Raw genomic sequence first — 492697 nt, 5'->3', positions numbered from 1 at the left:
CACCCCTAATTATAAGATTGTAAGGACACTTTTGCCCATTTTGCAAACTTACCCCTATTTACCATATTTCAAGGACAGGGCATTTATGCCCTTTCCTCACTAGAGGAAATTGGAGCACAGGCGTCAGAGTGCTCAGTCCTTACAGATGACCAAGAGCCATGTCATACTGATACAATAATCCAATAGAACTTTGTTTTTCTTGAAAAATAAGACAAGTAGAATTCTTTGTAAAATAAATAGAGTTGTCCACAAAACGATACAGAGCATGATGAGCGAGCCCTCTGCTGCTGGTGACTCGGCGACGGATTTTACTTCCCGTGATCGTTCTCCCCCCTTTTTCCTGACCCCTATTTCCATCAGATCGAGGACGGTGAGCACCCCTATTTTCACTACTTCGAGGAGTGTTCTGTCCGCGGACGTTACGTGAAATTGACCCCTTTTCCCGCGATTTTGGTAACGGTCATGCGGTCCCCAAGTCATATTGAGTGACCCCACCGCATGTGTGAAAGGGACAAACAACGTGCGATCTAAACCAAATTACACATTGCTTTTCTCCTCTCTTTTATTTTGCTGTGACGTGTGCTATTTTTTCATCAACATATTTCAATGTTTATTTTGTTTTACCCCAAAGTTCATTTTTCATCCTATATAAATCATTCCTTTAAAGATCATAATTGTTTGATTTGTTCATAATCACCATCTTCATCACTTTCTTTCTTACAGTTCGAGATATGCCATTAATATGAATTCCTTGTATTTTCCTCAGTTGAAACAATTAAACAAGACATTGTCCTCTTTTCTGGAATATTCTCAGCGTACATGTCCATCTCCATTTCCATTTTGTCTCGTAGATATATTTGTCTTTCATGTCTCCCCTCACTCGTTTCACCCTCCCTTATCGAATCAAGGATTTTTAAAGGGCGCCGGGGGGTACATATTTCCGAGGAAAACTTGACAAGCAAAAACGAAAAAAAAGGTTTTCACCAAATATTGAATATTTCTGTTTCTGTTTCTGTTTGTGGTAACTCCCGTAGGAACTCGGCAGGACAGCATTTTGCTGGTAAACGCCAAGCTGGTATGTAACCAATTACCTTGGAAACATTTTACGTCTAGGTTAATCAGTCATAGTGGCTGACGTTATAGACGTATTATTTTGTTCACGAAGAGTTTGGCAGCACCCCCCCCCCCAAAAAAAAAGGGGGTCCTCACTTTTGTTTCAACGACATATTCGCATTAAAAATATATGCCCTAACTTTCAGGGGAGCACACTTGGGTAAAAACTCATTTTTACATTAAAAATATTACCCTTGCCCCTTTTACCTTTCTTTCTACCCCTACTTCACCCATTAGTCCTGACATGATACATGTTCCACCCCCTTCATTTGCAGAATTATTTGCTGAATGTACCTGCATATCCCATATGTACAGATTTCGATGTGCCTTCAAAATTTAACCGATAGAATCAATATCGTAATCATATATAAATTTAAAAAAAACATGGTACAGATAAGTTATTTCAGAGATTACATTTTTTCAGTATTACTACCATAGGAGAAGTAGTATGGAATGAAAATAGTGCGGTAGTATAGTTAGGAGTAGCAGCAGCAGCAGCAGCAGCAGTAGTAGTAGTAGTAGTAGTAGTAGTAGTAGTAGTAGTAGTAGTAGCAGCAGCAGTAGTAGAAGTAGTAGCAGTTGTGGTGGTACTCATGGTATGATGGTAGTAGCAGGGGCCGCGGAAGCGGGGGACTCTGGGGGCTTCAGCCCCCCCCCCCTACTTTCTTACAAAATCGTGTACAAAAACGTAAAAATCGTGATAGGATCGCGATTTTGTTGCATGGCCAGCCCCGCTCCCAGTAGTAGAGTAGTAGTAGTAGTGGTTACTGTATAGAGTGTAGTAGTAGGAGGATGAGGAGTAGTAGTAGTAGTATAATAATGATAAATAATAATGTTGATTTTTTTTTCCTTCTTCTTTGTTTTTCATTCATTTACTGTATCTTGTATACAAACTACATATACTTCCCGAGTAGGCACGACGCAAGACTTTATCAATAGGCCGCATATAGATATCCCACTGCCAAACCTGCTGTGAATAAATATTTACCAGCTCAACTCGAAACCGAAATGAAAATATGAAATTTGGCCGATAAGTGGAAAAATCTGCAAAGGATTTTGGCATTGAATACCTGTCATAAAAATCATAACGCCTATAGATGGAAAAAAGGCGTAAATACCGGTAATCTTGGTTGATATAAAGAAATGGGATTGATGCTGTAGAGCATGTAGAACGTAGTTATCTCTCTCCCTCTATCTCCATTACCCCCCTCCACCCTGTCTATATCTCCCTCTCGATCTTTCTTTCTCAATTTCCTTCTTATATAGTCTTCATCGTTCTCTTCTTTCAATTTCTCTATTTGCCCTAATTCTCCTTCTTTTTCTTCTTCTTCCTCCCCTCCTTTTTGAAGATCAGCAAAAAAACAAAACAAATAAAAACATGGCAAGTATTAAAAAAATCTACAAACTACATGTACAATAATCGTTTTAGTTTTAGATGCTGATAAACATGATAAAAGAAAATTGCACTCATTATGCTTGCACAGTTATCTTTTGCAGAATATATCCATGAACATCGCCTGACTTAAAAAATGATAATTATGGGAGAAATATTTATGACATTTCATTTCACAAATTCTGAATCATCATGGCACTTTGAGATTTGGTAAGGGTTAGCCAACGCTATGGAATTTCAAATATGCAAATCCTTTTTATATAGATTTTTATTATTCTTTTATCATTTTCCGTCAAGAAATCTATGATGATTATATAATTAAACAACTTCCCTGTTATTCCGATTAGGGGTTTCTTTGATAGAATTTTAATATACAATGTACATTTATAGAGACTCTTACACCCTGCACACATCTCAACCATGTGCAGCATTCAATCTTGTAACATTTACACTCTTCGATGGTTTATGCTCTTCAACAGGGGTAATACCGTTCCCTTTTCCTTCTTCTTATATTCTATACCTATTTCTTACTTTCCCATTAATTTCTTTCTCTGTTTGTTCTTCCTGATTATTCCGCAGGTTTGTTATGAATTAATAATGATAATTAAAAAAACCCTTTCACTAAAATTTACACACTATAAGAAAATGAAAGGATGAAAAGAGGTTTTATCATCATCCTTACAAAGTCCGATTAGTGACATTTCTTTTTTAAGTAAGGATGGAAAACGCTGTTTCTCCTCGGCATATTTTCCACCCTTTTCGCTTTTTGTGTTTTTTACAGTGTACATGCATGGACTGTAAATATCTACATTGCAAACATGATAATACAAGATATGCCATTCATCATTTTCCTATCATTTTCTGCGGATTATCCTCACATGATCTCTTCCTCATTCCCGATTATTTTTTTAAAACATAGTGGTTGAATGTTTGGAATCTATATCCCCTTGTGATCACAACCTAGAAAGACCCCTAATATTCACAGATAAAAAGTGTTTTAGGGAAACAACGGATTCGCGGATTGATTTCCACTTAGAAAAGCTTAGGAAGTAACCCATCATAACTCATATTTTCGACCCCTTCTTTCCTAAAGATGAATGTTTTTAATACCAAAAGCAGACAAGCAATTTTGACAGCACAATGCAGCTCAATTGGACAATAATAAGTCACGCCTCATTACCCGTCTCTCCATTGTGGCAGGGTTTTAGCCTCAGGCAACAAACACGCATAATTCAATTGTTATTTATGAAAACAAAATTGTGTCGCAAAAATGGATGAAAAAGAAGAACGAAAGGAAAATGCAATAGAGATTTATACTTACCATTGTAGGAAACCATGTTTTTAAGTCGGAGTATTTTTAAAAGTGCATGTGACTTTTTGACTGCAAAACGTGCAAAGAGTATATGGGGTCTTTTTCACAGCGGTAACTTTTCAAGTGGTTTTTTACTCATTTAGATAGGAGATCATCATTATGAAGCAATGACGATCCCGACGGACAACGAAGCTTTAATCTAGATCTTATCAAATATACTATGGTCAAGTAAAATTGCGAATAGATAATCTTCTTCATATCATCTTCCACAAAGCTCGTTAAAAGATTTTGACATCTACTACACGAAGAAAACCCAAGAAAAATTATATGGGTGGTATACGCAATGAGACGATTCATGAAAAAAATCACTTAAAATGGTTTTAAATCTTCCTCACAATATTATCTTTGGTTCTGCAAGTGAAAATTCAAATTTCTTCGATCCATGGTCTTTATGATCTTCCATTATTTCCATATTAGTTTGTTTACGTCGTCATAACAAAAATCAAGATCATAAAAATCTAAATTCATATTAGCCATGCCATTAACCATGTTAACACATTCAGTCGCGGTCAACTCTCATCAATTCCAAAGAATAAGTACTGAGAATGACCTTATGATAGATATTGGTACGAATTCTGAAATGATATTGAGACAAAATATTAGACAAGGATAAATGTCAACATAAATGAGTCAAAGATAAAAATCATAAATTATAGATTGCGGAAATCGTTGGAAAGAACGAATTGAATTTAAAAATATAGAATTCATAAGCAATACCGATATCCCTTGAATAGTTGGATGGTAAATATTTGTTTATAGAATAAATCGAATGGCTAAAAATAAAGTACCAAAATATGATTGTGAAAAGCAGCCATCTTAAAATCAGGCAATAAATATTTCCTTCACAGCATGAATCGGAAATATAAAGTGTTATAATTCGGGATCAAATTTTCACACTTGTCCTGGATCTTTCACACTCATTTACTATCGAAAAAGTTTTAATTTGAATAGAAGTCATTCAAAATCAACACGGTCTTTGACGGTATTCGCGTCTCATATCCCCACTTTGAAATAGGTTGATTATTTGACTTTGAATACCACCGCTGAGTTGAAATTAGCAGGTCGGAAAAGGTGACACCTTCCGCATGAAAGATTAATTATCATATATCAAACAAGATTTATAACATGCATCCAAGAACACTTACTTAACTTATTTATTATAAGTGTATGTATAAGTGTGGCTCTTCAGCAAACAGCGAAGCGAATACACCGCCCCAGTTTTGTTTTGGGGAATTTTCAGGTGAACAAAAAAGGAGAAAATGTTGGAGAGAGAGGAAGCAAGAAGAAAGAAAAAAGAAAGAAAAAAAGAAAAAAGGGAAAAAACGAAAGGAAGGAAGAAAAGAAAAGAATTAAAGAAAGAAAGAAAGAAAGAAAAGAGAGAGATAGGCCTACATAGAAATGGATATATATGACTTGGTAAAACTTGGTCCAGTAAATATTTTTATATCATTGATTTGTAGCTGTGGCATACATGTTCGTCCTATATTCATTTAATTTTTTAAAAATGAAGCATATAAACCACCATCCATACAACTACTCTATCCCTGATTGAAAAGAATATATATATATGCCTTATATAATTATGTTGATTGAAAATAAGAAATATGAAGAGATCCATCTGTTTTACATCGGTTTAACTATCATGAAATCGTTAATCTTTTATAATATTTCCATAATTATAACACTGATTGTATCAGGCGGGGCGAAAGAAAATATGAAAAGACACGCTGCAAAATACTTTTTGTAACCTAGATATTTCAGGATTCCAGCATCGTTGGCCAATATATTTTCCTAACAAACATGCATTTTAGATTAGTGGAAAGCTTGATGTATGGGGCGATGATTAATAAAAAAATAGTTTTTGTGAGGATGCGTTCACATAATTCATTCGTTTACCTATACATATCTGCGGATCAATAGGCTTTAATCTTTCTAAATATGATTGACATCATTATATATGTATCATAATATTGATCTAATTTGCATGATTGTCATCTTATGTATTGTGTCAAGATACATTTTACTTTTGTTTTATTTTATTTCATTTTCAACAGAACAAAGTACCGTGGTCGTATATAATCACAATTAAATTTGCAAATAAAACAATTGGGGTAGGTACAAAGAGTGGTTGTTGAGTTGAAATGAATTACTCTTTAAATTTGAACTGTGTCTGCCCTATGTTTTATTTTGTTAATTCGATTATCTAGGGTCCCCATTTTCCATAGTTTCAAAGAACTATGTAACTAATCCTGTTGTTGTTGATTGAATAACCTAAAATGTATAAATTCATCGGACATATTCTCTGCCTTTTTGTATTTTCATGATATTACGCTCTTTCAAACAAGATAATCTTACATTCATGCTTTCAACATAATAATTAATTTAAAAAAATGTATTTTAAGGAATAATACATACCATAAATCAATTAAAAACAATGAAAACTAATGAGTAAAAATGTGTGGACACAGCTCTTGGCACTTGGTCTTGACCCTCAACTCCTGACCACTGTCATTTCTTGAGTTTTCAACCCCCAACAAGAAAGGTCATTCGAGGTCATGTCCACATCCGGCGGGATCAATTATTTTATTTAGCCACCCCTCTGATGTAATCCTGGGTGGGGGTCTGGTCCGTTACAATCGCCTCGGGTTCAGGTCTAGACTAATAGTTTTTGATGGTAAAGGGGCAAGGGCTGCGCCACATGGAAAGACGGGTAGGGGACACTCCCCCCCCCCCCCCCCGGTTTGTTTAGTAGTGAAAGGAAAGAATAATGTGAAGAGGAAAGATGAAGAGAGAAGAAGAAATTTTTTAAAGAAAGGTCGGTAGTGAAATCTACACTGCCCTAAAAATGGCGCCAAAGTTATATCGACCCCCCCCCCCTCCACAAAATAATCTGGCGCCGAACACGTGAAGGGGTCAAGCTGCTGTAGCATTGGTTTTATGAAATATAGTGGAATGATGGAAGGGTGGAGGAGACTGTCGGAGGAGGTTTTGTTAGATGGATAAGGATTAATTTCCAGAATTAAGATGACGAGATGAAAATTAAAGGGGTGAGACTGTGTCTGAGAGGGAAAAGGAGAAAGGAAAATAGAGAGGGAAAGGGATCGGGAAGAGAGGAGTTTAAATCATTTAGTTCTACAATATGAAATCCATAAATTATGCATGAATATTTTAGAAAGAGTATATAATTATGAAACAGCTGCATACTCGAATCGAATGTATTAACGATATACATGTACAGCACTAACATGAATAGAGATATTTTTTAGTGCATTTTATATATTTTGTCCTGAATATTTTTAAGCAATCTATTTTTTTTTACGTCAGCGCTGCATCCCTCGATTCGTGATAACTTGAGAAAAATGATTCGTATAAGAGGAATTGAGAAGAGGAAACGTTTATCGACACATTGCAATTAAGAAAATCAATGTATTTTTAAACTCAGAACGATTCCGGAAATGGGCCATCTTCCATCGTGTCCATGCTTTAAAAGAGTGGTAATGATGATTGGTATTGCTCTATGTTTTTTTCTAGACTGCCACTGGAGCTGATAGACCTACATATGTTTTAAAATGCAATTTGTTTTGATATATAAATTGGATCAATGAAATCTCTGAAATTACTGAATTTAAGAATATTTGTAATCTGGTAATGCATGTAACGTTTATCAAGGTTTTTATATTAAACGCAATCATAAGACTTAATAACCATAATGTTTGTGTTTCCAATTAACCTATAATAATTATAATTTGAACAATTAACATATTGGCTCCAATTTATTAAATTTCCCTTCTTCTACTTCGACGCGATATATGGTGCTTTCTTTCCCCTCGTTTTATACATGTATGATATTTTATCAATCTAATGTTTCATACGCGACGGGGTCTAGGAATGTAGAGATACTCCAATATTTTCAGAATCTCGGCTTTTTCAAACTTCATTTTCACGAATATTCCTTCCTAATGTGTGCATCGCTTATCCATCTATTTCAATATAACAAACAGAAAACACTCCCATCCACTCGATCGCTGCACCCCATCGGTTGTACCTATGTATATTTTCGTTTTATTTTCCCCGTATTGATAACTTCCCTCTAACAGTCCACCACTTTTTTAAAGAAAAACCCCTAAAACTACTTTTTTTTTCATTTTTCAGTATCCCCCTCCATTTTCAACATGAATAAAATTACTTTGATATACACTTATTGCTTTGTATCAAAATTTCGTATATTTTGCTATCAATGACATTATTTATGACATTTTGCAAAATTAGTTACATGTTACGTCTTACGTGTTACATTATGTTGAAAATGGAAATATATAACTGGACAAATCCCCCAAATCATATATCATCGATTCGTACGTCACATAAACCAATGCTTTTTCGTGAAACATTTATTTGTTATGTCATATCTCGCTATCTCATTCAATACTCGCTAATAACACATAACCTCGTCACATCAAACAGCGACATAAACTTGCGAAAGAGCAAGAAGAGAGAGGTATCCGGCAGAGAGGTATCGAGCAATTCAATAACTGTCATTCGGTTTTTATTTAGCGGTAAGAAAGGAGTATTCCCATTGTTTTGCATTGAGAGGTGTTGAATTAATAATAGCTTCAATTCCTAACATAAATACATATATCAAATAAAATATAATCTCTTTACAAATAAATACATAGACAACTCATATACTTAACACTACATTAATGTTCTTTGTTTAAAGCACTATCATAATGATATTGTTTTAACTTGGTACTTATTTCTTGTGAAATATGTATGTTTGTATTAACCTCCATCGTATGGTATCATTGAGTGTTATAATATTGACACTTCATATTACACTTTCTTCCAATATATAATATTGATGGTAATAATGCATGCTGCGCATTTAGTGTAAACTCTGCTTATAAAGTCAACATACTCCATTAATATGTTAACCGGAATCGATTCTCAGCCTGAAGAACAGTAAGATCGATAAATGCATGATGAGATGCTTTCTGATTAGTCACGGCAATTTAGCATTCATTAAGCACCAACAGACACACGAATATTAGATGAGATTAATAGGTAAACGAAAACTTGCAATCCCATTCATGGAAATCCGGAATTATAATGCACAGTAATTTTGTAAAAGTGCTGTATGTTAAGCCGACTCTGTTGATCATATTAGTTGTAAACCATCGAGTCCTGCAAAGGCAGTGATCTCAGAGGGGGAGGTAACACAATTGGAGATGGAGAGTTATTCCCACTTCTGAAACTTTTGAAGACTGAGAAGGATTATAATAAACAACAAAGAATAATGAATACCTACATCTGTAGTGAAAAATGTTATTTCCTATATATCGGAAGCTTTGAAATTAATGTCGCCCTTCAAAAAAAAATGTGAAAATTAATCATTCGGTCGCTGTTTTTGTAGGTATTTGACCCCCCCCCGCATAATATTACAATGTAGATGCGGTTCTGACTCTCGCCTTATAATCAGAGGGTCATGTGTTCGAATCTTTCCGTGGGGGACTGCCGCGGCCTAGTGTCTTTTGGCAAGGCGTCACTCCACACTTTGCCACTCCCCACCCATGTGTTGGTATCCGGTATGGTGAGAAAGCCATTGCAGGTCTGTAATTCCCCTAGCTAGCAATTGATTCTTGGAAATCCCGTTGGCATGCTCCAAGAGAGTGGAAAAAGTGACAACATTGTGTATAAGGGCAAGTCAAGATCCGATAACAGGGATAAACATGAAATTGTATCTGTGTGGCTTTTTTAGAGACGTCATAAAAGAGGAATATCATTAATACCGCTTTGAAATCTAAAATATGTATTTGATACAATATTACATATTTATGCGATAATGTCGACAAGTATAACCTGACTAGAATTTAGAGCAAGTTAACTTGGACGCCCTTTTAAACGATTTCTATATTTTACACAATCAAGGACCGCAGTGTCCACTTGAGTCCCCATTTTTCACAAGAATTCCACTAAAGCATTCTCCCTTCTAGCAAAGCATTGTGTTTGAGAGCGCACTTTACCAATATTTATACTTAGGAGGTGAGAAGCCGAGAGGAAAAGTGAGACATTCGCATTGTGTGATTGATGGATAGCAAAAACACATCAACAACAATGCGGAGAGTCTAGGAAATGGTTAAAGTAATGTAGATGGTGCGTGATCTTGTGCCGAAAATACTCGAGCGTCTAATCGGAGATCATGCCCACCGCCAAAGGGCGTGGGGTGCCCATGGAGGCTCTTTCGTCAACAAATTTGTCCCCATAAGATGGGATTCGGTGACAAAAGCATGGGTGGAAGCCGGTATTGGTGGCGGATTCTCGGTGCTTTGACTGGCCGATGGGTGTTTATATAGAGAGCAAGGTTCGATATAGGGAGGATAGGGAGATCGAGAGTGCGGGTTGTTCCGTATGGGAGCGTGATTGGAGTGAAGTGAAGGTGTGAGAAGAGTTTCGAATTTGAAAGGGGGGGGGGGGGGTCCGTACAATGAGGGCGGTTGCATCATGGAGAGGGAAGGGGGCCCGGGGAGGGGAGGGTGCGAATGTTAAAAAAAAGACTGTGATCGACCATTGTTTTCATATAAAGAGAACTGTGGACACTGCTGTCGAAAAGATGATCATTTTATATTCCCGTCGCATGCCCAATCAAACAATTCTTGTCCACCTTTCCTGAAATTTGTTTAGAACGACGCTTGCAGGCCCACCTATGCCTGCGCATCCATCTAAACGGTTACGATTGGACGTTTTGCGTGTGTTCAATCGGATGATCCGTCACAATTTGGTAGTATACATGTTTAGGCCCTACGAGACTCAAATATTCGAGATGGATCTCTTATAGCGAGAGGGATTAGTCAACGTAAGAAATCCAAGAAGAGGAAAACTAATTTTTCTGACAAAAAAACCCAGATGGATTTGGAAGAAACGGTTTGAGCGCAGAGGCGTCGATTATGGGGGGGCGATCGCCTCAGCAATGAAAATATTGGGGGCAAACATATCGTTTTGCCCCCCCCCCAATAATTCCGCATGTGCTAAAAATAAAATAAGATTGTAATGTTACACAGAAATCAGCAAGCGAGATTGAGATACACAACTAGTTTTTCGTCTAAAATCGCCTCAAAATGTCCACTTTTCAGATTGGAATATCAAAAAATTTCAGCTCGCGCTTCGCGCTCGCATCATTTCTGCAACAAAAACCCATACTTTTCATGATTAAATAGGCGAATATGGTCCCGTTTTCAGTTCTAAACCTCAAAGAAAACCCACTTCGATTTGCAATAATCTTTTGTTGGATATATATATCTTGATCCATTAAACTCATTTTTTTCAGATCGAAATATCAAAATTTTCAGCTCGCGCTTCGCGCTCGCATTAATCTGCTGGTGAGATATATATATATATGTGTGTGTGTGTGTGTGTGTGTGTGTGGGTGTGTGTGTGTGTATATATATATGTGTGTGTGTGTATATATATATACATATATATGTACACATATATATATATTGGCATATGTGTGTGTGAGTTTGTTTGTTTTGTGTGATCGAGCGCCTTTGAAAAATTGATTCATGGTTTTGCCCCCCCCCCAATCTGAAAAATGGATCGACGCCCCTGTTTGAGCGTTATGAAAGTTCAGGAAATATCTGTGCATTTGCGTTTTCCGTGACTTGGCCAGTCAATCCCTTTCCGTTTAAACTAGAAAGAGATATACCCCCTTCATTTTCCGAAGCCCTGATTTTGACAATACGGAAATTTAAGTTGTCTAAACAAAGATATATGTCAAGTACCCCGCCCCTGCAATCAAGATCTTTAAAAACGACATGAATACCTTAAAGCACGTGTTGAATGCCTTCCCAAGAGAACCAATCCAGAATCTGACATTCCCTAATTGTTTGCTCGAAAAACCTTCCTCATTATTTTCTCTCGGCTCTTTCTCTTGAATAAAACGAACCCCATGAAAATTGGGTTACAAAATGGGTTAAATCTAATATACACACCACACATTGAATGCTTGTAAACCAATACAGGGGGTCAATTCTAATACAACCTATATGTCTTTAAAGGGATACTCCGGGCTGAAAATATTTATATTTAAATAAATGAATAAACTTTACAGAGCAAAATGCTGAAAATTCCATCAAAATCGGATAACAAATTACGAAGTAATTGAAATAAGTTTAGCAATATTTTGTGAAAACATTTATATGCACGTCATCATGAATATTCATTAGTTGGGCTGATGATGTCACATCCCACTTTCCTTTTTATTACATGAAATCATAATTGTTTCATTTTTTCATACATATGTAAATGACGTGTCTCCATTATAATGAAATAAATTGCAGCAATAAGCAACTAATGCACTTAATAAGTTGTCAATCCAATTGTTTTAGTTCTTGGTAGAAAATGTTTAAATAAACCTTATTTCATAGTAAAGAACAAGTGGTGATATGACATCATCAGTTTGCTCATTGAATGTTCATGAAGACATGCCAAGAGCTGTTTCACCGGAATAATGCAAGAGGTTAGTCTTTAAAATTCAATAACTTTATTTGTTATCCGATTTTGATGAAATCTTGAGCATTTTGCTTTGTGAATTTTACTCCATTTATTGAGATATGAATATCTTCAGCCTGGAGTATCCCTTTAAGAGAGTATTGACATCAAATCGGATTGTGTGTAGTATTGAAATATGCATGCCAAGAAAACAACTCTCGTTTATTAATTTTGATGTAGGTTTTTGCAATGAAGAAAACTCGTCCATGAACATAATGAATTAAATAGGATAAAGATTAAATCAAAAGAAACAAAATATCCCTAAAATCACAACCATCAAAAGAGCGCCAATTAATTTTTGCTCGGAAGTATTTAGCTTTACCAACATAATTCATTAAAAAAAAACAAGTTGCATTTTAATAAAACAAATATATACTGTTACTGTTTATCAATACACCACAATAATATTGTGGGTTGCATCCAACGAAGAGAAGGCAAGAGGGAGAGAGAGGGAGGAACAGAGAGGTGGTAGGTAAAGAATGGAAAAATTGGAGGGTAAGTATACTTCCTTTGACAGAAGCAGAGACAAGGAGACAGAGACCGACAGACAAACAGACATAGACAGACATGCGGACGGATGGAAAGGGGACAGAATCAAGAAAGGGAGCGGGAGAAACGGTAAGAGAAAGAGGGAGGCGGGCAGACAGGCAGACGTATAGAGGGGGGGGGGGGGGGGGTAACACAACGCCGCGGCGCGCCATAAGCTGAATGCCTTAAACTAGAACATCAATTAATTTCTGTTATGCAATTAACTTTCTCTCAAACGGTTTGGAATGCGGGCATTTATTGCATCCAACGTCTAGTCCATTACACTCGCATTAAAAATGACGCACTATGTTTGGTGATATGATTAAAGGGGGATCACCAGTAAATAGATTAGTGACGATGAAACTAAAACAATTTGCAGATGTCTATTATAGCGTGTCAATATTAGGCAGTGGTAAATGCTTGCAGAGCTCAATTATTTAACTTCATTCCTAGCGAAGGCATTGCATGTGTAGGAAATTGATTATTTTTGAGAGAAAAGAATTGATTATTTTTGAGAGAAAAGAAAGAGAAAGAGGCGGATGTCAGAAATAAAATATAACTACATTGAATATCAAATTATATTTCAGCTGTAGATTTCCAATAGCAAGGAATATAAAGGCTCCATCGCTGAATTGAAAGCCTTTTCTGAAAAAAGGCCTAATTTAATACAAAGTACTCGTTTTGTCCGACTACATAAATAGCGTTGTGCAGTTTACTTTTCTTTTGACTTGTGATGGGTTTTGTGACAGACATGAGATATTCAAAACACAATGTGAATCGTACTTAATAAGAAAATATTGTATAAACCAAGTAGGTCAAAATAGTTCTTGTTGGTTTGTTTTGGTTTAATTATAGTTCACACCTGAAACGTTTCGTACGAGGATGACATTACCAAGTGAATTCGTCTTTGATCAGACCGGATCTTCTAGAGATCTACAGCTTTATTATATCGACCTAACGTTATATAAGATCTCCAATTCCCATCCCTTCTTCACTATATCCACCCCCGGAGTGAGAAGAAGAGGGGAGGTATCACCAGGTCAGTGAGCAATAAGAAGTCCTTAAACATGCAAAATACAACCTGCTCGATACACTTCAAGTGGTTATTTTGCATGAAGAGCGATGATGATGATCCCAAGATGGGACAAAGAGGGTGTCCATCGTAATACCTCTCATTTCCTGTTACCTATGTCCGTCCAACACACACTCTGATACCTTTAAAAAATCTCTGCAGCTAAATCACTGGTAACTTAGCTGCCTGTCGGAAATGCTAAACATTAAAACTCCTAAATTTGAAAGAGAAAACGTTGGTTTGGGATGTAATTATATAGAGCAGAATCTAGCCCGGTTTGATAATATTATACTCATTAATTTTTGTCCGGGATTACAGCATAGGCGGCGGAAGCGGGGGGGGGGGGACGTGTCCCCCCTAAATTTGTAAATTTGAGGAGGGGGGACAGTCCCCCTAAATTTGTTGTTGATGACCTTTTTTTTTTGCTTGTCAAATTTTTTTTGGTTGTCCCCTCCTAAATTTTTGATAGATACGAATTGTAAGATAAAATATACAACGTGACAAGTCGATATCCAGGCTATGATAGAAGTTCCACGTTAAAAGGTGCAAGATAAAAAAAATGAAATATGCAACATTCGAGAAAAAAATCAACAAGAAACAACTTATAAGGTAATCATTAACAATTGATTTTTCTCTTATCTGATGAAGGAAAGCGGCTTTTATTTTAGAAGACTCTCTTGAGTCAATGACAAAAAATTAAGCATCAATGCGAATCGTTTTTCTTAGAAAGTAAAGGTCATCATATTTATATCAATTACGACAAAGGGGTAGGGGGCACAAAAATAATACTAGGGAATCATTTAAGTGAAATCCCGGTACATCAGAACCAGTTTATAACATATCGGTGTAGACCTTTTCTTTAAAGGAGAATGAAATCTTTTGAACAAGATAGCTTGTGTAGAAACAGAAATATCAAAGAAACAGACCAACGAAAGTTTGAGAAAAAATCGGACAAATAATGAGAAAGTTATGAGCATTTGAATATTGCGATCACTAATGCAATGGAGATCCTCACATTGGCAATGCGACAAAGATGTGTGATGTCACTTGTGAACAACTCTCCCCATTACTTTAGTAATGTATACATATTTTACTTAAACTGCCTCTTTATTACATCTATCAGTAGTAGAAGATCATGTGTTCTTCTATAGGAGGGCATGTAATACAGATTTTTAAAGAATACATCATGGATAAAGAGTTTGTATCACCGTAAGAAAAAGCAAAAAGATACATTTTAGGGGCTATTTTATAGTCCATCAAAGGGAAAGTTGTTCACACGTGACATCACACATCCTTGTCGCATTGCCAATGGGAGGATCTCCATAGCATTGGTGATTGCAATATTCAAATGCTCATAACTTTCTCATTATGTGTGTGATTTTTCTCAAAATTTCTTTGTTCTTATTCTTTGATTTTTCTGTTTTGACACAAGCCTACTTGTTCCAAAGGTTTCATTCCCCTTTAAATAAATGAACGTTCGACCCCGTTAACAGTATTTCAGAAGTACTACGCTACTTCAATTTGAAGTTAATCATTTGCAATACTGAAGTGTGATGTTTCGTCTATTAACGGTGTTAAATCATTGAGCTGGCAACCCAAATTAGTCCAGATTCCCCACTTGATCAATTTGAGGGGGGGATGTCATGAGGACATAGGAAAGAGTTCTCGTAACCATCTTCTCTTTCTTCTTTGTTTCTCTATCTCATCTATCATGTCATCAACGTCACACGTATATTCAGGGGCGGCAACTCACGGGCAGGGGGGGGGCGACCACCTCTATGATTTTTCAAGTAGTAATAGGGTATAAAGATAAGAAAAAGGAGGGAAGAAAGATAGGGAAGAATTTAGGAAGAAAGAATAGTATATGAAAACGAGAGGTCTGAGATTAAGTGTTATCTATTACACCTATAATTCAACAGTGAACAAAATACGACATCACATTCGGGTCATCGAGCCCCCACCCCCTCTTATCTAAACATCCTTGTGTCGTTCCTGCCCGTATTTCACTTCCAATCGTCTTCATTATTCGTTTAATCTGTATGGATCACAATTTCCAAGCACATCACTCCACCAATAACAAGGTTCACACTTAAGTCTACTCTAAGCACGCCATAAACCTTGCTTATACCCCTCCAAAGAAATTGTTATCTAGAACACCTTTATTGAATAGAGGAGCAACTTTAGCACCCTCTTGCCACATTTCATTAATGTTTAACCACTATACATACAAAGAGAAAATATCCATTTTAATTACCTCTCTGGTAACCATGAGCAACGCATCATCCACATTTTCCTCCTGGTGTTGCTAAATCTCTGTCCATCCCATGGAAGACTCTCTTTGAAGGTCAAAGCCTGGTTAAGGATGCTAATTAGCTTGATTGGACGTGGTGTCTGGTTCTGGTGCCCATCTAAAGCCCCCGACTGGCATTAAGTGTCTGCATGAGGAGCATGACTCAGAGAGGGGTGGGGTGGCGGGTTAGGCCCTATAGGATTGACTGCCTGCCTCCAAGATGCCGTCCCCTCATCACTGGTCTTGTGGGAGCAGCCAGGAAAGATGGCTTACCCTTACCCCCTCCGGCTAAACCCTGCTTTTTCCCTATACTCCTCACTCATCCCTCCTATCTTTCTGGGGCGGCGCCACAAGGTGGGGAAGGGGGCAGGGGTGACCATATGATTTTTTTTAAATTGAAGGGGAAAAATAAAAAGAAAAGGGAATCTTGAAAGAAGAGTGTGAGAAAGAAGGGTCTGAATTGTGTCACTCCTACCCCTTTTATTCAATTGTAAAGGTGGCGTTATCTTTAGGTCACATCAACCCTCTCCTCCTATCACAATAACATATCGCCCCCTGCTCTCTTCACACATACATTATAATCATCATTGAAGTCCAAGTCCAAAGCCACCTCACGTGGATTTGAATAAGATAGAAAAACCCAATTAAACAAGAATGACGCTAAAGTCATGTCATAAAAATATTTATGATATAAAATGTTTAAAATGTTTTCATCTATCGATATTTCGAATTTCAAATATTAATAACAATTACTTTAGCTTGGATTCCTCTGTCCATTTTCATCAAGATATGCTTTTGAGTGAATCTCTTATTTTTACATATACTTTTTTTTTCTATTTAAATTAGGTATTATAATTTGTTTATAAAATGTACCATATTTTGTTAATTATCATTGATGTTATTGAATATACTTATGATGACAATGATTCGTATTGTAAATGTTTGTTATAAATGTATAAAAATAATTTGAATTATACTTCTCTGTTGGAAATAAATCTGAATCTAACTGTCAATAAAAATTATTGATTATAAGCGTAGGCCTATTCTTTTTTATTATAATTATACAGAATCGTAAGATTACATTGAGGTTGTAGTATATCTCCTTCAGGAAATCTGAAAACACTTAATTTGTACTTTCAAGTTTCAAGCAATGTCAAGACCCTGTCAGATGTAAAAAGCTATGAGAGAAAGATGTCAACTGCTTCTCTGAATAATAAAATCCGTTTACTTGCTCATCACTGCGCAGGAAATGTTCACAAAAATATCGAGTTGGATTCGGGTCGATCTATATTTGCACTTAAATGATTCCATTTTAGAATAGGGGAACATAATTCTCGCATCTCGACAGAGTCTGCGGGTGTCTGAAGTTTGAACATTAGAATGTGTTAGACGATCTGGAATAAAACATGTCGTCAGGTCCTGTTTAATCAAGTGAAATGTGCTCTTAGCTCTGATTATGACTCACCCCAATGGTGGGGTCTATTGGGGGGCGCACAGGGAAATGAGGGTGGGGGATGCCCCCACTTTTAAAGGGACTGTCCGCCAAAGATTTATAGACTAATGTAGTGTAATGTAGTCTTGATATTTACGGTCTGTACCGGTTGACCATAGGTCCATGGCTTGACCAAACATTTGAAAATAGAGTGTGACTAATCACACGATATTTAAAAATAATTTTTGAATGAGGCAAAGCGCTACTGATTATTACACCGGCTTTAGCTAGGCTGCCCATAGGCGCTCAAGCATTCGAGGAATTTCTTCCTATCGGGTACCCATTCACCTTACCTGGGTTGAGTGCAGCACAGTGTGGGTGAATTTCTTGCTGAAGGAAAAAACATGCCAAGGTTGGGAATCCAAACCATTCCCCCTCCCTTTACCCCCCCCCCATCCCCTAGCTATCAGCCATCACTCACTATACCTCTGACTCTTGGAGACTTCTTTTCTAAGCGTGATTGGTGAAATCCTATCCCCTTTCGCATCACATGCATGCATAATTCATCGTAACTCCGTATACGGTCTGCCCACGATTAGGAAAAAAAAATCATGAATGGGATATCGTGAGGGGGCATAAATCATATACCCCTTGAAGTAATGAGGTCCGATATTCTTTAGAGCGGTCACAAATCATCCGATGGTTATAATAATTATCATTATTATGATTATTAGCTATGGTTCCATTTATATTCATCCATTTTCCTCGGAAATAGTGGGGGAATTATGCTATCGTGTATTTTTATCAACTTCCTCAGTTTACCTGTATTATTCATTTTTTTTTATTTTGTTTGTGTGTGGGAGGGGTGGGCGGTATCCATCAAGGAATAATTCGAAATTAAAAAATTAATCATAGTTAAAACCCTTTCCTCCTTGGACTAAATTAAGTTATATCCTAAAAGTCAACTACTACTACTACTACTACTACTACTACTACTACTACTACTACTACTACTACTACTACTACTACTACTACTACTACTACTACTACTACTACTACTACTACTACTACTGCTACTACTGCTACTACTGCTACTACTGCTACTACTGCTACTACTAGTACTACTACTACTACTACTACTACTACTACTACTATTACTACTACTACTACTTCTACCATCTTCTTCTTCTAATTCTTCTTCTTCCTCCTCTTCTTCACATTCGTCTTCTTCTTTATGTGATATGAATTTGATAAATTTCATTTCTTTTATTGGTTTATGTTGACTAATTATCTTTTCTTTCAGGAGCGGGTGTTGAAGAACATGTCTGTTGCCCGCCGGGGGGCAGTTTTTCTACTTGCTAACAATAAGCAGGGGCGGATCCAGCCTTCGCCAATAGGGGGGGGGGGCCCGGAAATTTTTTCAGCCATATTTTCCCCGATCGACCGCTCGAATATGATTTTTTGCCGGGATTTTTTGTTTCTTTTAAGGGGTAGTCCTAATAGTCACTTTTTAGCTTTATTCTTATGAAACATAAATGTATAATACCATAACCCTTATTTATATAATCCGAGCGCGAAGCGCGAGCTAATTTTTTTGCAAACTTATGTACTTTTTCCTAAAATTTTGAACATTCTGGGAAATGTTTGTTTTCCTGAAAAAATGTGTATGCAAGTTAATAATTACTACGAACGTAAAGAGTGAGCAGAAATGAAGTGATGGAAAAGGTACTGTTAAATACTTGCTTGCAATTAGCCATGAAGACGTTACACATTTAAAAAATCAAATAATGCGAGCGCGAAGCGCGAGCTGAAAAATTTTGACCTGTTTTACCTGAATAATGGAAATGCTAAGCACTTTTTGTAATCTTGGAAGGACTCTAAGTATATAAACTAAACTTTATTGATGCGAGCGCGAAGCGCGAGCGGAAAAATTCTGGACACTCTATTCATGTTTTATCATGAAAAGGATAAGTTATTTATCCGCGAGCAGATATTGATATCTGATATTGTGATCTGAAACTGGATAATGATTTAAATAGAGAACAATCTGCGTATCTGAATTAACGTGTGTTTCAGATTTCGACCTAGAATTTGGGTATTCTAAGTACCTTTCTTATCATGAAAATCAATAAAGCGAGCGCAAAGCGCGAGCTAAAAATATATGATATTCCGATCTAACAAAGGGTCAATTTAAGCTCTGTATTTCAAACACTTTGTGGGAAAATTGTGAACTGTGATGGATCACAGTTAAAAAAGAGCTGATGTATTTTATTATTATTACTTTGAGTTTTTACATAGGACCGGGACATACTATAAGGGCATTACATGTATGTCATCGTATGAAAATGATGACATATATTTATATATGTTATATTTTCCTTTACTTTGTAACTTTGTTACAATTTTGGAATGAATAAATTCGTTATCAATCAATATCAATATGATGACTATCTTCCTATTTCTCTTCCTAAGCATGAGAGCGCGAAATCTATTAATATTATGGCCTGAAAACTGGACATTTAAAGCACTTTTGTAATTATGAATAAGATGCATGATATCTATCAATTCGAGCAGAAATCGCGAGCCGAAATTTTTGATAAACTGTCATCAAAGTAATTTGATTTAGAATTAATATTGGGATATACATAACTCACTAATCAAAATGCTAGCGTGCAGCGCTAGCTGATATGTTTTTACAATCTGACCTGAATAGGGAACTTTTTGAGAACTTTATGGAATACAGGAAAATAATAGGTACCTGACAAATCAAATTTTGCGAGCGCGCAGCGCAAGCAGAAAATGATAATATTCAGACCATATTACAGATATTTTTACAGAGCACTTTTTTAAAATCAATTTGTAAATCAAACAAAATAATGAAAGTTCAAAATTTTATATCCTAACAAATAGATTTTTCAAAAAATTATTTTCAAAGTCTTCCCCTCATGTTATTTAATTCAATCACGTTCATCCTTTTACGTTTTCCTTTTTTCTTTTCTCCTCTCTTTTCCCTTCCTTTTCTTTTTTTCCTTTCTTTTTCCCTTTTTTTTCTTTTTTTGCTCCGCCAATAGGGGGGGGGGGCCGGGCCCCTCGGCCCCCCCTTGGATCCGCCTATGATAATTTTATTCATGGGTGTATGCCCCCAGTGGCGTACCGTGGGTCACGGCATTGGGGGGGGCACCAGCAAAAATTTCGGGCACTTAGGGAGCGCGCGAAGCGCGCTCAGTTGTCAGGTATACTGACCTAATAGAGATATACTAAGGACATGCAGTGCCATCAAACGGATATGTATCTCACTGATTAAATAATGCGAGCGCGAAGCGCGAGCTAAAATTTTTATATATTGAGGGCTAAAAATTGACATTATAAGCAAATTGTTTTGTAATCATGATACTTAACTGTCTCGCTAAACAAATAATGCGAGCGCGAAGCGCGAGCTAAAATTTTTGTATATACTGACCCTAAACAAGGAAATTTTAAGGATTATATTTTAGAATCCATTAAGAGCATAAATATCTCACCATAGTCATCTAATGCTATTGCCATCCTTTGCTGATTTTGTTTGAATTACATCTAAACACAGTCATGAAGCACCTTTTTGTAGTCATGTAATCATGATTATCATACGCATCTTACTAATCAAATACTGCAAGCGCAAAAGCGCGAGCTGAAAATTTAGGAAATATAGACCTGAAGAGGGCATTCTAAGGGTTGTTTGTAGGAATTCTCTAAGACCCTACGTATTTGACTAACCAAATGATGCGAGCGCGAAGCGCGAGCTGAAATTTTAGTATATATTGACCCCAAACATGGATATTTTAAGGACTATAGTTACGAATCCATTAAGTCAGAGTATACATATCTCACCATAGTCATCTAATGCGAGTGCCAAGCGCTTGCTGATTTTGTTAGAATTACATCTAAACACATGGAGCACTTTTTGAAGTCATTGTAATCATGATTATCATACGCATCTCACTAATGAAATACTGCGAGCGCGAAGCGCGAGCTGAAAATCTAGGAAATTCAGACATGAAGAGGGGCATTCCAAGGCTTGTTTGTAGGTATTCACTAAGACCCCACCTATTTCACTAACCAAATGATGCGAGCGCGAAGCGCGAGCTAAAATTTTTTGATATTCAGATCAGAAAAATTGACATTTTATAAGGACTGATTTTAGGAGTTCATGAAGAGCAGAAATCTCACCAATCCACTAATGCGAACGTTAGCACGGACAGGAAATGTTTTATATTAAAACCTTAAAATAGGGCAATAACTTTCAGTAGTCATGAAAAAGAAGAATATATCACTACTTAAAACAGGAACAATGAAGACACAATTCAGCAAATAATGTTTCATAAAGTTGTGAAAAAATGCTTCTTATGTTATATAACATAATATAATATAACACTATGATAAACAACAATTTCTTCTTTCCCCCACTACGTTTTTCTTCCTTTTTTCCCTCTTTCTCCTTTTCCCCGTTTTTTTTTCTTTTTTATGGCCTGCCGATTGGGGGGGGGGCACGTGCCCCCCCATGCCCCCCCGTAGTTACGCCACTGTATGCCCCCCAGTGCAGTTAGGGTTAAAACACCACATTTTTTTTAGAAATGAGGAGGAAAAAAAACGCAGGGGGAAAGCCTAGGGAAACAATGTACCCAACTACACGCTTGGCTGGTCTTACAAAAAAAAAGGTTTGGAAAAATACCCTAAATATTTGACATGATATGACCAGTCTTTCAAAACCACACTTATTTTCTGAAAATCTGTGTTTTTGATATCCTTAACGAGTGCGAGCGGCCCGCGCCCGAAACAGAAAGAATCCCCCTTTCAAGGCGTTTTTTTTTCGTCACGCGTGTGTATACAGCAATATATTTGACTGCTCCCCCCCCCCCCCCGCGCCGGTCGGTCTGATGATTTATTCGGGGAATTATTGGTAGAATAAAATCCATTTCCATTTCTTTTAAAGACTGATTTTTTTTTACTCCTACGATATATTGAAAGCTGTTTGCATATGACGTCGCAAATCAAAAGATTGAAATTACAATATATTTTTTTTTCGTTGATGAATTTTCCTTAAACCTTCTATTGTTTATTAGCTCTTTTCCCATTTTCACAACGATCTGACATGGACTTCCCTTATTTTCTTCTTTTCCGTCGCGCGCGCCCTCTTGTGTTAGAATCCGCTGTTGCTATCATCAACAAATTTTTCTTTCCGATTCCTGTCTGTTTTTATGTCTACGTTTGTTTTGCTGTTTATGTAGCATATGTCACAATGGATGAAGTTCCAGAGTACGGAGGTAAATTGTCATACATTGTCTTATCACAAGAATGTTGAGGTGATAAATAGTTAAACCTTTGAACGCTGGTTTCTTATTCATTTTCTTCGCATATATTTGAAATGAGTTTATTACGGTCCCACTTGCAGGGATTCGTGTCATGCTCAGTCGAGACGCTCCGCCGCTTTTCGAACTCGAAACTAGATCTATTCTACTTCTAGATCTAGGGTCCTATATCTAACTAGCTAGGAGGCTCCTAGAGAGTAAAAATAATTTACTAACGTATGCTTACCCTCCACGGAGCCAGGAAGTCCATCCCATTCATGTCCGTGTACCGCAAAAAACCCTGAAACTTTCACCTCCAAGTCCGACTCTGTGATCGATTTCTTTCTTAATTTCTACTTCTAAAAATAAGAAAAAAGATCTAGATCTAACGGTGGCCCTAAATTATGTAAACAAGGTTATGATATAATGATGGTAAATGGGATACAACTTCATTTCTGACATTTCTATGTTATCGCTTTCATTTTCAAACAAGAATTCATTTTAAAAAATGAGAAAAATATTATGAAAAGATGGGGGAAAACTTGCTCGATGTTTCTTCTTTAAGCTACACTGACTGCCCCCCTCAATCCTGAAGATTCTTGCATTGTATTACCTTACCTTACCGCAAATACTGGAAGAATGCTGAATTAGCAGTCGAGCTTCCAGATCTATCTTCTAATTTAGTCATCTTCCATCATGCTTCATGTTGTAGTTCCTGCAATCTTGACTCTTGTTTCTCATTATTCTTCACCAATGTTATGGAAGCCTGGCTGGGAACTGCACTCATTTGGACACTTTTGAGTCTGTGTCCTTTTGCAGGTATAGATCCCATAATACTGCACCATACTCGAGAAGGGATCTTACGAGTGCAATACAGGCTGTGCATTTGACGTCAGCAGGGAAGAAGTGGAGATTCCTACGAAGGAGGAATAAGTCCCAATTTGCCTTCTGGGTAGTCTTTGCAACATGCTTCTCCCACTTGAGGTCCTTTCAGATGGTAACTCCGAGGTAGCGTGTATCTTGGACATGCTATGGTCACGTAGTTGGTAGAAGAAGGATGACCTGCTGTTGATATCTATGATGTTACACTTCTTTGCATCGAAGCACATACCCCATTTCTGTGCCCAAGAATCCAGCGCTGTGAGGCCGTTATGAAGGATGTGGTGGTCTTGCTGCTTGCTGATCTGACGGTAGAGGAGGCAGTCATCTGCAAACAGTCTTACTTGTGACTTCACAGCGTCTGGCAGATCATTCACATAGCACAAGAACATCAGGGGCCCGAGCACTGTCCCCTGTGGTACGCCTGATTCAACATGCACACTGTAAGAGCTCTCTCCATCGACAACAACCCTATGTGATGTTTGGTCAAAAAGTTCCTGAGCCATGTTTGGGTAGAGCCAGCAATTCCAAAGGAAGCAAGTTTGTGTAGAAGTTTCTCATGGGGCTCCTTATCGAAAGCCTCTGAGAAGTCCAGTACTATGATATCAGATTGCTTCCTTCCGTCATTCGCTCTCAGTAGGTCATGGAGGGCAGTGATGAGCTGGGTTTCAGTCAAGAATTCTGACCTAAAACCATGGATTAGAGAAGTTAGGATGTTGGTGTCTTCCATGTAATTGAGGAGGCGTTTGCAGATGATGTGTTCCGAGAGCTCTGGAACATTCCGCTTCCAAATCAAACGGTGTTCCTTCTATCTAACATCAGGGTCTATTTACCTCAGCCCCAGATGATGGTTCGTGTACTAGTGGCTGCAGCGATGCTTGTGAAGCAATGCGATGTCACCATTTCAATTCATTACAAGGTCTAGATTGTAGGCCTACATGTATTTACAGTTAATGTAGGATGTGGAAGATAATTAAATGCGTTTTACTAGGTAAATTGTGCAATTTTTACATGAAAATTTGAATGCAATGACTCCAATCAAAATAAACTAAAACAAATATAAAAAATATCTCAATTTTTCCCCTCTTTTATATGAAAACCCTTTTCAAAAATGGGATGGGCTGAAAATCTCAGGATCTTGGTTTGGAGATCTCTGATATCCAATTACCATTTAATTTGTAAGATACTTTAAAAGGCCTTTTTTAGAGAAAAAATTAAAACATTACTTAGAGAGGTTGATAGCTGTTTAAAAGATAAAATTACAATTTTTACTAAGAATCAATTTAAAAAAGTGTACAACGCTTCACTTTTCTAAGATTGAAATGTTAATAATAATTTGCATTCTTCTCACTTTGCCAAAGCTTTACAGAGGTTTGAAGTTTTCTATTTTGTAGTCTAATTATTTTATTGAAATTCTTGGTTTGTTTAAATTGCAGAAAATGATGACAGTGACTTATTACCCTGTGGAACATGTGGAAGGACGTTCCTTCCTGATACATTGGTGAGTGATTACATGGTATTATTTATCAAATGACTAATGAATCAAGCTGTTTCAGATTTGCGGGGAAAATAATCTTGGTTTTTATTTGTTGAATATTCAGGATAGGATTATTAGGACGAGCTACAAATTTCTGAATTGATGGAATGTCTCAATTGAAATTACCATCTTCAAAGACAATGAAGAGTAACACTTTTACCCAGTGATTCTCAATGAACTTCAATCTGATTAGCTCAAAGCAAATTTGTTGATGAAATTCACTAACACTATTTGTTTCAAGAAGCAATCCTCAAAAGGCCTAGATGAAAGAACTTTTTGGTAAATCAATAAATGTGTTTAAATCTTTAAATTACCTTTTATCAGGCACGCCATTCCAAGATCTGCCGCAAAGCTACAGTAAAAAAGAGGAAAGTCTTTGACTCGTCAAAGCAAAGGGCCGAAGGAACAGACATTGGATCAGTCCCCAAGACAAAGTCGCCCACTCTTCCTCCGTCGGTAAGTATTTCACAATTAATTTCTTCAATTTTTTTTAAAAGTGAAAATAATTTCAGACCACCTCACCCCCCCCCATTAACCCCAAACCAATCAATTTTTTTATTGATTGTCATCTTCTTTTCACAATGTTGTTCACAAATTGTATGAGTTATTTGGCAATGACATTGTCTCACAGAAAGTCGCAAAGCATAAGCTATGAAAGCCGATATGTTTCAAAATCTGTTCTCAAAATTGGCACAAAAAGACAATACTTCCCCCAAAAAACAATCAGACAGTGTTGTGTCATAATCACAATGGCCCGTATCCTGAAGTCGGGTTTAACTTAAACTCAGGTTTAAAGTTGTGGTTTAAGTATGGAAAGCCAAAAGTATCAAAATTTTTATTAAGTTGTATGTTTCTTATGTTTACTGTGCTCTTTCCTGATTCATCGATGGTGAAGACAGTCATCTATTTATACTTCCTACACAATTCTGAATGATTTGTGAGCCGAATGAGCTGAAAGTATGATGTCTCTACTGTTATTGATTATGTAACAATTGGCTGTCCATACTTAAACCACAACTTTAAACCTGAGTTTAAATTAAACCCCACTCCAGAATACGGGCCTGTGTGTTTTTGTAAATAATGGTGCACCATATTCTCGAGGAAGGGAAGGAGGAGGGGAGTCCTTTAATATGGGGGGGGGGGGTGTTGTGTAGTGGTTCGGTCATTTGACAGAACCAAGGTTTAAGAGGGTTCAAATCCCACCCGGTGCTAATGTCCTTTGGCAAGGCACTCATCCTTTTTTGTCACTCACCACCAAAGTGTTAAATGGCCATGGGTACCTGGTAGAATGCGAGAGACCATGTGATTAGATTGGCATGTGTGCCTGGTCAGGATACTCCCCAGGGAGTGGAGATGGTGCACTCTATGTGTGGAGCAGTGATGGATCATATGACCGGGGGTAATAGTAATTACAATGTGCTTATATATGAAGCACTATACAAATGTAGCTAATATTATCTTGCATTATATTTCAATATGATGTGCTTTTGAAATGATGGATATTCTACTCATTTTGCACTGGTCTAATTCTATGAAATATTTCCATTCAAACATTGAATATTTTGACTACTATAACCTTTTAAACTAAATGTTTGTTTTTTTCAGAAAAAGAACAACTGGAGACAGAAACATGAAGACTTCATCGATGCCATGCAGTCAGCTAAGGGCGTGTCCAAGGCTATCAAGACAGGGGCACCTTTACCACCCCCTCCCTCTCAGAAGAGGGTCAACCCAGGTAAGAATTATTTTATTTTCAAACATTGTTTCATAGAAATATATAAATGTCAAATCTATTACATTTTCTATTATTATATGTCATCACTGAAAAAAAGTGTAATCTGAAATGTTTGTGTTGAGATGTAACTAGCACAAATATAAAATGTTTTTGTCAATTTTTTATTTCCAATTTGTCTAAAATATGAAGATATTGAGGGGAAAAAATGGCACCCAAATATTTTTCAGCTCCTGATGACAATGCAATGTGATGAAGGGGCATGGCATACTCATTTGTTTTATATCAAATTCGTCATGATAGCACATATATTTTATAAGATAACAGTAAATTTTATGATATTTGGCATGTGTCAAATTTTCTCTAATTTCCTGGGTGTATGTTAACTTCTGGCCTCAACTGTATATATATTGTTCGAGGGCTTCTTCTCACAACTTACTGCCTAAGTCTGCATTATTGGATAAGTTTTATCATTGATTTGAACAGGGATTTTTCGGGGCTCATTCTTGAGTTTCCAATGCTCTTTTGAGAATATCAGGGGCAAAATCACCCACAGTCCCAGTGTGTTTTTTTTTCCTTGAACTTTAAATGCACATAACTCTCACAGTGTAAATGTGATGTATGTACAACTACTCTTCAGAAAAAATAGGGAAACCCAAATTCTCATGAATGGTTCAAGCATAGGCAAAGGGTAACGGTATTCACATCAACATGAAGTTAGGTTTTTCTGTTTGAAGTTGATAACTGATGTCATGGATGGTCAAAGTGTATGTGTATATGAGCAAGAAGAGTTGGAAATTTCACTGTCAAAATCAATTTTCCCAGAAAATTTGCCAATATAAGTTTATGAATCAAAACTGTGTATATGAAAGGAATGGCTTGTTATTGTTAATTGAATGATAATGAATTACTGTTTCAGTTTCTTGCTGTGAATTTACCCAGAAAGTTTACTCTTATAATTAAACAAACATGGTTTAAGAGGTAATAAAAAAATAATGAAATCAAGTGCATTATTCAACATAAAGGCTTGTATTCTGAAGTTGGGTTTAATTTAAACTCAGGGCCCCGTCTTACAAAGAGTTGTGTCATAATTTTTTCTACAGGAAATTAGAAAAATGTCCTTTGTAAACAAAAAAGAACACACCAAGTTGTCAAGAAATCAATGAATTTATGGATATACATTCATATCTAGAATTATTTTTTAACAAACATGCATTTCGTATGTTGACTTTGCTGGCTTTCCATAGTTTGATTGATTAGATCAATCGCAACTCTTTGTAAGACGGGCCCCTGGCCTAAAGTTGTGTTTAAACTACGGGTAGCCAGTTGTGACAGAAGTATCTTACAACAGAGGTTAAATTTATCATCTCATTTGACTTGAAAATCAATCTTAACTGTTGTGGAAGAATAAATGATATAATTGTCTTTACCATCAATGAATTAGGAAATATCTCCATACACAATGAGAAGCATAAAATACCAACAAAAATTTTGACATATTTGGCTTCCCATAACTTTAGCACAGCGTTACTTCGGAATACGGGTCTAATAGCTTGATCGCTTGATTTTCTTCCATTATGTGTCACGTCAGATTATGTGCAATGTCCAACGTGTGAACGTCACTTCAGTGAGAATGCTGCAGAGAGACACATACCCTTTTGCAAGGAGAGAAACAAGAGAATTGATAAAAAGACACCCAACTCAGCAGATAAGAGCAAAGTTCAAGCACGAACTAAGGTAGGAAATGTAAATGTGTTGTGTGTAAGCCATGGATGAAGAATATCTGGGGGGGTGTTTCACAAAGATTTTAGTATGACTTAGAGTCACACTTAAATACCGAGTTGCATACGGTATAAAATGCTTGACTGCATTAGTCAGATCGTGTCATGAAGGTGCGCACTACTGCATATCTATCAATAAGATCGCGTGTTGCATATCATGTACGCGTCGGCATTTAAGTGCGACTTAAGTCGTACTTAAATCTTTGGGAAACACCCCCCAGGACTGGTATTCAATTGTAAATATTTATTGCGCAAGTATTTTAGTTAGCATTTTACTTGGCTAAGGAAAATACCTAAAATCGTATTCAGGTCACATCCAAGTTATTTACTTTATCAAGCCAATTTTTTCCAAAATATGTACTAATAAACATTGTGACGTCTTGCAATGTATGTACTCAGCTGTGCGCAGAATGTAGGACTGCATGTATTACATTTGTAAAGTGCACGCAAGCAAGACTTAAGTCTGGTAGGCAACTGACTTACATGTAGATATATGCAAAATGCTTAGCCAAAAAGTCCAATTAAATATTGATGATAATTAAGTATTTTAGTAAAGCAAAATACTGAATAAAATACTTAAATTCTGGCTCAAGTATTGAATTGAAAACCAGCCCAAAAGCCTGCAATGTACTTTTGGCAGAAATGATGTAAGCATGCCTGGGAAGTAAGACTACCGATGGAGAGAAATATCTTAAGATTACTCTCAGCAGCTTTGATTTCACTAGATATTTCTGTATCATTTTCAATAATTCAAATTGATGTTTGAATAAAGTAATTCTTTGACTATTAAAGTATATTAATTACTGTCCCTAAAAGCCTCTGAAAATTATTCATTTCATTTCCGTCATATCCAGTATGTGTACTAAGTTAATATTAATCCATGTCAGACCGCAATTTTCATTATTTTGGGGCAAAGTTACTCCATAATGGGACACAGGTTGAGTGTTGCGCTATGTAGATGAATTCATAAACAGATATTAAAATTTCATTGTCATGCTCAAAGTAAACATAAATTAACATTGGCATAAAAATCATAGTGAATTAAAGTGATATCAATTTGTTAAGGTGGACTCCTGTCCTATTTTCTCCATTTTTGTTTGAATTTGGACAGTACAAACCTCCGCTACCTGGTAGTAAGAAGAAGACTCCTTCTCCTGCGGTGGCTAGACAACCTCAGAGTAGAGTATCTACTAGAGCAGGCTCGGACAGGGATGTGAGTGATCTAGAGAATAGAATGAACGGCAGCATGAAGATTGGCAATAGGACATCAGTTAGAAACAAACCGAGTATGGGCAGTTATTAGATTTGCGTATTTTCCTAGTGTCAAATGATGGTGATGATTATCATGATGGTGGTGATGAATATATATAATGATACTGATGATGATGATGATGAAAATGGAGATGATGATTATGATGATGTTGATGATGATGATGATGGTGATGATAATGGTGAATGATAATGATGATGATGATGCATAGTTATGTTAAAATGATGGTTGTGATGAATATATATGATGATGATTGATGGTGATGGTGATAGTGGTAACGATGAAGATGATGATGACATATGTTAAATGATGATGATGTTGGTGGTGGTGATGATGATGGTGATGGTGGTGATGATATATAATAATGGTGATAATTGTAATGATGATATACTTAATGATAATTATGTTGATAGGGTAATGGTGATGATTATGGTGATAGTGGTGGTGATGATGATATTGATGATGTGATGGTGGTGGTGATGATGATGGAGATGATGTGTGTAATGATAATGATGGTGGTAATGATGATGATGATGAGGGGGGTGATGATGATGGATGATGATGTGCATAATGATAGTGATGGTGGTATTGACGATGCTGGTAATAGTGGTGAATATGATGATGATGGTAATGGTTATGATTGTGGCGATAGTGATGATGATGATGATGTGATGATGGTGATAGTAGTTGTGGTGGTGATGAAAAGGATAGTGATGGTATCTTGAAGTACCTTAAGTAATTGGAAAATTAAACATGAGATTCAGAATTGTCATTCTTTATCATTCTTAACGTGTTCTTTTTCTTTTAAGTTGTGGGATCAAAAGCAAGAAGTTCAAGTCTTGAGCGTCCATCAACAAAATCCACTTCTTCATCTTACAGGAGTTCCAGTGGAGATTCAATTAGGGGAAGAAGGTAAGAAAACAGGTCTTTGAACTTATTCCAGAAAACAAAACTCACTGTAACTTCATACCAGCCAATCCTGACAGCCAGTGATAGGATACAGATTACCATACTGAGAAATTTCTAGAAAAAGGAACATTCCTATATTTCCAATTCGATACAAATAAATATTTTTCACAGAAAGGAAACACACAGGTTAAAACTGCAGTTTCTTTCCCCCTAATAAGAATATTCCTGTAAAGAACAGTTGGCAGACATAATTTTAACCAACATGGTCACTATTTTTAAGATATTTTTTGTAAATAAGTGCACCCATAGTTACCAAGAATTTTTATTTTTTTGAATGTAGGATAAAAGAGCACTATTGACTAAATGCCTTGGTCATGGGCATAAGTGCTATGGTCGAGGATTGAACCCTATACTTTCATTTGTCTAGTGCCTAGAGACCACTGCAAACCTTGCGACTGGTCCACAATTTGATTTTGGAACAAATTGCATTCTGCTTCACTTCTGAAAATGTGAATGAAAAGTAATCTTTTGTTGAGGTTCAAATTAATTACATGACAATTTTTGATTATTGCATGTCTCTATTTTGGAGTAAAAGCCGAATGAGTTTGAAATCTTAGGCAATTGTGCAGTTTGTATGACGTCGTGACGAGTAGATATTCAATTCGCTTTTACTCTAATACGCATGACAGCATAGTCATATATTTGAACATAAATGTAGATATTCATAATATGATTTAGAACTTTAAAAAGTAAGATATTCCATGTCTCAATATTATCAAATTCTACTACATTTTATCCCAAAGTCGGGTCGCAGACCAATCGTAAGGTGTGCGGTGGCCTTTAGACCACTCGGCCACAGCATGTGCATGATGAGTATTTCAAATTTTTTGTTCTAATATTACTGATGTTATTTGAATTTGTATATACATTGGTCATACAGACTAGTCAAATCTTTTCCACTGTTATCATCCAGAATTGAAAAAAAAATTCTAATTCTTCTCTTAACCATAAAGGATCGCATAGTTTTCAAAATTCTACTTTTGGTCCATCATATCATCAATGGATCCGCACCCGATTACAACAAATCTCTTATACACCACTATCAACCTGCACGCACACTGCGATCATCCCAATCTAGTCTCTTGCATATCCCACTATCTAAAAAATCCTGGGGCGATCGAGCCTTTGCTCATGCCGGACCAGCCCTGTGGAATTCACTACCACAGGAGCTGAAGAACTCAAACTCTGCAACATCCTTTAAGGGCAACCTAAAATCGCTTTTGTTCACCAGCAGGTACTAGGTTTGAAGACAGTAATTTTTCCTCATTTTTAAATTTGCCCTCTTTTTGTACTTCTCTTAGTTCTCTTTACTTTTATCTCTTACTCTCTTAAGCGCCTTGAGCATTTAATCAAAATGGAAAAGACGCTATATAAATTATATGTATTATTATTATTATTATTGACCTATCAACTTTTCACCTTTGACCCCTTGAAGCAACAGGCAGGATGCAGCGTACAGTCCAGCTGGCTACCAATCGGGCGATGGAAGATACAATTATGATGATGACATGGACTACGATCTTCCCGACACACGACGAGGGTCTGCGGGCAGAAGACTAGAGCCTCTCTATAAGAACAACAGTAATCACAAATCGTCCAATCATGTTCTCCCTCATGATAGGTTACGAGCGGTGTCCGATGACGAGTAAGTTGGGTCTATCTAATGGGGTATTGCCGGAAACTTGCAATTGATCGCAAGACACATTTTTTTTCCAAACATCTATCATATGTCTTACAATTGATCACAAATTTGTAGATGATTGCTAGTCTGCTTCTTGCAGAGGAGTTTTAACTGATTTTGTTTAGTTACAATTGATCTATCACTTCTAAAATTTCAGCAGAAACTTTCTTGCAACCTCCCCTTATGCACTTCGAAAAAGTTCTGCAACTAAAATTTAAGTGGTAACCTATTTATTGTTGCTCCATCATCATACATACCCAAATGCTTAGTTGGTTTTGATATCAATAGAAAAAAACAAACACATCAATGAATGTTTAATGAAAATCTATCAAGAATAACTAAGTTGTGAAATTGAAGTTTTGTATAGTAGATATCCTGCTGTCAGGTAATGTAATATAAATAAATAATAATAATAATATAGGATTTGTATAGTGCATGTGTCCACCTTGCTAGGTGCTCAAGGCGCTCCTATATTACCCCGACAAAGCTAGTCTACCGATTCTGGTGCACACAGCTTTTGGAGGAATTACTTGATTTTGAGGAATTTCCTCATTACTACTTTTTTTAGGAATAAACTACATGAGAATGCAATTTTCTTTTTACAGAAATGGAAATGGATTAACTTATGCCTTCAATATGATATATCATTTGACACTTCATTTCATACACTATTATATGAGAGAAATATATTAAATCATAATGAAAAATAAAAAAAAATGGATTTCATAAAATTTTTGCATGACATGGAACAGCTGCTTACAGATGAGGTCACTTCTAAAATTCAAAAATTCATAACTCTCTTTAGATATTTTGGGGAATTTTTTCCAAAACTTCACCAATACTTTAATTTTATCTATTTTGGGGGGCCTTTGTTAAAACCATCTTATCATCAATGTAAAGTTGAACTTGAAAACAGTATATTATTATTATTTTTTTCATGAATGGTCTTTTAATGTAATTGGTTGGGAAAAGGTTATTAAAATGTACTTGAAATTGGTTATTTGCTGTATATTGTTGAAATAACCAATATGATAATTAGTTTAAAGGATTCTTCTGAGGCTTGCAGGCATTATACAAAAATCAATACACGCGACTCCAATATATATATATATATTTGTCAGCCCAACTGTTTTTTATATCTATTATCTGTCATAATTTAAATGTGAGATTTCTCGAAGAGTAGTCTTTTTGCATGCAATTTTCGATGTTTTTCTCGCTGAATATTTGAAATAAGAATGTAAAATCTCACATAATGTTTTCATCTTTTCCATAACTAGGAACATCAATTTTAATTCACTTCTCACTTTCATAATCTTGTGCAGTGGCTTTACCATGTCTACCAGTCGGACACCAACACCTCCTTCATCAAGACCGACCTCAAATACCCGCAAGAAGAGCGCCGACCTTGTGAATGGACGGAGGTTACCCAAGTTCTGCCACGAATGTGGCACCAAGTACCCTGTGCAAAATGCCAAGTACTGCTGTGAATGTGGAACAAGGAGAGAATACTTAGACTGAGTATGATATAAGAATGTGATAGAATAATGATAAAAGATATAATGATACAGCACCATACGTACTCCCACTCGGACAATGTAGATGTAGTTCCAGTATACTGTTGATATACTCCCAGTAGAACAACCCTAGAGTTGATGACACCTTCAAGAAGACAGCAAATGACCTTTAGATGTTCAGTGTTTCTTTTGGAACACCAAGATAAAACACCACGGGCCTCCTAGAACATTTTTCTACCATCAATTCCATTGATTCCATTGACTACAATGTACAATCAATCGTTCAACTCAAGTGTACGATTAATCGCTAACCTTTGTGTTATGGACCCAGATCTGCTATGGTGTTTTAAAAAGCAGCAGGCACTTTGTTGACCCTACTTGAGATCTTACATGTTTCTCATTTTCATGGAGCGCTTACATAAAAAAACAGATGATGATGCTGTTCGATGATCCACAGTGTTTATCTTGCACCATATTTCTGTTCAATGTTGTCAATATCACGGAGTGAAGAAGGGTGGGAGTTCCAGAGACGTGGAGCAATAGATGAAAAGGCACGGTCTCCATATCCTTTTAGGTGTGTGATGGGTATATGATGAGTGACAAATAGCACTTTTTACGTTACCATAGATGCCCATGTATCTTATTCTCATGGAGCACAGAGGTGAAAAACACACAATCTGCTTTGGTTTTGCTTACATGTAGATGTCACACTGTAGACCATGTCCACATTCGTGTCAAACTGTTATTTGGAAGAATATTTTTAAAAAATATTTGATTCTTGTTAGTGGATGAAAATTTTTTTTCTATTCATGTCCAAACCCAACTTCCATTACATCTGGCACTTGGAACTGGCTAATGCCTAGATATATTTTTTTAATTGAAGCCATTTTTCATTTTAACATGGTTTCCATCATGTACAGTAATAAGTTTCAAAACAAGCTTGGATCTATTTCCTACCCTTTAACCGAAATTTTCAGCAATCTCCAATAAAATGTTAAAGATTTTCATTCATAAAGATATTAACTGAATATTTTCGTAGGTCATGGAGAATTTTAATTACATTGAGTCATATATATGTATTTGGTAAGAATTTATTGCAATTTGAAAACAGTCGTATTTTGTATGATTTCATTAATTTTGTTCTTACAATAACTCATAACTCATGTATCACATCATGTTCATACAACTTATGATACTACGTGTATGTAAATCATGTACATGTAAATTATCTGTTTGTTATGCTTTATCTTAGTTATTGCTTAGAGGAAGCGAATATATTTGCAATAGATGATCAATTTAGTTGTTTACAGTACTTCAGATACATTTTATGCATTGTTACAATGTGTGTATGTATGGTGATTATGATTACTGCTAGTCATTCAGAAATAATTTTGAGCAGTCTGGGGAGTATTTCATCAATATTTTCATCCGACAAGTTGTCAGATCTGACATCTTTCCATGATTTTGATTGACTGGGAGGCACTGTTCCTATGGTAACTGTCGGATAAAACGTCCGACAAGTCCTTTCATGAAACGCCCCCCAGGTATTCATGTATGTACATGCAGTTTACATGTAAGGGTGCAATTTTGAAGTAACTGCATTAGATTGGTTTGGGTCATTGAGGTGTACATAGTTGTGAAATAAAAATATATTGATTTTATGTACTGCTTTATATCACATTGAAACAACATAAATTATTGATCTGAATCTTTGGAAGCAAAGTACTTCCTCTATTTCCGTCCAATGCACACATTGGTCTTTTGAATGATGATGTGAAAGACACATGTTTAATGTTTCAGGTACTGTGTTGCTATGGTCAAATTGGTTCCATGACATTTGCTTCAGTGACAATTGCTCCGATGGAAAATCTGCACGTTAAGCCAAACATAAAATCTAACCTCCTTAACTAAATGAACCCTAATCAATATCTTACATTATTCAGAACCAAAAACTCTTTTACAATCTTAAAGGACAAGTCCACCCCAACAAAAACTTGGTTTGAATACATGTACGTACCTGGGGGCCGTTTCATAAAGCTGTTCGTAAGTTAAGAGCAACTTTAATAGCGACTGGTAAACCTTTCTTACGCGCTAAACCATCGCTAATGAATATACCATGTACCACAAGAAAGGATCACCAGTCGTTCTTAAATTCGCTCTTAACTTACGAACAGCTTTATGAAACACCCACCAGGCCACACATGTGATTATAATACAAGCTACATTGGGGAGTTGTGAATTGATATTTGATACAGAGTTTTGTGTTTCAGTCCAGACACCTAATTTTGGATGGTGAAATTCTCATCTGATTGATACATGTACACGTCTGTAAAAATTATTAAACACAAGACACACTAATAATCCAGTAGAGCTATGTGTATTAAAGTAGGTATTCATTCATGTTATACAGAGGTTTTTTACCGACTGCTAAGAAAGTACGAATGCCTGTGAGCAAGCAACCAGGGGACCAACGGCTTTAGGTCCTCTCTGAGGGACCTGGTAATGAGGATAAATGCCTTACCAAAAGGCACTAGCGCACCACTTGTGAATCGAACCCGGGTCACTGGAATCTGAAACCCCTGCTTTACCGACTGAGCTATCGCGCTGATATGACAACTGATCACGAATGCCTGCTTATGGCACGATCAGTGCCTTCAGTGGGGATATTGAACTGATATAAAACGTTCAGTTCTAGACTACCATAGTATTCATGTGGCCCCATCTTTGGTTCCCATGTGCCTTCTTTAACATTTTAGCTTTGAATGTCACACTCTTTATCATTATAAAGTGTCCAAAATGCTGAGATGCCAAGATTGTACTTTTGTGATGAAATGGTCGATTCAGTACTCCACATGACAGGGGGAGCATTCCATGAAAACTGTTGTGATTCTCATTGACTATTAAAGCTGCCTTCAGCCAATCAGATGCAAGGATTTTCAGTAGCTTATAACAGTTTTCAGTGAAAATAACTAATTGTTTCATGATTGCTCCCGGGAAATGCTGGTTCTGAATATCACATCTCATATAATTTCATCTGCTATTTCATTGAAATAGAGAAAAAGTTTGTATAGCCATTGGAGTACTGGGGGCCCCATCTTACAAAGAGTCACGATTGATCCAATTAATCGTATCTTTATGGAAATCCAACAATGTCACAACTTTCTACAGGAAATTTGCAAAATGTCATTTGTAAACAAAGGAGAACACACCAAATTGTCAAGAAATCAAATTTATAAATGAATATGCATCATATGATCTATATTTTTTTTTAACAAACATGCATTTTATATGTTGACGTTGCTGGCCATCCATAGTTGCGATTGATCAGATCAATTGCAACTCTGTGTAAGACGGGACCCAGATTGGCCAAAATAACATTTTGAATTCAGGTTATACTAGTATTTTCTGTTCAAAGCAAGACAAGCTCTAGTATGTCTGTTTTGATAAACTTTTACTACTTGGCTTTCATGAGAATATTCTTGTAAATGTTAGATAGTATATTCTTGTAATATACAGGAGTGAATATTGTCAAGAATTTTTAAATTTTTACCTGCCTTCGTGAATCTGTTACATACATAATTATGGTTATTCTGTATTCATTTATAATTTATGACATTGATTAAATTAAATTTTATGTAGGTAAATGCAGATTGAAAAAAAATGTGTTGCTTTTTTATTTGCTTGGATGTCATATTGATTTTAATAGCTGTAGATTAAATTCAGTTTCAAATAAAATACATACTTTATAAAAAGGTGGTAACAGCACATTATATCTGCACGAAACAGTATGGTTCAGAATACTTGATCAGGTAATAATATTACAAATCAATGTTTTTATGTCATTTCGTTGGTTGGGAATATTTTTTCTTCGAATGACATCATGTAATTGGAGGCTCTTCACAATTGATGGTAATTCTGCCATTGATAGAAACTACCAAAATATACTAATAACCAATCAAAAATCAGTTTATATGGCAGTTATTCTTGATGGCAAAGTTACTATCAAATTTAGGTGGCACTCAGGGCCTTCCCTTCAGTGGAATATATTCAATATAACTCCTCTTAAACAAGAAGTCAAGAATTTCGGGGGGGGGGGGGGGGGGGGGTTGTAGCCAAGGCTGGTACTTCCAAGTAAGTAACAGGCCATTACAGAACACCTTCCACATACACAAAGTGTATGGGGAAACTGAACACTTTATTGTTGGTATAGCACCACTTTTTACTATTTCTACAGGAATAAAAGAAACGTTGGAACTTTGATATAAATTTCAATATAAATCATATTTAATCACAAATAAAAATACTCAATATCTTCTTAATGATATAAATATCTTATAGAGATTCTATGATTATATACATGAAATGACAATACGAATGAATGATGCAATATTGAATACAACATAAACTAATGAGGTATCTTCCGATTCTTAGTTTTAATTTTACATTGGTATATGATTAAAGGCAAGAATTATCAGTCGCATCGTTCAGGGTATTCAGTCTAACTCACACATCCTTCTGTCAAATTCACTGTCCCATTTCCATCAAGTTAACCAGTTACTTCTTAATTCTAAATTCTGTTATTCCCATCCATTTCTAGTGAGAAACTAATTAATTATACACAACTAAGCATTTGGGAGTGGTACAATGTGTCTATAAAACTGAGAAATTAGGTTCAAATGATGGTATCAATTAAGAAATTTAAAGTTTTACAAATCAATATTAATTGCATTTTGTAAAATGTCGTAGGAAAAAAAATGTAGTGCCTGTTTTGACCACATCCCAAGGTTAGCTTCTTGGCAAAAAATATCAGTCACATTTTCATTGCTACATGCATATTTTTGTCTAAAAACTGATTTACATGTACATCCCAAGCAACAAAATTCAAACCCCTTAATTAATGTAATGCAACAAAGATTTACACAAACAAACAATTTAATACCCAGAAAAACTCACCCTGTACTCCAACATTACTAGATTTGAGAATGCATTATAAATAAACATAATAGATATATTTTATCTATGAACATAGTTTGGAGTATTGCATTTAAACCAACTACAGTGAGTGTTGTACCCTTAGAATTAGAGGTACACTTTACCTGTTCCTTTTGAGTGAGCACCATGGGAGCCTAATGTGGTGACAGACAACAACATGAAGGCTGTATTTCTTATTCCCAGACTATATCACCCTCTTATTATTCAAGCATTATTGAATGATTATTATTGGACATACTTATGATATACTGAATATAGAAAACAATATAAAAAGAGATAATAGAGAATGAACAGCAAAAAATATATGGTGAGAAATTTACAAGACGGCCAAAACAAAAATTAGACTCCTCCAAGGGTGTTTCTTGTAGCATTTTAATCGCATGATATATTCATCTTACGTTCATATTACATTACGTGTATACATTGGCATGCGAATATATTTCAAAACGACTGAAAGGGAAACTGGCCCATCTCTATTGCATTCGATTTTCGAATTCGATTTTGCGAGGTCTGGAGTAAGCCAAACAAACTTGATACTAGTAGTTTACAGCATGCATTTGACACTTTGGAGCCCTTACTATTGCATTTTAGAAGATATTATTTAGTATATTTATCTTGTATACGCAACTTATGGGGTTTATATTTGCTTTGCCTTGATCATCGTGTGGTATGCTGTGTCAGTGGTGGTGCATGTACTGGTATAGAGCAAGCCGGCGCTCTCGTCCTCAACGGGCATAGCCGGCCGGGCAGGCGAGCACCTGCTTGCACCCTCTTGCTTTATTTGACTACATCACTTATCAAAAATGGAGATTTGAAGAGACACTGTTGTTATGTTTATTGATCCTGGTGTGAAAAATAAATTTGATGGCTTGAATTAGAATCTACATCAACGTGACTAGATTTATAATTTATGAGCCTCGTTTTCTTTTTACTTGAAAATACATCAGATTTATCCATAAAATATGATTAAATTTGAGGAGGAAAGACTTCTTAGATATGCCAAGAGAGCATCTATAGAGCTTACACTTTTCAAGGACCTCTGCCGATGGAACTTTGTGCTTGCGTTTCGGGCTCAAGTGAGCAATGCATGTATAATCTTCCTTCGAAAAAATTTGTCAGGCCCAAGAGCCATACGCCACTGTCAACCCTGATATCAAACAATTAAGCAGTGAAAGCTCACTTCTGGCTGCATCATTCTTGGGAATTATGGATAAACTAGAGATATATCATCATTGACAGACATGAACAATATTCAATTCAAAAATATGTCAAGTTCATTCAAATGTTGTCTATTTTTCTATTACTTTTTCATATTTTTCTTATACAATTTTCTTCATTGAATATGGCACTCACAACACTTGAGAAACCAAATCTCACTTTCTGTGGTAGATATAAACTACAAACAAATCAAAACATTAGATATTAGATTGAAAGACATGGATGATTTGCATCTATAAAGTTACCAAAACATTGAGAAGCTTGGTGAAATAAATAAGATCAAGCGCCTTAGAAGGGATTATTTTAATGTACCGGTATCTCGAAAACATCAGTGATCTCAACATTCAAATACTTTTTATGACTTTCTTACTGATTGCCAATTTTTCTCACAGCTTCAGCGATCTTATTCTCCGATTTTTTCTTCTGATTTTTGACAAGATAACCTATTCCAAAGGTTAAATTTTCTTTCAATACCAAGTACTATTATACCATTATTATAATTATTGCCATATAATGTCAGAATGGTGTCGGTCAATCCCGTGAAAGATAATCTTTTCCTTCATTGAAGATGGCGCTTACAAACTCTGAGAAGATTTCGCTCATATACGTCTTACCACCGCTTGGAAAAATACCCTTCATGAATCCACAGTGGCCACCCCGAGAGGTCATCGCTATGGCAACATTGGGTGACCTTTTAGCTTCATTAAGAGGAATAGCTGCAAAGAGAAAGAGAAATTGCAGTCCATGAGATTAATTTTGCAATTTCCTAGTCATAGAATTATCAGAATCATAGAATTATATGGTATTAGAATTATTTATCAGTAAGTCAATTAATTGAGATGGTGTTATGCGTGAAGTCTGTGGAATGCCCCTTGTTGCCGCATGTGCGTATCTGCACAATTTTGAATAAAAGAAGACACACAATGACCACTTGACATCAGCAATACAGAGACAGATATTCCATAAAAAGTTGGAGTAAAAATGGTGAAAAATGTCAAACATTGGGCATATCACGAAGTCATGCAGTCTTCCTCCACCCCATCCGCCAATGTGTATTATGAATGGGTGTACAGACATGGGGGCATCATTGTTTCATTTAATTTCAAAACATCATGTTGACATGGCATCGAGGTAACCTATCTAGTCAAGTGTGTGGACCAGTCCTCTTAGCACTGCATGGCAAATTGCCAATTGATCTACAACCGCTAAGTCTTCTACCCATTTGGTCTAATCCATAGGGTGTAATCCTATCTACAACCATTATGTCTGTCATTTTGCCCATTTACCATTTTGATGAAATTCCAGTTAGTTAACGCTATAACCATTTTGTTTAGTATCCTCCTAAAAACACCACTGCTTATGAATCAAATTCTCATTTGACAGAATGGAAGACAAAGTGGAAATTAGACCAACTTGCCATTAGACTAAATGAGAATTAGACTAAATGCATATTAGACCTTGTTCAGTGTCAATCAAACAACAATTATATAGACCAAATTTGATAGTTGATCCAATGGGTTCAGCCCATGTGTTATTACACTACATGTATTTGAGAAGCAGACAATCTGCTTGTAGACCAGTGAAAGAATTTGTGACCAACCATCCCAAAACCAACAATAAGTTACCAGGGCAGGTTCTCTGTAAATAACTGAAGCAGTAATTTAGCATTAAAAAAGCAAACACTTACAAAATGAGCTTATCTGAAAGAGTAATTCTTCTTCTTCACACTGTCAAAATTTGAAGTTGTAAACTGAATAAAAGACAAGATAAAAGAATTTCTTTATCTAAACCATTTTCTGGGGACCGCTTGAAAGTTTCACCGAGATTGCACAGTATGCACATCTTATGCTTGATAGCACCCTAAACTTCCAAACCTTGCTTTTTCCATATCTTTTGCAGCTCTTACTAAATTTCTTCTGCATTCAATCAAGTTCTTGTAAAGATTGTTGTTAAATCAGTTTTGACAAGTTTTATATCATTTTAAAGCTTACGATGTGCCTTAGGTTGCAAGCTAAATGAAAATCTCTGAATTCATTTTGGGTGAGGTGATCTTGGTTTTGGGGTGGCTGGTCACATTTGGTATTAAAGGACGAGTCCACCCCAACAAAAATTTGATTTGAATAAAAAGAGAAAAATTCAACAAGCATAACACTGAAAATTTCATCAAAATCGGATGTAAAATAAGAAAGTTATGACATTTTAAAGTTTCGCTACATTTCACAAAACAGTGATATGCACATCTCTGTCGGTATGCAAATGAGGGAACTAATGACATCACTCACTATTTTTGTATTTTATTATATGAAATATGAAATATTTTGATTTTCTCGTCATTGTCATGTGAAAATGAAGTTTCATTCCTCCCTGAACTCGTGGAATTCCATTATTTTAACATTTTGTACTTCAGGCAAGGAGTTCCTAATCATCAAATTCGTAAAAATTGAAATATTGTATAATTCAAACAATAAAAAACAAAAGAAATAGTGAGTGAGTGACGTCATCAACTCTCTCATTCGGATGTAACAGGCTCATTCATATAACCATTTTGTTAAAAATAAGTGAAATTTTGAAATGTCATAACTTTCTTATTTTACATCCGATTTTGATGAAATTTTCAGCATTGTGTTTGTCTGATTTTTCTCTATTGATTCAAATCAACATTTTTCTGAGGTGGACTTGACCTTTAACCACTAGCAGGTCAAAAAAGAAGACTTACTGTGGATGGGTGAGAAGGCATCATCAGCAGCATTGAGACATAGTGTTGGTACCGTGATCTTAGACAGTTTACCCTTGGGGCTGGAGCTGCTGTAGTAATGGTGGACATCGCGGTAGCCAAAGACCTTGACCGTCAGGTGAGTATCAAACTCTCTCAGAGACCGAGACTAATGGTAAGATAGAAAATTAAAAAAGTCAGTAATTTGAAGATGCACACTCCGATTGAGAAAAGCATTTCAATCTGTTAACAATCATATGAAGTCGATTGAAATCAGGAACATTGTTTGTTCTACCGTATGCAAAAAATAGAATAGAAATAGTGAGTGACATCATCAACTTGATCAATTGCATATCACTGTGTTGTGCATATAACTGTTTTGTAAAAAAATAAGCAAAATTTCAACATGTTATAAATTTCTTATTTTATGTCAAATTTCAATGAAATTTTCAGCATCATTCTTGTTTGATTTTTGTCTTTTTACCAAAAGCAGCTTATTGTTGGAATGCAGTTTCCCTTTCATCAAGACAATATCTGTGTTCAAGTTTTAAGATACAAATAGAAAAAAAAAATCATGCAAACCTACCTTAAAGACTGAAGGCAAATCATAATGGTCCTTAAATAGAAGTCCCTTTCTATAAAAAAAAAATGTATGTGTATCTTTAATGAATCCACTCTGTTAAGAGTGAAGGAAGAAGAGGTCCACCATTTCTCTTACAAGGCTATAATCAACAATACATGAACCTATCCTTTTAAGACAAAATGAAAGTCAATATTTACACACTATTTGGCTTAGGATATAAGATGCCACAATGGTTTCGTAAGTAAGTATTTTGCTTTAATTTGGCTTGGCAAAGTGAAATGCTTAACGATGATCGGAATATGATTATATTTATAAGCATTTTGCTTAAGCGTTTAAAATGCGATCTACATGTAATTTAAGTAGTAAATCAGTGCTCTGAATTGATCTAGACTACAGGCCCTGGTGGGTGTTTCATAAAGCTGTTAATAAGTTATCAGCGACTTTACGAATGACTGGTGATCCGTTCAATTATCATTGATGTTGATTTAGTGCCTAAGACGGCTTTACGAAACACCTACCAGCTGCTTAAGACTATTAAAGAACTATCCCACATAATCCTCACACTTACAGTTTGACAAGCCTGATGAGGTTCAATGTCAAAGTGTAGTTATAAAGGATGCTATTGACTGGTTTCTCCAACGACTTGGCCGATTCCACGAGATCCCAGGCAACGGACACTGTCATAGCACCGGCAAGGGGTACACATCGACTGCCGTACTCCGCTAAGTAGTTTAATAGCATTATCCTGCAAAGTCACATAATATAAAGAATGAAACAAAAACTATTCAACCATAACTAGATGAGCTAAACTGCCTCTGAAAGGGAAAGTCCACCTCAGAAAAAAGTTGATTTGAATCAATAGAGATAAATCAGACAAGTATAATGCTGAAAATGTCATCAAAGTTGGATGTAAAATAAGAAAGTTACGACACTTTAAAGTTTTGCCTTTCTTTCACAAAATAGTTACATGCACAATTTAGTCACATGCAACTGAAAGAATTGATGATGTCCCTCACTCACTATTTCCTTTGTTGTTTATTGTTTGAATTATACAAAATTTCATTTTTTTTACTGATTTGACAATAAGGACCTACTTGACTGATCCATAAAATCGATCCCAAACTCTATAAACGTGTGTAAAATAATTGCACGTACCTGCATTATTGCACGATGTACAACACATGCAGGTAATATAACATTTGGGAAAATAGAAAAAAGGCTTAAGTTAGACCAGAGTAACATACTATAATTAGATATGTAGTCCTAGTGTTATTACTCCATAGGCCTAACGATGGATCTATTTTGATTATTTGGTCTTGTTAGACTATGTCTACAAATCATGTGTGGTACAAAACAAATATTCAAGGTTTGTCATTCATGCCATCGTTTGAATATTACATTCGGTGCAAATTGAAGGATTTTATTCAACTCCGCTTCGAGTTCTTGAATACACTCTTCCAACTTGAATGCTCATTCAATTTTCGTAACGATCGGACTCATTAACATTGAATATTTGAATACTATCATTGTAATAAAAAATTGTATATTTCATATTGTTTTATCTTGTATATGCATGCGTTTAAAGCTAAGTGCTTATGGAGTTGTTGCAGGGTACTGGTTCAGTAAATGGACTCTTAAACCAAGGGTCAAGGGATTGAATGCCACCTGGCGCTAATGTCCTTTAGCAAGTCACTTATCCACTTTTGACACTCTCCACGCAGGTGTTAAAGGGGTAAGCTGGTAGGAAGTGAACGTTAATATGATTAAATTGGCATGTATGCACCAGTAAAAACGGTTGCCTGGCCAGAATGATTCCCAGGCATTTGAATATATGGAACAGTGGTGGATCCAATGACTGGGGCAATAATAATTACATGTAAAACACTTAAAACACAAAGTATGAAGTGCTAAATAAATATAACTACATGTATCATTATCATTATTGTGGAGCATTGTGGCCCAGAGGATTACTATTACAGCGGGTCCTGGGTTCGAATCCAAACCATGCCACAATTTCCTTCAGCAAGAAATTTATCCGCATTGTGCTGCACTCAACCCAGGTGAGGTAAATGGGTACCTGTGAGGAATTGATTTGTTAAAATGCTTCCACGCTGTACAAAGCTGCAGGGCTAGGGGCTAAAGCCAGGGTAATAAATATGCAAGTCCTTCGGAAGTGCATAGGGATGTTATATCAGAACTGCATTATCATTATTATTTAAAGAAATGAAATGAAACAACTCTCACCCTCCTATTGATGCTCCATTGGCTAGAAGAGGTGCGTCAGGGTACGTTTGGTGAATGTGACTCAACACAAAGTGAATGTCATCGGTGCTACCAGCACAGAATGTACGCGGAGTCTGGAGAATACACAGATAAATGAAAAAATGCAATGCAAAATCATGTCATCTCCAATTTGTTTGTTACTTGCAATTTTTTTTAGATCCTGAACAAGATTCAGTATTTGCCTAAAATAATATAAGCACTTGTTCCGACAAGTGCCCTTCTTTGTAAACAATCTCTCCAGCTTCTATTTTGGTACAACATGTATATTTTGTAAGTATGGGGCAACTAATTTTACAAAGTCATTTTATTATTTGTGTATTGCATTATTCACTATAAAGATTACTATTACCATGCTGTTATACCACTTCTTGCGATAATTGCTTTAGGCTGCACATATTGGCAACAAGCCAGGCCTAGAGTTTTCAGTCCTTTATCAGCTTCCATCTTAGGTTTGGAATTGCATACATTACTTCACAACCCAGGAAGTAAAAATCTGTCATTTTGGGATGATATTTGCAGATGCCTTAGCTTTCAATTATATGCAGGCCTGACAATTTAAGCAAACTATTCCCCCTCCCACACATATACATCGTTCTCCAGATCATGACCTTTGACCCAAGTTCCCACACCGACCTTGATCTCTGCTCCTCCAAATCCTCTCTGGTTGAATACTACAGCTCTACATCCTACGCTAAGGACATCATCCACCATGTGCTTCACATAGATGCTCTGACTATCACCTAAAATCAATGAAAAAAAGTGAATGTTTTCAAAATATTTTATACCCTGAGTCCTGACAGAATGAATTATGTTGATGGCAATATATTTGGAATTATTTTCCTTATCTATTTTTATTTTTTAAATTAAATTCATTTCCAACAGGAAAAATACAAAATCGTTACACACATTTATAATTACATTCAATAATATAACTGAAAATTAGCATATAAAGAAATGTACAAAAATAGTATGTTTTTGTAGACAATTTATAAAACATCCATGTATTTTAAATGAAGATATTCATGTACAGGTATATATGGAAATTTTAATGCATACTAATTTTTGTTTTCATCAGGCTTTACGGACACCTATGAAAGGTTCTTATTTTTCAAAAGAAATCTATAGGTTATCGCAGATTATCCAGTCATAAATCGATCCTACTGTTCTTTTTAGACAGAAATAGCGTGTGTACGACATCATACTTGGTATACAAGAGATTTTGCATGAAATAATACAGATAAAAGATGCCTTGATGTTATGTAAAAACTGGGATGAATAGTTCAATAGTCGTGCTTGATCATGACAAATATGATGAAAGTGGTCCAATGAGATGAAGAAAGCCACACTCTATGAAGTATTTACCACTCCTTTAATATTTAAGCATCCCAAACGTGCATGGAGTATATTTTACACATATTCAAACAACGGCGTATGATCCCTAGCTACCGTCCCCTATTAAGAAGAAATCACCTCTTTCCTTCAGGTGTTTCATCATAAGTGTTTAGAATATGTACATGCTAAATAACATGCTTAAAATTTTTCACACCCCCCTCCCTCAAAAAAATTGCAGCTAGGGAATAAAGGACTGCATTCTCAGATTGAAAAGGACTTCAATTAAGACTGAGTGGTCGGGATGAGATATAATAGACCAGTTCGTAATTACTTCATGGACAATTTTGGTCAAATGACTTTTCATTTTTTTCATTGAGATAGACAGATTTCAAAGCAAGATAATATGTAAGGATGCCTTACATAGCAGGATGAAGAAATTGAATAGACCAGGTGACTTGAATAGCACACCAATAAACATTCTATGAATGTATTTGTTGTATTTCTACTTTGAATGCATATTATAGCATGCTGTACAATATATTTGGCAAACTGTGAAATACCAGATGTTTGTGGACACATAATTTTTTGTGGATGTAAATAAAAAACACAATTCAAAAGAATATACGAGAAATCAAGACATGAAAGATGGTGCTTATCTCATTAAATTTTAAACACCATGTCACTTTAGTACAAATGACCTTCCTCTGATCATGCACAGAATCTTCTGATAATGCGCAGAATGCAACTACGAACTGGCTTATTGTGACTTACTCAGACAGGGGCAGTGCCAGATATTTTGATTAGGGGATGGGGAGAGAAAGGGCAAGGGGGACCAAGATGTCCAAAAGATGGCATTTTTTTTCAATTGGATACAGGCTAATATAAAGCTCTCTTTTCCTCCTTTTTTTCTCCCCCTTTTCATACTACCTGAAAGAAGAAGGGGAGTGGGGGGGGGGGGCATTGGCAACCCTGTCCCCCCCACCCTGATGTGCCACCCCTGTGCTCTGGTGTCATGTACGAATCGTGAACCCTGATATTTTCTTACCCGTTAGTCCTGGTATTAAGATAACTATAGGTTCAGCAGCATCATCTGCTAATTGTTTCTCCAACCAATGTAACACAATCTCACCTCCGTCTGGGGTACTCAGTTTCTCGCTGGGATGACCATGAAACAAAACAAAACAAGCCTGAATGAAACAAGACTTCACAAAACACAAGATGAACAATGAAAATGTAGTTTTTGGTGAATAGCTGCCAACTAGTTTTCAACCTTAACTCAAGATAGTGAATATCACCACCAGGGTGCACAGAAAAGTTTTGAAAGTGGGGAGGATGGGGGGGGGGGGCTGACCATGCAAAAAAAGACAAATCAGATGGTAATTTTTACATTTCTGTACACATATGGAAAAGTATATGTGTGTGTGTGCCCCCAGTCCCGCAGCCCCTAACTTACACGACACCATCAGTGCATAGAGCTCCCTACCAAAATGAAAGTAAACAAAATGGTTGGGGTGGGGGCAATTAATGGGCAAAAAAAAACCCCACCCAAAGTGAATAAAAATTTGAAGACTTGAAAAATGGACAAAAAATGATGAAGCAAGATGAAGTATGGAGACAAGAATTAATGATCTAACCTCCAAGACCAGGAATGATAATACCAATGGGTGTGGCAGTATTTCCACTGGTCTGACCGTCATCCCAGTGCAAGATGATCTCACCACCGTCAATTGTACTCAGTTTCTCACTGTCAAGGAACCATCGGATAATTGCAATTCTGGTGGGTGTTTCATTATATAAAGCTGTTCATAAGTCAGGACTTACGAGTGAATTTACAAAGGACTGGTGACCCTATCTTGTGGTATACGGTACACCAGGGCCCAGAAACACCAAGGTTAGCGATTAATCGTTAAATGAAATGGCCTATCAAGATCATCGTTGCATGCGCATTTTGCTCTGTAGACTGACGCGGAACCAATCAGAACTGTCGTTTCAAATAAATAAACGATTTATCGCTAACCTTGGTGTTACAGGGCCCAGTTGTTTTATACGTAGTTGTTGATTTAATTCTTAAAGAGACTCCAGCTATTCACAATGTTGCTTGTAACTTACAAACAGCTTTATGGAACACCCATCTGTTCCTTTCTTACTACATATGATATGATGAAATTGATATTACAGAAAGCTTGATTCTGATTGGCTGTTGAGCCCCAATTTGGCAGATGCTCACAGTATTGGGCAGCAAACAATTACCGATTGCTATACCAGTACAATTAATGATTATTCAACATTCAACATTAAAATATTCTTTAAAGGTCGAGTCCACACCAGGAAAATGTTGATTTGAATAAAAAGAGAAAAATCAAGATAGCAAAATGCTGAAAATTTCATCAAAATTGGACGTAAAATAAGAAAGTTATGATAGTTTAAATTTTTCTTATTTTTCACAATTTTATATGCACAACTCAAATGAGATAGTCCATGATGTCCCTCACTCACTATTTCGTTTTTTTTTTATTGTTTGAATTATATAATATTTCATTTCTTATAGATTTGACAATAAGGACCAACTTGATTGAATCATTTAGTATTAAACAATGCTCATTCCACAGGTCCAGGGATCGTCATTTCACTTGAAAATGAGGAGAAAAATAGAATATTCCATGTTTCATATAATAAAATACAAAAGAAATAGGGAGTGGATGACGTCATCAGTCTCCTCATTTGCATAATAACCAGGATGTGCAAATAAGAAACCATCAGTATTCTTCTCATTTTCAGTGCTAAATACTGAAAATGAGTACAAGTTGGCAGCTCTGTTGAATGATAAAGCAGCTTGCCATTACATGCGTCAGCAAACGCTTGCTAAATCTCCCACGTATAACAGATTTTTTTACAGGTACTACATACCTCCTGTAATTATGTTTCCCGACAAAAGGCTGGAACGCCACATGACCCACGGTCTGTAAATGAGTCCCAAAGCCTAGAAATGTTGGCCAGTATGGCTTGGTTAGGGACGGGACACACCTCTGAAGAAGGCGCTGGAACTTCGAGTTTCCACAGGCTAGTACAGGATTCTGAAAGAAATTCAAAGCAAAACTTTCTTTAAAACAAGTGGAATCCCTCTGGCCGTCTCACCTGCATCACGCAGTTCAATATAGCAGCAGTGCTGACTTTGAAAACTACATGTACTCTAACTCGCACAAGATGTTCAGTGATACATGGTTACTCTTATGTCCACTTTTTATGAACTAGACCAATAAACTTACAGAGATATGATGGTTATTCAACAAAAAACCCCAACATGGCCAAAGTTCATTGATTAAATGACCTTTGACCTTGATCATGTGACCTGAAACTCGCACAGGATGTTCAGTGATACTTGATGTCCAAGTTTCATGAATCAGATCCATAAACTTTCAAAGTTATGATGGTAATTCAACAGATACACCCAATTCGGTCAAAGTTCATTGACCTTTGACCTTGGTCATGTGACCTGAAATGCGTACAGGATGTTCAGTGAAACTTGATTACTCTAATGTCCAAGTTTAATGAACGAGACCAATAAACTTTCAAAGTTATGATGGTAATTCAACAGATAACCCCAATTCGGCCAAAGTTCATTGACCCTAAATGACCTTTGACCTTAATCATGAGACCTGAAACTTGCACAAAATGTTCAGTGATGCTTGATTGCTATTATGTCCAAGTTTCATGAATCAGATCCATAAACTTTCAAAGTTATGATGGGAATTCAACAGATACCCCCATTCGGCCAAAGTTCATTGACCCTAAATGACCTTTGACCTTGGTCATGTGACATGAAACTCATGCAGGATGTTCAGTATGCTTGATTAACCTTATGGCCAAGTTTCATGAACTAGGTCCATATACTTTCTAAGTTATGATGTCATTTCAAAAACTTAACCTCAGGTTAAGATTTGATGTTGACGCCGCCGCCGCCGTCGGAAAAGCGGCGCCTATAGTCTCACTTTGCTTTGCAGGTGAGACAAAAAACCCAAACAAAGAGAACTCTGTAACTATCCATTCAATTCATTTTTTTCTGTCATACATAAAAAAAATGCATTGAAAATACAGTACAAGTATACAGCCATACTAAAGTATCATTTGTTGTAAATGAGCAATGTGTGTTTGTCATTTACATAGGCGTCATTGCAATTTAACAGCATATTTTGTTGAATATCTTTCCATAGAACGATAACTTCTTCCCCAAATTTTGAATGAACATGTTACATAGAAAGTGTGTTTCAGAAACAAGAATATCAAACTCAAATTTAACTGATGTGTCACTTGCTTCCTTTTGCCAGTTGGGCAGTATACAGCAATCACATTAATCTACTTCACAAAATCTACAGTTCTTGATTGAAAATGGTCTCTTGGTAACTTATCGTATGCAAATCTGATCAAGTTTTGGAGCAAAAGAATAACCCTAAAACTATTCCATTAAATTCATAACCATTCATTATTGTCATCAGGTCTCCCACCCCATCAAAAAATGAAAGAATTTTTTTTTTCCAACCACCTGAAGAATAGCATTTACATTGAAACCCATTTAACAAAATTTGTAAATCTTTCTTAATCAAAACTAAAAATATAGGCCTAAGGGTAACCTTGTAAATGTGAAGAAGGATTGCAGAAGTCAAACTCCCTACCTTGACAACATATCTGAGATAGTATACCGTATATAGAGCTCCAATTCCTAGGTACAGCGCAGCAGTCCGCCAATGTTGATAGGCTAAGATCATGATCAGGTCAAAAGTATACATCTCAAATTGATGGACATCTGAATTTGTTAAAAAAACAATGAAATATCTGAATAGTAGTAATGTCATTGACAATGATGTGGACTATAGAGCTCATCCAGCATCTCGCAAACAATTTCTAATTTCAGCCCAGTTGACACTGTAGTACCAGTGACATAAATTGAGGAAACAGAATCAAAATTTCATCATAAATGACAGAGAAGCATTTTTTGTGATTTATGAATAAATTTTGTATAAATAAGCATGAACTGCTAGTTTTCTAGTCAAAATTTCTAAATTAAAAAAAAAAAGGAACCTTGGTGCAACTCATGTAGCTCTCAGATGGAACAAAAATTCAGAATCAGTCAATAAACAAGTGGAATGCCTCTGGCCGTCTCACCTGCATCACGCGGTTCAATATAGCAGCAGTGCTGACTTTGAATACTACTCTAACTCGCACAAGATGTTCAGTGATACATGGTTACTCTTATGTCCACTTTTTATGAACTAGACCAATAAACTTACAGAGATTATGAAAATACTTACCTGATTTTCTTATTTACGAGATAACTCATACATCTACTTGATTTGCTAGTTCAGCCCTCTGGACTGCCATACCCGAATAGAACTCCCAAGGATTTAAAAAGCGCGAGCGCGCCCTCTCCCGTTCAGGCTTACTACCCATGATCACCGCGCAACTAGCGTCCATCTTCCTCACCTTTCGCAAGCCCATACGTTGAAACATGTTGCTACGCAAGGCGGAGGGTCGGTGGGAGGGTATCAAGTAGATGTATGAGTTATCTCGTAAATAAGAAAATCAGGTAAGTATTTTCATAATTTACTTCAATAACTCCATACATCTACTTGATTTGCTAGACCAGCACGGACTCAAACCGTAGGGAGGCATGTTTTCAATTGTAAGCCTAAGAAAATTTAAAAGAAAAAACAAAAACAACGAAATTTAGGGAGAGGGGAAAAAGCCGCAGCTGCTTTAAGCGCCGAAGCAGCAAATCTCGCCTCGCTGGACGGAATGTCCTTCAAGTAGAAAGAAGTGAAGGAGTTAGTTGAGCGCCAAAAGGCGGCCCTCAAAAATGTCCTCGAGAGGAATGCCCTGTATACTCAGGAATACTAAGTATCATGGGCCCTCGGCCTAGTGTCAGGAGAACAACATCACCTGCTGACTAGAGCGTAAGAATCGAAATTTGTTGAAAATTTCAACAAGAATCGTGATCGGAAAACTGAAGCTTTTAAGGCTCAGTAAGTGATCAATCGACCAATCTGAGAAGGCGAGATATCTCAGAGCCCCTACCGAAATTTAAGCGTGCCGCTTGCTAGTAACTAGCATGCGACTAGCAGGGCACTCGCTTAATAAGCGAGTGCATGCTAGCGAACAGTCCCTGCTCGCTAAAAGATCGCTAAACTATTACTCTGCACGCATATCACACGCTTATTAAGCTAACCGCATGCTAGTTACTAGCATGCCGCAAGCTTGCGCAAGCTAGTCGCACGCTTCCCGCAAGCTTGGAAATTTCTGTAGGGGAAGCCTCCGCGTGGGAGAAAACGCCCAGAATTCGATATCTGTCTCAAATGCGTGAGGGCAGAAATCTGCAGAATTCTGATAGAGAGCTGTGGTAAAAAGTTACTAGCGGTCCGAAGGGGACCAGGAACGACGGAGAGTAGGGATTTAGGAAGAAAACCACTCGTAAGGCAGACAAGGGTCGAGAAAGCGACTGAGTGCCATCCTGTTAATAAGGAATGCCGCGGACATGTTGCCTATGTAGAATAGAGCAGTCTGGTCAAAACAGCTCAACCGGGCGTGTCAGGGATACAGCGCGGTACACATCACGACAAAAGTGTGTTAGACCGAGTGATCGAGAGAGAACTCAGGATCCCCTTTCTCCCATACTGATTGAAGCACCCATCTGAGGGTGCAGTGCCCGCGGTGGAAGAGGTGGCTTGGCTCAAGCCACCATCGCCGAGAGAGCCCGTGAGGCTAGGCTGCGATGGCTGTCCGCTGGGCGGGGGAATCCCTAGCAGCAGCAAGTGTACGCCAGAGGGAGCTGGCGAAAAAAAATCTGTCACGATATTACGTGTAAACGACCATCAAGAGATGCTCTAAACGAACAGACATCGCCAGATATGATACCTCAACCGTTACATTCCCAACGGAATCGAATGAGGTAGCAACGGCCCTGTCCTATCAAGTTAGGGACGGAAACTGGCTAAGAGTGTCGAAGTCCTCGCTTGAAGAAACAAGCGAAGGAGACTTGAGGAAGTAATCACAAAATTTCCATCAGTCTGCGGTGAGAACCAGTTGTTTATGAAAACAGTCACAAGGCCTGTTTCTCAGGTGATCGTAAGAGCGAGCACCGCCGGCGCCGGTTGCGGCAGCGTGGAACAGTCCGATATCGGTAAGATAAGGAGCTCCAAAAAGCTGCGGGGGGGGGGCGGCAAAAATGACGCCCTAAGCAGCGGGGGATGAGAATCTAAATTTCTAAAAGAAGAACTCCAGTGAAGTAAATCACTTACATGGAGAGGCTCATCCACAGTCGGCCCGAGAGAAGGCGGGTCGTAGTGATCGTGGTTAGGAAGGCATAAGCATACATCCATCCACTGTTACATCATCCTCGGTCGTGCGGTGACCCTGGCCACATGCCTTGCATGGAAGGAGGATGAAAGCAGCATGCGGGGCGACTCGAGTGTGCCGTGAAAAAATTTCTAAGAAAGAAGCCGATTCGACTAACGGGCACGGTAAAGACATCCACCGTAGACCACTCCGCACAAGGAGGGAGCGGCGGAGACGCCCGCAAGATTGACCCACATAGAGGGCAGTCTATAAGATAGACAGTTAGAGCTCGACCGATGGTCTGGCGGTGTACAGTTTGGTGTGAACTCGCCGACCCGGTACGGTGGGTGTGCCCAGAAAGTAGGCATAGAATGCCGACAGAGAATCCTGGGGCTTTAAACAAGTTTGAACGCACGTACATAGCCAACAATCTCATGAGATGTACGGCGGTTACTTTCCTCCGAGATGATGTTTACCCAACCGGGAAAGACTCGGGGAACAGCTGTGAATGTCAACAGGAGGGATATCTAGCATATGAAAAGCTGATTCCTTCCACGTATTCGGTGCGGGTGCTGCCGGCGGTGTCCGGGGGGACGACCGGTGATGGCAGCTCGGGCAGGGTTCGTACGAGCCGCCCGAATACGAGACAAATAGGTTAACATAACCATAACGCACCGGGTGGTGAAGGCATAGCGATTATTAAGCACAGGAGAACTTTTAATCGCCGTGACATTCAGATCCGATATACATACTCATAAGCTCGGAGAGCTATGAGATAGTGAGACATACCGCTGAGCGGTGATGGTGCTCATATCAGAGTCGCCCTCTCTTCAGCGGCGATCGCTGGAGAACGGGTGTCTGTACTATAGCCCTGACTCTGGCGTTGCAAGGGTAGGAGCTAAGTAAGACAGGGCACCCTTACTTTCGAATAGAAAGTGAGGTTCAGGCCAGAAAAGCGACGGTCCCGTCGCCTGGGCGGAAGGTCCGCGGACGTGATAGGTTGTCCTCTCAAAGCAGCCAAACATTCTCACGAGAGAAGTGCGGCATGCGGTATGTAAGAGATTCATACCTCCAATCTACGGGCCCGCTTAGGGGGAAGAATGGAGAGAGTTACCGCTGAAGGAGTCGTCGCCGTATGTGAGCTTGACGTAGAGGGCGAATTCGGGAGTACCTGCATAATAATCGCCCCCCCCCCCTGCCTCTGCCTTCTCGCTAGCCTCGAGAGGCTTGAAAATTTCGAGACGGCGGCGCCGGAGCCTGGCGCTTCCGGGCAGCAGCAGAGCGGGGGTGGGTTTACACCCACGGAGCTGGCGGCTTCCTCGTCGTAGGAGCCGCCTCGTCTAGAGCGACCCCGTCACTCTCCGAGACCCCCAATTCGGCCGATTGAGCTCGGAGCGCCTGAAGAGGCGGGGCGAGAAAATATGGACTCCCTTGCTTCATCAATACCCCCGCTCGGAGGGTAGATGTGAGGTAGATACTTGTCAAGCAGCGCCTGAGCGCTTACTGAAAAGTCGCCCGCGGGATAGGGGTTGTCCTCGTAAAGGGAGTCTCGCTCTATGGACTGAACCGGGAGGTTGTCCAGTAAGCGCCGGGGTGGCCCCGCGTGTCGGCTGGGACACGTGCTCTGAGATCGACGAAAATGCTGGAAAGCACACGCGATCTTGGGGCACCCGGTTAGTCGGTGCACTGGCTGGCGATTTAACAGAATCGCTCGAGGATTTCCCGGGTGTCTGGTGGTTATTGCCCACTTGTCTCGCTTGATGCTCAGGGGCATCAGCGGGGTGAGTAGACGTCGAGGGTGGGGTGAACCCGCACTACTCGAAAGCAGAATGTAGCAGCATGAATAGCTGTGACATCTGACCACCGACACAAGGGTCTGAAGGAGGGACGCCCATGGCAACAGGGCTGGCCGACCTCACCTTCGACCTCTTCTTCTTCGCGGCCTCCGCCGGTGTGGCCGGGGCAGAAGAAGGCACAAGAGGCACGGGTGATTTCTTACGATTTGCCGCCCCTGGCAGGGCGGCCGTCAACAACGAAACTTCACCCGAATCTGACGGGGTCAGATTGTGGTCAGTCTGATGTGTGACGCCTCTCGCGGTAGCAGAATGTAGCAGCATGAATAGCTGTAACATCTGACCACCGACACAAGGGTCTGAAGGAGGAACGCCCATGGCAGCAGGGCTGGCCAACCTCTCCTTCGACCTCTTCTTCTTCTTCTCTTTCTGCGGGCTCCGCCGGCGTGGCCGGGGCAGAAGAAGGCATGCGAGGCACGGGTGATTTCTTACGATTTGCCGCCCCTGGCAGGGCGGCCGCCGACAATGAAACTTCACCCGAATCTGACGGGGTCAGATTGTGGTCACAGCCCGATGTGTGACGCCTCTCGCGGTAGCAGAATATAGCAGCATAACATGTATGACTGTAACATCTGGCCACCGATAAGAGGGTCTGAAGGAGGAATGCCCATGGCAACAGGGCTGGCCGACCTCTCCTTCGACCTCTTCTTCTTCTTCTTATTTTGCGGGCTCCGCCGGCGTGGCCGGAGCAGAAGAAGGCACAAGAGGCACGGGTGATCTCTTACGATTTGCCGCCCCTGGCAGGGCGGCCGCCAACAACGAAACTTCACCCGAATCTGACGGGGTCAGATTGTGGTCACGATCAGATTGTGGTTACAGTCTGTGTGACGCCTCTCGCGGTCAGGGGCTGGGCGATCTCTCCCGATGCTGTCAACGGAGGACGACTTATACGGCAGAGATCCTGACCTGTGCCGGGGGGAGAGAACCGCACTCTCCCTCCGGACTTCTGGTGACCCGGTAGCCGGTGGGTCGCATAGCCCTATGGGTGCTGCGGCGGCAGGACCTAGTTTAGGCTTGGAAGCCTTGGCTACCACTTTTTCCTATGTCCGAGACCGTGGCACCACAGTCTCGGCCTTCCTTCTCTTAGCATCCGACCGCAAATTCGGAATGCTGATCGACGCACCCTCATACTCACCGCCGCTGGGCGCTCACCGCGGCGTCCCTCCTGCTCGCCTGGAGGCGGCCGACTTCTGTAACTTGCAATCGGGACGGTCCCCGTGGAGGGCACCAGGTCCTCTGGGGCTGTGTTAGTCCCATTCAAAGATACCTCTCTCTACCCTGAAAAAGGAAAAACAAGAATTTTTTTTTTTTTTTTTTTACAAAGATCTCGCTTAGATTAAAAGTGGAGACCGGAGTGGTCTTTCCCTCCTCCTAAAAGGAGTTTGTTTGAGCAAACAGAACAAAACAAGAGGGGAGGGGTAGGGAGGAAGAAGAACCTAAGAATAGTTTAGGTATCTGCCTGTAAGAAAATAAAAAGGAGGTCGGAGACTTTGAAAAAAGAAACTCCTACAAGGTTCCCCTACTATATTCTCTTTTTTTGTGCCCGAAGGAAAAATTCGAAACAAAAATTCAAAAATGAATGCAAGTTCAGAAGAGAAAGAAGTTTCCACCTGCGAAGAAACACAAAAACAAGCATTTCAGAGCAGGAAGAAAAGGGATTGAGAGAAATAATTCCTAGATAAGAGAAATTTTACGATAATTTCCAAGAGGAAAAAAAAAGTAACCTCCTGTGGAAAGGTAAAGAAATTCAGAACAGGAGGAAGGAGGAACGTCTCTAGTAACGATTCCAAGAGGAAGAACGACACAGTAAATCCTCAAAGGGAATCGTATAACCCGCCTGTCGAAAATAAAAAAAATATATAAGACTAGGAGGGAAGAGGGAATTGAACGAAGAAAACAATTCCGGGACAGGTCAAAAAAATTTCTAACAGGAAGGAGACCCCACCTGTAAAGAACAAAAATTTTTTTTTTTTTTTTTAGGGGGGATTGAATAACCAAACAATCATCAGGTATAATTGCGTAAGCCGAATTAAACAATCCCCGAAGCGTCTGTGAATAAAATATTAATCAAGAATTTTATTCAGAACAGAAAGGAAGAGGAATTGAGCTTTAGGATCCGCCTGTGAATAAAATATCAATCAAGAAATTTATTCAGAACAGAAGGAAAAGGAATTGAGCTTTAAGATCCGCCTGTGAATAAAATATCAATCAAGAAATTTATTCAGAACAGAAGGAAAAAGGAATTGAGCTTTAAGATCCGCCTGTGAATAAAATATCAATTAAGAAATTTATTCAGAACAGAAAGGAAAGAGAATTGAAGAATTAATCAATCAATAATCAATCGAAAATCTTAATAAATCAATTCCAGAAAGCAAGGAAGGAACAGAGTTGAAGATCCCAACCTGCAAAAAGAAATAACAATAACACCCTCGACAACAAAGTGTAGAGGCTGTCTAGAATTTAATTCAAAAACGGCACCAAAAGCCACCACGCTTTGAACGTGAAGAACAATAACCATGACAGGTGGTGAAGGCTTGCTGCCACGTAGGCAGGCCAAGCCCGGTGCCTCGCGAACGCGCTAGCGATGCGGCGCGACGAGAACTCAAACGTTAGAAAAACAATTTAAGTGTCACCAAAAACACGTCTAAAAAGTCACGCCAAGTGTAAATTCTGAACACAATCTTACACACAAATGGAAAGATTGAAATTAAAAGGGAGAATGCACCACAGATAAGCGAAAATAATATACCAAAGCTCAAAAAGATTTGAGCTCTTAGGAGACTTATCTGAGCACGTCTTGACAGGTGGCTTGCCGAAAGCAAAAGAGGTAGATGGACGCTAGTTGCGCGGTGATCATGGGTAGTAAGCCTGAACGGGAGAGGGCGCGCTCGCGCTTTTTAAATCCTTGGGAGTTCTATTCGGGTATGGCAGTCCAGAGGGCTGAACTAGCAAATCAAGTAGATGTATGGAGTTATTGAAGTAAATATGATGGTTATTCAACAAAAAACCCCAACATGGCCAAAGTTCATTGACCTTACATGACCTTTGACCTTAATCATGTGACCTGAAACTTGAACAGGATGTTCAGTGATACTTGATTACTCTTATGTACAAGTTTCATGAATCAGATCCATAAACTTTCAAAGTTATGATGGTAATTCAACAGATACACCCAATTCGGCCAAAGTTCATTGACCTTTGACCTTGGTCATGTGACCTGAAACGCGCACAGGATGTTCAGTGATACTTGATTACTCTAATGTCCAAGTTTAATTAACTAGACCAATAAACTTTCAAAGTTATGATGGTAATTCAACAAATACCCCCAATTCGGCCAAAGTTCATTGACCCTAAATGACCTTGATCATGTGACCTGAAACTTGCACAGGATGTTCAGTGATACTTGATTACTCTTATGTCCAAGTTTTATGAACTAGACCAACACACTTTCAAAGTTATGATGGTAATTCAACAGATACCCCTGATTCGGCCAAAGTTCATTGACCCTAAATGACCTTTGACCTTAATCATGAGACCTGAAACTTGCACAAAATTTTCAGTGATGCTTGATTACTATTATGTCCAAGTTTCATGAATCAGATCCATAAACTATCAAAGTTATGATGGGAATTCAACAGATATCCCCAATTCGGCCAAAGTTCATTGACCCTAAATGACCTTTGACCTTGGTCATGTGACATGAAACTCATGAAGGATGTTCAGTGATACTTGATTAACCTTATGTACAAGTTTCATGAACTAGGTCCATATATTTTCTAAGTTATGATGACATTTCAAAAACTTAACCTCAGGTTAAGATTTCGATGTTGAATCCTCCAACATGGTCTAAGTTCATTGACCCTAAATGACCTTTGACCTTGGTCATGTGACATGAAACTCTAATAGGATGTTCAGCAATACTTGATTAACCTTATGGCCAAGTTTTATTAACTAGGTCCATATACTTTCTAAGTTATGACGTCATTTCAAAAACTTAACCTCAGGTTAAAATTTGATGTTGACGCCGCCGCCGCCGCCGCCGTCGGAAAAGCGGCGCCTATAGTCTCACTTTGCTTCGCAGGTGAGACAAAAACTGATAAAAAAAGATTAAGAAGCATTTTTTGTGACTGTGACTGAGTTTTTATGCATTTATTATTTATATTTAAACATTTAGAAATGGTCAAACTTAATTCTTAAAGTTTGATGAATTTTAGGAAAATCATTGTGTTTGATATCATGGATATGATATCAAACACAATATGAATTATATTGGTGACATAAATTGAGTAAACAGAATTAAAATCGATGTCAGAGAAGCATTTTTTGTTATTTATGAATACATTTTGTATAAATAAGCATAATTTTTTTTGTTTTCTAGTCAAAATTTCTAAATAAAAAAAAGGAACCTTGGTGCAACTCATGTAGCTCTCAGATGGAACAAAAATTCAGAATCAGTCAATATAAAACTGATAAAAAAAGATTAAGAAGCATTTTTTGTGACTGTGACTGAGTTTTTATGCATTTATTATTTATATTTAAATTAGAAATATTTAGAAATGGTCAAACTTAATTCTTAAAGTTTGATGAATTTTAGGAAAATCATTGTGTTTGATATCATGGATATGATATCAAACACAATATGAATTATATTGGTGACATAAATTGAGTAAACAGAATTAAAATCGATGTCAGAGAAGCATTTTTTGTTATTTATGAATACATTTTGTATAAATAAGCATAATTTTTTTTTTTTTCTAGTCAAAATTTCTAAATAAAAAAAGGAACCTTGGTGCAACTCATGTAGCTCTCATATGGAACAAAAAAAAATCAAAATCGGTCAATAATAAACTGATAAATAAGATTAAGAAGCATTTTTTGTGACTGTGACTGAATTTTTATGCATTTATCATTTATATTTAAACATTTAGAAATGGTCAAACTTAATTCTTAAAGTTTGATGAATTTTAGGAAAATTATTGTGTTTTATATCATGGATACTAAATTCTTGAAGTGTTCGGTAATACGATCCACTCTCTCTAGACTAGACTCTAATCTAGATTCGACGAAGTCGTAGACGAGATATCTCTCTCTTTCTCTCTCTTGTGGTATTCACGGAAACGATGAGGCAGACCTTTTAGCAAAAAAGGAGCATCAACAGAACAAGTTGAATTACACATTCCATATATCAAAGAGGAATGGAAAAACCACATGTCTTTGATTTATAAAGAATCTGGCAGGCTCAATGGGTATCCTATCTAAAGGAAGACATTTATTTAGCATCCAACCCAACGTGGCAGAAACAATTAGTTATCAAGGTCTCATTTAGTTTGAAGAGACTTGGAAAATGTAAAATGAATTATTATCAGAATAAATGTAATCAACATAAAAATGTTCTATGTTCCCATTGTAAGGTTCCTGAGACAATTAATAGAACATTTTTTTACTACAATGTAGTAAATATGAAAGAGAGACAAGAACTATGCAAAGAAGCCTGAAATTAAACAAGGCAATATCCGACCTAGCAACATTATTGGGAAGAAATGCAGACTATATAAAGTCATCCTGAATTATGTGAAAGAAACAAAGAGATTCGAATAAGAATATGATCACTCTCCATCTCTCTCCCTTTTGTTCTGAAAACTTAATGATGTTAATTCTTATAGACTACTAAAATTGAGCTTTGACCTAGCTTCTTATAAAAGTTTGCATACTCTATGAAGTACAAAAAGGCACAATTTAATGGTGGAGGTAACTAATCTTAATTATAATTTATATTGCACCTCGATATGACAGGTCAGACTAGTCTAACGCCGAGGACATTGAAGCGGGAGTTAAGCAACTAACTTGGAAACGACCTGGCGCAGATAATCTACCAGATTGAAGAGCGCCAACTTAACTCCAACACCAACCACCTTACCATACAACACTGTATGGCAAGTTCCCTTAAGTCTGCGCAGTCCCTCTTGTCTGCGCATACGCCACTTGTTCACTGCTTCCATCTGGCCTGTGGAGAATCTACAGGTAGGACTATGCCAATGCTGTATAGAGCACACACTTTAAAAAAAATCATTAAAATATCACTTTTGTGACCAAAATTACTAATTTCCATACAGTTTTAATTTATTTATCATTGGTAATGTGGGAATAATTTTTGTATTCACCAGAGCGCTCGAAAAATTGAATTTTGGGCATATTTTTGTGTATGCCCTCTATTGGTGGAAAGTAATATGGCAAGAAAATTTTCATTTTTTTATCTTTATTTTTAATTAAGAAAAAATGATATAAAGAATCAAATTTAAATAAGAGCCAAGCAGTATGAACTAACAGGTCTAATAGAAACTGTCTGTAAAAAAATCAAGCATTTGCCCCAAAGAAAAAGAGAAAATAAGCCAAACATTGCCACCCTTATTTTGTCACACATGGAGATATAACTGAGAACAAGGTTATATTATAACCTTGTTCATTGAATGAGTGGCATACGCGTATCTGCATGATTCTAGTAAAAGAAGATATGCAACAAACAAAAACTTTACACATCTAATGCATAGAAAAGATATTAATAGCAAAAATCTGACTCACAATGGTGGAAAAATAATGAAATTTGGGCATTTCTTGTGACGACCTCAAAAAGCTGCCTTCTTAATCAAAATCCCTGAATCGCATGCAAAGTGAATGGTAGACAGCCGTCTGTTTCGAGTTTTTTAAAAAATTAAAAAAATAAAATTTCTCCTCGTACACAGTCACCATGGTCACAGACGGCTCGCTACCGCGCAGCCTCATTATTAGCAGATTAGGGGGTTAACAATGCACAATCCACCCAACGAGGCTCATCGATTTTTGTCCTTATGTTTATCTCATAAAAATGCATAGGGCTAAATGGAACTGTACCAAAATAAAGATTATTATTCCGTTTTGGCCTGAAATGCACCAAATCCGGGAAAAATAAACTTAAAAGGGGAAAAAAGGTGACTTACTTTGGCTGTTGCGCAACTTCACTTCCCTGTTTTATCCAAACTTAAGGCCATTGTCATTGAGTCCCTGTACAGATCGAGCTACAACATCGGTCACTCACACATTGTACGAGGTTCGGTCTCTGTATTTGGTGAGTGGAGCCAACAGAGTTCAGCGGAACAACCAACATAACACTAACACTCAGCATGAACAGAGCTAGACCAAAGCTTTTGGTCTGTTGGTCCAAGTGAATGGGTGTGCAGACATGGGGCACCATTTTTTTTTTTCAATCTGAAAATGACTGCCGGCTGCCCAAGGTTTTTTTCCAAGAAAATCATATATTTATTTCAAATTTTGATGAGATTTTTTGATGATTTTTTTCCAAGAAAATCATATGATATAGGCCCCTATTTCTTTCAAATTTTTATGAGGTATTTCGCACACTAACTCATAATGATGTAAGGAACATTATCAACTGAAAGATTTCGTGTAATAAAAAGAAATTCATGTTAAATCTTATCTCAAATCGTTAGGTGCGCAGACTTGGGGACCATCATCTTTATACCGGTACCAGCTCGGGCCGCGCCGAAGACGGAAGAGCCAACAAGGCAACATGCACATTCAACAATAAAATTAATAAAATTGCGTCAAGTGTGTTTCTCGACAGAGCGTCTACGTTAGTCATATTATAGTTTTACTATTTCAACAATAAAATATTACTGCTATAGTAGGCTATACTCAACTATTTCCCCAAAAATTTTCAGAGGATTAAAACTCTTTTACAGTCTCACCCAACTTCTGCGCGTACATAAGCTGAAGAATCTTACTACAGCAAGCCACAGATATTACCAGCGTGTGTAATCTCATATATACACCGATTTCAACAGGGACATCACGGCTCTATGATATTCTAATTTAATTTGTACAGGAGCCAATTACACATTTGTTGTGGGAGGTTTGGTATGCGTGCTATTAGATCCATAAATTAGTATGGAGCGCTGATCGAGTAAAGTGAGCAATAAAAATTGGTCACTTTTCATTATATAAAAATTATGGATATTCTTGGAATTTCCACATAAGTATCCTAAAAGTATCGAAATAAGCCAATAAGGCAACATTGATTGCTCTTTACGGATAATAAATTCGTTTTCATTTATTTATGTTTGTATTATTCATATATCTATTTTATTTATATTCCGTTTTTATATATCATTTATTTTTCTCTTTATTATATTCAGTTATTACTGTATTTATTTATGATTTCTTTTATCATTCATCATTCATTTTCATCATCATCATCATCGTTATTAAGATGATGTTCTTGTTGGTAGTTATTATGATCAAGTTCTTTAGATTTTCTCTCTGACTAGAGGAGGGAGGGACTGAGCTAAATTACAATAGGCCTATACTGTACATTTGTTTTTGATGTGTGGGTCATTGGATTGCGAACTATTAATAGAATATCCTTGAAATATTATTGAAAATTGTAAATATCATTAAAATTGTAAATTCCTAGAATTATACTAAAAACAAAACTGCTCACAAACCATCGATCCCATTGAGATCCCCGCAAATGTAGACTCACAAAAATATGCGTCCACATGGGCGATTCCGGTGTCTTTTTAAATACTTGGTGCAGTCAGATTTACAGGGGTCAGTCTTTCTGTCAACTTTAGAAACCATTCCGCGGCCCCTGCAAGTTACCATTAACTGCCAAATTCTAGGGTCGCAGAACGGTTTTGAAAATATAGGAGGGGGGGGGGTGGGCGGGGGCTGACCATGCAAAAAAAAATCACAATGTGGTCATTTTTACGATTTTGATACAACGTACAGGTAGACCTATTCAGCAATGATACAGATTCGTTTTCTTTTAGGGGCGCCTTACAAAACTCAAACGGGCAATTTGGAGATGAAATTTTGGGTTTCCTCCCTTTTAGATTCCAGTAACTTATCAGAGCACCGTTTTAAAAACAATCATGGCCTACAATTATTGTAAAGTTTGCGATTCAGTATAACCAGGCGCGCCGCGGAAAACTTTCATTTTTTTTTTTTTTTTTTTGGGGGGGGCAAAATTCCGAAGGGGCACAATATTTTTGACAGCGTGAGATACCGAAGCGATCGAGCGGGAGAGGGTGTGGGACCCCAAGGTAAGGACTTTGTGTAAAAATGGAGTATAAAAGTTGCATTTCTAAGAGCATTCAAAAATAAATTTCTTGAGAATTAAACAGTCTCGGAGTTCTTTTTGCTCCTTCTATTTCCTCCCTTCTGACCCAGACTGGTGTTTCTTCATGATCATGGTCGCAAATGACGAGCGTTATTGCAAACGAAATTGTTTCAAACCAATGTAATATACTCCTTTTAACGACTTTAAGATGACAAACATGACCGTACGCAGGCGGGGGCCGCCGATCGAGAGGGAAAATTTAAAAAAATCACCAAAAGTGTGCACGAAATCCTTCAATTTTATTCCAGAAAATGCAAAACCTCCCCCATCACAAACCCCCTCGCTCCTAAGTTTCTTCGAAAATTTAGGTCTTGCAGCCCCACCCACCCCGGATTTTTATTTTATTTTCGTAAACCACAGAACATAGCTGCCATCTCGATCTGATTATAGTAACAGGTTATGGGAAGAAGTTTTGGAATCTAAAATACATAAGTGCTATATCATATATGAGCTGAAATAGTATCTGACAAAACGCCTGCCAATCATGCCAATGAAAAGGAATATAGGAAAATACGGGGCTCATATCTTAAGAATTTTTAAATAGTAGCGCAGTACTGTAACGCTTATTTTTCTTTTAATTCTTTATTTACATTTTCATTCATATCTCGGATAATATGAATCGGGTCAAGTAGACACTTTCACAGATGATTTTATTTTGTTCATGTCTAAACATTATCTCTAAGTTGCTTTCGAGTGGGAATCACCATTTTCACAAATTATAAATTATAATCCTCTACACATGATTATCCTGTGTGAATTTTCTGATAACATGTCTGTGTTGAGTTGAAATGACCTTGGTATTTTCTTTAGGGCACTGGCTTGTTATCACAGTATTAACTCAATTTATATTTAGTTGAAAATGAAATAATTGAAACAAGTTTTCATAATTTAAATCTGTATGTTTATTAAACTAAACTTACTATTTCAGGGATTACTTACTCAGGCAACAAGTATATGAGATAATGACGATCTCGAGATGTTATGGTTTCTGGGCTCAGGCGCGTAGCCAGGGGGGGGGGCGGTGGGGGCGGTCGCCCCCCAAACGTCCCCAAAAAGAAAAAAAGAAGGGAAAAAGAGAGGAGAAAAGGAAAAGGGAAGGGAGGAAAGGTAGCTTTGTGTTTTTTTTATTCTTTATTTTTTTTCTCAAAAGAGAAACTCCTTCACTCTTCTTGCTCTAAATTTATATATGAATTTTGCTTCCGCGCTGCGCGCGGTTAAATGACAATATTGAAGTTCTCCATTGTTTCCCCCACCATTTCTCTAACCCTGTTTTTCCACCTCAGCTATGTGCTTTTTGTCAGTTAAAGTTAAAATTGTATACATTAGGGCATGAATTTGAGTAAGGTTAGGTCGAAGTAAATATATGACGTTATCTTTTTTTTCAATTAATCGCGCAACTTCTGGTCTGGTCGGCTCCGAGCGGGTAAAATCTTTATATCAGTTTCTGCCGTCACCTCCATTAAGTCAACTTCTCCCGCTTTTCAGCTCATTACTAAATAACCATAATTTTGGGGCAAACAGGTTCCTAATTTAAAAAGAGGAAGGTATGAAATTCGTGTCGTATTAAATAAAAAAGTACAATATTTTTTTATCAAATTGTATTAAACTTCATGTCATTTCCCTGTATACACTCATCTCCTGTCCTTTTTTGCGCCCTCAGTTTGAAACACTTAAGTTTCTGATTCAAAATGAAGCGCTTCAGGATAAGTAAAAAAAGAATTAGGCATCCTTTTTTTATATAGATAGATAATTTCAATAAATCACAGAAGTTTTAACTTTTTGCGCACTATTTTCCTTGTAATGATGTTCAGTAATCTTAGAAAATCAATTGAATTAGAGCCGATTGTTTATTAGAGATATCTACATTTGATAAAACGTCCGCCCTTTGAAATTTCAGAGTTTCATTGCTCTTCGCGGGGAGGAATATCTTCCTCTACCAATCTTCTCCTCTGTTTTGCGAGTTAAAAATATGCACTAATGCTAAATTGCTTGTAATCAAATCTGATCTTTCCAAAGAGAGTATTCAATATATCTTTGAGAATACCCTTTTCTCGGGACCCTTTTTATGGCAAGAAAAATTGATAAAACGCTTTAGCTTCCGCGCTTCATTGTATACCTCTTTTATATATACCTCCATTGTATACCTCTTTTGTGCGTTCACAATCACTTTTGAAAACAAGGTTCAAAATCGCAATATAGTCAACCGAATTGGAGGTACTAGAGACAAGAGAAACGGCTCCTTTTCATTTTAATTTATGAAACACTAAAAGCTTCGCGCTTCGCGCGGGAGGGGGAAACTCCCCCTCCCTGCACCAACCCCCTAGGGAGCGCGCTTCGCGCGCTCTGTAAGTATTGGCACGCTTCGCGTGCATTTACCGCCCCCTCCAAAATGAAATCCTGGCTACGCGGTTGTCTGGGCTTGAAAGCTATGACATAAATTCCATACACTCTAAAAACACTGAGTAAAATTTTACCCATATTGGGTAGAAAGGGAATATGCATGTTTGCTGGGTATTTTTCTTTTTACCCCAAATTGGTCTATTTCAACGCAACATTGCGTAAAATTTACAACATATTGGGTATCTTTTTACCCAACCAACATGCATGTTCCCATTTTACCCAATACTGGGTAACCTTTTTTAGAGTGTATGTTGCACGAGTTAGTGATATCGGGTCCGGTCTGAGCGTTTCTGGGCGACCGCGCGTTTGTTAGCCGACTCAGCCAGCCAGCATCCTTGGTGGACCACTATCAATTTTCCTTTCGGTTTTAGTCTGAAATGTATTCCTTAAAAGGTTACACGTTATCACACTGTAATAAGATGGAAAAGGGGCTCATCAAATGTAAGTTTCACAGAGGAACATGTTCGTCAAAAGACGCGAGGCTTACTATGATAATGTAATTGCCCCGTCAGGGGCGAAATTTTTTCATTTTTGACAATAGAAATAACAATTTTTAGGCAGAAAAGTGCCTTCATCGTTTACTTTTGTCCTTAAATAATTTATCATTTTTCTATTTCCAGGGGGCACATGGGGGGGGGGGCAAAATCTCGTTTTGCCCCCCAAAAATTCATTTTGGGGGGCAAGTGCCCCCGCCCCGCTTCCGGCGCCCTTGAGTATAGCAGCCGACTACCATGGTAACATGCAGACCTCAGCAGCCAATTAACCACAATGAAGGTTTCCATGGTAATTCCAATAAATGGCAATTTTACCATTGGTGTATTTTTATTTAAAGGGGAAGTTCACCCTGACAAAAAGTTTATTGTAAAAATAGCAGAAAAAATAATAAAAAATATTGCCGAAGGTTTGAGAAAAATTTATCAAATAATTAAAAAGTTATTAGAATTTCAATTATTTGATTTGTGACGTCATATGCGAGCAGCATTCCTACATAGCGAATGGTAAAAAATCAATGAAATGTCATTTTCTCAGAAAATTGAAAATGGTTTTCACTGTAACTTTTGTATATCAATAGACAAATCCTTTCACACCCGATCATGAAAAGAAAACAAAATTAAGTCATCAGGAACCATACAAAATTTGAAATTCATACATTTTATATTACACAACACATGGGGCAGCTGCTCGTTTATGACGTCACAAATCCAAAATTTTGAACTCTAATAACTTTCTTACTCTTTAACGGATTTTCCTCAAACCTTCACCAATATTTTTTACTATTTTTTTCTGCTATTTTTACAACAAAGTTTTCTTCAGGGTGAACTTCCCCTTCAAACGGACCTCTATTTGTCCCTCTTGGCCTGGGAAGAGGCAATGATGGGGGTGCAGAAGCACACCCCCAATATTTTTCTAAGGGCATGAAGGGTGCTTCGTATGTTTTACATCGTTAGCAGCACCCCTAGAAATCAGGTTATTCTGAATAGTAGGCATTCAACCTAAATGACCTTCATAATATTGGAGCAACCCCCCCCTTTTTTTTTTGGGGGGGGGGTACGCGGGCTTGTCATTTTTTCTGACCAATATGACTTTCATTTGGGAGTGGAAATCTTATTTTGGGGGCTTGTCATTATTTCTCTCCAAAGCAGCAATAATTATACATCAACTGAAAACTATTTAAAAAATTAGATGTTATATTGTTTTTCTCACAATTCAAATTCATACAATAAGATGTTTTATTGTTTTTCTCTCAGTTCAAATTCTTACAATAAGATGTTTTATTGTTTTTCTCTCAATTCAAATTCATACAATCCCGTTTACAAGGTAACAATAAATTGTAAAAATAATTCTAACCAATTACTTGAACTCATTTATATATGGTGGTGCAAAAAAATATGACCACCTAAGAATCCCACTAACATGTTTAAGACAAATTGGCAGCCTCCATGTAAAAAAGTTAAATGAACGACGAATTTGGTCAAAAATGTAGGAGTTTACAGTGTTTTTTGTGATTTGGGGGATTTTGGTGTACAAGAGTACGTTCTGCATGGTATTTAAATGCCCATGCAGGATTTGAAGTTCCTGGAGTGGACTTTTTGGACACTCGGAACTTCTGGTCAGGAAATAGTTTTAATTAAATCCAATTGAAAATCTGAGGACAATCTTGGACTCAAAGGTCTATTGCCAGTCTTTGGCAACAAATAGGAAAATGTTTGTTAAAAAAATAAAGATTCCAGGGATTATGATAAAGCCTGGTACAAAAAATAATATAAAATCTTCCTACTTTTCTGGAAAGATAGAAGGTTCGTTGTTTGAAGATCATTGAAAAATGTGGTAGTAACAGCTAGATCTAGGTAAGTTCATTCTAGTATATAAATGTTTGTTATTTTTAAACTAAAATGAAAGTTTTTTGTAGTTGTTATTAACATTTCGCTCGTAAAGTGTAAAATACATCCACCTGGTCATCTTTCGTTGTACCACCCTATACATAATATTTAATGAAACGTACCAAATGAAGTAGCACAATTTAACGATTCACAAAAGAGAAAAAAGACCCTTAGATGGAGGATAATGTGGAGGCAATGGGCCACTGGCGGATTCAGGGGGGGCGGGGGGCGGCCCGTGCCCCTTTTGAGAAGTAAAATTAAAATTTGTAATGTAAAAACCCCCGTTAAAACATAAGTGTGCCACCCTCCCCCTTTGAAAGTGAAGACATTTTTTTGGCTTGTTAATTTTTTTCGGGGACGCAATATCCTTATATTTTGGTTAAAACCCTTTTTCTTTTTTTACTTGTCAAATGTTCCTTGGAAGAAATGTGCCCCCCCCCCTTTGGAAAATCATGGATTCTGTCCTGTGATAAACCCCATTTTTTCATGACCAAGAAAAAACAAAACAATAAAAAAATTCGATTTCAATTTTCAAGAAGGTTGAAATTTTTGCTCATTTGTTTTGTGCTAACTCAATTTTTATTTGTCATTAGGCCTATTCAAAATATTTCCAACAAAAATAACAAATTTAGAGGGACGTCGCTCTCGTCATCAACTCCCTGTATTTCGATTGATTTCAAGAAATACAATCAATTTTCTCTTATGGGCAACCGGAAAGAGACTCTTAAAGAATGTTGAATAAAAAAGGAAACGAAAGCGAAACTACATTATTTAGTCCAAAGCCAGGGAGCAAATTTCCATAGAAACTCGATGAATTCGCGTGGCCAGCAAGGTTCTTATAGCCTGGCTTGTACTACTGTAGTTGTACAGTTAATTGGGAATAAGTCTGATGTAGGAACTGTATACTTGGCTATCCCACAGGTGACTTGCCTCTAATAAGATCATACTAATTTCCTGCCCTCTTTTAATTTCGTACATTTTACTGCCGAATTTAAGGTGAGTCTTATTTCGAATTCGTATATAGTATCTTTTCTAAGTCTGTTTGTCGTACAATTCTTTCTTTCTGCAAAGACTTGCAGTTACGCTAACTAAGCATAGGCACCGCGTTTTTTTTTATTATTCTAAAGCGTCATTGTTTGTACATAATAATTATAGAGCTAATGACAATCATGATAACATGATCATGATAATGATGATGATTAACTTATTTATTTGACCAATATAAAAAGAGCATATACAATACATCAGAAAACAATTTTACAAACATGCAAAAAAATGTTGGAGCGGCAAGTGGGCCAGGGGGCGCAAAGCGAAGTGTTGCTCGGAGGAATGTGCCCCCGCACATGTCGCTATACCATGACATAAATCAAGTAAAATAATCTGTTACAAAAAAATATTGCACATTAAAAAGTGATGATGATGATAATAATGATAATAATAATAATAATACTAATAACAATAATGAGAATAATGATAATGATAATAATGATAATAATAATATAGTGATAAAAAACCCAACAAGTTAAATTTCTAACTAATTGGGGCGGAACAGAATAAGGTCCTCGGAGAGGGAAAATCTAAAAGAGCAATTTCGTCCTTGATTAAAGAACAATGCAATGCGCTTTGGATCTTGAATGAAATAGAAAATGATAGCATTATGATGCTGCTATTCTGGTTCTTCGATTTTCGACAAAGGGGTATTCCTAATATCGCTGAGCGATAACAACCCCGCCTGTCAAAAGACCCCAGTGTAGCTGACATAACTGATTTCATTCATTCTATTAAGATTGATCAGCCGTTTGTTATTCATGTGTGTATCATTATATCTTATTCTATAAAGTGTAGTGTCTCGGTGCCTGTTATCCACGTACATATATGTTACAAATATATTCTTCTGTTGTGTGGTGTATGTAAGAGGATAATGAAAGGTTAAAAACCGAAGGTAAAAGTCGCCGCCATCTTGATTAGAGTGGATATCACACGATCAGAGGAGGATATTATTTCTCTTTTTCTTGTGTTGAGCAGAGTTCCCGAGACTTGCAGATTCCAGCATAACCTAGGTGAGCATTGCAATATATTGTGAGTAAAAGAAAATATACTAGAAAAGAATGTATAGCCTATTATGGTTATGCGGACAGTATAACAGTCGGATAACAGTATATTTACAGGTCGTACAGTTGATGATAAAGGTAGGCCAATAGATAGATTAATTAAATAAATTTTAATATTATCTCTGTCTCTCCCTCTCTCTATAGACATATAACTCGTAGGTTTTGTCACACTAACACACACATCCCACCCACCCACCCTCTTACACACACAACCACCCACCCTCCCCCCACACACACCTATATATATATATATATATATATATTAATTAATTTATTATTCTCCTGCTGATAACCCTGGAAGAGACCCTTGCAAGATCTTCAATTTTTTTTATTTGCTGAGATGAATATATATTTCTAAGCTGAACCTAATCTTGGCCAAAGCCAGAGAGCTTCGAGAAACAGTCTGTGGGCAATGAAGTCGGTCCAATATCCAAATCACATGGTAGTCGTCTCATTGTACTGTTGATATCATCCATGCAGCTCAACCAACATAGGTGACCAAACATGGCTGAGGATCCGACCAGGACGACTGTGAATCAAACGAAGGTATATATGAATTACAAATGGGGCGGTGAGTTGCTGGGGGCCCGGGCTGGGGGCAGGGCATGAGGATCTTATGATTTTGTAAAGTAAAAAAAAAGGAAGGAGGACGAAAGAAGATTTCGCAAAGAGAGATCCGGGACTGTGTAACTCCATATTTCACACAAAACTGTTCTAGGAATTGAACTTGCCCATGAACCCATGAACTTGCCCCCAAATGACCCACTGTAATAGAGCGTCAAATGATCCACAAAATTAAGTCACATTACACAAGTGAATCAGCCATTATATGTGTCCTATGAAACACGTATGTGCATCACAAATGATTTGTATCATGTCATTTAAGAATGTGTCGTGAGACAGTAAAGACAAATTACATATGTAGTTTGACTCACCTTTTTTAGTATCATAAAGGGGGGGGGGGGGGGTAACCCGGAGGAAAATGATAACTCACGTGTCACTTAACCTTAAAAAGTTTTCTTTATACCCCTGTATTGCGATTGAGAAAAAAGGTCACCTATCGTCACTGTCCTTGATTATAACTACACTGGAGTTCATGCAGAATCGAGAACTTAATTTTCCTTTTTTGTTTTTTTAGATTTAAGCAATGCATTTATCCACTCATGTCGTTGAACATGATTAATGTTTAAACACAGCTCAAATATGATCACAAGTGAAACCTGAATTCAAAGTAAGGTTTTGATGGAATGACAAAAACAAAAAATTAACGTAATGAAATATTTGTGATTATGTTATTCTACCAATTCTTGATGTAATATATTGTAGATCATTTCTGAGTAGTAATCAATCTGTAATGATTCCTATTTCACTCCTTCCAGGATTTAGAGGAGACATTACTTCGCACAAAAAGACTGCTTGTTTACAATCACCGCTTTTATCAGAGATACGACTGGCATGGACAAGGAGGTATGTAACTATTGCTTACATTATTTTTACTTCAGACAAATATTCCAAGATGAAATAATGCGACTCATAAAACGTAATGTAACATTTTTGAAAGGCGTTCTAAGATCGCATGAAATAATTCTAAATAAATGCCTATCAGATAAAGATGCATGAAAGTCCATGTATATATTTCCTTTCATTCTGATAAGGCGACTAGCTTCAATGACTTTATATTTTTAGCTCGAGTAACTATATACTCATTATTCATGAACGAATGCTTCTTCTATAATGGTTGAAAACGTGATGTGTATTGTATCTTATTTGTGTTTAAAAGTAAATTCACTGTTGGTAATTCATGTTCTAAAAATATCTAAATGATTTAAATGCAACAATATATCAATTTGTGATCTCTGACTTCATGTTTGCTTTGGAATTTTCATGCAACCCGGCCGGTAAAACATACTTATAATGGCGTTCTGCCCCAAATATCATTCCCTATCAGTGTAGTCTTCTCTTAGACAAACACGAGCTAAGTAGGAAGGGGTGCATGTTGGTACAGCTTTGCTGTGGATGATCACATGTTGTTATAGATGTTGTTATATTTAATGCTAGGAAAAGAATATGATGGGCAGAATTTGTTTGAAAGCCCCACACTTCCATTGTCGGCATGTGGTATATATAGGCAGACGAATTTATAAATTCGATCCTGTCCGTGTAGCGTTTTAGGGTAGATAATCGATGATTTACAGATGATGGCATTTAATGGGAACTAGGTTCTAAGCCCGGGTTCTAAGATCCGAGAAGATTTGCACAAAATAGTCAAAAAACGAAAGATCACAGCATCTTTATAGCATTTTGAAGTTCGCAGCTAAAGCAAACCATGCAAAATTGACCCTGTGCAATTAATGAGATATGGTAATGATATCGCAAGCCTTTTTTACTATCATTTCCTCCTTTTACATTTTAATTTGTACAAAGGTTCATACAGCTCTAACACACATCACACACACACTGACACGCGCCTATCACAACAAACCATCCGTCATACGCACACATTTTAAAATCTCTCACACACGCCTTTCCTCCGACATCCCAAAATATTTTACACACCCTCACACACGTACACCCCAAATCACTTAAAGGTCAAGTCCACCTCAGAAAAATGTTGATCTGAATCAATAGAGAATAATCAGACAAGCACAATGCTGAAAATTTCATCAAAATCGGATGTAAAATAAGAAAGTTATGACATTTCAAAGTTTCGCTTTTTTTCAACAAAATAGTTATATGAACGAGCCAGTTACATCCAAATGAGAGAGTCGATGATGTCACTCACTCACTATTTCTTTTGTTTTTTATTGTTTGAATTATACAATATTTCAATTTTTACGAATTTGACAATAAGGATCTCCTTGCCTGAAGCACAAAATGTTAAAATAATTGGATTCCACGTGTTTAGGGAGGAATGAAACTTCATTTTACATGACAATCACGAAAAAATCGAAATATTTCATATTTCATATAATAAAATACAAAAGAAAATGAGTGATGTCATCAACTCTCTCATTTTGGTGTAACTGGCTCGTTCATATGACTATTTTGTTGAAAATATGCAAAACTTTAAAATGCCATAACTTTCTTACTTTACATCCGATGTTGATGAAATTTTCAGTGTTGTGCTTATTGTTGAATTTTTCTCTTTTTATTCAAATCAAGTTTTTGTTGGGGTGGACTTGTCCTTTAACAACAGAAACAGGCACGCCATACACCCTTAAACATGCGCTCACACCATAGAGTTATATCCTACTGTATTTTACATACAAACAACCTCACACACATCCACACCCGCACAAAAATGCATGCCAACTTTAAAGGGATGGTCCGGGCTGAAAATATTCATATCTTAATACATGGAGTAGAATTCACTGAGCAAAATGCCGGAAATTTCATCAAAATCGGATAACAAATAATAAAGTTATTAAAGTTTAAAATTTAGCAATATTTTGTGAAAACAGTCGTCATGAATTTTTATTAGGTGGGCTGATGATGTCACATCTCAAACTTTCAGTTTTCTTATGTTATTACATAAACTCATAATTTTTTCGTACTTTCGTACCTTATAATGAAATAAGTATCAGCAATAAATATCTAATGCACTAAATCAGTTGTCAATCCAATTTTTCTAGTTCTTGGAGGAAAAAATTGAATAAACCTAATTCCATATAATAAAATACAAAAGAACAAGTGGGAATGTGACATCATCAGCCCACCTTATGAATATTAATGACGACCGTTTTCACAAAATATTGCTAAACTCTAAAATTCAATAACTTTGTTATTTGTTATCTGATTTTGATGAAATTTTGGCATTTTGCTCGGTGAATTCTACTCTATTTATTAAGTTATTAATACTTTCAACCTGGGCCATCCCTATAAGTAAGAACGACATACGTACGTTACAATCCTAATTTTTTCATTATTTCATATTTGTGTGAATAATATGTCTCCCTTATAATGAAATAAGTTGCAGCAATAGATATCTAATGCATTAAATCAGTTGTCAATTTGATTTTTATAGTTCTTGGAGAGAAAAAAAATGAATAAACCTAATTCCATATAATAAAATACAAAAGAACATGTGGAGATGTGACATCATCAGCCCACCTAATGAATATTCATGACGACCGTTTTCACAAAATATTGCTAAACTCTAAAATTCAATAACTTTGTTAATTGTTATCTGATTTTGCTGAAATTTTCGGCATTTTGCTCGGTGAATTCTACTCTATTTATTAAGCTATTAATACTTTCAACCTGGGCCATCCCTCTAAGTAAGAACGACATACGTACATTATAATTGACATGTTTCTATAGAGGGCTAAACTTTATGTTCAACCTCTTTCATGTGTTTTATTTCAAGTCATGAGATCTGGACAGGAGACCTGTTTGAGGGGTGATGCTGGACTAGAGGTTCAAGTACAGGAATGGATGAGCGTCGATGAGGAGACTCGTATTGCATTAATGGATGATCTGGAGATGCCCTTGGAAAACATCATCACCATTCTGGCTCAACTTTGCCCAGAAGTGAAGCATATCGGCATTGACAGCGACGACTTAATCGTACATCAAGATAGATCCAATTTCAAGCCGATGAGGTCGGCCCTCACCGTTTGCTTGGAGTACCATGATGGTGATTCGCTTGAAGATGCACTGCTAGCTATTGGTGATTGTTTCCCAAATGCAGAGAGGCTAGATCTGCGATGTGAAGATGTAGATTTCCCACCCACCGGTGAGCAAGACAATGACATCACTCCGTTGTCTTCTTTGAGAGAGTGTAGAATAAGAGTCTGGAAGACATATCATCTCGACAGGTTCCTCTTTTTCCTTAGTTCTTTCTGTCCGGATATTGTATCACTCGTTTTATCTACGCCTAGACGTTTGATATCTCGCAAGTCAACTAAAGACATTTCATCGTGCAAATTTCCTCATCTGACCAACATTCGCCTTGAACCCTTTGCAGATTATGATTTCTACACACTTGAATCATTAACGAATGTACTGCACGCAGGTGATGTGATGAGTCCACTCTTTAACTCTGTTGAAGCCAAAAAGGTGCAGCTTGGAGATGTAGAACTGACCACCGTTAAATGGTACCGTACATCTTCAGCTTGTGAGCTGCAACTTGAAGGGGCGAGTGGAGTCGTACCTATGGCCGATATGATGCATCTATTGTTCAATGAATTCAAAGGAATTACCGTCCTGACATTTGACAGGTGTGATCTTGATTTGTCTTCATCTGAAGCACGTTCGCTTCGCGCTGGATGCACGTCTCTTCGGGAAATCAAGTTTGTAAATATGGAACACCGGCTGTCGCAATCGGACACAGACACGCTTTCGGAGACGTTTCCCAGTGTCAAGATCACAACAAAGCATGAAAGTCAGGACTTATTAGCAGGATCTAAGCAGGGTACAAGGGTGTCTTCCGAGTTGAAGGAAATGACCTTTGCTCCATCAACATCTGCGCAGGCTGAAGGTGAGTTAGTTATACGTAATTTATATTTACATTTTATTCATCATCCACAATGTATTTCAGAAATTGTTATGAGGTTTATTAATAATAAGCTCTCTATTCGTATTTTGTTTATTTCCATGTAATATATTCCGTGTCCCATACACTACTTGTCACTGCATATATAACTTTAAAAATCACTTGTGATCTAGTATGTTGGCTTTGATGATGCCCATTTGAATAAATGACATTATTATCATCTTTATCATTCATACAATTTTATATGATTTTGAATTATCTTAATCATTTTATCTCTTTATACCATTTTCATTATTATCCTTACGATTATTTGGTACGATACTGCAACAAATAGCAGTGAAATAGTTTTAAATTTGATTTCCTTTTTTTATTACAGGAAATACATATGGATCAATACTAACGTAACATAAATAATATGTATCTTACATCTCTTGAAGTGACAGTTCTGAACTTATTCTAAATGATAATTTCCAGGGTGGCTGGCAAAGGTTCCTTAAATTAATGTCCATAATGCTGGCGATGATTAAATTGATCGAAGCAAGATAAATAACAAGAGTCACTGTAACGAGTTGAAATGTCCGTGAAAACTATGTTGATGATGATTAAAAAGTCAATTTCAGCAATCCATGAGTTGAAAAGCGTTCATCAAAACAGCTTGATGATCTCGATGAGAACTGAGAATTCCTCTGTCGAAGTAACTACAAACAGTTCATTGACGGCGTGAAAATAATTCCACAGAAGGTAAATGTGGTATTCCTGTTTGGAAATAATCTGTGCTCTGACATAGAGTCTGGCGTGAAACTCTGAGTTCTGATCATGATATATATGAAGTGCTCTGATATGATATATCTCCCTGAAGAGACTGCCAGCTTTTATACAAATTATTCACTACTCTTTCTAGTATTCACTATTCTGGAAGCTTCTGGTATTGTCTTTAAAAAGAACATTCTCCTTCTATCAGGAGCAGTCAAATCTAGAAGACTCTTGAATGACCTCAGTGAAATTAACAGTTGCAAACAAAATAGCTAATCCTATTGTCCTTTTCACTGCAGGCAGTCTATTGTGTAGCAATCTATTGTTTAGCAGTCTGTATTGTTTCTCTTGGGACATTCCAGAGATAACAAAGATTACTCGATCTCATGTCCAACAAAGCTGTACTGGAAAATTCTTAATCATTCTATGCTATGAATATCCTTAAAGAGAAAATAACTAAATAAAATGAATGTAATTGCTCTTACAATTCTTCTTTTATATAACATTATCATGATCATGCACCACCACTACCACCACCACCATCATCATCATCATATCATCACCATCATCATATCATCACCATCATCATCACCTTCTTCATCATCATCATCACCATCATCATCTTCTTCTTCATCATCATCATCATCATCTTCTTCATCATCATCATCATCAGTTTGTATCATATAAAGTTTTGTTTGTTGATAAAAAAATTACATCAAATTTTAACGAGATATTATTTGTCCTTTATAACAATCATAGAAGACCTTGTAGGTGCAGCTGAAGTGGTCAAAGTTCAAGAACAGACCGACGTCCAGATCCCTGAAGTGGGAGGAAAAAAGGGTTGTGGAAGGAGAGGAATGTGACATAGCACAGGAAAGCCTGTCCCATGCAACAGGTTAATATCCCTTTCGGTCATATAATTAAAAGTTAATGTGAGCGAATATACACAAACCTGTAGCCAATCGAACCTCCTAAATTCCCCAAATCAAGAATATGGGAGGGAAACAGATTTTCTTGGATGAAATACCAAACAGTTATGACTAATGACCATTTTTTTTTCAATTTTGTTTCTAGTCAAGGATGAGTAGGAATTGAACCCCCTGAAAGAAAGCCCTGGCTAAAGGGCTGATAAATATTGAGAAAGGAATATCTCGATCTGGTGTTAGTTTTTTAAAAAATGTGATTTTTCTTGCACTGACGTGTGGAAAACAACTATCATGGGGTTGAATTTACTGAAGGGAAAGTATAAAAATATCAAATGTCAAAATGGTGGGTTGTGAGAATTTTCTATAATTCTGCCATTCTCCACGCATACAGGAATGCTACTTGAGGTATAGGCCTATACCGTATTCATAATTTTCATAACATTATGCAGAAAAAATAACATCGGTCCCATGTTTCTGTTTCAGGGAATGTTTTCACAATATCGGAAGTACCTCTTTGGATGTGGAACGAATTCACATCCATTGATAAAAACAAGTAAGTCCTGGGACACAAAATTTAGCAGTAATCTTTTCTACGATTGATTCCATTGACTCATAGGCGGCGGAAGCGGGGGGGACGTGTCCCCCCCCCTAAATTTTAGGTGGGGGGGACGGTCCCCCCCCTAAATTTTGTTTTGATAACCTTTTTTTTTTTTTTTTTTTTTTTTTTTTTTTGCTTGTCAATTTCCCCCTAAATTCACGTGGACCCCCTTGACACGTATGTTGTCCCCCCCTAAAATTTAGGTTGATGACCTTTTTTTTTTTTTGCTTCTCAAAAATTTTTGGGTCGCTTGTCCTATTTTTTACATGTGTCCATCCCAAAATTTCAGGTGGACACCCCCTAAATTTATTGGCTTCCGCCGCCAATGCATTGACTACAATCAATCGTAAAAATCAAGCGTACGATCAATCGCTAACCTTTGTGTTACGGGACCATGTTTTTAAGAACTTTTATAGCCTTACTAAAACAGGGAAACTTTAATAAAAAGTTGGACAAACTCATGCATGTCACCATTATTCTACAGGAAAAGAAGATTTACCACGAGGAAGTACCAAAGCAATCAAACTGGAATGTATTCAGAGAGTAGGAAGTGAAGGTGGCAAACTTCAGCTAGAGTCATTTGGAATTGAGCTTGAGATACCTCCTGGTGCAATCGACAGCCAAGAGAAAAGAGAACTTCTTCTTCGTGTGCTGCCAGACACTCCTAATCTTGGTGTAAGTGAAGAAGAGGTGTCAGTCTGCTTCGGTGTACAGTGTTTAGCACCTGACGACCTAGTCCTGAGGTTACCCGTGATTTACACCATACCTCATTGTGCGATGGCTACACAAACCTCGAGTCTTGAGGCAGTATTGTACACAGGAGACGGAAAATACACATCCAGTAAGAACTTGTAGTCCTTTATTTCAGGTTATTATTACAATGATTATTATTATCATCATTGATAATAATTATCATGATTATTAATACCTACTATTAACTATATTATTATTATTATTCATTATCATCATCATCATCATCATCAATATTTATCATTTGTATCACTGTTCTCATTGTTATCAGTAGGAGTAGTAGTAGTAGTATTAGTAGTAGCAGCAGCACCAAATAGAGGTAATATGTAAGACTTGCGTACAGATTTACATACAATTAATTGTATATGTCTACGATAAAACGTCGGGATTTTTTTTTTTTGGGGGGGATCCCGCAAGCAACTTTCAATCGCTCATTGCATCTCCTACCAAAATAAAGAAATTAATGACTTCAATCATCCAGACGCCTTTGCCGTTTCCTGTAACAGGAATTACTTCAACAAGTATCAGAAGGCTTATTTCGAAAGGGTGGGTGCTGTCGCGTTAGGGTGCGTCAACGCGAACGCGAAGATTCGTCCAAAGCCCCCCCGGCTTGGCCGAAAGGGTGCGCTTGGAGCGTTACGTCACGTCGCGTTCACTGGAACGCATCCATTCGTCCAAAGCCCCCCCGGAAGTGCCGAAAGGGTGCGTTTTATTTTGTTTTTAATAATAATAATAATAATAATAATAGTAATAATAATACTAACAATAATAATAATTACAATAATAATGATAATAATAATGGTAATATTAATAATCATAATAATAATTACAATAACAATAAGAAGAAAAAGAAGCGGAAGGAGGAGAAGGAGAATAAGATAATGATGATGAAAAACAACAACAATTACAAGAAAAATAATATCACCAACAACAATGATTAATAATGATAGTAAAAAAATAATTACAATATGAAGGAGACGAAGAAGAAGAAGAAGAAAAAGGAGAGGTAGTAGTAGTAGAAGAAAATGATGTAGAAGAAAAAGGAGTATACGATAATGATGAAGAACAACAATAACAAAAAAATATCACAGACAACAATTATGAAAATACAAATTTAGTAATAATTATAATGATAGTAATTATAATAATATGAAGGAGAGGAAGAGGGATGCAGAGGAAGAAGAAAAAGAAGAAGACAAGGCAAACGCCAAGCGTTGTCTCGCCTGCATATTGCAGTCATGAAGAGAATGTATGTCAAAACTATGCTGTATGACTTCCGAGGCTGTCAGCAGTTTAGGGGGTGAATTGTGGTTCTGACAGTTTACATATGCAATAATGCTATAGGCCTACTTTATCCCTAGGAAATGAGATAACACTAAGAATGCTGTTAATACTATGAAGCTACATGTATAATGACTTCCATGGAAGTAAGGAAATTAATTTTAGTGAAAAAGAATGTAATTCATAACAATGTGAGTGAAAACTTTGACAGCTTTTCTATTGTACCTTTGGCAAATTTGTGTGAATATTATAAATGGTGTCAAGAACTATAGCTCATTAAATAAATAACAACAACAGCTTTTAAAGAATAAACAAGTAAAATACAAAATCTGGTTCAATTATAGAGAGTACTGAGTTCTGAAGTAAAATGTTCATTGACCTTTGACCTTAATCAAATTCAACTCACATTCGAACTTGACCTGCACCTTCAAAAGATGGACCTCTTGTATGAATTTGGCAATCCCACCTCGAAGCTGTAGAAAGTTATTGGGTGTACAACATAGCACAGTGCCAGTCATGGAAAGTTCATTGACCTTTGACCTTATTCAAATTCAACTCATATTCGAACTTGACCTGTGCTTTCACGAGATGGACCTCTGGTATGAATTTGGTGATCCCACCTCGAAGCTGTAGAAAGTTATTGGGTGTACAACACAATTGTTGACGACGACGCCGCCGACACCGGAAATAGTGATACCTATGTCTCGCTCCGCTACGCAGGCGAGACAAAAACCCGAAGGAATTATTTTAATTACAATAATAATAATAATAAGAGGAAGAAGAAGAAGAAGCAGAAGAAGGAGAGGAATAAGTAGAAGCGGAAGAATAAGAATAATAATAAGAGGAAGAAGAAGAGGAGAAGAAGAAGAAAAAGAAGAAGAAAAAGATGAAGAAGTTCGAGGAAGAACAAAAGGAGGAGAAAGAAGAAAATAAAAAACGAAGGAATTATTTTAATTACAATAATAATAATCTAAATAATAGCATGCTCCTTCTCCTATGGATCATAAAAATAATAATTATAATAATTATAATAATGATAAAATATGCTTAATGATAATAATAATGATAAAAATAATAATAATGATAAGAGGAGGAATAAGAAGAGGAAGAAAATGAAGAATAAAAGAAAACAAGTGGAATGCCTCTGGCAGTCTCACCGGCATCACGAGGTTCAATATAGCAGCAGTTCTGACTTTGAATACTACTCTAACTCGCACAAGGTGTTCAGTGATACATGGTTACTCTTATGTCCACTTTTTATGAACTAGACCAATAAACTTACAGAGATATGATGGTTATTCAACAAAAAAAACCCAACATGGCCAAATTTCATAGGCCTTACATGACCTTTGACCTTGATCATGTGACCTGAAACTCGAACAGGATGTTCAGTGATACTTAATTACTCTTATGTACAAGTTTCATGAATCAGATCCATAAACTTTCAAAGTTATGATGGTAATTCAACAGATACACCCGATTCGGCCAAAGTTCATTGACCCTAAATGACTTTTGACCTTGGTCATGTGACGTGAAACTCATGCAGGATGTTCAGTGATACTTGATTAACCTTATGTCCAAGATTCATGAACTAGGTCCATATATTTTCTTAGTTATGATGACATTTCAAAAACTTAACCTCAGGTTAAGATTTCGATGTTGATTCCTCCAACATGGTCTAAGTTCATTGACCCTAAATGACCTTTGACCTTGGTCATGTGACATGAAACTGTAATAGGATGTTCAGTAATACTTGATTAACCTTATGTCTAAGTTTCATGAACTAGGTCCATATATTTTCTAAGTTATGACATCATTTCAAAAACTTAACCTCAGGTTAAGATTTGATGTTGACGCCGCCGTCGCCGTCGGAAAAGCGGCGCCTATAGTCTCACTTTGCTTCGCAGGTGAGACAAAAATGAAGGAATGATTTTAATTACAATAATTATAATAATTAATCTAAATACTAACATGTTACTAGTCCTACTGATCATAATAATAATAAAAAAATAATGATAATGATAATTATAATAATAATGAGAAAAATAATACTTAATGACGATAATAATAATAACAATAATGATAAGAATAATAATGATAATAATAATAATATCAATAACAATAATAATAATAGTAATAATGATAGTGATAATAATAATAATAAAGATAAGAACGATGATAATAATGATAACATTTGAATAAATTCCCTTTTTTTCATTTCATTAAGAAAATTCAAAGAAAATGTATTTATCTTTAGTCAATGACAAATAAAAAGTAGACATTTCAAGAATCATATTTTCATCTATAAAACTATATTTTCATAAAAATTATTCAATACACAGGAAACATCTTCAAATGTACACAATTTTTTCACACATAATTTTCTTCAACCTGAATAAATCATTGTGCATTTTTTTAATCAATAATGTCCAATAAATTCTAAAAAAAAACTGTGGTGTCATTGACTTTTGTACAAGTTTTTCAACATTCATTAGTGTTGTTGGTGTTGCCGCTGCTGTTGTCATCATGGTTGCTGTAATTTATTTTCTTTTTGCTGCTGCTCTTGGTGTTGTTGGTGTGATTGTTTCATTGCTGGTGCATTGCTACTGATGTTGCTCAAGGTGTTGCCTGTGTGGTTGCTCTTGTCATCGCTGCTACTGCTGCTGTTTACAAGTATGGCTGTTGCATCCCCTGATGCATTTATTGATGTTGCCGCTTGTGTTGTTTCCTGTATGATTGCTTAATCCTTGACATTGGCTTTGTTTCTACTGTCGTTGTTGCTACTGCTGTTGATGTTTACCACTGTGGTTGTTGCATCTCTTCATGAAGTTATTCATGTTGCGCGCGATGTTCCCTGCATGGTTGTTGGAGCTCCTGCTACTGTTGATGTTGCCAATGTGATTGTTGCATTTCTGCTGTAATACATGTAGGTATTTTTGCTGTTGCTCTTGATGTTGTCGGTGCGGTTGCTGCATCTCTTCTTGCAGTTGAGGTTTCGGCTGCTGATGCTGTTGTTGCTCCTGCTGCTGTTCATGTTTATTGAAGTATTACACTGAAATGGAATTAATTTATAGAGCATGTGATATTTTATTAATAAAGATATTAATTTCCATGATTATTGATACCAAAGTCATTTATTCCTAATTTAATTATCGCTGTTAAAATTCTGCGAAAAATCTCACTGCTCATTGATTATGAAAATTATGAAAATTTATGCGTAAAATCATAAGTTTGCTCTAATAGACCAGTTCGTAGTTACTTCGTGGACAATTTTGGTCAAATGACCTTTCATTTCTTTCATCATGATAGGCAGATTTCAAAGCAAGATATTACGTAAGCTTGCCTTACATAGCAGGATGAAGAAATTGAATAGACCAGGTGACTAGAATAGCACACAAATGAACACGTAATGAAGGCATTTGTTGCATTCCTACTTTGAATGCATATCTTAGCATGTTGCACAATGTACTTTGCAAACTGTGAAATACCAGTCGTTCGTGGAAGCATTGTTGTTTTTTGTGGATGAAAATGAAAATGACAATTCAAAAGAATATATGAATAATCAAGACATCAAAGTTGGTGCTTATCTCATTAGATTTTAAAGCACCATGTCACTTTAGTACAAATGACCTTCTTCTGATCATGCATAGAATCTTTTGATCATGCGCAGAAAGGAACTACGAACTGGCTTATTAATAAAATAAAGCCCCTAAAATGCTCATTTTTGTTTCACATACTCTAGATAGGCATCTGATCAAATTTGTTTTTCAAAAATGTACACATCACATTTATTTTCTTATGTATTCTATTGTTTTCTAAATTTCTTATGTATTTCTTTGTTTTATGACTTTTTGCTTTTCATTGTGTTTTCAATGGAAATTTTCAGGGACTTTATTTTTACCATAGACAAGATAAAATTAAATGATTTTAAGCAGTAAAAGGAAAAATAATGATACATTTTATGAATTTTGGCTAAAAACACTATTTGCATTGGATTTGTACACAAATTCATGTTTTTGAGCAATTTTGGGTCTGCATGCACTTACGAAATGTTGCGTAATTTCGGAAACGCGTACCTGGGGGTCACAATTTTGGTCTCAAAAGTTGCGCGAGAGTCTTGAAAGTAAAAAGTCAGCGAGCGACACATTAAAAAAACTTTGAGCAGCTGATTTATCGCGAAAAATGTCGAGCCCCCCCCCCCCCCGTCTTCTTAGGGTTAAACAACCCAAAAAAAATGCATAAGAAAAAAATTAAAATGTACATGTATACATAATTGATTTTAATGACTTTAATGACAAAATAAAGGGAGTCAAAATCCAAAATTATCACATTTGTTTTTTATTTCGTGATTCAGAACCAACCTGCTGATTTCTGAAGTGAGTGCACAATCTACAGGCAAGATCCTGAGCCACCCCCCCCCCCCTACCAAGATCATTTGAATAAGTGAGGTTTAATGACTGCTTTTGTAGTCATTAAATTTATCTGATTTATACATGCCTACAAGAGATATAAAAAAAATTGTGTTCTTTTTTGGGTAATTTTGCAGTGTTCCTAGCTGACAAAGCAGAGGGTGATGGTGTGTGGGGGGTCTAATAGGAATGCAGAACAATGGAACATTCATTTACTACTTTGGCAATAGAAAGCAAGACACAGCATCTAGCATTGATTGATAATGGATGTTTTACAACTGTCCAAGAAATATCATCAATAATCATTTAAGCATCTAAGTACTTATTATCTTATAGACTTATAGATGTCACTGTTTTCAAATATTGACTGCTAGAAGACCAAATAAAGAAGAGAACAGTACTGGCAATTTAATTTTTTTTAATGTGACTACTTTCTTCGCCAAAGTGAGGCAGTCATACTTAAGAGTGTTTTAACTTACAAGTGACATCACATTTCCTGCCTTCTTGTCTGGCTCTCCAAAACCTTCAACCATTTATACTTGGGTAACTTTGTATCTCGCATCCGTCTGAAAAGTTTGGGTGAAGCCTCCACCTGAAGGAAAAAAGAGTATTGAACTAATTAAAATATTTGCCACAATCTTGTATTTCTTCTCACATGTATATGTACATGTCTAAAAACAGGAAATAAAACATCTTTTGATTACCAGAATTCATATAGAAGGGGGTAAACAAAGGGTTCAAGCTTTTATTATGTTAATCAAAAATAAAAATAGTAAATGACATATGCTCTGGCCGAGAAACTTAGAGAAATTATTCCTCGTAATGTAGCTTGTATGTACATACACATGAGCAAGTAGTGAAAAATGGATTGAGGGGTGTGAGTAGGGGCTACGCAAACAGAAGGGGGGGGGGCTGGGGTCGCATGTTAACTGTAGAGTTTTTAAAGTGAGCGACCATGCAAAAAATCATGACCAAATGGTAATTTTTATGTTTTTCAGCTCCCGCACTGTTTTCCAAAACCATGTACAAAAATGACCATCTGGATGATTTTTTGCATGGTCATGGTCTTTCATGTCTATGTAATGTCTACATTACAAACTGACTTTAAAATCTGGTACAGTGCGATTTCATTATCATTGATGTGGGTTTTAATGATTTAACATTCTGCAACCTAAACAATATCCTTCATTTTTTGTCATCATTATAGCATTTTACTAGTCTACATGTTACCTGTGGTTGCATTTCAATCTCAGTGTTTCTTCACCCATTGCCAAATCTTCTGCCACATGTTCATCAGATTGGCCCCTGGCACATTCCTTGCTGTAGTAGACCAGTCAGAGCCAAGCTCTCTAGTTCCAGTCTGAAATTAGAACATTAATATTACATTGATATAACAAAGAAATATGTAGATTGACACAGTGATCATTGAAAAATATTGCACTTTCTATGAATATTGTTGACATTTTATAAAGGGGAATGATTCAAATATACCAATCATTTTTCTTTCTTGTTGTATTATCCTGAAATTTCTAGAATCGACCAACAATCGGTCAACAATTAATTCTTGTTAATTCATATAATTTCCACTTGATTATAAGCAAGACAGTCATTAACATATTAATCATACAAATAATAAAACATTTTTGTCATTAATATATTTTTGAATTAAAATAAAAGTTTTTTCTAACCCAATAGCACATGGATACCTTGCTGGTTTAATTTACTGGATTTTGTTCAATAGTACTTTATTATGAGATTCAAAGGCAAAAAAATACTTGGGCTTGATGAGATCCATTGCATATTCCCCTTTATTTTTGTTTTAATGAATGGACATTTAAGTACCTTTACGTGCTATTTAAGGTTAGGTTTGACTAGATCTAGACTCTAACTTTATGTGGTACGATAAAAATGAAAAATAAAATTGAAAAATTGAAGAGCCCCGACTGGGGGATTTCGCATTGTAAGTCCCATAATGGTGGCTGCACGATAGCTAGACAGCTGGCAGCTGTCTGTTTCAAGGAGTTTTTAAACATTTTTTTTTATTTCTCATACACAGACGGCTTGCTATTGTGCAGCCACCATTAGGGGACTTACAATGCAAAATCCCCCCGTCGGGGCTCTTCAATTTTGTCTTTAATGAATAACAATTTTGAAAATTAACGCGACCAAAATGCAAATTTATATTCCCTCTTGGCAATAATTCCCCAAAACGGAGAAAATTGAAGTTAAAAGGAACAAAACAGTGACTTACCTCGGCTGTCGCGCAAATTCACTTCCCCTTTTTATCCGATCTTAAGTACGTAAACATATGGCCATTGAGTCCCCTGTACAGATCGCGCTAGAACTTCGGTCTCTGTATTTGGTGAGTGAAGCCAACGGAGTTCAGCTGAACAACCAGCAAAACAGGGACCGAAGCTTTTGGTCTACTGCCACGGGTGCACCATTTAAAACTTATAATATCTAGATTTTGATTGGGTGTGAACGCACCTCTGCCACATAACTCCCCCCTGAATCCTCGCCTGCTGTCGAGTGCCTCCATTTCGTTTGACTTGTGTTCGCTAAGCCTATATGCTAAATAAGTTGAGAATATCCAATTTATCACTCACACTATCAATATGTGATTTAGCTCCTGTCCAATTCCAATGACTGTAACACAGAATTGGGATGGCCACATTGGATTTGTGTACATCTATTGCACACGCTGGTAATCGAGGATATCCCCGACCACACCGAGCAACAAAATTAATACAAAAACCAAAGGAAAAGAAAAATTATGATTTTTAATATAGAATGTCAGGCCAAATCGTGGTTTTGGGAACCACTCATAGATTTGTGTACGCGCACTTGTGTACAAAGTGAATGGAGGTGGAAATAGGGTAGTGCGTGAGCGTGTGACTGAATAAAGCGCTGCTGTATGAAGTGAACGGTGGTTCCCTATATCACGATAATGCCGAATGTCATAAAGGTAAAACAATATAAAGATTTCTCTTAGCAAAATTACAGCCCTGTGTGGATCATAAAAACGTGTATGGACAGGGTCGCGATGGGTCGTTGTGTGGACCTCAGTCAGATACTTAGTTCTGCAGACACAGAAACACGGGTATGGGACTAGACTGGATTATGTACTGTCAAGTTTGTCGATCGTATCGACAGGGTTCCTGCCAGAAGATTATCTTTTCTTGTAATTCAATTGATAATTACGCACCACAAATTATTCATCACCTTACATATAATATGAACGACATTTTGAATGGTTTTACTTACGGTAAAATCCTCATTCACCTCTCCGGTGACCTTCACTTCTGCTAATTTCTTCGTTTCATTTCGAATCGTCGCGGCGAAAACATCAAACAAACTTTACATTGCATTTTGATCAAAACTTTGGAGTGGGCGTGGCCTAATTAGTCAGCGAACCTCGTTCAAGACGATTTGTAAAATAAAAATGTACAGGGGTGGTATTCTGAGATCCATTTTATCTCAGATAAAATAAAATATTTTATCTCCGTTAAAATCAGTGAGATAAAATACCCTTAAAATCTCTCCGAATTGGTATTCTGAGAACCATTTTATCTTCATTTTATCTCTATAAGACACACCTATTTTTTAATCAATATCCAATTAGAAACGCGCTTTTATAGCTCTCTCATATCACTCAACCAATTAAAATCCATTCCGCCAGGAGGTGTGGCAAAGGGGTGAGATTGCGTCAATTTATTGACTTTAAATACGCTTGCACTATACGCTTACGCGTCTTTACCGAGATTTCTTTTTAACAAAAAGAACAATACTCTCATCTTTTTCGAAGTCTTTATCGCATCTTTTCAAGCATCATTTCAAAGACAATATTAGTCAAGAAAAGTTTTATGAAATACTCTCTGATTGTACAGGAACAACGTTAAGGTGTTATTCTCAATAAATATATAATTTTTCTTCATTTTCATGTCACCATTTGGGGTTAATTCACGTAGAAATAATGATGAAATCAACGTCGCGGAGATAAAATAGCCCCTACCCTCTTTTAAGTTTATTTTATTTTTTCTTCAAAGTAACATGGGCGCAAGCACATCATCCGCGTTGCAATGGCCAGATACGCGATGAGTATGTCTACGCAGGCATTGTTCTGTTGCGTATCATCTGTAGATACGCAAGATAAAATTTATACGCAAGATAAAATCTAAAATTTTATCTGAGAGATAAAATCTCATCTCAGAATACCAATTTCATTTTAAGAGATAAAATAAAATATTTTAAAGATAAAATGACCTCAGAATACCACCCCTGAACGCGAAGGTTCGGGAAAAGCCCCCCCGGTTGTGCCATTTGGGGGCGTTGTCGACACTGACGCGCCCTAACGCTCCCAACGCACCCTTTCGGCCAAACTGGGGGGGCTTTGGACGAATCTTCGCGTTCGCGTTGACGCACCCTAACGCGACAGCACCCACCCTTTCGACATAAGCCGTATCAGAATGTCTTTATTCCGACTTTTTTTTTTTTTTTAAATCAATGCAGATGCAGTTTTTAAAGAGCGAATTATGTTGCCGAGGTCTGGGGTACCAAGCTGTACCATAATGCAGGATGTACTCAAACTCAAGATGGACCACTTTTCTTGGGCAAAGATTATGATCAAGATGAATAATTTATCCTTCCGCGGAAAGCAGATGCGTTGTCGGCCTTTTAGAGAGAGAAATCTCACTTGGAAGGTCATCTTACACACACACCTATACAGAAAGGTGAAAGGGAACAAGGAGGTATATTCAAATTCAATTCGGTTTGTATTAAAATATTCTCATCAAAAAGTCCGAAGACTAATAATGTGAGCTCACAATCAAAAACATCAAATATGACAGATGAAATAACATGAAAATAACATGCAGTGGTCATAATACAACCAATTACAAAGAAGAAAATGTTCTAAAATGCATAAACATTCAAATAACAAGGTGAAATTAAAGTACAAGTGTATATAATGAAAAAAAAATAAGGTAAGCATAATTTTCTACAGGGATGAAGTCGAGGCCGACCTTGAGGCCGCATTTTACCAGCCTTGGTCTTGGACCGAATCACAAATACAAAGTATATGGAGAGAGTTTTCACCAGCAGTCCCGTGAATCGAGAGTACAAGTCTCAGCTACATCCCTGCTTGACTAAATGTAACTGTTAAAAAAAAAAAACATAGACCGATTAAAATCGTCCCAATTTTTAATTATGATTTCTGCGATTCCATGTTTTGAAGTACCTATGAATGCAGAAAAACCTGCTGAAAAATGACAATATATATATATATGAATCATCTTTTCATTGATTGACTGACTCTCTTCATCTTCATTTATTTACCTGTGTATTTGGCTTGTGTTCTTACATTATATTCACAATGTATCATTTTATTTGTAAAAGTTGCTAGAAATGGAAGAAGAGAAACAAGGATTCGTACCAGCTCATGTGGAACAACCTGTCTACATAATGGTCGCAGGGGTTGGTCTCAAGATGCAATGCAATGCCGAATGCAAGAAAATGGCAGAATGTGTACGTCTTTGATGATTACTTTTAAATTCTTTATTTCATAATTTTGGTAAAATTCGCCAATTTGATCTTTGTATGACAACTAAATGTCACAATTTTAATTTCATCTCACGGATTCTGTCAACCCAAATGCAAATGAGAAAGTATTGGATATTGGATTATGTGCGATTTGGCTTTTTGTTTCGAATTTATCGAATTTATTCATGAATATTCATGTTCCATTCAGACAATGCAAGCTTTAATTGTGAAGATTATGACACGATAAAAATAACTTTATGAACAAATGAATGTATAGATATAAGAAAATAAAACACCATGAAATTCAAAATGAAAAAACACTAATCAAAATGAAGAGTGAATAATGATGTGTGAAAGAAGCGTTTATTTTTTCTTCATGCATCTTCAATGACTCTCAAAGAAAATAAACTGATGATTGAAATGAGATATTGTCACATTACCAGCAAATAACAAGGCTGCAGAAAAAATTAATGTATTGTACGAAAATTAATTATTATTATTATTATTGTTACTATCGTCATTATTATGTCATTTTTACTACTATTATGATTAACATTATTATTAGTCTTTGTCGACTTCATTTGCATCTATATTTTATAGTTGTTTTATATGTATAAAATGTACAAAAATATTTATATCCAAAGGAACTGTTGCTGCGCTAGCGCCATGAACGTCTCTTGGCGGCATGTGCGCTCAAGACATCACTATCATTATTATTATCATTATTATTGTCATGATTATTATATTATGATTATCATTATTATAATTATCAACATTATTATTGTTATATATTATTGTTAACACAATAAACAGTCTTATCAATATCATCATCATCATCACTATAGAGTTCACTTACATATTGAGAGTGATCAATCATGATAATGCCATCATAAATTGTATTTCTCTATATCAGGTTGTATCTTACCAAAGACTAAGATGCGGAGGAAGACTCTGTGTGCCGTTTGAATTATACTTCCCCCATCATCCAGACAATGTTGCATTGTCACTTAAAGTAGGGCAGAGTGAAGAACTAGAGGAAACTTTTATCTTCCCCTTGGATTTCTCGACTCCACAAGATAAAGGTATGATTTACTAGAAATCACTGGCGGATCCAGGGAGGGGGGGGGTGGGGGATCCGGTCCGCCCCCTCTTGAGAAGCACATTCAATTAAAATTTGTGATGTGAAAAATACCGTTAATGCAGAAGTGTGCTCCCCCCTTTTGAATGTTAAGACCATTTTTTTTTGCTTGTCGAATTTTTCATCGGAAATAGGTGCACCCCCTCGGAAAATCCTGGATCTGCCCCTGCTAGAAACATAGCGTTTTCTTATTAATTTTATTTATTTGTTGCTTTTATTTACTTATTTGTTTATTCATTTATTTACTATTGTTTATTTATTTATACAGCTATTGAATAATAACTCTATCTGTCCATCAATATATTTATCATTAAGTGTTCCATATACAGAGATTAAATTGTTTCTTCAATACATAAAATGCTTCACAAGTCTTAGAGAGCCCTGCACAATTATTAAACTACTATCAAAATAAATTCCACAACTGATAAAACATTACAATAGATATACAAATACGTATAAAGAAAACGATTACAGAAAAATCACAGATTTATTAATCAAAATCAATGGTTCATCAAGAAAAGTAGTATAATATAGTACACCTAAAAATGCTGATAAAACGAGTTCAAAGATATTTAAAGAGAAACGTGATCCCGTCGAAGAAATGTTATTATTCTTGCTTTATGTTTAAACACGCGTTATTTTCTAGAACTTTCAGCATTCCTAATTACAAATTATGTCAATATTAAAAGTCTTTGGATTTGACTTTTGAATTATGACTAAACGAGAATAGATATGGTTTTGATTGCCTGAAAAGCACCAATATCATGGTAACCGTCATTCCATTTACACTTATCAATGTCAAATTTATTATTGATTAACCAATGCCATTGTTTAGTCACATGCAATCAAGTAGACATACTCTGTGTATCAAACAAAATGATTCTTTCCTACCACCACCACCATGGATATTAAATATTTGCTATTAGTATAACGAAACCTTTTGATGATTTAACTTTGAAGGAGGTGGAGGAGGAGAGCATAATAATATCTTCGAGATCACCGAAGTGAATCTGAGGGACCTTTCCAACAAACTGGGTTCAGAATGGAGGATGGTTGGAACTTTTCTAGGCTTCAAGAACTCAGAAATCGAAATAATACTCGAACAGCACCCCAATATCAAGGTAGGCCTACGTACCTTGGTCTTTTCATACCCTCTGAGCAAGTCCTATCGTGGAATTCCCGCATCTTTCATGTCCTTGCAATCATTCACCTTTTTTGCATGTTTTGTCTCAATCAGAGCCACTTAAGTCTGCATTCAGGCTACATCAGTTTGTAACGTGCTGTATGGATAAATTGCATGTAAACTGAAGATACTGAAAATATACTTCTTATCATTTTGTTTTAACAAGAGGTCTGAAACTTTCATCACACAAACGGCAATATAGCGGCAATGAACAAATAATTAACAGATAACAAGTATAAAATGGTATAAATCAAAATAACAATTATTAAACAAAATCATTAATCATGCTCCACAAATTTACCTTACCCCCTTAAGGCGTCCTTTCGTTTTGTTTTTGTCTTCTTTCAAGCAGGAATGTATTTTTCAGATGTTGCTTCGCTGGCGAAAAGTAAATGGCGCCGAGGCTACAAAGGAAAGATTAAAAAAGGTACTGAGGCGATCGGAACGAGAAGATTTGACATTTATTCTGGAAGACACGGATGACATGGAATTATGAATCTGATCAAAGTTATTAAACAATTCTTCCCGATGGCTTTAGGAGATCAAGAGCTATCTTTACGCCGATAGCCATGTTCTGATGTTTGATGATTCGGGGTCCAGGATTATTGTTTGAATAAAACGATGTTTAGCGCTGATAACATTTTCTATGGTCCCGCCCTTTGTGATTCGGTATAGGTGCATGAAACCACCAAATGTCGTCAGATAAATGATTTTATTTTTAATAGTTGAAGAACTAATTCTAAAATATTGTAACACGCGGAAACTGATGCAGAAAGATGACACACGACACCATTCCTTGTGTTTCGGTTCGTTTAATATCGATGAGTCATTATATACAAAATTCCACAATTTCCAAGTACAGGAACAAAAGATAAAGAAATTTAAAAAAACCCTGCAAAAACCAATGAGAATAAAACAATTGACTAGAATGATGATATATGTTTGAAAAACGCACAAAATAGAAATATACACATATTTGCTTGTGACTCTAAGATAAAACATTCATCAATATGACGTCAAGTAGACTCATAATAATAAATGATAAACATGTTGTCTATATCCATTCATTAAAACTTATTCAATATTGCCTGAATTCAACTCATCTAATCACAAATTCAGTTCCTCCATCGTTATGGATAACTCTTCCAACAAATAAATGAAATACATCCATTAAGTGAAATTTACCAACCAACAATTAAAATATGCCAACAAATTAGCATTGAAATACAGTGGTTTATAAATGATAACCACTCACCCTGGCAATCTGGCCTAGAGGACCATATTATTTCCTCTCGTGATAGCCTCACCCGCTACACGAATGTCATGTCAAATACCTTTAAAAGGAAAGTAACAATTATTACACATAGTAAGCAATCGTTGTGACCCTTTACTCTGAAAACACAAAACTGAAACATTGAATTTACAATTCAATAACCAAAATCTTCAACTCTAAAGATCATTTTACTAAACCGTTTTACTTTACGATTAGAACCGAACACATTTTATGTTTATAACTACATACTACAATCAAGTATACAATTACAAGTAATTAATATAAAATATCACAAAAATCATCTGAAGTGACAAAGACAGATGCACAACTAATTAATTATTCAATTCACAAAACCCCTTAGAATAAGACAAATATGCTATGCTAGCATAGATAGCACTTTAATATATCCTAACCTCTTATTCCGAACAATAGAAAATACATTGTTAACCAACTTTATAAACTATTGTTCAAAACTAACAGAATTGACAAAATAATATCTTACCTATAATTCTGACCCGAAAATGAAGAAGCCTCTCTGCCTGCCCCATGAATGGGGTGCAGTGCAGGAGTGAATTGGAGCAAACTCCTCTCTCCCTTTTATGCAGTCATCACTCTCCATTCACAGATGCTAAGCCTTGACCATAATGATCTACGTCATACAAGCTCATAGCTCTGGAATGTGATGTTTTGACCCAAAGACCATTCAGCATCACTCTTACCCAGAAAGAGTGTGAATCATACTTCCTAAAAAGCATGAAGATTGTTTAACATTTCTATTTTTTTACTACTTCTTGTGCACTTCCTCTAAAGGCATCTATTACTTACAGACGAATTATTAAGAGTAATGAAAATATATGAATTTTCAATAAACAGTTCATTTTGACCTGTTACAATATCATAACCTCAGCTTTCACCTGATATGCAACAAGTCATTACTGGATGTAAAACATACGAATGAGTATAATATGAACATTATGAAAAATACGAGACATTTGACTTCCTCCTGCTCGTACGCACGGGCGTCCGTCGATATAACACATAATATTTTTATGAAAATATGCACCTTTTTTCTTAAAAGTTGATGGAGAGGGGGAAAAATTAATCATATCAAGTCGGGGTATTCAGTAATGAGTACTGGAGAAACTATATTTCACTGATTTTTATGATTCATCTCATTTGATTAACTCATCTATTCGTGTTTTGGGGCTAATCTTTCCCTTACGCATTCCTTTTTTTCAGAAGTTCTATGGAAAATGCACCTTTTTTCACACAAACTTTGAGACACTCTGTATTCATTCCCCCATTGCTCGAGAATGAATGGGCAGTTAACGACGGGGTTAAAGATTTATTGAAGAATGGAATGTATATTTCATGAAAATGAAAGCCATTTCCCCATTGGATGTTATCTTCAATACGTGTTTTTTAGATGAAGTCAGTTATCGAATGGGCTCTCCTGGCATTTGAGGTCTCTATCGGTGACGTCACTCAGGATCGTCATGCCTGGACCATCAGCCAGGCAGGGGTCGCAATGGTATATGATTTATGCATAATGCACTCGATATATACAATAATCTTGTCCTCCCGTTCAAATGAACTCATATAATTTCCATCAGAGCACTCAACAGGAGTACTGTAGTACACATTTCTGTGTTATAAGTGAATTAAAGTCCCTCCAGTGAGTTTGCCTCACCCCTATTGTGAAAATGTATCACCCCTAAGTTGTAACACAGTCAGCTGTTTGCACTCAGGGTCACTCCGTGACCTGTGTGTGCGTTCAAGAGTTGTACACGATTTTCTGTCTCATTTAGGCAGAAATCTTTCATAATGATTGACTTTTCTTCTATTGTCATGCTGGAGAAAGTGTGGAGAAAGGCATATGAAATGTAAACCCCTTTGATATTTAAGGACAAAACGTGATCAACCAGCATAATGCTGGAAATGTTTGAATTAAACTTTGTTTACTTTTATTTTACTTTTATTTTATGCCCCAGCTCTGTTCTAGCTGTTACCTCCAACCTGAAGCTACGTTTGCCTACGGTTAAAATAAAAGTTTCGTTAACAGAGTTGTTAAAATAAGTTGCAATATCAGTTCTGATTTTCTTGTAATTATGAAAAAATATTGTTCAGCTCGGTCAATACTTATTTTTTGGACACAGCTTGAAAATCTGCATTTTTGCGCAACCCAGTCTTCGAGCTCTACAAGTGGGCAGTGCAACATGCTCAATCAAGCATATTATATTTTGTGTATTGTATATATCTAAAAAGGTCCATCCTCGATACAATTGGAAATTCGCTAATGGAAACGACGCATTTTACAACATTTCATTTCTAACATCATGAACATTGCTGCGTATTATCATGTCTGTGTATTTCATGATAACACTATAGCGTTACAAATGACACATGATTGTAAAGAAGAATAATCATGCTTTCTAAAGATATCATTTTTACACATTATGATGGCACATTAAGAAATTTATTAGCACTCAAACTTGCACTTTGAGTTGCAGAACTCAAACATGACATGGCAACGAATTTTGCAACATTTCATTTTTTACATATTTGTCATGTCCGTGTATTTCATGATAACACTCGCATTACAAATGACACATGATCGTAAACAGGAATAGTCATACTTTCCAATGATACCACTTTTACATATGACGATGGCACACTAAGAAATTTATTAGCACTGAAACTTGAGTTGCAGAACTTTTTTTGAGGGGTTTATATATGTCCACAGGCGTATCCCGCCACAAGCATGTGCTTCGAGGGACCTACGCCTTCCTCTGTACACATAAGTTGAATATATTTATATTCTTTATGGAAATTGATTTCATGTGATTTCTTGTTAACAAAAATGAAGAAATTTTGTAAAATGGAGGAAAATAAATATTTATTTGAAATGAAAATGAAATGAAATTCTGGAATTTCTGGCAGTCATCATACTGGCATCTGATAGAAGAGACTGAAGCCCAAAAATTTATGTGAAAAATATCTACTATTGAAATTTGAAACTTGCCAGGACTTTTTCAAGGTATGAACTTTGTATTGATACGCATGTATGTGTTTGTAACACCAAATACCTGATACTGAACTCAATGAATCGGTGTGCCTAACTTACCAGCTACACCATCAAAGTACAGCAATGCAACTTGAAAGAAATATATGAATTTATGTGATATCGTAAAATTAATGCTTTATTTCAACATTTTAAGTGCTTTCATACGTTTTTGTTCAATGTACTTTTCGGATGATTATGTATATTTTGTCATGTGTACACAGTAAAAACGCTGTTTAAGATTTTATACAACGCTGTTTGCTGTCATGTTTAATTCATTGAAGATTAGGTATTGAAAATTAAACTCTGTTGCTTAAGATTTAATATTACTGTCAGGTTCATATAGTAAACAGCGTTGCATATTATTTTGTACTGTCTACAATCATTAAGATAAACAATGAATGCCTGTATGGTGTTTGCAGTGCAAATGAGTGTCGATTGTTCACTTCTTTAACTATTGTCGTAACTTTATCTTACATAACAATAATTAATTTCGTAAACTGATTTATTCGTCTAAAGCTATTAGCAATTATTTTCGCAAACTGATTAGTTCGGTTGTATTTTTTTTATTTGCCAGCATGCATTACATCAATATTTATTACAACATGCAAAACCAAATGTGTGCATGAAAGAATGTTGTATTTAATACAAAGCATCCCCCCTTCAACTTATCTATTGTCTTACTATAATCATACCAGTGTAAGTCTCTTTCATGATTTTAATCATCATGTTTACGAAGACAAAAGTAATTATCTTGTATCTTATTATGTCATTTGAAATGTGTAATACCCATGTCTTTCAAATTACACACAACAGTGCTGACATTTTCTATCTGTTCCAGTAGACTATAGTGTGGGCCTTGTTTTAGTTATTGAAATATCAAGGTAATGGAATGAATATTGTTAAGTAAAGCACATGCTTTTCAATAATCTAAGGATTATACCTTTTCAGATTTCCAATTGTTGGTCTTAAATACCCTGGAAAATATTTTCCAGGGTTGTTACGTTTTCAAGCTTTGCTTTTGTGACGACCCTTGCAACCATCCTATCTATGGTGTAACAGAAAATACCACTTATTGATTTTCATTTATGTAAGATATGTTTGAGGATTTATATACAACACTATTGTTCATTATCTTGATGTCAATTTTCAGATATATATTTTCTTGTCCAGAATTTTGTTATGAAAAATGTTGCAAAAACCAATAAATGAATGAATGAATGAATTGTTGGTCTTAACAAGTGTCATTCTACCAATCAGATCTATCATTTTGGAATGGTTTGGACAACATGAATAAAGGTGCGTCTTGATGGCATTTAAGTATATGTATTTTTATTCATTTTAATGTTTGTAATGATATTTGTAAACTAGGCGACCGGTGATAGAAAAATTAACCTTTAATAGGAATCAGTGTCCTTTTCGCTATCCAAGATCGGTCTTTCAATTTTCTTGTATTTGTAATTTTTTGGATTTTGCCAGAAATAAATGAAAGAAAGCATCATGCTAGCGGTCTTTTACTTTGTATTATGTTTGAATAGACACCCAGGGGCGGATCCGGCTTTCGCCAATAAATAAGCCCTATTTGAATAGTGCGAGCGTGAAGCGCGAGCTAATTTTTTTAAATTTAGTTTTGTCCTGAAAATTGAATATTCTGAGCTGCTATGTTTTGTGATCCTGAACAAGATGCTTAATTATGTACCTAGATAATTAACTTTACTTCGAGCGCGAAGCGCTAGCAGAAATATTTCATATAGGCCTATGTTCTGGCCTGATCGAAAAGGGATCTAGATTGATTGTAGTTAGCCCTGAATACTATACAATAATTTAATAATGTGAGCGATAAGCGGGAGCTTAAACTTTTTGACATTCCTACCTAAAAAAATTACATTCTTTAAGCACCTTTGTAATCATGAACGGGATATATTCTAAACAATTGATGCGAGCGCAAAAGGAAAAGAAAATGTGGTATCAGACCTAACACGGAACACTCTATTTATGTTTTGTAAATCATAAAAAGGATGTGTAAGTGGATTTTTCCTACATTAAAAATGTGAGCGCGAAGCGTGATCTGAAAATTTTTGATATTCTGATCTGAAAATGCACGTTTTGAATATATTATAAGCTGCGTATCTCAAATACACATTAATTTGCATTGTGTTTGTACATGACTGAATTAACGTTTTGGAGCAATTTAATTTGGGTTTGACATGCACTTACATATAGGCCGCGTACCCGGGCATTATTGGAAAATATTTTGGTCTCAAAAGCTTGTTCGAGGTTTGAAAGTAAAAAGTCAGCAAGCGGCGCGGTTAAAAATTTTGCAGGGCGGATTTATCTTGAAAAGTTGAGAGGGGGGAGAATCCGCGCCCCGGGCCTTTTAGGGAAATACATGAAAAATTTATTAATGAATCAATCAATCGATCGATCGATTAATTTATCTATTTGTTTTCTTTATCTTATACTTTAAGGATAGGCCTGTTCAGTTATGCTACACGGTTTAACAAATAACTCAATATGATATAGTTATTAAATGTATGTAACATAATTAATAAAGTAAAAACAGAATACATTATCTATCATTATATTATAACCTAGCAATCAATCAGTCTACAATCAATCGAAAAAAAATCATGCATTTACCCACATGCAAGCTCTTGCACTTCTTTTTAATTGACTATAGATTATAATAAATTAGTTTCAATATTTTATATTTCGTGACATCATTTTGTCAGAATATATTTCATAATGGTTCTCATGAAGCCCTATTTCCTGGCTGCTATTGCTTTTCTTTAGATAGAAATGTTGATCATGATTTACAACTCCGGTTGATAAAAAAAAGATATATTTAGCTCTCACTTTAAATTATCATCATCCATATAGTGAGATGCGAATTAAGCCTCAATAACACTTGATAAAAAGTGCTCGAAAGTTTCCCACTTCAGGTCGGTACAATAAAGTTTGGGCTTGCGCTTGGGGCTTGCATCAAACATTCATTAAGATACACAAATCGTTCTTTTAATATCTATAAAATGTAAAATTTTCAGATGGAAATATGAACAATATTCCAGGTCGTATTACTTGATTCACGAGATACGCAGCTATTTTTTTTCAAAACATGTTTAAAGTTTCCAGTAGTCAGGTTAGAATATCAAAAGTTTTCAGCTCGCGCTTCTACTCTCATCGATTGTTTAGTTATATACGCACCCTGTCCTGACAGTTTGTATACAAACGAGAAGCGCGAGCTGATTTTTTTTTATATTCTAAACTGACAACTGAAATGTCTTTAAAAAATCATTAAAAAAAATTAGCTCGTGCTCGCATCATTTTATATTTTTTTCAAATTAGATATGCATCGTGTTCATTATAACATTTGCTTACGCTTACAGGGTAAAATACATGATTTTTTGTTGTACAGAATCAGATCGCGCCTTGTGAGAAACCTTATTGCGTTTTTGAGAATAAATCTCAGATTTTATTTTGCTTTGGTCTGTACGTACCCCCCCCCCAAAAAAAATCTTGGGACCCCTTACAAAAGTTCAAGCCCCCTGCACCACTGCTGAATAAATCCTAGCTACACCACTGAAGAGATTGGATCGATTTCCCTCGAAATCACATTATTTCCAAGAATTTATCAATAATATCCTAGAAGGTTATTAAAAGAAATTACAGCTCTCGCTCACATAATTCTAATAGAGCCTACTCTGATTAGAAGTTAAACGAAATTGAACTCCCCGAATACTAAAACAGACAATAGAAAATCGCTCGCGATTCGCGCCAGCTTATATATATTTAAAAAGTCATATTACAGAATATTCATAGATTGTTTTCTTCATGAACACATCTTTTTCATTTGCGGAGCAAGAATAAAAAAGGGGGGAGAAAGAAATCAAAAGAACAAGAAGGGAAAGAGAGGGGAAAATAAAGGGAAACATAAGAGGACGACGAAGACGATTGAATGAAATAAGATGAGGGGAAGATTTGGAAAATAATTTTTTGAAAAAATCTGTCATGTACCTACATAACATTTTCGCTACGCTCGCATCAATTGTAAATAGTCATATACCTATTCTGTTTAAGTTACAAAAAGTGCTTAGAATTTCCATTCTTAAGGTAGAAATGTAAAAAAAATTAGTTCGCGCTCGCCTTATTTGACTTTTAAAATATGTAGTCTTCATGCATGGCTAGCTGTAAGCAGTCTTTATCAGATACCTTTTCCATCAGTTCATTTCTTCTCGGGCTTCACGTTCGTAGTAATTATTCATTTGCATGTGCATCTTTTTCAGGATAACAAACATTCACCCCAGAATGTTCAAAATTTTTGGAAAATATACACAAGACTAAAAAAAATTTAGCTCGAGGATTATGATATCATATATGTATATTTATTCATAAGAATAAAGCTAAAAAATGACTATTAGGACTACCCCTTCAAAGAAACCAGAAATCATCTTCGAGCGGCCGATCGGAGAAAATATGGCTGATAAAAAAATCCGGGATCCGCCCCTGATTTTGCCCTTTATCACGTGTCTATATGAAATAACATAATTTAAAATGCATTTAAGGCACTTTCGTTTGCCTGGCGGGGAAGCTTAGAAGGGGCGCTATTTTTCAAAAAGTACACTGGGGCGCCAAAGTCATGTCAAATTTTGTCCCCCTCCTTACGAAATCCTGGATCCGTGCATGGGCCTACGGGATTTGCTACTTTGTGAATTATTAAGCAAACCTTTAAAATGTCATAACTTTCTTACTTTGCATCCGGTTTGATAAAATTTTCAGTGTTGTTCTTGGATTTTTATCCTTTTTAATGTATTCAAATACCTTTTTTGGGGAGGGGTTGACTTGTCCCTTAAAGGGGACTCGATCTCGGGCGGGGCGGGATGTTATCAATGCCCTTTATATTATTGGTAATAGACAGGTAACAATGCTTCTGTGTTGGCATGAGCAATAGTTAGTAAAAATGTTAATTAATTTGTAACTAATTAAGTTCATTCCAACTGTAAGTTACAATTGGATTCAACTGGTTTTGATAGGGAAATTGGAACCAATTGAGATGCAGTGTGCCTAATTGGTTTTAACTGGAACCGCTTGAAACCAATTGGCAACTGGTTTCAATTGGAACCAGTTTTCCAATTTCCCTATTGAAACCAGTTGGCCAACTGGTTTCAATTGGTTTTGCTCAAAGTGGTTTCAGCTGGATTTTGGATGACACCGGGTGGTTGACCCCTTTCCCTACAAAAGTAAGTAAGATGTTTTAAGATGGTTCCTTGCCTGAAAAGAACGCCGAACCCTGGAAAAGAGCTATACCACGCTTCAATAGTTAATTATCTAGAAATAAATGAAAACGCCGCAATTTCGTGGAATTTCCACATAAAAAAATCCACCAAACAGACGGCTGCCAGCTGTCAAGCTAACACCGTATCTATATATAGGTCGTGAGTTCAAACGCTAACATCCCCTTTCCACGTCAGCAAAAGATAAGATAAAAAAAGTTTTCCTCGAAACACTTTTCTTTTGTTTTTTGTCTTTCAAGCAACTACAGAAATCTCGGTCTCGATTATTTTCGAGAGATACACAAAGTTTTTCAATCGAACCTGGGACTTTTCCCTGCAGCGAGGATCCAGTCAGTTTATCTCAGCTCGCATCAATTATTTTTTCAGTAAGAAGCCAATTTCTTACTAGTGCTTAGAATATCAAGTTCTTAAGTCGAAATATCAAATTTTTATCTCGCGCTCGCATAATTTAGTAAGGAAGATACTCATCGTATTAATAATTAAGTGTACAAAATGTACCGATTTAGGTATACATTTTAAGAAAAAATCAGCTCGCGCTACGCGCTCGCAATTACTATTTTTAACTGATTTAAATGTCAAATACCTTATTCATAACGTCTCCAATCAGCAGAATTGGGAATATAAAGTAAACCTTAAAAGAGGAGTAAAAGAAGTATGTTAATATAAACATTGCAATCACCACTTGATTAGAGATATATCGATCACGATCCAATACATTTCTGGAATGATATACAAAAAAAATAATAATTTCCACAATAAAGAGCAATCGCCCGATAGCAAATATCAGTAGAAGCAAGATCTCAACTGTTTTATTGGGCATCCCCTGGGTAACCTTTCCCACCTCCAGTGCAATTGCCAGACATACACATCAAAACGTGAATGGGGAGGGGGGGGCTGCAAAATGCATGTCAACGGGGACTGCGAGGCGCTCAAATATCCTCGTGTATTGCCAATTGGTAATGTATTATTTTTGCACGTTTCACATCATGTAAAAAGGCTAAATAGGACTAATAATTGAAAAAATGTTCGCTCACTCGAAAATTGTGAAGTTGATATTTGCGCAATTATTATCAGCCCCCCTTGAAAAAAATGTGCCTATATACATCCATGCCTACTACTCCCCCCACCTTGCTCATTCTTGTCGCCCGCCCCCCCCCCCCCTGATGAAATATGCCAGGTTCGCCACTGGAAGGGGTTTTCTCCCATCAGGGTACAGTTTCTTTAAAAGGGGCAGCCCACTCTGACAATTTTTTTTAATAGCAGAAAAAAAGTAATTAAGAATGTTGCCGAAGGTTTGATAGAAATCCATCAAAATTGAAGAAAGTTGTTCGAAATTCAATCATTTGATTTGTGACGTTATATGCGAGCAGCTTTCCTACATATCGAATAGTAAAAAAATCAACGAAAATTGAAAATAGTTTTTACTTTACATTCAGTATTTCAATTGAATTTTTTTTAAACCCGTTCTTTAAAAAACACACCAAAATAAGTCATCGAACCATTCAAAATTTGAAACTTATAAATTTTATGTTTTAAGATATGGGGAATCTAATTTTGCTTGCACTTTTCAAGTCATTTTTGCTAATTGCCAGGTCAGTATCATATCGTTAGGTATTTCTTAATAATTCGAGCAAGTTTGAAGAAAAAAATGATGAATATTCAAAATATAGTGAACAAAAATATGACATCAACATGTCAAATTTCATGTTTTCGTACCGGTAATCGATCCGTTTGTAAAGTGTGTTCGAAATTCAAACATTTGATTTGTGACGTTATATGCGAGCAGCTTTCCTACATATCGAATAGTAAAAAAATCAACGAAAATTGAAAATAGTTTTTACTTTACATTCAGTATTTCAATAGAAAACTATTCTTAAACCCGTTCTTAAAAACACACCAGAATAAGTCATCGAACCATTCAAAATTTGAAACTTATAAATTTTATGTTTTAAGATATGGGGAATCTGCTCGTTTATTACGTCACAATTCCGAAACTTGAAATGATAATAAATTCCTTAACCTTCAATGAATTTTCCTCAGACCATTAAAAAAAAATCCTCTTCAAATGTTCATCAAAGTTTTATTGTGCCATATCATCTATATATAGCTAGACCAGCCAGACAGTCTCCCTTTCATGAAGAATGAGTTGAATCAAAGTTACATACTAATTGTCATTTATTACACCATCCTTGAAAGATGACGTAACAATATAAATCTTGGAAAGTACAAAGCCAGCAGACAGCGTAAAGAACGCTTATGAAAATGCGCCAATAGCAAGCAAGCGCTGAATAACGGCGCAGCGAAAATGTGACCACGCCCTGGTAACGGCTGCACCCCTCACGCGCCCTGCCTGGTAACAAGACGTGTTTGTAAACAAACCCCCATTCTCTTTGCAAACTTGCTCTCTCGAGAACCCACTGCCAGATTTTTGACTGTTTTCACTAATTCTGCTTGCACTTTTCAAGTCATTTTTGCTAATTGCCAGGTCAGTATCATATCGTTAGATATTTCTTAATAATTCGAGCAAGTTTGAAGAAAAAAATGATGAATATTCAAAATATAGTGAACAAAAATGTGACATCAACATGTCAAATTTCATGTTTTCGTACCGGTAATCGATCCGTTTGTAAAGTGTGTGCCGGTAGACTACAGTAGTGCCTAAGAATATAGAATAAAGAGCGATATGTATTCCAAATCAAATTCAAATTGAGATTGATCTAAACTATAGATCAATATCAATTTGAGTTTCATTTGATTCTGAATCTGACTTTATAGGCCTAGGCCTAGACTCTAGGCCGATTTATTATTTTCGCAAATCTTAAACTTTAGATCGGCATGCTAAATTCAAGAACATATAGGAAAGCGATGAACTTCATAATACGGTATTGTTAAGTAGTGTCTAACAAATTTAATTTCACACACCTTTGTAGATCTAAAGTTAGACTAGATTAATTTTGACAAATCTACAAAAAAAAATCTAAAGTTTTGGACATCTAAGTTAGATCTACGCCCGCCGTGCATTCTACCGGTCACGTGACTTCTATTTCTCTTTTTTCTTTTAAATTCTACTGTCTTTTCGATTTCTCTCATATTAGAACAAAGTTTCTTTTAGTTTGATCACGGGAAACATATTTTGGCGATGTATTGCAATCGACTTGTTCGTCCCCCTACCCCTTGGGTCCTGAGACCAGTTTCCCGTAGGCCTACTGGGTCAGCTTCTCCGGCCATCAGATCACCGATGGTTAATTCCATGGATGTAAGCAAATTACATGCAATTAAAATATGCAAATGAAATGAAATAAGATGAAACAAAAATAAAATCAAGAAATAATTTCCAGACTTATCTATATGTTGTCTTATCTGAGATGATATGACACTACATTACGATTGAACAATAATGATGTAAAATATCAACGACACCATAATTCTGAATTGAATGTAAACCAAAATTATTAATAGAACATTTGCAAACAGAAGAGTGATAGATGAATGAATGAATAAATGAATGAATAGATAAGTAAATAACAGTAAATAGATAAATTGATCAATGAAAAGTAAATGAATAAATAAGCGAAAATAAATAAGCAACAATAAAAATAAATGAATAATTTATTAACGAATGAATAGACAAAAACTTAAATAAATGAATGAATGATCCAAGGAATACATAAAGGGAAAGTAGACAAATAGATGAAAAAAATGAAAATAACAAAAAGATAAAAAAATTAAATGAAAAATAATCAAGTAAATGGACAATTAAAAAGATAAGATTATGAATGAATTAAATAGAAATAAATTGACAAATAAAATAATTTAACTACTTGTCAAGCGTGCAAAGCGGTGAAAATTCACGACACAGTTTCTTATGCATCTTATGGCATACAATCTTAAATTTGTAAAAACAAAATGGATAAGAGAAACAAATTAGAAAAAGCACCTCAGAGGCCGCTAAATTTGAAAATTTGAAAATTTTAAATATAGGCCTATAATGGTAGGGTAATATGTAAATAATTCACATATTAAATTATTAAGCCCATGGATGCTTTCAGTTATGCTTGTAAATATCATCAATGTAGTATCTTTAAAAAGTAATAATGAATTTTAAACAGGAGCTGTGTCGGTCTCACCAGGATCCAACTTTCTCCCCATCCATCTCTCCCAACACATCAGCTGGCAACATGTCGGGCAAGCTGCTTCTGCATTGCTTGCAACAATCCCTGGAGAAACGGCAACTTCAGGAAAAGATAGCTGTATGTGTATTTACAATATATACCATGTAGATTTCTTTTTACTTTCCAATTTCGGGGGGGGGGGGGTATCCTACAAAAGAAATATTAATAAAATTAATAATTAAAACTGGAATTTCGTCTACTTGAATATTTCAAAAAAATGAAAGTGGAGATTTCAGCATTGCTTGATTTTTCCGATAAAGATGAAATGAAAAAAAGTGAAAGAAATATATTGTGAGAGATAGAGTTCTTGTTTTATTCTTGCCACGTGAAAAATAGCATTTATTTATTCAAATCACAGAGCCTGGCTTCCCAGCTTGGTGTTGGGCCTGATGGAGACAGCGCAGACCTCCTCGCTAAGATCAACTCTCTGGTGACAGAATCAGAGGGAAGGAGGCAACAGGCAGAGAAGAAGGCCAAGGTTTTCCAAGATCGGTTCCTGGACTCAGAGAGCGAAGTCCAGATCTTGAAGATGGAACTGGCAGAGGCCAGAAAGCAGAGAGATGCTGCTTTAAAGAATCTTCAAGTAAATACTTTCTTATATTTTTTCCAATAATCTAACCAGAAGGGAAGTAAAGTTTTAGTGGACTCATGCATTTTTTAGAAAGAATTTCTTTCATATTTTGTTGTACACGAATTAAACATACTGTAAAATAATATAATGTTAAGGGCTGAACAATATCCAAAATTTTCTATTTCATCAAACAATGTAAAAGTTAGAATCTATCCAATACGAAATTTTGATTGATTTTTTATTTCTCTTTCTGTTTTCCAAGGATATGACTTGGGAGCCAGTTGAGAGCTCTTCTCCTGCCGATGGAGTAGCTACCAGAGGCTCTTGGTAAATGTCAAATAAATTGAAAGAAACGCAAATTATAGCCAAAAAGTGTATTCATTTATTTATTTTCTGGCGGTTGTAAGGCATTAAAATAATCTTTCACCATTTACTCAGCAAACTGATGTGGAAAAGGCAAATGAAATATGAAGGGATAAATCATATGTATTTTATTTTATTCAAAATTCAAAATCAAACATAGGAAAACATGTGTATACATCCGGGTGTATATATAAAAAAGGAAATAAGCCCGGTATATTTATTAAATTACATGCAGGGCAAAAAAGGTGCATTACAGAGAAAACATTAATGATAATTGTATTATTTTGATAGCTGGCAGACGTATGCCACTTTGTTCGATATTAATAAAGGTTACTTAAACATTTAATGAAAAAATCTGTTGTCACCTAGGTATTCTGGAGACAACCCCCAGCCACTGTCTTCAGCACCATTAGACCATGTAGCACCCACCTCTACACCAAGCACAGCACCATTCAACCCATCTACACCAGACACCGCACCATACAACCCAACACCAGACACCGCACCATACAACCCACCGACACCAGATACAGCACCTTACAACCCATATACACCAGAAACAGCACCCTACAACACATCAACACCAGACACAGCACCCTACAACCCACCTACACCAGATACAGCCCCCATTGACACCATGCCATTACCCCTTGCGTAAGCATTAAGTTAACTATGCTCTAAATCGAAATTTTTGTAAAAATCAAACCAAGTAACAACATAAATCATGTATCATGGAGTGAATAATAAAACTAAAAAAAAAACATTGCAAGAGTGAAAAACAAACAAATAGAAAAAAAAACACTCGCGAAAAAGCCATGTTTCACTTCTGACGCGGCAACTTGAAAATCTTTATCATTATCATTTTTTTTATTCATTGTGAAATAAATAACAATTAAAATGGATGGGTTCATAGTTTGTTAATTACAGACAAACAACACCTATCCCACATAAAAATCTTACGACTGACAGGTCAATATTCAGCAATCAACTATATCTATCAGATCACTTCACACGCTGCTTACTTGATTTCTAGTTAAAGACGGGTGCCCTGAAAAACTTATCAAATAACGAAAAGAAAAAAAAAACGCCCTAATAGTTTTGTGAATAATTTAGGACTTTGAGACTGCAGAAAAATATATGTAATTTATCCACATCTCCGCTTCGACAGATAAAAAAATAAAACTAAAGAAGTAAAACTATTATGATTATCATTATTATACCATTTTTTTAGACCTACACCAGTGAACTCAGCTGTTGGTGTTGCCTCATCCCCTTCCAGCGGTTCAACTCCCTCTGCCCTTGTGCCGGCATCTTCCTTCGTCCAGGCAATGGGCGATCTGAAGTCCTTCCTTCCAGGAGGAGGGGACGTCTTCCTGGGCAGCGGAGTTAACGGAACAGTCCATCTCTTCCGTCATCGTGTGACCGACCATCCCATCGCATTGAAGACCTTCGAGCTCCCCAACGATACCGAGGAGATGACTACGAAGGTTGGTTCTCTCTTATTAAAAAAAAAAGAAACATTAAAACGGTTAGAGCTTCGCATTAGACAGTATAAGGCCAGACAATGCAATCGTTAATTTAAAAAAAATGTAACCCCCAAAAATTGTTTTTATTTGCATTGATTCGCATTTCGATAGATCAAGGTCATCCAGTCTGAAGCTTTCATCCTCGACGTTCTTGGCAGAGAGGAGTGCTTTCCGACTTTTCTTGGATGCTTGGAGATCAGAACCGGAACGATTGGGCTTGCGATGGATTTCATAGGGGACACGACTACGGGAGAGACCTGGACACTCAGCCATGGCATGAGAGAGTTAGTACTGAGTCAACAAGAATGGTAAGTTGATGATTTATTCTAACTCTTCAAAATAAGGCATGTTCATGTACTTCACGTTTAATTACCTGTCTTTTCTTCTTTTTTTAGGTTCAGTCTGGCTCTCGACATTGCCAAGTCACTTGGGGTGATTCACGAGAAAGGCTACTTGATGAACGACCTCAAGGAAGACAACTGCTTGCTTCGAAAGGCTACATCTGGACGATGGCAAGCGGTTATCGTGGACTTTGGGCTGGCTTGTTCCCGAACCGAACCCTTCTCCTTCTGCTTTTCCACCGAGGATAAAGAGAAGTACCAAAGAAAGGTATGTTGGTAAAATTTAAAAACTTGTCGAAATATTTATGGTGCTTTATTGATAATATTTTCATTGATCTAATTCAATGTTTTCGCTCTAATTTGGATGCAAATAAGTCAAGCGCTAATCAAATATTTTTATTAAAAAATCTATAATAATATAATTGACACCTTTTTAAAATTTCATATTTACAGGAGATCTATACCCACATTGCCCCAGAATGCGCCCTCGATGACCATCCGATCTCTGTCTCGAGTGACGTGTTCCAGCTCGGCCGTCTGTTGACCCTGATAGGAGATCGTACGAACACCGCCGATCTCACCGCCATCGGGAACATCTGTCGGCTTAATACCCACCTCTGCCGACCCACCATCGACGAGGTCATCGACGAGATCGAGAGGGTAATGTAGGCACTCACTGCATTTCAAGAGATATCAAATCATTCCCCAGTTTACATAATTCCAAGCACATTGTTTTAAAAAAACATATTTGAAGTAATATGCCTTTTGGATTAAAAGCTATATAAAGTAACCTTATTTCAATTTCACATTTTATTCAAGAAACTGCTTCATATTCACAGAATGATGTTGTTTGATAACTTTAATAAATTTTGTATTTAGGTAAATCATGTTTTCGAAATGTCTTCAAATCCAGAAGATTATATGCTTCTTTTCATCTTGCATCAAACATGCAGAAGTAACACTGAATATGGCAAAATGAACGAACAAACAATTTGGTAAATGAGTAATCATTTAAAGTGTAAAAATAAAGGTATCACTTCTCGCTTTTATCCAACGTCTTATTCACATCAAGTTATAAAACGAATTTTGGAAAAACAATTAATCTGAAGAAATGTGATCATGATTACCAAAAAGAAACCAACGGGCTATTCTTTATTTGGTTTTTCTCGATATAAAAAAAAAACAAGAACGAAATTTGAATTTGACTGCTATGAATCATCCAAAGAAAAGTTGAATTTTTAATAGTATTAAAGTTAAATTTTGACAAATTGATTATTAACGATGATGTATGTTTCTTATATTGAAATAAAGAACCACCTGGAATACAAATTATAAATAACTATATCTGAATGGTAACTAAACTTTAGATTTTCGAGGGGAAATTGATTTAGTATCTTTTGGAATGCAGTGGTAGGGTAAGTATTGTAAATATTCTTGATAATTTTTTAATACTATTTTACTTTAGAATTTTCATTGCTGCTCGATACTACAGTTATGACTGATTTAGCAGTTTTGAAAATACAAGGGCACCTGTTGCATAAAAGTTACTATTCGGTCATCCTATGACCATGCTAGTATTGCTCAACAGTTAGTTAAAATCTAGGTTGATCATGGAACATGATGGGGATTACCATTGGATAGCAAATAAATTTTGAAGCAACCGGGTTTTACCCATAAACCATTTCAGTGAGATTTAAGTAATTGCTCGTTCAGACGGAAGGAGTTCTGCAGTACTACTAAAAAAAAACGAATCTCGATAAAATTATTTTAAAAAATACAAAATTTATTTGATTTGTGATCATTACATTTTCCAGTTCGAGTCGGTCAGGATAACTTGCACGTAGTCTGCAGTCAAATATACTGACTGAAACGTTTACTCATCAACTTGTTGAAAGCATAGCATCATAAATCAAAATCAAGAAGGGAACTTTTACAATACTATGCAAATTCAGGCCACTTTCTTCAAAAGAAATGGTTTACCCAGTAAACTAACTTAGGTATTTTATTTCATTGATGGAGATCATATCAGCTGAACGAGAACGATGAATTTCCGTTTCAAAACAAATTTAATTGCATATAAAGCAAACATAATGATAGACAAAATAGTTAGTTGCAACTTGTAATATATATATATAAATATATATATTAAAAAAATCACGAAGCGCTTGATGTCTTAGAAAAATGAAACTACAATTGATATCACAATGAAACTAATTGAATAACAATCTGGTCAATATTCAAGAAGATTTTCATTCACTGTTGATAATACGGAGATGGAGCAATCGGTATTGAAACCGAAGGTAGTCCATCACGGTACAGAGCGGGGTGGGGCTCTGTGCACTGGGGAGGCGCCCAGTTAATTTTCATAGGAGGGTTGGGGTATAAGACGGCTTAAAGATGACTCCCCCTCTCTCAATTGAATCAAAAGAAACATAGCAATTTCTTTTACACTTTTCATTCTCTTCCTTACCCTTTTTATTTCTATTTTTGCTCTCCCCAATTTTCACTACTTGAACAAAAATTAGGGACCCCCCGGGCCGCCCTGCTCGTCTGTACCAAATGTCGAAGACATGTATTCCTAACAATTATCATTTTCGCAGGGTAGGTGATGTAATGGGTCATTCATAAGAGGTGGACTATTAACAAAAAATATCTTCTTCCTTTTTTTAAAGGCAATATGAGGAAGAGGAGATGGGGTACAACGTGTGTGTGCGCGTGAAAGTGGAAGGTCATTCGGGGGGGGGGGGGGGCAACGGACTAGTCAGACGTTTTATCCGTTCAATTTTGCCAGTCACCATAGTTCGACAGTTACAATAGTTATGAGAGTTACCATAGTAACCAAGGCTTCCCAACCAATGAAAATAGAAGTGTCACATGCAATAGGATATAAAGAATTAGAAATATGCAATTCCCTTATGATACTTTGCATACGCATGTATAGGGATTGATTATTTACAAAATTGCACATGCATGGAGGAAAATAGTAAATAATTCAAAAAGAAAATAGTATGCGTCTTCTTCATAAATGGATTTTTAAGAGATTTTATGTCTCCTTCTTCCTTCTTCTTCTTTTTCTTCTTCTTCTCTTTCTTTTCTTTCTTCTTTTTCTTCTTCTTTTTCCTTTTCTTCTTCTTTTTTCCCTTTTCTTCTTCTTCTTCTTTTTCTTCTTCCTTTTCTTCTTCTTTTCTTCTTCTTCTTTTTCCTTCTTCTTTTCCTTTTTATTTCTTTTTCTTTTTCGCTTTCTTCTTCTTCTGTATATGCATATGTTTTCTTTTCATCATTAAATACGGATCTATTGAGTGCTAATGAATAGCGACAACATTTAGACATTAGTCTGCTTCGCTCAGCATCAAATTATTCCCCTCCAAAGGGAAAATTAAAACAAATAGGGAGAATATCAAAAGAAAGCAATTTGAAAAAATATATATATTATCATCAAGAATTCAAAGAATAGAAGGGAAATTTTCTGGAAAGAAAAACTTATGATGTTAAATAAATATTCGCGTGAGAACATAATTGCAATTAAGGGTGTTTATTTTTTTCTGTGAAGTGCGTATCAAAAAAAGTTTACACTTTGAAAAAGCCCTGGGAATTCAAAAATATATATATGAGGGTAATTTTTCACATATAGTCTTGGGTTTGGGTCTCATCCATTCAATGAAAGTAAAAGTTTTGACAGAATGTTACACTTGAGTGAGTGCACTGTCCATTTTTGTACAGCTCGCAGAAATCTGTTTGCGCAGAAATACTTGTTTCACGCTGTGTCAAGTGGAAAGAGCGAAATTAAACTTACCTTGCGTGACATTTCTCATACATTTCCCTTACACTTTTGGTCAATTCAGGAAATAAAACAGATACATTCAAACATTTTGTTACAGTTTTGCCACCAAAATTGAAATTTCAACACTTAGTAAGCACAACTTCATATCAATTTGTTTGCGCTCCTTGTTTGCAGTGCGTATAGCGTGTTAAATTATTTCCCTATGGAGAATATAGAAAATACGCCGTTTTTGAGGGATTTGCTAAGATATCTCCCAAACGCGTCAACAAGGTGATCTATCAAAACAGAATAGAATAGAGCAGATTCTCACCTTGAACATGATATGATTTTCATTTAATTTTAGTCAAATTAAGTTCTGTCACTTTTGAGGTTTTTGGAACCATTCTTGATGATTTTGGAAATCCATTTGTACATGAGCCAATGGGCAAGTGCAGGAAACGAAAGGTTTGGTGCGACTTCACATTGTCGGTAAAAAAGTATATACGTCACAATAGACCCTATCAAAAAAAGACATTTTGCAGAAAATGCTGTAGATTGCGAATACCTAAGAATGATTTTGATTGGATAAAAAAAACCTCTGTCACTTTTCACATTTGCAAAAGCTTTTGCAATAATTGGTCACTATAGTTTGGCGGGTTCAGCCGATGGCATTGTGTGTACACAGTACACACGCATAGCTAGGCAACGCAGCGCGTGAAGAATTTTGCACGTTTTCATTATTCGTACAGCGACGACTTGAGTGTATGTTGGATAGGACCGTACCATTTTTGACCGGGGGGTGTGCCAATGAATGCAAGTGATCAAGAAGAGTTACAAAACTGAAGGGAGTGAGAAAACAAGGAAAGTGAGAGGGAAATTTATGAAAACAAGTAATGCGAGGAAAAATGACAAGAAAAGGAGAGAAAGGGGAAGAAGTGAAAACACGCAGCTGAGTGTGCTCACGATATGTAAGCCGACACCCCTGCACCGCAATGTAGCAGCCCGCCACTATAAAAATAGTACACGTAGACTGCCTGCACGATGCGAAGACAGCGGCGCGTATTAGTGACTGTGCGTTAAACGTCCCATTTCTATGCCTTATATAAGAGGAGCGTTTTTTGTACACAATAAATTGATATGTTACCCTATTTGTGCCAGCTGGATCTAAGGACATAACTGAATCTGAACAAAAGTTTATCAGACATCTCCAGCATTTCTTTCACTAAGTTTTTATCATTTAAAGTGGGTTTACATTTCATTTTTCATTAATACTACTTGTTTCTCCACAATTTTCCAAAGCTTTACAATGATTAACAAAATGAAAGTGAAGCACCAAGCCGATTCATGTAAATCACAGCTCAGTGTATAAAGCCGGCAAATATCGTCACGATGGCCTCGGTGTGTGTGGGGAGTAGGCGCAATGCACTTTTCGAAGTGTTTTGGGCAAGCTAAGGTAACAAATTAAAAGAAAGAAAAGATGTCTTTACATCAATTTCACAAGCTAAATCCAACATGTTTCTCATGATTAACGTCTACTTTTATTTGCATAACTTTTTCAAAGTTCTGCGCAAATCATTTTTCACTAAGTTCTCAAAAGTAAGCTCACCCAAGCGGAAATATTGTTCCACAGTTATTTAGTCATTTGCTTAAATGTATCTGTACCAATGTTAAAATGTGGAAAATGTTCAGGATATTACAAATATAAAAGTTACAGGAGTTTTTTCTAAGTGTAAACTTTTTTTGATACGGTCATACCATAGAGATAATTAGTATACATCTCTATGGGTCATACACACTGTCTTCATCACACAAAACTTACTTAAATGGCGCCTCACGCTCGCCGAGCTAGATGGGATCGGATCAAAGAAAAAGGGAAGAGGGCAGCAAACAACTGTCTCGTCATAGCTAGCTGATCGATCAGTGAAAAAAAAACGCCCAAAACTCTTGTAAAAACTACCGTTCCTGCCGTTATATACATCATGGGTGTTGAAGCATGGTATATGGATGATAATACTGATGTTGATCAGCGTGAAGAACATCATCGTAGTCCACCAGAATACGTGAGCGAGGAAGAAATCGCCAAACATGGCATTCTGTTCTGGACGGTGAGGTTCATATTTAATTCACAAACTCCACCACGCTCCCGCGGCCCGGCCGTGACATGGCACGGGGTCGGGCAGGCTGCGCGGCTAGTAGCGGCCGCGATGAGTGTGATTGTAGACTTCGACTTCGCATCGCATGATAGGTGAAAGAAAGATCTATCGAACTAAGCGCAGAAAATCTAGTAGAGGGTCTCACAAAGTTGAATAGAGAGGAGCGTCTAGACTAGAGCTCTTTTTCAGTTGCATAAATTGGCCAAATCGTTATATCATAACCTTGTTCCACTTGTTCACTGCTACCACCCACTCGTTCACTGCCACCACCCTGCCTGTCAGTGTTTCCACAGCTCAAAAATAAATTTCCTGAAACTGAAACCCAAATTTCCTGAAATTCATAGATATTTCCTGGAATTTTCAAGATTGATTTTAAACAAAAATCGGGCAATAATACAGCAAGCCTAAATTTGGCCTAGGTGGCCAAAATCAAGGATTTTTGCATTTTTTTGTTCACGCCCTCTTTAAAAACAAGGAACAAAATTACAAATGTGAGCGCGGAGCGCGAGCGGAAAATTTTGAGCTACGTATGGCTGTAAAACATTATTAAAATATAACCTGAATATCATGAATATTGATAGTTTCTATGTTTAATTGTTTAATTGTAATTTTCGGATTTCCTGAAATTTCCTGTAATATTTTTGTTTCCTGAACCTTTCCTGGAAAAAGTCAGAATTTCCTGAAATTTCCTGAATTTCGGGAAGAGTGGAAACTCTGCTGCCTGTGGGGAATCTACAGGTAGGACTATGGTATGCCAATGTTGTACAGAGCACACACTTTAAAAAATCATTAAAATATCACTTTTGTGACCAAAATTACTAATTTCCATACAGTTGCAATTTATTTTTCATTAGTAACTTGGGAATAATTTTTGTATTCACCAGAGTGCTCAAAAACTTGAATTTTGGGCATTTTTTTGTACGCCCTCTATTGGTGGAAAGTAATATGGCAAGAAAATTTTCATTTTTTGATCTCTATTTTTAATTAAGAAAAAATAATTTAAAAGAATCAAATTTAAATAAGAGTCAAGTTGTATGAATAATAGGTGTAATGGAAACTGTCAGTGTAAAAAAATCAAGCATTTGCCCCAAAGAAAAAGAGAAAATAAGCCAAACATTGCCACCCTTATTTTGCCACACATGGAGATATAAGTGAGAACAAGGTTATATCATAACCTTGTTCATTGAATGAGTGACTGCTACCACCCTGCCTGTGGGGAATCTACAGGTAGGACTATGCCTATGGTATGCCAATGTTGTAAAGAGCACACACTTAGTTTAAGAATCATTAAAATACCACTTCTGAGACCAAAATTACTTATTTTAATACAGTTGCAATTTATTTTTCATTAGTAACTTGGGAATAATTTTTGTATTCACCAGAGCACTCAAAAGCTTGAATTTTGGGCATATTTTTGTGTACGCCCTCTATTGGTGGAAAGTAATATGGCAAGAAAATTTTCATTTTTTATCTCTACTTTTAATTAAGAAAAAAATGATTTAAAGAATCAAATTTAAATAAGAGCCAAGTTGTATGAATAATAGGTGTATTGGAAACTGTCAGTGTAAAAAAATCAAGCATTTGCCCCAAAGAAAAAGAGAAAATAAGCCAAACATTGCCACCCTTATTTTGCCACACATGGAGATATAACTGAGAACAAGGTTATATCATAACCTTGTTCATTGAATGAGTGCCTTGTTCATTGAATGAGTGGTTTCGGGAACCACACTCGTCGATTGTATACGCGCACTTGACTTGTGTACAAAGTGAATGGAGGTGGAAATAGGGAACCGTGCGTGTGACTGAATAAAGCGCTGCTGTATGATGTGAACGGTGGTTCCCAATATCACGATAATGCCCATAAATTCATAGAATGTGAAATGTATGTCTGAGCTGCGCATCTAGATTACCGATAATCGCAGTACCGTTTTTTTTATATCATAACCTTGTTCATTGAATGAGTGGTACCGGTAGACCTTTTTTTGTAGGATTGGGGGTCGGGTGTCCGGACACTTCATTATATTTTTGAAGCCTTCTTTTTTGTCTCTGGATTACACTAAAAATGTGAATTAAATGGAAGTAATCATCTTATATTTTGTTCTCTAATATTTCCTAACATTTTGTACTAAAAATTGATGAAACTTCGCTTGTAAATTTTTCCAAATCATCAAATGACTTTCTAAAATTGATCGTCCGGACACACAACAACTGGGTATATTGGCCGCCTAGGCCTAGCCCTAGCCCACTCATTATATGAACAATATAACCTTGTTCTATGAACATATAACCTTGTTAGCTTTTACTCCTCCCTGTGTTGTGAAATAAGGTTGGCAATGTTTGGCTTATTTTCTCCTTTTCTTCGGGATAAATGCTTGATTTTTTATACTGTCACTGTCGGGTTCCATTTAGCTATTCATCATATATGTTTAGCCCTTAACTAGTAAATTTGATTCTTTAAATTATTTTTTCTTAAATAAAAATAGAGATTGAAAATCTACAGTTGTCTTGCCATATTTCCACCAATAGAGGGCATACACAAAAATATGCCCAAAATTCAAGTTTCAAATATTACCTCCAAGTTACTAATGAAAAATGAATTGAGACACTATGGAAATTAGTATTTTTGGTCACAAAAGTGATATGCTAATGATTTTTTAAATTGTGTGCTGTGTACAGCATTGGCTTTATAGTCCTACATGTACCTGTAGATTCCCCATAGGCAGGATAGTAATGAACCCTTGGGTGCCGCCTAGCCCTAAACTTGGTTCCACCAGGGGCTGTTATTGCGGCAGCCCGAACAAAGTGTACTGTGTGTGAAGATGTGTCAAGGTCCCCTGGGCAACAGGGGCTGCAGAAGAATACAAAAACGTAAAAATGACCATATGATTGTGATTTTTTTTGCATGGTCAGCTCCCCCCACCCCCTTTTGAAACAGTTCCGCAGCCCCTGCTAACTGGGCTGAAGTCTGATTGTGTAGAGCACTTATTCCCTGCAACCATTTACCCTGCCTTTGCCTGTGGCCGTGGGGAATCTAATAGTAATAGATATTCCATCTAGATCAACCCACTCAAGGTTCCAACTCGGGTGTAGTGCACAGGAAAGAACAAGACACAAAGCCAGCACAACTTCCATGGAAATATTTTAATTTTTGTCTCACCTGCATAGCAGAGTGAGACTATAGGCGCCGCTTTTCCGACGGCGGCGGCGGCGGCGTCAACATCAAATCTTAACCTGAGGTTAAGTTTTTGAAATGACATCATAACTTAGAAAGTATATGGACCTAGTTCATGAAACTTGGCCATAAGGTTAATCAAGTATTACTGAACATCCTATTAGAGTTTCATGTCACATGACCAAGGTCAAAGGTCATTTAGGGTCAATGAACTTAGACCATGTTGGAGGAATCAACATCAAAATCTTAACCTGAGGTTAAGTTTTTGAAATGTCATCATAACTTAGAAAATATATGGATCTAGTTCATGAAACTTGGACATAAGGTTAATCAAGTATCACTGAACATCCTGCATGAGTTTCACGTCACATGACCAAGGTCAAAGGTCATTTAGGGTCAATGAACTTTGGCCGAATTGGGGGTATCTGTTGAATTCCCATCATAACTTTGAATATTTATGGATCTGATTCATGAAACTTGGACATAATAGTAATCAAACATCACTGAACATTTTGTGCAAGTTTCAGGTCTCATGATTAAGGTCAAAGGTCATTTAGGGTCAATGAACTTTGGCCGAAACGGGGGTATCTTTTGAATTACCATCATAACTTTGAAAGTTTATTGGTCTAGTTCGTTAAACTTGGACATTAGAGTAATCAAGTATCACTGAACATCCTGGGCGCATTTCAGGTCACATGACCAAGGTCAAAGGTCAATGAACATTGGCCGAATTGGGTGTATCTGTTGAATTACCATCATAACTTTAAAATTTTATGGATCTGATTCATGAAACTTGTACATAAGAGTAATCAAGTATAACTGAACATCCTGTGCGAGTTTCAGGTCACATGATCAAGGTCAAAGGTCATGTAAGGTCAATGAACTTTGGCCATGTTGGGGTTTTTTGTTGAATAACCATCATATCTCTGTAAGTTTATTGGTCTAGTTCATAAAAAGTGGACATAAGAGTAACCATGTATCACTGAACATCTTGTGCGAGTTATAGTAGTTTTCAAAGTCAGCACTGCTGCTATATTGAACTGCGTGATGCAGGTGAGACGGCCAGAGGCATTCCACTTGTTTGTTGTTCTGCTCTGAAGCGCCTTGAGCATCTAATCAAGATGGAAAGTGCACTATATAAATCTCATGTATTATTATTATTTAAATCTAGATAGTAGACACTATCCTAGAGTCTAGATCATTAATTGGCAGGGCATGGGTTGGCTGACTTAAATCATGATTGAAATCGTCATTTAAATCACTATTATATTTTTGAATCATTGATTTAAATTATTTCCATTGAAACGTGTACAAAATAATGATTTAAAATTTTTTTTATTTGTGGCAGTTTTTTTTAACTCGTCTAGAAAGATTTTTGACAACTTTATATCATCAAAACATGAATTAATCTGTCATATCTACTCAAAACAATTGAAATCATATCAATAAAAATCAGGTTGACTTTTTAATGTAGCCTTTTAGTGGTTAGACAGGAATAACCATCGTTATCTGGGGATTTATTTTATAATTTCTGACATTTTACTGTATCATCCCCATTGGTGAGTAGAGCCAACTTAGTTCAGCGGAACAACCAAATGCAGAGACTGAAGCTTTTGGTCTTCTAATATTAAGTGGTTAACTCTTCGTCCAATACTTTCACAATGATTTTTTTTGAAGTCATTGATTTGAATCACTTCGTTTGAAACGTACAAATGATTGACAATTTTTTTTTTATTTTTAATTTTGTTTTTACTCAAAATAAGAGAAGATTTTATCAACTTTATGTCATCAAAACATGAATAAATCCTTTATATCTACTCAAAACAATTGAAATCATGTCAATAAAATCAGGCTCATCTTGCAATGTAGCCTACAGGTATAACTGGTGAACACTTAGCCCCCTACTCCTTTTTATTAGTGGACTTACAAAATTTTCCCTGTAAAATTCTTCTTTGTTGATAGAAAAATAAATTTCTCTTTTCTTTATGTCACAATGTTTTTAGAGATGTTCCAGAGAGCAGTTAAAAAAAGTAAATATGGGCTGTTGGCATTTCTTCTATTTTAATCATTCACATGAACTACTTTTGCAATGTCAAATGAAAGATGAATATTTTCAATTTGCTTTCTGATAAAAAAAAACACTTTTATCACTACATTATAAGCAATTAGTATTATTAGCTATGTCATATAAAAAACATTAAGCTTTGCTGTGGTTTTTATTCTTTGATTGAAATTGAAAATTATTAAAACTCATTATCTTTCACATATATTTTTGGAAATAAACTATTGTTTAATTAAAAAGAATTAGAACTCTACACCCGCAGCAATGGTACTCCAGAACCAAAATAAAAATGTGAAAAAAGGGAATTTATGGGACAAATCCTTAATTATAGGCCTGAATTTCAACAGAGAATTTAGCCAGGAGGGGTTTGAACCAAGGCCTGTTCAGACTTACTGTACAATTGTGCTTCATTCAGTGGGTACACTGAGAATGGCTCACTAAGAAAATGCTCTTGCCAAATTCACTAAAGCATGGCAAAAACCATACATATTGTGCCCTTTGCCAAAATGAGCATTTTTTTTTATACATTTCCCATTGAATGTGTTGAATTGAGTGCAATAATAAACAAAATCTGCATTGTCACTGGTCTCATCCCATAATTTGACATTTTATTCTTTTACATGTATTTAAAGCTGTAGAACCTGTGTTCTTATTCTTAGCAAAAAGTTCTGCTAAGAACTGCCAAATTTCAGGTTGATTGTACTTAAAGAAATAATTCAAACAAACTTGCAACTTTTTTCCTAATAAGTCACAGCTTGCAAATCAATGGTTTGAACAGTCAAAAAGCTCCAACCATGGCTCAAACAACAAAGGAGGTTTAAAAAAAGAAAAAAAATGTAGTATTCTTTAACACATGATTTTCAAGAATGTTTTTCTTTTGAGAACGTGAGTCTCTGAGTCATGGAATTCTTCCAAAGAAACTAATCCTCATTTCATGTTTGAGTAGGAACACTAACTTTGCACGATTAGCTGTACCAAGGCAGTTCCTTAACTTTGACCTACATGTAACCAGCCAGAATGAGCTAAATACCCTACACGAGAGGATGCTGAAAACAGCATCTTCATTATTATGACTTACATATTCTATTTAAATTCTATTTTGACTGGATTTGATTATTAAATAGAATAGAAGTTAATCTTAATAGTTTTACATGTAGTTGTGAAATGTATGATTTTGAAAATGATTTCAAGGAAAGTGTTATATTTTTGGTGTTCCTACATTGTTTTAGAAATGTTTGTGTAAAGGAATAAAAAAATTTAAATAAAAAAATCTGATTTAAAATCAAATCAGATTTTTTTTTCACAAAAAAATGCCAACCCTGTAAATTAGTAATTACATTTCTTTTTTCTAGACTTACCAAAGCCACACTTGGCAAGAATTTCATATGTCCCCTCCACTAAAATTGAAAAAAAATATGAAGATGGTGCTTTTAAGAATTATCTAAAAGATTTAGGAAGGAAAAGTTGGATACATACCAAAATTTGGCTTTATTCCGTCATAATTTTATGACAACAATGTGTTTGATATGATTGAATTCATAAAAAGTGTTCGGTAATACGATCCACTACCATACGGTTTTTAAAAACTTTTTTGTTTCTATTGCCTTTTAATGGAAATTATTGGCAATAATTTTCCAATCATTATTAAGGACAAATAATGATACAAATTTTAGCAAGAAAAATTTTCACATTGGTTTTATACATGAAATCACGGGCAATTCGAGGTCTGACATGCACTTGTTGTGTAATATCATAACCACATACCCATGCATGTATCCCTTAAATAATCCTGAATGATATGGCCTGGCCCTGTCATGTTTATGGATTTATCATAGAAATTTTTGAGGGGGCCTTTAAGGTCCCTTGGGATTGTTAGGGTTAAGGTCTGCCAGCTGATTATCTTATACTGTTTCAAGTACTTTTCTTCATCTTTACGAAGCCCAATGTTTCACCTGCTTTCGTGTATACCTCAAGAGTATATATGTCAGTTTTATAGTCTATTTGTAAAATATTATGCTTGTGTAACACTTCCATTTTATTCAAGTACTACTGTACTATTAAATACTGTATATACGTGTACGTATTTGAGCTTATTTTAAATAGTGTTTCTTTCCCTGTCCAAAAAGTGAGCACAACACTCAGATATGTTTGTTAAAATGAGAATATTTTTAATATGGATTGAAGTGCACTTAATTTGACAAAGAGGAAAGGATCATGACAAAGCAAGAGCAGGGGAGAATTGGGGGAAAGAGAAAGTTCAAGAAAAAGAGTACCTGTTGAGAAACAGCTTTAATTAGTTAAAAGAAAGTAATACACCACCTAAGAAATAAAAGTATAAAAAAAATAAATATAAAATCACATCCATGCAAATTTACAACCGTCAACGCACCAGTCTATGCAGTGTTTTAAAACACAAATTTTTTGTAAAAAATACGGGTGTTTTAAAACAAAAGGTTTAAAACGTGCCAACCCTGGTTGTGGGCAATCACCGCAACTCACCCACAAGGCTTGCGCAGAACGATGTTACAGAGCCAAAAGAAGATAATTAGATAATTTCTGAGGGTGATTAATCCTTGGGGTTACAAGTTGCCCTTTGTGGCCTTCATTTTCAGTGTCATTTTACTCGATGATCAGTGCCCTGGTAGGTGTTTTATAAAAAGCTGTTTGTAAGTTTAGAGCAACTTTAAGAACGACTGGTTCTGATATTCACCATTAAATGTTCATCTGAGATTAATTATCGCGTAAGAAAGTATCACCAGTCTTTTAAAGTCACTTTTAACTTATGAACAGCTTTATGAAAAGACCCCCAGGATAAAGTCTTCCTACTAGAAGGCTAGAAGCTTTGATTTTCTATGTATAGAGTATCAGACCTTAGAAAATTTCTAAAATTTTCCTTTGATCTTTTTTGATAGGTAAATCCAGATGACTATCAGAATGATGCAACATACAACAAGGTCAGGAAGGATCGTGGCTATTCCTATGAAGATGAGATCACCATCACAAAAGAGGGGCTTCCCAATTACGAAGAAAAGGTATTAAACATATAATTTTCTAGTTGTCTGTAATAAAAAAGTTTGGTGAGACCTAAGTCTTTGGACATACATGTACCTCAAGAGTTTCCTTGTACGCTCTAATATGCTCTGAAAGTATGCTTGAAGGCTTTTGTTGATAAATGTAAATATGAACTAAATGTTCTTTACAGTCTCTGACCATAAGTAGAATTGAAATAGACAAATAATGTTCCAATCGAATGCTTGTCAGAAAAAATGAGCCCCAAAGCCTCTATATATAGCTTTGTTTCAAAATTTTTTCTTTAAAAAATCTGATAGAAATAAAAATTCTGAATCAAATCACATAAATCTGATTTTTTTTATCATAAAAAATGCCAACCCTGGTAAAACAATAGTTATTCTTCTCGAGACTGAAAAGGGCTATTATATGCTCTTTTCAAAGAAGATTAATACAGAATTAATTATTTAGATGAATGTTACATTTGATATAATTTGATTTGTGATTTCACTCTTGTAAACATGCAAGTTTTGCCCATTGCGGCCAAAATGTGGGGGAAAGGGAGAGAAAGCTTTTGGCATTTGACTAATAAGACTTGCATAGATTGTCTTTCATTTTCTACTCTAGATTTGGGATTCAGAACTTGTAGGAGTGTATTAATTTGGAGGTAGAACTTTCTTTCTCAATATTTCTCTTTCACTTTTGAACAGATCAAGATGTTCTTTGAAGAGCATCTTCATCTGGATGAAGAAATTCGATTTTGCCTTGATGGGAGCGGGTACTTTGACTTTCGAGACTACAAGGAGCGTTGGGTCCGCATGAAGTTCACCAAGGGAACATTCTTTGTTCTTCCAGCTGGCATCTACCATCGCTTCACCTTGGACACCAATGTAAGTTGTCAGCATCAAGAACAAGTAGTAAATGGGGAGGGGGGGGGAGTGTTGAGAAAGGCCCTACAAATGTAACAGGCCTGACACTTGATATTTCACCGTAGTCTTAATATGGTGAGGATGATGATTATACTGAAAATAACAATAATGATGATGCTGCTGGTGGTGGTGATGATAATGATGATCGTGATGATATGGTGATAATATACAAAATATTTCCAATGTATATACCAGCTTGGCATTTGCCAGCAAACAGCTGGCCTCCCGAGTTCATACAGGAGTAATACCATAATAGAAACAGAAAATTAAGATGATGGTGATGGTGATGATGGTGGTGATGGTGGTAGTGATGATGATGATGGTGATGAAGATAATGATGATGGTGGTGGTGATGATGATGATGATGATGGTGATGATGGTGAGGATGATCATGATGATTATAATGATGTTGGTAATGACAGTCATAATCATATTAAAAAATTACAATGAAGTCAAAATTACGATGAAGTCTCTTAATAGTAAAATTATCATCATCCCTTCTATGGCCCCAGATTGCCAATCCAGTAGTAAAGGAATATGATGGTAAGGATGATCATGATGATGTTGGTAATGACAGTCATAATCATCTGTCAAAATTACAATGAAGTCTCTTAATAGTTATCATCCCTTCTATGGCCCGAAATTGCCAATCCAGTTTTAAAGGAATATTTTTTTTATCTGATTCAGTTGTACAGAATGATGAGCAAATGGTCCTAAATAGTGTAGGTTTATTTCTATAATTGTAAACAGGAGTCTCCATAGCTTTTCACAGAGCATAGAGCGATATCTTGTCTATGAAGTTCAAGACAGACTCGCAAGCAAGTCTGATCCCAAAATTCAATGCACTACTTCATATATTTTACACATCTTAGTAGATTTATATGGGGTCTGTTTTACCATATTGCAATGCTGAGACTCAAAGCATATCATGAAATTGTATCAATATAAGAACAAACACAATTAAATTTGGCATCAGCATACGAGTATATCAATATCATTATTTTAATGTTGCCATTCTAATACGCAGAATTACGTGAAGGCGAAGCGTTTGTTTGTCGGTGAACCTGTTTGGACGCCTTACAACCGCCCGTCAGATGATAAACCCCAGAGAGCTGCCTACCTGGAATCCATCAAGGGCCTCGCTGAAGATTGATTCTTTGAATGCGTACTCCTCGCTTTGATCATGAAATTAACAAGGATGTAATAATCGCAGGGTAATATTTGGTAATTGTGTACTAATTTTCACTTTTGTCTGACTTATATCAAGAAATGTACTCTTCTTAAAGATATATACCAGTTGTGGTAACAATCTCAAAATGAGTTTGAACAGAATCCAATGAAATTACCACCAAAGTGTTTTATGTATAAATCAAAGATATGTGCCAAGACACTCAGAAGAAAATGCAAAATTGCTGAGAAATTAGCAAAATAAGCACAGATTTCGATCAAATGTCGGGTATTATTCGAAGCAATATTAATACTCTCTCACATTTGCTTTTCTTTGTTAGTGATCACCAGAATTATCGATTTTGAGCTAAGATTTCATGATTTTACAAAGATAAGTTTAATACATTTATGTAACAGATCTAGATGTATGATAATGACAATCTTAAATTAAAAGACTTTTCTCATAAAATAATTGTTTGCTGCAACTACTGTGTTTTACCTTTAAGCTGGTGAATTAATGTTTGAAATTATTCCTTGTCATTAAATTACATATAGTCTTTCACTTATCTATCTGTTCTAGATATTAAAGGGGTGAATTGAATATCTTGAATATTTCAGAATATTAAAAGAAGAAATTTTCTTTTGCTTTGGACTGAAGGAGGCATATACAGAATCTCTGCTGAACTTTTTAGATAAAATCAAAGTAATGAATTATATAAAAGGAAAATTAGGCGATGAATAAAAGTTTACCTTACGTGCCTTAGAACACCCAGCGGGTAGGCCCCATGGGTGACCAAACACATCAGCATACGAGTCTTATGAGATACAGAGTTCATGCCTGCTTGAAGAATCGTAATGATATAATGGTAACGTTGTTGTGACAAATCAGAATTTGTGATGAGTCTGTACTGAGCACTTGGCTTATAATTATAAAACTCTTACCATTTGTGTCTGACCTATTGCATTTATGATTGAATTACCAGCTGTGTCATTAATTTTGACTGTGAATCCTTCGTAATGTTGAATACAAACTACTCTCGAATTGAGTATTCGGTTCGATGGAAAAAGGCATTTGAATGAAATATTGTACAAATTAATAAGAGAAAAGGTCAAGTTTATACCTACCCCTGTATGTAAAATAAACAATACATCAGATCAAGAGATGTTTTGGGAAATTTAAGAGTACATATTAAAACAGCATTGAAGCTGTCGAATATGCATTCAGAATCCAGCGCACAAATGATATGAAGCAATACATTACAATTACGAAGTAAATAGTGGCTTGAAAATAGCAGGCTCTGATTTACTGGTGAAGTTATACATGTATTTGATGATCAGGACTGAAGATTTAACATTCCTGATTCCATGTGTTCATTGTGAATTATATCATTTTATTTGCTAGGAGCAAGCATTTTTCCATTTGTTATCTTTTAAATCTTTTAAGAAAGGGGTGATTTTGGAAGTCAAGAATCTCAAAATTTATTTGGTCCATAGTACTAAAACATTGAAGTATGAAGCATTTGCGTATGATCTCAAAATGACCAACTTCAGAGATTCACTTGGTTGTTTTAATAATGAGTGTAGAATGATAACATCCCTGAAATATTCTATGTATGGTGACTTTGTTTTTAGATTATTTAAACCATCATCATGGTCGATAGCCTGTGTGGTAGTATATTTAGAACAAACTGAGCAAAACAGTTTCGATTGATTGTAATGCAAGTATCAATTGTATTTCAATCTTTCACTGTATCTCAATGTTTTAAATGTGAATTTAAGTCCTAGTTGTGGATGAGAGTATAATGCATCACTGCAATGTCGGGTGGTGGGAGGGATTTCTCACTCACAACCACATGTATTTAACTATTGAACATGAATTAAAATCTGTTAGGAAGCAAATTTGTATGATAGTCATGTGGATGAAGTTATTTTTAAAGCAGATTCGTAATTCAATTCATGTAGTTGAATTCTTACATAGGGTTGAAAAGTTTAAGTCCAAAGTTCATTCTGTTATAACCACCCCTGTATTTGTATCCAGTACCATTAAGTATCATGTTTTCATCAAGAAGATTGCTTGTTCTAAATATAATAATCAAGATACATGTACTGAGTTTAGAATTAGAGATATCATTTTATGTACTGGTATTCATTATTGGGAAAAACGTAAGTTTTGCATATTTCATATTTTATTGTTATTGCCATTGAAAAAAAGTTATTGCATTTAACTACAATTTTATTACATTTTTGCAGACCTGTACCTTTATCATTTAGTTCATTATATTCCTTGTACAAGGAGGTGATGGTTTTTACATATTTTTAGCTCTTTATCTAAACAAGCATTAATTGATGTCATTATTTTATTTAGGTAAAGTTCTTGTTTGAACATGAATATTACTGTCTATTCCAAATTACTTCAGAATTGTGACTAACATCGCCCCAATTCATCTACAAACATATTTGAAATATTGCCATTGATCATATGGAAGATATGGTCAATATTTTATAGTTTTATTATAATTATTTTCATTTTATTATAATTATTTTCATTTTACAAGTGTGATGTAATCCTGACTTCTGAAATAATGAACACATGTTTGTAATGAAGGAAAAAACCTCTCAGAATTTGAATTACAGGTGAATAAGGTGTATCTGCAGGGAATTGTACAACTCAATGTGAAAAAAAATATATGAAAAAATTGTTATTTTATATCAACTATTGTTATTTTTATGTATTACATTTTTTCCCAATCATGTTGAAGTAAAGAAAAGTGAATTAAGAGTTTGATGCATTTATTTTTATTATATATTTGTACAGATATTCTTGCCTTATAGATACACCATGTTGAAAACTTGAGGTACATTCTTTTAAAGAAATTCATATACCCCTCTTATGATTATGGGATTAAATTGAAATGCCAAGATATGTAATGACTTGAGACAACTGGCTGAAAGATGAAGTTGAATGCATGGATCAAACATTTTATAGTTATTGTGGTAGAACATTCACAATATATGTTTTTTTTTAAATAAAGACTAACATGAGCTTGGTATTATATTTACTGCCATCATCAAGTGAAAGCTAGTTTTTAATGTCAGTTTTGACTATTATTGAACTTGTAATTCAGGGAAAACAAATAAAATCATTCATCTGCATTACAATTGTTTTGTATCATACTTGTGATTATACATAGTGAATACAGATAATTTTGCATGGTTGTGTTAGTATACAAATAGCGAATAGGCATGAGTGCGATGGTGCGAGATTTCGCATGAGGTGAAAGAAAGATGCTCTATTCAACGAGGCGTTAGCCGAGTTGAATAGAGCGTTTCTTTCTTTCACCGAATGCGAAATCTCGCACCATTGCACGAATAAGAATATTCGCTATTTGTGTTGTACAACGCCTCGGAATCTAGCGAAAATATGAAAAACAAGAGTTTTTCCCTCCAGTAATCTATGAAAAGGGAGCAAAAATATTGAAAGCAAAAAGCAAAATCCCACAAGCCGGGCCCACAAGCGCACATGATCTTGGACAGCATGCGCATTTAGCCAGCGGGCTGTACGCGCATTGTTACCTTATTCAATGAAATCGCATTGTGACGTCACCTCCTAAAGCCGTGCAATGGTTCATGCATTTTGGACGGTACATTTTGGATGGTACGTCTTGTGTGCAACGGTACGAATGTGTGACATTCAGCCTCCCATTTGATCGCGTACAACAAGCTAAGTAGGCGTTGTACAATGATGTTTATAACTTTTTTTTAATGCCAGATGAGCATGATACATCCACTAGATCACTGCTAAGGAGGTTGTTGTCTCAAATTGCGGCATCACCTTTTTTTACAGTCAAATTTAAAGATAAAAAAAAACAATAACCTGTTTTAATAAGGGGAAGGTGAAATGTAAGTTGCCATTTCTCCGCTTATAGATGTCATAAATACATCATTCATGTATCAAAATGTTGCTGTGTGATAGCTCTAACTTTGCAGCAACATCTAAAAGTGAAATATCCAACCCTCGAAATGGGAATTCACTATCACTAATGGCCAGTGTCCATTTTCATCTCAAGTAGATATGAAAAAAATTGTAACGATAAATTGACTTTTTGTGTTTAAATATGTGGCAATTTATAAAAATATAGTTTTTTTGAATATGTATGTGTACAATAAAAAGAATTTACAATTTTAAGAAAAAGAAATTGAGTTTGAAGAAAGAAAATGGAATATGGTTAGGATCAGATTATATCGCCAGTAAGCAAATTATAATTGATTCATGCAGCAATGGATCTCAAACTCATGGGAATGTGAATAATAACCCTATTGACAAAATCTCCATTTTGTTATGAATAACAAAAATTTAATTCTGCTGTATTTATATAGAGCACCTCATGTTTTAACAACACAACATCACTTTATCGTATCATTTTTTTTATATATCTACTTGAGATGGAAGTGGATATTGGCCATGAGTGTAATTCTGTTTTGAAGGTTTGATATCTAAATTTCACTTTTAAATGTTACTGTAACGTTAAGAGCTGTCACCCAGCAACAGTTTGATACATCATGCAATGGCATATTTTACAAGCGGAGATAATTATAGCAACTTACATTTCACCTTACCGTTAAAGGTTATTGATTTTTTCATTTTTGTTTTTGCTATTTGACATTGTTCTTTAAAAAGTGATACCACAATTTGAGAGTACTACCTACCTATATAGTAGTGATGTAAAGGGTCTATACTAACTTCCTTTGGTGTCAAACCTTTTCTGTGGTGTTGCTTGTACGAATTCCCGAAATAGAGCCCCTGTGAGATTTTGCTCCTAGCAGAGATGGATGGATGGGGAGGGTGCGAGACGAGAGGATGGGAGGGAGAGAGAGAGGAGGGAAGGGAAATTAAAGAGGGAGATATTCAAGGAGGGAGGAAGTGAGGTGCTACGATTTTTGTATGTCTTGAAAGGGAGCTGGCCTCAGGTAGAACCATGGACCCCCAAAGTATTTTCATGACCAAGAAAATCAAATTTTCGCGAATTCACTACGCTTCTCTGTAAGGATCAAGGGGGAGATAAAGAGATTGAATTAGGGGAAATGCTTGCTATTTTTATATACCGTATATCCACTTTGGTATAATTTACTCTTTGATGTATCCTTTATTTTATCCTCAGTTGTCAAGCTTTCAAGAATTGTTTAAATATGACATATTTACACCTTTTATCTCTCCAATTAATCCCCTCCCCTCGTTTTTATCAATTTCCCCCTCTTCCCTATTCTTCGTTTTCCCCTATTCTCCTTATTTATTTATTTTTATTACAGTATATGCCTCCTTTCAAATGGGGTGAATAGGGGGACCACCCCTCCTTTCCCCACGACCCACTGCAATACCAAATGGTCCAGCAGTTTACACATCATGATCTTGATCTTTTATTTAGGTTAAGTATTCCCCCCTTTCTTCCATTTATTCTGCTTGTACAGTGCGTATCAAAAAAAATTTACACTTTGAAAAAGACCTGGGAATTAAAAAATGTACAACATGTGGGTAATTTTTTCACATATAATCTCTGGTTTGGGTCTCATCTATCCAATGAAAGTTAAAGTTTGACAGAATGTTACACTTGAGCGAGCACTGTCCCTTAATTTTTGTAAAGTTCGCAGAAATCTGTTTGTGCAGAACTAGTTTTTATGCTGTGTCAAGGGGGAAGGGCAAAATCAAACTTATCGTGCAAAACATTTCCCTTGCATTTTTTGTCAATTGAAATAAAACGGATACATTCAAGCATTTTGTAACAATTTTGCCATCCAAATTGAAAATTCAACACTTAGTAAGCACAACCTTTACCCTTTTTGTGCCAGCTAGATCTGAGGACATAACTGAATCTGAACAAAAGTTAATATCGGACATAGACTCCAACATAGTTTTTATCAATTAAAGTGGGTTTACATTTCATCTTTCATTTAATACCTGTTTCTCCGCACTTTTCCAGAGCTTGACAATGTTTACCAGAATGAAAATCACAGCTCCGTGGGAAGCAAATATCGATCACGATGGCCTCAATGTGTGGGGGAGTGGGATGGAGCGAAATGCACTCTTCGAAGTGTCATTTGCAAGGAAACAAGTTAAAAAAGGTAAAAGATATCTTCAAATCAATTTTGATAGCTAAATTCTACGTGTTCTTAGGTCTACTTTTATTCGCATAGCTATTTCATATTTCTGCGCAAATAATTTTTCACTAACTTTTCAAAAGTAAGTGGTGCTCATTCAAGCGGAAATATTTTTCGACAATTAAATCGTCATTTGCTTAAATGGATCTGTACCAGTGTTAAAATGTGGAAAATCTTCAAGATATTACTGTATAATTGTACAGGATTTTTTCTAAGTTTTAATCTTTTTTTTTTATTCGCACTGTATAATTCAATAATAACTATTAAGATCGTATCTCTGTGTGATCAGCGCCAGCTAACGCCACCGTTAGCGGCTGAGACTACCGGCACGTACACACAAACCATACGTAACTAATTAACTAGCAGCGCGCGCCGGCCGGCGCCAATTTTGTCTTTAATCTTTATGAATATGATTTCAACCGGGATCAAGTGACAAACTTCTATTTCGATTTCGAAGATAAATTTAGGATGAAAATTTTCATTGCATGGGTGTACATTATTTCAAGGTACGTAGTACCGAATCTATCGAACTTTTATTTTATCACGGAATCTGGAATTTTCTGTATCGAGTAGGCCTAGATCATAACGCTAAACATTTCTTCCCCATTTCATTGTTTTGCATTGTCCCATACATTGGTCTTTATGTTTGGCAAACGGTAGGGTAGATCGTAGGCGTATAGCGTAGCTGCACTGACTCGATCATCCGATCCAAGAATTTGAAGAAATTGAGTTAAGTTGTGTGTATGTTTTTTTTTTATTAATATAACTTCCTCATTAATCAGTTTGATTGAAGAGTATGGTAAACGAGGGAGGAAAAAAGAATCTTAACTTGCATGACTTCAGTTTTAAGTTAGGCAGCCTTTAAGTTACCAGGCAAAAGGTCGGCCGATCCAATGAGCAAAAAGTCTATTAATGGGCAAATGAAAAGCCAATTGCAAGTGTGTAAACCGTGCGCATTGCCACCCATCGTCTGTTCTCGACGGCAAAAATGAGCATTGAAATGCTTTTCCTCAGCAAATTAGTTCTTGGTTACAAATTTTAGGCTCTCTTTTGTGTCTATTAAAATTGACTAGGCCTACGTGGGATGAAGTGTCTTACCTTCATGTTGTATCGAAAGCGACATTTGGAGGTTAAATCCACGAGAAATCCACGATAATCGTCGCGTATATTCGCTATGGAGAAAAATGCGTGCGATCGCATGCATTTTTGCAAGCTCGAGATGGCGCTGTTGAACATGGTCTGGAAATTCATAAAAAATAAACAAAAATCCTTTGAGTATGCTCACAATAAAATCATAAAAAATATGCTTTATGACTAAAACAGCAGTTCTCTTGCCCACACATATCATACTTGTTGCGTAAGAAATCCTTTTTTATAATAAAAATATAGCAATAAATGTTTAAAAAATTATGTTTTACACATGGAATATGTTGGAAACATCTATATTAGAAGAAAAATGTTTTTTTTCAATGAATTGAAATTAAAATGAAGTTCATACATGCCTGCACTTTTTCACACAACTCAAAAAACTAAATTGGCCATCAATCAACGTTGGTTACCTCGGCAAGTAGGCGTGGTCTATCGTGAAGTTCGTTGGTGACTTGTAGACTTGACTCAGCCGCCGAATTTAATTCATTCTCCGCGTCATCACTGCTCGTGTTTGCCGCACTGAGGACAGATGAAACAATTCAGATAGAGTTGCGCGTGTACAATGAGTGAAACAGCGCGATCGTTTCATGATCGAATGAATTAGTGTGCCTGTCGAGATAAAATTCATCTGCCATGTTATTTTTTTTCATGTTTTATACAACTGCAATTGATTTGTTATAGTATTTTCTTTGATATTTTCCTTTATATGTATGTATAAATTTTATTTGAAGTGAATGAATTATGCTGGTGTCCTTGCCATTGAGGACATGAAGATGAAACAATACTGATAGAGTTGTGCGTATACAAAGAGTGAAACAGCGCGATTGTTTTATGATCGAATGAACAGCATGCCTGTCGAGATAGAATTTATCTGTCATGTTATTTTCTCTGATGTTTTATACAAATGCAATTAACTTTTTGTATTATTTTCTGTGATATTTTCCTGTTTATGTATGAATTTTATTTAAAGTGAATTAATAATTCACTACCAAGTGTCTGGAAGGTCAGTCATGTAGTACCTGTGCACAAAAAAGGCAGCAAGGTGGATGTTCGAAATTACAGACCAATCAGTTTGACATCTGTACCTCGCAAAATCCTAGAATCACTAATTCGGGATGAAATAGTTGGCCACCTTATAGAAAATGATCTTCTGTGTGATGAACAGCATGGCTTTGTTCCTGGACGCTCATGTGTGACACAGCTCTTGACGGTTATGGAGGAATGGACAGTGATGCTGGATGTAGGAAGTCCTATCGATGTAATGCCTATGTTTCCTCCTGCTATATAACTACATCCTAGCCCTCGAGGCAAAGGAGAGAGAGAGGAAGAACATCTCTACCACAACTACAACTTAAAAGGGATTCTTCTCTTTACCACTGCAGGCATTCTATGTAGACAGCTGGCAGCCATCTGTTTCAAGGAGTTTTTTATCATTTTTTTTTATTTTTAAAATTTCTCCTCGTACACAGACGGCTCGCTATCGTGCAGCCACCATTAGGGGACTTACAATGAAAAATCCATGTCGGGGCTCTTCAATTTTTGTCTCGCCTGCATAGCAGAGTGAGACTACAGGCGCCGCTTTTCCGACGACGGCGGCGGCGGCGTCAACATCAAATCTTAACCTAAGGTTAAGTTTTTGAAATGACATCATAACTTAGAAAGTATATGGACCTAGTTCATGAAACTTGGCCATAAGGTTAATCAAGTATTACTGAACATCCTATTAGAGTTTCATGACACATGACCAAGGTCATAGGTCATTTAGGGTCAATGAACTTAGACCATGTTGGGGAATCGACATCAAAATCTTAACCTGAGGTTAAGTTTCTGAAATGTCATCATAACTTAGAAAATATATGGACCTAGTTCATTAAACTTGTACATAAGGTTAATCAAGTATCACCAAACATCCTGCATGAGTTTCATGTCACATGACCAAGGTCAAAGGTCATTTAGGGTCAATGAACTTTGGCTGATTTGGGGGTATCTGTTGAATTACAATCAAAACTTAAAAAGTTTTTGGATCTGATTCATGAAACTTAAACATAGTAGTAATCAAGTATCACTGAACATCCTGTGCGAGTTTTAGGTCACATGATCAAGGTCAAAGGTCATTTAGGGTCAATTAACTTTGGCTGAATTGGGGGTATTTGTTGAATTACCATCATAACTTTAAAAGTATGTTGGTCTAGTTCATAAAACTTGACATAAGAGTAATCAAGTATCACTGAACATCCTGTGTGCATTTTAGGTCACATGACCAAGGTCAAAGGTCAATGAACTTTGGCAATAATGGGGGTATCTGTTGAATTACCATCATAACTTTGCAAGTTTATTGATCTGACTTTTGAAACTTGAACATAAGAGTAATCAAGTATCACTGAATATCCTGTGCAAGTTTCAGGTCACATGATCAAGGTCAAAGGTTATGTGAGGTCAATGAACTTTGGCCACATTGGGGGTATTTGTTGAATTACCATCCTATCTCTGTAAAGTGTATTGGTCTAGTTCATAAAACGTGGAAATAAGATTAACCAAGTATCACTGAGCATCTTGTGCGAGTTATAGTAGTTTTCAAAGTCAGCACTGCTGCTATGTTGAAAGGCGTGATGCAGGTGAGACGGCCAGAGGCATTCCACTTGTTGTCTTTAATGAATCAAACTTTTTAAAATTAACGTGACCGAAATGCAAATTAATATGCCCTCTTGACATTCATTGCCAAAAACGGGGGAAAAATCAAGTTAAAAGGAACAAAATCAGTGACTTACACTGTACCTCGGCTGTCGCGCAACTTCACTTCCTGTTTTATCTGAACTTATAGTACATAAACAAATGGCCATCGAGTCCCCTGTACAGATCGCGCTAGAACTTTAGTCTCTGTATTTGGTGAGTGAAGCCAACAGAGTTGAGCTGAACAACCAACATAACAGAGACCGAAGCTTTTGGTCTGGTAGATGCACAGAACAAGTTCATCTGAATTGAGCTGGGAGGTAAAGGACACATGTCTGACTCTCAGATATTCACAGACTCTGAGCTCTTCGAATGCCTACATGTAGGATTTATTTTTGTTTAAATCTTCTAAACAAGACATTGTGATTTTATTGTTCCCATAGGAAGCTCTGATATAGAATTTTGAGTCAGCATGACAAGTGATGACATTCACCCATCTAAATCATTTTCGACTAAGAAGATGAAGGCACTTTTGAAGCGTATGACTGAATATCAAGTTGCACAACAAGAGTGTAAGAGTAATTTGAAATTGTTTGGACATCAGTATTAATGTTATTCTTTCTTCTTAATTCAATTCATTTCTTGGTTATGATTCACATAAAAAGGATAACTTGAATCTCTTTAGAAGGAAGTTTATTGTCATTGGTTTGTAGCCCCCCCCCTTTCTAAAAATTGTTAGAGCAGCTTTGAAAAGCTAATTTTTCCATTTTTGACGTAAATGTTCCCCTTTTTCGCCCAGAAAGAGTTCTCTATAGGAACTAGGACACTGTTTTCAGACAATACTAGTTTGCAGAATTTCCAAGGCTTCAGTTATACCTAATACTGAGTCTCGATGTCTGATGCTATGCTAACTTTTCTTTTTTTTCTATGCAGTGTTTGAAGAAGTAAAGAAAGAGGCTGTAAGTCTCATAGAATCCAATGAAAATCTGAGATCAACGGCAAATGAGTGAGTACCAGTATATACATGTACTTTCTTTGTTTTTATAGAGCATGTACTGTTGCTTTACACATTGTTGTTTTGGGCAGAAAAATGTTTTTTTTTGGAAAAATTATATCAAAACATGATATCACTTTATAAATCATATTAATTCAATAAAGAGACAATGTTGCTTACCCCCTGAATGATTTGGGCAATGTTATCTGTTTTTTCGTAATTGAAAGTGTTCAAACCTATTTCTGCTATAGATATTTCTCTTCTTGTAAAGTGACAAAATAGGGGGTGAGAATGCCAGAGGTGTGCCACATGTTGCAATTCCTTTTAAATCTGCTTACCTGGAGCTGGAGCAGTGTTAAAGAAATCAATATTCTGTGGATCACATCATCAGGCCATTTTTTTTCCTTTGGATATGATGGTAAAGGGAAATGTCATGAACCCAGTTGTTCAAGTTTAACTTTATGATCAGACCACTGAGTTTAGTTAGCTATTATGCTTTACATTATCTTGCCCATTCTTTGCTCATTCTCTCTCCAGGAATGCAAACTTTGTCACTCATTTTCAAAATCGTTGCAGAGAATTTAAGCACGAGAACCAAGCTTTAAAACACGAGTTAGCCGTCATCAAGGCCAGCAGGTAACTTATTTTACGAAAAAAGAAGTAATAATAATAATTGCTATATGAAACTAAAATGCACAAAATTGCAGTGAATCTGCCAAAGGCAATTCTCTTGGGATTACAGAAATTTATTTGACTAAGAAGAGGTGGTCTGGTATAAAAAGTTGCTTATTAAGGGCTGTATGAAACTGAAATGCATGAAACACAGTGAATCTGTCGCAGGTGATTCTCTTCTGCTTCTGCAGACTGACTCCAATGAAGAACACAGCATGCAAGTCTTGGGTGTAGATACATGTTACTTCATGGTTTTCCGGGGGGAGGGTAATAATAGACTAAACTATAAGTGCGTGTGATGCATGTGATGAGTTTATAAGTTTCCTCCATGGCATCAAATGAAAAAAATGCACTTTAAAATCTTTGCCCTGAGAATGATTATGCTCTGAATTATTTTAACAATACTTTATATATGTTCTTGGAAAAAAATATCTCTTTTACATGGTAATTGAAACCCTTTTCAAATGACCAGAATAACTCGTTAATATCCATGAATGCTCTTCCTGTAGGCAACATGAGACACAGATTGCTGAATCTGATGATACAAGCTCCAGATCTAAGAGAAAGGAAGGTATGCTGTTTTACTTTTTAGTTTGAAGTCACAAAGGTGGTTTTGGATCGGTTGTAATTAAAACCATGGTTGATGTAGATTGTATGTTGTACATTTATTAACCCTAAAAAGACTGGGGGGGCTGATTCAGCCCCCCTCGACATTCTTCACGAGAAGTCCACCGCGCGAAAGTTTTTGACCGCATCGCTCGCTGACTTTACTTTCAAGTCTCGCGCGACTTTTGAGACCAAAATTGTGACCCCCGGTACGCGGTTCTGAAATTACGCAACATTTCGTAAGTGCATGCAGACACAAAATTACTCAAAAACGTGAATTTGTGTACAAATCCAATGCAAATAGTGATTTCAGCCAAAATTCATAAATGTATCATTATTTTTCCTATTACTGCTTAAAATCAATTCTATCTTTTTATGGTCAAAGTAAAGTCCCCGACAATTTCCATTGAAAAAACAATAAAAAACTAAAAGTCGAAAAACAAAGAAATACCTAAGAAATTTAGAAAACAATAGAATACATAAGGAAATAAATGTGATGTTGAAATTTAAATAAATTTGAGCAGATGCCTATCTAGAGTATGTGAAAGAAAAATTAGCATTTCAGGGGCATTATTTTATTAATTAGAGCAAACTATGATTTTATGCGTAAATTAGCATAATTAATGAGACTTCAGATTTTTGCACAATTTGATGTTATAGTTTTGTAGATAATGCCATGGGTAACGCATGTGCCAATTTTCGTCGCGAACGCACGATCAACGGCCGAGATCATAAGGGGGGGCTGAATCAGCCCCCCCAGTCTTCTTAGGCGTCGAAATAGCCCAGTCTATTTAGGGTTAAGAGAGGGTCCACAAGCACATTCCCGCTTATGTCACTGTAACAAATTCATTCGTGTTGTTGAGCAGGGATGCCAGGGTTCTTGCTTTTGCCTGATTTCAGGCCCTGGCAGCCTCCCACTTCCGGCTTGATCAGGATTTATACTGTATGTGACCACCTGCCCCAAAAGCAACAATCCAGACTTTTTGCATTTATCTGGGGACACTCTGCAAGTCATACAATGGACCAATCCTTTTGAAAATGCAAGTCAAATTACAATGGATAGCTGAGAGGCATTTGTCGAAAGTTGGTGGAACAGGACAGCATTGGAATCTCTTAATCTTGACAGCATGTTTGCAATAGTTCGTCCGGTGCAAATGTTCGGATGATCTGCTGTCCCAGTCCACCAACTTTCTGTGAAAGCCTCTCAGCTCTCTATTGTGAGTTTAACTCTTTAATGTGCCATTCACTACAATCAGCGAGTGCCACTTTTTTTAAAAAGAGTCTATATTTAATTGCTCTATTTACAAAAAAGGGAATCACTCCTGAGACAATAATAATGTTAAACCGCTTGACCATAAGCTGAACTGAACAATGCAATGCACTCCTCAAAATGCAATAGGCATATTAAGCTGTATGACCATTGCACGAAAATGTGTTTGTGGCACTCCAGTGGATACATAGATATGTGTTCATGGCACATAACACTTAATAAGGGTTAATTGCATTTTCAATGGAATCAATGTGTTTTAGAGTGTGTCTCGGTAGTAAATGTGAAAAAAAACTCTTATTTTGACACCAGGGAAGACTCTGTAAATTTCCATAAATAGTAATTTTGTGTTCAGAAAGAAAAACTGAGAAAATAACTTTATTTCAAAGAATAATTTTTCCTACTGTCAAAATTTGGAAGTTTTAAAGTTATTAAGTAAATACAGAGTTACAAGAGTTTATCTGACACCATTTTATTACATCTGAGATCCCTTCCCAGCAGAACCTCACACTTTGTAAATTCTTTCGTACCAGTTTCAATCCATGCATTTAATAGCCATACTTGAAATTATGTCACCCTTCCCCCTTCCTGCCTTTATCTAAATTTCTCTTATCTTTGCTTGTTGATTCGTATAATGTTTTATTATGTAGGCCTATCGTGTAATCTTTTGTGTGTATCATGTAATGTTCTAAATTATTTTGTGTGAAAAAATTGAATTTCCATTTGTACTCGATTGCAATTGGACAATGAAAATATTTGAATGTGAATTACAGACTACTTGGAAATTTCATTGAGATTCACTGTAAGCACATCTCGGGCTTCAAACCTTTTTTTCTCCTTATTCTCTGGAGCTCTCACCAAATTTCTTCTACATTCAATTGAGTAGTTGTGTGGGCTATTGGTTATCAATTTTGACAAGTTTTATAGCATTATAACTCTAAAAGTGTACGATTATCAATTCATTAAATGAAAAATCTTATATATAGAAAATTAACCATACAGCCTTGTGATGCATGATTATGATGCGTCAAATCCATGTAAGATGGGACCTTTGCACACATTACATCTTGTATTCTGATCTCTTCCCCTACAGATGTTTCCATTGGTGATCAACAACCTGAAAAAGTCGAGAGAAAGGGCCTTAAACTGTCCACCAACAAACAAAAGAAGAAGGTTCGTTACCAGAAGCTTCCTGATGAGGAGAAGAAGAGTCCAGTTCTACTTGTTAGAGATGGGAGAGAGAACCAAGACCCCGAAGCAGACCATCCGATACTTGTGGAGGAGAGAGGAGGGTGTCCTCAAACTGCCAATCGTCAACCATCAAAAGGGGACTCGCCACCTGATCGATGGATTGGCAGTGTCTTTGTTGCAGAAACAGTCCCACTTGACATAGATAGTGACAGTGATGATGGTGAGGATACAGAGGAAGGGAATGGAGCCCACAAGAAGGGTCTATGCAGGGAAGTTGATGAAGGTGGCAGAGGGAACAGGATGTCCAGGAATCTCCGAAAGCACCGTAGACACAGGAATGCCATAGACCAACATGTGGTTATCCCTGAGACAGTACCAATGGACTGTGTCTCATACTCTCCTTCTGGCGATTCTTTGCCTGAAGACGTGCTGATGGGTGATGGACGGGAACATCTGTTACCGCTTGAACAATCCACACCCATGCTTCCATCTCTGCCCAGTGATTCCTCAAGGAGAAGAGCAATCAACTCAAGGAGTTCAGAATCTCCTGTTTGTTGGGATGGGAAGAGCAGTAAGAAAGGCAGGATTCCACCAACAGAGTCACAGCTTTCTGTTGACTTTTCCACCACACAGATGTCTCCAACTTTTGATGGAAGCAGGTCTACTCCTGATAAGAAGGAAATTGATCTCCACTCCAGATCAAAGCAACAGTTTTATCCAAAGAAAACGATTGTAAGCAACAAAAGTTCAATAGGTAACATTCCCATGACTCCAGAAAACTTTCATTCCGATGGCAAAGTGAAAACATACGGGCCAAAAACTCTTGGTTTGGCTACCCCAGAGGATGCCGATCATGCAAAAAGTAGCCATATAGCTACCCCAGACTATGATGAAAGTGGACAATCAGAGGCCTCGTTTCTGATTCTGCAACAGCCTCCGAGTTTGCGGGGATCATCACAAGTAAGATCATCAGGAGGGCTACCAAAAGAGGATGTTGTTCAGCCTATAATTCAGAGGCAATCTCTCACAGATAGTGACGCTGAACAGAGGAAAAAAAGAAAACTGTCTGATGATGAATGCATGGATGAAATAGCAAGCAAGAAGACAAAGACAATAAGACCAAATCTTCCTTCTGATAGCAATAAGACAGACGAATATAAGTTCAGCAATAGAGGTGGAAGAGAAGAAAAATGCAGTACCAAGGCAGAAAGTTCAGGAGAACCTTTGGAAAAGTGGTCTAGTGCAGAAGCCCCTGTGCGTAAATCAAATCACTCTGAAGAGACAAGGTCATCTCAGGTAACCAGAGATCATTCCATATTGAAACAGACAACGTTGACAAAGGACTCATTCAAAGCAGTAATCACTGAAGACGGTCAGAGACTCAAGAAACTCAACGGTGGGGCGCGTGTGTATGTCGATTCTCAGAATGATCCCTATATGCAACAAGCAATACGGGAATCTATGGAAGTCCAGAAAGAACTCAACCACATCAAGAGTACAGGGAGTTTTGATTTCAAGGTGCCAAAACCGCCAAAGGCACAGGAGTGTGATCATAATTTGAAAGGAACCTCCTCGAAGGCTTCTAGTAGAGGACACCATCACGAGGATGCTGATATTGTTGTATTAGTAGAGGAAAGAGAAGATGATGACTATGGTGAAGATCTGAATGGAAGCATTGATCCAGCTGTCCGATTTAGTTTCATTGGCAGCGAAAGAGATGTGGACCCTGTTGATGAAGAAATGGAGCCTATTGAAGCAAGAAGAGCAGATGCTTCTGGAAACGTTAGGAAACCTCTTGACAACTCAAAGGTAGCTCAACATAGAGACAGAACTAATCTGCATCGGGAGCACTATGACAATGACAATGTGGAAGGAGGCAGGTCGAATAACAAACACAAACTCCTTGTGGAAGACAGCTTTGATGATATGTTTGCAGATGATGATCATGACAGCAGCAAAGACATAGACAACCTTCATGGTAGTCACAGAGCTTACGACAGACAGGATCAAGATATTGAGGTTGTGGAAGACAATGGTCCTGCAGCAGGGGACATCAATGAGACACCTGTCCAAAGAAGGACTGGATTTGAAGATGGCTCCCTACCCGATCCTGGTCTTGATCCTGGGATCAGACAGCGAGAGGAAACTGATGAGATGGTGTCCTCTTTTGCGAGAGAGTTTGACTGGTAAGAAAAAATACTTCAGAAATCTCTTGCAGGCCTATTATAGGGAATATCATTCTGCACTCTGTCAAAGTTCTGTGCTGATACAGGAGTCCCAATATAATGGTGCTATGTATCTTTATAGCAGCTTTCTTGCATTCTTATTGTCTTGCCAGTGATGGAAAGTCATGAAAAGCTGCTTGCAGATTCCTTACAGATTTATTGGCTCTGACTTTTGACTTGTTGTCCTATACCAGCTGGGATAGTGCTCTATTCTGTTGTACATTTAACAATGCATTCATCATACCATTTATTCTTCCATTTGTAGAATTAAAAGAAAAGAAGAAAAATATACAAATTCATCCAAACCTAGGATAGAACCTTTGAAAGTATTTCATTTTTTACATCAATTTGATACAAATTGAAAAATTTCATATATTATTGTTCAAAAGCAGAATACTAAAAATTTACTGCAATTGTTCAAGACCATATCAGATCTACATTCTGAAAAAAAGTACACTAAGCTATACAAATTTTGATAGTATGAAAGTAAAGGATTATTGTGAGATGAGAAAAGTTTTTTTTTTTAAATTATTTATTTATTTTTATTTTTGCATTCAATAAATAAATAAATAAATGAATAAATCCATCCATCATTCATTTAGGTATTTATTTATTTTGGGGCAGGGGGTGGAAGCTGCAGATAGATTTCTTTGGTCCAATTCGGTCACTCTATCCATAAACCTGTCAAATAGGTAATGATAATCAATGGCTGTTATTATTTATGTTATAAGCTTTATTATTCATAAAACTTGAACTTGAGAGTAATCAAGCATCACTGATCATCCTGTGCGAGTTTCAGGTCACATGACCAAGGTCAAAGGTCATTTGAGGTTAATGAACTTTGGCCATTTGGGGGGTATCGCATTGCTGTTATATCTTTCAATTTTTGTGGATATAGTATATGAATTGTGGACATAGGGGTAATCAAGTATCACTGACAAGTCTTAGGTCATATGATCAAGGTCAAATGTCATTTAGGGTGAATGAACATAGTATTGTATCAATATATGAATAAGAATATTGTATCAATATATTTTTTGTGAATAATTATTTTATAGTAGTTTTCAAAGGGGGTCAGCACTGCTGCTATTGAATCGCGTAGGTGAGACTGCCAGAGGCACTCCACTTATTTTTTATATGCACTGTATAGTATTATTATTATTAAGTACTTATGATGTATAGGGAGGTACAGGGCAATGCTATAATATGCTTCTTTCATGTGAACATAAAACAGTATACCTGGGTTATATTTTCCATAATGGCCTATGCTATGGGAAAGTTGTCCTTGCCCCTTGTCATAATTTATTTAGCCAGTTGCCAATTTTAAATCTACTTAGTCTTAGGGATCTCAATTTTAAAGCAGCCATAACTTCCTTAATGCTTGTCCAATTTCTTTTAAACTTTCACCATACTGTTTTTGTTTTTTTCTCCTTCCAACACAACATTTTATGTCCATGGCTCCACAATGTTCTTTTGAAATCTGAAATGATGGTGATTTCGTTTCGATTTCTCCAGTCCTCCACAGAAAGATGATATTCCAGCTTACAAATTCAAGGATGTCGTAAGGAAGAGAGATGAGAGACAGAAGCTGAAAGGATATGGATGTCAGGAATGCCTTGAGGTGTGTAAAGTATCTTTAACCCTAACTTACGGGGGGGGAGGGAGGGGAGGGGGACATTTTATCCCCCCCTTCAACAGATCCGTTGAATGAATATTTTTTACCAGGCAGCTCGCTGACTTTTTACTTTCAAGTCTCGTGCAACATTATGTAAAGGGCATGTCGGACCAAAATTGCTCTAAATTGTATTTATCATGTAGGCCTACAAAGTCAATGCAAAATCTGTTTCATCTTAAATTCATAAATAAGTGATACTTTTTACTTTTATTAAGAACAGTCATGTGATTTGATGCTATTTATGACTGAAATAATGTCCCCGATGAATTTTCTAAACAAAAAATCCAATAAAGATAAAAAGATGAAAAAACAGGGAAATACATAAGAAATAAAAAAAAAAAATACATAAGAAATTGATTTTGGTAGCAGATTTTTTCCATTTGTAGTTGTTAGGAATGCCACAAAGAATATTTTCACCCAAAATTGGCTTTCTAGGATTTTTATTTAATGAATTAGAGCAAAAAGTATGATTTCATGAGTTAATTAGCATAATTAATTCATATTCAAAAAATATATTCTTTTTGTGCAATTTACATATGCAATGGTGTAGATTATATCATTCTCTACTTTCGTGCAAATTTTCATCGCAATCGCGCGATCCGTGGCCGAGATCTTCAGGGGTGCCTAAAAGGCCCTTCCCCCCTGGACTTTAAAAGCTCACAAAATAGCCCAGGTAAGTTAGGGATAAAGGGAGCCAAACCTGGAGAATGCTTAAGACTGTTCATCATCCAGGTTATAAATCTGGTTCAGTCCTGGGGGATGACAGGATTCACCAAACACCTTCCTCCATCCACCTCCCTCAACCCAACCCTCATAAAGGGGCAGTTCCACGGTTACGGAGTGACAATCAGAAGCAACTTTTTTGCATTCATACAACGATATCACCCATATTTGAATAGTTAATTGCAAATAAATGGAACCTAACAGTAGTTGGTGGAACCCACTTTTCAAAATAATAGAATTCATTATTTTGATCCACTGAATTAATGAGATATGAATATTCGTAATCATGGTTACGGAGTGACGCAAATGGACATGCATATTTTAGGAGAAAATATATTGCTCAAACTCTGTGAATTTTGAATTGCTATCATAATTTTGATTTATTGATTGGATTCTATATTGTTCTAGCCTTAATATGCTGCATTGCATTAAAAAAAAATTGATGTTATTTCATTAATCATGAGTGACGGTTACGGAGGGACATGAGAAATATCCACTCACGGGCAGCATATAATGAACTTATATTTTAAAATTTTAAAATTTTTGTTTGATTTGATGTAAAATGATGACATTCGTATTATCCAAAAGAAAATTTCACAAAACAAGCAATAGTTTTCTGTTAAATTGAAATTAAGTATAAAACAAGATATGTAGTCCCATGTATAGAATTTCTTGTATGGTTCGGATTCACTTATAAGATGCGTAAGAAAAAAAAATGTGGCTAATTATGCTCCCCTTTTGCATTTATGAAATGAGTTTTGATAGAAATATTTGATCCAAATTTGAAATAGAGCCAGTATGAATTTTTGTAAAATGTCCACTTTTGCTTGGAACTTCCGAAAGATTGAATTAAGTCTGATTGAAAAACACTCCTTAAGTCCAGTTGCCTGTTTTAATTAAAGCCCACCGCACACTATAAGATGCGATTGCACCAAGATCCAATGGCAACAAGTTGCCAATCACATCTCGTTCAATCTCATCGCAGGCCAGCACACACAATGCCACAGCTCTGCAACACATTGCATCTCCGTGACACCACCGTTGCGATACTGCAACAAATAACAATAAAAATATTAGATTTAAATCTGCAGGCAGTCTATTGTGTAGCAATTTATTGTTAAGCAGTCTGTATTTTCTCTCTTTGGACATAACAGAGATAACAAAGATTATTCTAAGATAACTCATGTCTAACAAAGCTGTACTATAGAGCCTTCTGGAACATTCTTAATCATTCTATGCTATGAATATCCTTATCCTTAAAGGGGAAATAACTAAATAAATGAATGTAATTGCTCTTACAATTCTACTTATATACAGTGCATCCCACAAAAACGAAACCGAGATTTATCATAACTTAATCACAAATACAATAGACAAATGACCTACCATTTTAAAGCTTAGAATCTCCTCTTTCATCTGGAATTACTTAAATTATTTCTCATTCACGCATGAGGGAGCAAAAACAATTTGAAAAGGGGATTCCAAAAAGTCACTTGGCGGGCCGTATCTGGGTTTTCAAAAGAAAACCACATTTTAAAAAAGTTGAATATCTGCTGTTTAATTTGATACCTCAATTAAAGAAAATGGTCAAGGAATAACAAAGTTCTGGTTATTTGAAATAAGGCTTGAATTTCAATAATTTCATAAAATGAAGAGGTTTTACAGGCTAGCGTTCAGACTCACTCGACGCTCCGTTTTGTTGACGATCAGCCATGCATTAACTCTTTTGTTACTGTGCGATAGCTTCTGTGGGGAAACTGGTGAAAACACGTTTATTTAATGGATTTATGGAAATACAAGCATTGTTTTGAGGGATCATAACTTTTTTACTCGTCGACCATTTGATTAAGGTATGAAATAAAATAGCAGATATTGAACTTTGTAGTCATGTGACTTTTATATTGTTTCTTCTCATTTCTTTTTTTGAATTGTTTTTGCTCACTTATGCGTGAATGAGGAATAATCTAAGTAGTATCAGATGAAAGAGGAGATTCTAAGCTTTACGTTGGTAGGTCATTTTTCTATTTCATTTATGATAAAGTTATGATAACACCACATCTTTACACACATGTTGTCTGTGCTGCAGGAGCATTGGTCTTGACATACTAGTCAGGACAAATCTGATTGGTTGTACTCGTAATCATCAAAATTGCAGAGAATTGTATTCAGACTTGACATGTCAAATGTCTTAGATTTGGTCTGCGATTCTTCTGCGACGAATCAGATGGTGTTTGCAGCTCTTTTCAAGTTGGCACACGCTCTACAATTTTGTTTCAATGGGATCTTAGTGTGATTGCATTGCATGATCACTCTAATCATGGGATGTGCTTTCTAACTGTGTATTAATCTATGAGTTGTGAATTAAGGCCATTGCACACCTTACGGCCACCGCACACCTTACGACCCAACCAGTCGCCGACTGGCTTGTGACTGGGTGAGGGAAGATGTGACGTCACAGCGCTTGTCAGCTTCAGAGTCGCAGACCGGTCAGAGACAAGTCGCAAGGAAAATCAGAAGGATTTGACATGTCGAATCCTTATGACTGAATCGCAAGCTCAATCCAACCTCCAGCCAATCAGACAGCAGAGTTGCATAACGCGTATTATGATAAACAACGCACATACAAAGTAGGTAAGTGCAATTTCTCAGATGCTAGTCCAAGAAGCAAAAAGTGCATGCGTGAGTCGCAGATCGGATCGCAAGGTGTGCGGTGTAGAGGCTTATGACTGCCTTGCGATTCATCTCCCCTCACTCAGTCGCCGACCAGTCGGGTCGTAAGGTGTGCGGTGGCCTTTAGACGCAGTGCCACAAAGCCCAACAAACATTTCCGTATGCTCATGTTCGACATTACGATATGGGGTGCGATGGTCCAGAAAGAGTGCCGCCTCATGATAAGGAGGCCTCGGATATGAACGTCATCAGAGCCTTGTCAATGAATGCTAAAAGTTTATGCTTTTGACTTTTTAGCATGGCACCCAGTACAATTGATTGAAGAAGGCTAATATTGTTTTGTTGTGCAGGGCTAACTTTTTGGGTAGTTCATGACAGGAGTGATTACTTTTGGTATGAGTATTATTAGAATAATGATTTTCTTGAATTATCAAGTACATCTTTCACTTTTCGATAATAGGATCATATTTCATCAAAATTATTTATGACTTAAATCAAGAACGTCCAGTTTGATCAGCACAACTTGAGATGACCTTTTATGGAATGTGATGCGAGTCATTTCCTGTTGCTTTTCTCACGTATCTTGGATAAAAAAGATAGATATCTATTTCCAGTGAGGGATTTAGTTCAAGTTTTCAGTTGCATACATGACATATTTCTGGTTTATACCTACCTGCAAGTGTCTCTTGCAAGGTATGACAGTGCAAAGCCATAGGAGATCAAGGATGTAGTGTGTAAAACAATACCTCTTTCTGTAAAGTAACTAACAGGAACATTGGTACCTCGATAGCCTTGCACCAAACTTACAAATTAACCACCAAGCAATGAAGCAAATTCTAAATAACCAGAAATTGATATCATTTAGACCATAAAATCCTATTCCAGACAGTTTACTCTCCTTTATTTTTTAACTAAAATTGAAACCCCATACATTCATGAGCGTAAAGACTGTTGAGTCTCCAGGTTTCAGTACATGCAGTATACCTGTAGATCACTCCCAAATAGAGTGTGGTATCTCGATGATAGAAGAAAGAGAATAGAATATAAGGAGAATGGAGAAAAGATGAAGGAATATACTGGTGACAATAACAAAATAAGTTGGTTGTCTGGATGCACAAATACTACTGTACATGTATATTAAGAAAAGATGTTAAAAAGAGGAAGAGAGGGGGAAGGAGGAAGAGGGGAGGGGAGGGTAGGGAGAGGATGAGGAGGATTAGGGGGATGAGGAGGAGGATGAACAGAAGGCGGAGGATGATGAATAGGAGGGGGAAGAGGAGAAGGGGGAGTGGAGGAAGAAAAAGTGGGGAAGAAGGAGGGGGAGGAGTAGGAAGAGGAAAGGGAGGATGAATAAGAAGAAGAGGAGGTGGATAAAATTCTGACAATCATTGCATCATCGCTGATATGTTTTGTTTTTAAAAACAACATTGTACAACTCAACGATGTTACTCTGTTCAGAGCAGGATACTTTATAATGCTTCCTAATGATTAAAAATCAAAGTTGAATGCATCTGGAAAAAAAGAGATAAATCCAAGTCCTTAATATGTTTTTTTATTGCCTGGCAATCAAGCACATGAATTATATTCATGTACATACACGTATTTGTATACATTTGTATGAATTCATATTAGATGGAACAGAACCAACATAGGTACACAATTTCAATTGCAGGTCACCTTTCTTCTTATAAAACCCTAAATCTAGTTCAGCTTTTGGAATTCCCCTTTAAATTTCATCCTTGGTGACCTAGATAAAAGTGCAAAGAATAGTGCATTGTTTAAGCTTTACTTTGACCAGTAATTCACACCCAAAAAACAACAACAAAGATTGGTATTTGATACTTGTTTTATTCTCTCATTGACTTTTGACTTGCAATATGGGAGGCTGAGAGTGAAAATAAATATCAGGGTCATCGTAAAGAAATATGGTCAGATCATGTTCAAATGACAATTTAGATTATCTCTTTGGAAAGGGCAAGGATGGATAGATAATTCTGTGGAAAAATATTGGGTTTTGATTTTCTTTTGCGTTTATAATAGTATTTTTTATTGTCATGTAAAATTTGAAATGACACTTAAAATAGAAGAACTACATGTATACTCTTTTCTATTAAATGAAAGTGTCTTAACCCTGGATTATATTAACCAAATACTTTACTTCCCCCCCCCTTGTTCATATGGGCCAAATTTTCTGCCAAACTTGGGCTATGGAAATACTTGCTGTTCTCACATATGATTTGTTAACCCTGGACTTGTGGTAGCTATTCAGTAATGGCCGTCTCTGATTGGACAATGCTGTGTCCGTTTTGCCTAAGGCATGCATGGACCATTACTCTTAGCTTGGCAGGGTTTCTGTTCTCACGAGAACACCATCTGGACCTTTATTCTATAAGTTTAAAGTTCTTAAAATTTGTGATATTTACAATTTACAAATAGCACCTTTTATGTATTATGTTTGAGCACCAGTTGCTTGAACTTGCTTCCTCCCATATTCACAAAATACTTAAAATTGACTGCAAATGTCCATTCATATTCAACAAGACAATCCAGTGATTTATATTTACCTTTGTTAAATTATGAATCTTCTAGAAAATCTGTAGAATATGCTGGAGTTATTTTATGGAACAAAATATCTAAATAAATAAAAAGATGCCCATCTCTTGCCTCTTTAAAAAATAGCTATAAAAAAATCCTTATTGATGCCTGTAAATAAATCTGAAAATAAGTTGTAATTGCCTTATTATCCACTCATATACTTAAATGTTTCCAGTACATTCTCTCTCTCTCTCTCTCCTATGATTATGATTGTGGTATGGTCTCGGGAGCCCAGCCTTGGAAAGGCCATTGGCCTATGCTGGCTCCCTCATATTCTCATTTATTCTCTTGTTAAATGTATTTCTATTTTTGTATCTTTATTTGTATTTAGTGTATTCTTTGATTTGTATGTTGTATGTTTTTAATGGGAATTTGGAAGAAATAAAATGAAATGACAAATGAAATGAAACAAAAGCTTTTAGCCCCCCCCCCCCCTGTGCCTTAGCACCACAATTGCATGCCTGCCGCTGCCGCAGGTCACAGAGGCCTGTACTATTGGTGGGGTTATTACTTTACAAGAAAACATGAGAACAGAAAATGGACTCACATAACCCCAAACTGTATGTAGGTGGGACTAACTTGCCATTTAGGAAGACCAAAACTGAAAATATTTCATTAGTCCAGTTGTAAACTGAACATATTCTGTTACTATACAAATGTGGTTTATATTACTTTCATGATTTGTTTTGTGGTGCATGAAAATGCTAAAATGACTTTAAGATTGATTCTTTGCCAGAGTTTTATCAAGTGAAAATTTGGCCTGTTGCCCCTCCCCCTTCCCCACCCATCCCATGTTGACATATTAAATTGAGAAGAATTATTGCATGCCCAAAGTGTTTGTTCAAGTTTGACTATATGTAATTGATAGCAGTATATTATTCTACAATTGACCATGAAACACAGTGAGACCCCATTCTCATTTAAAATTATATGTATTGGTTTATTGGAAAACAATTTTAATAGTGTAATGTAATGGGATTGGTCAAAGCTATCTTGGAAGTGATCTTAAAGGGGAAGTTCACCCTGACAAAAACTTTATTGTAAAAATAGCAGAAAAAATAATTAAAGATATTGCCGAAGGTTTGAGAAAAATTCATCAAATAATTAAAAAGTTATTAGAATTTCAATTACTTGATTTGTGACGTCATATGCGAGCAGCATTCCTACATAGCGAATGGTAAAAAATCAGTAAAATGTCATTTTCTCAGAAAATTGAAAATGGTTTTCACTGTACCTTTTGTATATCAATGGACAAATTATTTCACACCCGATCATGAATAGAAAACAAAATTAAGTCATCAGGAACCATGCAAAATTTGAAATTCATGCATTTTATATTACATAACACATGGGGCAGCTGCTCGTTTATGACGTCACAAATCCAAAACTTTGAACTCTAATAACTTTCTTACTATTTAACGGATTTTCCTCAAACCTTCACCAATATTTTTTACCATTTTTCTGCTATTTTTGCAACAAAGTTTTCTTCAGGGTGAACTTCCCCTTTAAGTGGTCTTCCATACCAGCTTTGAAAACCACCATGCAATGGGTGATTTCAAGTCTGGTGTTGGCCTTGAAATTTTGAATGCTTCCCCTTGCTCCAAAACTTACTCATAGTTTGTAAAACTGATCCAAATCATATTATTGACATCTCAACAACTAGTGAATGACTTTTCGGGACCATCTTCATTTTATGTTTGGTGTTGTAATCGTGTAAAATTGACCTAACACCAACACCAAAAGGTCAACACCGAACTTGAAATCATCCACTGAGGTTTTCAAGACTGCTTTGTCTCGTTAAACTGGTTTAAACATAGGTGAAGACACCACCGTTATCCGGGTAGCAATTTTCACACGGAAGATATAGAGTTTGTGCATGTTTGGCACACTACTCTGTACACACGGGCCCGTATTCTGAAGTCAGGTTTAACTAAGACCACGGCCTAACTCTGTGCTAAAATTATGGGAAGCCAGCAATTCAAAAATTCTGTTTATATTGTATATTTTCTTATGCTTTTAATACTATTTTGTTTCATTTTGCTTACATAATGAAGAAAAATACTTCAGTTATCATTCCCAGACAATTATGAACAGTTTGGGTGTCTTATGAGTAGAATGTGTACTGTTAGGGATTCATGCCCCAATCAGGCTTTCCATAGTTAAACCAGGGGTTAATTTAAACCGGAGTTCAGAATACGGGCCCCTGTGTGTAGACTGTATATGCTGTGGAGCATTCCCATTGCAACAAGACCACTTAATGTGAAGTGGTCCTGAAAACCAGTTCAGGAGGCGATGATGAGACCACTAGGGAAGCGATCTTCTAAACTGGTTTAAGGCAAACCAGTTTAAGAAGGTACGTGTACATGAGAACGGGGTCCTAGTGTAGAGATAGATCTATGTCATGGGATATATGTGTGGAGCCAAGACAGGGGACCTTGTACTGTCCAGTAAACAAGGTCTTTAGTCAATAGATCCTGTTCACCCTGACAATAAAGTTCAGATAATTTCTTCTTTTATGCTAGTGATGTGGAGAGAGAGAGAGAGAGAGAGAAAGAATAAGAGAAAGGAATTTGAGTGTATTGACTCTACAAATGATTAAATGAAACAAGCAATTCAAAAGTATACAAGAGAATATCCTGAGAGGGAGAGGGGGGAGGAAAATATGGGGAAAGAGAGGGAAGGGGATCGAAAGACTGAGTAATAGCAGAGGGGGGAAGAGAGAGAGAATGGGGGGGGGGGGGGCAGGGCTATACATGTAGTTACATGAATGATTGTAATAATTGTGATGACAATTAGGAATATTCATTGGTTATACATGATGATGTAGGTAGAAAAGTAAGAAGACAGAAAAGAAATAGGAGTGAAAGAGAAAGAAAAATGAGAAGTAGAATATAATGAAGAAGGAAAGAGAGTGAATATAGGAGTGGGTTTGTGGCAAAACTATTGCTGGGGTGTGGCCTTAAGAGACAAATATCTACAGACATTGACATGATATAGTATAAGTTCATGAAATATAGGAAGGTTCTGTATTTTGTAGCTGGTATACTCAAAAATCAAGGATATATTGATGTGTGTTTACTGGTCCTATCTTAATGACATATCAAGTTACCAATTAAAATATCCAGTACATGAATATGCCCACCAATAAATTGTTCCAGGATAAGAGTGCTAGATATTTGAGGTCAATGTCAAATTCTTAACATTCATGAGTCATATTTCATGGTCTCTTTGTTGAAAAAGCCTGTACCTTGAAACAAAGGGGGGTGTAGTATAGACTATCAGGGAGCGTTTCATCAACATTTTTATCTGACAAGTTGTCTGATCTGACATCTCTCCTTGTTTCTGATTAGAGGAGAAGCACTCTTACTATGGTAACTGTGGGATGAAACATCCATCATTCTTTTCATGAAACACTTGCCTGGTTCACTTTATACAGTCCTTCATTATCGTTGAATCTAATTCATGGCTGTGGTATTGTTTAATCAGGGGCGGATCCAGCCTTGGCCAATAGGGGAGGGCCCGGAATTTTTTCAGCCATATTTTCCCCGTGAGGTCGCTCGAATATGATTTTTGCCGGGATTTTTTGTTTCTTTGAAGGGGTAGTCCTAATGGTCACTTTTCAGCTTTATTCTTATGAAACATAAATGTGTAATACCATTACCCTTATTTATATAATGCGAGCGCGAAGCGTGAGCTAAATTTTTTTGAAATCTTATGTACCTTTTCATAAAATTTTGAACATTCTGGGAAATGTTTGTTTTCCTGAAAAAAAAGATGTGAATGCAAGTTTATACGAACGTAAAGAGTGAGCAGAAATGAAGTGATGGAAAGGGTACTGTTAAATACTTGCTTGCAATTAACCATGAAGACGTTACATATTTTTAAAAATAATGCGAGCGCGAAGTGCGAGCCGGATTTTTTTGACATTTTTACCTAAGGAATGGAAAGTCTTAGCACTTTTTGTAACTTAACAGAATAGGTATATGATTAAATGTGCGAGCACGAAGCGTGAGCAAAAAATGTCGATATTTAGACCTGCTGAGTAAGTGGGGATCTTCCTTACATTAATATTTATAATAATGCGAGCGCAGAGCGCGAGCAGAAAATTTTTGTATACGTTTTGAACTGCTCGAAATTGTACCTGTTATGGACTGCTTGCATTTAGCCATGAAGACGTTACATATTTTAACATTCAAATATTGCCAGCGCGAAGCGCGAGCTGAGTATTTTTGACCTTTTTTACCTGAATAATGAAAATTCTAAGCACTTTTTGTAATCTTGGAAGGACTTGAACTTTAATGATGCGAGCGCAAAGCGCTAGCGGAAAAATTCTGGACATTCTATTCATGTTTTGTAAATCATGAAAAGGATAAGTTATCAATTTTCATACATTAATAATGCGAGCGCAAAGCACGAGCAAACACTTTTTGATATTGTGATCTGAAACTGGATAATGATTTAAATAGAGAACAATCTGCGTATCTGAACAAACGTGTGTTTAAGATTTCCAGGCACCTCGAATTTGGGTATTTTAAGGACCTTTCTTATCATGAAAATCAATAAAGCGAGCGCAAAGCGCGAGCTAAAAATATATGATATTCCGATCTAACAGAGAGTCAATTTAAGCTCTGTATTGCAAACACTTTGTGGGAAAATTGTGAATTGTGATGGATCACAGTTAAAAAAGAGCTGATGTATTTTATTATTATTACTTTGAGTTTTTACATAGGACCGGGACATTCTATAAGGGCATTATGTCATCATATGAAAATGATGACTATCTTCCTATTTCTCTTCCTAAGCATGAGAGCGCAAAATCTGTTAATATTATGGCCTGAAAACTGGACATTTAAAGCACTTTTGTAATTGTGCATAAGATGCATGACAATCAATGCGAGCGGAAATCGCGAGCCGAAATTTTTGATAAACTGTCATCAAAGTAGTTTGATTTAGAATTAATATTGGGATGTACATTACTCACTAATCAAAATGCTAGCGTGCAGCGCTAGCTGATACGTTTCGACAATCTGACCTGAATTGGGATATTTTGAGAACTTTATGGAATACAGGAAAATAATAGGTACCTGACAAATCAAATTTTGCGAGCGCGCAGCGCAAGCAGAAAATTATAATATTCAGACCATAACACAGACATTTTTACAGAGCACTTTTTAAAAATCAATTTGTAAATCAAACAAAGTAATGAAAGTTCAATTTCCCAGCTAAAATATGTTGTATATTGACTCCAAAGTTTGATATTTCAATCTCCATATTGAGCAAGATATGCAAATCCCTAAAAGACAATGCGAGCGCGAAGCGCGAGCGAAAATTTTATATCCTAACAAATAGATTTTTCAAAAAATTATTTTCAAAGTCTTCCCCTCATGTTATTTTATTCAATCATGTTCCTCCTCTTATGTTTGCCTTCTTTTCTCGTCTCTTTTCCTTTCCTTTTTTTTTGCTTTCTTTTTGCTTTTTTTCTTTTTTTTGCTCCGCCAATAGGGGGGGCCCGGGCCCCTCGGGCCCCCCTGGATCCGTCATGGTTTAATGTAGTTAATTTTATCGAGCTGTATTCATATGAAAAGCACGAGGAATGGAGAAGACGTAAGGAATGTTATGCTTCATCGTCATTGGTTAGTCTAGTTGCTTTTAGGTCAAATGGTCACTTGGTGTTATATCCACTTGGGCAACAGTACATCCATGGACCTACAGGTCCATGGTACATCTGTGAACATTTCTTTCTGTACTATTATGTTGTATTCAGGAGTGTAAGAGATTGAGAGTTCAACTTAAATCCATTTGTTCACCTTTATACAATTTATATTCAGCTCATTAAAACAACCCTGCTTGTTGTAGCATATCCAACTAGGAGTTTTGGTATTAGATACATGGGTTTTGCTTGTATTGTTTGAATTTAATAGAAAATAATTATTGCAAATTACGTAAACAGGCTGCAGGACCAAACAGTTTTAAATCATTTTCAAATTGAACTTTGATGTATGAAGGCTCTCTTTCCCAAAGGTAATATAGAGGGCCTCCTGACTACCAATCCCTTACCTACCCAGTGCCAATTTACTCGTCTGGGCCCCTTCTTGCAAAGAGTTGTGATTGATCTGATCAACCAAAACTATGGATGGCCACCAACGTCAACATGTAAAATGCAAATGTTGTTCAAAGTATATTTTCTAGATATGATGTTTTATCATACATTCATTGTTCTCTTGAAGATTCAGCGTGATTCTTTTTGTTTACTAAGGAGATCGTGCACATTTCCTGTAGAAAAAAATTAGAGTATGGTTAGATTTCCATACAGTTGAGGTTGTTTGGATCAATCATAACTCCTTGTAAGACGGGTACCAGGGGCCCGTTTTACGAAGAGTTGCGATCTATGGACGGCCAACACAGTCAACATCTATTATGCATATTTGTTCAAATATTTTCTAGCTACGATGTATATTCATGCATTAATTGTTTTCTTGAAAATTCACTGTGCTTCTCTTTGTTTCCAATGGACATTGTGCAAATTTCCTGTAGAAAAGATTATGACACTGATAGCTTTCCATAGAGTTGAGATTGATTGGATTAATCGTAACTCTTTGTACGACAGGGCCCAGATCTCCCATCTCATGATCTGCATCAAATGCGGATGGGAGATGGATTTTAACATTCAACATCATATGAATATCTGATTATTATTCAAGTTTTCTGTTCTTGTTTTGTGTAGTATTATAAAAGCCTTGGTCTTAGTGATGAAGAGGTTGCTATAAGAATGAAGGATTGTTCTAGGCATAGGGGTCACCACAGCCCACCCAGCACCCCTGATCACTTCTGGTCCGTAGACTTCCCTGATACTCCAACATGTGTAGAAAGAGGTACGGTATGTAAAAAACAGTTGTATCGAAGTTGATACTGGATTGGCAATTTCCCCAGGAAATTTGGGTATTTCACGACCAGGTGGGAAATGCAGGGGGGGGGGAGCTTGTAATTACTGGGAAGTGGGGGTGTCATGGTCTAGTGGTTACAACTCTCGTCTTCCAATCAGAGGGACGTGGGTTCGAATCCCAGCCATGGCGTGTTTTCCTTCAGCTAGAATTTACCAACATTGTGCTGCACTCAACCCAGGTGAGGTGAATGGGTACCTGGCAGGATTAATTCCTTGAATGGACCAAGCACCTTTAGCAGCTGGAACTAAAGCCGGGATAATATATAGTGCGCCATTGAATAGGCAACTAGATAATTGGCGCCCCATAAATGCTATAGTATTAATAATTAGTCCTGGTTATAATTGAGCAAGGTGCCACTTGGAGAAGGAGAAATTTTCATATAGTGCCTCTAGACCAATTTTCTACCCTGAATATGAATATATGAGGTAAACAGGCTGAAAATACATCCTGAAAATTAACCTGTGAGGGTGCTTTTTTCAAAATGGCCACCAAATTTTCATAAGATTTGAATGTTCGTACATAGATTTTGACACAAGCATCCAATTGCCATGAAATTAGTGTCATATTAAAACCAATTAAATTTCCTACAATTTGATACTATTTATAGGGGATAAGTACGTCATTTGGCTGAGATTTAAGTAGAAAACTGCATTTTTTGTACCACTTCTTTTTTAGATGTAGCTGGTAGAACAAAGCCTACTCTTTCCTATCCAAGTGGTTTCAAAGAGATCAAAGTGGCTCTACTGTATAGCAGAAATGCCTGTTTTTGCCTCCATGGGTGCTCCCATAACAGTTATTTTCTAACAAATAGGCAATGTACAACATGTACAACAACATGATATAGCAAAGGGCAGGGGGGGGGGGGGGTGACTTCGACACCCCCATGAGAGGGTCAGGCCTTGAAGTGCCAACATTTTTTTTTTATGTAGCTGATAAAGAAAAGACTACTCTTAACTCTCCAAGTGGTTAAAAAGCGGAGATAATTGCATTTAATATTTGGTCGGTAAACATTATACATACATTTATTATACATGTTATACCTATTAGTCTATGGAAATGCATACAAAAAGCAACATTTCTGATATTGAAGAATTCATGTTTGACACCTTATAAATTCGCTAAACAAAATGATACAGACTTGGAATTTCATACACGTGATAATAGTATATCAGTAAAGTTTTCTGGAACATTTCATCAAGGTAAATGATTCATTTTTCTAAGAATTATGTAAAATCATGTATTTGCAAAATTTTCAATTTTGGGGAAAAAATTACAAAAAATACAGTTTTCTACTTAAAATCTCAGCCAAATGACCTACTTATCCCCTATAAATAGTATCAAATTGTAGGAAATTTAATTGGTTTTAATATGACACTAATTTCATGGCAATTGGATGCTTGTGTCAAAATCTATGTACAAATATTCAAATTATATTAAAATTTGGCGGCCATTTTGAAAAAAGCGCCCTCACAGGTTAATTTTCAGGATACAGCCTGTTTACCTCATATATTCATATTCAGCGTAGAAAACTGGTCTAGAGACACTATATGAAAATTTCTCCTTCTCCAAGTGGCACCTTGCTCAATTATAACCAGGACTAATTATTAAATACTTACGATGTATAGGAAGGTACAGGGATATGCTAGAATAGGCTTGAACACAATACCTGAAAATATTCAAGAAGTATTTTTCATATTATTTCCCTGCATTTCCAGGTATTTTGCTACATGTATATACATTTTGTTATATACATTTAGCTACTTTTCAAAATCAATGTTTATGTTTGATATATTTATCAGTTAACTTTCTATTCAATTCATTTTCAATTCAATTTCTGCTAGTTTACAATTATCCAATCGCAATTATTAATTCTGTTGCGTGCCCTCGCAAATCACGATATTTCTGGTTATTTTCATAAGTGGGCGAGATACAAAATTGCTTTTGCCTTGTTTTTTAAACCAGGTTATTACAAGGTGGCTACGGAAGAACAACCAAAGAGAACCAGAAGGAACAGGTATCTTAACAAACCTAATTTAGAAAAGGACAAGCCAGCGGAAGGAGGATCCACTTGATTCCAGGTTATATTCAGATTTACAGCATCTTGTAGTAGTAGTCGTTAATCCAAAGTTTTAAATCCTTTTTTTTCCCTCGGAACGAGGATGGCCTGATTCACCTCACACTTGCAGCAATCGCCCTCACCCCCTCCCTCCATTGGCCCGATTCAGTGCATCCCTCCACCCTCAACCCAACCCTCTTACTCCTCCACTCGCCTCTGTGTCCCAGTGGATTGGTCTTTGCACTTTTAGAAACAGAGGCTCGTTGATTCAAATCCCAGTCATGGCATCATTTCCTTTGAGCAGCAAGATAATGATCCACAAATGTTGTTCTTCACTCAATCAAGGTGAGGTGAATGGGTACCCGGCATGATTATCTCCTTGACTGCACAGTGCTGAAAACGCCAGCTCGAGCTGAACCCAGGGTAGTAATAAAAGTGCACCTCAGAATAGATCATATCTAGATAGCTGGTACGATATATACGTGTATGTCTGTTACTATTATTATATACACCAATAATGAGATGGATCTACCTGATTTTGTAGTTGATCTGATTAACTTGCAGCCCGAATAATAATGTACACAAATTCACGCGTATAGGGCCATCTCGTGACTGTCCAAACCGAAAGTGAACTGATGCCGCCATTGATCATTCTCATTTCTGAATCGCCTGCCTTGGAGGAATCATCGCACTCAGGACAGCTAAATCCACTTCCCAAATTGCGTTTAATATTGTGCTCATTGGTTACTTTTCTTTATTTCAAATTACCTTACCTCTTTTACTGTTTGTTATTAAGGTATTAGGTTTCCCTTACCTTGTACCAGGCCTGCCTTGTACGTGGCATATAAAAGCTATTGTAGTTGATCTTCTCTTTAGAAGTCGAATATGCTAGTGATATGTGTGCCATGTCGGCTTAGTGCAGTCAATTAATTTTTCCCCAGCTCTTCTCCCCGCATCTCAGGGCGCAGCTCTCGCATGTAGTGTCTATGTCTTACACCCTTGCTTTTGACTGGAAGTGTTTAATTCTTCATCTGGAAAAGGCGCTTAATATGAATTATTGTTACTATTCTCTCTTTCACCCATTTCCACTACCTTCTTTCACCAGCTGCCTTCTCTCCCCTCCCCTTCCACTCTCCCATGTCCCCACCCTGCTTCCTCTTTTCCCCTCCCCTGTCCACCCCCCTACTTCTCTTCATTCTGCCTCATGAGTGTATCAGCATAGACAATAAAAATCAATTTCATAAGACCTCTTTAATAAATGGAATATCATGAATGAAAGCATTTTCATTATAATCATGAACCATGGTAAAAACATTGATTTTTATCCACATAAACTAACCCAGTGAAGCAACCTACTGAGTTTATTGTTTATTTGAATGAAAATCAATGCTTGTCCATGATTCATTGGTATAATGAAAAAATTCTAATGCTTCCATTCATAAAATTCCAAAACAGATGCATTATATTTTTTTTCAATCAATTTTATTCCATTATTCTCTCATCACAAACTGTTCAGTATATAAAATTGAAATTTTTAATTCAAGCGAATTAAATCAGCTACTTTTGCAAATTTTTCACATATTCTTTTCTCTATTGACCGTTAAAGGAGTTGATTTTATCAGTCATTCTTTTACCATGGGTATATATGACTTGTTTTCTAAAGAAATAATACTAAGTGGTCTGAGAATGAATAGAGCAAGATCAATAAAGATATGATCAGAAATGCCATCAAATTGTGTTTGAATAGTTGACGTCTGATAGTTGTAGCTGATTCCCACCATTTAGATCTAGTCTGCAAGCTCAGACCCAAATTCACAATTTAATAGTACTTTGTAGTACTTGACAATATTTTGATATTGTCGAAATTATGCAATATTGAACAAATATAAACATTCAATAATTGTTTTATGATTATTTTGATATATTACAGTGACATGATATGCAAAAAATATTGTTGATTGTAAAAAAATAATCACTATTTATTGACCACAAATGCTGTACACACTTTTGTATTGTTTTAAACCAACTCAGAACTTATTATATTGGTACCCAAATGCTTGCTTTTCATGGACAGGCACTGATGAAAGCCAGCCTTTTTTTGTCCCTTCCCTGCGCTCACAGAATTGCAGTTATTAATGATAATAAGTTTGCTGGCGATGATTGCAAACATTGAAATCAAATATGGACCAGCACTAGTATCATGTCTAGGTACCTTATGTGTTGAATAAGAGAAGCAGCCAAAGTACATCTACCCATGTAGTCTCACTACTTCAGACTGTATTATGCACATTGAGAAAATGGGAGTTCTATACAGGCACGGAGAGAGGGGGGGGGGGGGGGCATGTGCCCGTTTTGAGAATCTCTTTAGGTTTGCCCCCTCTCGAAATTAGAGACTCTTTTTTTTTTGGGGGGGGGGGGGCTGTCAAACAGTACTGAATATCCTACATTTGTCTTCAATAGTCATTAAAAAACCTTTTTTTGGGGGGGGTTTGTCGAAATTTTCCTCCAAAAATTTGCCCCCCTTGGCCCCTTTTGGAAAATCCTGGATCTGCACCTGGTTCTATATGCATGCGAACTACTGTACCTTTGATTATCCTCCTACATACAACAATGATCAATCTTTAAATCACCTAACATGAACAGTCTTGCAGCATATTTTTTTCTGAGGGTAGATGTACCATCAGATAAAAAGTGTATACATTGCATGTAGACAAAATTATTATTTTCAAGAAGACTAACATGCTTTGACAAAATATTATGAAGCAGCATTTTATTCAAATTTTAGAAATACATGTATTATGCATAATTTTTACTTTTATATATGTTACTCAAATTACATATTTTTGTATTCACTCTAAGAGTTGATTGCAAAGTTGATGAATCAATGTATGTTTGATTTAAATAAATGAATTTTTTATTAGTGTGTCTTGTGAATATTTGAGGTATGATTTTAGGTATCGTTATTTAATGTGGAGTTATAGCACCAATTTGATCCCTGGATGGATTAAAAACTTATGTTTTAGTGATATGAAGCAGTGAATGAAATATTGTTCACCTGAAATTTGCCTCTTTGCATCTTATGATAGAGCGGTAGATAGACAGATAGAAAGATTCATACATACACTCTCCCACACACCCTCACACACACACTCATGTAGAGGTGTTGTCCAGCAGTGGACAAGTCTTCTGACATTGGGGTTCTCATTCCGCCTTAGCTTTTGCATCCTCTGACAATGCATTTATCTACATTTGCCACTCCCTACCTAGGTGTAGCAAATGGCTCTAGTTATAATGTGCAATGCTAAGGAACATATGTATTATAAATTTTGCATATCATTGTCATTATAGGTACCTGGTAATGATAATATGCAACTGATAACAGTGGAGTAGACTCTGGTCTATTTCATGCATGTACATATCAGAATAGTATACATGGACCACTGCTCGTGACTAACATTTCTTACAGTAGGTTTTGGTTATTAAAAGCTTGGCTGTGAGATTGCATGTCTAAAATTATTAAAAATTGAATGCTATAAACCCAGCCTTACTACTGAAATACTATTCTGTCAAGAGACAAGAATCTTGAAAACATTAAGAGTAAACTTCAAAGTACTTTGTTTATTACAACAGAACCCTCAAAGGGATCATATTTCTATTCGGGGGTGGTGTGGGGGGGGAGTCTGTTTTAGCAAATAAATGTTTGTCCATAATTGATTTTCTGTTGGTGAAAATCACTGACATAACTGACCTAAGCTACAATAAATCCTTGCATCTGAATGGCTGTTAACAAACTATTAAGTGAAAATCACATATGACATTGTTCATGGAATGTTTCCCCAAATGTAAAGAAATGAGGTCATGAAAATAAAAATTTCTTTGTTTTCTGTTAAGATCTTGATGTATCCTATTGATAACGCTGTTCTAAGTTATTAACAAGAGATTATATGAAATATGAGAGATATTTAAAATATAGCACCTAGTTTATGTGAAAAGGAACGAAAATAAATTTATAGATGTGCAGGTAGTGTATATAGCATGTTTGTGTGATGTTTTCGCCAAGTGTGATGCGCGAGATGTCACGCAAGTTCAGTATCGGAAAATGTGATTGTGCCATCACGTTGGGTTATAGCGTCTGGTGGTCGGACAATCGTGAAACCGGACCATTTCGAGAAAAGGTACCCATAATTCCCGAAAGGTCAGGTCCATTTTACACCGACCCTTTGTATATTTGGTTTATAATTTTCACAAAACATCGGGTAAATTGGACCAAACTTCGATATATTTGACTGACAATTTTCACAAACGGTCGGATAAACTTGCGAACACATTTCTGGAATTTAGGGGGGGGGGGGACTTTTCTTTTCTTTTTATTTAAGTGCACACTTAGTTCCCAATAATGCATATAGCATTTTCATTATATTTGTTTGTAGGGTAAAAAGTATTGTCAATTGACTACTTTGCTTTCAAGCATAGGTTCCGCGGCCGGGGATCGAACCCCGTAGCCAGGCGCCTTACACCACTAGGCCACGGCAACTCCCGAATGGTCGGGTTACGCGAAAGCTCAATCCGACGCAATAACCAGATGTGATGATGGCACAGGCCGAAAAATGGGGGTGTTAAAGAAACAGAGGGAAGGGGGGGGGGGGGGGGAGTGCTGGGTTGTGGTATGTGGAAGCCACAGGGGAAGACATGCATACGAATAGACGGTAAAGAGTGAGAGGGGGAGGCCCAAAAGAGCGATACCTTGCAGAGAAGAAAAGAGAGTGCAGAGGGATTTTTTTGTGTGGGATCCTATGGTAGATTTTAAAGTTTCAACTCTCTTATTCTTTGATGAATTTCATCAAACTTTCATCGATATATATATATATAAGAATTTCATCAAACTTTCATCAATATATATATATGGGCCAGCTTCCAGTATGGTTACTCTTATAATTCTTGCACTGACGTATAGTAGACCTCGTATGCATCCAATTATTTAATATCGTATTTTCGAATTCACTTCGCAGACACTCACTGGAACATTGAAAATCTATTGAAAATGCCTGTCAAATCATAATGGACAGTGTAGAGGTCATTGTTGGTGGACCGGGCCCGCACACCGTCTTAAGACCGGACCGGACGAAAAATTGAAAATATGTCGTTTATCTCGAGTCTAGGACGACACTGCTGTTTCGATTTGTTTCGATTTTTGACAAAGGCTTCTAAGAATTGTTTTGAAGGGCCTTTCTACCATTTTTCTACCATCGAACATTCGGTATATTTACATTCTCATTACGTAACGTTACACAGCTATACTCATGCACGTGATGCGATCTCCACGTGCGTCAACGGTTGCCGGTAGCCGACCTAAAATCAAGACCGTAACTTGTGTTTGCCAGTATTTGTGTAATCAAATCCCATCGAAAGTTAATGATGGGACAGAAAATAATGAGCGCATCAAGGTGTAATTTAACCACGAAATTTTAGCACGTGAACTGTTGATGAACTGTTGATAAGGTTCGCTTGAATCTGGGTTGGGATTGGTCAGTGGCTCACGCGAATTTAAAAAAAAATGAATCCTAAACCAAAATGAGTGGAATAGCCTGAAAGATGAATGTTAGGAGCATATTTGTGAAAAATCAAACCCCCCTAAAAAATAAAAAAATTAAGCGTATACAGTTGAACGATGAATAGGGGAAATAGACCAGTTCGTAGTTATGGACAATTTTGGTCAAATGACCTTTCATTTCTTTCAATGATGGGCAGATTTCAAAGCAAGATATTACGTAAGCTTGCCTTACATAGCAGGATGAAGAGATTGAATAAAACCAGGTGACTAGAATAGTACACCAATGAACACTTCATGAAGGTATTTGTTGCATTCCTACTTTGAATGCATATCATAGCATGTTGCACAATGTACTTGGCAAACTGTGAAATACCAGTCGTTCGTGGACGCATTGCTGTTTTTTGTGGATGTAAATGAAAACTACAATTCAAAAGAATATATGAATAATCAAGACATCAAAGTTGGTGCTTATCTCATTAGATTATAAACCACCTTGTCACTTTAGTACAAATGACCTTCCTCTGATCATGCGTAGAATATTTTGATCATGTGCAGAAAGGAACTACGAACTGGCTTATTCATTAGGGATAAACGGAATGGCTAATTTAAGCATTAATTTTTTCCTTCAAAATCATATTGGCTACATCATTATGATAAAAAAGGTGATCTTTTGTCGCGTATGGACAAGAAATAAGAAAATAACGTAAACATGTGAACTAAAGATAGACTAATCAAAGTAAAAGCTTTGAATATTTTTTTATGAGGAAGTGAAACAAAAATCAGAGTGCTAAGAATCTATATATACCTCTATCATTTGTCGTATTATACACGGCATAAACAATATGAAATGAGTTTTTTATATTATTGACTAATTATCAAGCAGTGTCGGGCATAGACATGCGTACTGCCATTTTCAGATTTAATGTGTACTTTTGAAATAAATTGTTACTTTGATTATATCTGGTCAGATGTTATTGTTGATTTCTTATTACTTGTCCGGACGCAAGGCAACCGGAAAGCTTGTCAGAGGCTTGCCGACATAGCAACAAGAGTAAGTTTGCGAAAATTTGACCGTACGCGGTATTCTTTTTTCGGAGGGGGGGGGGGCAGGAATATGTGAAAATGATCGAAACATAATCATGAGCGACAGAATCGTATGGTACGTAATTTTGAATTTGTACTTGAACGATCTACTGCAAATGGAGGTTTGTTGAAAACTTGCACCTCCGTCCCCGCTGCGTAGATCCGTAATTCAAACTATACTGTTAAATTATCTCTTTTTTTTACCCCATTCGTGACTCGCATTATCAAAGTAAAATGCCTTAATGTTGACTACTTTCCAAGGAAAGAATATTCGGTGAGATTGAATCACTTAAAACATTACGGCCTGTATTCTGAAGTCTGGTTTAACTTTGACCATGGTCTCACTTTGTGCTAAATTACCGGAAGCCAAAAATGTCAAAAATTTGTTTACATTGAAAGAATTGTCTTTTCAATGATTTGAGACTGAGAGCCAAATTAGCTGATACATTGAACTTCTACACTTACAGATCACTCCCGATTGGCTGTCCATAATTATATTTAGCCCCACCTTTTATTCAGAGTTTGAATTAAACCAATCTTTAGAATCAGTCGAAATATCATGATATTTGCATGAAACACTTAATTAACACACCCGATTTCCTATAGGAGGCGGATATCATATGGCCACTCTGCGTGAGAAAGCCTTTGGCCAACCCGCAACCCGCCAATCTCCCTTTAAACGTAAGACTGTAATATAAGACATGTAAGTTTTCATCAACATGCGAAGTATTTAACATTGAAATCTTAATTGTCTACCGTTAAATTTATTGCGAAGCGCTGGTTTCCAGTTGAGGGGTGTCAGCAACCTTGGCATGTTTGAAATTGGTCAAAGCATTGTTTCGGATTGACCATTGTCAAAGCGATACATCAATAAAAGGTCTCTTATCAAACAAGATTTCGGTTTCTGCGAATTGTATTTTTCATTCGGGACAGAGCTTGCGATTGAGGAAGCTGTTCGTATATGTACACGACATAGCTACGGATTCTGATAATAAGTGTTTCGATTGTTCAAGACCGGTTACGATTCTTGCATTAACACGGCATTAACACCAAGATTCCGATAAATTTAGGTTGCGATTAATTAGAGAACCCCATCATCATTGCGGACTAAAGTTTTGGTTTGTTCAACATCAAGTTTCCCAGTGGACTAAAGCTCGCATATTCAATGAATGATAATATTGATCACTCTAACGCGAGAAGTGCAACTCTTAATATTTAACCAGCGACATTCACGTGAGTCATCCGATGTTCAATATCAGTTCATTGCATTCTCTCGCTCATTCCATTCAGCGAAAGAGGTCAAGTGACTCAGACTACGAAATGTAACTGAGTTATTCACCTCTTCATGCTACAGTACATATTTTGAAAAGAAGCAAATATCTGCGGATCAAATGTACTTTAATTTCTCTGAATAATATCGAGTGCTTATTTTGTTGTGTTTTGCCTATGAAAATTAATCAGACCGCCGTACACGCCGGGTATACACCGAATCAGATATCCATCTGCAAGAGAGATTTGTCGGGTATGCTTTTAGGAAGATTCCTGATATTTGGACAGTGTTATAAATTTGAACGTTATGTGAAGGACAACAGTATCATTCCTCAACAGTGATAAAAAACAATAATAAATAAAACACGGAGTTTTGTGTATGTGTTTGGTGCAAAAATATAATTTGATACAAAGTTTGTGCTGTTTCGGAAAGCAAGAATGACAGGAACATCTGAAACGACGCCCAAACATATTGAGCATGTCCATACCGTTGATGTGAGGGATGAATCCACCGATGGATCTCTTCAATCCCTTCCGCGGGAAGGAGAGGAAGAAGATTCAGGTAAGAAATCGTATTTTCTGTTGTTTATTTTCTTCATCCGCCGCCCCCATCCCGGGTAGAAAGCCCCGAGTAGAAGGAAATGCTCTGCAGTAATATTGTCAATTGATATAATGCTAATGAATACGTATCAAATCAAAACAATCAGAAATATTGTCGTGTGGTCCAGTGGTTAGAGCACTGGACTTATAATCGCAAGGTTGTGAGTTCGAATCCCAACTCTGCCATTGTCTCCACGTTGATAAAAAGGCCCGAGAGTGATATCTGTCGTCTATAACGTCAGCCACTATGACTGATTAACCTAGACGTAAAATGTTTCCAAGGTAATTGGTTATATACCAGCTTGGCGTTTATCAGCAAAATGCTGTCCTGCCGAGTTCCTACGGGAGTAAACAGAAACAGAATATATTGTGGTGACCATGCAGGGTGGATTTAGTGCACGATTCAATTCGATTGAATTCATTCATTTTCTCTTTCAATCTTTTTACATTTACAATGGTTGCTCAATATACATATTTACAAAATACAACATTTAAATAAAAATGATACAATACAAATAATACAATAATACCTTGAAATCGAAAGGGAAGGAGACCAACTAAAAAGCAGAGCTTGTAGGGTGAAGGCCCCTTTTATAAGTACATTTTTATGAATAAAAATAAGATAAAATAAAAATACATACAATGAATAAAAAATAAAAGTAAAATAAATGAAATTGTGATAGGAGATTATTGTAATTTTGTGGGGGGGGGGGGTAGAGGGGCGTTGGGAGTGAAATGCCTCGGATTAAAAACGTGTTTTATTCAAAGATATATGATATAGGCCTATATACAAAATGTGTTTAGAGTGTTGAAACCGTTTGAATATGTGACTTATGGCAATGGTAGTATAATTGACGTTTCCTCAGATAAAATAATGGCGCTATACAAATGCTTTTCATTATCATCATCATCATCACGGTTATCATCATGACCACCGCCAACTGAATGTCTCCTTGCTTGTATATTTTTTCTTAGGTTTTGAACCCTGTAGCACGTTAGTAGATCAGGGCCCAAGCATAAAGCTATCAGATTATTTTGTCCTGTGTAAATTTGGACCCATATAATTATATTTACATGTGTCTTGAATTGACACACTCTCCCCTATGAAAATACATTATTTTCATCAATACCTTGAACTGAATGTGTGCTGTTTTTTTAAAGGAATATGAATATCTACCTATAGGATTTGTTTTCCCAATCCATTAATTTTAAATAAAACTCCGTTTACAGTATATGTAGATGTAGGCCACATGTGATTACAATTTGTATTTCCTTATATAGTATCATTCATGGAAATATATAATGTTGTTTATTGAACGTGTTTTTTCTTATCTGTATGTTTGCCGTGGTCATGTTCTCTTATAGGAGGAGAATGACAAATATTCTATACTCCTTGTAATGGACTTCATCACACAGGCATACATATGGGATCTTTGGGAGGAAAATGGACGCCCAAAATTTTTACGACTAGGAAAATAGAGGGGAAAAAAGAAAGGGAAATTTAAAAAGTGTGAAATATGATAGCATGTTCGGAATATTCATGTGAAAATTATCCCCCCAACTAGATCTTTGTATTAAAATGGTCAAATTTTTGCTCGAACGCTCAGCTATCTCGCAGCCCTTTATAAATTTTGCCCTATGCGCCATGTGTGCCCCCTCAAAATTGTTGGCTCCTTGCGCTTCTGCTTTATTAGGTTGCTATACATACCATACTTGGAAATCTATTGAATCCATTCATGGCCCTTATTATTATTTTTTCCTTCGAAATCGTACTATCTCGGATCAGTTTGTGACGTACAAATACGTCTGGACTTCTGGGAATAGGTTGAAACTTGACTTGATATACCATTTGAATGGTACAGATTAAGTTTCATAACAATACCAGCCTTTCATTCTTAAACCGGACACAGTATATCATGAATCGTTTAAAGATCAAAGAGCCAAAAGTTTTCCTGTTCTCACCTTTCTGCCAAAACTAAACTTACAAAATGATAATGACATAATGTACAATGCGCAAATGTATGTCTACAGACTCAATTGGCGTACAGGTGGGGTGGGGATTTGGGCCATTCACCTACCTCCCACGCCATGCCCCATCCCCCCCAAAAAAATAAAAAAGCTCCACGATCAAGGAAGAAAAATGTCAGAAAAAGAATAAAAGAGAAAGGGAAAGGGTAAGATGTAATTTTTTTTATGAATGAATATAATGTTATAATCTTTCAGAAGATTATAAGTTTTCTAAGAAAATCACAAAATAATTTTGCTAGCTCGCTGCACTCTGTTGATACTTTTTACACAAATTGTTACAGACAACATGTTATGCCCTTTTTTTCTTCTTGTTTTTTTTTTTTTTGGGGGGGGGGGGGCGGCTCATTAGGCCACTGCCGCCCTCTCAGATCTTTGTTGACCAACGTGTAAGACTAAATACAACCATACCAACTGTTGGTCCAACAAAATTACGTGCAATACAAATGTTTTTTTTATTTATTAGGTTCATACTTTAGCATTAACCATTCTGTTGAGACGGAATGTGAAAATTGTGGAATAAAGATGTTCATGAACTGGCAGTACCCTAAACATTGTATAGGTAAATTTATTTCAAATATTTGAAATAAATAAATAGGTTCAATCATGAAGTAGCTCCATGATTCATTCATTCCTGCGGAGTGAGTTTGCGTGTCAGTGAATGATAATGCTCCATGCATCACTGTTGACATGCGATGAACGGGTTATGAATATTCTCTCTAAATCATATCTCTCCCTACGAGTTTGGAAATAATATGTCGGTATTGCAAATTGATTTTTAAAATGTATAATACATAATGATTTAGTTTGCATTGTCAATTCCTGGCTCTTTTCGCAAATTGAGGAGTGTGAATATGTATTTAGCAACCCATGTGTAACTCAATGCATGTCATAAATCAATTTTGATAATTACCGTGATGAATAGCAAATGAAACTGTACTTGGTATTTTTGTTTACATTGAAATAAGTTCATTTTGATTGAAACGATCCATTGTTTACAATTAATGTATTCAAGGTCAGCTCATGAATTTAGAAAGAGTACTTCAGGAATGATATTCCCTGCCAGAGGCGATGCTATATAGGGCACCAGGCAGGATCTACGGCTTGCAGCCAAAGGGGGGGGGGGGGGGGGTGCAAGAAAAAATATATCTTATCTTTAAAGAATTGAAGATTCGGTAGTTTAAAGGAGCGTATTAATAGGAATGGATTATTTTATTTTCATCCTCACTTTGTCAGTACAAAGCAGTCAGGTAATGTATCTGTCAAGACGTGGTTTAAATTTGTAATACCCATATTTTCTTCTGTGAGAAAAAAGAGAAGGATGAACATTTTGCCTTGCCTCCTATCAAGATAAATTGTGACGGTTCCACGACATTTTCTCCGACGACAACTGCTCCATTGTTAATTCCACACACTAACGGAATGATTAACTTCTACCCATACCATAACCTACATGTCCGTCCTAAACCCGCAACACAAAACCGCGTATCTATCGTAACGAAATAAATCCTCGCCGGAACAAATGTCGTGTCACCATACGGTGACCTGGCCCTTGCCATGCCATACCCGTTGATTTTGTGAGATTTCGGTCCGTGTATGAGGGTGGGGTAGTGAGCGAGACGACCCTCTCCCCGGGGGGGGGGGCACTCAGTATATAATGCATAGTGGGTATGTGCCGCGGAGGGGACCCCCATTTTCACACTCAAATTTCCGTTCCAAGGCATAGCATTTTTGTCTTATTGAGAAAAAGAACAGAGAAAGCCGCTCCAAGGCATAGCATTTTCTTCTTATCGTGAAAAGCGAAGAAAGAAATCCGCTCCAAAGCTTCGCATATTTTCCGTTACGCCGTTCCGGTCGCATTGATCTGCTACAATGAGCCGAAATTTTGGTGAAAAGCGGCCGCTGAGCGAGGTCCGACCATTGCCTCTGTGCTAGCGCACCCGGCGCCCGTGCCGCCGGGCTAGCTGTATGCACGTATGCCCGTTCCATGGGGATGCATATGCGCACTCACATGCAGGCGACTCGTTCCAAGGACCCCCGTTTTCACAAACATTTGTAGTTCCGAAGCCCGTTCCGAGGACCCTCCTTTTTACAATTAGCCCGCTCCGAGGCCCCCGTTTTTTGTCTCGCCCGCGGCACACCCCCACCACTTTTTTGGTCGAGTGCCCCCCGGGACCCTCTCTCATAATTATATACGATGCTCTACAAAATCATAAATCCAAGGGGAGGGGCATGCACCCGCCCCCCCGTTTTCCCGACATCGTCCCCTATGGTCCTCCTATTTTTCAAACATATTCAGCGATGAACTATTAAAACCACGCATCTGCTTCAATAAACAAATAACCAGTATGCTAAGTATACCATATATACCTCTATAAGCTTGACAAGATTAATTACAAGTGCCACATTATAATGCTACACTCGCGTCTAAATGGATAATTTGGTGCATAGTAATGATTATGAAAACAAAAGCCTTCCGTGAAATATAAGATAAAATGAGTTAAGCCCATAAACTGCAATTTGTCTAAGCATGAATAGTGGAACGGTGAAATTTTCATCAAACTTGAATGGAAAATAAGAATAGTATGACACTTTAAAAGGTTGTCTTAACAAAAAAAGAAGGATTTTGCACAAGGTGGGTGATATACACTCACTATTGCTTTTGTATTTTTTTATCACATCCACTTTTTGTGTGCATTAATATTTCAATGAATGCTATTTCGGCACGAAAATTGTAGGGCTATTCCTTTCTCTTTATTTTTGCTGCAGCTCCAGTCAGGGACCTGGCCACGATGGATTACATAGTAAAATAAAAATAGCACGTTGTTTAAGCCTGGCGCTCTAACAAATTGTTTAGACCTTTTGTATACTATTGTTTAAACTTTTTTAACAACTTGTTTAAAAACTTTAAACAGTAGTTGTTCGAGTGACGGGCTTAAACAATGTGCTAAAAATGTTAAACAACGTTTTTACAGTGTATTGCATTATTACTGTGGGTGCTGAGCTTAGTCACGGCACCCACAGTAACAATATTTAATCCTCCATGGCCAGGCAACTCCTACAACAAAGTTATAGAATGAATATATTTTTGCTTGCATTAAAAAAATATACGACAGGATTTTTCAGAGACGGTTCTCTTTTATATGTGACCGTGACCCAGCTGAATTTGAATTGCATGTATGCATATATTCTTTTTATCACTCGCTTGTAACGAAGAGCAGAACGATTATGAAGTTGTTTACAAAAAAAGACAATCACAAATAGATCACAATGGAGGTTGACGATTCATGGAAATTCGACCCATTTCTAAAGCGTAACTTTGGGCCATGATGACTGCCCCCCATATCTTATATGAATTTAACATGGGCGTGTTTCGTTCGGTGTATTTTCCGCTATTTTCATTCGTTGAAATCGACCGTAGATCTTTGATTGTATGGCTGTAATTCATTTATTATAATAATAATAATAACGTTTTATTTACCCAGGGTAGCCACTTCAGTTAGGAAACTGCTCTACCAGCGGGCCCTGCATAACATGTGTTATTATTACCCTTCTCCAATCTAAATGATAGCAAGAAGGCAAAAGGTCCCATTTTTATCAGTCTTTGGTATGACTCGGCCGAGGATCGAACCCACGACCTCCCGTTCATGAGGCGGACGCTCTACCACTGAGCCACCATGTCCGGTTATAGTAGTATAAAGTTCGATCATACATAGAGTTGAGGCCAGAAATTTACATACACCCAGAAAATTCAACGAAAAGTTGACACTTGCCAAACATCATAAAATTTACTGTATCTTATAAAATATTTGTGCTATCATGACGAATTTGATATCAAACACAGGGGCGGATCCAGCTTCCGCCATTTTTTTTTTTTGGGGGGGGGCGCGGAAAATTTCACCCATATTTTCCCCGATCGCCCCTCAAAGTTGAACATTGATTGTTTCTTTGAAGGGTTGGTCCTAACAGTGACTTTTCTTTGCTTTATTCTTATAAATTACAATAATCTCATAAGCCCTATGTATAGTGCGAGCGCGAAGCGCCAGCTAAAGCTTTTAGAAATTTCATGTATTTTGTCCTGAAAATTGAACATTCTGGGGCTCTGGGCAATGTTTGTGATCTTAAACAAGATGCACATGTAACTAAATAATTACTGTGAGCGTGAAGCACGAGCAAAATTTATTTAATATATGTTCTGGCCTGATCGAAAATGGACCTGTTGAGGACAGTTTGCAGTTAGCCATGAAGACGATACATATTTCAATAATCAAATAATGTGAGCATGAAGCGGGAGCTAAATATTTTTGAAATTTCAACCTAAGAAAATGACACTAAGTACTTTTTGTCATCATTAAGAGGATAGCTAAATAACTAAACAATACTAGCTGAATAAACAAGATTTGTAGACCTAAACATGTCATAACTTTTACTTTCATTGGATAGATGAGACCCCAACCCAAGAATGTAATATGTGAAAAAAAACATGTTGCATATTTTTTAATTCCCAGGGCTTCTTCAAGGCTTTATTTTGATAGGCACTGTAGAATTATACATATACAGAAAAGGTATACATAATTATCTCACCGTTCAAAATGCGAGCGCTCAGCGCTAGATAATAGGTTTTGACAATCAGAACTGAAAAGGAAAACTAATATTTTGAGAACTTTATGGAATACACAAAGAGAATAGGTACTTGACAAATGAAATATTGCTAGCGCGCAGTGCGAGCTGAAAATGTTGATACACGACTACAAAACTGGCATTTTACAAAGCACTTTTAAAAATCAATTCATATCATAAATGAAAGCTCGATATCCGCGCAAGCGAAAATTTTACATATTTTCCCAATTTTTATTTTTATTTTCCAAGGCTTCCCCTCATCTCATTTTATTCATTCGTTTTCCTCCTCATTTTCCCTCTTCTCTTTATTTCTCCTCTCTATTTCCTTCCTTTTTTTTTGCTCCGCCAATATGAGGGGCCCGGGCTGCGCGTTTCCGTTTTACACCCTGGCAAAGGCATTTTCCGGAAAAGTAGCCAAAAAGCGACTAGTGAAGAGTCTACGTCTACGTTTGTTTACATTATCAGCTGGGCGCGCGATCCAAAGTCCGCACCGAAGTTATCCGCAGAACGTACTTGCAAATGCAGCTGAGCAATAGAGATGTATATGTATTGTCAATATACATCTCTATGAGCTGAGCTTATACTTTCCAGGTTCAGTACGAATGTTTGAGTTGATCATTTGCCTTGCCGATTTGCTGATGTCTGTCTTTCTCTCTATCTGTCTATATATCTATCTCTCAAATTCCATCTCTATCTATCTATCTAACTATCTATCTATCTATCTATCTATGTAACTGCAGTATCTATCTATCTAATAATCTTCTCTGTCTCTCTCATTCTTTATCTAACATCTATCTATCTCAAATTCTCTATCTCTCTCTCTCTATCCATCCATCTGTCTGTCTTTCTCTATTTCTCTCTCTCTACCTACCTATGTAACTACAGTATCTATCTGTTAATTTGTCGCTCTTCTCTCTCATTCTTGATCTATCTGACATCTATCTATCTCTCAAATTCTCCAGCTCTCTCTCTCTCTCTATCCATCTGTCTGTCTTTCTTCTATCTATTTATCTATCTATCTATGAAACTACAGTATCGGTTAATTTGTCTATCTTCTCTGTTTCTCTCATTCTTTATCTATCTAACATCTATTTATCTCTCAAATTCTCTATCTCTCTCTCTCCCTCTATCTATCCATCTGTCTGTCTTTTTCTCTATTTCTCTTTTTCCGTCCATATATCTATAACATATCTCCATCTCTCAAGTTCTCCCCCCATCTATCTATCTATCTATCTATCTATCTTCTATCTATTTTTGTAACTACAGTATCTATCTATCTGTTAATTTGTTGATAATCTTCACTGTCTCATTCTTTATCTATTTAACATCTATCTATCTCTCAAATTCTCTCTATCTCTCCCTATCTATCTATCTATCTATCTATCCATCTGTCTGTCTTTCTCTATTTCTCTCTATCTATTTATCTATCTATTTTTATAACTTCAGCCTTATCTATCTGTTAATATGTTAATAATATTCTCTGTCTCTCTCACTTTTAAATCTATTTAACATCTATCTCTCAAATTATCTATCTATCTCTCTATCCATCTATCTATCCATCTGTCTTTCTCTATTTCTCTCTATCTATTTATCTATTTTTTTAACTAGAGTATTTATCTATCTGTTAATTTGTTAATAATCTTCTATGTCTCTCTCATTCTTTATCTATTTAATATCTATCTCTCTATCTATCTATCTATCCATCTGTCTGTCTTTCTCTCATTCTCTCTATCTATTTATCTATCTATTTTTTTTAACTATAGAGTATCTATCTACCTGTTAATTTGTTAATATTCTTTGTCTCTCTCCCTCTTTATCTATCTCTCATCTATCTATCTCTCAAATCCTCTATCTATCCATCTGTCTGTTTTTCTCTATTTCTCTCTATCTATCTATCTGTTAATTTGTCTATCTTCTCTGTCTCTCTCATTCTTTATCTTTCTATCTATCTAACATCTATCTATCTGTCTCTCAAATTCTCTATCTCTCTCCTTCTCTAGCATCTGTCTGTCTTTTTTCTCTCTTTCTCTTTGTCCGTCCATATTTCTATCTATAACATCTCTCCCTCTCTCTCTCTATCTATCTATCCTTCACTCTCTCTAACTCTCTCTCCTCTCCCTCTATATATCGACCTCTCTGTCTCTCCCCCTCTCTCTATTTATCTATCTATCCATCCATCTCTCCCTCTTTCTCTCTCTTTCTATCTATCTATCCACCTCTCTCTCTCTCTCTCTCTCTCTCTATTTCTATCTATCTGTCTATCTTGTCTCTATCTATTTATCAGTCTTCTATATCTATCTTTCGGCAGCTTCTAAGTGTATCAATCCATCAAACTTCAATTTGTCTTTCCATTATAAGTATCTGTTTATTTTGATTTTGTCTGTCATTCTATTCATTTAGTTCATAATTTATTTTTAGAAAAAAAAAAACTATCATAAACATTGCAACGCGACTGCAAAAGCATGTTCGGATTTCATTCCTGACTGCCGCTCTCTCTGTACATGAAGTGCCGAGGAACTCTGTGCTCTGATCAGTAACTGTGGAAATTGCATGCGGTGGTGGACTCGCCTGTGTCGCACGCTGCATGCAACCAGCGACGTGTGTAGACTCTTCACTAGTCGCTTTTTGGCTACTTTTCCGGAAAATGCCTTCGCCAGGGTGTAAAACGGAAACGCGCGCCCGGGCTCCTGTCGGCCCCTGGATTCGCCTGTGAAACAAATGAGTATGTCATGCTTCTTCATCACATTGCTTTGTCATCAGCAGCTGAAAAATATTTAGGTGTCAATTTTCCCCAAAATATCTTTATCTTAGACAAATTAGAAATAAAAACTTGACAAAAACATTTCATATTTGTGCTAGTTACTTCTCAACACTTCTCAACATTTCAGATTACACTTTTTTGTTCAGTGGTGGCATATCATGAGAGAAAATATAATATAAATCAAAGATTTGACATTTATATATTCCTATAAAACGATGCTTGAAAATATGATAACAAACAATAGAATACATTTGGCGCGAATATTACTTTTTTCAAAGAAAATTCCACCTGAAATATACTTTAATCCCAATGTCATCCCAATCATGTGAAAGAGCTTAATATACGCTCTTTTAACTATTTTGATACCAAATTCGTTATGGCATATATTTCTGAAGATATAGCAAATTTTACGATGTTTTGGCAAGCGAACAAATTTCACTGAATTCCATGCACTGTTAAAAAACCTGATTTTACAGAAAAAAGAAGATTTTGCAGAAAGCAATAACAGAATCATTCTGTAAATTCATAAAACATGAATTTTTCTGCAATTTAACAGAACAGTTCTGTTTAAAAAGGGGAGAAGTGTGTTTTATTTAAGGAAATTTGTAAGGTTCTATACACCAAATACCAATTTCCTGTAATTTTAAATGATATAATGTAAGATTACGCAATCTGGTAAAATTACAGCCGTTCTCGAGACTCTGCTGCAGGAACTTCTTATATTTAAAGGGTAAACAGTGTGGGTGTATGTCAACTTTGTCCTCAACTGTATATTTATCATAATTATGTAATAATTTGAAATCGTTGTGATCTTAACAGTTTCCATTTTCTTTGAGTTCATTAAGTCTAAAGCTTATATATTTCATCAAATTAATTTCTTGAATTTAAGAATCACTGTAAACAGAATGAATAAGTATTCTTTATTGTTATCTGTCTGTCTGGATATGTGCTTTAAATGTAGTAAATAGCACCAACTAACAATTCAAACAAAAACAGAGAGAAACAAAACAATAAAACTGTTGCTTCGCTGAACAATAGGATTTACATGTATTTTGTTGTATTTGGTATATATGAATACTATTCCATCGCAAAATGTCCTGTTTTTGCGCGAAAGATATGTTGAAGATCGTTATATTAGAAACTTTCATGATCTTCGAACAAAATATATAAAAGCAGTGGCGTACCGTGGGTCACGGCATGGGGGGCACCATAAAAAAATCTGAGTCACCTAGTGAGCGCGCGAAGCGCGCATAGTTGCCAGGTATACTGACCTAAAAGAGACATTTTAAGGACAGTGTCATTAAACGGATATGTATCTCAATGATCAAATAACGCGAGGGCGAAGCGCGAGCTGAAATTTTTTGACATTCAGAACTAGAAAGGGACATTATAAACAATTAAAAAAAAATCATGTTACATATCTGTCTCGCTAAACAAACAATAAGAGCGCGAAGCACAAGCTATTTTTTTTGTAAATATTGACCCCAAACAGACATTTTAAGGACTATATTTTAGGAATCAATTGAGAGTAGACATATCTCGCCATATTCATCTAATGTGAGTGCCAAGCGCTTGCTGATTTTGTTAGAATTATATCTAAACACAGGAAGCACTTGTAGTCATTGTAATCATGATTAACATACGCATCTCACTAATAAAATATTGCGAGCGCAAAGCGCGAGCTAAAATTTAGGAAATTCAGACCTGAAGAGGGGCATTCTAAGGCTTGTTTTTAGGAATTCACTAAGACCATACGCATTTCACTAACTGAATGATGCAAGCGCGAAGCGCAAGCTGAAAATTGTTGATATTCCGATCAGAAAAGGGGACATTTAAGGACTGATTTTAGGAACTCATGAAGAGCAGACATATCTCACCAATCACTTAATGCGAACGTAAGCACGGAAGGAAATGTTTTATAATAGGACATTAAATGGCGCGATCACTTTAAGTAGTCATGAAAAAGAAGCATGTCACTACATAAAACAATAATAGCTGGAAGTGAGAGGAAACGCCCTGAGCGAATTATGTTTCATAAAATTATGACCAAAATGTTTATTTATGTAATATACATCAACATAACATAATTATGATATAATGTAAAATTAATAATTTCTTCTGTCCCACTACGTTTCTCTTCTTTCTCTCTCTTTTTTTCCTTTTCCTCGTTTTTTTTTGGCCAGCCGATGGGGGGGGGGGGGGGCACGTCCCCCCATGCCCCCCGTAGTTACGCCACTGAATAAAAGACAAAATATTTATCCAGAAAAAAAGGAAAAATACTCCAATATGAATTATTAGCTGTCTGGCCCGGAGCCCTCAACGCCCAGTTATCTTATTCCACTTCAAAGTTTTATTGAATTCGCATTGTATTTAGTTGTTCCATATAGTCTTGTTGCACATTTTTGTTCACTGCATCTAGAAAGCAAGATGAATGTCCCCTTTAAATTTTGATGTTCTTTCTCTGAACCTTCAAATCCTCGTCATCGGATAGTCCGATTCGGCTCCGACAAGAAATGTCAAACCATTCCCTCAAAAAGATAAGCATGAAATCTGTTAATGGCTGCTGGATCAGGAACCATATGATAACATTTCTTCTGTCGGTGAATCAATACTCCATTTCATCTGAAAATATGAAAGATTCACTCCCTCAGGGGAAATGGTTACAGCAAATCCGTCAATCGACTTCTGCAAATTGCGTGACGTTCGTATCGGCTATATGATTTTATTTTGTAACCATTCTAAAGAAAAATTATGATCACAAAAGGTCTACGTTTACTGGATTTGGGACAATATTTTTACATTTTCATACCGTCTTTCTTTGCTTTCCGTCCATCTCCTACAATGGATGTGTGGGATTTTTGCCAGTCATTTTGAAAGGAAGTCAGATAAATGGGTTAGGCATAATTGTAGGCATCGATACCTTGCATCCAAGAAATCATTCGAAATTTCATCAAACCTTAATGAACCAATCTATCCCATATCCGTTCGTATCATTATTCAATATTTGATTTTGTACAATGTTTTATTTAACATTTACTTTTTATTTCTAATGCTTGTCATGGCATTGAAACTAACTTTTTAACTGTACGGGGTCATTTATATTTATGGTTAAATCCTTCTCAAAATCTCAGGCGTGTCTATGAGACGAAAAGAGAGAAGCACTTAAAGGGGAAATTCACCCAGAAGAAAAGTTTGTTGTAGAATTATCAACCCCCCCAAAAAAAAAATAATGAAAAAATAATGGCGAAGGTTTGAGGAAAATCCATTCACGAATAAGAAAGTTATTAGAATTTTAAATTTTGGATTTGTGACGTCATACACGAGCAGCTGCCACATAGGTTATGTATTATGAAAAGCATAAATAATGATTAGAAAAATAATGGGTCCTGATGACTTTTTTGTTTGTCTTCTGTTTAGGAACACGTGTGAAATGATTTGTCTATTGATGTACTAAAGGTACAGTATAAAACCATTTTAAATTTTCGGAGAAAATGACATTCCATTTTTTTTTAGCATGCGATAATTATGTAGGAATGCTGCTCGCATATGACGTCATAAATCAAGTGATTAGAATTCTAATAACTTTTTTATTCTTTGGTGGATTTTTCTCAAACCTTTGACAATTTTTTTTCAAATCATTTTCGAGCTATTTTTACAATATTTTTTTTTTGTCAGGGTGAACTTCCTTTTAACATGCTTAATTGAAAAAAAATAGGGCTACCTTGAACTTTTTTGTCTTTATAAAAATTACCTGCCTTGAAGGTATCTTGGACATGTATAGGCCTAATGTTTTTTTTTTCTAATGGCTAATTATCGACTGGATTTGTCCGCTTGAGGCACTTTAGCGATAAAGCAGTGGCGTACAGATTGGAGGGGGGGGGGGCTTGGGGCGTTTTTTTGATCATGAATCAAAGTTGATATGTAATAATGATGATAGAAATAACGTCTTATTTACCCATGGTAGCCACTGCAGGTAGGAAACTGCTCTACCAGTGGGTCCTGCATACAATGTTATTATTACCCTAATCCCATATAGAAACCATGTATTAAGCGCTATATAAATACAATGTATTATTATTTTTACATGCCGAGCACCAAGCAAGAAGTCAGAAAGATCCCATTTTTATAAGTCTTTGGTATGACTCGGATGGGGATCGAACCCATGACCTCCCGTTCATGAGGCGGACGCTCTACCACTGAGCCACCATGCCCTGTATGGAGTCACGCAATCACATTTTTTGTTATCTGAAATACGAAATATTCCAATTTCTTCTCATTGTCACGTGAAACAAAAGTGGTATTCTTCTCGAAATATGTGGAATTACCACTGTTTAAGCAAGTTGGTCTTTATTGTCAAGTTGGTCTTTATCGTCAAATCTGTAAAACTTGAAATATTGCATAATTCAAACAATAAAAAAACAAAAGAAATAGTGAGAGTAAGGGACACCATCGACCCGCTCCTTTGCATGTCACTGAGTTGTGCATTATAACAGAACTCTTTTTTTTGTGAAAAATAAGCGAAACTTTATAGTCATAACTTATCTATTTTACATCCGATTTTGATGAAATTTCAGCGTTATGCTCGTTTCATCTTTCTCTAATGATTCAAATCAACATTTTTCTGGGGTGGACCTGACCTTTAACGTATTTCAGGTTGTCGGATCGCTGAGTTATATGAATCAGTGTATCATGATGAAATAATGTAATACGATGTATAACAAAAGCAATATCAATGGTAAACATAATTCTAATAAACACTGATAATTGTGATAATGGTAATAAATGACAATGATGAAGTCAACGAGAAATAATGCATGCTGTTAGTAATTGATAATGCTTATAGCCATTAGAAAGTATATTAGCAAGTTCAAAGGGGGAAAACATCAGAAGGGAAGAAAAAGAAAACTGAACACAGCAAAAAATGTGGTGTTAATCGGTGTACATAGAGGACCACAATTATTTTACACCGGTGTTAAATTGACAATGTTAGTTTAACACATATGGATTACATCACCTTTGGTTGTTACACTTACACTCTTTGGTGTTACGTTCAATCTCTATAAGGTGTAATTTTAACACCTCAGGGTGTGGTCCTCTATTAACACCAACTGGTGTCAGTTTTAACACCACAGTTTTTACAAGGAATAATCCATTCCATCGCTGGTCAGCTTCCTATGTTTTTTTTTTGTTCGAGGTGATAGATGATACCAAACTCTACGTTTTTATCAATTTTTATTTTATTTCAGTTCATTACTAAACGGGTTGAGTGCCAGTTTGTTGTTTTCCGATTGACATTACTGCCTGCAACGTCCGGTTTATTTGTGACGTCATAGCCTCGTGACGTCAAGTATGAATGTCAGCTATTTATTATGACCATTAATATTTGAACAGGAAATATCATTTGTAGGCATTTTCTTTTACCCAGCAGAATGTCATAATTTAAGCATGCCAATGTCAAACACATAATTATGGTTAATGTAAGAGAGAGAGAGAGAGAGAGAGGGGGGGACGTTGGGAGATGATGACATTAAGCAAGCTAAAACACTTTGGAAAACAACCATTGCGCGCTCACAGAAGAAAAATACTTTGCTAAGAGTTGTCAAATTCGTCAATTTTAATTCGTCCATTAACTAAATTTTGCCAGATAAAATTTGATGTGTACTTTTTTAAAATTTTTGTGAGATAAATCATAAATTTGATTTAGTTTTAATGTTTTTTTGGAATGTCTCGTCTCCATGGTTGCATGCGTAGGAAGAACGCTGATACTGAGTAATCAACGTAAATCATGCATGGGACACCGGGGGAGGAAGTTTGTGTCGCGTAACTGTCTCGACAACGGTTGCCAAGGAGCGGCATACTCTGCAGTCCTACGGAGATAGGTAAAATAGAACCAAAAAAGAATGTGAAAGAGAAAGAAAGATCAAGAGATCAAAACAATTAACATAAAATGAAACAAAATGAAATGAAATAAAATGGAACGATTTAGAGAGGAAAATAGAGACAGCTAGCCGAAAGTGATTAAAGGTCTTTGTTTAGTGCATTCATATTCATGTATTTGTTATTCATTTATTTCTATGAGCAATGATATCTTGTTTAACATGTTTAAAGCTTTGACATAATTTTCTTGATTAATTTTCTTGATTTGTATTTTGTTGGAAAGGAAATAAATGAAATGAAATAAAGGAAAGGATAAAAAGGGAATATAGAAGGAGCAGGTTACATGTAGAGTCAAACTATGATAAGATGAGATGAAACTTGAAGGAATTTAAGGAGAATGAAGGGTGCGGGTTTTTGTGGTAGAGGGGAAAGCAAAGAGGCGAAAGATAATTGATCTGTTTTTAATGATAATGTTGAACACACCTATTTCAGCTAGATTGGCATTCCTGAACGTAAAGCTGCACCCCCTCTTCTCATCAAGTTCAATCCTATCATGACTATCATGATAAGCTTGCCAGTATCTATTGCCTTAATTTAACCTTGGCATTGTCTCTTTACGATTTGTCACTTCTGTGCTTTCCCTGATATATATTATTGGGACAGTTGTTGTCTGCTATGCAGGAAATTTCGGATGGGTTAAAGACCGAATTCCAACACAGCATTTTGGGGCTCGACATAATTCAGCCTCGTATAATGCATCACAAGCCATCATAAACGTCGAAAAGAAGGTTAAAAATTTCCCAAATTTGTTTTTTATTGAACAGGAATCACATTGTTTATTTTGTGTTGATGATGTAAGATATGTGTATGATTTTGTAAGATACAAGTTTAGCATTGTATCCTGTTAACGTTTAATGGGGAAGGTTTCGAAACGAAAACCGTAAAGGAAACCCCAGACTTCTTGAAGTGTGTGTATGTCATCTTGCATCTTGTTATTTTTTAAAAAAATCTTATTTCTTGCCTCGGTTGCGTCACGGGGCGTGGCTATTGCGTCTCGACGCTAGCAACCAATTAGTCAATTTCGACTTCATGGATGATAATCATGAAAGGATCAATGGAATAACCAAGCACTTTAAAACTTGGTTGAAACCCAACAATGTAACCACATGTTGTGTCCTGATCATCAAAGTTAAGGGTTTTTTTTAGCCTTCTAACTATTCAGGCAGTTCTCAGTAATTTAACTCGTACAGTATAGCAAGAAACGTCCCCTCCCTTGAAGATTTAAATTTCACTTTCATGCATGATGGGCAGACTAAACATACATTTATGAAGAGACTCGAGATTTTCGAAGGGCAAAAGGACATTTTTTCACAAATAAAACAAATAATCAGGGATCACAATATTTAAAAATGATTTACACGTAAAGGGGCATTCTTGGTAGACCCATTACGGTGATTTCGCACGCCCCACATGTTCAAGAAAGAGCTAAATATATTTCACATTGTAGGAGGAATTTTTTTTTGTCATTTTCTATAAAATGTGGGCCGTCATCGGTTTCTTATTCTGCGTACTGCCCGTGTTGTGCGTAATATTTTCTAACCTTTAAATGAAGCCTTTAAATAATATAAATATCTTATTTACGACAATTATTTTTTCTAATTGTAAAATTTATCTTGTTTAAACTTTAATGTGCATGCGATTTTATAAAGGCCATACTACATGTCATGATCACTATACAGTTTTCCCGTTTTTGGAAGTAACCATTCGACAATCCATCATCCCGGTCATCTCTAAATAATTATTTCATCTTATGTCGATTGAGATATCCTTAAAGCACAAAAAAGATCCGAAATCAAATTTGGATGATAAAAAATTATTGTTAGGAATATCGGAAGTTTCCAAGACCGAAGCAAATAGAAATACGGTTGTTAAATCTGTAATTGGTAGGTGAACTTTTCTTTGCTTTTAACTACTTTTGTTTTAATCCATTTATCACAGAGTCCTAGTCATTATGTGTTATTAAGAAATGATAAATCGTGTATAAATCTCGGTTCCACTTTTGTGAGACAAAATGTACTCGCTGAGAGAACGAGAGTGAAACAGGATTTAACCTACATATACATCTATTGCCATTATCATGACAAGTAAACCTCGTCATAAACTTGGTGGCTACCTTAATGATGATTGTAAAAAATAAAGTGTCCTTTGTATGAGAATATGTTGACTACCGGAAATCAGAAGATTTGTTTTGAAGCATGCATGTGTCGATCAAGCGTCCTATAGCACGCCCCCATATCATATTTTTTTAAATCTATAATACTGATAGTCACAGAAATTCTGCAATTTCTTTAGAAGTTTAGGAAGATGTTTTCTTGACCTTAATGGCGGTCGAATTCTCAATATTAATGACAATAATTCCTCCAGAACCTGAATATAAATCGTGGAAGAGGTTTATGGTGCACTATACCCAGATCAGTGGTTGCCGCTCATAGAAATAATTATGTTGTAGGCTTGCCCCAGTACTCTTGTGACAATGTTGAATAACGCCATCTACAGGTCAGATTATTATACTCTATAACAACGGCCATAAAAGCACCTTCGATCTACTTCATCAATAACCAGGTATCCGAGGAGCAGTTAAAAAATACCTTTTATATCTATAACCTTACCATGTCAAGCTTATTACAGGAAGGGGGGTGATGTTCAAACACAGGGCGTGAAATGAATAAATAAAATTCTCATCACAAAGGGAAAAAAAAACAATGACATGCAGGAAAAGCCAGAAAAATTGGAGAGGGGTGGAAGATAAATTGCGACATACATAGAAGTCTGTAATTGATATTGATTAATTTCAATTTGTGTTTATCTTTTTCTTTTTTTTTTACTTGGCTTTTCTATTTTATACTCGATACAAACTGACATTGATCTATAATTGCATCTGTACATGACAAAAAATTGGATATGACGTAGTTCTTGTATTGATGTATATTTATGTATACCCTGCACGCCTGAACAAGGCAGTATACTGTATAGGCCGTAGAATTAATGATACCAATTTCTTTTCCCTTTTTACTGTTTTTGTTTTTGCAACTTGTATTCTTTCTACTTCACTTTTGGTTATGTTTGTTATGAAAGATGAAAAGTGCACAAGGAAAAAGATCAGTTTAAATCAGAAAAAAAATCAATAGTCAGAAAAGGCGTAGACATTCTTTCACAATATAAGGGCGGTTAAAATAAACACAAGCCATCCAACCAACCTTGTCCTTTCCATGAACAATCATGTATCACGCGTGTTATTTACAAAGCAAATTATGTATTTATAATTATATTGAATTGTTATTTTATGAAAATTCGATAGGACCAACTAATGGAGGTGTGACTTATCAATATTAATGTATACACATAATAACGCCAAATGGTTGGACGTCACATGCTCTTTTCCTGTACTTCTCAGAGCGACTGGCCCGCGTATAATCTGCAAAGTTTGAAGGGTGCCATTAATCAAATACTCTACTACTACTACTACTACTACTACTATACTACTACTACTACTACTTGTACTGCTACTACTGCTTCTCTACTACTACTACTACTACTTCTTCTACTACTACTACTACTAGTAGTAGTACTACTACTACCAGGGGCCGCGGAAGCGGAGGGGGGGGGGGGCTTCAGCCCCCCACTTTTTCCCCAAAACGTGTACAATAATGACCATAGGATTATCATTTTTGCATGGTCAGCCCCCCCCCCCCACTTTTGGATCAGCCCCTTACTTTGAAAACCGTTCCGCGGCCCCTGACTACTACTACTACTTCTACATCTATACAACTACTTCTAATAATGATAATACTGCTGCTGCTACTACTACTACTCGAAACACGAGACTCGAAGTTTAGCAACACACTTACTGCTGCATAAATAATGACGTTATTGTTATTATTGTGTCGTGTACATAGTAAAAACGCTGTTAAATTTATAGTAGACTGTTTAAGCCAGTCACTCGAACAAAAAGTTGTTTAAACTATCAAAAATTGTTTCAAACTTTTAAAACAACTTATTTTAAAGTTCAAGCAAGCTTGTTGAAAAATTCAAAGAATAGTTGTTATAGTGACTGGCTTAAAAAAATGCTTATAATAATAAAGTACGGTATCTTACAGCGAACCCATGCACGCATATCCCTTTTCCTCCCGGTGTCAGCGGAGTATTATTAGAATCTATACTCGGTCATATCATATCATAAAAATAAAATTATCCCCCAGATAATAATCAGGATGATATATATTTGTTCCCTCTCCAAGATCTTTCAGATTTTGAGGTTATTTCGTTTTCATATAGGGCTGCATAGGCATGATAGTTAGTTCTTGGAAAATAATGGCTAAGGATTAATCGTTGTTACGCCGATGTTGTGCAGATCAACGCTGTGTAATTTATTTACTGATTATAATAGCAAGAAATAATTGTATTTAAAGAAAACTAGTTTATCAGAAATTATGGTTCACTTGTTATGTTTTCTATATTTTTTTTTTCAATGTTTAATGTTTTTCAGCACCGGTAACTTATCTATCTATTGATATTTCAAACATTCATTGTATTGCGTAAAAGGGAACTTATTTTACAGCGCCTCTTGGCCTTATTTTAGTTTCCTTTTTTTCAATTTTCATTTGCTAAATTTTGGATGTGAAAGGCTTTGTAATGACACTGTTTTATGTGATTGTGAAATAAATGATTAAACAAAGTTTGTTCTTTGGTAAAAAGTAGATGTCAGACTGAATCAACGCTGTCAGAAATCCGAAATCATCCAAGGTTCACAAAAAAATGACTGAATTTCACCAAGAAATGGATCGAGCGTTTTCTGAATATAAATATGAATTCTTAAGATTACATGTTTTAATACAGTAATTTGATAATCCGACCGTAATTCGATCTTGTTTCCTTGTTCAAGATCATGGTAACTACATGATTATGGAAACTTATATTAGCAATCAAATCAATTTACACTGGTAATATCTTTTTGGATTTCAATACAGATTTATTGGTATTGATCGAATTACAGTTCAAAATGTAGTACGTTTTCTTTTACCAAAACATGTAAATTATTTATTATTACCAATATCATGCAGTCATAGGCGGCGGAAGCGGGGGGGGGGGCGTGTCCCCCCTAAATTTGTAGCTGATGACCTTTTTTTTTTTTTTTTTTTTTTTTGCTTGTCAATTTATTTTCCTACGTCCCCCCTAAAATGTTTGGGTTGAGACCCTCTTGTCAAAAAAAAAAATTGGTTGTCCCCTTCTAACATTTTTGGCTTCCGCCGCCAATGCATGCAGTATCCAGTACCCTTCCTTTCTCACCCCCTCTATCCTCTTTCTCCCACCTCCCTTCCTTTAGTAGGTAGTGGTGTTGATGACTGTCTTAAGAATGGGATATAAGTACTATAAAAAAATATTGGACAACATTTTTACCACCTCGAGGGTAATTATGTGTCCAACATAATTTTCTAGTGGGCAGTATTTTACCCAATGCGGGAAGCAAGCTGTCCAGTAAGGTTAAAACAATAGGTAGCAGTTACTTTAAAATGGGAAAAATATCACACTGGATAAATAAAAATGCCCCAAAGAAATGCCAAATGTTGATTGGACACCCTCAAGGAATGTGATGGGGGCTGGCTGGAGGAGGGGCACCCCTGAAACCATGCTGATTGCTTCATTATAAATACCTCATTTTAGTACCTCAATTCAACCTCGATGATCTATTTGTCTCATGATCTCTTCATCCAAACTGTGTACATTAAATCTATTAATATATACTTCCCTACCCGTATATTTTTCTACGTGAAATATATATCAGTCAACCTATAAAATCAGAAGAGAATGTTTACTATGTAAAATCTGCGATATGCTCATTTGGACAACGCACCCTTGTCAACCAGGTACCATTTCGAAGCTCTTGATGCGTCTATTAGGCCTATCATTTATTTAAAACTTGAACTCTTTTTTTGTTATAACCACAGATCAAGGAAGCATTATATACAGGAGTACAATCGAGAGTTTTGCGTTATAGATTGCATTTTAAAGCCAGGAAATGACAAGATATTTTCCATAATAAACATAGTGGTCATATTTCTTGACATCACACTTACAGCCCCTGTTGGATCTTGAGATATATTCATTATTTGTTTTGTATTTGCAGCAGATATGACTACCTTGATGAGGGTCCGCCTTGGGAGCCGGAGAAGCAACGACTCCAACCCAATTTTAGGAGACATCGAGAATAATTTGGACGAGAGCTCAGACGGTTTAGACGTGCTGCCAAGTAGCGCGGATGCAGTGCGCAAACCCCGCAGCAATACCTACGCTGGGTTTTCGAGCAAGCAGCCGCCGAACTATTACCACAACGAGGTATACGAAAGCGACAGCAGACGTGGTTCGCTGAGGAGTAGCTGTTTCAGTCAAGGCGATTTGGGCATCAACGGCGCTTTGGGCATCAACGGCGATTTAGCAGGAATTACCGATCACGACTTGGGGATGAAGGTACGGTCTTCGCTCTCGTTGCCTCGCGATAGAGGTGGGATGGTGGTCATCAACGCTGCCATTGGGGAGAAGCTGGCGATGTCGAACTTGGAGCAGTACTCGATGCTGCCGATGACGAAAGAAACTGGGAACAATAACTTTGACGATGACGAGGAGGATCCCGCATCGACGTCGAAGACGGGGTCGATGAAGCCAGTTGATGGGAGTCAGGTTGCCGAAGAGGCCGAGAGTGAAGAGGAGTTTTTAGCGTGCGGGTGGTTTTTCTTGAGACCCAAATGCTTGCAGGTGAGTCGTTTCATTCATGAATATTATTATTCTTTTGCTTGAAAGTCAATTATCATCTCTTAATTATCATCATCATCATCATCATCATCATCATTTTATTATCATTATTATCATCATCATTATTGTTTTCATCAACATCATTGCCATCATCATTATCATCATCACCACCACCATCATCATCATCATGATCACCACCATCATCATCAACATCAAAATCAACATCATCATTGATAATTATCATCATCGTCGTCGTCTCATCATCATCAACAACATCCCGACACCAACATCATCACTTTGTCATAAAAAATATACCAACAACATCAATAACAGTAATCACAACAACAAAGGCAACAGCAGTCATGACAGTATATAGTGGTAGCTTAGCCCCCACAACAGCTAATCCAGTGCAAAAACAACGTCAACATAAACAAGCATCAACATCTTTCTTAATAAAAGTCATGGAAAAGGTGATGACTAGTTATAATTTCATATTTTCAATTATTGTATACAGCTTCTAACTATTATTTGAAACCGTCATTAAGACCCGTCAATTATTTCCCCCACTTAGCAAGAAGTTGAACGTTCGAGCTGCAGGGACAACCCTAAACAACTCTGACTGCCAAATATGAAAATCATGCATGACCTTGATTGCATATGATAGCTGACTGTCAATGCAACGACGTCGCCATGTGTACAGCACAGTAGCTATTTCTGCGATGGTTTTATGTACATAAAAAGATTGCTTGACTAAACCATTTGCGTGTTAACGCAGCTAAACTCGGGATTATCTAATTAATTCAATGAGAGCTTAATTGAATGGTGTTTGCAACGCAAACACGAAATGCTTCAACGACTTATAATGAAGGTATTAAAAAATCGATTTCTTTGTTTAGCTCAATAACCGTTTGTATCCAAGAGTTTGAACCTCACAGTTTCTCCACATGACGAGTTCAAACCCGAGTTCAATGTGTTTGGTATATTAATGCTATAGTCATACCAACATAGCTGACTCCAAACCGATCAAAAATATTACGTTATTACCAATAACAAACTATCGGTCGGAAAGGAGTCGGTGTCGTGTGTGTGTCAAAGGCCGAACTCTTTTTCTGGGGAACAATTTCATCTTTTCCGAAAGAGGATAAAAAATGATTCTAAAATCACACATTTGCTTCGTGAAGTAGATGATTAGGCATCTGTTTCGCAAGATTGTTGAATATTTCATTAGCAACTTGTGATTTGATGGTTACATAACATCGTGACATAATTATGAGGAATATTTACATAATAAGTGGTACCCTAGGCATGCGAGGTGCATGATTATGAATCTTCAATGGAAATTTGCAGGTATTTCTTTAAGTTATTATCAGATTTTTTTCTGCAAGCTGGGGATGGAAGGGGGGGGGGGGTCAAATTATGAAATGTTATATAATGATCATAACCAGTACCAATACTGTAACACGTGTACAACGATCATGATTAAAAAAGAACACCTGATATGATGTAGGCTCCATGACATTTGCTCCGGCGACAACTGCTCTGATGAAAGATCCGCACGGAAAATGCCAAATATAAAACTTAACTTCCAAAAGTAAATAAACACTTATCCTACCTAATCTTTATATTATTTTGAACCAAAACATTAAACCCCATGCCTTATGAGATATAAAGACCGGAGCAAATTTCGGAGTATACAGGTTTTTTTTTATAGAATGAATTTTTTTTTATTTTTTTTTTATAGAATAAATGCAGATTCGACCTGTTTTCAGGAAAACACGTTTTATCACAACTCAACAACGCCCCGGGACTTTGGGGAAATAAAAATGTTCTGAAATAAGAAAGCGATGAATGAATTTGATCTGACAGCGGATGTATAGTTCGATGAAGTAGTTATTTGATTTTTTAAAGGAAACTTGAAGAGTGAGAAGATGGCAAGAATCGAGACATTATTGTTCCCCCTCAACTAAACCCGTTTGAGAATTAAGATTCATCATTTCTTCTCGGGGGCGAGTCTGTTTGACAGGATATATTGTTTGATCTATGGAGATTGTCTGTAAAATTAATGATCCAGACAACCTCGAGATATTTAAAGAATGAATGGGATTGTTTTAGTGTCTTCGAAAATGACATGCATATCAAAATCATTACAGATACATTTTGCTTTATTGTAGGATCGTATCATTTGGAAATAAGAATTAAGGCTTTAAAATCCTTTCTAAAGTTTCGATGAATTATATTTGATCTCCTGGATATGGTTTTATCATTAAGAAGTCACACAATATATTGTGACAATTTCGACATATTGACTTTCTGTGAAAATGTTAGGTGATGTTGTGCCCCTACCCCGTCTCTCTGCTAATACGCCATGGCCTTCAATTTATTCTATGTAAAAAGTCATGAGCAAAGATTGGTGAAATTTCGTCCCTGTGACCAGGGCTTGAAATTCTCTTTTTTTCAAATACCAAAAAAGAAAACGCTGTAAAAAGCGGAAGACTGGACTTGTTAAATCTTCTTTTTTTCCCGTTGTAAATGCTACAAGATTTTACAAATGTTTAGATTGCCTCTTGCAGAAAAAAAGTTTGCTAATTGATAAAGGTCTAGGGTTTATAATCTTTCATTTTATTCGAGAACGAATAATCTTTAGATCTGTCAAATTTTGATAAAGGTTTTAGCGACATTTGTTATAGGGTGATTATAGGGTGATTCAGAATAACGTATTTTCCCCCTATGTTAATTTCATCACTTCATCATAATGTCTTTATGCACACAATTTCGCAAGGCCATAAAGGACTGTAATCTAAATAGTTTGAAAAATATGGAAGTCAGATAGTTTAAATTTTGTTGTATATTTGTCACTAATGTGATGCTTTCGCTTACATGTATTTCTTTCTTTATTTTTGTTTCCGTCGAAACTGTATATTGGCTCACAAATTTTCATTTTTATAGTCTCTTTCCTATACGTTGCCCAGTAAAAACTCTCTATTAAATTTTATTCAACGCTTTAATAATTTGAATAGTTCAAACAAATTAATATAACAAAAATCAAATCTATGTTGTTTCATATTTTATACTTAAAGACTTGTTTAAAACGTTAAATAACAACTGATCATAGTTAAAATGGTATATGAAAATATTAAACATCGTGTTTAGTATGTACAATTCTCGTCTAAATGCACATCCAGATAATTCATATTCAGGATGAGTTTTTCCGACAATATATCTTTGTTATACCATGCAGTATTATGGTGTGTTTATGACAAGAATGTTACTTGAAAAAATCCCTTGTGTCATACGCGGTTATGACTGTCAATACTTTATGCTTCCTGCCCCCAAACATGTTAAATAAACTTTACGTTTTACGGTTTAGGCGAGTCATGCAGGGGCGCGGTGTTTCTTCATGAACCAGGAATACCTTTTCTATTTGCCGAGGCAGAGACGGGGGGGGGGGGGGGTCTATACCCTTGATTATGATGATCATCATAATTTTGTCCAACGTAACTAACTCTTTATGCAGTCGCTCATATTTTGTTGTAGATTTTTGTTATTAAATGAATTAAAGTAAAAAACATTAAAGAAAACAATGTCCGGAAGTACCCCTTTCCCAGCCTCTTTTTGAAGCCGTGCTTCCATTAAAATTCCTTCGCGTGCCCTTTCATTTTCTAGCACCTCGTGTCAAATCGGAGGACAGTGCTACTTCAAAAAAGATGATACAGGAGAAAATATTTAGCTGAAGAATAAACACGTCTCTGAAAATGATAAAGAAATTATTGACAGATACTCGAAAAAAACTACTCAACATCTTTCATTTCCTTGTTCTGATGAAAATAATGATCCCGTTCTCGCTTGAAATTTAGAAAGTTTAAACGTGTTAAAGAGTGAATCAAAATTCCTTGAATGTGATTGACCCTTTATCATTTAATTTTGACTTATATTTCTAACTAAAACCATATTTCGAAAACAAGATTCTATCCTCAGTGTCCTGCTTGTCATGAGAGTTCTTTGTCAGCGGTGGATCTAATATTGACCAGTTGGGGGGGGGGGGCTCTGTTTTTCAAAAATCTACTGACTAGCATAAAACAAGATGTCGAAGGAAACCACTATTTTCGTTTTTCCAGGGCCGAAATAATTCGTACACTCCGTTCTATCATATACTTTTCCTCAGGAAGAGAAGGGGCGGGGGCAGTATTTTGGATCTGTGAATTTAGACTGAAATATTAATGATTACTAGTAATATTGGAAATGCAGTATTTTAGTATAAAAATTCACATTGTACTTTAAACCATGGACCTGTAGGTCCACGTTCTTATTAACCAAGCTCTCATCTTCCCGTTTCTCGAGCTAATCTATATTAATGGCACCAAACTCCCTCACCCCTTTTTTTAATTGATAATGGCAATACTATGATCACTGGCGGATCAGGGGGTGGGGCAAAGCCCCCTCTTGCCCCCCTTCTCATGAGAGGCACAATTAAAATTTGTAACGTAAAAATGGCTTTAAAACAGAAGTGTTTCTCCCCCCCCCCCTTTGAAAGTGAAGTCCTTTTTTTTGTCTTGTCAAAAAAAATCGTGGACGAAATATCCTTATTTCGAGTTGAAAACCTTTTTTTTTTTGCATGTCAAATTTTTCCTCGGGAAAATGTGCCCCCTCCTTTTGAAAAATCCTGGATCCGCCCCTGACTATGATTCATGTATAGCAGGATTCATCTAATTATCACTCCTATTGTTAACATATTTACAAGTTATTGACTTTGAATTTTGCCGAAAAATCCCTGACTCAGTGAAGCTTGATTTTATAATTAGCATCATAATTATATAGAAGAGAGGTAACTCACGTCGTTTAGATTTCGTGTTTTTTATATTTTACATTTGGTTGGCAAGCTAATAAAAAGTATGTAATCACCCAAGAAGTTTTGTTTTCTCGATAATTGTACCAAGAAGACCGCTGATATTAATTTTTTTTCCAAGGGGGTTTCCCCCAAGCGCGTCCGTATGCAAAAAAAAAAAGAAAAAAAAATAGGGAGGTTTGGAAATCACCATGCAGACGATTTCTGGAACTTAGAGAATCTGTTGTCCAAAGCCCTCCATGACAATACAGTCTTTGTCGAAAATCAGAGAGTCAAAACGACATTATTTGCAATCTTTTGTCGTCTCCGAATCTTAGGAGGGTCTGCTGCCCCAGTTTACTCATTTTCGACAAAGACCTCTCAGCTCTTCATTGTGAATTGACGGCCACTTTCATTACATTTACTATGTTCCAAAATCCGCCCCCGTTGCTTTCGAAAACTCATTAATGTGTTCCGCGCTATTCGACGAAGATCAAGTTGTACTGCGTACGATATAACACACTCGTGACAGACTAAGAAATGGTTAATAATAAAAAAAAACCGCGACCCCTTTTCCAAAAGAAGGTGAAAGCATTTTTTTAATAAGATGAGAAGAATAAGCGCCTTCCACATATTATTAAAGGTCAAGTCCACCTCAGAGAAAATATGTTGATTTGAATTATTGATGGAGAAAAATCAGACAAGCATAATGCTGAAAATTTCATCAAAATTTGGATGTAAATTAAGAAAGTTATGACATTTTAAAGTTTTGCTTATTTTTCACAAAATAGTTACATGCACAGTTTAGTCACATGCAAATGAGAGAATCGATGATGTCACTCACTCACTATTTCTTTTTGTTTTTATTGTTCGAATTACACAATATTTCAATTTTTACAGATTTCTTATTTTATATCCGAATTTGATGAAATTTTCAGCGTTATGCTAGTTGGATTTTTCTCTTTTTATTCAAATCAACCTTTTGTTGGGGTATTTTTTTCCTTTAAGCTATCGTTCAGTGCTGAGTGGCGGGAACATAATGTTGATGATTATGTTAATATAGTTATATTTAGTAACCAGCTAGTGTAATTATAACATGGATAATACAATTACCGGAGTATGAGTGACGGAGAGTGAACATTAACTTGCAAAACAGCTTTTTACACTTAAAATAGATCATGCTGTTCTTCACAGGCCGCGAGGATCGGGGGGTCCCCCGTTTTGCTTTTTGTTCTGCTCATCACGAGATTCTCAGCAAATCGATACACTTTCTACGGTACTTCTGATCATTTTAGTGAAATCTTCGATCTAGTTTCTGAACAGGAAACCCATTGATCATATTTAAAGAACCCTCATGCGCTCCCTTACATTGGGTAACAAAGGGTGTGATTTGCACGACTTCTCTCACGAACAATGCACTGTTCAGAGATTACAGCTCGAGCTCGTGTTGTTGATAATGTTCTGTCGTTTGAATTTTTTTTATAAGAGTTGGGATCGCAGCTGATTAGAGCAGGCTTTCAATTCAGTGATTGCGGGATCGAACTGCAGTCAAATCCTCGGTAATCGCAATTGAGACTCGGCAGGTCGGTTACCATTATGAACAACAGTGTACATGGTGTAATGAGCAAAAATGATAATAAAATTTAAAAAATCAAAGAGAAGGAAGGGACCAGACAAGGAGTTTGGGACAAAGTTTATGAAAAGCTGCGATCGATCGAAGCGAACTAGCAAAAATTTTGATTATTTTGATACAAAAAGAATAATTTTCTGATGGACTTTTACCTGTTATTCAGAATATTTTCACATTTTCCGTTCCTTTTCTTCTTTTTTTCTTATTTGTGATTTTTTTTTTTTGGGGGGGGGGGGGTCCATGGCCCTTAATTCCACCCATCCTTACGCCAGTTATTGATTGCAAAGGGTTAAAAACCAAACCTTGACATCGTCGTGACAGTAGTAAAACGTTTCTTTCAATGGCAATCATGGTAATGGCCAATGAAGATCAGTGTTGCATGCGCATATTTTTCAAATACCAACTACCAACCAATGAGAATCGTCGTCTTATTGCAGTTCATCTCATATTCTTATTTGATCCTGTTTGATTTTTTTTCTCTCTTTTAGATTCACAGCAACCTAAAATTAGGGTAGACTTGGTAATAGTCAATTGTTGAATTAAAAAAAAAATTGAGATTGCCCATCATATTGCTGAATAATACGATTTAATATTCACATTCATTTAGGTTTGAACGGATGAAAGGAATTATGGTGTGCGGTGTGTACTTCTCATGGCTATGCACTCGGAACAATCTGATATAAATCCTATATTGATAAATAAGTAAATACACGTATTTCGACATCTGGTGTGAATTTATCTGGAGTTATAAATCTGTCCGGAGGGTCACCGGGGAAAGAAGGATTGGACGAATAATGAAAAAAATCTAGCTATTTTAAGCAACTCAACAAATCCAACAATTGACCTTTAACTTCACAGAGATGTATAGGCCTATATTACTCTCTCCCTATCGAGAAGAGTAAAATGCAGATCACTTTGCGTGCTTGTCATGTTCGTGGGTGAAGTTTAAAACGCATGAATTTAGTTTGAATTTCGTTTTAAACTTAAAATCATCTTATGTGATCATAATGATAGCAGGGCCCGCTGGGAGGATTTTTTTTCAGAACTGAAGTGGCTTCCCTGGGTAAATATACCTATATTATTATTATCTCAATTTCTTATTTGAATAATAATTTATTTCGGGCAAATGATACTTATAAATGCGAAGTAATAGAAATATAACATCTATCAGTGGCCCAGGGGAGTGAAAAGACATTAAAGAAATCTAGCTCATCTTCAGGAGGTTCACAAGTCGGTTGTTGACTCTAACTGTGGTCACCATGTTGACATACAAACATGTGCAAAAACTAAGACCCCAAATATAATGTGTACGTATGTTTTAATATATCAACAAATGAAAACAAATTGATTTATTTGTACTCGGTAGTAAGGTTTTAATAGACTTGTAATCTCATCAGATAGTGGAATTTTATATCCAGCCATCCATATCGCATTCAATTTTGATCCCAAGATAAATAGAAAAACACAACAACAACAACACCAGCGACAACGAGTTCATAGTCATACCACTTAGTAGTAAACACGATTATCAGGGACGTGAGATATATATTTTTAGTTTGATTACCGATGTTGGGTAAAATATATAGGCCCTATTATATGCGGGTATTTAGATTCTATTTCTAACCATTTCGTTTAATGTGGCGTCAGTACTCGAGTAAAGTTTAATGAATTTAAAAACAATCAGGCGTGGATGCAATGGTGAGTTTAGTACAATGAGCACCGAAGAGTGGACCTGTGCGCTGTACAAGTAGCCATCATCATTATTAATGTGATTCAGTGAGGCATGAATAATAATGATAAAAAAACAAGCACATCATGTTCACACTGAAACGCATGTTTAAACTAATCAATACAGTAATCGATTTGTTTTTAAACCTTTTCGTCAGGAGTACAGCATATATATTGCTACACTAAAGTGTAATTTCTTTCCCCCCCCCAAAAAAAAATACACTCTTAAAATAGTTGGGCAAAAAAAAAGCCCAACTTCTTACCAACCCTGGGCAGCATATACTGTCCACATAATTGTTCAAATCTGTCCAAATTGGGTAATAAAAACATGATTGGGTAATAAATTTGCTAAATTTGATAATAATTACCCAGAATATATATATATATATATATATATATATATATATATATATATATATATATATATATATATTTACAACATACATTACCCAACACTGTAGACAGTATGCTGAACAACATTTTTACTGGGGTATTGCATCTCCAAAATCATAATTTTCACCGTATTTCCTATAACATCATGTCCCACTTGACTAGTTTTGAGTTCACGTGTTTTGCAATGCATCGTTCGAGTTGGGTCGAATGTTCGACCTCGGAGGTAATGCAGATTAAAATCTGGAATGGGCGGGATTTGAAAAATAGAATAAAATGCCCTAAGTCAGGCTTTACACCACGTCACAGTCACATTTATATTATATATATCGATAGAGTCATTTATGGTGATGTTTATGATCTACTTTTGTAATCAACTGCTTATAGAATGAGATAATACAAGGGAATCTCCGTTCAATGCTGTTGATATTAAACTCTCTGACCCTGTGGGCATAAGTAGCTCCATAGAACGACATTTACATTTCATTGCGGACATGTCTATTTCTGAATACGTAGATTTGGTGGTGTCGTCTTAGTAGTATATCAAAACTGGTATGAATAAAAAAAAAGAATGTACATGTGCTTTGGGGTTAATAAATTAATATAATGAGGAAGTGAATGAATACTCATACACTTTGATATTTTCAAGTGAAATTTATTTTGATAAATAGATCAATCTATTTCGCTAGGTAAAATATCAAGTGTGTAAAAGAGTTCAATGGTTTTGTAAAATGTAAATCAGTTGGAGTGAAATTTATTTAAAATTTTCCCACATGGCGTGCCATATGTTTGTGTTTCCATCGAGCAGTCGAGGCGTTTCTTGGCAACAATCACCCCTTCCCATAAGGGGAAAGACCCCCGCTTATTAACCTTTCCATTGTTCCGTCTATCACGGTGATTGTGGTCATGTTTATGGTCATGATGACCACAAAATGAATTCTAGATACTAAATTCCATATGCGGGAAGTTATTCAGTTACTTTTAATTCTAACCCGTGATGATTCTCTATGATTAGTTGATCATTAGGGAATGGTTATAATCAAAACCATCCGTCCCAAACTCTTGTATTTTTTTTGAAATCAAACGTGAATATCACGTGACGTACACTTTTCCATTTCTTTCGTTTTCCTGTTGATCAGCGAGGTCCGTTTGTGCGTACTGGGGCTGGATTCTGGAGACTTTTAATCTTTCTTTTTTATTTTTCCCTTTCTATTTTAATTTCCCCCCATTTCTTGTTAATTTAACTAGTTTATACTCAAGTTGTTATTTTGATTTTTTATATGCTATGTAACCAAAGGAATATTTAATAGGAGTCTGCACTCTACAAGCTCCGCTTTTTAGCAGCCTCCTCCATTTCCAACCTGATATGTAATAATCTTGAATATAATTTTTGTACAGGGAAACTTGAAATATGTTTTGCTATTTGTATGTCAAAATGTACAAAACAAACTGCAATTGTTGAAAATATAAATAAACGAAATGAAATCTATTTGGGAATGGCCTATATTGCATAGGCATATTCATACAAATTACGGTAATAAAGCTGAATCGAAGGAAATTGCCATCTGCACCCTTCTATTTAAATGATATTTTCTATTTTCTTCTTAATGTCAAAGGCCTGCACCCACCAACTGCAATTTAATTCACTTAGACCACTGATCGGGATACTAAGTCAGTATCCAGATCAGTGATCACGTTGACTTCTCTTTCAACTCCCAAAGATTGTCGAGTTCCTTGCCCCCATCTCCAATTCAACCGTCACGTTTGTGCAACGGTTTGTCTGCAATTTCCGGATGCATCACGCGTAGCTCATTGCGTGCATGATGTCACGTTTGAATGTTCGGTAACACAAGATTGACATCTCCCCCCTCTTTGACGAAATGGAATAAAGTTACGTGCCAATCTGAGCTCATATACCCCCATAAACCCTCTTATGAACTCTCGAAGACCAGTTTCAAGAATATCCTTACACATACATGAAAAAAATACTTTGCGTTTTTTTTTTAAATGCAGCTGTCTCGAAAAGCGCCTTGTGGATTCGGTGCGATATAAGTCCAGTTGTTTTTATCATTATTATCATCATTAATTTAGGATAGTTTTAGTAGTCACGTAATCTTTCCTGTCCACAAAATAGTTTCATCCTTGAATTCTTGACCATCCAACATGTAGGGCCTACAAGTAGCTTTTCATTACCTCGAAGGAAAAAAAATCTACCAAAATCCTAAATATAGGAAATTTCCTGATTGTCAATTGTCAAATTTCCGGATCGTGAGTTGTCAGAGATCATGAGTTGAAGATTTTATATTTTTTCATAATCTCACTCATATCGAAGCCATTGAAGGATACACGAGTCCTAATTCCTTCTTAATGATTTCGTCCCTTAAAGATGTTGAAACCACCGAGTCTTTGCATGGCATCACTGACATCTAGACGGGGGTGGGGGGGGGGCTTGGGGTGCTTGCCCCCCCCCAGGGCCCCTGCTAAATTTACACGACCAAGAAATAAAAAAATGAACAGTAAAGGGATTAGGGTGAAAAATTATATTATTTGATTTGAAATATGTCGAAATCTATCACAAAATTGATTTTTTTTTGCTAGCTCGCTTCGCTTGCTTTAATTTAATTGAGATACTGTAAATTAATTTTGCTTATGTAATAAAGGCAAATACTAGGGTTTTCTGATATGTTACCATAAACTCGTCTTGTTATTTAATGTGACAACACCCACCATACATACCTTGGCTTTTCGCATTTGTTTTTTTAATATCCGATTTTCTTCTCAGGTCGTATTGAACATCATTTTGTTGACAAATTAATAATCTTGGTGACATTTTTATTTTGTTTTAAATGATTTCACTTTCATAGTTTATTCAGCCAGTGTCTTCCTGTTTGAAGACTTAAATTTGGGGAATGAGAAATACATGTATAGGAACAGTATGGAAATAATAGGTGATGTCTTGTCATCGAAAACCACAAGTTATTTTTGGCAAAGATACTCTTGCTTGCCTGGAAAATTATATTGCACGAAATACGTGCATATACACTCCCGATATAGGCCTTCTTACGGTATAAGTAAGGACTCTCTTTCATAATATGCTGACCTTCAATTGGGATTAATAATTCGTTTTAACAACACCTAAGTACAATATCCATGATTCAATTTAGTATAACTTGCGTGAGCTCTCAAATCTTTGTTATTGTGAAAGCATCGTTTTCCTTCGAGCACGTGTATGTACATGTTGTTTTCTCCCTTTTATCTTCTTTTTATCAAAAGATAAGCAATTCAGGCGGGGACCTTCAGGGTGCGATGGACCCCCGAATTTTCACGACTAGGAAGGAAAAAAAAATCAGCCACAAAAAGGAAAGAAAAAATGTAAAATAAAGATACTATTTTCTAAAGTTCATATTAAAATCTATTTATATAAAAAAAAGGATTTTTTATTGAAATTTATTTCTGTTTGTTGGCTTCACTCACTCGGATATTTTTTATATTAATTTTGCCCCACAGGCCATGTATGGCCCCATAAAATGTGTTTGTCTCATTACGGTACTTCCCCACTCCGGTTGCGATATGTGATAATTCTTGACCTGTAATAACCCCCCCCCCTCATTTTCATTCAATTTTAGTTTTAGAATTATTATTTGTCTCATCAAAGAGGTATAAATCGCAACAGAGCAAATCAGTGGCGTTAAGAGCAAAAAAAAAAAAAAAAATTGAGGGGGGGGGTAACATTGGCCCTGTGACAATATCTTTTTTAACATGCGAAGTGAGCGAGCAAAAATTGTGATCGTATTAAACTGAGAATCTCATTTTGGGAAAAGATTTTGGCATAAAAATTAAAAAAGTGATATCCCATCTTATTTTTTTCTTGGTTATGGAACTTTTTTTTTTTTTTGGGGGGGGGGTTACCCCCAAGGCCATTTGTAAGCCAGTGGTACCAATTGAAAATGCAACATTTACGATTACGTCGCGACCTTTGGCCGATCGCACCCCCTCCCTCCCTCCCTACACCTTTCTCTAATTGTTGGGGAGTATATGTTGGTTCAATGCCAAGATGGTATTATCAATTGATCAACGACAGCTACCTTGCCATGATAACTTCCTCTCCTTCAGTAGTTCAGGAGTTATGGGGGCCCTGGTCGGTGGCACCTATCTAGAACCAACGTCCGTTTCCGCAGCTAGGCTACCCATCTATCCTTGAGGAATCTTATTACGTAACATTTTGTTGTGGATTGACCAATCTGAACAACAAAATACATTTATAGGAATATACAGAAGTACGGTAGGAGAAGTTAAAGGGATTGCGATGCCGCCCCCGAAAACCCCCTTTTTTGTAATTTTTGTTTTGTTCTTGTCAAATCTTGATCCGCCCATGTTCCCAAAGTTGTGAAAAGTTGTAAAGAATAGTAATAATTAAGCAAGATTTTATTATTCTTCATGAATTTTGTTAACGAGACTCAACTGAAAGTTGAACGATAGCACTTATATGATATACTGTTGCAATGAACATGATGAAGGGACGATAAAAAGGTATCTTTTCAGGTATTTTTTTGTTTTTCAATGGAATGTGGAATTAACATGATTAAAGTGGTTTTGGAAAAAAAAAGACTTCACCTGTAAGTCGCCCTGCCCCTTTATCAAAATATCACTATAATGCCGCCCCTCTTTCAAGTTTTGTCCGTAATTTTGTTTAATAAATTATTTGAATTTATTTTTGCACCTAAATTTATTCCATATAGTGTTGTATTCTTCTTCCAAAGTCATTAAATGAATTTGTCAGTTTCACATACCTTTTAGATTTTTATTTCTTCCGAGTGCTTTGTTATCCATGAACATCATCATAGTTTTCATGCGTGAATGAGTAACAACGCATAGGTTACCATAACAAAAGATCTTCAGTCAGATATGGAATTATTTTAAGAAGACCTTGGTTCTGTATGCCATGTTGCTCATTCGTCACAAAATGGTTCCGCTTTAGATTACGCAGGATATGGGGGATACTCGAATCGGAAGCTGTCGGTTAACTTCGGAATCTATATGATCATATTTCATCCATTCATCTTTTGAAAGGATGGGTGAGGCCCAATATTCCTGGGCGGTCTTCTTCAAAATATGATTCTAATTCCACCATGTCCACCCTTCCTTGGTTTATTCAGTGGCGTAATGAGCCAGAAATTTTGAGGGGGGCAGACACGTGGCATATGGGGCAACATTTTATTTCTTTTAATTAAAGCTGCGAGCGAAGCAAGCAAGCAAGCAAAATTTCTGACCTATCTATGATAACATGGGACCACGGATGGAAGGTCCGTGGTTTATACAAAGCGGGAGAAACCTGTGCGAAGTTGTCTGGCAATGCCCGCTCTCATGATAGTGTACAATACAAACAACATGATACCATAACAGAAAATCAAGTAGATCATTATGAAATATAATGGGGAAAAGGCAAATAATCAAGAAGACACAAAGCGCATTCACATTTGTTTCATTTTTACGTATTTTGCAATCTTATGCATGTGTGATACATATTATGTATCACATATTAGGCCTAGGCCCTGTATTTTTATAGCACTGTATTCAATACATTTCATTTTAACAATTTCATTAAATCATTCTCGGGGAGGGGGTCTACTCTATTTTGTACAAAGATTAATGAGAAAGCCTATATAGCATGTAGGCTTAGACGGGTCAACATTCTATCTACCTTCTTACATTAACTAATGTCTACTTTATACCTTTGTTCTAATTCTTTCAAGGTTCACGGAGAAACTGCCATCTCAATACATGGTATTATGATCTAAACGTCTTGAAATGATACTTTCTATTAAAATTTGACTATCAAATTACACTCTGAAGTTTAGGATAATGGCTTTAAGTTCTTCTTTGGAAATGAGATTTTGTTTCGGTGCAATTGTTTATCCCTTTAAAAAAAACACGGTGTGAATGTAAACTTGTAAAGAGCACAAAAAGAGAAATATAAATTATGATCATGCTTTTGACATTCCTGCCAACTATGAGAGCCAAGAAAAATGAATAAATTCCTAAGAAATTTCCAGAAATAGAAACATTCTTAAGCTTCCAATTCAATACTGCATATTTTTTTCTTAACAAAAATAGGAAATCACAGGTTAAAATGTCAATTTGCCTCCCCCCAGAGGAATATTCTCCTTGGAATAGAGCTGTTGCATATTGGATTTTACAACCTATTCAATTTTACTGCTCGATTTTCCTAGTCACAATTGACACGAACTTGAAATAAAAACTAGGGAGAGTTCGGTCTCCATCGTGTAAACAGATTAGTATGGAAACAAAGAAGGAAATAGTCTAATACCACGATGAATTATGTGGGGTGTTTTTGATTTATGTCTCATTATTCCCGCCCAAACTGTCCATTAGCAAGGGCCTCCCTTTATGAAGAAAGCACGCTTCGGATAAACAGCATAGTGAAACATCTCCCCCCCCCAAAAAAAAAAGGAAAACAAAAATCGTGCAGAATTTCCTTTTTTGTGATGCAATGGGCGAAAAAGCAAAAATTTGAAGTTTTTACCAGAAATTTTGAAATTTTAGTTCGACAGATTTTTACTTAAAACTTTCACAAAAGTGCACGCGTATAGTATTTTAATAATTTTATTTTACTTCGGAAAAAGCAAACGCACCCCCGTGACAAACTCGGTCGATTCTCTCTCTCTCTCTCTATCTCCCCCCCCCTCTTTCTCTCGCTTTTGATTTTCCGTTATTTTAATACATCTTACCCCCCCCCCTTTCGGAAAAAAGGGAATCGAACCCACTTCCCTCTGACTGAAAGGCTAGAGCCAGACCGGGGCCAAAACCACGACACATCTTCCCGCTACCACGTTAAAGGGGAAGTTCACCCTGAAGAAAAGTTTGTTGTAAAAATAGCAGAAAAAATAATAAAAAATATTGGTGAAGGTTTGAGGAAAATCCGTCAATTATTAAGAAAGTTATTAGAATTCAAAGTTTTGAATTTGTGACGTCATATGCGAGCAGCATTCCTACAAGGCGAATGGTAAAAAATATATGAAATGTCATTTTCTCAGAAAATTGAAAATGTTTTTTACTGTGCCTTTTGTATATCAATAGACAAATCATTTCACACCCGATCATAAATAGAAAACAAAATAAAGTTATCAGGAACCGTACAAAATTTGAAATTCATTGATTTTTTACCATTCGCTATGTAGGAATGCTGCTCGCATATGACGTCACAAATCCAAAACTTTGAATTCTAATAACTTTCTTAATCTTTAACGGATTTTCCTCAAACCTTCACCAATATTTTTTATTATTTTTTCTGCTATTTTTACAACAAACTTTTCTTCAGGGTGAACTTCCCCTTTAATGTAGCCTGTATCCAGTATAGACCGTATGCCCTATATAGGATCCATCTCAGGACTTGAAAAAATGTCAATCGGGCTGCCTGCATCGTGGACAGGAGGGCGGATATGAAAGTGAACAAGATCATGAAGATGGGTTGACCTTGGAGGAATTGGTTGACCTTACAAACAAGCTATGTTGATGCTGGGTCCATAACCCCAAATTGCCCAATACAACAACATCTCAACTTTACCGACCCCGAGCTCTTCGGTCGGTATCCAAGCTCTGATCAGTATCTGACCAACATCAACAAAGAGAAGCGTCACAGATTGTTGTCATATAAATTCGAGTGGTTTCATACAGGGATAAAACGATGATGGAAGAAGAGGTGGGGGGGGGATGTAGGCCTATGTATAATGTCAAGGGCGATCTGGGGGCGCTGCTGCTTCTCGAGACCATAATTGAAATACTATTTTTTACGAGGATATCAGTGTATGCATGATAGATGAAATTGAATATAAATTGTAAATAAGTTGTGATGAAAATCACCCAAGAAAAAGAATTGGTACATATAATAAATATACGCATCTTTTCGTCCCATCAGCGTCCATCGTCACGAAAAGGCGTCTTGAAATGAATATGATGATGCAGTCATTGCAGGCTACAATTACTTATTTGATTTGAATATTACAGGTGGGCTAACTTTTTGTTTCACCTGCATAGCAGAGTGAGACTATAGGCGCCGCTTTTCCGACGGCGGCGGCGGCGTCAACATCTTAACCTAAGGTTAAGTTTTTGAAATGACATCATAAGTATATGGACCTAGTTCATGAAACTTTGCCATAAGATTAATCAAGTATTACTGAACATTGTATTATAGTTTCATGTCACATGACCAAGGTCAAAGTTCATTTAGGGTCAATGAACTTAGACCATGTTGGGGGAATCAACATCAAAATTTTAACCTGAGTTTAAGTTTTTGAAATGTCATCATAACTTAGAAAATATATGGGCCTAGTTCATTAAACTTGAAAAAAAGGTTAATCAAGTATCACCAAACATCCTGCATGAGTTTCACGTCACATGACTTAGGTCAAAGGTCATTTAGGGTCAATAAACTTTGGCCGATTGTGGGTATCTGTTGAATTACAATAAAAACTTAAAAGTTTTTGATCTGATTCATGATACTTGGACATGATAGTAATTAAGTATCACTGAACATCCTGTGCAAGTTTCAGGTCACATGATCAAGGTCAAAGGTCATTTAGGGTCAATGAACTTTGGCCGAATCGGGGGTATTTGTTGAATTACCATCATAACTTTGAAAGTATGTTGGTCTAGTTCATAAAACTTGGACATAAGAGTAATCAAGTATCACTGAACATCCTGTGCGCATTTAAGGTCACATGATCAAGGTCAAAGGTCAATGAACTTTGGCCATAATGGGGGTATCTGTTGAATTACAATCATAACTTTGCAAGTTTATTGATCTGACTTTGAAACTTGGACATAAGAGTAATCAAGTATCACTGAATATCCTGTGCGAGTTTCAGGTCACATGATCAAGGTCAAAAGTCATGTCAGGTCAATGAATTTTGGCCACATTGAATTACCATCCTATCTCTGTAAGTGTATTGGTCTAGTTCATAAAACATAGAAATAAGAGTAACCAAGTATCACTGAACATCTTGTGCGAGTGATAGTAGTTTTCAAAGTCAGCACTGCTGCTATGCTGAATCGCATGATGCAGGTGAGACGGCCAGAGGCATTCCACTTGTTATGATATGTCATCAATTCTTTAAAGTATTATTATGAAAAGGTACCAATACAGACAATACTATACTTCATTAGAGGGTAGTGGCTGCTCATCACACATATTGAAGCAAGCTGACTAAAATAATATACAATGTTTTATAGAAAATCCTTTCAACCTACATTTTGAAACTTATTTTTTTTTAAACCCTCTGAGTGCAAGATTGCAATGCCTGCAAACCGTTTATCACAGATTTGTTAATGGCTCTGAAATCTGAATTCAGTTTTAAAAATGGGAAATCATGATTCATTACTTCTTCTACACAAGGCATTAACACTCGGTTGATAGGCGTTTGTGAGCTCGATCCATCATTGGCTGATTGTCTTTATCCTCGAGTGACCCCTCTAATCTGTTTCCCAGTTTTTCATTTATTATAATCACATAACGTCATTATAAAACTTGAATGCTGGAGAAACAACAAGAGTATACTTTTGAATTACATCTGCGGTAGATTTCCCTGACCTTGTCAATCAACGAAAAGTTCTTAGTTGTATCATTTACACATTATTTCTGTTATAACTTTGGTATTCAACTCCCTGGTAAATGTTAGACATAGCCAAAACTACTTAAAGTTTATTTACGCTGCTTCAAAATGATTCACTTAATTTAAAAATCCATCAAAATATTCAAGGTTGTTCGTCATTTTGATTAAAAATCTTATTTCAAATCAAGGTGGTTTATTCATGTAAAAAACCTCACTCGCGGTATGAATTACAATAGTTTTGAAATGAAATACATTTGAATTTCAGTATCATAATTTATTAAAAAGTGTTCGATGTACGAATGTACTAGACTATAGGGAGATTGTTGTACCTTGGCAATAATGCTGCAATACAAGGCCACAAGCATTGTTTGTCTGTATTGCCGCCAATTTCATGTCAAATTCTAGCCCTTCGTGCGACCTTCCAACAAATGTTCGTTCCCTGAAATTTATGAACTCCATGCCTGAAATTGATATTGATATATCATTATGAGAAATGAAATATGAAAGGTTCTTATCATGTGTTATTACTCTATCATGACTAAGATATATAACAGAAGTATCAAGAAGGCGCGTGTTTAAACTCAAAGGTACGAGTAATAGCTCCATGATGGAATTTATGTGAAGTTGAAGTATTGTTGCAATAAATACCCATGATACAAATGGGCTGATGAAATCTGTGACGCTCTCGCTATCCATTTCACTACGGGTGTACATACAGAGGGGTGGGGTGGATTGTGACTCCAGGTGTACCTGATCAAGAAAAAAAAGAGAAAATGAAAGAAAACCAAAGGAAAATGGGTGTGATATGATATTGTTTTCTGAATAATATGTCATATTCACTCAATTTTGTATTGAAAATTTCAAATTTATGCTCGCTCGCTTTTTGGGAATTTTTCTAAACACGTCATGTATGGCTCCTCATTTTTTTTTTATTCATTACAGTAATGCATCACGGCATCCATATTGACTATAGCAACCCATATTTTCTTGTTTATATCTAATACGATCATCTTTGATGCATATGATATGCTGACGTTGTTCCAGGGGCGACGTCATGATATTATTCCGGGGGAGGGGGGGGGGAGACGTCCGTTCGGCCTTTTTTTTAAATATTGAATTACAGGGGTAAATAAACGTTAAACGAGCTTTGGAAATCATAGGGATGACGTCACCCTTCCCCCGTAGCACCGCCCTGTTTCGTTCCATAATAGTGAAGTACTTGATAAAATAAGACACAAAAAGACAAATTGAAATAATATGAGAAAAACGAGGCAATCCTGAATTCTAACGGAGCTTATCGGATCTGCCAGATGCCTTGTTGAAATATATCTGGACAATTCGGACTCTATGGCAACTGTTCAAAAAACAAAGTGATAAAACATGAATTCGACTGAGTTTATGCTTCAAATCGATGCACCATACCATTATTTTTACTTTTTGTGGAGAAAATCTGGCAGATTTTCATGCATCTGTAGAAATGTTTGACGCTTCGAAGCTCGAACGTCGATAATTTCTTGATAGATCAAATTAAAAGGAACTGTCGTGTTTTAGAGGAGTAGTACCCCATGGGATGGCTGATAAAGACATCGAGTTGAACAGACCTAACAGCTGTATACCTCCGATATAAACATAACACGGACAAACAAATTTAAAATGGTCGAAAACACGCCCTTTGTACATTGGTTAGATGATTTTATTTATTTATTTATTCATTTATTTATTTATTCTTTTATTCAATCATTCATTTATTGCTTATTTTCCCTTTAAGTTTTTTTGGGGGGATGAATCATTTGGATTTCAAATCTTTCCATCAGTTGGCAGTACAGCACACCAAGTGACCAAGAGCATGCATAATTTACATTTTTCGCTATTTTCGATTTTCACCAAACATTTTCTTTGTGATTAATTCAGTAATTTTACAATTATTTTCTTCTCTCATGTATAGGTATTCAACAACCCAAAGGGCTATCTGTTCGTTCTCTGTTTCCTCGGCCTCCTCCAGAACATGACGGTCCTCGGCTACCTCCCCGTCGTCATCACCACCCTCGAGCGACGGTTCCGACTGACCAGCGTCCAGACCGGCTTCATCGTCATCGCCTACGACATCAGCAACCTCATCGTCTGCGCGTTCGTCAGCTACTTCGGCGAGCGCGGCCGCAAACCAGTCTGGGTGGGGCTGGCGTCCATGTTGTACAGCGTCGGGTCCGTCATCTTCGCCCTCCCGCACTTCCTGGCGGGGGAGTACCAATACGGCATTATGCAGGTTAGTCGTGTTAGTAATCGTTCAGCAGTAAAATCATGAAATTTAAATACCGGCTTTTATGATTTCAGTACACTTTTTTAAATTAGTATTTAAATGTCATGTGAGATCAAATAATAGCGCAGATTGGAAACCAGATGGGGTCGTCTCCTTATTCCCTCACTATTTTTTTGTTATTTTAAGGAGGCAATTCACCCTGAAAAAAAAATTTATTTTAAAATATGCAAAAAACATCACTAATATTAGAGAAGCTTTGATTGAATTACGTTAACGAATAACGAGGTTATGATTTTTTTTATTTCAATTTTGCGACGTAACTGACGAGCAGTCCTTTATGTTGTGTGATAAAATTCCCCAAAATGCAATGCCCTCAAAAATTTGAAAGGGATTTTATTGCGAAGTGGATATATCTTCAGACGCATCATTCCATATCTCTTCCATATTAACTAATGTTTCTATTCATCACATTCCATTAGATATTTGAATTTATGGAATTTACATTACATGATATACAGGGAAATTGGTATGTATATGACCGGATGTCAACGTCCAAGGGACTGTAAATTATGCATTCTTGACAATCATAGGTAGGCCTATACTGAGGCATATTTAGAATACGTCCCTCTACCATGTCTCCCCTACGTATGACGGAAGGACATTTTCTCTGCGTATGACTCTTGTCCTCGAGTAACCAGTTCGTTTGGGTTATGTACTTGGCCTGAAACGAGGATACCCTCCCCAAAAAAGTAATAATGATGAATAAATAGAAAAAACAAATGAATAAATCAATAAATAGATGGATAATAAATAAATAAATAAAGAATAAATAAGTGAATGACTGAATACATAAATAAATAAATAAAAGAATAAGTAAATAGATCAGTAAATAAATAAACAAATAAATAAATACATAAATAAATAAGTAAATAACCCTTGAGCTGAAGGGTTTGAGATCGAACAGTCAAACCTTCAGATCACTAGACGGAAAATTTACAGTCTAGCCAACCATTTTTTTCTTGGGTAACACCGGGAACTCCCTCTTCTGAACTTCCTGCCAGCCTGAAAGATTTTGTATAGCCGCCGCGCCCCTCAGCAATCAGTCCTCCCCATCCAATATTTGGCAGTGAACTTCTAACATTCGTGCACTTTCTAAATACATCAAAATCACAAAATCATAAATAAAGTGCATTCTGAAAACTTGCCATCTGGCCCATCGCATTTGTGTGATGAATTCATTAAAATATTCAATCCAATAAATGATTTTCAGCTGATGCCAGCATAGATTGTCAGTTGTTGTTAAGACGAAAATCAGGAAGCAGCGATAAAAGTATGCCATATGGGATATACTAATTTTCTCTCTCATTTTCGTGATATTCAGAAATCCGAAAGGTGTCGGAAAAACCTACTGTAAAGGTAATGTCTTAAGTATTCGAAATGCATGTAATAAAGGATGATAAAGGTAATGACGTGACGCATATCCCACTCAAAATTTAATATATTATTTCTCAAAGCGCGCCAAATTAACTTTGATTACCCCGGAGATTTGCCCTATCCGCAGCATTAAGTTAAAAGGCTGGAAAGTAAAGAATGTCTTATTGGGTTGATAAAGATATTCACACAGTCTCAGTGTCATTCAATTTAATTATTGTAGGTAATATATGGGGGCGGCGTGGTCTAGTGGTTAAAGACTCCCGTCTTTCAATCCGAGGGAAATGAGTTCGATTCCCAGCCATGGCATGTTTTCCTTCAGCAAGGAATATACCCAAGTTGTGCTGCAGTCAACCCAGGGGTCCGTTGCAGAAAGAGTTGCGTTTAAACGCAAGTCAAAAAATTTAATCACAAGTCAAAAATGCGCGCTGTTGATTGGTTGAAAATCAAGTTGCGAATGATTTCTTGAGTTGCGTTTGATTGCAACTCTTTCTGCAACGGGCCCCTGGGTTTACTGCAGAACAGGGGAGCGTTTCATCAAGATTTTTGTCCGACAAGTTGTCAGGTCTGACATCTTTCCTTGATTCTGATTGGCTGAGAGGTACTGTTACTATGGTAATTGTCGGATAAAACAGAACTTGTCGGACAAAGTCCCTTCATGAAACGCTGACCAGGTGAGGTAAATAGGTTACCGGCAAGAAGTAATTCCTCAAAAAGCTGTGAGCACCGGAATCTAGACCAGTATAGCCGCGGTAATATAGGAGCTCCTTGAGCACCTAACAAAATGGATACAGTCACGTGCTATACACTTTTTTTGTAATTGTTTTGTATATTCAGTTCTATAAATTGACTTTCTGCACGACTATCATACAACATATTTTTAACGATTGACTTCATTGACAGTGAATCTTGAAATTCAAGCGTACGATTAATCGCGTACATTGTATTACATCACCCTGATCTGAAAAATATCTATGAAATCTATCGAGTGTTAATCGTGAGTTTTCTCGGCTCCTCTTTTTTCTGAACCTGGTGAAAAAAAAGAAGATAATTGAAGTTCTCCTTTTATTTTATTACTAATTAAGCCGTCGATAAAGGTGTAGCCACAATAAAGGAGTAGATTTTATCTTTCTTTAATTGAGTTACAGAAATATTGGGAAATTTCTTCAAAATTGGTGACAGATTCGCGACACAATTTAATGCTTTAGCAGTCGCACAATACCGACTTCCGATTTCAAATCAAATGGTCATTTGATCTAAATCTATATTCTTCCAATTACCAACTCGTCTATTATCATTTCGTCTACCATCAGTTCGTCCACTTCAACATGATTTTCCACTCACCACTTCGTCTAATAATCAGTTGGTCCAATATCCATTTAGTTCACCCATGCGAAATGAATTCAAGAGAATTAGACAAATTGGTTATGAGACGAAATAGACATAGACGAACTAGTGATTGTACGAAGTGAATATTCAGTGGACCAAATGGTTGTTAGACAAAATGTTGATGGACGGAATGGCATTAGACTAAATAAAAATGTAGACCATGTGAGTCTGAAGTAGTGAGACTATATTCACTATGTAATGTGGCTGGCACTATCAACAGACATAGTCTTTGGAGTGTAGTCTTTACTCTAGACCTGTTTATTGGTTGAATTGTCAAATACGAGTCTGTGCTTGGAGACTACCGTTGATGTGACTGTGACATAGCTGTCAGTATAGTGATGTCATCACTAAGTGATATTCATGTTGACTTTGAGATTGATCTTGTGTATCGCATCGTACGTGTATCGCATCGTACCTTCGGGGCTGTTGATGTTCTCTCATCCATAACCCCAGACTTTGCTGTCAGAACCAGAAAGCATCCGACATGGCACACCCGGCCCGTGTCCTCTTTTTTTAGGAGAAAAATATGTATACGCAAGTGAGGACCCTTTTTTTTCTCTTGATTTTTTTTTCCTGTACAGAATGCCCCCTCTTTTTGAAAATCCTGGATCCGCCCCTGCATCAGAGGTGTTGTTCCATTTTGTGTGGGTTCATGCAGTGGCGTAGTGGTACAGGATTTAGATTGGAAGAAGTGGGTGTGGGGGCAATATTGTATATATTAGGGGAGGGGTGGGTTCATTTTAATGGGTCGTTGGGAAGCGAGTCAAATAAGCAAAATAGAAAAAAAATGGATCAAAAGTTCGATTTCATTACTGTAACTTTTTAATTTCTGCTATTTTATGCAAAACAGTCCTATATATAGGCCTACATTTTACAGGACACTATGATTTCGGCGTTTGTTCAAGCACGGTTCAAGGAGTTCTTAGTTTGTTCGCCAAAATTCTCAATCGGGCTGAAAATTATATTGATGCATGCCTTTTTAAATCACAATGAACAAAGCATTGACGGATGATGGCTGTTTAAACTCTTGAATAGGACCCGTTGCCACGGTTTCAGAAATACAAGTTGCGTTTAATGTGGGGGTTTGCGTGTGATTGCAAGTTTTATCCTGTGTTTGTTGTGACAGGTGCTATTACCATGGATAATATATGGATAATTCTTCCAATATCCCAAGTACCTATTAAATTACATGAATTTTCTGACGGCTCTCTCCTATCCATAATTTCCCTTGGGTCATCATCAAACTGTGACATGGCAGATTGTTATCAGATCTTTTATAAGTTATAGTAAGATATATACATATTCAGAGAAATTTGTTTTAGTATCATTTATCATTGTTATTATTACTGTTGATATTATTATTATTAGTAGTATTAATTGGGGATCGACTTTTTTTTCGCAATTTAGTATTAATTTTTTTTACTGTTCAAAATTGAGGATTCGTCACTACCAATACCCTATACAATTTAATGACAATACCTAAGAGGGCAATATGACGTTCAATGCATACTAATTATACAACATTTAAAACTAATGATGATAACGTATTTCTTTAAACTATGTTTAATGTAAGCTTCAAACTTTCACATAGGCTTCTCAAGCAGATTTTCTTCCGCGTTTCTCGTTATCTGAATATAAGACCCCCTTAAAAACACGATATTCTGTCATCGCGATGGCTATGATCGATGCTGAGAGAAATTGGATCCCATGCCATGTTCTTTGCGTGGTTTTTTGCCTCACCCCAAAGAACTATACTTTCACATATCGACTTCTCAAGCAGATTTTCTTTCGCGTTTCTCGTTATCTGAATATAAGACCCCCTTAAAAACACGATATTCTGTCATCGCGATGGCTATGATCGATGCTGAGAGAAATTGGAACCCATGCCATGTTTTTTGCGTGGTTTTTTGCCTCACCCCAAAGAACTATACTTTCACATATCGACTTCTCAAGCAGATTTTCTTATGCGTTTCTCGTTATCTGAATATAAGACCTTAAAAACACACGACATTCTGTCATCGCTATGACTATGATCGATGCTGAGAGAAATTGGAACCCATGCCATGTTCTTTGCGTGGTTCTTTGCCTCGCCCCCAAAGAACTATGTCGTCGGACTGGCCAGAGGCGGATACATGCATTTCATACTGTAGGATTAGAATTACAATTCTGTCTCCACCACCCGCCAAATAGTAAAATGATTAAAGACATCAAAGGCTCTTCCGAATGTAGGCCAGCCAGTAGTTAATGTACACATACTTGTCTCATTCTTGAAATATTCTGTTTAAAGGTCAAGTCCACCTCAGAAAAATGTTGATTTGAATCAATAGAAAAAAATCAGACAAGCACAATGCTGAAGATTTCATCAAAATCGGATGTAAAATAAGAAAGTTATGACATTTCAAAGTTTTGCTTAGTTTAAAAAATAGTTAAATGAACGATCCAGTTACATCCAAATGAGAGAGTCGATGATGTCACTTACTCACTATTTTTTTGTTTTTTATTGTTTGAATTATACAATATTTCAATTTTTACGAATTTGATGATTAGGACCTCCTTGCCTGAAGCACAAAATGTTAGAATAATGGAATTCCATGTGTTCAGGGAGGAATGAAACTTCATTTCACATGACAATGAGGAGAAAATCAAAATATTTCATATTTCAAACAATAAAAAACAAAAGAAATAGTGAGTGAGTGACATCATCGACTCCCTCATTTGGATGTAACTGGCTCGTTCATAAAACTGTTTTGTTAAAACTAAGCGAGACTTTAAAATGTCATAACTTTCTTATTTTATATCAAATTTTGATGAAATTTTCAGTGTTTTGCTTGTTGAATTTTTCTCATTTTATTCAAATCAAGTTTTTGTTGGGGTGGACTTGTCCTTTAATAATAAATACACAGTGATAGATATAGGATTTAACAAAAACAACAACAACAAGCGGTAAACAAACAAATAAAAAGGGTTATTGCCTTTGCTTCGGTGCGTTTTTATTTCAGATGGTCAAGGGAACAATCTGAACATGCTAAACATTGCGTAGGAATACTGTATAGCTTTGAATTGCTTTCATGCTCGTAGTTTGCGTCATGCAAACTATGCCTTTGGAATATGAAAGGGAAGGGGGTGTATTCAAACCCAGATTACTCCTTTATCAGCGATCTCTGTAAGTTGATAATGTCGCAATGAATGTAACGTGGGATGGGATCATTTTAGCCTATTACATTTCTGTGCAGGAATCATTTCAGACCTCCGTTGGAAAGACCAGGTGATCTGCTCTTCAAAACCTCAACCACGTTGAACGAATGCTGGAAACAAGCCAAAACAATGCACACGAAAAGTTATTTTTAGATCCATAAAGAGTTACGTGAATATTATTCATTTTTATCTAGCATGTTTCGTCACTTTTATTAAAAAGAACACTATTCGTTTGAGTTTCTGAAACCCTTCTAATGCTGTTCATGATGTTTTCAAACTAGGGCCTACTGTATTTAACTTTGCACCTTAAGCAGCTTAGTTTTAAAGGGTACATGCACCACTGAGGCCGGGCTCGAAGCACCGACCGTCTCTGAATAGGCCCTTGGGAGTTTTGAGTTTAGCCCCAGCTTGCATCTTATTTAGGGGCCTACCTGCATTAGGCACGTTCAAATATTAATTTTTTGTTTGAAAAAAATATAGTCATTATTTCCGTTCTTTTATTAGGTGATGACTTAACAATAACAATCGCTCGCTTCCCTTCAACCGTAAATTGCATTTACCAAATTATACCCTTGCCATGTTTTGGAAAGATCCCGCAAAATTCACGGGAAGAAGCATAAGAAAATATTGTTCTTCATGGTTCGTATCGTCCAAAAATGAAAATGACAGAAATCATTATTGAAGGCATGAACCCAATTAATGCGGTTGCCTTATCACAACCAATTGAAATGTGGAGTATCTATCAAACAAGGGAGTTTTTATTGGACGTTTTTTTTTTCGTCAGGTCTTGACAAGTTCCCATCATTCGACGCCGTCGTACCTATTAAACGTGACAGGACCGACCACATTAAACTCGAATACCTGTTTACATTAATTCTTAAAACATGCATGCTCCCCCCCAACATCTTGAGTCGGTAAATTGCCAATTCGCCACTCACCACATGGTCTACCTTCATCTAGTGCAATGCCATTCCGCCCATCAACATTTCGTCTATCAACCATTTGGTCCAATAACCATATGGTCCAATCATCACTTCGTCTAATCACCAGTTCGTCTATAACCATTTCGTATCAGTTGGTCTAGTATTCCTTTATTTTTATTCATTTTGCCCAATTAACACTTAGTCTAGTTAGACCAAATGGTATATGGACTAAATGGCTATTGGACCAACTGGTTATTAGACGAAATGGTGAGTAACGAAATGGCATTAAGACCATGTGGATATTGGACGAACTTGGTAGACCGAAATAAATGATAGTATAGTTGGCATTTGGACGAAGTGGCATTGGACCAAATAAAAATAACCTTAAACTCGAATACCTGTTTTCTTTAATTCTTAAAAACATGTTTTGTTTTCGCTCTTCGCGCCACGAATCATCAATAAAACATGACGTCAAACCCTAACGACTGAAAGAAAACAAGAGGTTACTAATCTTCACGAATGATTGACATGAAGTATAGTGCAAGGTCATGGTTTTCAGAAATGAAAGGTTGACAAATAAGTGAGTGAGTGGGTGAAATCATGAGGTTTGTGTATGTATGTATTTGTTTGGTTCCTTGATGACATTTGCTCCTGCGACAATTGCTCCGCTGTAAATTCCACACACTAATGATCCAAAAACTCCGGTGTTGATTTAACACCAGTCTGTAATCTATTATGTCCACACCAGAGAAGTATTGAAACAACACCAGTTTGGAATCAAACCGATGCTGTTTTAATACTAATTGGTGTTGTATAAACACCTATCTGGTTTTAGACCAAAACGAAACTGGTGTTAACACTTGTCTGGTGTGGACATATATATATTCCGGGCTGGTGTTAAATCAACACCGGAGTTTTGCAGTGTACCATAAATCCCTTTTGTAACCATAACCCTAACACTATATCTTAGACGAAATAAAGTCCGGGGCAATTGTCGCCGGAGCAAACGTCGTGTCACCTTCTGGGTTCATGATCCATGGTAGAATAGAGTTGAAGAAAATGTGCCCAACAACTTATAAGAAGTGTGGGTCGGAGGGGGACATTCTGCATCTGACATTCAAACAAAATGATGTTGATTTTATCAAAATCTTCTCTTTGGTCGTCTTCGTATGCGACAAGTTTTCAAATGTTCATAGTTCAAAACCATTCAAAGATCGTGTGAATGCAAATCGAAGTCACCAACCACAACAGAATAGGATTTATGTTAAATTTCTGTAATTCAAAAGTAAAATCATGACCACTGAGTTTCTATCATCATCCTCCCAAAAGGGAATATCAGCAACTGGCTACCATACTTTGCTCACAGTACAATCTCCCATTACCATGGTAACGTTCCCCGAGTAGTTCTTTTTATACTCGCCAGTATGATATTAAAAAGAAATGAAAAATAAAAACAAACTCTCAGACTTTATAGAATCCAAGAATATGTGCCATGAGGGCTACAATATCCGACCTATGAACATATCATCGGATCATTGCACAAGTCTCTCTTCGGTTCTCCGGTAGTATCCGGACATTTTACAACAGAACCATGGGAAGAATATAACAAAACTATCCCTCGTTTAGCGGCTATGGCGTGAAGTTTTCCCGGCCTTAGAAATCATATAGAAATTTAAAACAAAGATATTGATTTCATTGAAATAGAATGAAAATAACGCGTTTATCGTATTGATAAGTTATGCATCATCTAGGTGAGATAGTATTCACACGAAATGACGAACATACAATACTTAATCCACAACTGAAAAGTGAACACAAATAAAGTAAATATAGAGGCAACACAAATGTATATATACAAACACACCAGACACTTACTTTCACACATTGTTTTATTTTTAACACATTTTCTTAAATTTTCTTACATTATACAGTGTTTTTTGTTTGTTTTTCCTCGCATAGTGACAAGATTTTAGGGTGCAGGTATACGTGAGAAATTGCAGTCCCCTTTCTCATAGTAATAGGTGGAGGTGGTACAGTGGTGTGTGTATGTGTGCTAGGAGGGGGGGGGGGGCTGGACGTAATTAGATATGATTTCTTATATTTTCATGTTTCAGTGAAATAATGCACTTTGTATAGATTGACATCACATCGAGGAGAAATTTTTAGCCTCTCGTATACTGATTGTCCTGATGGTGTCCGCTGTTGCAGACTGGTGTTAAAAGGCCTTGTCAATTCTCGCCATAATTACCCGTTCGGACACTCTGGATGGGTGAACCGTCCCCAATATGACTATTCCAAAAAATCAAATTATGACGTACATGTATAATGCACTTGACAGAAATGCGTGGTTAAAGTCAACCCTCCGTGCTGATTTTTGGAGAAGGTCACCAATTATGGCAATGTGGTTTATTAGCATGGTGCCGAGCTCAAAAGTCCTGACAAATTGGACGATTCTTTGTTTTAGAATGTCTGGTTCTCTCGATCATTTCTAAAAGAATTGCAGGTGATGCTGCTCTCATGGTGTTGTGGTCGCTCTGTTTTGGGATAAAGTTGTTTGGTCGGGTGATGTTTACGTTTTGCTACGAAAGTGACATGTAACAACAATACAACTTTGAGATTTCGTAAGACTCGATCTCAGACGGCAAATCCTGTGGGTTTGAAGTCCCAGTCTTTCCCCCTTTTTAATCTCTGAAACTCTTTTTTATTGTTGGTCTACACTTAAGAATAATATTTAGCTTGGTTAGGGGCCAAGTTTGCTTTCATCGGAGGGCAATTCATCTTGCTGCAATCAAAATGATACAGTACAGCTTTACTTGATTTGACAATAACTTTACTTGACAGCTGGCACTGTCTTACTCAGCAATACTTTCAACCCTTGTCGCGTAACACAAAGCTTAGCGGTCGATCGTTGGACTGATGTTTTACGACTGATCATACACAATAATCAATGCAATCAATCCTTAATGTATATCTTTACGATCAATCGCTCAGTTTTAAGTTAAGGGGGCTTGGTGTGTCAATGGCTTCCAGTAATTAAAAAAAAAATCGCAAAATGCCCCAGAGAGAAAAATTGTTTTTTATTCTGAGGGTCTCCGAGAAGAAATTATTCGCTTTTATACTCTGGTCAATTTCAATTTATTGAAGGTGAGGAAAATGTGAACATTGCGTGCTACACATTTTTTTTCTTTTCACGTCATGTGATTTTCATGTTCGTGCATGAGCAGTGGCGTAAGGGGCCACAAATACATGACGTAGGTGGCGAATTTCAATTTTGGGATAGATATTGATATAAAGATTCTTTGAAGGGTATTATCGGCCTTGGTGTGGCTTCGATTAGGATGGTTCTGCAATTATGTTTCCGGTCATGATTGGGGCTTTTGCGTGAGGTTTCTTGTAACAATTAGTGTCAGGAATTACCATGGATCAACGTGTGTTCCGAGTGGCATCGTGAAACTGCTATTTTTATGATATTGGTCCATCGCGGTCAATGTTATGACCCGACTTCCCTTCAAGATGATGATCTGACCAGGTGATTTGATGATGAATTATGGTCAATATCAGGGTCCGACACCTTGTAATTGACGATAATTAGGCCAAGGGTCAATGTAATAATTCTACATTCATACCGTTGAAAATAGTCTTCTTCTAGACTCAAATTGCTGAGAGTTTTTTATTTGCCGACAGTACACCAATCCGAGTGAACGCGCGATCCCGAGAACAAGAACCCCCGAAAACACTTCTAGGGGAAGTTCACCCTGACAAAAATTTTATTGTGAAAATAGCAGAGAAATTATTTTAAAAATGCCGAAGGTTTGAGAAAAATCCATCAAGGAAATAAAAAGTTATTAGAATTTCTATTATTTGATTTGTGACGTGACATGCGAGCAGCATTCCTCCATAGCGAATGGTAAAAGAAAAATCAATGAAATGTCATTTTCTCAGATAATTGAAAATGTGCTTTACTGTACATTTTGTATGTCAATATACAAATCATTTCACACCTGATCATGAAAAGAAAAAAAATAAGTCACCAGAAACCATTAAAAAATGAAATTCATGCAATTACATAACACATGGGGCAGCTGCTCGTTTATGACGTCACAAATCCCTAATTTAAACCTTTTTTATCTTTAACGGATTTTCCTCACAACTTCACCAATATTTTTAACTATTTTACTGCTATTTTTACCCAAAAAAATTATTTAGGGTAAACTTCCCCTTTAAACCAAGAATTGTTTTTCCTCGGGCCTCTGGTCGTTCACAGCGAATAAGGAATCCAGCAAATGGAGTCTACAACTATAGACTACGGTGAAACCGACTCCAGACCGATAAAGCTTATTACGTTACCACCACTGACATACAATTTCGCTGGTGTGATTGTCTGATCTGGGGAGCGTTTCATCAATATTTTCATCCGACAAGTTGTCAGATCTGACATCTTTCCATGATTTTGATTGGCTGAGAGGCGCTGTTCCTATGGTAACTGTCGGATAAAATGGGACATGTCGGATAAAACGTCCGACAAGTCCTTTCATGAAACGCCCCCAGGAATCCCCTGCACTGGTCTGACATCTTGGGTGCCATACTGATTTCCTTGAAACTCATAAAAGTCCGACATGATATAGTAGCGATATAGGGATATGGATGAAAGGCGGTCAAGATTGTAGTGATGTCCACCTTGACCATAACATTTATTACCGATGTCGTCTTGACCATCACACCTGTCATGCGTACATCAATGATGAAGGAAACAAAACTAGTCTGCAGGCTCAAACCCTTGAAACTGCAGTCAACAAGTGGGTCTTCACACAAAGACTAGCATATATTAAACATGTTTCAATTCAGGACGTTATTGGCTCAAGTGACGGGTTTGGATAGCAGACGACAAGAACATCGTGAAGACACTGAAATCGCTGATCAGAGATGTAGTCGGGGGGGGGGGGGGGCACTCGGATTTGGAAAGGGTAGGGGGACTGAATTACAGATGGGGGTTGTGCTTTTTCACGACCAAGCAAAAAAAAAGAGACAAGGAAAGGGATAAGGATGAAAATATGACATCATTTTCTGAATATTATGTCAAAATCTATCACAAACTTGTATTTTTGTAATAAAAATGTCAAAATTTTTGCTTACATCACTCGCTCGCAACATTAAAAAAAATACGCGATACGCCAGATCGAGCCCCCTCAAAATTTGTGGTTCACTACGCCACTGGGTAAGAGAGTGTGGCCCCTAAATCTGCATACCCTTACTGAATGTGCTTATGAAACGAGGGGGTCAAAGCCCTCTGCGAATGTGAGTGATCGGGGCCGATTTTTATCATGAAATGGGGGTCTTTTACACTGACGCCTGAAATGGGGGTCTTAGAACTCTCATATTAAATGAAAACAAGTCGTGCGAACTGACTTCTCACTGCTGGTCAATACAAAAGGGTGAAAATGGTATGCTATAAAAAGGAAAAGTGCCGGACGTCGAAAGCCAAAACACGGATAAACCCGTCAATCCCCAATACGCTCGAATTTATTGTACAGTAGACGCCCCCCTCCCTAATTTCGCAGTTGGCATATGGATCAGTTTGAATAAAATATTGTTTTTCTTCATCAGTCTCAATTGTAATAAAGTAATTTATGAAATTTGATACCATGGCATACAAATTCAATTACCTCCATTCATTTGATTTATATGAGCGTGCTTGAAGTCGAGCAGTGTGATATGTTCGAATATGTTATTTATGGGAAAATATTGCTCGTATGTTATTTTCATTCCATATATTACATAAATAACCCAAAGCCGGAGCTCGAAAATTCAATCTCCAATCGAATAAAGGATTGCGTTATTTCCTTTTGAATGTAAATTTATTCCAGACGAAGTATAAATGGTGCAATAGTATAGGTTCATTGAATTAAATATTATGTTATTGTATTTTTTTGTGAAACCGCTGTATACGTGAGGAGCTTAAACTTCCGTTGTCTCACTGCTTGCATAACTTTTTCCCCAATCATGAAAGATTGGAAAAATCTGATACACAGCCCCAAGGGTAATTCTTCTCCCATGCATTATTCGTTAAGATAAAATTGATTGCTTTATACTATACTAAAAAAACATGAAAACGCTTTAAATGATTAAATCCACTTGCTTTCACCGCGTGGTTTGGTTTGCGGTTTAAATCACCATTTCCTTCATATTTGCACGACTCTTTGTTCAAAATATTCACTTGCATGTATCTAACGAAAGTGATTTTTCTTATATACACAAAATTTCCTGTGCATGTGACGAAGTGTATGAATGTTCAGACATTTGAATGAAGATCTTCTAAACCGTCGCATTTCCATAGTAATCTTTCCAAATCTCCTTCGAGTTCGAAATGATTTTGCCTCTCATCCATGACTCATGCCATGTATGTGGGTGCAGTTTGTTGCCATGGAAACTGATCTTGTTGCGACGAGTGCACCTGGTCTCTTTTCTCGGCTTCCCGCCAATTCTTTTTCTTTAATTATCGAAAAATCAGATCACCTGTTTTCTTGTTTCCGACGTTGAAAGCAGGCTTGGGCATGGCATATATTGGTTGAGGCAATGGTTGATCCGTCGAATATTAGAAAATGGTGAGATATTGTGCCACACCCATGCAGCTCAGGTGAGGTAAATGGTTATGATATATGTCAAAAATTTATTTATTGTAGTGGTAGAAGCGGTTTTCGCTTGAACCGAGGTGATGATTATGGAACGCCAGCAGGGTCATATTTTTTTTAAACAAGTGCACACCTAGGTACCAATAATGCATACATCATTTCCACTTATTTGAAAGCAGGATAAAAGAGCATTGTAGATTAAACATGTTAAATGCCTTGCTCACGGGCATAGGTGCCGCGGCCGGGGATTGAACTCCGGGTTTTCCATGTATAGCCAGTCGCCGTAGACCACTCGGCCACGGCAGACATAAGCGATACGTAATCTTATTCTCGTTCTTCCTCATATTCACCTTCTCCTTCATTACCACTTATATCTTTTTTTTTTTTTTACTATTTTCATTCTTAATCATTATTTTTTAGCTGGTTTGGAGGTGTTTGGAATGTTTTGAAAAATTCATCATTTTTATAGATACGTAATGAAGTTTTATCTTTGTTTGATAAAGGCAGGAAGAACGAAACATGTCGTAGTCACATTCTTCTGGGCATTATCCAGCTTATTCAATGATCTTTCCGCTACATTCACGCCAACGAAACCGACTCCAAACCAACCGATAGTATGTCATTGGTAATAACGTAATAGCTTTGATCGGCCTGGAGTCGGTTTCCCATGTCCGAATGTACCACATTTTACTTCGCTGTGCGCTCCCCATGCAATGTCAAGAATGTTCCCCTCAGAATGCACTTTTCTCAGATCACATTTCATCTTAAAATCGGAGAGACATCTCTTTTAAAATCAGGTCGGGATTGGACAAGGCTATATAAGGCTAAGGACATGACAATTTGTTGAGTAGGGATGATTTATCTGTCATTGTTTGTATTAGAAACAGTTCCAATTTCAAACTCCCAAGTCCAAGTTATCTCACCGTCGTAAGGAATTCAATATAAGTTTGTAGGACTGCAGGAACCGTCTACTTGTACATTAACGAGTAATTCGATACTTAGGCTTGTAATGAGTTTGATGAAACTTTGCTGCTTCATCATGAATCACGGGGAAAGTGAGATTCAATTTCGAGATGCGTTCAATATCGTCAAGGATGACGATTTATCAGATAACTGAACTCGACAGATTGCTTCTTGGCGGAAAGGCTGAGGTAATTCTTCGTAAGAAGATACGCCTCTGGCATCCACATGCATGGTGTCATGTAAAATTGGGAAAGAAGGGAAAACGTCACCGGTGCTTAGCGACGTGATGTTCAGATTGAAAGGATAAATCGATGGGCTTTGACGGAGGGAGAACATTGGTAATGGTTACAAGTCAAGGTCCCGGTGTAACATGAATACATTAGTATCACATGACAAGGAACGCCTCGCCAATCTTAATTGGTGTTGTTTCTTATTTCAATCTGTCTGTATTATTGGGGCCCGATACAGTACGTGGCGCTCTCCCCGCATTCGGAAGAGAGACTTCGTATCGATACACTCTTAAAAAAAACCCCTGATTTTACAGAAAAAAGCAGAAAGCAATAACAGAATCATCCTGTAAATTCATAATACTGAATTTTTTCTGCACTTTAGCAGAACAGGTCTGTTTAAAAAGGGGAAAAGGGTGTTTTATTTCAGGAAATTTGTAAAATTCCATACACCAAATACCAATTTCCTGTATAGATTTCACAATCTGGTAAGATTACAGGTGTTCTCGAGACTCTGCTGCAGGAACTTCTTTTATTTTAAGGATAAATTTTCTATACGTGTAGACACATTTTGTTTATTTGCACTTCGTCTACAATGTCATTTGATTTGTGTATTCACAGCTGAAATTATTTTGTTATATTATTTTGTATGATATTTTCTATATTATGGATATATCTATGAATTTTATTAGAGGTGAGTGAATAATAAAGATAAACAAAAACATTGATATACGACGTACGTACATACGACGTATATATACACGACGTATGGGCATACAACGCATGGATGTAAAACGTATGGACACACACAATCTACACTCTAAATGTAAAAGATATAATCTGTACACTCCTCAGAGTGAGACGAGAGACCAGTCATATTAGAGTGGGATTGCCATCTTTTAGGTTTGCAATATAGCTCCTTCTGGAGTGAACAGTGTACAGTTTTACTCCAAAAAGATGTAAATCCCACTCCAAAAGGGCTGGTCCCTCGTCTCTCTCTGAGAGGATTGTTATAAGGGGACCATTATTAGCTCTTGCATTGTATGGATATCGGAAATGCTCTTTGATACATTGATACGCAATTTCGATATCGAATGGGCCGTTCTGGTCGCCGTCACCTCTGAGTGGTCGAACGTTAATTCATTCATCGTATCAATACATCGTATGACTATACCACTCCGTATTCTGTTTCATAAAGAATCGTGTTATTTACTTAAAGGACATGTTACAAGTTTTGCACACAATGGAAATATATTGAAAATGCATTGGAGAGTAGTAGGTTATAGGAGGACCGGTACTTTGGAAAATTGACAACAAGAGTATTACTAGGAATAGATGCAATTTTTACGGTAATGAGTCGGGGGCTGGGGAGGGGCATTGTGACCACTGGATATGCCATACGATGTTTGTAATTGAATTTCAAATGTTTCAAAGAATCTAATAATCTGCATTACAAATTTGCTGAACAAGAAAACTGGAGATATTTGTTTGGTAGACGGTGATTTTGATTTACATGGAAGAATTTCTCGGTTTTCGCTCAGGTGTTGGAACATGTGAGCGGAAGAAAGGCGTGTGATGCCAATGTGAGCATTATCTCGCAAAGCACATTGAGATAGTTTCGCCAAAACCTTAAGTAATTGATTGATATCTAAAACATTAACTTATCTAAAGAGACAACCTTCAATTAGTGCCTGGCATCCTGCCCTAGCCTTAAATGGTACTACCCAGAAGCGAAGTGAATGCATGTTATCTTCCAGTCTTACAGTTCGATAGTTCAATCCCAAAAGTTACCTGAAACAAAACAAAACGCACTTGAGGGTTCCTTTTTTATTCCTGAAGGCTAAAACGACAATGGGAATGGAGTTGTAATAGTTTGAAATCAAACTGAGAATAATCCATATTCCTATCTGAATAATAGGCCTACCTCAGTCACATTTGCTCTCGCCACACGGCGAGTCGAAAACAGCCGTTATCACATTTTTTTGTACCAGCTACATATAGGTGGTTTGAAAAAAAAAGTAAAATGGCTGTTTTCTAATCGCCGTACAGCCGCCGTTGAACAAAATGTGACCGAGGTATTACTCAATATTGATCAATTCGAGTAGAACTTATTCTCATACATTGATGTTTTGAAAAAAAGAATCAGACTTCGTTGCAGTCCAAATAATTGCGCTCATTTGGGTTAGTGTTCTCTGTGAATAAGACTACTATCTTAATTTATTCGATAAAATCAACATGTCACTAATTGCCAATTGCTAGTTAATTAGATTCCCTCAAAAATTATTCCTGTTCTTCTTTTTTCTTCTCCTTCTTCCTTTTCACTTTCTTTTCCCCATTGCTTCCCCTCCTTCTTCTCCCCCTCCTCTTCTCCAAGTCTGCTTATTTCCCTACTTTTTGTGTTCTCCTACTACCATGACTATACAAACTTTCTTTCTTCCTTTCATTTCAAGTAACCCTGATATACTTTTAATTGTCATTTTCTAATTAGATTATCTTAACCGAATACAGACCATAATAGACTGACAGATGTCGAATAAATTCACCTGTCATTTTTGGCATCACGGAAACACAGTCATCACAAATTGCCTTTTAAGATAATTCAAATTTTATTCCCTTATCTTTTAATTTCCCGCTTTCCTCTGACCCCTTTCAATTCAATTTCAGTTAAATTTCTTCCAGTCAGAGTACTTTCCATCGTGATCGTCCCTCAGAGGTGGGATTAGGCATACGTGTTAGGGGTCATATCATGCGTATTGTCAGTGCACCATTTTCTTTTAGAATTAGCGAGCGAGCGAAGCACGTAACAATTAATGCTGCGATTGATTTGACAATCAAACCATCAAATTAGCAAATTATTCAAACAATCTTATTCTTTAAAAAACATGATTAAGTTAAAAGTTCCTAAAAAGCGCCTTGAGCGCTCCACAGAGTGGATTTGGCGGGCGGGCGCGATATAAGTCTAATTATTATAATTAAAAGTACATGCAATTTGTTAACAGAGGTCTATCATTCTTGTTAATTATTTTGTTGCTTATTTCATTATTATTTCAGTTTTCCCATGGGGGGGGGGCATCTCAAAGATTCAACGAGTACATCAATACAGCCGTAAATAAGGGAAAGAGAAAACACATCCCCGCTATATTAAATGTAATCATTATGTAAGGTTTCCTGTTTAATTCTCTTTACCGCACTATTCAACTTGCAATCCTTGAATTATTTTATCTCTTTAGTTAAAGAAATAACATTTGATGCATGAAATGTCTTAAATCCGTTGCATCTGTCATTACTTGAGAATTGTTTTTCACCTATAGCTATTACATTCGTATCAATCGTCATAATCTTGATCATTAATTAAGTAGGGGCCTACATTTCCGACAAATTCATTGTGTATCCAGGAGTTTCAAAGATTTCAGATACATGTGAGGTTCAATTCACGTGTCTATATTTTCTAAAAACGAATGAATTATTCATCGTGATTAATCATAATCTATCTACATATCCTGTTTATAAACAGTATTCTTTTATTTCACCCGGGATTTCACCCCCCCCCCCGACGAACTGTGATATGATATCCTTGAGGCTTGACTTTTACGAAAAAACCGCCATGAAATATATCCATTTTTGCTCTTCCCATCTTCTTCATCGGGGTTGGGGTGATAATAAAGATACAATCACTTCCAAAGGACTCGAACCATGAACTTACCGGTCCACGATGAAGTCATGCATTAAGCATGAGATGGTGGCACCTCGATCTTAGCATCACATCGTGATCAAAACTGATAAAGGCTTAAGCAAGATTACTTGAGTTTATTTAGATACTGTCCGAGCTCCGAAGTGTCCAAACTAGAACTTCAAGTGTTACTTGTATATCATTATTGTATTAAACACAGACCGCTGTTTAAGCGCTTCATTGATTGTTATGATAGAAGTGGTATTTATTTCCTAGTTCACTCCCTTCGCTTTCTTGCATCGCATAAATTATTCAATATTGCTTGTATCGCTGTCATTGATAGCGCTGTCACACCTTCGCGTTTTAGAGAGCGTATACGCCCGACGTATGAGGAATTTGGCGAATACGCTGGCGTACGTCGAATACGTTACGGGTAAGTTTTGCATACATTAAGAGTACGCTAAAACACGCTGGTATACGGCGAGGTCGTCGACAAATTTTGTGCAAGCACAAAATTTTTCGACGTATGCCAGCGTATGGCTCATACGTCCCGCATACGCGATCGTTGATACACGTTGACACACGTTACTCGTAAGTTACTCATAAGTCGATGTACGTCGAGATAATGTCCAGCGTACCCTAAAACTTACTTCTAACCTATGAGTAACGTGCTTTGAACGTATGTGTAACTTAACTCCAACGTATATTGACGTATGAAGACGTGCTCCGGACGACCACAAAACTTACTGAACGTGTTTATAACTGACAGCTACCGTATAATGGCGTATTGACAACGTTTATAGGAATTGGTATATAAAGGTGGGGTTCAGCGGTCTTCGAAGTTTTCTTCGGCATAGCGGTGGTGTTGATACGGTGATGTATCGTGCGGTTATGATTTGAATAGTCGAGCGGCAGCCTTTTTATAGGCTACGACACGTGTTCGTCAGCGATACGCTGCCGCGCGCTATGCGTAAGTTAGGCTATCGTAGGGCATAAGTTGTGTACGCCAGCAATACGCTAAGCATTCGTTGGATTACGTTACTTATAAGTTAACGAAGCGTTCGATATAAGTTACTAATACGTTATGTATACGTCCAACTCGTTATGAATACGCTAAGTATACGCCCAGAGTTGAAAAAAAACATTTAAAGTTCAGCGTATGCCGACGTTTTAGAGAAAGTTTGATACGTCGGGCATACGCTGTCTAAAACGCCAAGGTGTGACAGCGCCATGAGATATCCCGATCTAGTTTCAAATCTTATATCACGAATTTACACTATGAAACCTTGACCCCGGAACATAAAAAAACTTAGCGATTGATTTCTAAGATTGATTGCATTGATATGTTTGATCTATCTTAAAACAAAATAGCTAATTAGGTAACAGGTTAACGACAAAACATCATCATCACCATCATTCATGTCATGTGTGAAGTATTTAAGGCGTCTTGTTGCCCATGTGTTTTTGAAAGTCTTTTCTAGCCTGTTGGGGGTCCTTAAAAAAAATCCCCGCCCCTTACGTTATAATCTGATAATAAGCAGTTATACAATTATATCCTAAGTTTTCAAAATATTAATAACAAATTTGTACCAGTGTACCGAAGATATCATTTACAAAAAACAAATGCCGTATCAAAACAGATCAAAACAAATGTTATAAAACTGGAACCATGGTATTAATACAGGTTCCTAATTCGAGATCTCCAAAGTTATATCATTTCCCTCGAGGCAGCTGGAAATAATTCATCTTTTTCATTTTTTAAGTAACGCTTGTCATGCTTGTGATTTGTTTGTGCTTTGGCCTGTTTCCGGGCAATAAATTGGCAGGAACTTTCTCCTTTTGGACACCTCCATTATACATATTTCCATTGTATTGGAAAGGAAATAAGACAGACAGTATATGCCTATAATATCGATGTTGATAAATTAAAATTGAAATAAGTCTTTGGAGCACATGCATATGCTTCGGAAGTTCACTTCGACAATAAGTTGGTTTTAATAGTAGCAGAAAAGGTCAAGTCCACCCGAGAAAAATGTTGGTATGAATAAATAAAGAAAAATAAAGCTAGAATCCCGCTAAAAATTTCATCAAAATCGGATGTAAAAAAATTTCGCTTATTTTTCACAGAACAGTGTTACCCAGAACGTGCCATAATGTATTGTTAAGCAATGCTTATTCCACATGTTCAGGGAGGAATTAATCGTTGTTTCATTGACAATGAGGAGAAAATTAGAATATTTCGTATTTAATATAATAAACTACAAAAGAAATAGTGAGTGGATGACGTCATCAATCTCTTCATTTGCATACCGACCACGATGTTCATATTTCTGTTTTGTGAAATTAAGCGAAACTTTGAAATAATTATCATCATTCACACTAAGAAAGAAAGGTTCAAAATTAAACTCTGAAAGGTTAATGCAAAATCAGCACCCTGTGTGTTCAAAAATTGAACCCCTGATTTGGGTTTCTAAAATTGAACCCTGCGGTTGGGGTTCATTTTTGCACCCTGCGGGTTCAAAACTGCCCCTTAGGGTTCAATTTAAAATTTAGGGGTGTAGTTTTGAACCAGATGACTGAGTGCTATGACAATAGATTTTCTACGTTCCAGAAATCGTCCGCGTATTGCTTGCCAAAACTCCTGATTTTCCTTGGGCCCGTTGCAAAAAGAGGTGCACTGGGTTCTTCGACATGTTCGAACGCACTATTTATGAAGCGCAAGTCTCTAACATGCGCTTTTAATTGGCTAAAAATCACTTTGTGTTTGATCATAATATACTTTATAAAAAGGGCCCATTCATTTATCAATCAACAATCAACGGCGACGCATCGTCTGGGAGGGCCGGGGGGGGGGGGCACGTTGACGCACATTAAGTACCTCTACCCAATTATTTTGTTTAGTTGTTTTTTCTTCTTCTTTTTTTTTCTCTATCTTCCACCTTTGCAATAATTGTGTGATAGCGACACCGGGGGAGGGGGCAGGGGGCTACGAAGCTGTTCGTATAAGCTCTTTAACATATTGGAGGTTGATAGTAATTTATTTGAAAAGGCATCTGAATGATTTGTGTAAACAATTATGATAGCGTTATAAGAACATCTCTGCAATTAAGAAAAGGGGCTATCTTGTGTAACACAAAAAGGTTGCCATCAATGCATAAAGCCATGTAAAACAAGCACCTTTATAAGTTCCCATCATAATAGCATGGTCCCTGCCTGTTCTCCCTTCCCAGGTAAATATTTATAACACATTTTTGCTTCTACCAATGAGATGATCTCCTTGCTTCTAACATTGCACTCTTTCCTTGTACACCCTCCTTCTCTCTTTCGTCTTTTCGTTCGTATTCCTTGAATTACTTACCTAAAGTATCATGTTGGAGAAGAAAGTAAGAGACGATTTATACCCTACGAATAATCTTTTTTATGCTCACGATAAGTTAATGCGTCCGCAATTATACAAACGGTAAAAAAGCTGTTTTTATGCAACGCTGCTTAGACCTTTGTAGTAGTCATTACACACTAATATTCAATCAAGAAATTAAGCATGGTTGTTTATAAAAAAAGAATTACTATTGTTTTAACTGTCAACCGACTACTTACAAATTTCAAACAGGGTTTTTACTTTGCATGTAAAGTCATTCACATCTGTATCATTTTTATTTTACTTCTGTCCATGTTTTTGTAATCTGTGTATTCATTGAATGTCCTTGTAAAATTCATACTACATGAAATTTACGAGGTTGTACTGTTATTAGCAAATGGATTGTGGATCACGGTCTATATTTAGGATTTGGAATCGTTTTAATGTTCATAATAAAATCAGATTCTTTGAAAAATGAAGTATATTAAGAATATCGATGCCGATAATAAAACAAAGGAGTGTATTAGGATTATGAATATCGATAACAAAAGTCTAAGAGGATGTGTATATTCTCTTACACACACACACACACCCTTGCATGCATATATACATTGCGTATGAAAAAGTTAACACTTAGAAGTAATCCTGTAAAATTGTGTATTTGTAATATCCTGAAGCCTTTTCCTCATTTAAACATTGGTACAGTTCTCTTTAAGCAAGTGACAGTATAACTCATTTACGGTTGAATTATCTTTCCGCTTGGGTGAGCACCACTTACTTTTGAAAAGTTCGTGAAAAAATGATTTGCGCAGAACTTGGACATGGACTTTAGCTGGGAAGATTTATTTGAAGATATCTTTTAACTTGTTTCCTTGCCCAAAACACTTCAAAAAGCGCAATTGCGCCCCTCCCTCAGCCCCCCTACACACACCGACGCCATCGTGATGGTATCTACTTTACACGGAGCTTTGATTCACACGATGGCTTTGGCTTGATTTTCGTTTTGTTAATCATTTTCAAGCTTGGGAAAAGTGGATAAACAAGTATTAAAATGAAATGTGAAATGCTATCCGATGTTAAAAACTGAGTGAAAAAAAGCTGGAGATGTCTGAAATAAACTTCTGTTTCCATTCAATTATGTCCTCAGATCTAGCCTTCACAAAAAAGGGTAAAGGTTGTGTATACCTAGGATGAAAATGTTACTCTGGGTAGATAAGTTATTACAAAATGTTTAAATGTATTTGTTTTATTTTAACTTGCTACGCAGGGTCAGGTCTTTTCCTTTACACATCGTGAAAATGATTTGCAAACCGATTTCTGCGAGCTTTACAAAATGAACAGTTCTTATTTCAAGAGTAGCATTCTATCAACATTTTTACTTCGTATATGCACAGTGCTAGGCTTTGGTATGCAAATGGAGGGGGGCGGTGGGTCTGTGCCCCAAGCATCTCCTAAGACCAAGATAAGAAGGTGAAAAAGAAAAGCGGTAAAATATGATTTTACTTGTTAAAAATTCTGTCGAAAACTATCGCAAAATTAAATTTTCATTTTAGAAAAGCTCTCTTCTAGAAATTTGCCCATATGACGAAGCCATGCTGTGCCCCTTAACCTTTTTTTTCCTCATTACACCACTGTTGTGATGTCATTATAGACCCCTAACATTATTTTTATGTAATGTTGTAGCACATGATATAACATGATATGCCCTGTAATAATATATATGTGCTATAAATATGAGCCAATTACCTCATTAAGTTTGTCCAGGGTCCGTATTTATCTGACCACATTTTGTACGCGCTTGAACTGTGCTGGTTTTATGTTTGTTTGTCTTTATTCTATGTCCTATGTGAGGAGTATTAGCCTAATTGCATTTCATTTCACTCGTAGTAATTTGACAAAGGAACGATGGGGGGGGGCTTATGCTGATGTTGCACACTGATGTCAGTTGTGGGTGTTTCCATGTTTGATATGAATGCTTAAACTTGCCGTACATCTTTAGGGTTTTTGATATACTACAGAATAGTTCACATAAATACTTTATTTTATCAACAAATTTTCTATAAAACATTCATAGCCTTATAATCCAACCCCCCCCCCTTTTTTTACTCACTTTCAATAATTGTTTCGAGGAAACAAACAAAATACTGGACCTGGACAAATTTTCTCATGTTTCTAGTTCATATATAGTGTCTCATTTCAGGAAATATTTTCCATTTGTATATTTCCTTTTTCTCATTTTTTCTCTACCGTGTGAAAGTATCTTGTTTCAGTATCTATATTGAATATTATCATGATTATTTAAGGTCATATTGAGCTCCGTGGTATAACCGGCCAATAAAACGAACTCAGGGGACCGTTTTAATAAAGATTTAAAACTGTTGTAAAATTTGCTATAATTTCAACTACCATTGTTTGCTCACCAGGCAATCACAATCAAGATTTTCGTATGGTAGCTATAACAAAGGCAATTTTACTGTAGTTTTAAAGGCTTTTATAAAACGGGCCTCCAAGGATGTGCACATGATAATGAGCATCCGTTATTATATTGTCATGGTGATCATAATCATATCTAGAATTACAATGTTTCTTAATCATTAGCGTGATAAAATCAGTGATATTTACCGTTTGTTGCCATGGTTACAGGATGATGTCTGTCCAGCTTTGTCTAATGTTACATCTGGGAGCTCCTGTGGTGAGATGACGTCATCATCCGACAATTCAATGCTGCTTTACTATTGGTTGTTTATCATCGGTCAGGTGTTACATGGATGGGGCGGGTCGACCCTCTACACTGTCGGTATTACGTATATGGATGAGAGTTTGCCGTCTTCGACGTTCGGCCTTTATATGGGTAAGGCAAACCCTTCCGCTATGACTACTGAACATGAAGCAAAGAAGCGTATTTTCACAAAATTTGTATTGGTAATGGTCTATTCACGGATTGGACTATAATTCATGGTTCAATAAATTTTGACTTCTCATAATTCGTTTTGTATTTATCATGGCTCATATCATTTTCGATATGTCATGATTGTTTTTATTGTAACCTCGACTTTAACATCCATTGGCCTCCACTGGGTTACTGTCCTACCCCACCGAATTATTATCGAAAGGAACAGATTATGATTACTGTCGCGTTCATCATCATCATCATCATCATCAATACCACCATCATCATCATCACCACCACCATCATTATCACAATCATCTTGATTACCATCAGCATCCTCGTCACCATTCTCATCCAAATACCACATAATCAACGAAGTCAACATCACTATTTACACGATTTTCACCATGACTGCCACCACAATAATAATAATCACACCCCCACCATCATAACCACTGCAACCACACAATATCACCAAAACTACTATCATCAACACCATTACCATCATGATCATCAGCATCGTCATCTACACCACAACCACCACCAGCACCATCACCTCCACCGCAATCCCCACCACCACCAACATCATCCCTAATTCCTGACATTATCCATTCCTGACATTATCCACCAACCACCATTTATACTACCATCACCACTACCATCACCATCACCACTACCATCACCACCACTATCCTCCATACCCCCACCACCACCGTCACCAGCAATACCACTACCAATACCACCCTACCACTCGCCGTCACGCCATTACCCTTCTCTCCATTTCGACAAGGATATTAATGTATCACCTTCGTCATTCATTCCTCAGGAATCTTCACCGCTATGAACGCCGTTGGACCAGCTCTGGGTTACCTGATAGGCGGCGCCATGCTGTCAGACCTGTACAATGATATCACAACACCTTTGTCAAGGCAAGTTTACAATCATTAGCTCCATCTTCAACCTCAACCGAAAATGAAGATGTGTGCATTTCCAAATCCTTCCCAGTAATAATATAGTACGTAAAATGTTAGAGAAAAAATTAAGTGAGAGATCCAGGCGACTCTGGCAAGAGTTAGGTATTGATGAAACGATTGAATTTATAAGTCAAAGATCAAGTTGAGGATCTTAGGAGAAAATGGAAGAAGGATCTGGTGCACATTCTGGATTTTAATTAAAAAATGCAATGTACATTTTTTATATGTCCATGCCTTTAACCAGAAGTTTATTTCCTAGAAGAATGTGCAAAGTCCATCAACATCTTGTTTTGAATCACACCTTTCCTGAAGACCGTTAGTCTATCGTACCTGCGTTCCTGTCGGGTCGTGTCTGTCACTACCTTTCATCAGCGTTACACGCGCTAATCAGGGAATTCCGTTTCAAAGGGGACATAGATACATTAAATCGAATACATCAACTATTTGGAAATTTATTTGTAACTGTGCCAGTATTCCTAAGAACCTTATAAGACTTCATTCGTTGTTTGCCGGAGGCATTCATTTTCAGCGGCTCGTTTTTAAAAAGATTTCCTATTGATCTGAGCAAACCCAACTATATGGGATCCATCAAAGTCATAATTATTCATAATTATAGGAAACATAGAAAACGTCACTTTGAAAATGAAGAAGAGCACACTGGGATATCACAGATGCATGCGGGAGATTAATTTTTAATATTTAAAAAACACCTAAAAGAGATATTATGCTTCTATTGTAGATGTCGCTTGCTTTCCATAGTTCAGACTTTATAAAAACGGTGTACAGGATGTTTTGTCTTCTTGAATAGTCTCAGTCATAATTGTTTTGAAGACCTAATTGACAGGTAGGGTATTGACGGAGGCCTGTTACATCCCCGAGTTGAATGTAAGCTAATTAGGGAGTAATTCAAGTAATAAATCATTTTAAGTCAGTATCTTTTTATCCAATGCCGGAAGGAAGTCAATGGAACACGGTAGTGCCATAGCCATCACAATCGGCCTGTGATGCAATGTCTATCAGGATCGGAACCTTCCTATTTTACGGGGACCGATGTTTAAGTTTCACGTGGATTTTCACTTAGATTTTCATCACGGGGCTGCGAACTCCAAACCTTCTGGCTCTCAGTCCGTTAACCTTTTTATTGCACCACATCAACCATCTGCCCTTACACTGATGTATGTTTGATTCATCTACACTGTTAACAAAACCGTGATTTTACAGAAAAAAGAAGATTTTGCAGAAAGCAATAACAGAATCATTCTATAAATTCATAAAACAGGAATTTTTCTGCAATTTAACAGAACGGGTCTGTTTAAGAAGGTGAAAAGGGTGTTTTATTTAGGGAAATTTATAAGATTTCATACACCAAATACCAATTTCCTGTAAGATTATGCAATCTGGTAAGATTACAGGTGTTTTCGAGACTCTGCTGCAGGAACTTCTTTTATTTTAAGGATAAATTTTCTAACAGTGCAGGAAGACAGTCAAAGGACGAAAGGAAAAAGATATTCATCTGGACTTACTTTTATGAAACGGAGAATATAGTTTCACGACTTCTTGAACTAGTCTGCTTTGGTGGGAAATTGTACGCGCGTCCAGGATCGGACGTAAAACTGATCACCGTTTCATAAAAGCAAGTCCAGATGAATAGATTTATTTTTTTCTATCGTTATTTCATCTGCCATCTCTGTATAACATCTTTAACTTTTGAATAATCTCTTTGCTTTTCGTATAGTTTGGACATCACCCCTGATAATCCTGTTTGGGTCGGAGCTTGGTGGTTGGGATTTTTAATCAATGCTGCGCTCATTTTCATCTTCGCTTTCCTCAACCTCGGCTTTCCAAAGAAACTACCAGGTAAGAGAATTCATCTGTATTGAAAAATTAAACCGGGTTAGTAAAATCATGACAATTAAATACAAAATTTGGAAACCAACTCACTCAAATCGAACTTTTAGCAAAGGCACCAATTTCATCAACGAATCTCAGAACATAACTAACTGATACGTTCACGTATGAGAAATGAATTTTCTTAAAGTCCTACAAGGTCAGTTGTAGCCTGCTAATAAGGAAAGAAAAAGTTATCAAGTTGATTTTAACACAATGAAGATATCAATCCTGAATACGGAGGATTGCCTAGGGCCGAACTTAAGACGATTGTTTTGTTCAAGTTTTCGTATCGGGCCCTTATCAAAGAAAGTTGGAACTATTCTCCGCGTGATTCACAATCAATCTCATGGGAAGCTGGACCTCTATCCTGTCGCGATTCTTCGTCTCCAGCATATATTTTTTTTTTTTTTATAGATTTTTCTGAAAGTCAATCTTTGACCATCGCGATAATCTAAATGGAAATCATCTGGGCCCCGTAACAAAGAAATTAGAGATTAATCGCTAAATGAAATAACCTATCAAGACCATCGTTGCATGTGAACTTTGCTCAGTAGACTGACCAATCACAATTGTTCTTTCAAATTAGCGATCAATCCCCAACCTATGTGTTACAGGGCCCTTCGTCTGTTTGATAAGGGTAAAATAACAATGACCATTCAAGATAATTGTTGCATACGCATATTGATCAACATGCTGACTTTGAGCCAATCAGATTCGTTGTTTAAAATTCGCAGTTTTTAGCAAATCTTTTAATCGATTAGTGTCTGGATACCCGTCTATGTTGAGTTCATGACGCTTGATTTTACAACCGCGCGAGAGCGTAAAACATTATCTCTGAAGAACATCTCAATTTGGGAATCGTTTATGTCCCAGTCCATGAATGTATACCGTAAGATAATCCCGTTATCAAGATAGATTTTCTCCAGACTGAATTGTATTAGCTTTATATTGGTTTTAAGATCGTTTTGGGTGTCATTCTGTCCTCCTATCCAGACGATGTTATTACCCCCATGGAGCATTGGCACACATACAGGGACGGCGATACGGGGGGGGGGGGAGGGAAGGGGTGAATGTCCCATGATTTTTAAAGTAGTTAAGAATATTAAGAAATAAAAGCAAAAATAAAAGAAAAACGGGATAAAATAGAAAGGGGACCATCAAAAAATGTCTTAATACACCTATTATTCAGTTAAAAATATGTCGCCACTTTTAGGTCGCCTAGTCAATCCCCTCCCATCGAATTCCTTAGCACCGCCCCCTGCTAATATTTCCTTGTTGAAAAAACAACAACCAAGTTTCAGTGGTAGGGCAGCGATGAAGAAAATAATCTCACATTGTTTTAAATTGAAAAAAATCATCACCCGTAATGTTGATGATGAAAAACAAATAAATAACACCAATATGTATATGACATAGAGCTTCCAGACTTTAAATTCACATGTCCTGTACGAGTCCTCAAGACACTTTAGGGGGAAAAAACAACGACAACAAATGAAAACAATATAAAGGCTTATCATTACTTATGAGGCTTGGGTAGGCCCTAACTAATTACATTTTGTTCATATTTTACTTTTTATTCATTCATTTATCTTCTGCGTGTTCAGCAGTAGTTCTTTGTCCTATCTTTTAAACCTGTTCACATGACATTTCAATTTGCCATGATGGAATTAAGTTTGACATTTATCGTACATATTTGTGCATGATGTATGGTGCCATTTCATGTGTGCTCTAGCCATTCAAGAATTGTGAGTGATCATTTAAATGCGAGGCAGGTGGAAGCGTAATGCCTGATAACTTCGATGATTTATTCTGGCAATTTGAAAAGTTGCGATGACAAATTACATTGTCAGTTACAAAAGGGTCAATCATCTATCTTGCTTGACAAGCTTCTTATTTTGAATTGTTAAAACAGTGATTTCTTTTCCTCTCATTGATTCGAGAGAAATTCCTAAAAGTTTTGAATTACCAGGTTAACCTTTTTTCGTGACCTTCTTTTCTAAGTAGGCCTATTCCTTTTTATCCTTTTTTTAATCAAAACTTTTACCAAATTAAAGTGGTGAGCACCGTCCCTCTCCTTTCACACACACCCACACCCTTCTTCACGCACCTGCATACACATATACACACATGCCTACACCCTCACACACGCACGCATGCCTACACACACTCCCCCACTCACACACACACACACACACACCCTTACACATACACCCTTACACACATACACACACACTTCCTCACACACACTTGCACACGTTTGACATAGGAAGGGGCGTGGGCGAGAGTGAAGGTGATATTAGAGAATGCATGCAATTCAAGGAGAAGTGCTTCTAGAACTCTTAACGTTGTAAAGCATCGATACAATAAAGATTAAATCCACTTTCCTTTAAATTAATTTCACATTTCCTTTTGTTTTTCTATCTTTCAGTAATGGATAAGATTTTACAAGAGAAGAGAAACGAATCTCAAGCAGGTTGCGAGTTCGAATCCCGGGACGGTTCGTACCTCGAAGTTCTTCAAGACTTCCCCAAGGCTCTTTTAGGCCTCTTCAAAAACCCTCCATTTATCTTCCTGTCATTGATTGCTACCTGTGAGTGGTTTGTCTACGCCGGCCTTACAACGTTCGGCCCAAAGTTTTTCGAATCTCAACTCAACATCTCGGCAGGGGACGCAAGCTATGATATAGGTAGTCCTATATTTTTGCCAGCATGACTTTGTTTTTCGATATCATAACCATATACCGTTGCTCGATAATTCAAACAATAGCTATGCCTTATTAACAATGTTTTGTTAAACTTAAAGGCTATTTCATTCTTTCAAAGAAGACTTTATTCAATGTTTATCAAAAGGCCTCATTATTGTGAGGTGCTAATAACTAAAGATGAGACCAAACAAAAAAAAAATGGAATATGTACGAAGTATTATAGTTCACGATAGTAAAAACACGCATTTGGGGAAAGGGGGAAAACACCGCCCGCACTCCCACACAATCGCTTTCAAAAGGGTCATACATTTTAGTTGTAACCAATTCTGGTGAAGGGTCTCTCAAAATTAATATTTAATCTCTTTTTCTTCTTAACTTTCTCTTTCTTAGGAATCATCAGCGTCTCGGCTGGCATCGTAGGTTCCCTGATAAGTGGAGTATTGATGAAACGACTGAATCTATCTGTCAGAGGTCTTTTGAAGCTGAGTGTCATTTGTGCCGTAGTCTCTCTCCTGTCGCAGTTCGTATTTCTCTTCCCTTGCCCTGATATTCCTTTTGCTGGAGTGACAGTTCCCTATGGTAATGGGTAAGTGGAATAGACATTTGAATACCCCCCCCCCCAGTTTTCATTATTTCAGGGGTGTACTGATTCACGCTATGATTAAAATGAGGGATGTCCTTGAAGTTCTATTAAAAACCCTTTGAAAATTTGTGCCCCCCCCTTTCGGAAAATCCTGGATCCGCCCCTGAATTGTGGTGGCGATCGTATAAATGGATCGCACAACAGTGGGAACGAAGTCTTCCCTTTTTATATGCCTTGCATTATAATGATCAGTAATTATTTATCCTTCTACATTAATATCCAAATGCTTGCCGAGAAGGCAGAAAGTCTCATTTTCAAGTCTTTAGTATGTCTGATCGGAAACTGACTCGAACCCTCTCAAACTTACGATATCCTTACGATCTCCCTACGAGCTACGATTTATGAAGAATTTGCTTTATTGTATTAGCCAATACAAAAGATTGTAGCCAATATGTCCGGGGTATTTTTTTTTTTTGGGGGGGGGTGTCTCGGTGAGACAGCAGCCTACTATATGAGCTGAAAACACAAAGACCAAGACATGCCTTTTTTTTAAATTTTCATCATAAAAGCGAAAACTTTAATGTCAATTAAACATGAATCTTAAGAATAAAAAATGGGATAATTCTAAACAAAAAGAGCCCATGAAAACAACAGAAACACCAACAAAAGAGTCATTAAAATGTATTTAATTCAAAATTGTTTAATCCTCCTCTTTCAGCCAAGGCACCCTCAATAGCACAAATATTTCAGCACCATGTCACGGTTCCTGCGCATGCTCAGATACGTTTGACCCCGTCTGTGGAGAGGATGATATCCTTTACTACTCGGCCTGTCACGCTGGATGCTCTGCGCAAGAACAAACATTGGATGGCAAGATAGTAAGTCATGACTTTTGTTAAATAAGGTTTACTTGTTTCTTTGTTTGAATTGTCATTTATGTTTCTATATTTCTAGCGAAATAAACACGTGGTATAGTTATATTGACGATTTTAATGGGAGTGATTTTATTAGCTTAATTCCTGCGTGAGAATACTTTGATGAAATCAATTTCACGTGAAAATTTTGGATCGAATTATATGATTCAAATATTACTAGATATAGAATACCTTGAAAGAAATGATCATGACTAAGTCAGTATCAGCAGAGGAGTTCAGCGTTTCCAGATTTTAATGTATGATGAACAGGAGAAATTTAATGCATGTACAGTTCAATACCTACATGCCTATAAATAATCTGATTGAAGTGTAATAATTAACATGTCTGCTTCTGTGGGAGATGATGATATGGGGTTATATATAATAATATAGTTGTGCTCAAAAGTATTGTATCTCCAGACTTCAAAATTAAATAGGGCCAATCTAAAATTTGGCAGAACTTGGACACTTTGAATATGCTCATTTTCTGGTGGGGTTAACTAACTTTGGAGCTCCACTGTAAGAGTATTCACTTGATCCAGGCAATGTCTGACTTTTTTATATTTCAATTATGTCAATCCTCCCTATTCTTCCTTCGCATACAGCAATACATGAATTGTTCGTGCGTTTCAAACCCCGCTTATCCAAATGGGGACTCATTCGTGTCTGGGACCGTCGAGAGAGGACGCTGTTCACAAAAGTGTGGCTACCGATGGTTATTTTACATATTGATGTTCGTTGCCCTTATTTCGACGTCGATGTTAATAGTTCCAACATGGGCAGCAACAGTAAGGTAAGAATAAAGGCAGATTCTGGAATAGGGGAGGGGGGGGATAGGGACGTACGCTAACTAACCAAAAAAAAACCTCTTCTGTATTATTTTACATGTTTTAAGAGGAGCGTATTAAGAGGAGAGCCGAGGTTTGTATACTGACAAATTCTCCTTTTTCCGATAACAATGAACCATTATTGATATATACAGTTGATCGATTGTACGATTGCATCAAAACTTTAAAACTTTTTTAACTTACCCTTTTTTCAAGTATTGCTCTTTCTTTCTTAAATGCATAGTATATTTTTGACAATATATATCGTTGATAACTCAAAATACTTATTATATAAAACGATTATTATCCTGTTTACCGAACAAAATATATATAAATCCATTTTAACAGGTGTGTTGAACATAGTCTTAGAGGCCTAGCTCTCGGTGTCCAAACAGTTATGTATGGAGCATTGGGTAAGTCATTTTAGCACAAACAATTTCCTCAAAATATTTGCTGCTATATGTCAGACAAGCAAGATAACAGTGTCACTTAAAACTATTATCATTTATATAAAATACTTCGATGTATTTTTTGTATGGAATTTTGATGTTTTGATCTACACAAATAACAATTCTTTTAGAAAGAAAAGTACTATATTCCTATCAGGCGATTAAAAATGGACATTGTTATTCGGTAAATATGCCGTTGATTTAAGCACCTGAAATACAAGACATGCAAATAGAGTTAGGTAATGATTGGTCGTCTAATTTACATAATGTATAATGCATATTAATGTTTTGTGAAAATGTGTTGGATTTTTGATATCATAACTTTCATATTTTACATCCGATTTTATTGACATTTTAAAGGTTATCCCTTTTAATACTAAAAAACGAAACTTTCTTTTAAAGCACTCGTTTTTAGGTCGACTTGGCCATCGAAATTGTGATATATGATTTGACTTACTGGCGAATTTCATTTTGTTTTCTTCTTTCAGGCAATGTTCCTGCTCCGGTCGTATTCGGGCTCCTTATCGACCGCTCCTGCCTCCTGTGGGAGACAGCTTGCAACGGCTCACGCTCCTGCTGGCTCTACGATAACAAGCAATTCGCCAACTCATTTTTTCTCCTCACCGTTATCTTCAAATCGTCCTCCCTTATCTTCTGTATAGCAGCGCTTCTCAGCTACAAACCGGTCTCTGCCGGTGTCCCGACGGATTCCAGTCCCAGCAATCTGCCGGAGTTCGCCCGGCGGTTTAGCAGGAAAGTGTCGATACGGTTGTCCACGAAAACGCGAGGATCGGTGTACCCCGTGGATACATGAGCAGATCATTATAGAACTCACCACAGAGCATTCGTGGAACGTAGATTTAAAGGGACCATTAAGTCGCAATTCATACGTTCGCGAGCAGTTCGCTTTATCTCGACCTGTAGGCATTGAAACCCTTTCATTCAGGACCAGCGAAAACGAAAGGATACGGTGTACCCCGAAAACGCGAGGATCGGTGTACCCCGTGGATACATGAGCAGATCATTATAGAACTCACCACAGAGCATTCGTGGAACGTAGATTTAAAGGGACCATTAAGTCGCAATTCATACGTTCGCGAGCAGTTCGCTTTATCTCGACCTGTAGGCATTGAAACCCTTTCATTCAGGACCAGCGAAATAAAAAGCAGTGAAACTCGCTTCTTGCGAAATTGCGTAGTTCCTCGGACCCGTTTCTTGCCTTGCCATCCAATGAAGAAGTTTCGCTTCAAGACGCTCGACGGATTATATAAAAAACAAAACATCCTAAATGGAAAGGGTATAATTGTCAAAATGTGAAATAGTCAGAATGTAAAATGCCCTTTATGACAAAGCACAACCAATAAGTCTTTGTCGAAATTTGATGAATCAAAACAGCAGTTTCGTCCTGAACTCTGGACAAACGACATATGTGCAATTTTTCGTCTGCCCCTAAACTTCGGATGAAGCTGCTGTTACGGTTCACCGATTTTCGACAAAGACCTTCCAGCTGGACTTTGTCATTTGACGGGTATCTTCAATACATTTACTGTTCTTGAATCCGTCGTTCGTCATGGAAACGAGGACCATGGACAACATCAGCGTCACCATCAGCGACGATTAGAAGAAGGGAGAATCGTTGATCTAAAATGCGCGCATTAACAGTACTTTTAAAATGAGCTTACATGCATTTCAGTATTATAATTATTTGTATTTCACAAAGAAGCTAAACAATCAAACTGCATGTAATATTGTCAATGTTTTTTGTATTTGTAATGTAATGTTTGACTGTATCGTGAGAGTAGCTGTTATTAGCCTTTAGAGGGTAACTAGTAAGTCGATTTATTTTATCGTCATGAGCGGAAAATGGACATCATTATTATCTTTCAATCTTCACTGCTCAGAAAATACTTTCAAAATGATTAAATGAATGAATTTTGATTTACCTCATTAGCAAGAAACCTCGCACATCTGAAGAAACGAATGAAAAATATAATAACTGATAATGGGCGAGTCGTGGTCTAGTGGTTCTGACTCTCGCCTTTCAAACAGAGGGTCGTGGGTTCGAATCCTAACCATGACGTGTTTTCCTTCAGCAAGAAATTTATCCACACTGATGCACTCGACCCAGGCGAGATGAATGGGTACCCGGCAGGATTAATTCCTTGCATGCACTGAGCGCCGGTGATAGTAGCTCTAGCCAAAGCCGGAATTGATAATATCAGCGCTTTGTATCCTCGGGCAAAAAAGCGCTTTATAAATACAGCTATTATTATTATTATTTGATTATTTTTAAATCACGAATATTGAGAGAGGGTAATCTCGACAAATTTTACGCACAAAAGTTTGTTGGGCATATGCATCGATTACGGGTTTTGTTATTTTTCCCCACAAGGTTCCTGAATAACATCTTATCTTGTTTTCCATAAAGCCTTGACCATTATTTATATTTTATGACGTGTATTTGCTGAAAAACGTCGTTTTGTATTCGTATTGTGTTTGTATAAATGTAAACCTTCAAAAGTAGAGGGCAGCAATACCGGCAGTGTTGACGCCCAAATAAGTTCGTTGATGTACAGTTTGTAAACCATATCAAATGTCTCATATCTAATTTGATTTCTGTATTTATGCAAGTGTGATTTTGTCATATATATGTATATGGAATAGTTATGAAAGTATGATACTGTAACTGTTAAAAATATTCTTTACCAAAGAGGTTGTGGAACAAGTCTAAAGCTGCAAGAATTTAGAGTGCATGGCATTATAATTTTTTTTTAGAGAACAGGTGGTTTATTTTATTTCCTTACGAAGAGACCAAGAGGTTGTCAGATTATACCAAACGAAGCATAATGCTGCGAAACGTGTCAATATTTATAAAGAAGATAAATATTTTCACATTATCTGCCGTTTCACTTGTTTATATGAATTGTTGGATAATATAGTGCGTCGAAAGAAAATGTCTAGAAGTGAATGGAATTGATTTTTACGGAAGAACGTTAGTGCGACCTTGATTATATCTTTTTTAGGATAAATTACCCTGCCGCTCCAGTAAATTTCTCTTGAAAACTAGTTCACATGTAGCACTAAAATTGGCTTCCGTAGAATAGACTAGAGTTACAATTAAAAAGATCAGAACCGATTTTTATTTATGTCATCTCGTCATTTATTTAAAATCATCAGCTGGCCAAATTATTGAAATAGAACGTCATACAAAGCAGATGTCGTTCATTTCATTTGATTTCTTTTTAGGCAAAATAATGTGACAGTTTTTTATGAATGAAGAGCCACTCTGCGCTACCTCACGGATAAATTTACTAAAGCAATCCGAAAAGTTATGATGAAATTAATTATATTATTGCTTGCAATGATTTCCAGAGAAGATAAAAAACAAGAGTTTGAAATCGTTAACGTTGTGATGAATCGTAAGAATTGCATTTTCATCAATTGAAACTGATTGGAATAACTGATATCCACTTAAACTCTTTCACCCTATCAATAATTGGAATAAAGTGTTAAATTTGGCAATAAAGGAGCTCGTAGAGTAATTACACGTAGCTAGTGAGGTGTTGCATTGAGGAGCCAATGTGCGAAAATAAGCCCCCGTCCTAAAGAAATATTTGTAACCCATTTTATAGAGCTAAATGTTCTAGATGAAACGGCACTTTCGTCGGATACAATTGTCTTGTTCTTTTGTAAAATCTGATGATATGAAACCATACATTATACTTCTTCGATATGTTATTGCAAGTAAATGTAACTGAATAAATTATTTTGCTCTTGTAAGCATAAAGTGTCCAATGGATAGTTTTTCTCTTCTCGAACATTATAAACTGTCAACCAGTAGGAGATTACCAATCCCACCCAGGCCTTGTATACAGTATATTTTATAAACTCTACAGGGGGTATGTCAATATAATTACTATTAGTGTAGAGTTTATGAAAGATATTGTATACTGGGAGTGGGATGGTATTCACCTATACTGTGTATGTGAATATGAGGCAATTAGAAACATTTAATCTTCGGGTTATCGGATTTGCTAATTTGCTTCTTTTAAGTTTCAATGCAATCATAATTATATTCAAACTAATAGCAAACTAGAAACACCTACAATTGTATCATTAATAAAGTATATTGAATTCAATTCAAATTCATCCCACAAATTGGGCAAAAACAATCATAATATGATCCAAATAAATATCTTAACAGGTAGTTTATAAATACAGAGGTAAGTCAAACGAAGGTTGATTGACGAAATAAGCGGTGTACACGTGGCAAAAAAGTCCGACAATTTGATACAAAAAAAATCAAAGTACAAGTGGGGGGGGGAACTTCCTCTCTCCCTGTCTTGCTTTTCTACGAATTAAATTAGGATTAAGATAATGTATACCTGATCTTCATAACTACATATAAGACAGAACGTGATAAAACAGCATGATAAACTAAGAACGAGGGCAAATAAAATGAGAGTGAGAGACAAAAGGCTTATCGGTGGCCATTTTGGACGCCATCATAGATTTGGAAGTTTTCGCAACAAATTTATTTCAAGTAGGCTTTACATTACAATCACAATCGGATGTAAAATAGGAAAGTTATTACATTTAAAGTTTCGCTTAATTTCACAAATTAGTTATATGCACATCCTGGTCGGTATATAGAATTAATAAGGGGACTGATGACGTCACCCACTCAGTAATTCTTTTGTAATTATGATGTATGAAATATTTTAATTTTCTCCTCATTTTCATGTGAAACAAAGATTTTTTCCTCCCTGAACATGTGGTATTACCATTGTTTTGATATTTTGTGGTTCAGTCAAGTTTGTTATCATTGTCAAATGTCAATGTATAGATATGAAATTTTGTGTAATCAAAACAACAAACAAAAAAAAAGAAATAGCGAGTGAGGGACATCATGAAGTCTCTCATTTGCATATCACTGAGTTGTGCATATAACTTTTTTTTTAATTTAGCAAACTTTAAACCTTATTTTCTGGGGTGGACTCGACTTTTAAGCTTGAAAATGAGGAGGTCTACTTTAGTTTGTTAGGATGGTGGAACACCTCCCCCCCTCCCCTCTGAGTTTGGACCTCCACTTAGAGAAAGAAGCGCAATAAATGTTGTGATGAATTTTTTTAACTAATTGCCCCACTCTTCAGTTAATTAGGGAGACATATCGATACACACGTCATGTATGAAAAATGAAATAGTTATGATATCAATAAAACGAAAAAGGGAAAGTTGGGACATGCCGTCATCAGTCCATCTTATTGATATCTATGACGGCGTGCATAGCTGTTTTCGCAAAGTATTACTGAATTTAATATTCAATAACTTTGTTATTTGTTATCCGATTTTGATGAACTTTTTTAGCAATTTGCTTTGTGAATTTTACTCTATTTATTAATTATAGTTATTTTCAGCCTGGAGTACCCATTTAATCAAGTTATTGAACTCAACTCTGCAATGGCAGGGATATTAGCCTTTCATCAGTGAGGGCCTGAAAATTAGCAACATTCCGGGGCGCCGCTAGATTTGTTGATGGAGGGGGAGGGGGTAAGGGTATGCATTCTATAAACGAATTTGACAACCCCCCCCCCAAAAAAAAAAAAAAGAAAACAAAAATTATCACCCCAAATGCAAGGTAATTTCGACCCCAAAAAATGTGCCTCGCAAAAAAAAGGGTGATCATCCCAAAAGTGAGTTCATATCCTCCAAAATACATGTTTTATTTCGATTTTGAATGATGTATTTTTTCCATCTTTCATAAGATACCAAAAATAGTAGGGGGAACATTTGATATTGTGTCCCCCTTCTATTTTGGGTGGGGGACACGTCCCCCTGTCCCCTGGGATTTCTGCCCATGGTCCGTAATCTAATATTATTCTTGCCGATCATCAAGATGTGCTCAAAGTGTCTCTCTTTGCCGGTGCCCCACAAGTTCAATACTTAGATTATAAGACGCTCTGTCAAAGTACCACCCCTGCATACATGCACATTATCCTATATTTGGAATAATTGCATTAACTGATATTCATTCCCTTCAAAGGGAGGCACATTAAATTGATACGAACATGTGAAATGTGTAAAATAAATGGGAAAATCAGAAAATTTGTGTACAAAACAAAATGGAGAGTTGTCCACAAAATCAGCCATTTTGAAGCACGTTTGCCAATTTTGAGGATCTCTATAGAAAGTACAACACTTTACAAACGTCCATAACCTGCTCATTTCATAACCGATTTTAATGAGACTTTTTTTTAATTGTTCCTCTCATTTTACCCTTTCCAATAAAATTGCTTCTCTTCTTGGGTTTTGGTTTCCTTTAATTAATACGCAATTTATTCACATTGACTTTAATAATAATAATAATTATACTTGCTTATATAGCGCTTATTACTTACTTTGTCAGAAGTCTCTAAGCGCTCTACAGTATATGCAGCATAATTACACTGGCTTTAGCAGTGCAGCTGTTACGCGCGCTGCGTTTCAAGGAATAAATTCCTGACAGGTACCTCACCTGGGTTGAGTGCAGCACATTGTGGATCAATTTCTTGCGGAAGGAAATTACGCCATGGTTGGGATTTGAACCCACGACCCTCTGTTTCAGAGTCCGGAGACTAATCCACTGGGCCACAACGTTCCACTTTCATTTTGTTTCTTGCGAAGGGCATCGCCAAGTAAGTGTTCCTAGAATTATATGAATTTGGTTTTCATTGTTACCTAATCAAATGCTAATATAAGAAAAATTCCGTGTCAGGACTTTCTTTGATAATGGTTAGCAAATTGCTGTTTACATCAATAGGCTTCCAAATGAATAATATTGAAAAAAAAGCGCTGAAACTATTGAACAATGAACATATTCTTCTGCGCTGCAATAGCTTGTAATTGGAAGTGGGTTGAATTGTTTATTCCAAATTATTCACTGATTGTTTTCTTGTCTTTGAATTATTATCATCATTATAAGCCCTACTCATCAGTTTGATTGAAAACCATTTATTTTGTAGATGATAATACTAAAATAAATGTTGGCACTAAAAGTTACTTTCATTTCAATTCTGTTATGTTCGGACCTGTAGAAATCATAACTAATTATTAACGCGTATACGCTGTATAAAAAGAACAAGACAAAATATGATACCTTGTTTGTAACGATTAGAAAATGCTCTGTATTCAAAATCCTATTCATTTTTTTAATCTCATTTATTCATTCGTCATCCCTTTATTCTCTATCAGTTGCAAGCCTTCATCACTGTCATTAGCACACACCTTTCTCATGTCTTTGCCACTTTATTCTGCATTTATTTACACCATATCTACACACTTCCATTATATCAATAGGGACTCTATGGCGAGAATGTTCCCGAGAACGCTTAATGATTTAATAAGAATTAATAGAACCAAACTGATCAACCAAATTGATTGCTCTTCCTCGCAGGCGGCAACGATATTGCTCTCTTCTGCATGTTCGTGGCCTTTTCCAGACAAAATACACTTTACCTTGCATGCGGGTAAATTTCAATTTTATACATTATTTTTTACATGCTTGACTGAATTCTATTACAAGTTTTAACCCTATCTATCCCGCCGCGATTACTTTTAAACGCACCGCTAGCTGATTTTTTTTACTTCTAATTCTCACGCATCTTTTGAGTCCAAATTTGCTATATACGTCTGACTACGCGGACCAGAAATTTCACAACGTTTTGTAAGTGCATATCCGACCAAAAATGTCCCACCCCCTCCCCCCCAAAAAAAAAGAGATTTTATGTAAAAATTATATGTAGATTATGTAAAAAAAAACATGAATGTATAATCATTTCTGCTTCTATAAAAACAAATGAATTTATGTTATTCAAAATTTGAATAGTGTGACCGACCGGACGATTTTCATGAAAAAGAGAAAATACATAATACTTTTCTGAATAAAATAAGATTGAAGATACCGTCATTTTATATAATCCTTTAAAACAACTGTCCAGTCGAAAATTTAGAAATTAACAATTTACAGCCAAGTTCTGATTATATGCATCATAATGCACGAATAAAAAAGTACTATATATTAATGTTTTTGCAGATTAAGTCGTGGCTGCCGTGTCTGCCGATTTTTGTTGCGAGAGCGAGATCAATAGCTGGGATCTAAGGGGGACTTACCCCCCCCCCCCTCCCTGTTATGCAGTTTCAAAAACAACTCGGGCTATATACATTATTAAAAACCAGATTTAACAGAAAGAAAAAGAGAAGATTTTGCAAAAAAACAATAACAGAATCATTCTGCAAATTCATAAAACAGGAAATTTTCGGCAATTTAACCGAAAAGGTCTGTTTAATGGGGATAGAGTGGTGTTTTATTAAAGGAAATTTGTAAGGTTCCATACACCAAATACCAATTTCCTGTAATATTACATGATATTATGTAAGATTATGCAATCTGGTAAGATTACAAGTGTTCTCGAGACTCTACTGCAGAAACTTATTTTATTTTAAGGATAAATTTTCTAACAGTGTAGGAAAAACGTTCTTTGAACATTCTCATCCTGTACTGTAACACAAGTGAGAAGTATGGAGGGGGGGGGGAATGGTGAAATACATACCATTTACTGAATATAATGTCCAAAATCTGATTTCATTTTTATTTAAAGAAGATCAACATTTCTTTTGTGTAATTTTGCCCCATACGCCATAATATTCAGAAAATGATATATTTCGCTCTTTTCCCTTCATTTCCTTACATGTGCGTCATGCAATGTGGGTGTTTAAATGATATGAAAAACTATCGCATTCAACAACAATGATGATATAAAAAAATACTTTAACAGTCTAAATACGAGTAATGGAATACAGTAATATAGATCACTATGCATGTACTTCAAAACAGCATGAAGGCACATGAACGCAATGCAGACCGTTATAGAAATGCAAAGAGCGCCAGCTCCCGGCAGTGAGGGAAATTAGTATTTGTTTTGTGATGAAATGCTTTCACTGTCAATGAATGGGAAGTATTCTGTTCTTTATAGGGCAGCGAAAAGATAAATGTCAATATGAAGCCCTGTTCATGAAAGATCTCATTTACAATTCACATTCGCTGTACCCTGAAGAAAATCCATGAGGATAAACAAAAGAATGTGAAATACAAATAATTTTGGAATTTACTGCATTGGGTTTCTCTCAAGTTCAATTTCTTTTCAATCATTTTTTAGTTATTGTGTTTCATTTCTCTTTTTATACTCTTCCAACCCGTGAACATTTGATAACTGCTTTTGTTTTGTTTGTTTGATGTATGTATTGATTTATCCAGGAAGAAAGACAAATGATGAAGAGAAATAAATCTGATCATCTAGACTTACTGTTTGAATCGGGAAGGGGGGGGGGGTACAGTTTCACGTCCGATCCAAGACGCTTCTTAAGTAGCTCTGAACTGGCAGGATTTCCAGCCAAATTTATTAATCTTCATTATTTTTTTTTCAGTGGTGTAACTCATGGAAAAAAGTACAAGAGGCACTGGCGGATCCAGGGATGGGAGAAGGGGGCAAAGCCAGCCCTTGCCCCCTTTTGAGAGGCACAATACTTGTATTATAAAAATGCAGTTAGAACAGAAGTGTGCCCCCCACACACTCTTTTTTTGCTTGTCCAATTTTTTCGTGGACAAAATGTCCTTATTTTTTGTTGAAAACCATTTTTTTTGTTACCCCCCTTTGGAAAATCCTGGATCCACCCCCGACAAGAGGGCTTTCGATGTACCTTATTACCCTTATGTCATTACTCGCCTTTGTCCGTATGAAAATTTGACTCTGTAAATTGAAATTCAGTGAAAGAGAGAGAGTGAGAGAGAAGGGAGAGAGGTTTGGGTGATAGCAGATAAGAGAGAGGGAGGGGGAGAGGGAGAGAGAAGTGGGAGCGTCGGGGAAGAAGGAGGGGGCGGGGGAGACAGAGACAAAGGCATGGTAAAGGACTGATTTACAAAACGGGAGTGACCGGGGTATACAGTTGGTTTCACGCCGTTTTAAATGTCCCACAATTCAAATTCGAGACGACACATCTTGGCACCCGTTGAGACAATGTTTTACGACAGGTTTGAAATATCAATAACTCCTGCCCCACGTATTCGGTTGCCTTCGGGTATTGATTGCTGGAGTGGCGGCAATCCATATAGGTTCAACGCAAAGGTCAATGCATCTTCCCTTATCGCAGGTCAAGTACTTCAAACACTTTGCCTTCTCTCGTCACCGCGTTTCTTCCACGAAAGACACTAGAACCTAGTACCCTGGAAGATCATCTAGAAGACAATATACCCCGATTGATGTAGGTGAACCTGGACCAGATCAGGGTGTGTGAATCTTGTATCCTATATTCTTCTTTAATTCAAGATTAATATTATTGCTGCACAATGTCAAGCACTTTGCTTTCTTGTCAACGCGTTCCTCACCCGAAAGACAGTATACTGAAAGATCATCTTGAAGATATATTTGAAGACATTCAACCCCGATGGATTGAGGTAAACTTGGGGCAAATTAATTTTGTATCCCACTTATCATATTCAAGAAGTCAAACATTGTCAAACACTTCGCTTTTCCGTCATCGCGTTTCTCACCCGAAAGTTAATACTGGGGGATCTATAGAGTCGAGAAGACATTAAACATCGATCGATGTATAGATGAACTTGGGCCAAATCAACCTGCGTAAATTTTTAATCCCACTTATTATTCAAGATTAATGAAATGTTGCACTTAAACAAAGTCACAATAGACTACCATAACGATGTCTAAAAGGAAATTGAAATAAAACGCTTCTCACCTTTCCTGCACTCTCAAAAAAGTTTACCAAATATTGGGTAAAATTTAAACATGCATGTTGGTTGGGTAAAAAGATACCCAATCATTTTGTGTAAAGTTTTACTCAGCGTTTTTACTTAAGCTGATTTTCCTTAGCAATTATTGAGAGGCCATACAAAAAAATATGAAAATGTCTTACAACTACCTTTAGGTGCTAAGGTTTTCCTGTGTGATATATGTTTTCATCCACAAACCTTTTGTTTTCTAGTAGGTCTGATTTTGAAAAATATTTTTAATGGAAGATATCTATGCAATATATATAACATCGTGCATATTGTAAGGAGAGAGAAAAAAAGGATAATCATCAACTCATCGCGAATATGTTTAACAGTTACCATATCACAAACATTCCTGAGAGCTATGTCGGGGTGCATTTTGAATGTTGAAAAGGTTACAGCCAACAGTCCTAGCTAATATTAAGCCAATTTTGATGACATTTTCAGGAAGCTAATTGTAATCCTGAAAAGGTTACTATGCACATCCAGTCAATAGTCGTAAATCGTAGCAATTTCATTTGGATTGGACCATGCTAACTTATTTTATCCAATTGTAAAACTTGAAACCTACACCGCATATTAGTTACTAATAAACGAAGTATATGTATTAAGAATACATACTATGTTATCAAAATGTAATAACCAAGACTAACGGAAAACGAAGGGAGAAAAAAAAGGGAAGAGGGTGAAATATGGCATTATTTTCTGATTATTAATTTTTCTTTTTGGTAGTTCGAAGTTTTTTGAAGGGTGAATATCTCGTCAGATTCGTATTTTTTAACAAAATTTATCATTTCTTTTTGTTATACATAAGTGCCGTCAGTATTAGATAAATGACCATCTGCTAAAAACTTTTACCAAATTCAAAAGTTTGAACCAACTCTTTAAGTTTAATTTTCTAAATTCAAAAGCGCCTTCTGGCCCGTGAGCTCCGTCGTTTTGCTCTTTCGGATGGTGACGGTTGGGTCGGTCCCAGACGTAAATAATCATATGTGAGTAATACAAGTCTGACAAAACTCAATAACACACAAACACACACACACACACACTACCGCCTTTTTACCCCGTTTTGCCCTCTCACTTTGCTTTCTTTCTGTCTCTTTTTGCTCCTTCGAAATTTCAAAGCCCTGTCCACCGACGTACACTCATTTTGCCCCAGACCCAATAGATTGACGAGCAGTATAAACACTGTAAAAACTGTGGTGTTAAAACTGACACCAATTGGTGTTAATAGAGGACCACACCCTGAGGTGTTAAAATTACACCCTAGAGATTGAACATAACACCAAAGAGTGTAAATGTAACAACCAAAGGTGTTATAATAACACCTATAGGTGTAAACTAACACTACCAATTTAACACCGGTGTAAAATAACTGGTGTGGTCCTCTATGTACACCGGTTAACACCACAGTTTTTGCTGTGTATATGCCACTACATGCAGTCCGTTGAACTAAATACATTGCATGCCAAGCTTTCTCAATAGCCGTACTTCGATTATATATATTACTTCATTCAGCTCAAGGTGTTATTTATGATGAGGTAACGTAAATTGTTTATTGTGTGCAATAGTGCGCGGCGCTGCCATAATTTCAGATACGCAATACGAACTTGACAGAAATTAGCTCATGCACACTGTCTCATTTCAGGCATAAAATTTAGACAATATCTAATCGCTGTTATCAGAAGACCGGCAATGAGAAGTGAGCGTTGATGTGACCTACTTTAATTTCAGTATTGTTGCACGCAAATGGGGGAAAAACAATTGAGTTCGGTAGGTCCAAAAAAAAATTATACTTTGGAAAACTATCCTTTTATTACATAAATCTAATAAATCAATCATATCACATGTAGCAACTTAATCCTAATTAATTAGAAAACTTAAGAAATTCATTTACTTGTTTTTCGGGTGACTTCAAATGATTGAAACCGGAATTAAACAAGTAGCTACATTTCAGTCACAAACCCTTTTCTGACCCCACCCCCCCCCCAAAAAAAAAAATATATATATAGGTAGTATCTAGAATTCTAATTAATGTTTTGTTTTGGTTATTACAATTTAAAATTGTATCCTGATATTTTGCCTATTGTTAGTTTGTAACAAAGACTGATTAAGATTAGAGAATCATCACTTTTGGTACTGAGTAATCAAAATCATAGTTGATGTAGAAGACTAACACTAATTGTCTCCACACTTCTGAGTTTAGTTGTGTTAGGGTGTACTTTGTCAAACGACGTCACTCCAAGCAGCGGTTAAAGCGATCAGTATCTCATGCAAGCATTGTAAAGCAATCCTCCCAGGCTCCACGATCTATTCTGCAATTGAAATGCCCTCTGTGCCCAATTAGTCAGTGTAATCGTTTATCGGGCCTTACTCGGCTTAAATAGACAGTTTCCAATTAGTCGCCGATTACTAAAACGCATATGCAGCAATTTATGCATAAGAAAAAGGAGACGGGAGAAGAAATGGGGGAAATGTTTATACGAGATACTGTGGTATAATAGCATTATCAAGGGATTGATTATACTGGGTATATTTGAGTGTGGCGTATATCATCTAGTTCATGTTTTACACTTTGATTTTGTCTTTAACTGTCTCCTCTTTCTCTCTGTACACTTTCCTAGACCCCTTTCTCTTTCACACACACCCTCAGCCCCCTCCCACACCCACACACAATCGGGGACTCTCCAAATCGCCAAAGGGGAGACTGCGATCTCATCATACACGTTGAAATTTGAATTCAATCCAGTTACAATTAGGCTCATATTCTGACATTCGTGAGAATAATAACTGGGGACGCTTCGCTTTGCCCCCCCCCCACACACACACCGTGAGTTCAATTGGCTGAATCTATACAAATCAAATGTCAAACGGATTGAAATGAGACGAGGAATATAGTTTCGCATGGTTATCTGAACCGCGGACGTCCCCGGTTGATGGGTAAACTGTAAAAAAATGGTCCCCAGAAGTATTTCAAAACACACCCAAGTTAGCCAAGTATAATATGTGTTAATTTTGTTGATCTTCGTACCTATTTGGAATGTCTGAAAGTCTGGAGAAGGCCGAACAGATGACCTAGATCACATTTGAATAAACACTATAAAGGAAATTTAGAAAATAAAGAGCAGAATTACTTTTGCGTCTTCCGACATACATATCCAATAGTATATTCTCGCACGTGTGTGTCTATGTGTGTGAATGATACCATAACATGGACAAATGTTTTCAATGAAATGGTGGGAGGGTGTATTCGTTTGCTCCTGATGATTTCGTTTCCAAATTACTTTAGTTTCCTTCAATTACCTATCTTACCTTCCAAAGTATTATAAAAGGTTTTTAATTAGATAATTGATCTAAAGAGATGCACCGATCAGGATAATTATTTCCGTTCAAAATGCCAATAGTTTAAAACCACATTTACGGTTTTATTTGCAATTTGCACTCAGTAAAATTCTTAATGAAAGATTTCTTATCATCCTAATCCTCATATTGATAATATTTGCTGCATCTTTAAAATATTGTTATCGGCAATATTCACCTCTGACATTATTCCCTCCCTTTTAACAAAGGATTGGCGCGTGATGTACAAATATAACAGTAATAAAAATGGGCTATAACCTTTGAACGTGTTTATTTCCAAAATGCCTTCCATTCCCTACGGGCTGAAATTGCTTTTGATACTGAGTGCGAGTTGTATTATAGTATCCTTTAGTTACAGTCATTGCATTCATTAATATCGCGGTTTCATCCAGTCAACCTCAAACTCTTAGCAAGGCATGACCAGAATGCATCATGGGTATTTGATTTTACTGGTATGTTATCGGTAATAACGAGTAGCAAATTCAATTGAGCGTGTGGTCTCTTAATAATGTAAAGGTGGGAATCTGTAATTCGTTTGAACGAGTGAATTAAGTATTATGATTCCGAGACCGACCCGCGTCCATGAAAGTTCATTTCGAGTACATAAATGAAAACTTAACTATATATTTGTGTGTCCAACGAGAATTTTGAACAGTTTACTTTGAAAGGAAGAGTTGGATATAAATTACACACAAGATGGGTAAATGTATAATCAACAATTGCCCATGCTTGATTTAAATAATTGTGTTGCCTAGAAAAGTTTGACTGCAGTTTCATGACGATTTTTCCATCATTTATTTTACTGAATTCATAGAAAGTTAGCTATTTTTCTCATTCGAAACGGAGTTTTTGGTGTTCAATCGTGGTTTTTTTTCACTTATTCAATTTCAATAGTTTGGATAAGGTTCATAAAGTAAACAACGCGGTAGGCCTATAGTAAAAAACAACAACTGCGTTTTCACCGTGTGCATGTAAGGCACATTTACAATGTTGCGTGTATAATCAATAGCAAACTCATTTACTCACTGCAATTTAGCACCGCCCTTTAAAGTCATCGATCAATGCCTGGCTTCTGATGATCGTTCCTGTCTTTGGTAAAGTCATTTTGATTCATACGTATTGTTACATTGTATAGAAGTAGTTCTGCAGTTCCTGTAAATTTCATGGATTGATGAAGGGCTGTCTCGTTGTAGGGCATGGCCCTGGGAACCGGGGGTGTTTGGGGTATGCTGTTGTAGGCAGCACACCTGGAAATATGTTTGGTAAACTGCTAAGGTTTAACCAACATCATCTTCTTTTTTTTGTATGCCATTTCTTTCTGACCAAAATCATATTTGTTTGGAGTGAAGATTTTTTTTTTCGCTTGTCATTTTTCCCAGTCTCCTGTTGCAGGGCTGACATACATGTAAGGTATATATAATTTAGGTTTCATCCATTAAATGACTTTCGTTATATACCTTTACCAATTCAGTTTCATGTTTTCATAATCACCAAAGTCATGGTACTGATAGCGATGATGATGATGATGATAATAATGAAAATTATTTAATGATAAACATAATGAAGATGATGAAAATAATGATGATAATAGGTATGTAATGATTAAAATGATAATAATGAAATAGAATAATAGAAAAACGGTACATTAATGACAATTACAACAATCATGCTTATAATGATGTTTGCAAAGTGTATTATACCTTAATCGACTTCATATGAAAGCAATATCATCTTGGAAATTGCCCAAATATCAATAATAATAACAATTATACCAAACAAATGGAATCAAACAAATGAAGAAAAATATCGTTCTCACACTGCGGTCAAACTTTTCTGGAATGTACTCCCAATGATCCTGAGACTATAATGTTCATTCCAGTTCAATGTTTCAAACCATGAAGGTTTGAATTTGATTCATTGCAAGTAAAGCAGTTACACAGAAAATTAACACATCCACCCATCACATCTGCTGTGAAACCACACCTATTTCCATTATCCGCAAAAACCAAATAGAGAGCTATAAGTAGACTCAAGCGGGGAGTTTATATTCACAGTTAAATTGATGTTTAGATTAAGTTATCAGTCGGACGAATATCAGTTTATACTAGCTCTTGCATTTATTTGAAAACCCTTTCGTGTGCAGTATCTCTACAACGAAGCCCATCAGTAGTGACATCAAACGAAAAGACTATGTAAATTGCTCGAAGACAGGATTCGACGTCCATTAGATTCGGTCAAATTTAGCCATAAAAGGCAAAGACAGAAATTCATCCTTGGGTCACATTTTGACAACATTCGATGCAATCATAGCTCTGGCGCTTCCCGCGCCGTTTCTTTGTTCGTGTGCGTCACCATGTGAGTTGCCATGGCAACTGATAGCTAGAAGCCATCGTTAGAGGATTAAATATTGCAGACGATACCTACCGGCCCCAGTTGTCTGCATAAAATATTCCCGCCAAAAATCACTGAGAATAAATTTGGGGCCATTTGAAATGGAAATAATAGGCTGTGTGTGTTAGGTTCAACATGTTGGAATTGTTTATTTCCTCGCCTCATCTAAAAATCATTTCAACCACAATTCGTCTTTAATCTATCGATTTCTTTATCTTTTTTGTAAAAACAATTTTCCTTTAAAGCTTTAGAATTATGATAAGAGATTTAAACAAAAGAGTTCAGCCTCTTTTGGAGTGTTTATTCATCTGAATTTCGGTATAAATAGTAAAAATTTACCATCCATGTGGTGTAAGTGAAAGGAGGCTGAACTCTTGTCTTGCTCATTATTTATCCTTCGATTATTTCCCATTCCATTCTCGGAATCCCTATTTCTTGTGATATTAGCGTTCCTTACTGTAGATAGAAAAAATTATTTTCTCTTACTTCATTCAATGTACTGAATCACTCGTGATATCGGTGAATAATTTAAAAAACGTCGTTGCAACAAGTGATCATCATATACGCTTCCAAACTTTCAATATTCTATGTGTTCATCTGCAATGTAAAGATCGGGATCTTATAAAGGTTTGGCAGGCGAAGAGTAATACTCGAGTGACACCTTCAATAAAATTTAATGGCGTGTAAAGCCGAGCAGTATAGTTTCCATCACAATATGTTGATATGAGGGTGCGACTTGCCTTAAGACTAGTATTTCTCCCCAAGGTTATATTTATCTTGACCGCTGTCGTTTATATCTCAAGGCCTCATTTAATATTGCCATGGATTCTGATTTAATCTCGAGACCGTTATTGGAATTTCTGTATCATATGCATGAACTGTGTGCCTAATTGCTTGAAAAATATTTCTATTATCAATAATATATTCAGTTGAGAAAGATAAAAAGGAAAAATAAGAGGGAAGTCTTGAGTTTGTAATGTTTGTCCCCGACAGGAAAAGGTTCAGGTATAACTGTTGAGCATGTATGTATGTATACATTGCCCAGGTCTCTGTTGTGTATATTCCGTTGTATATTTCAGGTGGTTATTCGCGTATCCCTTCAACGAAAAAGAGAATCAACGCGTGTTTATACAGTTTTCACTCTTGCTTTTGCTTACACTACATATGGGGCCTGTTGCATAAAACTTTTTACCTGAGAAAACTCTGGTAAAAACTGAAAACTAAGGTTAGTCTGATTTCTGCAAAAAAGTTTTCTCTGGTAAAAAGTTGCATGCAACTGGCCAATGGTGTGTCACATAATAATGTCGCCTGTGTCGCTGGAAATCATTTTCAGAGGCTAGTTTTAAACTTGCAAACAAACAAAATAAAGGAAATACGTTTGAGGCAAAGTGATCTTTTTGTTGTTTTTTATTCGTTAGCATTGATGCAATCGTATAACAAAGAAATAAAGACTCGAAATACAATATCCAGTAACTGCAAATCCTAATCAATCAATAAATTTGTTCAAAAGTTCAGAAAAGAAAACAGAAAACACATTTTTTTTCGTAGAAATTTTTCTATTATACATATATGATTAGTAACCGTTATGTACAGTAGTCAATTATTATGGAAAATAACCAAAATGTTCGTATCAAAAGTTTCTAATGCTAATCCATATACACACGAAAGATACACGTTTTCTTCAAAATACAATAAGCTAGATCTATATCTGTACAATAGCCTTATTAGAGGAAGAATAAGATTACCATTATAATAAACAAACAAGGGCATGAAGGGAGACAAAACGGTTGTGTGGTTTTGTCTCGTTACAATATAGATAGTTATAATTATGCACGCTACTTTAAACATCATAAATTATAGTTATTGATGATAAAACAGGATCAAATAAACCCAATTCAATCAATATGATGAATCTTCTAAATAATATTTTTTATGATTATGAACTCGTCTTATATCACCAACCCAAAAAAAATATGAATGTTCATACCCTTAAGAATTAGTGCATTTCGCTCACTTTGTACACTCTAAAAACAGTGAGTAAAATTATACCCAATATTGGGTGGGAAGGGAACATGCATGTTTCCTGGGTATGATTTTACCCTGTATTGGGCTATTTTAACACAACATTGTGTAGAATTTACAAAATATTGTATCTTTTTACCCAACCAACATGCATGACCCCATTTTACCCTATATTGCGTCAATGCAATTTTGGAGTAAATTAAAAGTGAACATACAAACGTTCCTTACAAATACAACTATTAAATGGTGAAATTCACTCAACACCAAGTGAAATTCACTTAAAATGTATTGTTATCTATTTACACAGTGAATAATTTTCACTCTGTTTTTTAAGAGATTACGGTGTCGATTATCCATTATAATTACTCCCGGAACTTGATCACTTATGAATGTTTTGGCCTATTGTTATAATACCTGATGATTGGTCTGGTTTGCCACAACTCATTATTGATTGAAATTTATCGAAACAGAAAATCGCAGGACACAATCATAGAGTACACTCTAAATTTCAAGGATTTTTAAATAAATCAAGATAGACTGTAAACACTGTCCAGTCGAATATTGGATTTGATTTTGTAATCTTGAGGATAAATTCTTTAATCTAAAAAAAGATATAGATTAAAACCCTTTAGCTTTATATTAAAACAAAAATGTTTAAATCTAACTATAATAGGTTTATAGGTTTAACCAAATAACTATTTGGTTAGGCACTTTTCACGGCCAATCTAGATTTATTTCAAATCCTTGGAATTTAGAATGCTATGAATAGTAAACGCTCTCCATTATTCCTGGAAGTCACCCTGCATTTGAAAATGAAAAAAAAAATACAAATTCAAATGTGAGGGGACTTCATGTTAATACACACACAAACTCAATAATGATAAAATAAACGATTACTGAAGAGTAAATAAACTCAAACGACCATTCATAAGTCGTTTCCGTATTAAATATGATAATGATATGCTACACGATAACGTTTTCTCTAAAATAAGAAAACATTTGTATAATTATGAATACATGTAAATACAAATCTTTCGAATTTATCGTAGGTTGCACTGACATACATACCGACCCGAATGTCAAATGTTATACATATTTCCTTGCCCAAAATGCATTTTTTAAAGTTTTAATAAACCATGATTATATTTGGTTGGTATGACGCATACTGTACTATTGCACTTAAAGAGCCAGGTAATAGTTCAGTCACATTTGAATAATGCTAGTAAAAGTAGACTTAAGGAAACAAAGACAATGAAAGACTGCTAAACTTAGACCTCTCACACACAGTTCGTTCAATTGAAAAGAGAAAATATCGTAAGGATATCTTAAAACATTCGACAAGTTTTGATTAAGGGGACATACGGGTATTTCTTTCTAATACTGGTTATGACTAGTGGATAAACTTTTGATGGAAGTGGATGAAATCAAAATTAAGGGCATACAACATACATAGGAGGAGGGAGGAGACCTGCAGTGTAATATAGCCATGATTTTTCATTTACCAGGACTGTATGAGCAATGTGTAAGATACTAAATTTGCATCCTTTTACCCAAATCTATTCGAGAAATATTAATCACCAGTGATTCAAGAATTACAGAAAATCATCTTCCAATATGTTATCGACCCAATATTGTACGAAAACTCCTTAATCACGAACCGTTCTCTGTATCGCAACTCCCAGCAGGGACCACTGTTGTGTAATGAGACCTAGTTTATTGTATGATTGTGATGTTGATGACTCTGATGGTAATAACAATGAAATATAATAAGATTTAATAATGAAAACAACAACACAAAATATCTACGTAAAAATATTACGTTTCCAGAAACAGAGCTTGTTTTTTAGCTTCGGTTGTGACAGAATTATTATCGCATATCATTTCCGTTTATTATCAAATCAGTGTATCCAGCACTTGAAAACTGCTATATACGTTGTAAAAATACCAGTGGTAATTCAACACTAGTCTGGTATCTATATCGGTCCACATCAGACAGGTGTTGAACAATGCAAGTTTAGAATCAAACCGACATTGGTTTAACATCAATTGGTGTTGCTCAAATACCAAATGGTGTTAGCTAACGCCAAATCGGTGTTGTTTCAACACTTCTCTGGTGTGGACCGATATAGATACCAAGCTGGTGTTAAATAAACACTTCCGTTTTTGTAGTGTACCTGCTTCTCAACCCCAATCTTAAAGTATTCACCATATCAGAAGATACTACATCATAAAATTTTGATGTAAGAAAAAAATAAACAGTCAAATGGTCAAGACACATGATATATGCTTCTTATACTGAATCTTGGAATGAACTACTTCACTGTATAAACTGGGGTGTTACAACTGACACCAGTTGGTGTTAATAGAGGACCACACCCTGAGGTGTTAAAATTACACCCTCGAGATTTACCATAACACCAAATAGGGTAAATGTAACAACCAGTGGTGTTACAATAAAACCTATAGGTGTTAAAATAACACTGTCAATTTAACACCGGTGTAAAATAACTGGTGTGGTCCTCTATGTACACCGGTTAACACCACAGTTTTTGCTGTGTTTGATAAGTTGATATTTTATCCCGATGCTCAATAATAGTTTCTGGTCTTCTTTCTTCTACATTCAGGTGTACTCCACCTCGAATGATTTTATTCTAAAATGGTTATGATATTTGCTTATATATATTCTGTTTTGTTTTACTTCGTTTTATAGATAAATATCAAATACTGTACATGCCTGAATTTATTTTATCTGTATAAGTTCATTGTAACTATTTTGATCACATTACTTTGTTCTTCTGTTGAAAATGAAAAATAATAAATTGAAAAAAATTGCAGAAGAGCCAATAAGAATAAAAAAAAAATAATTCATAGAACATAAATATCAATAAAATACCATAATACTTTCATATCTTATCCTGATGAGGGATCATAATTTCGGTTTTATATATATATATATATATATATATATATATATATATATATATATACATATATATATATATAGACATAATTATGTAAGTCCCACTTTAACCTTTAACTCCACATCGCATTATAAACCAATGGAATTGAAAAGAAAAAAAAACATGTAGATCATTGACGATGCAACTAAGCTTCGAATACCTAAATATTTTCACATCTTACCCTGATAAGGAATACTTTTTTTTTCAATATAGTCCTAGATTAATCCCACTTCAAAGACAAAGCGATCGGAATCATACAGTAAAATATGTCGTAATGCTAAAACGTACATGCATTGGTGAAGCAACCGAGAATCGTTAATAGTTTCACATCTTACCCCGATGATGAATAATAATTTCTAATTTTTTTTCATTTAATATCACTGTATTCTAATTTTGAAGAATTAGCCAATTAAAATAGTACAGGAAATAGGTCATAACATTAAAACATACAGATACGAATGATGCAACTGAGAATAGAATGCCTTAATGATTTTAATGACCTTACCCTGATGGGGAACAATGATAGAGTAATATATATATATATATATATATATATATATATATATTAATATATATATATATATATATATATATATATATATATATATATATATATATATATATATATATATTACCACGTTATTCACACTTTTAATGATTAAGCAATCAGAATCAAACGAGTAAATAATTCATAAAATATCTAGGCATGGATCATTGTGTCACTAAAATCCTAATAGTTTCATATCTTACGCTGATAAGAAAAAACATTTCGTTTTTCTTTATATTTAATCCCAGTTTTTTCCACTTCAAATGCTAAGCCAAATAAAAATTACACCAGAAAACAAATATAGCAAGAATGGTTGGTACAACTAAAAATATAATGCCTTAATAGTTTCATATCTTACCCTGATAATGGATTGTAATATCGTGATTGTTTAATTTAATGCAAAGATATTACTCCTTCAAATGGTAGAGAAACATAACACAGTTGGTTATTAATGAAATTACAAAATACATACAAGGGTGACTTAACTATGAGTCGATACAATAATAGGTCCACATCTAACCCCGATAAGGAATTTAATATTTGAGAAATAAATTTTGAATTCCATATTTTCCCACTTCGAACAATAAGGCAATCAACAATAAGAATTAAGAATAAGATTTGATATCTCCGTGGCAACTGGGAATTTACTTTCACAATCTTTTTATTATCTTACGGCGAATTCAACGTAAAATAAATTGAATTAAATCATTCGTTTTTTACTTAGTTAAGGCTCCCTGTTCTACACTTGTTCTCCAATACATTTTGCAACAAAGAAAGAAAAAAAAATCTGAAATGGGGAGAACTTGGTCTGGGCGCTATTTTGATGATTGACTAGCACGGTTCATCTTAAATCTTTGCATCACTGTTAATGACTTACTTATTAATCGTTGTCACTTTAATCACCCTTGAACGTGCAACAATTTCTTGCAATTAGAGTGGGGGCTCCAAAGGGCAATGGCTTTCCTGGAAGAAATTCTTGGCTTAGAGACTTTTACTCCGTATACATATTTAAAATTAGTATCAAAGCACCTGCTCCTTTTGAATATTCATGAAATCTGCAGGGGGTCATAGTAACTACCTAACTGGTCATGTGAATGAAATATTGCAGTAATTGGTTTGATATGACCCTTTTCAAGCATTAATGCTTTCCTAAATTTCCCTTTTCTTAAAAAAAAAATCGTATTTGGTATTACCTGTATTTGGATGCATAGCTGCCCATATATGAGCACACGCCATGAACGTGCTACGAGTGAGATTTTACGAGACAATTGAGCACTTACATTTCATTTTTGTGACACTACCCCCCCCCCCCCATTTTATTTGTGTTGTCAAGAAACAGACAAATTCTCATCACCATAATATGGTGGGCAGACATAATTCTGAAGTATGGATTCGCGATAGGCCAATGAATCAAGAATATAGCATACAATAGGATACTTTGCTAGAATTCTTGCAGAACAGATTCTATAATTAAAAAGAATGTATTAAGTAAAGGGGAAAATGAATTCGAACTGTATGTAAGAGTTTCCTTTCTTTCATATTACGAGAATGACAGAACATTTCACGGTTTTTACATAATACATGTATTTATAGCTTCCAGATTGACGTCTGCAGGCATACTGTCCACGCATGCATATGATTCAAGAATGTGAGAAGTATCTCGATATCCTGGCGATAATTTACAAGACTGACGGGTCAGGCCAAATTTTGATTGCGAGACAGACAATGGCCGGAGACAGAAAAAGGGGTCATGCGGGAAAATTATAATAGGTAAAGAAGAAGGAGAAGAAGGAGGGGAAAAAAGAGTGAAAGAAATTTGTTAGAGCGAGACCTCTGATGGATAGCGGAATACGAATGAAACCGTGACGTCAATGTTGCCATGACGACAGAGTTCCACACCGATGCATCATCCTCATCATCACGGCAAGTAATCTCCGCGTGTTCCAAGAGAGACAGAAAGAGAGAGGAAGAGAGGGAGAAAGAAAGAGGGAGAGAGGTGTGGATAGAGGGGAGAGATAGAAACAGAGGGAGATGGATGAAGAAGAGATGGTTGTAAACTCAAGTAATAGGGAAATGAAAACAGTTTATGAGTGGCAATTTGATGCAAGGCCAAGTTTGCTAAAAAAAACTATATTGAGAAGTAATTTGTGTGACAGAAAATGAATGGGGTCTATAGACTTCGCATAAAAAAAACACAACTGCGAAATGGCATTGGTAAAAAGAAATAACAGAGAAATGGGAAACGAAAATGATGACCAAAAAATAAGAGAGAGAATACCGTTGAAAAGGAAAGAGGTAGGCCTACAGGTCATGCATGCGGTTTGTGGTCGCAATAAAGCAGAAAACAGCATGAGATACCGGCATATGGAAAGGAACAAGGGCAAGGAGAGAGCAAAAGAGAGAGAATGGAATGAGAGAAAATGTATGATGGTTTGGATGTTATAATGGTAATCGGTGTTTATTGGCAATACTCCTCGTGCTCTATTGAGTGGCCAAATATCTGCAACGCCCAGCGATGTCACGCCGCGCCGTGACAGTAAATTGGTACGTGTTGTGGTAAATGCATAGTCTTATGGTGGGTCACAATACTCAGAATCATTTTCAATTCGAAATAGAAATCAGGATTTGATGTTTTTTGTTATTCGAACAGTAGTCTGACAATAAGTTTAAATGATTAAACTGATAGCAGGAACTATGGTTGTATGCGTCGAGAGTCTGCGTGGAATTAATAAAAAAGATAGTAAGGCCTACAATGATATAACACCATCCTTTTAGTTTTAAACTAGCCTTAGAGGAATTATGAAAACTAAAATACCTTCATAATGTTGCATTTCAAGGCATTAAACCCACAATTTAAGGTATGCCTTCTCTTATAAAGTAATGTAATTTGTTTTCCGCTTTACTAACTAAAATAAAGAATTCAAACTATAGATCCATATATTTCTTATCCCAGTTTCATGAGCGCATTGGTTTTTATTTGCTTTGTGTTAAGAATACCGTTCTGTCACCTTCTCGCTAATCAAACGGTTACAGCCTTGATTGTAAACTGACTGTAAAAATATCCTTACTAATCGTTCTGTTGTTGACGTGTAATTGTTAGTGAGATTGGGGTGTTTGCAGACTGCACAGCCTTCGGTTTCCCACTTTTATTCTGGGCCACGAAACAAAGACCTGAAATAGATTTGATACGTTCGAGCTTGCACATGTACTGCGATGCACTATGTGACCCCTGACGTGACCCTGGCCAGTGAAAGGGCGATAAAATCTTCCACCAAATCCCGTTATTGAATCGATAATGCCGTTGAAAAGGTGACCAAGTTGTCACATGACGCAAATATATATTGGGGGGAAAATGGAATAACAATGACAGCTATTAATACCGACTCCAATAGAGGATGTGTCTGTCCCATCCGTGTCTCATTTTCCAGCAGTTATAATAACAGTCACTCGAAGAAACCTCAACTATATGGGTTGTTTAAATGGTGAGAAATAAATGATTGAAAAGACAACATGAATAGTTTTCTGTACACTACACGCATTTTGATTTGAAATATTAGTATCAACTGCAGTGGAGAACAGTTCTCAAATTATACGGGAATGGGACACCATCTCATCTTTGAAAAAGTAATGTTTAATCAAGCAACTGTCGATTTATCATCGAAATGTAATAAAGGAATTAAGGCTGATGTCAACAGTGAACTATATTTCTTGCCCTGTTTCTTGCTCCATCCCTTTCTCATTAACCCCGTATGCTATAACGCCACTTACACCTGTCGATAAGAGGGATCTTAATTAGATTTCCATTTTTCCATCACGTGATGGTCAACTATGCATTTTTGGCACGGTTAAAGAAAATGATTTTACAAGACATTGGACATTCGAGTGGACCTCTAGAAAGAACAGAGCCATTTATGACAGAGTGATCCATCCATATCTTTTTAAGTTGTTATATATCTAATCTTAATATTTTGTATAACGTATTTTGTTATGAGTTTTAAACCGTAAATAAAATCATCCAACCAACCGATTCACTTTCGTCCAGAGGAAGCTTAACTGTATCAAAAGGCAGAAGTATTATGGTCAATGCGCATTTTGTCCCGGTAAGGAGGGCGAATTTGAAAAGATATCTGACATTGGCTTCCGTTTAAAGGAAACTGAACAGTAGCCAAAGAGAGGCGAATTTGACCAGAGAATGAAAATATGCATCGTCCAGTGAAAGCTGAACGGTAGGTCTATTCAATCCAAGGTTAGCATCTCGTCGACTTCTTCTTAGCGTGTCTCCTTGTCACCGTTACTTAATTCACCTTTCCCCGCAACCTCCACCCATGCCTCTTCGTCTTCGTGTCAAAACCTTCAGTTGAAGCACCATGCATGCAGGTGTATCTAAAAGCTGTTGGGTAATTTCAGACTGTGTTCCAACTGGGAGTCACACCTTTTTATTAGGTGAGAACACAAACATGCGAACGGCGAAGCAGTAGATGGAGAAAAAAAAGAGTAGCCACTTCTGTTTGCACTTCTTAACCCGTACTCGCTTGCTTGCTTCTCCACTGTCTCCTAAACACCCTATCATGCTTAGAGATTCTTAATATTGACACAAGATGAAATATCTATAGATTTTTTTATGGTTATGAAGTACCTTACTATTGAATTCTTGTACAACATTACGTTTTTCAACCAATGCAGTCCGTTTTAAAATAACTTCCTTGTAACTTTTTGGAATATCCAAACTGTGGATTGAAATTGATTTAGCCATATGTCACAAAACAACCATTCAATATTTACAGAATGCAATTCTTCGAATATGTTTGTTCTTCTTGACCGAAGTGCTTGTTATTGTTTGCTTGTTTGTTGTTTTGTTTAAACTTGCATTTATCATTTGTTTCAATGCTAATTTGTTTATTGCTCTGTTGTCTTTGCTACGTTTAAAGTGTTTAAATCATCGTTCATATGTTCATATTTCCCCGGCCTTGAATTGTAAGTCGTGTACTGTAACAACAAACGAAAATAATAATTGGTTTACACACCTTATACGACTTTCTGCATCCTGGACATCAGCAAAAAAAAATGAGAAAAAAACTACATCGGTATAACTAAAATGCCCTTGTCATCCCGTATTCAGAATTACATAATATTAATTCATACTATCGAATTCTTTGTAGATACATGTATACTCAGTCAAAACGCCTTGGCATGTTTATCCACTATGTCAATTTCAGATAAATAGTGAATAAGGATATGAGTTATTAGTAAAAAACAAACAAACTAAGACTCATCTTAAAGGAGTAAATAATTAAAAAGACACAATATTAAACAGTATTATCACCCCAAAATGAACAAATGTTACTTAAAATGATGTGATCGCAACACTTCGATATTTTTCGGAAGATTGAGCTTGTTCTGTCGTATTAAAGAGGTATATCCGACCTTTTATGTTTGGTCACAGTTATTTGATCGTGGATAAAGCCGCTAAACTACAAACAAAATTATTAAACAAGATGTTTTATAGAGCCAGATATGGAAAAATGAATAAGTAACTCTCATTATTTAGTAATAACAATACCTACAACGTGTTCAAACGCATCACCAATTTGCAGATTACTTTACCATTTAAGATGTGAAGATTTTAGAGATGGTGACGATATTTTTTGCTGCACGAACTTAAGTCATTTTTCTATGCTGATGCACAGAAAATTATTTGTGTGAGAGTTTCAAGTTTGAATTCACCATTAAACCATCCTCGTATTTTGCATGTAAAACAAAAATGAGGTAAGAACTTGAAAATAAATTCAATGGGAAAAGTTACAAGACATCTATTATCAGTCAGTGGTGAAGTCATAAACACATAAACACCATTAAAATGATAAATGTGTAAATATTCGGCATATTAGTCATCCTCCGAGCTAAAACAGTGATTTCCATTTTCGCTCAGGAGAGAGTGACGGACACACTTTGACACGAGAATCGTTTCTTTGAAGGAAACCGATGTCTCAAAGATACCGAGATTCTAGGATGGTCATGATGGTGGATGGTTCCACTTGAAGGCTCCAGTGGTCTTTCGTATAGGCCAAGCATAGACAGGGTTCACGGGCCATCACCTCTTGCTTTTCAACGAAACACAATGAATTCCTCTCTCGGCCTTGGCAACTAGCATAATTTAATTATACCAATGACTCAAACCTGATTGCAATTACTACGTGATGACGACATGATGGTAAGGCAAACATCAAACTTATCCACGTCGTCTACAAAATGGAAGAATCGATGACGGCATGTGCTTACAACATTACTGACATATCCTGAACACTCTGGGTTGGACAGGATTCTCGCGTTCACGCCCCGAACAATGTGCAAAAAGTAATTATACGGAAGAGGTATTAAGTGTTTTGAATAAAAAGTGCCAACTTAAACAGTATATTTTGGTAACAGCCCGTTCGAAAGCTATTCCTTATGATGGGATGACAATAAGCTTGGAGGTTTGTCACGGTATAATGCTTTTGACGTTTCAAATCTTTCGAAAATACCTTTAATCAAAGTGCACACATCGCAAAGGGAACTGGGTGACATAAGTGAGCATGTCACGTGTTTGTTTTTCTACGAAATCAAGGGAAATCTTCTTGCATCAGAGACATCTGAACAGTGAAAGCACTCTTGTTTTTTTAAACGTGCATAAAACAAGGTACATGTATACGCACGAAAGAAACAAAGGCAAGTTTGTGCATGGTATACGTCTATGGAAATGTACAAAACACGTAGTATGATAAAGCTTTCCACTTAGTAGTACTTATGTTAAATATGTATACATACGACTGTTGCAAGAAAAGAAGAGAAGTTTTATAATTTCCATACTTGTTTATCTAGCAAAAACATTCATGCGCTTGTAAACGTCTGGCTTAAGTCATGAAATCACGTGACTCATATCGATGCCCGTTTGCCTGTTCTGTCTGTACATAAAAATTGCTCGAACACTTCGGCGTCGTCAGAATACAATGTGTTATAAACAGCAGGCGTTGTATGCGGATTAAAGTTGTTACCGTAAACTCCCTTCGCATCGATACTGAAGTCCACCGCGTATGAATCAGGATTAGTTCTATGCGGCGCCTTGCTGTTGCAACTGCACGTCGAGCAGAACGCCCGATGTTCCCCCTTCGCGAGTAACGGTCCTCGCGCGTGGTTGTGATTAAAGAAGTTCATGTGCGAATCTATGTGATTCAATTCATGACCACTCTGTCTCATTGCGAGTTCCTGCTCCTGTGCCTCTCTCCTCTCATCCTCGGTGTTAAGCGTCAATAACCGTAGCACAAGCAAATTCATAACTGAGGCTAACACTACCAAAGCCACCAATATGTAGATAATGCTAAAGAACACATATTGCGGTCTCTGCTGAATGTCGTTATCCTTCTGCAAGGCGACATAGTCGCCAAACCCAACAGTCGTTAGCGTTATTATGACGTAATAAAAGGCTTCTACAAATCCCCATTTTTCAAAGTGAACGAATGCCACAGCCCCTGACACGGTGATGATGACGTTTGCGATGCCTCCTATGATAACGAGTTCCGTATGGGAAACAGAGCATTTCTTGAATCGCAGGCATTTCTTGATTTTCTTGACGCCAAAACCCATGAAGACGTTAAGTCGTTCTCCGACACTCTGGAACATGACTAAATTGAGAGGGATCCCGACAAGAGCGTAGATCATGCAGAAGATCTTTCCACCGATTGTCAAGGGTGCCGAATGTCCATAGCCTGTAAAGAAAAAAAAAGGACAAAGTAAACATCTTACGTCTGTAAGGTCTTTAAAGGGGAATCCAGCCTTGGCCATAAAATGTTGTGTTGGGAAGGAGAAAAATAGATTAAACAGAATGGTGAAAGTTTGAAAGAAATTGGACAAGCAATAAGAAAGTTATAGCTGCTTTAAAATTGAGATCACTAATACTATGTAGATTTCAAATTGGCAACTGGGTAAGTAAATTATGACAAGGGGCAAGGACAACTTTCCCATAGGCCATGTACTTTATTATCAGGAATTTGTGGTTTTCTCCTAAGTACCCATTCCCCTGGGGCAGTAATCTAAATATAACCCATGTAGTATATTGTTTTATGTCCTCATGAAAGAAAAATATAATTTTGAATAAAACTTTTGGGAAAAATGACATTTTAGCCATAATATGTATTGGAGTACATGGAAGAGTAGTCCTTGCCTTACATCACTATGACATCCAATATGCGGCCAATTTGAAATCTCCATGGGTACAGTGATTACCAATATTTACAACTTTTAAAAATTCATATCTTTCTTTTTGTTTGTCCAATATTGTTCAAACTTTCACCTATCAACTTGTCTGATTTTTCTTTTCCTTATAAAAACAAGTTTTTATTTGGGTTGGATTCCCCTTTAAATTACTTGGGACAGACTGATCGACTAGTAAACTTAATCAAAGTATGCTAGCGATCATTCTAATATGATTACGGTATCTTTGAGTTTAGAGTATTTATTGACAGACAAAATTAATTCTGACTCTCATCAGAGGGCCATTTGTTCGAATCACTCTAAGGTTCACTCTGAGATGAAAAAAGTGGAACGGAACCCCTATTGTCCCGTATATGGCACCTATAAGAAAAGAGATTCCCAACGAGGTTCTTCACCTGCTCAAGAACCGTAAAGCAGCTTTATAAACAACCTTAAAAACGATTCAAAGTGGCTGTTAAAGGTAATTTAGATTAGAAACTTTTAGCGAACCTTAAGATTTCAACGAAGGAGCAAGGATAAAACCCTCTAAGAATCATTTTTTTAAGAGTGAAACATATATAGCGTCCATGGGCAAGGAGTCAATTCACAGGTAAATTGCCAATTCGTCTACTGCCATCCCGTCCACTCACCACATGGTCTACATTCATTTCGTCTAATGCCATTTCGTCCATCAACATTTCGTCTACCACCCATTTCGTCCAATCACCATTTCGTCTAATAGCCTTTTAGTCTAATAGCCAGTTAGTCTATAGCCAATTCGTCTACAACCATTTCGTCTACCAACCATTTCGTCTAAATCCATTTGGTCTAATGCCAAATCGTCCATTAACCAGTTCGTCCACCGTTCATTTGGTCCAATAGCCATGTCGGCTAATTTCAGTTGGTCCAATATCCACATCGTCTACTTATCAACTCGTCCAATTGCCATTTCGTCTAATAGTCATTTCGTCCATCAACCATTAGGTCCAATAATCAGTTCGTCTACCAACCAAATCGTCTACTAACCATTTCGTCCAATTCCCAAATCGTCCAATAGCCATTTAGTCTAATAGCCATTCGGTCCAATAGCCATTTCGTCTAATACAAATAATTTGCGTTATCCGGGGAGGGGAGCGAAATGACTTTAATACCTTGAAATTATTGATGATATTAGTTTAAAAAAAAAACTAAAAACTATGATGATAACTACTATCGCAAGGGTCGATTCAGTGGGTACAGCAATTCAGGCACCCCCACCCCCCCCCCCTAAAACGCACACACATACGCACACACACACATATAAAAGGGGGAACTAAGATGGGGAAAATGGAAAAGGGTCCTTTTAATTTAATTTGTCGCTCAATTTTTATTTAAAAAAGAAAGGAGAATATTGTATTCCGATATCAAAATACGATAAACAGATGAAAGACAATATAGCCTTTTAAAGAAATATTATTGATCAATATACCCCCACCCCCCAAAAAAGAGCTCTTCCCGATCTGTCCTTTCTTCTTTCCCTGTACTATCCTCTCCCTTTTTGTTCGTTTCCCGTCGCTAGAAGCCCGCCTGCGCCTAAAATAAATGTAGGCCTAGTAGTATTGACAATAACGATGAGTATAATGTTTGTGATATACTCATGCTGTAGCAATTAATGGATATAATAATAAGAATGATAATCATCATAATGATACTAATAAATAATAATAATAATAATAAAATTCACAATAATACTACTAATAATAATAATTATGATGATCATATTACTAATATTAACAAAAATGATAATAATAAGGATAATCATAATAGAAATAATATACATAATTAAAATAATTACTACTACGTAGGCGCGGATCCAGGAGTTTACAGGAGGGGGGGGGGTATTGAAATCACTAGAGTAGATTTTTGGTCGCGAGTATATAGACCTGCCGGGTATAATTATAACACATCCCTTTTGCGGATCTAGCTTTTGCTAATGGGGGCAGGGGGGCTGTTGCTCGAAAAATGTTCATTCATTTATATATTCCCCTGTCTGCGGATCGAAGAGGGTTTTTTCCGTGTTTTTTTTTTTTTTGCTTGCGCGAGCTGATCTTTTTTTTATAAACATTTTATTTCATATAGGCCCACTATTATTTTACACATAAAATCGTAAGTCTTGACACTGTTTGAAATCCTGAACATTTCTCTACATTAATAACTAATGCGAGGATTGCAAGCGCGCAGCGCGAGCTGAGAATATTCCATATACTGACATGAAACGGGCGTTTTAAGGACTGCGTTTAGGAATTCTTGAAGATACATATTTTACTTTTGTAAATGCAACATCACAGTGCGAGCTGAAATTTTCCTATATTCAGACCTCAAAACGGGGCACTTTAATCACTTTTTGTAAATTTGTACATAATACACATCTAAATAAACAATGCGAGCGCGGGTCGAAATTTGTGATATTGTGACATGAAAAATGACGTTTTAAGGACTGTTTGTAAGCATTCATAAAGTGGATATATACATTTCGAGGCATTTCGAGGAGGGCAAAGCGTCCGCCCCTCCTTATTGACGGCCCCAAAAAAGAGAAAAGGGTGGGGGAGAAAAAAAGAGAAAAAGGGAAGGAGGGAAAAGAAAACGGGGAATGAGACGAGAAAAAGCTGTAGGAAGGAATTAGACATTGACAATCCACGTCACTATATATCCAGTTTAGAAATGAATATACAAACATGTGCACGGCGAGTTAAAAAAATTTGATATTTCAGGACACTTTGAACACTCCCTGTAATACAGGATACATAATTATCTTAAAATGAACAATTACTGCAATTATTGCCGAAAATGTTGGTTAATTGACATAAAGAAGTAACAGATTAAGGATTGTTTGAAGGAATTCAAGAAGAGATGGATGTATCATAAATAAAAATGTGAGCGCGCAGCAAGAGCTGAAGCTGTTTCCCTATTTTCAGATCTCAAAAATGGGAGATTTTAATCATTTTTCTTTTGTTATTATGTACAGGATACATATCTCAATAAATTATTAATGCGAGCGCGAAGCATGAGATGTTTCCCTTTCCTTTTTTCCTTTTCTTTCTCCCTCTTCCCTCTTCCTTTTTTTTCCTTCTCTCTTTCTTCCCCATTTTTTTCTCTTTCTCTTCTTCTTTCCCTCTTTTTTTTCTCTCCCTTTTCTTTTCCTCTCTTTCCTTCCCCTTTTTGGCGCCCCCTTTCCCCCTTTCGCCATCGCCAGTATACCATTCCGTTTTTCCTCGCCCGTATCGTGTATGTATAACCTCGATAAGACACACATTGCTTCCCCCTTTGGGTGGAAAACACTTCCATAATGCAAAGTAATCAATGACGAACAACACTAGTCAACAGTGATAAAATAAATCAAGAAGTTGAAGAGAATTGGTAATTAATTAGGCCCACAATCGCGAATAGAGTCGACTCGGGTCGTAGAGGGCGCTAGTGCAGCATAGTAGACCAGTATGCGTATTAGACGAAATGAATATTAGACGAAATGGTGATTAGCCAAAATGGCAATTGGACATATTGGCTATTAGACCAAATGGCAATTAGACCAATTGATTGTTAGCCGAAATGAGTTTAGACCAAGTGATAGTAGACCAAATGCAGTTAGACCAAATGGAACATGGACGAAATGAAAGTAGACCAAGTGGTTATTAGACCATTTGCCTTTAGACCATTTGGCTATTAGACCAAATGGGAATAGACGTAATGATAGTGGACAAAGTGGCTATTGGACCAATTGGCAAAAAAATACCATTAGACCAAACGGCTATTAGACCAAATGATAATAGACGAAATGGCTATTAGACGAAATGGCTATTAGACGAAATGGTGATTGGACGAAATGGTAATTGGACCGTGTGGATAGTGGACCAACTGATGGTAGACGAAATGATATTAGACCATGTGGGTAGTGGACAAAATGGCAGTGGACGAAATGGCAATAAACCAATTCACACTTGGACACCCTCCACCCAGGTGTTACAGGGTTTGCTAGATAGGATTCGAATGACGCTGGCATAGTAACTATAGCGTCTTGACCGCTCATTGCTGGAATAACTAGAATACCACTCCGGGAGTGGAGATTGTGTATAAACCGTGTACAGCAAAGTCAGAATCCAGGGCCGTGTAACATATAGCTTCGTGATTGATCGTAGGGCTGCTTTTTCCATACACAATAATCTATGCAATCTATCGTGAATATGAGTCCTACAATCAATTACTAAGCTTTATGCTAAAGGGTCCGGGTGGGTGTTGCATAAAGCTGTTCGTAAGTTATATTAAAGATCGACTTTAAGAATGACTGGTGATCCTTGTTGTAAATGGTATATTCATTAGCCATGGTTTAGCGCGTAAGCAAGGTTCACCAGTCGTTTTTTTGCAAGAATATGTTAAATGACAATAATATATTTTTTTAGTTTGGTTAGCACGTCATGCACATGTCCGTTCTCGGGGGGGGGGGGGGGGGCACCCCCCCCCCCCCCCGAAATTTTAAAAACCTACATTTTTTTTACTGAATATTTTCATAAAATTCACCAAAAGTGTATACGAAATTTTTAATTTTAGTTTAGAAAATGCAAGAGTCACCATGACAAGCTCGGTCGCTTAGCTCCCTCGCTTATGAGTTTCGTTATTTTGTTGCGCGTCTTGCCTCCCAGGAAAAAAAAATCTGTGTAAGGCCATTTTCATACATGCAAACGTTCGAGAATATGTCATTATCAATGGGGTGAGTTTATGTTATAAGGAATGTGAACGATGTGGCAGCGTATTCACGAAAATTACGCTACAATTCCGTGTGGTAATTGTTGCAATTAAGGTGACAATTAATGCTAATAACTTTATTTTATAAGTTTGTTTGTGTCTCCATTTATTAAATTATGCATGGGTTGAAGCTTGTCGTCTCTGCATGCAACTCTACCCTTAAAACACCCATGCGATTGCCATAATCTCTCGTCTATGTTCTCTGTTTTGTGCCTTACTTTAATCTACCTCTCCCTCTCTCTCTCTTCGTCTTAGACCGTGATCAATGATATTGTTTATCTGCCAGCTTGTAACTCATCCACCCTGAACCCATTTACAAGGTCGCTCAATTCGGAGGAATTTTCCCAAGTAGAATTCTAATTCCAATCGAACGGAGGTGAGGAGTAAGTCATCCTCCTCGGTGCAACTTCTAATGCAAGTTAAACCCTCTATTTTAACATCTACTTCTGTTTCTTCTGAGCTTCTTCAATGTGACTGATGCAAATCGCCTTCGAGGGATCGTCGGTAGTCCCTCTGCTTTGGGAGATATGTGCCTAATAGGAAATACTGCACCACTGTCGAGCATGAGGGAGCGATCACTGGCCCCGTTGGAAGATATTTGAGAAAACATGAACAACTGAAAGAGAAAGGAGTCGTCTTTTGAATCTATGAAATGTTTGACGGTTGAAATAAATCGCGTATTTTTCGCACCCGCTTCCAAAAGCTCCTCTGTATTCACGACCCCCTCATCATGTTCCCGAAAGTTCCTTTAGAATTACCCTTATCGTTTTTCTCATTTTCTCTACTTCTCTGCTCCTTCGACATGTGTCGACGTGTGTCGAATATTGTTTCCAGCTGTGTGTCTACTGTTTCCATTATGTCGATCTTTTTTTAATAAGTCCACGCATTGGTATTCAAAACGCATATAGTATTTTCATTTATTTGATATACGATAAAAAAACAGCAATTGGGATAAAATGCCTTGCTCAAGGGCATAAGTGCCGGGAATCGAACCCCCTGATCCAAGAATCCCAAAATGAAGTGCCTTAGACCACACCACTTCGTTTCCACCAATGTTTCAATGTATCGTCTTAACCTCTAATTTATTATCCAAACGATTTTCCTGCGCTATAATAGGAGAATGAAACCATTGTCACAAGTGGTAGAAAACAGACAGAAAAAATATTGAAAGTGTTAGAAAAAAATGGAAAAAATAATAACATCATGCATAAGCCTTTGGATGTTTAAAAGCAATCTAATACTTTTGGAGATCCAAGTATCGGCGAAGAGACCAAGAAAAATGTAGGCCTGTGATTTCACACACGATCAACTCCCCTTTTCATGCTTTTGGATACTTGAAAATAAACCCCCAAATATTTCCATTTCGTCATTCTTATGATAGTTCAAAACTCGTTGTCAACGATATATTTTGTGAAATTTGTGATTCATAATATTAATATTTCATAATGTAGATAATTCAACTGGTTTCCAGTGCCTCATTAATTCTTTTTTAATGAATTACACACGAGAGGGACAGATTACGACTTCCAAATCGCTGTGTGGTTACCATTCTTTTGTTTTTACGCTATATATATGCGTATTCTACTGAACTGAGTTCGCCCCCGAGGGCCCTCATTATGCGCGACACTTAGAACGCCTCGGGCGAAGGCTGCATGTACATGACCCTAGGTAAATCAGGCAGTATGTTTCCCAGGCTCGCCGTCTATCGATCCACCCAGTGAAGATGGGCAAAGATGTATCTTGGCAAGTTCTAAAATGCAACTTCTATACGGCGCATATCATTGGAGATATAACGTGTGTGCGTTGTGATACGCCGGTCGCCTCCTGATGCAACAATGGATTAACATTTAAACAAGCATAATTTCTGCCCACTTGGGTGCCTCCTGCGTGGGTGTCAACTTCAAGATCAAAGACAAATCTCTTAATAAGAGAAAACATGTTCTAGATACGGAGTGGAATGGTGAAGATCTCATTTAAAAAAAAAATCTCAATACAAATTGAATAACCACCGTATTATTATTATTATTACTTATTATTTGTACTGCGCTTTTCCCATTAGGCCCAAAGCGCTTACAATGAATTGATAAGATGTAATATATAAAAAAATTACAAAGTATGAAAGAGATGAGTTTTTAATGACTTTTTGAAGATTGCTAATGATGGAGACTGTCTAATTATTAGTGGCAGGTCATTCCAGGATTTTGAAGCCGACACCGTAAAAGTTCTGTCACCAGCTAATGTACGAGTTTATGAATATGTGAGGCGAAGGTGATCACTGGCCGATCTAAGAGCTCTAGTTGGTGTATAAAGATTCAAGCAGTTACCTAAATACTGTGGAGCCTGTTTATTCAATGTTTTGTAGACAATCAAGAGTAATTTGAACGTAATTCTCTGTTAAAAAGGAGAATTAAAGAGTGGTTGGGAAGGATGATCACGGGAAACCTGTAAAATTAATCGTGCTGCCCAATTTTGTAGTCGTTGAACACGGACTGATTAGAGGGAATTGTAGAAACGAGCCCATTGCAATAATCGATACGAGAAAGAACCAATGAACGAACAGTATTGTATTAAGGTTAAGACTTAATACATTACCAAAAGATCTATGCCACTCCCAAGCAATGATAATGTTACTTATGCTCATTCTCGCTCGTAACGCAATCAGGTGTAAATATCCAAGGGATGCAAGGTCTTTACCCTCTACTATTTTAGGACGACATTATCCATTTCATATCCATGTATTTTTGTTTACGATCATCCTTTCATAATCCACTTTTTTTTATTTACCGAGGTCTCTTAAGTAGTGTCTTGGCTTACACATGGGGTAATCATGGAAGAACGAATACGGAGCAAGGTAAACTAACTATTCCATCCGACCAATTACATTATAGTAGGAGGAAACAAACTCAGTAGTCACCTAATCCTGGATCCTAGTAGCCTTGTAATCCTCGCCTCTCAATTTTCTTCAGTCGCTCTCGCCTTAAAGACTGCCCCCAGTTATAATCCTCTCGACATATAAGTGATTTACCCTTTCCAATCCGTTAACATCTATGTCAGCGCCCTTTCTGGCCAGTCGATATGGACACTAATGGGTTTCTTACAGAGGCGTCTGGCGACAAACGATTGATATTGTTATATATATTCATTCTATAATATTCATTTCGATATCTAAGCCAGGAGGTTGTTGTCCTTTTCACTTTCAATGAACGATATCAATAATCTATCACCAACGTGTTTATTTTCTAAATGGTTTCATTCGAAGATTGCTCCAATTATAGTGTTGCACCTCTCTTATCTTTCTGTAAAAGAGCAACTGATGGTAACGAGATTCGAATGTATTTCTTGGGATTAGATATTGCTCGTTAAATGGTAATATATAATTGAAATATCATTATCGAGTTAGTTTACCGAGAATGTTGATTTTAGAATATCAGTAGGATTCATAATAATTATGATTGATTTGTTAGCGATTAATATTTTAGTGGTTTGTTTCCCTTTTACACACAACACGAAATACATGGTGAATGACTGTTATGGACAGCTAGGGTGGACGGAACTAACATCGAATGATGATAACTACATCTTTGTTACACGGTTTATGTGGGAGTCAATGCTGCGTCGGAAATTTTATTTTTACGAACCCCTAAACCCTTACTCGTATAGTATTCGGCGCCGACACAGTTGTTAAGTACGTACTCGGGTATGCAACAGCATTTTAGCAGGCGCATACGTTCAGCATCGCTTTTTAATTAGATTATATGAATAAACATAATGCTATTAATCTTCCACCGTTGGATAAAGGTAGGGGTACATTTGAAGTTCGCTCGATAAGAATGTTAAAATTAGATTATTTTGCTAAAAATGACTAAGGCTTTTTAAAATGACTTCGTCAATTACCGTAATTCCGGGTGCAGCAATTTATTATTTATTTATTATTCATTCCTGGGCCCTATGGGTATGTGGCTGTCCGAATTTGTAGATAAAATAATTATTTCTACAAAGAGCAAACTGTTATGAAATAAAAATATAATACACGGAACAGATGATAACTAAACGGAAAATTTGACAGACCTCAACAGTGACACTACAATTGCCCCGGCCTTAATATCTCAGAGGTCAGGTTAGAGTTAGGATTGTAATAAAAATTTTGGTTCAGAAAAGCGTAAAGATAGTGACTGGGGTTTATTTAACTAGGGAGGTTAGATTTTATTTTTTGGCTTAATGTGCAGATTTTCCATCGTAGCAATTTTCGTCGGAGCAAACGTCATGGCAACATACCTATTTCTTGATTTTATTCAACATTAGTTAAACAATTATTGATTGAACTGTATTTAATTACCGCAATTAAACAGCGACAGGAGGAATGAATCCAGGTTCAAATTGTTTTGGAAAATGAAAATGTTTCGTAATTTATATGTACACATGAAAATTGTATGTATGTGACATCAACGGTTTCCTCATTTGAATACCACCTGACTTTCATAATAAGGGCCACATCTGTTTCTTTAATCGCCTTACCCTTGATATATAATTCACCAGTTGTTAATTTAGCAGTTCAATAATCGTGTTAATGATGTCTATTCCCTCCATTCAAACTATCTCTCAACGCAATATGAAACAATCAAGCCCTAACTAAATGTAATGGTACCTCGACCATACGGTATGAATTACTCTAGCAAACGTAGAATGATTTCTTTTTAATAATCGAATAATTCGGACCTTGATGAAATTGACTATACAAAACAAAATACATCAGATGAGTAATGTACTCTTCACAGGAGAAGGTAATTAAGTATCAAACCCACCTATTGACACGTAATACGTTTGAACTCAGAGAACTTGTGGCATTATCATTAAATCGATTAAACTTCAAAGGACTTTGAATAGTTGCAAAAAATCATACGGTTCTTCATAAGTTGACCTATATGTCCCCTTATGAATAACTGTTGCATTATAACGGTATTTTGCAGTACAATAAAGAGGAAAAGAATCTTACTAATTTGAATTGAAAGTAGGCTTGCTGGTGGCGTATGCTCTTTAAATCGTTGTATCCTGTTTTATGTATACTCTGTCAGAATTAAGAAATTTACTTGGATATGATCATACCGTGTATGTATGAGATGAATGTTCAGGTGATTAGGTATTTAGTCAGGTTTCTTATAAAAAGTGCATTTTTTATTTTGATATAAATGGGACTTTTTTTCATTTGAAGTAAAATTTTTATTATCTCAAGACATTGCCCAATTACACGAAAACAATTCCCAAAGCCAATTTACGGCTCAGCAACGATATAATATGCCCACAAAATTGATAATCCATAGCATAATAAATAGAACAAAGAGGGAGGGGTGAACCAATGTATTCAGATCAATTGATTACAAGACAATGTTCGCAATGTATTTCTGTAAATTGAATTACCCAAATAAAAGGTTGAGGACAATTTGAAGAGGGTCCAACCTCGCACCAATACAATAAATCCACTGTTAAGAGGCGAGCCCATCCCCTCCGGTAAAAGTCAGTTCGTATTTCTCCGGTTCGCGGCGTCCACCGTGCCCCCAAGGTAAGCCGAGATCAGGAGGGAACTTGAGACTGCAAAACGACATGGAAATGATTCTCAACGCCGGCAATCAGCACTCTCAAGGAGAAAGCTTCAAGCGGCAGGGTCTCCAATAGGTAAGGACAATGGCGTCGTTTGGGGGTGCAGGAGTTCTGCTAGAAACGCTTCCACTTTGTGTCCGCTATTCAAAAAAGGTAAGAGTAAAAAAAAAAAAAAAGGTAGGAGTCGCCATAAGCATGATCAGTTTGGAACAAATTCGTATTGAATACGATTTTTTTTAAATAGACCATGTAGATGAAAGGAAATAATGGGGGGGGGGGTTAATCAATATGTCATTCACGTTGTCTGACTCCTAACCACTACATGTCATGGTAACCACACTACTGTCATTTCAAAACAACATGATCTAATGGGACATCATAATTATGGTCAAAGAATGTAAGACGATGACAAACTGTTCTAGTTACGTAAAACTACAAGGTGAAATGTTTATTGTAGATGATCCACGCAAGCTCCACATATCCTGAACTCTATTTCATGCCATCTTTATGAAAGTGCGTGGAGTGCAACTTTTCAAATCCAATTAATTTGGACGATTGTCGGAACAACACTCTTACACGACTTCTTTATTTAGTTCCGAAGCTCGACTGCTGTACGTCCGTGGATTGTACGCATATACGACTTGAAACACTCGCACTAATACTATTCACACACACACACCCCACACATAAGGCGGATAGTAGATATTGAACAATTTAGAAAACTGATTCATTACGATTAAAACTAGCTGTGTGCCTAAATAGGCCTACTTCCATGACATGACATCATAAGGGAATTTATTATGCTCATAGCCATCTAAAAAAATGCAATTTCAAGATCAACCATTGTTGATGATTTCTTGACTTTTTCTTAGTGACACAAAATAGCTTTGATTATATATACATTTTCTTGATGACTTACCTAGAAATATTTTTTCTATGTATGACTTGGATAAGCCCTTTTATATTAAATAAAACTATCAAAAATCCCTTTTCTAATTAAATCCCACAAGTGTTAATTGTATTTTCTCCTTCTCTTTCTCATCTTCCTCTTCTCCTTCTCTTTCCTTTTCTTCTTCTTCTTTTCCCTCTTCTTATTCTTCTTCCTCTTCTTCCTCCTCTCCTTTATTCTTCTTCTTCTTTGTGTTTTTCCTCCTCTTCATCTTCTTCCTCCTTCTCTTCTTCCTCCTCCTCTTCTTAATAATAATAATAATCATAGGCATTTATATAGCGCCATCTATCTAGAAATATTCTATTCCGAGGCGCGTTGATATTATTATTATTACCCCGGCTTTAGCTCGAGCTGCCTCTCAGCGCTCATGCATTCAAGGAATTAATCCTGCCGGGTACCCATTCACCTCACCTGGGTCTAGTGCAGCACAATGTGGATACATTTCTTGCTGGAGGAAATTACGCCATGGCTGGGATTCGAACCCACGACCCTCTGTTTCAAAGTCAGAAGACTTATCCACTTGGCCACAACGCTCCACACTTCTTCTTGTTCTTCTTCCTTTTATTTTTCATCATCATCTTCATCTCTTCTTCTTCATCCTCTTCTTTTCCTCTGAACGATAATGTTGGTCACTTCAGCTTCAAGGTTTTTCTTCAGAAGGACTTCGATTTCATTTTTAGATAAGGGAAGAAAAACATCTAAAACATACTAAATCAATCTCTTAAGCACTGGATGAATAAGGATCATGATATTCAATCGAAGTAAATCGAAGTGGAGCGTTGTGGCCCAGTGGATTATTCTTCGGACTTTGAAACAGAGGGTCGTGGGTTCGAATCCTAGCCATGGCGTAATTTCCTTCAGCAAGAAACTGATCCACAATGTGCTGCACTCGACCCAGGTGAGGTAAATGGGTACCGGTAGGAAGTAATTCCTTAAGAAGCTGTGTGCGCTATGAACGCCTAGCTTAGCCGGGTAATATAGGAGCGCCTTGAGCACCTAACAAGGTGGAAATGTGCGCAATATAAATATCCTATATTATTATTATTAAATAAAAACAAATCTAAAGGCTGAAATATTCATAATGAATACCTATATTTACGCGTACACAATTTTGAGTTGTTGCGAAACATCCACAGCCAAAGGACCGAATGGATGGCACTTTGGAGAGATAGAGATATATTTAGAATCATCCATCTTGATATTTCCGATTTCGATGAGTGATATTATTCCTATTTTCTCTATGTCTCTGCTTGTTTCCATTCGTTAAGGATTGAATTTCACTTTTAAGTCCAACCAGACGTAATCATTCGAAATGGCCAGCCATTTTTTGTTTCATCGCAATGAAGTTTGCCTTTGACTCTGACTGCTCGTTTCCGGACCACCTCCCCTTCCCTGAACCAGGCATCCGGATCGAAATAATGTAAAGTTAAATCATTTATTTCTTATGAAAAATGTGATGAGAAAGCGAAATACATAGTTGCTAATCATTGATTTGGCACTTCATTGGAAAGGAGGTATCAAGCGATAGTGCTTCAAAAATCTTACTTTATGAATTATATGTTTTCCTATAAATTTCAATAGGCCTACATGGTTTCAACAAGCGGCAAAATTACACGTTTACCCCCTTTTTGCCGTGCAGCTCTATCGTTAAGGAAAGAGCTTCGACATGGAAGTTCGTTGAGCGTGTATTGAAAACGCCCTAATCACTTGATTTTATCAACGTTGCTTGGCTATGTGCTTCATTCATGTTATGTTCTTTCGATTCGTGCAACATACATTTCGCCCTTGGGCAATGATTCTAGAATCCTCAATAAATCATTCATTAATTTAATTTATTAGTGGGATAGTCTGCTTAATATCCGTTTCATTTGTCACCCTTTGCCACTAATGCACATAAAACACATCAGACGTGCAGGTAATTTCCCTAATTGCTCTGTAGACCATACCCTACAATTTCACTATCAATGTTTGTCTTCATAAGTTGATGATGTGCTCAGCGTTAATTTTGCGCCTAAATGCATTTGTATTCATCCACATGAGAGACACATTAACACATTGACGTCAGTTTAAGTAATAGATACGTTTTTATGGAATTTGTTTGTCACTTCCATCCCGGAGGCCCGTTTGCTGCGCTAACCCAGGTTAGGTGAATGGTAACTGGAAGGGTTTTATTTTTCAATGCGTTGAGCTCGAGCTAAAACCATGGTAATAATAGTTACGCTTTATTGTTATTTTACTATTATTAGTATTCCTATAATTATCATTATTTTTTAAACTACTACTACTACTAGTAGTATTATCATTACTATTATCATCATTGTTATAATTATCATGATCACCATTATTATCATTGTCATTAGGCGGCTTGTCAAAGGTGTGCGTGCGTTTTTACCTTTATATTCTGCGGCGAACCCGCTCAGCGTGCCATTGTCCATTTTTCTTTCCTACGGGTCAGTGCTCTTGCCATTTAAGACGACAGCGTTCCCTTTTGCAGCGAAAACGGAAGCGTGCGCTTTTATCTTTTCTTTTGACACCCCCCGGTTGGCTCTCCGATTAGATGTTTCTGCATGAGCGCCCTCTATGTCCACAATATCGACGTCTTAGGCAAACTATTAAACGAGCGATCTCTGGTCACTGATCTGGATATCGTTGTGTCCTTGTATCGGTGTGCGTAGTTCAGTGGGGTGTATATTTCCAAAAGTTACGCTTTCACATTTTATTGATAATTTTTCGTTTCGGGTTTCAGTATATGACAAAATTCAATAAGATTTAGATTTCATTTCTTTAATAGAACAATTAAGCTTTAGCCCTTTGGCACGAGCATGTTCTTTTATTTTGAATAACATACCATTAAGAAATTGAATTTCTGAAAGTAAGTGTTCAGGCGAGGGTAAGATTTTTTTTCATCACACTGAGCCCGCACAGTCAGCATTGTCTGGTGAAAAGGAAAGATATGGAATTGACCTTAACATCTTTGTAAACGAAATGCAAAACCCCACGCAAAAGATGCAATATAAATCATACCTGGGTCCAAAAATGATGGCGTTTAAAGCAATACACTGAAACGCTACTGTGAAAAAAAAAACACTAAAAACATAAAATGCAAACGTTTTTTGGTGGAAAAAAGGCTGAAAACTAAGGGCAGCGTTGAAATTCAAATTTGAGCTTAACATAGGTCTATGTTTAATTTAGCCCTCTTGTCAATTTGTTTTTGCTGTGAAATGTCCTTTTTGAGGACTCTTTTTGGGCGATTTTGCCCCCCCCCCTTGTGGAAAATCCTAAATACGCCACTGCATTTGTTTAAACATTTGAATTCTAGAAACTTATATATTCACACATAATACAGATGCCGTGCAAAACAAACGAATAAAATATCATTTATTTGAACTTTAAAAAATAAATTGGATGCTCAAGCTGTCATATCGGTCATTGTAGCTTAAATGCACAATTCTTGAATTTCATTGCCCGAAATTCAGAACAAAAAGTACTTTCGTTACTTTTTAAGACCATTACAAACATCTTTACCTTCGAACGAAATCAAAAGCACTTAAAAATTAATATTGAAATTATCAAAGTTGAGGTAGTCTTGACCATGAATAGAGTTGAGTGTTTATAAAGGAATTATAGCGTCTTCTATTAATCACATTCTACACTTTAATGACCGATGAAAAATATCGCGTGAATGAAAATGCAAATTAACACATTTAAGTGATTCCGACATGATATTGGACAGGAAAATCTATAAAATCTTTTTACCTGGGATCCTTCTTTATTCTCTTATATAAATTTCCCCTGTGATCTAGAGTGCTCTGTGACCAAGTGTTCTTGATTACCATCCTGGAGCCACATAACCGAAGGGGGGTCTGGGGCTGAGGCCTCAACAAGTACCATGATTTTATGCATGGTGACCCCACCCCTTCAAACCAGTCCGCTGGGGGGAGGGGACTTAATTATTTCTTTCAATTTTCCTGTTCTACTTATAACATTCAATTTTGTCAACTTAATTCTGATGGTTTCTTTTTTCATCCAACTTTATTTCTTCCTTTGAATTTTTCTAAAACTTTTCTATACCTATTCTTTTTTAACCTTCATGTTTGACTTGAACAATACGTGTATATTGCCGTTGATTTCTTCTTCCTATCAAATATTTAAATTAATCTGCACTGTGTGTATGTCAAATTATTGCAAATTAGATTCCCAGTGTCTAAGGTAAACATAATTTACCGACGTAAAGTTAGTAATACGAAAGCCTCTTTGGCCTAGTTTCCCTTCCAACTTTGTACTTCACCTGTTAATCGTATAGCTGCATTCTGTATAGCTTGCATATTTAAATATGCACCAAAAATAAATTAACGTACAGAAAATGGTAATACCTCGGTCACATTTGCTCTACGGCGGCCATACAGCGAGTCGAAAACAGCCGTTTTATTCATTTTATTAAAACCTATATTTAGCAGGTCCAAAAACTGTTAAAATGACTGTTTTCGACTCGCCTTAGAACAAATGTGACCGAGGTATTTAGCATACTAGATCAACAAGAATGGAGTGCATGCTGGTGCGGATCCTGCCGGAGTAACACAACACAATACAATCCAATCAGCGCCGTATTTATTTTGAACAATAGTTGGGCTCTCAAAAGTATTGTGGTCTATTTTGTGACCTCTACTAAAAGAAGTCAGTGGGTCAATACTATGGATTATATATTCTGCACATCAGAGGGTACAGTTATGTAGTGAATCCCGGGGGATCATCCGGTCCGTGTGCCCCCCCTTGAGAGCCTTTATCAAATTTGTTAATGTAAATATGCCATTTTTACACAAGTGTGCCCCCTTTATTTGAAACTCACAACATGTATTTTAATGAGAACATGTCGTTCATACACAAATGAGGACCTTCACTTTAGCCTGGTAAACAGAGAGTTGGTAGGCAATAAATATAACTCAAATGTTCACATTAAGAGTAGACCTATAAAGAGGGAAGTTACATGGTTAATCAAAAATGTGTTGATAAAATATCAGTCGAACGTTATGTTATAATCTGCTTCGCCAAATAGGTTTTATGTAATATTGCTCTTTATAAAGGCAAGCATTAAACTACATTAAATGTCGAAATGTTAAGAAATATAATGGAAACCATATCAAAATGCACATTACGAAAAGAAACAAAATCAAGGTTCTAGTATGGGGACAAAACGAGAACAAGAAAACTACCCATATGATGCTCATTTTAATTCCCCGAAAGCCGGACGTTGAAAATGACATGGGCCAGCGCATTGCAAGCTGTATTTAACGGCTTACCCCATTGACAAGGTAGATTTAAATTACCCCATTCTTGATTGGGGAGATTAACGTATATTCTTGAACATAGAGGTGGTCTGACGGGTTGCGGATTTCAATAGAAAGATGACCTCTTGATTGGTAGGGGTATGTTAAGGGGAGATTATCACTTTGTCAGCGCGGATGACTGTCTTGATACTTTGATGTTCCCCGATGTGCCTTCTATTCGAAAACCGTGTTTGCAACTAATCCCAATTATGAGACTATTTGGAATCAAAATGAAAGCCTAACTGCACCCTTTTCATAGATTTCGTTTGAAAATAAAATACTTGCGTTTAAGGTAAAATTGGAATATGAGAAGGCCCTTCATAATATGTAAACCAAATAGTGTCACTTTTAAGCTTTATTCTTTTAAATCAAATGTAAAAATATATGTAAAATAATCTCACAAGCCTAATCTAAATAGTGCGAGCACGAAGCGCGCGCTAATTTGTAATTTTTTATTTCATGTATTTTGTCCTAAAATAGCATTCTGGCAATGCTTGTGATCCTAAACGAGATGAATGAATTTAGTACGCATTGATCGTCCTGATAAAAAAGAATCTGTTAACGGCTACTTTTAATTATCTGTAAATGAAAACGTTACATATTTCAACAATCAAATAATGCGAGCGCGAAGCGTGAGCTGAAAATATTTACTTTTCTACCTGAAGAATAGAAGTTCTAAGCAATCTTTGTAATCATGAAAAAGGTAAATACATAACTAAGCAAGCGAAGCGAGCGCGAGGAAAATTTGAGATTTGTAGAATTGTGAGTGGATATGGATCACAGTTAAAAAGGAACATATATGTTTCATTATTATTACTTTGAGTTTTGACATAGGGCCGGGATATTCTAAGAACAATATTCCATCATGTGAAAATTATGACTGTCTTCCTATTTCTCTTCTTATCAAATCGCGAGATGAAACTTTTTGATATTCCATTCTGAAAAAGGGACAATTTATCAATAAATTAATTAATCTAATAAGCCTAATCAGAGCGCGAAATCTGTCAATTGTTTTCTTTCTTTCCATTTTTTTTGCTCCGCCAATAGGGTGGGGGGGGGCCTTTGTAAATGTAAATCCAACCAAGAATCGGATCTATACAACATAATATCTAAAGGTCATGGGAGGATCCATGACAGGGGGAAAAAAGGTTCCGCTTTTAGGGGGGGGGCACTCTTCTGTTTTGGCTGCATTTTGCATTACAAATTCTAATTGTGCCTCTCATAATGGAAGGGGGCAAGGGCGGCTCCCCCCTAAATCCCCCAGTGATAGAAGGGTGACAGGAAGTTTGAGGATGCTGATTCATTCATGGCATACTATTTTCGAAATAGACGACCACAATTTTGTAAATATCCAGTCCACGCGCATGCGTACTCTCATTCCGAAGACGCAAGTCATAAAATAATTTCACCCCCACTTGATCACGGTTTCTGCGAGGACACAACTCTGCTTTCTCATGAGTATTGATTTCGATGCAGAGGCAGAAATCGGGAGAACCCCTCTCAAATTTCCGAGTTTTGTCCACTCTTTCAACTGTATTTCCTCCATTTTTTTCACCCTTCCTCTTATTCCATCCCAATATTATTTTCTTATTTCTCTCTGCTTCCCCTTCCTTTTCTCTCCCTTTGACCTCTTAGTTTCTTTTTCCTCTTTTCACAATCCCTTTTGGTCCCGTTTCTTTAAAACATGGAGATAAAGAAAATTAAGAGACAATATGTTATCCTGGGGAAATGGTTGCCCGTCAAAAATATGAAAAAAACTATTTAAAACAGTTTCTAATAAATCTTTGTAAATCTTTTATATTTCTATGCCTAATAGCGCTAAGCTAGCTGTTCCGGTCATATTTATTTTATCATTCTATTTCCTTCTGTTTTTTTTTTTTTTGGGGGGGGGGCGTTCTCAACACCTGTTTGAGATGCGAGTAATAATTAATATTCCAAGTCGACGTGAATTCTACGAATGGCTCGGGCCTACGAAACGAAAATATGTGGAATCTTATTTTCCCACCTAAAACATGAATTGACTGTCTTCCAATTGCAAACAAAGAGGTTTTCATGGTTATTGCAGCAAATTCGAAAGATCAGTAACGATTTTTGACACATGCGTGATTTTTTTTTAAGCTACCGTGGCTTTATGAATGCACCCGATAGATGCGAACCACAGTTCAGAACAGTGACCCGAACTCTCGATCCGACAGTCAATATGAACATGATGAAGGCACACGTTTGTTTTGGTCGTAGAGGGAGCTATTTAGAATAGATTCTTCGGCCTTTCGACAGAAATTAAGACTTGCAGGAAAGACGAACAAAAGAACGGTGGCATTAAAGGGCCTTTGATGGCGGCCGTTCCTTTGAAGACAAGGGAACGTTGGGCGGGAAAGCCGAAGCGAAAACCCGGATGCGGGAAGAACGATGAAGAACGGTGCATGGACTTTTGACAAGCTACCTTATTATTATGGATATTACGAATTACTATAGCATTTTTAGTTTTGTTATCATAATCATTATGAGTAACATTATTTTAATAACTATTATTTTATTACCATTATTATTATCATTTTAATTTTAATAACATATATAGCACATACATATATGTATCTGAGATTTATTAACAAAAGAACCCATGCGGTGCGACATTACTAATTTCAGAAATAAAAGTATGATTTTCTAAAGCCCTGTCACCTTATATCTATAAAGGGTAATACTTCCTAGTTAGGTGAAAAAAGATATAGGCTTTTAATAATTCTATAGTTAAATAAATCATATAGACAAATTAATAATCAATCTGCATGGCAATTGGCATACGTATGAATGAAATATCTTCATTTGTTATCATTTCGTCCACGATTGTAGTACACGTCTGGTACTAAAATAAAACGACAGATATGAAGCCAAAGGCCCCGTGCTATTCAAGTCCGCAATTACTTTCCACAGAAGGTCTGAAGCATAGAAAAGGACATAATTATGTTTAAGAAACATCTATGACCTCCTTTCTCTATTTTCAATGGCACATTCGTGCTTCCTTTCACGAATATGTCTTTATAACCCAAGGTTCCTTCCTGCTTCTCTCATGCCTGTCAGAGTTTTCCGCCCGTTGGCTGTATACTGTTAGAAGACTTTCTCCATTAATTCATAGGATCACTTCTACCCCGAGAGAGAGAGAGGGTAGAAGCCCTAAAACTATTAGTAATTCCCCCAAGATGGTGTATACGGGAAGTATGTCAAGTAGATCTCCTGCCTAGTTTTCTTGTCCCAGCTGTGTTAAATTGAACCAAATTGGTTTGCTATCATTGTATACGATCACGCTACTAATGCATTGTAAAAGGAACATAAGAAATACATTTAGTTTTCGAACCCCACATTACCACCCCTCCTTTTGAACCTCGAACACACACGCATCCTAATGTACATATATAATATATATCGTTTATGAAATATTAATGTAGTTCGGTTGCCATTTCCTAGCATTTGTATTCTACCAATGATGCATACTAACTGCGTCACGGACATTGAAATGCATCATTATCATGAGCACTCTCACAGAGAAGCTAAACGATTGTAATTATGGGCATTATCTGGCCTTGAATTACCAGGGTTGTCGATCCTTTTTTCAGGTGAGGGGGGGAGGGGCAAAATCATGAATCAACATTCCGAAGGCGCTCGATCACACAAAACCAAAAAAATATCGGTTCCCCAATCACGATTTACCCTTTTCGTAGTATCAAGGAATAATAACGATGCCGCTTCCTAGGCCTTTGCTCCGGCGATACTTACTCGGATAGAAAAAAATCCACATCAAGCCAAACATAAAATCTAACAACCATACTAAATAAACCATAATCATTATCTTTGCACTATTCTTAACCAATAACTCTATTATAATTCTAACTCTATATGTCTCCTGAGATATTAAGACCTTGGGCGCGTTTCATCAATATTTTCATCCGACAAGTTGTCAGATCTGACATCCTTCCGTGATTTTGATTGGCTGAGAGGCACTGTTCCTATGGTAACTGTCGGATAACACGTCCGACAAGTCCTTTCATGAAACGCTCTCCGGAGCAAATGTCGTGTCACCACGATATCGATACCCGAAAATCCTTACATAAACTGGTGGACGTACAAATAACCATTTAATATCTTTTTATCTGTACTTTTTCATTGATCCCTACCGGACAACCTGCTTTTTTTCCCAGAGAATACTAATTAACTTTTTAGTTGGTGCCTCTATGGGTGGGAAGTAATCGGTAAGCCTTTAAAGCACTGAGTATAAAAACAATACATACAACAGTTAATTTGACTGTCATTTTCCCTGATCTGTTTCTCCGACTTTCTTCGATGTCTTACCTGTATTAGGATATCGTGTGCCTTTGAATGCTAATATTTGAAATTTGAAATCAGAAATTATTTGAAACAATGCAAAATAATTATATGAAGAAAATTTCGGCTTGCAGTCAATTTAGTGCCTGCTTTAGCTATAATAAGGGAGTTTGCTTTTTAGTTTGATGTTTTGGTTTAAGAATGTTTAAGGTTGTTTTCACTTCTTATCGTATTTGCACATACGGCGTCTTCTTTGTTTAATTGCATTATCTTATTGCTAAAATTCTTTATCTATTCATTTTTTTTGTGGGGGGGGGGGTCGAGAGGTAAGGTATTCCATTTGTATACATATTACATACACAAGTTATCTGTTGATCATGAATATACAGTAATTCAATAAATATATTTCAATTTATGTGGACAAGGCTGTTGTGGAAAACAGTTTTGTTTACTGACAATGCCCATAATCATGTGTTAACAAAACCACAAATACTTTAATAAGTGCATATTAAAGACTAAATAAATAATAACCAAAGACGGCAAATTTTATAGATGCAATTCATTTAAGCAAAGAGGCGCGTGTGTCACCAAACAAATGGTAGGGTTTTTTTTAGGTAAGAATAAATTCTATCCGTGCCATCATCCTATTAAAGCTAGAAGTGTGCCAAGGGAATACGATTGATTTCATATCGTTCTTAAATAGGAATAATAATTTGTCATGGTTTGTAGCGGATAGCGCTGCTGACCCATAAAATGTATGCTTCCTCCAGTCGCTGCCATCCAGGCCTTTAATATAATTATCGACGACCTCGTCGGATATAATAGAAACTGTTGGAACATCCATTAGTCGTATCCTTCCCTCAAAATTATTTTGCTGGGTGACCGCCGTTGAAAATTTGATTTTGGAATAGATGTGGGATAGAGTGAGAGGGGATGGATATAACATAGGATAAGAGACCGATGATGATTAGATTTTAGAGAGTGAGGTCCTGAGGTTTAGGTTCACCAGAAATATGATATGAAATTTGTTTTGCCAAAATTACGTGACGCGTGATGCGACATACGGAGTATACAATGTAATGAATTCCATATCCTCTATAATGAATGAATAGGTAAGTCACATTTTATGTCTGCATGTAAGAACTCGGGTATTCTATTGAAAGGTTCGGTCCAAGATGTGTCTTTTTTATCATGGATTTTTTTTTTTTGAAAAAAATATTGGCTTTTGAATATTTGTGAAACAAAATGAAATTGTGATGTGCCATATCTTGCTCAAATCAACGTGTAATTGGGGTCAATGTAGCCTTTTAAATGCATACACATACTCTCTCCCTCTCTTTCTCACACAAACACTCTCACACACAGACTTCCATGTGTTTGTAAAGTTCATTATACACACGTCCTCACCAAAATTTTGCCCATCCTAAAATAATTGCTGCTTATTTTATTAACCTTACTGGACAATATTCTTCCCGCATTTGATAAACTACTGCCCAAAATTTGTTGGACACAATTATCGTCGTGCTGGTTAAAATTTTACCCATTTTTTGTTGTAATACAGTGCACACAGCCACATTCGTTAACAAAGTGACACAACACTGTCAGATTTGCAATGAAAACAGATCTTGAGCGTGAGCTAAATGCTTGCAGAAGTAACTAGACCTAAGTAAATATTAAAAGGTCACAATTCGTCTGCGTATCGTGGTTATGCTTTTTACCACTCTCTACAGAGGGTTTCGGATGCGTGAATTACCGCGAGTAGTCTTTCAGTGCGTGGCACATCCATGAAACGTTTGATTACGAAGTACCGTTTACAATTCAGAGTTGGAAGAACGTTTAGGCTCTAATTCAGTAATTCCTTCTTATTAAAGTGGGTTCTCAACCACATGGTGAAGTTGGTTGGAATCTTCAATGATACGGTGACAATGCGTAGAAACTGAATGGAAGAAATTACGCCATTTTGAGACTTAATCCGTTGCTTATGAGCTTTAACAAAATTGTTCGGCTACTAGAAGTGTGGGGTGTGTGCGTGCATACATACCCGCGTGTGTGAGGGAGCTGGAAAGAACGAGAAGGACGGGAAGAGAATTTGGAGAAGACAGAGGGAGAAAAAGGGGATACTTTATAATGAATTTTATATATTGCATTTGATAAGAGACAACAAAAATTGAGCATGGCCGGGCATGCTCACCCAATTGCTTATTTGCACATCATCGATTTACAACAGACTGCAAAATCAAAATATTTCCGTTTTTCAATTTTTCAGCAGATGTTTCATTACATTGATCGATTGATGTTATTTAAAGAAAAATATTTTCTATTATTTATGCATGCCATGAAATATCTTCTGAAATTACACTTAAGTTTTGATACAGTATATGTTTTGGTTTCTTTGCTTATATATGTTCCCCAAATTGTATATTTGTTTTTGTACTACTTTTTTTGTTTTAAACAAGAATATTGGCAGATGCCAATGATGTTCCAGTAAATTCATTCATTCACATCAACAACAGTATCTTGTATTTCCATACTCAGAATCAAAAGCAATTTACAAAGTGGAAAAGTAAAGTATCGTTCGCTACGTGCACCAAAATGCTGTAGTATATTACGTGGGTATGGCACGGTTCATCAGGTTGACCTTCTTGCTTAATATGACTGACCCTCGCCATTATGACATCCACACTCATTAACTTTGAACTGCATTTCAATTCGCATCAATAATTGATGGTATTCATCAACAGTCATGCATGGCCAAGAAAAACATTTTGATCTCTCGATGTTTTAAAAATAGTTATTTGGCGCCGAGCCGCAGTGAACTCGCGTGGACTTGGTGTGAAGAACAGAGGAAGCACACCCGACGCCTTTTTGACACTTCATTCACGTCCGAATGCCCAATTCCATTTTCGAGTTTCACTAATGGTTTGTTATTCCCCCTGTACCTGGATGAATATTCCTGGGTCCTGCCTGACGAAGAGTTGCGATCAGTCCGATCAATCTCAACTATTGCAATCCCTCAATGTTATACTCTGTCAGTAAATGTCCCTTTGAGAATAACAACATGAGCAAGGAACACACTGAACTTTCAAGAGAATGCTGTTTGCATGACTATACATCGTAATTAGCAAACATTGCGAATAGACATTCGCATTTTATATGTTGTGGTTCTGGCTTTCCATTGTTGTGGACGATCGCATCAATCGCAGGTCTTTGCAAAACCGGGTCCAGGTTTGCTCCCTCTCTCGTCATGTCTAAGTAATGCAGATAGATGGGAGGTAGTCATTGCTTGGAATTATTAAACACAAATCTCCTTGGGGATGATGAGCATATTCTGCCCATGTTTGAAAGCAAGTCCGGTAAATGTTTACAATATTTATCCAAAAGTTTACACAATAGCCTTCCGCAAATGTTTTTTTCCCATTTGATTCTGGATTGAAATTATAAGCTGACATAGCAACATTCATGCTAATCACAAAGGCGTCATAGCCAGCATAGACATAGAATATGTGATTGTACTTTAACGGATCGAATGGAAAAAGTGATGTTCTCACGATACCCTCAGATCTTAATAGATAAGAAACATCATCATCGGCATGTGTAAAAAAAAATGGACAAAATTAAGAAAATGAAATAATAGCATTAATATTGTGTGCTTTTACATGAATTGTTGAATCCATTTTCAATTACTAAAACATATTTTCATAAATTTACGCTATCTAGAATTTGTTCATTCATCCATTTCTTTACAATCAAAGAAGTGAAATAAAAAAAAATAATGGTGTGACGACAGAGGAAGGTTTGGAAAAGTTAGATAAGATGAAAATTCAAAGTGATTCGTCGTGGTAAGAATATAGAGGTTGCTTGTACTAAAAGTACACGTCCCTTTATTTGATCCTTCGACGTCCGAACATGTTACCCGTGGTATTGAAGCCGTCTCCTAAACATCGGGTTACACTGTTTCATACGCTGTGTGCCTTAACTTAGGTTATTAGGTCCCCTCTCCTCCGTATGTCTCACTCTACATTGCGTATCAAAGAAAGTTTACACTTAAAAAAAATCCCGTAAAATTATACATTTGTAATATCCCGAAGATATTTCCATATTTTCACATCGGTACACATTCATTAAGCAAATGACGATATATCTGTCAAAAAATATTTTCGGTTGAGTGAGCACCACTTACTTTTGAAAGGTTGGTGAAAAATGATTTGCGCAGAACTTTGAAGTAGTTATGCGAATAAAAACAGACCTCAATCATGAAGAAAACGTGGAACTTAGCTTGTAAATTTGATTTGAAGATATATTTTACCCTTTTCAACTTGTTTCTTTGCCCAGAATACTTCGAAGAGTGCATTGCACCCCATCCCACTCCCCCCACACATCGAGGCCATCGTGACGATATTTGCTTTACACTGAGCTGTGATTTACATGAAATGGCTTAGGCTTGATTTTCATTGTGTTAATCATTTTCAAGCTCAGAAAAAGTGTGGAGAAACAAGTATTAAATGACAAATACGGTGTAAACCCACTTCAAATAATAAAAAAATTAGTAAAAAAAATGCTTGAGATGTCTGATAGAAACCTTTGTTCAGATACAGTTATGTCCTCAGATCCAGCTGGCACAAAAAGGGTAAAAAAAAGTTGTGCTTGCTAAGTGTTGAAATTTTAATTTGGGTGGCAAAATTGACACAAAATGTTTGAATATATCCATTTTATTTCAATTGACTAAAAGTGCAAGGGAAATGTATAAGAAATGTTTTGCAAGGTAAGTTTGATTTCGCCCTTTCTCCTTGACACAGCGTGAAAACGAGCATTTATGCGAGCTTTAAGAAAATGGACAGTGCTCGCTCAAGTGTAACATTCTGTCAAAACTTTTACTTTCATCGGATAGATGAGACCCCAACCCAAGATTATATGTGAAAAATTGCCCCAATGTTGCATATTTTTTAATCCTAGGTTTTTTTATACGCACTGAATAGGCCTAAGATTTCCATGATGACGAAGCTTCCCTCTTGAACAAAAGCACATTGGACTTGAAAATAGCAGTGATATATGTAGGCCGAACGCCAAAAATGACAAAATATCTACCTTAAAATGTCCTTTCCATTTGTCATCTAGACAGTGTCTATTTATTTTATCATCATTGCACAATAGTCTAAAACATTTTGTTGAAAAAAAGATTGTGTTAATTATAGAAAACACAACGCTTTCGCATGCCCCTCACTTCATCTATTTTAACTACTTGTAGTTATTTGTAGGTCTCCCCATTTCCTTATCAATTTGGATTGGTTGTACTTTCCCATGTTGTATATCGCGTATTCTTCTCGCCCCTGCTCCCAGCTACAAAGATACCTCAAAGGTATACTGATATCAGACTATTGTGATTGATTGTTGCGATCTGTAGCCTTTTCAACACCGAAATCCCCCGCGATAATCATTTCGGCACAACACGGTGGTATTCTTTTCTAATCATTTTGAGAAGATTGAAGTTTGGCATTACTCCCAAGCTTATCCGTTTCACCTTGGCGGAGATCTCGATGCATGCGTCTATCCCCTTGTCTCGATCAGACCCAAATGCTGCCATGTTGGTAAACAAGCGTATCATATGACAGCAATTTCCAAATCTCAGATGGTACTCCATCCTGCACAGACCTGGATATTGCACTCCCATAAGCATTATGAAATCCTCATTTTGCATTTTGGAAACAGGTAAGGATAAGACAGTGGGTAATGTTCAGACCTGCGATTGTCTTGTTACAGCTTAAATGTATGTTGTAACAGTTGGAGAAGGTGACCGCAGACTTTTTGCATTTCCTATGTACACCTCACTCTCCATAAAAGTAACTTATCTGTAAGTTGGGGAATATGTGCCTGACCTGAAAGATGAAAAAAGCGAATATCAACAGACATTCAGGGAAATTTTGGACAATATTTTTTTTCTTATGACTTAAATTTGTGTCGGTCGGCCACATATCCACTAAGGTATCGGTTATTAGAAATCATTTCCTCCATAACAATTGTAGCATATTGTGATAGCAGGGGCGGAACCAGGTTCTTCCAATTGAGAAGCGAACAAACAAATCCTCGCTTCAAAAAAGGGGTGGGGGCACAATTGGGTAAACAGTTGGATTATGGCTCTCAAGGGGGGGGGGCACGAGCCCCCTCCTGCCACCTTCATTGATGGAACCAAACAAAAATAATGATAAATTTCCATTTTCAATGATTTTGAACAAGACGGCAGAGTCTCTTTAAAAAAAACCCCTAAAAATAACAAAAAAAATCAGCAATTCAAATCAATTAATGGCTTTAAACTACTATTGAAAATTTTAGATTGTAACAAGCTTTATGATTCTGGGCCCTGTGACGTCCCTGGGAAACCTTCTCATGAGTGCCAATAATATTCTGCCTACATAAAAATGATAATTTTTGTTATTTCACACAGTGCATGAAATATTACACTAGGCAGTACACTGTAACAAATATTGGGCAAAATTTTAACCAGCACGAGGGTAGTTATGTATCCAACCAATTTTGGGCGGTATTTTACCCAATGCGGGAAGCATATTGTCCAGTAAGGTTAAAAAATAAGCAGAAATTACTTAAGAATGAGCAAAATTTCATCACACTGGATAAATAATAATGCCCAAAAGAAATGCCCAATGTTGGATGGATACATAATTACCATCATGGAGCATTTTTACCCAATATTTTTAAGAGTGTATTATTACAGTTGTTCTCGAGAATAAGTCGCAGAAACCTTTGTTCAATTATGATATTTTTTAACATTGTTGATATGTACATCCCCTAAGAAGTATGGGGGAAATACAATTACACCGAACAAAACTGCTATTATTTAAGTAATCAAGTAAACATACCAGCAAAAAGGACCTAAAGAAATTCAATAACAATATTTTATCCTCAAAGCAAGATTCTAAATCCAATATGTACATAACATGGGAATAGATAACTTAATAAACTCGCTACATCGAACTTTTTTTTTATATTTAAGCGATTGATTACAAGCAAACATGATTTTTTTGTTTTATATTCAGTTGAGGTGTTTTGACAGTTAAAACCATGATATTCTTTAGAGATCTGTGAGTTTTACCTCGTAAAGAAATATAAAACTCATGTAATATTTTCATTTTCCATCTAGGGTCTTCTTCATAAATAATTTCAGCTAAAATTAATATCTTCTTTCGATGCTACTGTACTATGAAATTGTTTCGCAAAATATTATTGTCAGAAGAGCTTATGAAGATTTGAGTGAAGGAAAAGTAAACATTGGAGCAGAAAAGTCACTTTTACTCTAGGAAATTATTGTGATTTCATGAAGGAAAATCCAATCAAACATGAAAATCGATCAACATTTTTGCAATAACGTTACTGCAATTGCGAACTCAAGGTAGAGTACTCCTTGGTACAAGCAAAAATAAACAAATGAATTTAGAATTCATTTCATTTCATTTGAAGTTACTGGTGGAATTATATTAGCTTCTGTCGATCTACGAAAAAAAATATCGATGCTCGATCTGACGAAAAAAAGTTAAAGAATGGGAAATGCTATAAGAACAGGCCTACTCTGTAAAACACTGCTTAGATTTTAAGCCACAATGTCTGTTATTAATATTGTATGATAATTATCAAATAGCCAATGTTTAAACTTTTGTGTAAATGTATTAACGTTTATTAAGTGAGACAAAATTTTGTAACAAAAAAATGAACCAATAATAGTGCAAAAAATTCAAAGTTTGAATGAAATCAGTTAAGTTGGTTTTTAGCATGAATGGAATATGTGAAAGTAATAATTCGTGTGTTGCGGTATCATGTGGCGCACCTTCATAATTTTAAGATATGTTGTCAGCAAGAAAAATAATGAACATAAAACAAGCCAAAGTTGTAGTGAGAGTAGATTCACGGAAGAAATGAGAAATCGATCTAATATCGTTTGCGCCTTTAGGCAATACTTGAATATTTTTGGTTTATCAAAATGCATTTTTAATCAAGATGCAGTAGCTAACAGTTCGCAGTTTCAGACTTAATAAAACCTATATTAGCCATGTTTCCATTTTTTCCATTTGAAATAGAGTGTACGAACACACAAGGTTGACCTCATCAATACATTATTCAGAGGGACTTCTTTACATTAAAGAAGTTAAATCATAAATGCTTGAGGAGCGTAATATGAGAAGTTCGTATACAGCAGGTATATAGCCTGGTTGCCTCTTGCTTCTTTTCGTAATAAAAGGTTCTGATGAGCAAGACTTCCATTTAACGACGGGTTTGATGGGCGATCTATGAAACTCAAACCGCGTCATGATAATAATAATGGTGTCATGTCTTGCCAAGGCTTACTCCCCATCACTCATCTCCGCATCTCACTGGATATACTGGCGGAGAGGCGACACCAGCTCCGCCACAACAACACAGCCTGGCAGAAACAGAAAGAGGATAGCACTTTGCTATGGCATGGCATATGCACACACAATCTATACCATCCTGGTCTAACATAACAGTCTCCAAATATGTTTTTGTCAATTGTTTTGCTCGAGCAGAATCGGAACTCGAGATGTTGATGATTACAAAAAAAAAGAACAGCGACGAGCATAAATTGTATCCAGTACATTTAATGCATAAAGGTGGAATATCACCGACGATAACCTAACATGTTGAATGGGTGCGTAGGAATTACTATTAACATTATTAAGAGTGGTAACTTTTCGCATCAACTAACAGTCACGTCACAACTTATTTCGATCCCGGATTTCGATATGTATTAAAGAACGCTCTGACTTTCTTAGATGCCATACTTAAACCAAAAATACATACATATAGCACTGTATCATTTCATACTTTACTCACTTCAAGCTTTAAATAGCCCACATTTTTTATCTTAAGAATCATACAAAACCTAAGAAACGTACTACCAATAGCACACTATAGGCAAGTTCACTCATCTACCAACGACAGTGTACATCATAACACGCCCCATGTGTTCGCTCAGCGTACTATCACTTTATCCATGGCAATCATATTAATTATTACTGAATATGCAGGCGATCAACGTTTCACATCCGAAGTGATGGAACGTTTTCATGGGTATATGGGCAGCAATAGATCGGACAAAGGTGAAACTCCGCTCCAGACGCTGCAAGCAAGGAGACATCACCTTTATATCTCCTTGCTGGAAGTGGGTAATGGCAGTTCAGTTGCTATGTGATGATAATGGTTGAAATAATTGAAAGATTTTGTGCAACATTGGCCCTTTTTCTACTAGAATCGTGATTAACGATGAATACAAAACACATAAGTTACCAAATTTAATTAAAAATACGATTTTAAAGGGCGAAAGTAATATTTAAGGGCAAATGAATCTCAAATCAGTGTTAAACTTTTTTCCCCTTGATGTTTAAGTCGTACGATCAGAGACGTGCAACTATAGATTATTAGCATGAAACATGGCAAACTTTGTCGAAGTTCCTATAAAACTTAACTTTTTGAATAATCTTTGTGAAGATAACTTAATTCTGCGTTCATGTTGTAACTCGGTTCCTGAATTGATCTGTGATTCTGTAATCGAAAAAAAAATGCAACCCTTCAGAATTTCATTCCGGCATCGTGTTTCATTCAGCACTCTTTTTTCATGGCATAACATCAAAGCATATGGAAATCAACCATGCGCCTTAATCCATGACCTGGAAACCGGATCTGTTATGGTATATAGAAGGAGACAGCGATCCACAGTAACCATATACTATTGCCTATAAGATGAATGCTGGTGCAAGGCTGTGAAAAGATGAGGAAAACACGACAGGGATACATAGGGGTGGGACTTGGAACGCGGCAGTAGCTTTGGGGATGGTGGTCAAGATATCAGACTGATACAAAAGGATAATAAATGGAGGAACACGGGAATATGACACACACACACAAAGTTGTCCAATATTTCTCAAAAATTTGCAACTTTACTCTGGTGTGGAATGTTATTTGCTTTTTGGAATTTGTTTCATCTCACCTCTAAATGCACAATAGCCTATCTGTTCCGGAATCACATGCACTCCTTTCAAAGTTACCAGTTCTTTTGGGGGTGAGGTTTGCAGTTTTGGGGAGTTGCTTTTTACCTTTTTTGAGTGAAAATGTATATATATATATATAAAAAGATGCAAGGTTTTAGTCCAGAATGAGCTTATGCACTCTGAAAGGATTTACAACTGCTTCAGAAGGAAATGGTGTCTTGTATCGACCCAAAAGATCGTTAGTAGGGACTAGATCGTCTCCTTTTTATTTCAATCTATTTGAGATTCTAGATATAAACCCCCTCTTAATACAGTAAATTGCCAGTTCGTCTACTGCCAACTCGTCCACTCACCACATGGTCTACTTTCATTTAGTATATCATTATGTCCGTCAACATTTCTTCTAACAACCATTTGGTCCATTAACTATTTAGTCCAATCATCACTTTATCTAATCACTATTTCGTCTATGACCATTTCGTCTCATGACCAGTTGGTCTAATATCTATTTCATTCTCATTATTTTTGCACAATTTAACGCTTAGTCCCATTAAAGCAAATGGTATATGGACTAAAATGGCTATTGGACCAGCTGGTTATTAGACGGAATGAAAAGCAGCAAAATGAAAGCAGATCATGTGGTCATTGGACGAACTGATAGTAGACCAAATGATAGTAGACGAGTTTGCAATTGGACGAATTAGCATTAGACGAATTAAAAATAAACGCTTATAATCAGCCTTCAGATTACAACCTACATTATACATCACACAGTCGTCAGGTCAAAGAGAAAACTTTTCCAGTCTGAATTCCTCATTAGTTTTCTTTCCCATATAAATAGAACAATAATATCTTTTGTGTTAAATATCCATAACCTTCTCCAAGTGTTAAATTTGTAATCCCTATATCTATTCCACAAGAACAAAAACAACAACAAAAACAGTGAGAAAGGTTTCCAATAAAATTGAATGAAATAATTAAGGTTGGACCTTTGATGATATTCATAATAATGATAATTATGATATGATCCATTATTTTGTATAGCGCATGTCCTGCATTTACTATACTGCGCATGATACTTGGCATCATATTAATTTGCTGTAGCTGAGCCGCCGTATAGGCCCTAAAGCTTCAAGGAATAACTCCTACCGGCTACCTATCCACCTCATCTGGCTTGAGTGCAGCACAATATGGGTAAATTTATCGCTGAAGGAAAAACACGTCATGGCTGGGATTCGAACCCACGACCCTCTGACTGAAAGACGAGAATCGTAAACCACTAGATCGCGAGGTCTCTCACAAACAATTTATTCATGATACTGTTTAGTTACTATAGGCCTACATGCTGTATTTTTTTTTCATTTTAAGATGGACGGGTCATCCAAACAAACAAACTAAAAAAAATATTTCCGATATTCCACACCTGTTCATTTATAAATTTATGGGACATTACAGTTAATCGGAAATCTGACATCTTGTAGAAAGTGCATTTTCCAAAATGGAACGATGTCACTTCCGTACCGTCGATTACAATTCTTGAAAATGATCACATAGCCATTAAATGCCACCGTTTCACCGACCCGAAGGCGACTTCAGACCGACCATAGTGTACATTATTTCCAATTACATATCATTAATAGGTTTGGAGTCGGTTTCGTTGGTGTGAAGGTAGCATATATAAAGAAAACACAATTTAGTGGATGACCCGTATTGGAACCGCCTGTGCCGTCCATCGAAACGGATTCTTTCAAGCTAAACTACAAAGTTCATCCGCAGAATACCTGGTATGTGTTTCGTAAAGCTGTTCGTAAGTAAAGAGGAAATAAGAACGACTGGTGAATCTGTATTACGATAAAGAATCGCCAGTGAACATTTAATGTTCAATATCATTTACCACAAGAAAGGATCACCAGTCGTTCATATCTAACGACCAGCTTTGTGAAACGGGCCCCGATTTCTAGGTCATCTCCATGTACACCACGCCTTGAGATTTGATTGCCCCTGATCGGACTGTTTGCAATGCAAGTAGACGAAACAACACCCTAGAATGACGGGGTCCTAAGAAACACTTCATCCGCCATCATCCAGTGCTGCTGCTCCGTGGTGTCCCTTTTCTGTTCATAGTTTATCGAACAAACAATGTCGGGAGCTATCATTACGAGGAGGAAGGCGGCAGGGAGATGGAGGAACGTCGAAATAGAGACAGGGGGTTCGTATCCGGTTACCTCACAAGCATGAAGTGTGGGATGGCATCCAGGAGAACGATAGGATGAGAAGGTTAGAGCTTACGAGGGTATATCAGGAGTTTGGTTCATATTTTCTTCTTGATCTATATACATGTACAACAGCAAGCCTATAGGCTTGTGCTCTTCCATAGACCAAAGTCGCCATGCAGAAACTGACGATAATTTAATGGGAACATCCCACGATTAGCCTATCTCTTTTTGCGATTTAGTAACGCGAGTAATCCGCAGAGGTTTTAAGAGTGTTTATGAATAATTTGCCCATTTTGTTATAATCATTGGTTTATTTATCAATATTGATATTAACATCATCAATATTACTAATTATAGTTACATTAATTACGTTTTAATAATGTTATGTTATGTCCATCATTATCATTATCATCATTGCTATTTACAAAAAAAAATACGCTGGATTGTCATAACTAATGACAACTAATTAGGATAAAAATATCAAACAGGTCCAACACGAAAAACACACCGAAATTTGGCGTCAAGTTAGAAATTTAACGCAAATATTGGTTAGTTTAAGTCATTATACATTAGGTCAAATTGTAGGTAGTACGGCGAATGTGAAAGTTCAACAGTTTTTTTTACTTGATTTATTTTCTTCTTTCATGAAATGCATAATTTGTTGGTAGATTTAAGCTGTTCATTTTTAAACATTGTTTCACTTCAGTCTCAATATCAGATATACATAAAGGATACACAAATAAACACTGTTGGAAGAAACAAATATGATGACTATTATCATAAGAATGTGACGGTAGGTCATCAGCGGCAGCCTTGTCAGTATTATGCTTGAAATATGGAATTTATTCACTAAAATATTGATGGGATGCATCCGGTCTTCAAATTAAAGAATGGTTGCAAAATGTGTGAAGAAAATCAATTCAAAATCATGATGTGCACTGAAGGGCTAATAAAGGGATTTTGTATTTAAGGACTAAAGAGGTTTTGTTGCCGCGATTGCATATTTATACAATTCAGGTTAACTGGATTTGTGAGATTCTCCTCGGAGATGCATTGATTTCTGATCATAATCTCAGAAACACGGGGGAGTTTGCGTTTTCGTTAATCACAATAATTAGGAAATATCAATTTCAGCACTTCGACATTCATCATGTTCATGAATCTACTGACAAAACCAAGAATGAAATCGTGAGAGTTCCATTCTCCAACTGCACAGCCCTGCAATGATGATAACAAAATTAGAATAGATAACAATAATAGTGTCTAGGGGTTAGTATATTTGGTTCAATCATCGTACTTTTTCGCCTGCATTATTTTCGTCAAATTATATTAAGTATTTTCCCCGTGTAAAATATATGGCAGAATAAAGCCGTAAAATTAAACCACAAACCATAGAATTGAATATTAATATAATTAGGGCAAATACCCTAATATATGAATATATTAGGGCATGTTCGCTTCGTACTCTACCAGATGTCCAAAATATAGTTTTAAGAATGCAGTACCTGAAAGATTTGGCTACATATATATATATATTATTCCACCGTCTTGCCCTTTCGTTGAATAAGTATTTTCATGAAATTTACAAATCATTTCTTTTTCTGATCAGGGTTATTCACTAATCTCAGACATCACGGAGTGTAAAATAAATCATCCGATATTACAGTATAAGGAACAATGTCAAGTTTTTTTTATAAAGGACCACGTAAGACAAGTATTTCGAATTTATTCATATTACTCTGTAATAACTCTTACTCTGTAAACACTGAAAGAAAAACTTTTATGTAAAGGGGTTTTCTTTGACAATCGCCGCTTGTTAATCTTGTAGCATTCAAGGTCAAAGTCAAATAGTGTTGAAAAGGTAATAATGAAAGCATCATAATGAGTTTTTGGTTCGGCAGCAAATAAAATAATGCTCGAATGGTCCACGAGATTGACAAGAGAAGAGATTGGGCCACAGCGCTCATCAAACAAATTGACTGGGAACTTCAATATTTGCGGTGGCGAGCGTTTGTATTTTGCTAATATATTATTTTGTCGTCGAAATTTTTAAGATCCATAGTGGATCGAGCAATTACCTTTTATATATCCTTCACTTATTTGCTCAAACAATCCGCGAAGCGAGGTGTAATGGCTAGGACAGGGTAATACAAACTTGACGATGAATGAAAATTGTGTGTTCATTCAGTAAATAACATTTTATTCTATTCAGGTTACGGAAAAGAAATATATCCTCAAGGTAGGAATAAAAAAAAACACTAATGAGTTTTAAAGAATGAGTATTAAAGAGCCATTAATTGAAAACTCGTCAAGGATGAAAAACAGACCCCATACCACCACCCACAAAAAATGAAGGTAATCAAATATAGCACAAAGGTGGGGGGGGGGGTATCGAGGGATGGATGGATAAGGGAGACGCATACTTCGGCCTTACTTTTCTGAATATCAGAAAGGATTTTTCCTACTAACATGATTATATTCATACATCACTCAAACAAATCAAATGTTATTTAACAATTAAAATGTTGGAGGGTTGACACTCTTTTCCAAATGTTATTTCCTCCCTTGCATAATGCTCAATCAAGCAATACATGTGTTTTGTCGAACCATTTAAAGTGACAAATGCAACAATTAGAAAAAAATGCTGATTTAACATTTCATTTTTAGAGTGATGTAACATCGTAAACATCAGAATCGTATGTCTCCACTGAAAACATCGCATTCAATTGCGATGTCAATTTCATGTATCCCGTTTGGATGTGAGGTTATTATTATTATCATTATTATTTGTTGGGGGGAGTAAATGTCATCTTTAGATACGTCGTAATATATTTCAACCCTTGATCTCTCTCTCTGTATAGGTTCTTTTGACAGGAATTCGCCGTGGATGGTTAAGGAATACATAATCCATGTACATTTTTAAAATTGCGAGAATTGCTGCCCATGGCCCTGTCGTGAAATCAATTTTTCGTGAATTCTAGACAGTACTCACGGTAAAGAAAATCTCTTGAATTTGAACAGTCGAGAGCAATTATCATGAAGAGGGGTAACCAAATACCTTGGCGTCAGGAGGAAAAGCTAAAAAACATCCGCTTAAAATTGGCATGAATAATGGATTTCGGGGCTTGCGTCAAGCCATTTTTCATCCCGCATCTCTCATTTATTCAGAGCCAACGGCTAGATTAAATGAATTTTGCTGGTGGGTAGCTTTTTCATGCTATAATAAAAATAAAAATACATGCCATTTCATATAAAAAACTTCGAATTTGATTTAAAGGAGATTACATGGAAGGATCTTGTCCCTCTCTCTCGTGGAGATTACTGTGATGTAATCTTACATTTTAGGCAGGTAATTTGGAAGAAATCGAATAAAACAAAAATGAAAAAAAAGCTTGATCAATGTTTGAAATATATATTAGATATGTCTATGCTATTCATGTTTATTGGTGTTTTGTACCATTCTATACTGCATCATGCATAATGTCATTACATGTATCATAAAGAGTCCCTTTGACTTTGACTCTTCAAATCCATGAGTCCCATTTTATGTTTTGTACAGGGGCGATCATGTCACGGGAGGAAACTGGTCCCAATATTACGAAAATACATTGTTGAGACCGTCGTCCATGTTTTACTTTTTTTTCTTTTAAGAAATCTTTATCTGTGCTGAATCTATTGCGGGTGTACCTTATAGAGAGTAATGCATGATGAATCCGAAACATTGCAATTAAACCAGACATTATTTTCTTCCCAAATATGGGACACATGTGTTAAATATGAAGATATATTTAACGTGCCTGTACTTAAATACCGCCTCTCCCCCTCTCTTTCTATCTCTGTCTATCTACTTTGTATTCCTCGTTGGGTCCAAGGTTAAAATCAACAATGAAAACATAGACGTCAGAGCTGAGAACAAATTGATATCATTGATGGCAATAACAAACAAACGAAGGTCCGTATAAACGTCACACACGTGTAAAGAAAATATGAGCTCTGGGCTTTCTTTGCCGATTGACAGCGGGCTAAATATTTCGGAGATGTTCATGTCATTCGCGGTATGGTGGTCATGTTGGTTTTGTTTTCTTTGATGATGACGACGACGATGGTGATTATAACGATGTTGATGATGATGATGTTGTTGTTGATGGGGATGATGAAAATGATAATGATGGCGTAAATTATAATGATAGAAATTGCAATCCATTTTAATCAATATGACGATGATATATGATAGATATTCATTTCTTTGAAATAAAGAAATGATTACAATCAAGTTCTTAGCGTTGCCTTGGATGTGTAGGCAAGTAAATGATGGTGATTATCAATTTATCACAACGATGATGATTCTGATAAAGGTGATGATAATGATTATGGTGATGACAATGATGATCATGATATCAGAGATGGTGATGCTCATTTCTGGGTGTGATAAAGATGATGCTATTGAAATCATCAGAGTAAACAATTATTTTTTTGTAAAACTTTATTTACAATGTGACCTTTATAGTAGTTATTTAAGAGTTTAAGCACTTGTTTAAAGTCTTAATCAACAACTTCTAAATTTCGATATTTGTTCTCCAATAAATTAAGCATGCGGTTATTCAAACGGTTGAATAATTATTTTTAATTTTGTAGAAAAAAGTTTAATAAATCATTTAACAGTGTTTTTGCTATGCACAATTAGGCCTTTATTCATAACGATGAGAAGAAACAGATAAGTATGGAATTGTGATAATGATAATTTTGCTAAGGTCATGATAAATGAAAACAAAAGTATAATGCAAATTTCAAAATGGCAGCCATGCTTTGTTTAGGCCAGAAAACCATTAAAACAGGGACATGGAAATCAATTCAGATTTTCCTTCATTCACCCAAACCTTCATTTCTCTCTCCATTTTCATTTCTCAATATTTATGAATAAACAAAAAAAGTTCTTTTCAACTAAAAGCACATTTTGGTTAAACTGAAGGATATTATGTCCACTTGTATATAGATAACCCTATCTTTGTCATAGCACTATACCCGAAGCTATTTGCTGAAATTATAAGCAGACCAAATGATGATTACTACTCATGCCTGTGTTTTTTCAATTGGTAATCATACTGCCTCAAATAGATTTGTCAATTTAAATATGCCATTCAAAGTGTTAGCCATAGTAGTATGTAATTGAGTATGGCCATTAACAGAGCGCCCATGCAAATAGCACTCTTCGTGAGGAAGGCCATGTCGTCAGAATGGATGCTACGCTATATACCTGTTGCTGACGGGATGGCATAATCTAATGCATTTAACATAACTGAAACCATATTCGGGCGCACGCATAAGCTTTCGTTTAATAGCCACCAGCAAACGTCTTGCCGAGACGAAGCTTCCCATTAAAACCAGGTCCATCGAAGTAACCTTTGACCTCCTAGTTGTCAACCAATTCAACAAATGAAATAAAGAATTAAAGAGAGTAAGGTCAGTGTAGTGATTGAGTCAAATGCAATTTTCATCAGCCTTCCATTATTAACGAAACGACGTTTGGAAGGTTACGTGGGGGAGACACAGATTGTAATGAGAGCTTGTGTGGCGTTCATTTTGTATGCTCTTTGCGCAACTACAAGGGAGCGGAGTGGGTGTGCGGTGTGTGTGTGTCCCTCTCTAATAAAAACGTACTTGGTGAAATCGCAATGTTTACATTTTGCCCACTGACTGCTACGAACGTGTGAGGTTGGAGGAATTACTTTCTCTCGCTCCTTTCTCATTTTGTCTTATTAACAATTACATTCTAAATCATCTAATGTCAACGCACCCACTCCTTTATCATATCGTAGTTTTATTCATATTGTATTCATATGGCAGTTTCATTCAAAAGTAAGGGATGATTATGATGATCACGGTGGTGATGGTCTTACACCTCCGAAACAGAAAGCATTTTAAAGGGTAAACTGCCCCTTTAAAAACAGGGCAACGATTATATCGTGAATTAAAAAGGACAAAATATCAGCTCGCTCGCTTCACTCGCTCAAAATTTACCCGGCCACAGTATGTCTTACCAACTGTAGCACATTACACCACCGGAAAACGATGATGATGAAATAAAAATAAAGGTGAGGAGGGGGGGGGGGGCAACACAGATGATAGTGACTGTGTAATAGTTATATAAATATACTTATAATTATCTTCCTCATGGATGCAAAGGCGGAAAATATGTGCATACAGTAAACCGATTCCCACTCCTTCTCAAATATAAATATGGACACTATTGCTATCATTCAATGGTTTGTCTTAAAATTGAGCGGAGCCTAAATCTAATAATGTATGCTTTTATTATGATTAGAACGACTGCTATCTCTTGATTTTTCTGTCATGCCATGTTCGTGTAGGCGTCTTCGTTTATAACGTCTCCTAAAATCTCCGATTTAAAAAGCATTATATAGCTGAGAGCTGGATATAACTTTTCAATATTCATTGAATTCAGAACAGCCACTACGCAACCATCAAAACCAGGTATCTGGGAATACAAAAATGACGTGATACAGTTCTGTGCAGGTGTACGAAAGAGTACACCTACATAGTTTTAACTAAACCATTATAATCTTGACATTCCTTGCTTGCTAAACATGAAGTGTTTTATGGTTTATGCACATTATCTCAAACCCGAATCATTAATGGTGGCACATGACTAGTTTATTGACAAGGGTTTTCAGGTCAAAATTAGAAGCTTTTTACAGTATACACATCGTGCAATTTTGGTGAATGAATACAAAGAACCATGTCACGTGGTGTAAAAGATCAACATCGCCTTTTTTATATGAATATTCTTTAAAAAGTGGAGGCTTATATTGGTTTACAACACAAATCATATTAATTTTGGATCGACGTGTAAATCCATTTTCAAACTATTTTTCTTTCACGGCGATCTATTCTTGACAATTAACACAGTGTCATAAGTGCGTGAGTTACGTTAGAGTAGGTTGAATAAGATTTATATGACGTTATAGAAATAGTCCTTACCATGGCTTTTATAAACACGATGATATTCCTTTTAGGAGTTACATGAGTCAATTAGCCTGCCATTAAATCTCTGCATATACTATGTTGATATGTAATTGCGAGATAAATTTCAGTGTGTTCTTAATTAATTATGATGATTTGAAGAATACATGTATATCGCTTCCATTTGATTCTAAAAATATTATGAATCATGAGTGACAAGGAAGAAAAGTCCTTTCTTCCTAATGCGAAATGCGCTTTACGTCAATTCAGTATTATTTCTATTATTAGTAGTATTGATATTACTACTACTACTACTACTGCTACTGCTACTGCTGCTGCTGCTACTACTGCTACTGCTACTTTTACCATTATCACTAATAAAGGGGATACATTTTTGCGAGAGTGTGAGATTCTCGACGACGGATTAGGAATTAGTATTATCATTATCATTTGTTTATTAGATTATCATTGAATATTTGAAATGCCTCTCGACCAGTCTTAATATGTTTGCCAAATGATACGTATATATGCATCATTTATTAATGATAGGTAGGTTGTCTTTAATCATGTTAGTCACAAGGAAGCGCTGTGACTGTTTTATGTTGCTTTAATTGAAAGAGAAAGAAGATGATGGGAGATATAGAGAGTGACGTGAATACCCCCATGGGATGAGACCAATAGCCTATCCCCTTGGTAGACAGGTCAAATACATACGTCACAACAGAAAGGGTGGCTTTGTATTTCAAAATCATTAACCGGACAGGACACTGGGATTTCACCGGGGTTAATTTCGAGATGTCGGCACCAATTTCGTGTGGAATGCGCAAGAAGCAACGCAAGGGGGTCATCGTAACTCTATGTATGCAATGGGGGCAGTCCAGGGTGACCTCGGCATGAAGAGACTACTACCCACAGACATTGATATACCAATGCATATCGCCATCCTTAGAAAATATTTTCGGATTTTAACCGTCACTTAAGTCCATACCCGCCACGAATTTCTAATCGTATATTTAAACCGGATAGGTATTTATTGTTGTTGGTATCTTCGATCATACTTAGATATGTTGGAATGATCCTGATTATAAAGGTAATGGTGGCAACGATGATGATTTGATGTTGTAATAAACAAGAGCTTCTAATTTTCGAAATCAAGAATTGATACTGATTGATTTTTCTTATTTCTCAAAATATGCTATTACTTATTGCTTCAATGAATTACAAAAAGCATGGGATACATGTGTATTTTTTTTGTAGACCATAATGCTATATGTGCAATTAAAGTATCAGAGATCTTTGCAATGTAAATAATAATAATAATAATTATGCAACATTTATATAGCGCTTAATGCAATAAACAAATTGTTGCATGTTATTATTATCATCATTATTAATAATAAAGACAATATAATGTCTTTATTTCTCCGAATATTGAAAAGAAAATCACCTTCTGGGTTGTTTTAATGAAAGTGTATTAAAAAATCGACCAAAATTGTTATTGGAGAAACAAAGTATATTGATATCTACTTTAGATGTTGATATGTAAACCCTTCGCAATATAATGACGTTTTCCTTTCCATTAATCGTCTGACGTAATTGGATTGAAAATGCTTGTATCAATCGTATGTAAACAGATGTAACATTACACTTGAAGGCTTAAAAACCATTTCGATACTGCAAATGTAGTTCGTGTGCTCTTTGTTGCCAGCGAATCGAACCCCTTATGCTTTCCAAGGAAGTGGGTATTGATTCTCTTACAGACTTTTAATAGAAAATTTATCTTCGAGGACACCACAGAAAAAACTGTTAGTATTCTTAAATAAGATTGTTTAATAGAATAATTATTTCAATAATGACATTACCGCGATGCACTACACGAAAAATGACTAAAATTTCGACGTTTTACGTATTTTTCATACATCGAGCGAGTGTCCCGTTTTACATATAGAGGCGTTTTTCTTAGCTCCTGGACTATATCGATTTTCTTTCAAAAATGTCGAAATGATGAAGACCTTAACCCAGTTGCTAACGGAAAGCAAACAGTGGGTCTATTTGCCGTTCGACGTGATATTACATTGGTTGTTTGGAACCATATGTTACTCCTTAATCATGAATGTAATGACATATTCCTCCAATGCTAACAAAAAAATGTTATTGCCGGATTTTACCTTGTGAAAGTGTGACCAATGTGTAGGATATGTCACGTGTGTGAAATGTATACTACAAATAAAGCGTGGTAATTTGCTCCATGTGTGAACTAGAAAACATATATATGTCTCCTTTACTTTGGGTTAGGGTTTGATGCAGGTCAATCAAAGGAATAATTCATCCGACAATTGATAAGTTTTCCATGTTTCTTCAACAATACCACAAGGGTAACTGTTGTGTGCAACCTACCTATGGAAAAAATTTTCGGCAGACCGGGAGGGATTCGACCCCACGACCTCTGGATTACCAGACAAGTGTCATAACCACTAGACAAACGGAGTGCCCTTAGTGATCTGGGTTCAAGCTATATTAAAAATATCAAATCAAAGGAATAATTCATGCAGAGATCTTAGGTTCGAATCAAGCCCGGTCTGCCTTTGATTTTTTTCATACGCAGGCTTCACACAGCAGTTGTGTTACCATTGTGGTATTGTTGGAGGAACATGAATAACTTTTTAATCAGGTTTAGAAATCAATTAAACACAAGACTAATCAATAAACATAATGCATATGGTCATAGGGAATACATACTTATACGGACTTGCATATGCACAATACATATGTTGAATTTTGTTCTACATACACACTGTATTCCAGAATGTCCTGCAGGGTGCTTGTCTCTTTGAACATATTTTCTTCCTTGTTTCATAGTTTTTCATTGCTTGATTTATTACATGTATGTATTTATTACTTGTATGCAGGTCGCCGAAGAAATACAGTGCTTAGTCCACTGACAGGGTTACCCTTGGTAAACAGAACGAAATGAATGAATGAATGAATAAATAAATAAATAAAAATGTAGATGGGTGTGTTTGAGTAGATATTGTAAAATGGTTTGACAATTGTATAAGGTTAGAATATGTGTTTATTTTTTGTAATACCATTGTTAATCCGGTCAAACCAACTCAAGACCTAACGAAAAAATGATAATACAATATTTCTAAACGCATACCTACCAGCTGTTTGGAGTCTTTTTCGTTGGTTTGAATGTGGTATGATATGAATATGAATATCTTACACTACTAAACTAAATTCCTTAAAGGGCAAGGAAAAGTGAAAAAAAACCCTGACCATTGTAGTAAGAGAACTGCCTTCTCTTTCTTCGCTTCTTTCTTTTCTAAAGGAGGTTAACGGAAGACTAAAAATGAAGCCCTTTATATACAATTGTTTTTTTTCTTCAAATGTGTTACTTTTATAATGTCACTGGAAACCTTAGACTGTACATTTCTTTATGTTTTAAATATTCCATTGTATCTCTTTCAAAATAAATCTAGATATAGATTCATTTTAATTCAAAAGATACAGTCACAGACATGATAAACGAAATATTCAAGCCAATAGTGATTGCAATGGAAGTAGTCATGGTGAATAAGATTTACTTGTACGCCATCTCACTTCATAGCATTCATATCGATTTTAACAACACGCTTTATTCATTTGCATACCTTTCTCACAACGGTTAATTATCAGTGGTGGAGGCACAATGATAACCAAATTGATAGATCGCTAAAACAGCAGCCGGCTACAATTAAACGTTCGTTGCTGCCTGCTACACACGAATACAGTACGTTGGCTACTGCAACACTCGCCATTTGCGGTACAGCAATGCAGTCAATGCAGTATGTGTAGTAACTTCAAATGCCTTCTTTCTCACCGATGCTTCTTCGAGATCTTGCAGCATATTGCTCCATTTAACATGTTTAAGCAGATATCAAAATTGTAAAAGTAGAGTAAGATTGTACGTACTCAAAAGATTTATTATGACAAATCAACATTTAATGTAATAATTGACATATCAACAACTCGAAGGGAACCCCCTTCTTCAGATTTTTAGATGGCTCTCGCCTAGAATGCTGCGTCACACCAGTCACTGATTATGTCATATTTAAACGTATTTATTCTAGATTTGTAACGCCTCTGCATTCGAGGCCCGGGTGATTTGGGCGCTCATTTCAAATGTCAATATCTTGAGATAAATTTGTGTGGAGTATTATGAGTGAAGGTGTTTTCTCTATGATTTTGTTGTTTATCCTTTTCCGTCTCAGACACTTGATATATGTTTTTATCACCATTACGACTTCATTTTAAACATAATCATGAAATTGTTGGAGTCGGGTTGGGTGTCATTTGATTAGTAAATATGGTGCAAAAGGGGTAAAAGTGTGGCTTACATGTATTATAGACACAACCTTACCTATTGTTGTTATGACGGTCATGCAAAAGAAAAAAGATCCTGTGAATTTCCATTGTACGCCTGCCACATGTGGGACGAGGTGAATGATGGTATCTTCCAATAAGTCATATTTCTCGTCGGATATGTTGAATTCCGCTTGGATCTCGTCCTTTGTCCCCATTAGTGAGTTCTTCTGCACCTCCTCATTCCTCGATTCAAGGGCATCAAAAACGGCTGCACCAAGGAGAAGGTAAATGAATGTGCACACAATAAGGGACAATGTTCTTACGTTTTGGCGCTTCATGATCACAATCTTAAACATTCGTCAAAATGATAAAGCTCTCCTTCTTGGTATATTCCTTCAAAGATCGGACATAATCCACATTAGTTACTCCAGGCGGTAAGATCCATATGTGGAAATCCAAATGGCGATTACATGCAGATAAATAAATTCCATGCTAGTTACGGTATAGTAGCCTGAGATAAAGATCCAGATCTATGGTTAATGGTCGCATGTGTGGAGGAACATGCTCGTGTCGTCTGTATTATCGTCTGCTAGGATATGAGCTCAGATGTTAACACAGAAACGCACGCAGAAAGATTTGTGTGCTCGTGTTAGCTTAACGGGGGCCACAGCGAAAGTAGGTTTCCGTTCATATCGTCGCCTTGCGTACGGCACGAACGCCCTTCCATGCACACACTCGCTCACCCACATACAAATTAACCCTCGCGCACGCTCTCCGACACGTTGGAGCATCTCCATACAAAATACACACTGATCAAACTTCACCGCGGGCGTGCTGACGCTAAATTGTAGCTATAGGTCACTCACTCGTACCAGTCAACTTTCACGCCCAGCGCATGCGTCGTTCTATTCTTACAATTGCGGGGAAAGTAACGATCTCTGAGGACCAGTTTTTATTTGTCATGCAAATTATATCTGACCGTGAAGATGCAACAGTAGCCGGGTTCAATATTTCATTACATTTTGCATCAAAATCATTGCTCGGTTCACGCCTATCATTGTTGAAGATTTAAGTTTACAGGCAGAAATAGTTTTGTAAGCATACATCTCATTCGAACCCTTAAATTATGTTTTTTGACAAAACACTTTATCTTTCAAATTGGAAATTCTTTTATTTCCTTTTAAAAAGATAATCTCTGTCAACCCCCCCCCCCCTCTATCCACCTCCATTTCTCCGCTTTCTTTGCCTATTGTGACTAAATTCAAAATTGAATTTTAAATGAAATCATTAGCAATTGGGTTATGTAAGTCTCGTTTATAGATGGGGGGAATAAAGAAGGGCCTAAACTGCTTACACAATATTCTTATCATTGCTTTTACATCATGTACTTACTTATCAATTTGTCTACCTTCCCAAACCCTCATCCTCTTTTCCTCTGTATCAATTCTATCTATCTCTTTCTCTCTCTCTCTCCCTTTACGCTTCCCTTATTACATTGTTAGGCGAATCCCAAATATTGATTTTGCTGATTACATCGAACAATTGTACAAGTACAGACGTAACGACTCTTCAAAGTAACAATGCTCGCCTAGATGTGTATCACTTGCTTTCATCTTGGCATCTCCATGTCTGTTCTTTTGATAAACCCCGTTGATCATCTTCAAAAGAAAGACAAACCGCGGACGACTTGGTATGTAATACGAGTGGCCTCGAATGCAATATGCAGTTCTGCTCCATGCAGAGCTTTCGTAATATGTGTGATGGTATTTTACATCATGGCGGTAATGTTAGATTTACACGGATGCAGGGGATTTCTTGTGAAATATAAAGTATTGATCTCTTTATCAAACAACCACGAAAGGACTTCATGTTGTGATATGTCTGACTTGATATACTGTGACACAGTATAATCAATACTGATAAGCCTATTGACATGTACACACAAAATCAATGATGTTTGATATCTGGTGACGAATCGCTTTACACACCCACACACACCACAATCACAATTGGTTTAGTAAAATGCCGTAGAAATAAAATCGTTATTCTAAAGAATGAAAGGTAAAGTCACACTCTTCGTCAGTACCCATGATGTGCCAAACAAGAGAATTCAAAAGCCGTTTCTGAAACCGTGGAATACCCCCCCCCCCCTCTCTCTCTTACAGATTAAAAAAATACAAATAATTTACTACAAACTACGTTTATTACATACATATCGACGAGTACAGGAGGTCAAATCTAATTCCTTGTAAATAAATTGTGTATAATTTATTTATGGTAATCCAATTATCAGCTGCAGGAGTAACATGAGATTAAAGATTTTTGACCCCTAAACAGTTTTGTAGACAGTACCCTTCCCCATTCTATTGAATGACCGACAAATCATTTTTGCAGGACTTTTATTCGGAAAGACAAATGCAAGACAACCATAAAATGTGTTCATCTGATATGATTTGATAATCAGACAAAATTAAATTCACTATAATTATCAATCTCCTTATAAGTTGCATTTTTATACATTTTACAAGAACGAAAAAGAAAAGGAAATTGTACATACCATAAATCCATGTCGTGAGACACTATTCAACCAGACAACAACAAATGATGAAAGTTTATTGTCCAATATGATATACTCTGTTCTTATATTGACCATTTAAATGAGCATACTGGAATGTAATGCATATTCATTTTGTTAGTTAGGATTATCACATTCGATTGTTTGCCCTTGTATAATACATTGGGATTCCATCTTGAATAGTTTACAATTCAAAAACGTCTTATGCATAACATGAGAATACCTCCAAAAGGTAAATGTCAAAATACACATTGATATTCATATGAATGGGTGTGTCAGGGTGTGTGTGTGAGTGTATTTTTTGTGTGTAAAATGTGGAAAACGAAACAAAATGTTATTTTATCAACATTTATACACATAATATATTCTGTAAGGATTGATCCTATGCATGTAAATAACAATATAAAGCTAAATACACGAAGAGAAAGTGGCAGATTAAAATGGATAAATTATTTACTCAAAGATGATGTGGATTTCATCCTTTTCTCTATGAAGAATTCCAATGTAAGTACTGCCAACGGATACATGAAACCCTTATATCGTACTACATTTTTTTCATGCATAGCATCAAGCCTACATCATGGATACAACTCCTACAGTGTGAATGCAAATTCTCTATCATCCCTTTAACCATAAAATGTAATTCTCCTAATGTGACTTCTTCAAAGCGAGTAGCGCGGTACATGGAGCAAAAAAAAGACCGCATTCGGGAAGACATATATACTGGCAAGCATGACGTTATGTTTGCAAACATAAGCAATGGATTGGATGCTTACGCAGTAGGGCTAGAGCCCAGAGATTGATGACTACGTGTTGGATACTTGAGCGATCAATTCTAATTAAATTTGCCATGGCCCTTCTTGGGGAGTCTTTCGTAATCCGGGACTAACATCGACTCAAATTAGTTGGTCGTTCCATTTCACTTGTGTACAGGATGTTACAGCTGATGGCTCCATATCTAGAAATGTCCACGCTTTGAAAGTTCAAATATGTCATGATTTATAAAATTGTATATATTTCTACGAGGAAGCAAAAAAAAAAGAAGATGTATTTATAAATCGCATATAGTAGCCCTGCATAAACAACGTAACCATACGGATGAGTTGTCCCTTCAATGAATGTATGTGCTTTCGGTAATAGTCGCATCAAACAAAGCCTATTTGACCTTACTTTCTCAATAAATGTATAATTATTTTCCTTTATTTTCTGTAAATTACCTGTTTAGATTATTGTTTCGAGTAGCCTATATTTAATATTTGACAAGCAAAATGCTACTTAATGCAATTATAACATGAATGTAGTTACCATACAGAAATCACAAATTCGCGGAAAACTCGGTACAATAACTGCTGAGTTTAATTAAAGATAATTTCAGTACTAAAGACATACTTGTAATTTTCACACACTTTGACCGATCGGTACTAATTTGGAAAGTATTTCAACCATGAAGACAACAAAAGGCATTGAAATTCCACTTTATATTTTGAAGGTTTGTGGATATATTCTGCAATAATTGTTTTCTAAACAACAGTAGTCTTAAAACATGTATAATTGATCATCTGTAAGAAAAGAGAGAAAAAAAATCAAAGATTATTTACTGTTAATAAAAGGCAATATCAAAGCTTAACATGCTTAATGTTTCACTGCCCTTTTCTCTATTCCCCTTAGTATATATTTTTTCTGACATGGCTTGATTCCTGTAAACGAAAATAAATTTATAATGATTGATTAAGATGTAATGTTGCCAGAGTAAAAAGCTGATAGGATGTTGTTACATCGTAACTTATCTACGTGCACTATTTTAAAGAAATTATATCTTACGAATTGGTTTACACAAGTATATGTTGAATTATATTTCGTAAATTAAACTCGGCTGTTATTGTCACCACATGCATTATCAACAGTGACTTTATATTGCTATGTTGTATGATTGTATACACAACAACTCCCCATGAAAGAGAGAAAGAGAGAGAGAGAGAGTAGAAGGTAATGCACACAGTATAACTCGAGAGTGACTCACCCTTATGCATATGTTAAGAGAGAAATTACGTAAAGATAATTAATGGTGATTAAGTGTGAGTGACCGCCCTGAAAAAGACACGAGGGAGAATGCTTTATTTTCTAGCATAAGAATCCGCAGGGACTTGTGTGTTTGTTGGGTTTTCTGTTGGGTTGTGTTTACATTTACGAAAAAAATCAACCGAAGAAACCATTATTTTTCTTTGTTGGAAAATTGATGCGAGGAAAGCTCAGGGGGGGGGGTGGGCGTTTCAGCAACATTTTCCGTCCAACAAGTTGTCAGATCTGACGACTTTCCTTGATTCGGATTGGCTGAAAAGCAATGACACTATAATAACTGTCTGATGAAACAGGACATGTGGGATAAAACATCTGACAAGTCCTTTCTCGAAACGCCCCCTATACTACAGCATTATAACTACAAATCTCCCTTTAATAATTCACAATCCATGATAAATTTCAAAACTTGACAGGTCGCATAATGACAATGATATATGATGATGACATGATATATTATTGTGTTTAAAAGGTATATATTTATCATATCAAATAAACCCTAAAGGAGGCAAGAAAATAAGGTGGATTCAAAACATCCATTATAACGTGACGCCCTTTGCAGCGTCCTATAGCAGTGCATGTTAATTATCTTCTTATTGATTATCATAATACGTCCATTTATAGTTCCATCCAGCGCAGCTAGTTACAGCTACCCTATTCATGAAAATAATGGAAGGCGTCCTATTAGTGTCGCATTATCATCCGGATTGTTAATTGAATGGGGTGAGGTGTGGTTATAATCCATTATCCATGTTGTTGCATTTCTTTAATGGTAAAAATGGATTCCAAACTTATCGAAATCATATAGAGTTTGTCATAATATTATAAAGGTTGCCATTGGTCTTTATGATATTTCATCCTTTTAGGTCAAAAATGCACTAAACAACACTAACACACCCATTGAAAAAAAAAACTTTCATCACGGAAGTTTTACACACACAAAAAAACACAATTTATGAAATGTTGTGATTGCTAAAATCACTCATCTGCCATATATAGTTATAAAGTTGATGGCAATTTCGTAGTTCAACAGAAATGCAATACAAGGTAGGCATATGCATACAAATCACGTACAATCGTATTTCCCTTCCAATTATTAAAAAAGTAAATAGTTTTAGATTGATTAATTTCACTCTTATTTTCATACCACTGTATATGTACTTTCCTTCAATACGCAACAGTTAAGCAAATAGCTCAATTACAAGTAAGGAAAAGAGGTGGCTCTGAGTTCTTGCATTTCTTCTGATTTTCGGTGTTTAGCAATTCACTACCATGTACAAGAGGGTGTCTGTTGCAATTACTTACTATCTACGGAAGACATGGAATGCTCGGGCTGCGGGCAGGAATTAGTGATAAATCATTTGTGGGTGAGTGTGTGTGTGTTAGGGTGTGTATGTCTCCATTATGGTCCATATATGCTTCTGGATGAAGTTCAAACGCATTTTCTGTTTTTTGGGAGTGTGAGCAAATTTCATAATCCTAATAATCGATTGATTCTAAATTCATCAGTTGTTTTTTTTAATTCGTATTATCCGCATTAAATAATTTCTATCATACGCTGTTAAAACGAATTGTTTAAGATAGCCGACTTAGTAGTGGATATATTGTGTCCGACCGATGTCGGTATCAACCAATTTATTGGTTAGTATCTAAGCTCTGAATTTTAAGTATTTTAAATAATTCCAGATCGGCTGTGAAAATTAGATTTCTAAATCCACAAGTTATAAATCTAATATTCGGCTGGTCACTCTTCAGAATACCATCCACAGTTGATTTGGAATTATTTGAAATCCTTTGAATGTCGAGTGTACCAGAATGTTAAGTTGACAATCATCATTTAATCAGACGAACACAAATATTTATTAACATATTGGTTAGGTAGGCCAATCATCATCTTTTTTAAGAGTTTATACGAAAAAGGGAAATGGCGGTCCGAACCAAAACTATATATCAAACATGGAAATGCATAATGTCGAGTGTAGAGAATTGATAGATACGAAACAATTCCCGCTTGATCGATGATATCGAATCGACCACTATTGTGTAGCAGAAGGCATCATCCGCAGGGAACAAAACGATAACAGTTCATGCCCGCTCTATGTTATTCAATACTGTCAATAACTCTTTGTCGTCCTTGAATATTTGACGTTTTTATTTTCCTCTTCGTTACACGCACTACTGGTCAGGTGTGTATCGTATTTTCCCGCCCCTTCCCTCAGTCTCAGTGTCCCCCTCCCACATAGACACATAAGTTCTCACTTTTCCCCCATTTGTCCACCCCGGGTCCACCCCCCCCCCTCTCTCTCTCACTGTAAAAATGGAGTGCTAATGTAGCACTTGCAGTGCTTGTAAACAGCAAAAACTGTGGTGTTAACCGGTGCAGATAGAGGGCCACACCAGTTATTTTACACCGCTGTTACAGTGGTGTTAGTTTTACACCTATAGGTGCTATTACAACACCTATCGTTGTTACATTTACACTCTTTGGTGTTATGTTCAATCTCTAGGGTGTTATTTTAACACCTCAGGGTGTGGTCCTTTATTAACACCAATTGGTGTCAGTTTTAACACCACACAGTTTTTACAGTGTACAGTGACTGCACTACGAGTGCTGATTTTCTAGTTTAGATTTCAACTAGAAAATCAGCACTCGTAGTGCAGTCACTATACAAGCACTGTAAGTGTTAAATTAGCCCTTCATTTTTTTCCAGTGTACATCTATCACTCTCAAGCCTGGTGTAGTAAATGGGTACACGATAACACGATAGGAAGGAATTCCTTGAATATCTAAGTACCTCCCGATCAGGGAATCTGTGCTAAAGCCGGGTACTACACTGTAAAAAAGGAAGTGATAATTTAACTCTTACAGTGCTGATTTTTTAGTTTCAATGTGAACTAGAAAATCAGCACTCGTAGTGCAGTCACTATACAAGCACTTTAAATGTCAGGGGCCGCGGAACGGTTTTCAAAGTGGGGCTGACCATGCAAAAAATCACAATCATATGGTCATTTTAACGTTTTTGTACATGATTTTGGAAAGAAGTGGGGTGGGGAGCCCCCCCCCCTCTCCACCCCCTCCCACTTCCGCGGCCCCTGAGTGTTTAATTAACAAATTATTTTACAGTGTAGTATGCAAGGCTTACATAGCTTACTAATATTGGAATTAAGCGTTTAATAAATGTTGTCATCATTATTATCTCGTTAAAGCATCGTTTTCTTGATATTTATTCCTTTAATGATGTAAAGATCCCTCAACACAATACAATTGACCAAATTCCAGACGCACTGTATCAACTCTTGTCCCAATTATATCTAACCCTGTTTGAGAAATAATATTTGTGCTATTTTTGCCTCGACCTTATATCGAGACCCCGGCAATGCCCTCCAGAATATAGGCCTTTTCTCCGCCTGGCGGTTCGAGCTCTCTGAGTTGACCGCTTCATGCTTCCCAGCCTAAATAAAAAGCAGATTGCTTAATTTGGTAAACTAATACGGGACAAATTGGCGGGTTATTATAAAAGTAAAGATGTCGGCAGATCACGAACCGATCACAAGAGCTTACTCTGTCGAGATTACCACAAAAAGAGGTTAAGGGGTACATTGCCTCCCCGCCTTCTCCCTCCAAAATAACATTAAAAAATCACATTTTTATATTTTAATAGTCCTTAAATCGATTCTTGATAATAGGTTTACATTCGGCAAAAACATCTCCAAGATAGAAGCTGAAATTCTTGTAAGGATCAACTTTGATATTATAAATCTATATAAACTATGTTTAAATTTTGCGAGTGTCAGTTTAAAATGATTGAAAATATCATGATGCACAGTGAATTCGAAGAGGAAATGAAACTATTATCTAGTCTCAATTAGTTAAATGATTTAAAAGTTTTATGACAACTGTTTAACATCAATCTTCATCGTATAGATGCAGTGGAAATGGTAAAAGCCAGGCTAAGGTAACATGAACGTGCTTGTGAGTTTCAGTTTCAACAGACGTGTATCAATCAGATATCATTATTTACGTCTGGGCCCAAACTATAACGTCATTATCAGAAATAAGTGACCAGGGCTCGAACCCCGAACCTCTGCATCAATGACTCTTTAACTTCCCCGATGTAGCTTGTATAGACCAGTTCGTAGTTACATCATGGACAATTTTGGTCAAATGACCTTTCATTTCTTTCATTATGATAGGCAGATTTCAAAGCAACATGTGCATGCTTCTTTAACATATAGCAGAATGAAGATATTGAATTATACCAGGTAACTAGAATAGCACACTTATCATGCTAATAAACACTCCATGAAGGTATTTGTATTATTTCTACTTTGAATGCATATTATAGCATGCTGTACAATGTACTTGACAAACTGTGAAATACCAGTCGTTCGTGGACGCATTTTTGTTCTTTGTGGATGTAAATGAAAAACACAATTCAAAAGAATATATGAATAATCAAGATACCAAAGTTGGTGCTTATCTCATTGAATTTCAAACCACCATGTCACTTTAGTACAATGACCTTCCTCTGATCATGCGCAGAATGGAACTGCGAACTGGCCAATTACAGGCGCATGCCCGACACAACACCCAGTTGTAATCTGCATATAACTGCGACTCATCTGGGTTGTATTTGATTTAAGAAAGACTAGGCAGAACAGAAGTTGATTTCAGTCTCACTTCTCTGTTTGCACTGAAAAGCATGGCGTCTAGTAGTAGTGGGGCAACAGTCCTTTATCAGGAGTATAAAAGGTGTGATCCCTTGGGTCGTGCTATTGGCACGGTCGCACACTTGGATTTGTGCCCGAGACTGGTTTGTATTAATATAACGCTTCTTGAAGGACACGTTTGCTTAAGCCTCTGGAAGTGATTTTGATTCAACAATGGATATGTTAGTCGTGGAGGGATGACCTTTAGAACAAGACATCTGAATTTAATTCGATTTAATGAATTAAAAAGAAGCGGCATGACACATAGATTCACCACACATTGTGCATACATTCTATCAGCTGATTATTGTTCTAGAAAATGGGCAAACTTATGCGCACTCATACCCTGATTCTTTAAATGAATCAGAAATATATATATATTTTCATCACAATTGAGCATCAGCTTTGCAAACTGTAAACATGTTACACATTGAGATGATGAGAGAGTGATAACAGCGCTCCATGCATAACTTTCGGAGAAATTCAACCAACATCTTGCTTTAAAGAAGTATAATCGGACGGTTGAGTAGGTCCAGGGCATCTCATTTTATAGAAAAATCACACGTTGCCCCCATAAGACGATGTATTCTGAGTTTATAACTTAATGAGTTGAATGAAAAGCTCTACATACCGAAATGTTTAGAATACAGGCACAAAATTTCATTAGGGTTCAAAATGATAGGTGTGGGCGCGTCGTGGTCTAGTGGTTCTGACTCTCGCCTTTCAAACAGAGGGTCGTGGGTTCGAATCCTAGCCATGGCGTGTTTTCCTTCAGCAAGAAATTTATCCACACTGTGCTGCACTCGACCCAGGTGAGGTGAATGGGTACCCGGCAGGATTAATTCCTTGAATGCACCAAGCGCCTTTAGCAGCTGGAGCTACAGCCGGGGTAATATATAGTGCGCCAATGAATAGGCAACTAGATAGATCAGCGCCTCATTATTGCTATTTATTATTATTATCATTATTATAGGTTATGTTTATTTAAAATATGAATCACTATACATTCAATAGTAAAAATTAATTCATAAAGTATTATGAATTGCATCAATCATTGCAGTGGGCACGCGTCAGACATGAAGAAGAGTGAAACACAGACTTCAAGATCTTTGTATAAATATGACCTAAGCCCACAAGAATAATGTATCTTAACTTAGAATACTTATCATTTTCATCATTCGGCAATAACGAAAGGGCATCCCACAATCCAAAGACAAGGCTCACACAATAAAACTGAATGTAGGATTATTCATAGTACGTAGAAATCTAATCACTTTCTCTGGTACAGATGGCACAGATGAGTCAATTTAATTGATAAGAGGCAGATGTGCTTTCTTTTAGAATACTGGTATTTAGATATTATCAAAAAAGTCAATCAATTACAATGATGGGCCCAGGATATCAGTTCTAAACGAACGTTATACAGGGCAACATAAAAAGTATAGAGTATAGGTATACATAAACATAAAACAAGATATAATAATCAGTTGCGTATCAAACGCGTCAATTCAATTCATAACGAATTTCATACTTAGAGTGAAGAGAAGGGGGAAGGAGGAGATATTCTATCGCGTGGTTTAACTTTAGTTCTGATTTTAAAATGAGTTCATTGTACTACCATATGGTATTACAAAAATATATAAATTATGCAATTATAAATATATAAACAGATAAAGTGTAAATTCACGTAAGTAGGCCTAAATCTTGAGTTTATATTTTTTATATATAAAAGGTGTGATTTTGTTCATATTTGAAACATATTTACGTAATTAAGTTTAACATTGCTGCATTGACGGGCATAGTATTGCCATTGGTGCGATATTTTGTACCGTAACGAGTTCGATTTGGATGAAGAGTATACCGTATGTATGAAAGCACGTAGCCTACAAATATCAGAAGCGAATCGAGCCAAAGGGCCAATCCTACTGCTAACGTTATTAATTGCCAACCGATGAGAGATTTGAAGCGTATTTCAGAGTGCTAGACCGTACACAGAAAGCACTTGATGGGACTATGACGAGTCGTTACGAGTCACTTCAAAGGAAAGCGACGGAATGATATTCCTTTTTTTGTGCCAGGTCAATGTTAGATCCAAAATAATGTAGAGCAGAAATACAATCAGTAAAGAAAAAAAATGAGTGCTAACATTTTTGAAATTTAATTTTTCAAATGTTTTCAATCGAATAGCCAATTAGGCCAAGGAGGGACGCACAATCAGAAATACCCGTAACAGAATCATGACCCAAAATTCTCTGTTATTCTGTACAATATGGCTTTATCCAATTAAAATCATTGGGCTTGCCTACATCTAACCTATTTTTATTAAAATTTTATCATTTTTCATTTTTATATTGATTTGTCATTAATGTTTATAATTCATCTGTAGGCTAATTTCACGTTACATATACCTCATTATCTCATGAATTACAAATTACCTATCTTATGTTTCCATCAAATCATCTAATTTTCCTCTATTCATTACATTTCTGTCGGTTGAATAACGAGTGTTTACCAATCTTTATTGCCAATCGCGACGGAAGACGATACACTACTATCGATTACCCGAATAATGTTTGCTAACGCAGTGATTGAGTACATACGAGCAATATCATGCATAAATGATTCGAACGGGAAAGAGTGCTTGGCTGCTTGGGCGGAAAACGGCTGTTGCATGTATTTTATGACAGATGAAAATAAAAAGAGAGGTCGATTTGTTTAGAACGGAATCTTCAGAGACGAGGATGTTAACGTATCGAAAGTTTCTGGATTACATCGAAAAAAAGCTTTTTATCATTTATTTATTTATTTATTTATTTATTCATATATTCATTCATTAATTCATTCATTTAGTCAGTCATTCTTTTTGTATTTATTTATTCATTTTAGTTTAATCTATCCTGCTTTATTCTATTTTACTTCATTTATTTATTTCTTTCTTTTTATTTTATCCAATTGAATATTATCTTTTTATTCATCTATTATATATATATATATTATATATATTTAGGGGGAGGGGTTAACGGTATTGTGCTTTGATAAAATTAATCATTATCTATCATAATAAATGGGGGCTGTTCGCGACACTGGTTTACAAAATTTATATCTTTTTTCAACTTAATACTCAACAACTTATTCACATTTCATCAGATAATTGGTAGATATTTTTAAATTGCAATGCAAACGCTGGTCATAAAATTTTCGAATTTGAAAAATACATGTACATTTCAAATATTTGGAATTTAATTCCAGAAAGCTATTTTTTAAATTTAAATCATGCAACCAATTTGATCATAAATTTTGAAGTAAATATGCAAGTTCTATATACCAACTTGTAATTACGCACAGCGCAAGCGTTGTATATACATGTTTGTCATGCAATAGGTACGCATCCAGGAATTTTAAATACCGACATAGAAGTGATCGTGTTACTCACAGTTATAGCCTTCAACGTTTTGACATATTGACTGTACAGCAGCTATGCCCAATGTTTATTCTTTATTTTATTTGGCTATGTAACTTGATTGGAATGACTGGAGGACGGGATTAGATAAATGAATAAAATGCAATCGCGTAAAAGTCATTATGATCCAAAGATTACGCGGAATGGGAAGTGACTTAATATCTTCATAAGATAAACTATGGATTACTCGTACATACAGCAATATCATGTCAATATATTCGTGACGACATTTGATGATAGGAATAATGAATTCCCTTAGCAGTTTTTTTTATTTGAGTTTAAACATCGGATTGTCCCTCTTCAAATAACTGTGAGTTTCTTTATTCCCAAAACATTATTATTTTTACTTATTTTTCATGCATTTTTCATAATAATGTTTGTTTTGCAAAAGTGTGCATCGACAATTTTATTGCTATTATTGTTATGAACTTTTTTTTTGTATGTGTGCGTGTAAATTATGCAGCGAAACTAAGTTTAGGGGCTTGCCTTTCATACAAGCTTTGATTTTTTGGCAAGCCCCTCCGTTTTACTTTAGATTATGAAATCATCTAAAAAAAAGCTCAATTCATTTAATTGTGTTCACCAAAACTACAATTTTTTCATGTTATGTTCTTGTAATATCGCTTTGTTATGTTGTATTCATTATAGTGAAACGGATACCAATAAATGGAATGAAATGAAACGTACCAGTTTGTTACACGCTGTTGATTGTCAATTAGATGATGCCAAAATGTCTGAGCTGTATTTTGTCTACGGATAAAACCCCCCAGTCCTTGCAAACATAAGACTTGGTCTCACGGGTCGTCGTCTAATCTCTCCCATATGGTACCGTGAACTACGTAACATTCTCTGATAACCCCTTTCCCGGATATGCTCTCTCAATTTCTTATTTTGTTTGAGGGGGGGGTGGGGGTCGTTTTCACAGTATAATAACAACAACAGTTAAACGCTTGCCAGGAACAATGCACTCTGTTATGTTTGGTAACCTTTAGTACGTAATTAATGCCTTGAACGTGAAAAAGGGACTGTCAACTCATAAATCAGTATACCCTATGGAAATATTATAACAAAATCATATCTATATTGTGCAAGTTATGTTATTCCCTATAAAATAAAAAAAACGCTAACAAACAATTTTAACAAATACAGAAACTGCGTAATAAATTTAGCACGATTACTGACGGATCAACAGGCACTCATTTGATATAAATAGAAATTTTGAAAATAAGTCAAAATAAATAATAGAAAATTGTTATTAGGAATATACATGTATCAATTTTACACCAACAAACACAGCAAATACTGTAACACATTTTGGCTTCCTAATAATAAAAAACCCTTTTCTTTGCTACTAAATATTCTTCATCAATCAAATGAGTAGAGACTCTTCATGTATTTACACCAAAGTTAATCAGCCTCCAATTCGTTGCGAGTATAGATACGAGGCCTCGCATCGATCCGGTTTAATAATTAATGAAACGGAGCTTTTCGTTTCGACGATAACAACCAAGTTCACGGTCGCCAGGCTCCAAGAGGATAAACATGGCGCAAAATTAGCTGTAATGTTGTGATAAAACGAAATTGTAACATTTGGACCCTTTCAATCAATAGCAGCAATGACGTCAATATTATGCCCTTGTGATACATGCCGTTTGCAGTATTATTACTTCATGAGATTGGGACAGGTCATTATGACGTAATACCGTGATGTACGGTATACGTAGTATTTTTCTAGGGCCCTCCAGTCTTTGCTTTATGACGTCATAGTTTCCATCGGTTCTCGTGCCACTGCTGTTTCCTTTCCCAATGATCACGAGGGAATGTTTGATTCTCTACAGCTAGGTCACACCAACATCGCGGACTCCAAACCGATCGGTTGTTTGTCATTGGAAATAACGCAATGGCTTTGGTCTTTCTGGAGTCGTTTCGTATGGGTATGGCTGCGGGATGCATGATTCAGAGGAAATGAAATTCTTCGAAGCCACGGTTCGCCATTTGTACTTATGTACCGTGTTTACCATAATGTGGCTGTGATTTTAAGATGTGACGCAATACCCACACAAATTAATCAAATTAATGAGAAAAGCAGGAAATTTTCTAGACAAATTAATAACCCTTCCTGGTATGGAAAAAGCTTATAATATGAAAAGAAATATCATCAGTATTGTCCTTCAAGTCTTCACAATCGATTTGATATCGCCATCATATATCATTTGGAAACAAACATTGCGTAACGTAATAGTGAAGCTCCATTAAATTAAAAAATGCAATGAGACAGTTTTACCATTTTTTTTTGTGTAGGCCTACTGACATTTTTGCGTTAGTTGAGTTGTTGTTTGTATTTTGTTCTCTGACGAACCAGTTGTACTTAAAATAAACATAATTCAAATCTTATCTCAAACGTATTTATTTATGGTTAGGATAAGTGTTGGTTATGGTGGTGGATGTGCACTGCAACTGCGTATGGTGGACTACTTACTCCTTAAGTGCAAAACAGCCAATTTAATCTCTAGTCTCACTGTACGTCCTTAATAGTGCATTATTGCTTCTTCTTGAGTTTGCATCTTTTTTTAAACATTTTCACTCTAAAAAGAAGTGAAATACACTCTCAAAAGATGTAAATCTTGGTCCAAAAGGACTGGTCCTCTGTCTCACACCGAGAGGATTGAATAGGGATGAGATTAGCTCTTTTGTATTTTATAGTGAACATTGTTTGACATTGTTCTAGATGATATACAAACTGCAGAAAATGAACGGAGTTCAGCATGAACTGGTTTCCTCCAGCAGATGCCACTGATGCTCGAACTCTGATGACCATTCGGCTGCACTTCTAAACCTGCATCACAGGCTGTTGGCAGACACGACTGATCGGCTACATCAGGAGGCGTGAAACACTAACTGGCCAATATTTAAGATAACCAGGGTCCCGTGACACAAAGGTTAGCAATTAATTGTACGCTTTTTCTTACAATTGATTGTACATTGCAGTCCATGCAGTCAATCGTAGAAAATGTTCTACGATCATTGCTGAGCTTTGTGTTACGGGCCCCAGGACTTGGACAACACGACGCCTGACAAATTACACGTGCCATAGTGACATTTTAACTCATTTACTGAGCTGCTTGACGCAGCTCGAGGAAAATTTGATGATCTTCGGCCCTTGTTTGAGATAGTGTAAATGACTCATTTGAATAAAATATTAAATACTAAAGGAATGCATACATTTTACGCTTTAATAGTTGTAATACAATTTTTAAGATGTGATATGCATGATCCAAAACTCTTTTTGATTATAAAAATAATCCCCCCCCCCAGGAAGTTGGGGCCTACTCTTCCTACCACCATGACCTAAAAGGCAAAAATATGGCTACGATGGCTTTTATCGATATGTATCCGGCAACTAGTTTCAAAGTGGAGTGAAATGTACAAAATGGACAATAAGTCTTAGGAAATGCATCTTATCTTCACTAATAACACATATTTAGCAAACTTGCACCCTTACACAGACTTATAGCTAAAGAATGCACCGTTTAGCATGCTTTAGCTTTTGTTTGCACCTGGAAATCCTAGTTATATAACAAATTTTACGGGTTAAAAAGGTGCAAATTTCCACCTTTCTAAATGGGTGTAACTTGACCCCTTTGGAATGCAAAAAGAAGTTGCTTGCACCTCTGACGGTGCGAAGGGTGCAGAATAAAGCTACATCTTAAAAGAGATCATATTATACATTTCGGATTGGAATTAGAAAGATTCGAGGAGCGAGCAAAGAAGGCAACAACTATAAAGAATATCATGGCCCTAAGAAGAAGGGGTTGCTGAAGCATCCCAAGATTTTCCGCTGTGGGTGCTGCGTAAATTATCCTCCATAGGCAGCACTCCCTGGAATTCTGATGGGTGTTGAAAATTTCAGAAATGTAACAAAAATTACTTTCATTCATCCCCACCTTTTTTTTTTGGGGGGGGGCTCAAATGTCTCGGTACCGAAATCAGCACCCCAGTAAAGAAAAAAAATAGTTCACAAGGCCCTGATAGTAATGTACATTGGAAGAGTTATTACCTCGAAAAAAAAATGGGACTACATGTGGAGAACAAAATTACTGTAAAGATAGCCTGATTGATGACGTGTCTTGAGCCAAGGGCAGGTAATACTTTAATATTGTTGTATCAAGTTGAAGATTAACAGGATTATTGATCCTATAGTTAAACGGTGCTCAGTGAAGTCGAAGATGGGTTCACGTGGCTTCTTATCAATCATTACCATGATTGCACAAAATAAAAGTGAGATAGTTTGACAGTTTTGATTACTTTCTCTCCAAAGTTACAAAATTGACTTTACCTCAACCTTCTATTAGATGAGATATACTAATATTCTTAGAATTTATACTTTAAGTACATTGTATTATGTAGGCGGCCGAAGGGTGACGAATAGGAAAAATGAACGAAATGCACGTGAATTCAAATAGAATTTCAGTCAAATCATGCGATCAGTAACTATTGTCAAATTTTATCAACGAACGATATGCGAAGAATACTGACATGCGAAGGATAACGATTTTCGGTTCATCTCTTTGAGAAAATTGCGGCCGAAGTATTAACATAACCCAATAAGACGGACGAACAGTGAGCAATGGTTTGATATGGCGTGCGATTAGAAACGAAGACGAGGGAATAGATCGGGCAATCTTGTTCGTTGTGACATCGCGTTGCATCGTTACGTGTTCTTTCGAGATCGGTCCACTTTGGCAAAAGCGCGATGAGGGACTATGCGCAACGATAAAACACCAACGATAAACCATCGATTACCGCAGACTAAATAAGAGAAGCGAATTCAAACAGATGACCAACGATTTCTCAATTCATCGGGAAATTTTAAACATGTTCCAAATTTCCGCGCGATTTCGAATGTGTACGAATCCAAACACGAAGGGTAAATATGATTTACTATCAGTTACCATAGAAAGCGATTTCTTAAAAAATGTTTTTCGCCAGCCATCGCAAGGCATATTCGGCTAGGTGTGAGGGGGCCTTTAGGATTATATACACTCTAAAAAATGAAGTGCTAATTCAGCTCTTAAAGAGCGTGTATAGTGACTGCACTTCGGAGTGCTGATTTGTCTAGTTCAAATTTGAACGAGAAAAATCAGCACTCCGAAGTGCAGTCACTATACACGCTCTTTAAGAGCTGAATTAGCACTTCATTTTTTAGAGTGTAAATTTCACTTAAGTTTAATGTTTTTCACTTTGCCTTCGGGCCTTCCAACATTTAAATGATATTTTGAATCTTTGGGCTGCTATTGTTTTCATAAAATTAAACACGTTTAATTCTTGATCTGATTAAACATTCCATTGCCTCATAATTCCTATTTCATTACATAAAGCATATAATATTCAAGCGCCGTCATGTCAAACTGCAATTAGAAAGATTTTTTTCTTCAGCTGGAAAAAGATGTTTGACATGACCAATCAAACAAATCCGTTTACATGCCTGAACTATCAAGATCCCAATTACTGTTGTCATTAGATGGAAATGGTCGCTCTGCAACTGAGCATGGTGACATTATTAGAAACACGTTCCGTTTGCGATAGATCGAGGTTTTATTGGTAAATGTACTTTACGCTTGACATTCTGTCCCCGTTTCCATACGACCCAACGCTTTGGTGGTGATTACTTCATTAAACAAGTTCACTTAGCCGGGACACATCCGTCCTAACACTAAATTAGTATAATGAAAATGAGAGGAAAGCGTTCATGCTAGGCTGATTGGGCGATGGACCATGCATATTCTCCTCAGGAGTTCCTGTTCGACAGCGCCGAGCCAAATTTAAAACACGATCAGAATTAAAAATGGCAACAAATATACCTATATAAACACATTCCTTTCTCCTAATCGATTTGTTAAACATCAAAAGATGTATGAGTTATAATAAAAATGTTCAGCCGTGCGCTTTCGATGCTAAGTGAGTCTTCATGTCAAAATTGTATGTTTTTTAATAGAAAAAGTGTTCCAGAAGAATATGGCGCGTACCTGCATTTCTTGTTATTACTATTGTTGGTGGTATTGCAATTATACTGTATATTAATAACATTGGTTTATATAGCTGTATAACATAGAAACGACTTCTCTGGCCTGTTTGACATGGCCCTGGGAATAGGGAGTGCTTTGGGGTGTTGAACCACCTCCAATATTTTCCTTAGGGACGTTGCATGTATTATCATCCATAGGCAGCACCCTCTGGAATTTTGAAAGGTGTGACAAAATGAAGAAAATAAAGAAAATGACCAACATTTTGTAAAAAAAAACTTTTCATTTTTTTGGGCTTGTCAAATTTCTCTAACCAAATTACCTTCCTTTATGGGGTGAAACCTTTTTTCTTTCTTTCTTTTAAAAAATTTCTCTGGACCAAAATGACCTTGGCTTACCCGCATACAATGTTTTCACCTTTTCCACTCCTTGGGGAACGTTTGAACAAGACTCATTTTAAACGGTTTAACTATGAATAGAAAATGTTTTTGTTAACTGATAAATGCCCATCAGCTTGAAGGACTCTGGATTTTGTTCGACGAGCTACCAACGAAGTAATAAAACGTAGTTTAACTTTAATATCAGGTAGTGTTACAATACTGAACAAGAGTTTTGTCATTAAAACCGTCATGTTTGATATTTTCCGTGTTTTTCATCGTTTAGAAGTTAAAAATATTATTTTGAATAACTTATTTATTTATTTATCTATTTATTTACTTATTCATTCATTCATTCATTCATGTGTCTATTCATTTATTTATTCATTTTATTTTATCATTTTTTTTGGGGGGGGGGTGTTAACAATAAACTGATATTTGTTTCAACATTTTGAATAGCGTTGATTTATAGGTTGAAGCCAACCCCACTTCTATTCTTCTCTGCTGAAAGAAATTATCATATCACATACTGGAATCATATACTGGAATAGGTGATGTAAATCGTTGTAATATGTAAACAATGAAAACTATATTCATAAAAAGAAACAATATCATCAATCAAAATACACAGAATCTTAGAAGCAAAGGTCAAGCTCAAATATTTGAACGAACATTGCAATAACTTAGGCAAGAAAAGCAACATAGGGACAATAGTCTATTCCCTTTTACTCTAATGAAAAACTCGTTAGAAACCAGACAAAATATTGATTGCAAAATGTTATCATTAACATAATTGCCGTGTTTTAAACATACACATAGTCCTCTGTGGAAAAGGATTGGCAAGGTTTCTCACAAATACGGTACTTCACATTCATGATCAACATGATCAAAAGTGCATTACCCCCACAGTGGGTATGTTATATTTTAGAACTATGCGTAGATTGCCTGCAATAATGGACTTTTAACCATACTCACAGCTCAACATTATTATGTATATACAACTGTTACATAATAATGACGCCGACTACCGGACATTCTGCAATTAGCAATCGATATATATTATGTATGTGTTTTCTTCATCCATATATCTTCCAAAAAATATTTAAATAAAACAGTTGCCAAAGCTGTTGTACATGTATAATTTCTCCCATACGTGTATCAAAGCAATCGCTTTGATCCAGCTAAGGCATGGCGGCTTGTCATTGTTCAAAACCCACCTTCACCCGACAAAGGAAATTATGGTTGGTATCGTGTCGAAAATCTAATTATCTGACGGTCAATCGCATCGGGATCGCCCGAGTCAATAACCCGTCTCTGCGGTCTAGTGGTTAAGACACCGGCGTTCAGCGCAATGTGTGTGAGTAGCTGAGTTCAGATGCAGTGTGCATATTTCTACCATGTCTATTTATTTATTTTGTACTCTGTTAAGCATATCTAAAGAATTTCATGTCATATTTTAACGAAACTCCTTTTTTGCGGTCCTTTCAATCTGCTGTACAAACGAAAAAATGAGGGTTTTCTGTGCATGCAGTATTTCACTGTCCACTTCTAAAAAAATCTTCTTCGAAAAGGAAATTATAATTGGTATCATGTCGAAAATCTAATTATCTGACGGTCAATCGGATCGGGGTCGCCTTTGCCACTAATCCATCTCTGTGGTTTAGTGGTTAAAGCACAGGCGTTTCAAGCTGGGGGCTCGGATTCGATTCCCGACAGAGACATTTTTTGGCATCATCTATTTTCCAAAGTGCAGATAGCTCTGGTGAACCTTGATTTCAACTACGCCTACCATTGTTCTCTTCATCCATTTCTTCTCTGTAGCAAAAATCCATTGCCTTGTATTTATACACTACATTATTTTATATCACTTTGAAATATGTTTGAATGGAAATTAGATAAAGTTTCCGGATGAATGAATTCTTTCAATTCGTAACGCAAATTGGCCTCGATTCATGTGACCTTTGGATGGAAATTTTTGACCTCTTCCAGAAAGCAGCAAGATGACTTATCGATATAGCACAATAGGGACATGTGACCGAACAGGATATTCATCACCACAATTGTTGAGCTTTCGATGCTAATATACTCTTCCAGCGTACGAATAAAACAATGAGGAAGGGCACTGTATGAATACACTAATTACGCTTTACATTTCCTCTTATTCTACCGATCAATCGGTCTTTTCGAGAATAGGGGAACTTGTTTATTCCTTATTCGGTGAATGAATAGCATTGATGTATTGATTTCGCTGGCGCTTAAGGTTTGCTCCAGAAAGATGACGTAAATGCTATTGTTTTCCAGGTCCGAGCCTAGAGGAGCCAGGGATGCATAAAACATCGATAGAAAAATTCAACCTTGATCCTGCCCGCCCTTGTATACTGCTTGCATAAGCAATTGACATTTGACTTGATATGATTTTGTTTCTGAAAGCCGTCCTGATCCAATAAAAAGTATGATATTGTTTACTCTTCCAATCCATCAGCCTTGCCTATGATAATACAGCTTTATTAGTATCTTTTCGTAAACGTGAGACTGTAAGGCATGACGATGTTGTATGTTGTGCAACCAGGCTTTCATTTCGATTCATTATTATTACTTTATTCTCATCTGCCTGTGTTGACCGGAGATTAATAAATAAATGGAAATTGACCCATCACGCTTTGAATTGGAGTGAAAAACGTCAAAGATGAATATATTGGGTTTTTTTATTTTTCACAAAATGACTTTTCATTAGAAACGTGTATTACGCCAGCGATATATTGATATCTTTCGTTTTCTTCATTAGTGTTTCAATTTACATAAGATAAGACTATTTGGTAGGACAAGGTGATATTTCTTCAAGGGGATGCATATAACAATTGATCGAATAATGTAGGATAAGTGATTTCCACGAGCTGACAAGCTATGTCCACATGGATATATATATTACATGTATGTAATGATTATGTCGAATCGGCAGAATTTGGTATCTCCATTTGGTTGTCATCCGGCCACTAATAACAACTAGAATGGTGTTTGTTTTATTTATAACGTGGAGCGTTGTGGCCCAGTGGATAAGTCTTCGGACTTTGAAACAGAGGGTCGTGGGTTCGAATCCCAGCCATGACGTAATTTCCTTCAGCAAGAAACTGATCCACAATGTGCTGCACTCAACCCAGGTGAGGTAAATGGGTACCGGTAGGAGGTAATTCTTTAAAAAGTTGTGTGCGCTATGAACGCCTAGCTTAGCCGGGGAATATAGGAGCGCCTTGAGCACCTAACAAGGTGGATATGTGCGCAATAAAAATACCCTATATTAGTATTATTGTTATAAATTGTGCATGAGCTACTCATAATAAACTCGTAAATATATTGTGATTCACTCATCCCAGGTGAGGTGAATTGATACATGGGGCCCGTTGCATAAAACTTTTACCTGAGAAAACTCTGGTAAAAACTGAAAATTAAGGTTAGTCTGATTTCTGCAATTGACTTAACACAGGGCAAAAACTCCGGTAAAAACAACCCGAGTTTTCTCAGGTAAAAAGTTTTATGCAACGGGCACCTGGTAGGAATTTATTCCTTGAAAAGCAGTGCGCGTAACAGTCGCTCTCTCCCCCGATGCTGCAAAAGCGCATAGAAACTTCTGATACATCAATGCATTGCAAGTCTATTTTCGGTCCCTAAATTGATCATAAGTTTTCAAATTAATACGATTTTTCGATTTATTTGTATTCTGCTTCTTGAATCAAGGAATGTAAACTAATTTGCTACAGCTAAAATTGATCTGTCACTTGTAAAATTGCAACAGAATTGATTGCAAATATTTTCTTGCAACACCCCCTAAGTAATATCGCTGTATTGAATGGCTTTATTTTCATGAAATACCAGAATTATTCCACTCGTTAGGGCCAATATTCCACTCATCTGCGATTTTGCGAAACTCGTGGAATATTTCTCGTATTCCAGTCTGTGCCATCCAATATAATATAATTATCAAATGCTGCTGTTTATTTTAAAAATGAACTGAATAGATTCTCCCTTTATGATTATTCCATCCTCTTTACATGTGGGGTAAATGCTGAAGGCATCCCCTCCCCTCTGCATGTGACCGGCAATGAACTCTGCTCGATGAATACATTGGATCTCAATGTTGCCTTTATCAATTATCACCCCCTAAACCAAAATTGTTTGCCTAAATATGGACTGCTGGGGCAGATATAAGAGGCAAAGTGGATTACGATGAGTGCATTTTGGTGTCATCCTCGATTTACGATGTAGAATATAGAATTAGCATAGCCAGTCTATGATTGTTTTTTTTCTATTTTTTTAGCTTATATCCAGAATGTTTTGTTTTTAATGTTTTTATCGCCATCCAGTGATATGACCCAAGTGAAAACGAGTCAGGTCGGTTTCTGAATCAACTTTCAAAGCAGCTCCCAGAGCAAATAAAATAAATCACGTGGAACTTTGTGACTAATAATCATTGATTTATCTTTCTACTGGAAAGAATACAGTGTCACATAGTGTGGAATACAATATGAAATCACCTTCACACTGTAAAAATTGTACGTTTCAACATGTTTAACAGTGTGAATCACATATTCGCATATAGTTCGACATGTGAAAATGCTGTTGAAAAGTCACACTGTCGAGGTGTGTCCACAGTGTGAGAATATCTTCACACTGTTGAATTTGAACACACACTGGCCCACATTCTGAAATCAGGTTTAACTTTAATAGACCACGGTCTAACTCTGTGCAAAAATAATGGGGAGACAGCAATTCAAAAATTATGCTTATATTGTATATTTCTTATGTTTACTATTTTGTTTCCTGTGGCTTTCATAAAGAAGAAAAATACTTCAGTTATCATTCCCAGACAATATGAACAATTCGGTTGTCAGATGAGTTAATAAATTACTGTTAGGGACTTGTGCCCCAATTGGCTCTCCGTGCATGGTTTAACCTCAACTTTAAATCAGGGTTTAATTCAAACCTGAGTTAAGAATACGGGCCACTGTGATCAAACAATGTTCTTTCCAGCAGATTCTATTCAATCAATGCCTTTTTGAATTCCTATTACACTATGCATGAATATCATGAGAAATACCAACCTCGGGAACATTTCTCCGCACTGTTTAATAATCACTGCATGAATTCAAACAAACATTTACCTTCATCATGATGATAGTATACTTCTCACTCCTAGTATTTCGTAGATAACGAGATAAGTGCAAATCAAATTAAACGCTGAATACCCAAGATTTGATTAACAGAAAGGAAAGAAATAACATCGGCCACATATATTGGGTATCCCTGCATAGGAAAGCAGCACGCAAAATTGATCTTACAGTTAACTATATAAATACTATATCCATGAATTTCTTTGTTTTGTATATATATCTTTGTCTACATCACAATAGGTATCCAGACACATGGATCGTGCAGTAATGCCAGTAATTTCTATTCACGCTGGTAAACAAAATAGGATTACACACTAAGTGTGAGAGTGTATACACATGTAGAGAGAATAATCAAATTATACCCTTTTGCTCTCATAAGCAATATTGCACCAAGTCTGACAAGATTTAAAGGAGTAATCGATGAATATCGTGTACACATTTAAAGGAAACATAGCGCAATTACTCTCGTTACAAATCTAATAGGATATGGTACGTAAATTCCAGGGCAATGAACAGATTTTTGTTATCCTATAAGAGACTAATACTGAACTTGTCTCTTTTGTTATGGTTTTTATACAAATTACTCACTAACTTACTTCCTTCCTTCCTTACTTACTAAATTCCCTGATACCAGAATACTGCCCAACTCCCCTAAAAAGGGGTCAAACGGGCAGGGGTAGGGTGCGCTGATGGTTGTTACGCAGAGGTAAGAGGCGTTGCTTAATATTGATTTTGGTTTAAGTTCTTCTGGATTGCCTCTTTGAATATTCTTTGTCGAGAATTGATTTGATTGGGTTTGGTAAGTTGCTCCAGTCAACAACAGAACGTGGTATGAAAGAAAACTTATAACATTTTTTGTTTGTTGCAATGGGGATAAAACTATTAGTAGTTGAAGTATTACGCAGGTTCCTTTGGGCCGGGCGCAGAGTAGATTACACTGGCACGGGGAGCTGGCCTGCTGGAGTGCCTGCTGGACGATTGAGTCCATTTGTTTTCCGTCTCTGTTGAAGAGACTCTATTTTGAGTGTCTTCTTCATATCAATTGCACTAATCTTTCTTCTCCTTCTCCTCCCAGACCTCCTCCTCCTCCTCCTTCTTCTTCTTCTTCTTTTTTTACCATGTGTATGTATTTCTTTTGTACTATGTTAAGCATATTCATATCATATTTTAACGAAACGCCTTTTGGATTTTTTTTTGTTCCGGTCCTTTCAATCTGCTGTACCAATGAAAAACTTTTAGGGTTTTCTATGCATGGAGTATTCCACTTCTTCTAAGTTGTATTCCTGTATAATTTCTTATATCCTAGGTAAATGCAATTTGCAATTTGTTGCCATGGCTTCATATATATGTATGTATGTATACATATATATATATATATATATATATATATATATATATATATATATATATATATATATATATATATATATATATATATATATATATATATATATATATATATATTGTATAGTTTTTATAACTGCATATGAGCTATATCTTTTAACATCTATTATTTTATCGAAACTGAATTTTTTTGAACGAAACTAATTTTTTAAAATGTAGTTTTCTTCATTTTACCTAAATATGTTTGTATGAGGCCTTAAATGTTGGCATACTACCACATGGCCAGCTGGACAATCTGTTCTGAATGACTCAGTGATGACGTCATGAGGGAGGTTACGACGAGGGAACGCCATCTGGAAAGACCAGGCGACACAGACCAAACTATTTCAGTCATGCTTGGGAGTTATTTTTAGCCCAAATCTCCAGATGGACACCCAAGTCTAGCGTGAAAATAAAAATAACTGGAAAACCGCTGATGATTACACAGTGAAAGTCCCACTGAGGTTTTAGAAACATGACTGAAAAAATTAGGGGGCATTCCATGCATCCAGCATGATTTATAGCAACCTCCGTTTGCCACCGGGTATAAGTTCACTAGGAGTTGACGAGATCGCGTAGTACTAGACAGTTTTCCCTGCGCGATGTATGGAGGGTTCAAAACACAGTAACGCAAAACACAGTAAACGCAAGTCAAATGGCAAATGCAAGATGAAAGGTCTTTGACGGATATTGGTGAACCGGAAGAGCAGTTCCGTCCTTAGTTTCGGAGCTGACGAAAAATTTGCAAAAACGTCGTTTGTCCCGAGTCGAGGACGAGACTTTTGTTTCGTTTCACCGACCCTCGACATAGAGTTCATTGTCAGGAAGGAAAATTTAAAGCAGATTCTCTAAGTTGTATAGAAAGCATCTGCGTAGCTGTTGCAAAACTTCCCATTGAGTATAGTTCTATAGCTTCATTGGGAGTTGACATAGTCGTATATAACTCTCGATGTTTGGCACAGTTGTGGCGTGCGCCTGTAATCCAAGCTGTGGGGAAGTTACAAATTGATGCAGAGGTTCGAGCCCTGGTCACGTCTTTCGGATGGTGACGTTAAAGGTCGGTCCCAGAGGTTACTAATCGTATCTGAATGATACACATCTGACAAAACTCAATTACACACACACAGTACTTGCCAAAATCCACCTATGAAAAAGATTCCAGGAATTCTATACCAAAGAGCAGTATTCCTTGATCGGGAAGGTATGCTTAACACTACCAAGGAACGTGATAAGTCCCCAACGTTCTCCCGATAGAGCAGAACTTCAGACGTGCTCTGGAGGTTTCCATAAACGAGGTACCAGATATTTCATTTCGTTTTTGGAAACATAGTCACAAAGAATTTTGTTTTTAACAGTATAATAGCAAGACATGTATAAAAAGAAACAAACAAATAAAATGCATATTTAGAAATCGAGTGAAGCTTTTCAAAGACGGGTATTGCTGATAGTGAATAAATTAAAGAATTAATTTGCATAATTATGGAAAAACAATCACCGTAACCTTTGAAGGTATGGATCATCATAATAAATGAAATGCTTGTTTTTTTTTTTAATATTGCACGTGAAGCAGCCGATTGCCAAATTGAATATAATCAAACATTAAACACACAATGGCAACACGAGTTACACTATGGTAGACTATGAAATACAGAATTATCAAGATCTACACACTTCGTGACAAAAGCAATGTCAGACCAAAGATCAACATTTATTTCAAGGAAAATGGTGGGGGAGACTAGTTATCTTTGTAAAGAAAGGAAATCGCGTGATACTCTGGCATTTCAATTTATGAAGGAAGGTTATGCTGCTGTCGTAAGTAGGCCTTTGGATAAACAAGAAAAAGCTTCATTGACAAAAAAAATGATGAGGTGCAAGGACTCGTTCAGTAAAAGTAAGCCTAGAAACAAATCAGAACGAACACAGTACGGTGTTTTATGGCTTCTTCCAATTTCTGTTTGATTGCAGACACAAAGGCTTCACGGTTACACTTCGTAATTCCGAAGGTTCTTTATTCCTAAAGTTCGCAATTCCGAAACACGTAAATTGCCTATACCTCGATGTTCGATAATCCGAAAACGGAAAAAGGTTCGATGTTCCGAAAGTTCGTTAATCCTAAAACGAAATAAGGTTCGTTGTTCCAAAGGTTCGTTAGCCCGAAAACGAAATAAGGTTCGTTAATCATTTCGTTTTCGGACTAACGAACCTTCGGAGTTACGAACCTCATTTCGTTTTCGGATTAACGAACCTTCGGAATTACGAACCTCACTTCGTTTTTGGACTAGCGAACCTTCTGAATTACGAACCTTCGGAAATACGAACCTTCGGAATAACGAACCTTCGGAATATCCGAACTTTCAGAATAACGAAGCTTCGGAATTACGAATGTATGCGAGGCTTCACAATGTGAGTCTGTGATGGATCCGATTCGGTTATAAAATATACCAATTCAGTTTTCCGCAATAGGCCTATTAAAAATAAAACTATAGTTAACTAGAATATTTATACCAAAAAAAAATATTTTTGCATGTTTTCATGGTCGAGATATACAAGGCAAATTTACTGTTTACACCAAGTATAGTCACCCAAAAAATATTTGTGGCATTCACATTTGACTCTCGAAGAGAAAGTACGGTTTTACATCTTCCCTTTAATCCAAAGTACAATATTCCTTCCGGATATGCTGTGATTTCTCTACAGAAAAGTACTAACATGTGAAAATAACACTGACGAAGTAGACAGGAAAAGGCGAGAAGAATGAGAGAGAGAGGGGGGGGGGGTTCAATGCTGCTACATATTTGTGGTCTGGTCATGACGTATACGTAACAAACTGCGCCATTATGACATGTAATGACCCATGTATGGGTAATGCGTTAGCCACATGGTTTGCTATCATAGCAGTGATAGGGGCTTGCTATTTGCGGCTGCACATTGTTGACGGAATTTACACATGGGCATTGACGGGTGACTAGGAGGCACGTGAAAGCCTGTTACTTATTCTCCTCCTGTCGCTTCCTGTTTCAGCGCATCAGCATCATCATCAAATTCGGTGTGGTAACGTTATGTTTCCCAGTTCAGCCTTGCCCAGCCGGCACATTCCTTATCATAACCCTTCAGCTTGAGTTATCGCTTAGTTCCATCTGTCTGTTCGTCTTCAAACATGTCGGATCCGTCTTCGAGAAGTCTAGACTCCTCCCTCTATCACAGCGTGCAGGATGTGTGTTTTTAATTGTATGTTTTCATTTTCCCATTATTTTGCAGCTATTCTGCAGCTATCCCCTCCGTCTCTCCACCCCACTCTGTATTTCCCTATCAGTTTCACTTATGGAATAGTTGCGACGAAAATCGACGTTTTGATATGGTAGATTCTTTATAACGACAAATGCAATCCCAGTCACCTATACAGGGCGTCATAATGACACCAAAGATAATCATTATGATTGCCGAAGTGAAAAGATAAATAAAGTAGAATCAAGTTTTCTAATCTTTCTTTGTCTTACGTAATTATTCCTCTTACCCATATCAATTCCTGATTACGTTTCCCCCTTTCTTTCATTGTACTATAATGTTTCAACATCTACATTAGATAACCGGGAGGGACGCTATCAAACTCAGTAATGGGAAACGGAACACTGACTCCGGTTCGTGAAATTAGACTCGATTCAACATAATAACTGATCACCTTTCGTGTGATTCACTGTATCTTGGGCATTGATAAGTAAAATAAATCATACAAAATTCCTTTTAGATATCCGACCTTGCCATACAGTGAAGATAACAGCAGCAGCAAGCGTTTTAAAAAAATATTAGTTTCCACTATATGTACGTCGAGTATTTATTTAAAAAAACATACATTATTTTGATTTCCCTTCAGATATCCGACCTTGCCATTTAGTGCAGATAACAGCAATAGCAATCATTTCACATATATTTGTTTCCATAATATATCACTCTCTCTATATATATACATATAAGGTTGTGAAATAAAAAAAGGAATAGACAAGAACATTAGGCCTAAGTTAACTTAAGGTTCCCCAGGACCCGTTCTAACAAAGAATTGTGATTAATCCGATCAACCACAACTATGGACGGCCAACAACGTCAACATCTAAAAATGCATGTTTGTTCAAAATGAAGTCTAGCCTATGATGATATCATTGTTTTCTTGATAATTTTGGTGTGTTACCTTTGTTTATACAGGACATTGTGCAAATTTCCTGTGTGAAAAATTATGACATTGATGGGTTTTCATATAGTTGAGGTTGATTGGATCAATCGTAAATCTTTCAAGACGGGGCCCAGAGGTATCACCCCTTAAATCCGACTTCTTCCATCTTGATAATTACAAATCAGATTTGAAATGAAAGATCACAAAATAATGTCCTCTGCAAGACCAGTGGCTGATGATTCATTATTTTGAGCAAGGATAAAGTGTTTGTTTGTTTATAGGATGTTTGTCATAAAAAAACATATTCCGACCTCCTGAGACTAGTTAATAATAATATTGTATGGCTAAGGATATGATTGCAGATACACATAGGTTTTACGTATTAGAGATCCGTTCATACATGATTTAAAGGACAAGTCCACCCCAACAAAAACTTGATTTGAATAATAAGAGAAAAATTCAACAAGCATAACACTGAAAATTTCATCAAAATCGGATGTAAAATAAGAAAGTTATGGCATTTTAAATTTCGCTTATTTTTAATTAAACAGTTATAAGCACATCTCGGTCGGTATGCAAATGAGGAATTGATGACATCACTCACTCACTATTTCTTTTGTATTTTATCATATGAAATATGAAATATTTTTATTTTCTCGTCATTGTCATGTGAAATGAAGTTTCATTCCTCCCTGAACACGCGGGATTCCATTATTTTAACATTTTGTGCTTCAGGCAAGGAGGTCTTGATTGTCAAATTCGTAAAAATTGAAATATTGTATTATTCAAGAAATAAAAAACAAAAGAAATAGTGAGTGACATCATCGACTCTCTCATTTGGATGTGACTGGCTCGTTCGTATAACTATTTTGTTAAAAATAAGCGAAACTTTGAAATCTCATAACTTTCTTATTTTACAACCGATTCTGATGAAATTTGCAGCATTGTGCTTGTCTGATATTTCTCTATTGATTCAAATCAACATTTTTCTGAGGTGGACTTGACCTTTAAAGGAGAATTTGACAAACAATATGGAAGTCTCAAGATCCTGTTTCCCGACACCAATCTCCTCTTTTAATGTTTGTCCGCATCTATAAACGATGTACAGTGTACAAGGCCATGATGGAATGTTGACAGAACACTCATAGGTTCTGATTATGTTGATCCTTAGTGCCAAGTTGCTAATTAACGTGGAAACACTATAAGGCACAGCAAAAATAAATTGAGGGGGATCGATATGGCGCATCACGTAAAATTAAAAAGGAGTTAGGAGCGAGCAAAAATTTCGACATTTTCATTACAAAAATCAAAGTTTGTGATAGATATCGACATCATATTCGTATAATAATGTATTTCACCCTCAATATTTCACCCTTCTTTCATTTATTTCCTAAATCTTTCTATGTCTACAGGGCTCTTTTGTAAAGCAGACCTTTGGGCTCTGAAAGGACTACCCTGTTTTAAAATAAAACTGAATAAATAAAAAAATAAATAAATCCCTTTTTCTATTTTTCTTGGTCGTGAGTATTTTTTAGGGGGGGCAAGAGCCTACCTCATCTGTACGCCCATGCTATAAGGTCTCTTTATGGATACCCATAAATGGAAACAAAGTTATGAAAAAGCTTGTCAGACATTGTCGGATTGATTATTTTAGAACTCGTATTATTTGTAAAGGAAATGCTTTCGAGGGTCGCCAAAAAACACATTGATATATTCTGATCTAGAATTTTAGAAAACAAGTTTTCTTGTGGACATTGGTTGGTTGGAACAATGAATACTTCAAATAGACAGGAGAGTGTCACTCTCAGACAATAATGATACCTGTAATTTTCTGCAACTCTGTCTGGATTCTTACTGCCTTAGTACTGACATAGTTGCTAAATGCGTAAGACCTAATTTGGTCCCTTATGGTACTCCTTTTGGATTGAGATTTGTAGTTTTCGGAGTGGATTATACCCCTATTGAGTGACTGGCCCGTGATCACGCTCCTCTAAGAGTGAAATTTGCTTCGTTGGAAGGTGGATTATACATCCTTTTAGAGTTAACTTGTCTAAAACGATGCACAGTTCACTCGAGAAGGAGCTATACTCTATAAGAATGTATGGTTCACTCGGAAGGGATTGGTCCCGAGCATGACATCAAGAGGAGTGTACTTGGAGACTAGCTCATTTTACATTAATAAAGTATATTTGCCTTTAAAGCCACCAGTACTATTTTCTTTTCCTTTTTTCGTGTTGAATAAAAAATAGATTATCAAAAAGAACCCTTCATTATATGCCTTAAAAAGTCAAACATGTTGTGTTCATGACAAACACGAACAAAGTTAATAAAAATAAAAAATAAAAAGTGAGCAGTTGAGTTTCCTGCATGCTATTTTTGACATTCAAGATTATAGATCTCTAAACCCACAAAATGTCGTGATAACCCTTTCCGACATGTTCAAACAAAGCACAATATGACCTCACAATGCTTTTGGCCTAATGAGAATCAACCAAGCCTCGAATCAGGCGTCATTAATATGATTGGTTTTGCATGGTCGTTATTTTGCCATAAGGCTATTAAACATGCACATCATAGCGGGGAATGAAAGGCCGGTACAACATGAAACGTTATTGCAAAATTTGCAAAGAGGAATGTGGGTGGGGATCGGCTAAATCAAGTAGTGTTTATGTTTGTAATCATTTTTAGCTTTACTTTTCTTTCATCTTTATTTCATTTTCATAATATTTTTCGTCCTCATTCACACATCGTTTGTCAAGCCCTTATTTTTGTATGTGTGTGTGATATTAATATCTGCCAGTTGTAAATTTGTTCGGTGTTGTTTCTTTTATTCATTTCACTATGTCAGTGCCGACTCCCTTTTCTTCTCATGTTCATCTCTTCTCTAGCTGTCTCTCTCTCTCCCCCTCTGACTCTTTCTTTATATATCTATCGATCGATCCATCCATCCATCTATCAATCCATTCATCCATCCACCCATGTATCTATCTACTTATTTGTCTACCTACATGTACCTATAAAACTTTCTTCTCATGCCACTTCTGATAGTAGCCCTCCCATTTTTTATATGATCTTAAAATGTTGTGGAAGATCAGATCCTATCAACTCTGTAATGCAGAATAATTAAACAAATATGAACTCGCAATGCACTGTGATAAAAATACCCCCTTTGTGGAAAAAAAGACCAGTCACTATTTCATATACGTCACGCTCTACCAATGGAGCATGAGGACCAACATACCACAAAACACCACACGCTAAGCAGAATATTGGGAAAGGTCTCGTCTTAATTAGTACTCGATTGACCAATTCCACAACCCGCTGTGCCCTCATTTTGCAGAAATATAATATGGTGTCGGCCATTTTAAGGATACTTTGGGACATTTCTTGCTATTTAGAAGCATGATATATTATTTCAGTATTTTCAAGACATTAATTACGTTTGGAAAGGTGTTAAACAATTCAACGATTGTATAAAGGCAATTTCTTTTACTTTACCTGATTATGTAGATTTAATTCACATTTGTTTCATTTGTCTTCTTTTCTTTCCTTGGACTATCCCTTTCAGCATTTCATTTTATGCCCTGTTATCTTCCTATGTATGCTTGCTGTTACAGACACTTGCCGTATATGATTTGTGCATTATACATTGTATTTCTGCCGTATTTCTCCTTAAATCTACTATCTGAAAGCTTGTATGCAAGAAAACACACTTTGCCAAACCGCCAAGGATTTAAGAGTTACATTTGTTATGTTTTCTTGCGTGACGGGACCATTTCATCCTCTTGCTCGCATTTAGGGAAACCAAATCAAAACATTGTGTGTTTACTTTGCAGGGGGAAATGCAGTCATAACATTCAAGAAATAATATTTCCCTTTCCAAGCAGAAAGCAGCTCCTCGGTGCATTCTAGTAACATGTCGTTTGAGAGGGGATTTTGGTTTAACGCTAGCTTCTTTAGGAAGAGCGGGAATACAAGGCGCAGATTCAATCTTTAAGTTGATCCCCGTTAAATATTTCGGATTAGAAAATGTTTTTATGTAAAAGAAAAAAAATATGTACATCAAGGCCACAAAAGTGAATTCAGTAAATATGTTTGGGTAAAGCGGTATGAAAATATAATGAAATAATAATGATAATATACAATGTTTACACTGCGCTTAATACATATGTTTCTAAGCGGTGCATACTTCTATAATGCATTATCATATTTCTTATTGGCGATTTCTTATCATAACCATCAATTCAATATGAAATTATATTTTTAATACATGCGATTGATATGTTGTTTCTATTCTGTCATTATTTATCATCACTCATTATGACAATGACAAGCATCTTGTCATTGTTCCCTCATTATCATTTTTTTTTCAAAATTATTTTCAATCGATTATTGTTCTGCATTATCATAAAGGATGATGAAAATAAAGACCACAGAGTCTACAAGAGGCTATGCGGCCAAACATCAAAACAGAGACTTGAAAGGACATATAATGCGAAAGTTACCATGGTAATAGTGCTTCTCAGCCAATCAAAATCAAGTAAAATTTCAGATCCGACAAGGTGTCGGACAAACAAAAATTGATGAAACACTACCTAGGCTGGAAATACACATGTACCTCAAAGCTATTTCAAATATTTTTTTATTTCAAATACTTTTAGTGAATAACTTGCATCTTTGTACGGTTGCATGATTCGCGAGCTAGTCTTGGCTTCACCTCTACGACACCACTCTCCTAAACTCATTGAACAATCACTTCGCAGACGCTCCCAATAATGCTCATATTTTGTCAAAAGCTCTTCATAACAAAGCAGCCTTTGTCGAAAATCGGTGAAACAACGAAGTAGGATCGTCTCGGACTCTGGACAAACGACATATGGGCCCTATGCAATTTTCATCCAGTCCGCATCTTAAGACGATGCTTCCCGATCCACCAACTTTTCAATAGATTCTTAACGTTTCACAAGGCGTCTGCGAAGTGGATGCTAAAATACGCTAAAATGATAGGTTGTTCTGGACATCACTTACTGTCCGAGTCGCCGTCCGTCAAAATCAACATGGACATGATTCACCGAAAAGGGATAGCAAATCCTGTGCAATCTATTCGATCAGTTGATAATTCAGGACTTTCCTCTCTGACATCCACCTGTCAGATGAACTCAGATGGCCGGTCAAAGGTCAAATAAGGTCAGAACGAGTTGGGATTCCAGTCTGAGAAGCAATCTCGTTGCTGAAATTCAAATAGATTGTTATTAAACGCAGTATATTGTGGGATCGTTTAAGTAATCTTAAAAGTAATATAGGGAAACGCTGAGTAATCTAGTTACCTAATCGATCATTCACATTATTAACGATTGCCACGCTCCTAATCTCCTCTTTCTACATGTTCTATCCTGGATTCTTTTATTTGAATAAAACAACATTTCATTTCAAGTAATTTGATGACAAATTCCATGTCCGATTTCGCCGAAATATTTTTCGTCGAAATGATGGAACACTCCTCTTCTAACACATGATCTTATTCTGTATGGCTTTGTTCACATCTAAGGTAGATAGTTTAATGCTTAGGGAAGATTTCATCATCATTTTACGTCTGACAAGATGTCAGGTCGAAAAAAATTCCTGGATTCTGATTGGCTTATAAGTGTTATTGCTATAGTAACTGTCGGAGAAAACAGGACTTGTCGGATTAAACGTCGGACATTCCTACAAGAAGCGCTCCCTTGTCATAGAAATTTTAGAAAAAGGTATTTGAACGCAATGATGGAAGCAAAAAAAGGAAAAAAAATTGCAAACTACTTGATTTCCCAGAAATTAAACAAGCATATTTCATATGTATTTTGAGTGGCTTTCGTATTTTACAACCGGCCACTGAATGATTAAGCAACGGAGAGGCTCTCTTATATCGAATGATATCATTTAGCAGAAACTGTCGAGCACATTACTTAGACATGTTAGACGCAAAGACAGTATTGCTTTATAGTCATATGCGTCTTAGTACTTGTATGAACATTGTGCTTCTTATCATTTTGCAATCATGATTGTTATTCTTCGAGAAAGCGATATTAAGTGAAAGTCGTGTACAGTCACTCGCGCAGCAATAGCTATAGTCCACCGAGGACATGAAACCGTAATTTTAGCAATCTATCGAATCTGAAGCAATAATCACGACCCAGTGGGGGCGCTGATCACATAGTAAATAAATCAACTGCGTGTAATGATGCATATATACGATATGTGTTTAAAGTATTGCGACACATGCAGTGAATGTTCCATGAAAGGATACATCAAACAAACGGCCACTTTTAGACTTAAACGTGACCGAGGGTGCCTCTTTTTGGCGAGGAATCCCCTCCCGGCTCTTTCATCACCGGCCAATAAATCGTTTCTTGGAATTGGATTTGGAATCGATAATTCCTGATCGTTGACAAGTTTGCCGGGGTTTTGTTTTTACTGTGCGTAGAGGGGAGGGTTCAGTCCGGGGTCGATTCGGAAAGATTGGATGTCGCTGGAACTTTGATACTCGCTCGTTGAATAAGCATCTTATCTTTAGTTCTGGGAAAAGTTGCCACGGTTTGTTGTTGAGTATTAGGTCAATTTGACAAACATTTGCTGGTTATCATTGCAAAGGCAGTTAACCCCAAATCTGTAAATTATTCATGATTGTCAGGCATTATATGCTAATATGAGGAGTTGCTCTGCGATTTTTTTTAAAGCCAAACTCGCCAAGGTGTAGAGCAGACCTTAACAAGCAATAGCAATCAGTTTCATCGAATTAAAGGTCAAGTCCACCCCAGAAAAAGATTGATTTGAATAAATAGAGAAAAATCGACCTAGCAGATCGCTAAAAATTTCATCAAAATCGGATATAAAATAAAAAAGTTATGCACAACTCAGTGACATGCAAGTGAGACAGTCGATAAAGTCCCTCACCCAATATGTCTTTTGATTTCTTATTGCCTGAATGATGCAACATTTCATTTTTTAAAGATTTGAAAACAATGACCTGCTTGACTGAAACATATAGTATTGAAACAATGTTAATTTCACTGTTCAGGGAGGAATCAATCCTTATTTCACCTGACAATTAGGAGAGAATTAGTATATTTCATGTTTCATATTAATAAAAAAGAAATAGTGAGTGGATGACGACATCCGTATCCTCATTAGCATACCGACCAGGATGTGCATGTATCTGTTTTGCGAAATTAAGCGAAAATTTAAAATGCAATAACTTTCTTATTTAAAATCCGATTTCGATGAGCTTTTTAGAGTATGCTTGTTGGATTTCTTCTCTTTTTATTCAAATAAACTTTATGTTGGGGTGGACTTGTCCTTTAAATAAACGTCAGATTGGATGGACTCAAAGCTTCTATTTAGTATGAATGTCAATGACAATTTAATAATACTTGATTGTATAATTCCAGTCTCACAAGAAGAACTATAGTACCGTCGGGGACCAGGAGGGATCCAGCTTTCGCCAATAGGGGGGGCCGAAAAATATTTTGATCAACATTTTTCTCGATTGGCCGCTACAATCTGGCTTTTTTTTTGTTGTTTTTTCAGGGGGTAGTCCTAACTAAAGACTGAAGTTTTAAGTATATGTTAATTTTTATTGCTATAAACAATATACGGTATCTCATGTGGTCTTGATATATAATGCGAGCGCGAAACGCGAGCTAAAAATCTTTGATATTTTATGTCCTTAGAACAGAAGATTCAGAGCAGTTTTAATAATCATGAACAAAGATAAGTATCCAACTAAACAATGCGAGCGCGAACTGAAATTTTATCATATAGTAACGTGAAAAGTGACTCAATTAGGACTGTTTTTAGTGATTAATGAAGAGGATACAAGTATCACCAATTAAATAATGAGAGTGCGAAGCGCGAGTTCAAAATTTCTGATATTCCGACCTGAAAAAAATGATAAGCGCGTTTTTATAACAAGATGTGTGTCTCAAACAATTAAATGCGAGCGCGAAGCATGAGCTTAATTTATTGATATACTGACATGATAACGGAGCATTTTGACAAATTTTGGTAAGAATTTCTCACAAATCAAACGATGCGAGCGCGCAGCGCGAGCTGAACAGTTTGATACACATTAACAATTTGTGTAAATCAAACAAAATAATGAAAGCTTGATGTGCGAGCTAAAAAAAGGTGTGCAAATTGATATCAGAACTGGATATATTGTATATTGTATATATATTGGTTATATATTAGTGTCATTTAACCCTCTTGGATGGGATTGATTACACAGGCAATGCGAGCGCGAAGCGCGAGCGAAAAAAATTATATAAAGTCTATTTTCCAATTCTTCCCCTCACCTTTTTTTTTGGTTTCCTTTCGGGGTCGGGCCGGTCGTTACGAGGCTGTAAATTACACATCATGGATAAAATACCTCTTTCTTACTTTTCTTTCTGTTTTTCGTAGTTTCTATCAAGGTAAAGAGTACACTTTTTCTGCAGGTTGTCAAAAAATAGGGGGGCCGGGCCGGCTCGGCCCCCTCCTGGATCCGCGCCTGGGGACACAGCTATCTCTGGATATCTGGCCCATGGTAGTTTCTAAACCTTCAAACCGATACTTACACGAAAAGATCTTTAAACATAGGACAGTTTGAGCAACGTGTAAATGATGAATAATGCATCAGAGTTACTCGTAATCCTAAATTAACGTAATTTTCAAGTCCTGCCTGTATACTATAGTCTATGCAGTGGTTAATGACTGCAGCTGAATATCCTTGACTGGCAAACCAGACAAGCTTGAATAACATCTTTAAAAGTTGCAAAATGACACAATATTTAAAGTCACTTTTTTGTGTTGGTGTGTTTCGCAGCGGTTTCTTTTGTTTTCATGCAATTTTAAATAAAAACATTAACATGGAGATCTGTGAGACAACATGATTTGAGTTGTGGTTTGAAATACCCATGCATGCTTGTTTGTTTGTTATGTGTTTGCTTTTGCACAGGTGTGTTTGGTTCCATGTAAATGTCGATGTTAACGTGCATGATTACAAAAGAAACCGCTGCGAAACTCACTCATCACCAAGGGAAAAAAAGAACGGTGATTTTCAATACTGTGCCATTTTGCAACTTTTTAATTTTGACCTTGATCCACATTTCAAGACCCTGCACCTCCATGCGAACCATTATCATATCACGTAGGGTATTATTTTAAAGACAATCAAATGACCTTTTAAATAATATCAAATATGCATTGCGTAAAACTTGGAGTTGGGGGAAATCAATGGCCAAACTCAAATTTCCATACTTTTTGAGGAGTTTATATACATATCAAGTTCTTATTCACAATTATTGAAAACAGAAAAGCCATCTGTAAAAAGTTGTTTTAAGGCTAATTACATAAAAACGCTTACAGTTTTTTCGAAGAAATTAATAACTTTTCGAAGAAATTAATGCTTTTGGAACATGCTGGCAAATGTATGTAAATTAAGTAGTTCGACAGCCTCATTAAGGATGCTAACACCCACATAATCAGTCTAGCCAGCAATATTTATGCTAATTACACCAAGGGATAGGAGAGGGGGTTCCCCCATATCCAGCAGGGGTCTGGATTCTTGGAACTGCGTTTTATTTCATTCATATATCAAAAATAACATTTACATATTGGAATTTACAAGAAATAGAAATAATTTATGACACGATGAGGCAGCTTAGAAGGCAGAGATGCCTTATATTGGTGCTACTACCAATAAGTTTTATGACAAGGACCATTATATTTCGTTATCATCAGTAGAAAAATATCAGATAATGATTGAAGATTTGAAGTGTTTATAATTATATTCCTTATTTGGATTAAAATCATGCATATCAAAAAAAGAAGTGTGGAACTTCGTGCGCGCTTCAACTTTTTGAGTTTTATTTCTGGTTTCCAGTGGCCTCAAAATGAGCGCGTTGTTTCTCTATCCAGTGTTTTCATATCGATGATCATGTATCCTGGAGTAACCTTTCTTCGTCTTACCTTTTTTCTCTTTCTCATTCGGCTATCGGGTGAATGTACTTCTACAAAAAAATGTCCGATAAATTGCATGAGAGAAACCAAGAATCCCGTGTTAATGTATGATCATGAGTCGGGATCCATTGGCATTGCGTAATCATGAGTATTCGAAATTAGTCTAATTGGAAAGGTAAACAAAAAATGGGTCTCCGACTTGAAATGAAATGGTAGGCACACAACTGTCTTTCAAAGAAATGATACATCTTGATTACATTATACCGAAGTACGACTTGCGAAATGAAGTATGTCTCTGTAAACATGGTAAATCTTTTTATTCAAATGCAAGTCTTGGATGAGTTCAAAATCCTGGCACAACTGACAAGTTAATATATATGTATTTTTTAATCATTTATTTTTTGTATATTATTAATATATTTGTTATCTATTTATTTTTTTATTTATTTTTTGGGGGGATTCTATGATTTTTTGTTTTCTCCCCCCCCCCTTTTTTTTTGCTCTAGTTAATAGGTTGCAGGAAGTAGATCAGGCACCCGTCTTGCAAAGGTTTGTATTTGATCCGATAAATCTCAACTACATGAAGAGCCCCCCCCCCATTATATTTTCTTTATAGAAAATATGCACGAGTCCTTTGTAAACAAAAAAGAAGTACACTGAATTATCAATAAATATGACCGTGTGGATATACAGCATGATTAGATAGAAAATATTTTTGAACAAGCAAGCATTTTAAAATGATGTTGGCTGGTGTTGAAGTTTATGGCTTTCCATTTTGTGGATGATCGGATTAGCCGCAGCTCTTTATAAGACCGGGCCCCGTGAATCAACAATTGCGAATTTCCATCTTGAGTATACGGATGTGAGAACAACCCAAATCTATAATAACAAAACTATGATTTCGAGTAATAAATAGAGAAAACGGAACGATCTGAGTGTATGTCCAGCGAGGATTTCAGTAATTTAAAAAAATAATTTCGTTCCATTTTGGATGGAACTTTGGGAAATGAATTAGGTCGAAAATGCGATAATGTATAAACAACAATATCCTGTTTTCAACTCACTTTGACAAAGAGATGGACGTGGGGATTTGTCACATTCATATCGTAAATAACAGTAAGTTTTCAATTAATCTGGAGACCCCCTCTGTGAAACCTGAGAAATCCCAAGTTTTAATGTGTTCCGGTGACACATTTTGTTTGCATATTTCTTGTTAGAACGTTTGACAGTGTCTAGCTCTCAAAATAGTTAAGGAACAGTCACGTTTTGAGTTACAGTGAAATTAATAAAACTGAATCCTAATCCCAAGAAATGAACTCTATACTTGTACTGCATACATAATTGAATATCTATAGTATAGTATATACTGTCCGTGCACAAAAGATTGTTGTACTTTCCAGTCTGTCGTCCATGGATTAATGAAAATAAAGGGATGAAATTTCATAACAAAGAGAAGGGTTAGGTAACATGATAACATTAGTATTCTGTTCGAGAGGCTCCATATTTGTGTATCAGATTTTCATTAAGTAGCCTTTTTGTCGGCTGACTGACCTGCCGTTTACGCTTTGCATTTAATCTAATCAGTAGATTAAAATAAAATTGTAGGCCATCCCTAAGTTCATTTTTTCGAGAGCACCTCTCCGTACTCACACTTTATTCCTCTTCAACGTTCATATATTTTTCTTATGTTTCTCTGTTTTTGATAATGATCCTTCAATGTCAGGATTCTATATCAATAAACTTTTGAATTTATTGTATGAAGTATACACAGGGGTGGATCCAGGATTTTCCAAAAGAGGGGGAGGGGCTCATTTTTCCCAAGTAAAAATTGACAAGCAAAATAAGGGGGTCCTCATTTGTGTATATGAACGACGTATTCCCATTAAAAATATGGATAATGGCTCTCAAGGGGGGGGGGGGCAGGCAGGATTTGCCCCCCCCCCGGTTCCACCACTGAGTATATACATTATATTTCATGGATGACACTCATCGTGTTTCTTTATTTAATCGTAAAAATCAAATTTTCTATCTTGGATTAAGTATAGTCTCGTTTATTGAAGGGATGGTCGGGGCTGAAAGTATTTATAATTTAATAAATAGAGCAGAATTCAATGACGAAAATTTCATCAAAATCGGATAACAAATAAGACAGTTATTGAATTTTAAAGTTTGGAAATATATTTTTTTTAGACAGTCGTCATGAATATTTATCAGGTGTGCTGATGTTGTCACATCCTCACTTGTTGTTTTGTATTTCATTATATGACATTTGGTGTATTCAAAAATTTTCAGTCAAGAACTAGAAAAATTGGATTGACAACTGATTTAGTGCATTAGATATTTATTGCTGCATTTTATTTCATTATAAGGGAGGCATCTCCATATTCACACAAGTCTGAAATAATGAAACAAAATGATTTTATGTAATAACGGATTAACAACTGATTTAGTGCATTAGATATTTATGTAATAACATGAGAAAACAGAAAGTGAGGATGTTACATCATCAGCCCAACCTTTCATGACGACTGTTTTCACAAAATATTGCTGAACTTTAAACGACAATAACTTAATTATTTGTTATCCGATTTTGATGAAATTTTCGGCATTTTGCTCATTGAATTCTACTCTATGGTTTAAAGATATAATGTTTTTTCAGCCCACACCATCAATTTAAGTCGAATGATTTGATAATGTCCTTTTTTCTCATAAATATTGGCTCGTATACAAAATAATGTGTTATTTATATAAGGTACTATCTTTTTTGAAAATAGATGTTTATGCATTAAAGAAACTGCTTAATGTCTCTGTCTTCTTTGCCAACCGTATAAAAAGGTATAGTTAAAAAAAAGTGCACACCTAGTTACCAAGAATGCGTATAGCATTTTCATTTATTTGAATGCAGGATAAAAGAGCATTGTCTACTAAATACCTTGTTCACGGGCCGCGGCCGGGGATCGAACCCCGGCGTAGAGTCAGGCGCCTTAGAACAGTCGGCCATGCACGGCACCTATACTATAGTGAAGCTCGTGATCGATATTCCCAATCGTTAGGATTTGATAATCTTTGTCTTTTGCTTTTCGTTGACATGTGCCTGACAATAGTGTATAACGACTTTATATAAACATCAGGTGGCCGACAATAACCCACTGACAGCACTTCTTTTGTTTCAAAGCCATTTTCGAGCAATTGGCTTTAAGGTCGCTGAAACAAAGCATGTTGTTCGTGAGCATAGGGGACAAGCACGTAGTTTCTTTCACCTTGTTGTGAATGTTGTGGTTTTCCCTTTTGACACGGAGGACAAGTTCATATCAAAAAGTTTGATGTCAAAATAAAGTCACTAGTTGTGATACTTTTTACGATGCATATGTTTCGCCAACATCCCCCCCAAAAAAAAAAAAAAAAAATTTAAGGACACGCACTTCTTCTCCTCGTCCGAGGGTAGTTGCTGTTCACATGGCCTTCCTGCGCAGCTGCATTCGCAAAAAGAAACAAACGTCCGAATGACCGCTTTTGAAGCGCATTGCGTCTACATCTTCTGGCATAACGCAAAACGGGTTGCTTTACAGCATATCCACCGGCAAGCTATTATTCATTACTATATACAATATCCTACCGCCTCTCCCAACGTCTGCGTAAAGTTTATTTTGTCAAAGACTACACAACTCATATATTTATGAACATGAAAGGTAAGATATGAAATAAACTTAAACGGTTCGATTATCTATTCATCATGGCACTGGCATGGTTTAGTCTTGATTTGCCAATGGTTTCCTTTTTACAATGAGACTTTAAAAATAGAGTGAAAAAAAACTGTAGCCTGATTCAAAGTCTTCAAAGCTGTGATAAGGACAGAAAAAGAAACGTAAGGTTCTTATAACAAATAGGTTCATCTCTGGTAAAAGCCAAGTTTAGGGTATAACTTTATTCCCTTGTCATTCAATTCAATTAAGACAATTCAATTTTATTTATTTCACTTCCATCAAACAAAAACAAATTGTATACCATATATATAAAAATAAGTATTTGTATCCATTGCAAAGAAACAAAAATAATAATACATATGTTGTGAAAAAAAACGTACACGATTTGGGCAACACATTGGAGGTTTTAAATAAGTATACTATTTTTCAATAGAAATTAAATTAAGATGGAAATGGAGGGACCCACTAAAAAGCAATGCTTGTACAATGTGGGCCCCTCAAAAATAGATAACAAAACCATTAACAGAGTACAAATGCAGACATATGTAATCAAATGAGAAAAAAAAATGAGAGAGAAATAATACTCACAAAATATAAAATACGAAGATATCAAAAAATATAGTTTGTATAGGACAAAACAAACCGTCCTAAAATATATCCACCCTTCCCACCCCCCCCCAAAAAAAAAAGAAAAGAGAAAGGGGAGAATGCCCTGAGAAGATGGATGGGTGCTGCTAAACGTAGGTAGAACACATGCCATCGTGGACTCAAGCAAACTGGATTCAATGTGTATAAAAGGAGAAAAAAATATATAAAATGACCTGGAAAGAATAAAATGCGCGAAAAATGTGATTGATGCCGTAAATAAATAAGCGGTAGGAAGGCGGATAAGCGGACAGGAAAGAGAAAAAGATGAGAGGATAGACACAAAAAATATATGAGGTTAAAAACCGAGCGCAATTGGGAAGGACTTGTGTCAGATTTTTTTTTTCAATAAAAAAAGGGATGATTTATGTTTTAATTATAGTCTTTATAGTAAAAATGATGACTAACCTCTTGACAGAGATGATGAATAAGATTTAATTTGAGGATACATTATAAAATTTTAATGGAGATAATTTGAATTTAGTCTTAAAAGAGTTCTTAACAGAGCTTTTCGGGCTAATAGGGATAGGTTTTATCTTGTATCACGCTTTTTACGGGTGCAAACTTTTTATTCTTCTCCTTATATATGGAACTTGCAGATTTCTAATGGCAGCAATACCTAGACTGGTACGCCTCTTTACACATTCATATTTATCTTTCATATAATATTTTGCATTCTGATTCCATCTTCCTCCTCATGCTGGGGGACGACGTTTCATTAGAAAAAGTCACTGGACCTTTGTTTACTTTTTCAAGTAATTTCATTTAGCATCACAGTCCAATTCATTCACCACAATGACGCACATTATGACCTTCCGATGCACCAACCATACAAATTAAATTAGCGGGCAAAATAAAATTACTTTATAAGATAGATAGTATCCCATTCCTGATTCCCGATACTGACTTTCAAAACAGCGGTCACGAACCGAACCAACTTTTTGACGACAAGTCCCTTGCGAACATAACCAGGGGCCTGTTGCATAAAAAATTTTACCTGAGAAAACTCAGGTAAAACTTAAAACTAAGGTTTGCCTGATTTTTGCCATTGACTTTAACACAGGGCAAAAACTCCGGTAGAAACAACCTGAGTTTTCTCAGGTAAAAAGTTTTATGCAATGGAGCCCAGATGTTTACGCGCACATGGGAGGGCGTTTACCAGGGATAAATTGCTAGTGGGTGAAAAAACTTCGCATACATTGTCGGCGCCAGATCTACTCCGCATTGGTATGTAATCTATCAGCTGATTTTCGATCGATACCTCATTGACCGGTTGAAATCGATCACCTGCCCACGCACCCGTCCGGTCAAGCTTTCGAAGCGAATCGCGCAGATGGGATCGAAATCATCTGGTAAACAAGAAATGTGCCACTCCAATTATCCCCACCCTTAATCACCATATGATACCGTTCCTTTATGGCAAACATATCGATTGTACATCAGCTCCAATATTTGTTCCAAAACAAGTAGACAATTTGAAAGAGGATACGTAATAGACTACTGCTCTTCACAGGGTGATAGAGGTTTGCACAAAAGCGAATTATAACATTAAAAAATAAAAAGACGCCATACCAATTGGATTTTTTTTTGCAAGTAATGATCTGATAATTGGATCAATGATAGATGCAAATATCATCAACACATCTCCATTAAATGAAGAGGGTACACTGACAATTTTGAAGTACACTGCAAAATCGCCGGTGTTAATGTAACACCAGCCCGGAATCTATATGTCCACATCAGAGAAGTATTAAACAACACCAGTTTGGTTTTGGTCTAACACTGGATAAGTGTCTATACAACACCAATTAGTATTAAAACAGCATCGGTTTAATTTCAAACTGGTGTTGTATCAATACTTCTCTGGTGTGGACATTATATATATTCCGGGCTGGTTTTAAGTCAACACCGGAGTTTTTGCAGTGTAACTTCTGCACAGCTAGAGGCAAAAGGCCACCAGAGAAAAAAATTCTTCCATAGAGTTTGTACACGTGACCCGAGGCCGGTCTCGATTACACCCTTCCTTCTGAGGGTTTCCATGGTGAAGAAGGAATCAGGAAAGGCGCTTGACTGTCAACCACACTGCCAAATCGCCGAGGCCAATTTGGTGTTAGCCTAGATCCATTTCAGCAAATGACGATGTAACTGTCGAAAAATATTTCCACTTGGTTGAGCACCACTTTTTTAAGCAGGTATTTCTGCATTTATTATTAATAATAAATCAAAATAACAAATTTATAACAATGATATAACATCAAACAAACATAGTGATCAAATTACAAAGGTGACAATTGTATAGTAGTTAAGTAGATATAGACATAATTCATGTAAACAATAACAAATAGATTTAAATGCAGAGGCCAGTTATCATTAGCTGAAAGCTTGAAATAAATAGTAGCCTGGTGAAAAGAGAAGGCTACATGAAAACCATAATAGAAATACCGAGTCTTTATTATTCAAAAGTGATGTCATTTAAATTGCTTAAAATATACTTTTGAAAAGTTAGTGAAAAACAATTTGCGCCAAACTTTGAAATAGCTATGCGAACAAAAGTAGACCTTAATTATGAAGAACACGTTGAATTTAACTAGTAAAATTGATTTGAAGATATCTTTTACCTTTTCCTTTCCCAAAGCACTTCGAAGAGTGCTTTGCGCCCCACCCCACTCTCCCACACACCGAGGCCATCGTGACGATATTGCCTAACACTGAGCTGTGATTTACATGAAATGGCTTAGGCTTTATTTCCATTTTGTTAATCATTTTCAAGTTGGAAAAAGTGTGGAGAAATAAGTATTAAATGAAAAATGAAATGTAAACCCACAAAATGATAAAAACTTAGTGAAAAAATGCTGGAGATGTCCGATATAAACTTTTGTTCAGATTTAGTTATGTCCTCAGATCCAGCTGGCACAAAAAGGGTAAAGGTTGTGCTTACTAAGTGTTGAAATTTCATTTGTTACAAAATGCCTGAATGTATCCGTTTTATTTCAACAGACGAAAAGTGCAAGGGAAATGTATGAGAAATTTTTCTCAGGGTAAGTTTGATTTCGCCCTTTCCCCTTGACACGGCGTGAAAACGAGCATTTCTGCGCAAACAGATTTCTACGAGCTTTACAAAAATGGACAGTGCTCACTCAAGTGTAACATTCTGTCAAAACTTTTACTTTCATTGGATAGATGAGACCCAAACTCAAGATTATGTGAAAAAATTACCCACATGTTGTATATTTTTTTAATTCCCAGGGCTTTTTCAAAGTGTAAACTCTTTTTGATACGAACTGTATATTCATGATGATTCATGAGTACATGTAATAATGTTCTTGGAAGACATTGAATGATAACAAGCGAGGCACATTTCTCGTTCTAATAATGTCTTATTATTGGGAGCTTCGGACCGTGTTGGCCTTTATTAATGCCCGGAACATGGAATGAAATAAAATAAGACATATACATGTATACAACGTATCGATCATGTCAATGAGGTTACGGTATAAAGTATAAAATATATGATGAACATCAACGGATTAATTAACAAAAAAAAATAAATCAAACAATTTAATTGTACGTCCTTTAAATAATCTGATATGAAAGGACCACGAATAATATTTTCAACATCTTTTTCAATATGAGTTCTGTTTAATTATATATCAGTTAAATCAACATATGCATTAGGTTTGGGTTACACTTTCAAAAACTTTACCCAATATTGGGTAAAATGCATGCTTGTTGGGTAAAGAGACACCAAGTATTTTGTAAATTTTACGCAATGTTGCGCTGAAATTTACCCTTCAAACGTGCATTTTGCCCAATATTGAGAAGAAAAATGACCCAGAAAACATGCATGTTCCCTTTCTACACAATATTAGCATGATTGGGTAAATGTTTGCTCTCTCTTTTTTTAGATTGTAAGTGCCGATCTTCTGTACAAAGTTTTAAGGCAGAAAGTACATGCCTCTTCTTGCATGCCTTGAGATCAATCGAATTAATCAATAATTTTGTTTGTGGTTAACCATCTCTCCCTAACAAGAATCCATTCATTCTGTCTGTGTAACCAACCTTATAATCCTTACGAAGATCATAATCGGAACAATAATTTGGTTGAATGGTCTAGACATTATGGTACCGTGGGTATATATTATACAGTTTTCTGCAAAAGCACCACACTATGAAAGACATAATTCATAAGATCCCACATACATAGTCTCGGACGTATAATACAATAATTGTCCTTGGCCACGGGATCCACAGGTCTTGTTCTTGGGCTGGAGCGCTTTGTCTTGTAGGTCCCTGGACGAGGTAAGGACATATTTCAGAACGAAAGAAGGTGACAATCAAAAAAGTTGATCATGTGTTTTATGCCAAATATATCATTTTCCATTTGTGATATCATTTCCTTTTTTTCTCCTTTCTCTTCATAAATTTAACTTTGGTGTTAACCAACACCAAAGTTGGTTAAGACATGAATTAACCAACTGTTGGGTAATAAAATCCAATTTATTTTGCATGTAGATTTATTTCAACCAAATATTTAAACCAACTCATAGGTTGGTTAAAAAATCTGAGTGTATGACATTAGTATGAAGACGAAGAACTTTACACTTTAAAAAACAAAGAGCTAATTAAGCTCTTAAAGAGCGTGTATAGTGACTGCACTTCGGAGTGCTGATCTGTCTAGTTTAAATTTGAACGGGTAAAATCAGCACTCCGAAGTGCAGTCACTACACGCTCTTTAAGAGCTAAATTAGCTCTTCGTAGCTCTTCGTTTTTTAGAGTGTATAAACAATTTTTAAAAAAATGGAGATTGTATACAATGCTTAAGATGTGATGTGTATGACGTGGTCGATATGCATGTAAGTGGGCAGATAACGTATTTAAATACGTCTGATGGGAATTAACCAAAGGTTCAATAATTCTAACATGTGTCTATGTTTGGGGTGCTTGAACTTTTTGCCAACACATTTTGCAAAGTACTGCACTTTCAAATGTCACAATCGATGATATAATGAAAGATAGAAAACATATAAAGATTCGATCAATATATTTTGGTCCTCCGGAGAATGAAATAAGGGTGGATTCTCTGGTAGAATTCAGTTTCCGTGGCTTCAAACAGACTGCCTGCACCTTTTCAAGAAAGATACTGCGAAGATTTTACTTGATGATAATTTGACAAAAATTAAAAAGATAATGATTATTTTTTTTCCATTCGGGTTATACTTGTATTTGCCTGGACACTTTTTACTACCTCACAAGCCATGATGCTACTCCAGCTTTGTGACCATACATTAATGATATCATCATATTGCTAATATCTACAGAACATTTTTTTTACCGGTAGAACCGTATTGGATATGTTTGACTTGTCATTCTCGGTCAATATTGAACGGGTCATCATCTCCGATGTCAAGGATGCTTGTGAATGAGATTCATCTGGAATCGTTGAGGGAAATATTGAATATCGGTGACAGTGCACGGCAATGAACAGCGAAGCTCTTCATATAAGGAAGAGAATTGTCCTAGTTGTTATCTTGACTATCCATCAACCCCCCCCCCCTCCCCATCTTGTTGAGAAAGGAAGTACCTTCCTTATATTGTATTGAAGTGTTATTGTTTTTTAAAATCATATTTTCTATCTGTGTTTTTTTCTTAATCCAATTTTTGCTTATCTATTTGATATTTTTTTTCATTTGTCCATTTTTTGTTATTTGTGTTTGGCTTTCTTCTTTCTAAATTTGCGTGTATTTATTCATATATTTTAACTTGTCTCATTTATTTATTGAGTTTTTTAGCTTATTTTATTAATTCTCATTATTTTACTCATTAATTTTAATTAATTATTTTTGGGGTGGGGGTGTAGACAACAACGTGTAAACAAGAGAAGAAATAAACATGGAATTTCGAATTGGGATTTAATGCATGTTCAGACACCCCCCTACACACACACACTTTTGACTTAGCCCCCCCCCCCCCTCTCGCTTTTTCTATGTCAGTGATATGTATATAATTATATCAAACTGTTTTCATCTTAAACCTTTATTCACCTTTACTGGGAATGTATTGTGTACAATAAGAAATGTGACGTACTTGAGGCCATACGATGAAAGATTGTTGACTTGGACTTGTTGTATTAGCTTAAGTAGACTGTCGTCAGGGTTAACCCAAACAAACACCCTCCTTATGCTCGTAGGCATATTATCCAGAAAATATGTTTAACGTACAATATAATTATGTTGCCATGGTTACTGATTAATAACTATAACTATATTGACATATCATAATGGCTTTTACATCGAAAATCCGAAGGGAAAGTTACGAGAGTGATGGAACGCATAATTTCAATTTCCATCACCGACTATTATCGAATCAATGTAACGATATCCCCCCCATAACAGCAGCGAGAAAAGATGGGGATCAGTTGAACCCAGGTGGGTGTTTCATAAAAGTCTTCGTACTTTACGAGCGACTTTACGAACGACTGGCGACCCTTTCTTAGGAACTACATCAACACCGATGAAAATATGGTGTGCATCATTTACCACAATAAAGGATCACCAGTTGCTAAGGTACCTCGTAACTTACGAGCAGCGTTTGTATGAAACACCCACCTGAATGAAGGTGAATCTCCTCGGTCCCTCCTCCTCCAGTATCACTATGACAACGATGACTGGGAAGAGAGATTAAAATCGATGCGCTCTTGGAATCTTCGATACCTTGCAAGATGTTTCACCAAGGCACGCTGAGCCACGTTATTCGTAGTCACGATAGTGGGCGGTTTGCTAATCGGAACACATCGTTAGTCATAATTATTAGTAAAACATGACTGATCGTTCTATAAAAAAAAAACCGATCAGAATAATTTCATGGATTCCTTGTTGTCCTTATTACATTTGTTTTTCTGCTTCTTATCTGGAAAACTTAATCTGGGATTCTTTTTGATACGGAAAGATATCATGCTGTTTAAGCCCGTCAATCTAACAAATTGTTTAAAGTTTAATATAATTGTGTTTAATTTTTAAACAACTTGATTAAAATTTCAAACAACTTATTTGAAATAAAAAGAGAACGTAAAATTTTAATCAACTTGCTTTTATGACTGCCAATTCCAGATATCTAGTGAGCTTGCAGAGATTTGACGCAATGAATACAGAAAATGTATTAAAAAAAACTTGACATGACAAATGAAAATTTAAAGGAGTTTGGCGATTTTACGAGATACAGTGCAGTGAAACGGCCAATACAAACAAGTATTCATTCAGGCATAACTTTGACCCAAGTTATAGAATTTCACCACTTCCATTCACCAATTTCTACAAGTCGAGAACTACAAAGGCTGAGCTAACATGTGCAAGGTAAACATTTCTATTGATACGGTGTTATCATGTTTGCGATGTGACTATAAGCAATACCTCGCATGTAAAAGATGAGCAAGTAATTTCAAACCATGCAAATAAATAATAAAGCTTTTACAAAATGACATAAGTTGTAATGAACCCCATTCGATCCATGTAGAGAACAAAGCAGCCACAACCGCACAAGTGGTGGATCCAGGATTCTCTAAGGGGGGCACATTTTCTGATGAAAATTTGACAACCAAAAAAGAAAAGAAAAAAAAGGATTTTACGTAGAATTGAATGTCATTCTGAAAAAAGGGTCCTCATTTTCAAAGGGAAGGGATGCACACTTCAGTCAAAACGGTATATTTACATTACAAATTTTGATTATGGTTCTCAAAAAGAGGGCCGGCTGTGCCTCCCCCCCTGGATTCGCCACTGATCCTGTACAGTCCATTGTGCGCTTCCGAGATTGGATGATAATTATCTTGCTTTTTTTTTTGAGCTTCATGTTTTTCTATCACAGGCAGTACCAGTCATTGCAAATTTCTTATGGCAGTACACGAGAAAAAATACGTATCATTTGTTTGAATATTGTCCACCACCTGTATAGACAAGGCTAAAAGGTAGTTTTCGCATTTACTACGGAGAAACTCTCCACAATGCATCGATTCCTTTGAAAATGCAATTAAAATCACAATGGAGAGCTATGATGCATTCGTCGAAAGTAAGGTTTGTGAACTGAGGCAGCAGATCATCCGAAGATTTGCACCGGAGGAACAACTGCAAATATGTCGTTGTCAAGATTAAGAGATTGCAAGGCTGTCCCGGTCCACCAACTTTCGACAAAAGCCTCTCAGCTCTCCATTGTGAATTGACTTTCATTTTGAAAGGAATTGTTGCGTTGTAGATAGTTTACCCGTAGTAAATGCGAAAAGTCCGGATGTGAAGGAAGAAACACTAAATGTTTGGGTGATTGTCCGTACATGGGTGATTTCGAAAAAATCGAAAAATTTCTTAAAATGACTGACGAGACAATAAAAAGGATTATCTTACTCCCACTTCTTTTTAGTGTCTGAAATTGGGGAGGATGACCAGATTGTATTTTAAAAATTACACTTGTTTCCACCCACTACTGTTTCTTTCATTGATTGACGTTAAAAGGGGTTAGATGAAAGGGTTTTTTTTACCTTACGCATAGCAAAACCACCTAGCGGTTTTAGCATGCGGGTCTGTGGAATGCATTCGACCATTCTTAATTCATTCTTTGTTTATCATGAAGTGGGTAAGTAAAGGCTATAGTATCCGTGTGTAGCGTGGTAATTCACCTTCCCGTAATTAGGATTTCTTTGTAAGCGACTGGCATTATGATATCGCTTCCCACTTTCCTTTGTCTTCTATATTTCTGCCTTTCTAACCGATGATTACTAATTCGAGAAATTTGATGCCCCTGTTGCGTCACCATGGCCGCATTTCCTTCTGTGAAAATCCATGCAATTAAAAAAGACCCCTGTCATTTTATCTCAATGATGCAGTCGGGGGAGGGGGGTGTCGGAAAGAGACAATATGCATTGAAAATGTGGTGTCTCGATACAAAAGGAAAGTAGGAAATGGCATCGTAAATAGGAAAAGAAATGACAAAAGCGCGTAAGAACACATGTCAAATCGAATTAAACTATAGTTCTAACACGTCACTATAACGACAAGCTATTTAAGCAATTGTTCAAACTATTTGTTTTATATGTTTAAATTTATTAAACCAACTTGTTTGTTTGAAAATTTAAACAACTTGTTTAAATTCTTTTATTAGTTGTTAGAGCAGCAGCAAGAAGAAGTAAGTTGCATAGGGATAAGTAGGGGTGGGTGCGAGTGCGTGGATCATGAGAAAGGTTGTGTGAGATCGGAGAGCATGCGAATCATGTGGGCTAGTGTAGGCTGAAATGAATGAGTGATCAACGGCATGTGTACGAATGTGTTCGGTTATGCGGTGCGCGCGCGCGTGTGTGTGTGGGAGGTGTGAGGAGAGTGTGCGCGTGCGTGCTTGCGGGGGAAAAACTTTGTTTACGTGCAAAGTGCAAGTGCAGTGTGCGAGAGGGGGATAGAATTTTTTTGGTGTATGAGTGTTAAAGGTATGGTGTAGAAATGTGGGAAAAAAACTTTGAAGAACATGTAGCGAATTTATACCTGGAAGAAGTGACTAAACACGACATAGTGGGAACTAACAGGGACAGGAAAAGGACAGCAAATAAAGTGTAAGAGAAAAGAAATATAAAAGTGATAAGCTGCTGGATTAGCAAAGGCACAGTAAAAGTAATCGCCAGAAGAATGGAACAGGGACGGATTCATATTTCATAATATGCAGGGGCCCATGAGAACGCCCCAAAAGCTATTCCCATTTTATTGTGCTCTTTTCATAGGGGGGGGGGGGTGGATTTCGAAAATAAGGATGAAACTATGTTTATGTTCTCTAGAGAACGTAAATAAAAGAAGATAAAACTGGTTACCGAGTGGAAGAAGGTTTAAATAGGTAAGTTTTATGTGCTGTTTTGAATTTGTTTTGTGTATCAATTATTGTTTGAAGGGAATTCAGAAAGTTGTTCCAAAAATTGCCGTTAATGTTACATACTTTTGTTCAAGTTATTTTCAATGACAGGATATGTAGAGAGAAGAGTGAGACGACAACGACGACGACAGTGGTTGAAAGTAGCAAAAGTGAACTTGGGATAGAGAATATTGAAAGAAAAGAAAATTAGGTCTGGAGAGAAAGGGGAGGAAGGAGACAGAGAGGACGAGAAAATGGGGGGGGGGGGAGTTGGGAGTCTTTACCTCTTAACCATATTCACCTTGAAGATGAGAAGCATGGCCGATTTGGATGTGGCAATAGTAAGACCCCGTCTAATGAATTGAATATCCCTCTCTGCAGCACTCCGACACCACAACCTTTCGTCATATTGACGTCCTAGTCTTCTAACAGGATTACGAATACATTTCCTTGAAAGGGAAAATGATGAGGGATCATTTTACTAAACATCCATTTCCACCAGCAGCACCATCGTTCTTACTTTTTTAAATCGCACTAGTATGAAGTAGTAGTAGAAGTAGTAGTAGGCATCGTAGTAGTAGAGTAGTAGTAGTAGTAGTAGTAGTAGTCTTAATAGAAGTAGTAACGGAAGTAGTGGAAGTAGTAGTAGTAATGGTAGCAGTAGCACTTTGTACCACTAGTATAGTAGTAAGTAGTAGTGCAGAAGCAATAGTAGTAATAGTAGTAGTAGTATCAGTATCAGTAGTAGCAGTAGTAGTAGTTGTTGTTGTTGTAGTAGTAGTAGTAGTAGTAGTAGTAGTAGTAGTAGTAGTAGTAGTAGTAGTAGAAGTAGTAGTAGTAGTAGTAGTAGTAGTAGTAGTAGTAGTAGTAGTAGAAGTAGTAGTAGTAGTAGTCGTAAATATATTAGTAGTATCATCCCGCCAATTTGTATTTGGCACTTTACTTTGCTTATTTCCCGCTCTCACACATCCGATTCCAGAAGTAAAATCCAAGCTGTATAGGACATTATATAGGAATTAGGAGGATGCTGACAAACTCTAGGATAAGAATGGTGATCACAGACGTCCTTTGGCAACGGCTGAAAAAAGGCTGAAGGTACGTGCATGCGTGACTTCCACAAAGTACTCGCCCATGACTTCGCGGTCAAACCCATTTCGGAGATCGTGCTCAGTCATAATCTGATTAACCCGCCCCGTAATATGTGACAGCTACAAAATGCAAAGCGTCTTGTCAGACAGACATAGAGGCACGCAGGCCATCATGGGTGGGATATGGGTTCAGTTATGCCTATTTTTATATTATTATTGCATCTTTCTGTTTGCTCAACCCTCCTAATTCCTTCTTCCCGATTCGCCCTTCAACCAACCGTGCTAAACCCGAACACCAAAAAGCACCTTCACTTACTACTCATGCGAACGTTTGATCCCCCCAGCTCCCCTATCTGATGGGGCATTATTTCATATCTTTTGGCAAGGCGTTGTTTGCCACTCTTCACCCAGGTGTAGTAAATGGGAAGGATTCCTTGAATGTTCGTGCGCCCGATCAGGGTATAGCCGTGCTAAATGCCGGGGTAATAGTATGCAGTGCTTAGAAACATTTGTATCAAGCGCTATATAAAATAATGTTGCATATTATCATTATTATTAATCAAATTCAATTCAAATTCAAATTCACTTTATTCACATCCATTAAAAAAGGTACAACAATACAATAATTACATAAACAATGATAAAATCAATCAATACATTAAAAATCAATATAATGACAAAAGGGTAAAACCAATATGCAGTGGATGTAGGGGATTGTCAAAGGCCAAAGACCTATCAAGGCCAATCGCCCTTAGTTCTGCGCAATGGTTAAAAAACAGAATTATACAAAATAACAGTAATTGTCACATGTACAGCAAAAAAAAAACATTAACATAAACAAAACACAAGAAAAAACAATCAGAAATAAAAACAAACTTATGCTCCATTTTATTTAGAAGTTGATGGATTTTCTCCTATCGATCGAAATCAATGTAAAACCTTAACATCCATTTCCTCTCCAAACCTCTCCTATATCTCCTCCCCCTCGCTCTCTTTCTGTATCTCCCCATCTGTCTCCATGATCTCCTTTCACACAACCTGTCTTGCTCCCTTCTTGTTTGACATCTTCCCCTGTAATTCAATTGGCCTTCAGCGCTGTTTCTCATCACCCCAACCCCCCCTCTCTCTCTCTCTCTTTCTTTTCTCATTGGCAAATCAATATTGCGAGAAACTGCAACGAGGCATTGGCTGGGGTCGTCGGAAAGTGTTAAAAACTTTGTCATCCGCGAAACCCACAAATCACTATAGGGCATGAATACAGATGTGTACAAGTGAAAAAAAATCAGAAATCTGAAAATATCTTTTGAGGGAAAAATCCATATTGTAACACAAGTAGTTATTATAGTTAAAAAGGCCTTCCCTCTCAAGGTGGCTGAAGTCGTAACTGACCGAGTGATTTCTAAAGACTACGAATCATCTTGCGAGTACATGAAATGAAACTTTAAAAAAAAATTCTGAAATCATACAGGTCATCATTTACTCAATTTTAAATAATTTTATCATCAAATTCACCACTTCATGCCTCCTTAACTTCTTTGTTTTTTGGTTATATTATCCGCGCGATGAAGTCCTGCTCTATTATCTTTCTTTATCTCTTTTCCATTTTTATTTTCATATCCTTTGTGTGTGCTTCAATGTTTTATTGTTTCTTGTTCTTTGTTCTGCTGTTCTCTGTTTTGTCACCTTGTCTGTCTTCGTAGGCAATTCTAAAATAATTATTTAGAGGGGTCCACACAATACAAGCACTGCTTTTTAATGGATCCCTCCATTTTCACAGAATTTTATTTTATAATGGTTATGATATTTGCTTATAATATTCTGTTTTGTTTTACTTCTTCTTTTAGATAAATATCATATACTTTACATGTCTGAATTCATTTTATCTGTATAAGTTCATTGTAACTATTTTGATCACATTACTTTGTTCTTATGTTGAAAAATGAAAATAATAAATTGAAATTGAAATAAAGACTACGAATCACCTTGCGAGTACAACATTACATGGCAATCGCATGTATAGACATTGAGAAAACGGTAAATTGCCAACTCCTCCACTCATCACGTGGTCCACCTTTATTTACTCGAATGTCACTCCGTCCATAAAATTTCGTCTAGCAACCATTTGGCCCAATAACTATTTGGTCAAATCATCACTTCGTCTAAATACCAGTTCGTCTATGACCATTTCGCCTTATCCTATTGACAAATGGTGAATGGACGAAATAGAATGTAGACCATGTGGATAGTGGACGAACTTCTGTAAGACCAAATGATGGTAGACGACTTGGTAATTGGACGAACTGATATTAGACCAATGATCACAAACCGAGAAAAAGCAGCCATTGCAAATCCTGCACGGAATGGCAAATTCAACCTACAACATACAACGTTGAAGGAATCACGTCGATTTTCACACATTTGAACAGATTACATGATCCGAGAGAAGCTGACTCCAAAATTGCATTTCCAATCCGCCCACAGCTATTCTTATCATGATCATTATTGGTTCAATAAAAAAGGATATGGAATGTGCCTGAAATGATATCTACTTTAACCTGTTTGATGCTAAATTCTGTAGATTCAATAGGTTTGGTACAGGGATCACGTGAATCCAGTTTTCAACGGGTTAATAGCAGAAACAGCGCCCTCCAGATATAAGTTTGAAGACTGAGATGGTTGTCACGATCAATACGTTTACGATGTTGATTAATCGCTGCAAGCCTGCAACCATTCTGCCCCCCACCCTCTTTACGTTTTTCTACTTCTCTCCAACGCCAGTTCCATCTCAAACATCAATTTGGCAATGGGCCGTGATGGGTTCTTGGAAACGGCAGTCCTAATGACGGATATCTGAGACACAAAACTGGGTCAAGTTCGGGTCATCACATCGGTTTCCCTGTATAGTCAAATAATCCGAATTGTGTTTCTTTAGGGTGAGGCTTGATAAGTAATAGAAAGAGGGCTACCACCACCGCCCCTCCCCTTTAAAGTAGATTATCATAAAAAGAGAGGTAACGGCCGTGACTATAAAACCGTGTATCAAGTGGAAAAAAAAAATAGGTCACCTTGCCCTCCCTCCTATCAAAATATCCTGGACCAACCCGTGTGTGAAGATGATAAATTTATGTCTATGTATTTGGGAAATTTGCAGGTTTTATGTATAAAAAGGTCTATAATTTCAGTGAATTCAGAAGCCTATCTTAATATTATTAAGTTTTTTACGTGATTTTTCGCAAATCGTTCGCATGCCTTGGATAAGCTATGCTAAAACTTCTAAAATGGAAAGAACTTCCCTACATTATTCTGCTACCATAATGTGGATGGCCCTCCCTGGGAACTTTAGTGGGAAAAGTAGCCACGAACCCAAAATTGTAGTAACCAGAAATGGCATACAGGGCAAAATTTTGACCCTTTTCAATACAAAAATCAAAATTTGCGATAGATTCTGACATAATATTCATGAAATAGCATCATACCACATTCCTTTTCTTGCGTCTCCTGTCTTTCCTTTTTTTTAGTTGTGAGTACATTTGAGGGGTCCAAGACCCCCCCCCCCATCTGCGCACCACTGTGAAAACAAAAACAATTATTTCACAGATCAATTCAACAAGCACAACATACACTAGAATTTATTCAGTCATTCATTTATTTTATAACTGAATCTATATATATTGGTGGTGTCGTACTGTAGTGGTACAGTCACTTGACTCTTAAACCAAGGTTCAAGGGTCGAATTCCACCCAGCGCTATCGTCCTTTGGCAAGGCACTTATCAACGTTTGTCACTGTCCACCAAGGTGTTAAATGGGTTCCCGGTAGGACGTGAAAGTCAATGTGATTAGATTGGCGTGGATCAATGAACGGTTTATCTGACCAGCTGTTCCCAAGGGAGTGGAGATTGCACATTTTATGTGTTGAACAGTGATGGGTCATATAACTGAGGTAATAATAATTGAAATGTAAAGCGCTTAGAAACCAAAGTATGACGCGCTATAAATTTAACTATTAATATTATCATTAATATAAAACGGCGATAAAGTTGCATGGTACAGCTATCTACTGTAGATATGAAAATATTCCATTTCCGGAAAAAATACTTCCAACAGCTCCTAATCTATTATATATATATATATATATATATATATATATATATATATATATATATATATATATAAAAGGAAAGCAAAGCACGCAATATGAGGCGACACTGAATTTATCATAGTGGCGTTATAATTTTGTTTTGATGGCACTATCAAAGTGCTGTCTACTCGCACTGACATAGCAAAGGCTATACTATACGCAGCTCCATAAGTGAGAGTACGCTTCCCTGGGGAAAATGAATCCAGGCCGATAACTCTCGAAAGTTTATGAGAACATTTTACGATGTACAAGCGTCACGGGGTGAACTAATACGACTCGTAAATGTCAGTTTATGTCCATTTTATTAGGTCATCAAAGTCGTTATCGAAATGCCGCAGGTCACGGGGTTCCATCGGCACAAAAATGCGCGTTACCGTTACTCATATCAGCGAATTCGTGGATTGTCCTTGGTAGAAGCATTTGTTTTCGGGGTTATCTCAAAGGTCCTTTTTCCTCAAAGCTGCATGTTAAGCATGCATTTTTGACTGAATTGAGTAATGGAGCATTAAATGTCATATCGAAAAGAATGAATACATGATTATGACGCTGTTGTAAATGCAAGCATGATCTTGTATTGCATGCAGATAGTCAAAGGCACAAGACCCCTTTTATGACTTGTTAAGTCAAAGTATCACACTAACAATTTTAAGAAAGGCATTACATCCCAATCTCATTGGTAGTTTGAAGCTTAAGATTTTATCATTCCATTTAACCTGCTATTCATTGCAATCACTACTACTACTACTACTACTACTACTACTACTACTACTACTACTACTTCTACTACTGCTACTACTTATAATAATGATAATAATAATCACATTGCTTGGATTTTATTGCTCTTGCTTTTCATTTTCATCAACTTCTGGTGTATTAAACTAAGCAACAAAGTGACTACACCCAGAATATCAATAAGTCCAAGAAAAAGAAAAGCTATTTCCAGAGAGCCGGTTACATCCCAGATTTTGCCTGTATGAGAGATAGGACAAAGAAAAGAATATTAATCACCAAATGAACACAAAAAAAATGAACAAGAATTTGCAATTGTACGGGGGCGTAATCATGTAATTTTGGTTGATGTAATATCAATCATGTAATTTCTGTTTTATTCAGTATAGATCTATGATATTAAGATAATCTTTGTAGCAAAGGCTTCTGACTCCATTCAAAATGCAAAACTTCAGTAGGGTAGCATTGTTGTAACATTTCAAGAGTAACTATTGTGTGGTGTTGAGAGTGTGACTGCTGATCTGAATTTCAAACAAAACAGGATTGCTGATAAAAAATAACGACAAAATTACTCAAAGGCGTTTATTGCAATCATTTACTAAGCGTCGATCTATTCTGCATTGTCCTGTTATTCTACGAGACCTTTCCCTTACATGCCTTAAGGAATAATTTCTCACCTGTCAACCATCCCCCGGCTAGTTCTCCCATACCCGAACATACTAATGCGAAAGCCAAGGCAGTTGACGAAGAAGATTCCGAAACAATGTCCACCGTTGCTGCACTCTTACAGACAGCTTTGGCCCCTAATGCCAAACCGCTGAAGCCGGCAAATACGATAAGCACTGGAAAACTTGTCGTTACCGAGTTCAAACAAAGAGGCACCGCCCCGACTCCACCGAACGCCAGGAAAGAGATTCTAGAAGTAAATAAGTCTTTGTTGCAAATGTTAAGGGCAGATGGAAAAAGGCGGCCAATTGTGTTTCCGACTCCGCCAGCGATAGAGAGAAAGACGGCAGTTTCTTCTTGAATGCCCTTAAACTCTGCATTTGCTATAACGAATATTGTCCAACCAGCGTGCGTTATACCATGGAGAAACGCTGCTATCATCATATAGATCAATAGTGGAAATTCTCTGACCACCCTGAAGTTTGACAAAAGATATTCCCGCACATTGCTGCAGCATCGGTTAGGTAGTGAAACTCTTCCAAGTTTGCTTTCGCCATGGCTACATTCATTCAGGTCATCAAGAGGATCATTCGCCACCGTTGAAATCAATTGATCCTTTTCTGTCGGTCCGTCTGTGACTGATTCCTTCGGGACTTGTGCTTGGAACAACGCCCCAGACACGACAGTGTGGAGATTGAATCCCCCAAGAATAAGGAGCGCCCCACGCCAACCATAGATAGGTAACAGTTTCTGGACACAGAATGGCAGTATCATCATTCCGACACCGCCACCCATTGCATTTACGCAGAATGGAAGCAGGTAATTGTCTCCAAACACACATATAACTAAGGCTTCAGAGGGGAGTACAGTCATTGCGTATCCCATTCCTGTAAAAAAAAATAATTAAGATGATACTTTCTGGAGATAAGGACAAGTGGGAATTAATCAATTTGCTCTATATAACACCTAGATAAATCCTTGTCATTTGATTGGTTTGACAACACCGATCATTCAGCCCATCTGACAATGAAGTCATCAGCCGTAAATTTTAGATCCAATTCATCGTGCAGTTTTGGATCCACGCGATTTTGTCTATTGCACGCGCACATTCAGACTGCATGCAGGCACCACCAACCACTCATAATCGCAGTGCGCATGTATACGCAGTAATTAACAGACCGAGCTCGCACTGCATGAACATATTTTGCATCGAAATTCACAAATTTCACATGAAAAAGAATATATTTTTAGGTGTGATATAAACCAAATAATGAATGTTCTTTTCATTCGAGCAATGAACAGAATACTTCATTCGGTGAAATATGAAATGAATGATCCAGTCAACTCAGCTACGGCTCGTTGAATGGATCATTTCATCTTTCACCTCATGAAGTATTCTGTCCATTGCACTCATAAATATTCATTATTTGTATACTAAAAATCAATAAATTACATGGTAAAAGAAGGCTTATGGGGTGTTGCAAGAAACTTGCGATAAATTGCAAGTCTATTTTTTGGTCCCTAAATCAAACATATGTCTTGCAGTTAATTGCAAATTAGTGATTGATTACTAACCTGCTCCTTGATACAAGAAGTTTAATCTGATTTGCTAATGCTAACGTTGATCTATCAGTTGTAAATATTTTCTTGCAACACCCCCTTAATGTATAAAGCGCGGCGCGTTGCACTGCGCGTCAATCGGAGCGTGATATGGCACGTTAATCGGCGCTAGATATGATAAGTTGCGTGATGCAGTGCGTTAAAAAATGAATAAATAGATAGAATAAAATAAATCAGGTAATGTATATTACCCTGATTGTTTAATTTTTGGAATCACGATGTCACCCGAACGCTCAATTCGAGAAATGAATCCTCACCTGAAATGAAAAGGAAAACTGCCAGGAATACATTGGTCTGGGAGAGAGAGCAGATCATCACACAGACTGACCCAATCAAGCCGCCAACCATAGTGAGTGAACGAGGAGAATAACTCCGCTGTAATCCATTTGCAAATACACCTACAGAGGAAAAATGAAAATTAATTCGTATTAAGCCTGTTATTATTTCTGCAAAAAAGTTAATGCATAATTATTCATGATGATTTTTTATGATAGTTCAGTTAGTAAGCCGGAGTTATAATAATAAAATATTTCTCATATTTACCTAGCCAAAGGGAACCTATGTCAGCTCTTATGAACTGTTCCAGCTGCTGACCCTGCATAGCATTTGATTGACCTAATTTTATTTCATTCATATACATACATATGTATATAAATTTATATATATATATATATATTTTATTATTATTATTATTACTTATTATTTGTACTGCGCTTTTCCCATTAGGCCAAAAGCGCTTACAATGAATTGATAAGATGTAATAAATAAAAAAAACACAGTATGAAAGAGATGAGATTTTAATGACTTTTTGAAGATTTCTAATGATGAAGACTGTCTAATTATTAGTGGCAGGTAATTCCAGGATTTTGAAGCCGACACCGTTAAAGTTCTGTCACCAGCTAATGTACGAGTTAATGAATAATTATGTGAGGCGAAGGTGATCACTGGCCGATCTAAGAGCTCTAGTTGGTGTATAAAGGTTCAAGCAGTTACCTAAATACTGTGGAGCCTGTTTATTCAATGTTTTGTAGACAATCAAGAGTAATTTGAACGTAATTCTCCGTTTAAAAGGAAGCCAGTGAAGAGAATTAAAGAGTGGTTGGAAGGATGATCACGGGAAACCTGTAAAATTAATCGTGCTGCCCAATTTTGTAGTCGTTGAACACGGACTAATTGGTTAGAGAGAATTGTAGAAAGGAGCCCATTGCAATAATCGATGGTTTGTACAACCCACACCACAGAAAATGTTTCACACCATAGGTAGTTAGTACGGACCCTCTAGATCACTGCTAGGTAGGTAGTACCTCAAATTGTGGCATCACTTTTTTTCTAACAGTCGAATTCAAAGAGCGATGTAAAATAGCAACCAAAAAAGGGGGGAAAACCGTTCAGGAGAAGTGTAAGTTGCCATATCTCCGCTTGCATAATCATGAATACATCATTGATGTATCAAAATACTTCTCGGTGATAGCTCTAACATTACAGCAACATTTAAAAGTGAAATTCAGTTATTAAAACTTACTAATAGGAATACACCATGGTCAAGTTCCATTTCGATCACAAGTAGATATGAACAAATTAAGACGATACAATAATTTTATGTGTCTAAATATGAGGCGCTCTATAAAACTACGGTGGGATTGAATATACTTTATACCTAACAAAATGAAGATCTTTTACTCATTTTCAGATAATTATACGATTTGGGCTACTATTTACAATCTTTGAGTGCCGTTCGGGATCCAACGCGGCATAAATCAACTATAGAGAATAAATTGTTCACTGGAGCTGGCGATATATAATCTAATGCAAACCAAATTCCTTACCAATGGCGGAGTAAGCCCCCCCCCCTCCCTCAAAAAAGATAATAATAATGAATAAATATTAAAATAATAAAGGGCCAGACATGGCGTATGGGGCAGGATGTCTTAAGAGATGTGAACGACCGAAGCGATTGAACAAAAAATGACGTTTTAATACAATAATCTATTTTTGGACAGATCTTTACATAATACCCCAAAAATACTATCATATTTCATCCTTTTCCTTTCCTTTCTTCTAACTATTTTTTTTTCTTAATCGTGAAATCTGTTTAGGGGTGAATGGCCCTAAGCCCCCCCCCATTTATACGGCAGTATAAATGAGAGAGCGATGTTGGCTCCTTCGGTAACGCGTCTGCCCGAAGATCGTGGGTTCGAGTACATTCCCGGCGGATGACTGAAGGCAGTGCGTTGTGTGTACCGGTAAACGTCTCTCCTATATATGTTTCATAGATGCAGGCTATGTTACAGGGGAAACCACTCCGTCCCTCGGATAGGACGTTAAATGGAGGTCCCGAGCAGAAGAGAGTCACCACTTTTGCAAGTTAAGAATCCACTGCACTACTCGTATAAGTGACGGGGGAAACCCCGTTGTGGTGGTCCACCTGCACTCCCTCCAATAAGTTATATCGGGAGGAGAGACCCACGGGTCACAGTGTTTCAGTTCGTTTTTCGCCTTCCATTCACAGGTGACGCCGAACAAATAATAATAATAATGATAGCATTCATTCCTGAACAGTGAACAAAATGTAATTTTAATATTTTCTATGTAATTATTCCCTTACAGTAATCTTGATATCCTCCCCCCAAAAAATAAAAAAATAATAATAATAAATAAATAAAAATAAAAAAATAAATGAATAAATGAAATAGTTATAGTGATATCCGCCACCTCAAGTATCAAAATAATACTGGATGATAGGCCCAGTGATACGACAAATATTTCAAAGTGAAAAGCTTGATATATTAATTTACAAACGAAGTATACATTGCAAATACTAATGACCAACTTCAATTTTCGGATGAACGTTATTACGTTATTACAAAACCAGTAAGGTTTTGTTATAATCATTTTACAAATTATAGATTGGAGAAGTTTTATACATCCGGAGTAAAAGTACATAATTTAGGGGCATTTTTTATGGAGGGTGGGTTCTTGTTTAATATGAAAGAAAAATATTTGATCTATAAGTTACAATTTTACTTTTTTTCAAAACAACTGAATTATTCGACATCTAGCAAATAAACTATTCCTAAATCAATTTTAGAACTAATGCGGGATATATTAAGGAATTTACTTTAATTCAATTTCTAATTTTTTCACAAACGTAAAACTTATGATGAATATGGTAATTCTTCTCCATGGATTTTTATTTATTTATTTATTTCTAATTACTTTTTTATTATTTATGTTACAGTTTTTGTGGATTTTGATGTTTCATGAACGTACTAGTATCCCTTTTTAACGTGTAAATTGTGTACAATTTAGACAGTTGCTGCGAGATACAGTTTGAAATAAACCATGAATGATATTGATAATTTCCATTCATTTGAAATGATTAAAATAATGATGCTCTATATAGCAAAATAATATAATGCTTTATATATATAAAGTAATAAAATTCTATACTATATAGCAAAATATAGGAATATCGTAGCTTTTGTTGTATTTTTGAACTTCAATTCAATTCACTGAAACGTTTATTCTATTCCACTTGCCATTTCATGCATATTCATATAGGATATGCAAATCAATGATATCATGAATATAGTACAAAAACGATTAATGTAAAATACAGTATGTAAATTCTGTAAGTGGAAGAAGGTGCAAAACCCCATGAAACAGGCGTCGGGAATTTGGATACGCTTGTAAAAATATATGATAAAACAATAATTAAAAAAGAAAGGGCTATGACAAGGGAAATGAAGGGATGAAAGGAGAAGAAAAGAGAGGTGAGCAAGCAAGTAAAATAAGAATGGGCGTGAACATGACTGTGATGCAAATGTCCTATACGAATAGATTTAACACATATTTTATTAAACCAGCTTTTATATTTACTGATCGCCTGCAAATTATTGAGGAGACAAGTTTGCTCAAAATGCTATTCTGGCAAATCAATGCCTATATTTACAGGAACCTGTTAAAAGTTACCTACCCCTTTTTCGCACTTGACTTATATTCGGAAATATCGTCTTTGGGCATCCTTATTGGAGCAAAATGGCATTTCTGGTGCATTGCAAAACCTCATTTATTTGTATCTTTGTCTTGGAAAAGAAACGAGGAGACGCTAAAGATAACGAGGAGAACTTCTCTACACATTACATGTAGAGATCAAAGCCTAGCTCAAAGTGGGAGACTCCATTGTGAGAAAGGCGCATTTCTTATCACAATTTCACATATCGTCAAGCATCACTGTTTAACGTACAAAAAGGTAGATTGGAATCCAACTCTGTCCTCCCCAGTCTAATACTACAGCAAAAATGTCTTTCTGCCTCAGTGGGCCTCCAAAATGGCAGATTCTTTCCCATAATAGGCAAAATACGGAAAAGTGGTGGGTGAATTCGGCAGCCCCCTGAGTAGGGTGGGCTTCGATGTCCCAGCACTTCTTTATATGTAGGTGATAGAGAAAAGCCTACTCTTTTGTTCCTAATCTGCTGTATGACAATCAAAGTGGCTTTACTACATTGCATAAACGTTTTTTGCATCAAAGGGGGCTTCAAAACGGCAGATTTTCCATAAATAGGCAAAATACGGAAAAGGGATGGGTGACTTTGGCAGCCCCCTGAGTGGGGTAGGCTTCGACTTCCCAGCACTTCTTTATATTTAGCTGATCAAGAAAAGACTAATATTATATTAATGCAACGGAAGACCTCTTTACCCCCCCCCCCCACTCTCTCTCTCTCTCTCACACACACACACACACCCTCTTTCCTCTCTTCCCATCAGTTGCGAAAGAGAAGGGCAAGGTGAACATATCCCATGGGATCCACTGCAACGAAGTGCGAGGAGCTATCAAATGGGTGACTTCAAGTCCGGTGTTGGCGATGGTGTTGAAAACACAATTTGGATTGCTTCCCCTAGTTCCAAAAACTATTCTGAGTTTGTAAAAGTAATCCAGATCACATATTGAAACCCAGTGGCGTACCTATGATTTACCAAGGGGGTGGGCAAATTCGTCCGCCAAAAAATTTGACAAGCAAAAAAAAAGGTCTTCAACCGCATATAAAGGACATTTCACGCCATAATTTTTTTTTTATTTGACAAGCAAAAAAAAAAGGCTCGTCAGGGATCAGTTGTGACTCTTCAGGGGGGGGGGGCATGGATACGTCCCTTGCATGGGTTGTGACTCGTCAGGGGGGCAGTCTGCCCCCTTATAATGTTCCTCAACAACCAGTGAGTGACTTTTCAGGTCTATCTCCATTTTAACATCTCCATCTCCATATAACACCAAAATGTTTGGTGTTATATGGTGACATCCCCAACACCAAAAGGTCAACACTGATTTTTTTTTTGAGGGGGGTGATTTATTTTATTTAAATACGGTAAAAAGCCCTGAACTAGAAATCATCCAATGAATGACCTTCTAACATACCACAGAAAATGATAGTACACGAAAATCCTTGTCTCTATATGGATTTTATAATGGGAACAAAATTTTACTGGTACTTTCAAAAAAAGATAAGATAATTGGCTTGTAACGATCGTCTTCGTTCGCGGAGCGGGAGTGGCCGCTCCTTTTCGAGACAACCGTGGGAGCTTTTCACGAAAGGCAGTGCTGAGCAGTTTCTTGTACCGTTGTTTATTTATGTGTCTGTGTAAATTTATGTGATAGTATGGAGACCGCATATAAGGTGAAGTTTTGATTTGATTTGATTTATTTATTTACCAACAATATTCACATGTTTACAGATGATGAAACAAATTGCATAACAGTTACACATGTATAAAAATACGATGGTAAATGGGACCAGAAAATAGCACAAGTGCTAATCGAGCCTGACCCCACAAATATTACAAAATGCACATTTAAGAAGGAAAAACAAAACAAAAAATTAAATTGAAAATTGTAAAGGGTTATCATCAACATTTTTTAAGTATCTTAATTGTATTATTTATCCACTGTAGACGTACATGTTGTGTGATTATATGAAAACAAATTAACTTTTTAGAGAGTTCCTAAAACTTTTTCTTGATTTCTTCAATTCAATTTCAAATGGTACTTTATTCCAGAGATTGCTACCTAGAAAAGAAAGTGAAAATTGGCCTTCTCGAGAGATCAGCGTTCAACAAGCCAAGCTTCTTAGCTGGTCTCTCTTTTCAATTCACCCCTTTCTTCTTTAACATACACACGAATACTCATGCTTTTAAGAAAGTTAAGTTTTATAAAATGATGATATTTGGTCGTATAATTTACATTACCCAGTTTTTTGCAAATGTAAGGTCGTTACCTTTTGTTCATTTTTGTAATTGTATTTATGTTTTTGTATTTATGTATTTTTGACTTGTATGTGAAAACTGGAAAGAAAAGAAATGAAACAAAAAGAAAAAAAGAAATAAAATAAAATAAATTCTAAAAGTTGTTTTTAGTCTTCGTGGCCTTTCTTCTGTTTAGTAGGATAATTGTGCTCAGTTAGGTTACAATAACCTCCTAAGGAGTGAGGTACTTAGGTTATTATTACGTAGATCATACATGAAGGTACATACTGATAGATAATGCAGATCATTAACAATGAATCTTTAAATCATTAAATAAAGGGCGAGAATGAGCTTGCCAATGACTAAAGGTAATTACTCGCACTGACATTTTTGGGAAAGATATATATATACACTTGAGGCTGCGCTTGTACGTACTCCTCCACACCTCATTGCCGTAAGTAAGATGTGACTCTATAAAAACTTTGTTGATGGGGATGTGTGTGGGTGCATGTGTGGTATCTTTGGAATACTTCGACGGAAATTTGCATTAAAAAAAAGAAGGAAAGAAGGAAGGAAAAAACAAAAATTTGTGCATTATCATTTAGGCCCTTTTGTTTTTTAAATAGTCTCGGCGGCGCGTCGACCGGGTTCTGCGGTACATGGTAACTATTAATTAGTACTAGCTAGCAGCTTGCGAATGAAAGCCAGTCTCCGGGCGCTTGACCCCCCCCCCCCCCGAAATAAAAAGAACATTATGCCATACATAATTCGATTTTGTTAAAGATGAAAATGTCAAAAATTTTGCTTGCTCAAAACTTTTTTTTACCAATTTAGCCCGATACGCCATAACTGACCCCTCAAAATCTTTGACTCATTCTACCACTGATTTGTTTCATCACACTTCTATGCAAATGTCAATTCATTCAGAATAGCATATTTTATTTCTCCTAATAATTCTATTGTTTAATATGGATTTGTGGAATTGTTGGAGGTCTAGAATTAGTTCATTAGTATGCAATTTTACTAAAAATCACAAAAAACTGCAAGTTCTCTTCTTTTTCTCCTTATTATCAGTGGCGTAATGAGTCAAAATTTTGAAAGGGCCAGATATGTCGTATCAGGCAAAATGTACTAAAAGTTGAGAGCGAGAAAACAATTTCGACATTTTTATTTTGTATCAGATTTTGTCATGAAAATATTCAGAAAATGATATCATATTTTACCTTTTTCTCTTTTCGTTTTTTTAATTTTCTTTCCTTTTTCTTATTCTTTTATTTTTTAGGAGGGGGAGCGTCCCAAGCCAGGCGCGGATCAAGGAGGGGGCCGAGCCGGCCCCGGTCCCCCTATTTTTTGACAACTTGCAGAAAAAAGTTTACTACTTGATAGAAACTATGAAAAACAGAAAGAAAAGTAAGAAAGAGATATCATACCCATGATGTGTAATTTACAGCCTCGTAACGGCCGGCCCGACCCCGAAAGGAAACAAGAAAAAGGTAAGGAGAAGAATTGGAAAATAGACTTTATAACATTTTTCGCTCGCACTTCGCGCTCGCATTGCCTGTGTAATGAATCCAATTCAAGAGGATTAAATGGCACTTAATATATCCAGTTCTGAAATCAATTTGCACACAATATTTTAGCTCGGACATCAAGCTTTCAATGTTGTGTTTGACTTAATTGTCTATGTACTTGTATATCAAAATTTTCTGCTCGCGCTGCGCGCTCGCATTGTTTGATTTTTGAGATACCTATCCAAAATTTGTCAAAATGCTCCTTTATCATGTCAGTATATAAAATAATTAAGCTCGTGCTTCGCGCTCGCATTTAATTGTTTGAGACACACAGCTTGTTCTTTATTCAAATAAAAACGCGCTTATTAAAGGTCAAGTCCACCTCAAAAATGTTGATTGGAATCAATAGAGAAAATTCAGACAAGCACAATACTGAAAATTTCATCAAAATCGGATGTAAAATAAGAAAGTTTCGCTTATTTTCAACAAAATAGTTACATGAACGAGCCAGTTACATCCAAATGAGAGAGTCGATGATGTCACTCACTCACTATTTCTTTTGTTTTTTAATGTTTGAATTATACAATATTTCAATTTTTACGAATTTGACGATTTGGACCTCCTTGCCTGAAGCACAAAATGTTAAAATAATGGAATTCCACGTGTTCAGGGAGAAATGAAACTTCATTTCACGTGACAATGACGAGAAAATAAAAATGTTTCATATTTCATATAATAAAATTCAAAAGAAATAGTGAGTGAGTGATGTCATCAACTCTCTCATTTGAATGTAATTGGCTCGTTCATATAACTATTCTTATTTTACATCCGAATTTGATGAAATTTTCAGTGTTATGCTTGTTGAATTTTTCTCTTTTTATTCAAATCAAGTTTTTGTTAGGGTGGACTTGTCCTTTAAACACTAAAAAACAGTCCTTATTGAGTCCCTTTTCACGTTACTATAATAAAATTTTGGATCGCGCTTTGCGCTCGCATTGTTATTTGGATACTTACCTTTGTTCATGATTACAAAAACTGCTCAGAATTTTCAGGTATAAGGGCATAAAATATAAAAAATTTGAGCTCGTGCTTCGCGCTCACATTATATATTAAGATAATATGAGATGCCTTATCTTGTTTGTAACAATAAAAAACTAACATATACTTAAAACTTCAGTCTGTAGTTAGGACTACCCCCTGAAAAAAAAAAGAGATTATCGCGGCCAATCGAGAAAAATGTTGATGAAGATATTTCCGCCCCCCCCCTATTGGCGAAAGCTGGATCCGCCCCTGCAAGCCCCCCCCCCCATCTGTGCACTCTAACAATAATCTATTAATATCATATTGTTTTTATTATTTGATGTGAATGATTTTCATAGACACGACTGGTTCAGAAAACCATTAAACATAGCCTTTCGCGAAAAGCCCCCCCCCCCCGGTTGTCCAGAAAAAGTGCGTTTATTTGACTCCCCTCCCTCACGCAGGAATGTTCCCACTGCCTCTTGTACTGACCAGTGATTAATGTTAATGTCGTGTAACCCAGGGCTGTCCAATTGCTTCATGTGTACCGACAGTTGTTCAAATGACCCGGTTGCAGCTCGCGCTTCGCGTCCACATCATTCATTTAGTGAGATCGCCTGTCGATTGCAGGAAGTGCTTCCAGTTTTACAGGACGGATAATCTAAAATTTTAAGCTTGGTGGCTGATCGGGAAAAATTTTATTAAAATATTTTCACGCCCCACCCATCGATGAAAGCTGCAAACTGCCCCTGCAGTATGACGAAAGAAAATGTGACTGATGAGTCATCTGACGTTGGTAATCGCTACCGATATGTGTCGGTAACCAAGGCCTCCACCCCCCCCCCATCCTGGAAAAGGCCTAGCAACGCCCGTGGGGACAGGTAACTGATCAATATTTCAGAGATACAAAAAGAGAGGATGTTCATAAATATCGATTTTTTATATATTTTTTTCTGAAATATCGAAAGTCATGAGTAAAGCCCCGATTAAATTTATTTGCTTTAGCTGAAATATTGTGTTTATTATCGAAGTGCGAGCTAGAACTTTTTTTAGGCCGACCTAAAAACTGAAGCACGTTTTTCTTTTTAAACATGAACTGGATCATGCGTGTCTAATTGATATTTCGACTTGAAAACTGGAAGTAAAAAAAAAATCTATAACCATGAACAGGATAAGTTAAGAAATAAACAATTATTGATTCTATAGCGCAAAGCATGAGCTTGACATTTTGATATTCCTACATGAAATCTAAATATTTTTTTCTCATTTTTTCCATCTCCCCTCCCCTTTCTCCCTTCGCCCTTTATCTTCTTTTCTTTCTCCCTTTCTCTCTCTTTCTCCCTTTCTCCCCCACCTCTCTCCCTATCATTTCTCTCCCTAATTGCCCTTCAAAAATACATACAAGCATGGGTGTCGATCGGTATTCTTGGTTGGGGGGATGATTGACACAATTTTTTTGTGGATGGGGATCTTTCAACATTCCCCCCACTAAAATCACAAATAAGGGCATTTGGGAGTGGTTGATTTGCATGGTGTTCTTGGAAATTCCTTCATTGTTGTAGTGTACTTTACTTATATATTAAAAAAAAATATCAAATTGTGTTACAAGTGAGCCTATTCTAAACTCATGCGAAAGAAAAAAATGACAAAAATTGTGTGGACCATGTACATAGTGATCTGTTTATTGAGCATGATGTATACACAGGGGCGTCGATCCATTTTTCAGATGGGGGGGCAAAATTATGAATCAACGTTCTAAAGGCGCTCTATCACACAAAACGAAGAAACTCACCCACCCACACATAGGCCTATATATATATATATATATATATGACTCGTGAGAAAGAGACACATATCTCACCCTCACCAACAATGCGAGCGCGAAGCGCGAGCTGAAATTTTTTAGTATGGCATGAAAACAGGAAGTTCAGGTTTCTTTGTAGTAACTCACTAGAGAACGAGCTGAAATTTCTTTATATTTTGACCTGAAAGCTTGATATTCTAAGCATATTTGGTACCAATGATTGAGATGGTTATCTAGAAGAACAATAGATGCGAGCGCAAAGCGCGAGCTGAAAATTTTGATATTTCGATCTGGAAAAAAAAGACAGATTATTGGACGCTTTTGATAAAGAACAAGATATATATCCAACAAAAGATTATTGCAAATCGAAGCGGGAGCTCTTTTGAGGTTTAGAACTGAAAACGGGACATTCTATTCACCTATTTAATCATGAAAAGTATGGGGTTTTGGTACAGAAATGATGCGAGCGCGAACTGAAAAGCAGACATTTTGAGCACGATTTTATATCAAAATCGAGTTGGTATCTCAATCTCACTTGCTGATTTAAGTGTAGCATTACAATCATATTTTTTAGTTGCACATGCGGAATTATTGAGGATCGACGCCTCTGTGTATACAACCCGACTGGCAATATCTTTTTTCTTCTTAATGCATGATGATAAAATGCAGATTCGGACCAATTAAGACTAGCACAAATTACAAACTGTGTGGCTTCTCGTGCACCATCGGGCTAACCGTCATTCCTTAGACGATTTATCTTGCCACCATTTTACTCCCGTTTATTTTTCCACCCTTTTGAATTAATTGATTTATTAAAATTAATTTACTCACCACTGGTGGGATGGAACACCCTATCAACAAAAGTTGTTTTTCGTTGGGGTCCTTTTATGCCATGTGTTAAAAATATCATATAAATAAACATTTCATTCTTTTTCATCTTGAACCTCCACCCATCTGTTTAAAAGTCCTGGAAAACAATATACACAAATTGCGAGGGAAACAAACTGATTGATGGCATACTATAATCATCATGATAAATCTTTTCATTATTATAATTTTTCTACCCTAAATTATTGGGGGGGATGATAATACAGGCCATCCCCCCACTTGAAATATTGGGGGGATATATCCCCCCCATCCCCCCCCCCGTGATCGACACCCATGCATACAAGATATTGATCATACCACGACCCAGACGCAGACTGTTTTGGTCGGAGTAAGCCTGTCGGAGTAGTGCTCGTCTGAACAGAGTTACTCCGACCTTACTCCGGCAAAGATACACCTAGCCATTTCAAGGAGTAGGGCTTATCTTGGTCGAAGCAAGGTCGGAGTAACGCTGTCCAGACAGACACTACTCCGACATTTCCTCCGACCAAAACAGCCTACGTGTACGTCTGGATTGTGATAAGATTAATGTCTCTGATTGGATTTTTAATCCATGTATAATAAAAATTTCAAGTTTCTAGGCCCGTCATGAAGATAAGTTTTTAGAATGATGAGTTACATATCAAAAGTAAAATTAACAATTTTTTGGCTTACTTTTGACAACAAATGTGATGAAAATGACTTGAAAAGAAATAATGAGATTAGTTTGATACTATCAAGGTAACTTTAACAGGGATGCAGAATTCGATTCGATTTTGTTTTTTACTTCTGCGTATTATGGCTTACCAAATATGACAGTGATTGCGTGAGACATCCCAATAACTGTTCCAAGTTCACTCATTGGTATGTCGATGTCTTTGACTATATGGTTAACAAGAACGGCGAACGATTTGATGGTTCCAACTTCAACAAATTGAATCATCCAAGCACCAAGAAGAATTAGAAGTTTATTTGCCATTATCTCTCTCTATAGATTTCTCTCTTGGTTGTAAAAATAATGTCGAGGTAGAGAATTGTTCTTTTTGACTGAAGGAGACAAGTGGTGTTTCATATCGAAAACCCTTCAAAATCTCGCTTATAACAATATTAACATTACGCAGGAATATATTACGTTATCGCACGTACATCCTTGAACAGAACGATGTAACACTTACGCCAATGCGAACGCATATGTTATTGTTATCTTCAGCAGATTTTGATTGTTTTTTTTTCAACCAAGGAAACACGTAAAAGTCCGGGTAGTTTTATTATTTATTTATTCTATTTACAGGCAAACGACAACAAGAATATGTACAAGATGAAGAAATTACCACCCACTAGTGCCTGAGGTCACAGGGTGACCAGACGTCCCGTATTTCCCGGGATTGTCCCGTATTTTGCTCCTGTGTCCCGGCGTCCCGACAAACCCTTCCCGGGACGCCTATTTGTCCCGTATTTCAGAATATTGAACAAAATGTAGTCAATACATTTACAAGTGACGAATTTTCATTAGATAACCAACAGCTGACCAAGCAGGGACAACAATCAAATCGATAACACTGTAACTTACTTTTGCAAGTTCTGCGGTGATTTCTTGCTAACCCAATACATTGCAAACGAACTGGCCTCCTGCCTGTGTGTGGCATGCTACTATACAGTGCGTCCCAGAATAAACGAAACCGAGATTTAGCGATCATTTATCATAACTTAATCATAAATAGAATAGACAAATGACATACCAATTTAAAGCTTAGAATCTCCTCTTTCATCTGATATTACTTAGGTTATTTCTTATTCAGGCATGGGTGAGCAAAAACAATTTGAAGGAAGGATACCAAAAACACATTTGGAGGGGGTATCTGGGTTTCAAACAGAAAACAACATTTTTGAAAAGTTTAATTTCTACTCTTTAATTTGGTACCTCAATTACAGAAAATGGTCGAGAAGTAAAAAGTTCTGGTCATTTAAAATAAGGCTTGCATTTCCATAATTTTATGAGATAAATGTGTTTTCACCGGATTCCCACAGAAGCTTTCGCATGGTGAACGATAGATTTAATGCATGGCTGATCGTGAACAAACGGAGTGTCGAGTGAGTTTGAAAGCCAGCGTGGAGAACCTCTTCATTTTATGAAATTATTGAAATTCAAGCCTTATTTCAAATGACCAGAACTTTGTTAATATTTTCTTGACCATTTTCTGTAATTTAGGTATGAAATTAAAGAGGAGATATTGAACTTTTCAAAAATGTGGTTTTCATTTTGAAACCCAGATACCCACCGACAAATGATTTTTTGATATCCTTTCTTCAAATTGTTTTTGCTCACTCATGCGGGAATGAGAAATAATCTATGTAATATCAGATGAAAGAGGAGATTCTAAGCTTTAAATTGGTAGGTCATTTGTCTATTTTATTTATGATTAAGTAATGATAAATGATCGCTAAATCTCGGTTTCGTTTTTTCTGGGACGCACTGTATAGGCATGTAGGATCGAAGCAAATTCTCAGTGGTGAAAACAATCTCACATGATAAACAGTTTTTCCACCAAAATAATCACAAAATCGGCGGGAAATTTTATAATCATACAATGGATTCTCAGACTAATGATTTGGAGATGCAATCGGAGGAACAAATTATTTACTTTTTGTAGATCTAATTGTTTCAGCTTTCGTTTTGAGTCTTGGTGTGCACGATGCCGCGATGTTTCATCTAATTTTTAAGTTTGACAATATGTTTCACTTTGAAATTTTATTCATTTCCAAAACATTTTATTTTTTGAATTTTAAAAATACATTAAAAAAACACCAAATAAAATTATGATTTTTATTAGATGATTGGATTTTTTTGTTTACTTAAAGTTTGAACTTTTCCCTTTTCTTTCTTTTATATATACCCTATCCTTTCTGCTTGTCCTTTTGCGTTCCATCTATTTTTATTTGTATCAAATATCCTTTTTTTTATTTCCTTCATTCTTTCTTTCCTTATAATTACCTTGGCATCCTTCTTTTTTCGTCTCCTGTTTCTTTATATTCTTTCTCTCCTTCCATTATTTTCTCTTTTTTCGTTCTCTCCTCCCTTCCATTCTTTCTTCCTTTCTTTATTTTCCCTTCTTATTCTTTTCCCTTATTCTTTCTTTCGTTTCTTTCTTTCCCTTCCTTCTTTCCAGTTTTCTTCTTTCTTTCTTTCTTTCAAAGAATGAAGGAAACATGTTTATTTCCTTCGTTATTTCTTTCCTCACTCTTTTTCTTATCCCCTTTAATTCTCTCCTTTATTTTGTCTTTCAGACATTTATTCATCTTCCCTTCCTTTCTTTTTCTTTCTTTCTATATTCATTTCAAAGAATGACGGAAACTTTTTTTTATCTCTTTTATTAATTCTTTCATCCTTCTTTTATTCTAACTTTCTGTAATTTTTTCTGTTTTCCTTTATTTTCTTTCCTTCTCAATCATCTCTTTTCTTTCTCACCTTCATTATTTCTTTCTCTCCTTCATTCTTTCGTCCATCTTCCCTTCCAATTCTTTATATTTTTTTCCAAAGTCTAACGCTTTGTGTGGGCTTCTTTGTTGATCTTCGTTTGTCAATTGTCCCGTATTTCATTTTGTGAAATCTGGTCACCCTGCCTGAGGATGACCAAAAAAAAAACTAGTTTCTGTTATGGAGCTTACAAATATTATACAAAAATAAAATCGGCATAAAATGGCAATGTTTAGATGCATTACTTTTTTAAAACAAAGAACTTAATGATAAAGAGTGTTTGTTTCCATGTGCAATTGTAATATCCTGTCAATATGAAATATTTATGCGATTAAACGAATAACGTTAAGGTATTATCTTTATCTCCATCGTTTGCGTAGAGACTGTTAGGAATAACTTGAAATGGTTCATCATTCCGGTCAGCGTTGCCGAAGCCATGCAAACATGTTTGGATTTCGAAGGTTAATTTTAAACATGCTAAAATGTTTATTTTAGAAGTTCTTAATAATCACCTTCGTATTGACACATTCTGCATGGATTTCTGTGCAATGATGTTAAGAATAATAAGGATTATGATAATGATAATGATGATGATGATAAGAATAATGATAATAACCCAAAAAATGATAATGATAACAATGATAATAATAATGATGATAATAATATATCCATTTATATAGCGCAGTTACTATATGTGCATATACCCAACTGCGCTTTTGATACTTGGTATGATACACCGTCTGTAGTGGAGCCGCCATATTAATAGGCGCTAAAGGCGTTCAAGGAATAATTCAATTCAATTGAAATAAACATTTATTTTCTTCTAATTCTGTACATTTTTCGTGAACATTAATTCATACAAATTCATACAAAAATCAATAAATCCGACCGGGTACCCATTCACCTCACCTGGGTCGAGTGCAGCACAATTTTGATAAGTTTCTTGCCGAAGGAACTTACGCCATGGCTGGGATAAAAAAAAAATTATGATAATAATAATAATAATATAAATAAAAATAATGATGATAATGATTAAAATTATAATAATAATCATAATAGTCATAATAATAATAATAAGGATAATACCTGTTAGTGTTACAGCTCCTTTTCCAGATGAGACGTGTGGTCTAGTGTAGCGCTTCTCAACGAGAATTGGCCACCAACATATCATTAAAATATATTTGACTACTTGAAATAAAATTTAATTTGGATTTGAAGTCCACAGCATGTTGATATAATAATATTTTTTTTAATATTTTATTTTTGTAATATAGTTGTTGTTGTTGTTATTCAAATTCTTCATTAGTTTGTTGATTTCTTTTATTTTGAAATGTGTGTTTCTTGCAATCTAATAAATATTTTTTTCGGTAATGGATGTTAATAAGGGAGTAGCCTAGATAGGTCTATTTGGCTTTTGCTATTCCCCAAATCGCATTCATTACCCTATATGTATTTTGTTATTTTTGTTAATTTGTCATTTAACAATATTCATTACTTCTTTACTATGGATTCATTTTGATTGATCTCGATGTATTGTATCTTGTATGTTTTGTTAGAGATGTGAAATAAATGAATTTGAATTTGAATAATAATAATAGGCATTTATATAGCGCCATCTATCTAGAAATATTCTAATCTGAGACGCGTTTTTATTATCATTATTACCCCGGCTTTAGCTGGAGCTGCCCCTCAGCCCTCATGCATTCAAGGAATCCTGTCGGGTACCCATTCACTTCACCTGGGTTGAATGCAGCACCATGTGGATAAATTTATTGCTGAAGGAAATTTACACCATGACTGGGATTCGAACCCTTGACCCTCTGTTTCAAAGTCAGAAGACTTATCCACTGGGCCACAACGCTCCACTTGATAATCATCAATGTCATGATATCTCTAATAGGGCAATTTCTTTCCCTTCGGGTAAAGCCACACTACCCCAATGGCTTTGCAATTGCTTTTCTTTTTCATTAGTTTCTCGTGTATTAAACTAAGCAACAAAATAACAAAAAAAAATACACACACTGTAAAAACTGTGGTGTTAAAACTGACACCAATTGGTGTTAATAGAAGACCACTCCATGAGGTGTTAAAAACACCCTAGAGATTGAACATAACACCAAAGAGTGTAAATGTAACAACCATAGGTGTTGTAATAACACCTTTAGGTGTAAAACTAGCACCACCAATTGAACACCGGTGTAAAATAACTGGTGTGGTCCTCTATGTACACCGGTTAACACCACAGTTTTTGCTGTGCACAAAACATCAACAGATCAATGAACTTAAAAAAGCTGTTTTCACAGAGCCAGTTACATTCCAGATTTTTTCCTTCATTAAAGAAATAAAAATGAAAAGAAAATCACTACAAAAAACGAAGCCGCTGGTCTATAAATAAAAAACGAAAGATAAACAGTTAATTGTACGGGGGAAGGTGATGAGTATGCTCAGAATCATTCAAGTACCAAGAAGAATGATTAGTTTTCTTGTTTTTTGTCACGATGCACTTTCTTTCTCGCGTTCCAAATACCCAAAACTGAATAAGACTATTGTGTCTTTTATTGGTTGAAGGTAACTACTGGTGATTTATGTTCAAATGCATAAAGAAAGCGATAATGTTCAGCAGGCGTATGAAATACCATCATACACGAATATTGAATCTCAACAGATTTTTACATTTTCCTTCAAATTTTGAACGAACGCGTAAACCCCATCTCACTAGATGGCGATTCCGCTGCGATCGTCAAAAATCGACAAAGCGTGGTATATCGTAGCTTGAACGTGGCTCGATCTTTTCTATCTTCTCCGTCGTACCTTGATCTTTTCTGAAGCGGCAAAGATCGCCACCATCTTCCTGGTCGCCACAAAATTTTGAACATGTTCAAAACTTACGTAGCGAGATCGCGGAGGTGTTAAAGCGCATCACAATCGAGTCAAGAGCGTATTACAAACGACATATTCGTAGCTGTAACGGAGCTCCAACGGAGCTGCTTCCGTTTACAAGGCGACTGCCTTGCGCTCGACACGCTTCACACCGTTTCCACCGCGACGCTTTCCCTTTGGGTGGCATGTGGCACACGTTCTCAGCCCGCTGCAGGCATTCGCGTTGCGCTTTTGCTGCGCCGCTGATGACTGAGCAGCGATTGAGCAGCGACCGTCCGCGCTGCTATAAAACACCGTGCCGACGGTGGCGGATTATCATATTTTCAACAGATTACGAGACGACACCACGACGTTTTCAAATATACCTCCCAGAAAAAGGACCAAAAAGGGGAAGCTGCCCAAGCTGTTATGCCGGCGGTCCAAGAGAAGAACTAGAGGTTAGGGTGGTGGTGGAGGAGGAGGAAGAGTGGTTACAGGAGGAGGATGAAAATCTTACTGCTGAGCCTTGATGACGAAATAGGTTACCTCCGCAAAAATATATGAATTGACTATGTTTTAAAAATAGAATGAATTCTAACTACAGTGACAGACAATATTAAATTTTGTTAATGATTCGATCACTGATGGATTGATTAGGAAAGCACACTTTATGGGGATTTTTGCATTGTGCCCCCCCCCCCCTCCTTCCTTTATGAGTGCTCTCACATCAGTGGACTACTTCTTGTAAGAACATTTGAAAAGAATTTACCTAAAAAATTTCAGTGACAAACTTTTGTGGAAAAAATAAACAGAATATCAAAGATTTTTATGCTCTTTTATGAACCCTCATATTAACTATATTAGGCTCATCGACATCCTTTCGGAATGAAATTTACTAGATATTGTATATTATGACTTAAGTGAGAGCCAGGATCGGACCCAGTATCTGTTTGGCCTCCTCCTTCTCCTGTCCTCGTATCAGGTCCTTGTATTCCACTTCTAACTGATGTTGTTGTATAATGCTAAGATGTATAAGTCCAACCAAATTCTGGACATCCATATCTGGCCGGAGCTTGGCAATCGACTGAAAAATGTCTCATGTGCCGCGATTAATATGCCGATTGCTCGAAATCGTTTCAAGAGCCCATCATGAACGTAACACAATCGCTCCATTCGTAGCACCACCGTACCGAGGTCCTAATTAGCGTATGAGCCTCGTTATAAGGTCGCTTTGATCGCAGTAGCAGCGCATCATATCTGCCTCAAATCGTAGCAAGAGAGTGGCAGCGTCGTACTATCAGCGTGTTACCATCGCCTTCAGCGCAGGTCCGTCGCAGTGAAGTTGCAGTGCAATCGCCTCGCGGGCTAAAAATAGAAATTCGAGGACGATTCTGCTACGCTTTGCGGGATTTAGACAGATCGCCATGGTCGCCATGATCGCCATCCTAGTGAGATGGGGGCCTACCGGGTAGCTTCAGTTCGTTTACGTGAGCTCACGTTTAAGAGCTACGGTCACAAAAGTTCATATGAACGCTGTATTCGTGAATTCTCGAGATCATAGGTTCGATACGACCTTCTTACGAATCTGAGTACGAACGCCATTTCAATTCGCAAGAAGACCTCACGGCACTCTAAGGTCATTCGTTGAAAACTTTACGACTTTGGGGGTATATCATTCTGTGGGGTTATAAGACAACTTAAAGTCGTGTCTTGTCTTAAATTCTGTAATGTTGAAAGTTTGATATCCGGTATTATATTTAGTACGGTACCCCCCATAAGGAAAAAGATGATGAATACAGCCATACAAATAGGTAGCAGACCCACTGCTAGATATTACGATAACAATGCGACAAAAAAATATTTTCTAGTTGTTCCCATAGGAGAATGCGAATACACTAAGGATGTAGGGAGAAACAAAATAAATTGACTAAATGTTTGTTGTTTTTTGCAAGAAATACTATTCGCCACGTTAGTTTCATTATGATTATTTTACAAATTTACAATGATTTCATGGTGTTGTAACCTTGTGACAAATGCTTTTATAAATGTGCTGGTAAATCAGATCTATGAATGTCCCTTTTTTAAGGCCGGCATCAATTTCAGCCAAACCACTAACGATTCACATCCTTGGTCTATATTACTTTCTATAATAATTGTGACTATATTGTTGATTATTTTTTATGTAAAGGCCTTGTCACACCGCCCGTTCGTTGTTGGAGCGGAGAGAAAAAATTATCACCGCTTGCTACCGTTCACCATTTTCGATTTCGATTATTTTTATTTTGTTTTCGATTTTTTCCCCCAATTTTGTGAGCGAAATTCGACCCTCTCTCCCTACCGCTCCACGACCGCTCCAACAACGCTCTGGCGGTGCGACCAGGCCTTAAAGGTTGACGACGCCGCCGTCGGAAAAGTGGCGCCTACATAATAGTCTTGCTCTGCTATGCAGGCGAGACAAAAAAGGATTTAAATTTGACAAAAATTAACCTTGACGTTTATTTTCTCTTATCTATGATGCCTTCTCCTTTAGTTTTTTTTGTGTGTATATTTGGCTTGTTTGTTATTGTTGTTGTGTTTTGTGGGGTTTGAAAGTTGCCCTCAGCTGAATTTCGAGAATTGCTTCAGCTTAAATAAAATTCTCTTTTTTGTGATAAATTTGTGATAAATGCCTCATCGAAAAATAAAAAAAAATTCTATCATGTTATTCCATGGGCATTGCCATGCAGATGGAGGCGATTTCGGACCATGGATCCCCCCCCCCCCATTAGAAAGGTTTTACGACCAATAAAAAGAGAGGGATAAGAGAGAATAGGAAAAGAAAAGAGTAAACTTACATCATTTTCTAAATATTACGAATTCCATTCACATTCTTTCTACATTACAGTGAGAAAACTAGTTGGGAATTGCAATAAACTTCATTTTTTTATTGGAAGTTGTACAGGTTCCAAATCAATCACAAGCCGGGCAACTATTTGCAAAATTTGCACTTGATCGCTGGGCTCCGTCTTACAAAGAGTTACGATTGACCCGATCAACCACAGCAATGCATATGGAAAGCCAGCAACGTCAACATCCAAACTACGTGTTTGTTCAAAATGTTTACTACATTATGATGAAGACTCATGTACCTGGGAAGCGGGGGTGCTGCGTTTATCATTTTCCATAGGCAGCAATTCTGGACGGTGTGACAAAATAGGAAATGTAACCAAAATTACCTACATTTTTTAAAGAAAGCTTTTTCGTTTTTTGTCAAATTTCTTAAGACGAAAATGACCTTTATTTTGGAAGGGAAGTTTTTTTTTTCTTTTGCTTGTCAAATTGACATCAGCACCATTCATGGGCGGAAATCCCGGAGGAAAGGGGGGACACAATATCAAAATGTCTCCCCCACTACTTGTAGAAGGGGCAAAGAAAAAAAAGGAAGGAAAGAAAGAAAGAAAGACAGGAAGAAAGAAAGAAAGAAAGACAGGAAGAAAGAAAGAAGGAAAGAAATAAAGAAAGAAAGAAAAAAAGAAAAAAGGAAAGAAAGAAAGAAAGAAAAAAAAGAAAGAAAGAAAAAAGGAAAACAGGAGAAAATGTAAAGGAAAAGGAAAAGGAAAAATAATAGGAGGAAGACGAGTGAATAAAATAAGGTGAGGGGAAAACATTTTTCATGTCACTATATGAAATTTTCACTCACGTTTCGTGCTCGCATTGTCTGTTCTATACTTTTGCTGCTCACTAGGCTGATATGGAGCTTGAATATCAATTTTTTTAAAGCATATAACTATACAAACATTTCTAAGACATGATGACAAGATATCCTTAGATCAAAATTATAACAAAGAATTATCAGCTTGCGCTTCGCGTTCGCGTCATTTATTAAGTGCGATCCATATCCAATTAAGAATTTTTCTACACAGTGCTTGAAATAGTGCATAAATTCACCCTTTTCAAATAGGAATATCAACTATTTTTAGCTCGCGTTTAGCGCTCGCATCATTGATTTTTGTAATAAAAAAATGTAAGCCTATTTAGAATGCCCAGATTCGAGGTCTAAATCTAAGCATGCGCACGCCTATTTATTGAGATATGCAGCCTGTTCTTCATTAAAAACGTGCTTAAATGATCCAGTTTCAGATAAAAATATCAAAAAATTTCTGCTCGCACTTTTGATCGTGCTCATATTATTAGTGTAGGAAGATATATACCCAATTTCCCATCCTTTTCCTGATTTACAAAACATGAATAGAGTGTCCCGTTTATAGGTGTAAACCTCAATTTTGCTTCCGCTCGCGATTAATACTCGCATCAATTGTATAGTTATATACCTAACCTGTTCATGATTACAAAAAGTGCTTCGAATATACATGTATGTCCAGTTTTTAGGTCGGGATGTCAAAAATTTTTAGCTCGCGCTTCGCGCTCGCATTATTTGATTGTTGAAATATGTATTGTCTACATGGGTAACTGCAAAAAAACAGTCACAGGTCCAATTTCGATCAGACCAGAACGGATATTTAAAATTCCTGCTCGCGCTTCGCACTATTTGATGATATGTCCATGTAATATATGAATATGACTACGATATCAATTGTTTATATATATATTATTGTGTTGGTTGAGTGTGTGAGTGTGTGTGTGTGTGAGAACAACGGAAAACTCAATTGTGTCCCCCACCTTGAGTAGAGATTTCCGCCCATGTACAGCACCCCAGTCATAAAATCGTTTACAGGGCCCTGTTACAGTAGATTCATACATCATTGTTTTCTCGACAATACAGTGTGCTTCTTTTTGTTTACAAAGGACATTGTGCAAATTTAAGATTTCCATAGAGTTGGGGTTGATCACATTAATCGCAACTCTTTGTAAGATGGGGCCTTGGTCTGTTTCTCGCAACAAGAATTAAATTGCAATTGTTACACTTACAATAAATTTATCGATTGAAAATGAGAAACAAAAATTAGAAATAATTGCAAATACTCTCTTGCAACGCTCCCTATAAGTGAGTTTATTAAATATAATATCAACATTTTGCATTTGAAACTATCACTATGTATGGAAACAATGCGGCCTAGGTAATTTGAAGTAAAGTAACCTTTCCCTTAATTTGAATGAAATTGTTTGTAACTTCAAACGTGTTCCTTAATCACAGCCTTTTTTACACTACGCATTCAAATTCACGTGACCAACGGGTATACATTTAGAGTGCAATTATTGAAGAAACCTCTCAAATGGCTTTCATCATCTCTTCCTTGCGATAACGTCCACATTTATCTGTTCTGGCGTATTTTAACGATATGAGGAGTGCGCGTGACCGCCATGACATCCAATCAGATGGCAAGAATTGTCTAAGACTAGCAGATAAAAAGAGATGGACTTAATTATGACCATTGACCTGTTGATATGAAATTACATTGTACTTGATTTGACAGTGTGGGTTAAGAGACACACAAGGTTTCAACAAGTGATATCGCTTGTGTCCTCTCTCACTTTCTCTCAGCATATTCAGTGGCTTTCCTGAGCTCTTCAGATCAAAATTATGTTCGACCCGACAATGCTAATGAACTTATCAGGTGGCCGTGGTCTTGCATATTACTTATTTACACGTTCTCACTAATACGCGTTAACGTGTATAACGGAAATCATCGTCGAGCAGCTCAATCTTCCTACATACATGACATATACTACCAGCATCTTCAGGTCGGAATAGCGCAAAATGTTTGGAGCCGAGGGAATTTCGAAGAAGTGTGAACACGTGTTTTATATACGACAAGCCTCATTCTGACATCTCGAATAGGATGGGGCAGGCTAGACTGAAATTAAATAAATGCAAAACATAAAATTTTCCATAGATTGAACAAATCCAAGTTGGTGGAATGTTTTCGACTGCAAGCACGGGAACGCGAAGCGGCGCCTGCAAGGAGATCGTGTTCTGTAGTTGAAGAAGACAATCCTCGCTGTCATCTTCAATGCGTATGGCACCAAACTCGAAGTAGACTACAGGTTATGAGGGAGTAATGAAGGATTATATTCACACCTGCTTCTGCTTATGTGTGCTTAAATGCAGCGCATGTTATAACTGTCAAAGTCAATTTCTCTTTTCATTCGAAGACGGTGCATGTGCGATGGAAGGGGAGTAGCCTGTATCAGATCGAACACAATAAGATGTTGAGAGTCAGAAGAAGGTTTAAGCACTGGATCATTGGGGTCCCAGAGGAGGAGGGGGGGGGAAGGGGAATGTGTCTTCCTGAAAGTATGTGCCCCGAATAAGGGAAAACGAGGGAGAAGGGAAAGGAAAGAAACCGAAATTAAATTAATTTTCTTTTTCTGATTTGATCATAAAATTGTTCAATTGCGGATTGCCTCGATCTTCCATTGAGTCATAGAGTTGTATGCGTGATTAGTATATATCTCTATGCGCTGAGTACAGTTCTCTTTGTAGAATATAGTCGTACTTACAGCCACTTCTTCCATTAAATATTGCTTTGTCTTACGTACATGCCAGAAGTTATACTCCTTTAATTAATATTCGTCTTCAACCAGCTTGTTACTTTTAGGTCTATTATTCATTAAAGGTCAAGTCCACCCCAGGAAAATGCTGACTTGAATAAATAGACAAAAATCAAACAAGCACATTGCAGAAAATTTCATCAAAATCGGATGTAAGATAAGAAAGTTATGATATCTTAAAGTTTCGCTTATTTTTCACAAAGACAGTGATATGCACAACTAGGTGAGTCAGTCGATGATGTCCATCACTCACTATTTTCTTTTTTATTGATGGAATTATACAATATTTCATTTTTTATAGATTTTACAATAAGGACCAACTTGACTGTACCAAATAGTATTAAACAATGCTAATTCCATCTGTTCAGGGAGGAATTAATCGTTGTATCACTTGACAATGAGGAGAAAATCATAATATTTCATATTGCATATGATAAAATAGAAAAGAAATAGTGAGTGGATGACGTCATAGTCTTCTCATTTCCATATCAGCCAGAACGGGCATATAACTACATGTATTTTATGAAATTAAGCGAAACTTTAAAATGTCATAACTTTCTTATTCAACATCCGATTTTGATGAAATTTTAAGTGTTATGCTTGTTGGATTTTTATTCAAAGTAACTTTTTGTTGGGGTGGACTCGTCCTTTAAGTTCTTTACCATTCTGTCCAGTGAATTTCCAGTAAGGCTATACCCATATCCACTTGCTCTCGCATTTCCTGGTCTATATTATGGTTAGATGAACTGTGTATGAACCAAACTTTTATTTGGCCAGAAAAGTTAGTTAAAAAGTCATGAATTATTGGCAGTAGACTAAATGGGATTTGGACTAAGTGGAAGTTGGACCAAGTGAAGTGTAGACCAAATGACCAAAATGAATTTAACCAATGTGATATTAGACTTTTTTTCCTTTTTTTATAAAGAAACAATAGATTGTAAGCCAGGAGAATATAAACCATCAAATTATCCTCTGAAAAGTTCGAAATATCGCTCGCTTAGATGTTTTCCAACATATGCCCTGTTTCGCGCATCAAGCCATTGGAGGTGAACGCGTGTGTGTGTGTGTGTGTGTGTGTGTGTGGGTTGGATGATTGTGTGTTCAAGAATGAAGTGTGATTGCGTATGTGTGGACGTATGGGTGTAAAGGTGCGTGTGTGCGGTTAAGAATGGAAGGAGGGTGTTGCTGCGTGTGTGTTTCAAAGAATCAGTGACAAAAAAATAATCAACTTTAAAACAATAATTCCATACAAAAAACCCTTCCATAATTATTATACAACATTAAAGAGAACAGAGTGATAAATGTAGAACTATACAGGAAACGATTTTTGTAGGTTTTCAAACAGCCGCTGTTCGAGCGATGATGTTGATGGAATAAACCATTACAAGGGTTTAAAAAGGCAAATCAACCCCCGTTTAATGGATATTTCTATCAACAACTTGATCTGTTGTAAGATGGTTTAATGGAAATTGATGATAACCAGAATATCCAATGTAGGAAAATCGCTTTTTACAAGTACATGTTGGTTGTTATTTATTTGAACTAAATGCTCCTTCGGGATTATGTCTTTTTTTACGAATAAAAAATGCTTGGGCGAAAAAAGTAACATCTTTTTGCCTTTTTAATACAAAACTCTGATTGATTTTTACATAATACACAGAAAATAATATCAGTTTTCTCCCCCTTTTCGTTTCTTTCTCCTTTTTTTCATATTCATTTAAATTTTGGTAGGTCCATGAACCCAAGCCCCCCCCCCCCCTATACGCTAATGATTGGTATGTTATAAAATAAATACCTCTCAATTGACGGTGACGACGACAACCACAACTGATACTGACTAGGATAGCGCCATTATTGTGAGTTCAAAATGTATTTCTATGCTACTTTACTACTACCTACTACTACTACTACTACTACTACTACTACTACTACTACTACTACTACTACTACTACTACTACTACTTCTACTACTGCTACTACTACTACTACTATATACTACTACTACTACTACTACTACTACTACTACTACTACTACTACTACTACTACTACTACTACTACTACTGCTACTGCTGCTACTACTACTACTACTACTACTACTACTACTACTACTACTACTACTACTACTACTACTACTTCTACTACTACTACTACTTCTACTAATACTACTACTACGACGACCAACACCACCACTACTACTACAAAAACTAGTGATTCTGCTGCCTTTTTGAATTACATTCTTCTTTAAATATTGCTTTAGATATCCTGCTGTCATGTATTATACTTAGCATCATAACCAATATGAAATTATAAACACATGCCGAAGTTGATTGAACCATGACTTGTTCACAGCAAATAATTATCAATGGATGTATGTTTATATAGCTATTCATAAAGCATTTATTATTGACTATTTTCTACAGCATCATATGCACAACAAGCAAAACATAATAATAATAAAAAGAGGGAAAAGGTAATGGAAAGAATAATTACAAACATTGGCCCCTGTTTAATTTCTCATTATCCGGTACGACGAGTAATAGGAATCCTTTATAGATTTGGACGACTTAGAAGAAAACAAGTGCTGTTCTCGTTATTTTTGTCACTTTTCAAACTAAACCACTTTTGCCGGCCACGCAAATGATTCGATTTTATGGGTCAAGAAATTAAAAGATTAGAATTGATTTGTAGGTAGACGAATCAAAACAACAGGTGGGATTAAGATGCGTACATGACTATTGATAGAAAAGGTAGAAAGTAGAAGGAAAGGCGAAAACGAAAGTACGATAAAAAATCTGCACTTCATGTATTGGATGAAAAGGAAGCACTACTTACAAACATTTAATATTTGACTCGACTGTTGAGGAATCTGATTCCAAAAGACATTTGGAATGAAATATTTCGTGTGGGATCAGCCTAATAAAATTCAAAAGGATTGCATGATATACCATGTGACGTCATAATCTCATAGCGCCCTCTATCAGAGGCTACACAGTGCATATAAAAAACGGTACTTTTTGTCAACCCGAGAAAGAAGATTTGCAATATTAATTGGGAGAATTTGTAATTGTTCAAATCCTTTTATTATGTGTACCGTTAAAAGACATGAATCCTATTTTCAAGGGTTTATTGATTCCTTGACCAAGTTATGTGCTTGACAGGACAAACAAAAAAGGATTCATGTCTTTCAATGGCAATGGTGTATTAAGTCAATTTTGAAGGAGCTAGATATGGCAGATCATATAAAAATATTAAAAATAGTAAGGGAGCGAAGGAAGCAAGCAAAAATTTTCCACTTCTTTAATTAAAGTATCAAATTTTGTGATAGATTCTGACGCAATATTCAGAAAAATAAATCATATTTCACTTTCTATCTTTCCCTTTATTTCCTTACCACTTTCACGATTTTCTTTAATGGGGGGGGGGCAGCCCGAGCCCCCGCCCATCTGTATGCCTCTGTTTAGAGGCAACACAGCCTTTGTAGCACACAATGAAAGGATTTGGAAAAAAGTACATGCTCTCCCATACTTCGGTTGAAAAAAGTTTGGTTTTGCTTAAAGAAGGAACATTCAAACCTAAAAGTGAACATATTAAAAAGAAATAACAACAGAAAGATTCAAGCAAATAACCAGATTTGAAAATGAATTTTGACCGCATAATTCGAAAATTATGGCAAAGATAATGAAAAGGTTAAGAGGAAGTCTGCTGATTAGCAAGAAGTCCTATCATCATATTCATCATTTTATGCCATTTTGGTGCAAGCCTCCTTTAACCCCAGACAAAACATTCCGAAACTACTTTTTTAATTGCACTTGAAAGATAAGACTTCAGAGCACATATTAACACCAAAATATAGACATGATTTGATACAAAAATTCTATAGACTTTTCAAAGCTGTTCCGTTTTTTTGGATACGCACTGTATAGGAATAAGCGTAAACGGACTAGTCATAGATGCGGCGGCTGCAGATCAATAATGAACGCAAGACAAATACCTCTAAGATGGTGGCTCTATATATAGCAATTAAAGTTGTGTTAAATTTACAAAGACGCTCGATGGAGTTTATGTGAATTTTATTCAAGTTTAGGTATTTGATTTTTATGATAACTGAACAATTTCTGGGAGGTATAAATTGCCTCCTGATAATGATCAATAATAAAGCATCTTACCGAAATATCAACCTATCACGGCCTATAGCGCCCGCCAAAAGATTAACTGCAGTAAAATTCAGAACACAAAAATATGTAAAATTATCGGATATTATAAGTTGTTGTTGTTTTTATTTCCGTAAGATTAAAAATATACAGTTTTACAAATAAAAATGTAAAAGCAAGATAAAATTACGGCTGGTAGCCCATATTCAGCTGCAACTATAATTATAGCTGGTGTTCTTCCATGGGGCCAGTATAACATGAGATCGTTATTAGATTCTTTTTTATTTATTTTGATATATATTTTTATTTCATGATAAAAGTGATGATGGCCATGATGTTAACGACAAATGAAATCATTTGAGTTATTATCAACCCCCTCATTTAACATTTTTGCAATGATTTTCATTATTTTTTACATTTCTGTTAATGTATATGATAATATATCCTATTATTTTTATTGTCATTATTATCATTAACACTGATGACATTATTGTCCAAAAAGAAATAAATATTGAGGGTTATCATTATATGCGGCGAAAGCGGGGGGGGGGGACAGGTACAAAAAAAATTGAGGTGGGGACGATCCCCCTAAATTTTTAGTTGATAACCTTTTTATTTTGCTTGTCAATTTTGTTTCCTGCGTCCCCCCTAAATTCTGGTGGACCCCCCTTAAAACGTTTTTTGTCCCCCCCCCCCTTAAATTAAGGTTGACGGCTTCCGCCACCAATGGTTATCATACCTAAAGTTATTTACTTGTTCCTCAGTGGCGTACCGTGAGTCACGGTATGGGGGTGGGGCACCAGCAAACATTTTAATTCGCTTAATGGGCAAGCAAAGGTATGCTGACCTCATAGAGACCTCTCAAAGACTGTGTCATTAAACGGATTTGTATCTCAAAGATTAAATAATGCGAGCGCGAAGCGCGAGCTTAATATGTTTGAGATTCAGAGTAAAAGGGATAGTATACATGGTATAAGTGCTTGAAAAGTCCAGTTTTCAGGCCCAAAAATAATAGATTTCGCGCTTATTATTAGGCTTACTAGATCAATAAATAACATTTTAATTTCATAACAAAATTGCCCTTATTCAGAATGGAATATACATGTATAGACAAGTTTCATCTCGTGCTTAGGAGGAGAAAGTCATCATTTTCATATGATGACAAAATATCATAGGAATGCCCCGGTCCTATGTCAAAACTCAAAGTAATAATAATGAAAAATATCGGGTCTTTGTCAAGTGCTATCCATATCCACCCCACAATTTTCCTTGAAATATAGGGCCCAAATTAATCCTTTTTCAAATCAAAATATGTTTTTTTTTTATTTTCATTATAAAAATGTATTAAGAATGCCCAGATTCTAGGTCTTAATCTGAAACACGCGCACGCATGTCTATTGAGATACACAGCTTGTTCTTTATTTAAATCATTATCCAGTTTCAGATCAGAATATCAACAATTTTCTGCTCGCGCTATGCGCTCACATTAATAATGTAGAAATATCCCCAATTACTCATCCCTTTCATTATTTACAAAACATGAATAGAGTGTCTGTTTTAAGGTCTAAATTTCGATTTTATCCGCTCCAGCTTCGCGCCCGCAATAATAAATTGTTTAGTTATATACCTAGCCTCTTCACAATGACAGGAACAGTTTAGAATGTCTATTCTTTAGGTAGAAATGTCACAAATTTTCACCTCGCGCTTCAACTTCTACGTTCGAGCGGCCGATCGGGGGAAAAAGGCTGTAAAAGATTTTCGCCCCCCCCCCCATTGGCGAAGGCTGGATCCGCCTCTGAAGCCATTTTTGTAGTCATTGTCATTATAAAAAATGATATGTATCTCACTAATCGAATATTGCGAAGCACGAGCTGAACATTTTTTTTAAATTCAGACCTGAAGAGGGGCATTCTAAGGCTTGTTTTTAAGACATCACTAGAACTTTCTCTAACTAAATTAAGCGATCGCAAACCGCAAGATGAAAATAATGTAAATTCAGAATTGAAGAAGAGCATTTTAAGGCTTGCTTTTAAGATTCACGAAGACCATACGTATTTCACTAACCAAATGATGCGAGCGCGAAGCGTGAGCTGAAAATTGTTGATATTCAGACAAAAAATGTGGCTTTTTATGGGTGTCCTTAGGAATTCATAACCTGCATAAAGAGCAGACATATCTCACCAATCCACTAATGCAACGTATTGCGGATTGTTAATGTTTTATATTCAGACCTTAAAACAATAAACAATAATAACTAAAAGTGCGAGGAATTATGTGTTTTGATATACATTGACTTAAAACGGGATGATTTACAGTACAACAGGATTATATCTCATTGAATATAACATTGCGATCACCAAGAATGCTGAACACATGGTCCCTAAGCAAATTACGTTTCATAAAGTTATCATTCAATTCAATATCATATTCAATAATTTCTTTTTACCCATTACGTTTATCCCCCCCTTATTTTTCTCCTTTTTTAACCAACCGATGGGGGTGGGCGCAGACCCCCATGCCTCCCGTTGTTACACCACTGATGTTCCTATAATGCTTTCAGTTTTGTGCATTTCTGATACCATTGTACACTGCTGAGACGTACCTTTCCAAATTACGGGGAACAGGTTTAACCAAGTTTGATTCAATCTAAAACCCGCGATCATGAGTGAACGAACTCTGTGAGGTGTTGGTTTTAATAAGACCCAATCTATCCTCCGATAACGAATGTAGATTTGAGTTGAGCGAGAGGGCATTCTACGCCACGGGGCGGTCACGGACAAGCCCCCTGGGAGTTGGCCAGTTACTTATGCACGTCGATGGAACCCCCTTGCACACATCTCGTCATCAGTGGTGATAACGGGTACACAAAAAAAGTTCGGTCAGGAGAAGCGCAAGAGGCACATGCATGCAGCCAGGGATGGGATGAGTATTGAGAAGGGGGTCACGATGTGATAGCGGTGTTTTAAATTGTTTTACAAGTTTTTGTACAAAAAATAACGGTAGAAGAGTCATGAATTAAATCTGGACCATCATGCGTTCAGGCAAATGTGTCTCTGGCTCTGACCGTTTTCCAATATTCAAAGTATTCACCGTGGCATGACTTCCGGAGGGAGTATAGATAAGAATTAGGAGCTTGGGGCCACACTTCCCCTACCTACCAAATGTTTCACGACCAAAACAAAAGAGAAAAGGAAAGAAAGGGAAAGAAAATATTATACATGTATTAATTTCTGAATATATTGTGAAAAAATCTATTTTAAACAACATATTTTTGTGGTTAAAGAGGTCAAAATTTTTGTTCGCTGTTATTAGAAATTTTGATCCATCCGCTATTATCTGGTGCCCTCACTATTTGCGACTCATTACGTCAGTTTCCAGTAGATATACGTTCTTATATGGACATAGATATAACATACATGTAGACATAAACTTAAATATATCTATATACGTATTTGCAGTTTCGTCATTGTTATGGTTTTCGTAAATGAATGAACGTAGCGTTGTTATGCCCCCATAAACAAGAAGTCAAACAATGATAAGCAATTGATAAATGATATTCATTTCATCTTCTCCTTGTTTAGCCCCTTCAAATAAAACCCCCCTGGATGCCTGATAAATATTTATCTACATACTACACCTCTAGCGCGACACCCCAAAGCGGCCTAACGAGGCACGCGGGCTGCTATCTCCTTGACGTCAATGTCGTCCCTGGCAACGGTTGCTATGTGCGTTGCTAGGTGCGGACCAGTTTCCATTTCTATCTCATTTTAGAATGGTATACAACTTCATCTCCCTACCCATCTCGCAAGGCTTTCGAGGAATGATGACAGATGATGATGAAATGATAATTCGATGGATGGGTGAATAAATGGATGGAGGGAGAGGTGACCATGACCAGCAAAGAGCGAACGGATGAATGCGAAGATGAAAACTTCATTGAAATGCTGAATACATTAAATGAATGACTATTATGAATGAAAGAATTAATGAAAGTAGTTCATGAGGGAATGGATAAAGACAAAATATGAGTAAAATGACAGTAAAAAAGACAGGATGTTTACATACTGTATGGTTATAGATAAATATTGATTATGATACCAGAAGGTCTGACAATATCATGACTAAACCCACTTGGTCTACTATAAATGGTCTAATTACTGTTTGGTCCACCCAATGATATTGGTCTGAATATCATGTTCTTCTTTAGATGGTTTCGTTTACGTATTACTTCGTACTTTTCAAATAGAAATCTAGTTTATTAACAGATCATATTGTCATAGAAACTAAGTTGTGTTAGAGCAAGTGTATATTAGAGGTAATAGGTAAAGCATAACTAAAAATAGACAAAGGTAGTAAATATGGCAAGGCGTTAAAGATTCGTCATCATTGTCGAATTGCTAAAATTGCTAAATCAAGAAGACTATCACATTTTTACCATTTATGGCAATTTCAATTTTTTTTTGCTAACAAAGTGCCAAGTTTTACATTATCTCATTATCAGCATGAAAACCCTATACTTTTACAATTTCTGAAAGTACCAATTTTGTCTTTTTCATCGATTTTGGGGCACATACATTCAGGAAATCATAAATATTTCCTCTTTTTATAGCAACAATGGCAAGAGCATCGTTCACAAATTTTATCGAGTATATGGAATTTTCAAGTCATTTTACTTCCTCACTATATTGACATCCCTATATGTGGTGAGATTATGTGGATACCAAATTATTCTTTGATTGACTTTTGGACCTTTTACACTGTTAGGAAATAGCAGATTTTTTTTTCTTCCTACCATTAACCTCACCTGGGTTGAGTGCAGCAAAATGTGAGTAAATTTCTTGCTGAAGGAAACACGCCATGGCTGGGAATCGAACCCACATCACTCAGGCTGAAAGACGAATCTTAACCACTAGGCCACGACGCCCCATGCAGTTTGAGGATTGCCCACAAATTTAAGAAATTTGTCATCTGCGTCCCTCCAATTCCAAAGTTACTACTTGTACCCCTTATGCTTATTTTTCAAAATCCTGCATCAGCCACTGTTAATGATGATTCAAACGTATCCATCGTGATAATTTGTGGCAAATTTCAGGAAATCGAGAGAAATGTCACTTTTTTTACCAAAATGCAAAGGGTTATTTCACAAAATTTGACTGCAATACATAAAATTTGATCTCCTGCTTATCATACACCCGTGCTTTTAATATTCCCTTATCCCTGCAAAGTTTTTTATTCGGGTAAATATTTGGTCTTCATTGCCTATTCATCTAACCTAAGTTTTTATCTACAGTGCACATCAAAAAAAAGTTTACACTTTGAAAGAGCCTTGGGAATTAAAAATCATACAACATGTGGGTGATCTTTTCACATATGTTCTTGGGATTGGGTCTCATCTATTCATTGAAAGTAAAAGTTTTGACAGAATGTTACACTTGAGTGAGCACTGTCCGTTTTTGTTAAGCTCGCAGAAATCTGTTTGCGTAGAAATGCTCCTTTTCACGATGTGTCAAGGGGAAAGGGCGAAATCAATCTTACCCTGCGAAACAATTATCATACATTTCCCTTAAACTTTTAGTCAATTGAAATAAAACGGACACATTCAAGCATTTGGTAACAATTTTGCCACCGAAATTTAAATTTCACCACTTAGTAAGCACAACCTTTACCCTTTTTGTGCCAGCTGGATCTGAGGACATAACTGAATCAGAACAAATGCTTATCACTCTAAAAAATGAAGTGCTAATTTAGCTTTTAAAGAGCGTGTATAGTGACTGCACTTCGGAGTGCTGATTTTTCTCGTTCAAATTTGAACTAGACAAATCAGCACTCCTAAGTGCAGTCACTATACACGCTCTTTAAAGCCTGTGTATAGCTTTGGTAAAGGGTCAATAATGTGATTGATAATCGAATATCATCTAATATGACAGTCTTACTGAAGCGTAGAGACCGTTAGATATTTTTCCAACTGCACTTCTCTGAGAAAATTTCAAATATTCAAATCTTGGATATATAGCGCCCTCTCTCGGCGATGCTTGTTTTAAATTAAAAAATGGGCATTCAAGCACTTATCTTATAAATTTAGTGATTAGATATCCAAAAGTTACAGACAAAGAACATATCTTGAAAGTTTCAGCCCATTCCATGATTTGGAATAGGATTTAATTGAAAGACAAAAACACACAGATATTTTGATTTGATCGGGTGACCCGATAAAGTTAAATTTCCATGTAAAATCGCAAAATTTATCATGTAAAACACATTTTCATTTCATATCCTCCACATCATAACTGTTATAGGGCATATCCATTCATATTAGCTAGCAATGAATTGGAATATTGATAGGTGCATTTTGGTGGATTTACCAAAACTATACACAAGCTTTAAGAGCTAAATTGGCACTACATTTTATAGAGTGATATATCAGAAATCTCCAGCACTTAATCACGAAGTTTTTATCATTTAAAGTGGGTTTATACTTCATTTTGCATTTAATACTTGTTTCTCCACACTTTTCCAAGCTTGACAATGATTAACAAATTGAAAATCAAGCCTGAGCCATTTCATGTAAATCACAGCTCAGTGTAAAGCAAATAACGTCAATATGGCCTCGGTGTTTGGGTAGTGGGGTGGGGCGCAATGCACTCTCCGAAGTGTTTTCGGCAAGGAAACAAGTTAAAAAGGTATCAAATATCTTCAAATCAATTTTACTAGCTAAATTACACGTGACCTTTATGATTAAGGTCTACTTTTATTTGCATAACTGTTTCAAAGCTCTGCGCAAATCGTTTTTCACTAACTTTTCAAAAGTAAGTGATGCTCACTCAAGCGGAAATATTTTTCGACAATTATATCGTCATTTGCTTAAATGGATCTGTACCAATATTTAAATGTGAAAAAAATCTTCATGATTTTATAAATGTATAATTTAGAGGAGTTTTTCTAAGTGTAAACTATTTTTTTGATACGCACTGTATAGATAAAGACATTATAATAAGCATTATTGATACCAACGTATTTGTTATTTAAAAAAAGAGAAATTATACGCACAGAGGGCACGTGCCCCCATCCCTTCCCCCAAATAAAGGAGTCAATCCTTAGGGCAGGCGTGGTGATCATATCCCCATGGAAATATGGGGGTGGTAACCGTGTATCGATATGCCACCATAATTTTGACAATTAAAAAAATAATAATGCAATGCAACTATATGCGTAAATGGCATAATCTGGCATAAAATACTATTATTAACATACACAAAGTTTTGGACATGATTCACCCCCATGTGAAGCATGAATCGACACCTTTGTACACCTTTTTTTTTGCTTGTCACATTTATCTGTAAAAGTTGTCGGTCAAAGGTGTTGATATTATTGAGTGCACCTTTTCAGTCAATGCTTAACCACTGCAGTCACACTAACGAACCAGATACCACACTGATGCCACACGAAATGACATATATTACTCGATTGTCTTTACCGGTGTGACAGCGGCGTTCGCCTGCATTGCCCAAGGCAGTGGTCATCTGTCATTAATTTTGTCCATTCATTGCCATTAAAGAGGAGATTCATTCTGTCATTAAGATGTCCGCCGAGCCTGATATAGCTTCCATAAATTCCCCTTTTCTATCTCAGATTGTTATAATGACTGAAAACATTTCCCCATAATTATTGCCGTGTATGATATCTACTCCTTCAAAACAAGTTCAAACATTCCTCCCCTTTTTCTGTTTTTAAGGATTAAAACTAAGTTGGCGTCAGGGTTACGGTCCTCTTTAAAGGTCCTTTAAAAATGCTTGACCAAGTTGTGGGACCAGGTCGAGGACGACGAATGACCATCGTAAATCGCCGCGGCAGCTGCCCGCAGACTGAACGGGGCTGACACTCAAAAGAAAGAAAGCCAAGACAGCAGGTGTGATGTTACTACTATCCGATGAAGATAGAACGGTTACGAGACGAAGATTGACTGTGTTATGCCCCCTTGGTCCCGTTTTACCATGTCTTACAAAGACTTGCAGTTGATCCGATCAACCACAACTATGGAAAGCCAATAACACCAATATCTAAATCCATGTGTGTTCAAAATGTTTTTTTTTAATCTGTATTTCATACATTCGTCGTTTTCTAGCTATTCAGTGTGATCCTCTACATCCTCAATCTTTACAAAAAGACAAAATTCCTGAGGGAAAATTGTGAAATTTATTAATTTCCATATTAAGGTTGGTCGGATCAATCAGAATTTTTTGTAAGACAGGGCCCCTGGTAAATGAGATTATTTGAATGACAACAGTAGGAAGTGCATCGAGTGTCCGTACTCTAAATTTGAGATATGTTTTCAGCATTTATGGGCAGTGGATGTGACCTTTGCCCCTACCATTCCCCCCCCCCCCCGTCTAACAACCGCAACAAAATTTATCCCTTTTACATCAAAAATATATAATAAAAGGGAAAATTCCAATCGTTACAGGATAAATGTAATGAAAATATTCATGGGAATACTAACACGTAGGCCTGTATCTAGATATAATTACAATTTTATCAAAACTAACATTTTTTATGTTTGGAAATGCTAAGTCATTTTTTATGGGAATACTTACGTCTTAATATTTTTTATCACAATCTTCAAACGCCGGAAGGATAAAAGAATGCTATTAGTAGATCGCAAGGAGTTTTTTTTCGCCGACGATATTGGAGTATGATACTCTTAGCATTTCAAAGATGATGAGAAATATAATGAATGAAAGAAGTCGCGTTTTCAACAAATCATGATAAGAAACAATGATATGTGCTTTATTTTGAGGGAATGAACGTTTCAAATGATATGCAATGGTCGCAATCGCCTTGAATTATAGCAAATACCTGCTGAAGTTCTGAATCTGTCCGAGATTTCTTTTCCAGAATGCATTCTTTTTAAATCACGAAGTTTCATCCATAGACGCCCTTATAAAATGATAGACATAGTTGCTGCTTTTTTTACCACATTCAGCATGCAACAAATAACTTGCCATGACCCCCCCCCCCGCCCCCCCCAAAAAAAAAATCTAATGAAAATTCTCGCAATCTCTGTTTTCATAAACAAATCTCTTTCGAATTCTTCTGCTGTGGCTAAATAAAAGAAGAAAATCATTTTTTTTTCTTTTATAGGGATGATCAAAATAGTATATCACTACTTTAAAAATAATGAAGACAAAATAATAGAAAGAAAAAAGTGAATGTATTATGTAGGGTAAAAATAGTCAGTTTTGGCTGGGCATGTTTTGCCGATTTAGCTAAAGATAATGTTCGTAATTGATGAGGATTTTGTAGGCTAGCAACACAGTCAATTATGATTTTTTTTCGGTTATGATATTTTATCCCCTTAGGCGTCATCATTAAAATTCGAAATTTGATTCTGATACGTGGTACACATCTCTTAATGTGAAGGATTTTGAAATTTGCTCATTTTAAGAGGTTTGAAACGTACTTTATTTTCATGCATTAATGATGAATATAACTTCTCGGAAACCCATTGTGGAGATCAGGGGTGGTCCGTGATTTTCAAAGGGGGGGGGGGGCACATTTTGCCGAGAAAAAAAAATGACAAGCAAAAAAAAAAGGTCTTCACTTCCAAAGGGGGAGGAAGCACACTTCTGTATTATTGTGCCTCTCAAAAGGGGCACAGCCGGCACGTGCCCCCCGTGGATCCGCCAGTGGTGGAGACGAATTCAGCAATGTTCTTTTTTTTATAATAATAATAAAAAATAAAAATACGTGCAACCTGCAAACCGCCAAATTCCACTCTGTAGAGCGCTCAATTAGGGCGCATAAAGAGATTACGACAGAATAAAAAAATAAGATGTCAGAATACTATCGCTTCCAGCAACTCTTTTCTCTCTCTTTATATAAACCCAAGGATTCCAAGGATTTAAAATAATCCAGATCGCTTCATGATTTTTTTTTACACAGACCAACAAAAAATCCAATATGATAAAAACAACAAAATGTCACGTTCCCTCTCAGAAATAATACATCCATTAGTCGTCTTAGGTACGATTGCCATTGCCTCAAAGGCCATGCAAAACCATATTCCACTCTCTTCAAATCATTTTAAAATACGAAGGGAAATTCCCTTCGTCGTGAAACAGCTGTGCTTCAATCCAATAAGGTGAATGTTGTTTAGGTAGTTAATTCGTTAATACTTCTTTAGGGGCCACGGAATCTCTTTTTTCATAGGGGCGGGCACTGGGGTCAAGAACTTCACATGGTTTTGGTTTTTTAACGAATAAAATGCCAAATCAGAAGAAAATTATGATTTAATCGTTTTTTAACCCAGATGCTTGACCAAACTGAGGCAAGATTCATTCAGCCAGCGGGTCATGAATGACTGGAACTCACTCCCTGCAGAATTAGTTACAGCTCAGACTGTGAATAGCTTCGAGATCAGACTGGACAAGGTGTGGGCAGACCAGCGGTTCTGCTCACAATATGAGTAGCAAACCCAAGATAGAGATCTGAGCCAATTAGCAGACACCACACCAATAATTGAGACGGATGATATAATGGCACAGAACTAGAAGCCTGACTGCTGGGATCCACAGTACTCTTCCAGAATATCGGGTAAAGGTAAAGGTATGTCACAAAAACAGGGGAAACTGAAATCAAACAAGTTTAAACTGTATGATTAGAGCCTCAACTTCGAGTTCAATTTATTATAAAAAAAAACACATTTCACAAGAATTAATGATCAGATCATACAAAATGAATATCAGTTTCCGAAGAAATATTGTGTTACAATTGGACTCTCACCCCATCTAAAATAAAAACGCACCTGGCACAAATGCATTTGTATGCTGTAAACTTTCATTTTTTTAGGGGGGATAAATAGAAATAAATATAGAATTATGGTCATTTTTAATGAAAATGTTTTTCCCAATTTAAGTGCTAATGACGATGGGAATCAGACCGTGGCGACACTAAAGAACAATTACATACATTTATGTTATTAATCTCCAGCATTTTATTTCTACTTTTAATATATACCTTTTAAATTATATTCTCAACACACTTTGCATTCGTTATCAGCGGGATAATGGAGACATCTAGGGCCTGTTTCACAAAAAGTTACAACACTGCAGCTTTGCCGTATACGGCTCAACAGCCAATCACAATCAACGTTTCCATGAAAGTTACAATTTATAGATGAAATGGGCCCGAGCTCTCAACAAACGATGGTATTTAATTTTGCACTGTAGCTGCAGATGGGGTGGGGCCTGTGGGCTATGGACCACAGAATTTTCATGAGCAAAATGAAGAAAAGGGGGGGGGAGGAAAAGCGGGTGATGTATTATTTTCTGAATATCTTTCAGAAAATTAGACCTTGGTTTTGAAATGGTCACATTTTTGTTCGTTCGCTTTGTTTCCTCACTGCCTTTTAGAAAATAATGTTTCCCATACCCATACGCCATTTCTGCCCCCCCCCAAAAAAAAAACATGGCTCATTAAGCTACTGATGTCTTCGTCTATCTTGTCACATTATTCTCTAAAATTGTCTCACGACTTCAACTCTGTATTAAAGGTTTTCGCTGTAGTGTAAACTGATCCGATGACACAAGTCCTTACGCCACTTAGGGTTGGGTGGTCTGTTTACGTTGTGCTTTAGGATGCAGAACCGTTTCAGAAACACAAACATGACAGATAGTAAACACACTGCACGTCGTTCACATCACAAGTTGTGTTTATATACAGTTGCCATAGCAACAGCAATGATGTCAGGAAACGTGCTATTGGATATGACCTTATTGTGTACTTTTCGAGAGGACGATGATCGTCGTGACATTTTCATTGTTTGAAAACATCTATTTGAAAAAAATAAAGAAATGGGTTATAGGGGGTGATACAGCGGTTAGAATAACAATTCAATAACTATACTCCGCTGTTATTGCAATTTCATGAATAATAAAATGACGGGGCTATATGAGTCGGAGATTAATGACTGCTATTACCATGATTACAGTTTTGAATTCTTGTTTCATTTGTCATCAGCCGATTGTTGCCATCATAAAGTTTTCAATTGTTTCATTTTTCGTCTTCTGATCGTCGGTTATAAATCACTTTCTCGGATAACTCATCACAATATAAATATACATTCAAATGGGCAGCGTGTAAAAGAAAGTATTTCATGTCCCCGTCTTACAAAGAGATACGATTGATCCAATCAGTCGTAACTCTATGGAAATCCATCAGTGTCATATTTTTTTCTGCAGAAATTTGCAAAATGTCAATTGTAAACAAAGGAGAACACATCAAATTGTCAAGAAATCAATGAATTTATGGATATGCATTCATATCTAGAATTTTTTTGAACAAACATGCATAATATGTTAACTTTGCTGGCTTTCCATAGTTGCGATTGATCGGATCAATCGCAACTCTTTGTAAGACGGGACCCAGGTGTTGCATCTGTTCCGAGTGTTTTATGTTGGCTTATGTAGAATGAACACCCAATGTATTCATGCAGATTAGCCTAAATTGCAGATAATGTTCAGATTAATTGGTATGCCCAATAAAATTTGAAAAAAGGGCGCTTACATCTCAAATTTATTCTAACGGATTACACAAGAAGGTAACATTGTGACGAATTCACGTCACAACAAGTAGTAGTAGTAGTAGTGGTGGTGGTGGTGGTGGTGGTAGTAGTAGTAGTAGTAGTAGTGGTAGTAGTAGAAGTAGTAGTAGTAGTAGTAGTAGTAGTGGTGGTGGTGGTGGTGGTAGTAGTAGTAGTAGTAGTAGTAGTAGTAGTAGTAGTAGTAGTAGTAGTCAGGCGCGGATCCATGGGGGGGGCCGAGGGGGCCTTGGCCCCCCCCCCCTTCGGCTAGAAAAAAAGAGAGAGGGAAAGAAAGAGAAAAAAGGGGAAGAGGGGAAAGAAAAGAAGAAAAAGAAAAAGGGAAGAAAAAAAAGAGGAAAAGGGGGAAAGAAAAAAGGAAAAGAGAGAGAGGAGAGGGGGAAAAGAAGAGGGGAAAAGAAGAGGGAAAAGAGAGAGGAAGAGGGGAAAAGAGAGAGGAAAGGGGAAAAGAGAGAGGAGAGGGGGAAGGAAGGGAAGGAAAAGAGAGAGGAAAAGGGGAAAGAAAGAGAAGGAAAAAGAGAGGGAAAGGAAAAGGAAAAAAAAGAGAGAGAGGGGAAGAGGGGAAAGGAAGAGAAGAAAAAGAGAGAGAGAAAAGGAGGAAGAGAAGAAAAGAAAGGGGAGGGAGAGGGGGGAAAAGAGAAGAAAAAAGAGAGGGGAAAGAAAAGAAGAAGGGAAAGAAAAAAGAAAAAAAGAGAGAAGAAGATGGGAAAGAAAGAGAAAAATAGAAGAGGGGGAAGTATGAGAAGAAAAAGGGAGGGGGAAGGAAAAGAGGAAGAGGGGGGAAGAGAGAGGAAATGGAGAAAAAAGGAAAGAGAGGAAGAGGGAAGAAAGAAGAGGGGAAAAAGAGAGGGGAAAGAAAAGAGGAAAAGAAGAGGGGAAAGAAAGAGAAAAAAAGGAATTGGGGGAAGGAAGAGAAGAAAAGGGAGGGGAGGGGGAGAAAAAAAAGAGGAAGAGGGTGAAAAGAGAGAGGAAGAGGGGAAAAGGAGAAAGAGGAAGAGGGAAGAAAGAAGAGAAGAAAAAAGAAAGAGAGAAAGGGGAAAGAAGAGAAGAAAAGGTGAGAGGAAGAGGGGAAGGACGAGAAGAAAAAAAAGAGGAAGAGGAGGAAAGAAAATGATGTTTGAACCAAAAGGGCGCTGAAATGATGTTCGAAGGAATGTCAAAATGCTGTTCGAACTGGGGGCAGAATTGATGTTTGAACGGGGGGGGGCGAACTAATGTTCGACGTAGGGGCGCCAAATTGATGTTGGAACTAGGGGCGCCAAATTGATAATCGAGCTAGGGGGGGGGGCCAAATGGTATTCGAACTAGGGGCGCCAAATTGATGTTGGATCTACATGTAGGGGCGCCGAATTGATATTCGAACTAGGGGCGCCAAATTTATGTTAGACCTACATGTAGGGGCGCCGAATTGATATTCGAACTAGGAGGGCGCCGAAATGATGTTCGAAGGGATGTTAAAATGATGTTCGAACTGGGGGCCGAATTGATGTTCGAACGGGGGGGGGGGGGGCCGAAGTGATGATCGACCTACATGTAGGGGCGCCGAATTGATATTCGAACTAGGGGCGCCAAATTTATGTTAGACCTACATGTAGGGGCGCCGAATTGATATTCGAACTAGGAGGGCGCTGAAATGATGTTCGAAGGGATGTTGAAATGATGTTCGAACTGGGGGCGCCAAATTAATACTCGAACTGGGGAGGGGGCGCCACCGTGATACTCAAACTAGGGGGGCGCCGAATTTATGTTTCCAACTAGGGGGGGGGGCGCAAAATTGATACTCGAGCTAGGGGGGGGGGGGTGATATTCGAACTAGGGAAGGCAAATTGAGTTCGAAGGGATGCCAAAATGATGTTCGAACTGGGGGCCGAATTTATGTTCGAACGGGGGTGGGCGAATTGATGATCAACCTACAAGTAGGGGCGCCGAATTGATATTCGAACTAGGGGCGCCAAATTTATGTTAGACCTACATGTAGGGGCGCCGAATTGATATTCGAACTAGGAGGGCGCTGAAATGATGTTCGAAGGGATGTTGAAATGATGTTCGAACTGGGGGCGCCAAATTAATACTCGAACTGGGGAGGGGGCGCCACCTGATACTCAAACTAGGGGGGGGGGGCGCCACTTGATACTCAAACTAGGGGGGGCGCCGAATTGATGTTTCCAACTAGGGGGGGGGGCGCAAAATTGATACTCGAGCTAGGGGGGGGGGTGATATTCGAACTAGGGAAGGCAAATTGAGTTCGAAGGGATGCCAAAATGATGTTCGAACTGGGGGCCGAATTTATGTTCAAACGGGGGGGGGGGGGGCGAATTGATGATCAACCTACATGTAGGGGCGCCAAATTGATGTTGGACCTACATGTAGGGGAGCCAAATTCATATTCGAACTAGGAGGGCGCCGAAATGATGTTCGAAGTGGGGGCGCCAAATTCATACTCGAACTAGGGAGGGGGGCCGAATCGATGTTCGAGGTAGGGGGCGCCAAATTGATACTCAAACTAGGGGGTACCGAATTGATGTTCAAACAAGGGGGCGCAAAATTGATACTCGAGCTAGGGGGGCGAAATAATATTCGAACTAGGAAAGGTAAATTGAGTTCGAAGGAATGCAAAAATGATGTTCGAACTGGGGGCCGAATATTGTTCGAACGGGGGGGGGGGGGGAATTGATGATCGACCTACATGTAGGGGCGCCGAAATGATGTTCGACGTGGGGGCGCTACATTGATACTCGAACTATAGGGAGGGGGGCCGAGTCGATTTTCGGGGTAGGGGGGGCCAAATTGATACTCAAACTAGGGGGCGCCGAATCGATGTTCAAACTTGGGGGGCGCAAAATTGATACTCGAGCTAGGGAGGCGAAATGATATTCGAACTAGGGAAGGCAAATTGAGTTCGAAGGGATGCTAAAATGATGTTCGAACTGGGGGCCGAATTGATGTTCGAACGGGGGGGGGCAAATTGATGATCGACCTACATGTAGGGGCGCCGAACTGATATTCGAACTGCCGCCTTGTTGTTGGCTCATTGTTCCATATATTGAAAGTTTGAAATGCCTTGGCCTTGAGGTTTTTAGGCCTTGGGTTTCCATGCCTTGGCCTTGGGGATTAAAGCCTTGGTCTTGGGTATTAAAGCCTTGGCCTTGGAGGTTTGAGCCTTGACTTACAACACTGATGGATATATTGACAGATATTATTTACAGAAATTTTGAAGTTTACTTGCACACACTAAGAAATAAATGTTCAGAATTGAATCCCGAAAGGTTGATGCAAAATCAGCACCCTATGGGTTCAAAAATTGAACCCCTGATTTGGGGTTCAAAAGTTGAACCCTGTGGTTGGGGTTCATTTCTCAAAATTGCACCCCTAGGGGTTCAATTTGAAATTTAGGGGTGCAGTTTTGAACCCCAACCGCAGTGTTCAATTTTTAAACATAATCAGGGCCTACTCTGATGAGAATTTAAACGAAATTGAAAGCATCAAATGGTTAAAATAGAAATCGATCGAGTTTCCCACTCGCATTGATTATTTTTTTAAAGTGATATTACATTTATTCATGAACACATCATTTTAAAACCATTATTCAATTGCCTCTTCTTCATGCATAGGCGGATCCAGGTGGGGACCCGAGGGGCCCGGACCCCCTATGGGTAGAGCAAAAAAAGGTGGGAAAGAAAGAAAAAGGAAGGAAAAGAAAAGAGAAAAAAGGAAAGGAGGAAGACGAATTAATAAAATAAGATGAGAGGAAGACTTGGAAAAAATATTTTATGTCACTATATAAAATTTTCGCTCCCGCTTAGCGCTCGCATTGCCTGTTAAGTGATCCACATAACACGGAGCTTAAATATCAAGTTTGGAAGTCAGTATACAAAACATATTTCTCCTTGGAAATTGAACTTTCATTAATTTTGTGATTTATATATTGATTTTTAAAAAGTGCTCTGTAAAAATGTCAGTTTTATGGCCTGAATATTAACACTTTCCAATTGCGCTGCGCGTTCGCGAATTGTGATGTATCAGGTACCTATTATTTTCATGTATAACATAAAGTTTTCAAAATATCCCTTTTCAGATCTGATTGTCAAAACGCCAGAGGCGTCGATCCTGGGGGGGGGGGGCGATCGCCCCACCAATGAAAATATTGGGGGGGCAAACATATCGTTTTGCCCCCCAATAATTCCGCAAGTGCAAAAAATAAAATAAGATTGTAGTGTTACACAGAAATAAGCAAGCGAGACTGAGATACACAACTCATTCTTTATTCAAAATCGTGCTCAAAATGTCCGCTTTTCAGATTGGAATACAAAAATTTTCAGCCCGCGCTTCGCGCTCGCATCATTTCTTTAGCAAAAACCTTACTTTTCATGATTAAATAGGTGAACAGAATGACCCGTTTTCAGTTTTAAACCCCAAAAGAACTCCCGCTTCGATTTGCAATAATCTTTTGTTGGATCTTATTTTATTTATCTTGTTCTTTATTAAAAACTCAATATTTTTCAGATCGAAATATCAAAATTTTCAGCTCGCGCTTCGCATCTATTGTTTGGTTTGTAGATACCCATCTTAATCATTGGTACCAAAAATGCTTAGAATATCAAGCTTTCAGGTCTCAGCTCGGTCTCGGCAGCACTCGCATTATCTGTGTAGTGAAATATGTATTCTCCTCATGAGTTACTACAAACAGTCCTAAACAGGCACCTTTTTCCTGTTATCAGGTCAGTATATCAAAAAATTTCAGCTCGCGCTTCGCGCTCGCATTAATTTGTTTCTGTGATATGTGTCTCTATCTCATGAATCATATATATTTATATATATATATATGTATATATATATGTATGTGTGTGTGTGTGTGTGTTGGTTTGTTGGTTTGTTTTGCCTTTGGAAAGTTGCTTCATGATTTTTGCCCCCCCCCAATCTGAAAAATGGATCGACGCCCCTGCAAAACGCATCAGCTAGCGCTGCTATGCTTGCATTTTTGATTGGCGGGTTATGTATGTCTCAATATTGATTGTATAACAAACTACTTAAAATCCCCTTTTCATGACAGTTTATCAAAAATTTCGGCTTATATCAACTAATTAATGATGCATCCTATTCATAAATAAAAAGGTGCTTGAAATGTTCAGTGTTCAGGCCATAATATCATCAGATTCCGCGCCCTCATTATGCATTAATACTAATATATCAATTTAATAATTAAATTGTCACTTTTGTTTTATCTGGTGCTTAGCAAGGTGAAGATATATAGTCATCATATTCATATGATAACATGTCCTAAGGATGTCAAGGTCCTATGTCTCAAAATTAAAGTAATAATGAAACATATCAGCTCTTTATCAAGTGCGATTTATATCCACCTTACAAGTTTCCTACAAAGTGTTTGAAATAACAGATCGGAATATCAAATATTTTATGCTCGCGCTTCGCGCTCGCTTTTATTTTCATGATAAAAGATTGTTTAGAATGCCTAGATTCTAGGTCTAAATCTGAAACACGCGCGCGCATTTTCATTCAGTTATCCAGTTTCAGATCACAATATCAAAAAATTCTGCTCGCCCTTTGTGCTCGTATTATTAATGTAGGAAGATCCCCTTTCTCATCCCTTTCATGATTTACAAAACATGAATAGAGTATCCCGTTCAAGGTCGAAATCTCGATTTTTTTACGCTCGCGCTTCGCGCTCGCATAATTTGATTGTGAAATATGTAATGTCTTCATGGCTAAATGCAAGCAGTCCTTAAAAGGCACTTTTCGATCAGTTCAAAACGTATACAAACATTTTCTGCTCGCGCTTTGCGCTCGCATTATTAATGTAGGAAGATCCCCTCTTTTTCATGATTTAGGAAACATGAATAGAGTGTCCCGTTCTAGGTCTAAAACTAGAATTTTTCCGCTCGCACTTCGCGCTCGCATCAATCGTTTAGTTATATAGCTATCTTATTCATGATTACAAAAACTGATTAAAGTTTTCCATTCTTTATGTAGAAATGTCAAAAATTTTCAGCTCTCGCTTCGCGCTCGTATTATTTGATTGTGAAATATGTAATGTCTTCATGGCTAAATGCAAGCAGTCCTTAAAAGGCACTTTTCGATCAGTTCAAAACGTGTACAAACATTTTCTGCTCGCGCTTTGCGCTCGCATTATTAATGTAGGAAGATCCCCTCTTACTCATCTTTTTCACGATTTAGGAAACAAATAGAGTGTCCCGTTCTTGGTCTAAATCTAGAATTTTTCCGCTCGCACTTTCGCGCTCGCATCAATTGATTTGATTTGATTTATTGTTTTCTTCTGCATGACTGCATCCATAACATTCGCATAATACATTTTTCACAACATAATAAACATAATATGTTAGCATTTTTGGCATGAATCATAAATAAAGAGTACTAAAAAAATAATTCCAGACAAAAATGATTAACTATATGATATTCACAATTTGCAGGAGGATTGTCATCATAAGCAGATTGCTTGAAAAAATTACAATCCCAAACTTATACTAATTGAATTAATACATTTATAAAGCAGAATTGGCATATATTTTCAAATACGAAACATGAATTCATGCAATATTATAGTATGAAGATGAAGATGATAAATATGAGGGTGACGGTGATATGATGATGTTGATGATGATGATTATGATGATGATGAAGGCCATGGAGATGATGGTGGTCATGATGAAGATATTGGTAATGACTAAATCGAAGGAGGAATAAATTTACGATAAAAAGGATACGACACAGAAATTTTACTTCAAATATTCTGATAATAACATAGATTTAACGTTTGCCTTAAATGAGTGAAGAGACGAAGATTGTTTTACACTGCTGGTAGAGAGTTCCACAAATCTGGACCATGGTGTCTTATGGATCTCTGCGCAATAAGCAGTTTTGGGTTGATTAAATGGAAATTTGAAGAGTTACGGGTAGGGTATGAATGAATAGATGTATTCAGAGAATAAAAATTGTGGAATGAAGGTAGGTGGGAGCATGTTATTTACGTACTTAAACATAAGTAGTAAACTTTGAAGTGTATTTATGTCAAATACTGTTAGAGTCTTTAGTTTATGGAATAATGGATTTGTGTGTGATAAATATTGGGAATCAGTACAAATTCGAATTGTTTTTTCTGTAATTAAGCAAATTGTATTCAAGTTTTCCATTCTTTATGTAGAAATGTCAAAAATTTTCAGCTCGCGCTTCGCGCTCGCATTATTTGATTGATGAAATATGTCATGTCTTCATGGCTAAATGCAAGCAGTCCTTAAAAGGCACTTTTCGATCAGTTAAAACGTATACAAACATTTTCTGTTCGCGCTTTGCGCTCGCATTATTAATGTGGGAAGATCCCCTCTTTTTCATGATTTAGGAAACATGAATAGAGTGTCCCATTCTAGGTCTAAATCTAGAATTTTCCGCTCGCACTTTGCGCTCGCATAAAATTGTTTTGTTATACTGTATAGCTATCCTGTTCATGATTACAAAAACTGATTAAAGTTTTCCATTCTTTATGTAGAAATGTCAAAAAATTTCAGCTCGCGCTTCGCGCTCGCATTATTTGATTGATGAAATATGTCATGTCTTCATGGCTAAATGCAAGCAGTCCTTAAAAGGCACTTTTCGATCAGTTAAAACGTATACAAACATTTTCTGTTCGCGCTTTGCGCTCGCATTATTAATGTGGGAAGATCCCCTCTTTTTCATGATTTAGGAAACGTGAATAGAGTGTCCCGTGCTAGGTCTAAATCTAGAATTTTTCCGCTCGCATAAAATTGTTTAGTTATACTGTATAGCTATCCTGTTCATGATTACAAAAACTGATTAAAGTTTTCCATTCTTTATGTAGAAATGTCAAAATTTTTCAGCTCGCGCTTCGCGCTCGCATTATTTGATTGTTGAAATATATAACGTCTTCATGGCTAACTGTATGCAATCTTTAACAGGACTGATAGGCCTAGCTTTCCGATCAGTTCAAAACGTTTATCAAAAATTTCTATTCGCGCTTCGCGTTCGCAGTAATTATTGCAGGCACATCTTTTTTCAGAATGTTCAAATTTTAAGAAAAAATAAATACAATTTCAAAAAAATTGCTCGCGCTTCGCGCAGGCATTATAAAATAAGGATTATGATAGTATACATTTATGTTGATTTAAAGAATAAAGCTAAGAAGTGACTTATAGGACTACCCCCTTCAAAGAAACAAACGAAAAAAAAACATCTTCGAGCGGCCGATCGGGGAAAATATGGCTGAAAAAAAAATCAGAAGGCTGGATCCGCCCCTGATTCATGTGCCTATGAAATAAGATAATTTAACATGCATTTAAGGCACTTATGATTGTCTGGGGGAGGGAGGGGCCGCCATTTCATGAAAATTACACAGGGGCGCCAAAATCAGGTCGAATTTGGGCCCCCCTCCCTACGAAATCCTGGATCCGCGCCTGGTAGTAGTAGTAGTAGTAGTAGTAGTAGTAGTAGTAGTAGTAGTAGTAGTAGTAGTAGTAGTGGTGGTGGTAGTGGTAGTAGTAGTAGTAGTAGTAGTAGTAGTAGTAGTAGTAGTAGTAGTAGTAGTAGTAGTAGTAGTGGTAGTGGTGGTGGTGGTGGTGGATTACATGGTTACCAGTAGCAGGAAAGGTCTGACCTGACTGAAATATCTGAGACCCGTTTCATAAAACTTGCTACTATTACAAATTTGCATCAACACTGGTGACTACAATATTAAGCTACTGAAACCATGCAATTTGATTGCATGATTGACAGTAAACTTGTTATAGAGCTCATGGAAAGTTTGGGCCTGCAAGAAACTGTAGTGGAAGTTGTTAGGGTTAAAGTGGAGTAGTTTGAAATGAATGGGCCACGTGTTGAGAATGGAAGATGATGAACATATGAAATAAGAATGGGAACTAGAAGATACTGAGTGCATGGAAGGGAAGACCAAAGATGAATGTCTCAGTCACATTTCCCCTACGGCAGCCTACGGCAAGTCGAATAAAAATGAATAAAACGGTCGTTTTCGACTCGCCATACAGCCGCCGGAGAGGAAGTGTGACTGAGGTATAAATGGGAAGGTATGGTGTAGAATAAGGGCGGTAAGTTTGGTCTGAACGATGAGGGTGGATGTTATTGTTAACAGAAAGAAACAGGAAGGAGTGATCATCGTGGCATGAGATTCATTGAAATGTAGTTACTGAAATATTTGATAAACATTAGCATATAGATAGGGGCTTGGGGACATTGCCCCCAATTAAAAAAAAGAGAAAGGAAAACGAAAAAATATTTTTTTAACGTATCAGGACCATGGCCCTTAAGAAAAAAGGGGGGAAAAGAAAGAAATATATATATCACCTTGTATAACTTTTGTCGAAAATCGGTCACAGAATTATCTTTTAATATAAAAAAGTCACAAATTTTTATCACTCGCTTTGTTCAATCAACTTTTTTAATAGAAATTTTGCTCTTTTTATCATGTCTTGCCCTTCAAAATCATATGATGATGATGGTTTTGGTAAAAGGTAAGTAGGAAAGAAATTCATGACATATTGAGAGACATCATAGCTTTGCCAAACTTAAGTTTGAATGATCGCAACTTCAAAATGTATTTTGAATATATTTACATGAATTTTAATGCACTCACTCAACTCTCACGGTTCCTGTACAAAATAGATGCATGCTACAGAAATACTGCATTTCAGACACGTATTGAAAACAGCATGATGGCTTTTGAAATGTGTCAGTTGGTAAATATTTATTTTGTTGACTTCCATTAACCTCAATTTTCATGATCATCATGATTTACTTTCTACTCTTTTATCAGAGCATCAAAAGAATCATCATGCGATGATATGTGAAGTGGAATCCCAACCAAGTCTTCAAGACTATTTATAATTCATAATACTCAAAACACACATGTATACATATAATAATCAATAAAAACTCTGAATTCAATTTCAAAACTCCCTGTCTATCTCCATTCCATTGTGATTACCCTCAACCTCTAATCATAATAATAATCGGGTTATTATAATGCGATTAGACATACATTGTATGCATCTAAGCGCTTACAGCATTACAATCATCCCGGTTATCAGATTCAATAAGTCATTCCCTAGGGAGTATCCCAGCCAGTCGCCATTGAGTCGCACACAACACTGGACAAGCTACAATGACTTTCAATTCCTCCCACGTACCCATTTAACACCTGGGTGGAGAGTGGCAAAGTGCCTTGCCAAAGGATGCTAGGCCAGGGTGGGGTTCGAACCCATGACCTTCTAATTGCAAGGTGAGAGGCAGAACCACTACACCCGGCCTCTTCCAGTCACAAGATCGAGTTCACAACTTTCTAAGTTTTGTAAAACTTCACAGAAAGATATAATGAAATAGGGTTCGATGTCAAATTTTCATCAGAGCAAGGAGAATGTTACTTCTCTTGACAAATAGGTAATGCATATATGCACTTCCTCTGCACAATGAGTACCAAAGGAAAACTATGCTATATAATATATCTCTAAAAAAACAAGAAGCATTCTACCTTTTTATGGGATGGTGTTATCTAATGTAGTACCAAGAATAATTAAAAAGCACCAAAAACTTGACAAAAGTAAATCAACATTTGTATCCTCTTGACTATCCACCCTGTTATTATTTTAAATAAAAACAAATATACAGATAATACCAAAATTGCTAATAGTAAATCTGCTTGAGTAATGAATTCTACAACTGTACAAGCTTTAATTATCATTCTAGAAATCTTTCCCTTTAGTTACTGCATGGTCTCTAAAAATTGTCAAAATTGATGAAAAGAATTTTAGAAAGCCCATGTGATTCTTGATTTGCTGAAAACTTGGCAATGAACTTCATGAACTTTTATCGTGAGTAAATTCTGTAAAGACATGACCATAAAGAGCTTTGGAAAATTCCTGACAGACACATGGTGAGTTTTTGAGCTATAGATGGCAGCAAATATCAATCTGCAGTGGTGTCGGGAGATACCTCTACCACCATTGCACAGCTTTTGTACATATGAAATTCAGTTTTGGGAATAATTCTGGGGAGGTATTCTAAAATAACCTTATCTTCATGTTTGCAAATTTCAGAATAATTTTTGAAGGTGTTCTTGTAAATGGTTGAAGTGCACAAGATTGGGTCCATGGACCAACAGTGACAACCCCTGTTATTCACAAAGATGAATTTCATTGCTCAAATATTCTCATTTTGGATATGGTATGTCCATGACACCAGCAAAAACACAAATCAATATTGCATAAGTTTCTCCATAACCATCACTTCATATGAAGCCCAAAAAATGAAATACAGAATGAATACAATAAATGAAATGAAGAATACAGGCAACATAAAGCAATGAATTCTGTGCATGCATATCAATTCAAAGTAAATCAACCTTCCATGGATCAAATAATCATCCAAAGTTGAAACGATTATTCAGACCAGTTGCATGTATTATTCGCTTTTTCTTAGACAAATATCATCGAAGTTGAATTTATGTATCTTTAATCCAAAGAGATTTTAATGCGACATTCTCTCCCCTGTAAAAGCAAAATAAATATTACCTCAGGGAAATACATGTATGGGTCACGATAATCTCGAACTGCAAAATAATGATTTTTTTCACACACACAAAAAAAATGTTGGTACATGCAGGTAAATATATTCATCATTAATTCTTTAATTCTTAATACACTAGACCACATGCACTAGTGTAGGTATACACATAAATGTATGTTTCCCTTTGTTTTAATAAAAAGGCAGAATGCTACTTGGGTTTGAAAAAGTATAATGACTGAGAAATAGAAGGGCACTAGATGGCATTTTGAATAGTGTTATCCTTTTCAGTGCTGAGAACATACAAGGTGAGTGTTTCATAAAGCATTCGTAAGATAAAAGCAACTATAATAACATTTGGTGAAACTTTCTTATGCGCTAAACCATCACCAATGAACATTTAATGGTGAATGTCATTTACCACAGGAAGGGTCGTTCACCAGTCGTTTTTAAAGTCACTCTTAAAACTTTCGAACAGCTCTATGAAACAGCCCCCAGCTCGATACCGCAATAATGGGGCACGTACATTCCATAAAACTTGTCAGCAATTTAATAAGCCTCCTGTTGTTAGCTACAGAAATCAAGCCATTTGATTGAATAGACACACTTTGCAATTGACAAATAGTTTACAAATGACACCAATGTTAAATGCGATGGATCTTTTTCCTGTAAATTTCCTTGATAGCATGAAACAACCTTGAAGACATTACACAAACAATACACACCATTGACGGCAATAGTAAGAATACTACACACCCGAGGTTGATTTGGAACAGCACTATCACACCTATGCCTCGGCGTTTGGGCAGTTTGTTTCAAAGGTAACAAACATGTGTGATTATTCTGATGCCCAAGCAAAAATAATGTGTATTATTTGTTTTATAAGAGAGTAATTTGGATCCTTGTTATATGATAAATCATCCTTATCTTATAGACGTCAATGCAGAGGATTACCTTTAGTTTTCGGGAGAGATGCAACAAGTGCCCTCCCCCCAAAAAAAAAGATAATCCTCTGTGCTAACATTCATGCCTCATCTCAAAGCCAAGACCAGTCAATAGAACTAGTCAATGGTATCAGTCAATAGCAAAATATAAATGACTGGTTATGAGACAGAATTCATTCGATCATTTGATAAGGATTCATATCACAAATAATAATAAGTTATACAGGCATGATATTCCCTCTGAAAAATAGCCAAGGGTCGTAATGTCACCGCAGAAGTCCAAGGCGCCCCAGTCGGGGCTACAAGCTAAAGAAATCGAAAGTAATTTGTCAAGGTGAGTCTGCTTGATAGTTTTATCATTTGACTTTAAAAAGCATTTTAAAAAAACAGCATGAGAATGTTCTTGGGCAAAGGATTTCCCTAAAAAAAAGGGGGGGGGGAGACATTCAGATTTTAATCGAGAGTATACCATGCTTTCTTAAAAGAATTTCAATTGCATAATAAAAGAATGGGAGAAATTAACACATTAAAGGGTTCACAGGTCTCTCTTCAAATGGTCTGGAAGCTCTCTACTTATATAACATGCCAGATAAAACTTTGTAGACTGAATGGCCTGAATTTAAAAAGAGAAGGAAAATGGGGAACAAAACCCTGTCCTATCATTTTAAGCACAAGTTGGGTAATACTGAGGGACTCTGCAGGGTACTCAAAGCCCAATGTAACATTATGTGTAATAAGGACAAATAAGTGCAAATTGCCCGTTTGCAGTCACTGCAGTCTTAAAAAAAAAACAACACAATTTGATCATATTTAGTGAGTGCGTAGCATTGTAAATCCTAGGTGGAAGATTTAAGATTGAATAGTGAATTCGAACCAATCTGTTTTATTTGGTCTCAGATCGCAAGTAAGGCATATTAAAGGGGAATTGACATCTGTTTTCATGGGTAATTTGACACCATCCGGATATAAAATCACACATGGTCGAACCATGGATGATAGAGATTTATAAATGAGCAGATGTTATGTAATGCCACTGTAAAATGTCTTTAACGTTAAAGCCATTAACCCACTTGACCTGGTCTGACGGTTGCCCGAAGGTTATGAAAAAAAAATAATCAGGCTTGGTCAAAGAATCTCTTGCTTTCCCCGAAAAATGCCTCTGTCAGAGGTGTTTCATATGCTTTTTGCAAAGTCTGCATTCAGCAAATAATAATGCCTTCCCCATGAAAACTGACTCCCCTTTAATTTTAAATTTTAAAAAAATGTAGAGAAGGTGAAAGAAACACAAGAATAATCATTTATTGTGAGTTTTCAAATTCATTTTATGATATTTTAGAAATGATATCATGAAATGAAGGTCCTTTGCAAAAGATTGCTCATCAAACGCCCTAAAATATTTAACAAACAGGCGCTGCTACAGTTAGGCCGGCTATTTTGTTGTGGTCCCATACATGCTCATCTGTGCCTTGTGCAGGACATGTAATTCTCAGAATAATTGGGTTAAGATATTACTATTTTGTTGATTCCAATGCTTTCTAGCACACACCACAGACTGAATCCATAAATTATTAGTATCATAATAACAAATCTGCAATAACAGTTTTCAAAAACTAATGAAATCCTTTCTTGAACTGATTGGCTGATAGGAGAACTTGTTATAGAATTGTACATTTGTTATTACAACAATTCTTTATGTAACCAAACCCAGTTAGGAGCATTAATAACAGTATTTCATAAGCACTTTGAAACAGTTTCCACCATTATTAAAAATTCACAACTAGTGGCCCGTAAAAAAAAAGCTTAGCAATGATCGTAGAACATTTTATATGATTGATTACATTGACTACAATGTACAATCAATCGTGAAATTGAACATGTTATTAATCGCTAACCTTTGTGTTACGGGACCTAGATCTAAGATGTATCTTTAAACCTTGAAGACTGACCAATCTCTAGCTACACAGCTTGCACCCTCATTTATTGCTTTGGAAACTGAGGAATTATCTGACCATCTCCAAATCTAGGAGTTTAAGGAACCTTGTCAAAAATCTGTGTCACGTCTCTTACCAGGAAGACCCGCTACAAATGCTCCCTGTTTCTTTTCATAGCAACTTTCCTGTATTCTTCATTGTCATGGCTATGATGAAGTATGAGAAAGGCTGCTTGCGGAATTCCCACATGAAAGACTTTCTGACAAGGTACCTAGATCTCACTGTCATGCTTTGTGTCATGATTTAAACCGTGGTCTTAATCGTGGATAACCACAATAATCGTATCAAGATCATATCAATTCAGTTGTGGCAATTGACAGTAGAAAAATTTTGAACGGTTTGAACTTTTTGGCGAACAGCCACAAAAAACCAATTGTGGCGTTATTAACAGATCGCAAAACAGTGAGAATGAGGTATAAGCCTCCTTGATGAAGGCAGAAAAAGTTCCTTCTGCCACTTCTAACGCCCTTCTATTTCTCATTCAACGTTTTGATTGATTATAAACTAGAGAAGCATGGATTCTGGCTGCTCCATATATCTCTTGAATTGCTGTAGCCATTGAGCGCCCACTGCACCATCCACCACTCTGTGATCACATACAAGGGTTACTGTCAGAATGGAAGCTGGACGGTATCTGCAAAGGGTCAAAAGAGAAATCAAAGAAATGGTTAATTGACAAAGCTTGGAGAATAAAGAATTGAGCTTTGCTTTAGGCAATGCCATTTACTTTTCAGCAAACATATTATTAAAACATCATAGACACCCTTTTTATAATCACTATGAAACAGTTTCCTCATTACAAAAATAGACTAAGCTGTGTTCAAGAAGAGTAGAATTTGTTCAGAAAATCAATAAAAATTTCTATACATGTTTATGTTTCAAGAAATCAATATTGCATCAATACTGTTACAATAGAAATTCATGGCTTTACAAATCAGCGGAATATCAAGAATTGAGAAATGAGCATAAATTTTTTTCTAGTATTTGAATTCATTTTAATAGTTTTTCCAATAATCTAAAATGAGGCAAATATTATACTTAGCAGAAATAATGTTCGTGTAAGGTAGACTAAACCAAACAGAACAAAAATAAATAGAAATGTAAGGCTCACCCTTCTTCAGCGTCTTCATCAGGTACAAATCTGTCTTGGACTGCTCCTACTCCCAAATGGCAGGCCTGTGGGGAAGGGATGATACCGGCTACGCCCCTTACTCCAAACTCACTGAAATTTGAGATGCTGAAAGTTCCATTCTATTGGGGGATGAATAAAAAGAAAAGAGAGAGAAAAAATGTGACTCACTTTGATTGTTCCTCTTTGTTTGCAAAGATTTCTGTGTCTATCAAGATCTATTAATCTGAATATTTCTTGTGATTTTCTTGATAACATTCTTTATTCATTCTCTACTCCCAGTCCCCCATGTCACTTTCTCTCTCCACCTTCTAATCTGCACATTCTGCTCCATATTGTCTATCCATCAAAATAATTTTTACTCCTCTCCTACTACATGTACCAATAGATCAATCTGTCTCTCTCTCCCTTTCTATCCTCTTTCTGTTTCTCATCTACTCATTCTGCTCCTCAGTATCTGTCTATCATTATGGATTTTTCCACCCTTAAAAGTAATCTGTCTTGCTCCCTCTCTTTCTCTTTTTCACCTACTTATTTTGCTCCTTTACTATCTACACTGTATCATTTCAATTTAATTTAACTCTTTTCTAGATTAATCTGTCTATTCTCCTCTATCTTTCTCTCCCTCTCTCTCTCTGTTTCTTGTATACTCATTCTGTTCATTCCTACATCTTTCCATCTATCAATCTATCTATCTATCTATCTATCTTTCTAACTTACTGCCTTTCTTCCTAGTACATGTACCAACAGATCAATCTGTATATAAATTTTTTCTCACTTTCTCCGCTCCTCACTATTTTTTGGTCTGCTCATTCCGCTCTCCCTTCTATCCACCATTATAACTTACTTTCTCTCTTCCTAGTACATGCACCAACAGATCAATCTGTCTTTTTTGCGTCATCCCTCTCTGGAGCGCACTACATTACTAATTCATGTCGAATTTTCCAGCTCGTCAGCCAATTTAAGCTGCCCGCCAATTCCAGCGTCACCCCCGGGGGGCCGGAGATCGCGCCACTCTAATCAGCCTAACCCCCTAGATGATCACCCGTGCCGGGTGGAAGGCTCATTAATTCACACCTTGAGCTACCACTGATTTGACCAATTTGGCACCCGAGTATTGGATGAGACATAAACAACAGCCCTCCTGCGATAGCACATTAAATCATTCTCAAGATCAATTTATTTGTCGTCTCCACTGCAACATGCAATGCTCTTGACAGTCACATATTTTTGTCATGCATTTCAACAGGAGTGCCCAATCTAATTTTCACCTCTCCGGGAGAGTTTAATGAGAAATTAGGGAAACCGTTTTCAATTACACAATTGCATTGAGGCAATGAATGTTTATGCATCAGGGGCGGGGGGGGGGGTTTATTATCAGCAGCTTTTTATGTTATACAGTAAAAACCAATTTCATATTTTATACATTGTTGTTACTATATGAACTTTACAGTACATGTAGCTGTTTTAAACTTTAATGTTCAAATTCTCAAATAACAAAGCTTAATTTTTCATATTCAATCTTCAATGAATTAAGCATAATTGTTTTTACATCTAAACAATTACTGTAAAGTTCATTTATCAAAAAGTGTTGTATTAAAGTTTTAAACATTATTTTTACTATGTAAAATCATAAAATTTGCATGATATCTCCTAAACAATCAGATGGACTTAGCAGGTTCTTTTACATGTATGTTCAGAAATTCAATCTATATTACTTTTTAAACCTTGGAATTTAAGCAAAATTGATACCTGTAAATAATTGCAGGATTGCAGAACAAAATCTGACAATATTTGCCTAAATAACTAAGATAATATCTCTTTACAAATTGTGATCAATAGTTTAAGGCCAGGACTACTCTCCCCCACCCCCCCCCCTGTTGCACCCACAAATGTAATAACGCCCACAAATGTAATAACGCCCACAAATGTAATAACACTTTACCCACAAATGTAATAACGCCCACAAATGTAATAACACTTTACCCACAAATGTAATAATTTTTGATCGCCCACAAATGTAATAATGACTTTACCCACAAATGTAATAAATTTGAAGGGATTTGTGGCGAATCCGTTCTAAACTAAAATCCTATAGTAATGCGTTCATATAGCACAAAAGTGCAGTCTTTTTTCAGACCGGGTTAATAAAACATCAAAGTACAAGTCCAAAGTTTTTCTTCCAGACCCGGATGTTTCAAAAATTATAATATAGATCCAAAGTCTTTTTTCCAGACCCGGTTGTTTAAAAAATATATGATAAAAGTCCAAAGTCTTTTTTCAGACCCGGTTGTTTAAAAAATTGTGATATAAGTCCAAAGTCTTTTTTTCCAGACCCGGTTGTTTCAAAAATTATAATATAAATCCAAAGTCTTTTTTCCAGACCCGGTTGTTTAAAAAATTATAATATAAATCCAAAGTCTTTTTTCCAGACCCGGTTGTTTCAAGAATTTTAATAAGTCCAAAGTCTTTTTCCTGACCCAGTTATTTCAAAATTTATAATATAAGTCCAAACTAAGATACGATAATGATATTCCTGTGGAAAAAATGGGAATCGAGCGTAGTCTTTTCTCCAGACCCAGTTACCTGATATTTAAACATTATGAATAGCAGTTTAAAAACAGTATAAAGACCCCATAATCTTATCAATGCTGGATATATAGCGTAATCTTTCAGCCCGACCATTTTTTTCTTTAAAAAACGCTAATAGTAAGAATTAAAAAAATCAAAGTTTAAGACCAAACAAACCTTCAACCTAAGAACCTGTTTTAAAAGAGGTTTAGAGTGTTGTCTTTATTCCAGACCTAAACAGTTACGAAAAAAAATCTTCTAACATAAGACCTTATATTCTTATTCTCTTGGAATAACACGAGTTTTTAACGTACTCTTTCCTCCAGACCCGGCTATCAAAAAAAAGTAACTGAAAAAAGCTCGAATCTAAGACCAAATTTCCAAAGCCTTTTCACCCAGTAAAAATATGTCTTTTTTAATAATACTACTACCCCTACAAAACATTGTAATAACGCGTGGGTAAAGCAGACATCCTTTCTCCAGACTTGGTTACTATTTGAAACATAAAATAGTTTTTACAAATATTCTAAAACGAATACCCAATAATCTAATTACTGTGGAACAACATGAAGACCGATTGTCGAAGATCGACTTTCCTCCAGACACAATTATTTCAGGAATAAAAAATCAATAAAACTCAACCCCCAACAACGAATCTAAGAACCAACAATCTTCCAAATTAAGACCATGCCTGTAGAAAAGCACACGTTTAGAGCGTTGTCTTTATTCCAGACCCGGTGATTTAAAAATGATTTAAACAATCCTAAAAACAAAAGACTCATATTTTTATTCTTGTGGAATAACACGATTATTATGCTTAGTCTTTCGTCTGGACCCGGTTATTTAAAAGATAAAGAAATATTGAAAAAAATGACAACTGAGACCAATCTTCAAAATTAAACCCACTTAAAATGCTTGGGCTTAGAGTGTTGTCTTTACCCCTCACCGACGTATATTATAACTTTTGAAACGACCGGGTCTGAAAAAAAGACTTTGGACTTGCATTATAATTTTTGAATTAACCGGGTCTGGAAAAAAGACTTTGAACGTATATTATAATTTTGAAACAACCGGGTCTGGTAAAAAGACTTTGGACGTATATTATAATTTTGAAAAACCGGGTCTGGAAAAGACTTGGACTTGTACTGTAATATTTCATTAACCGGGTCTGGAAAAAAGACTTTGAACTTTTGTGCTATATGAACGCATTACTATCATGACTATAGGATATTAGTTTAGAACGAATTCGCCAAAAATCACTTCAAATTTATTACATTTGTAGGTAAAGTCATTATTACATTTGTGGGTAAAGTGCATTATTACATTTGTGGGTAAAGTGTTATTACATTTGTGGGCGTTATTACATTTGTGGGTAAAGTGTTATTACATTTGTGGGCGATCAAAAATTATTACATTTGTGGGTAAAGTGTTATTACATTTGTGGGCGTTATTACATTTGTGGGTAAAGTGTTATTACATTTGTGGGCGTTATTACATTTGTGGGCGATTATTACATTTGTGGGTGTAACACCCCCCAAAAAAAAAGCAAGACCTTTTAAACTTATTGTCATAATAAGACAAAATAATAAGGATAAATGTAGTTGTATAGTAAAAATATCTGAAACTAGATACAAAAATTAATGTAGCTGCAAAATTCAGAGACTATTTATATCACTAGCTCAACTTTGAATTCTATCTACGTACATGTACATGTAGGTAACCATTCAAGGTGTATGATTTTGTGAAAGTTCTTTTTATATATGAAAAAAAAATCATTTCAAAATTATATCGGTTTATGTACTACATTTTGTACAACAATGTCTATACACAGTCCCTGTATATCAATATCTATCTCATACTCCTATATTTCAAAGATTACACTACATCAAAGAATATACATGCATGACGAAAAAGTGTTTAAAGGGGTGTTTTTTCAGTATTGGACTTGGGCTGCAAGTGCACTCATTTAGCATATAAAAAACACAGATTTTCCCACAAAAGGGTGTTTTTGAAAAACTGGTCAATCGCGGGATCAAAAGTATTTATGGTATGTTTTCTTTCCAGTCTTTTTTAAGACTAGCCAAAAGTGTTTAGGGTATGCTTTTTCCCCCAAGCTTATTCTCCGGGCAGGGCTTTTTCCTCCTCATTTCTGAAAGTGTTCAGGTTTTTCCCGATTGTAAGCAATGACCCTGGGAACGAGCCTGGGAAACGGGATAACTTGTTAAGTGGTCATATTCTGGCGACAACTTTTTAAGGGGCCAAAATGTGTAAATGAAGCCTGCAAAAAATGGTTCGGGGAGGGGGGCATTTTGCACAGAGAGAAAAAAATTTGTTTAGGGGGTGTTTGGGAATAATTAGGTCACTCAAGTGTACAATATATATTTTACTTCCCCCCATGACATATGACCCCTATCAATACACCATGATTACGCTTTCATTTTTACACCAACAATTTATCACTTCCACCACCATGACCGACAAACGCAACAAACAAAAAACAGAAAAGGTATACCCCACTAATTTCAACAGTTGGCCTGTTACAAAGACTACAGAAGGCATGAAAAATGACTCTAATTAGTGTGCAATCGAAAAGGTGATGAAACCTAATAACAAACTCCTGACACCATGTGCTGAAATTCACCTTGTAATAAATATCTCGACTGCCAAAAACCTTCACCCAACTCTTAATGAATGCATCTTTGGAGTGGCAAAGAAACACTTGAATGCAAAATTGACGAATCAATAATGTCTGAAATATGCAATTTTCCACCCGACTGCAAGGCGGAGAGCAATTATTGTGCAAAAAAATTCATGAAAAATTGATGACCCTAATCATAGGCTTGTCATGCAAATGTAATCAATTATACATAGGGAGTAATGGAAACTGGCAAGTCCGTATAACTTACTCCTGACATGTTACAGCGCCGGCTCCCATGCAATTCAAATGAGGTGCATTTTTTATGCACTTGTCAATTTAATATGCATAATGGTTCTCAAGGGGGGACCAGAGAGCTATTGATGTAGTATAAGTACTTGCTTTCTGCTGTATAATCTTCCCCGATGCAATGCCAATGTCATTTCATTTTTATTCCATGCTTTTCATTTGCATCTCATGGTTTGTGTAAATTTGCTTTATTTTTTTTCATGGAAACAAGTGGGATCTATTTTTCATTGCTTTAAAGGACAAGTCCACCCTAACAAAAAAATTGATTTGAATAAAAAGAAAAATTCAACAAGCATAACACTGAAAAGTTCATCAAGATCAGATGTAAAATAAGAAAGTTATGACATTTTACAGTTTCGCTTCATTTCACAAAACAGTTATATGCACATCTCAGACAGTTTGCAAATGAGGGAACTGATGACATCACTCACTCACTATTTCTTTTGTATCTTATTATATGAAATATTTTGATTTTCTCGTCATTGTCATGTGAAATGAAGTTTCATTCCCCCCTGAACACGTGGAATTCCATTATTTTAACATTTTGTAGTTCAAGCAAGGAGGTCCTAATCAAATTCGTAAAAATTGAAATGTTGTATAATTCAAACAATAAAAAACAAAAGAAATAGTGAGTGACATAATCAACTCTCTCATTTGGATGTAACTGGCTCGTTCATATAACTATTTTGTTAAAAATATTAAAAGCAAAACTTTGAAATGTTATAACTTTCTTATTTTACATCCAATTTTGGATTTTGAAATTTCGGCATTGTGCTTGTCTGATTTTTCTCTATTGATTCAAATCAACATTTTTCTGAGGTGGACTTGACTTTTAAATACGGACAAGTGAGAGACAACTAGTTGACATCAACCACAGAGATTTAAACAGATTTGCCTCGACAAAATTGAAAGGATGTGTACCGTCAAAGTTCAATCCCTAAGTACATTTTCCTAAAAATTTCTTTTATATGGTCCCTCCTATTTGTTTGAAATAAAAAAATCAGGGATATAAATATCAATTCTATCATGACACATATTGTACATTGTGCATCATTCCCCTGATATTTTTTATTACATTTCAAATCAGTTACATAGTTTTGTAATACTGTGAAGAGAAAATAAATCTCATCTCTGTTTAAACAGTAAGTCCAGATGAACAGATTCATTTTCTCTTCATTATTTGTATTTCTTCCTGGATGAATCAAAACATGCATCAGTTTCTTTCTATTTCAATGTGTCTACCTTTCTCTCCTTATCTTTCTTTCACTCTACATTTAGGTCTATTTAGGCAAGCATCTATTTTTCTACAGTCTCTGTCTCTCTCCATCTCTCTTTCTATATATCTCTTCAACTTTTCATAAACATTCTCTCTCTCTTTCTCAATATAAAATGAACATGTACGTATCCATTGAGTAAATAAAATTTATCCTTAACTATAGATTTCTTCATATTTAATCTGCAACATCTAGTTCTTTTCATAATTTTCTCCTTCTTGCCTTCTCATCTAACATCAATTAGCGTTCCATCCACCAAAATGACAGGCCATAGAAGGTCTGCAGGAGAGTATGGCCGCAACCCAATTATCCACTTTAATTGATCAATTTTACGCTAATCTTCTGCCCTAATTCTCATACAGAAACACAATTCGCCTACACGGTTCTCCCTTCTCTTTTATCTGCCTAAAAAGATGGTTCATCTAATTTCCAATTTCATGTGTAAATAATGGAATGCCAAAGAGAGTAAGAGACCATATTAAATTATCTTTTAACATAAGATGTACACGTCATTGCAAGTCTGATGGATCGATTAATAAACCATACAAACATAATATTACTTAAATTCACACAAAAAATGAAAATAATAGCCTCTCCTTGGCAATTACTCCACTCTGTCTCTTATAATGTGCAATCCGCACATAATTTAAAACATAAGTATTCCCGTTATATTATTCATGTGTTTTGATCATCGATGATGATAATTTTTTTTTATATCTGAGTGAGAAGGCCACAAAACAAAACATATTAATTCTAGTAGTAGTAGTAGTAGTAGTAGTAGTAGTAGTAGTAGTAGTAGTAGTAGTAGTTGTTGTAGTAGTAGTAGAAGTAGCAGTAGTAGTAGTAGTAGTAGTAGTAGCAGTAGTAGTAGTAGTAGTAGTAGTAGTAGTAGTAGTAGTAGAAGTAGTAGAAGTAGTAGTAGTAGTAGTAGTATGGTATTTATTCAATCAAGAAAAACTGGCAAAACAGTCCAAAGACTGAAAAATCCAGTGTGCAGTATAAACAAAGGCAAAGTACAATATTCAAAATGATGAAACAATAAGTAAAACAGTATGTCACATCGATTATCATATTACAAAAAAAAAATATACCAGGACAAATCAACCAAAAAAGTATTCAAAAAGGAAAATGTTGATCAGAGAAGCATGTTCAGTACAAACGTCAGAAAGTGTGATGCTGTAATTCAAACAGAACATAGCTAGGGCACTAAGTGCTCATTACATGTGCACATAGAATCCTAGATCTCTTCTGAACTCACTGTTTATCTTTATGCAGCATGTATACAGTGTAAGATACCAGTTTGGGATGAAGGATAAATGCAAAAAAGTTAACTCCCCTCTTTTCACAATTTACCAACTTTTTCAATAAAACAGTTTTAAAACAATATTAAAGTGTTTTCTATCTACAAAATTAATGAACTAAAATTTAAGATGATAATGTAATCAAATAGTTCCACATACTTGAGAAACAAAGTAAATAATTAGAGTTATAACTAAACAAAATGTGATGATGTGCACCAACTGTAAATGAAAGTTATATTTTTGGCATTAAAACTATACAGTGATTTAAAAAAAATGACTAGTAAAACAATTTGATGCATGTCTTTATGGATACTTAAAACGTATGCAATGAAGAAGAAGGTGATTTCACACAGGTTCTTCTGTATTTTATCATACAAAATTATATTCAAATTTTGTCAGTGGCGTAATGAGTCAACAATTTTGAGGGGGTAGGATATGGTGTATCACATAGAATTAATAAGAATTTGCCAGCGAGCAAACATTTCAACATTTTTATTTTAGAAATCAAAGTTTGTAATAGATTTTGACATAATATTCGGAAAAAATATATTTCACCCTTGTTCCTTTCCTTTTCTCTTCTTTTTTCTTAGTCGTGAAAAAGCCCGCCCCCTTCATCTATACGCCCATGAATTTTGTCCTCCAAGAAATATATAAATAGGATGACTACAGTACTGATGTCATATGAGTGGAAATCATTGCTGAAGCTTATTACAAGTTATACTTGCTTTGCACACACGAATGAAAATATGAAATAACTACGATTTCATGTAACAGAATAAGAAAAGGGGAGGGAACATGACATCATAAGCGCTGCTAATGCTAACATGTAGTCTAGTTAAAAATTGACTAACTCTTTTCTTTTTTATCAAATTTTGATGAAACTTTCAGCATTTTGCTATTTATTTTACTCTTTTAATACTCTATTTACGTAGAAAGTCATTTTTTAGCCTGGAGTACTCTTTTCATGCATGCTCACACGTTTGACAAGTACTCCAGCCAAATCATCTTTTTATGGTGAAGTTTTAGTATTTTGGATAAGGGGAGAGGATATCATCCACACAAAACATCACAAAAGGCATACACATCCAAATAAACAAACAGTGAACCAAACCTTTTCACATTGTACTTGTTTTATCACCTGAAGTTTAAACAAATTTCAATGACTCCATTAGTGCTATAATTCAAATAATGTAATATGTTGTCTCACTTTCAGTATGTTTTTTTTCCCTTATGTATAATGCAGCAACAACAAAAAACCCCAATAATTCTATAAATAATAAGGCAATAAATTGCAAAGAAAAGAAGAGATATAACAAAACATAATGCCGCATGAATAAGAAGAACCAACCACTTCCATTGACGAGTGGATACCATGCGTGACCATGGGGTCTCGAAAAGCACCCTAAACACGTATTTTCCATATTCTGAAAATGCACCCCTTAAGTATTGGTGTGTGAAACCCTACCCTTAACAAGTATTAGAAACAAAACGATACTCTTGGCAAGTATTCCCTGAATTTAACCCCTAAACAAGTACAGCAATATTTCAATAGTTATGCCACGGACGACGACGGTCGTCGGTTTTACCTACATCATTGGGTTTAGTACAGCCCCACCTCATAACACCTCGCGCAATTTGTACTCTAAATAGTAGTGTTGACACTTAGGGCAAAAAATACACCCTTTATAAAACAGTTTAGTCTTAATTTTATATACCCTCACAAATTTGACCCTAAACATGTAGCTTTCCTATCGAAATTTTTTTCAGTGTTTGTGACACCCTCATTACCTTACATACGTAATGTGCCCTATCTGTTTTTTTTGGTCGCACATGGTATCCGCTTGTCAATGTAAGTGCCCCCCCCCCCCCCCCCCCCCGTATTCTGATAATCAATCCTAGGTTTAGCTCCAGACTAAACAAGAAATGTAGTTCTATTTTAAATACATGCAACATCAACATTTGTTTTAATGATAAGGCCTCCCCCCTCAAAAAAAAAAAGAAGTATATTATCATATTCTTCTCATCTCACAAACAAACTCAATCTTTGGACATCATTTTGCCAAAGGATCAGAATAGTTTTTACATAGTGATTGAGTAGGCATCTTACACTGCATTAACAGTTAGTTAGCCTAGGGTTAAATATACCATGACTGTGGGAATATCTCACAATGTGATAAGGAAATTTGTCAAGAACATATCACATCACATACATAAGGTATGCTCTGTCATCATCACATCAGGCGGTTTCAGACCGCCTCGAAGTTCGCCAGTTCCAGGTATTCTCTGATCAGGAAATTTACCCCGACCAGAAAATACCAGGTATTTTGGCGATGTGAAAGCAAATTACGGGAACTTTTAGCAAAGCGTGTCGTTGGGCGCTGCGGCGTGGGTGGCTGAATCTCGCGCCTTGCCTGCTTATCAGACCATACTGCGCATGCTCGTAACTTCGGGAACTTATCCCGAAGGATGTGTTTCGGGGCGGTGTGGATGCAGGAATAATTAACGGGTATTTTTTAGCCTTAAAAAGTTCTCGTAATTCAACAGGGATTCTTGTGATCGAGGCGGTTTGAAACCACCTATTGATTGTTGGAAAGGCCTAGTTTGTCATAATAGCATCAAGGTCAGAGTTCAATTCAAGGTGCATATAGACTTCAAATTCTACATTTTACAGTTACATGTACAATAGTGGATACAATCATGCTTGTTCAGATGTTTCCCTGTTTTCATTGTGAGTCACAAAATGTGACATAAATGGATATTTCTGACCTTACTGTACCTGCCTGGATATCAGAATACTCAACTTTTAGTTATTTCATAAGAGACAATTTTTTTTTTTCGCTTTATCAGAGTAATGGGTCATTAACATATTGAGTAGGTAAGACAGTGTTTTTTTCTGCCATATCTGCATATATGATACCACTATTTACATTCATACATCCCAACACTCATGAGGACAGGTTCATTTTGCTACATTAACTGGTTACCCATACAACCGAACCTGAGGTATCTCACTCACTGCCTAAATTACACAACAAACCAAGATGCCAGTTAATGAGGGGCTGTTGAAAATCGCTTTCTAGTCCACAACAATTCAATCGCAAAGTCAGCACGATATGTGATATTGCTAATATCGATAACAGTAAAAGGAAAAACAAGTGGAACGCCTATAGCTGTCTCACCTGCATTACGCGATTCGATATAGCAGCAGTGCTGACTTTGAAAACAGCTATTGAATAATTATTCACAAAAGAAAACACTCATTTGATAACATAACACTATGTCCATTGACCGAAAATGATATTTGACCATGATCATGTTACTTAAAAATGTGTGCAAAACAATCATTCATACTTGATTGTCTTTATGTGTATGTTTCATGAACTACATGTGAAGATCTATAACCTTTCTAAGTTATGATGGCAATTAAACAAATACCCGAATATGGCCAAAGTTCATTGACTTTAAATGACCTTTGATCTTGGTCATGTGACCTGAAATGCGCACAGGATGTTCAGGAATATATGACTACTCTTCTGTCCAAGTTTCATGAACTAGATCCATAAACTTTTAATTTCCACAATTCCACAAATACCCCCAACGTTATCAAAGATCATTGACCCTAAATGACATAACTTCGGAAGGTTTCCATGGCAAAGAAGAATAGTGTAGTAGGTTTCATGGTACACCATGTATCTTTTTTGGGCAATGCTGGCTATGAAGAGGACTATCCAATCTCTACATTTTGACAAGTGAGTTCTTGTTGTCTTCCGGAATGACCTTTGCCCTTGGTCATGTGACCAAAAATGTAATGGTAATGTGAGCTGAAAATCAGGCAGGGTCTAAAGTAATACACTATTACTTTTATGTCTCAGTTTCATGAACTAGGTCCATATACTTTCAAAGTTATGTCGACATTTCAAAAACTTAACCTTGGTTAAGATTTCGATATCTATTCCCCAAGCATGGCAAAATTTCATTGACCCTTAAGTGACCTTTGACCTTGGTAATGTGACCTGAAACTCAGGCAGGATCTTCAGTGATACACTATTACCCTTATGTCCAAGTTTCATGAACTAGGTCCACATACTTTCTAGGTTATGATGACTTTTCAAAAACTTAACGTTGGTTAAGATTTCAATGTTGACAATGCCATTGTCGGAAAAGCGGCGCCTATAGTCTCCTTCTGCTGTGTCGGCGAGACAAAAAAAAGGATCAGAATATTTTTAGAATTGGGTGGATTACACATAGGCCAAATGATCTCTTTCTCAAGACATTAAGTCAATCATTAAATGGATGCGTGACTCATTTGGTGTGATTTCGTGGCAGGTGCCAATTTAGGATGAATATTAAAACCAATCCTATTTGCTAGAAGGTATAAGGTGGTCAAAATTTTAACCCTAAAAAGACTGGGGGGGCTGGTTCAGCCCCCCCTCGACATTTTTCGCGATAAATCTGCCGCGCAAAATTTTTTGACCGCGTCGCTCGCTGACTTTTTACTTTCAAGTCTCGCGCAACTTTTGAGACCAAAATTGTGACCCCCGGGTACGCGGTTCGGAAAGTACGCAACATTTCGTAAGTGCATGCAGACCCAAAATTACTCAAAAACATGAATTTGTGTACAAATCCAATGCAAATTGTGTTTAGCCAAAATTCATAAATGTATCATTATTTTTCCTTTTACTGCTTAAAATCAATTAATTTTATCTTTTTTATGGTCAAAATGAAGTCCCCAACAATTTCCATTGAGAAAACAATAAAAAACAAAAAGTCGAAAAACAAAGAAATTTAGAAAACAATAGAATACATAAGAAAATAAATGTGATGTTGAAATTTTTAAAAAATAAATTTGATCAGGTGCCTATCTAGAGTATGTGAAACAAAAATTAGCATTTCAGGGGCATTATTTTATTAATTAGAGCAAACTTATGATTTTATGCATAAATTAGCATAATAAATGAAACATGAGATTTTTTGCAGAATTTGATGTTATAGTTTTGTAGATAATGCCATGGGTAACGCGTGTGCCAATTTTCGCTGCGATCTCGCGATCGACGGCCAAGATCATAAGGGGGGGCTGAATCAGTCCGCCCCCCCCCCCGTCTTCTTAGGCGTCTAAATAGCCCAGTTTATTTAGGGTTAAAGATGTGTACATTCCAAATATAATTATACAGTAAGAATTTTCATCTGATGTTTTAATATTTGTTTCTTTCTTGGTCACATGTGGGCAAAGCTATGGGAGCTCATAGAAACTTGCCAGAAATAATTTTGTAGAGATGTAATATACACTACATGACTAACCTGTGTTTGCATTTTGCCATCTTGCGCTTGAGCCGTCACATAGTCGACTTCCTGTCTTATTGCTTCTAAACCCTGTTAAAGAATGCAAGCAATGGATGATAAAGTGGATGAAGACTCAAGAATATATTACAGTCAAAAGTCTTCAGTAACTTATACAGAGGCTCTAAGAGTGGCGTAAAGGCAAACAAAAGAAGTGTAGCCCTATAATCAGCCCAGTTTGCTGTTAATTAGACACTGCTATCAACTCTTTCTATGCGTACTTCACACAAATGCACACTTTGTGCCATCCAAGTGTGCATTTCACACTCTATTGCATTTATCTTTACCATAATATTATATATGTCTAAAATAAAGTATTATTTACCAAATTTCTGTTCATTGTTTTCCAAAAATGCTATATAGTCAGAATGCTTGTAAAATTCTCTATACATTAACTTCTAGGTGAAACATTTCCCATCAAAATGTTGCAGTGAAAAGTTAAAGCAAGGTGAATTGAGCAAGTCCATACTACGTACCATCTAGGACGGAGTATAAAAAAAATGCCTGAGTACAGTCTCTAGCAGCAGCAGGTAGCATTCTAGATGTCTCTATAATATTTTTGTACTTACCTTAGTATTTGCTGCATTGATGATGGGAGTTATTGTTCCATAGTCAGAAGTCACTGCAATATTTACATCCACGTTGTGGTATCTGAGGCAAAGAAAAACAGAATATTGCAGTGTACGAACGATTGAAATCATTTTCAGACTATCACTTGGAATAATTTTTGCAACACTACTATTGTACCTGGATCCTGTTTCATAATGAATTGTTATAGTAACAAATGTAAAATTGCTCTAACAATTTTACCATCAGCCAATCATATTGAATTATTTCAGGAGCTTTTAAAGGAAAAGTCCACCCCAACAAAAACTTGATTTGAATAAAAAGAGAAAAATTCAACAAGCATAACACTGAAATTTCATCAAAATCGGATGTAAAATAAGAAAGTTATGGCATTTTAAAGTTTCGCTTATTTTCAACAAAATAGTTATATGTACGAGCCAGTTACATCCAAATGAGAGAGTTGATGACATCACTCACTATTTTTTTTGTATTTTATTATATGAAATAGGAGATAATTTTATTTTCTCGTCATTGTCATGTGAAATTAAGTTTCATTCCTCCCTGAAGACATGGAATTCCATTATTTTAACATTTTGTGCTTCAGGCAAGGAGGTCCTAATCGTCGAATTCATAGAAAATAAAATATTGTATAATTCAAACCATAAAAAACAAAAGAAATAGTGAGTGAGTGAAATCATTGACTCTCTCATTTGGATGTAACTGGCTCGTTCTTATAACTATTTTGTTGAAAATAAGCGAAAGTTTGAAATGTCATAACTTTCTTATTTCACATCCGATTTTGATGGAATTTTCAGCATTGTGCTTGTCTGATTTTTCTCTATTGATTCAAATCAACATTTTTCTGAGGTGGACTTGACCTTTAATGTTATTGCAAATTTTAAATTATAAAAAGTTTTAGAAGACAGGGCCCGGCATTAGCGACCACATGTGTCTACAAATACTATACATTTCGTTTCTCAGATGATCTTGGTAGGTTTGCATAGTGGAGTTTATAACGTGGAGAAGGTTTACGGTTCACCATGTGTAATATGAAGAAGGGAATGGAATACAGGCAGAAAGATTGAAATGGAAAGACGAGATAGTAAAAAAAGAAAAAATTAGAAAAGAATAAAGTATTCTTTTCTTGAAAGAGGGCCGAGTCCTGAAAAGGACTGTAAACCACTCTTCACTTCAACCTGCTACCACTGAAACCATTGCTACTCAAGCCACATTCAGCTCATCTCATCTGGTTTACAGTCCTTTTCAGAATTTCACTCACTTTCAAGAAAAGAATACTCCTAATTTTCTGTTTTCATCCTATCTTGTCTTTCCATTTCAATCTTTCTGCCTGAATTTCCTTCCCTTCTTCATGTTACACATGGTGAACCGTAAACCTTCTCCACGTTATTTGGTTTCTCTTTCTTAATATTCCCATTGAAACATGTATTACAAGAATCTTTCTATAAGGACCACCTGGTCATAAAGATCACTTTTCTTTTCTACCCTGGATGGTCTTTATAAAGGTTTCACTTTATCACATTGGGCGAATTCAAGTACACAGTGTTTGGTGTTGAGAGCATGAAAAGGCTGCTAAACCGAGCTCTAACACCGAGCTGAATTCAGTGGAGCGATATCAATCGCATTATCGATGGCCTTTGACGTCACACCTCTGCGCTGCGCTGCTGATCATCTCAACTTTACGCGAAAAATTATTGATAACGAAAGTGAAATTGGGAAGAAATCACAATAAAATCTTATTATACACAGGTTAAAATCAGGGTAAAAATAAAAAAACGTAAATATTTTTCATTAAAATGTTTCATAGTGAGCTTCAGTTCATCAACATTTACACCAACACCAAACTTGAAATCACCATTTTCTCAATTCCTAGGGGGTTGGTGTTGGTGAATGAGGAAATTACATGTACCTGTAGATCGTCAACACCAGCTGCAATGCTCGGTTTTCAACACCAGCGCTCGACACAAACTGCCGGAAATACATCATATTTTCCAAGCTCAATCCCAACACCAACAACAGATTTCAACGCCATACTTGAAATCACCCATTATGGGTCACGGGTTTCTTTGGTATGGTATATACCGGTAATTCATCTTCATAAATTCTCTTAGAGAGGAAATCAAGCAGTGGGTGCAAAGTTTCATAAATCGTGGTGATAATACTGTCGTAAAGGCAGATTATTTAGCGTTTTCATGGGGAATTTGACACAATTCAGAAAATAAATCATCCAAAGTAGAATCCTGGGCCCCATCTTACAAAGAGTTAGGATTGATCCAATCAATCGTAACTCTATGGAAATCCATCAGTGTCATAATTTTTTTCTACAGGAAATTTGCAAAATATCCTTTGTAAACAAAGAAGAACACACCAAATTGTTAAGAAATCAATGACTTTATGGATATACATTCATATCTAGATTTTTTTTAACAAACATTCATAATGGATGTTGATGCTGCTGGCCATCCATAGTTGCAATTGATCTGATCAATCACAACTCTTTGTAAGACGGGGCCCCTGGGGCCCGTAACACAAAGCTTCGCAATGATCGTAGAACATTTTTCTATTGATTCCATTGACTACTATGTACAATCAATCGTGAAAATAAAGCGTACGATCAATCGCTATTCTTTGTGTTACGGGACCAAGGACCAGGGCCTAATTGGTTTAAAGTTACTATTTTAGTAACTTTGCCATCCAATGGTATTTTCCTGAACTCCTTAATGTTTGATTGGCTGTCATTCCTTGTGGAAGCGCCGTGGTGTAGCGGTTCTGACTATCGCCTTGTAATCGGAGGGTCATGTGTTCGAATCCCACCATGGCCTAGTGTCCTTTAGCAAGGCACCCAGGTGCTAATTGGGTACCGGTAGGAAACAACCGTCATTGTGGTTGGTTTAGCAATTTTACGCCTAACAGGATGATTAAAATGCTATGAATCCAGTAACCGAGTAATAATAATTGTGAAATGCTTTGAGCAGTGGTAAATTGATAAAGCGCTATATAAATACCAATCATTATTATTGCCACGGTAGATAACATCAGATGGTAAAGATGCTATAACATTTATGCAACTGGTCCCAGGACTTAACTGAGATGTTCAATGGTAAACTCCTCCAACTTGCAACTCTTGAATTTTGACCTTGCCCCACATTTCAAGGCACTGCACCTCCATGTGAACCATAATCACATCATGTAGGGTATCATTTTAAAAATAATTAAATTTTGAATGATATCAAAAATGCAGTGTGTAACATTGGGATTTGGGATAAAATGGCCAAACTCAGATTTCCAAACATTTTTTTGAGGAGTTTAGGTATAAGAACAGTGGTGGTGGTGGTTGTGGTGAAGGTGGTGGTGTGGTGGTGGTAGTTGTAGTTGATGTGGTTGTTATGTTAGTGGTGGCAGATGTGTGGTGGTGGTAGTACTCACTGCCTGATCTTGTCTCCAAACCAAGCTGAGTTAGCATCAGGGATCTTCTGACAAGACAATGCAGCAGCCTTGATAACAAATTCATTGAGAGTTATAGGGCTCTCCTCGCTAACCATCGTATTCAAACTGCCTTGTAACCTGTCACATAAATATAAAGATAAACAGTTCACTCTGGACCCTGTTTCATATTAACACTAATCGTCGCCTTCCCGCACAAAGGCCGTTAGCGCACACTGTTCACTGCACGATAACAGTCCTTCCGCGGGAAGGTGATGTGCAGTGTGCGCTAACTGCCTTTATATGGGAAGACAACACGCAGTGCACGCTAACAGCCTTTGTGTGGGAAGGCGACAACTTATAATCAACAATTAATGCAACAATTTTTACGATCAATTTCCTCCATCCAATCTTTCAATAGATAGAAACATCCTTGAAAAGAGCATACATATACAATGGTGCTAAAAAGTTAGTGCACCAGAAAATGCACTCCCTATGCTGAGTGTTGAATGTAGACAACACTACAATGTTCGGCGAGCCCAGAGAAACCAACTTCATTGAAAGTAATATCTTATCAACCTGACTTCACAATTAACTATCTAAAAGATGGCAGAAACTGAACCCTTTCACTGTATGTTTATCTTCTAGTGGGTTTCACTAACTGTGTATCAACACTGTACATGTAGGACGGTAATGCATCTAGTGGTTCCTGTATAGTGGACTCTAGCTCATCTCCTCAAATCTCTTTCTCACGCACGTATCACTGCCTATCTCTATAAAAATGTCACAGTCTGTGATCTCACACTGAGTCACAGACATTCTCACGCATAGCTGGTCTTTGCAACTTTAAAACTGAGTGACATTGTTATCAACTAGTCATCAACAAAGTCATTCGAGAAGACCATAGACAGAACCATCTAATCATCCCTGCAGCCAATGGGTTTTTCTTAGAATCGGACTCACCTCTCTTGCACTTCCCTTACTCTCTATTGCAAGTGTATCAGCTTGATCCATTACTTCTTACCAATAACTACAGTACTTGTATAACTAAACATGATTATTCTAGAATATGAATTTATTCCTAAACCTGACTTTAACCTTGACTTGTATTTCAAATACTTGTGTATTGTAATTTTTTAGTGTACCATGTATACCTGAGGCTGAGTTGGAATTATTTCCTCATGTTGACATGTTTTTTCATCATCTTTTGTTTTGTTCTGTGTATCTTTGTTCTGTGTAGATACGTTATATTGTGTGTAAACCAGTAAAAGATGAATTTGTTCTGTGTAGATACGTTATATTGTGTGTAAACCAGTGAAAGATGAATTTGTTCTGTGTAGATACGTTATATTGTGTGTAAACCAGTGAAAGATGAATTTGTTCTGTGTAGATACGTTATATTGTGTGTAAACCAGTGAAAGATGAATTTGTTCTGTGTAGATACGTTATATTGTGTGTAAACCAGTGAAAGATGAATTTGTTCTGTGTAGATACGTTATATTGTGTGTAAACCAGTGAAAGATGAATTTGTTCTGTGTAGATACGTTATATTGTGTGTAAACCAGTGAAAGATGAATTTGTTCTGTGTAGATACGTTATATTGTGTGTAAACCAGTGAAAGATGAATTTGTTCTGTGTAGATACGTTATATTGTGTGTAAACCAGTGAAAGATGAATTTGTTCTGTGTAGAAACGTTATATTGTGTGTAAACCAGTGAAAGATGAATTTGTTCTGTGTAGATACGTTATATTGTGTGTAAACCAGTGAAAGATGAATTTGTTCTGTGTAGATACGTTATATTGTGTGTAAACCAGTGAAAGATGAATTTGTTCTGTGTAGATACGTTATATTGTGTGTAAACCAGTGAAAGATGAATTTGTTCTGTGTAGATACGTTATATTGTGTGTAAACCAGTGAAAGATGAATTTGTTCTGTGTAGATACGTTATATTGTGTGTAAACCAGTGAAAGATGAATTTGTTCTGTGTAGATACGTTATATTGTGTGTAAACCAGTGAAAGATGAATTTGTTCTGTGTAGATACGTTATATTGTGTGTAAACCAGTGAAAGATGAATTTGTTCTGTGTAGATACGTTATATTGTGTGTAAACCAGTGAAAGATGAATTTGTTCTGTGTAGATACGTTATATTGTGTGTAAACCAGTGAAAGATGAATTTGTTCTGTGTAGATACGTTATATTGTGTGTAAACCAGTGAAAGATGAATTTGTTCTGTGTAGATACGTTATATTGTGTGTAAACCAGTGAAAGATGAATTTGTTCTGTGTAGAAACGTTATATTGTGTGTAAACCAGTGAAAGATGAATTTGTTCTGTGTAGATACGTTATATTGTGTGTAAACCAGTGAAAGATGAATTTGTTCTGTGTAGATACGTTATATTGTGTGTAAACCAGTGAAAGATGAATTTGTTCTGTGTAGATACGTTATATTGTGTGTAAACCAGTGAAAGATGAATTTGTTCTGTGTAGATACGTTATATTGTGTGTAAACCAATGAAAGATGAATTTGTTCTGTGTAGATACGTTATATTGTGTGTAAACCAGTGAAAGATGAATTTGTTCTGTGTAGAAACTTTATTTTGTGTGTAAACCAGTGAAAGATGAATTTGTTCTGTGTAGAATCGTTATATTGTGTGTAAACCAGTGAAAGATGAATTTGTTCTGTGTAGATACGTTATATTGTGTGTAAACCAGTGAAAGATGAATTTGTTCTGGGTAGATACGTTATATTGTGTGTAAACCAGTGAAAGATGAATTTGTTCTGTGTAGTAAGGTTATATTGTGTGTAAACCAGTGAAAGATGAATTTGTTCTGTGTAGATATGTTATATTGTGTGTAAACCAGTGAAAGATGAATTTGTTCTGTGTAGATATGTTATATTGTGTGTAAACCAGTGAAAGATGAATTTGTTCTGTGTAGATACGTTATATTGTGTGTAAACCAGTGAAAGATGAATTTGTTCTGTGTAGAAACGTTATATTGTGTGTAAACCAGTGAAAGATGAATTTGTTCTGTGTAGATACGTTATATTGTGTGTAAACCAGTGAAAGATGAATTTGTTCTATGTAGATACGTTATATTGTGTGTAAACCAGTGAAAGATGAATTTGTTCTGTGTAGATACGTTATATTGTGTGTAAACCAGTGAAAGATGAATTTGTTCTGTGTAGATATGTTATATTGTGTGTAAACCAGTGAAAGATGAATTTGTTCTGTGTAGAAACGTTATATTGTGTGTAAACCAGTGAAAGATGAATTTGTTCTGTGTAGATACGTTATATTGTGTGTAAACCAGTGAAAGATGAATTTGTTCTGTGTAGATATGTTATATTGTGTGTAAACCAGTGAAAGATGAATTTGTTCTGTGTAGAAACGTTATATTGTGTGTAAACCAGTGAAAGATGAATTTGTTCTGTGTAGATACGTTATATTGTGTGTAAACCAGTGAAAGATGAATTTGCTCTGTGTAGATACGTTATATTGTGTGTAAACCAGTAAAAGATGAATTTGTTCTGTGTAGATACGTTATATTGTGTGTAAACCAGTGAAAGATGAATTTCCTTTTAATATGGACAATAAAATTATTCAATTCGATTCAATTCAATTTATGCCCAATGGGGCCCTGAATCGCTATCATATGATATATATCCAGATAAAAAAATAAAAATGATTAATTCATATACTACAAAATATTACTGAATGGCCAAGATTTGACCAACTTTCTATACACTTGCCTGAGTACTGAGCCTACATCTATGTCAGCCATGAGATAGTAATGGGGTATTGTCTGTTTAGAATACACTGCAGCATTAGCTTGCTCCTGAAGAGAAATGGGAGAGACAAAATGAATTCTCATTCTACGAGTTCAACTTGCAGTTACACTATACAAATACCAAGCACCACTTTTCAAAGGAGGTGCCTTATCATAACTATGGAAAGCCAGCCAAGCTATAATTCGTCATTTATATATACAGTGCGTCCCAGAATAAACGAAACCGAGATTGATCGATGATTTATCATAAATTATTCTTCATCAAATTTCATAAATGACCCATTATTTTAAAGCTTAGGGTCTCCTCTTTTATTTGAGGAAATCAATATGACCCGTACGTCAGGTATGAGTAAGCAAAACAATTATAAGAGAAGAAACCAAAAAGCCGTTTGGCGAGCGGTATCTGAAGTTTTCTTTAAAGTTTACATATTCAGAAAGTTCATTTCCTGCCCTTTAATATGACACCACAACCAATAAAGATGCCTAAGAAATAAGAAAGTTATATTCATTTTAACAAGTGCTTGCAATTCAATACTTTCATTCAACAAACTCGTATGATAGTCATTTTCAGCTAGCTTGATTAACATCGACCAACCAGTTCCTTTCATTACCGATCATCCATGCATAAATTCTTTTGTTACCTCTGTCTAGTGCGAGGAAAGGCAACAGTCAAACAAATTTATCGAATGAAATTATTGAAATGCAAGCACCGTTTCAAACGAACATAACTTTCTTATTTCTGAAGCATTTTTATTGGTTGTGGTGTCATATGAAAGGGCAGGAAATGAACCTATCGAATATGTAAATTTTAAAGAGAATGTCAGATATCGCTCGCCAAATGACTTTTTGGTTTCCTCTCTGTAAATTGTTTTTACATATTCATGCGTGACTTATGGCTTATATTGATTCCTTCAAATGAATGAGGAGACCCTAAGTTTTAAAATGATGGGTCATTTATGAAATTCGATTAAGAATAAGTTATGATAAATCATCGATCAATCTCGGTTTCGTTTATTCTGGGATGCACTGTACAGGTTATCACTACCATTACTGCAAGTTTTCTGCAATGGGGATCAGTGTTTCCATTGTACAAAGAATTGCAATCAATGCAGCTCCAAAGGTCAAACACAACTTTATTCTCAACCTATCAACTCCATGCATTTGGGACTTGCATTATTTTTTTTCTCTCGTCACATTTGTGAACTCTACAATAGCATGGACCACTTGATACAAGACCATGTAAAGGAAGAATAACTGAAAGGAGAAATACATACCATTCTGAGAGCGTCTACTGGTATATCAGTGAAACCAGCCCCTGGGACTGCAGCTGGCATAGGTACCGCAGCTCCTGGTACGTAAGATTCTATGTCTGCCTTCACGATACGCCCACCCGGACCAGTCCCTTGAAGACTCTAGAGTGAGAATGAAAATTAAGGTACATACATGTATCTATTTATTTCATTACACCAGTGATTTGTATCATATACAATTTCATTATATGGAAAAAAAAATATAATAATGATCATAGTAAATTTCTATTTATACTACAAAGGTACCCTTGGCACAAATAGATTATTATTCAACAAGAACAATGGTCAGAGTAAAAACAACATATATAAGAAATTACAGCTACATATGCATAGCATAATACAGATCAATTATTGTGGTGGGCCTACATTTAATAATCAGCCTTAAAATATATACATAAACTCAATTCATTATTTGGGACAAATTAAATGAAACTATATTGAGTTGACAGAAATAGGATATAAAAAATAACTCACAAAAATGTCTTGAAAGGAAAGTAAAATATTATCATACAGATTGTTAATCAAAGAGAGCCCACTGACTTCAGAATCATGAGATGATAACAGGCTTTATACAGTGATCTTGTTATATATTTTATTTGCGATATAAAGATTGAATGGACTTAAATTGATTTCATCAAGAATAGCCATTTGTAAACGTCACAAAATGATTTCTTGATCTCCCTGTCAAAAAGTAGGATTAAATGATAAAATGGCTTATCATCTGTAGGTCAACATACCCTGGCTAAACTGTCCACGTGGGTACTTCATAAAGCTGTTCGCTAGTTACAAACAACTTCAGGAATGACTGGTGATTGTGCAGCATTGTGGCCCAGTGGATTATTAGTCTCTGGACTTTGAAATAGAAGGCCGTTTGGGTTCAGATCCCAGCCATGGCATAATTTCCATTGGCAAAAAATTGATCTACAATGTGCGGCACTCAACCCAGGTGAGGTAAATGCATATCAAGAGAAAGTAATTCTTCACAAAGCTGATAGCAACAGTGCTATATAAGAGCACCTTGAGTACCTAAAAATGTAGATATGTGTGCTATACAAATTTCCTTCACTATTATCATCCTATTTTATAGTATGTGATGCACAACAGATTTTCATTACTGTTGATTAAGTTTAAAGAATGTATAATCAGTTGTTGTAAAGTCGCTCAAAAATTACAAACAACTTTATGGAACACCCGCCAGTTGAGACAGCCCATTTAATGAAAAATATAAATTTTGGTAAGAATGTGATACTCACATTTAGATTGATTCCTCGTTCTGCTGCTAGTTTTCTTGCCAAGGGGCTTGCAAACACCCTCCCCTGAGTGGCCCCAGCTGCAGGAGGAGCCATGGGAACAGGAGGAGGCCTTGGTGGTGTTGCCGGTGCAGCAGCCGGTGCTGGTGGTGGGGCGGAGGTTGGTGATGGGCGTGGTGGGGGTGGTGGAGGAGCAGCAGCTTGAGCTGGCTGTAAATGAAAGAAAACAGGGCCCCATAACACAAAAGTTAGTGATTAATTGATAAATAAATTCTGTTTCTGTTTGTGGTAACTCCCGTAGGAACTCGGCAGGACAGCATTTTGCTGGTAAACGCCAAGCTGGTATATAACCAATTACCAATGAAACATTTAACGTCTATGTTAATCAGTCATAGTGGCTGACGTTATAGACGAAAGATATCACTCTCGGGCCTTTTTATCAAAGTGGAGACAATGGCAGAGTTGGGATTTGAACTCACAACCTTGCGATTATAAGTCCAATGCTCTAACCACTGGACCACACGTAGGGACAGTGATTTTCCGTTTCAAAAAATTGCCTTTTCCGTTTCAGAAAATCTCAAATTCCGTTTCAGCATGTCAGAAAACGGAAATTCCGTTTCCCCATAGACTTTGTACACACGGAAAAGTGACAATTCCGTTTCCACATTGAATAGCAAAATTACACGTACCGTACACTCGCACTGGTCAAAATTGTAACTGCTACTGTACCAACAACACAATAGAATCTGTTCTAATCGGATCTATGCGGGTAGATATATTTTTACAATGAAATTTAGCATGCATACATCCTCACCTTTCACATTATTAGCATTATTTCACGGTGAAATGATATTTCATCGATAATTTTTGGGGACTTTTGACATCGTTATCATCAGTCAACGGCGTTTGCCAATCCGCCATCTTGGATTTTAAGACCACGATATCGTACTGTTACATCTTCAAACGTAGAGGGCAGCAACACACGACCGTGTAGTTGAACGATATGATATGTGTACAGTGCAGTGAAGCCCAACGTGCAACCCAGCCGGGTACGGGCGCGGGGTACAATCGAGTGTGCTGATGTCGAGTGCAGTCACGATGTGTGAATTGTCATGATTGTAGCGAAGTGAGGTCGTGTTTTCTGGGGTTTTTTGGCCATTTAATATTCTCATCTTGTTGTGATTTTGGAGTAATTTGTGTTGCTATTATGTGTATTTTGAGGGAAAATACCTTTTCCATGATTTTCCGTTTGAAATGCCACTTTCCGTTTCAAAAGGCCCTTTTCATGAATTCCGTCCGTTTTCCGCGATCGCGGAAAATCACTGTCCCTACACACGAACCGTGTGGCCTATCAAGATCATTGTACCATGCACTTTTCGCTCTGCAGAATGACTAGTACCAATCAGAATTGTTCTTTCAAATTAGCTATTAATTGCTAATCTTTGTGTAATGGTGCTCGTTGCATGTAGAAATGATCATAATTAGACCAAATAACTCCAGAAAATCATGTGTAATCCATCAGGTGTCCATTTCATAACAAGGCATAAGCGATGTTGTGTCTCGCCCACTTGTGAAAGTAACCAGAAATATTGTGATTTGAAACCTTCCTTTATCTATCATACTTACTGGGCTTTCCTTGATAGGAGCTGGTGGACCCGGAGGTGTTTCAATCACTCCTGGATCTTCAAAGTCCTTGAAAGCTTCTATTCCTGATTCCTCCTCAGCTATGATACACAGCAACTGAAAGAAACATAGATACAAATGATATTAAAGATAGTAATAAGGTTACAAAGATAAAACAATGATAAAGATAATGAAGATATGTGAACTTTTGATTAAACAGACATATGCTTGCTTAAAAATGTCCTTATCTGATAGGTTTATAGGAGCCAAGCTGGAAATAATGTCATTTATGTTCATCTTTTAATGATCGCTTAATACTAAAGGGAAATTCTACCCTGAAATGTTGCTCGGGTACTGTTGATCAAAGCTTTACGAATGATTATATGATTGGGTTTCACAACTGATTACATATTGCGGTCAACTCAATCAATTGTTTAAAAAGAATTTTGTAATCATTACAAAGCTTTGTGTTATGGAGCACTGGGCCCGTCTTACAGATTGGCTGACCCGATCAACCACAACTATGGAAAGCCAGCAACCACAAAATTTGTCTGTTCAACATGCTTTCAAAATATGATGTATATTCTCAATAATACATGTGACTTACAAGGCACCAAATCCACTCTGTAGAGCGCTCAACAAGCATAAAGAAATTAAAAAGTAAAAAGAAAGGTTTTGAGAACATTTTTGAAAGACTCAACAGAGATATAATTTTTGATGTCTTCAGGAAGACATATGATACTGAATATATTCCTGCATGCATCAGTGTCTTGACAGTTTACTGTGCTACTATTTCTTTTCAACGGACATTGTGCAATATCCTGTCTGAAAAATTATTACATTGATGTATTTCCGCAGTAGCATGATTGGATCAATTGAAACACTCTCTGTAAAGGCGACCGCACACCTTATGATTGGTCTGCGACTCAATTTTGGAATAAAACGTAGTAGAATTTAATGCTAATATTGAGACTTTGAATATCTTACTGTGTAATGTTCGAAATCATCATATGAATACCTATGTTCAAATCTGTGACTATGCTATCATCCTTCTTAGAATAAAAGCAAATTTGATATCTAGTCGCAATGACGTCATTGCAGTTGCATGATTGGCTACGATTTAAAACTAATTTGGCCTTTACTCCAAAATAAAAGCTTACAATCTTTCAAAATGGTTATATCAGTATTCTATCAATTAATTTTAACCTCAAATAAAATGATATGTTCCATTCACATTTTCTGAAAATGAGCAAAATGCGATTTGTTCCAAAATCGGATTGCGAACAGTCGTAAGGTGTGCGAAAGCCTTTAGACGATAACCTGGAGTCCCTTACCCTTCCAACAGGTACATCCTTGGAACCTTCTTCCACAAAGATCTTTGCCAGGTAACCCTCTTCCGAAGACTCAAAGCCCATGGTTGCCTTGTCTGTCTCAATCTCACACAACAGATCCCCATCATTCAGCTGATCTCCAACCTGATAGCAAAGAATGGTTGGGGGAACAATTGACGATAGAATTAGAAATAACCCCTTAAATAAAGTGATTGAAGTTTTCCTCAGCAAGAAGTAGTGTTGAAAGTACAGTCAGCTCACTCATCCTATTTCATGACAATAGGTTATGAGTATTTCATCATGACTTGTGTCATACCCCCCCCCCTCTCTCTTTCACTTTCTTACCATACATGCACTCATACCCACACTTAAACTTCCATAGCCTATTTCATAAAAAGAATTTTCAATTGTAATAACAGAATTTGCACCCGTCTTGTTTTTGAGCAATTTTCTGATCTGGCATGCACTAACAAAAATGTTGACTTTATATGCATACCAAAGAATACAAAATTTGGTCTCAAAAGTTGTGCAAGACTAAAAAGAAACAAAGTAATGAATTGCCATATTGCTGGCTTCTCACATTGCAGACATATGAGTGAAGAGTTGAAGGAGTCTAATGACAAAAGGAGCCTCTCTGTGGAACAGGTTTCTTCATTAATGAGGAAAATATGTGTCATTGTTTATTAGGAAATGTGTGGAGTTACAAATTTACTTGCTTTAGAAATGTCTATATTTTAGTAGTTGGGGGCTGTGTGACTCCAATTCCTTTGGCATCATGAAATGCATTAAAAATATCCCAATCTAGATAAAAGTCAATGTTGAAAAAAACCCATTAAACTTCCTTTTGTCAGAGGACAGCAGCAATATGTCCCTCCCCTTGACGGTATTAGGTTTAAAGGGAAAGTTACCCTTGGTCATAAATGTTGCATGAGAGAGGGAAAACATAACTAAACAGAATAGTGGAAATTGAACAAGCGATTAGAAAGTTAAGGCTGTTTACAAATTGAGAACACCAACACTGTGTAAAATTCAAATTGGCAAGTGGTAGGGGCAAATTTTCTTTAGGCCATGTACCAGGGATTTGTGGTTTTCTCCTGGGGGTGTAATAAACATATAACCAAGGTAGCATAAATTGTTTTATGTCCTCATGAACGAAAGATATAATTTGAAGTAAACTTTTTGAAAAATTACATTTTAAACATTTAAGGTTTTGGAGTAAATGGAAAAGTAGTCCTTGCTTTGCATCACTATGACATCACCAAGTCTCTATGAGTATAGTGATTACCATTATTTACAACTTTAAACATTCATAACTTTCTCATTTGTCTGATATTGTTCAAACTTACATCAATCGGCTTGTCTGATTTTTCTATTTCTATTTCTAAAAAAACATATTTTATTTGGGTTGGATTACCCTGTAACTTCTATTCAATTTCATACCTGTTTCTCCCATCTAACTACAGTTCCAACTTCCATGGTTGGAGACAGAGCAGGAAGAGTAATCTTGTAATGGGCGGGTAAATCTGTGAACAGAAAAAAAATCTTATCAATAAAGCTGGTTTCCTCTGAATAAAAGAATTCAAATACACGAAAGATGAAATTACATGTACTATACAAGGAGTGAATTCATTTCTCCTATTACATCACAATACGTCATAACAATATCATTTTACCACAAAACAAGTGGTTATTTGTATTCTTGTTTTCGTCTGTAAGGATCATCAAGTCTAATCTCAAAACTCAAGACATTTTGATGAAGGTTATGACCTCTGTGACCTTTGACCTCATCCCCCCCTGTGAAATAATCAGTCCATCGTCACTTCCTTTTCTAAAAAAATTGTCAAAAAATTACTGTTTTGAAGTTTTTTATTTTATTTTGTGACATCACAAAAGACAAGCAGATCCTCCATGTCATGTGATATAAATTTTTAAAATTCAATTTTTTATCATTCTTATTATCATTATCATCATCATCATTATAATCACTATTTTTAATTCGATTATAAAGAAAAAATATGAATATGTACCTCCTGATGAGTATGACCTGCATGGCTTCTGTAACTGATAGATGAGCCTGGGCTTCAACAAGGTGGAACTTCTCAGACATCTGGGGGGGGGAATCACAAAGAGAATTGTCACTTCATGCATATCCGATGGTAATATACCAATTGTAAAATAAATGCAGTTAAGGTAGTGTTATACATAAAGTAAAATATTAACTTGATTACTTGTCCGTTAAGGTGTCACAAACACCACATTTGACAGTGTGTAGGGTTTTTTTTTTCATTATATGCCTCGGCCCATAGGTAAATTGATCTTTTACAATATTTATTCTCTAATTAAAAAAAAAAGAACTAGGCCTACTGCCTGCATTTGTTTATTTTCCATCAAAAAGGGGCCTCACAAGAATACAGATCTACATAAGTTTTTTTAGAGTGCACTGGTGAACAAGAACAAAAAATAATATCTTACAGCTGCATAATGAAAGACTGATTTTTTGTCACAAGACAAATAATACAATGATTTTATGTCAATAATATGAAGACTTTACAGTAAATTTGAATGCTTTATGCACAATTATTTTGCTGATTCTCAAGTTTGTCTTTACAAGCAATAACAGAGTTAGACCCTATTACTGTAAAAAAAATAAAATACCACTTCATAACATGTTTGAAAATGAAGTTCAATAAAATGTCAGGCAATATATAAAGTCCGGGAGATCCGCTGAATGGGAAGTCTTCAGAAAATGTAGGAAGGACACACACAAGCTTATCAAGCAAGCTAGGTCTTCGTACATCAAGGACTACCTGGGCAAGGCTTTATCCGAGTCAACAAAATGCTTTTGGAACTACATCAAACATCTTACTAGAGACAGCCATAGCATTTCTGACTTGGAAAGTGGTGGACACTTATTCAGTAACGACATGGATAAGGCCAACTTGCTGAATGATCAGTTAAGGAGTGTTTTCACCATGGAACCCCATAGCAACATACCTTCTCTAGGTATCAGTCCGTATAACAGTATTGGTCACCACACAATCACCAAAGAAGGGGTTGAGAAACTCTTAAGGAACTTGAATGCAAACAAGGCACCATGGCCTGATGGTATTTCTCCCTGGTTCCTGAAAATTGGAGAAGAGCATTTGGCTGTCCCCTTACAGGATCTTTTTCAGTCTTCATTGAACCTGGGAATAGTACCCAAAGGATGGAAGAAAGCCAATGTAGCACCTATCTTTAAGAAAGGGAATAAGTGCTGTCCTGCCAATTGTCAACACTTTTATTAACATCAGTCATCTGCAAGGTAATGGAATATATAGTCATGTGATGAAACGCTTGGAGGGACAGAGTATCCTCATAGACTGTCAACATGGTTTCCGTGCTAATAGATCAACAGAAACACAACTCATTTTAACAATTCATGATATCAGTAAGGGATTGAACAACAATAACCTTGTGGATGTGGCCTCGTTGGATTTCTCTAAGGCTTTTGACAAGGTTCCCCACCGTCGTCTCATATCTAAACTCAAGTATTACGGCCTTGGAGAGGAAATCACCACATGGGTGGAAGACTTTTTGAAGAATCGACCTTAAAAAGTTGTCATCAACAGACAATCCTCGACTCCTGCCTCCTGTGCTGAAATACACATATGCAGGAAGTCGTTTCCAAAGCCGACAGGGCTCTGAATGTAGTCAGGGGGGATCTGTGGAGTTGTGATAGGAAAACCAAAGCCTGGGCTTACCTGATGCTAGTGAGACTACTGCTAGAGTATGCAGCAGCAGCTTGGGACCGTTCCCCCAAGTCAAATATGCACTCATTAGAAAAGGTTTCACAACAACCTGCCAGATTTTGAACTGGTATCTATTGTAACAAGCCAACTTTCTTCTTCCCTATTTTTAGGTATAACTCTTTACCTTCCTCCTTCTTTTATAGCTCCCTCTGTGTTTCCTTCTGTCTCTCTCCTTCTCTCTATCCTTCAAGTTGCTTCTTCTTTTCACCAGTAGGGGTACGTTCCAGTCCAGGTAAATTACTATTTGTATATCTTAAAGACTGTAGTTTTGTTAGAATAATTCTTGAAACACTGAGCTACATCAATCCACGTTTAGACTATGACAAAAGATGAATTCGCCTTGTATATAGATTTGCCTAATTTCCCAGGTACCGTACGCTGAAGTACCGGTCCCTTGACTTCGGAACGATTGGAACGGCAGTTAGATTTCAACAGTGGAGGCCTCTTTCAAAGGACTCTTTCATTTAGATATTCATTGAAATGTATAAAAATTAATTTTTACCATAGAAGTGTGACATGTGTCACCTGATGAAATATTTAGGATGTTCTTATGACAAGTATTTATCGCAAAATAAGCAAGAGTTATGCATTTCCTACACTTCTCGAGTGCCGGATTTAACTCGCACATTGTGCGTGACGTCATACTTACTTTCGGTATTCAACGGCAAGACAAACTGATGTTAATTGTGATTAAAGTTGGAATTATGATGAAATTTTGTGAATATTAAATCTACTTATTTTATATTCCGATGTATTTTATCATTCTGCTAGGAACATTAAACTTATCTAAGTTCGAAACCTAATTTATGGATAATAAATGTGAATTTTCATAAACTGTTTAGCGCATGACATCTGACATTGGTAAAAAGATTCAACAGAACTGATTGGAAATTTATTACAAGAACATTGGACGGCCTCTTGTGGCGAATAGGCAGGCTCGCTACACTATCGTAGGGAGGAGGGCTCTGTCAAGAAAGCACTTACTGATCTTTGTTGGACTAGGGAATCTCTCCAGACGAGAAGTAGGGACGTCAAACGTGTGAGATTTTGTATCTGCCAGCACTGCATTTCAAAATAATCAAGGTATCTTTCTCCCTCTATTAATATATCTCTCTCATTTCTGAATAACCTGTTTTTTAACCATGATTTTGAAAAAGGTCTTCTTTTATCTTTCCAAACATAAGACTCTTCTAAAATCAGCTAAAACACTTGCAAATTTGCTCTACAATGACCCTTTTAGGCCACGTCCATTTACTGTGTAAGGAGTCATGGCCCTAAACCAGCACTAAAAATCCTCTCGCTTGTACATGCAAGCCTTCATACAAATACCTGGCGCGATGTCACCTCATTGCTGAAAATGAATGAATCATACCTTTTTTGAAATTGGACGATTCCTACTTTTTTATGAATGAAAACAGAATTCCCGGAAGTTCCACCATCTTGAATTCTTGCAATGCAGAAGTGGATTGCCGTGAAGGCCACAATCTCTCTGGTAAAATAAATGTGCTTTATTTATTTTTCCCGCATTTTTTTTTACGAAACCTTATTATATAGATAGTTAAGATTAGAATGAGATACTGTTTTATAAATAAATCATGCAATAAAAAATCACATTTTCCTGATGAATTTGACGATGCATTTTGCAAAGAGTTTGATTTTGTGAAATGCAGTATGTTGTGTGTGAGCCTATGTGTTGCTATGGTGAATTTGAGTATGATAATATGTGTGTGGAGCTGTGTTGTCTTGAGTTGAAATTGTCCTACAATTTACTCTTTGACTCTTTTATATTGCAAGAATCTTATGATTTAGATAGTCGGTTACATTTTTTTTAGATGCACGTGTGCACCTCTCATTTGTTCCTCTTTTTATATTCAACAAATGAATACTAGTGTCTAATTTTGATATATTTGCAAGAATAATGATGAAAAGAATAAGGTTAATAACTGAAACAATTTCCATATTATGTGTGTCAAATATTTAGAATATCAACCAGTCCAATCTCAAATTATTACATTTTCGCATATTAATCAGGCATTTTTTCGCATTCGTACGAATTGATATTGATCTATCATCTAATTTGCATATTATAATTACGCTCACAAGAACAGATATGAAATTAAGTTACAAACTCAACATCTGTGTGAAATTTGGTGATTCATTGCTCATTCAAATTTAACTTAAATGCATGCCATTTTCGCATATCAATTAGCTAGACTTATTTTTTTGCCATTTTCCTTCGGTCCAAAGGTGAAAATTTGTGTTTTTTCCATATTTTGCAGGGATGCCGGTGGCAAATGGTCCCAGGGCCTGAACTTTTTTGGATTTAAAGAGTGAATAAATTGAGAAGATTTTGGCATGTTTTATTCTCTCACAACATGTGATGAATGAAAACATCAAAATTCATTATGAAATTACTGTACATGCGTCAGTAATTAACTACATGTAACCTCGCATGCTTGGCCTTGGGACTGCCCCTCGTCCTCGACCTCGATTGATTGTAAATTGCCCCTCCTTCGAGTCATTTAAATCAAAACTGAAACAACTTTAATAGAGGTCATTTCACACATGTTGCGCTATCTCTCCACTAAAGTTGGCGTGGACGTGTCTCTCAACCACTCATTCTATGAACAAGGTTATGATATGTCTCTCAACACCATTTTTCTAGACCCTACACGGATATATATGGGTGGTACAACACAAAGAGGATTGGTTCACTATCTTCCACAAGTACAAACCTTTCTGCTTGATTTATCAATGGAAGTCCTTTGGAAACAATTGGTCTCACGCCCCATATCTTTGATGAGCTCGAAAAAGGACGAGCTCGCACAAGACAGCGGAAAATAGAAGCACTCCTCTGCATTTTCAGGAATAATAAATTCGCTCTAGGAACCCTGGCTCTAGCTAGCTCTCGAAAGGCCGACCGTCGTCTGTAACCTTTGACCTTTGGGTCTCGTCGATATCGATATCGATATCGGGAATCGGGGAGGGGGGCGGGGGGGGGGGTAGGTGCCGTGGCCGAGTGGTAAGGCGCCTGGCTATACATGGAAAGTCCGGAGTTCGATCCCCAGCCGCAGCACCGATGCCCGTGAGCAAGGCACTTAATCTACAATAACCTTTTATATGTTTTATCCTGCTTTCAAATAAATGGAAATGCTATATGCATTATTGGTAACTAGGTTTGCACACTTGTTAAAAAAAAAAACATGCGCTACCAAGGGGTCCCGAAAATAAAAAAAGCGCCCTAAACAATGTTAAGTATTTTCCATATTCTGAAAAATACACCCCTTAACAAATATTGGCGTGTGACACCCTAGGCTTAACAAATATTTGCGTGTAGGCCGTGATCCCCACCCTTAACGATATTGGAAACAAAAAGGTATACCATTGGCAATTATAGTATTCCCTTCGAATTGAACCCTTATTTGCAAGTATTCTCTGAATTGAACTCCTAAACAAGTACAGCGTTATTTTAATTATTATATGTAACGGTCGGGACGTCGGTTTTACCTTTACCGACATCATTATTGGGTTTAGTTGGCCATCTCCCACACCGCCGGATAAAAGTAAGTACGTTGACTATATAGGCCTATTGGGGCCGCGCATGGACTCCGGCCATATGATTGGGGCAAACATTCTTATACCCTTGCAAATTGACCCTTAACACGTAGCTTTCCCAGCGAAATAGATACCCCTTTTTTCTTTATTTTAGTGTTTTTTATATCCTTATTACGTTACGTGCGTAACTATCAAAGACATATCCTTTTTACGTGTTTTGGGGGTACGTCGCACATGGTACTCACTCGTCAATGTTAGTGCCCCTCGAGTAGGGAATTATGGGCACGGTTGCGATGGGGTACATTCCAATCAATTTCAATGGTACATTTTATTCAAATCAGATCTCTCAATACAGAACATGAATCTTGCGACAGACAAGACTAATAGGCCTATATATGCATTGCAATAATAAGCAGACCTTCAATTTATTATAGCTTCGAAGGATCGAACAATCGCGACATTGAATAATAACAGGTCTGCGATTTTTTTTGTTTTTTTTGCTACCCCCCCCCTTGCTATTAAAAAAAGGGGGGAGGGGAGAAAGAGGGAGAAATAGGCTTACTTTTAGAATACAACGCAACTCTAAAGAAGGCCTTGACTTTGCATGCCTATGATAAGATGCATGTCTCGTTTCTAATTAACTAGCATTGATTAGAATCTATATTGATTACAATTAGGCCTAGAAATGATCTAGCAGATATGTCTTGTCCTAACACAAACAGTGGAAAATCAAGTTGCGTTGCATTCTAAAAGTACTCAAAGAAACAAAATAAGCCAAAGGAGCAAATTAATTACTTTTTGTATGAAAAAAAAGTTACAGGCCTTATATAGGTCTAATTTGTTGTATTTACTCAGCCTATACATGTAGACCTATACTGAGCGATCTCTGCATCATTATATCCCGCTTTTTATGACAAATATGTATATCATGCAAAATGAAAAGAGAGAAGGGAAAAAGAAAGAGGGTAATTTGCACTAAATTCATGTTATGTATATTTTATAATGATCTATTTGGGGAAAATATTCTTTATAGCATTTCAAATATGTTAAAAAAAAACAATAAAAAAAGAAAAGAAACTGAAGAAAAAGAAAATAAATCTGGTACCCAAATAGATTTCTTATGTATTTCTTTGTTGTTTTCATTCGACAGTATTCGTCGACATTTCGGACGTATTTAGCATCAAATTAAATGACTGTTGTCAACATAAAAGTAGAAATAATCACCCATTTAAGAATTTTAGCTGAAAAAAACCCATTTTAAGTACATATGGCATGACTGTCGTTTTTGAGAAATTTTGGTCTGACATGCAAAATAATTCGACTACGTGACTGAATACCGGGTGTCAAAAATTAACAGTTCAGCGATCGGCGAGGTCAAATAATTTCGCTCGGCGACTGAGTTTCGGCCTACGGCAAAACACGTCGGGGGGGGGGGCTAAAAAGCTAGCCCGAAATTTAGGATGAATAACCCTAAACATGTTAAAAGAACATGTACTGGGCTATTTGAGATGTATTGAGGACTGGAGGGCATGATGGCTCCCCTCACTGGCGTACACTGTTAAAAAAACCCTGATTTTACATAGAAAAATAAAAGAAGATTTTGCAGAAAGCAATACCAGAATCATTCTTTAAATTCATGAAACAGGAATTTTTCTGCAATTTAACAGAACAGGTCTGTTAGAAAAAGGGGAAAAGAGTGTTTTATTTAAGGAAATTTGTAAGATTACACACACCAAATACCAATTTCCTGTAATCTGTAATCTGGTAAGATTACAGGTGTTCTCGAGACTCTGCTGCAGGAACTTCTTTTAGTTTAAAGGGGAATCCAACCCAAATAAAAACTTGTTTTTATAAGGAAAAGAAATGTCAGACAAGTTGATAGGTGAAAGTTTGAACAATATCGGACAAACAACAAGAAAGTTATGAATTTTTAAAAGTTGTAAATATTGGTAATCACTATACCCATGGAGACTTCAAATTGGCCGCACATGTGATGTCATAGTGATGTAAGGCAAGGACTACTCTTCTATGTACTCCAATTCATATCATGGCTAAAATGTCATTTTGTCCCAAAGTTTTATTTCAAATTGAATTTTTCTTTCATGAGGACATAAAACAACATACTACCTGGGTTATATTTAGATTACTTTCCCAGGGGAATTGGTACTTAGGAGAAAACCACAAATCCCTGATAATAAAGTACATGGCCTATGGGAAAGTTGTCCTTGCCCCTTGTCATAATCAACTTACCCAGTTGCCAATTTGAAATCTACATAGTATTAGTGATCTCAATTTTAAAGCAGCTATAACTTTTTTATTGCTTGTCCGATTTCTTTCAAACTTTCACCATTCTGTTTAATCTATTTTTCTCTTTCCCAACACAACATTTTATGGCCAAGGCTGGATTCCCCTTTAAGGATAAATTTTCTAACAGTGTACCTGGCATATTTCGTCAGGGGAGGGGGGGGGGCAAGCGACAAGAATGAGCAAGGTGGGGGGATTGGCATGAGCGTATAAAGGCATATTTTTTCAAGGGGGCTGATAATCACTGCCCAATTATCAACTTCACAGTTTTTAATTTTCGAGCGAGCGAAGTGGTAATTGCAATGTTTATATTAAAATACTTTATTCCTCTTTGAAGGTGTTTACATTAAGTTTCCTATTCTGCTCATTTGGAGACGTTATAAAAGAGGTATTTGACTTTGAAATGAGTTGTATTCATGTATTGATTTGCATTTGTTTTATTTCAATATACACAGTTAAAACAAAAATTAATGCATCCATTCACTCGTGAAAAAATAAATATGAACGTGAAAATATATGCGACAGTGACATGATATATTACTAGATTTGGGGAAAATCACTCACTCACTGGCAGAAGGTCGAGGGAATTGAAATTGAAAAATAAAAATAATAATTGCGAGCGCGAGTTGAATTTTTCCTAAAAATTTAGACCTGAAACAATACATTTTGTGCACTTAATTATGAATAGGATGGGTATATTCCTTAGTGAATTATGCGAGCGCGAAGCGCGAGTTAAAATTTTTGATATTCTTAACTGAACACTAGACATTCTAAGCAGTTTTACAGCGTGGGTATCTAAACAGTCGTGCGGGCGCGAAGCGCGAGCTAAAAGTTTTAAGATTCCGACTTAAGAACTGGACATTTTAAGCACTTTTAGTAACCATGAACAAATTGTTAATTGATGCGAGCGCGAAGAGCGAGCTGAACATTTGAGATACCCCCCCCCCCTTGAAAAGTTGATATTCTAAGCACTTTTTTTAAACTATGAACAAGATGGTAGTTAAAAACAATTAGTTGGTGTGAGTGCGAGCTGAAAATTTTTGATATTTCGACCTGCCAACTTTATATTCTAAGCACTTCATTTAATTATGAACAGGATGGAATTTTATGCAAGTGCGAAGCTCGAACTGAAAGTTTTGATATTCCGACCTAAGAACCTGCTATTCTAAGCAATTTTTGTTACCGTTAACAAATTGGTTTCTAATTATATACTTTTTATTCTTTATATTCCGACCTGAAAACCGGACATTTTAAGCACTTCATTGAACTATGAACAGAATGGATATACCTAAACAGTTATAAGTGAGCACAAAGCGCGAGCTGAAATTTTTGTTATTGCGGCCCAAGAACTGGATATTATAAGCACTTTTTGTAACCGTGATCAAATTGGTTTATTTATAGCTAATCAATTGACCTGAAAATTTTTGATATTTCAACCTGAAAACGAAACATTATCTTAGGTATCAAAGTAAAAAAATGGTTGCGAGCGCGTAGCGCGAGCGAAAGTTTTGTTGTTATAATTATATTACCTAAAAGTTGTTCTGTACCTTTTTCCTGTCCCTGATCAGCCCCGTCCGTCCTCACTATCGGTAAAGAGAGTTCTAAAGTTGCATAGCGTGAAAATCACAATTTACCGATAAAAGTGTACAGTTTAATTGACATTTACCGACAAAGATGGTGGAACTAAAAAACCGAATCAGTTGGAACAGCCCCATGTGCCCGACAATTTATAATTTTTTTCCGACAGTCTGCAGTTTTTGTTTTCCCCTTTCTCTTAAACTCTTCTTTTTCCCCTTCCCCTTTTTTATCTCTTTCCTTTTTCCTCTTTTCTTTTTTTCTTTCCCTTTTTTTTTGCTTGTGACTCATCGGGGGGGGGGGGCAGTCTGCCCCTCTGTCCCCCTTAGATACGCTTGTGCGTCTGACCATGATACAATTGGAGATATACTATCATTAACTTGTTAAATTGGTGTGAGCCAACCGTACCAACGGATACTCAACTGGCGTATAAGGGAGGGGGAGGCTTCAGGGGGGCGTTTCATAAATATTTTCGTCCAACAAGTTGTCAGAGCTGACAACTTTCCTGGATTCTGATTGGTTGAGAAGCACTGTTACTATAGTAACTGTCGGATAAAACAGGACTTGTCGGATAAAACGTCTGACAAGTCCTTTCATGAAACGCTCCCCAGGTGAACTGGAGTACCGCCCCCTTCATAAAAAAGGAAAAAGTGTGAAATATATTATTTTCTGACAATTTGTATGACATTTAATTCAACCGTTAACTTGTTCGCTTCTTCGCGACTTTTTAAACCTTTTCCCTACACCTCGTCATAAGCCCCTAATTTGTTATGCCAATTTCATTACGTAAATGTCAACGTACGTATAAGTGTGAAGTTATTGAAATTGAATTGTGATTGTTTAAAATCCAATACATTATGATTTATAATGACATGGTATCACTGCTATCACTGCTCAACGATTGCTATGATAAATAATACCTCATTATAGTACGATGAAAACCTTGTTTAATCATTGGGGAATCGTTCTCATGTACTTTATTAATCCCCTTCTTGCTCCTAAACCTTTTCGATCCTCCTCACAGAGAAGCCGTTTGTCATTTACTAGGGAAAAATACTCAAATCACAGGTATGCCAGGCGAGGGGTATCTTTGGGTAATAATACACTTTTAGACAATTCAGAATCTTTCTTTGTCTTATATTTGAAACCTTAAAGGTATTCCAAGGTACTTCAAACAAGGACATGAAATTATGAGGAGATTTGATACTATAACTTTTCAGAAAAAATAAACACCCTTTTCAAATCTAATTGAAATTATGTTCTCACGCGAATATTAATTATTGAACAACATAAGTTTTTCTTTCCAGAAAAGTTCAATTTCCCTTCTATTCTTTGAATTCTTGATGATGAAAAATATATTTTCGTTTAAATTGCTTTCTTTTGATATTCTCCCTATTCCCCCTTAAATTTTTATGTATTTTTTTTTCTTTATGATAGTAATTATAACTGAGGAAGTTGGGCTTGGGAAGGGGATGATTTGATGTTGAGCGAAGCAGACAATGTCTAACTGATGTCGTTATTCATTATACCATTTATCAGAAGAAGAGGAAGAAGGAGAAGAAGAAGAAGAACTTCAAAAAAGGAAGAGGAGTACAAGAAGAACAAGAAGAAGAAGAAAAAGGAGGAGGAGGAGAAGAAGAAGAAGAAGGAGGAGGAGAAGAAGAAGGAGGAGGAGGAGGAAGAGGAGAAGAAGAAGAAGGAAGAAGGAGCTATAGAATCCATTCATGAAGAAGACACATACTATTTTTCTCCATGCATGTGCAATTTTGTAAATAATCAATCCATAATTATGCAAAGTATCATAAGGGAATTATATTTCTAACTCTTTAAATGCTATTGCATGTGACATTTTCTTTCATTTTCATTGGTTGGGAAGCCTTGTTTACTATGGTTACTCTCGTAACTATGGTAACTGTCGAATTAAAACAAACTTAGTCGGATGAAACGTCTGACTAGGCCGTTAATGATACGGCCCTCCCCCCCCCCCCCCCCGAATGACCTTCAACTTTCACGCGCACACACACAATGTACCCCCATCTCCTCCTCCTCCTAACATAGCCATAACCTTTTAAAAGGGAAGAATATAATTCACTTTTTAGTCCACTTCATATAATAATGATAATAATAATATGCAACATTTATATAGCGCTTAATATAAATGTTTCTAAGCGCTGCATACTATTACCCCGGCTTTAGCACGGCTACCCTGATTGGGCGCATCGAGCATTCCAAGGAATTTCTTCCTAACGGGTACCCATTTACTACACCTGGGTTGAGAGTGGCAAATGTAGATAAACGCCTTGCCAAAGGACGCTAGTGCTGCGGTGGGATTTGAACCCCGGTCCTTGTGGTTCACAGTCCGGAGACTTATCCACTGAGCCACAACACCTCTACTGACCCATTACAGCACCTACCCTGCGAAAATGAAAATTGTTAGAAATACATGTCTTCGACATTTAGTTCAGACAACCCGGGCGGCACGGGAGGGTCCCTCATTTTTTTCAAGCAGTGAAAATTGGGGGAGAGTAAAAATAGAAAGAAAATGAAAAGTGTAAAAGAAAATGTTTCGTTTGATTCAATTGAGAGGGGGGTCATCTTTAAGCCGTCTTATAACCCACCTTCCTATCAAAATTAACTGGGCGCCGCCCCAGTGCACAGAGCCCCACCCCGCTCTGTACCGTGATGGACTACCTTCGGTTTCAATACCGATTGCTCCATCTCCGTATTATCAACAGTGAATGAAAATCTTCTTGAATATTGACCACATTGTTATTCAATTAGTTTCATTATATATCAATTGTTGTTTCATTTTTCTAAGACATCAAGCGATTCGTGGTTTTTTATTATTATCAATATTTTTACATATATTACAAGTTGCAACTAACTATTTTGTCTATCATTATGTTTGCTTTATATACAATTAAATTTGTTTTGAAACGGAAATTCAGAAGAAATTCATCGTTCTCGTTCAGCTGATATGATCTTCATCAATGAAATAAAATACCAAAGTTAGTTTACTGGGTAAACCATTTCTTTTGAAGAAAGTGGCCTGAATTTGCATAGTATTGTAAAAGTTCCCTTCTTGATTTTGATTTATGATGCTATACTTTCAACAAGTTGATGAGTAAACGTTTCAGTCAGTATATTTGACTGCAGACTACGTACAAGTTATCCTGACCGACTCGAACTGGAAATGGAAAGATCACAAATCAAATAAATTTTGTATTTTTTTAAATTATTTTATCGAGAGTCGTGATCTGACTTGTTTTATATAGTAGTAGTACTGCAGAACTTCTTCTGTTTGAACGAGAAATTAACTGTTGAGCAATACTAGCATGGTTGTTACCATTTGATGACGGAATAGTAGCTTTTATGCAACAGGTGCTTTTGTATTTTCAAAACTGCTAAATCAATCATAACTGTGGTATCGAGCAGCAATGAAAATTCTAAAGTAAAGAAATATATGAAGAGTATTTACAATACTTACCCTACCACTGCATTCCAAAATATACTAAATCAATTTCCCCTCGAAAATCTAAAGTTTAGTTACCATGCAGATATAGTTATTTATAATTTGTATTCCAGGTCGTTCTTTCTTTAAAAAGGAGAAACATACATCATCGTTAATAATCAATTTGTCAAATTTAACTTTAATACTATTAAAAATTCAACTTTTCTTTGGATGATATAAGTAGCCATGATTCATAGTAGTCAAATTCAAATTTCGTTCTTGTTTTTTTTTTATATTGAGAAGAACCAAATAAAGAATAGCCCGTTGGTCTCTTTTTGGTAATCTTGATCATAATTTCTTCAGATTGTTTTTCCAAAATTCGTTTTATAACTTGATGTGAATAATCGAGAAGTGATACCTTTATTTTTACACTTTAAATGATTACTCATTTTCCAAATTGTTTGTTCGTTCATTTTGTTATTTCAGTGTTACTTCTGCATGTTTGATGCAAGATGAAAAGAAGCATATAATTTTCTGGATTTAAAGACATTTCGAAAACATGATTTACCTAAATACAAAATTTATTAAAGTTATCAAACAACATCATTCTGTGAATATGCAGCAGTTTCTTGAATGAAATGTGAAATTGAAACAAGGTTTCTTTATACATGTATAGCTTTTAATCCAAAAGGCATATTACAAATGTGTTTGGAATTATGTGAGCTGGGGAAATGATTTGATATCTCTTGAAATGCAGTGGATGCCTACATTACCCTCTCGATCTCGTCGATGACCTCGTCGATGGTGGGTCGGCAGAGGTGGGTATTAAGCCGACAGATGTTCCCGATGGCGGTGAGATCAGCGGTGTTCGTACGATCTCCCATCAGAGTCAACAGACGGCCGAGCTGGAACACGTCACTCGAGACAGAGATCGGATGGTCATCGAGGGCGCATTCTGGGGCAATGTGGGTATAGATCTCCTGTAAATATGAAATATAAAAAAGGGTGTAAATTATATTATTATAGATTTTTTATTAAAACTATCTGATTAGCGTTTGACTTATTGGCATCCAAATTAGAGTGAAAACATTGAATTAGATCAATGAAAATATTAACAATAAAGCACTATAAATATTTCGACAAGTTTTTATTTTTACCAATATGTTAAACATACCTTTCTTCGGTACTTCTCTTTATCCTCGGTGGAAAAGCAGAAGGAGAAGGGTTCGGTTTGGGAACAAGCCAGCCCAAAGTCCACGATAACCGCTTGCCATCGTCCAGATGTAGCCTTTCGAAGCAAGCAGTTGTCTTCCTTGAGGTCGTTCATCAAGTAGCCTTTCTCGTGAATCACCCCAAGTGACTTGGCAATGTCGAGAGCTAGACTGAACCTAAAACAAAGAAGAAAAGACCAAGGGGAAGAAAAGAAGGTAATCAAACGTGAAGTACATGAACATGCCTCATGATGAAGAGTTAGAATAAATCATCAACTTACCATTCTTGTTGACTCAGTACTAACTCTCTCATGCCACGGCTGAGTGTCCAGGTCTCTCCCGTAGTCATGTCCCCGATGAAATCCATCGCAAGGCCAATCGTTCCAGTGCTGATCTCCAAGCATCCAAGGAAGGTCGGGAAGTACTCCTCTCTACCAAGAACGTCGAGGATGAAAGCTTCAGACTGGATGACCTTGACCTATCGAAATGCGAATCAATGCAAATAAAGACATTTTTTGTTACATTTTTTTTAACGATTGCATTGTAGAAGCTCTAACCGTTTTAATGTCTTTAATAAGAGAGAACCAACCTTCTTAGTCATCTCCTCGGTATCGTTGGGGAGCTCGAAGGTCTTCAATGCGATGGGATGGTCGGTCACACGATGACGGAAGAGATGGACTGTTCCGTTTACTCCGCTGCCCAGGAAGACGTCCCCTCCTCCTGGAAGGAAGGACTTAAGATCGCCCATTGCCTGCACGAAGGAAGATGCCGGCACAAGGACAGGGGCAGTTGAACCGCTGGAAGGAGATGTGGCAACACCAACAGCTGAGCTCGCTGGTGTAGGTCTACAAAAATGGTATAATAATGATAATCATAATTGTTTTACTTCTTTAGTTGTATTGTTATCTGTCGAAGCGGAGGTGTGGATAAATCACATATATCTTCTGCAGTCTCAAAGTCTAAATTTATTCACAAAACTATTAGGGCACTGTTTTCGTTTTTTTTTTTTTGGATAAGTTTTTTGGGGCACCTGTATTTAACCAGAAATCAAGTAAGCAGCATGTACAATGATCTGATAGATATAGTTGGTTGCTGAATATTGTCCTTTCACTCGTAAGGTTTTTATGTGGGCTAGGTGTTGATTGTCTGTAATTAACAAATTATGAACCCATCCATTTTAAATGTTATTTATTTCACAATGAATTTAAACAAAATGAAAATAATAAAGATTTTCAAGTTGCCGCGTTAGAAGTGAAACATAGCTTTGTCGCGAGTGTTTTTTTTCTATTTGTTTGTTTTTCACCGTTTTAATGTTTTTTATTGTAGATCTATTATTCACTCCATGATACAATGTGAGTTATGTTGTTGTTAGGTTTATTTTCTACAAACATTTCGATTTATAGCATAGTTGACTTAATGCTTACGCAAGGGGTAATGACATGGTGTCAATGGGGGCTGTATCTGGTGTAGGTGGGTCGTATGGTGCTGTGTCTGGTGTCGATGGATTGTAAGGTGCTGTGTCTGGTGTAGATGGGTTGTAAGGTGCTGTATCTGGTGTAGATTGGTTGTAAGGTGCTGTATCTGGTGTCGGTGGGTTGTATGGTGCTGTGGCTGGTGTAGATGGGTTGTAAGGTGCTGTATCTGGTGTAGATGGGTTGTATGGCGCTGTGTCTGGTGTAGATGGGTTGTATGGTGCTGTGTCTGGTGTAGAGATGGGTGCTACTCCATGGTCTAGTGGTGCTGAAGACAATGACTGAGCTTTGTCTCCAGAATACCTAGGTGACAACAGATTTTGACATCAACTGTTTAAGTAACCTTTATTAATCGGACAAAGTGGTCTACCAGCTATCAAAATAATACAATTATTATTTATGTTTTCTCTGTAATACACCTTTTTCTTGTCCTGCATGTGATTAGTTTGTGACCTGGGCTTATTTCCTTTTTTATGTAAACACATATTTTCCTTTGTTTTATTTTAATTTCGAATAAAATAAAATACATGTATTTTATCCCTTCATATTTCATTTGCCTTTTTCACATCAGTTTGCTGAGAAAATGGTGAGAGATTATTTTAATGCCTTACAATAGCCAGAAAATGAATAAATGAATACATTCTTTTTTTGCTATAATTTGTATTTCTTTCAATTTATTTGACATTTACCAAGAGCCTTTGGTAGCTGCTCCATCGGCAGGAGAAGAGTTCTCAAATGGCTCCCAAGTCATATCCTTGGAAAACAGAAATAGAAAAAAAATCAATCAAAATTTCACATTGGATAGATTCTAACTTTTACATTTGGGATAGTGTTCAGCCCTAAACATTATACTATTTTACAGTATGTTTCGTGTACAACAAAATAATTATGAAAGAAATTGTTTCTAAAAAAACATGAGCCTATAAAACTTTGCATCCCTTCTGGTTAAATCATTGGAAAAAATATAAGAAAGTATTTACTTGAAGATTCTTTAAAGCAGCATCTCTCTGCTTTCTGGCCTCTGCCAGTTCCATCTTCAAGATCTGGACTTCGCTCTCTGAGTCCAGGAACCGATCTTGGAAAGCCTTTGCCTTCTTCTCTGCCTGTTGCCTCCTTCCCTCTGATTCTGTCACCAGAGAGTTGATCTTAGCGAGGAGGTCTGCGCTGTCTCCATCAGGCCCAACTCCATGCTGGGAAGCCAGGCTCTGTGATTAGAATAAATAAATGTTATTTTTCATGTGGCAAGAATAAAACAAGAACTATATCACTGACAATATATTTCTTTCACTTTTTATTTCATTTCATAGAGGTCTATGTCGGAAAAATCAATCAATGCTGAATTCTCCACTTTTATTTGTAAAATAAACCACTATACCTATTATGTTAAAAATATGTTATCATTATTTCTTTTGAAGGATTTTCCCCTAATATTGGAAAGTAAAAGTGAAATCTACGTGGTAGATTGTAAATAGACGTACAGCAATCTTTTCCTGAAGTTGCTGTTTCTCCAGGGATTGTTGCAAGCATTGCAGAAGCAGCTTGCCCGATATGTTGCCAGCTGATGTGTTGGGAGAGATGGTGGATGGGGAGAAAGTTGGATCCTGGTGAGACCGACAAAGCTCCTGTTTAAAATTGATCATTATTTTTTTAAAGATACATTGATGACATTTAAAAGCCTAACTGAAAGCATTCATGGGTTTATTATCTAAATATTACCCTATACCATTTTAGGCCTATGTATAAAATTTTCAATCTTTTGAATTTAGCGGCCTCTGGTGTTTTTTTTATTATTTGTTTCCCTTATCCATTTTTTAAAACAAATTTATAGATTTTATGCCAGAAGATGCATAAAAAAATGTGTCCTAAATTTGCACCGCCTTGCATGCCAGAGAATTAGCTAAATTATTTTATTTGTCAATTTATTTCTTTTTAATTCATTCATAATCTTGTTTTTTTAATTGTCCATTTACTTGATTATTTTTCATTTAATTTTTTATTCATTTGGTTTTTTTTTCATTCAATCATTTATCTATTTGTTTATTTTCCCTCTATGTATTAATTTGATTATTCATTCATTTATGTATTTTTTTCATCTTTTTATTTATTCATTCGTTAATAAATTATTCATTCATTTATTTTTAATTATTGCTTATTTATTTATTTGTTTTCATTCATTCATTTACTTTTTAATGATCAATTTATTGATTAATTTACTGTCATTTACTTATCTATTCATTCATTTATTTGTTAATTTTATCACTTTTCTGTTTGCAAATGTTCTATTACATATTTTGATTTACATTCAATTCAGAATTATGGTGTCATTGATAAAATTTTATATCATTATTGTTCAATCATAATATAATGTCATGTCATCTCAGATAAGACAACAAATAGATAAGTCTGGTACTTCCTTGTATTTCTTAATTTTATTTTTGTTTCATTCTTATTTTATTTCATTTACATATTTTAATTGCATATGATTTGCTTACATCAATGGAATTGACCATCGGTGATCTGATGGCCGGAGAAGCTGACCCAGTACGGGGAACTGGTCTCAGGACCCAGGGGGAAGGAGGACGGACAAGTCGATTGCAATACATCGCCAAAATATGTTTCCCTTGATCAAACTAAAAGAAACTTTGTTCTAATATGAGAGAAATCGAAGAGAGAGTAGAATTGAAAAGGAAAAAGAGAAATAGAAATTCAAACGTGTTTCTTAGTCACGGTCGTGGCCGGTAAAATGCATGGCGGGCGTAGATCTAACTTAGATGTCCCAAACTTTAGAAAATTGTTTTTTTATAGATTTTTCAAAATGAATCTTGTCTAACTTTAGATCTAAAGGTGTATTAAAATCAGTTTGTTAGACACTATTTAAGAATATTATGAAATCTATCGCTTTCGTATTCTTATATTTAGCATGCCGATCTAAAGTTTAAAATATAACAAAGATTTGTGCTATAGCCCTAGATCTAGATCTATCGGCCTAGGCTATAGTTAGATTCAAAATCAAATGAAACTCAAATTGATATTGATCTATGGTTTAGATCAATCTCAATTTGAATTTCATTTAAATACATATCGCTATTTATTCTTTATTCTCAGGCCCTACTGTAGTCTACCTGTACACTCTTAACAAACTAATCGATTATGTATACGACGGTCATCGAAAACATGAAATTTGACATCTTATCATGTCACATTTTTGTTAACTAAATTTTGAATATTCTTCATTTTTTCTCCAAACTTGCTCGAATTATCAAGAAACATCTAACGATATGATACTGACCTGACAAATAGCAAAAATGACTTGAAAAGTGCACGCAAAATTAGTGAAAACTGTCAAAAATTTGGCAGTGGGTTCTCGAGAGAGCAAGTTTGCAAAGAGAATGGGGTTTGTTTACAAACACTTGTTACCAGGGCGCTGGAGGGCCGGGATGCGGCTGTTACCAGGGCGTGGTCACATTTGCGCTGCGCCGTTATTCAGCGCTTGCTGCTATTGGTGCATTTTCATAAGCGTTCTTTACGCAGTCGGCTGGCTTTGTACTTTTCAAGATTTATATTATTACGTCATCTTTCAAGGATGGTGAAATGATATAAATGACATTTAGCATGTAACTTTGATTCAACTCATTCTTCATGAAAAGGAGACTGTCTGGCTGGTCTGGCTACATAAAAATGATATGGCACAATCTAAAAGTGTGATGTACATTTGAAAAGGATAAAAAAAGGTCTGAGGAAAATTCATTAAAGATTAAGGAATTTATTATAATTTCAAGTTTTGGATTTGTGACGTCATAAACGAGCAGATTCCCCATATCTAAAAACATAAAATTTATAAGTTTCAAATTTTTAATGGTTCGTGGTGACTTATTTTGGGTGTGTTTTTTTAAGAACGGGTTTAATTTTTTTTTCTATTGAAATACTGAATGTACAATAAAAACTATTTTCAATTTTCGTTGATTTTTTTTTACTATTCGATATGTAGGAAAGCTGCTCGCATATAACGTCACAAATCAAATGATTGAATTTCGAACAACTTTCTAATTATTGATGGATTTCTATCAAACCTTCGGCAACATTCTTAATTACTTTTTTTCTGCTATTACAAAAAAATTGTCAGGGTGGACTGCCCCTTTTAATGAAACGGTACCCTGATGGGAGAAAGCCCCTTCCAGTGGCGTACCTGGCATATTTCGTCGAGGAAGGGGGGGGGGGCGAGCGACAAGAATGAGCAAGGTGGGGGGGGGGAGTAGAAGGTATAGATGTATATAGGCACATTTTTTTCAAGGGGGGCTGATGATAATTGCCAAAATATCAACTTCACAGTTTTCAATTTTCGAGTGAGCGAACATTTTTCCAATTATTAGTCCTATTTAGCCTTTTTACATGATGTGAAACGTGCAAAAATTATACCAATTGGCAATACATGAGGATATTTGAGCGCCTCGCAGTCCCCGTTGACATGCATTTTGCAGCCCACCCCCTCCCCATTCACGTTTGAATGTGTAGGTGTTGCAATTACACTGAAGGTGGGAAAGGTTACCCAGGGAGTGACCAATAAGACAGTTGGGATCTTGCTACTCCTGATATTTGCTATCGGGCGATTGCACTTTATTGTGGAAATCATTTTTTTTTTATATCATTCCAGAAATGAAATGTATTGGATCGTGATCGATATTTCTAATCAAGTGGTGATTGCAATGTTTATATTAACATACTTCTTTTACTCCTCTTTTAAGGTTTACATTGTGATCAAGATATATCACAGCTGACAAATAACCGGAGTTATCGGCTAAAGGTTACTGTAGAGTGCAAACAATATTTGAGTGCATCTGAAGGTCTACGGAATTACATTATCGTCAAGTACATATCCGGCCATCCGTTAACATAACATACTGAACATACTTCGGACTGTATATTACCTGGAGGGATTAAAGCCTGTATACTTGTAAAAGAAAATAATCATCATCTGTAAACTGGTGCATTTTTTTCATTCACCAAGTCGTGTTCAACTGGAAATACAACTTATATTTTCTGTCCTATCAAGTGGTTTTTCTCTAGTGAATGACGAGCCCTGAAATTAATTAGGAATTTGCGTGATTAACAACTCTACGTTTGGGTATACCATTTTTTAAGCTTCATTGTAGAAAGGTAATATTTTATTTGACTGGAATTCTGCCAGTGTTAGAACTGGGGATTTCCTAAGGTATGATGATATATGCCGCTTCCATCCAATTATAATGGGCCGATATATGTCTTGTATACTCATTAATTGGATTCTATTATCCTCAGTGCGATTCTTGGGCATTATGATTACAAATGCAAATAGTCTGTAATAATCAGTGATCCTATGCATTTTTGCCTGTTTGTACTACAAGGTTTCAGTTGCATAGATACTCCAGATCGAGCTTAATAGAAGATAGTAGCAAGATTGATCTCATTTATTTAGATTTTATGAAAATCTTCGATACTTGACCACACCGTCGATTTCCTTGTTATAATTGAATATTATACAAATATAGTTGATTGGATCATGAAATAGCTCCATGATTGGATCGAACCATTGAATTCCCTGTTTGGAGGAAACATAGAGTGTGTGTGAACTGGCGAGTTTTAACATTTGGGTCGTGTAAATAACGAAATCCCACAAGGAAGTGTCTTTGGCACTGTTTTATTTTTTATGTATATCAGTGATCTCGATAGATTGCTCATGTAGTTTCTGGAAGTTTCCTTTTTTTCTGACGATACAGAAGTTTTCAAGTTTACCGTGTTTACTAGAGATCAATGTTATAATAATGATAGTGAAACTCTCCAGAGATTGAGATAAGTCTGAAATAATGGTCACGCAGATCGATAAATGGCAGCTGAACCATAAAAAAATGTCAGTGATTACCATCGTTAACCCCAGCTGTCTCGTCACTTTAGGGTGACGAGACGATCCTTCTTACAATATAATAGATAGATAAATAAATATGTAAGTAGATAGATAGATAGATAAATAAATAAATAAATAAACAAAAATGAAAATAAAAAAGTTATTTCTAGAAGTATACATGGGTTTATACCAGAAGACAAATTAAAAATCGTTTCTATACACAGGACAGGAACTAGCTGATACAGAGATTTTCAAAAAATAAGTAAAAATATGTAAACATAATCTAGTCGACCAATGAAGGTGTCAGTCACTGGCGGATCCAGGTGGGCACAGCTATCCAGCCCCCCCCCTTGATGCACAATTAAAATCTTTAATGTAAATTTGCCGTTAAAACAGAAGTGTACGCCCCCCCCCCCCTTGAAAGTGTCAGATCCCCAGTTTTGAAGCTGCTTTACACAAAATACTTGGGGGAAATGAGCCAAATTAAACCTATATAGAAGTAGAGAGCCAGCCATTGAAGAAGAATTGAGAACTGAATACGGAGGCAGTCAACATATATGCCTCCGTTCAAAAGGTTTTAATCCGGACATTTCACATTTACAACGGGGAAACTCTCTACAACGCACTAATTCCTTTGAAAGTGCACGTCAAATCACAATGGAGAGCTAAAAGGCTTTTGTCGAAAGTTGGTGGATCGGGACAACTTCGGAATCTCTCGACTCTGGACAACGACATAATTTGCAATTTTTGTCCTTTGCAAATCTTCGGATGATCTGCTGTCCCAGTCCACCAACATAAGCCAGTTCGTAGTTCCTTTCTGCGCATGATCAGAGGAAGGTCATTTGTACTAAAGTGACATGGTGGTTTAAAATCTAATGAGATAAGCACCAACTTTGATGTCTTGATTATTCATATATTCTTTTGAAACGTGGTTTTCATTCACATCCACAAAAAACAACAATGCGTCCACGAACGACTGGTATTTCACAGTTTGCCAAGTACATTGTGCAACTTGCTATGATATGCATTCAAAGTAGGAATGCAACAAATACCTTCATAAAGTGTTCATTGGTGTGCTATTCTAGTCACCTGGTCTATTCAATTTCTTCATCCTGCTATGTAGGGCAAGCTTACGTAATATCTTGCTTTGAAATCTGCCTATCATAATGAAAGAAATGAAAGGTCATTTGACCAAAATTGTCCATGAAGTAACTACGAAATGGTCTATTCGACAAAAGCCTCTCAGCTCTCCATTGCAGGGGCGGATCCAGGATTTTCCAAAAGAGGGAGTAAATTTTTCGGAGGAAAATTTTGACAAGCCACAAATTAAAATTATTTCGTACCCGAAAAAATTGACAAGCAAAAAAAAAAGGTCTTCGATTTTTCAAAAGAGGGGACAGATCACTGTTTTAATGGCATTTTTACATTACAAATTTTAATTTTGCTTCTCAAGGGGGGCACAGGGCGCCCCCTGTGCCCCCCCCCCCCTTGGATTCGCCCCTGCCATTGTGATTGCATTTTCAAAGGAATCGATGCGTTGTAGAGAGTTTCCCCGTAGTAAAAGCGAAAACTACTCAATGTTATTTCTGGGACACTTGTTTTCCATGGAGGGAGAAAAGAGAATCTCTCCATGGGCGTACAAATAGGGTGGGGGCTTAAAGAATGTCCACGGCAGAAAAAAGGGAAAGAGAAGAGGGTGAAATATTGACTATTTTCTGAATACCACGTTATAAAAAAATCTACTACAAAATTTTATTCTTATAGTAAAAAGTTTTTCAACTCGCTTGCTTCGCTCGTTTTTTCAGAAATTTGGCCCATATACATTGTACACAGGAATTGATTGTACACTTTACAATAAAAACACTGTAAAATTTAGTGGATAAACTATGCTGAAAGTCAAAACTCAAAACCTGGCTTTCTTAAAAACTAGTGAATTACATATCATATGAAAGAGAAAAGCATAGCCTTTGTTCGATCATGCATAAATGATTACGATTTATTAAGTGTTATAATGCATATTTCAATATCTTTCTGTGATCATTGATGCTTCAATGGTTATGACTTTTCTGACAGATGAGATGATATACATTTATACTTTCATTTCATATAGCATTCTGATTCTTTTCATCTGTTTTATTTATTTTGACAGGAAATGGAGTACGAAAAATTAATCCAATTCTATACACCCCTGTACATTTATGCCCCTGTAAAAAAGTCAATGAGGTAACAGCAGTCAGACATGCATTCGTTTAAAATCATTTGCGAAATCCGTCATATCGACTGAAATATTATGAATAACCAATTGAAACACATATCATGATCTCTTGGGGAAAAAACATGACAGATTCTCAGTGAAGCGTTGTGGGCGACACTTCAATAATCACAACAAGGTTAGGTCTGGAAATATGCATTGTCGAGTTTAATGATTCATAATCGTTCATGCATGACTGATCACTATTTTTTTAATGTGCAAAACAGAGGCTATAGTTACTTTTTCTCATTTTTATATTCATTTTGACAGGAAATGAAATAGGAAAATTAATCTATTTTGAACTCCTTTACAAAAATTCAATTAGTTAAGAGCAGTCAGATGGGGTTCGTCTACAATCGTTTGCAAAATACGTAATAACGATTGATATACTCAAGAATTGCATATCAAATGAAAGCATATATAATCTCGTCTCTCGAAACAAGGGAAATAATTCATGATCAGGGAAATATTGTGTGCTATACTTAACTTATCACTCATGCAAGGTCTGAAAATGTGCATTTTTGTGTATTATGATTCGTAATCATTCATGCGTGACCAATCAAAATTGGCAATTGGTTGCAAAACAAAGGCTATACTTCCCTCTTGCGTGTGATATATTATAATTCATTATATTTCATGATAGCCAAGTTAAGATTTTTTATTCCAACATAGTTCACCTTCTCATTTTGCAATGTTGTATCAAGAAGTTTCTATGACTGGGCAACAAATTTATTCAAGCACCTGTTCATTTCTAAAGGAGCACAAAACAAAGTGCAGCTGTAAGTACCTTTTTGATGTCCGCCGTTCGAAACCGCTATAGTTTCTATGGGGGAAATCCGAGGAGTAAATCTATGCGAATATTAATTTGAATCCATATTCCATCTTTTATATCAATAAAGAAACTGGAATATAAAAAAAGACATAAATAACTAAGCAATATTGCGCCGAGAAATTTGGTCAGATTGTATTAAGTAATCTTTAATTTATGAAAAAATGTAAGAATTTGACCTTTACTGAAACCAGATTTTAACACTTTTCCGATCGTATGCGGCGAATGAAAATTTCAAATGTGGCCGGTGGAATATTGTTATTCATTATTGTATTTGTCAGGGGAGTGCCAGCACATGCCCAGTCTAGTCAATTATAGTCACATTTCAGGACAATTGCATAATTTCTTTTCGCATGCCTTTAAATTATGCACTGCACAAATCATCAGACCAAGATGTAGCGAAAAAGCAATC

The 492697-nt window shown here is 36.4% G+C and overlaps 10 protein-coding genes, 2 long non-coding RNA genes and 1 other non-coding gene across 20 annotated transcripts; 6 read left to right on the top strand and 7 right to left on the bottom strand.

The window, feature by feature from the left end:
* Positions 1-22936: 22936 nt before the first annotated feature.
* On the top strand, positions 22937-36374 carry LOC121416139 (zinc finger C2HC domain-containing protein 1A-like). Of its 2 annotated transcripts, none has more exons than XM_041609623.1 (9): positions 22937-23047; positions 25387-25451; positions 25812-25943; positions 27093-27222; positions 28811-28956; positions 30112-30286; positions 31080-31182; positions 32681-32884; positions 34243-36374. In XM_041609623.1, the coding sequence occupies exons 1-9, from the start codon at positions 23023-23025 to the stop codon at positions 34436-34438; spliced, it is 1176 nt and encodes a 391-aa protein (XP_041465557.1). In that variant the 5' UTR covers positions 22937-23022; the 3' UTR covers positions 34439-36374. The 2 variants fall into 2 exon arrangements, with proteins under 2 accessions (XP_041465557.1, XP_041465550.1); XM_041609616.1 differs by having other exon boundaries at positions 32675-32884.
* A 3976-nt stretch (positions 36375-40350) lies between these two features.
* Positions 40351-64509, bottom strand: LOC121416127 (phospholipase ABHD3-like). Of its 2 annotated transcripts, none has more exons than XM_041609604.1 (10): positions 64477-64509; positions 52226-52356; positions 50463-50629; positions 49190-49299; positions 46857-46963; positions 46185-46297; positions 44509-44685; positions 43944-43992; positions 43361-43526; positions 40351-41360 (listed from the first exon to the last, which is right to left on the bottom strand). In XM_041609604.1, exons 1-10 carry the CDS (start codon positions 64493-64495, stop codon positions 41176-41178), a joined length of 1224 nt encoding a protein of 407 aa, XP_041465538.1. In that variant the 5' UTR covers positions 64496-64509; the 3' UTR covers positions 40351-41175. The 2 variants fall into 2 exon arrangements, with proteins under 2 accessions (XP_041465538.1, XP_041465530.1); XM_041609596.1 differs by lacking the exon at positions 49190-49299 and adding an exon at positions 48601-48710.
* Positions 64510-72580: 8071 nt separating this feature from the next.
* LOC121416094 lies at positions 72581-81142 on the top strand. 3 transcript variants are annotated; one of them, XM_041609568.1, is made up of 6 exons: positions 72581-72750; positions 73282-73347; positions 74181-74268; positions 77168-78280; positions 79811-79943; positions 81057-81142. In XM_041609568.1, exons 2-5 carry the CDS (start codon positions 73306-73308, stop codon positions 79909-79911), a joined length of 1344 nt encoding a protein of 447 aa, XP_041465502.1. In that variant the 5' UTR covers positions 72581-72750; positions 73282-73305; the 3' UTR covers positions 79912-79943; positions 81057-81142. The 3 variants fall into 3 exon arrangements, with proteins under 3 accessions (XP_041465502.1, XP_041465487.1, XP_041465493.1); XM_041609553.1 differs by having other exon boundaries at positions 79808-79943; XM_041609559.1 differs by lacking the exon at positions 81057-81142 and having other exon boundaries at positions 79808-79944.
* On the top strand, positions 80129-95619 carry LOC121430980. Its single transcript, XM_041628428.1, has 7 exons — positions 80129-80132; positions 81057-81413; positions 91522-91760; positions 92407-92535; positions 93464-93632; positions 94649-94809; positions 95224-95619. Exons 1-7 carry the CDS (start codon positions 80129-80131, stop codon positions 95365-95367), a joined length of 1203 nt encoding a protein of 400 aa, XP_041484362.1. The 3' UTR covers positions 95368-95619.
* Positions 85115-90370, bottom strand: LOC121416114. The gene is made up of 4 exons (XR_005970102.1): positions 90277-90370; positions 88243-88372; positions 87492-87604; positions 85115-85655 (listed from the first exon to the last, which is right to left on the bottom strand). It is a non-coding gene; the product is annotated as an uncharacterized LOC121416114 (long non-coding RNA).
* Positions 95620-96125: 506 nt separating the features above from the next.
* On the bottom strand, positions 96126-97040 carry LOC121416122. The gene is made up of 2 exons (XR_005970103.1): positions 96647-97040; positions 96126-96205 (listed from the first exon to the last, which is right to left on the bottom strand). It is a non-coding gene; the product is annotated as an uncharacterized LOC121416122 (long non-coding RNA).
* Positions 97041-117112: 20072 nt separating this feature from the next.
* On the top strand, positions 117113-130880 carry LOC121416084 (1,2-dihydroxy-3-keto-5-methylthiopentene dioxygenase-like). The gene is made up of 4 exons (XM_041609543.1): positions 117113-117334; positions 125529-125648; positions 126336-126515; positions 127582-130880. The coding sequence occupies exons 1-4, from the start codon at positions 117209-117211 to the stop codon at positions 127705-127707; spliced, it is 552 nt and encodes a 183-aa protein (XP_041465477.1). The 5' UTR covers positions 117113-117208; the 3' UTR covers positions 127708-130880.
* Positions 130881-134260: 3380 nt separating this feature from the next.
* Positions 134261-166991, top strand: LOC121416069 (DNA endonuclease RBBP8-like). Of its 2 annotated transcripts, XM_041609531.1 has the most exons (10): positions 134261-134380; positions 138137-138265; positions 138627-138699; positions 139225-139323; positions 139869-139930; positions 142326-144609; positions 146164-146269; positions 159036-159183; positions 161218-161333; positions 166321-166991. In XM_041609531.1, the coding sequence occupies exons 2-9, from the start codon at positions 138166-138168 to the stop codon at positions 161325-161327; spliced, it is 2982 nt and encodes a 993-aa protein (XP_041465465.1). In that variant the 5' UTR covers positions 134261-134380; positions 138137-138165; the 3' UTR covers positions 161328-161333; positions 166321-166991. The 2 variants fall into 2 exon arrangements, with proteins under 2 accessions (XP_041465465.1, XP_041465457.1); XM_041609523.1 differs by lacking the exon at positions 166321-166991 and having other exon boundaries at positions 161218-162782.
* A 1826-nt stretch (positions 166992-168817) lies between these two features.
* On the top strand, positions 168818-246190 carry LOC121416053 (solute carrier organic anion transporter family member 4A1-like). Of its 3 annotated transcripts, none has more exons than XM_041609503.1 (12): positions 168818-169776; positions 191285-191907; positions 212049-212366; positions 236789-236996; positions 237862-237964; positions 239745-239866; positions 242328-242585; positions 242994-243189; positions 243905-244064; positions 244706-244893; positions 245276-245340; positions 245865-246190. In XM_041609503.1, the coding sequence occupies exons 1-12, from the start codon at positions 169653-169655 to the stop codon at positions 246188-246190; spliced, it is 2691 nt and encodes an 896-aa protein (XP_041465437.1). In that variant the 5' UTR covers positions 168818-169652. The 3 variants fall into 3 exon arrangements, with proteins under 3 accessions (XP_041465437.1, XP_041465430.1, XP_041465444.1); XM_041609496.1 differs by having other exon boundaries at positions 191282-191907; XM_041609510.1 differs by lacking the exon at positions 168818-169776 and adding an exon at positions 190973-191021 and having other exon boundaries at positions 191282-191907.
* TRNAM-CAU lies at positions 183360-183431 on the bottom strand. Its single transcript has one exon. It is a non-coding gene; the product is annotated as a tRNA-Met (tRNA).
* Positions 246191-273135: 26945 nt separating the features above from the next.
* Positions 273136-281335, bottom strand: LOC121430972 (potassium channel subfamily K member 9-like). The gene is made up of 2 exons (XM_041628416.1): positions 281239-281335; positions 273136-275220 (listed from the first exon to the last, which is right to left on the bottom strand). The coding sequence occupies exons 1-2, from the start codon at positions 281333-281335 to the stop codon at positions 274391-274393; spliced, it is 927 nt and encodes a 308-aa protein (XP_041484350.1). The 3' UTR covers positions 273136-274390.
* A 99065-nt stretch (positions 281336-380400) lies between these two features.
* On the bottom strand, positions 380401-382946 carry LOC121430962 (monocarboxylate transporter 12-like). The gene is made up of 3 exons (XM_041628405.1): positions 382856-382946; positions 380990-381865; positions 380401-380552 (listed from the first exon to the last, which is right to left on the bottom strand). Exons 1-3 carry the CDS (start codon positions 382944-382946, stop codon positions 380401-380403), a joined length of 1119 nt encoding a protein of 372 aa, XP_041484339.1.
* Positions 382947-437145: 54199 nt separating this feature from the next.
* LOC121416042 (dihydrolipoyllysine-residue acetyltransferase component of pyruvate dehydrogenase complex, mitochondrial-like) lies at positions 437146-472677 on the bottom strand. Its single transcript, XM_041609484.1, has 13 exons — positions 472495-472677; positions 467999-468078; positions 467412-467494; positions 465975-466115; positions 464644-464757; positions 463021-463227; positions 461732-461869; positions 460420-460505; positions 456669-456806; positions 453227-453308; positions 452619-452690; positions 439213-439352; positions 437146-438735 (listed from the first exon to the last, which is right to left on the bottom strand). Exons 1-13 carry the CDS (start codon positions 472617-472619, stop codon positions 438606-438608), a joined length of 1536 nt encoding a protein of 511 aa, XP_041465418.1. The 5' UTR covers positions 472620-472677; the 3' UTR covers positions 437146-438605.
* Between the last annotated feature and the right edge of the window lie 20020 nt (positions 472678-492697).

Source organism: Lytechinus variegatus, chromosome 1, assembly GCF_018143015.1.
Source record: "Lytechinus variegatus isolate NC3 chromosome 1, Lvar_3.0, whole genome shotgun sequence".
NCBI classification, from domain to species: domain Eukaryota; kingdom Metazoa; phylum Echinodermata; class Echinoidea; order Temnopleuroida; family Toxopneustidae; genus Lytechinus; species Lytechinus variegatus.
This window is presented reverse-complemented; position numbering and strand designations above follow the sequence as displayed.

Bases quoted from the DNA above. Each gene is read 5' to 3' on its own strand.
- LOC121416084 (XM_041609543.1), top strand. From the start codon at position 117,209: ATGGGTGTTGAAGCATGGTATATGGATGATAATACTGATGTTGATCAG. The intron at 125,649-126,335 runs GTATTAAACATA...ACTTTTGAACAG, and splicing joins TTCCCAATTACGAAGAAAAG to ATCAAGATGTTCTTTGAAGA. The intron at 126,516-127,581 runs GTAAGTTGTCAG...TCTAATACGCAG, and splicing joins GCTTCACCTTGGACACCAAT to AATTACGTGAAGGCGAAGCG.
- LOC121416053 (XM_041609496.1), top strand. From the start codon at position 169,653: ATGACAGGAACATCTGAAACGACGCCCAAACATATTGAGCATGTCCAT. The intron at 239,867-242,327 runs GTAAGAGAATTC...TCTATCTTTCAG, and splicing joins CTTTCCAAAGAAACTACCAG to TAATGGATAAGATTTTACAA. The intron at 244,065-244,705 runs GTAAGTCATGAC...CTTCGCATACAG, and splicing joins AAACATTGGATGGCAAGATA to CAATACATGAATTGTTCGTG.
- LOC121430980 (XM_041628428.1), top strand. The intron at 81,414-91,521 runs GTAAGAACTTGT...AAATCAATGCAG, and splicing joins AGACGGAAAATACACATCCA to ATGCAGTTTTTAAAGAGCGA. The intron at 91,761-92,406 runs GTATATTCAAAT...TATTTGTAAAAG, and splicing joins AGGTGAAAGGGAACAAGGAG to TTGCTAGAAATGGAAGAAGA.
- LOC121430972 (XM_041628416.1), bottom strand. From the start codon at position 281,335: ATGGAAACAGTAGACACACAGCTGGAAACAATATTCGACACACGTCGA. The intron at 275,221-281,238 runs GTAATTCTAAAG...TTTTCTTTACAG, and splicing joins AAATGAGAAAAACGATAAGG to GCTATGGACATTCGGCACCC.
- LOC121416127 (XM_041609604.1), bottom strand. The intron at 49,300-50,462 runs GTATGTAGTACC...GTTCCTTGACAG, and splicing joins GGGAAACATAATTACAGGAG to TGAGAAACTGAGTACAATTG. The intron at 46,298-46,856 runs GTCGGTGTGGGA...TGTATTCTCCAG, and splicing joins TTGGAGGAGCAGAGATCAAG to ACTCCGCGTACATTCTGTGC.
- LOC121430962 (XM_041628405.1), bottom strand. From the start codon at position 382,946: ATGGTTGGCGGCTTGATTGGGTCAGTCTGTGTGATGATCTGCTCTCTC. The intron at 381,866-382,855 runs GTGAGGATTCAT...TTTTTTTTACAG, and splicing joins AGTTTTCCTTTTCATTTCAG to GAATGGGATACGCAATGACT. The intron at 380,553-380,989 runs GTGAGAAATTAT...TCTCTCATACAG, and splicing joins AGCCGGGGGATGGTTGACAG to GCAAAATCTGGGATGTAACC.
- LOC121416139 (XM_041609616.1), top strand. From the start codon at position 23,023: ATGGATGAAGTTCCAGAGTACGGAG. The intron at 27,223-28,810 runs GTAAGAATTATT...GTGTCACGTCAG, and splicing joins TCAGAAGAGGGTCAACCCAG to ATTATGTGCAATGTCCAACG. The intron at 28,957-30,111 runs GTAGGAAATGTA...GAATTTGGACAG, and splicing joins AAGTTCAAGCACGAACTAAG to TACAAACCTCCGCTACCTGG.
- LOC121416069 (XM_041609531.1), top strand. From the start codon at position 138,166: ATGACAAGTGATGACATTCACCCATCTAAATCATTTTCGACTAAGAAG. The intron at 138,700-139,224 runs GTGAGTACCAGT...TTCTCTCTCCAG, and splicing joins CTGAGATCAACGGCAAATGA to GAATGCAAACTTTGTCACTC. The intron at 159,184-161,217 runs GTACGGTATGTA...TTTTTAAACCAG, and splicing joins TCCAACATGTGTAGAAAGAG to GTTATTACAAGGTGGCTACG.
- LOC121416042 (XM_041609484.1), bottom strand. From the start codon at position 472,619: ATGCAGAGGAGTGCTTCTATTTTCCGCTGTCTTGTGCGAGCTCGTCCT. The intron at 467,495-467,998 runs GTACATATTCAT...TTCTGTTCACAG, and splicing joins CAGGTCATACTCATCAGGAG to ATTTACCCGCCCATTACAAG. The intron at 460,506-461,731 runs GTATGTATTTCT...ATTTCTCTTCAG, and splicing joins CAGTAGACGCTCTCAGAATG to GAGCAAGCTAATGCTGCAGT.
- LOC121416094 (XM_041609553.1), top strand. From the start codon at position 73,306: ATGGCTGAGGATCCGACCAGGACGACTGTGAATCAAACGAAG. The intron at 73,348-74,180 runs GTATATATGAAT...CACTCCTTCCAG, and splicing joins CGACTGTGAATCAAACGAAG to GATTTAGAGGAGACATTACT. The intron at 78,281-79,807 runs GTGAGTTAGTTA...TAACAATCATAG, and splicing joins AACATCTGCGCAGGCTGAAG to AAGACCTTGTAGGTGCAGCT.